At 41.0% G+C, this 576,716-nt stretch overlaps 4 protein-coding genes across 5 annotated transcripts; 2 read left to right on the top strand and 2 right to left on the bottom strand.

Moving 5' to 3' along the window:
* Positions 1 to 35,858: 35,858 nt before the first annotated feature.
* On the bottom strand, positions 35,859 to 36,872 carry NEUROD6 (neuronal differentiation 6; the record flags this gene model as incomplete). Its single annotated transcript, XM_080340260.1, has 1 exon — positions 35,859 to 36,872. One exon carries the CDS (start codon positions 36,870 to 36,872, stop codon positions 35,859 to 35,861), a length of 1,014 nt encoding a protein of 337 aa, XP_080196386.1.
* A 54,956-nt stretch (positions 36,873 to 91,828) lies between these two features.
* On the top strand, positions 91,829 to 149,888 carry ITPRID1 (ITPR interacting domain containing 1; the record flags this gene model as incomplete). Its single annotated transcript, XM_080364174.1, is given in 13 exon segments — positions 91,829 to 91,928; positions 103,881 to 103,958; positions 103,961 to 104,005; positions 116,545 to 116,596; positions 117,432 to 117,518; positions 118,160 to 118,362; positions 124,708 to 125,300; positions 127,484 to 127,538; positions 143,501 to 143,583; positions 143,990 to 145,474; positions 147,700 to 147,827; positions 148,698 to 148,809; positions 149,483 to 149,888. Coding segments are annotated over 13 exon segments (3,411 nt in total). The 3' UTR covers positions 149,873 to 149,888.
* A 26,646-nt stretch (positions 149,889 to 176,534) lies between these two features.
* Positions 176,535 to 187,546, top strand: PPP1R17 (protein phosphatase 1 regulatory subunit 17; the record flags this gene model as incomplete). The annotated part of the gene is made up of 4 exons (XM_080339160.1): positions 176,535 to 176,616; positions 178,428 to 178,580; positions 180,640 to 180,801; positions 187,467 to 187,546. 4 exons carry the CDS (start codon positions 176,535 to 176,537, stop codon positions 187,544 to 187,546), a joined length of 477 nt encoding a protein of 158 aa, XP_080195286.1.
* An 8,065-nt stretch (positions 187,547 to 195,611) lies between these two features.
* Positions 195,612 to 529,377, bottom strand: PDE1C (phosphodiesterase 1C; the record flags this gene model as incomplete). Of its 2 annotated transcripts, XM_080338651.1 has the most annotated exons (19): positions 195,612 to 195,781; positions 214,306 to 214,371; positions 235,810 to 235,884; positions 238,873 to 239,169; positions 244,001 to 244,176; positions 245,802 to 245,922; positions 251,144 to 251,225; positions 257,062 to 257,182; positions 258,619 to 258,720; positions 267,563 to 267,691; positions 269,415 to 269,515; positions 278,525 to 278,665; positions 280,552 to 280,668; positions 285,993 to 286,059; positions 288,127 to 288,309; positions 289,154 to 289,267; positions 476,763 to 476,934; positions 482,724 to 482,774; positions 529,293 to 529,377. In XM_080338651.1, 19 exons carry the CDS (start codon positions 529,375 to 529,377, stop codon positions 195,612 to 195,614), a joined length of 2,370 nt encoding a protein of 789 aa, XP_080194777.1. The 2 variants fall into 2 exon arrangements, with proteins under 2 accessions (XP_080194777.1, XP_080194778.1); XM_080338652.1 differs by lacking the exons at positions 476,763 to 476,934; positions 482,724 to 482,774; positions 529,293 to 529,377 and adding exons at positions 392,847 to 392,873; positions 412,730 to 413,352.
* Between the last annotated feature and the right edge of the window lie 47,339 nt (positions 529,378 to 576,716).

Below are 576,716 nucleotides of genomic sequence, written 5' to 3'. Positions count from 1 at the left end.
TTTTTTTTTAATCAAGCACTTTGGATGTATATCATTGAAAAGGACAGAGTAATTTCAACTTAGCAAACTCCATACAAAGAGAGCAAGGACTGTACTAAGTGGTTAGCAGTCAAGACTTCAATGCTGTAGCCCACAGTTTGCCACTGATTCTCAGAAGTGAAGGCTAGTCGCTTGAGTGTCCTCTGTCAGTTTACTGCTCTGTAAAAGCAGATTTCACTAATTTTACATTGTTTAAAAATTACATGTGTATACCAAAGAATTGAACTTTTGTATTTATAATGTAATCGTGGAATGGCCAGCTTAGGTCTTCTCGTTCTCTGTATATAAAGAGGCAGCTCCTGTCTCAAGGAGCTTATATAATAGCATGAAGAGATAAGACAGAAAATGAGTGGGAGAGAAAAGGAGCTAATGAGAGGTAAAAAAGATTTGCCTAAGGTTAGTCACACAACACTCCCTGACAGATTTGGAATAAAATCCAGGCTTTCTGCATTCCCAACCAGTTTCAGACTCACTAGACCTTGCTGTCTTCAGCTATCACTGTTACTCAGCTCCCTGGAGAACCAGGGAGCCTAGCAGCTGTCCCTGGGTACTGTCATATGAAGCCGGCTCCTCTTCTGAAGTTGTTGCAGGAATTTGTCTTTCCAAACATGCCACTGATAAACCCAATTTTATTGGAGAAAAGTAGGTGATAGAAAAAAAAAGCATGAGAAATTGCAGTTAGGGAACTTAACCTACTGATGCAGTTAGGAAGATGGTCTCTATGGGCTCCAGCAGTGACTGAGCAGAGAGAGAGGCACTTTCATAAGGATATTGAGTGAAAGAACGTAGCTACGGTACTTGAGTCAGACCAGTCTTCCATGTACACATATTTATAAGTGTGAACATTGAGGCTTGGAAATTACTCGATATAGTTGATTGAAAAACATTATATTACTTAACCCCACTAAAGATATTAGTATGGAGGCGAGATTACCTGCTACCAACCCATATGCAGACTTCTCAGAGATGACGCATAGGTTACAAATTTTACCACAGTCACCCAGGCACAAGACACTGCAAACCCTGTGCTAGTCCGTTACTTGTCTCTCTCTTTGTCTCCCTTCTCTCAGCAGGCCACTGGGCTCATCACAAACTCAGAGAAGAGAGAAAGGAAGGCTACACTTCATTTATCATCCCTTCAAACTTTAAAACCCAAGCGGTCCCTCAGATCAGACACGTTTGATTTAATTCATTCATCTAACAATAGAAAACAGAGCCAAGGCTAACATACATTTTTGTTCATTTACCGTGCCCCCAGAGGTTTCATAATGGAGTTTACTGATACCTTGTTGGCAATGATGGTGAAATACTCCAGACTTTTACCTCAAGAGATTTCAGCATTCATGCTGACAGGAGTGGGGATATAAAAAAATCACAGAACTGATGTCTTCACTTCCCTATCTGCATTCCTGGGGTTTAATACATTTACTCCTGCGTTGTATCAGGGCTTGCTTAAAGAGACTGTACTGAAAACACCAAATATATGAGTCTGCTCCTCCCCAACTTATGAAAAGGGAGGTTGTGAACAACTGGTGCTGCTCATGGCCAAAACAGGCAATGCCTTTGTCAGGAAAGGGAGCTTCCCCATCCTCCTTTGAAATGTGGAATAGTGCAACCCACAATGAAGAAACTAATTTTGGATACATCTGTCTCAGCTCCAGGTTCTCCCACAGGGTGCCTTCTAAAAACAGTGGAAGGTGCACCTTTGTGCCATGAGGACATGAGTTTTCTCCTTGCAGAATCTCCCTATGCAGATAGTAGCAAAACGTGAGGCAAAATAAACTCAACCAACTGAAAATAAACTCAACTAACAGGTGACAGATAAAGCCTTAAATTGTTTTTCATGACACATGGCTTTGCATTTTCTTCTGTGGTGACCCACTGCTTTAGAACAGTGTTGTCTGAAGTGATGAAGCTGCATGACTCATCAATGATGGTAGAGTTCTCTTGGAAAGGTTTCATGGAACCTGGTTTTTCACCATGGACTTTTAACATTTCTGCTTGGCATCTATATATGTCAGCCAGTCCTTATTTAAATGTTTCTTTCACTTTCGATTGAGCACAGTGTATGTATACAATGTGATCTGGTATTCATGAAATCACCAGCAGGACACACGCTGGAACATATTTGAACAATAGACGCATTGTGTGGATGCTAGGCACTCTTCACACGTGGTGACTTGGTGAAGAGCAAGGTTATTCTTAATTCTTCATGCCTTGTATTCAAGGTGCTCAGTTTCTATCCTTTTATTTGTAAAGAAATTGTTTACATCTCCAGACTAAACCTGTTGTACAGAGACAACAACACGGTGGTAGTGAAAAAATTCAGGAGAGCCTGACAACTAATTTAGCCCCAAAGCTGTGCAACCTGATTGAATTATTGACACACCTGATAAAGTGAGAGCTGGGTGGGGGGCTGATAAAGGGTTGAAAAGAAGGGGATATTACTCCAGGGCCTGACCTCATCTGCTTTTGTTTTGTGGCTAGCACCCTTGATCCTGTGGTAGGCCTCTCTCCACAGGCAAAGGGGTTTGGCCTCCTCACCAGGCACCTGGGCTTTGGAGTTATAGGGGGTGTTTGCCTAAAATTTCCAGAAGACTGCATCTCAGAAGGGCCATCTAACATGGAAGACTTAGTACAAGGTAAAGATTTTTTTTGTTGTTGTTGATAGTGAACTTTTTGTGTATTTTTTTGTTGTTGCTGTTTTTGTAGTTTCATAAGAAATTAAAAATGGACTATTATGACACTAGTTAATAGGCAAATTTAACAAAAAATGAGCTATTTGAGGCACTATTATGTTGGAATAAAGTGGGCAGGTAGCTGATGATTAAATTAGAGATGGCCTTTCTCTCTGAGCTCTTAACAAAGAAATGTAGAGATAATTTAGACCCTGAAGAGAAAAGGCCAAAATAATTTTCCAGACTTAGTCACTGGCTTTAGTGGTACTGGTCCCCTGTACACAGATATTCTCCTAACACTCTTTTTGGCCTGAAGGTGCAGAAGCATGGTGTCACAATCCTAAGAGGAAAGAATCCCCAAAGGTGACAGCAAACCTCTAGGAGAGAAGGGAAAACCTGCACCCAGTTGTGATGCAGCTTTTTATGATTAAATACCCTAGATCTCCATGGAAGTGCTTATAATGAGAATTTTGCTCTTTTCATTTTGCTGTCAGATTCAAATCTATATCCCTCCTGTTGTCAAGGTTTTCGAACCTTGAATTTTAATTTTGATGGATTTATCACCAGCCACCTTTTGCACACAGTTGTTTCCATTTATTTCTGGACGTACTGGCTGTGCTGGGATAACAAATGGTAGGAGAAGGTATTAACTTAAATGAGCTACATGAAACAGATTTCTGTCCGTGTCCCCTCGGCATTTCTTGATAACAACACTGTCAACAGATCTAAACATTGTCAAGATGTGTGAAAAGAAGCTAAGTTTATGCCTGTGACTAGAACTTTTCAGAGAATGGGCTTCAAAAAGTTTTCAGGATTTTATTTTTTCAACAAGCAGGCAGAATTTCCTTAGAAAGTAGAGACTTTTTGTAAGAATTTAATTTTAGTCAGAATGCCAGTTTTTCTGTTGGAAGAGTTTTGTTGGAAAAATGTTGACAGGCTCTTGGTGAGTGATTTCAACATTTCATTGTATAAATTAGTGTGTCTGCTAATGGAAAAGAGTCCAGCTTAGACTTTAAAGAATTCTAGTGGATGGCTGTGACCACAGTTTCTCCAATACTCTGTATTTTTTTCAATGCTGCAAACTTGACCTTCATCAGGTGCTCTGTGGAGTAAGTAGCTAGGGTAGGTCAGAAAGAGAGAACAACGTTGCATCTAAGACTGAAATATGATTTTACTCAAAGGACAAAATTAACCTCTGCATAGTTTTGTAATACTTTTGCACAAAGATGAAGTACCATTGTAGTTTATAATCTTTGACATTAACACAAGTCTTTCACCCTAGCTTCCCCAAAATAAACTTTACCCAGCAGTCTGTGTCTTTAAGAAAAAGTAAAAGGAAAGCCCTTAATGTAATTGTCCTCCTGGGCAGAGGAAGAAAGAACAAATGTGTGATGTGCTAGCCATGTTGTTTAATGCTCTAAGGATGGCGTTCTGGTACTATAGTGATGAAGGCAACACAACAGATGGAATATAAGTACTTTTTTGCTAAAATGTCACGGGATCATGTCAAAATGATATATATGGTGCCCAGCATATAGTTCTCCAAGAAAAGCTTTTACATAACTAAACAATACATGACGATGTGTAACTGCATTCCACTGAAATTCTTAGCTTGACCCAAGGGAGTGGCAGGAAAATATGCCAGGGGAGGTTTGGGTTGGACTTTAGGAAAAGGTTCTTCACCTAGAAGGTGGTGGAGCACTGGAACAGGCTCCCCAGGGAGGTGTCATGGCCCCAAGCCCGACAGTGTTCAAGAAGAGACTGGACAATGCCCTCAGACACATGGTGTGAACTGTGGGGTTGTCCTATGCAGAGATAGGAGTTGGACTTGATGATCCTTGTGGGTCCCTTCCAACTCAGGACATTCTATGATTCTCTGATTTCTGCTAGCATAGGAAATAAAATTGTTTATGTATGTTTATATACATTCTTTATTACATTAAATATATTCCACCTTATGTATACATTTGGTATTTCTATACATTTCCTTAGTACATACATTTCTGCGTGTGTGTGGCTCAAGGAATTTTTGAGCTTTTCTGCTTGTTGATTCATTCCAAATTGTGGGCTTGATCCAATATTTAAGCAATGAATGTCAAATTCCAGGGAACAAGCAGTTTCTCCTCACACAGTTCCTTTCATATGGAGAAACTTTTCTTCCTGTGAGTTAGCTGGGGCTAGCTTTGCTTGCACCTGTGTTCTGGTGTCCCAGATTTACCACCTCCTCATAACAGCTCTGGCAATGGGATGAGGGAAGAGGAGGTGCTCTTGCCTGTAGGCCTGGGGTGTTAAACTCATTTTCACTGCAGGCCACATCACCCTCACGGTTGTCTTCAAAGGGCCAAATGTAATTTTAGGACTGTATAAATATAACTACTCCTGCATTTATACAGTCCTAAAATTACATTTGGCCCTTTGAAGGCAACCATGAGGCTGATGAGGCCCCTGGTGAAAATGAGTTTGACACCCTTGCTGTAGGCAATAACAAAGAAGGTGATTATAGGGTTTCTTTACCTTGTAGTGAGCATAACCTATTTGATAAGAGTGGTTTTAATGGGCCAAATCACAAATACAAGGGTGTTGAATTGAAGTTGTGTTAAATTTCAGTGAAATGCCGAGCGCGAGCCAGCCAAACAGGTTATAGCGGATATATATATGTGTGTGTGTGTGTGTGTGCAGCTGAGGATCACATCGTACCTCTGACTCAAGAGAGGACTCCTTGGCACTTCTCCATCAAAGTTCTCAATAGTTCATTTTCAAGAGGAAGGGTGAGTTTTAGGTCCATTAAACACAGTGAAAATTCCTAATGTGTCACAATTATGAAAACACCTGTGCTAGGCAAGAATAACTTTTTTGATGAGTCACTGGATCCGACTCTTTAAGTCAAAGCGTTCCCTTATAAATCACTGTAACAAATAAGCAGCATCTCAAATTGCAATTTACTTTCTTTAGATAATTTGATAATTGCAGCATTCCTTACAGTATTTATATGAGGAGTTTGGCAATTCATAAATGTTAAATTATACTGTATCTGCCTATTTGCCAACTGCATGAAATTACTGAACTAAATCTTGCAGCTATCAGAGTAACATAGCTTAAGCTACAGTAAATGCTGAAATACAGCTATTCTGTGCGGTGCAGCTCTAAACTGGTGTCAAATGCTGTCAGTGCTGTGAAGAGATGCTACCTGTTATTCAGAATGGATACAGCCATATCATGACTGCCATATACCAGGGTAATTTGCTCTGCTCCTCAGGGCTGTTGAAGACTTTCTAACTAATTTTTTTTTTCTTTTTTTTTTTTTTTTTTTCCAGCTGGCATTTCTGTGCTTGGTTTTGGAGAACTATGTTAGTAGTTTTATAAAATATGGTCCTGTTCTTAATTATTCCCTGTGACTATCTTTTGATTTTTACATAATTTGTTGAATTTTTCAGGCTGGGTTCAAAATATCTACCTTTTTTTTTTTTTTTTTTTCTTGAATGTGGAATCAGTGAATGCATAAGAAAAGGCCAGAACTGCAGTTTTGAAGCAATTCAAAGGGTGTTTTTTGCCAGAAGAAAAAAAAAAAATCTATATTTATAATACAAATCATAATGATCAAAGACCTAGATAGGCTGTTTTGATATTCTCTTAACAGCACATTTATTGACATACGAGTAAAGCCATCTTCTTTTCAAAAGAGAACATGTATATCGTGTCTTACTGGAATCCCAACTACACCTCTTCCCCCCTGAAAAACAGAGGTGATGTCCTTCTGTTTCCAGGATTTCTTTCCACAGAATTTTCTCATGGCCCTTTCCATACCTTAGAAGCTCTGAGATCCGGGGATAATAAAAGGAGACAGAATGGGAATCTTTGCTTTTTTTCAATTTGGCTTTTTTCTTGCTCAAACGTGATGTCCAGAAATGCCAGCAATGAGCAGCACAGACTGGGCTGAGGCAAGCAAGGCAGAATGTCAACATATGGATTCCTCAAGCACCAATCTGGTGCACAACTCTGTTATTAAGCCAAAGAACAGGACAGGGCACTTGACCAGTCAGTGTTACTTTGCACAGAGGTTGCTCTCTGAAATTGGTGATTGTGATCATCTTGAGTTTCTGGCAGCAGTTACAGGCTAAGCTGATAAGTCACACAAGTATTTCTTGATCAGATCTTGATCAGTATTTCTTCATCAGATCCTTGGCATGAAGAACCTTTTTTTTTTTTTCTTTCTTTTGAACATAAAATTAAGTTGCAGTCTCATTTCTTGAATATGAACATACAGTTAAATTCTCAGACAGGAGTTATTAGCATTTTGTCTCTGTAGCCCTTTTTCTAATCATTGTGCAGATGAAGTATTTCAGGATGAGAAAGTTACTGTAGTTTTTTAGCAAGTACCTCAGGCAATTTGCTGACATATATCAGTGCACTTGTCAAATGCTTTGACACAGATGTCTAGTTTTGGCAACCACAGAATTTGAATATCCTACCCTGTACATATCTATTCATAGAGTCAATTCAGATCCGGTGTAGGTGGGTGCAACTTCATTGACTTCAACTGTGAGGCAGCCGCCTGCACTTGAGCTGAATTTAGGCTCAGAGAAGTGTGTCCGAGAACAGCCTGGAGAGTGCTCAAAATGGACCTCCAAGACTCGTTGCTGTCTCTGCCTGCGAGTGGGGATGTGTCGCAGGCATTACTGAGCCAGTGGGACAAGCTGCGGCAGTGATGGGTGGATGGATGGGCTGGTCTTGCCCTTCCCCTCTCTGCCGGAGGATAATCTGAAGTTGGAGACAGCCCTGGGTGATAGGGTGTTCTTGCTTGCCCTCATGCTTTAATGCCCATCCTTACCCTCTGGCTGTCATGTTGCTTCTCCAGTTGGCCTAAGAGCAACATTAGAGCCTAGGCCTCTTCAGATGTTTTTTTGGCAACTGTAAATACCCCATATATCAAAAAGACTCTTTGTTCTCCCTCTGGCCAGCTATTCTAACTTCTTGCAGCTACAAATCCCCAGGATTATTAATCATTACTATTACTCACTTAACTGAGCTTCTCACTAGTTTCCCAGTAGGCATTGAGAGGGAGGGTTTCTTTTCCATCATTGGAGGAGCAGCCACCCCAAACTGTCACAGTGATGGAGGTCCAGGCTCAAGGCACAGAGGCCCTTTTGTCACCTCAATTGGTCCCAGTCACTTTGGGTATCTGCCAGAGCACACAGCTCCCCCTCTGCTGCCCCAAAACCCTTCCAGGGAGAGTTTCACATTGCAGAGAGGACAGCCAGGAAATTAATGCCGACAGGATCAGCCTTAACGTACCTGCTAATATCCCATGGGTCTGTGGTGGCTGGTGCTGCTTCTGCAGCTGTCACTTCCCCACTCAGTGATCCTCCACACCATGAAATACATTAGCGTGGCTGGAGGGGCAAGGGAGGGCGTGTGTCCCTTGCCTTGCTGCTCATCACCTCTCCTGCTCCATCCCAATCCAGAGTCACCAGGTGCCCTTCCCATGTGTCAGGTCAGGGGGACTCAGGGAGTGCATCGCAAATTGGAGCAAAATCCCAGTAACAGTGTGTTAATATTTCCAGACACCTTAGGATTTGCTAAAGGTTTGACTTATTTCAGCAGTGCTGTGAGAGAAGAATAAAAACATTGTTGTAGATGTTTGTTTGCCTGTAGATAGAAACACAATTGCTGCGGTATATTTGCATTTGTCACTGCATATCGTGTCCAGATTTGATTTTTCTCAAGATGGTCATAAAGTGAAACCCAGTGGATTGACACAATGTCTTCGCTTGCAAATCATTGTGCTGAGTTGCCCTGCTGCTATCAGAAATAATCACAAAATACAGTACTACATGACACAGATCATCCTTTGGTTTGAAGAACACAGTGTTAATTTTATGCTCTTCTTTCACATAAACACCCTCACTTGCACCTTAACAAGCCCCCAAACATTGGTTACCAAACGACCATATTATATCAAACCCCCCCTTTTGTTCATTCGCTATAAAATTGAACAACTGGGACTGAGAGAATTTGGCCTCAGTCCAAAACGTGGCTAGATGCATCTGCATTTGGCTCTGCGCCCAAAGATATAATATTCAAATGTGAGTTGTCCTTAATTTTTGTTTAAATCATCCTTTTTTACCTTTTTTTTTTTTTTTCCTGGGGAGGGTGCAGTGTTGGCAAGATATTTTCCCCTCTTGTTGTCAGATTATTATTTTAAAAAAATGCAATTTCTCTCCCTCCTTTCCCCATGGAATTCAGAAGAGATGAAACTCAGGGGGACTGTTTAGAAATTAAATGCCACCCCCCCCCAACTACTTTTTCAGAACCACTTAACATTTAATAAAGAATGGTACCATTTCCATAGTTTCTTTTTAACATCCTAAAAAATATAGCGGGGAACCTTATTTATCTGATAATCTTCTTTAAAAATGAAAATAGCTCTTATTTTCTGTGAAATTCTAGAGATTTTCTACTCAAACAGCTTTAGCTGATACTGTTGCTGGTTAGTAATTATAAATGTTTTATGGAAAATGAGGGTTTGGTACAGATTGTCAGGGTGGACCTTCTCTGGCTTTGGGTCAAACCAGAGCAGATACTTGCTTGCAATGGAGTTGCACAGATATTCTTTGTGCATCAAGCTGCCTCTGATTGAAGCAGGGCAGCACTTTGAGAAGTGGCACAGTACAAAAATCAGCTGCAAATTCAGACTTGTCTTGCACTTCTCCATTCATACTGCCCTAAATTCAGTGACATAAAGGTGGGAGCAGGTCAACAGAGAGTGTGACCTCAAGCTGAGGAAACATTTGCTGTATTTTCCATGCTTTAGTTGCTGTTATTAATACTGATAATGCTTAGCAGCAGTACCAATTAGATTGGTGTAAATAGAGATGATAATGTGGTTAGGGATAACACAATTGACAATACGTGTATTTAGTAAACAAGACTGTCAGGATGTATAAAACATCAGCAACACGTTAAAGCTTGATATTTCATCAGACAGCAGAGCATAGGGATTGCTTTCAGACAGCAAGCTGAAAAAACATTTCATTTATAAATGAAACGTGTTTTAGTGTTATAAATCCCAGCAGGCAATTCACTCATTGGGGCTAATCATTCAAAATCTGTTCTTCTTTTGTAACAAGCTGAAAGAGAGACGGAGCAGCATTTCCAAAGACATTGGGGGGTTTCTTAGTCCTTAGGAACAAGTTTATTTTAGCTTTATGGGTTTTTTTCAGATTTAAAAAAACGCTGTCTTCTGTATCTGGAGAGTAGTCCTAAAAGGGTAGATTTATTAATATTTTCCAGATTTACATGAACCGTTATGTAAATAACGACAAATATGGAGACTTAAAATACACAGTACATGTGGTGGAGGAATTAAGCATGTTCCTTAGCTATCTGATCTGACAACCTTAGGTAAGGTATTTAAAACCAGGTGTGGTGAATAATTGTAAATCAAGTGCTTGAATGGCTGAAGCAGTTAACAAAATAAGTTTATGCTTATTGTCAAAGTATTTCAGAGACCGAATAGCTCACTGTCACTTCTTTGGCTATTGTTACTGCTCTCTTATAATACTATGATCCGTCTGGGAGATTTGTTGGCTTGCCGTCAGAGCTGGCAAGGTGGATTACCTGCATGCTTAAGCAGAAGAAGAGGTTTAGGTCTTAGTAGGTGGAAGTAAATCTTGAGTCGGTGTCAGTAAATGCTGATCTCCCAGAGTAAACCAGATGCAAAAAATTTAATATCTCATAATTTATGAGGGATCAGCTTCTACTGAAATTGACTCTGAAAAATCACACATCCCTGGTTTGGCATTTTCTCTTCCTCCTGTTTTCTCCCTATTTCCCTGCAATGGTACAAGGGATTTTTCAAGCTATAATTGTAAATACAATACAGTGGCCTTGGATATGCTATATTCAGCATTTGAAAAGAATGTGATGAAGCAAAGTCCAAAGCAAAAATATTTAAATACTTTTCTGCAAAATTCTGGTCTTGGTTGTCACATGGGTTGCAGTTGGCCAACACTGGGAGGAGATCTAGAAAAAAACAAGTAACACTATTAAAACATACTGAGCGTAACTTCATGTACCCTGCTCCTCTTAGAAGGGTTAAAAAAGTCTCAGCACAAAATGGAGTTTTGCTTAAAGGTACTCGTAAGGTAATTCTTTAAGTGGTGTAATGAAGGTCACTTAGAAATTGAAAAATGTAAATGGTTCAATAGAGTTCTTTTGTACCGACCTCACAAAAAATAAATGTCGGAAGTTGTTGATGATGCCCAAAATATAACCTAATTTAAGAAAAAATGCTGAACCTAGTGATAGGAAAAAAAAAGGCAAAGTTGATATACTTCTTCATGCAACAAAGTAGTCATACTTTCATCTAAGTTAGGAGGGGAAAGTCAGATATTTCTCGTAATCTCATGTTTTCTCTTTCCCAAAGTCTTTTTACTGGAATATCTTTTAGCTAGATATTTGTTCATATTGAATCTATTTCTCATACATTTTATATCTGGTATGGTAACTTCTACAAATGAATTATCATAAGCATGAGCCATTCCTTCAAGTACAGATTTTTACGAGTAACTGCTGCTCTCCATTCACCACTAGCAAGGAGGTTGCTGAAAAAAAAGAAATCAAAATAGTATCGTCTGTCTTAAAAAAAAGAAAAAAGAAGGCAATGGAGGCAGACCTAATTTGTATAAACTGCTGTTAAATTATAGAGCAGCACCAATGAAGCATGAGTCATCACCTGCTGACATTTTGTTCAACTGATGGCTGCAGAACACAATATCTGCGCGATTAAACACTGATGTCAGGCTCAGTGGAGGTGTAGAGATACAAAAAGAATAAAGATGAGAAAAGCAGATGCTTGGTATGATTTGAATGCCTGGGTCAAAAAGTCAAAAATTCATTCTATTTCTCCAAGGGGCAGTGTAATGTGTCTCTGCATCAGGAGGCTGTAGCTGCAGATGATGGAGAGAGCATATGAGGTAGCCCTCCAGATGCACGAAGTTCCTCTCCCACCAGCTGTGGGTCTCCTGTGGAAAAACACATGGCAGCTCCTCAAAATGTCAGAGCAGTGGTGGCACAGCAATGGTTGTTTCTACCAAGAGGCCCTGAGACTAAGCTGAAGCAGAGATGCCTGTGAGAACTAAACCCCAGGTCAGGGAGATAGACCAAGCATTTCTCATTGCTGCCTCCCAAAAGTCATGCGTGGATGTGGAGGTCCATGCACCGCTGCAACACAATGTTTCCACTTGAGTCAGCAGGTTGCTTATAAACAGCTGCAGATTTGCATTGTATTAATATTGATTCATCAGTGTTATTAAGTTTGACGTGGAGAAAGTTGTGGGGAATTGTCCCTTGTGATACTCTGCCATGGGAGCATTGGACCTTGTGGCTGTGTTACACAGAGGCTCATGTTTCATTGTATTGACTGACTGTCACTCAGATACAGCCTGTAATGAGCTTCTTGGCTTCCAGTCATTTCTGAACAGCACAAGTATCGTGCAACTTCCGCTTATTCATTATCAACAAGTGCAGAGGCTGAAATGCTCATGATTGTGCTTCAGTGCAGATTTTAATTATTTTATTTTTTTTGTCTGCTTGAGCTTATCATGTGTCTCTTGCCCAGCTGCTGTCTGGGACTTTCCCACAGCACCTTCTCCATCCCATCTCCTGTGCAGTTCCTGGTGGCAATAGCTATGCTGGCTCTCCTTTCAGATGCCTCGTCCACAACAGCCAAGCTCCTGGGGAAGCAACTCAAAATCTTTCCATCAGATATCTGAGTGACTGCATTCTGGACTCCATGGATCACATACGTACATCATATCACTGGGTTGTGCAGTCTACTGCTAATTTTAGGTTACAGATTTTTCTCAGGAGCAAATGAGCTTTTCTATGTCTTGTGCAGCTCTAATTTCACCTTTGGTGCCACATGGTTACTGAGAGGCAGACACAGTCTCTTCAGTTGGCTACTTCAGCTGCCAGATTTTTGGAAATGGATTAGGTCTAGCTCATGGCAAATCTTTTCCATCTATTTTTCCTTCTAGCATCTTTGACTTTTGTTTTCTCGTTAGAGCTTCTCATATCATGTCCAGAGAGATATTTTTTTCTCCTCTGTGGGAAGGAAAGAAGGAAAGACTTCCCTTTTCTTGGTGATTTGCTTTTCCTTAAGCCATGACAGCCATTTCTTTCTGTCCTTGCCCACTGAAGCCCTGAGAAACTTCATGGACTGCAGCAAATGCCACTTTCTGTCTGAAATCGCTCTGCAGTTTTACGGCAGCTGTTGATTCTTTTCACCCTAGCAGAAGAGGTGCTGTTTGATCCTTTCAAGACAGCTGTTCAATACTGGATTCCTATTCCAATATTACAGTTAAAGACAAACACGGAAAGTTCATTATCTAACATACATAAAGTAACAGCCACAAAATTAGGTTAATGTAGCAGAAATCAGGTGCTTTCTGAGTAGAAAAAAAATATCTAAAATGCTTCTCGGTGACAACTTTTAAAAGTAAATCCAACTTAGAAATTTCAAAATTATTTCCAAAATTTTGATATCTGTTTTCAGAGATCCCAAGAGGCTACTATAAAGGCTCTTTCTGTCTGGTTTCCTCCCTTGGCCTGTAGCAGGTTACAGAGCTGTGTCTCATTTTGCCTCACGGGGTTCAGCCCTTGCTCTGTGGCTGGTATTCCCCCAGCTCACAGGCAAAGGCTTTCAGTCTCCTCCATTTGAAGTTCATGGGCAGCCAAAAACTCTGTGAGCAAGCTTTGGATACAAGTGTTTATTTGCTGTTCCTATCTCAAAACACAACTAGCTCCTGCCTACCACTGATGAGAAGATTGAGACCAATACGATGGCAGCACTCCAGTGCAATTGTCTGTCTCTTGGGCATGGCAGGGATCAAGGTGAAAAAGTGAAAATTTAGTTCTTTTTCACCTCACGGATGCTTAGTTCTCATTGAAGAGAGCATACTAGAGAACTGATGCAGAACTATCCCTGCAACTGCTGCATAGTGTAAGTGCAAGTTATTCTGTGGTTTGTTACTGGAACAGGGATGCATTCAGCTGTCTTAGAATGCAGACCATTATTTTTTTACTGTAAAGAGCTCTTGGGTCTTCCAGATAGCTCAAAGAAAAGGCCTATGGAATTTTAAAGATAAACAGGGATTCTTTTGATATTTTGGATTCCTTGAATCAGGGAAATTGAAGGTATCTTTGCTATTACTTCTGTGTTTTCTTCTTTCCCCACCTCCTGACAGAGTAAGATTTTTGATGAATAGGCAACTGATGATCACACTGTTTCTCTAGATCGTCTTTGGTAGCAGGAATATTGAAAAGTTAAGAAACACAAATGCTGTAAGGGTGTTTCTCCTCCATGTTAACTTTCCTCTATATTTCAGCTTTCAACCACCAATAATTCCAGAGGAAATTTGCATTCCAAAAAGGTACATCTAATCTGGTATTTCTCCTGTTCTTCCAAAGACACACTTATCACCATGTACTCAGGGATAAATAGGAGTTACTCACCTGAAGTCTATCTTAATTTAGTTTGACTATATAGGATATATTCCCTCCCCCAATTCCTGCCCTAGAATAGTGAGATGTTACGAATAAATCAATACAGGTTTTCTTTTGTAGTTTCAAGTAAGTATGGGAATAGAATTGAGAGATAGTACTACAGCTGCTAAAACAAATACGAAATGCATGACTGAGATCTCCTGCAGTATGTTTTCAGCTTTTGAGAATCTATAACTCTTTGTCAAAATGACCTCGGAGTGGGTGGGAAGCAGCTGAAATCAATGAATAATCAAATTCTTATTCCTGTTAAGCATGTAGTTCTTCACAAATTTCAGTGAGTTTGAGTACCAAGGTGGAAATGTGAACCTGGGATGATCCATAGCTAATTGTGTGGCCTCCAAAAGGAGCTTCTGACCAGCATGGAGACAGCCCCAGTCCCCACAGAAGAGGACTCTTACCATTGTGGCAACTGATGCTAAGGTGTCTTATCCGTATAAAACGACCACACAGCAGTTTGTCAAAATAGTGGTGGTAAAATACTATTTAAACATATGAAACAGTCAATTGCTTTATTGGCTTGCTGTCTGATGAGCTAGGATCCTAGCTTGGAGTGTACACCTGAACCTGGTGTTGTCATAGGGATTATGTAGAAACCGCTGGTCAGGTACAGTATTCATCTATTTCAGTACCTTTCTTCATATTTGCCTGTGAGCAACAGGTCAAGCACAAGACAATTGAATACCTCTATATGGATTCTAACATGATTCATTTTAAAGCGTACTTCACCTCAGAAACTTGATCATAAAAATAGTGTGTGCATGTTTTCTGCATGCAGAGTCCAAATACCTTCTCTAGTTGTTAATCACCAGCAGCAAAAAAGCAACCGGCCATATTTTCTCTTGCCACAACTTTTCATTCAAGGTTAACCTTAGCACACAGTTAGGGTTAACACACTGTCCATGTATTTTGAAATTAGTTGTCAATGCTGTTTGCTAAAAAGAAATAACCAAGCTCATTCATTGCTGTTTTGTCTCTGCAGAGCAGGCAAGGAGTAGAAACAACAATAACAACAAAGATTTGATGCCTAAGCAGATACAGTTTAAAGGCAGTGATAAAATATTTTCTAAATGGCTTTTTTTCTTTATTTGATGACAATTATAATCTTTATTCCAAATACTTATGATATTGAAGGATTTATGCGTAGTTTCTTTAACAACATGGAGGTTCTTTGTTTTGCCTTCCCTAAAATAAATAATATCATTACATGTTCTTTACTTTGTGAAATATGCAGTTTTTTCATAAGAAAAATAATAAAATTTCCTAATAACTTTGTTAAATTGTTTGCAGGTGTCAGTCATAAGTATAGACATGAATAAACAAACAAACAAGTTGTATAATATTAAAGAGTCATAAACCAGAAATACAGCATGAATAAACTGAAACATCAAGGGGTCTTGAACATATTTCCAGTCTTTTGTTACATATGGCAATCTCTGGATTGTGCGTGCATCTCCCCTGTTCTAATGATACAGTAACCTGCTGCAATTTCATTTCAATAGGGAATAGACGGACTTTTGGTTGGGAAGAAATATTCTGGTCCAAAACAATGTCAAGAGCTGTGTTCTTGATATATTACAAAATATATTTAATAAGGTACTCTTGTAATCTAACACAAAGAACTAATTTGATTCCCTAATATAAGTCATTGTAAACTTTCACTAGCATCTGTATGTATCTGTACTCTCACCACAGAAGCCTGCTAGACTTCTTGATATTTAGCTTCATGCACACTATTTACTGTACACCATGTTTATTTTTGTTTATGCTGCAATGGCTTTCTTAACAGCCAAAGAAAGTGTATTTGTTTCCATTGAAAGGTGACTATTGCACTTTTTCATGTTGACTCATAAACAAATGCAGTTACATGGGTTATTTCCCTTGACTTCATGTAGGGTACTGCTGGTAAGAGAGACTGGATATGTCCCTGCTACAAAGAGGTAAAATAGTAGAAAAAAAAATCCTTTTGTGGTACTTTGTTAGCTAATTTAATTTTTCATTTTTCACACTCAAGGTTTCATGAACAAATATTCAGCATATGAAAAAATTACGTCTCTGTAAAATGTAGAAGATGTTGCATACTTTAAGCAAATCATCAAATATATTGTCCGGCTTTCAAATGCTGCACCCAGCTGTGTGTGTACAGCGGGACACCCATCATCAAAATATTTTAACACTTGAGTAAAAATTACCATGTTGCAAAGCTCTCCATAGGCATGGTGAGTGATCTGCATTTATCCAGGCTTGGGCTTCTGGGTGCCAGAAGAGGGTACAAGCAGTTGGCATTGTGGCCCTGAAACTCCTCTATTCTTAAAGTAAACAAAGCCTTCTGCTGAGCAGTTTTAGATTGTTAGGAGAGGTTTTGACTGTTTAGTAGAATCAGTTGTGGTGGGAGGGTGCCGCTGGGGATCCCACTACCCTCCTCTCCCCCTGCAGACATGCCCTCTGATCCTTGAGTATAAGGAAGGGATGTGCAATGCAGGTTTTGCAGAACAGACCCTTACAGGAGTACTTTGCTAGACCACAAAAACAAGACCATTGCCCTTTTATGCTGTCCTTACAATGCTCTGACAAAGCCACTCTGCTGAAGAGCTGAAAGCTGCCTTCTCACAGCAATGCTATGCTTGTAATCATATGAGCAAGGACAGAAGCAATGTCAACCTGGCCTCACCAATGGTCCTAGAAATATCTCACAGAGGTTCTTCCAACATGGCTCTGTCCAGAGGACTTCTACGGAAGAGGCATGGCTTTGTTTTGAGGAAATGCAGAGTGCTAAGAAAGTGCTATGTAGATAATATTTCCTATCTGCCCTGTCAGCAACCCGTTCTGTGCTCATCCTGGAAACTGCTCTGTTAATAGATTGGCTCCTGATATGGTGTCTGAAGTCCTTGAGCAATTATTTTTGCTCATTTTTTTGGCTCAGAACAAGGACAGCTTTCTGTAAAGTAAGTGCTGGCTCGAGCATTCTCTGTTTTTTCCCTGGGTGTGTTTGCATGTGTGTGTGGTGGATATATAATGATGTGGTATCTCTGTATCTAGAGCCTGGTGATTTTTTTGCTCACAGTCTATGTCAAATAATCAGCCGTAACTGTGTGGTGCCATGAAATAAATCTCCCTCAAAAATCAGTATACCAGCTGTGGACTAAGCTGAGCTAAGCACCCATCAGCAAACAATAGCCATGTTATTCTGTCACGGTGTTAACTTATCTCTTCCCTCTGAGACAGAACTGGAGCCTGTGGGGCAGCACCCATGTCCTGGGGTCTTATTCAGTCCAGCGGTTCACCCACAGGGCTGGAGAAAAGCCCATACACTGAGGGTCACCAGAGCTGCTTTGTGATGGCAGAGGCTTCTTCTGAGTCCCATGACCACTTTTCAAATGTAGCTGGTTGCCCAGGTGGGGTTTTATTTGCACGCCTGGCTTTCGTTTTGTGACAGTATGCAAATCTGAGTGTCCTGCACCTCCGGATAATGACAAGGAGTGGAGTTAATTTTTAAGGAGAAGCTGTATAAGCATGGCACAGTTAAAGTTCTTGATGTAAAGAAAGTCACCAATTCACAAAGGAATTTGATTACCTCTATCCATTATACACACACAGTGAGTGATCGTGCTACTAACCATCTGTCATCTATTTCATTTGCATCATCAACACCTGCCCTGTTTATCTGCTACATTCTTTTCTTTGCTGAATTCTTACACTGCTTTAATAAAATACCGAAATGTTATTGTTAAAAACCAATTAATTTACAATCCTCCATAGAGATAGTATTACTTATAATTCAATTTAGCTTCTAATGACCTGCTTTCTTGCAAAATGACTTAATTTTAGTGTCAAAGATTAGTTATTAGACATTACCCTGCTGCACCAGTCATGTACTGCTGAGACAGGCAAAGCAGCTCTAGGTGTCCCTGGTCATTAATCAGAACTCGAAGACATTTTCCCTTTAACTCATTACACAACCTGATTTCATCTGCCACTTTAACTCTTTGTTTTACAGAGTATTTTGAGTCTACCTTTCATTGTGTTTTTCTGTTTTGGGCCTTCAAGGGGGAGAACAGAGCTGGAAGTCTGATTGCCTTGGGAAAAGCTGTTTGCTGCTTGTGCCTTCTGCTGACCCTCCACTGAGGAGTTCATTTTGCATTTCAAGCATAATGTGAACGGGGCCTGAAAAGCAGTACTTGCTTTTCCCTATATCAGTTTTGGGGAAATTAACACAATTGGATTTTCCACACAATTACAGCATTGGGTGTACTTTCCTTCTTATTACAAGAAAACGGTATTATAAACGTAGACCACAGATGCCACCCTGCTTGGCAAGGCAGCCACCGCTGGCCACGTTCTTCCTGGGCTTCACAAAAGGTGTTGTGAAGCAAGTGGCCAAATCCAGCCAATTCCCACAGCACCAGCCAGGCTCATGGGCATTCAGAAGAATGGTTGGTTTTGCAGTTCACACATTTATGTTTCATATACAAACTATTACTTGCAGTCTAGGGATGGGTCAAACTTTCTTGCTTTATTGCAGGCAAGTGTTGGCTTTTCTTACTCACTACTAGTATAGCTTCTTGGTCTTTTTCAAGAGGCATCGCACTTTACTGGAAGTAATCTTATTTGTGGGGTATTTTCAGACTGTGAGATGACAGCAAGGGTTGGATTTGATCTTTGGAAGACAGTCTAAAGCACCATTCTGTGTCTTTGTGGGTTTTTTTTGTTTGTTTCTGTGATGCACGAGTGAAAGACCTGCCATTAAATTAAATCTCCAATCTTTACAGTATTTCAGCAACAAAGAGAATAAAAATTGCATATGTAAATGGATGGATTGTATATAGAAATTAAACCTTTTAAACAATTTATGACAACTGAGGTTTTTGAACAATTACCCACAGAGTACTTTTAAAATGCATAACAAAGTTAAAACTTCAGGTTCATCAAAACCCATTCATGGAAACGGTGCAACTGGCAGGATTTAATGTGGAAAAGGTTATTTCTTCTATTTGCAGCCAAGTCTATATGCTGCAGTAATACTTCCAATAAAATCTTATTTTTAGAATGTTGAAGTGGTGCAGCTTAGAGTGGGTGACATTTTTTTTATTTTCCCAAAATACAGTCACTTATGTCTTTTGAAAACAGAGAATATACCTAGTGTTATAAAAGGCAAATAATGTCTCATCTGACTTCTTGACAACTGCATGCCATGCTGGAAGAATAAGAGATGCTAATTATTTTCCTAAAGCACAGGAATTGGCTGTACAGTGTAGGCTGATGAAACTTCAACAGCTGTCTTCTAAGAAGCAGGGATTTTTTTTCACAGTAGACTATCAAGGGACATGTGAATAGTACACCAGACTAACTCTTAAACAACAGGCATTCTTACAAATGATCAAGCTCAGCTATGAGCGCCTAAGAATAACCTCCTTTGGATGGCAGGGGTGGGATGTTGCTCTTCGCGTACTGCAAATTTTAAAGCCATACATAAAACTTTTTGCTGCGTGAATGCTCTGTTTATATAGCTTATAATACCTGCAGACAAAATCCACCTGAAACACTAATATCTTAAATGCCATGAGGACCAGCCCTTTGGACAATGTGGTAAATCTCTTTGTATGAGCATACGTAACAGCACTGCTTTCCAAGTGATATAGACTTATTGTTTCAATCAGACTAATAAATAATTCACACTTCTAAGTGGTTTCTACACAGGGTGACGGAATGTTGCGGTAGGGGAGGAAACATCCAGCTAGAACCTAAAATGTCTTCAGACATAATCCTAAAATAATCCTGGTTTCAAATGGTAAAAGTTCGTCCCTCCTGCTCAGGCAGCACATCATCAGCATCCAGACCAGGAGTTATGCCAAACTAGCTGTAATCTAATATGGAAATGAGATGTTGGCCTTGATATTGTGTCATTCTTCTGAATGGGATCACCTGCACCCATATCTCCTAGGAGGAAATTTCAAACAGAGTTAGCTCCTTAAACCTTCTAATTAAAATGAGAAATCCCCAGGCTTCCATGACTCAGCCTCGGAAAAAGATTATTAGGAATTTAATAGGGAAAATATCGCATCTCAGACCATCTGTGACCCAGTGCTCTGTGAGAATTTAAAGAAAACTGGAGGGAGGAGGTGCACGCTCCAAAGCACACTCTAGGAGTACTTTGTTGGAGCTGCAATAAATCAACATAGTTAGAGTACAGCCTTTTTCAGATTTAATTACTGTTACATAATTATTAGCAAAGCAGTCTCCTCTGAAACTGTAAAACTCATTACATCAAAAATCCCCAAGCTCCTGATGGAATTTATGAACTAGTTACTTTCTTCCTAGCTCTGGGAAAATGCAATAAGATGCATTTGGTTTTGTTTCCAACAATTTTTTAATGTGCTGAGCTATTCTGTTCTTCTTAGTTTCAGGGAACATTCCCTATTTGCTATTTTTTTTAAATTATAATACATGTTCGTTTTCATTTGTTTGCTTTTCTGCTCCTGGCACAGAATTGAGACATAAGCACTCAGGGACAGATACCCTTTCCCCCTCGCTGAAAGGGATTCGCATCTCATTTCCTCCATCACTCTAGTAGCCACTGATTGAGCTAAAGTACAGATTCCCTTATGGAAATGCCAAATAACAAAATTTTCATTGTCTTTTCCCAGAGGTTTTGCAGTGAACACACATCTTTAAAACCTGCCAATGATCTGAACAAATTGCCACCAGGGAAGGACATTTGGAGTCTATATCAAGCAAGCCCAAGGCCAGCCCTGACCATTGCTGCCCTGTTTGAGACCATTAACAGCTGCCTTCTGTCTCTCCTGTAGGATAGTAGGGAGGTTGCACAATGCCCTGCTGGCTGATCCTTAAATCCATGACATTGCTTTATGGATAGAAGTAATAAGAGACATCCCCTCAGGGAACAAGCGAAGAAGGGTAATAGCAATAGTTCCTTTAGGTTCCCATTATTTCACAGCTGGTGGGGCTGGGCTGAGCAAGTAGCAAGGTCTTAGCCCAAGCAGGTGAAAGCGACTATAGCAATCCTCTCTTTCCTACTTCTTCCCCCAGCCATAAGATTGTGTTTCTTATCAGACCTTGTGCTACTGTAGCCCAGTCATCAGCCCTGGGAGATGCTCTTAAAGCTAAGCCTGACTTTGGTTGCTTGTGAGCTCTGGAGTTGTGAGTCTTGGGAATGCATTGCAGTAGATACAGGGGTAACACACAGATAATCAATGCTGTTGCGCTACAGTATGAAGCTAAAACAATTTTTACCTGTTGAAATTGCTATGATAACATCATTGTCAGATGGGGGGAAGACTAGTTTGCTTTTTCTTAAGCTGCTTGGGTAAGTTTGTGGCATCAGAGAGTAACTGCTCTCCCTGCATGTATCTCCCTAAAAATATGACTTTATGGTTGTATAAGTTGACTTGTTCTTTCATGCAAAATTGCAGTTTTACAGATGCCCAAAATTCCTTGGCTTAATCCAATTTTGCTTACCTGTAGACATAATAGTGAGATAATACTTGGCCCATGGTTTAAACTAGTGACTTAGAAATCTCGAGGTACTGAGCTGAGGTTCAGGAATATAGGGATATTCACTTATCTCTGCATTTAATATAATTTAGTTATGTTCACAGACATTTCTCTTGGTAGATATTACTGGTTGCAAGATAGCAAGAAATACATGCAAGACAATAAAATATAACTCAATTTTGCATAACATTTTAATGTGATCTGAATCCTAAAATGTTTAAGAGAGTTAAATGATACATTTCTTATACTCCAAAAGAAGGATAAGGACAGCAAGCAAGAATGAATAGGAGCCTTCTTTCCAAAAAAGAGGATTATGGCTCAGGGATGAGGATGTGCATTTCACGCAGCACCAGCTGAAGTGAAGTTTCCTGCACTACATTTCTGGTAGACAATAGGTGAACAGATGGTTTAGAGAGGAAGAGAGAAGGATAGAGACAGTTTGGAACTTGATTTTTAAATGAAGGAGGAGTCAGTAGAATTTAAAGAAAATAGGATTACATGGCTGAATAAAAAAAAAAAATAAATTCTGCCCTGGGAAAAAACAGTTGCTTGAAGTGTTCTGGAGAAGTAGATCTTGAGGAGATCATAAATACAATAAATTACAATGGTTAAGGTAAGAGGAATTAATAGTGTAAACCCCTTTGGTGGGCTGAAGAAGAAAACATTGCATATGAAACAGAATATAAAGATGGGACATGAAGATAATCCTAGTCCTGTCCATGGAGTTTTTTTGAATTGCAGAGAGCTCTGTCCAGATCTAGGTTAGGGAGAGGAAAAAATAAAAGTGTCCTTGAAGGCTCTCTCCTTATCTGAACAAATCTTCTGAAGCATCTCACTGGAAAATTGTATTGAGCTTATTTTCTTGGGCATATCCTTACTTCATGAAAGATGGGCTCAGGATGTTTATTGGCATGGAGGCAGAGAGCATGATTTGGGCAGTTATGTGGGCCACTGGGTAAAGCATCAGATTGAGGTCTCAGACACTTGAGCAAGTTACCATAGCTTAATGAGTTCTTGTGTAGCAGCTGAGCTGTTGCAAATGTAGGGTAGCACACGCTAATTTAAACTCTTTTCACTGGGGCTCAGCTGATGCATGGCAGCCATTAAGCCAAGGTAGCTCAGTCATATGTCTGAAATCTGATTTAAAGAATTTGGGTTCAGCTCAGTTCAGGAGGGTAGGTCACCAGCCTTCTGCACACTTCGTGACTTCTTTGGGCAACCATTTCATCTTGGTTTTCTCACGCATACAGCAGTAGTAATGGTGCCAACCCACAACTGTGAAGTGCTTTGAGAGAGAGAAGAAAAAAAGGAGGAATGCTGTAACAGCAGGGTGTTTCTATTTGTTGCTGGGTAGAAGTGTGGATACATTGAACTTTGGCTGAGTTTAATGCAAAATTTTCATGCTTGTCTTCATTAATACCTGGGTAAGTCCAATGTGTTTATGGAGGTTTCGCTGGTATAAATGAGGACAGAAATCTTTCCATAGGGACCTCGCCTTCTATTGGTGAGAATGTGTAAGCTCAGATGAGCTTTATCACAGTTCCTGGGAAGTGTTGATGCAAGAGCAGAAGAATAAGGAAATGTACTTTTTGCTTACTACTTACTTTCTAAAACACCAAGAGAGTGTATCGGGTGCCCCTATCCTCCCAGGAAAAATACACACGTGTCCATTTTTAAAAGATATGATATGCTTTTTAATAGTTTAATATTGAGAGGTTTTGTTTGAAATGAAGGTGTTCCCCTGTAAAAGGATTTTTATTCTGTCTCTGTGTGATGATCATAACATGTGGCACTCCAGACAGCTATTCTGCTCAGAGCCGAAAAACACCAAGCATTTCCTTTAATACTACCAATAAACATTTGTGTTATTTTTTCCATAAAGTGGTATATTAAGCATCGTGCCAGTTTTTCAAGTGACAGATTCTTTTGGAGGTGAAAGAAAAGTATCAGTGTTTACCAGTTGCAATACATATTTCTAAACATTTTAAGAAGCACATAGTCCTAAAATATTTATGTATGCGCATCAGTTACAGTACTCTGCTACCATTTATTGGGCAAAATGAAAAAATATACATATCAGAGTTACAATTGCTGTGATAATTACTTGGGGGAATCACTCTATAATGAAAATTAAAAATAAAACCATAGTATTGCATACAGTGATTAAATATTTGTGGAAAGATTTATTCTACAGTCACAGATGTGGTCCATATTTCAAAATATTTGATCCAGAAAATTAACACCTTGCTGCAAAAGTGGACATTGCATTTTCGCAATAGCAGCTTAAAAGCTGCAAAGGACAATGCTTCTTACATACACACAGTCAAATTCCTGTCTTGCACCTCCTGTTACAAAGGACTTTAAGACAATAAACTCACAAACTGCTACAAAAAATCATCTGATATCACTCCTGTGTGCATTTACAGTGGATGACAATGGGGAACAGCAGAGCAAGAATCAAAGATCTTGGTCTGGGGGCCTTGCCTCATAAGCATAGGCAGCCTCTGCCTAGTTATTCATCAGACTAAAGGTTTTCCACAGAGCTGTGCTAACCCCCTCAGCTACCGCTTCTGGGCTGGCAGTAGCAGCTGTCTCTTACCATTATGCCCCGAGGAAGCAATGGCATTTGCCAGCAAATCCCTTTGTGTCTAACTCATTTCCTACATTCTCTTCTTTCATTTGCATAGTCAACTGGTCCTTACGCCTCAAGAAAATCAGGAGAGTATCTGAGGAATAAGTTGTTAGAAATGGAGTTTTTAAACATCACACCAGGAGGTTCATGCACAGACCTCATTATATTCCCAACAGGTCTGCCAGCTCACGAGAACATAACACACCAGAGAGAGACTCTCTGTACTAACAGTTGACAGTACTAAAATAAAGAAGGCAGCTCCCTCCATCTCTCCCTCCCTCCTACCTCAGGAAATCACTGTGTAAATGCAGTGAAATATATCTGTGAGCCTGCTATCCATTGCAATGCCCTTCTGGGGGACAGTACTTAGTGATGTCGGGAGTGTTAGAAGGAGTATGACTTCAGTTATAATAGGCTGCCTGCATCTATTGTTCTTCCTTCCATCTGTCTCCCTCCTTTCACAGCAATTTAGCCTGAGGTTGTCCCAAAAGCATCAGTTAGAAATTAGTCAAAATAACCTGAGATCCTAGAAGAGGTTAGATCAGAGACTTGTTTCACTGAACCTCTTCAGAATCAGAGCTTCAGCATTGGTAGTGCTTTGATCTCTGATGGTTTTTCCCATCTGTGGTTAGCTGGGCTGCAATGGCATACTAATGCCTTTGCTTCCCAGGGGAGATCTGGTAAAGGTGTTTTCCAGGTGAGGGGCTGTGTTGACATCAAGAACTCTGAACAACCAGCAACTAATGATGCCTCAATGGTGTCTCTGGCAAATAACAGTCATCAAGACCACCCTTCCTTCTCATTATTTTTCACTAGTTCAGTGGATATTTGGTGAGCCTGGTCTTCTTAGTTATGTGTGGTGTTCATGCCTCTGCTAGGAGCTCTCAGTAACTGAAGGCTGTTACTTGATGTACCATAGCCTCATGATGTGAAATGCTCTTTTTTTGCCCCAACTCCATGCCCTCTCATTCTGAGCTGGATATGACTTGGGCTATGTTTGATGTGGTTTCTCAGTAGAACAGCAACCAATGCACAGCTGAACAGTGCTGAACCAAACCAGCTGCTGACCTACTGGACAAGAGGCAAAGGTTCATTTGCAAGTGCTGTTAATGAAAAAAAGATAATTCTGTGCCTATAACTTTGGCCTGGTTGACCTAGTGCTGGCCACCATGCCATGGTTGATGCCAGTTGCCTGTTTGAAGCAACAGAAATCACGCTGGGAGTCTCCAGCGATGTTATTAGCAAAGCTGGTAAAAAATACTTACAACAAAGCAAATGCACTTTGAAATATCTTGCTTTGGTTATGAGAGAGACTTCATTGGGTCAGGTTTTTGTGAGGAAGGAGAAGGATGGAATTGCGTGTTGCTGTGACCTGTGTGGGTTTACAGCCTGGTGACTAGAGCTGTGGCGTGGGATGCTGGTGTTCTTGGCCTGCTCTTCTTTGGAAAGAGCTCAGTTTATTGTTCTTGCAATCAGTCAGGCAATTGATCAATCAGGCAATTGATCAATCAGGCTTGAATCTAGGGGCATAAATCCACTGTAACCATTCTTCAGTGGGCTGTGTCAGGCAATGATAAGCCTGGTGTTGCTGGAGTTTGGTGTGGTCTTAGTGCCTGAAGAAGGCAAAAGAGAGATAGCTTTGAACAAGCACTGTCACTCATCCAGACATGACAAGGGTCTGCAATAAGCCTGCTGAAAATGACATGTATGTGCAACATACTGCCTTTATCTAGTTGATCTGTTCAAACTAATCACAGTGTATGCACGACTCCACGTACATTATGTACAATCTCAGCAGTACTTCACTAACAGTCAACCTGTATGTCACTGTCAAAATTTCAGCTTTTCAGTTGTTTTTAAGCTTTGTAGACAGCGTTGGTGTTGTGTCATCTTACGGTTATGTTTTGGTCCCATTTGCTCCAAAAGAGGTACTGGATACTCAGTGCTTTTAAAAAAATGTGCCTTCATGGTTAGGAGGTTGAACTGTAATAGCAGTCTGACTTCAGATGCCTTTTTTATAAAGACTGGTTATATCCATGGTCCTATGACTGCATGTAGATATTCCTTGGTCTTATATAGGATATGATAATCCCAAATGGTCTTAGTGGTTTTGGAACTATTTGGACTGTTTGCCTATGTAGGAACCATCTAGAACAACTTTTGTGTCAGTGAACACAAGCTGACTTCATATGCCTACAGACCGTTCTGCAAATGAGCCTCTGTAGTGACCAGGGAACCTAAAATTGAAGCCATATGGAAACTTACTGTGCATATTAAATTGCATGCAACAGTGTTAACAGCATTTTGATTTGTGGCTGCAAGTAATAAATGAATTATATTAATTTTGTAGCTGCAAGCTAATTTCTCCAGAATTACTTTTTAATAACCAGCATCATGTTCACTGGTAAGATTTAAATACATTTAGGAACAAATCTTAGGATTATTTTTCTTTTTTAAAAAATAATGCTAGATTATAATTTGAGACTGAGTTTATTAATATTTCTCTAGACATTTCAAAGTAAAATGTCACTTAGCAACTGAGTGGTCTGCAGACCATATTATCTACCCATGATGCAGCAGCTGGGGTAAATCACAGGGTGAAATCGACAAACTAAGCAAAGACTCCATATTGTGTGCTGCTGCCTTCATACAAACTGGCCTGCAGAAGAGAAGTGACAGGCACAACACTGACCTGGGATATATGAGCGCAGGAGCTATCCCTCCACGTGTGTCATCCTTCCTTGCCAATAACTTATTCTTTTTGGAGGAGAAGTTGCATCCCAGACATCTCATCGGTGAGTGTAAGAAGGCAAAGGATGATGGTCAGTGTATGCTTGCAGTCTGGGAGTGCTAGAAATCACAGTATCACAGTATGTTTGGGATTGGAAGGGACCTCAAAAGATCATCTAGTCCAATCCCCCTGCTGGAGCAGGAACGCCTAGGTGAGGTCGCACAGGAACATGTCCAGGTGGGTTTTGAATGTCTCCAGAGAAGGAGACTCCACAACCTCCCTGGGCAGCCTGTTCCAGTGCTCTGTCACCCTCACTGAGAAGAAGTTTTTTCTCAAATTTAAGTGGAACCTCTTGTGTTCCAGCTTGATCCCATTACCCCTTGTCCTATCATTGTTTGCCACCGAGAAGAGCCTGGCTCCATCCTCGAGGCACTCACCCTTTATATATTTATAAACATTAATAAGGTCACCCCTCAGTCTCCTCTTCTCCAAACTAAAGAGACCCAGCTCCCTCAGCCTTTCCTTGTAAGGGAGATGCTCCACTCCCTTAATCATCTTTGTTGCCCTATGCTGGACCCTCTCCAGCAGTTCCCTGTCCTTCTGGAACTGAGGGGCCCAGAACTGGACACAATATTCCAGATGGGGTCTCATCAGGGCGGAGTAGAGGGGAAGGAGGACCTCTCTCGATCTACTAACCACCCCCCTTGTAATACACCCCAGGATGCCTTTGGCCCTCCTGGCCACAAGGGCACAGTGCTGGCTCATGGTCATCCTGTTGTCCACCAGGACCCCCAGGTCCCTTTCCCCTACACTGCTCTCTAATATGTAATTTCCCAACCTGTACTGGAACCTGGGGTTGTTCCTGCCCAGATGCAGGACTCTACACTTTCCCTTGTTAAATTTCATTAGGTTATTCCCTGCCCAACTCTCCAGCCTGTCCAGGTCCCGCTGGATGGCAGCACAGCCTTCTGGCGTGTCAGCCACTCCTCCCAGCTTAGTGTCATCAGCAAACTTGCTGATAGTACACTCTATTCCCTCATCTAAATCGTTAATGAATATATTGAATAATACTGGCCCCAGTACTGACCCCTGAGGCACTCCACTAGATACTGGCCTCCAATGCATGTGGTCCTGTAGAAAATATCTTGTCTTATGCCTTGGTCCATTAATAACATATCTAATATGTTAATACTGATGCTGCTGGTGTCATTTTTGCCCAGAAGAATGCTAAATTTGAAGGGAGGGCACATCCCAACACACGGATAGAAATAGAGTAATAGGGAATATGATCACGGTAGCAGCGAGATATTGCGCTCAGGCAGCTTGTACTGTTAGTCTCTCATGGAGGCCACTAGGTATGGCTTAAATGAACCACTGAAGAGCTTTTCCATAAGACTGTGCCTGTGGTAGTGGCCATTACTCATGGTGGAGTCACCATCTTACAGAATGCACTGACATCTGTGTGAGTACCTGAGGGTACGGGGAACCCGTGATTAAGTAAGATGTGGATGTATTGTACAGCAACACATCTCCTCTAGGGCATCTTTTGCAGGCTCAGCTGTTGTGAAGTGCCTGTTAATCCAGCATGAAGACTGAAGTAACTGTTACAGGGTAGATGACCTGCTGTGCAAAGCAACATCATCATTCAAAATAGGGATAGATAGAGTTGGAGCTGGGACATTCTTCCTGTCCAGGCAGAGCACACTGGCCCCCAGCTCACATTTAATGTGCCTGTTCCTGAGGAGGTAACTCTCTGAACTCGTCGTGAAACTGCTTTATTCCCCGTAGAAGCCAAGTGCTTCCTTACCAGTGTTTCCACTGGGTACCATGGTGCATCCTACACTGAATTACTCTGTTTGCCAGGACATCCCTGGTCATATTTCTGGTGGCATTTATTCACATCCTGTGTTGCTTGTTATGTTGGGGCTGTGTTTCTGTGGCTGCAATATTTGTCATTCTGATTTCTGGGTTTAGTTATCTTAAGCCTCTCCTAAAAAGAGAGTATGAGATGAGGCATGGGGACAGGGTTATCCTTTTGGCTGCACTTTTATTTTTTTTATCGTGTAAGGGAAAAACCTGAATGTTTAGAAGGAGTAAGAATATATGAAATTTAGGAGTGAAGGAAACATGATGGTTATGACTAGTTTGAATCCATGGGCTGAAAGTTTGTAAAGCTAAACACCTGGGAACTGGTGTCTAGACCTATACTGGCTATTCACTCACTGTCTATCACAGTCCTAAATTTTGTGCCCTTTTGGGCATTCAGTCAAAAAATTTCCTCACTTTCTGATGGGGCTCTGCAAAATTTGCTTCTCAGTGGGTGTAGGCGTGTCTCTGTGTGTGCATGGATGAGTGCGAAGTCCACCAGAATGGTTATTACATCTATTGTGAGGAATATATTTACTTCTCTGAAATAATGCCCCTTATCAAGACAAAGATGCCAAGCACAAGAGCAGCTCTCTTCCTGAATCCAGGGGGAAAGGGCTTTGCATCGTGACTGACATGGACTCTCCCTCAGAATTTGGGGATGTAATCTCAATTGCTTAATTATTAAAATTAGCAAGAGTCCTGCTCCTGCTGTTCTTAGTGTCTGGACAATGCTTTTCTTTCCCACATGCATTTCTCCCAGTGCAGGGCAAATATCCACTAGTATTCATGTGAGTTTTCCCCTGGATTCTGAGGAAGATCCCATCACAGTTTCTTTGTTTGCAAGCTGTCTGCCCAACAGAAATGTCATTTCAGTTGCGTCTAAGCATTATGCATCTGCTCATGTGGCTGTAAATAAATAACGTGGTGGATAAGGCTACGTTTAGCTTCCCGTGTGATTTAAAATCCAATCTGGTATCTACTGAACTCCCATGGAACAAGAGCAGACCCAAGCCCTCATGTTCCTGCTTTCAAGAGTGCAAAATTTATGTTATAATCTCTGGTTTAGCCTAGAATCTCTGTCTGTATAAAGCCTTCCAATTCAGTTGATTATTATAATTTTCATTTGCAAACAGAATGTCCAAGCACTTCAGAATTATAACCGTTTAGCTGTAGGTATACATATAGACCAGGAAATTTCATCATTTCGAAAAATAATATTTCACATATTAATCAATTCTAATCCAACCCCCCCCCCCAAAAAAAAAAAAAAAACAACAACCCAAACCAAAACAAAAAAAATCACAACAAAAAGTCTACTTAGTAATGCTATAGAGAAATACAAAAAAAAGACCCCAAACACCAGAATATCAGAAAGTAGAGTGTCTACCAGGCTGGGGTGGGGATGACGCTACACTGAATATCCTAGGGAAATAATAAATCATAAAGGTTCCTTTTCTGCTTAAATGTTCTTGTTTTATTTTTTTTTTTTAGCCTTCTGAAGTAGTCCAGAATTTCAAGTATAGCTAGACCTGGCTTGTTTCTATATGTTATATTCTACATACATGGTGCACTAGAATTAATTAGTGCTGGTAGCAGAGTTACAGGGATGAATGTGGAAGTCTACAGAGCTAGTGACAAACGAAAACAGACAAGAGAAAACGATGTTTTGGGGGAAAGGAGGGAGGAAACCTCTTCACAAATCTCTAACTACCTTTGTGGGTGATGCCAATTCAAAGCCAGTTGCGAGTCACAGAGACTCCACACTGGATGCATAAAAGAAAAGAAAGAAATCCCAGACCGTTTTGCTTGTGAATTTGGCTTTCCTTTCCCTTTTACTAGCTTGTTCTTGCACATCCTTTGGGGTAAGGAGGAAGGCTCTGCAGGAAAATAGGCCATCCTCTTGGCATAACGTGCAAGAATTTTGTGAGATGACTCGCTCAGGTCTGATTGTGCAGCGGAGAGGGCTTGGGAGTGCGATTCTGCATGGCAGCCCTGTGTATGGTAGTTAGATTTGTATCAGTGAGACACGACAGGTCTGCCCTTGAGATTCTGCGGTGGCATGGTGCCAGCTGTTTGCCACGCTGATCTGTGTCTCTCCAGAGCAAAATCACAACCTGCTGCCATGGTTCAGCTCTGGGTCAGACCCACAGACAGATTATTGAGGGTTGTTGGTTTTTTGTGTGTGTGTGTTTTGTTTTGTTTTGTTTTGTTTTTCTATGCTTGCTTGGTTGGTTGTTTTTGCTTTTAATTTGGAAATTGCTGAAATTTTATAAGGGGAACTGCTTTCATGACAATTCTGCCCTAAACAGTACTATCTCTGCTACTCGTACATCAAAAGCAGGAAGCTTTTCTTAGCAGGATTAAACCTGCTTTGACCTTGGGTATAGACCATAAAATATAACTGTAGGCTTGAGTTAAGCTAGATTCACAGTCTGAAAAACAAAACCGTGCAGCTACTTTTTAATTTAGGCAAGTATTATTTGCTTTTGCAAGGAAAGATTCTACCATGTGTTTCACTGGGATTTCATTCATCTTTATTGATGGCATTTCACTTAATTTGCTGCCATTTGAGAGCCCTACAGGCAAAGGGGTAAATAGTAAAGTAGGGGTGTAAATGGGAACGGGAATTGCTAGCACAGAAAAAAAAACCTGCCGCCACGTTTGTGCCTGTGCAATCTCCATACATTTGAAAAATCTTTGTGCAGATAGCTATGAAGTGAAAAAATGCAGACATTCCCAAAGGGAACACAGCCAGGATGTGTCCTAAAATGAGAGTATTCCTACTGCAACACAAGGAGCTTTGAGATCTCCTCTGAAGTCTGGCAAAGCAGTGATTACCCCTCCCTCTATCTTTGCGGTCACACTGGCATTTGCAGGACTGTGAGGCTGAGGCCACTGGTTTTAAACCTTACTCCTGATGATTTTCTTTTTTTGAGATGAAGTTCAGAGGTACAGCTTAGTGTTACCCAGTTCATCCTACTCAGTGATTACTGGTGAGCCCAGTGTTGCAGAAGAAAGGGTGCAAACCCTGCAATACACTGCCATACCTCCCACCCCTCTTTCCAATTCAGGCACATCCCTGTCTTTGACAGGACTGGCTGAAATCCTGGAACATGATGTTTAGTTTCTTTTCCAGCATTTTTATTAGTAAAACAAATATTTATTTTCTTCACCCTGTTCTGGCATTTTTAGATGCCTGTTTTTTCTTAATGCCCTCATGTACAAAATAGGATGTTGGGCTAGGTGGATGTTTAACCTTAAGCAGTACAGCCATTCCTAAATAATTAGTGTATTTCTGATACCATAAAAACATACAGTACTTTTAAAAAATCTCACTAAAATGTTACTTGGGGAATTAATAAATAACAGAGTTCTGCTGTGTAACAAAACCATGTATGAAATAGCTTTTCTTTTGCCAGCTTTGGGGTTCCCACCTCTAAAACTGACAGAAGGTTTCATTAATCTTGTGCTAGAGGACAGGGGAGAACAGTAACTTCTCACCTAACTTTTCTGGAGCAGTTGCTATTTTACATATTTTCATCCTCAAGGAAGTGGAGGCAGTTAAGAGGAGAGCAAGGCAGGCAGAAATGAGCAGCTTTGTTTTGCTGTATGAATGAGGTTGAAAGGAGACAAACCTTATAAAGCAGAGAGTGGGTAAAGAAACCCACTGGCTTTTATTCCTGGGAGTTTAGAGCACTAGAACTTTCTCGATGCTCGATTTGTTCTCTAAAATAAGGCGACTTCAAAGGCTTTTATAAATCATGTCAGAGCTCGGAGCACCTTATGTTCTGTGACTGGCCGGCGAAGGAGCACAGAAATGTTTGTTCTGTGCATGAAAGAGAAGGTATGCAAGAGAGCCTGCTCTCAAGGGAATCTCCTACCTCCATATCTCTAAATAATCCATACCCCCCTAGACAGGCAATGTCGGGTTTTTTAATGCTGTCTCAATATTTTTCTATGACTTGCTCCATTATTTATTCTGGACTGGCTTTCCAATTTGCAATGCCCTGAGCAAGCTTGGTGCCCGCCTTGAGCTACCAGAGGGGGAATCTGGCTGCGAATTGCCTCCCCATCTGTCGTGGAGTGAGCGAGAAAGATCCGAACTGGCAGGGATAATTTTTTTTTCCCCTTTCTCTTTGCTTCTGCTGCCAGAAGGCGAAACTGGAACTGGCCCATGAGTTATTGAGTTAATATAGGGCCACAGAGCTGGAGACCCCCAGATTGCAGAGCCTGAAGTCTTAACACCCCTCGGGCGCCTGCTGAATGTATTATGGCAGGCATTTTCTTCCCTCGGTGCAGGACTTTACAGCTGCCTCCTCGCTTCACTCTCAGTTTACGCAAACGCACCCTTTCCCGGTGCAGCGACAGGACGAGGCTCCTCTTAAAAACTTGGTTAGATACTTTTGCTGATAGTGCAGACTGGGAGGGCATCTCTCTCACACCCTCCAAAGGATGCCCTCTTACTAGGTCCACTTCCCTATGGTCCCTTGTGATATACTAGTATATCTCAGTGCCTCTTTGTGCAAACCTGTGCCCAGAACTTTGTGGTTTCTTCTCCTTGACTGGCTTCTTCTTCCTTCTGCTCTCTCCTGTCACCTTTCCTCAATTTTCTGAATATCAGCTAATTCTGAATAGCAGCAAAAACAATCTATTTCAGCCTCTTTTGTTTCCCCAAACCTCTTCTATATGTGGTGTAAAACGCCTGGAGATGATTTTGAGCTGATAGTCATCACAATCACCTTTCATCCAAGGCAGAAAACCACTGCCTGTACCTTTCCCTGACCCTGATGAAAGGTGGGATAATCCTGAACCAAACCTCCCAAACCATGGCTCAAGACTCTGCTTCAAAAGGCTCTATTCTGGACATGATGAATGTGTCTAGAGAGGATGCTGGCTGACTAAAATCTGATGTCTGCCCCCTCCGTCTGCAAGCTTGGAAGCATTTAGACCCCGATCTAAACTTTGGGACTTGTTATCCCTTTCCAGCAGCTGGGATAGAGATGAATGTCAGGCTGCTGTTGTCCTCAAGGAACTGCAATACTTTGTCACAGCAGATTGTTAACAACAAGTCCTGCTTGTGAAATAAGGGAAATTATCAGGAAAAATTGCTGGATCCCCCCTTTGTCAAGCTGCATACTCAAGTGAGGGTCCGAGCTTGATGTGTCATTAGCAAACCGTGACCCTGACTGTGATTCAGCAAGGGGGTCTCTAACTTGCAGAAGGCATTTGCGCATTTTTATATAGTTTTTAAAAAATTATTCCATGTTCTTTCATAGCATAGCATTTTCTTCAGGTGAATGCTCGTCGGCTGCTATTTATCCCTCAAAATCAAGAGGTCTTATTGACTCACACATATAAAAAGCTGCTGGTTTTTAGTAGAATTGTATGTTCCTTTTGTCACTCATGTAGCGGTTAGAAAAAGGCTGAGGCTCAGGTGAGCTCAACTCTGTTAAGCTGTGAGGGGCCACGCAGATCCCTGTAGCTACTGAAATCCTGTGGGTTGCAGACACATTTGTAGCTTACTGGTGCTGTTTATTAGCTAAGACTAAGTTTAGCAATGTTCAGGGAGTCCTTTGCTCTGCAGTTTTTACGTTTCCCGCACTCCTGCACCCTCCACAAGCCAGAGCTGGAGGGGCAGCTGGTGGCCTGTGTGTCAGCTCATGGCCCTTTCCAGTGTCAAATTCAGCATTTTGTTGAGCTATAGTGTTACCTTCTTCCTCTAACCTGTGTTTCATTTAGCGTGCAGCTGTTTCTGTGGTATTTTGGGTCTGCTTTTGCTGTGTCGCTAATATGTCCTTCTGAAAATAGTGCAAGGTTTGCCCGATAATTCATGATTTCCATCCCCAGGCTCAAGCGCTACGGGGGTGTGGGGAAGAAAGCTGTGTAGGCAAGACTAAAGGCAGCTGTATACTGTGAAATAATAAGTATCAGGCACAATACAGTATCACAGCTAATAGATGTATTTTTAAAGTGGAAACATCTATGTTTAATTGCATTTAAAGTACGTAGTGAGAAACCACAATTATACATTGTTATAACAAACCTTTACATCTGAAGTCAGAATAATACAAAAAAGTGCTGATAATATATGGTCAAAATAACTGAGGCAAAATTTCAACACCACCTTCTAAAATATTAGCATGTGCCCCCTGCCAGCAACACTCTAAAGGTCAGACTGAATAGTCTCAGTGACAGTATCACTGATTTTCCTTAGCTTGCTCAAAAACAACAAACAAAAAAACTGTTTTGTTTTATGTTTACTTTTTTTTTCATTTTTTGCATAGCTTTCAATATTGCTGCACTCTCACCTCTGCATATTGCAAGCCCATCTCAGTTCTGAGATAGTTTCTTTAAAGTTCTGAATAATTTTAATCCAGTTCTCCTCAAATACATAATATATATTTTCTACCAATTATAAATACATCATTTTAATTTATCTGATTTGAATAACATGCATTTGTATAATTACTGTACAATCAAAATAAACATTGACTTTACACAGTGTGTATGCTTTTATTTCAGCGATATTGTTCAGACACACTGCTCAACAAATCAAGCAAATTGGGAAATAAAAAGAAAAAAAAATGGGGGGTGGAAATAACCTCTGGGAGGAAACAGAATCTCACAGTGTTTACAGACAAAAAAACGAAAGGAAAAATACTTATCGGAAAAAGGGTTTATTAATACATAGAAAATCCCCACAATAGTTGAAACACACTTTAGGAACTAGTAAACACGTTAAATAGAGTTGTGCCAATTATGCAGTGCCCAAGCATCTGCTTGCTCTTAATTAGATGGGGAGGTGAATGACCACTGTTTATTTTCATTTTCCTCATTAATTATGAAAAACTGCATTTAATTCATCTTGCATGGTGAGAGACTGGCTGCGCAGATGTAAGTCGTAAGGGAAGTGGCTCTCTGTAGGCAACCTGAACATAGAGCTCTGCCCAAGGGGACCCCTGGGTGGCACTGCACAGTAATGCATGCCATAATTGTAATTTTTGCCATAGTCCAAGCTTTCTTCTTGCTTCAGGGAAAATATCCCATTATAGTTAATTGGGGGAGGACTTAAGGGACCTTCAAACTGTGGGCTGGCACACTCGGGGGAAGTGCTTTCATAGAAGGACTCGTAAGCGCTGCAGTAATTGTAGGGTTTCATGGACTTGGAGTTGTCGAGAGTCCCGTGCCCCGGGGGGGTGCTGAGCTCGGGGCTGTGGTAGGGGGGGTAGAAAGTGGAGTATGGCGAGCGGGTGTGATGGGCGCCTTCACCTGCCTGGCCCATCAGGAAACTTCTGGCATTCAGCTGCAGGCATCCCGCCACCAAGTTTGTAGTTGGCTGGGACAGACCCTTGCACAAGTTTTGGACGAACGTGAGCAGATCGGGTCTCTTGCCAATTCGCAGGATTTCAGAAAGAGCCCAAATGTAGTTCTTGGCTAGTCTTAAAGTTTCTATTTTGGACAGTTTTTGTGTTTTAGAATAGCAGGGCACCACTTTCCTTAAATTGTCCAGGGCGTCGTTAAGGCCGTGCATCCGGTTCCTCTCTCTAGCATTGGCTTCTTGTCGCCTGAATTTGATCCTTTCCATCCTTATCTTGCTCGTCTTTTTTTTCCGAAGGCCCCTTCGCCTGGGCAAGCCATTCTCATCCTCCTCTTCTCTCTCTTCCTCCTCCTCCTCTTTTTCTGTGTCTTCTCCAGGAGATCTTTTAATATTCTTTCCTCTGAGCACAATCTGCTTTGAAAAGCTTTCGGGGTTCTTCAATTGCTTTTGATCATCACTTTCTCTGGAAAACTTTCTGCACATCTGGGATTCTGGCATTACAACAGACTCATCAAACGGTAGTGTTAACATGGTTCTATAATCTTAAGTTACCTGAAAGAATGCCAGCACAATATTTAAATATTTCCATTTTCAAAGTTTGCCGACTTAAACACACATCCTCATGCACCTTTTGTGTGTCTGCATGCACGCTCTAGGTATAAGTGTGTGTATATGTATAAATGCACAACCTATCTATCCATCTATATTTTTTTTTTTTTACATAAAATGCCAATTCCAGTTCCACTTTTTAAAAAATAAAAGCTGTTCAATATTTTAAAATCACCTGAAACATTCAGGATCTTGGAACTAAAAAGCCACATTTCTCATAGATAAGTATGGAGTAAATCAGTATTTAAAAGGTACAATTAGCTCCCTGCTCATTTATTTTATTTTTAAACAAGCCCTTCAAACCATCGCCACTATGGAATTTAAAGGAATGCAAAACATGATAAAGCAATACAGACATTTTATTAATCCACATTCCCCTGTGTGAAAAAAATGAGGAAAGCGAAAGCAGTCTTAAAATTAAAAAGTGCCATCTCTCTATTAACTGGTGGTTAAATATTTTAAAAACACTTTTTGGCTAATGTTTCTAAGTTGATTTTTTTTCACCTCCATGTTTCTTCCCTTATGAATCAAGATATTAAACTCCAGTAAGTTAGAGGGGGCAGAAAAAAAAAATAATGGAACATCCGCCCTCCCCCAATCACTCAGCTAGTAATATAATTAAAAACAGATAATTTTTTTTTCTAATTATTTGTATGAAAATCACATATTGCTTATTTTATATTAAGACAAAAATCAGAATGAGCCAACCCTGAAAGTATTCGGGTTAGAGTTAGGAAATAAAATTCCCCCTACCTTTTTTTTTTTTTTTCCCTCTTTTTCCCAGCAAATTTGTGATTAAAATTATCTGTTTAGTTAGAACCAACTTATTTGCCTTTTTCTTTTATTTTTTTTTTCCTCCCCCATCAATTATTGGGGGGGGGGAGGTGAAAAATTCCCTGCACACTATAGCAGTGTTTATGTTCTGCGAGGCTCAGACGTCTCCTTCCAGCCCGTAGCTGACAGGAGCGGTCTGTGGATTCTGACTGCAATCCTGCACGTGTGATCAGAATTCAGTCTGGAATGGGAAAAAAATTTCCTTCTCCCAGTTATTTTGCTTTTGTTTGCAGTTTGGGAGCAGCAAAAGCTTGGACCCGACGGTCCTCAAAGAGACAAACAAAACGAATGCAGGGACTTTTTTTAATAGAACAAAACTAAACAAAAACCCCAGTCAAAGACTAACTATCAGTATTGTCTACACACTTGCAATATTACATAACACCAACGAAAGTACACAATTGTATCAGAAGAATAAAATGTTAGGAGGAGTTATTAGACAGTAAATAGCATACATAAAATACAAGACAATGATACTGTATCTTTAAACACTTGCATGCACACCCAGCACCAACTGAAATATATCTTTATTTGTATTACCTTAGCTTTTTATTTCATTCAACAATCAGTTTTCATTTTTTGCCTTCCAAATCTTTTCAGTCTGAATGTCGCATCGTCTCCTGGAGTCTAGATCTGTGTATATCTGCACTATCTCATTGATCTCTAAAAAGTGACATTGATGCCAACTGCCAGAGCTGGTACCCATGCCATCTGCTGGTGACGTCACGGGGCAGAGAAAACCACGTGAGCCTTTCTCCTGGGACCTTCATTCTGCACTGATCATCTGGCATCCCTCTAAGTGGGTACCAGCATTCATGTATCAACACAGAAGGTTAGACTGATAGAGGGGGAGAAAAAAAAAAAAGCACCAGCATTTCACATACAGTAGGTGCATTTCCACTGGAGCTGCTTCTTTTTAGCAGTCTAGCTGCACGGATAGTCGTGCCAACATTTGGTGCTATCCCTGCCTACAGGTACGGCTGCCCTGCGGTTGTTAATACGGTGTTGTTTATACGAAAAGTGCTGTCTTGTATTGATCCGAGTCTCTCTGGTGCACCTGGTACCCAGCAAAAAAAAAAAAAATAAAGAAGGCATGGAAAGGAAGGCAGGAATGGGGAAGTGATGCCGTCGCTATAACACACAGCATAGTCACAAAAAGTAGTTTTTGTTTGATGCTGCTGGGAGCAATTTTCGGAATGTGGGGAGGGTTTTGAGTGTAGTGTGTTGCCCCAGAGTGCGGGATAACAAGAGGAAACCTCTTGCTGACTAAGAAATCCTCCCCTCACATCCCTTGGTGGTTTTTGACATTCCTGAATTAAAAGAGTCATTTGTGAGGAACTGGACATACCACATGAAGCTTTAACAAGCGATGCCTTTTTCTGGAAGCGTGTGTGGCAGGGCTTGCTCATCCCCATCCTACCCCGGTGCAATGCAACTGGGGTGCACCTGCTCCTGGTGGGGTGAGACCCTTGCAGGCGTGACTCATGACTCGGGGGGCTCAGAGGGCTTCCCCCTTCTGCCAAATTTTCTCCACCTCCCTGGCCATTTTGCAAATGCTTCCTCGAAATCTCTTTAAAAATTGAGTTCTTTCCTTTGGAAACACACTTCTTCCTCATAAAAATCTTCTCCCTGCTCCCTGGCTGCTGCTTTCTTCATGCCCTTGCTCCCGTCAGCTGCTTCTCCTGCAGTCCCTGCTCTTCTTCCCTTAACCCTTTTGTCTCTTTCCATGGGCAAGAAACTGTTAATGAAGCTGACAAAGCCTCTCTGCTTAGCTTTGCCATGGAGCTTATGGCAAACTCCACCTTGGTGTGTTTGTGGTTTGTGTTGTTTTAGTTTGTTTCCTTTATTTTTTTTATTTTTTTTTAAATGTGAGATGCCACTTCTTAAATTAAAGTGATATCAAGAGAGTTATAGGGGAAATGACATGACATCTTAGAAACAATTTTTTAAAGTTCGCTTTCATTATTATCGCATATCACTGCTTTTTAGTGACTAAGTCATCTCTCTTTTAAAAAGTGAGCTACTGAGTATGCTTTTAGTATTAAAATAATCCCTGGCAGAGCTGCTATTGTTATGGGTCTGTGTCAGTGTTTCCACTATAAATCCTGTTTTTGAAGGGTTTATAACTCATCTGCTTTAATTCACATTGGGCCCAAGCTTGGCATTAATGTTCTCAGCCCCAATCCAATTATATTGTTTTCACAAAGTTTCATTTAAATCTGTTTGGGCATTTTTTTATTAGAGACAGGAATAAAAATTAAGGCAGCAGCAGAACGTGTGTGTGCGGGCAGAGCGTGTTATGTACATCTACGTGTATGTGCTAAATCATTTTAGAGCCTTTAAGAAAAAAAAGGAAAAAAACCTTCACCTCAAACTTTTTATTTTTTTTTTTCCAGAAGTGAAAAATATCAGGTCATTGATTCTTTACAAAACTCAGGTCTCTCTTTTTCTTTTTTTTTTTTAAGGCAAATGTATTTGAAGTGACGAAGATGTTAAAACTTAAGTGGCAACTGTTCAAAAGGAGCAAGAGCTGCACTATTAATAAAATTTTCTCCATTTTATCCTAAATATGTGTAACAGAGGAGAGGGTAGAATCTTATTATTCTCAATAGGAATTTATGTATTAAGATTTATATTGTGGAAGGTCCTAAGGGTTGTCAACCTTTTCAAGGATTTTGCATATTCAGAGTATTATACAATGCACGATAATCTAAATATGCAAAGTCCTGAGGAACCAAACCCTGTTTCAATGCATACTAAAAATTCTGTGAGAAATTGAAGGAAAGGTTGACATTGTAGAAGCTCAGGGTTAAGGGAAGGACTGTCAAAAATTCCAGTTATATCACCCAGCCTCTGAAATACACTTCTATAAAAATATTTTCTCTGTCTTTTTTTTTATTGCTGTAGTAGTTTTCTTTTCTTTTTTTTTTTTTTTAAACCTACTAAAATATTATTGTAAAATGCAGTTTTGAATGGCTCTTATACTGCTACTAAAATCAAAATAAATTAGTTTGTGTTGAAGGATTCCCTCTGTAGCAGTAACATTACATTTTTGCAGATTCTTAATCCATCATTTGACCTTTTTAATATTTTCAAATAAATAGTGGAGAAACAAAATAGCTGAGATATCAAGGTTTAAAAAGCCTCTACTGTGCATGCATAATAACTTTTCGTAAGGGTTTTACTACACATTTTGTATTATGGATCCATGATATGCAAATGTGTACTGCTGTTAATATGCATTCACAGCATACCCCGTAACTGCTGCTTTGCTGTCTACTGTGAATGCATGTTAAGAATAATACACAAAACAGTTAAATGCACTCTATATAATGGCTGCACAGCACCAAATATGTCACTGAACACAAATCACATTTTTTTTTCCTCTGCCCAAGCTGTATAGTTTTGAATTATATGTGACTCTGTTTCAAATGCAATATTATTATAATACATTTAACACAACCAAACATCAATAGATTCACTGAAATAATATTGACTTCAAAGGATGGCAGAACCTCCACGGTGCATCAGGGGGACTGACCCAAACTGCACTGCAATCAATGGGAGCCCTTCGAATAGCTTCAATAAGCTATCATTGGATCTCCAGGGGATGCCTCTTTTCTTTTTTTCTCTTTTGATTTTTAATTTTTTCATCGCCCTCTCCCACCATCCCTGTCCCATATCTCCCAGTTGTGCTGTAACAGGAGAGTTACATCAGAATTAAGGAACACTACCGATGTTTGCTGGGGACCAGTTTGGTGTGTTTTAGTCTGGGTCATTCACTGGTAGGAACAGGACCTCATGGGCAGCGAGGGACTGTTGAGGAGGGTGATAGTTAGCTAAATCTTTTTCCTTTTTTCCTCATCTTTCTAACGTAAGCACTGAAAGACTCAGCAACTCTGCTCCTTGTGCACATGAAGTCACAGTGACAATCCCATGATAGCAAACTCCCTCACAGTCTGGTGTGAGTTTACCTTCCTGCCACAGCACCCACATGTGCAGCCCAAACCCCTGGGGTGGACCAGAAACAGCTCCTCCGAACTGACTCATCTCTGGGCAGGCTCCAGTGATTGGTGTCCATGCCAGAACCTGACCATACACCTGCAGTGGGGCTGGACTGTCACCTTCACTAGACAGGTATCTCTGCTGCCTTTGGAGCGAGACTGGAGGAAAATATATGTCTAGTACATCTTAAATTGCAAAGCCAGGCCATGAGGGGCAAATAGGAGGGTAACAGCATGAGAAACAGTGGCTCCAGCCTTCTGCTGAGTTCAAAGCTCAGGAGGAGGTGGGAATACTTTTTTTTTAAATGGATTGATTTATTGTGCTTTGTTTTGTTGTACAGAAGTGGGGCAAAGGAGGATGGTGTCTTGGGCAGGGACTCTAGTCTGCCAACCCCAGTGAGTTTCAGACTTGTCAGAACTGGGACCCACTGGTGGAGGAAGGACCAAGACATCCCCACAGATGCAGCTACCAGTGGAGGAGCCAGACCACATGTCATCTGCACGTTGCATGCCAGATGCATATTCTATGTTCCACTGAAGTGATGTGCATACTGTTTGATCCTGTGGGCATGAAGTGACGTACATCTCCATTCAGGGATGACCCAGTTCTTTTCTGCCTCTCTGTGTCCCCAGTACACTACTGTAGGCTATGAACCACTTTGTGAGGGGAACCTGCCATTCTCATCAAGTTGGCTAAGCTCTCTCCCACCAGTGCTAAAATGATGTACAGGAATATACGTCTTTCTCCCAGGAGAGATTAAGGAAGACACTAATAAGGACCCCTGGCTTCAGGGACCAAACCTACGTTATTAGTTCAAGAAGATTCAGTTCAGTCTGAAAGTGTGATTTTAACCCATCTGCTAATGCTGCAAAATATTAGAAATTAGAAATGTGCTTTGCACTATCTAAGCGCCCTGTAATGAGGATGTACTTCTTGCACTAATCAGACATCCTTAGTTTTTTGTTTTGAATAGCCTGTTAGGGACAAATATGAAAGGGCTGCAGAGGGGATTAGTTACCCTGTTTTAATGGGAATCGCTTGAGTAAAACAATGGACTTTAAAACTAATTGCTTATGGTTAACCAAAAATGAGTTTGTGACCATAAATTGCTCTAAGATTTCTGAAACACATGACTAATATCAGACTGATTTAGATATGACACACATTTGATATAATCCTATTAATTTTGAGCTGCTCATGTCTTACACTGATGTAAATGAGTTGGGAGTCGAACCAAATACTCTTAAAATGGAAATTATATTTAAAAATTGAGTGTTCCACCCTAGAAAAGTAATGGCATGATAGAGCCTGAAAATTTTCTTACCAGATTAAGAGGTGATATGTACCTTGCAACAATATGGGATTTAAGGTACTTCTCTCCCTGGGGAAAAATGGTCTAGTCAGACCAGTAACGTAGCTGTATCACTTCTTGAAATTGCAGAGGGTTAAGATCACTCCTGTTGTTTTTTGATGTGAAGCAACCCTAGGGTACATCTGAGAAACTGGGTTTTCTTTTATTCATATTAGGCAACTGGGGTTGTCACGTCCTCTGCTACCCTACCTTGAGGATGCTCTGAGATCAGTAATTTCATCAGCCTTTAGAGGCTGCAGCAGGGACACTTGGCTGTAGCACACATCCTGACCCTGATTATCAGTATCTACTATTTATTTAATGGCAATCTCTGTCAAACAGCTAGCTAGCAATGCTAACTTTTTCCTCTCTTTCTTCTGCCGCTGTCGACGGTGATTCAAGGGCATGCTTCCTCTGTGTTTTCATTTTGAGAATGTTTCTGTCCCCCTCAAAGTGTGTTTTTTGAGATGGACTTTGCAGCCAGTCCCTTCTAGAAGAGGTGGTGGTTATGTGATCCCAGAAGAGATCTGTGCTGCTGCTTCTTCCCCAGGCAGATGTCTTGGCTATAATGAACGTTTTGGTTTTTTTCCATAATCTAGGGTGCTCCTTCCTTACAAAATGTCTGAGGCTACTGGGCTGCTTTCTTCTCCCCACTTCCTCAGGAAGAGGTACCTGATGGGATATTCTCCTTAGATCACCTGTGTGGACAGTCCTGATACCTTTTCTCCCTTCCTACAGCCTTCTCCCTGTGAGAGGATTATCCATCGCTCAGGGAGTGACGATGCACAGAGCCCTTTGTGGCGAGGTAGTGCTGGGGCAAAATGCCCCTCTGGGAAGTGGTGGGAGCACTGAGCACATGGTGACAGCGCTGACTCGGTTAGAAGAGCAGAACAGCCGTATAGAAAGCACATGCTGAGATGAGCAGTTTGCTTAGGACTACACAGCATGTTCTAAATTAAATGTGAGACACAAGGAAATAGAGAAGTGAATTAACACTGACTTAACAGAAATGCAAAATAAAACCAAAGAGTAATGTCAACTTCTGGTGGACAGTTCCCTCCCAGGAAATTATAGGATGTTTTGTATAGGGAACTTTGTAAAATATCCTTGAGAAGTTTATGAGAAACTGACATTTCCATTATTTGCAGCAGACCTTTGAAACTCAGCAGAGAGAAAGCCCTCAGGCTGTAGAAATGACTTTTCTATACCCCCATGAAATTTTATCCAAGTTCAGGTGAGCTGTTGGCTCCTAAGAATCATCATTTCCTTTCTCTTGCATGCAGTCCTCAGGCAAATTTTAGCAGCATACTGAAATAATATCTGAACATCTTAAGGGAAAAAAAAAAAACGGACACTTAGAAATAATTCTTTTAAACCTATTTTGAAAGCACATTATTAAAGTTGAGAAGTTGTGTAGCTGACAGCAGGAAATGCTGAAATTCCAGTGCTACAGTTGCTTGTAAAATCTCAGTTCTCTCTCTTGTGTACACATATACAGGTAGTTTCTTAACAGCAGAGCTCAGCTGAGGTTCTTGTTTATATGAAATAATACTATGTGTGGGGCAGGATGACTTAGGCTTATTGTAATGGGAATATATCCTCATTTTGGTTTGCTTTCTAGGATCTGAATTTAGAACAGTTCTTGGACAGGGATCTTCCTTAGATACTGGTCTGATGAACAAAAGTAAATTTTCCATTTAAAAAGAAGAAAAGCTGTGCAATCAAACTTCCCAAGCTGCTGATGAACTGTGGTGTCCCTCACATTTCCAAAATCTGTGTTATATTTTTGACTTCTCCTAGAATCTGTGATTGCCAACCAGCATCCGCAACATGTGGTAAAGCATATATTTAAAAACCTTACTGAAGGTCTTTCCTTATTGAAAAGAAAGGTAACTTTGCACTATAAAAAACCCCCAAACCAGTGTCAGAATTCAATGTTTATAACGCTCCTATGAAGCAGGGAAATGCTGCTTTCCAGAAGGAAAAGGGAGGCACAAGGAACTTACTTACAGATCCAGAACTTGTTCCATTGATTTAAAATACTTGACGCAAATGTTAAAGAGTAACCAAGAACCCAATGTCTGTTTAACAGACACTCCAGAAATTATTTTTCAGAAGCATATTAGATGAAGTATACAGTCACTGGATCCTCTAGCCTTCCTACTTTTTCCTATTACACAAAATTATATGTATCTTCACTGTTTTGAAGGCAGTGGGTGATGGAGAGTATATATTTTGGAGGATCTTGACCACCACATTTTACCTCAAGACAAAATTTGTCACAGCTGAGAATGGAAGCTGGGTCATTTGAAAAGTTTTACCCCCACAATCAGTTTTCCCTTGACAGTACTGGAGATTTAGTGGCAGAATTTGACTGCAAATAGAACAGGATTTTATAAAACTGTTTTCTGGATTCAATCCCCAAGCTTCTGAGAAAGTGAAAAGCACAGCCAATTTCAGCTGAGCTGTAAAATGTTGCTGAATTCAGATTGGGCTGTAATGATCTTTTTCCAAAAACATTTTGGAAAATTGGTCTTCATAGAACTTTTTTTCAGTGATGAATGAACAATTCTACTGCTCCTAACTGCAGATCTACTTTAAGAGTAACTGATGTTTCTAATCTTTATGAAAACCCATTTTAATGTGTTTTTCACCAAATTCCCTGGTCAAGTGGACACACTGATGTTGTAAGCTGTAAATTTCTTAGAACACCATTGCAAGCCTCATAATTTCTCTAGGACAGAGAAAAGAAGACAAAATTAAGAGTAGAGAGATGGTTCCAGTCTATTCAAGCACAAACCTGAAGGAAGTAGAGCTCAGGAGAGGATTTTGCTGATACCTGCATAGATGTTTTTGGTAAGATCAGTGAGTATCATCCAGGAAGAAGCATTGTCTAACAACACTAATAAAATGTGTCAAAATCAACATAAAATTACCATTTGACATAAAGAGATGTGAGGTTATTGCACGTTTAAGTACAGGCTGAAGTAAATAGTAGTTTGAGTAATTCCCGTCACTTTCCATCTCTTATGCCTGCGTAATCTCTAAGGAGTTGTGGAAGCCCTACAGCTTGCCAGCTTCCTCAGCCACCAGGCATCACAGAAATCTGTCCTTCTTGCCCTAGCCCTGAGCACACAGTGTTGTTTTTGGAGGTAACTGCTCTGCAAAGTGGTCTCACCTGACAGGTTGTGTAAAAGAAACTGGATAGTATCTTTTGGCAGCCCGGAGTTTTCCTTTCAGTCCTTGGGTTGGCTGAGGACTGGTTCGAATCACCCAATAGTTTAAAGCAACCATGGCCAGAATGCACCTGGAAGTTTGGCAAAAAGACCTTTTTTTCTGGCCAAATTCGTTTTTCTAAATATGGAGCCCGAATCCTGCTGGCATCTCCCCTCTATTGTATTTCTTGCCATGTAAGCTGACTTTCTACCTGACTTCTGTGGCCTTACTGGGGGCCTGACCTTTTAAGTTCTTGAAGTAATGGGAAAAGGTTAAAGAGGACATAGTTTGCAAAATGCTAAAACAGTCAGTGGTCAGCAGATACAGTACTGAATATGCATGTATTTTTGCAAGTTAGGAATCCTTTTATTTTTCCCCCCCCATGGTATTTTTCATAGTGTTAGTCAGTATGTGTCTGGCCTTTCTGCGCTGTGCTTTTGGACCTGTAAGGCATCTTGCTATGTACAGCCATCTAGGTAGAATTTATCTCAAAAGGGTACTTTGCTATGAATTTTGAAGACAGCTGTGTGGAGAACATCTTGCTGTCACCAGCAGATGGTGACTGGAATAGCCGTCTCTCCCCAAACCTCTAAGCCCTTGAACAGTGTGAATACAGGCAGTGCAATAACAAATTGAAGTGATGGAGGAAATGCACTTGGCATCACAGTGTGGGGCCAAGTTCAGAGCTCCTGCACTGCGCTCTGAAAGATGGGTGTTGGAAAAGTGAAATCCATGATGGTCAGGTTGGTGAGGTTTGGAATAAATATTGCTTTCCATTCAGTCCGTTTTTCATTTGTTTCTCGCGGCACCAACAAACATCAATGAGATTTTTTGCAAAGACTCTGTGCAAATGTTCTGACTCCCATGGAAATAGAAATCTTGATTATGAACAAGATGTTTGCAGTTTGACCTTGTAATGTGAAGTGACAGAAAATGGAACATGTTTTCTTTCGGAAGATTACGTATTCATTTCGGCAGAAAACTTTGTGTATTAAGTGCATTATAATGAAATTTCATTCTGAGAATAACACATTTAGGGAAAGGACTTCATTTCTAAGGGGCTGAGAAGGATACTTACTTTCAAAATCACATATAATACATAAAATCAAAACTAGAGCAAGTTGTTTTTTTTCAAAATGAGACATTTTGATTGATGTGAGACAAATATTTACTGAAAATTTTGTATAGAGGAACACTTTTTTTTGTTGTTTGTTTGTTTTTGTTTGGGGGGTGTTTGCTTGTTTTTGTTCCATATCTGAAGGAAAATAAATCTAGAAATGTGAGCTTTCTCCAAACAAAGAAATGTGTCGGTTTGCCTACTGTACCGAAATCCCTATACTACCCAGACTAAGTCGGTCATTCCTAAAGGCAAACCTCTTTCATCCATATATTCTGGATTTGCAGTTTTCACTCTATTAATCTATTTCTCTGTCATTTGATGTATCCTATTCTTGTTATTTAAATACACTACATAAATGTTTCTACATGCTCCCTAAATAATCTAAATAATCAGCAGTTCTCTGAAGTAGCAGTTCAGGCTTCCCTATACCCTCAATTCCATTTTGCCAAACACAACACAAAAAAGATAGCCTTTGTTAAAAAGTTTAATGTTCTTAATTAGTAGAATTGTCAGACTAATTAGAATACCAATTAGAATTGGCAGGGCTATCGTTAATTTAGAAGTGCTGTGGTCTAGTGTTAATCACTATTAAACCTTATAGTTTGTGAAAGAGAGGGAGCAAGGAGATGAATACGCACACACGCAACCTCCCTCCCCTCCCATTTTAAATGTTAAGGGTCCATAACCATAATGATCTGTGCTGTCAATGTGTACTTAGGGACTGTTTAATCCATGGAGACATTGATGCAAAGTTAATAACTGTTTACGCACAAAAGTAGCATTGTGGAATAAAAACTTGGAATTTTTTTTGGTTGTCTGCTGTGTTTAAAATGGCAAAATCCTACTAGTGGACTGAGGACTTCTTATCGGAACTGTGCAAGAGAAATCTGCTTTGCTTGCTTTTACTTTGGGTACTGTAGAAGTTACTTTGCACTTCTTACAGCACATAGCAAATAGAGATCTGCCTGCACTGTACATACTGAAATTGAGCTTCACTGCCTGCTGGTTCACTGAGTTCATATCAGTGTTTCATAGATGGAGGAGATATTTCTCAGGTTCCCGTGGTGAGTCAGATGTACAGTGGGAAATACACTGAGAGCTCAGCAACTTTCAGTCTCTGGATCTAATGCACAAGCACATGTGCCCTTCCCATCAACCTAATTCTAACTTTTAAGTGGTTAAAAGATCATGTAGTGAAACAATTTTATTTTTCAACCTCAGAGGAAAAATAAAGAAACTTCTATTCAAACTACACACTTAAAACATCTGTTCTTGACTGAAACCGTAAGAGACAAGTTCCCAGAGGTGGATGCTATGAATATTGCTGTAAATTCCATGTACACCGCTACCACGTGCACAGAACCCAATTTATATCTGTAAGTGATTAGGAAAGAAAGGGTGCTCTAGAGAAGCACACAAGAGCCTGATGTGTCCAGGTCTCAAGTACAAGCCTAACATTTCCAAGGTACAAATATGTTTTCCCCTTTGATGTTTTCTCCACTGGGTTGATTGCCTTCTGAAATATCTTACCCTGGTCATAGATTAAGGCAAGAGTGATGGTACTGATTATGACCTATCTGTGGCAATGGTGGTGTGAGCTAGAAAGGGATAAACTGAAGGCAGAGCAGAAAAAAGAAAGGTCAGTGACGTTGCCTATGGAGCACATGGATGTCCCATTAAAAATGCATTACAAACATTTTTCTGTTCCTCTCCAGCCTGATCTAGCTCAAGTATTATATTTCTCTATTTACAGCACAGCTAGTTTGCAGTCTGATAAAACCCATCCAAATCCAACTGCGCTGCCTCCTCTATTCCAGAGAAACTGGATAATTCATTACCAAGGAAGTCAGATGTTTAAATTGCGTTTTTGTTAAGCATATGGTCAAGAAATCTTTCCTTTGGTCAAATCACATCTTGCACACTAATGCTTTATTTCAGCTGTTTATGGAAAGCTATAGTCAAACATGACACATGTGTCTTTGCTCTTGCAGAAAAAAAAGTGTGAAATTACATGCTTTATATAGGAAAAGGGATTTAGGAATCAGCTACAAACTTAACTTTCATTGTTCCTACCATGTTACTCATGTTACTGGTCAAAGCTAAGATATTATCCTGTATAAGTAATATGCTGAAAAAGAAAAATAGTTAAGATAAAGTAAAAGAAATTAACTGATAAAAAAGCTTATTTAACTGAAACCCAGCATCTTAATTGAGTTTTTCGCTGAGTAAACTAGGTAGTGAATGTTAAAGAACTACATGCAAAACTCTTTTGCTCTCTGCTCTTTATGTTAGAGGGTAATTCAACTGAGAAATTAAGAGGAATTAAAAATTAATAATGAGTTAACAACAACAAAAACCCCTTTTCTCCCAAAGCAAGCCTTTTAAAACATGTAAGAATCCTCCCCAAAACCTAGCTAATTTAATTTTTTTAGAGTCTTTTTTCCCCCCCCTTATTTAAGTACTAGTACACTCATTTCAAGGCTTTGGTCTAAGCCACTTAAACACAATGTGGTGAAGCCAACTGGACACCACTAGCACATTTAAAATCCAATCAAAAATTGGATCCATCAATCCCATTTTCATCCAGAATTTTTCCGATTAGGGAATGAAAAGAAATTCCTGTCATTTTAGGCTGCTGCAACTTTTGCTCTCAGCCACATATTTAATGTCATAGCTTCAGGTCTTTTCCATTCAATCTTACAGAGCCTGAAATAATGTTATTTCCATTTTGTCCAGACACATACAACCACAATGATGCTAAAGATGACTGAGGGTAGGGTCTTTTCACTGAGCTCAGCTCTAGATGGACTTCACTCAGCACCAGTACCATGTTAGATGAGTGACAACCCTGCACATGGATGTGAAGATGTGCAAGGACTCACGTACTCCCAACTTACTGCTCAGTAGCTGCCTGTGTGAAAGCCACCTAAGAGGAGGCACCGTCTTCTACTGGTGTGTCTAAACTAAGTGCAATGAATCACCTTCCACTACTCTCCACTAACTCTGTGCGTGTGTTAGATAACTTAGTTAAAACAAACAAATTTTTGGTGGCTGATTTTAGTTAAATCTAATTCCACTCTAAGTCTCTGCAGGGTCAGGACTAGAGCTTGTTGGAAATTCTTTGCCAGAAAAATTTCCTCATGATAAAGCTGTTCTCACAAATCAGAATTGTCTTGGGTGGTTTTTGTCATTAGTGAAGTCTGTTGACTGTCTTCTCAGAAAGCCAAAAATGACAGTCCTTTGTGAGGTCAACAAATCCCAACAGGAATAATCTGTTCGTTGTGTTGCCACAAAACATATATTTCTCTAGTTAGTTAAATGTCAGTGTACCCTGTCCTAGGAAGACACATTGGGTCATGGGAGCTGTGGTGTGGGCCCCAGTGCTTCTTTATGTCTCTTATTCTGTGGCCATAACACATTTTACAGGACACTGTGCAATCCTACCTCCGAATGACCATCACCATGTAGCATGATGTGCTGCCAGGGTAGGAAGCAGGTCTTGCAGGAGGGTGCTTCTTCCTGAGGAAAACTCCCACAGCACCAAGTGTTGTCAAAGAAATAGGTATTTCTCTGTTTTAATTGTCTCACAATGAGCTGTTGTTTTCTGCTTTGTATGTCAAGGCTGAAAAGGTTCAGTTTCTGAAACCTGAATGTAGTTTTCCAGTTGAAAATACTGTTAGGGAGTATATCAAGCAAATATTGCGTCATGGCTGGGATCGAAAACAAACACGGAAATTTTGGGATAACTTACTGGAAAGAATACTCTGATTTTGGTTTAGCTATAACTATTTCAAGTTTTCTCGCAGACACAACTCTGTTTTAGCTGTCATATAGCAGGCTCACCACTTCTGCCTCAGTGTAGTACAGTGAAGTATCCCCCAGCAAAGGTGAGCAGAGGACTTTGAAATACAGTACAAGAGAGTAAGACAGACTTTTTTATGTCCACTGGAGATGTGGTAGTTCAGTTCCACTTTTCTGATCTGCACTAGTGGAAGTCCCCAGCCTTGTAGCACTGCCCCGCTTCACACCTTGATTTGCATCAGAGATGCTTGTTGCTGCTGCCTTCCTGGGCAAGCTGCAAATGCAGCATCCGAGCCCTGGGCTCCCACTGTTTTTATATATTGCTATATCCCCCTGGCCTGGCCTCAAGTCTGCCCTCTGAGATATTGGTGATGGTGCTGTATGGAGCAGAGAGGGATGCATCACTCTCCTCCTCTAAGAGAGATGAACAGCAGCCTTGGCTTGCTTCTCTGGGTATCTCACCACTTGAGTGAGAAGCCATCCTTGTGCTCAGAATGCCTGGAGGCAAAGAGCTGTGGTTGTGGAGCTTTGGTATAGACAAATAATTTTCCCATTTTACTGCTGCTTTCCCAATTGTTATTTTTATTTTTTGCTTAGGTGGTTTGCTGTTACCATACTTATTCATTCTATTGTTTGCCTTCAGGGCTTCTCTGTGCCTTTTCTCCACCATTAGTTTATTTGCCTTTTTTTCCCCCAGTGATTTTATATGTAATCTTCATTTTAATCTACCCTGTTAGTTGTCCTCTTGTCCATTGTAGATGCAATTGTTTCTACAGAGATTAACAATATTAATTAATTTCAGTTTGGTACAAAAGGCCTTGTTTATTACCCCGCTTCTTTTACTCGAGTGTCAGGATTTTCTTATCTTTACTTTCCTCCCCTTTTTATTCTAGCCTTATAAAGAATTAGGAAAGAGATTAAATCAACTGCCAAAAGCCATCCATTCCCATCAGAGGAAGGACCATGTTATAGTACATAGCTGCAAACATGAGAATTTTTCCTGTTTGTTTAAACCTAAGAATGGTCACATCTCTTATTTGTTTTCTGGCAATAACCATTGACAAAGAGGGACCCCTAAAGTGTATACATGAAGGTTAAAAAGAGATTACCCTTATTAAGTCTCAGCCTGTTCTCCAACAGTTGCTGAATTCTGTGAGCCTTGAAGCATGACCCAAAAATGTTATTGTAATTAATTATGGTAACTCTGATATGCATATCAATTCCTTTTTGCAAACATACATTTCTGAAATCCAGTTCTTGTGGCAGCAAGCTCTCTAGCCTGAGTACATATTGAATGTAGTCCACTTAGAATGTTTTCGGGTTTTTTTTCCGTTTAAAACTCCTACTGTGTATGAGCAAATCAGTCACATCTCAGATCTAACAGAACAGCGACATTTTAGCTGTCCTTTTGCCTTTTTTTTTCCATCACTGAGCCTTTTATTCCTTGATATAGAACGAACAGGACCTTGTTCATAATCCATCACAATTCTCGATGAATTTCTGGCAACGGTTGCTGTACTGCCATAAGGTTTCCTACTTCTGCGCCCTTCCTCCAGACATCACTGAATCATTGCACAGCCGAAGACAAGGCTGCAGATTAGCTCGGCGTTGTATGTGTTCTGTTGCACTAGGGCCACCCTTCCTTCCCTCAGCAAAGGGAGTGGGGTCTTTACCCCTCCCCGCCAAAGAAACAAAATTCTGGAAAGCGGTGCCCCAGCGTTATTTGTGTGAAAAGCATTCACCTGGAAGCAGCAGAGTGACTCTAGACAGGTGTTCTTTTCCTCCAGAGCAGGGCAAAGGAAAGGGACACCACTGTAGTTCTTGTTCGTGCTTTGCCCACGTTAAATTCTTTTGAAATAGGACACTAATAAATAGTCAATAATATATAGCAAAACACCAACAGAAGTCAGTACCAAGTACGTTGGTTTACTTGCCAATAAAAAACAAAAGCGAAAATGTTAACATGTGAATGCCGCTCTCTGTATGAAGAAGTGCCATGTTCCAAGCATAAGTGCAAACTAAAACCCCATTTGTGTGAATAGCTAATTATAAGGGTGAAAACACTGTCAATCTTAACACTCATCTGGGTTTCATCTTGGATGCCAAATGGGTCTTGCTGTCCTATATGTTAAGAGAAGTCTTAATTTCATAGCCCTGACAGGAGAATAAATATCAGCCAAAAGTAACTGAAAGGGAATAAACATAGACTGTCATGATGGGTTTTTTATTAGCATCGCTTTTTTTCTGACTGTATGTAAGTATTCTGAATCAAGAAAATATTCTTCAGAGTTAAGTATTGACAGAACTTTGTTAGCTACTGCATGATTAAAAAAAAAAACCTCTTTAAAGAACACTACAGACAGTCAGAACAAAGTCCCATTACCATCTTGTACCTCTTCATTATTAAAGAGTTACCTGTGAAGTTTTGTCAAAATCTTTAGATATTAATCTCTTAAAACTTGTAGTTGTTGTTGTTGTTGTTGTTTTTTAAAAAAACAAAACAAAACAAAAGCTGTTTTTTGAAATAGCAAGCAAAACTCACATTAGGTGGGGAACACTGTACTCTCAAACAAACAATTTGGATCCCATGTGACTCCAGGATCCTGCAAACCTAAAAAGATCACAAAGGTGGTTTGCTTTTAAAGAATTATTTTAATGTGCATAATGTTAAATAGGATAACCATTAGTGCATATTAGTATTTCAATCAAAGGTGCCAATTTTTAAAAAATAAATTCCATCTTCGGCCATTCCATAAACTGCCTGGACAAAAAATTTATGTTGTTTTAGGTTTTTTAGTTTCCTCTATTTCCCAGAATCTAAGTCACAGGACTTCAGATTATCAGTTCAACAGTATTTTATTCCAGTGTTTGGACATGAAAGATAAATAAATGAGAAAGAAACTATCCTCGGGTTCCAAATGATGAGAAAAATACACAACTCAAGTTCTGGTTAAACCTAGCATGATAAAGGTGATTGGAATTTAATTACCTGTAAACCTCATTTATTTTTTCAATTTAGACACAATAATTTAAAGCATAAAGCAAAACATTTGCTAATCTTTTTTTTTTTTTCTTTTTTTTTTTTGAATTTAGATATATATGTATATATAGGAAGACTTTTCACATGTGAGATGCCTGAATCTCAGAGATGCAGGAAGAGCATTGTCGACTTTTATAACATCTTTATCTGGTTTTATCTGTTTTTTGGCCTATTTATATGGGGCGGATTAAACCACTTGATGAAATTCAAACTCTCAAGCAAATACTCTGTGAATGTTTCACATTTATTGAAACGATGGTATATAAGTGAGTAGTAAGCAGGTGGAGGATGAAGAAACCTTCTGAGAGCTGTGGGAGATGCTGCATTTCTAGTTAGCCTTGAGTTGTGTGAGATAAGAAGATATACTTCGCTTAACACCTTCCTAAACCTCTTAGGAAAGCCTTTGGCTCCTGAGATGCCTGTGATGAAAATGTGCACCACAGCATTGCTGTGAGTAGTTATAGCTCCATATGACAAGAAGACTCAGTAACTTTCTTTTCACAGTCAGGTGCCATTTGTTTTGCTGTTCTACGAGGATGTTTTTCTCCTATCCTAAAAGGAGGAGGACATAGAATCAGCTGAGCCATCTGACATACTGAGATCCACTGATGGGTTTTGGTATCTGAGCCTCCACCGGTGCACCACCCTGCGTGCTATCGCTGGGGTGTGAAGTCAGTGTGAGGAACTTGCTGTACCTGCCAGGGGAGGTTTAGTTTGGACATGAGGAAAAGGTTCTCCACCCAGAGGGTGGTGGAGCACTGGAACAGGCTCCCCAGGGAGGTGTCACAGCCCCAAGCCTGACAGTGTTCAAGAAGAGACTGAACAACAACCTCAGACATGGTGTGAAGTGTGGGGTCGTCATATGCAGTGACAGGAGTTGGATTGGATGATCCTTGTGGGTCCCTTCCAACTCAGGACATTCTATGATTCCACATGTCACTGTGGGGAAGGAAGACCCTGGGTCCCATGAAGCTGGGCAGACCACCAGTGGGGAGGCAATGGAGTGACCATCTCTATCCCCAGAGCGCACTGGGGAGGTGAGGGCTGCAAGGGAGGGGTGGCGCCGACTGGGAATCAAAAGTTTCCCCTTGAAATGAATCAGAGACAAAGTAAAATTCAAGGCAAGGGGAGGGCTCTGCAAGTAATTTCTTCTTCAGCTACTCTTCTTTTTTCCTGACAACCCATTCAAATACGATCTAGTGAGGCTGCAAGACTAAAGCATATATAGTCATAGTGGTTTTAGCAGCTCCAGCTTCCTGAGATTTAAGCACAAGCTTTAGCAGTCCATTCAGGTAGAGCAAACGGAATGCTTTTCTCCAGATTATCTTTCATGTATGTATAAACAGCACTTGCCGCAAAATGTGTGAACTATGGAGCTCAGAGTCACAGCCTGCAGCACAGCAAACTGGCTTTTCCTGGAGCTCGTAATGTGATAATTAAATTGCTAACAGGCACCTTAGTGATGGCATTTGCTGGAGATGTGAAAGCCTCCTTACAATCATACCTTTCTGTAGGGGACTCATCAGTAGAAACCGAGCTATCAGAATCAGGGTTTTTTTAATATATTTTCTTCAATGAGTACATTAAATTTTTATGTGGAGTGAAATGGGACAGGACGTGTTTCCCTTCCACTGCACAATGATTTATTACCCCAAAAAGACCGCAGAACTAATTAGCAGAGTAATTAATTAATATAAATTTGCATATTTGCATTTGCAATTAGTGCAGCCGACTGATTAGTCTGAAAATGGGAAGTTTGACTCATTAGATGTTAGTGTCTGCTGGACTGGAAAGCGGCTGCCAGATGAGGCGAAAAAGCATAGAATAAGCATGAGCGTGTGTGTGCGTGCACAAGCTCATCATGTCTTTTGTTTGAAGAATGGAGTGCAAATATGTGGTCTAAGATACTAAGACTGGTTATGTTTTGTGGGGGTTTTTTTCTTTTTTTTTTTTTCTTTTTAATCACCTTTTCAGCTGTTTTTCCCATTAACTTACTTTCTGCAGTGAGCCACTGCAACCATGAAGCTTGCCGATGCTTCTGAACAGTCAATTTTTTAAGGGAGCGTAGCTGCTGCAGATCTCCTGATTTAGGTGCCGAAAGGGAGCTGTAAGGACCCTCCTTGCCATGTGATAGATGGGACAGGGATGTTTCCCCTCTTCCTAGTTACATCATCTAACCAATTGCTAACGCTGAGAGGTCAAACTCAGCGGAGCCCATAAAAGCCTAGGATAAGTTATTAGCTTTCCAGGTTGCTGTGCTTTCATCTTTTCCTCCTTGGGCACCCTTGTAGGTGTGCCTCTTTGTATACACCTGAACAGTTCTTCTGCTCTGCAGACTTGAACTTCATATGCCTGGGCAGCCGTTGCCATAAGTTTTGGTGAGGTTTTTAGTGAGGTTTGAGAGAACATTGTAGAGATATGTGCCTGCTCATCAGGTAATATATCCAGATGCAGCATCAGTAGGCTGATTATTAATGCTTCTCTCAGGGTGCCCGAGCAGAGCTGGTTTTCATGGGGGTCAGTGGAGGAAGCTCTGGTACCTCTTTGGGTCACTTTACATTACTCTCTCTGCTACAGCTGGGGGAAATTTTTGGTCTCCAACAGCGAGCCTGATAGTCTCCTCTTCAAGATTGCTGTGACTGGCAATGGGGCATGAGCAGGGGCTGTCCCAAAATAGTCGCCTGAAAGCTCACTGGGTCCTTGTTCAAAAGCTTTGATCGGATTTTACTTGTTTGTGTCCCTTTGATGTTTGTGTGGGTGTTATGAAAGATTCAAATGGGTATTGCCCATGGCTTGCCATCACCGTGCATTTGCAGCACTGTGGAGGTCAAGACTTGTAGCGGCTTCCTACAGCTCCTCTGCTCTATCATAGCAAGTCACTCTGCTCCTTCTTTTTGGATATTTTTATCTCGCTACTAAGCTTAACATTTTAGATAGAGCAGTTAGAGCAGTAGTATAGGTGCAGCTATACTTCCAGTGAAGTACATTTCTACTCTGTTCAAGGAATGAGTTTAAGCTAATGTATATTTTGCAGGTATAAACTGTCCCCTCTGGTATATCTTCATTAGTTTGTAAAATCTAGGTGCAAACTGGGCCTAAGTCAACATGAATATCTTATAAACAGAATCCATTAATTTTTGTGAGATTTGCAGGTGTTGATTAGCTCCCAAGATGCCCCTGGCATATTAGATGTATGTAAGATGATTCAAAATGTAATCATTTCTATGAAATGAGACAACCCCTATTTTTCCTTTATACACCTACACCCAGGTACAATAATTTGTTAATATAATGTGTGTGTGGGGATGACAAGCAAAATTTTTTATTTTCCCCTGCCAGTCAGTAAATTTTAATTCTACATTTACCACAAAAATAAAAAATAAATTCCATTGATATTTGAAAATAATTAGAATATGACCAAATATTATTTTCTGTTAATATTTTTTCTGAAATATAATTTGTTTCAATTATGAAATCCAGTACTAGCAAGAAAAAGTTTGTGAATAAACATTTGATGAAGAACTAATATGGGTAAAAATGTTACTTACAAGAATGTTTTTACTACTACAGGTGAAGATACAGGTTTTACAGACAAACTTTTAAAAGGAATATTTTTCAAAAATTCTTTCCTACTCAATTGCATCATAAACAATTAGGAGAAAATATGAGCAAAAATGAAATTTGTCCTTAATGGGTATCATTTCAGTTAAAAATCAAACAATCTGCAGGACCAAATAACCAAACTTACTTTTAGCCGAAGTTATTATTATGCTTGAAACATAACCAGTTTTCCAAATATGTTCAGGAGCTATAGAAGCAAATTGATTGTCACTGATGTTTTTGGTGCCCCACTCCCATTGAGTACTCTATCTAGATCCTTTGGCACTCTTTAAAAATCTAGCCCTGTAGGCGGGTGAGAGTAACGTTGGAGATGTATGCATGTACGTATATGAGGCATCCCTCGCCTGGGAGTCAGGGCATTATGTCATGTAGGTACTGACCCTGATATAGGACATGCTGCCTCTTAGCAAGGCATTATTGGGACTCAGCACCACAAGCACACAGCTGTCCTCCTGGTAGGTCGGGATTGCTTGGTAACCCATCAGCCTAAAGTGTGGGCAGATGCACAGTTCTACATGTCTGCAAGCTCACAAGTCACTGAGCTATTCTTTGTTCTAATTTACAGACAGCTGTGAATATGCTATTGGATCTAGATTGAAATATCATCTTCCTGTATTTGCAGCTTTGTATGCTGACATCATCTCCAATTCTGACTGTCAAAACTGTGCTAAAAGAAAATAATGCTCTGGCCATTTAGGGAGATCCTCTCCCCCCTCGCCCCCCTAAATGTTGACTCAACAACTGAGAAGCTGTTCACCTTCTTCCTAAACTCCCCCGTGCAAAATAGCAAAACATTCTGTTTTCATGAAGTCCAAATGTTTCATTTCAGCTTTATTGAAGAGTTGCATTTTGATAAGGCTGTTTGATTCCAACCACAAAGTAAACCATTTTGCAGAAGCATGAGGCATAAGCAAATAGAAAAGTACACGGTGTACAGTGCCTGCAGTTGGAGAGCACCCTCAAAGAGATACAGGCGACAGCAGCGACACAGCACTCTTCTTGGCTACAGTATAGTACAAAGAGAAGGATCACAATGCAGCTAGCTTCCTAGGTCTAATTAGCTGCATAAGGCCAAAGGAAAACCTGTGACATTCAAAGCTGGTAACTGGGGAAAAAGTAATCTGTATTCATGAGACAGAAGATGGGCAGAAGCCAGCTTCCATTTGGACTTTGACATTGCCTGCACCAGTAGGACTGACGAAAAATGGAGGTTTTCCACCCCACGTTTTGGAGAAATACACATTGAATATAGATGTAAAGAGAAAGGTCAGAATCTCTCTTTCTATGTGGTTGATGCACTGGCAAATTGGTCTCAAGACAGAAAATTGTTTCATTCAATAAAGAACTTGATATCTGTGCAATCCATTTCATAGCAGAGTCAAATAAAATGGGATTTATCTAACAGCTAAGCACTGTTGGCCTGCAAACATGGGCTATGTCCTGGAAACTGCAAAAGGTTCTGGTACCAACAGCTCAGGCATTTCAGCAGCCACTTCCACAAGCAAGGTGCAAAGAAGTAAAGGAATCGTGGTGTCTAACACGAGAGTATGATTTAAAGTAGCCAAACCTCTAAAATGAGTACAACAAGGAAGAAAATGACAGTCTGGAGATGTACTGATCACTGCAAAAAAAAGCAATTCTTTATTTCAGGGAGGAAACAACTCCCTGTTCTATAGACTATTATTTATCAAGACTTTGCAGCATATTCTAAATATAACCTGACCATCCTGGGCGAGGCAGGTGATACTAGAAGAAAAGATGAGCAGCCACAACATTTGTTAGGAAACACCTGCTGGCCTGTCAATGGCACATGAGATTTCCTGGGAAAAGAGTGTGCGACGCATGAATGTTGACAGGAGGTGAAAACATACATGACAACTTAGAGGTATACAACCAAGACAAGAGGGAATACCACTGCTTAGCCAAAATTTGGGAAGTACAAAGTAAACCTGGATCACAGCAGAATGTAAATCGCTGCATAGCAAACGAAGAACTTCAGGCATCATGAATGAACATCATAAAACAACCTCTCCTAAGAAACTGGAAGCCATGTGTTGGCTAACTACTTACCGATTAATATTGGGTGCTGAGATCAGCAGAAGACACAGGGCCTCCATAACAGCTGGGATGGGGCAGCAGTCTGGAGCGCGAAAGACACCACTGCCTTGGGAAAGAAACAAAAGACTTTACGAAAACAAGGGAAGTCCCACCACAAGAAAGTGCTTAACTAGCAGCAGCTGGAACACCACTAGCGCAAGAAGAATCTCCACAGTGAAAGGATTGAGAATACAGATGTCAACACAGCAAAATTATGTTCAGATGGAAAAAAAAATGGATTATTCTTGTTGTCCCTGGGTATCAGGAGCTGAATCAGCATGTATATAGCTATGCTGTTTGCCACTGAAACAGATCACAGGTCCCTAAAGGACATTCCTGACAAACCTCCAGCATCTGCATGGCCAAGACTTCATTGCAGCACTTTTAAGCTACGAAGGTGCTCCTTGACAGCATATACAACCCTAGAGAAAAATTCCTTTAGGAGATTTTTCTTCACTGCAGTTGTGTGGGGCAGTATGTTGCAAAAGTGGAGGACGAATTAAAGGAGCAGATGTGTGTTTCACAGCCACATTTACTACGGAAGAAACAGAAAATGACGATGTAATCAGCCTTTTAAAAGAAACAATTATTTCAAGAGGTCTGTACAAGAGTAAGTTCCTTTTGCTTTGGAAAGAAAATGAAGCAAATTGTGGAAAGCATAGCAAGTTGAGTCCAAAGAAGCTGTGGTCAGAGCCAGAAAAAATATTCCCAGCAGATATTTTCATACAGCACTATACAAACTATGGTTCGGATAAACATCCTCCCAGTTCAACATTTGTGCATTGAGAGCCCCACACTAAGGCACAAAATACTGGTCTTGTTCCCCGTGGTACGGCTGTTGCTGCAGGGAACCTTTGAGCGCACATGTTGAACCTAGAAAAGTGAGACAGTAGCCGGTGTCCTCTGATGCAGAGGAAAAACTATCTGATGGTGAGTGAAGACAACAGATTTTCTTTTAAGGCCATGTCAATAAAAGCAAGGCTGATAGATACCATACTACTACCAAAGTAATCCCAGAAAGCAGTGAAGAAATTTTGCCTGAAGAGTCTTAAAGATTTTGGAGGATGGGTGTCTGATACAGGAACGACTCATAGTCTGCATGCCACACTGTCTCACAGATGTCCCTGTCCAGGCAGCTAGCCTATGGACCATTTCCTCAGACAGATGAGTGGCTTCAACATACCTGGTGAGGTTTTCCCCTGATGCTGGCTATGAAGGTGTTGCCCATTTCATGTCCCAGCGCTGGAAAGCTGAGCAAATTAATGCAACTTCTTGGCCAGAGGAAGAATGAAGAAATCCTCCTGTGAGTAAAGTCCATAAAGTGGAAGAAAACCTCCTTTCTAACAGAGGAAAACCCTATTGGACAATATTAGGCCAATGTGGTGGTTGCCCAGGTGAAATGCAAAACATTCAGTTAGAAAAAGTAGTTGTTGAAGTGAAGCTGCAGGCTTCAGGGAATTACTAATATTAGTGCAACTGCTTCTAATAATGAAAACTCAGGCTGCAGTGCAGAAACTGTGAGATTGCTACCAGCACTCACAGAAGCTCAGCAAGATGACGAAAGGGACAACACAACTATAACCTCTGTAATCATGATCAGTCAGTGACACTACCGGTGCGTATTCAGCCACCCAGCTTTTTTGTAACTGAGAAACTACAGCCTTATCTTCCAGGTTGTTGTCTATAGTCAGTTAAGAGAGAGAGAAACTTTTTTTAGAGGGCAGTGCTGAGTGCTTGCAGTTAGTTCCTAGACTATGCCTTTCTTTGACGGTCCTTGTTTCCCTTTGCTGACCAATGAGAGACCTGGAGAGTTCAGCTCTGTGGTGGGTGCTCTATAGGAAGCTGCATCATGGCAGGTGACGAGATTACTCTTCTTATCGTGTCTTTGCATTCCAAAAGTAATACTTGCTTCAGACACTGGAGGAGTTTCCAGCCCAAACCTTTCTGAAGTAGCAATGTTATCAAAGTTTCTTGACCTCTTGTGGAATACTCCATGTCTATGCCCAGTGAGATGTCTCATGTCCCTTTAACAGAGGCTTCTTGCATGTAGGTGCCTACCTGGGTTGCTGAGAGCAAGGGATCTGCTTGTGAAAAGACTCATTAAATTAGCCCTTCTTGTTTTCTTCTATCTTGTGTAAAATCATAATGGCTGGGAATGGCTGGAACGCAGGCAATGTCAGTAAGACAAAAGGGGCAAAACTGAAAAGACCTTAATTGGTGGCCACTCCACAGTATTTTGCAGAAAACCCCATTATCGTGAAGCTGAGATAGAGTGCTCTGCAGGTCCTGACGGCTCTCTCAGCATGAGTACTTCTAAAGAGATTCATCAAAATGTCTTACTTACGCAAGCAGGTGTCTTCCTCACCCCAGGGAGCAGCCTTCCAATGGTAAGCCTTGCGAAGGGGTCAAGGGAAAGCTAATTAAAGGTTCAGACTACAAAGTTCAGCCCTCAACAAGAGGAAAGGCTGCACAGAGTTCCCCAGCAACAACAGCCTTAACAAGGGGATTTCCAGTGAAGGGGAAACCCCAAGAAATTTGCTTTTGACCACACCACCAAACGCTGCTGTGGTTCATGAGAGATGGCAGACATCTGAATGCAAAGACAGGCTTGCAGAGAAGAGCACAAGTAGTCAAGGCTCATGTGTTTTGTGCAGGTCTTACACAATCAACTTCCACCTCTCATTCTCTCATAATTAGGTCTTGTTCTCATGCATATGCAGTACAGCCTTGTGGTTTCCCTCCTGATCCATCATCTGTTGATGAGATTTGGTATATGGATTCTCTCAGGGAAGGAGAGACCATGACGCAATAGAGGGATGGGGGTGTCATTTCAAGGAGCTCAGCATAGAGGTACTTTTTCTCTCTGGGTCATGGCAGCATGTCTTAACATGCCTGCCATGGCTGAGCATGCCAGAGCCACATGTTCCATGTGTAGGTGGCATGTGAAGAGGATAAAAAGCTTGAGGGGTCCAGAAATACTGGTAGTGGCAGAAAGAGGCTTTCTAACACAAGTTGTGCAACTTCGTCCAAATTGTACTGTGAACTTGGCAAAAAGGGTTTCAGAGAACCATCTGGTGATGGCTTGGCATCCTGTGGGAACTGAGTTCCTAGTTAGTTGAAAGATCTGGCCAAACAACAAGATAATTATGGCTACCATTGGTTTTAAATGTCTTCTTTTTGTGGTTGCTGCAGCACAGATGTTTAGATCATAACAAGAATTGAGGTTGAACTGTCTTCTCCTTTTTGATGATGGCTGTGGGTGAGGAAAGCTTTGTGGTGGTTTAGATGGGAAGGTATATGGAACACTGATCTCCATACAGAATTTCTGATGATTAAGCATTTGACTTTCAGCCTCTAGAACCTGCTAGTCTGGCCTTTCTCATGAGAATCAAGAGATGTCAGGCCAAGTATGGTTGAACAGATATCTTCCTTCCTGCTTTGTACATCTTGTTAGCTATATTACACATGATTAAAGCAGCAGTTCTAGGGAGTGCAGCATTACAAATCATGCTGCAGGTCTTTATACAAACGTGATGATGGAAAGGGAGAGTTTGAAAGACATACAGTACATACTTTCTTCATGCCTCTTTCTTCTGAGAGAAGTGCTGAGGAACCATTATATCCCACTGGTAAAATAAATTAACAAGTCTTCCATTACTCTGCCTCCTATTTGTACCCCTGTAATGGCTGCAAATATTCACAGTTAACAATTATTGTGCTGTGAAAGGAGAATAATTTACTTTAAAATGGCACAATTTGGAACGTAGTGCAGCTACCCTACCTGAACGCTGAGTTAGGAGGAACTAAGCTTCACAGGCACCTCACACCATCCAAATTATGGCAGCAGTTGTGACTGCAGTTCTTTTGCTGGTGTTTGTTTTCCATATCCTAGTCTCTACAGTCAAAAATAAAGAACTGTTTTATAAAGGCTTGATTTGGCCTAAACCTTGACAAACTGAGACTCTGTATGATAGCAAGAGCTAGACAGGATAAGGATATTTTTATAAAAAGGATGAGATATATCAGAGTGACAACAGCATTTGATTATTTAGCTTCCATCCACCCATGCTGGGATGTGATAGTGGTGTGAGGTCTGAGGGTGGTGAAAGCCTACGTCGCTGGTCACTGAACACGACAAGGCCCTAAATAATTTAGTTCTAAATGCTACTTTATAAAATATTTGTTTGCAAAATCGTTTTAGGAAATTTCATTTCTGTCCTGGCTCCAGTTCTTCACCGTAGTAGTACCTTCCTTTCATTTATGTGATTTTTTTTTTTAAAAGCAAATTTTAAAAGGTGGTCTTGAATGTAAACACACAAGTATTATCACAATTGAGAGACCGTTGTCTTTGACAGGGAATCAGTGGGAATGGGAGGTTCTTAGAAGGGTGTAGAAAACCTCTTATTGAACCAGATCTCATAGAGTAGGATTCATAGCACAGACCCGCACTTTCAAAATCCCAAGTCCAGCTTTCTGGCAGTGATACAGGAGCTTAAGGCCCGCTGAATTTCAAGAAGGGAGAAGATTTTACTATCTAGGTAGAAAATGATGCAAGAAAACCCCTCATTAGATTTTTTAAAAATGTCTGAAGGCTATTTTGAGGTGAACAATTATGGCCTAAGTACTAGAAAGGGATAAGCAATTCAGGGCATTTGCTGTTTGAAGTTGTCTCATCTAAAGTCTGTATACAATCAGTTGAGAGCAGGAGCAACCATGTCTAAGTTGGCTGCCCAGAGAGGGTAGCCAGAACATGATCCTTTGAAATTAGCTGTCTTTTAAATCAGTAGAAGTAAAAAAATGAGGTGTTTTTGGAAAGCTCCATGAGATCTGCCAAATCATGACAGAGTCGCGTCTTTAATCACTGGGGTATTTTGGGAAAGTTACCGCTAGTGACTGAAACAAAGACCAGATGAGGAATGAGCAGAAGAGGCAGGAGAACAACAGACAAATAGGGACATTGGTGACAAATAAGTGATGCTTGAAGGGAAAATGGAAGAGAAAATCTTCCTTGGAACTTATACCAATAGCATGGCTGTTTCCTTGTAGATATTTATGGTAGAATCAGTCTAACAGAGTTATCTGAACAGAGTAAGAGTCTTAATTCAAGAGACAACCTAAAAGAAGAGTTCCACACAGTAATTAGCATAGAAGAATTTTCAGAAATGTCTGTTGGACAGTAAATAAATATCTGTCTATTTAACGTATGTTGAAAGTTAATAGCTAAGAACATATCTGTGGGCTTTCTCTTAGTTTAGTGGCATTAGTAAATGATGTCTTCCTTTGAATGATGATTGTGATTACCTTGTGCATATTCTTTGTTCTAGAAAATATTGCAGTTGTGAATATGTTCTTGCTACACCCATTTCTGATGACAGGGACAAAGAGAACTGCAAAATCATTCTAGTGAGTATTAACTGAAATTTACATGACTATGTTTGTATATGCAAAATATCTTCATTGTATAGCAAAAGGTACACTGACGAAGGGCTGGGATTCAGATGAACATTAACTTTATTTCAACACATTAGCAAAATGTGAGTCTTGAATTTATAAATTCAAATATAAGTTCCAGAAACCTGAATCTCGTATTTAGGTTTATTTAGATAGGAAAAAGTAATCTGAATATAGTCTAGAAAATCACTCTTCTTCTGGACAGTATGAGAGCCTCCACTGTGATCAGACTAGTCAAGTCTATTGCAGAAGTAGCTGTTTCCCCTCACACTTTCAGTCAAATCACGTTTATGTTGTGATGCAATTTCTGTTCCCAGAGACACATTTATAATACCTACATGAAGACTGTCTTAGGAGAGTCTTCTTATTAGTACTAGAGGCTCTGTCTTTATGCATGCCTCCACAAAGAAATTCTGTCTTGCATGCACAGTTGGAACAAACATACTGTGTAGGCAGAGTAGGAAGTCCAGACTTGCTCACCATTCAAGCTGTGATACCTTTATAAATTAGGCTTATTCCTCAATACTTTAGTGTGGCTGTGAGAGGCTTTCTACTAGGGTGTATGGACAGCTTAAATGCTTGACGACAAAGTCAATCAGGCTCTGAAACACACAGGGCTATGCAATGTATTACATATAACATGAACAGAACAGAGGAGTCCAGGGTCTAAGTTGCTAACAGTGAAGTTGGCTTCTAAATTTATTTACAAATCTTGTCCATTTTATTTGTGGTCTTGCTTCTGAGGCTAATGTAATCATTTAAATCCTGAACTGAGCTTTCAGAGACAAACATCAAATATTGTGAAACTTGCTGAAATCATGAGCTCTGGCAACACCACCTTTTAGCTGGCTCTGCAGTTTTATGTTAATACACATACAATGTTTTTATACACTGTTATTTAGAAAACCTACCATCAAAATATATATATATAGTGACATTTTCTCTGTTTTCTACTTAATTTTACATTTGACTTTAAAAGGGTATAGTGTAATAAATGTTATCTGAAGGCCAGAGTCTGAATTCCTGGCTCATATCGAAGGACACCTTTCTCCACCGGCAATTCCAAAAAAGTCAGGCTTTAGGTGGAGAAGGCCACTAAATCAGAATGACAGAACGAGAATTAATTGTCTACCAGGTTAATGCACTCCAGAACTTGAAGGCCGGTTCGTGTTGCCAAAATTGAATGGTTTAATTTTTCAGTTTCTTGGCAGGGATTTGGTGATTTCCTGTACGCTCAAAGCATGACTTTGAGGCCTAAAGGATCTGTGTACATGATCCAATAGCATCAATGTCAATGATGCGTGAGAGTATCCTAAATTGGTAAGGAAATAAAGGCTGCTTATGTAGGCTTTTTCCAGTGCTAACTCCTGTGGTACCAGGATAATTTTATTCAAGTATCACAGTATGAGAAAAAAATCTGCCCTGGTAATTGAAACTTTACATCAGGCAATAATTCATTTTAATATGTCAAATGTACACATTACAAGAAACTGTTGAAAAACCCAGACTGGAAAACCCCAGGCCAAGCCATATACCTCAAGACTGAAACCGATTTAAATTCCAAGAATAAGTAGCTGACAAAGATAATTTTCATAGATTAACATTTTTCACCTGGGTTTTATATATCTGGAAGAAATATACACTGCATTGGTTATGCATTGATCAAACTTTTATTGTGCCAGCTGTACTTCATAGACCTGAAAAAGTGATTCAAGCAAAACAAAAGAGAACATAAAAGCACAACTATAATGGTTTTAAATCCCAAAGAGGCAATTACAAGTTTGATTCCAGTGATGCAGCTGGACTACATTGGAAAACTAAACACTTTACACATATTAAGTAGATATGAAGACTAGGACTGTAAATAATAAATCCATCCTGTGTTTTTATTTGTGAAGTACAGCCCTTTTAATAAGTTGGGAAAATACAGCAATAAAATTCACACTAATTCATGTGTAAAAGATAGTTTAACAGAGCCAAAATGTGTTAAGACAGATCTTTGTTTGGTTGGTTTTTTGTTTGTTTAGAAAAGTGAGGTGCACAATAACTAATCATTTAAATGAAACTGGAAAGTGGACTAAAATAACATTGCAACAGGAACAAATAATAATAATTCTGCCTTTGTGAGTGTGTTAGGGTATAATATACTGGTTTATATTTAGACTATTTCTTGGCCTGGTTTTGTAAAACAAACAAACAAACAAACAAGCCTGGTAATTGCAGTATGTAATGTTTATGTTTACTCTGGAGTCTAAGGAAAAGAACAAAGGGCAGGGCAGTGCAGTACCTGGCAAACCACCCAAACAATGGCAAAAAGATGGCCTGAGGTTTAAAAACCTAGCGATGTAGCACTGCAGATGATGACAGGTTGGTGAGAGCAGAGGGAAAGGATACACGCAGCCGTCTCTATGTGCACCATTCCCAAAAGCAGCCTTTGCATTCAGGATATGTGCATCAGGTCTTTGTCCTCAGGTTAACCATGCCAGCTAAACAAGACATGCCGAGTATAAGCTAGTTACGCAGGCTGCTTCAGTAGGCACTTGAGAGACATTTCTGGAGAGCAACTCAACTCACAGAAACTACTTCAGGCTGAGGTAGATCATCACTCTTCGCTGCATATTGAGAGACCCTGCACGGGTGGTTTCAACTGGACATCTCCATTTTAGGTGGTTCAACTGAGGTGAAATGAGTCCTTCCCTCAATAGGTATGATAAGACCGATCCATCTTTTCTCTTCTTCTTCTTATGTGCTGGGTGTAAAGATGCACAAGAGCAAGCTGAGGCAGTTCCTGGGCTGTTTGAAGAAGTTTTAAATGTGTTTGGCGTAAGGTCTCACTTGTAGGTCTCCCTGGATGGAAAAGGTTGTTAAGTGTAACCTCCTTTTCTAAAGGCCAAGATCAAACACCAGTGTTTGAGGAAAAAAAAAAAAAAATAAATATATATATATATGTATCTAATTATACATCTATTCTCCAACATTTTGGCTCTAAGAATTAAAATAAAACATAATGAAAAATTAAAATAAGGACAAAATGAAAGGCAACAGAGGGTTAAAAATTAGCAGATCATGAGAAAAATAAATAGGACACAAAATAAGTCTGACATTTTTATTTTCATTCTTTTTTTCTTTTGAAAAATGTAGGTTCATTGGAACAAAAATAAAACCTGCTTGTACGAAAGGATCAGTTTTGATTGTTCTGATCTAATCTGAAACATTTCAGGGGGAAAAATTGCCTTATTGAAATGCTCCTTTTTGATATGTTCAAGGAGAAGAGTTTACTGTTTTATAATTCAAACCAATGCTTTCATCATGGTATTTTAGTTAATTCATAGTTTTAAGTGTTAAAAATTAACAACAACAAGAAAAAGAACATTATTTGCATGAAATATTTATTCTAAGGAATTTTTATTCATTTGTCTTCTTGAACAGCATTATTTTTCAGGTTTTTGGTGTTTTACCAAAATTCTGAAATTTCTCATGTGTTGGCAAAATATTTGTGGCTTAACATAATGGTTAAAATCTAGAAAGGTCTGTGGCTCAACTAATAATCAATGTTGCATTGTCAAATTTGGGGTGAACGTCAGTGAACTGTGGGTTGATGCTGTTTCCCACGGGAACCTGGTGAGTTTGCTGCCTCTTTTCACCAGAAAATGTAAAAAGGTTTGGGAGAACAATGTTAAATATGCCCTAGCATTTATAAAGCTACTTTTCCGGAGAAGTAAGATTCAGATTGATATTTGCCACCATTTGGCCTTAACATTTGAGGACAGCCAGAGGACATGGATTAACACCCAGGCGGTGGAGGTGTGTAAACTGGCAGACATGAGGAGAGTTTGCTTCTTGCTTTATAAATGAGTGCTTAGTTGGTCTGACGCTGCTTCTGAATGTATTTAAAATTTGTGATTAACACCTCTGCCGACAGCGAGGGAGAAATCGGACAAGAAGCTCCAGTCAAGGTCCGCAGAAGTGGCGGCAAGCACAGGCCGAGATCTTACAAACATATCCAGTGCCACCTATGGGTAGAAGAAAAGTAACCGGTAGAGCTGAGGTCTGCTTTGCTGATGAGCAGCACCCAATAGCTTCTAGATTTTGGTGACAGGGGTGGTTGCTTGTACTATTTGCGAGGTTTGTAAATGGGTTGTATTTCTTTGCTCTTTCCCGGTTTTTCTAGTATGGACATACTGGTGTTCTAGCTGGTGAGTTGAAGCTGCAGAAGTAAATTGGAGAGTGTAGATGATTGAAAGGGAAATATTATACAAAATTGTTTCCTTCAGGGGAGGAAAAACAAACAAACAAACAACACATTATTTCACTTTTTTACACTGTAGCTAAAGGAAGTTACAAACATCCTGAGATGAGGAGTGTGCACTGAGGTTTAGTTAGTCCTTTGCAGCAGAACCGGAATAGAGCTGAGAGAAGAAGCTGAACTAGAGTTGACTAAGAAAGGAAAACAAAACCATCCTTGAAACCAGACTAGGGCTACAGGAAATTTTTAAGAAAAGTTTTCAAATGCTTTTCTCTGTCTTTGCAGTCCTATTATGTTTGTTATTACTATTAAAATTATATATATTTCAGACCATACAAAATACTGATATAACATACTATTTTGCAGATAGGTAGGGATAATTTAAGGAAGCTCAAAGGCTTGACACCTAGCCTTGGGTGCTATTTCCTCTTCCAAACTTGGTCAGTTTCTATAGATTTTAAATCACATTGTCTTACCCTGTTTTCTCTGGAAGATCTGGGGGATCAAAAAGGATAACATGAAACTCAGATCATGATAAGAGTTCATAGAGACGTTTCTTGCTTACTTCATGTGACCCTATGAAGATCTGAGAATTGGCAGTTGCAGAACCAGGCCCTGGCTTCCTAGTCAGGAGAAAAAATGAAATTGTAGAGCTCTGAGTGTTCCCACAGCTCACATGTGGATTTAGACAAGCTCAGTGCCACTAAAAATTAGAACAAAAGTGATGCCAGATGTATATTTAAATTGATTTTATGTGTGGTAAACCCATTCAATAAAGAAAACATCTAGAAAAGATTAATTTTGCCTCCTTTTCAATTATATTTTTAACAAGTATAATTGCTTTAAAATTTTGGGTGGATATGTGAGTCTGAAGTTGACTTTGTCCTAAGTTGCTTTTTTAGCAACTTCCATCAGAGTTTTAAAAATTGTTTTTTCAAGGTGTTGTTTTTTGTTTTTTGTTTTTTGGTTTTTTTTTCCAGCAAAGCTCATGTGTGTTTTAATTTTTCTTTACTGGTTCTTTCTGTGCCTGTGTGAGGAATGTGACATACCTTCCATGAGAATGTGTTGCCTTTCCTTGCCTCCTATTGCTCACCCTTGATTTGTGCCATAGTGTTATTTTTTGGTCACTCTTATACTCTATATTCCACTTCCATTTGATGATGTGTACATACCACACTTTGTACTATGCCTCGTATTACTAGGGTTAACGATAAAAAGACTTTAGTTTTCTGGATCTCAGAACATCCTCCCTATCTGATGCTTTGTGTGTTTTTGCTTTTTATTATCAGTGTGAAATGTATCATTATCTGTGGGATAAACCAGAGAAGAAACCAGCATGGTAGGCCTTCTGTGAAGCTTTCAAGCTTCCAGTCTTTTCTCTGGTCATCTTCCCTCCACTCTTGTCTCTAGCTGGTGTAACTTTGAACATGGTTTTCCCTTTCTTTCCTATGTATTTTAAAACCAAGTTGGTTTACTGTATTTTTGGTGAGGATAAGTAGATGTCTTCTAGCTTGCCAAATAAGAAGGAGTGATCCTCATATCTGTAGCAAGCACAAGTGATAGTTTTAGTAGAGGTGCTGTTAAATATCACTGTCTGGATTTAAATGTTTGGACAAAGATTAGCTGCCAGTACAAAATAAATAGCACAAATGTTTAATCAAGATCTATCCTTCCTCATGGTCTGATACTGCTTTTTTGTTGTTGTTTAAAAGCCCAGTATAATGGAGACACTGAGAAGTTGTATGACTTTGTTAATAAATGGATAGTTTTAAGAAAAATCCAATTCATACCTTGGTGCACAATCAGGAGTGAAAGAAAAGAGAGTTTAATCTATTCATAGATAGGTAGATGCGCACTTTACTGCTCCTTTAAAAATTATGTCTTTAAAATTGGGGTTCTAACTTTCAAAAATGCAGGCATTTAGTCACTAGAGGGAGACATGATCTCATATAACCTAGAGAACATCTACCACCACAAAGAGATCAGTAATAAAAATTCCCATTTTGGGGAGAAAGTTGTCAGCCAGGCTGGAGTGCTACTGCCCAAGTGAAAGGCTGCTGATTTGTTAAGCATCTGGGCGCTGTGGGGATTGCAGAGAGTGAAAGACACCTTTATGGATCCACCTGATCCTCCAGGAGAGCATCAGCAATGCCTTTCCATAAAACACATCTGATCGAGGTTCCACTGAGAAGATCACCTTTAACTCAAGTGAGCAGAAAAGGCTTTAACCCCATCTTCAGCCAGTGCTGATCCCTGCCACATTGCTCATCTTTCTCAGGAAACCTGCTTGTTAAGACACTGTTTCTCACCCCAGAGCAATATGGCTGAGTGGAGAAGTGGAAGGTCAATGCAGAAAGCCCTGTCTCTCCTCAAGAGCTTTTCTGCTGTCAGAAGTGGACTGGCACACATTATTACTCCTGCTACATGCTGCCCAGTAACCATCTGCTCCCTCACTGCTGCCTTTGGGCTGAGCAAAGACACAGCTCAGGGGAAGCCAGTGAGGGAAGGAGATGCAAAGAAGGCTCCTAGACCATTTGTTGGCACGGCTAGGAGAAGACCTCTTTTTCTCTTGGTGGAAGTCCCCTGTAGGGGACAATCTGTGCAGCCGTTTGGCTGCAGAGAGCGGTATGCAAGGCTAGATTGACAGGGTCTCACCCCAGTAACTTGCTTTAAAATGAAAGCTTAGGTGCAAACATTAGAGGCAGATTTTGTGCCCACTGGAAAGTGCTTTGATCAAAGCACCAAGCCCAGTGCGAAGTCTGCACAAGTGTTATTATTCATCCAAAAAACAAACAGACCAAGCCAAAGGCCCTGCCCACACTGGGACTGGGATTGGGCTAGCATCGACCATGTTGTTGCTGATAAAACCACAGGGAAACATCTCTACATCTGGAGCTTCTGTTCAGTGTTAATCCATACTGGGATGCTGTTTAATAATGTATTTAACTGGAGTACTGCAAATGTGTGGTAAATGACATTTTTTACCATTACATTAATAATAGGTGTTATTTATCCTTTATTGCCCAGAAACATTTTAGGAACCGCTGTTAATATTTCCTTGAAATAAATGTTTATGGAATCATTAACTCTGGTTTTATTGGCCATATTTCTCACAAAGCTTCTGAGTCATGCCTTCAAGTCTGCTAGGATTTGTGATCCTATTTTCTATTTGCTTTGTACATTTTGTCTGTCTGTGTAATTTGAAGAGAGAATTGCAGAGTGTAAGATGGAGGCAAGTATTCTTTATTTTAATTAAAATGCTAACATAAGAAATTATCTTATTGAGTGATTGTGTTGTAACACAGCCACTTGCTCTGCCATACAGTAGTTAAGTTTGATTTGATGCTTCCTCTAGAATGCTTCTTATTCTCCAGGGCTTATACTGTAGCCAAAAAAAAATCCCTTTAAACTGAAACTTGGCATGCAAAATCTCAGCTAAACTTCAGTGCTGCTTGACTTAAAAGACAAAACTTTGCTTTCCCATGTTCAGGTTTCTTTGGGACACTACACCTGGTGTTTCTTTGTATCATTTCTTTGTGGAATGATTGAAGAACTAATTGTCTTTCTAATATTAAAATTGAAATGTTGCTGGCATTAATTCATAACAGGAATTCATTACTGCTGACTGAGGAAAAAAACCTATATCATAGGCCAGAAGAGTTCCAGACAGACATACATATATCACTGCACACGAAGAAAAAATTAATCCTTTTTTCTGACAGGTTTTGCCTGTGTTGCCCATCCTAAATGGAAGTCTTACCATTTGTGGGGAGGCCATGACACAGGTTCGGTGGCTGACCCTTGTTGGAGAAAGAGGTATCAGTTAGCTGGACATTTGGTCTGATCTAAGCATGAGCTGTGGTCTCTTCTCAACATCTATTGAAGGTTCTTGATACAGTGCCAGTGGTCTGAGTCTAGACTCTGCTGTAGACTTTAATGAATATCTCATCTATGGTTATTTATGTGCAAATGGTTTCTGAAGCAAGACAAGTGTGTTGCTGAGCACATTGTGTGCTCCCATGCCACCGACTGCAGAAAGCTTGTCATAATAATCTGATTGGCAACTTAGATTTGCATAGATCTTTGATCTTTTGATAACAGCATATACATTGGAGAAGAGAGTCAAGCCTACTGTTACCTGAGAATACATAAAGATTGAGTCTAGCACTATTTGCCTGCATGGGATCAACAAGTACCTGTGCAGCAAGGTTTTGAAGCTGGACATTATATGTCTATCTAGCTTTTTTTTTTCCCCAGTAAATTGTGTACCTGATTAATTTCAAGCCATTTTTGCAACATGGTTTTCCAAGATGTTTTCCATAAATGCAGTAGTTTCAGATGACTCAAAAGTGTTCTCTATTTTTTCTCCTGATTTTACATATATATTTACCCTTTGAAAGGTCTTTGCACATAGAAAAAAATGAAAGAATGTTTATTAGATGAAAAATTCTATGTCTATGAGATACAGATGAAAAGGGTTCATTTTGTTAGAAATTAGGAAAAAAAATAGTTCTTTCAGTATAGGAGAAAAGAAGCACTTGATTTTTTTGCAGTTGAAGAAGTGCTGACTGATATTTGAGAACAGGGAAATAAACTCTTTGGTAGAAGAATTCATAGTCATTTAAGCCAGTCAAGAGTCATAAAGAAATTCAGGAGACAAGAAGACCTAACACAGTGACATAGGAAATGGAAAGCAGATAAATGCAAGTCATTTATCTTGGGATAATGAAGGGAGAATTTGAAATAGGCAAATAATGTTGAAGGTTACAAGTTAACTTTAATACTCAGGACAATTACCACTGAAGACAGGTCAGTCAGAACTGGTAATTTTGTAATTGTAGCTCAAAAATAGGCAAAAAGTTAGTACCTGTAAAGGCTCGACGATAAAGCTATGCCAGTTATCTACAGTTACAGAACAACGTGAACCTGATAATGTCACTGTGTGAATTGGCGGTGTGTGATCACCTGCAACATAGGATCAGACGGGCCTATACAGAAGATGTAGAGCTATTTTTCTCTCTTCTTGTTTTTGGTTTGTTTTGGTTTTGTTGTATTTGTTTGTTTGTTTTTGGTTTGTTCCCTCCCCCCGCCCCCTGACAATGTTTGTATTCCATTCATAAGAATCCGGTCCTTATATGCCAGTACTGTTTAGGAAACCCACTCAGATGTGGATCTTCCTAGTCCTAGCATCTCCATGCCTGTGGGGCTAAAAAGTTGTGTAAATCCAGAAGAAAGCCTGAATTACCATTGTTCCTTTTCTCTGTCTCTTTTGAGACATCAAACCTCCAGTGACTGGGAGGATGTCTATTTCCATGTCATGTCACTGATCCTATTAAAAGTGGAATGTTTTTCTGCCCTCTCCAGCAAAAGCATCTATTTACCTGCTCGACTTGGAGCACTTCAGTGACTTGGGGGTTCTTGCAGGAACATACATGAACAATAATTGTTGGCAAGACCTGGGCAAGCAGAAACTTATGGGACCCCATGCTCATGTGGGAACGGCCTATCAGAGGACAATGGAGTGAACTATCAGGTAAGGGAGTTCACTGTGTTTATGTGAGAGAAGAAGAACTGCTAAAAATGAAGCAATGGGGCCTGGTTCTGCTCTCAGAGTTTATGGGAATCACTGACCTGAAACAGATGGAGTGACATTTATGCAGAAATGACTTAAGAGGAGTGAAACCCTGTTTCACAGCCTTTGTGGGGTTAGTCTTTTCATATTTTGGAGAACAGAATCAGTGAACAAGGTGAGTAAATAGTACATAGGTAAAATTGAAGCCTACAGCAATTAAATTAAAAGCTAAAAAGATTTGAAATGGTAAAACTGAATACTTTTTAATTGAACATAATTCTATTGAAGACTATTAAATTACCACAGTGGAATAGAGCACAGAAAACATGATAATGAGTTCCTGAATGAAAATTTTAAATGGATAAACTGAAAAATTGCAGGTACTCCGGTGTATGACATGCAGAGTGCTCATGATATGAGAATATGAATTATTTATATCTTCTTTAAATGTAGAATGTAAATTTGTTTTGAATTAATTTCTATTGGGAAATCACTACACAGTAAACATAACTGTCTCTTAGGGTGATGTTTTTTTCCTTTTAATTATTATTATTATTTTATCATACTGTTGTTTAGAGAATGGAAGAAAAAAAAGGAAAATTTTATGGTAGTAAGTAATTTAAGTAATGGTTACATTGAAAAAAATGTAGTGCTTTACTTTGGGGTGAAATACACTTTAAGCTAGACAGCTGGTAAAGTATCTTAGGACACATAGCCTCCACTTTGATGTTTCTGTGCTGGGTCAAAGAAGTTGGTATCTCCTCATTTTTCCTACAACAAGTAGGTTAGTAGCCTGGTAGGGGAGATGGAAATGTCCAGCTAGTGTCTTCTTACACAGATATGCTCATAGCTTGTTTTAATCAAGTTATTGCTGCTTTGCCTTTAAAATACTCCTGCTGGAGCAGTCTGCAGATAAGTCCACGGTAAAGTCACTGAGGAATTAGGCCTCCCCAGCTGTGTTTTGTACTCCTCAGTTTAGAAAAATGGTGGCAGAGAGCTCCTTTTGGCTTCAGTGGGGCCTTGTGCTTGAGGGTCACTGAAGTATCTTGTCTGAGACAGAGTTCAGGGACTGAAGCTTTTGTCACTTGGCCTGACCTTTGCAACCCTTGCTTCTCATTTCTAATGACATCTTATTGGTCCATCTCTCCCACCCCAGGGAAAAAGGAAAAGGGAACGAATAATAATGTTTGCTATATACCATTATTGACAAGGTATTCATTTTGGGTGGCAAGTGGAAGATGAACAATATTAAATTATTTTTCTGCATATAATGCACAATTTTTTCATCACTTATATCTTTGACTTGCAACCCATCTGGCTCTGCAACTCCTCGCTACCTGCAAACTATGTTCTGCCCATTCTCTATCCTCTAACAATGGGAAGATGATGAGCTAAAAATGTAAAGATTTTTGTTCTTATTATTTTGGAACAACTGCTCTCCCATTTTCTGCTGTTTTCTTTTCATGGACCATTGGCAGCTTCCAAAGGCAATATCCTTTCACTGTCACACTATGCCATAGGGTGCCATTTCAACAACTTCAGATGAGGGCATTAAGTACAATTCTGGATGAGAGTCAGAGCATAACCAAATAAAAATAATAAAGGAAAGCTTGTAAGAGCAATTTGGAATGCTGTCCTGTGCTGAATTCATTTGCAGCCTAGCAGAGAGCTACCAATCACTGGTGATCAGTGCAATACTCCGCAGCACCTTATTTAATTGTAAAGTATTTCATACCCTAAGAAACATCACTGTTCATTTCCTTTTCCTTTTTCGGTGATCATCTTAGCTGAATGCTGAACAGTGAATCAGTGGGAGGGGAAGAAAATTCATGCTTCTAATTCGAGGGGAATAAAAATGGACTTCTTGTTGTTCCTCTCCCTTCCCTCTTGCAATTTATGTGGAGTTACACATTTCTTAGGATAGTTTGAAAAAAAAATCCTGGAAGGAGGAGAAAAAGCCCTCATAATTCTTTGGTAAATCTCTCGATGCATAAAGGTCAAATTGTGGCAGATGTTGCATACAGGTCTAAGCCAAAGCATCCTCCTGGCCAGTGGTAGGACTGTGAGGCAGAAGCAATTTCCTCTAGCTCACCTCCCAGAAGGACAGAGTAAGGACTATTTTACAGGTCCTCACAGCACCCTAAGCTTTGTGGAGGATTCAGGCTACCTACCTTCGTTGAAATAGCCCTTAGATTGGCACTGACTGATCTGGCACCAGCTCTTGCATTCAGTGCTTGAACAAATTATTCATTCTTTATAGTGGGGAAAATCTGTAAGATGCACAATGAACAGGTTGCTCGGAGTTGGAGTCGAGGCAGCCGCTGACTCTGAAGCTGCATTCCCTCTCCGCATCTCTTTGGTGGTGATGAATATGCCACTTAGCAAGCACTGCTTAGAAGTGTGGTGCAGGCATCCATGTAGAGCTTGTCAGCTGGAGAGCAGATCAGTCAAGAGGCTTAAGCATAGGACTGGGAGGTAGCTGGGATGGTTGCTGTCTTGGCTATGCTGATAGATCACTTTGGGCTAGGTGCTTAACATCTGTGTTTTCTGCTTTCTCCTTCTGTAAAAAAAGGCTAATTTCTCTACTCATGGATGCTGGTTTTTCCTCCAACACCGGCCTGTGTAATATCTTACAGCCAACACGGAAGGTGTTGGGAGACTGTGAAGGTTTGTAAAGTGCTATGAACTTGTGTTGATCTAGGTGTTAGGTGTTACCAAAGACTTGCTACCAGAGTTTTTATATTTGGCTTGCACCTTACATAAAATACAGTTTTACACTACTCTCTGCTCTGTCAAACAATGCGGAGCTCTTGTCATTTGGTCACTAATATAGGAACTATTTCATCTTGACATGGTAGGCTAGACAAGGGTGTCCAGTGCTGGAGTAAAAGGCACATTGGATGTAAGCCTGGAGATGCCAGGGCTGTAAAGAGAGCACTAGATCAATCATTCCATTGTCTCAGCTCTATTAAAGTAGTACAGATTACTGATCCTATGTGGTTTATTTTTTTTTTTTTCAGTTCCCAGAATTTTTCCAGTCCCTTTTTGAACTCATGCAGACTTTCAGCATCTCCAACACCCCTTGACACAGGGATTCACAACCTAACCACATCCTGTGTGAAGTTTGTTTTCAATTAATTTTGAAAAGGCCATTGCAAGTTTTATTTCACAACCCTGCTTCTTACACCAGAAGACACAGCAGATCATTCCTTGTATCATAACAGCACTTACGGTTTTATAGATTTATTTAGATACCCACACTATCATCCCATGCCAGGTTGAAAGTGCCTCAGTCTATTTAGCCATTCCTGTAACAGAAGTGTAATACAACAGTTGCATCCTACTTTTGACCATCTTTGCCACAATTCCCGTTACCTTTTCAGTTCCACCTTATTCTTTTAAAAGAAAGGGGACTGACATTGCAACCAACGTGCATGAGACCAGCACTTTCTGAATATGTTAAATGCTATACATGTGTCTTTGGTTTTTCCTTTGTGACAAGCCTGTCGTTTGTGGGCTTGCACAGCAATTATTTCAGGTATGGCAATAACGCTGTTATAGAGGATGGCGGTATGTAAGTGTGTGTGTGATAGAACATATACCTACCACCACCGTGAGTCTGCGCAGGAGAGGAAGGAGCCATCCAGACCAGCATGGCTCCCTTTCCATTCTGCCTCGTTTGCCTCTCTGCCTGCTTTATGATGCCCCACGTTTTATTCGTCACCTTGGAGTGTTTTCCTCTTATTGTACATTCGCTAGAAAGGCAAAAAGCCTCTCTAAAACTGCTGGACTGAAAATGAAATATAGGATGGCTGCAGGCTGTGTTTTCCTTTGCTGGGAAGCACTACCATGGTAATTGTTTCTACAAAAAGAAACTACTACTCTGGAAAAAAAAAAAAAAAGACAAAACAAAAACCCAAACACCCTCTATTTGCTTGAACCTACCATAAACTATTGCTAGCAATTATAGAAACCGACTGCACAACAGCTTAATTTGACTTAATTGGCAATTTTTTAAGCTGCAACACAATAAAAATAGAAAATAAACTCAGTGCACAGGTTCTGGAGATGTTAAATTTCACTTTATAAAAAAGCTGTAAACCTTCATGAAACGTATGGGCTTGTAATTCACTTCAGTTGGTTATATATTCTTTTCTTTTTTTCTGTTGTTATATGAAAGTGTAGAAATACGCAGCGGTGTCTGAAAGAAGACTGAGCTTTGCCTTTTGTTCTCAGTGCTGGGTTCCAGACTGGCAGAAATGTTTTACAGTGAAAGCAGTGAAAGATTATTGAGAGGGAGAGAGATCATCTGCTAGCCTTATTTGTTAATGGCCACAGGGCTGAGATTTTCTTTCTTTATTTTTTCTGTTTTTTTTTTTCTTTTTTAAAGTCAATAATAATTCTAATTGGCAAATTCTTTTGTTCTCCCCAAACATTTAAGAAAATGGTGGTCTACTAGAGAGGTAAATCCTTTTGAGCTACAAATGTATCCATCGTGGGTTTAACTTTAAATAGATTAGTAGTCCCCTTTAAGTCAATTGAGCTTTAGTGGGTATTACAGAAAATTAAGCCATCTGTACACACTACCAGTGAGATGATTTAATTACACAATGTTCTGATATGGTAAGAGAACAATTTATATTAAGTCAATGTTTATATATTTGAATGTGAGCTGAGGATTGTGTATTACAACATACAGATATTATACAAGTTGATGTACTGACAGAATGAACTGATTTATACTGTAAGTGTCTAAAGGAAGCAAATCTATGTACGCAGTTAAAATTTCAAGTAAAGATCTGCAAAAGTTAAGAGTTCAGAGTTTATATGCACCATCCCATTTTACACTTCTCCTGTCCTATATGAAGCATCTAGTCCCAGATGCTTGGAGTATGGCCCTGACCACAGAAGTTCCTCAGAGCTCACCTTCTCCAGGGAAAGTGCTGTAGATGGAGGGGACTTGGGAAGGACCTAGGGCACATTGCAGCTAGTGGGTGGTTTTTAATGGATATTTTCCTGTTGACACAGTTTACCACAACTGCAGGCCAGGCAGAAAATAAAAATAAATCAATCTTCTCACCCAATACTGTGGAGAATCTACTCTAGACTTTGACATTAGTCCTCTCTTGGCATCAGAAACCAGACTCTGCACTATACCTAAAAGAGTACAAGCTCAAGAAAGATGACTAGGTGAAGCTGATTTTAAGCTACATTTGAACTTCCTTAGTCCTAGAGTTCGTACACATTGTAGGCTGTTGCCTGGCTTCATTTGACCTAGCTAATCACCAGCAGATAAGTTTGTTCTCCTTGTAGTTCCTGTGACAGTGGCTGACAGGATCACCATTTTCCCAGTATAGCTTTGTAACCATGATGGTTTGACTTGGTGACTTAAGCTGATTCAAAAGTTGTCAACAGAAACACAGGAATCATCCCAGGTAATGAAGAAAAATGAGCCCTACCTACAATAAAATATGTACAACATGCACATTTCCAGTGGGAAGTGGATATACATGCCATAGCACTTAACTACACCTGGAAACAGAGTTGTCCTTAGAGTTTAAGGGACTCAGTTTGGTTTCTGTGCAAGCTCCCTACACTCTGATGCTGCTGCATACTCTGCTGGAGTGTGGTTTAGTCCTGAATCAGAGAGGTACTGCAGGTAAATTCTGTCATCATGTGGCAATACATACATATATATGCTAATGATTTTTTTAAATTTATTTATTTAAAATCTCATTGCATTATGGAGAAAGGAACCATTAAAATGTGGAACTAGCTCTCCCATACTGTCTAGTCAGCATTTAAAACCTATTGGCCAAATTTGGCTGTATATTTATGGCAATAGACTTTTAAATGAAAGAGGTAGCATGCTGCACACTCTCTACACTGGTTAGAAAAGAAAGAGGGAAGAGAACCTTTGAGATTCCTTTGCGGTACAAAGCTACAGGAAATTTCCAGTAGAAAAAAGCAGGAGCTGCCACACAATGTCTCTTTTCAGTCAGTTTTAGCTCCGTTTTGTTAGGAAGAGGTTGCTAGCAACAGGATCAGGGCTGGACCTTTTAAGTCATTAATGTTTCCTACCTGCATGTTTATTACCTGCCAACTGGCAACAACAAAGTGATTCATCTGATGTATTCATTGAGCAGTGGAAAACCATGCAAACTGATTCATAAGACAGCATAATAGGGGCCATGCTGTTATCTACTGAAATTCTCTGTGGGAGGTATGGGAGAAAGTAGCAAAATCCTAGCTTAAGGACTGTGAATGGAGAGGGTGCCACTTTATGGGTACTCTTTACATTATTCCCAGATGTGGATATTTGTGTGGTTCTGATGAAAAATATTTCAAGGCAGCAGAGGAAAGTGTATGTGATATGCAAATTACATGATAGAGAACCAGACTTGAGGTCATGAGGATATTCAGTCAGCCACAGAAAAATCTGTGCTATCCAAAGCACTTTCCCAGCATACAGTCAGGTCCTAACAACTGTGATCCCAATTTAGTGGCTTAAAATGGCAAGAAAAATTTAAATGCCCAGGCAGGAGTTTCTTTGAAACAGTCCAAACCTGGAGCATTCACCTTACTTTCATGCTAAGAATATTTTGGCTGGTACAGTAACCAGTTCCTCTTGATTTCTTCTAAACTGGAAGTACCACAGAGTGGGAAAAACAACAAAAAAACCCCGCAACCAAACAAAAACAACAACAAAACAATAAATTAAAAACAAACAAAAAACCTCAACCAAACAAACCAATTCCAAGAACTTCAGTATTTACACTTCATAGGAGTAACGCCGTGTGTACTCACAGACACACAAACAATTAAATGATTGCATGAATTTTTTCAGTTATCGTGGAAGGCTAAAAATCGATTTCACTGTAAGTTAATCGTCAGGACTTTTTATGACCTGAGCTAGTTTGATGTCTGTAGCTAGCATATTCCAGTGGCCACACAAATGAAACACTGGAAGTTTCGATCCAGGCATGGCTTCATTGTTAGCGAAGGTTAATTCACATGCTGATTTGAATATGCTTATCATTTTTCCCCTATTACACCTGTCTCAGAAAAAAAAAAAAAAAATTCTTAGTCTCTGTGAATGGTTCCCCTAACCTAAATATTAATTTCTTTTCCCTGTACATTGACATTGCCTTTGGCTAAGACAACTGCATAGAGCAAATGAGTGTGTAGGGTTGAGAGAAGAGGCTTTCAGCTTTCTGGGATTTTTTTTTCCTCCCAGACATTAAAGTTTCATTTTTTAATTTCATATGGGAGTTACAAGCACATGATAAGATACAAGCATGACCCCAACCATAGCAAATATTCAGCCCTATCAATTTTGTTACCAGGTTTCACTAACACCTGTCCAGGAAATGGACAGCAGAGACAGTTTTTGCTCTCTGACTTACCACAGCTGAGGATGGGACCCCACTCTTTTATGGATAAATTTTTTCAAAATGTTCAGAGCTGTACTTCTGCCAGTGAACCAGCTCAGTGGAAAGCATCTTGGACATAGTGTATCTGTGCCTTTTCATTCGTGTTATTGAAACATATCGTGTTCCTCTGAAGGAACTGACTCTCAAGAGTGATCATGTGTGGTATGGATATGTAACTCAAAAAGGTATCGTATAGGTGGAAGTGGAATGCAGATAGGGTAACTTTCTGACACATCAGTGTAAAATTTTGTTCTTATTTCCTGGGATATTGTTCTTTTGTAACTACTGCAGGGTTAATAGTCTTTGACTCAAGAAGCTTGTTTGATTTTAACACTAAAATTTTGGCTTTCTGCCTATACTCTCTAAACTTTTGGGCTTTTGAGAGGAGAGGAAGGTTCAATGTAATGTTTAGCAATACTAAGTACTGATATGAATTCTATTGGACGTAAGGACAAGTCAGTCTGTTTATTATTCACATTGAGTTTTTCCTAGCTTTTTTTGACTCACTACATGGAGTTTGGCATGATGTGCTTAAACTAATACCACAGAAAGAACTGTTGAAAAACCCACTTGTGAGTTGTGGATCATTATTTGTTATTACCTCACTCACAGTCCTCTAGAAAGCAAGCTGCAATTTACCATGTGTTATTATACTACTCAGGTGTTGTAAAAAGCTCCATTTAAAAAAAAATGCAGAGTAGTAGTCCACTGATAAAAGATGGTATTTCTTATTTGGTTCAAATAGTTGTGTGCCAAAGACATGCCCACGACTATCAGAAAGGCCCTATAGAGATTTTGTATTCCTTTATGTACCACAGGTTTCATGCTTGGATATCTTACATTTCATGCCTGAATTTTCTTTTTTTTCCTGTTCTATTTTGTTCTACATGTGATCAGAATAGCATACTCAAGGTCTGTTCTTAAATTTCTTAATAACCAGGTGGGTTTTGGAGCTTATTCTTTGAACTTCTGATCTCATGCTGAGTGCCATCGTAACCCAATGGCTTCTGTTTATGATCCTCCCGTACACAACCCCTGCTATGAAAGATATAGCTCCTGAACTCAGGATTTAATTGTAAATGAGCTTTTTGACCACTAATGACAACTCCTTCTCAGGGATACCATGTGAAATTGTTAATGGAGTCAGGTTGAGATGTCTCCAAACAATAAACCTAACAATTTAAAACTCCATACCTCAGAAACAATTTGTCTAATAAACCTTCCACTTCTCTTCCACTCATCCAAGAAACTCTTGCATAAACAGATTTCATGTAAAAATTTAAGACCAATGAAGGATATTTTTGTCCCACCACTGGATTTTTAATGGAGTTTTTCTGTTTGTTTTTGTTTGGTTTTTTTGAGGTGTTTACCTCAGGATATTTGTCTCATACTCAGTAGATGCCCTTTTATGATATTCATTTCATAGCAGACAACTCATTGTTCTTCACCTTCTAGGATGTCCAGAAAGCTTCCAAAGACTGAAGTGGGAAAAGATTTTCTAAATGTCAGAAGCCACAGTGAAGAGGCAGATGAGAAAGGAGTTTCAAGTTTTCAGGGATATGAGAATTAGTCTCCAAAGGGAGAATCACTTATCAGTGTGTTCTATAGGAAAAAAATATGCGTCTTTTCCCAAACTATGAGCATTATATGTACAATATTTAAGCCAGTGAATAAAAACAAAGTGTGATATACATTAAATTCTGGAAGTAATACTTTAGTGATGGCTTTAACGCATGCATCTTAGCAAGTACTGACGAAGCAATGGCCTGATAAAGTAGGTTAATAGTATATGGTAGATGATCTTCTATCCCAGGCAGAGAAAGACATCCCAGAAGACCTTGATTTAAATCTTCGCTGTGTCACAGTCCTTTTGTGTGATCACGGACAGTACATTTCATTCGACAGTGACTCGTGTTTCAATCTGACAATTTATTTTTGTTTCATTTATATTGTGAACTCTGTGAGAAGGAAAAGCCTTATTCTGTGCTCCACAAAGAAAAAGAAACTTGAAGAACAATAATGTGATGTAACCAAATTTTATCATTTTAAGAGGCTGACTCAGTTCAGTGAGTTGCATGATGAACTCTGAAGGGCATGTACTTCATGACGCTGTGTGTGGTCTGAAATCTTATGCAGAGACAGATTGAAATCCTGTTATTTTAATGAAGCTTTAGGTATGAGAAATAATACACTGTCATATTAAATGACAGTAGTGAGTTATTTTGCCAATTTGCAAGTTCCCGTAACACTGTAAACAAAAATTAAAAAGCTCTATCCTTGGAAGATTTGAAAAAGAATCAAATCACACAAAACCCCTTGTATTTGAGAATAGCCAAAATAGAAGAGTTGCAATATTATCACAATAATTTCAAAGTAAAAGGATAAAGCTAGAAAGCCAAGTATTTCATAATGAATGCAGCATATAGCTTTTAAACAGGGCTAACATATGGACCACTAATGTGAATGTGAATGCAAATTAGATACTTTTGATTGCTTGAAATAAAGTCAGCAGAATCCAAGCTTCAAAAAGAAAATTGTGTGGATTTAACTACCTGAGTGCCACAGAAAGAATAAGGTTCCTACAATATTTCCATATGAAACAAGGTAATGAAGCTAATTAAACTAATTATAAGGCAAGCTGCCCTAGATAACTTGAAGATGAATTGTATGTTTTCTCTGGCCTCTTTTTTTTTTTTTTTAGTCTTTTGGTTTACCTGAGTTTCTCAACTCTGGTTTGCCTAACTTTTTGAGGCTACTCTCTGCTAATTTTTTCACCCACAACTACAGGTGCTTTACAAGATACCTGTCTTTTTTGGAGATGATAAAGATTGATACAAATATGTTGCTTTTGAGGAGAAGCAACACAACCGGTGCTGACTGGAATAAGCAGTCACTGGGAACTCCTCAGCTTATAAAGTATGATTTAGCAGATAATGTGACAGGGCTTCTAATGTTATGGCTCAGGTAGAGAAAGGGAGAAGATCAGAGATTGCCCTAAATCTTGGAAATGCTGGTCTAACATAGCTCAGCAGGACATATTAGTACTTTTCACCCAACATTGCCAGGTTGTCAGCAATGGGGAAACTGGAGAGTAATATCTGTTTTCTCCATGAGAAATTGCCCTTTATGCAAAAGCAGTAAGCTGCTCCTGGTGAGAGGGAAAATTAAGAGGGTTACCTACCACCCTGCCTGGCTCGCCCCTGTGCAGCAATGTCCTACCCTCACTGAGAGCAGCGATTCGCAGGCATTGCAGGCGCTGCTGCCAGGAGCTCTTGGGTGATGGGTGACCATGGGGCTTTATAGTCTGGAGGGGAAAAAGCAACCCCAGCCAATGGGAGCCCAGGTGCTAGGACGTCTCCATTCCTGATTCATGTCCTGCTTGCAAGTTTTACAGCAAAATCTTAGATTATACCAGAAGAGTCAAGAGATGACTTTCTTAACCATACCTTCTGATCCACAATTTTCTTCCCTCAGCCTTGTCCAGAGGCATCGGCTATACTCCAAACTGCTGCCCCTGCAGTGGAACCAGCTCTTTAGCTCCCATCACAACCATCATTGCTTCACAGCGCAGGACATCTCAGCACCCATCCCTGCCCTGACTGTGATAAACATGACCATATCCACACCCATTTACTGCTGATACATCTGCAGCTGTTCTAGGTACTCCCCTGATGCCTTCCTACCACATCTGGAGATCTCCTTTGTGCATTAGCAGCCTATGCTGGTTTTTAACATTCTTCCCATGCTCATCCAGGCTCATGGCTACACTAGCCCAAACTCCTACTAGACTTGCCAGGTTTAGGGCAGTTACATTAACTTCCCTTCATTGCCATAACTCAGGGAAGGGTTTACTGATCCCAAACTGAAGTTTAAGGGAAGAGGAAAATGACTAAATGAGCTCATTTACATGTTTGCCAATCACTTGCCAATTTGCAAATATGTGAATTAGCGCATTCGGAAATTTGCATAAATTCACACATGGAGCTGTGCAAGACTTGGCAGCTATGAAACAAAAAAGAAAAAAATGTATTAATGGCTGTGCAAAAAGAAAAGGAAACTGGTTCCAGAATATAAATGACTTTATGATTATATGAACAATGCAAAAATGGCTTTTGAACCTAAGGTTGCTTGTCAGATTCAGAACTGGTAAAAACAGATGCAACTCTGTTAGCATCACTGGTAGTCATTTATGTAAGTCCTGAAACAGGGCTTCATGATTCAGAGCATCGACTTGGGCTCTCTTCTTTCTTGGGAAACACAAAAAAAAAGTTGCAAAGACTAGGAACTGAAATTCTTACAGAAAGAAAAATGCAGCGCATGAGGCATTGGCTAATGTTAGTGAAGTGTTCTGGGGGATTCTCTATCTCCTACACTGCATGTTTCACACCAGGATTACTCACCCCTGGCTGTGCACTTGCACTCTGAAATTGATTTTGCAAATCATATTTTTAACTCATGGCCGTGTTAAAATTCAAGTTGAACTTGAAGGGCTTTCTGGACTAGTTGTTGCACTCATGTTCACAAGTGGGGCTTAGCTAACAAGGCCACCAAGCTCAGGCTTGCAGTTTTTCTCCAAAGGGATCCCTCAGAGCAAGAAGGTGTGTGGCATTTGCAGTTAGATCACCCTCTAGCTGGCAATCGATCTTATTGGGGGCCATTTCTTCCCTTGTTTCATAAAGGTATATTGGCTTAAATCAGCAGCCCCCCTCTTCCTCTCTACAGGGTGCTGACTGTGAAGGATGCATTTGTGTCTTCACCTGTTTCAGGGATGGCTGCTCACAGGCAGACAGGTAATGTATAATCTACGTCACATGTGCCTTCCCAAGTGCTGCTCTCTCCAGCTAGTTATCTCTCAGCAGGCAAAACTGGCTGATAATGTCAATGAATGTCAATGACTTGGGCAGTGTCAGTCCATACCACACATTTTTTTTAGGAGAGTCATAACCACCATGGATAGGAAGGACAAGGAGTAATTTATGGCATGTGTAGCTATACAGGGTTAGCTGATAGTATCTTATGTTTTTGTCACTATATTCTGCCTTACCTGTAAAGGCTGGATTAATCACTGCCAAAAAAGCACGCTGTCATTCAAAAAACTGAGGAGTACTTTACTAGTCCCAGAATCTGTTATTGTTACATGGGCTGTTCATCAGTGGGTCTGACCTCTGTTGTCAGCACCACAATCTTTTACAAGTTGAAAATAAAAGGTGCAGAGCTGTGTGCTATGCGGTGATCTAGTATCACTGTGAGGAGTCACAGAAATCTCTTCTTTCAAAATGTGTTTTTATAAGCAACTGCTTTTTAACTGGAATGAAAATGGTAAGTTTGGCTGGAGTTTTCTGAACTTTTAAAAGTAAGACAAATATATAAGAAAATTCAAACTTGCTGTTTTACAAAAACTGATTTTAGATTAAAATTGTCTTGGTTTTGGAAAACTACTATTTTACTGAATGCATTTTTTTGCATTATAAAAATACAAATAATCTTTAGGGAAATCTAGGAAAGCAGGATAATTTTTAAAATTCAGCTGAAAATCCTAGAACATCAAGTGCCTTGATACCACAGGTATCAGGAACTGTGCTAAAGCTTTTTGGACCATTAGCACACAATATTCACAGATTTGTTTTTCCTAGATAAAAATGATTTGCAACAAGTTAGTCCCTGGCTGCCCCTGTTAAAGGAGTATGTATATTTAAGGGACTGTTTATTGGGAAGAATGTGACGGTATGATATATGGGAGGAAAGTGGTATAAAAGTTAGTATTCTGTTGTACTTCCAAAATTTCTGAAGAAACTTGCAGCTTTTGGAGTCTTACAAGTTTTTCCCTCCCTGATTTAAACATTATAGTCTGTGCTGACTGTGTTCAGATACTGCTGTCACTGACTACCTTGTAGACTACAGTAATTAATCTAGTAATGCTTCCCTTGGTGTGGATAGCACAATTGGAAATCTGTCCAGGTAGAGACAATTATGTATAAGTAGAGAAACATAATCCTTCTGTCCCTGAAGTGACACAGTACTTATCTGCCACTCTTCTTATGCTTCTTCTCATGAAAGTCAGCAACTATTTTAGCTTCCTCTCATTTTATTTACTTTCAAGTCATGATTGGGTTAGAGAATTCTGTTGTTGCCTCCTTCCCCTAAAATCAAGGAAACCAGAGTTGAACTGATTTACTTTTTAAAGATCATTTAATTGCCTTAATGAGTTTGCTTGATTTTTCAAATATACTGTGAAGTCATAGGCAGAAGTTGAAATGGTTTTATTTGCCTTCGAGAAAATATAGTCATTTTGTACCAAACAAGTGCTTTACTTGTGTAACACCAAAGCATGCACAGCCTCATCTGTTCATAGCAATGATGAGGGGGTTCCTGTACTGTCAGTAGCATTTGGTGGTGTGCACATGTAAAATTTAGCTTGTAGACAGCAGTGCTCCGAATTTTCAGCACTGCTAACTGTTCTGAACCTGAAGTAGAGAGGAGCTGAGGGAGTGCAATATCTTGTCAGAACAGAAATATGTTTTGTAAAAGTATTCACGCAAATATTCAGGTTTCAGATGGCCAATTCTGAGCAATTTGTTCCTGTATAGGTTTTATTTCTGATCCTCTGAAAATAGCCTATCCTTCAGAAAGAAAGGGAAGATGGTGGGCTTTGAAGGAGAATGTGCAAAGTCTTGTCCTGCTCCAGACTTCCCAAGTGGTCTGAAGCAGGTCGTTTAGTTTCTCTGAGACTTTGTTGTCTACCCACCTAAGAAAAGTATAGTGCATAAAGATATATTGAGCTGGGGATGCTCAGAAGCTGTTATAGTGGAAGTGATGTGTTTTAAAACCATTGCAGAAGTAAGTGTGTCTGGTTAAGGGTTATGCATAATGTGCATGCCCTTCAAGTAGGCAGGTTAACTTTGGATAAGGAGTTCTTGTCCAATTTCTGAAGCAAATGAGTGCCAGTGGATTTATCTATGCTTGTGAGCTCTTTGAGTTAAAACACAGGAGATCTGTTTGGCATCTAGGACTAGGAAGTATCCTATCTGCTAGTGAGGCACATAGCAGACATGTAGCTGCTGTGCAATGACTTAAAATACCAATCTATAACAATTTTGGAAATCCCACGTGTAGTCTTATCTGTGAGACAAAATACAGTATTATTCTGCTGAGATGCAAAATTTCCCTGCATGTAGACATTACCCTAACTGAATGGGGGGCATACTGGATAACCAAGCAGGAAATACACTCCGTTGATCTAGATAAGCATCTTCTCAGCAGACATTTGGGGGCAGTTATCAAATATCATTTGGTGCTCAGGCTTCCAGTTGAGGCTGTTCTGCAAAGGATAAAAAGGGCATGAGTGCTTAACCAGTGATTTGCTCCCGCAGCAGAAATAAATGGCAGAGGCTGGGTAGTCTCAAAGCCATGTGCGGCCATGGAAGAACACAGGAGCCCAAGGGCAAAGGCTGACCCAAGGCACACAGCCTGAGAGAGCCCTTTCCGTGGGCTCTTGTGCTTCCTGAGGGTGAAACATCTGGGAGGCCAACATGCTCAACATTACCATTTTTCAAACAGGAAGGAAGGAAAACAGTCGAGCACTGCAGTGCCTGTTTTGCCTTTTTACCTGTCTCCTGGCCTGCTTGATTATTTGGGTGTGGAAAGCATGAGCTCCAAGCTGGGGTGACGTTCACCTTATCTCTGTCTACTCTGCTGCTCTAGGTTTTCGCATGGAAGATCACCAGCAGCCAGACCTGATGCTTGGATCTGCCAAACCCCCTTAACGTAAGGCTTCCTTAATACCAGATGTGGAATGTAGGCTTTAAAGCAGCTCCTCTTTCCCTCTTTCTTTATTCTGTTTCATCTTATCTGAGAAATAAAAGACTGCATTTCAAGCACAATAGAGCACTTAAACATGTATTTACAATAGCTTTACATATTTAATAAAGGCATTTCACCATGTTTTTGATGGTTTATCCTGCCACAGTCAGAATGCTTTTAATAATATTTTCTTCTTCTGTATTTCAGCACTGGCCCTTCCTGTCTTGATCATGATTAGAGAAAATAAAGGTAAGAAACAGAAAACAATCAAATGCAATCTTCTGTGCTTCCCCACAGGTCTGTGATCTGATTTGTTTCAAGCTCAAATAAAAGTTTGTGTCATTTTTTATTTAACAGCATTGTTCTCCCTTCTCTGAATTAATTCATCCTAGAGGCAGAATTTTCTTTGGATCTTTCTTCTTTGCTTTTTAACCCGCTCATAGAACACACAATACTCAAGTGATGTGCTGTTTTTTTGAACAGTTGCCTGTAGTTTAGAGGTCTATTTAGTTTAACCTCTTTGCTCTCCGCAATGAGTGTTCCTACTTGGCTTTATTTCTCTGTATCCAGGTTGGACTAAGCAATGACAAGAGTTCCAAAGCAAAAAAAAATGCATTTACTTTGGTATCTAAGTTCCGTGTCTAACCATGCAGTGAAGTGCTGAACTGTCGAGGGGCATAGAGGAAACTAATAAAACTGTGGGTACTGCATTTTATAACAAGCGTGAGCCTAGCATGATTCCTAGGCAGAAATAATCTCACATGTGCTGCCCAGTAAGCAGACAGTATTTGGGAAACATCAGATACACTGGGTGTATGCAGACAGCCTTTGTGGTAAACACTGTGTGAATCAGGTGTATCCTGGAAGTGACAGATTCAGTGTACCTGTACTGTAAGATTTATCTGTTTCTTGCTTATTGGTCTTTGTCAGGCACATGTTAGGAGAAAAATTTATATTTCACCCAGCAGGGGAAGACAAGTCTGAGGGACCTTAAAAACACAGTAGCTTTAAGCAAATACCAGGTGTAGGGTTTTTTGTTTGTAGAGAGTTTAAGTACTTGAGGGTGACACTTGAGATTGTTTATTGAGTGAAAGTACCTTTCCTGCCTTTGATGAAAGCAACAAAAGCTTCATGTGGAGATAAGTGAAAAATGACAAGAGGCTTTGTTTGCACTGCTCCGCTCTGTGCACCTAGAAGTCTATCTGTACAGCTTTAAAATTTCATTTAACATCTTTTTAACTGGGATAGAACAAATGTCAAATGAAAAACAACTGGCATCCTTACTGAAAACATGGGAGGCAGCAGCCAGAAAGAGTTTCTGCAAATCTTTTGTGTAAATGGTGATGCTGTTATTGCTGGCACTGTTATATGGATTATTGAGATTCTTGCTGGTAAGTGGTAGAGATATTTTGACCCCTCTACAGGCATTTGGTAATAAACGTTATAAGTTCCATATATTGCGGATGATATAGGTCTAGTAGTATACATAGAATAAAAGCAAGTACTGCGGTCAGCTGAATCCTTTCTTGTGACCTTTAAGGTATATCTCTGTCTTGTGACCTTTGAGGTGTACCTCTCCATTAAGATACTAAGGAGTAATTACTTGTCTTGTGACCTTTAAGGTATATCTCTCCACCTCTGTCAATCACACCTTGCATGCAAAAATGTGTCTTTTACAGGTGGGGATTTAGTTTCAAAAAGCACGCCAATATGAAATATTTTCCATAACATTAGGTAATTATGATCTTAAAACCTTCTCTCATAGCTGTACCAGTCATTGCTTTCCTTACTGTCTGCTTCCAGTTAAACCTGTGTCCTAGTTATGCCACTGGAGAGGGCAGAGCAAGTTCAAGTAGGTTGCACACAGCTGCCAAGTTTGAGTTCACTTGTCATAGACTTCTGGTACTCATGTTCACCAACCATTATGCTTCATGTCTTTTATCTAAGTTCAGTGGTTTGTGATCTGTAAGCCTGCAACAAATCTTTTGTGTGCTGCCTTAAAAGCACGGTCCTGAAAGCACCCTGCATTGACACAGCGATGCTGTAACAGGTATCTGATTTAGCACAAAAGAGAAGCTTTCTTCCCCAAACATGCTCCCAGAGAAGGATGTGTGGGTCATGCTTCAGCTGTGAACAAGCTCAGACCTGGTCAGGACAGGCCACTACAGTACTGGAGGCGATGTGGAAGTGTCACGGGCTGTGCTTAGAAGAGCCTTGCAAGCAGGATGTGGACAGTTATCAAAGCACCTGCTTGTAAGTTGGACCTTGTAATGCAAGAAAAAAAAAATTCTGATCCAGTGAGCTTGTGTTTTTAGGCAAGACATTTACCCTGAGCAAGAGGAGGCAGAAGGACCTTGTTGGCCAGTGGGACAGCTGACTGTTACAGGTTGAGCTGGAAAAGCAGGATGAGCATTTCTAGAGTTTCCTCCCATCAAACAGAAATGCAGAGGGGAAAAAAAGAAAAAAAGTAAACTTTTTTGCCAACTCAATTTGTTATCTCATAAGAAAATGAGAGAATCACCGTCTTGTTGCTGTACTTCAGTTCTTCAAAATGGCTTCTGTACCACGTAAGTATTTCAGGTGGAGTTAGTGGTCCCAGACTAGTCCCTTATGAATCCAGGGTTCTCTAAGGTCAATATGTTGTTAGAACTTAATATCCAGGTTTGTTACATTCAATAAGTATTAGGCAGCTATGGTGGCTTTCCAAAGTTTTTAAAAATAGCTGTTTGTCTATATGAGAGTGTTAGGAGCAGGATGCATCTCATCTCACTCCAGCTGCTTGGAGTGCAAATTTCTGTGCCTGAGCTAGTGACTCTCTTTGCAGTCAGTCATTTGGACAAACGATTCCCTTTCTAGATGTCTGCATTTTGTGGATGCAATGTTCCTTTTAGATTTCACATAAGCAAGACTGGTGGGTTTTGTTTTTGGTATTCCACTCTTCCTGTTTTTGAACTCCGTCACTAGGTAAACCCTCTCTTCCATCAGACCTTGTTACTCCCTTATGCTGTTATTAGCAAGAAAAGGTTTGTACTGATTTAGTTTACAAATACATTAACAGTACTTTATATGTACTAACTAAAATATATTTACCATATTTCTAATTCTTAAAGAGCTCAAATATTTGTTTGTATTGACATATGATTGGAAACTATAGATCCTTTTTCCACCTTTAATTCCCCACACCAAGAGAGAAAAGGCAAGCAGTTATTCTTCTTAACTTTTCAATGTTTTACACCTCTACTTTCAGCATGACCTGCAATGTAGATTTTGTCAAGTTCTTTGCAGTCTTTGTTACAAAGGCTGTTTTTTAATGAGACCTTTGCTTGAACAAAGTGAGGTAGTTGTGTGAATGTTGTTAAGCCCAAGAGAATGCATAGGCAATATTGCAATGGGATTTGTTTGCAAAAGTGGCATCAGATTGGATGAAGATGACGTTCCATTTGAGGTATCATTGCCTTCTCTTTTTCTTGATATTTTTCTCTTCTCCCCAGGCATTCAGAAACTATGAGTCATGCCTCAGAAGAACACCATGAAAAGGAATGGAAAATAACTGACTTGGCATATTTTTCACTTGTCCTTTAAAGCTGGTTTTGCAAGCATTTTTTGTAATGAGGACCACAGACTCACTTTCTGTTCTTAGTGAACATCTTTGATTCTTAAAGATTCACATGACTCCAGTAGCTGGAGCTTTAGCAATAATATTGTCATACATTCATTATAGTGATATATTCAGGGGAACTAGCAGCTGTGAAAGAGATCTGGAGCTGAAAGTGTAGCAGTAAACTTCCACTTTGTCTAGATACTTTGGGGTGATGAGTTCTGTAGCCTCCTTCCCTTGGTACTTCCTTGGGAGACTTTTCTGGGTCAGGGAGGCAGCATTGTCTCCTCACCAGCCACCTGCATAGCCACTGCATCCAACTCCTGGTTTGAGGTTTTCCTGCAATGTCTTCCCCCACACTGGTTTTAGAAGATCCCTTTTCTTGCCTGTACAATCAAGAAGTCCAGGGCTTCCTCTGTGATGGGAGCTCAGGCAACCCAGGAAGGGCAGAAGTACTGCTTCCAGTTTGAAATGCATGCACATTAAGGGATGATCTCTGAGGAGCGATGGGACTTGTAATCATAATTTCTTGTGTGCCACAGTGACCATTTGCATTTTTGCAAAAATGTCTCCCTACAGAATTAATTTCCAGCATTTGGGAAATACAGGTCGCTTTTTATAGTTTGATAATAATTTATCAGTGTCTCTCCTGCAGTCCTTTGCTGGCTGGCTGCTCTAAAAGCACACAATCAACAAGAGAGCAGTGAACAGAAATATTTTCAAGAGCAGATGGGATGTACCTTCAAAAACCAGGATTGTCCCAGTGAAACTGGGACATCTGGCAACCCTAAAAAAACCCAAACTAGATGAAATAAAAATTATGAGATGGAGGAGCAGAAAAATATGTCTTTGCATTGATTAGCAGGCAAAGTAATTAATCTCCTTCAACTCCCCTTTTGGTCCTTGGTGTAAAACAAGGAGAAATAGGGATATTATTGCTTTGCCAAGCATTAATTCCTGTATACTGATTGCTGAGCAGTGTTTTCAGGCTTAGAAGAGATATTTCACATCCTTTCTTCCCTGTTTCCTGTTGCCCACAATAACAGCCTTCATGGCATTTATAAACAAAACCTGTCCATTGCTGTCTTTGTAGCTGGGCCTAATTCAAAGTTTTCTCATTGTCTTTCAGGTGGTTTGGATCAAACTCAAGCCCATCTTTGCTGAGTGTGTTACTATGCAAGACACCAGCCTGTTTGCAGTCCAGTTTGGAACTGTCTATCATGGGACTGTTTTTACAGCAAGTGTACGTATACTGGCCTTCTGAAATCAACAGACAAAGCAGCATTATCTCCCCATCTGCATCATACAGTCCAACAGCAGGTCTTGGGGTGGAAAATTCACCAAAATGCTGAGTGTGAAAGACAGGAACGATTGATCTGTCAGTTCAAGAAATTAATGTATTGTGCTAGAAGAATGTCCTAAAAGTCCACATGAACTATAAAATTATGTTTCTTCCATTGCAATGATTTAGAAATTATTTCTATGCATTTAGAAGTTTGTATGTGCTTATAGCATTTACACAGTGTCTAGTGCAGTGGGATCCTGGCCCTTGTCGGGGTGGCTAAATTTCATGGAATGTTATAGATGATAAACTCTGTGGGAGTGTTAAGCAATACTGGGTTCGTACTATGTTTCTTTATCAGATAGCACAATATATCCGTAGGATAAATTTGTAGTTTCAGCAAAGTAAAAAATTAAATGGTAGAGAGGTTTGTGACCACTGAGTGCAGGTGTTTTTAATGGCAGTAAGACAATGTAAAGGGAAATGTTTTTCTAAGCATCTTATCACCCATAAGGTGCCAAGACAACCCAAAAAATCAAACTCCCTGATGTACAGCATAAGCGTGTTTCCCAGTATGCTTGTTTTATGGTTACTTACTATCAAGTATCCTCTCACACACATCTACTAATTTTCTGAATCATTGTGTTGCTTACAATGTTCATTCTGGACAATTGCACATTTTATCAAATTGCACATTTCCCTTTGTTTCTATTTTTGATTTGTTACAGTACAACAGTTCAGTGCTTTCTCAGGTTCATGCCATAGCTGTGCCTAACAGGCATTTCTTAATTTTTATTTGTTTGTTTGTTTATTTAAGTCCAGGTTCCTTTTCTAAATAACAGCTCTTACCTTTACCTTTTACCCAAAGCTAAAAACCTAAAATGCACCCCTTCCTGAAACACAAATGCCCATATGTGTGAGTTCACAGTTTGATTTTTGGGCGAACGGCATGCACATGTATGTCCTTGTGAACACAGTCTGTTTGTCAGAGATGCCCCTCAATGACAAGGAGGTGTGTGAGGGTGGGATTTGGCCTCCTGGAAAGGGAGTTGCAGATGATGCTGGTAGACACGAGGAAGAAAAGAGAGAAAACAGATGTCTCTCATTTGCCCACTTCATTTTTACTGGAAATTTTACAAAGTTTTAGTGTTCTATAAGCAAGTTTCTAGGCATAGGCAGACAAATATAATTGCTCAGGAAAAGCATTCAGACCATCAGGGTTGCTTAAACTGACCAGTCCCATATGCACAAGAAATGTGAAAGCAGGAGTTTTGTTGATATTTCACAGCACAAACTGAATTTGTTTGATCAAATTAAGAGCATTTGCTTAAGCTTTTTAACATTCTTCATATTCTGCCCCAGATTACTTGCTTTGATGAAGGATACCTCGAGCATTGGGACTGTTTTAAAGATATTCCCTTAGATAACAAAACAGAGATTTTTATGATTTCTGTAACTCATTCTGGAGTGAAAATGACCTCTGCTGGTGGAAGTTTAGACGTCTGTTCAATTATTCAAGTATTATCCAGGTCTTTTCATAAACGTGTGTGTTCAAATGTCATTGCCCTGCTTTCTCAATGTATTTTATTGCAGAGATCTTCTAAGGGAAACTGGGATATTTCAGAGATGCTGTATGAAAATTGTCAGCTGTCTTCAGTAGCAAAAAGGTACAGGCCTAGGGAATATTAGAGAGGATGTCACAAATGCTGAAATAATAAAGAAAAGATGGAGCGAGCCCAAAATATTTGTTCTTATATAGAGCATTTTGACTGCGGGACCCATTTCTGTGGCATCCTTTCCTTAAAAATAATGAACAGCCTTCTAGCAAGGATAAAATTAGATCACATCAGTGATAATAGAATCATTTTACTCCTTTCTGTATGGAAGATGGATCTGATTTGGGAGAAAATCATCATTCTGCACTTACTAATAGTCTTTCTTTGTAATCCTTGTACAGGATCAAAAAGTTTTATGATCTGAATAAGGTTTACAAAATACATAATTTTCTATCTCCTTTTCTATCTCTTCCTATAAAGGACAACAGACTTTGCATAGGCATTGATATTAATCTGTATGAAGGCATGGAGAAACAGAAAATTGTGTCCATAGAGATTTCCTAGATCATGGGAGTTTTGAAACTACCATTTTCTAGAAACCAGCTTACTATTTTCTACACCAATGTCCTCACTCTTTGTTATTGACAACGATCTGAACCTAATAAAGAACAAAAAAATAATATTTTTCCACTTTTTATAGTTATTTAGCAATGTTCACCAGTTGTAACACAGTAGCAGAGTGGGAAAATGGGACGTGAAAACACTTGAGTGTCTTTCTAAATGTCCTTGTCTAAAAACAATTAAGAAAAAAAAATCTCAGCTTGTGAAAGCTTCCTTCTCATAGGAATCTCAATTTCAACATAACCTCATTTTTCACTGGGGAAAGAAAGTTCTTCAGAAACTTTCCCACCAGATGTCTCTAGGGAGTGTGCAGTCACAGGACAGCGGAGGCCCTCTTGTTTATATGCTATGTTCCCGAATTGTCTTCAACACCCTGTCTGTAAGAGACTGTCTCCCATGTGACAAAACAGGAGGGAAAAGACATGGCAGGAGCCCAGAATCGGCTCTTCGTGCTGTGGGATGCAGTAGAACAAGTTTTAATTGTTTCCCCATCCAGGTTTGTTCTTAATGATGTTTCTGGCTACCTTTACAGAGAATGCTGGAAAACCAGCACTTCCTTTTGATTTTGTACACTTCCCTGTAGACACCTAGAGAAAAGCAGATACATGCATGCATGCAAATTGCTCCTTATTGATGACTGTTGTGTTGAGAACTGGTGTTTCTTGTTTGGGGTTTTTTGTTTTGTTTTGTTTTGGTGTGTGTGTGTTTTGTTTTGTTTTTGTTTGTTTGTTGTTGTTTTGGGGTTTTGGGGTTTTTTTTTTGCCTAGTATTCTAGAAGTCACTCTTGAGAGGAGTAGTTTCACTTCAGTGTCACAGATCATCAAACAAACTTTCAGGTTTTATTTGTACAGAAAGCATGTATGGCTTTAAATCTCTGAGGAAGAAGCTGAGGGTTGGTAGTTTTTTGGGGGTTTGTTTGTTTGGTTTTTTTCAGGACATGAGAAAGGAAAATTTAAAATGTGATTGCAGAGAAATTGGCAGGAAATGTATCACTGAAGGGCTGAGTCTAGGTTGCTTAATTTTGAGAGTAAGCCTGTCTTTATCAGCAAAATAGTGGAAGCTGTGCTTAATTCTAAGCAAATGCTTTGCTGCTTCTGAGCCTAAACTCTGGCCAGTTGCTCTGGATGCAGTGGGGTCCTATTGAGACAAGAAGGGAAATCTGGCCATTCAGATGTCTGTGCAAATCCACTCTGCCTACCAAAAATACAACCTCAGATTTGTTAGTGCAGTCCCACGTCCTTTGCAGTGGGCATGACTGAATCACAACCAGTAATGAATGAGAAACGTTTTAATATCTCGTCTTTGAGACAGTCCCTTCCTGTGGCTCATATGGAACTGAGGTGACAAGCATGTTGCCTTTCATCCTTTACTGAGGGCCACAACACAGTATATCCACTCTGAAGTCCCAGCCAAGGCTTGTTTTATAGAAAATGAAAGACTATGTGGAGAGAAGGATGTGAATGTGCCGTGGTTTCCCACCAAACACAGAACATTTGTTTGCAAACCTGAGGAACAGATTGCCACCACTTAGGAGCCATGTTCATCTTCTTGAATCTCTCAGAAACTTAGAATATTTGTGCCCTAAAGACAGACGTGCCTTTTAACAAAAAATGACTGTCCTCAAATTTGAGATTGAGGGAGGAGCAGGGAAAGGAATTAGAGATAAAGCTGGTTAGAACAGTTTTTGACATTTTCCTCATTAGAAATGTTGATCTGCTAAAACAAGAACATTTTTTAGAAATTGTTCTTCTTGACCAGATCTTGACCTGAAACTGTTTAGGGTAGCCTTTCTTCTGGACTTCTTCAAAATGTGCTAGTATAGCATTTTCATCACTTTATTTTTTTTTTCTTTCCAGTCTGAAAGGTATTTTTCACATAGGAATGGAGTTTATTAAAATATTTTTTTTTTCAAATTAAATGATAAAAATAACATTAGTTGGTTTTATATTATGAAAATAGAAATTTTTAATGAGTTTGAAAGAGCTTGTAAAATTTCATTTGGTAGTTTAATTGAAAAAGGGGAAAGCAATAAATAAGAATGATAAATAAGATCAGAAATCTAAAGAAAACAGAAGGATTTCGTGCATGGGGAAAACTTAGAGAGAAAACTGCGAGTGCCATTTGACCTAGAACTTACATACTGGAGGGTGAGATGTCTTTGAAACCCTGTTTCTGAGTCCTGATAAAAATAATAATGAAAGGATTTTTTTGTACGTTCAGTGAACTGTGTTCATGATAACGATAAATTGCATTATGCTGGCTGTTGCAAAGACGTTGGCATACAGTGTCTGACTTGGTTGGAGAAGTTGGTTTATTTCTATTGGCTTCTTTAATTTCATTTTTTTCATTTCACCTCTTTAGTATAATGATCCACAAAACGGTCTGAAAACAAAGAGAGGACAAGTACAGATAAATTGCTAGTCCAGGCTGAATGTTGTTTTCCCTCCTAAAGAAGCTGGGATTTTGCTAGGGAAAATAACATAAATTTGAGATCAATTTTGCTATATATGAACATCATGGAACACAACTTAGTATTTTAGAGACATCCCTTCAGGCTCTGCTGGACATCTTGCTGCATCTTGCTGTAATATCAACTACTGCTGTTAAACTTGTTTATCTCTGGTAAAATGCCATGCAATAGCACAGACTAGTTAGCGCTGTACAAAATGAGTCTGATGGACCTCAGTGCAGATCTGTTGTGCTTATTATTATTACCAGTTTTGTACATCTATCCTCAAGCGTGAGCAAGGAGGGATAGAAAATGTACTGAAGTTGTATGTGACACCAGTGGTTTGTGGTTCCTCACTGACAAGATGGGCAGCCAAAAAGTGTAGAAAACTGGAAGAAAGGGGGAAAGATGAATTACACAATGGAATCAATTTTTCCTTTATCTTGTTTTTCTAGTCTCAGCATCTATTTAGTTAACCTGCTTGACTACAATTTCATGATCTGGCTATTTCATGAAGTCCATTCAGTATGAACTTTTAGCTTTCAACACATGTGGAGGGAGACATTATGAAGACTTTTCTGGTCAGGATTCCTGGTCAAAGAGATGCTTGGGGACACTCTTTTACTCTTGAGTTTGTAGCATGTGCTTGCAGAGGTATTTCATCCCCAGTGAAGACAGACTTTATATGGCCATAGAGAATATATAATATTAACATGTAAAGTAGTATATGCACCTTAACATACATGTGCCAGATTGTTGGAATCCTTCTTTTATAAGGGTTACAGTGTAGAGAAGTTATATTACTTGCCCAAAATACTTGGTGGGAGTCACAGGCTGACCCAGGCTGCAGATATGAGATTTGCATAGGACGATATCCATCCTAGCTAGTCTGCTCAGTATCTCTGGCGTATCAGGGCTACTGAAAAGATCTTTGCACCTTCTGATCTGCCCCCAGCTGAAATGGCTCACCCTGTACCAGTTGCATGTTTGGGAATATTGTGCTGCTGAATGTAGCTTTTCAAGGTTGGATTTGTTGTTTGTCAGGCTGTTTGTTTATTTTTCTCAAGTCTGATGAGAGCAGCTTTGTAAGCTTTGGCTCTGTTGTTATTTTCATCAGTTTTCAAGTGCTGAGTTTGTTTTTGTTAGCTCGCCTGTTTGTTTTTAAAGTCTTGTTTGTTCTTGGGATTGATGTTTGAGAGCACTTTGTGCCATTTCCTTGAGTGATAAAGGCACCAGGAATTTTTATTTGTTCTGATGAACTCTGCGGTTACCACCATATCCAGGTACTCGACTGACAATTGGACAGGCTGGCTTCTTGTGGACATCTAGACCTTCACACCTGTAGAAGACAGCATGGACCGACCACATTAAGGCAGTCCAGTTTTGGAGATTGTTGAGACCTCTTCCCAGTTTGTGTCTGCCTCACCCCACAGGATTGCCCAGGTGTTTTGCATTCGCGTATGACTCTGTACACACACAGGTTGCACTGGCCCAAAAATCTGTGCCTTGTCAGCTTCCTGAACCCCTTTAAGAAAACACTTTATAGTATAAAATTTCCTGAACGTATCTAATCTTGAAAACACCTACGTGACACAGAGTAGACAAAGTGTATTTGAAATACAGGTTTCTTTTTTAGTGGAAATGGGTGGAGATTATGAAAATATCAGCCCAGGCTAGGCAAATGTTTGTCCTTTCTGCTTTAGGAATGGGAAAGCTGTGAGAGACTGTCACAGCTGTTGAGCTGGGATGGGAGACCTGCTGGAGAGTCTCACCTGTCCCTCCTCTGGCTTCTGAAGGAGCATTAGAGTACATTCTGTGGTACCTGTGCTGGCCCAGGTAAGCCTTTTTTACTTTCCCTTATTCTTTATCGAAATTCCATTTGTATTGTAAGTCTACCCTAGATAAGCACTACTGACAGAAGTGTGATGCTATCCACTGTGTGTAGACACATCTAGTAGAGAGGGAAGTTGTGTCTAACACAGCACAACTGCATCATACTATATTAGTCCATGTGCATAGGACAATGCCATTACCAGCAGCTAAAGCTGGAAGCTTGTATCACTGAGTAATTAAATGTACAGTGCCTAGTGATACCACTATCTAAGATATTGAGCCGTGTAGTTTTATTGGTCTGTATAAAGTCAGATAAAGTTATTGACTTACTGACTATATTCTTTGTTTCCTCAAACATAGAGATAAGGTTAGCAATTGTTTAAATGACTGCTCTGTTTGACTAAGGGACATGAAATCTAACCTACAACACAAAAGGTTACATATACTTACAGTCTCACCTCCCCCCTCCGCCTGCCCCCAGTATGCAAAGCATACACTTATCAACAGAGAAAAGTAAAATGTTTGCCTTCAGGATTTCTTGTGCCACTTCACAGACGGGGAAAATTCATGTTCATAATCACTATCAGAGTCTGGTGTGGACAAAGCCTGAACCAAGTTCTCAGAGGGTAATTTTCAATTGACTTTTGTAGTCTCAGAACTAGACCTGAAGCAACTGTCAGTTAAATCAAGAGTAATTTTGGGCAAAATCTGTCTATTTCCAGATGAAAGAAAAATCAGTTGAAACTCTCTACTGAAGAGAGAAAGAAGGGAGTAATTGCGGTTAAACACTTGTCAGAGCAGTTCTGGGGAACATGTAGTATCTTTAATGTGAGGTAGGAGGTCAGCCTCATCTGATTTCTTTCCTTATATACTGACAGATACCAAGCATGCTGGCTTCTGACTGAAGTCAGTCTGATTGTGAGCTAACCTAAAGCTATCTGAATCTGTTCCAAAATCACGGCAAAATCAGGTATGACTAGCTGCAATCATGCAGAATCAATGTTTGCTTCTCCATTTTAGGATGTTACTGAGATATTAGTGAAATACATATGCATCTCATCCGTATTGGGTTTTTTGACTGTTATAAAATAAGAAGTCTGAGTTCATTTGTAAGGGTGGGATAGGGATATAAAGGTTGGTGAGAACCAGATTCCACTTGAAATGTATTGCTATAAACAGCAACAAATGTAAAAATAGTTTGCACTAGTGCTATACTTTGAAATGTGCCCTGTAAGAATGACATTGCAAGGGCAAATATACTTAACTATTGCTGTATCCTTTATGACCTAAAGATCCTAGTTTGATTGAGAAGAAGAAACAAATGTTCTAAATTTCAGTTCTGCAAATTTAGCCTTGTCCATAAGAGTCAAGGCGAGTTATTCCTGGCTCTGACAATGCTAAAAATAAAAATGTTAGGCCATTTATTTCTTCTGGAATATCTGTTTGTAACTCCCTTGAAACCAGTAGAAATATCAAGATATCTACCATTTATAGATTCAGCATTACCATACAGAATTTTCAGTCAGGATGATGTGAGGAGGAAGGGAATGCTGCTTTTCCCCTCTCTCTGGTGGTCGATTAGTAGAATTAAAGCAACAAAATGTTTTTTACTAAAATAAACAGGACCAAATACACAGAGGAAAAAGACCTATTGCTTGGAGGACTGAGCCCAAACTTATTTTCAGACATTAAACAGTGCTTTCCATATATCATTCACTCAGAGCCATTTTGTCATTCAAGAGACTTACTGTCCTGCCTGCCTTACTACATCTCTGCTGGCCAGTGTACTAATGTTTAAAGAAATGCCAAGAAAATTGTTTCCTAATCAATTTTGTTGCAGAGGAAGGAAAAGATCCTACAGGGCAAGAGGACGGGACTAAAAGTAAATGAAATGCAAAGTTCGTTTTTCGAGGAGACCTGCAAGTGATGAGGATTTGCATTTGTTTTGGCCTGAAAAGACAGGCTGGCACCAGTGTTTTCTGCACTTCCCTGTTGCTGCTGCAGAGTGCATCTGGAAGAGCACTAAGAGCAGCCCATGGGCAATGTGCCCCCACTCTGCATCGCTGAAAAGGGAGGCTGAGGACCTGAATCCCTGGAGAGCTGCTGGAGGCAGAGAGCTGCTGGTCCAGGTATTTGGCTGCTCTGAAAGGGTAGGAAGAGACTGAAGTGTGTACATCTAAAGTCCAGTGGTGCTTGCACAGGCATCACGAGTCTGGGGCTGTATTTCTGTGTTTAAGACTTGCCCCCTTCCCTGTCCCTCTCCGTAGCAGCACATTCATTGAAGGATCTGCTAGATTCTGTCCTGTTGTTAGTTAACTTAGCATTAAGGCTGCTGGAAATGCTTGGGTATGTGAAGGTCTCAGTCTGGTGATGTTGCTTTTTGCCTCTAAAACCAATATCATGAGCACATATTACTGTGCCTCTTTGGGGTCTGAGTGGGAGTTCAAGGAGCATGCTGAGGTGGGACAGCAGAACAAAGAGGTAAATTAACCCTTTTGCAAAGCCCCCTGTTCTTTGCTCATGGTGCTTTTTCAGGGACATGATGACACTGGGCTTGAGCTCCCCATAGGCACAGTGTTAGAAAATGCATTCAGGGCTAGGCATGGTGCCAGCTGCTTGCTTTAAAAGAAAGGGAAAAGCAAACACATCTCAGGCTGATGCTTTCCTCACTCACAGACACCAGCAGGAAACAAATCCACTGATCCAAGTGGTATTATATTGGCAGAAAGCTACTATTTTGTGGACCTTTTGGTGGGCAACTGAATGGTTGGTGTTCCTAATTATCCTCCCGTACCTGCAGAGAATAGCGGTGTAAGGACAGAGGGTGGTCTGGCTGCACCCTCCTTATTAAATGAAAGCTAGTTAGATAGTGCTGGTGCCCTATGACGAGCTGTAGACCACTCTCCTGAAGTGAGGAGCCAAGAAGAGTACCCTGGAATGGTATAGCTGTCCTGGGCCCATCAGAGAAGTGCCTAATCCAGTGCTAAGGGAGGAAATAATGTTTTTGCCAAATGTCTGATCTATCGTTCTGGCGAATCTGTGCATAAGAGTTATTGGAAAGAAAACCCTTGATTCATGGATGTAGGCTGTTTGGGATCCAGTTCTTTCTTCACTCAAACTAATGGCAATTTGGCCATTTCTATCCATAGAAGCAGGGTCATACCATTTGTATTCCATGTCAGTTGAAATAAAAATGATGTGTGACTATATATCTGGCAGAGTTAAAACAATAAAAAAGAATTACTGACAATCTAGCAAATCAATAGACAAACAATCATCTGCAATTTGTTTTAGGGAAACGAGACAATTTCCCTCTTCATTCTTAACTGTACTGTGCAAGTTCCCACTAGGTCTGCTTAGGAGACTGTTCATTTTGCTTATTTAACTAGATTTTGTATAAAATTAAGGTAACTTATCCAGTAATACTGCAGAATGAAGAGGACACTCAGCTAGATAAAAACTGTTGCATAAAAGCCCAGTAATCGTAAGACTTGGCCACTTTCTATTCCATTCCAGTGTTTGTAGAAATCACTTATTCCAGATTGCCAACATATTGACTCAGTTCTAGTACCCCAGGGGGGAAGAGCTAGAAAGCTAAATGATTGCCACCCCTATCTGTTAGCTATTTCACATTAGGTAGCACAAGAAATCCCATTTGTGCTGCAGATGTGCATGATCCTGCCTCTTTCTTCTTCATCTGAAATACAACATCCTTTACCCTTGTTCTCTTGGTACCAAGTGCAGGCCCAAAGCTGGTGATTGCTTTACATGTGATCAGTCAGGAGGAAGAACCTGGGACACTGTGGCCAGAATATCAAGTTGGGTGTCCTTCACTGCTCCTGGTTGTTTGCAATGCAAATGGGAGGCTTTGTCTCACATAGTGCCATATCCATGGTAACCAAATGAAGACAAGTTTGCATTACTTCCTTAGTGAAGTGTAATCCTTCCCCTGGTACATGTGCCAAAGAGGCATGCAGAGTTAAAGGGACAGCGACATATTTCTTGGAAATGAAAGCAACTGAAAGAACTTCTGGATTTTGCTGCTTCTTTTTTTTGCTTTTCGCCCCCGCTCCTTGTTTCAGTTATCGCTGCCCTGACTTCTCCACCTTCTCTTTCCCATCCTGTCTTTTTCCTTTTTTCTAGAGTTCCCATCGTTAAAAACTAGACTAGTCCTGATTTCTGCTTTTCCTTTGCCCGGAGGCTAAACAAACAGTCACCCATATGAACTACCAACTTAAACACCAGTTCTTGGCAAGCAGCCTTTCCTTGCCCTTCCTGGTATCTTTGGAAAAAAAAAAAAATGGGGGTGGAAAACCAAGCCAAGAACACCAGTTCTTGTCCTCCAGTTTTTCAGACATTGGGTCTGTGGCAGAGAAGAGGCACACATGCACCACTCTGCAATTATTTCATTAAATTAACAGCTGGATCAAGCCATACAGGTTGGAGCCTATAGTTTTTTTCATTTTAGTAGTTAAAAATTTTACAAAGCCTTTTTTTGTTTTTTCTTCTTCTGATCTGTAAGATATGATGTGGGAAAAAATTTGTATCTATTTTTAATTTCTGTATCTACTTCCAGCTAAAAGAGCTTAATTCCAGATTTAACGAGCTCTGATATTTTTCATAGCTTCATAGGCTGTCTCTTTTGACCAAGTAGGGTATGTTTATTTAGCAAAGACAACAGACTCAGACTGAATGTATTGCAAAATTGTTGCTGCTATTAGTGTTTTCACTGTTGTTGTTTTGTTTCCTTGCTTGTGGGAACCTGTGCACTGAACTTATGCACTTTTTCTTGTGTCTTGGGGAGGTTTAAAATACAACCCTCACTCTCCTTCTTCAGCAGTCTTATGCTGTTTGAAATAGAAATGTCTTTAGCTATTATTACTTAGCATTATCTCTTAACTTTCTTCTCAATTAAGAGTGAGCTCATAGTTCTGTGTAAAATGTAGCATGATGGTACCATCAACTTCCAATTTAGTTATTCACAGTGAACAACACTGATTGTCTCGAGCAGCCGTAGGACTTCTACTTTGGAAAGAGCAGAATAAGAATAATATTGTGATCTCTGAGCAGGAATTTTACAAAAGGGTTCATACAGAGAGAAATCTACACAAATTTATATTTACCAACACATGAGAAGGGTTGAAGTGTTATTACAAACTTTCACTACCTGGCACACTTCCAGAAAAGCTTCATTCCCTGGAATCGCTTCACTCGTGAGTTTTCACATGGATGTTCCAGGTGTGCTTTGAATATCAAACCAAGCGTCCTTCATTTCTTTCAATGCAAATGACAGACATGCTCAAGAGACAAAATTAGTATCTTCCTACAGTAGCTAGGTTTTCAGTGTGTTTAACCACTTGGAGATTGATGGGCAGGGAAAGGGGGCTTCAATTTCCTTTAGCTGCCCAAAGATGGGACTAAAGTTGAAGACTGAAAAGGTTTTTAGATATCTCCTTTTGCTTCTAGTGAGACAGACAGAAAACAAGAGTCTCCAGTCCTCAAGCAGTGGTTTGTCCCAGTAAATGGCAACTGTAAAGAGTGAATACTACAGACCAGAAAATATGGTTGATCCTGCTTGAAAGCACTGTGCTAGCTACACCTTTCTTCTTTTTTACTGCAGCAGAGATGGGTAGATGGATACCATGAGCTCTCTCCCTGATGGAGCTGCCATAAAAAGTGTAGCTGAGCCAGAATGCCAAACACAACCATATCATGCAAATTTTTCCACAGTAATAGTATCTTATTTGTTGCTTTACTACCATTCTCTTTTTAATTTTTTTTAGATCGTTTCCTAAGCACAGCATTTGATTCAGAAACTAAATATATGTGAATTTGTAGAGTTGATAGTAGAAAAACATCCCATCCAGTTTTTTTTCTCCATTTTGTATTGCAAAAGTATACTTACTGTTCTGCCGTCATGTCAAAACAACCCAGTCACCATAAGTATTCTCAAATACTTTTCTGTATGGAAATGGAATGTCTTCAGAATTTAATGGCCTTCTTAAGTCAAAGTATCTGAGATTTGCTGCTACCTCCTAATTCATATCTGTATAACCGCAAGTTTAGTTGCATATTTCTCAGTATTGAAGTTAACTGTGCACTGTCTACGCAAGTATTGGTGCACCTGGATATGGAGATGTTTACATTCATAAACATCTAAAGAAAGTGGATAAATATTAACCAAGTGTGACTGAGTAATCACTTGACAAATGGAAAGGGAAGAGTAATATTAGTAGCGCTACCCAGTAGGTATCATAGAGTGTAAGGAATATGGTGCAAAGCTGATGAAGTTCAAGATGCTGTTTCAGTGAAACAAACACACTTTACTGTAGTTGATGGCAAGGAGAATGGTTCTGTTAAATGCTGGCAACTAAAGTGAGATGAATCTGTCTGGGAACCTGCCATAAACTGTTTATGTGTTTTTCAATTTTTAGAAACTTTTCTTGCATTCTGTACTAAAGAGCTGGTATAAATTTCTCAGTGATGGAGAGTCCTCAGTTTCTACCTTGAAACCTCCTTGGAGGGGAAGGGGAGAGAAAAAAAAAAAAAAGTTATTTCCAAGATGTTCTCAGCGTGTTATCAAATGAACAAAACACACAGAATGTGGAAACCAGCCAGTCATTCATTCTATCGACAGATTTGCAGAGCTAAATTTGCTTCTGGAGAGCAGTTAGAAATTAAAACACACAGATGATGAGTGGTGCTGGCACCCAAACTGTGATCAAGAGGACACTCTTGTCTGAAAAGATGTACCCTATCAGATTAATCATTATGTGTTAATTAATTTGAAATCAAAAGGATGTCTTCTGCTGTCTATGCACAGGAAATTAATGGTGAAAGCACTAATTAAATGTAATGGAAGTTACCTCTGTACTTCCCACATCATCTAGGGCCAAACTCTTTATTGCCCTTTGTGTTGTGTCGTTTACAGTTCAGTCTCATTGTAGCATCTTACCCTCATTGTGCCCAGCGGTAAATGGCTATGCAAGTCATCAGACAAAGGAGAATCAGGTTGGTGGATTACTCAGCTGGGAAATGAGCTAATTTCAATTAAACTAGCTCTGAACTTTGACTTCCTACCCTGAAAAGGTGTGTCACTGTGTCTCCTCTGTTGTGGGTCATCCTAACATGAAAAAAATGGTCCTTCTGCTTCACTCTTGCCTCTTACTTTCCCCAAAACACTACAGTCCTTTCTTTGACCTTCTGCTGCTGCCCAGGTATTTTTCCTCACAACTTCTCTGATAGATGGGATGCTCCATTTCCTTGTATTTTTTTCTTTGACCAAATGCAATATTTTCTCACAATCCTTCTGTAACTGCAATACTCTAGTTGAAAAGACTTTGAGAGGCCACAGCAAGTAGATGAGACTCTGGAGTCCCTATGCCAGAGGACTCAGAAACACAGTTCATGGTGTATATCCCATTTTCTGCACAAAGGAGATTTCTAACTTGTTCTTTCAGTCTTTTACTCATGCCTTTTTATTAGTCTCATGATCTCCTAAAAGGCAATAATAGAAAATAAATCAGTGCGTGTATCAACCCAATGATAAATTACTAATTACATTTAAAAATCTAAATGATTTCAAAGAATATTGAGTATCTTGGTTTATTTGTCCCTAGAATATTCACAAAAGGGACAGGAAAATATTTTTTCCCCACCTCAACTGTTGGTAGTTGGCTTTGTAAAATCTTTTGTCTCTGGTGTCACATCTGGGCTGCTGCATGTGACTACAGCAGACCTAGACATTGCTCCCTTGGGTTTTCAAGCCAGGAAAGTCATAAAACCACTTCTCTTGGCTGCTGTTCACTTTGGTGGATGAACTTTTTAGCTCAGGGATTGGTGGCAGCATCCCAGGCCATGCAGATCAAGCATCTCAGCAAAGCTGAGTGGAGATATCTCTTCAGTCAGTGGCTGCTGAGTTGTGGCTTCCTTGAACCAGCACTCTCAGGGTCAGGCAAAAAGCCTCTAAGATTCACTAAAGAAAGCAGCATTTAATAGGTGCTCCCTTCCACTGCCATGTCTGCAGATACCAAACCACATAAAAGCTGTTCTTGTGGGCCTTAATCCATTTTTCTCTCTGAATGTCTTTGACACAGCCTGGCTTCTATCTGTCATCGCAGACACCCCCTTCTCCTCACCCCTTCTCATCACCTCAGCAACAACTCTGCCTTGATGTCGTTAATAATTGCATTGATGGCTATGAGAACAGTGCCTTACTGGTTTGCTAGAGCAGTTTTCACAATCTGATGGGTAGCATCTGGACAGCTATGTCAGTGGCATTATACCAAGCTCACTTTTGGTTGTAAATACATCTGAAAATGTGGGAAAAGGTTAATTTCTAAAAGCTATGGGAATTGATATGTAACAAGATATCTCAATGCTAATCATGTCGGAGGACTTTAAACTTTTTGTTATAGTGAAACTGAAAAGAAGAAGAACACATTATTATACTGATCAATGTACAAGTTCCTGCTGGTCAAAAATCTTACCATTCAAATGTATAATATTGGAAAGAGGTAGTATTTGTATTGCACACTGGGAACTGAGGTGAAAAAGAAAGAGGAGTCTTGCCTGTTCAAGAAGGAATACATGTTTACATAGTACTAGCCCAAGGAATTTAGCCTCAAAAAGTCACATCCCGCTACTACGATGACTAAAGATTTCTATTGACTGGCAGGCTTTAAAACCACTGCTGATGCTTTAGGATAAGTAAGGGCAGGGCATCTTTTTCTCTAGTTTTCAGATTTGATTTGTGAGCTGGCATCAGGTCCAGGCCAAAGGATCAGCCATAGCTTTGGGACGGACAAGAGAGAGATTCTATTGTGCAGCAGAGAATCATGGGTGTACCTAGATGAAGACTCTCTACTGTCAAAAACGGTAGACCACCACTGCTTGGTAGACTGCAAAAAAGAGTTTCTGCAGATTCTGAGCATCCCATGGTAACTGAGGGCAATGTCAGGTTTGTTGGTTTTTTTCTGTACTAGTATACTTGTACAAGTGATGAACATTCACACTTTGTTCTTCATCACTAGCTCCATCTTAATTTTATTCTTAATCTTTTATTCTTGCCCACAGAGGTTCTGGTGGAATCTGTGCACCTGTTTGTATTTCCCATTGAAATCTTAAATTTGCACAAATCTGTTGTTTCGCCAGGTTAGTTTATAAGTGTCGATTACTTAAATCAATACTCAGTGTAGCGCTTCTGGTTGAACTTTGCTTCCTTTATCTTCATTGGATGGGGGAAAATCATCATGTGTTGCAAAATTTGATCTTGTTTTCATCAAAACTGCACATTTATACTACTGTTCTCACTTCTGCCTGGGTAAATGTGCCACTTGTCAGAGTATGTCACCTAGCACCCAGAGTCATCTCACTAGCTGTCCCAGAGCTCCATGTTTGGTCCTAGGCTAGGCTGCTTCTTCAGTCAGTGGAGAAAACACCTTCAAATCGCTCCTTGTATCTTCCTCCAAACACAGGTGAACTACTGTGGAGGTGTCTTACTCTCTGCATTCACCATAAAGGAAACCTAAAAGACTGATTTAGAGAAAACATATTGGTTTACTTAATCTTTGTTGCACTAGTAATGAGCTTTCAGAGTTACAGCTACGCAGAGATTGACAGTTTTAGAACAACACTCTTGCTCTGTAGTGTAATAAAAACCAGAGTAACCTTGCAAATCCACATATACTGTACTCTACAAATCAAAATTAGATCTCTAAAGACTTGAGTGTAAAGACTTCTGATTGCTGCAGTCTTTCCATGTCTTCTCACTGCGTTAATGAGAGTTGCACAGTTGAATCGTGATAATGCAATGAAAATGTCTTCTGCTTTACCTTATGTCCAACTGAAACATGTTGCAGGACAGCACTTCCCTCTCTCTTTCGTCACAGAGAGCAAGGTGTCTCCTTAAACTGATGGTCTCAGTGGCTTCAGTTGGACCTGAAGGAAAAGAAGCCTGCTTATAGCATTTTTCAGCAATAAGCTCAATATTTCAGAGCCCTCTTTGCTTACCTTCAAGTTGGAAAACTGAATGGAAAGGCAGAACACCTGGCTGTGCTGCAAGACTTATGTGGCCTTGGGCAAACAAGGTTGATCACTTGTGCTGTGCTTACCCTGCTTGGTAAAAAGGTGGCAATAACACTCCCTCTGCACAAGAGTGGATTTTCTCTCCCATTCCAAGCTATGCAGAAACAATACATTGGGATGCATTCATGCCAAATCAGAAAAGCTAGTTTTCCAAATTCATGAAAACTGCAAGATAATTCCAGAATATGGACTGGCAGATAATAGATACCAATTAATAATTCAGGATTTTCTTTTACTTTCCAAATTTGGTTTACAAAAATTCCTCAGATGACTAACGGAAATTACTAGACCTTTCTCCCATAATTTTTCCTGCATTCCAGGATTCACCAAAAATGAAGCCACACAATGAAGTGGTTAATTGCTCTAAACAGATCTGGCAATCTACTGGTATTCTACTTTTTATCTTTAGAAGGCTCTATAGAAGAAAATATTAATCACTGATTGAATTCTTGTTTTTTGTAAGTTTGGATCACATTATTACTTAATTATTCGTTGCCTGGTTTCTCCAACAGGAAATACATCTGCAATATTGAAGTTTCCTGTAGAAAAATCATGACCCTTGAAAATTCAGAACAAAGTATTTTGCTTTGGCTGATGTCAACCAAAGAATGAGCTTTTTATTTTGTTAAACTACATCAAAATACTCTTTCACAACTATTCATTCTGAACTGACGTGTCTTTCTTATGACAGAGTACCTCATGAGAAATGTATCTCAGTGCTCTGTTCAGTTCCACAGTATTCTTTGAAGGATAGCATTTCCCAGTGTGTGCCTGGATAGCTTTCTGATCAAGCTGCCTGCTACATCATGGGAATTTCACAATGCTGGGTGACCCAAGGGAGATGTAGGCTGCCACATAGGCATGATTTATGGTGCAAACTGTGGTTACACATGCCTACAACTCCATAAGGCAGTGTGCTACCATAGAGTAATACAGTTTAACCTTGAACTTACTTAAACTTGAATGTATTTTGTTCACCAATTTTTTTTTTCAACTTCCTGCCCTTCTTAAGGTTAAAAATAAAGTCTGAAAGACCAGTATTTCACATGGCCTCTTCAGTATGGCTTCATGCATTTGCTGCTTAAGCAAATGCAGCTGAATTCTTTGGTTGGAGGTGTGGTTGTACCAGAGAAGCCCAAAAATAGACATAGCCTTAGGAATGATGTTTAGAGGTATAGTGACAAGCAAAAAATGGTAGTAATCTTATGTACCAGTCGTAGCAGCATTTTCCAGTGGCAGGGTAAGGCCAAGTCAGCCGAACTCATGCATTGCAGGGCTGGCAATTATTACTGGTGTCATTAATAATTACCATGTCACCGTGTAGACACAGATCAGCTGAAAGCTATCATACAGCTGCCTTTCATGTGATGCACTGAAAAGGCTTTTGCTTCCATTCCTCTCACTCCTGCCCTGGATAAGCTGATTTAATTAGATTTTCAGTAAAATTTAAGTTCAGAAGTGGCAGGCTTTACTCATGCAGAATGCTAAGATTTCATTATTTTCTTTAAGCACAGATGCAATATTTGAACCTCAACACTTAACAGAGGCTGCTGTATATTGAGAAGACAGTAGGTGATGTTCACAAGCAGGAGAGAAGATGAGCCTATGGCTCTGTTTTTCTACCAGCCATCTCCACTCAGCTCATCCATACCCTGCATGCCATGTATTGTGTCTGCCCATTGGGCTGCCTCCCTCACTTCATATCTCCTCAAGAAAGAGCAGCTGTTCTTTTGGGCAATTTAATTTTGTTGTCTTTTTCATGTTTTTTGTCTTACAGTCTATCTACAAGTGATGATAAACCACAAGGCCAAGAGCAGGCAGGTAAGATAGAACATTATTTGTCATTTCTAGTAAGGACTACTTAACTACAAAGTATCAAGCACAACAGACATCTGAAGAGGGACTATTGGGAAAAGCTGATATTCATGGATAAACTGTATATTTTTTCCTCTGGAGCTTTATGAGAAGATTCTCACATGAGGTCTTCAATAGAGAAGTTTTAGGTTCACCTTCTCCACTGGCAGAATTTTATTTTCATCTATTGAATGAGTGGATGTTTCTAGGATGGATTTGCACAGTGATCTGGGAAGTTATGGTACAAAAGCTTCAGGTGATTATAATTCTGCCTAACCTAAATGCAGAATTTCTTGCTTGTTCTTGTTTGCTTTCCTGATTTGCTGGACACAGTGAATTCAGAGATTATTTTTTTCTAGAAAAGGAGACAGAAGCCCAAGTCATATCACAGGTCCTCAAATATTCCTAAAATTGTCCACATTTTTAGTGCTTTTGGAAGCCCCAAATATTATTTATCAGTGTTTCCATATCTACACTTTTTGTTTGTTGGGTTCACAAGTAAGAGATGCAGTTCAACAGTATGTGATTTAATCTTGTCTCCTGTTAATCAGAGATTGCTGAGGTTAAAATGCTTTATCTTCCCTTGAGTATCAGAGGCCACATTTTGCTTAGCAAAATATATTATTCATAAGCAAAGATACACTTAGATGTGCAGTAAACAGAGCAACAATTAGCACCACAGTTGGTTCACAAAGTATTTTTTATGTGTGTGTTTGTTTTCATAAGGTTTTCTGACAGATTTCTACAGGACATTATTTCCCCCAAAGTATCTTCCAGTTTGGTAATGAGATTCAGTGTTTTTTGTGTCAGGAGCAAAATACTTACACAGTTCAGGAAACATAAATACCATACCCTCCCCACTACTATTTCAGTGACCCCTTAAATATGGAGAAAACTATCTCTAATATTTCAAAATGCCAAGCTCTCTAAGAAGGAGCTTCTTATGGGAGTCTTCTCATTAGAGAAAGAAGTGGAGACTCTAACCATGAGCGAAACAACCCATCTTGCACTACCTGCAAGTATGAAATTTGTCCAAGTCACCACATGGACGCACACTCCTGAGCAGTTTACTGTCACATAGCAGGTAGGATGGCTTAGCATTGGTAATGGTATGTTGGTATGTTCTTGACTCACAGCAATACAGGATAATTCAACTTACTTTGACCTACAGCAAAAGATAGTTAAGGTGTCATACCCAGGGTTTGTCTGGTTTGAGCGTACAGCCACATCAGCTACTGCCTCTCACCCAGTTTGCAGTGACCTCTCAAGTTCTGCTCATTTTATCATGAATCTCAGTCCTTGATTTTTTTTTTGTGACCTGCTACTTCCTACACCTCCCACAAACACCAAGTTTCTCATAATTAAATTGTGTACTCAACATCCTGCCCTGTGTTTGTCAGTGCTACGTTTTTAATTTGGCAGTACTTGTGTTCATTCAGTCCCTGCAATATGAGGTATTGAGGAAATCACAGCAGCAGTGAGTTTGTGGTATAATGTTCTGTTGCAGAGAGAAGTGCCTACGTGTTGCTAGGGAAAAATTGTATTAACTCTCACATTCAGATCTTATTTTTTACATTCTCAAGCATTTTTTATAGCAAATCTACAGCTTCTGCTGGCACATGATTAGGAAATGGTATACAACAAGTTGCTGATTCTTATTCAAATTATGCTCAGTTTGTTGCTAGAAAGTCTGGTTTATGTTACCACAGAAAATTACAGGATGTCAGTAACCTTTATGTTCTCAATTTGGATGGATATCCTTACACTGAGTAAGACAGAAGGAATTTGTGTTAGAATTTACAAGCAGAGGAATAATCCAGTAGAGAATCTGAAAGGATGTTTTCTCCTTCTTTATTGACTCAATTTTGTTAAATAGAAAACTTTAAAAGCTAGACAAAAAAAATATTCTACTTGTGAAACACGGAAGTATATCTACTGTGCTTTTAGGCAAATGCTGCCCCAGTTTTCAGAGGATCAACATGCCTGTTATTTCAGTGTTAGGAGGGGAAATGACAACTACAGACACTACGTATTTGCATATTATTCCCATTTCATCATCATGAAGTGATGAAATGTGCACCTTACAGCTCATAGGTATAGCACACTTGGGAGTCCATTAAACAATATTAGTAGTTCTTGGATAAATATTCTCTCATCCAAAACCACTTGCAATTGTCCTGCAACTCAACTCTCAAACACATTGAAAGCATGATGGAAAGACCAGAGAAATCAATAGTAAAATACTTAAAACATTCCAGTGAATTACACCTGAAAATCTGTTATACACAAAAAAGTTGTACCAGTTTGTGCTGGAATGAGAATTTGAAATTATGTATTTTTTTACTAAAAAGGCAGGGATTAAAAGCTATTGTCATCGTATTTTCTGTATAAATAATTTTGATGGCTCTGCAGCAGATGGTGGAACCCTATTCATAGTGCTTATTTTAAATAGCAGGGGCTTAGACTGGACTGCTACTGGTCTATGAAATATAAAGGTATCTATTTTCCCCTTTTTTTGATGTGTATTGCATTTGTTTGTGACTAACATATACTGTGAATTGAGCTTCCCGGAATGGTATTGTTCTGCAACTCTGCCAATCAAACTAAAATGTTTACCTATATAATGCAATCAGTCCTTTGTTTTTTTTTCTCCAGTGTGACATGTTTTTGTTTTGAGGGGGGCAAAAAGGTAAGGTAATAAATTATTTTTATTTGCTCTTGTTTTCAGTTTCATTGTCAATACTAGATATGGTGCAAATGACTATGCAAAACTACAGAAGGTAGGTTTCAGACACCATAGAGATTGGTATAAATTCTTTCTTCTTTCTTTTCTTTATGACAAAATGGGGATTTTTTTAAAATTATTATTCTTCTCTCAAACTGATAGCAACAGTATTAGTTCAAAAATCTACATATCCTCCAAGGCGTGTTTGAGATGTGAGCTGATGGATAACCTGAGATGATTAAAAAAAATAATAATAAATTAAAAAAAAAAAATCAAGGCAATGCTTCCACTGTATATAAAGACTTGCTACTGATCTTGATAGGTACATGTAGGTAAACTTAAGCTTGGGTGTAACAAAAGCACATCATCTTACCTGTTGAGAAAGACTACCACGCCGCAGGATGTTCCTTTTGCAGTGAGCGGGCTCTGAAAAGTAGTTATGTCTCTGTAGATGAGCAGATACAAACACAACAAGAGGTGAAGCACAGAATTATTCTCAGGTGCCACTCCTACTGCTGCAACTCATTGTCTTGTCTCTCCAAAACTTTGTTAAGAGCAATTATATCTCTTGCAGTAGGTGGCTAGAGAAACTGTGCTCCCTAAAGGTTCCCCAAAGATTCACCATCTGTCAAAAATGAGCCATTCTGCCACCTTTATAATTAGCATTTACTGGTACCTCACACCTACGTTCTCACACCTACTGTAACACACTGTTCTTGAGAACAAACGTATTGCCACAGTCTCATGCCTGCTCTTCTTATAAGGCACTGCTATCATGTATCATTATAAACCAAGACAAAATCCAAATGGTTATTTTTGGAAAAAATCATAATGATGTCCCAGAGGAGCATGTGAGTAAACACATTTCATTGTTGCTTTTTTTCAACCAGGTTCCTGCAAGAGTTTCCAGAAAGTCCAGTTCTGTCAAGATGCAGCAGTCTCAGTTCTTCCCAGTTACTCGCTGATGCATCTCAGAGGTTAGTTATTTCCATACCTTCTCAGACAGGAATACAAGGAATTAGCCCATTTAGAGACCAACCAGTGTGAGTACAATTTTGAATATGCAGTTCAAGGTCTTAGTTTGTAAAGGCATGTCTTAATTTATTTTAGTAAGATCAAAATGGCCTTCTCAATAACAGGTGTCTGATCTCAAATGTGTTTGTACCAGTACAAACAGAAAGCTACCTGAAACTGCAGTGGGCTTTGAATCCACTGGAAGGTTAAAGGCTGCAAGGTCCTATGCAGCTGCAGCATGCCTTGTCTGTATTGTGTCTAGAGGGAAGTGAGCCTGCAGAGCTGTAAACCTACACCTTTTATTAAAGTTCCTTTTGCTAAGCTATCTAGATCCCATGTCACCAAGTTCCTCTGGGGGCAGGAACGTGCATTAATCTCTTAACAATGTGACTGAAAAGGACTACATCACTTAAATAATAGTCTCTACAAGAGGGTAAAAGAAGGGAAGAGTATTCTTTAACAGAAACCAGACCATATACTATATAATAGCTACTGCAAGAGAGAAGTGGTTCTAATACAGTGGTGTAAATAATCCTGATGTTTTCTGCATAGCATCACCTAAATGCTGGTGCATGGGGAAATAATCCTGATGTTTTCTGCATAGCATCACCGAATGGCTGGTGCTCTGGGAAGAGGATCCGGTGGAGATTCTTCTTGATTTGGGGTTTGGTACAGAAGAACCCGATGTCTGCACTAAAATCCCTCCTCGATTCCTCAGTGGTGCTTCTGTAGCAAAAGGAATCAACATCCGAGTCTTTTTGGAAGCTCAGAAGCAGCGTATGGACATTGAGAGACCAAATCTATATGGTAAGGAGAGCCATTTTGGCAAAATGAGGAATTTTAGCCAGGAGGTAAAATAAATAGCAGGGGAGACTGAGAGGAGTCAAGTAGAAGAGGCTTACAAAACAGAATGTGTGAAGAAGTGACATGTATTCAGCAAACATCAAAGATCCGCATATATGCCTTTGTTAAATGCTGTATAGCTCTCCTCATCTGTGGACTCTGATTTATGTGCTGGAGTTACCAGCCTGTGGCCTTTTGAAACATAGCCACCCATCCCCTCTAAGACCCAGCCCACCACCAGAGATTGTTGTTGGTATCATAGAGGCTACAGAATTGAGCATGGGTCCATTGCCTCAGCCACTTCACTGGCAGCATGTTAGCACATACCCACCATCATTGGTGGTGTAAGCCAATACATAGAATTTTGAATTCAGCTAGGCCAGACGCAGACTCACATTTTCTTTTTCCCTTGGTGGCATCAAGACCCCTCTCACAGGGAAATGTGGATAACAGACGGCAAGTTCTTAACTTCCCATGACTAAAGGTACCAGAGCTTGTGCACCAGATCCACAAATCTCTAACTAGAACCTAACAATTTTGTGTTTCAAATATGCTCTGAGATGTAAACGAGGATCATATTTTAAGTACAAAAAAAATTGCACCATTTAAGGCACTCAGTCTCAATTTTTATTCCTTTAGATGGTTTTAGTTCTTGTGTTGTGTATTTTGCAGTTGAGCAATGAATACAAGGTCCTCACCCTAAAGATATATCTGTGTTAAAATAGCATTCTTAATGTGCTGGTATATCACCCCTTTGAAAAGTCCAATTTTGACATCATTTCCCCTCGTTTGCTGCACAGGATAGCCAGATGGCTCTTGAAATCTTCTGTCTACTTAAGATGCTCAGTGAAGCAGGATCTCTTGCATAGCCTGTGCATTCCTATTTAAAATTACACTAAGGAAGCAGTATGGATGGAAAGAGAATTGAAACAGAAATGTCAGAGCATTGTGGAAAATGTATTTTTCTCTTTTTTTTTTTTTTTTTTTTTAAAATAGCAAGCCCTGTGCATACATTTCAATATTTACATCAAACTGACGCATCAAACAGGTTTCTCAGCTCTCACTTTCTCTCTCTGTAACTTCTCTGAGAGAGAGGGATTAGAGATAATAATTATGAGTGGGTTGTGGATGGAGACCTCAGGGAAGAAGGTAGCGAACTAGGAGGGAATGAGAGCAGAGAAAGATCCTCTGAGGGAAGGAGTTTGCACAGCGAAGGCAGGCAGTGGTAAGCCAAGGTGTGAATTTAATGACTCGTCCTGCAGTCATCCTCAATGGGAATACTTTTAGTATATGTGAATGGCTTATCTGTACGGGGGAGTTGCTGTGAAGTAAGATAAGATTTTAATTTCTTTTCTAGTGGGTGTGATGTCCATCAAAACATGTTATCTTGCTTTTGACAGTTTGGGAGGGGCTTTTCACACCATCTGCTTGGGCCTCCTAAGTATGTGGCTGGGCTGGGAACATATAGTCTAGAGAGGTGAGATTCATCCTTCAGAGATCCTTCTCTCTTATCTTTTCACTGACTTTTCACTTTTCACTTTCCATATATGTGGTAATTTACCTCAGCCTGGTTCACTGCACCAAATCATAAGCATTTAGCTGAAGCACCATCTCAAGGATCTTAATCATTGCAGTCTTTCTATCTCCATAGCAAATGGAGAGAGTTGGGCAAGTCCTGTGGTGACCATCCAGCCACCACTTTAAACACCTCTCAGAAGAAGCCAGTCTGTCTCAGTAACCATGTAAGTAATCGTGCACAAGTACCTTCCTACAGCTGGTATTCCAGGGGAGTACTTATAGCTAAAAAGGAATGTATCAGGTTTAGCTTACAAACACCTGAAGAATATCCTCAAATGGCATTTGTTTGTAAACTGTATTTTTCCAATATTGCCAACCTTAGGTTGTCTGATGATTTTGCAGTGAGGTATAGCAAGAAGGACAAATCCATGTTATTAGATTTTAAAATGGATTGCACCTCTAGAACTAGACCTAATCTATCTGCTTTCAACACCTAAATTTTTAGGTATCTAATAAGCCAGCTGTTCTAAAGCAGAATCCTACATTCCCTGTAACGGCAATGAGGAGAATAGGCACTTTTGAAGGCCCACAGTAGAAGACTCTTCTCCGTAAATTAAGTAGAAGGTTCAGGTCTAGAGATGTGCCAGAGCATTTACCTCTCCATGAACAATTTAGGGAACTTCAGACTCCTTACTGTCAGAGTGCTGCTTCACTGAGGCATTGAAATGAAAGCGGCAAAATGAGGCAGACCGTTCAGCAGTCTAGAGATTTCAAGAGTCTATTGAACTACTGCTCCCAGAGATGTGCTGGATTAACTCAGTCACCCTGTTTGGTATATTATCACTGAAAAATTTCAAGGCAAATACAGCCTGAATCACTCTCATTTGTCTCTAGTCGTGGAAAAGGAATATCTAGTTTAATCTGAGTTAGCGAATGCCTGAGAAGTTATCTCCTTGTCAGTTTACTTTCTCCTATTTCTCTGAATCAGCAGAGAAAGTTCATAGAATACCAGGTTGGAAGGGATAACAAAGATCATCTGGTACAACCTTTCTTAGCCAAAGCACAGTTTAGACAAGATGACCCAGCACCCTGTCCAGCTGAATCTTAAAAGTGTCCATTGTTGGAGAATCCACTACTTCCCTGAGATTATTCCAATGGATTATTGTTTTCAGCATGAAAAATTTTCCTCTTGTGTTCAGTCGGAATCTCTCCAGGACTAATTGGTACCCTCACTTGGTGCTCTTTCCCCAGTATTGTCAACATTTTCAAAAGGTTCAGTTCACAAAAATAACGTGTATTTTTGAAAATGTTGGTCACCCTTTCACATTCTCAGCCAGATCCAAAAACAAAGCTTATTCCTATCATTTATTTAACAGTAGTGAAAAATTTACTGACCTCATTAGAAGTGATATTTGACTTCCTAGCTGAAGAAATAAACTCACTTGACAATCAGAAGTGAAAAGTAATTATATCTCTGAATAAACTGATCCTCAAATTCTTTGAAAACATTTCAACATTTCCGAACCTCTTAGTTCCAAAGTGTTGAACTGTTTCAATCTGATGCTTAAAAATTAAAGAGCAACCAAAAAATAAAACAAAACCAAACCACCCACATTTTGGTACTGCCTATTCTTACTGCTGTATCTAAATATACTTGGAGTTTAGGATTCTGTTTCTGAAGATTTTTCATTCTCATTTGTTTGTCTCAGCTGCTGCAATCCCTTCAATGGAGCTGTAGTTCAAGTCTCACTCTCTTCTGTGAGATGAGTGTATTAGGTAGACAACATTCCCACGATACAATGTTGTCCTGTGAACAGCAACAGGTCAACTAGGATAGAGATGCACACATCATTTGAGATATATATCAGGCAGCAAATCAAACCCCTAAAAGAGAAATGAAACATAAATTGTTGGATACATTCTCTGAAGTACAGCTTCAATTCAAGAAAAGGCAGTACTGTCAAGACTCAAGACAAAACAATCTAAAAAAAGGAAAATATTTAAATATATGACCAAGTAGACAATTATGACATTTCATTTTTATTTCTCCTGAGAAAAAATGAGCAATCTCAGATGTCTTGGTTTTTCCATTGAAAATTCTGATTTTTCCAAATTCTGCCATTTGTTGTGGGGGGAAAAAAAAACCCAAACATGTAGTTGATTGAAAAATTCTTGCTAGCTCCAGGAATGTTCTGCATTCCTTCATTCCTCTGTAGGCCTACTGAAGACTTTCCAGATCTGCCATGTAGATAACTATGTTAGCTTATGTAATACCAGATTTAAGGAAGGAGGAATGAAACTGAGCTTCTCCTCCTAAATTAAAAAATGGTTATTACAAAGTCATACACTGAGTTAGCTGAACTCAAGGTCATTTTCCATGTGGTTAGAGTCTTTTCTTTTTAGTACCTAGCAAGGTCTTTTGTTTTGGATTTAGTGTAAGAGCAATGAGATAGCGTGCTGGGATAAAGTTTTCTTCCAGTAGCTTTCCAGTGTTTGGGTTTTGGTATGAATAGAATGTAAGGACTCACTGATATCTTGGCTGTTGTCATGCAAACCAAGGACTTCTTCAGCCATCCAGCTGCAGGTGCAAATTGGTAAGAGGTGGGGCACAGACAGGACGGCACCTAGATTGACATTCAGAATATCATGGTATTACATGCCATTAACGCCATGCTTCATATATAAGGGTGAAGTTGCAGAACATGGCTGCGATCCACGATGGGTCCTGTTCCCATGTCTTCTCTATACCTGCTCTGTTCTCTGTGTTTTGCTGGACTCGCTGTGCTTGCAGAGTCCAGCCTCTGGCATTCATTGCTGGTAGTGTGTGTTCCAGTATTGTTCTGTATCACTCTTCTTTTATTATTGTTTTCCTAAGTCTGTTTCTATTTCAAGCCCTGAGTATTTTCTCCTTTTCCCTTCCTTCCCTCCAAGGAAGGAAAGGCAAGAGAGAGAGCCGTCCTCTACTCTTTAGCTGCTAGCCCAGGGCTAAATGGTAACAACTCATTAGAAGCACTGTAAAAGACACAGATTCTATTGAAGATCCAGTGATGTTGTTTACAGCATGGCCATTTGCTGTTTCAGCTGAAGTTTCTAGTAAAATTGAATCCATGTTTATGTAATTTAATATCTCATCTGTGCTACAACTTGAGATTATTTTGCTGCAGGAACTAAAGAGATCTTATCAGCCTCTTGCCTATTTAAGGCACAATCCTTGAGGATCACAACTAGGAGATGAAGGGACTGCTTGCTGGGGAGAAACAGTCCATGAAGTAAGGCTGTCCCTGACATAATTTCTTCATGACCTGTGTGTTTATTACATTGCACATGACTGAGGGGATTTTTTATGTTGTTCATTTATCATTTCTCTCAATCTTTGATCTGTTCTTTAGTTGTCTTAAGGTCTTATAAATAATTTGCAAAAGCTAAGCAGTGCATAAGAACTATTTCAAATGGCAGCAAGTCTGATTCTGGTTCAAACCGGAAGAAAGACTGGACTGCTGTGCCACTGTCAGTTAAAGGAGATTAGCACTTGGCATTTTTTATGGCCTGACATAGTGGGAGCCAGATTAAATACTGAGGAGAAGATGTGCTCTACATGGAAAGCATTAAGTAGTGCAGTGGATGTACAAACCAAATAACTATTTATTCAGACACTCCAAACTTATGCAAATGGAAACTATACAACACTGTGTAATTTGTGTACTGACAGACCAGATAACTCCTTTAGACAACATCAGGTGAAACCTTTGACCATGCCTCAAAAAGTAGCAGCAACGGCAATGTTTTCCTCCAATGTTAAAAAAAAGGCAATTTCTGGGGAAAAATAAAAGAGGTGTGTTGTTGAGATACAGTAACTATCAGAAATTTTATGGCACAGTATTGGTCCCCGATGTGAAGGACCAGCTCAGAACCATGTTAAATACCCCCTTGTTTTCTAATTGTCAGTGAAGCAGCATTACCAACAGACTGCACACAGTTTGTCTGCTCTGTAAAAGAAATGGCAGCCAAGAATGTTAGCATTTTGCCATCTACTGTCCTCAATGAATCTCGCAGGGAAGGAGGAGTCCTGATGACATATTCATTGCCTCAGGATAGGTCTAGAAAGTATGTGCAAGCAAATGTGTTGTGTTTCTTTCTATAAATAACTTCATGTTGTTGTAGTGATGGAAACCTCCAGAATCCCTTTGACAAAACATTATTACCTTCTTTTTAGATGTTATGCCATGGAAGAAATGACCCAGAAATTACAGAGGGTTGGTACAATGAAAAAACTTTATCTGACATCAGCTATGAGTTCCTGGGGTATAGGTGTTTTCCTTTGTGCTGCTATGAAAGCGAGAAGATAGCTTCTATGGTAGATTTTTATCATTTAATGGCTAGATGCATTTTGCAGTTATCCTGGACAGCTGCCAGCTGTAAACATTTGAGATCAGATTTTAATAACTTTTTTCACATGAATTTTAATAAGTTCTCAAAAATGGCATCCAAGTCAGCCCAGCCAACTGGAGAATGTCAGGCTAGATTCTGTAACCTTTATTCACACAGAGTAGTGTTCAGCTGCACTTGATACAACAAATGTAATGTTGCATGTTTGTCTAATATAAAGAACTACGCAATGGCGTCTCTATGTAGCCTGAACAGATCCTCTGAAAGCAAATAGAAAAATTTAGCCACTTTTGAATGAGGTACTCAGGATGTTCTTGGCAATTACAAGTTTGAATAATCATTGTACCAATTATTCAAAATTACATTTTTAATAACCATGTTGCCTTTCATTCTATCAAACTTAAGAACGTTTTCAACAGCTGGAACTATTTGACCACGTAACTAGTGCCCTCTCGTCTTTGCTGACCAATGTCAACACCCAACAGACCCAAGTAAAGGATGGCAGCGGGGATGAGATCGACCTCTTGGACACTGCAAAGAGTAGACCTGCGGTCACACGAGCAAAGCAGAGAAGAATAGGCCAACTTCTAAAGAGGGCTTCTCAGCAGACAGCACTGCTGAAACAGGATTCACTGGCACCTGGGGAAGCCAACTTGTCCAGCAAGAAAGCGCAATATCATTCTTGTGCGGATACTGCTGAGAGAGAAATAGTTCAGGCGGGCTTTTCTGCTTGTGTTATGCCAGATTGTCTGACTGCAGTGCAAACTTACAGAGATGAAGGTCCCTCAGCATATCCCACATCCCAGCATCCACTGACTCCACCGGGGAAAACCTGGGCTTCATTGCACCTAGCTGCAAAACAGCCCCACCTTTCTCTGTCATGTGAGGTGCCTGCCAAAGAGAAGCCAAGAAAGGAGCCACCTTTGCTTGTGGCCCACACATTCACAAAAGTGGCTGACCTAAATTGCAAGTCGCCAGACTCATTTGAAATGGAAGAGGTGAGGTGGATTTTTGTGTGTAGCGCTAGCAATGTATCTCCACCCATACTCATGGTATAAGTTTGCATTATCTTTTTCACTATAGAAGCTAGAGTAAATTATTTCAACAATCACCATGCAGCAGTATTATAGGGAAAAGCAGTAGGATTCATACTACTCATTGGGGTTTTGATTATTTTAAATTGTCTTTGTGTTAGAATACTGTCAAAGAAGTTGGCACTGAAGTTACTGAGGTAGGATTCATTCAACTGGTATGATAGTGTAAGATCCCAATGTGTTTTATGCAGCGCTAGGTTGTGTGTTTTTTGTTGACAGAAGGAAGTTACAGGAACACTAATATGTATACTAAAGGAGATTTTTACAGATCCGGTCAGTAACCAGGGTTTGAGATTTTTTCCATCTTTTTTCCCCCAAGCTAATTTTGTGGTATGTTCTTCCTGAAAGTTGCATCACAAAATTAGCCTTGGTTTTACAGCAGTGTTTGAAATACTTTGTCACTCTGTAAGCCGAGCATCCTAAAACCAGAATAACTCAGAACAGCAGCTTGTTTTCATATCCAGTCTACAAAGTCCATAATATTCAGATATCTGTATGTTTTAGCAAGAGTGGGTTGTCAGCAGGGGTTCAATATGAAATAGAAGAGACCAGGATACTTGCTGGTCCCTTACTTGCATGTAGAGTTGTTACATGAGCAGCAGTTTTTCTGGCCATACTACTGCAGAAAAAAGGGCCATGGCAGGATACTCTCCAAACATACAGACTCCACTGGGATGCCAATAGGAATACTCTTCTGTTTACAGCCATCCTTCAAGAATGAGAAAAAGGAAGGAGTCCAAAAATTAGGCTCTACCATAAGAATCAAAGAAAGTAGGAGAAATGGGGTGGTTGGTAGACCCCTAAAAACACTTGGAGCATGGGGTGGGAGGGTGTGACGAAGGGAAGGAAGGGAGGAGCAGTGAATGTTTGGGAAAGGTGGGAGGCTTAAAAAAGTTTTCCAGTTTTTAAAGTGTTGAGAAAGTTCAGGTTAAGGTGGTGACTTTCTTCTCGAGTAAAGGATATTTGTCTTTTAAAGTCTTTCCAAATATGTATTTTTCTGTGAAAGGTTTGGTGCAGCCTTCATGACAGCAGAGCTGACTCAAGAATTGGAGCAGAGGCCTGATTATCAGCCTCGGTGGAGAAGAGGGTGTCTTTCAGAGATCCCCAGCACAGCAAATTTATAGTCCCAAAGAAGCCCTTCTGTCTTTGTAAAGCACTTGGCGTGCTGGACTTGCAGCTCTGTGAGTAGGGACTCACACAAAAGTGAGGACATTGGCAGAGCAGTAAATGCAAATGATCGTAAACACCCCAGTTTGATGTCTAAGATAATTTGATATGAACAATGCTGTATGTTCAAATAAGACACGGTATATACTGTTTAACTTACAAGTATTCTCTACCACATCACTAAATTAAGGCTTTAAGAACTATGTACTAGCTGAAACCATCAGGCCACCTAAATCATTAGTCTGGCAATGGCCAGTAGCAGATGTACAGCGAACAGAATAATAGTCACACATAGAGTCAACTTTCCCTTATATTCTTTTAGCCTCTAATGGTGAGGGGCTTAGAGATCTCTTGAGCTACAGCCTGCATGGAGGACACACCTAACATATGTTCATGTATTGTTCGTATCTAATAGACCACCTTTTCTATAAAGTTTTTTTTCTCAAGGAGTTGATGCAGCATCATGACATGGCATGTTCCCCTTGATACTGTGAAAAAGTCAAACACATCTTTATTTCTAGAGAAAAAAATTCTGACCTTACATACACTCTTTGGCAAGAATTTGCCTCCATATGGTTACATTTCCTTGAGTTTCTTCTACTAAGTCATGTTTTTTCCTAGGGACATTTCTCTGAGGCTGTTCAAACAAGATTGTTAATGTATTTAGGTGTTGAGAACCTTTATGTATTGATTAGTTTGAGCAAGGCTCAGAAAAGTTCTGAGACTAGAGCCTAGTTTATGACAAGAACAAATATTTTTAAAAGGAGAAAGCCAAAAAGAAACCATCTGAAAGATTTAATGGTTTTGCTTTGAAATGTCCAGAATTATTCTGCTTTTTATCCCTAACACACACTCCTAATAGGGCATACAGTCATAATCATTACCATCAGAATAATTTTTCTTCCTCTTTTCCTTTTCAGATTCAGAGTTTTGAGGATGAAATTCCATGTGGAAATGCGCCTGACACCACTTCAGGTGGGTATTAAGAAAGAGACAGTTTGCCACTTTTTAAACACTGTTCCCACATAGCTGCTTCTAAAGCTTAACCTAACTATATGTTTTCCCTCTCCCATCATCTTTGGCATTTGAATGCATTATTCTAGACATAGCACAGGGCCATACAATATAATCAGCTTGTCAGGGAGGCGCAATGATTGGACATGAAGAGGATACCTCACATGCACAGCTTTGAGTGTGTGGGGTCTCTGCCTGATGCTTTAGACAGGCCTCTCTACTCTTCCAAGCAACACCAAAGCTTTGCTCCTGCTCAATAAATTGACAAACTCAGATGACCCCTTATCCACCAGCTCTCAGATCCCTAGGAGAGAAGTCAGCCAGGAGACTGGAGGTAGTGGCTCTGTAGCCACTCTATACACAACTCAACCAGGACCACATAACTAAGATGTTCTGAGGCAGCATGGCCTCTAACCCATTATCTGAGCCTCCGGTACAACAGAGGCTGCCGTCACATGAGCTGACATAGCATTGAATCATGTATTAGAAAATAAGTTATTTGAGGTGTCTATGAAAGGATTGAAAGCAGATCTGTTAGACCAGCTGTTATGCTGTCATTTGGGGCAATTTGAGTCTGGATCCTGAGAAGCATTTGCTGGCAGGGCTGGTGGTGTTGGAGAAAAGGCTATGCAGCCTCCAGACCAGAGGCCACTTGGCCTTGCTCCCTAGTGACCCTTTCCAACCAGTGCAACCAGTGCTTAGAGCAGGATTGGCAGTTCTTGTTTTTGTGGTGGTTTTTGTTTCTTTATTGTTGTTGTTTGGTTTTGTTTGATTGGTTTTGGGGGTTTTCTGTTTGGTTGGTTTGGGTTTTTTTTGTTTGTGGGTTTTTTTTGCTTGTTTGTGGTTGTTGTTTTATTTTTAAATGAGACAGAAACGTATTGTGAAAGAGCTAAGAAGTAGCAAGAAGATCAGATAGCAAGGGACAAAGGTGAAAGCTTGACGAGCCCTCACCTTTTGAGGACTACGTTATATCACATTTGGGGGACCAGCACAAAAATTATGTAATTCAAATTCATACACAGGTATCTAAAAGAAAATTCAAATATCCAGTGGTGCTGGTCATTCACAGATGCTATTGGCTGAAGTGACAGCTGGATTTGCAGGAGTGAAATCATGAGGCTGTTGAAGGCAGTGGCATAAGTCCCACTGGCTTCAGTGAGGCCAGTGTTTTCACCAAAGTCAGTGGCGGTTTCTTGGTAAATTTTAGAGCTGAGTAAATGTGATAGAATAGATCATTAATTCCTCAGTTCTGCAGGGTTTATTTTTGTATTCTGTAAGCAGCCATTTGCTGTTTTCCAAGGTTTTTTAAAACTATGTAATAGATTACATATCTATTGATCTTAACTGCTCTTGCCACACCTTTTGGCAGGGTTGTATGTGTCCAGTCTGTCAATGTGAGGCTCCATTGACTTTTGGGGCTTAATGTCAGGCCCTTGCTGCTATGCAGAATGTATGATTTGTCATTTGAGTTGCATGAGGTTACTTTGATTTGTTTTCTTATGGATGTCTTGATCCTAAGCAACAAAGGAACAAAAGCAAGCCCCCATACCAGCAGGCTTGCTCATACTAGTCATCTGTACAAAGAATAGCAGTTTTCCAAGACGGGTGTAGTGCTAAAACACCATTTGGTCAAACATTCAGTGAGAAAAAAAAGGGAATGCGGACATAGCTCAGTGGGGAAAAAATTAAAAATGTAGTAACATACCCATGAATGCTTTTTTCCCTTTCTTTGTCCATCTCTAGAAATGATTGTGCTATTTAATGAGGAAGAGCATTAGTTAAAGGATTTAACAGATTGTATAGCTGTTATCAATCATAATATAAGGGGCAAAAAATAACTGTATGCCTTGAATACACTTTTAAGGCATAGGAATAAGCATCTATTTAGTATTTAATACTAATTTCATAGCAATAAATGCAGAAAGTAATTATTTGTTTTTAATTCTGGTAAGACTCTAATCCAGCTAAGTGATCAATGAAAATCACACAAGTAAACTGCACTTATGTAAGATTTATGCCTTTGCAGAACCATAATACTCTCCTAGAGTTTTGTTTGAACACTGGAATCTCTCTCTCTCTCTGTTGTTTTAGTGTCACTGATGCTTGACCTAAATTTCAAGTGGAGACTTCCAGGCTTTTTTTCATATTCTTTCTGTTTTCCCAAGTGCTTTTAAATGGCGAACCCCTACATACTCATGGGAGTTTTATTGCAACTTCAACTTGGTGTGCATTGTGGAAGAGGTCTAAAAATTGCCGTTTGTGAATCTAATATTCCTGGTAGCAAATAACACCTAGCTCTTAAGGTTATTACACAATTCAACAGAATGTGGCTCAGATCCATAAGCAGGGCTCCTCAAATTAGGAGCAAGTGGGAAATAAAGTCCACCAGGAGCCTACTCAAGGAAAATGTCAGCTCCAGGGAGAGCATGCCTGAATTTAGGTTTGGCCTCTCAGTTTCTTGGGGCACAGGCTGCATATTAGTCAAGGCTCATGCAGTTCCTGATACAGTAAGAGCCCACTCTAATTTGTCTGTGAGCTCTGTTGGAAAGAGTATGAGTGATGATGAAGATGTAAGAGCCTGACATGACCCTGCTGAAATGGGAGCTCACCTGAGTGGGAAAGTGCGAGGTGCCCACTATGAGAAGAAATACAGATAGATAGGAACAGACTGTTTTGCCTAGATGGAGCATATTAGAGATGGGTGACTTATGGAAGTACTTGTCCCAGCGGTATTGTCCCTTGGCTCTGTAGCCTGGCCTCAATTTTAGTCCAATTGCTTAATTTTCTACACTCCCCATGAAAGCCAATTCCCTGGCTGCTGTGTGTCTTCTTTATATTTCTCCATAATGTAGATTCTGGCTGTTTAACTGCAGTAGGCTTTATGATAAGGCTTTTTTTTCCTCTCTTTTGGCAGAATGCTGAGACTTAATTTTAAAAGACGCTCAAACCCCCCAAACATCCCTGAATGACTTACAGGGAAAGCAGACTGTTTTCTAGATCTGTTTTAAAAAATATTACAATCTTTTTTATTAGGCAATTTTATCATTGTTATAAATAAGTAATTGTACTGGGGAGAAGGGATAATCCTTATTTAATTAAATTCATCTATACTCCCAGGTTGGCAGCAACCAGACATATGTGAGACTAATACCCACAGCCTGCCTGTATGCATGTGCAATTAAAAATTCACTCTACAGTAGCACTGGCAGTTTAGTGTTGCTTTTGGCATTTACAAATTCTTTTATTTTGTGACTTTTTTTTTACCATACACATATGCTGGAGCAGATGTTGCTTATTTGTTGTTTATTCAAATCTGTAGGCTCTGGCAGCTAACTCCATTGTTCTGTAATGAAGCTTTATTCACTGTCCTGTATTAGGACCCAACAAATGCATGACAGGCAGAGTTAGCTCTCAGCAGGAACTACAGTTATTGTCCTTACTTATTGGCTGTTTATATTCTAAAGCTCACAGTTGAGAAAGCTGGCTGGGCAGGGTGAGGGGCTGGGGATGCTGTGTGCAGAGGAAAATTACTTGACTCCACTCACTGTATCTTTGCCCTGATGAGGTGCAGGCTTGCATGTAAACTCATCTGTTGCAGGGATTTCATATTCAGCACTTGAAAAATAGAGCTGTTCTCCCCCTTCACCCCCTCTTCTGCCTTGTTCTCCTCCCCCACCCCTGCTGCTCCTTCCGTTTTCAATTAGCCTTTGTAAAGCACTGGGTTTAACTAAAGGATGTTTCAATGTTGCTCACCCCCGTTAGCTCAGCAAGTGCCTGAAAATTCATTAGCAGCAGCATCTATTAAGGAGGCATCAGAAGCCGGTGTGGTTTCAGTGTGTGCCGTAGTCACCCACTCCCTCTTGCTCCTTATTTACTTCCCTCTCCCTCTGCGGGGCAGCCAGGCACCTGAAAAGCAGGAATTCCTGCACGGGGCTGACCCAAGCAGACATGCTGCTCCCGGGCACTCGAGTGCCAACAGAAAGGCATTAGCCTGCTGGAAAAGCCCTTGGTAGCCCAAGAGGCAATCAATCAGGGAAGTAACCACCTCCATCTGGCTCGCTGTGACATGGTAGCTCGCTACCAAAGCGCTTGTGATTCATCTTGTCCCAATGAGTGGTGCCAGGGATCATATACACCCAGTTTTTGCAGCAGCTGGGAACGTCCTAGCTTCCCCACACGCTGAGCTAACACATTAGCTCCTGTGACTTATCAAGTAGCAATTCTTTCAATTATCACACCTTCACTCCTCCTACTCACCGACTCCTCTGATGGTTTGGCACCATGGGAATATTCACAGAATGCAATTGGTATTTCTTTTAATTGACCGAGTGCCAAGAACGTGAATCCTGTTTATTATCCATTATCCATTGTAACGTCTGCCTGCAATTGAAGGAGCTATGTCTTCAAAAGTGTAAGAAGAAAACATGTATTTCCTATGTTTCAAGGAGTACAGGGTTTTCCATATAACTTTCTGTATTTTCAGTATAAAGAAAGGAACAGCTATTTAGTATTTCATACTTGTTGAAGAGCCAACATCACACTATTTTTCTTCATGTATAACACAGTGACTTTTAGTTTGAAGTATAGATTAAAGGAAAGGGAAAGGCAAAAAGATAGCCAAAGGAAAGACTTGCTAAAGCTGCAATCAAAATCAGGAGCTGAACTTAAAAATGTCCTACAACTACTCTTGTGTCAATATTACCTGACATTTATGTTAAACTTTGGCATTGGTTAATGATCACATACAACCTCAAAATATGAGGTCTCCCTTTATAAAGCATGATGAATAACAGATCCATAACAGCTTGATCTCTCTTTACACCAGTTTTATCTTCTGCAGGTGACCTGGCATAAAGGAGATATTCATCTTCTTTAGGCACTTTGGGTTGCCTCCATTTGTTTTATGATGCCGCAGCCTGTATTTTTCCTATCATCTGTGCATGAACTGTGTCAAGGCCTTCTTATTGTTTCCTGTTTCATACATAAGAGACCTGTAAGTGAGAATAAGAGAAAGCTATATTATTTTAATGCAGTTTGTAGCCAAGGAAGTCTGGAGGGAAAGTCCTGTGGTCTCAGAAAGAAGCAGAAGCTGTCAGGAAGCAGAAACGGAATCAGAAGACCAAAATGCAAAGCCAAGCTGTGAAATCATGAGTCTACAAAAGTTCCCACATCTTCTGCCGGTCAAGAAACATCCTGAATTGTCTGGTCCCCTCAAAGGAGTCTTTCTAGAAGGGCAATTCTGCAGCTTTTGAGAATACTCTGGCTGCTTCACTTTGCCACAGTCTTCCTTGATGTATCTCATACACATGCATATGTCTAAGTTCAGCAATGGATATAAATGGACCCAGGAGGTAGAAATGCCATGTTCACCAGTACAGAAACTAGATGGGTAGCAGAGAAAGGAAGTCTGGCAGACTTTTGAAATGGCATCTGATAGGTCACGCCACCTGCCAGTGGTATTGGGAGGTCTTGCCCACAGCCTTCAGGTCTAAGCAGCTGTCCCAGGAACTCTGGGAACTTGTATGATTTTCAGTGAGTACATTCCTAAAAGTCATTGCACATTTATAACATTTCATCGCATGTATGTGTCACATTTTAGATCCTACTGCAGCAGGCTGATTCATCCTAGTAGGAAAGGATATGCACACACCACATACTTAAGGCAGATGGCCCAGTGAAAGTTATAAAACCTGCTATTGTTTAAATCTTGGCGGGGAGGGGGAATATCATAGAATACCTTAGGTATCCAAGGGGACAGCCAGATACTTTGACAACCAAATGCCTAAGAGACATTAGTTTAGATCAACAGTGATAGCCTGTTGATGACACCTGTGACAAGGGGAACTTTGATGTTCTCCTGGGCATGCTTTTTATGCCCTGGAGAACTTTAATTTCTTCACAGATGAGAAATATGATTCCTATTCCATAGATCTCCTACCTACGTCTCAACTACTGACTGATACTTGGCATTTCTCCTCAGGGGAGGAGAGACAAGCTTACTAAGCCTGATGCTCTTAGATCCCCTGAACACAGTTTAATGACTGTTATCGTAGAAATAGAGCTATTATAACTGGCTGTTGATCTCTACAAAGTAACACCCGAAAGCCAGATACCAGTTCTGACCTCCCAATTGCTTTGGGTACTGTCGACCAGGCAGAAGTTCCAGGACCTAGCAAAAACGTAGAGACTTCTCTCTCATTTTTCTCAAAGGTCTCTGTAAAGGTTGCTGGAAGCCATCCTCCCTTTTGTGAGGTGCTCTCCGTTGCAGAGAGCCCTATGAGACTCCCTGCGATCGCTTGTTTTTTATTCATTATCTCTGTGCAGCTGCTACTGGGAGAAGTTGTGATGTAACGTGATCTACAGTGTAGGCTGATGACATTCAGCTCTACCTCTCATTTTCATCAGAAGCAGACACAACCATCACCCGTCTCTCCCGACATTTGGCAGCAGCACGAATCTGAATTAATGACAGTTGGCTGAAGCTCAGTTGAAATAAGATGGAAGTGATACTGACTCTCAAGGAAAAGTAGGAGGACGACCTGGCAAAGTCTGAAGCTGTTTCATCGGCTGAGGGAAGATAAAAGACCATTGTCAAAGTGACTGCAATTTCAGGTTTTGACTAGATTCATCACTACTCCTAACTTCCCAGACTGCAGAAACATCATTTATCACAGAGAACTGCCTACAGTGTTCTGTTCTCTCTTTTCCTGTCAAATTCAGCTCTGAGCTTACTCATTTATACTTCTATCATTTCTAGGGCAGTGTGTTCTTGTCTAGGACAGGCAGGAGACGATGGGAAGCTCTGGTGGGAAGGCAGCTGCCTTGCTTCCGAGCGTGGCAGTTTGCAGGGGTGCGTCTGCTGCTCTAAGCAACAGCGTGGGAGATTCACTGTGTCGATCTGTATTACCAAAACTCACATGACCCCTGTCCCTAGCTACTTTAAATATTTTCTGTAGCTCCACCCAGCCTATTAAAGGTGGTTCCCAGAGTCATGGACCAAATTATCCTGGGGATATTGTTGACAGGGGCAACAGTGGAGACTTCCAGTTGCCTAACCTCTGCCACCAATGCCCACAGACATAATTTCTGACCCTCTCTAGAGAAGCACAGGGTGGTTTAGTAGTGCAGGAAATTATATTCTTTTCGGTGATGTACAAGGTAGAGAATATGCTTCTTCCCTTGCCCATGTTCATCTCCAGTTTGGGTAGGGAGGAGGGGAGATGAACATAAAAAAAAGAACCAAAAACAAAACACAAAACCAAACCTAAAATGCTTTCGGTTTTTTTTAAATGAGTAGCTTAACAGAATAATATCAGCGAATTCAGTTCTTCCCCAAAGCTTCCTTCTATACACAAGCTCAGGACAACCTGTAATGTGAGAGAGTGAAAGAGAGAGTCAACCCACCCACCCACCAGCCCCCCAGCGTTTCACAAAGGAGTATATTTATACCTGCTGTTGCGGCGCTGACTGCAGCATGCAGCAGATGTACTGAAGCTAGTTTTAAATCAGTAAATATGTCCACCGGCTTTAAAGCGTGGCAACATGTAGCACAGGCACCTTGGGCTGTCTAGCCACAGCCACCCTGTCACCCTGCTTTTCAGACAGGTTTTGCAACCTGGGCAGCGCTCCAGGCTGCTGTGCTCTGCCTGCTGGCTGTGCTGTGCCACGAGCATGCTAGACATAACCATACTATGCACTGCGTCTTAAGCCAAAAACTTGGCTGGAACTTGAAGTCTTTTTTCCTCGGGTGTTTTGGAGGAGGAATGCTCTGACGATAGATGTAGATCTGCTACCTAGCTATTTCTGTCGTGCTCTGAGCCGGCGCAGTTTGTATCTGTAATGCTCTGTGACCTGGTTCCCTCAAGTGCTTATGGCTGATATCTGGAGAGCATCTAGGACAAGGTCCTCTCAGGGGGATGTGGGCACCCAGAGCTCTGTGGGGAGCTGAGCCCTAGGCAAGGAGTGGAGGCTGCACAGGAGGGTGTAAAGCAGGGTGTGTGTGTTCCCAATGCCCCTGGAGCTATGCACGTGTCTCCTGCTAACGATGGCTGTGACAGCCAGACCCCCATAGATAACCATAAAACTGCAGGCTGAACATGGAGATGAAGCAAAATATCAGTAGCTGTCATGTGACATGTGTCCTCCACCTTTCATCCCCCCTGGCCCCGTCTCACCTCCTAAAGGTGCAACATGCATGCACTCATGTCCCACCCAATGTCGTTGCAGCCATGGGGGCTGAAGGGGTTTCCTGCCTTGTTCACAGTGGGTCTGGCTTCACCTCCACAAAAAGAAAAATATACCTGAAGTCCTCCATGTGCCAGTGGTACCCAAAGTGATGGGAAGAAGAATACTGCAGACTGGGTGAGAGCTGGGGGAACTGAGTTTTGACAAGCAGGAGATATCTCAGAGGAGCCAGGTTTTGTTCACCTTGTAAGGTCTTCTGGTCATAGACCAGAAGAATTTTGTTCCATTCATACAGCACCTACCAGCACAAAAATTGCTCCGTGCAGAGCTTTATTAAAATATATTTTCACCCAGTAGCATTGTATTAGATGATTGACATGAAATTCCCCTTCAGTTCAAAGGGAGGAGAGCATAGAAAAAATTCACAGCTACACTGGTTTTGAATAAGAATAGAAGATTTTGTTGCACATGGAGCACATTGTTTGTGTTCAGATAATGTGACTTCTTTAATAAGGTGGTTTCTCTGATTTCTGCTATAATGTCATTGAAAAATAAAATTTGCAGGACATGGATGAAAACTGGAGTTTGTGCTGGCCTTTGGAAACACAAGTTGTGGTTTATGTGCTGCTGCCATCTGGTGATTCTTCTCCTGAAATGCAGCACAAAACATGTAGCTGTACAGAGAGGGGTCAGGGCTGCAGTTCTGCTCCAGTGACAAGCAGTTCTGGACTGATTTCTCCTACAGGCAAGTCGTAGAACTGTGTATTGCGTTTGGCTAGAAGATTAATATTAACTAGATATCTCTCAGTTTCCCTATTCATTGCCATTTCTGCAATGTGGAAAGTGAACTGGTGCTACAGAAGTTGTATAGGGATATTTAAAAAGGAAATAGACTAAGAATAGACTTTTCCTTTGAGATTTCAGTGGCACTGAATGAAATGTTTATGTTCATAGCCAACAATCAGTAATCAGTGCAGTGCCTATGAGGGAGCTACTTCTTAGACTAAGGAAAGATAGTATGGAATGCTGGGAATGAATAGATTTTATGGAACATTTATACAGCACCAGGTTTTTCCACATACATGAGAACTGATATAAATAGCAAGGCTTCCTTTCCCAAAAATCTGAAAATTGTACAGAATATTTTCTTCTGGTGCACCAAGGTTGAGTGAGCTTCAGAAAGTCCACTGTCCTGGGTAACAGCACTTAAAAAACAAAAGGGTTCTTCATGACATATGCAGAATACATATTTTCAGTGGCATTTTATTAGGTCTTAATGCCATATCGTGGAGTCTGATACTCAAAAATTAGTGGTGCCTGTCCTCTGAGCAATGGGAGATGGGAGTAAGCTGCAGCAGCTCTCTGATCATAGAACTGGACTATCTGAAACTCTGCTATGCAGGTGACACATCCCTCTAGCACATGGCCAGCTTGTTCTGCAACATCATTTTGTGTAATGCCATAGGCAGGGCAGTGCTGTTAAGGATAACATATGATTTACCAGTTTGCAGAGCAAGAGGAGATAAAATGAAACATCTAAATGGAAGAATCCAGTCAACTACTCAAAATTAATTCCTTTCTATTTTGAAAATACTGTTTGAAAATGGATTTTTGAAAGTTCTTTTTTTGTCATATAAGATAGAAATTCTTGATTTTATTTTTTTTTTCCTTGTGTTGGAGAGTCAGAGCTTTCACATCTTCCACTCACTGCCTTTAAAGACATAGTGGTGAGCAGCTCTGGTGGACTTTTAGTATTTGATGCTTGTGTTTGAGAAGCAAAAACCAAAACATCCAAAATGTCTATTCAGTTCTGGCAGTTCTGTGAGCATGGTGTGATCTTCATTCACCCTAACACTTACTGCATTCAACTAAGGTTGAGTTCAACTATTGTTGAATGGATGTGTTCCTTAAGGCCCAATCAGTGAGATATTTGTGTGCCCACTTAACTCTGAACGTGGGAACGTTATGCATAGATGTAAGCCTTAATCTAATTTCCCTGCTGAATGTAGCCCGAGTTTTTAAACTGTAATGAAGTTAATGTCTTGAGTGTTTTGTGTGAGACTGCAAAACGACTTCGTTTATAAAGCAAAGTGGCAAATTCTTATTCTAAGTCCTTCAGGCTTCTTTTTGTTTTACAAAATATCTGACTAAACTGTGGCTTCTGTGCATTATTTAGTCCTTTGTATGTAGGAGATAGTTTTAGGAATATTTATCCACATCAATGCCCAGCTACATTTAAATAGCTACAAAAACAGCTAAAATTTGAACAGCATTGCTAGGTTGCAATTGGCCATTCTGCTTTTTCCTATGATGGGGTGAGCACTCCAGATTTTAATTTGTGAATTTAAAGTGCAAATTCACACAAATGCTCTTACATTTGAAAATTTTATGCCTTTGCTTCCCCATGTACTCAAATGATATCGAAAACAAATATTGAAGTACATTCATCAATGTTAATGCAATTCAAAACACATGCAAAAAATGTGCTATTATTTACAAGCATGGCATCTTTTGCAGTTTGCAAATATTCTCCAAGCTGGAAACTAGAAAGAGGTTGTGTTGTTTGCAGCCAAGTCCACAGAAAACCAGCTGTGGAGTCTTCAGAGGAATGCAGAACTGTACTCCAGCACTTATTTTTTTACTAATAAGGGAATATTCTTTCATTAATGGTGAGCCTAGGAGCCAAATACTTTCAGATAGTTCCTGCACTAAAGGCTGCTGAAAATGGGAGCCACTGTATCTGCATGCAAATAAGGGGAGAGAAAGTCTCTTAATGACATTGGATTGATTAAGTAAAGGGCTGAAAAGCTGTGGGAACTCTGGGATTTGGAAGGCATGTACTTTCTTATAAGATACAAAATGAAGCAGAAACCTGATTAGTAAGTTCCTCTAACCTATTTTTATTTAAAATTCAGGCAGAACAGAAATGGGATGCAGGAGCTAAACTATCCCAGTTCAATTAGCACAGAAAGGCGAAGAGCCAAGGTTTTCCTCACCAAGGTCTTCAGGGGCGACTCTCAGGTTTCCACTTTCCAGCATAGCCAGATGTATTCTCCACACAGGGCCCAGAGTTGTAATTTTTCGTTCAGAGTTGAATACTGGTCTGTGTCTCTACTTCTTCTCCAAACATACTTTATCTTTCCTTGGTGTGATGCTCTGCATGTATTTGCAGAATCTCTACAGGTTTGGGTGTCTCCACACACTAGGAGCACTGAGTAGAGCTGCATGAATAATGGATATTTTGGTTCAGTGGTTGAACCAAATGATCAGGGAAAAATGCGGTTTGGGTAGAGTAGAAATGAAAACATGTTTTGCTTAATGTTCAGGTGATTTAACCCATTTTTTGCACCATTCTTCAAACTGAAAAATTAAGTTGCTTTCAGGAAAGAAAAAAATGCTCATTTGAAAGACAAAGATAGGAGCATTTAAAAATGTCAAAATAAACTATGTAAATTTTGCTGATCTTTCCCTCATCTTTTTGGCCAACTTGTATCCCTCCTAAAGACTATCTATCTTCCAGTTGCTAAAAGGCTTTAGTTTATTTAAATGGGATTGTTACCATTGGGAAGCTAATAACATTACTGAAAATTTCATGAAGAGAGAAAATCTGTTCCTTCTCAGGACAGCATCAGTCATGATCTAATTTGCACTCTCAACTGCTATTTGGGACGCTAGGAGGAAATGAAGTGATAGACTGACCCACTCCTTACCCAAAGCACCGGTTCCCCTCTATGCAAATGCTGCCCTCCACTATGCAAACATCACTTGGCTCTGGTATACAGATATTAAACTATAAACATAAAACTCCTTATCTTCACCTGCCTACCTTCAACAGGACTTGGCACACTGGGTAGGATCTTGCAAGTCAGTGTGGGATGTAATGATTAAATTAGGCATCTGAATGTAGTTGGAAAAGAACTGCAGCTCAGACCCTTAGAGACAACGCTTTGCACTGACTACATGGGTAATTTAAGCCTTTACTCTAGGAGTTCATTACACATCTAATATGTAGGTAGGTACAAATTAGAAGCCTAACTCAGATGAAGGTGATTACTTGGTCTGAGGACAGGAAATCACAGTAACAAGCACAGGTGAACTGTGCTTACCATGGTTCTCCTTCCACTATACTTCTCCTCTATAAGTTTCTATTTTGCTAACATAAAAATTGTAGAAATTGGATTTATGCTCAAAATGATCATTAGGTCCTATTATATTACCATTTTTAAACACATACACAGATGGTCTTCCAGTGTGGTTTCAGCCTTGATTTATATACATACCTTGCATGTTTAATCCACAAGAGCCATGATAGCAGAACACATACCACATTTCCTTCCAGGACAAGTCCAGGGACACACATGAAGGGCTTTCTGTAGCTGAACTACAGTGATATTAACTTGGCCTGCAGACATTTCATCCATCTTTAATGTCTTACCTTCTGCCTAAAGATCAGCTCAGAGTCCACCATCACATATTTCGGGTATTTCTCTAGCTAGTGCATGAATATAAACATGGGTGGGAAGGCTGTGTAGTTGCAATACACAAAGACAACTGACTGTATTGTTAGAACAGATGCATTGCGTTTGTCACAATAAATGGGTCAAACCTGGCTACAGCCACCTGTTTTTGGTGAGGACAGAAAATGAATTCTCACAGCACTTTTCCATTAAAAGTTATGAAGTATTTCCCTACATGTAATTTCTAGTAACATGCCAACTACTTTGGTATCCTGCATGTCTCAGGAGAAAAACAGACGCCTCAAAACACTACATAATCTACTGATAATGTGGTCTTCTAACTCTGCAAACTTTAAAGTTTGAAGTTCATTTGTTATGATTGCAGAATACAATTGAGTATTTGGGGCTCAAATAATTTGAGTGTCAAACTGGTTGGAACTATAGCAGCTGAGAAATATTAGCTCTTCAAAATTTTCCTCGATCTTTTTTTCTTCGTTTTTATGTATGGAAAACTATAGGCCAGACTGACACACTGGAAGCAACAGCTGGCAAAGATACAAAGGGTAATTGAAACAGCTTTTTTAAAAGTTTAGAGAATCTGTAGAGCAGTCTCTCTAGGGGAGAAGTTGGACCATGATTTCATTTGTGGGAAACTGCAAGGATGAGTTTTGAGACCACCCACAAAACAGACAATTTCCAGCAACAGCACGGCAGATTTCGTAATGTGTGATGTGGGAACCATGTATTTTTCATCCAAAATAGGAAAGTGACTGACTGATGTGCTGCTGATGACACCAGGACTGACAATATAAGCAATTCATTTGAAAACCATAAAATTATGTCTGGTTTTGATATTACAGTTGCTGCCTACAAATAGATTGTGTGATTTTCATTAATTGATGCCCAAGATGCATTTAATAAAGCCCATAGTCTATTCACGTGTGAAAACATAATCTGTAAACTTTTTTGTTCATTTTCCAATTCACACAAATACGAATTAATAACTCGGATCTCAGAACCACTAGGTAAATCATCATATTTTCATGGATATAACCGAAAGATAAAAAGTCTCAGAATTCAAAAACCACTATGTATGTAAGAAAAAAACAGAGGAAGTGTATCCAGAATGTCTTAGTCTCAATCTCTTCCTTTCCCCAGCAGACTCCCCTCCCAACTCCACCTCTGTTTTGGTGCCAGCTATTTGTGAATAAGGGCACTATCTGAGGGTTATTAGGGGCAGTCAGCATGGCTTTACCAAGAGTAAGTCATGCTTGACCAACCTCATAGCCTTTTATGAGAATGTAACAAGGTGGATGGATGATGGCAGAGTGGTGGATGTGGTCTACCTTGACTTCAGTAAAGCCTTTGACACAGTCTCCCACAGCATCCTAGTTGCTAAGTTGAGGAGGTGTGGTCTAGACAATAGAGTAGTGAGGTGGGTTGCAAACTGGCTTAAGGAGAGAAGCCAGAGAGTGGTAGTCAATGGTGCGGAGTCTAGTTGGAGGCCAGTATCTAGTGGAGTGCCTCAGGGGTCAGTACTGGGGCCAATATTATTCAATATATTCATTAATGATTTGGACGAGGGAATAGAGTGTACTATCAGCAAGTCTGCTGATGACACTAAGCTGGGAGGAGTGGCTGACACGCCAGAAGGCTGTGCTGCCATCCAGCAGGACCTGGACAGGCTGGAGAGTTGGGCGGGGAATAACCTGATGAAATTTAACAAGGGAAAGTGTAGAGTCCTGCATCTGGGCAGGAACAGCCCCAGGTTCCAGTATAGGTTGGGAAATTACATATTAGAGAGCAGTGTAGGGGAAAGGGACTTGCGCGTCCTGGTGGACAACAGGATGACCATGAGCCAGCACTGTGCCCTTGTGGCCAGGAAGGCCAATGGCATCCTGGGGTGTATTAGAAGAGGGGTGGTTAGTAGATCGAGAGAGGTTCTCCTTCCCCTCTACTCTACCCTGGTGAGAGCACATCTGGAATATTGTGTCCAGTTCTGGGCCCCTCAGTTCAAGAGGGACAGGGAACTGCTGGAGAGGATCCAGCGTAGAGCAACAAAGATGATTAAGGGAGTGGAGCACCTCCCTTATGAAGAAAGGCTGAGGGAGCTGGGTCTCTTTAGTTTGGAGAAGAGGAGACTGAGAGGTGACCTTATTAATGCTTATAAATATATAAAGGGTGAGTGCCACGAGGACGGAGCCAGGCTCTTCTCGGTGGCAAACAATGATAGGACAAGGGGTAATGGGATCAAGCTGGAACACAAGAGGTTCCACTTAAATTTGAGAAAAAACTTCTCAGTGAGGGTGACAGACACTGGAACAGGTTCCCAGGGAGGTTGTTGAGTCTCCTTCTCTGGAGACATTCAAAACCCGCCTGGACATGTTCCTGTGTGACCTCACCTAGGCGTTCCTGCTCCAGCAGGGGGATTGGACTAGATGATCTTTTGAGGTCCCTTCCAATCCCAAACATACTGTGATACTGTGATCTAAGGATTAAGGTTATCTGAAAATACAAGTTATCCAAGGCTGACAGGTATGGGGGTGTACAAGACAACTGAGGGTTAACTCTCAATCATTTGTTCTTTTAAAGAGGATTGGGTTTACTCATTAAATCAAGTAGCTAATGATTTATAATTTAATTGCTAAAGTTGGGGTAATAATTGATTTAGCCAGATGATGTGGCTGTTAGATTAGAACCTTATCTACAGTAAATCTAGAATATCTTCCTCTTTTATGTCTCGCCATGCAACCCTACATCATCTCTGTTTCTTACTGTGATTTCCTGTCCTCAGACCAAAAAACAAAAAAGATGATACACGGTGCCTCAAAGTAGAGACAAACTGGTCTGATTAGAGGCTAGGGCAGCTCCCTTTCCCTGCAGCAGTCACCTGGCTGAAGCCATCAGATCTACATAGGTATGAATGAGACTTAGTCTGATCTAGTTCTTACAATCAAAAGTCACTATTTTTAGCAGAGTGGTTGGCTGCTTTATAGGTTATTTACATCGTGTATGTTGTATGAACATATCAAAATCTGAAATCTGCAGCTGATGATTACACTTGTGAATAAGTCAACACTTAGTAACATCAGCAGTAGCTATGCTGAGCACATTTTGTTATTTTTTTCTGGTTGCAGCAATATGGCAGGTTTCTGGCCAGGTTCAAGAATATTTCTAGAAACGTACATTTAAAGCATCCAAATTAGTTCTATATTTATTTTGCCCTCATACTGTTTTCTGCCTTGTTTTCTGATTTTCTTATGTTTTTGTTTTCCTCGGCAGACGTGTTGGTGACAAGAACAAGCAGCTGCCAGTCAGACAGTAGTGGGTTCATGGAGGAGCTGCCAGAACCTGTAGTTTTGCAAGTAAGAAATGAGCAATTGTTACTGGTACCTACCAGGTCCATGAAAACTGTGTAACTTTGGCACAAGTAATATTAAAAAAAATCATGGAGTTGTGAAAATTTCATGAAAACAAATTCATCCTCCTAGAAAACCTGAGTAGGTGAGAAGCTTTCTCAGAACTTTGTGCAACTCTTTGACCACATTAATGAAAGATTTGTGCAAGGCATTAGAAAAGAAAAAGTACTAGAATCTTTGATTCTTTGGTTCACTGGGTATTTAAAGATGTTTAAAGATGTATTTAAAGATGCCTCTGGGGTTGGAGTACCCAGGGCAAAACAGCAGTGGGCCAAACCAATGTGATAGAACAGGTATAATATTTCAGCTCCTTTTTTTTTCCTCTGTCTCTCTCTTTTTTTTTTTCTTTCAGAATGCATCTCTCTCAAAGAAGATTAATTTTATTTCTTATATCCATAACCAAGAAACAGCTCTGTCAGACAGGACAGAGTTTGCAATGTTAAGTCAAGATTTTCAACAAAAGCTAGATGATCGTGGTGCTAAGGTCTTCGTCACAGCTTGTGAGAGCATTTTGACAGTACCTGGATCAACAAAAGGAGGCAGTGACCAGGGAGAAGAGACTCATCTGCTGCTAACTGCAGAAAATGGAGAGTATGAGGCCTGTAATGCTGAACCACAGAGTTTTGTACAAGAAATCTTATGTGACATGGACAGGAAAGAGGATAAAATTGGAAGAAAGCAACTGGAAAAAGAGAAGTGCATAAAAGAGCATAGCCTTTGTTTTCAGAGTGATACTCAGAATAAAGGAGATCCTATCTCCTCAAAATTTGATCATTTATATTTTAAAACAGGACACAAAACAATGAATGCAGCCTTCACTGAACTGATTGATTTTAACTCTGCAGACATCAGTGAGAGCAAAATCAGAGGTGAAGATGAATGTGAGAGGTGCCTGACCGAAAAGGCTGTTGGAGTTACATGTCATGAAAATGCCCATGGAGGTCACAAAGAGCATGTTAAAGGACCATGGCTGGGTATGGAAGTGGTCAACAAAGATGGTACCCTGTTTGCGGTGAACAAGGTGACAAATGATCAGAAGTTCTGCAAAATGGATGATGATTCAAAAAATACAAGTTGCTCCTCCAAAACAGAGCTCCTAGAAACTCCACAGCAGGGCTCAGCAGCGCAAAGCAGGAGCAGTGCCAGTTCATGCTGTTCTCCACAAGTATCTTGGAGACATCTCACCTGCCCAGCAGAAGGGCCTCGATTAAGTTTATCGGTAGATCAAAAGACTGGTAGTATAGGGAAGATGTTAGGTGCTAACGAATCAGAACAGGGAGACACCGTCCAAAACAATGAAATGGCTTCTGCTCCTCTGAAATCTGTTACTGTTCAGATGTTTTCAGGGCTGGAGTTTACTTCAAGGGTGAAATGCACAGGGCAAAATGCTCCTTTCAGTGACACCCTTGCTAGGGAAGATTCTGTGGACTCCTCTGAAGATGATTCTCTCAGAAAGTCAGACCCAGGGGCTTCCAAGGATGGCGTGAAGCAGACCACTGAAGCTTCCAGCCAAACTGACATCTGTGCCAGGAAACCCAGGTGGCCACCACTGCTTCACCCACCCCATGCTCACCTGACAAAATCAGCCTCTCTTGACACTGTGCTTTCTGGCAAATACAGGCCATACTACTGGGCTGAAGCCTCTGACATCCAGGCTGCGCAGAGCAGTCACTGTTGCCACTGCTGCTGCTGCCATGGCTGCTGCCCGTGGACCTTCTCTGTGCCTGTCTCTCCCCAGCACCCTGTGGGCTGCTGCTCAAACCATGCCCCCACCGAGCTGCAGGTCTTGAAAACACTGATGCTCCTACAGGATGCTGCAACATGTGATCTTGTTCCGGTGAGTAGATTTCTTCATGAACATGGACAGTTGACACACTAATGAGCTAAATGTACAAGCTGCCTCTTCCTTTCCTCTCCTGCCATGCTTGCTTATTTAGTGAGACGTATCTTAGGAATGGAACTGAGAAAATGGGTGGGGAAAGAAGCATTCCCTTCTAGACAAAATGGGCAAACCTATCTGTGTATCTTCAGTTTTGTTGGGCTGCTTCTTTTAGTAACTTACGTACATCATTTCAGTCTTAAAATGGTTCCTACAAACTGAGTGATAAAGTCTACAGGTCAAATGAAGAGCTGAGATACGAGAATGAGTTTCAGTGAGTTCCTGTGAATCAGCTGAGTTACAGTAACTGAGTAACTTATTGGACTGCAGAAAATGCAAGGTGACATGATTTAGTGTAATCCTCATTTTGCTGAGAACTCATTTAAGTTATATTACTTAGCGTTTATTAAAGACTAACTGTGAACACCTACGTAGATACCATAAGCCAAACTGCTCTAAATTAAAGTGAATTATGACTTCTCAGAGCTGCAATCCATTATATAATATCATGGTAGAATAAGAAGCTTGCATTAAATCTAAAGTCCTGCTAAGATGAATTTGAAAAAAAAAATACAGTAAAAAGTCACCAGATTTTTTATTTCTTTGTTCAGAATTGATGAGAGCTCCCCAAAGTTGTGAAAGACTCAGAATGTGTTGGGGAAGAAAGCAAGAAAAGACAGGTGGGGCTTTTGCATCCTGAGAAAAATGTGGAAGGAGCAGCATAGCTCCTGATAGTTAACAGGCATTTCCATTTTTCCTCTTCTCATTGCTTTTCATAAGGAAATGAAACTGTAATTGTTGTACACATTGGGGAAGAACGTTATTAGATAAGAGTTCCAGCAAGTGAAACTGGTGAGTTTTATGCTGCCACATAATTGAATGTATATGTCTGCAATGCCTTGTTTTTGAACAGTATATTGAACAGCATAAAGCCTTTTGTCAAATATTCTGCTGTTGCCACAAGATGGCAGTGAGTCAGTACCTTATAGTGGACTGGGAAGACTTTTCTTATCTGTTATCTACTATTTTATCAGTCTTCAAACGGGGGCCAATAGTGTTTTTTCTTCTCTAGTCCGTGGACAGGGAGTGTAGGAGGAACAAACTTTGCATCGTACTGTTATCCAAGATCTGTGCAATAAGTGAGTGAATTTACTGAATATTAGCCACTTTGCAGAGAATTTGCCTATGCCTGCTTTGTGCTTTGCATTGGAGGTGAAGTAGTTTCTACATCTTTAACTGAGACAAGCTAGCTCAGTTTACGTGCCATTGACCCAGGGCACGCATGGGGAATGCAACCACCATGTAAAAACTGGTAGACAGTAAATTTACCATTTACATGCAAAAAAAGTTATTGCATGAGAGTAGTCCTGGAACAGCTAGTCCCCCTTCCATGCCACCTGTGCCTGAACACTGAATAAATCTATGTGAACTTGTGCTCTGTGATATGCTCAAATAGTCAATGCCTGGGGAACTGCCCATACCTCATCTTTAAGGGCTGACACAACTTTTTACCAAACCTACCCACACTGTGTCTCTTGTATTTTTTGCGTGGTGCTTTACAGATTTTTGTTAGCCTTGAGGAACCAACTAGAAAATTGTTTGTGGCCCTAGAGACCTGAAGGACAATACCATCTGCATTCTGAAAGCATGCACCTTTATTACGCTTAAACTGCTCTGAGTGCAAGAAGGGGTTTGGCATGTTCCATTAGAAAAGACACTTCTCATACTTCTTATGTATCTTTCCTCTCTCTCTCTCTTCCTGTTTCTCCTTCTCAAAACAGTTTCCAATTTCCAGAAGACAATAATTTAACCTACCATTAACCCACAGCAACTCATCCTGCTCAAATATAATGTCCGACAACAGTGCAATAACAGAATTTGACAAATTGCATCAGATCTTTGATCAAAGTCCTTTTGCTCTTCAATGGGAAAAATTAAATTCTCACTGGCTCGAGTAGTGCCAGAACTCAATCCTACATGTTTTAGGAGAAAAGATGATGACTGGGATGCGAGTGATGCACCCAGAGCAAACTCACTTGAAGTGCCATCTGGATCACAGAGTCCCTGTTGTGCAGGTAAGAGGAGGACCCATGCCATTCAGGCTGTCAGCTTCAAAAGCACTCAGCATTGAAGTGCTCAAATAAAAGTAGTAAAGTGTGGTGTTTTCTTGCTTTTCTGTGTAGTGTAACATTCATGAAATAGAAGTGATGAAGAGCTCCTGCCAGCACTTCCAGGAGAAGCTGGACGAGATTGAACAGCACCTGACCGAACAGCAGGTGCTGGTTGCCAGCATGATGCCAGATGAAGAAAGGTAATGGCAGCTCAACACTTAAATCCAAAGCCAGCAACACTATCAAGTGTTTAAGAGTTTATATATCAAGATTTGTGATTGTAATGGTATCTTCAGGAAGAATGCAGCAGGACCAAATGTGGGCACATGCAACATGTCTGATCACTTGTGTTATGGTAGCAGTTCTGGTCAGCAAGGTGCAGCTGTGGGCATCCCGCAAGTGGAAAAATGTACTGTGATGTGATTTTTGTTCAAAGTCCACGCTGTTCATGGCTCTTAAGAGCATTTTGAAGGGGAAGATTGCTCTGTAGATGCAGGCTAGATTTTTAGTATGCAACTACTATATTTTAATGGCAACAGGAACAGATCTCAGTCAGCTGGAGCTCGGTGTCCCGGGTCAATGCTGGGTTCAGGGAAGGAGCCAGGAGTGCTCTCTGACAAATCAGTCCCTTTAGGCCGTGTACTTAATACTTATGATCAATGGAGTGATAATACAGGAAAAATTGAACTAGCTCTTCATGGACTGAGCCCAAGTTCACAGGGAGTACTGAGAAGCCTCAGGTTCACAAAAAGTTACCAGGGCTTCAATATAGAGCTGCCTGAAAATACAGGATTTATGCAGCCTTTGTGCTGGTGATAAATCAGAAGTGATAAACCTGCCGAGACTCAAGCTGGTTCTGCAACTACAATGTATTTTATCTTGCAGTTGGGATAATAGAAGAAATGAGGATCAAGCAGACAAGGGCTGTTTTTATTATTTTGTAAGGTATCCTATGATCATGGATAAAAACAAGGCCGCAGCAAATGGAGACACAGGGGTTATGCTTGAGGCTGAGGAAGAGGATGGTGTTCACTGCTCACTTGAGTGTGTTTTCATTGCTGTCCCTACAGAGAGGAAGGCAGACACCTGCAACTCTTACGGCGAGCCGTTCGTCAGGAGATTGCAGAGCTGGAATTTCAGCTGAATGATCAAGCCTGCCAGGTCAGGGAGGGCATCCTCATGGTACGTTGCACAAGCCACTGCTCCGGGTCATGTGGGGAGAGTTCGAAGTCTGCTCTGCTATTCAGCATCCATGGTGTTAACTCTGAGGTACAGCTGGATAAACTTTCAGCAAGAAGAATAGGAGGACTTCCAATAACAGACTTATAGTTTACATCTTTGACTCTTTCTTTGTGCTGCTTGAGCTCAATCACCCAGGAAAAGTGCCAGTACTTATAGAAGTAACTCGACTGTGCTCTATAAAGGTCCCGTCATTTCTTGAATAAAGTGACAGGCAGTCAGCCTGCAGAATTACTGATAAATTGTTACTGGTCTGGTTCATTTCTGGAGCAGCTCTCCATTTGATGAGGAAATGTAAAGAAAACATGATCAGGGGATCATACATTGATTCTTCCCTGACAGACTTGGATTAGAGGTTCATGCCTGCAATGGTCACAGATAAGAAGTCCATTTGGAGATTTTCCATTAGGCAGTTAGATCTGTCTGTTGGCATAAAATGTCCTTTAGGCCTCTCCTCTCTTTTTCATGGCAACATGTCCTTTACCAGACATTGCATGTCTACTTTGGACCTAGCAGAAGAAGCAGGCATGCTTCATGTACTCTCGTGTATCCTGCTTGATTCCTTTTATTATATTTTTATTACTGCAATATGCTTTTCCTTCTATTTTCTCTGCAGCAGCTGGACCAATTACTGGCAGAACAATCCCATCTGTTTTCCGAGCTCGGACTCTCTGATTGGAATGGAGAAAGAAAAGCCCAGAATGAACAAGCATTTCCAGATGCTGCTGACATTGTGCATCCCCAAAGTGGGTGCTCAGAAATGGTGCTCCAAAGAGCTCCTAGCAAAAACACCACAGCAACAGGTTTGCTCTCTGCCCTGCAGTCAGGGCCATCCCCAATGCAATTTCCTACCAGAGCAACGTTTGAGGCAAATTCAGCTGCATCTGCCCCACAGGAGCTCTCCACCAGTATGAAGGAAATAAAAGGACCTCCCCGAGTGAAAATGGACTTTAAGGCATTTATACACAACATAAAGGATGTTTCAGTCTCATCTGCAAGGTTTTAGGTGGAAGAGATTGCTGACCCACAATGAGGTTTTACTATTCTGCATCTCATTGCCAGAGCCTAGATCAGGACCCTTTCCTGCTAAGCTGTGCAATTATCCGAAAGGATGGAGCCCCTGTTTTGAGGCACTTTCAGTCTGCGTAGGAAACATGGGCATAACTGGGACTGGACCTGCCTTGATATTTCTCAGTAAGCTGCGGCAATGATCTAGATGCTCCAGAGGGAAGAACATATAAATACATGAATGGCGTTTAGCTTGCTTGAACTTTGAATGTCACTGTTTGACTAATTAGTATATTCAACCCTCTCCCACCGTGTGAAATTAGTAATTTATGGCTTCAATTTGTAGAGACAATAATCCAGTTCTACAAGGGCTGTAAAGGCAGTGAACTGGAAGGTTTGTTGTTTTTCTGAAGAAATTCAAAGTCAGCATTTCTGACTGATCTGGTTTCACAATGTTACCATTAAAAAAAAAAAAAGTTTGGCTGCCTTTCTGAATACAAAATATATCTAGAAAATCTTAGATAGCTGTTTGTGATTTAGTGGTCTCTTCCACCTAAGCACATGTCCCTGTTTTTAAAGGACTGATCATTCTCTTAAATGAACAGCATTAAATTCTGCATAAGCTCCATGTAAACACCACAGGATGGAATGCTCTTTATTAAAATCTTATGCTACTTCCTTTTTTTTTTTTTTTAGTTGAAGAAATCTTTACAAAATTCTTTAGATAATGATTGAGAAGAAGGAAAAGACTGATGGAGGACAGACTGATGGATTTGTGGCCTTTTTCCTGAAATACATGGTATATTACAGAAACAAATTAACACAACATTGCACTATAGATAAGTTCTAATCACAGCAGTTTCATTTGCAATGAGATAACTTGCCAGAAAACCAGTCATTTTTAAAGGATATTTTAAAGAGAGGTGCTATGTATTTTGCTGTTCTGTGATCGCAAAATTTACTACACTACTATTAGCAGTCACATGGGATAGGGCTGTTCTTTGCAAAGTCCTTTAAAAGGAAGAGGAGACGGCTTATTTTTGAGAAGAAACTTAAGAACTTGTAGATAGCCCAGGAAATACCACTAGAAGATATTCTCATAGCCAGTTATTTTGATACAGTCCTTTAACCAATACTAATCCTCATGCCCAAACTACCTTGTATAGTCCTACCCACTTTCTAGCTTTAACTTGCTACTAACTTCCCTCTGACTAATTTTGTGAGGCTTTAATCTACTGTCAGTATCAAATCAGAAGCTCACTGATAGTGTATATGTTAAACACCTGCTCTGTCAAAATGTTACCATGGATAGTCTCCTGCCTGTCTTCTTCCTTTTCGTATTTGCATCACATAAACCAAATTAAAACCAAAATGAGATTAGAAATATGGGATTTTCTATATTATAAACCTTGAATCAGAATCTTGGTTCAGTTTTCTGGGGAGTGCACAGAGCCTGGATTCATGCAGAGAAAGTCATGAGAAAAGACCTCTCAGGTTTGGATCACAGTAAAGAAATTCAACTAGTTCATTTTCAAAGCGGTGCAGTTTGTACTGCTGCTTTCAATTTAGCACTTCTCAGACTGTGAGATGTCCTACTGGCTTGTTTGTTTAATGCTCTGGAGGGACCTTAGGTGTCATTTAGGTTTTGGTGTTGCAAATCACAGCTCTGCGAAGGTGCAAACAGAAGTAGCATTTGCACATGTTTAAGGAGAAAATGGAGTCAAACATGCTGAGCAGCCTCGAGGCTCCCTGCACCTCCACATTTCCACAGATGTTCAGGGTAATAAAATGATTGGGGGAGAGAGGTACATAACACAGGAACTGACAAGATCCTCCACAGCATGCTGGGCCATGAATTTTACTGGTTGAAATTTGCCCCTTTCTTGAGACCCCGCATGGGATTTGTAAACCACTTCCACACTATCAAGTGTTTAAGAGTTTATACATCGAGATTTGTGATTGTAACGGTATCTTCAGTCAGCATGCAAGCAGGACCAAAGCATCCTTCACCTCAGTTTTAGTGGAACAAGCAATAAATTTGGCTTAGTATTTTCTCTCTCCACTGGCTTATGAACTGCATTTGCAGATGTTGTACCTCAGTTTGTGAAGGAAGGCAAATAGAAAGCATGGTGAAGGATGTACAATAATACCAGCATTGAAAGTCTCCTGGGAGAGAGGGAGGCTGAGAAGCTTCCTTACCTCAGCTGCACCAAGGCTGTGATTCCTTCCATGAAACAAGATGTTTTTTGCAAGTGTCACTGCAGTATGATGCTTAAAAGCTCTGTGGTTACATGACACTGCAACTATTCTCTCCCAGTCTTATATCCATATGTATAGAAGATGCTATTGGCAGGTGACAGCTATTCTTGATTACAAAGATCATGTGGGACCTCTGTTGCCATTTGAATTCTAGCACTTGTATTCTCAACCAGGACTGAACCTGACTCTTACTAACAAAACCTGTTTAATAGCCTCTAGATGACTGGTATGTGCAATCCTATTCTTCATTTCAATGTAATTATAGAATAATGTTGTGCAAGCTATGGACAAACTAGGGTTCCTCGATATGCAACATTTAGACACCCACAAATACTGTTAACTTGAAATTATTTGCATTTATAGCTAGATAACATTTCAAGCCCTCAATGATTTTTTAACAGTTAAGCTGTAACATTGTAGCAATTAAAAAAACATACCAAACAATGGGAAATTTAAAAAAAAAGCTTCTGACTTATCTTAGAGCACAACAAGTGATATTTCACTTCATAACTCCTCCAAACATGTTGCAGGGATGGATGGGCTAAGCATCGTAATGCTGCTCTTGGGAGAGAAAGGAACACACACCATAATTTTGTGATCAGGAAGGTCTGGGGATAGCATGGTGAGCACAGGAGCCAGCTGTGCACCCACTTAACCTCACAGTATTACCAACCTTTTAAACTCCAATTTATTTCCCTTTAGGGCAGTCATAAGCAAATAAGGTGGGAATCTTAATTATAAGTCCACAGAATTAATGAAATAATAACATATCTGAATGAGCATCATAATTACTCTATCTAGCTAGAACCATACAAATTAGCTTGCAGGCTCACAAGGCAGCAGGTCATATCTGTGGGTGGGAGTGGGCTACAATACTTATGAAAAGCATTAGCGCTGGGCAGTTCGCAAGTTTTTAATCTGACCCTGTGACACTGCAGGACTTCTGACAAAGGCAAAAAAAAACAAAACCAAAACAAACAACAAACAAACAAACAAAAAAATACCACCCAAACCCACCTGAAGCAAGTATTTGAGCAAGAGGCTGTTTCCCTCCTGATTCCACCTCTCCAAAACTGAAATAAGTAGAACAATTGGCTCTGGCTCTATTTCACAGGACTATTGAGGCCCCACAAAGGTCCATGCAATGTAGAAGACACGTGCTAAGGAAAAGGATAAGATGTATAATGTGTAGGTATGTTACAGCAGTGGTTCTCCATGCTATCCAGTCCTCTTTCAGCATCTCTTGCCTGCAGAAACCTAAAACTGTCATCTGAAACCTTTGTAACTCTCTGTTATGGACTCAGCACTGCCTTTGCCCTGATCACAGTTTCTGGAAGAGAAGTGCAACATAAAGCCTCACCAAAGTAGGAGGGATGAAAGAACAGGGTAAGCAGGGGCAAGCCAATTAAAAAAATGTTTCCCTAACAAAGACAGAAGATTCAAAACCTAATGATTGCTTTTGCCCACCCTAGTTCAGTAGCAATTTGTTTCACTTGGATTTTACTTATTTTTGTCATTGTCTTTTGCCTTCATTTGTTTTCCCTGATGCCCCATAAATCTTTAAACCCTGAAGCTAAAGGAGGCTGCATTGTGCACCGGCTTGAATATTGATTTTGCTAGAGAGTATAAAATCTATAGAGATAATAAGGAAATCCATCTAAGGTACCCTGCCAAGGGCTCCCATTAGTTGCTTTACCAGGCATCAATTCAATAAACCCTCGAGAGCAGCGCATGAATAAACATTAGAGCCTCTCTAGCATGTTAATGCATCGGTTGTCTAATTGTCAATGTTGCCAACAGGTTCCCAGAAAAGTAGCATCATGGGAGTTCAGCCCCTTCCAACCTCAAATCCAAAGAAGATTTGACACTGGCTTAGAAGGCGGCAGGGCTCAGGAGCGGGGTTGTGACAGCCAAATAATATGGGTACGGCTGCTCTTGGGGTGGTGCTGACCTCCTGCTGGAAGCGCAGCCCATCTCTGTGCAACCTGGGTGTGCTGCCTCCTTATTGCATCCTGATGCATGGTGATGGGGCGCCCCAGGTCAGGCTCAGGGCTTTCCCTGTGCAGAGCTGGAATTTGTGTTTGAAAAAAAGAGACCTTCAATTTTTGGCCTCAAGCCATAGGAATAAACTTGTTCTGAGCTGCTACATATGAATTACTTTCTCCTCTAGGGCTGTCGGTGAGCCTGGGTGGCAAGAACATGGGGTCTTATTGCAGGCTCTACCATGTGTTTTCCCTGTGACCAGGGCCTTTTTCTTTACCCCATGGGGACTCTTATTCCTGGCACAGCTTCTTTCTGTCTTATCTAATGAGGTTTTAAATTCCTCACAGAGAAGTTATTCTCTCCTAATGTGTTCGTACAGTTCCTAGCACAATAGGGGCCTAATATCAGTTGGGACCTCTACTTGCTGCTGCAATAATAATTTTATGAGCAGCCTTTCATTAAGATCCATTGCTACTTAAGAAACAGCTGCTGTGTCACTTTATAAGACTGTTGACTGCTTTAACTCCCTCTGCTCCAGAAACAAGGTTTTGATCTTCCCTGTAAAAATGAACATGAGTAAAAGAGGCTGAAGCATGAACAAAAAGTCAAGCTTGCTATCAAATGGGAAAATTCAGAATCAGAACACCTGAGACTTCCATAAACTAAAATTATATGAAACAACACTGTTCTCACCCTACTGGAGAGGTGCATTAGAATTCATCCATCTTCACTTAATTATTTTCTGTTGTCTTTCAATGGGCACCTCACTCACTCAGCACAGACCAGAGCTAGTAAGCGGGACACAGGTGTGTCCCATTGAGGCTTTTCAATCTTAATATGGGCAACATTTATTATGATGACAAACAACACAGAACTCCCACCTATTCCTGATTTTTTTTTCTTTCCCTCCATTAAAATACAAAAGAAGCCCGTTAGGACATGAAGAGCTTATAGGTAATGATAGTCACAGAAGTAGTGAGGGGGCAAGAAATACAAAAGACCAAAAGTCAGGAGATAAGACTGTTTTTTTTTCCCCTACCTGTTATCCCAAGGGAATGTGAGGGCTCCCTGGGGCCCCACCTGAAGATGCTGGCACATGGATCTCTTGCATGCCATCTGCAAGCTCTGGACATTTCACCTGAAAAAGGCTTCTGCAAATGCAGACAAGTAAAATATCCCTGCTCTTCTGTGCTCTCTGCTTAGCCAGCTGCCTCCAGGAAGGGCTGCAGTAAGTATTTATTAGAGGGACTTCAGGTAAAGCAAGCATCTGCCAAGGGTCCTGAAAAAGAGCAAGACGAAGGTCCTAGATGGTAAAGAAAATTGTGGTGCCTACATTGACATTTCCATATTCCACTTCATTTCAATTTCACTGTCAGAATGTTTAGGAAATTGCTTTAGATCAGCTGCCAGTCTGTGAAGACACGGTAAGATGCACCTTTCACACAAGTATAGCTACAACAACAGACAAGTCAAGTTGTTGTAGACCTACTGTGAAGCAACGTGTGGGGGGGGACAGAAGTCTGTATTTAAGTATTCTCTTGCTGGTGAATTAGCTTTTTAAAGGTTGCCTGGACTTTCCAGAGGCTTTTCTAAGCTACTGACAGAGAGAAATTATGGGAAGTAGGAAACAGTTACAGTCAGTTAGGAAAAAAGATAAAAAACCTAATTACTTGAAAACTAGGGTCTATTGTATCAGTGACACTTCTGTAATGTCCTGCATAAAGACTTCATTGCCCTTAATTTTTTTATCTACAAGGAATAGCAATAATGAGAAAGTGTTACTGTCGTTACATCAAGAGAGCTGTTCCAGATCTAGGGTTGCTCTAATCAGAGCAGAGCACATTGGAAGCAGGGTAGGCTGGACTCCTCACATCCTTGTCCCATTTAACAAATAGGGAAGTGGAAGCAAGGGCACCCGAGTCATTCCCAAACCAGGCCAGACAAATGTGAGAGGTGCATTTCTCAGGCTTGGGTTTCTTGCTGAGATACCCCATGGAGGAGTGGGAGTCTGTGTGGCTAGGGATGAAGGGGAGATGGAGTGAGATGTTCAGGGAAATTTGGAGCAGCTGGTGCCCAAGAAATCTCATTCTGGGAGCTGATGCAATAGTCTTGTGGTATCAGCAGGTTGTATCTAGCTGTTTCCTGGCAAGCCCATGCTCAGAGATGGGCACTGGGAAGCAATTTCTGCCAATGCAAACAGAAGCTGGGCTGACTGCCACCCAGGCAGGGAGTGAACAAAAGGGCTTGTCAGCAGCATTGGAGGAATGTTGTAGCTGCAGATGGGATAGCGGAATCTGAAAACAAGGGGCAGACACAGAAAGAAATGGAGGAAGAGCAACATATAATAAAAATGAGGGGCCTGGAATGAGTGACCTGAAACTAGACAAAGGATGGATGAAGCAGAAGTTCATCTATGTGTAGCTTCATCTGTTTAAAAGTAGCCCAAAGGTATTAGCTCAATACACAGAGTTCCTTCAATGAAATAAGTAAGCTGACTTAGCCCTCACTCAGAAACCTGGGGAAATAAATTCATTTGTTGCTCTTCCTATGGAGACTTAGGAGCACTTCAGGATCACAGACAAGCCAAGAGATTAAGAACCACAGTCAGATTAACAGAAAGCATAGAAGAACAGTCAGCTTGAGGCTATCCAACTACTTGATATAGAACCCAGTGATTAAGAACATAAGAAATAGGCTACAGGGCCAGACTGCCTGTGACAGGACTGTATCTTTGACAGAAAAACTAGGAAATGTTTTTCAGGGAGGGCCCAACTACTTCTTTCCAGACTGCTCTCCTCATATGTCCCCAGCAGCCACATATGTTGGGTATGGGACATCAGAGAGTATGTTTCTGCCTGTCCCTGTTAGCATCTGTTAATGTTACAGAATCACAGGAAGACAGATTGAGAAATACCTCTTGAAGTCATCTAATCCAACAGGCCCATCAGAGGGACTATCCTTCCTTCTTTTCCATTAACGTCTAATCCTTTTTGTGCCCTCCTACCATGACCTTCCACTATTACAATACTTATGGAAACAAAGTTCAGAAATTCACTGTTATCCTTGCTGTGTGAACTATCGTGTGTTGTCTGTTTTAAACTGTTCTCCTGCTTTTGATGAATTGTCTCCAGTTCTAGAACTGCAGGATTTGATGCAAAAGAGGTCTGTATTTGCCTTCTCCACCACTTGCCTGATTTTATAACACTGAGGATCCTGGTATCTCCAAAGCAAAGAGTCCTAGCACTTTTAATCTTTTCTCTCCAGGCAGTTTCTCCATCCCTTTAATCTTTTCCACCCAAATCTACATGAATGCCACCAAAGCTTTCTGGGTTTTCAACTTTGTAAATCAGCCCAGACCCCTGGAATTTTTAACAATATTGGAAAGAAATGTACAAAGTCAGCTTTATTATAACTACTCATTTCTGCTGCCGTTCTCCAATTGCCTGAGAACCTCTTTGATGAGAAATATTCTAGAAGAGTCAAGAGTCCTTATGAATTTTGAGCAGAATCATCATAGCTTGCAAAGAAATGCTCTGCCTCCAATTATTTTCTCTCTTCTGAGTCTTTTTTTAAAGTTCAACCTTTGCAAAATCCAAATTTTACTCAATTATAAATATCTCTCTATCATCACTGGGAGTGTCATCGGCAAGGTACGGTCTCTTCTCCTTAAACAAATCATAAAAAAAAAAATCTATGGAAGAAGGAGGAGACATGGGTTTGACAAAAGACATGGGACTAGAATGAAGACAGGAGGAAGAGAGAGAGGTACAATGAGAAAGAGAGAGGACTGAGGAGAAAAGCAGAAATAGGAGCATAGAGTCAAATGCATGGGTGGCTGCAAATAGGAAAAGCAGAAAGTCTGGGTCCTTGTGCTGGGGTCTGTGCTTATGTGCCAGAATGACTATCAGAAAAGGGTGTTCTCTCTTTTCGAGGAAACTGTAAGGAAGGCAGCGAAGGTTATAGATGCTAATTGCCCACCCATTGCAGGTTCTGGAAAGCAGACACCTATCTATAGTGAAGAAAAGCCAGGGATGGACATCAACAGAGCATCTGGTCAGAATAGTTTGCAGATCCTGGGTAGGACTGGCAGATGGACACTCTCCCTAGGTGCTATGTGACTGTGTAGACACTTTTCTGTTACTGTTTTCCCCTTGAATTATAGTTTTACTTTTTTGTTTTTAATATCATATCCTCTCAGATTTTATTTTTTTTTTGTGCTCAGTATTGCAGCCAACCTGTCAGGTAATGCTTCAGGGTCCACAAAGAGAGTCTTAGAGTCTCAGTGGGGTTATTTAAGCAAGAGGATGTGTTGGTCTTCTGCTAGGCAGCTAGCAGTGTGAGATTGCAGCAAATTCAATACAAGAGGGATGGTGTTAACACAGTTAAGCATGAATTTAGGCATGTCACTGTTAATCCCTAGATTAACAAAAGGGAAGGAAATGTGTCAAAATAATAAAGTACCTATTAAAAAGGCTGTAGAGACAGACACTGATCCATAGTTAGCACCAATAGATGACAGAACGTCGTCAGCGAAGCGTGAGCTGTCATCTGGCAGTGTTCTGTTCTGCAGAAACCAGATGAGTTAGGGACTTATGTCAGACTCGCTGGGGATTTCCAGACACTGAAAGAAAGAAATAATGAAAGCAAATATGGAATAAAAATAAAAGTGTTTCTTTTTTAAATCCTCACCTTAATTTGGGATCTTTAGGACTTTCTCCTTTTGTTCCCTCCTCTGGGTTCACAGGGAGAAGCAATGATCAAGCAGGGTGAAATTGCTGTCCCAGTCACTGAAGCCCTTTAGGGGAATAAAATTACTCTCTTTAGATAATACAAGGAAAGAGGTTCTCAGAGGAAGACAGGTAGGAACCTCAAAAGTCTAAGACAGCTGGAGAGACTCAGAGGCTAAGTGAACCACAGGGCTTCTCAGGCACTAATCCCATGCTGCTAGATTTCGTTTGTTAGCTAGCAGCACATATGTGAAACTCTGGCTCACGTTGCTGCTAAATTTTTGTTAGTGGTTATGCTTTCCAGAGGGGAAAGGAGAGTTTATAACATGGTTTTTAAAGATGCCCTAAGATGAGCCCACCATCCCCTCTGGGAGGGTTGTGGGAGAGCTGTGTTAAAGCCCAGGGCAGCAGGAGGCAGATGGTGGTTGGAGCCAGTGCCTAAGCTCTGCCCAACTTCTGGATGGCATCTGTGGTACCAGGAAGAGCTCAGAAATCACTAAATTTAATTAAAAAAAAAAAAAAGTGTGTGCGGTATTTTTTAAAAAATTGCCTTATGGTTTTGAGTCTCGTTCAAGATTTTCCATATCAGCAGGAGGTCTAGGAACTTACCTGGATGTGTGGCATCATCCATCATACAGCATTATACATGCTTGGGCATAAGGTCCATGGTAAAATGAAAGAGGAACCTACCCACCTCTCTTTGGTATGGCTGAAGAAATGACTGCTTGCTGCCCTCTGAAGCCGTCTTTTCCCAGCATTCATTAACACTTTTCAATCATCTTTCACTCCTTAAATAAAAGGGTTTTTTTCTGACCTCTTACTAAATGTTCTAGGAATTTTCTTCTCCTTTCTGTGCATCTATGTTCAAATCTGCTTGTACTGTTCAAAATAAGGTTATGTGTCTATTGGTGTTTTAAGGTATAAACTTGATTTCTGATTATTTTTATAGCTTGGGTTCTTAATTATATTCCTCCAAGAGAAACATTTCAAGGATAAAGATTAATTACTTTTAATGTTGCTTCATATTTGTTATGCTGCATATAATGCTTGTTTTAAGTAAGTGGGAACAGGTGTGTAACAATTGATTAGATTAAATTAAACAGGCAAGTAGGGAATGAAATGCACATGGCTATTTTAAAGGAGAGATATTGTAAACACTAATTAAGCAGCTGGAAATCAATAACCACACAAAACTATTCCCTCTTCCCAGTTTTATGAGATGGAGGAAACCCTGATGTTTTCCATTATGACATTGTTATTTATACCTTGCTGTGGTATAAATCAGAGATGCCCATAACCAGTCCAGTCATGATATGGATACAGCCAGCTAAATTTTTTACCTAGGCCCTTCTGAAATGTTGTAGAGGGCTATGAAGGCTGATGTAGCACCACTTTGACACTGCTTCTTAATTCCCTGAAGGGAGAGTGACTTTTCTAAAATGAACAATTTTCAGAACTAATTAGCCAAAAATAATCCTCCATTCCCCTTCTGGCTAAAATTAAGTCCTTTTATATAAGAAAAGGGATCTTCGGCACCTTTCCAGTCCTGCATCATTGTGTAAGACTATTGTAAATTTTTTGTGTACATGAATTAAAAAAAAGTAAGAGGAGAAATGGATTTGCAAAATTCTCCAAAGGCCTCAGTATTCATTTCTGCTCTTGGTCTCCATTAGCATTGACCTTCTTAGTCAATAGATGTGCTTCCTGCAGAAGCACAGACAGGCTCTTGAGTTTTGCAACTAAAATATGTTTGGCTTTCTACTACTACTGCTAGCAGAAGTCAACACAGCGAAGCTAGAGCAAGCAGCTCCTTTCCAGCCTGTCTTGTGCAATCCTGTGCACGGCTGCTTACAAAGGTCCTAGCCACATGCTGGCCCACGAGCAGCAATAAAAATCCAAGGGTAATGTTGGATGCACAGCAGACCCTCTGCCTCATGGGGCTGACTTCCCAAATCACAGAATGGTTAGGGTTGCAAGGGACCTCTGGATATCACCTAGTCCAACCCACTCTTCTCTCACCATACTGGTTAAGGAAGGGGTTTCCTTGTACCCTGTGGAGCAGAGCCTGTGCTGGCTGGGGAGGGGGAACAGGTCCTGCTACTCAGAAACTGGTGGCCAGCCCTGCCTGCTTAGCATTTACATTCACAAAGCCTGGCTCTGAGTTCTGTGGTAGATCATTTAAAAAAAAAATAAAATTAAAAAAAATGTGTGTGAGAAGAGGAAAGAGTTGTAGTCTTCTCATTTTGCCTGTACAAGCTCTGGGGAAGATGTGTGAAACAGGTTCCATCTCTATCCCATGCACATCATCCTCAGGTGATCCTGAACCAAGACTGCGTGTATTTTAGGGACAGGAGCAAGACATGTCACAGGGTCTGGATGGATGCAAGCTTCTGGATGGATGGAGTTGTTCCACTTGATGTAGATAATTAGAAATGCACGGGAACATGGATTGAACTGTGCCCATCCTTCCCTCACCACATCTTCCTACCACCATCATCTCGTCCCCTTGCTGCTCTGACAGGGAGGTTGTAAAAATCCCACTCCTGAGGAGAAGGGCTTGGAGGGGCATCAGAGGGACCAGGGAGAAAAAGAGTCTCTCTGTCTCCTGGCTTTACAGTTATGGATCTGCAGCTTTTATTTTGGGTTGTAAGCACATGCAGAGGTTTAAGTGAAAGACCGGATTTCCTATCACTGGAGCACCTTCAGCAGGAACCTGCTGCTGCTTTCACAAATTCTCTGTTCCATCCTCCATCTACATATGTAGGAGCATTTGTGACAGCAGCTGTAGAAAGTGAGTACCTCGCTATTACTCTTCCACAAGATCCTCATGGAGGTTTGCTCATGGCTGGAAATTCATGATGTTTAATTTAAACAAGCGTTGTACCTTTGGTGGATGAGAGTTTATGTGATGAAAAGAGGGTTCAGTTGAACTCATTTTCAAAACCCACTTGGTGGAAGATCTGCCCACTTTTTCTGTCATGTTTTATATTAATAATTTACTGGCCTCACTGAACAAAAATAAGTCCTTTGTGGTCTCATTGGAACATTATAAAAGAGAGGCAGCTCTCACCTCCCTCTGCAAAATTTCCTGAAATTAGCTATTATTGTTCTGATGTTTCATCACTGATAAGCAGCAGATCTACCAAAGAATGGACATTTAATTAAACTATAAGCAAAGAGGCACTTGGTGGTTCGACACCACTTGAATTGAAGAAGTCTTCATTAATGTAACTGAAATAGTTACTGACCACTGAATATCAGCTTCACAAATGTTTCTCTCTGCGACATTACCCTGGCACCCTTCTCTTCACATAGCGCAAATGATCTCTCTTCACTATGATGTTACTCCAAAAAAAAGATGTTTTCCCAATTCCTTGAGGGCCTAAATAGTCATGATGAAAGTGAATATGTGCATGATTGCCCTCAGAGGAAAAAAAGTTGCCCACTTCATGTCAAGACTATGTGCATAATGGAAACTGGATTGCATTATTTGACTAATCAAGCGCATTTTATTTTGTATTGTGCAACGCTCTTTATTTAATGACTACCTCATTAGAAACATCTTTCTGGTAAGGTACAAAATTTGCATTTCTGAGACAATGGAGAGTTTCATCTCCTGAGGTCCAGACTCCATTGAAGTCAATCTTCTGGGAGAGTTTCCACTTTTTATGTTGTGTTGGGAAATTAACTTTGTGCCATCTTGGCCCCATTAAACCAGTGGGAGTTTTGCCTTGGACTACAGTAGAATTCGGATTTTGTGTACTCTATAATAATTGAACTGGAAATTATAGGCACACAATCTTCCGTCTGCCCTATTAATGAGCTTAACAGCTTGCTAGGAGCAAGCTTCTGCAGATAAGGAATCTGTGCAAGTATTTATACAAACCCCACATGAAGCAAAGCTTCTATGTCTCTAATGAATGAAATTTAATGTACCCATGCTGGGTTCAGTGTTTAGCAGCTTGCTGCCAAACCTTCAGCTGGGCTCAAATCTATTGATGTTGTAGGAAGAATGGATAAAATGCTAACAACTAACACACCTTTTTGGTATTACAATTGCAAGCTTGAAAAGCAGGCACTGAAATTAAGGGGAATTTCAGACTTGGTTTCAATGGAAGCAGAACTGCTTCTATAATTCTCATCCAGCATGGTTTTGTTTGCTTGTTTTCTCTCTCTCAAATATTTTGTGCTATCTCCTTTGTACCATCACCTGTAATAGAAGAGACCATTCCAGGTAGAGAACACCAACCTGCTCTGAATAGCAGGCAGTAATCTGTATAGCAATAGGAACTGAACACAGACTATTAACACACTTTCTCCCTCCTTCCCTTCATGTTGCTCTATGGGCTGGACTGGTATTCTGAAAGTTGAGGGATGTGGGTTGAAGACAACAGCAAAAGCCCGGCACGACTGCTGCTGCTAGTGCAACACCTCTGGGCAACCTGGGATTTCTGAGGATCCACCACCAGATGCAGCAACCCCTTGTTTCCCCTCAGCTCTTAGCACAGTTATGCTCCTCAGGAGGCAGGGCTGCACACCGGGCAGCTGTCAGTGGGCTGTAAGAAATCCTTGTACTCTGCAAGAGGCCAGAGTGCTCTTTCTCTGACACCTTCTCTCAGCAGCACAGTACAGAAATGCTTTATACAGATTCTTGAGACAGCCGTTAAGGACAGAAGCGTTTAGATAAGTGAACTAGATGTTTTGATTTGCTTCATTGATCAACACAATATAGGTCTCTTTAGCATCTTTATTATAGCTCCTCAATTGTGCAAGTAAGAATGTTTTCTCAAAAACACCACAAACGAACAAAACCCCACACACATAAAAAAACCCCAAACCGAAGAAAAACGAACAAACAAAAAACCCTAACTAAACAAAAAAAGCACCCAAACAGAATCACAACTTCTAATATTCACAACACACACAAATATATATATTCTGTAGGCATTGAAAAACCACAAAATAACCCCAACTGCTTTCTTCAAGAGGAAATCCTGATAAGAAAACTGGAGTGCTCAGCCTGCCATCATCACATGATGGCCATCAGGGCTCTGACTGGGGCCAGCCAGTTAACTAGGCAAGGGCTTACATTAGACATTTGTCAATTATGACACCCAGAATGAAGTGGCAAACACAGGACATGTAGAACACTGCTTCCTTGAACTCTCATTCTCTGCCTTTTCTAGCCAGCATCCGTTAATCTATTACCATTTCTCATCATCTACTGATTTTTTCAGGACTCTAAGTACTAAAAATTACATTTATCTTCCTTTGCAAAGTTAAAAAAAAAAAAAAGTCCTCAGGATATGGAAAGATACGTTATTAACTCTTTGTGCAGAGCTGAGGTGCTAAGGCCAGAGGTGCAGCTCATAGCTTGCCAGTGACTGAGCAGTGATGGACAAGTCAGTATCTCTGCTCAGGTCCTGCCTCAAGGCCTGAGCCAGCTACAAACTGGAAGTTTGTCAGCACAGCAATGAGCACCCAGTAGGACAGTGACTAACAAAGAGCTTGTGGTGTTGCTAAAGTGCAAAGAATAGAGAGTGAGTGGGATTTTTCAAGGTGGTTGCAGCAAACTAGAAATTCCCAGGGAAGTTGAAAGGAGGCAGTGTTCACCTTCCCTGACTACTTTGAAAACCCTCCCATACAGATTGCTCTGCTCCTTGCTTCTTTATTTCATGCCCTAGGTTGGAAGCCTTGTGGTCTGGTTTCAATCAAGCCTAGTTTATTCCCCTTTTAATAATGTATTCAACGGATAACATATGCCGAAGTATCCTTTGTCAGGAAAGTTCACAGAAATAATCTCAGATGTCTATGTCTCTTTGCCATCCTGCTGCAAGGCACGGATAGGCCCAGGGAGAGCTGGAGTTTGCTAGTGAATCACTATCTCTAATCTGAGAGATAAGCACATGTTGCAGGCACTGGCATCTCTCACACTCATGCATGTAATTTCCAGTCAGAGAAGTTGTTTTCTTCCTAGGTTCACAGTCTAGTAAAACAAAGCAGCCAGCGTGGAGAGTGTTAGAAAGGAGAGTAAACACAGCAGTGTTTTAGAAGCTGTCTAATATTTTAAACCGTAAGTGCAGGAGGGCTGTGATGTTATTTGAAAATATAATGCTTGGATGCACAGTTAGAAATGCTGTGATCTTGTCAAGGCCACAGTGTTTTGGCAGAAAGATCCTGTGTGCCAGTGCACAGGGCAACATGGATTCAGCACCTAAATAACCAGAGTAAGAAGTTAGAGGGTAGGATGAGAAATGGCAGTGGGTGCTCCAGGAAAAGGAGCAACATGACAGATGTAACATCCCCGGAAAGGGAAGCAGAAAGCCTTCTCTCAGAGAGAAAGGGCAGCTTTCACCCCCACCCTGGCTTCCAACTTGTTCCATGCTGCATAAGAGCAACACATTTAAGGAGATGCACAAGTTACATGGGCCAGAGGTCATCTGCTACTGCTTTGTTCCAAGTCTCCCTGGAATATAATTTTCCACCACCATCTGCCAGCTGCTGGATTTATACATCTGTCTTTCCCTAAAAGTAACCCCCTCAAAGCCCCCTGACATAAGGATAGATGAAAACCGTGGATCAGAGTGCTTAGGAGCACCGAACTTGAAAACTTTTCTCCCTCATTTCAAGGCACATCCTTTTCTTTCCTTGTTTCCTCCTGGCTCACTCCTCCTGAAGAGAGCAGGAAGACTTGGTTACAGACTAGACACAACAGAAAATGTTAAATTATCTATCTAAATGTAAAAGCACATGTTAATCTACAGGCAGTTTCATATCGACTTAGTGTGATACATTTTTCCCTTGGCTTTGCACAAGGAGCCTTGGTATGACTCTCCGACTCTTGACATAGAAACTCCTTTTGCCACTCTAAATGGGGTTATTCTCTTCCAGCCTCTTAGGTTTCCTTCATAATCCCCCTAACCTTTGCAGGGGCAGCAGGAAGGACGTTCACATGAGAGCCATCTGTCAGGTTAGATACAAATCCCAGACTGCTCTGAGCCTCAGAGACTGCTCCAGCCTCAAAGACTTCACTCAGCAGTACAACAAACACAGATGGTTTCCCTCTTGGACCCGGGACAAATGTGCTGCCTTTCAGGACATGGCAATGATTTTCCTCAAGTGCGCCTTCTGTTTAAAAAACATGAACTATCTATATGTCTGAGTCTGTGATAAATGCAACTTACGCCCCTATATGCATATTCTCTTATATATAAGGAAAAAATGTACATGTTTATAATAATTTGTCCGAAAAGTTAGGCTCATTGAATGTGGGTTTCAATCTATTGCACTTCTAACCTCCACAACTTATAGGGAAACCACCAAAGACAAGTGTTGACTGTACCTCAAGCAATCTGATAAAAAAACAGCACTGCACAATGATCTACTGGTAGAACTGCTCTGGCTGCAAGGTAATTTATTTCATCAACCATAGCCTGTTTTATACCTACACCAACACTTAGAAAGTGACTAAACGAATAAATGGGTCCTTAAAAGATACAGTTCCTTAATTCTTCGTGTATAAATTAACTTTCGGCATGCACATGCTTGCAGTGGCTTAGAAGTTAGCATAAACCTGGAACAAACTTTCAGTACTGTGAAGTATGCTTTCACACAGAAATAAGCAGCGGAGGCTGAGCTGGGCTTAAGCACATCAGGATAGTGTGAGCCGCGAGTTTGCTTATCTGAGGGAAATGTTATCTCAGATGTAACCACCTGCTACTGCATAGGGAACCTGATTGAGGCTGGATTATTAACAGTTTTCAGATGCCTAAAACCTGTTAAAATGAAGTCACCCTTCACTTCCACCTTACCAGCACTTCTTAATTCATCAGAAAATAGGGCCAGGGGTTGAAAGTCAAATCTGAACAAACAATAATGTAAGGAGTTGAATACAACCCCCCACAGTGAAACATCTCCATATATACCTTTCATTGTACACTAGTTTGTAGTGCCTTTCATGGTCTTCTGCAGTAGAAAAGGAATATGCAGAAGTGAGAACTATGTCATCTTTAGGACAACAAGCTTCTTGGTACTGATAATCTGATTTTTTAATCTATCTGATTTTGGTCTTCAGTTTGGCCAGATTCAAAACGAGTTCATTGTGAGGAAAATTACAGCTGGAAAATAATCTTTACTAGTTACCACAGTAAGGAAAAGCCAGCTGTGATTGCATTGCAAAACCAACAGTAGAAATACTATCAACCAGCAAATATAACATCAAGGGGTACCGTGCATCTCTCAAGAAATTGCTTTCTTGTGCTGTGCTGAAAAGCTTCAGTAAGCTAACATTTTGGTATAGAAAAAGAAAGTTCAAACAGGAAAAAAGTATCCAAGGAAGACCAAATTCTCACTGCCCTTCAGGCTTTTGAAAATTTGATGTTTGAATTACAAACCAAGCCAGAAACAAACACAAAAATAACAAAGGCATCAGCAGGTAATAGTTGTATCTACATACAACACATATGTGTGTGTGTTTGTATATATATGTTTTATATGCATATATGTACATACATGTGTGTGCATGTGTTTGTGTATTTATCTCGTTTCTGTTAGGTTGCCTTCTCCTTTCCCATCTGTCTTCCAAAGCACTAGCCTGGAAACTTTTAAACATGTGCTTATCTTTAATTACATGCGTAGTTCCCCAAGTGCTGATGGGAATACTCGTGTACAAGAGAATAGGGTTAAAGTGCAGATTTATTACAGACTCAGACTATTTTCCAGGCTGTGTTTGTGAAATAAGTGAAGAGGAAGGATTAGAAAGCTGGAAGGAGTCCCAACCCTCTTACAAACAGGACAACAACTGTAAACATTTAAAAGATCAGATTTGGGAGTAAATCCTCCATCACACTGGTAATGTGGCAGCCCCTCTGGAAAGGCTGACATACAGCTGCTGCCACAGTAAAATGCTTCATGGTACCTGACAAATATAGGGGGAGACTAGGGTCGAATGTGTGACATTGCTGAGTGTGACAGACCACTTTCCTAATGAGTAAAGCTGTCCTGTAACATTCCCAAAGCATCCTGGGGATCTGGCGACTAGAACAGGAAATGATTTTTCTCATCCTCAAGGAATTTTCCCAGTGCTATAAATGGCTGACTGACTGACTTTTTCAACCAGGACAAGGTGTAAAAAGGCAATCCCGGGCTGATTTTTCAAAAATATATTTCTGATTTGAGTGCTTTGTTTCATCAGCCTATTTTTCAGTGGTCTCATTCTGATTTTTCTGAGTTCATAGGAAAATATGAAATAACTTGTCTTTCTCAGTAAAAGTAATTTCAGTGTAAAAATAGAGGGCTTTTTAAAAATTAAAATTCACTGCAACAGAGAGGTCTTGACAACATTGAAAGTAAAATCAAAGTTATAGAGAAATGAGAAACTCATTTTTTATGAGCAGTCTGGAAGAGTTATGGGGTTTTTTTGTTTGGTTTGGTTTTAGTTTTTGTTTGTTTGTTTGTTTTCAGTTAGAAATCTTGCAAAAAAAGATCTTAGTGTATTTAGAGGCCTACGCCTCATTTTTTTCAGGAGCGATTTAAGCATTTACGAGCTTGCTTTTAAAAAATGGGTCTCTGAGACATCTAAACACACATAACTCTGTGAGGTAGTGAACGTGCTCATCTCCCACAGACATTGATGAGGAAAGCTCACAGTTCTTCCAGGTGGTGTCTTTAGAGCATTTAATGTGCTTGACACTTCGCAAAACCACACCCGAAACAAACAGGATCCAAGGGTGCTGCACACTTTGCCGGGCTGGGAATGAGTACTTTGCCCCTTTGGGCCCCCTGTACAATATATTGTTTATGAAAGAAACCTTGACTAATTTAAAGAATGCAGTACATGTCAGTGATGTAGAATTTCAGTTGCTGAGTGGGGGAACAGAGGAGGAGGAGAGATAACTGCAACTGTGAGCATTCACAGTTTTTAGAGATGTTTTAATAAAGGGACATCGACAAAGGCATTTTTGTTGCAGATGAATACTAAGAGAGGGGCAGTGTCCAGTCCCACCACTGAGTAGAGTGTTTCTCCCAGAGCTTTTCCAACATCAGGCATATTTGTATATTTTTCCCTCAGTTGAAATAACAGCTCCGTCCAAAGGCATGGGCTAAAATAGGAGAGACTGGTCTCTACTGGCAAACAAGTAGCAGCCACAGAAGACTCCCTACCTGGCCCCATAAATACCAAGCTTGTATAACTAGTTGTGGCCAGATACATACACAAACACCACAGTCATTGCTGAACCTCAGCTCTGGAGACGGTGTCCATCACTTTTAATGCTTATGGTGCTGCTCCTAGACATGTGCCCTGCCTCCTCTCTCGCTCCACTTTTATCCTCAGCTCTCCCCTGGGTCCCAGACGGCATCAGCCTCGCTCCCTCCCCTTGCCATTTTCCTCACGCCTCTTGACACAGCGGCTGCAGCTCGCTCTTCGGCTCTTTGCCGAAGCTTTTGCATCCTTCCCTGCTTCTCTGAGAGCAGCAGCGTCTGCGGCTCTGGGTCACTGGGTGGCAAAGATGCCTTTGCCTTGAGGCGCCGCCGGTCTCCCCCGCCCTGTTCCCTCGTCTTCGGCCTCAGCAACTCGGCGAAGAGGAAGGAAACAGGGTGACAAGCCACCGGCGCGGCTCCGGAACGGTGATGCTCTGCCCCAGCCCCCCGGAGGACGCCTGAGCGCCGCGTTGCCATAGTGACAGCTCCGGCGCCTCCCTAGATAAGGCGGGAGCATCAGCTGCAGCCCCAGCTACGGAAAGGTCCCGCTCCAGCCGAATCGCACCCTCCCCAGCGCCTCACACCGCTTCGTAAGTACTTCATCAACACCCTTCCCTCCGCCTGGCTGCCTTCTTTTTTTTTTTCCTTCTTCTTCTTTTTTTTTTCTTCTTTTTTTTTTCTTCTTTTTTTTTTTTTTTTCTTCTTTAACAGCCATCACCACCAAGGCAAATCACTCATGTCACCCATGGGGACCAGCAGGAAAGGGAAAGCCCAGGGTTCCCACTCTGTGGGGAGGAGGGGGCTGGGGATGGTCTCACGCATGAAAAGCTGGGATGTGATCGCACTGAGGCTGGAATGCAGGGATGGGGTCATGGGGACGAGAGTGCTTTGGAGAAAACTGCTTCAACTGACTTTAACTGCTGGGACCATTCACAAGTACATAATACAAGTCAGCAGAGTGGGAACGGATATCAGGACTTTTCATCTCACTACAAAGAGTTGGGATGTGGGAGGGTTAGTTTGTACCTCAATTAAATAAATAAGAGAGACTTTGTATTTTTTATTATCTCCAAAGACAAAAACTTTCTGATCAGGATGTGTGCAAATGTGTCTTACATTCTTTTCCCATCAATCAAAAAACTTCTTGTTTATTTTTTGTGCTTTGTTTTGTTTTGCTGGAGTTTTTTCAGTTGGTTGGGGTTTTTTGTTTGTATGTTGTTTTGTTTTGTTTTTCTTTAACAAGTTTATGGAAAGTCGTGGGAGTCAGTCCACAGCCCAAACAGGGTTTTGAAGTAGCCCCCAGAAGCGCACTGTGTGAGAGAGGAAGCTGCTCCCAGACAATTCCATGGGATTTCTGCATCCACACGATTAGTAGCAAAAGTTTTGGGTGGAGGGAGGCACCTGGATCAGGCTTTCAAATATCTGTTTCCTTAAAAGTTTGAAGTATGCTTTAAAAAACCAAAAATCTGACAATAATGCCTGGAGCCTAGTGCCCAAATAATTGAAGAAGAAACTCTGTTGAACAGCATGGGGCCGTTTTCTGTACCCTGGAAGACATTGCTCCAATACAGTAATGCTAAACGCGTACTGAAATGTGTAATGAAAGGTTTGGAATGCAAAGCAGAAACAACCAGAATCTATTTTTAGGGCATGTATTTCCCACTCTGACTGCAGCAGACAAGTTGTTCACAAGCTTCGTTCACAAGATTTTCCCAGAAATTCATTGTAAAGGGGCTGGGATAGGACTGGGGTATAAGTAAAAGTGCCTGTTGTCTGCTAAAGGACCCAGGGTTGCCTGCTGAGTGCAGGCAGAAGAAGCTGAACACAGTAAGGTGTGGTACCATTCCCCTTGGCCCCTGAGATGTTTCAGATGAGCTCTGTGGTGGGAAGAGGGGTGCAACATGACTACATGTGGATGATAGTATCTTATTCCTTCTTTACACCTTTGTAAATTACTTTGTGCAAAAAAGGATATGCAATAGAAGGAAGGACAGGTCTGTCTTTGCCTCCCATGTAGGTTTAGGGAGGGAAGAGTAGAGCAGGTAAGGTTGCTGGGAGCCTGCCCATCCCTCTTTGCTTGTGTGTTTATTGCAACCAGACAGAGAGGGGCAAAAAAATTAAAAACAACAACAAAAAAAATCAAAATCTGTCATGGAGGTGATGTCACAGAGGATATGGGAGGAGATGCATCAGTCTCAGGGGGCAAATGCTGATGCCTGAGCAGCTCTTTGGGCAGGGTAGTGAAGCGCTGCCCTCAGTTCAAGCTGTGCTGTATCTGTTACAGCCCAGCCTCTGCCTCGTGTCTGCACAGAGAAGCACACTGTAGGACATTCCCACTTGTTCCCATTTCCAATTGTCAAGTGTATCAGCAGCAGCAAGGCCAGGCCCATGTGTACAGGGTTGCAGACAAGCCTGTGTGCGTGCTGTCCCATCCCAGAGCCCCAGCTGCCTCAGTTTCTGCTCTCAAACTTGCCTTCTTCCTGAAACCAGAGAGCTGGACTCAAACAAGGGATAGGATAAGCTTATACCAGGAGGATAATTCACCCCAGGCTGCCCATAATCTATTTTAGCTTTTCAGACCCCTTGCAGCAAATGCTATTAGAAGAAAAGCAAGGAGCGAGACACAATTTCCCCCACCCCTTTGACAAGGAATATGTAGCCTTGCACTGCAGTGATCTGACTGCTCCCAGAATGATATCATGTTGTCCATGGCAAGCATATATTCTTGTGAAGTGCTCTGGATCCAGAAGAAGATAGGTATATAGTGTCATACAGGCTTCTGCAGCAACATTATTATCAACCTACAAAAAAACCCCAACTTATTAAACTTAAACCGCCTGCTGCCATCCAACAAGGATGCTCTCAAGAGTACAGTTATTTATGTAGCATTCTTGTCAACATACCAATGTTGGTGGGGTGTTTTTTTTTTTTGTTTTTGTTTGCTTGTTTGTTTGTTTTTTATGATTATGCATGTCCTGCAATATAGTGCATGTTTTTTCTTGGGGATTTTGTCAATTGTGGAAACAAAACATTCCCTTGAAAGAAAAGAAAAAAAAAAACCAACCCACATGCTTGTGGACAACACCACATGGAATACCGAAGTCCTCACAAGCACAGACCTTACAAAGGGCCAGTTCACAAATTCTAAGTATTCAACATACAAGGGAATGACATGTGTGTCTCACAAGTCATGCCCTTAATGTACAATGGAAAGGACTACTGACATCGATGCCCATTTAGCCCCTGTAAACTTGGATAAGAATTGCAGATCAGAAATTCACTTCTCCATCTTATAGGTAAGAATGAATGCCTACTGATAACTTATTTGAGAACTGTGTTGTGCCTTGAGGCTGGATACAAATATATATAGGTACCTAATTTCCATGTAGCTGCATAGCACCTACAATCGTTCAAATCCTGAGAGCAGGCAAGAAGCGCAGGTTTAACTTTCCCCTAATCCAAAGCCATTTCTGTGCCTGGTTCAGGATCAAATGAAAAAAGTCCAGCTCTTTAGTTTTGTTCTCAAAGCTTTAGTTTTCTGCCTTTCAAGATAAATTTCTCTCATGAGATTTCATTTCAAGTTGGTTTAAATGTCACATGATCAGATTGCCTCAAAAGATGCACATTAGTTTGGTAGAAATATGTGAGAGTAGCTGTGCTGAATAATCCCTAACCACTAGCCTGATTATTTGAGACAAATATCTACATTAAACCAAATGCACATTAAAATGGGAAACCAAAACTAACCTCTTTGTCCATCTCTAGGCAAAATATTTTTACATAATGCAAGAATAGAACTGGATGGACTTCTTGATGAAGCCAAACAATTTAAGCAAAGAAATAATTCTATTATTTGGATGAATGTGTGTGTTTTAAGACTATTTTATTGAGTGGTAAGAGCTGTACATCTGCTTTCTCTGAATAGCTTTATCCAGGCATTTTAACCAAGCCTATGCAGCAACTGAGAATTATGAAAAAGGTTAACAAGTATTAGAGTGTGCTTTAAACTACCTTGAAATCCATCGGTACTGAAGGTGATATCTAGAAAGTGAAAAGTTCAGATATTTGCTATCTGAATTGATGTCTTCTACCAAGGAGTCCTGCTGTTATATGACAGTGACTTAGCATGAGGACTAGTCCACGTGAGACTGAAGTAGCTTCTACTTGTACCCGCACTTTTCAGTCTGCCTTGTCATTCCTTGCTCTTCTCTGTCTGTAAGCAGAGCCAGTCCTACTGAATGCCAAACACTTTTACAAGTAGCACATGCAAAAACCACGCAGGCAAAGCTAGAACTTGCCTCTACCTGTATGGAAGCATTTAAGGTGTCTCTATCAGCTGTCTTTTCCCAAAAGAGACTCCAGGTGACTCCTTTAGGCTCTGCAGGGGGGTGGTACAGCCTAGCCGCACTGTACCAAATTCTCAGGTTGAATGACTATTGAATATGGAAAAATCTATATCCATTTCAGGAAGTGTCTCCTCCTGAGTGTGATGTAGAGCTCCACTGTAACCACTACAGTTGCACAAAAGATGAATGGGGCTCATTATGTCAAGAGATATCACAGAGTGCAAGAAAAAAACCCAACTTGGTCCATCATATAAATAGCAAGCATTACCTACCAAGGTGACTGACAGCAGCAGAGAGCACAAACTGTGCTTGCACGGAGGCTGCTAGGAAAAGAGTTGCACTTAACAGAGGAAAAATCCGAGAATGTGCTTGCATTTGTAAACACATTTAATGACTTCACACAGTCCCTGTAGCAGAATCTTCCTTCCCATGTGAAACAGTACTGAGGAATCTGTTTCTTTAGTGGTGGGAATTGATTTTAGTGGTTTGGGAAAGCACCACTATAATGCTCACATACATCACCTTGCCTTTGAACAAAAGCTCTGTGTGTGGTGCACAGCGACAGGATGTAACAGCACTCACGATTTCGCATATCATATGCAATATATATACACCCAAGATACACTTTAGTAATCTTTCTCTTTTTATTCTTTTGTCACACAGCCTGTCACAATGTACAATGTGGAAACACTTTTGTAAGCAAGGCAATGCTGGCTGCAGGGCAAACTTATTTTTTTAAAAAGGGGAGGGTGTCAGAATCTAGGCTGTAAAGCCGTATTTTAAAGCACTGAAGATGCCGAAGGCTTGGCATCTGTGACTATGAAAATGTAAAGACAGATCTAAGAGATTTATTTTAGAATAGTATTTTTTTCGAACTACTCTATTAAGAAAAAATCATTAAGGAAGTCTCTCATAATCTGCATACACCAGTCCTATATTAAGTGTTTACAATTCTTATTTTTTATTAGGTGAAAATCAAAGAAAACTTAATAATATTTTATAAAGAATTCCCAGCCTGTATAATTGACTACCAAATTTACATTTAAATTTTACTATCTATTCTCAGCTATTTTGCCTCAAAACCTGTTCAAAACAAGTCCATAGTGTCTTAAATGGTATCACTGATTTTACTGAAAACTTTCTAAACAGAGTACCCTTCAGAAAAGAGCATTTTCCTTGCAATCATAATATTTAGTCAGTGTGCCTTAATCAAATCCAATAAAAATCAAATGGTGCTGAAGAAAAATAAAACACCTTCAAATCACAAAATGCAGTGTGAGCCTTCATATGGTCAGATAATAATTTGTTGTTTTAAATTAAATTATGACTGCTCCATTTTAAGCCATGGCTATAGCTTATTTATACAGTGGATAAACAGAACAAGCATACCATGCTAAGGTGCATTCAAAGATTTCTTTATGCAGCGTCTTTCCAAGTGGAAGATTATTTTTTTCTGTAAATGCAAGCAAAGTCTCCAGGCAGTAAAACTCTTTAGTACAGATGGAGGCTGGACAGGGACAGCTCTGCAGTGAACAGCAGGAGGTCAAAGCCCTTATCCACGCCTGATTCAGTAAAGTATTTATAAATTCATAGAATTTTACAATTTTTTTTTGTGAATTTTGAATACTGAAGAGTATAGGAGTTAATCCCGTATGAACTTTATGAGTCAGTGTTCCTGACCTTTATTACTGTCTGCCAGTGTTGCTTCGATTACTTTGAAGTCCCTGGAGTTTTTCCATCCCCTGAAGAATTAGCTCAGTGCATGATTATAAGTGTGACCTTTCATATTTTGTTTGGCAAATATTTATGTGACTGGATTTTGCTTGAGGATTAATTGTTCTTTTATAGATGCAAGTTTAGTCATAGAAATGAGGTTAACTCCCCTACTGTTCTGTTTCTTGTTAACAACCACTGCAATTTACAGATAAATAAGTAATTACCTCCAGCAAGATTAAAACAAACAACCACAGTACAGTTTTCTATTTTCCTATCCACCTTTCAACTGTTTTTCTCCAGCTGCCTTTTCTTTCTCCTTTCTCTTTATTTACATTTTCTTCTCCACCTCCCCTATATTTCTCTGTTTTTCCCAATTCCTCCTTTCTTTTACTATTCATGTTGTCTCATGTTGTGGTTTGTTTTTCTTTTTTTATCTTCCTCATTGCCTTCCTCTTCCCTATGAGGCAGTCACAGTCTGTTCTTGTTCCCCAAAAACGGAGAACAGAGGTTATAAGAGACTACAACAGCTGTTGCTGGCTGAGGGGAGATATCCAGATTGCTCAGACCCCCCCTTCAGGTTGAAGTTTTTTCCTTTAATATTGCTGTGTCATTCTGAAAGGTTTCTGTTAAACAATCAGCAGTAAAAAAGGGTATAATTTCCTTCTTCCTGTGATGGCCCCAGGGTGACAGAGCTTGGGGGATGCTGGGGGAGCTCAGGTATTATGCTGGGCTCCAGGACCACCTGCAGTGGTGAATAAAGGGGAATAAAACCAGCCAAAACAGCAATCCAGTGAGGCCTACAGAGCACGGGCACTTAAACACCTTTGTGAAACAGGCACCCACATCCTTACCGAGGTGATAACTCCACTTCATGCTGGCTTGGGCACCTGTGGGCACTGGCGACCTTTCAGCACTCATACCTGGGTATTCAGTGATACCCAAGCTCTCTTAGAAGAACTGGACTTGTAAGACTGACTCAACAGCATTCATAATTAAAGCTGTATTATATGATAAACACCAAATATGAGCCTTAGTTTACAGCTGAGAAAAAATGGAGCAGAAAACCAGAACAAAACATTCTATTTCCCAGCATTTATATAGTGTATGTGATAGCACTTTCTGTATGATCAAAGTCTGTATTCTTCTGCAGAGCCAATGCATTTCCCGTGCTAGTGTGGGTTATTTACAGGAAGGTAGGTGGAAAAGATGGGGTATTGCGTGTGTAACCAAGGCAGTGAATAAATGCATCTCTTAGCATGTGTGAGCAAAATCAGGCCAGTGACTGCCTGACAGAGAGCAGCTGGAAGACAAGAATTTCTCATGATATGGCTAGCAAGTGGATATGTAACACCAATATGTCTTTTTTATGTCATGCTGCCATTTTTTTTGTGTGTGTAGTAGTTTCAAAGGTGGGGAAAAACCCGTTTTGATGATGTCAACAGAATGTGTTCAGCCACTTGATATCCCAGAAGACAGACTGGACAAGCGAGATTCACACTGTAACCATTTAGGTAAGTGTTATTAGATGATGTCATTGCAGTAATTAGAGAGATGATGTTTTCACGGCGTCAGGTCCTGTCCAGTGTCCATTTTTCCCCTCAAGGAAAACAACTGAGCCCTCATGAAACCCAATAGATTGCACCTTCTGCTGACACTTCTGATGCCAGATGGAAAGGCAGAGTATTTTTCCCACATATAAATATTAGCTGAAGCTCTAGAGCAAAATTTAAGAGGAGAAAGGAAAGAGTCACTCTTCTTTTCCCTGGTAGAAAAAGTAGTTTCTTTGTTTATACCACAATAAACTGGAAGCTAGGATATAGCTGAACCTTCCCTAAACATTTTTCCACGTACAATTTCAGTAAAATATTTCAAACACTTCTTTTTCCTCCACTGGGGTGACTTTCTAAATACTTTTTCTCCTTCATTGTCAACCTGTTTCATCTCTTGAACCTCTTTCATACATCACTTTTTCACTGAGAGTACCAGAGGCATCTTTGCTCCAATACACTCCTAAATACCAGACTTCATACTTGATAGATGCTATTTCTGCATATTCATGGTCTTTGCCTCTGCTTCAAATGCTATTACTTCACTCCTGCCTTGCAAAATTGTCATGAAGATTTAGCAACCCAGAAACAAAAATCCATTTATTTGTTGTTACCCTTGTGATGACAATAACGAAACACAAATGCAATTTCACTTGCTTGTCAAAAAGAAAAAAAAGTCTTACTGCAGGCAGGCACAATTTTATAAACTTTGTTTTGTTTACCTAGTCTGCAAGGAAGATAATCTAGTTCTGCCTCTGCCACAAGGCATTTCCAGCCAAGGGCATCACTTCTACAATTGCTGGCATACCAAACATAATTGTTCCATAAAATTACTTATTTAAATAAGTACAGAGCACATACCATCCTGCAGTCAGGAAACTGAGGTAGTAGAAGGTTAAATGAGCTCATTGGGGCCATGCAGAAAGCCTGTGAGGGCCAGCAATCTTCCAGGCACTTCACCTGGGGGTTGTCTTTCCCATGTTTACTTGCAGGCTTGCAGACATATGGCTGCCTCAAAGGGACTGACAGAGCCTGGAACAAAGTCCTGTTATACCCAAGCCTGAAGTCAGGGGCTGGGTGGGGGTAGGGGACGCTGCTGAAGCCAAACAAGAAGCTATTAAGAAATTGAAGCATTGGTTTGCATGATGATACTAATGACAGGCTAAAATAAATATTTTCTGCTTGCATAAGCACCCAGAAATGCAGATCCTTATAGAAAAAACATCCTGATCATCTGAGTCAAGGCTTGTTTCGAGAGAAAACCAAAAATCTGTTGTAATGTTATGTAAATCAAAAGAGAATACCTTCTGCTCAGCGGCCCTGGAAATAAAGCGAGCTCTTGAAAGGAACAATATACTGGCTCAGTTTACCAATACCTCAGGCTGAACCAACATGTATAAATCTTTCCTTCACAGAAATGCCCTTGTAACTCTTGAAAACAGCCCGCGTGGTTAGTGCTGGATGAAACAGGGGTGGCCATGGAACCTCTGTACTTGAGGGTGCAGCCTTCCTTATGCCATGGAACACACAGCTGCCCACAGCCCTCACCCTCTGCTTTATGTCTACCACCTCCAAAGCAGAAGTACCACCTAAGTCACTTGACTCCCACGTAGTATGGCACAGAGGCCTTTTGTACTGACTGTTTAAGAGATGTTTATCCACGGACATTTTAATCTATTTGAATGAAAGAAGTATTATTCAAGCTTTTCTTTTCACCATCTGGTTTATTATTTCCCTTCAGTTTCAGTATGTATCCATTTTTTTTTTTCCCCCAGAGGATCTTTCAGAGCAGCTGATTAAGAGCTGTGACCTCAAAAAGAAACCAAGAAAAGGTAAAACCATCCAGGCTTCCCAAAACACTGAACAGGAGCAAAAAAAGCCAAGGAGAAAAGACACACCGGCTTTACACACCCCACCACCCCTAACAGGTGAGAAATACGTATCTTGACTTTGAAATCCCAGTTCAGCTGAGGGGCTTGAATCTGCGCAAAGGTCCAGAGACCTTCATTCACTTATGTGCCCTTGGAGGTGGGCAAGAACACAGGTCCACACCATGTGCACCTGGGAAGGCAGGCAAACAGAGAGGCCAAATTTCTCAAAGGCATTCCCCGTTAGATGAAGGATTTTCTCACAGGGTCTGGGAATACCAAGGTGAGTGGATACGTGTTCCTGAAACACATGTTCCCTTGGAGCTTGTAGTCTTAATGCCTTTACATGAATAATTATGTGTGCTTGTCTGTACCTGCCGAGAGTTCAGAGAAGGGCAACAAAGCTGGTGAAGAGTCTAGAGCACAAGTCAGATGAGGAGCAGCTGAGGGAGCTGGGGCTGTTTAGCCTGGAGAGGAGGAGGCTGAGGGAAGACCTGATCACTGTCTACAACTACCTGAAAGGAGGTTGTAGCATGGAGGGTGTTGGTCTCTTCTCCCAAGTAGCAAGTGATAGGATGAGAGGAAATGGCCTCAAGTTGCGCCAAGGCAGGTTTAGATTGGATATTAGGAAAAAAGATCTTCACAAAAAGAGTTGTGACACACTGGAACAGGGTTTCCAGGGAAGTGGTGGGGTCACCATCCCTGGAGGTGTTTAAAAGGTGTGTAGATGAGGTTCTTAGGGGTACGGTTTAGTGTCTGAGTTAGGTTAATGGTTGGACTCAGTGATCTTGAGGGTCTCTTCCAACCAAAATGATTCTGTGATTCTGTGCTAGATGCCCAGATTAGATCTGGTCCAAAATCAAAGATGATCCAGCTCAGCCCCTGCACTTTCTCGTGTGATTTGTACCCAGCACTGAAGGGGAGGCTGAACAGGAGTAAGGCTGGGGGGAGATGGGAGAGGGACATGAGTCAGCTGCGGGTTGCTCCTCCTAGAAATCACAGGGCTCTTGAGTTTATGGGGACTCTGGCAAAAGGCTGGTGTTTTGGGAAGCCAGAAACCACTGAAGAAACACAGGGCTCCTTGTAGGATGCTCCCTGCTGCTGTGCATCTACAGAACTCTGAGGTTCAAGAGCCAAATGCCACCAACCTGGGGAAGGGAAGAATGAGCAGGCGACTGCCACTGAAACCTGACGATCTTCCAAGACCATCAGCGGGAATAAATGTTTGTCACTTCTCTCTGCTAACAAGCACTCCTTGTTGCGCTCTCTGGGGAGAGAGCTGTGCTCTTTTATCTGCTGCATTTAGTTCTTCCCTTGCTGTATATACACAGAGGAGTTAGCCTGTAACTACTTGCATGGTCCCCTGCGTACTCGCAAAAATTCACCAAGTCAAAAACGAACAGCTGGGATTTTCCAGTGTTTGTAATCCAGATATGGATGTTTAACTTCATTCACCTCTCACATGTATCTGCCCCTCAGCAATTCTCTTTTAAGGAAGAGCAGCTCAGAGGCTGGAGAGGTGCATTTTGTGCCCACAGTAGCCATATAATAAAAAAAAGCAGAGTTTCACTAGTTTAAATAGGCCATTTCTGTGTGGTCAAAATGCTCACATGCAGAAGATTGAATACCTGTATGATTAAACTACTTTGACAAGATGTCTAAGTTTCTGGAATAGAAGACTGCACACATCTTTACCATGATTTCTGATGGGCTGCAGTTTAGTCCATTAAGTACAACTAGAAACCAGGTGGCCCGATAACATCATTGTCTAAAGCCTGTAGGATATAGACTTGGAGATATATACCACTGTAGAACCTGAAGAGTAGGTACACCGTGCAGAACTGATCATACACTCATGCAGCCTTACTTCAGAGTAGTCATTGGGAAAATTACACAGGTGCAAATTTCTTCCATGTGAACAAGGCTAAAGTGCTTGGGTCTTTTCTTTTTTCTTTTTTTTTCTTTTCTTTCCTTCTTTTCTTTTCTTTTCTTTTCTTTTCTTTTCTTTTCTTTTCTTTTCTTTTCTTTTCTTTTCTTTTCTTTTCTTTTCTTTTTTCTTTTCTTTTTTTTCTTTTCTTTTTTCTTTTCTTTTCTTTTCTTTTTTTTTTCTTACCTACAGACATACTTTCAGACTTTTCTGATAACCTGCTGAAAAGATATGGTATCACAGAGAAGCCACAGAGAGAGAGAGTAAGTCCAGGCTCTCAGATCACCGGACTGGAGCAGAAAAAGCCCAGGAGAAAAGATACACCTGCAATACACATTCCACCCTTGATAATAGGTAAGAAACTTAGGTAAAGGTGCTCCGAAGAGGAAGCAAAATGTGGCTACTGTCAGAGGTATGCTTAGGAGGAGGCTTGAAGGAGGTTGTTCTGCCCAGTGTACTTAGCAGTTCCTGCTGAACTGGACCTACTTGGTCAAGGTATATAATACCAGTTGTGGCTCATGGAAAGTCTTTTCCTTATTCCCTACTCATGCTTTTGGGATAGAAGGGAAGGGGATGTAAGAGAAGACACAAAGTCACTTGATTATCTCTTGGAAACATGATCCTACTTTTGTGAAGGGCCAACTACTACCCTGCTTTTCAAACTGAGCACATACAAAGTTTTAGGTCATCAGCACTAACATAGCTCACACTGCCTCAACCAACCTGGAGTAAACCTGATCTGATTAACCTCCTCTTAACTCCACAGTCCCTGGCATGCACTGAGAAAACCAAGCTATGATGAATCACTAACAGCACCTTAAAGACAGTTCTGTGCTTCTGGCATAATATGCAGTGCAGCAGCTAATTTTCTTGGTGATCATATGAAGTGAGCCAGCCATGTTTTGGTCCGAAGACCCTTTGTTTGTTGAGTTTCCTATATTCCTCTACCACAGAAGAGCCTCAATCCATCAATACTTCTGAACATCTTGGAAGATGTGAAGCACTGTATAAATGTTAGTTACTAGCGCTAGCTAAAGATGCAGGAAATAGTGCAAGTTTGCATGCTATGCTCTGGCCCTTTCCAGATCATGGGATGGAACAAAAAATGAACAAAGGAACGAATGAATGAAAAAGAAACAAACAGTGAGGCACACTAGATTAAGAGGTCTTGAGACAGATACATTGTTGCTATGTGACTAAGCAACACTAGCTCAGTACCTCAAGGGCCTGAGCTTCCACCTTGAATTTCCAGTACACCTAATAATTATAAGGTGTGCAAACAGCCTCATCAATCCAAATAGGCACCTGTATTTGTAGACATCTTTCTTTGTGAATATGAGCCTTCATAACTGACTTAAACACATGTAAGAATTTTTTTCATGTAATCAGTATGGGGCTCTCAAAAGCAGAGAGGAGTATGACTTAAGTTTGCAGGATCACAGCAGCAAACATGGTGAATACTAGTGCCTTGCATATTGATCTGCCTAAGGAAAACACATATTTTATTTGCTCATTGAACTCAATAGTCCCGATGGCTTGCGGCATCAGAGCTGCTGTGAGTCACTGGAAACCTGGTCCAATCATTTGCTGGGGGAAATGAAATTTATCGTTCAACTTCTGAGCCCAACTGCAAATGCTCCACTTCAAAATATTTATTATAGAGCACTGATAATGAACTGCATATATAATTGCTGGAGGAAATTACCTGACATGTCACATGACAAATAAATTAGGTAGGAAACGATTGTACTCTTTTAGGGATCGATTCAGAAACAGATGCAGAGACAAAATTTATCAGACCATTTGTAATAAATATTAGTCTGGTGTATTATCCTTGAAGCCAACCCTTCCTATGGTCCTTGGAGAAAAGATGAGTTTAAAAACACTCCCCCAAAAAGTTACCTTTGGCCATTTGTAGCACTTTTGAGGATGCTGTGTGTCCTTTGCACTTCAGGGTACACACAGAGAAGGAGAATCTGAAAGTGGAACACGTTTGATAGAAATCAAAGGTGAAATATGTGACAGTGGAGCTGAGAGACTTGACTCGTTTGATTTAAATGTAATTGCCAGTTAGGAAGATGTAGCAGAGGTGAATTATTTCCTTGACCTGTCTCAACAACACTGTGGTTGGATTAGCACCTAGTCACTACTTCATGTTTTGACCTTAGATTTAACTAGCTCAAGCAGGCACTTAAGGGAGAAATAAGAATCATTGTAAGGGACTTCACCTCCCGCCTCCCATGAAGACTTCCTCTTTAACCTTTAATAATTTTCAAAGTGAAAAGAAGCTAATACAAGTTACATGGTAACAGAAACATGTTATGATCCCCAAATGATTTGGTCATCAAAAACAAAAATGGAAGACCACAAAAAAGAAAAGCACAGTGACCTTCAAACATGTGACAAAATTCAAACTGTGTGCATTTGCTGTTGTGGAATGATAAAAACTAATGCATTTTTCAGCTATTTGCAATTATACCCCTGATGACAATTTCTTACCTACTGGTGATGCCACCTTCCAGCACTCAGCATGGATTCAGAGCAGCCTGCTAGATGCTGCCTCTCCCTGCAGACAACTTTTCCAGATCGTGTATTCTGGGTGCATTTTCCAATGACTGACCTGTGGCAGACTTCTGTTCGTACAAGGGGCACAGGATGGGTTTGAATGCCTGAAGTTCTTTCCCTCCCTACTCTAAGGATACATATTTCCTTTTCAAGATACATACCAACATGCAGCGTTCAGCTGGTTGGAATTTGCCAGCGGTGGCTCTATGACTTGCTATGAAAAATTGACTCATTGTGGCTGTGGGCTGGTCCAATATTTACTACCTGTTTACTTTCAGGGTTATCCCATCAGGTAGCAGACAGAGCACAAACAAACGGCGCTCTTGCGGAACTGCTGTGCAAAATAGAACCTGAATTATAGACTTGGAGACCTCAGAAGCCCCGGCAGGGCTCTGTGTGCTAAATACATATAGACCAGCCTTTTGGTCCCTGTATCCCTCTTATTGGCACTGCTACTGTAGGCGGCACATTCAGTGCTATGTGTATCCCTTGCGATCTGTTAATGAGGATTGTCCCCATTTCTAACATTTTCCCTTTAGATCCCTCCCAAACACCACTTTCAGATGCCAGTTCAAAAAAACTCCATGTAATTGTTTGTAGTAACAGAGCTTAATTACTAGATTATCTTTTCAAGCAGCTGTCCACACAAATAGCTTTATTGCAAATGTAGATAAAATAGCAGCTGTGTTATCTCTCTCTATTTTGACCAGCTGGTTATGAGCACTCTAGGATGGTTCTTCTCGGGTGGCCAGAAAGATTTTCTATCGCAAATAAAAGCAAGTCAAACAGACCATAACAAGCGATGAAAATTCATATATCTACAGGACGGCACATGATCCAAGTGAGAAGTAGAATCAGATTTACACCTTGCAAACATCCAAGGGAGCTGCTAAATTAGGATCTAAATGTTACTGTCTGCAGGAACCCATGGCTACCTGTTGTCTGCAGAAGGAGACTAAAGAAATCAGTCCTTAGCCAGCTTAAATGTCTAAGCCTGGCCATCACAAAGCTCTCCCCTACAAGCATCTGACTCCTGAATGTATTCAACCTTCGAACTCCTACTGAAGTGGCACAAATAGCATTGTACCATGTGTGTACAAATGAGCCATGAGCAGAGGTCTCCACCAATGGCCAGTTCCCCTTCAGTCAGCCAACACCTTGGCTTTCTGAAGGGGTTAGACCAGGAGGCAAAATATAATCACACTTCTAATGTTTAGGATTTTTTCCTCTCACATGACGGTAAATGATTTGAATCTGATTCAAAGCCCATACCCAGCTCTGGGACACTCTATTGCCATCCCCACTTAGCAATATATTAGATTAACTGAAGTATTTCTGAGAGCACTTCAGGCCCATGGGTTTGAGCAAGAATGCAAACACATCTGTAAATATGGGAACGTGGCTCCTTAGGGTTTCTTAATCAGATCAGAGATAACTAGTAAAACCACAGTTTCAAACCCCGATTCTCCCTCATGCCCTAGAAAATTAGTTAAGGTAGCTCCTTTAGGATAACATCAAGACCTCAGTGAAAAATCTGAGTGATTTAGGAGAAGTATAGCAGTTTAATGCCACCTCTTGCCCTTTTCCAGTGCAAGGGATGTGACTGGAGTACTCCAACACTCTTCCAATCCAGCTGCAGGAGTTGTCTGTAGGCAGTCAAGGGAAATTGGTGCCATCTTGGTGGTTTTCTGATTTACAACCCAGGAGGAGTGGCTTGGATCTACGTGGCATCTGGCAAATGGCTGATTTAATCCAACATCTGCCTCTGTTTGAGCTTCCTAACAGAAGCTCTCATGTCTTTGTGAGCTTTTGAGGTCCTAGTCTCTAGCTAAATATTGCAGGAAGGCTAAGTGATTTACTTAAATGGTAAACAGAGAAAGTCTGACTCACAAATGTTCCTCAACTCCTAGTCCTGCTCCATCCTTTAAACCCAGAATTTCCAAACCACATTCAGTAAAGCACACTTTTCCCACAAGTGATCAATGGCATTATATCAAAAAGAAAAAACCTTTGTGTTACAGAAAAAATTCTTGCCAAGACATCCCATTTGTATCCTCTTTCCACTGTTACGCATTAGAAGTCTGATTTTAAGGCACATGGTTGTCCTTGAGGCTGCTAGTGATCCATGGTCTGGAAAGACCTGCAGCTCTAGGCTACATCCTCCTTGGAGCTCTGAATCCTGAACTCTGCTGGAAACCTTTGGTGTTCATCAGTCACAAAAGTGATTCATTGCTGATGATGCATCATCTTGCTATGGACTGTGGCAAGCGTCTGGCATGCCACTGATGTGGGTCCGGCTAAGAGCCATGGACCTCTGCTTGGCTGCTACCTTCCAGCTGTCTCTAGCATCTGCTCTATAAAGGCTAGTTTGTATGCTATAATCAAGCTATCAGCATCACATAAACTTTTCCTTCATCACTTCATATTTAAAATACGAAATGCTATCACAAAGCACAGCACAGCTTTATTTAGCTGACATTCCTGATTCTGTATTCCTGAATTTATCCAAAAGACAGGTTAGCTCTCATCAAATGACCCATTGTAGCTTCATTGTAGCTTCACACTTTAAGCATAATTTAGTTGCTTTCCTCAATCCTCAAATGCTCCATGAAGAAAAAAATAACAGCAATAAAAACCTCACCCTTCCCTTAAAAACAACAACCACAACAGCAACAACATCAACAACACACCACAAAGACAACAGGGAAAAAAATGGTATTTGCTTAAGTTGTCTATATGAACAGAAGTCTGAGTGGGGAACATTTATATCCATCTCCATAAAATTACATAGTTCTTTGCAGATAACAATGGTAGTTAGTGCTTGAACAAATGGAGTCCTTTGTGTTTCAAAATAGTATTCATTCGTGCCTTTCTGTTTATCTCATGGTCCCTCTGAAGCCAGGTAGTTCACAAGACCTACATATAAATTAAGCAGGAGCTAACCTAAATTAAGGGCAGTATAGGTTACTATTTTCATTAATTCATCCCCTCTTGAAAAGGTTCCAAAGTTGAAGAAAATCTTCCTGTGTGGTATTGCTCTATTTTCAGAGCTCGTCAAGACTGAAAGCCTTCTCTGTGAGAGGGCTTTCGATGCAGAGGGAAGCAAAACAGGTTGGTTTGACAGAACAGCTCAGCTGGTTAGTGCAGACTGAGAGTAAACAGCGGGAGACCAAGTTAGGGACAGATTTCACTGATCTCGACCCAATGGTAACCCTCATCCTGTTTTTAGACTATGTTAACCTTCACACCAAGGAATGTGGCCATAAAATACATCTTACAGGTCATCTGCTCTCTACTGGGAACAGGCAAAACCAACACAATATGTTAAAATAGAGATCAAGAACATTTTCTGTCTAATGCATTGTCCTCTCTTCTCTCAATTTATTTAATTTCTAATAAAGAGAGCAGTTCCAGTAACTGCAATATCTTGGTATTGCATAAAAGCCTCAAGATCTGTAAGGGGTGGACTTACTATTTTAAGTATGGGAGACAGAAAAGAGAGAAAGAGGGACAGAGAGAAGAGGGAAGAGGCAGATACTTGTGGAAGGTATGATCCACAACTTCTCCATATAATAGAGAAGGACTTTGGAATATGGTAGAGAAGGACTTTGGAAGAAGGTAACACTTGTAAATGGAAAGATGCTTCACATAGCATACCTACAGCTGATGAAAAGGTTTCTGGAATCCACACAGTGTGCTCAAACTGTGAAATCAAATTCCTTTCAATATCATGGCATAATGTTCTTCAGTGCTTTCATGATGGGGATGACATCTTGTTTATCTTCTAGGATGGCTAGGCTTGAAAGCTTGTTAAGATCCCAAACCTCATTACTTCGTATACTGGCTCAAAGCCTTCAGTAATATACTGTAGTGTTTTAACATTGACCCTAAAACAGTTGCTTTTGCAATTTATTGGTACTATATCACTTCAATGGGGATGGCACTTGGCATGTGGGCATTCTGAAATTTGTCTCTTTTGGCATCTGCATTTGCAAAATCTAAGTAATATTGCTGTATACATATAGAAAACAAGCAAGCATACACATGTTCACATAAACTGACTGAGTCACAAAGATTAATCAGAGCATTTATTCCATCATGCAAGCTCTTTCCATTTACTACCTTTCCAAACCCTTTTAACAAACAGGTTCCCAGATGAAACTTCAGTGTCTCTTTTCACAGATAGCAGAAATACACTGGTTTTAAGAGTGTCTGATAAATTTAGCTAAAAATGCAGTGATACAGTTCTAGTTTGTTAAATATGAGGGGACTGATGTGCCAAAATAAATGCGAAGTAACTCCCATGATGTTGGAAAACTACATTAGGATCAATAAATTAGAATGGAAAGATTCTTCTTATGCTCATATTTTCTAAAGAAGTAATATTTTAAATCAACTCCTTTACTCTCTTTTTTTTTTTTTTTCTTATGTGTGTGTGTCTTTCCGTTTTTCAGGCACTAAGCTGCTTACAGAAGAAAAGCAAACAGTGATTATGGAAGATGAAGAAAAGGATGGAGACACAATCCCCAGTTAAGATCACAGTGATATTTCCAATAATGCAGTGTAAATAATTCTGGGTCATTCAAAGTGGCAGCACATAGGAAAAACTATTCCTTTCATTTTTATAAATAACAATTTTCTCAAGCATGTACTTGAATTTAAATTATCTTCAAGTGCTTATTTGCATCTCATGAAATCCCAGCAAGCGTCATAGGAAATGATGACAGAAATTTCACTTACTTGTGGGGTTGGAAGGATTCTCTTGGTACACTAAAAACAGCTTCCCAGGATTTTTGTCAATGATGAATCCACCTCAGATCAGAACTATCTTTGTGTGGTGTGGTGATTAGGGTTATCATCAAAGATACCACCAATCCACTGCACCTGGCATGAGAGTCCAGAGCGGTTGGCAGCACAGGGTGGTAAAACATCAACTAATGATCCAAATTGCATTTCTTTCCTTACAATTCACTTAATTCGTCTGGTTTCCTCTGCTGGAATAACACTGACCACAGTGCAAATTCCATGTGCAGAGCTGATGGGATAGAGGGAGAGAGTGGGAGGGCAGGAACCAACTCTGAAATGTTCCCCAGAATGCAAAGCAAACACTTCCGCTGCCTGTATCTGCTCCTAACTTGTATTTGTGAGGAGAAAAAGGCAGATTTACTGTAGTATAAAAACTTACAGCTAAGGACTGTCAACATGGATGCATCAAACAGGACAGAGGGCAGAGCTCTCAGAAGAGAAACATATGGGAAGTGCAGCGCCTGCCTCTTACACCAGGGTAGACTATGGATTTTTTTTCTTTCAAAGGTTTTATTTTTGGGTTGGTGAAAGATAAACTACTCAGATAGTTGATCCTTGTACTCCATACTTTTTTCTTTTGATACCTGCCTTTTAAACTGAGCCCTAGGTTGTCAGTTAGGAGGGGCTGTAACAAAAATCACAGCAGGAGAGTAAAACTTGAGTAAAAGGAGCAGTGTTACTCAATGGCATACGTATGCTGCAAGGTGGAATAGCACCATACGCTTTTTAAAATAGTTTACCTCACTGAATCAATCAAGAACTGTTTTCACAGCCAGCTACAGCCTTCAGCATTTGTACAAACAGAGATGGGTACTTGTAGAATATTATACAAAATAGGTAGAACTGGGTAGTTTTGTGCTTACCTTAATAGCTCTGTGTGCTGGATGGAGCAGCGCTGCCAGCTGGAGCCTTAGGTACATCAGCAGAGGTTAAAGATTATCTAGCCTGGCAGACTGAGTTCAGTTATCTTTTAAAAACCCCTAGGGAGACAGCTGAGGAGCACACTAGTTTGGATTTCATTTGCCACAGTGACTGACCCAGCATCTTTCATGAGAACGCAGCCCATTCTCAGATATTCAGCTTCCAGATGTAATCAACAAGCTTATAATAAATAATCATGTATTAAAGTGTACAAGAAATCGGCTGTATTATTAATGGGATGCCTGATACCTAGGAGCTGTATATTTTTTATCCTGTTAATCTATCAGAGAGATAAGGTCATAGTTAATTCAGTGAAGTGTGTCACGGCAAGTATATGACAAGAAACACGTGTGATTTGAGTCTAGCTTTACCAGTCAAGTTGGTGAATATTTTCAGTGCACAATACAGGAAGAGTGAGGGCGTGGAGTCCTGAAAAGATTCAAATGAACATCAGCAATGGATTATCTATGAAAATGTACGTTTTTAGACACGAAGGCCCGTAGCAACACAAGGCAGGAGCACAAATGGGATGTGACTGACTTCACTGCTCCAAAGAGGATTTGCTTCCAAGCCTGGGGAATGCTGACACAACTTAATGTGAAAAAAAAGCAGCACTCTTTAAGCCTAGCACTGTATTTTCTTCGTCAAAGAGGAGTTATGGTCCCAGTGACATCTCTGATGGCACAGCACCCTAATTTACCATCCCTGTATAGATCAACTCGAAGCCCAGCCATAAAAATGCTGCAACATACATCATTTGCTGCAGTTCATTTAAAATTGCCGGGTAATTCAGCATTTACTGTTTTTCCATCCAGGAGCAACATGATTGACCAAAAATTTTTCACTTCATCAATTAAGTAAATAGGAGTTTTTACAATATTTCTGGGAAGCTACACACTGAATTGTTTCTCAAAGCCTTCACCTGCCTCATTGCACTCACTGAAAGTGTTAAATGTTACTTTACTTGGGAATAAGATACAAGGTTTTTCAAATCAGATAAACACTGTCCCTTACCCCCAAAGCAAGCATTCAGGAGTTGAAGAATTGTGTGTGGACTGCACAGTAGCATGGACGTGGTTTATTTGTGTTATTTATTATCGTTCAAGGCTCTGAACTCCTCCTTTAATACTAGATAGTACTAAAACTGCACAAATTACTTTCCTAGGCAAATGGTTGGAGCCAGTGTGTTCTGGGGCAGAAACGCTTTTGTACCCAGTGTCCGCGAAGGTCCCCCATGGCCATTACAGCAAAATCAGAAGGAAATGGAAAGCACAGAAACAGGTTAAGCACTGTTAATACTGGGATGTTCCAGACTGAAGTCACATTGTCTGCAGATAGGTATTGACTGCCTTAGGGGCTTAGTAGCTGGCTTGCATTCAGATATTTAGCTGGAACTACATCTCACCCCAGAAGTCTGCACTGGGCAGGACAAGCAGTCCAAGGCCTCAGCGGGGTAGAGGGAATTAAGAGCTTCAGTCAGTGAATAGAAGACTGACTGGAGTTGGGAGGTTGTTAGTGGTTAACATTTTTGGAGCGAATTCTCAATTAACCTCTGCCTAGAAAATAAGGGACAAGTCTCCATATACAAAATAATTGGGATAAAGGGATGTAATGGACTTGTAAGTTTCAACTGTGGTCCATAGGTTAAGTGATTTGCCCAGATAAACTGCAGCAGAAACAAATACAAAGCAACATTCATGATACTATTACTAACTCACACTATATTCACAGTAAAGCACCATTTGCACGTGTTGAGTTTAGCAACACTCTCACTGAAATTTTGTCTGGTTGAAATTTTTTCTTACTGATTAATGAATTGATAAACGTATAATGCTTTGACCACTTAAATTAATAGATGTGTTTAGGTACCATAACAGATTATCTTCCTTGATGTCCTATGCCATTCCTCCCTCTTGAAATTATATTTTGTACACATGACATTACAGTATTCTTGCACACAGACAGACTGCCCAGCAATTGCATCTACAAGCAAAAATCAAAAGTGCACATCACTGAAGCACATTAGAAACTTTGGCTTCTCACTTGTATTTAGGTAAGTTCATAAACACAGATTATTCTGTTCCTTACCTCCCTTCGAAAGCCACGGACCTCTTAGAGTGAGGTGGTGGAAACAGAAATACCAGTACTCTGGAAATCTAGTTCTACAAATAGAAAGGGTGAACATCAAAAGCTAGTTTCTACTCCATGATACTGGCTCCTGGTCCTGCAGGAGGAACACACGTCAGTCTGTCAGACCCAGGTGCTGTGAAGGGAAGCTTAATCCATCCTTACACCTGACATCCTGAACAATCCTGAAAAGACACGGACTAGACAGACAGGCAGCAGCAGCAAAATTAGAAAGCATATTCCAGAAATAAAAGAACAGCTTTTGATGGACCATTTGTGGTTATTCATACAGGTGCAATGATCCTGTAAAATGCAAGCAGTGTATTTAAAACTGTGAGACACACCGCCATGAGCTTTGGATTTCTCCAGGCTGTCAGGTCAAGTCTTTTCCAACACTCAAAGTAGGCTTTAGGCCCCCAGGTTGTCATAGGGTCTGAGGCAAAGTTATACCTATCCCAGCTTTCTGAATCTTATCAATATATTAAATGTCTGACGGGAGGGAGTAAAGAAGAGGGAGCCAGGCTCTTGCCAGTGGTACCCACTGATAGGACAACAGGCAGCAGTCACAAACTGAAATGTGTGAAACAGCACTTACACATAAGTAAACAAGTTTTTACTACAGAGAACTGGCACAGATAGCCCAGAGAGGTTGTGCAGTCCCCATCCTTGAAGGTTTTCAAAACCAAACTGTATGTGGTATTGACTAACCTGCTCCAGTGGACCCTATTTAGACTGGCCAGCTCCAGAGTTGCCATGCAGTCTCAGCAATTCTGTGACTATAGCCCAGGATCCATACCAGGGGAGCTGCTCAGCGATGCTTAGCAGGTCTGTGAGAGATCAGGAGAAAAGTCTGGGGTAATGGGAGTAGTACATGCAGAAGGATAGTGAGGGATTGGCCAGAAGGATCTGCTGGCCAGATACTTGAGTAACAGAAGTGAACAACAGACCTCAGCAAGAAGGAGAAAGGAGGAGAGGGACATGGCAGGTCCAGAACAAAATTTGCTTTACAAACCCAATTGTCCACCTCAGGGCCTAATAAAATTGGAAAGGCCCATTTAATCTGCTGAGCCACAACTTCTCCTCCCTCTTCCTCCTCCATCTCTGCTCTGGCTTCTACAGTTGCCCTTAAGGAGGTTGAGCCAATCTTCCTTTCCTGTCCCTGTTTGTGTAGACATAGGAATACACAAAACATAAGGAATGAATACTCAAGTGTCTTTCTATGCCTTACTCACTGCGTATTTTAACATTCAAATGTTTAATCAAGACTTTAATCCTTTTCTAAGAAAATAAACCAACAACTCCCTCTCAAAAAACAGAGCACCGAACTTTCTTTCCATAGCAAAGTAATCCAGTGATTAGAGCAAAGACTTAGTTCACAAATGGACTAAGCAGAAAAAAAGGTTAAATTTGCAAGTGTTGTAATGAGTAATTTATAACAAGTCTAAATGGCATGATAAGTCTGAGATCATACAACTTTCCAAAAGAGAGAGATTACTCAGACTTACTTCTATGCTGGCAGCAAGTGGTTACCTCAGAAATGGTAAATGCAGAAAAAGGTCAAGTGCATTGCAAAGCCAGACTTCCCCCAAATAACACAGATTTAATTTTTTAACTTCACACTTGGAAATTTTCCCTTTGGTATACACTAGGTGTCAGGGTTGGACTGAGAGGATGAGCCCATCCGCTCCATCACACAGCTCTGCACATCAGGCTGGATGCCATCAGCACAATTAGTTTTGCTTGGGAATTATTTTTGTGATGCACCTGATATTTACAAGGAGCAATCTGCACAAATATCCTTTCTCCTCCACTGTGCAACATTTCATTTAGGCCAAAAGCTCCAGGCTTTGAGAGAGGGAAGAGACATTCTGAGATATCTTTCCAATACAAATTAATATCTGCCAGCACTCTTTATCTTCTGCAGCTCCACAAAACAAAACAAATCAAAACAAAACAAATCAAGACCAACCAACCACCCCCTCCCCCCAAAAAAAAAAACCAAAACCCACAACAAACACCAAAGCATACCAAAAAACCAAACAAAAATCAAAACCGAAAAAACCTAAACAAACAAAAAACCCCCCCAAAATAAAAACCTTCTAAACCACCTGGGGGAACAAACACTTTGTAGAGGCCACTCTAGTAGACAGCAACTTGGCACAGCATGGACTTGGCTGGAGAAAAGTGAGAACAAAGTGGAACCTGAACAGAACTACATTAAATTTTAAGGAGCCATATATGGTCCCCATGGCACCTCAGGTAGGTAATTTAATTTCCCTGTGCCTTGACTACACAGCAGTAAATTCAAGATGACAACTTATCTCTGCTTTATGGCGAAGAAGAGAATGCAGACCAGGAGAGTGAAGACAACAATAATTCCCTTTGTGAGATGCTAGTGACAGAAAAACAGTAACCTCAAAAACCTCAGTAATAATGAAAGATAAAAAACCATGAGGTTCCTATTCTGCAAGTGACCAAGTACTGTCCACTTGTTCAGAGAACAGTCAGGTGGGACTCTGTTAGATAAAGAGTTGACCAAAGGTGTCCTAAGGGAAGGAAATGACACAGACAGAAAATGTGTTTGAAAGGATAGTATAATTTTGCATTTCTATACAGCCTATTTGTCTAAAACATTCCAGGGTATTCTATAAGCAAAACACAGTTCTTGGGGAATTCCTAGAGATAAATCACTTTTCATAAGCAGGAGGCTTTAAAGTGCATTCTTCTTTGCATTTGGTTTAGGCAGTGACCAAGCTCAGCTGCCGGAGTCACAAGTTCTGATGGTGGTTGAGGTCTATGCCACAAACATGAAGCACATAGTAAAACAGAGGAAAATAATAAATCTTTGAGACTTTCTTGGAGGAGCCAGTAAAGATTTGCAGTTTTCCATTTTGACAAGGTCCTCCAAAGGCTGTCAAAGTTACTGAGCTGTTGTGGATTGAGAGAAGATTGTAACATATAATCTTGACATGGATAAATAATCAAGTTGTTAAATGAGGGAAAGCGGGGAAAAAAAGTGGGATGAAATGGTCAGCATTCATAATAAAGGAGAATCATCTGCTGTTCAATGTGCTTCTCCAGAAAATGTGATTTGGAAAAGCTGTTGATGGAAGAAGAAAATAAGCAGGGCACAGAAATGAAGGGTTTAAGGTAAAAACTGAGGGAGAAGAAGAAGAAGAAGAAGAAAGAAGAAAGAAGAAGAAAGAAGAAAAAGAAAAAAAGAAAGAAGAAAGAAAATATGAAAGGAGAAAGAAGAAGAAGAAAGAAAAAGATGAAAGAAGAATAGGAAGAAGAAGAAGAAGAAAGAAGAAAGAAGAAGAAAGAAGAAGAAGAAAGAAGAAGAGAGAAGAAGAAAGAGGAAGAAGAAATAATAATAATAGTGAGATAAAGAATAAGAAGAAGGAAGAAAGGAGAAGAAGACGAAGAAGAAGAAAGAAGGAAGAAGAAGAAGAAGAAGAAGGAGAAGAAAGTAGAGAAAGAAAAAAGAAGAAAGAAAATATGAAAGAATGAGAAAGAAGAAGAAAAAAGAAGAAAGAAAAAGATGAAAGAAGAATAGGAAGAAGAAGAAGAAAAAAGAAAAAGAAGTAGTAGTAGTGGAGGAGGAAGCTTACTTCAGTGTAATTGCCAAAACCACCCATTCAGTGTCTGTAAGTGCAGAACAATGCATACAGGGAGAACATTGCAGAACAACGCAGCCCCAACTCCCCAACTTCATATGTCTATTTGGACTATGTATTCTCTAAGAATTATTATAGATAAATCTACAGAAACTACTAGTCAGTGCTCAAGGAGGTTCAAAATGGAAAGTTCAACTTCAAAATCTATTCAGAAAGGCATGGAAGATTAAAAAGAATGTGCCATTACATTATTTTATAGATTTCTTGAGTACAGTGTGCAGTGCTTCCCCTCTCCTTTCAAAAAGAGATTAAAAAAAAATATCGAGAAGAGCAGTGAGGAAGAGAGTATAGCACAAACAGGACAGTGTTCACCAACCTGGAAAGGGAGAGCTGAGGTGGTACATAAATCACGAGGGGCCTGTTTCTCATGGTGTAAAATCTGGGGGTGAGGAGAACTTTTTCAAAGGAGGCATGTTCAGCTGTGATAATTAGGCCCATGGGACATTCTGTGCACCAAAAGTACACACGGTCTCAAACGCAGATTGATTTATGCCACAAAAAGACAATCAGTGTTATTTAACATTCATCAGAGCTTGTGCAAAGCACAATTTTAATGGTGTCTTATTTTTCCAATGAGACAAGTGAGAGGACTTTTTGTACTCTGAGCTTCTACCTTTATCCTCCTGAATACCTATCACACTATGACAAGAGGACATTTATTCTCAGTACAGCTGGGCAAGAAAAAACTTTCCCATGCTGTCTGAAATAGGAGTTATTGTCTTACCTGTGGCAGGTGGAAGGTCACATTGAGAACACCATAAGGAGCTAAATAATCTAGGAAAGCATTGCTTTCCTTAATTTGACAGGAGACAATGGTATACAATTACTTCTTTTAAGGTAAAAGCCCAATATTTCAGTACTAAGTGGATGTATGCTGCAATAATAAGAAGGCTATTGAGAACATTTCTAACAAAATGTCCATAATATTGTTTAGCTAAATCCTACATTTGCTTTTATCTAGAATTGTAGTTGTTGTACAATGCAGTATGGCCTGTGCAACGGTTACATGATGCCCTCTGTCCGCCTGTGAGGAGTGTCACTCGAGAAGATGCCTCTTCATCTCTTCTGCTATTTCTTATTCCAGCTCTGGGAAATATGTTGGATCTTCTTCATCCTTCCCCTCTGGTCAAGCAGCTTAAATCTTGCCAGATTTTCCTCTGATTTTTTGTGGAAGGCTGGGAAATAGTCTCCTGAGCTGTGAGTGGGTCTCCTGAGGTGACGCATCTGAGGTTTGATGGCTGGTGGTGACAAAGCAAGAACATCATTGGTTACCAGGCCTAGAATTCATTTGCTGGTGGTCAAGAAATTAATGCCTCAGAAGCTGTGTCCGTCCCACTTGGCACAGCCTGTCTGTGCAAAGGAGGGTTTCTCAGCCTGAGAGCCAGGACCCTTTTAGGTTAATGGGTAGTTACAGAGGGTTAGGAAAAGGTTCCGGAAAAAAAGAAACATAAAAACATAAATCATTAATATAGATGCAAAACTCTAGAATGAAACACAGACTTTTCCCAAATTGAAATTTGGGCAATTAAGCACTTCAGAATACTTGATCTGGAAATCATGCACTTATTCAGACATCCCAGAAGACTACAGCAACACAGGTGAGTCTGAAAAAACGTTCTGAAGGTTAGGATACAACAGTTTAGACAGAAGATGAAAGTGTTAGAAGTCTAAATGAAGAAGCAACTCCATACTTACCTATCTACATGTACATTTCACTGTTTTCAAAATATAATTTTAAAAGGTCATTTTAAGGCAATAAATACAGATTGAGATCACATTTCCCAGAATTCGGTAATAGATGGATCTGGGTAGTTTTATATAATTTTCCAGTAAATTACAGGCCATTGTGAAAGTCACAAGTGGGCTACATATTAATCTGACTATTCTCAACTTCTTGACTCTATTTGAATCTGTGTCTTGTTTTCTTACATGTCTACATGGCTAAAATGTATTCCTCTTATGCTTAGTTATTATTTGCCAAATAACCAAGTAATAAGTCAATAATGAGCATGATAAGCACTTTAAAAGAAAAGTCACTGCTCTCAGCACGACTTCTAAGAAGTGAAAAAGATTCCCCTCTGTGAGCTAGCTAACATCAAATGCTATAACAGTCACACTCTCATCTTGTTAAATTCCTTGAGTGATTAATTGTACTCTAAAATGTCTTGGGAAACAAAAAAATTATGGCTTTCATAAACTTTGAAAATACACATCCAGATTTATGCACAGTCATAGTCTTTCCTGTTCCCAACTAGACTAGATTGACATTCATTAAAAGCTTGAAAAATATCCAGGTGAGTTACTGTTCTTTGAGGCACATTCACTTTTCAGATTAATTCCATTTTCTGTACTCAGCATGGATTCAGCCAAACTGTCATTGGATTTTCCATTGTTCAGCATAGGAGAATGTTGATTAACTGGAATTTTACTGGAATTGTTGCCAACAGAGATGACTTGGCTAATAGCTTTAAGGGGGATTATCTGGAACACTGACAGTGCTGTTTATCATCCTTATGCAGGAGCTAATAAAGGGGATCTATGGCATTTAATTTCTTCAGGCTTTAGTGATTCAAAGTGATGGAGAAAATACTCTCTTTCAAGACTCTAGAATTCTGTTTCCAGATTTCTCACTGACTTCTTGTGTGGCCTGTAACATTCACCCCAGTGTCTCCACGTGTAAAATGGGAATAGAAATAGACCTCACAAGGTCTTTGTCAGCTTCAATAGATTATGATTCTCAGGAGCATGGAGTGATGTAACTATTACAAGTTTCTAACCTAGATCCTGCTAAGGCATTAATTTCCTTTTTTTTTTTTTTTATTTAATTTAATGCATCTCAGGTTTACCTATAGATACATCAAAGTGGGACAGGATATGAGGGTACCTGCAAACACATTTACAGCAGACCAACTAACAGGTTTCAGACAACAATGCAACTTGTACAATGCTTTTATGAAAGAACAGGAATTGTTCATTTACCCATCCCTCTTGCCCTGCTATGCAGAACACAAAAGCAGCCTACAACACTCCACGCAACTCCGATTAGATAATTACTTAAGGCACTACACCAGAAGCTATTCTTTTGTGTTACCAGTGGTGGATACCCCTATCAGCAGACAGAGCTAATGCATGAGAGACTGGTTTGGAAGGGGAGGCACATATACAGGAGTGCTGGTGAACAAACATGTCAGATTTGTCACAGTTTAAATCATTCATCTGTGAGTCAAGAAACCACAGGATTAACAAATACTGCCAGAAGTTCTGCTGTTTGAACTGACTCTAAGAAGTGCCAGGCATCCACTGTGGGAGGTCAACAAGAGAGCCCAGCAAAACCCAGTTATTTAGTAGATGATCATTTGGAAGTAACAGGCAGACAATGCCAAGAGCTTCAAACTCACGGATAACCTGAGCAGGAGAAAAATGTTTACTGAGGAGTCTGCCCTCAGTTAATCAAGTATGATGGACATTTAATGAAAGCTTGAAGCCAGAAGATGCACCACCATAGCCCACCAAGTTATTGTACACTATAGTCAAAATCTTAGCTAGCATTTTCCTGGTTTCACAGACTTCCCTAGAAATATAGTGATATGCAAGAGTTTTTGCCGTGTTGCAGGAAGAAGGAAACTATTGTTAATGATGCTTACTGACAAAAAAACTATAGAGTCATCTTGAGTATTTAAAACTCAAAAAAGTATTTAAAAAAAGTTCTTAAAGCAACACTCTTGTTACGAAGCAATTCCACTGTGATCAGACAACAGTACAAGACAAGGAAAAACACTAATATTAAACACTAATTTTAAAGCAGGCAGATATATTTATTTTCATTCAAAAGGCACGTGCCTTCCAAAAAGTGATAGAAATGTAATTTTCTTTGATGTCATTGTTACAGTCACTGAACGAAAAGCATGGCTTTTACTCTGGAACACCTAGAGAATAAATCTGCCTGCAGGAAAAGGATCTGGGGACACTGATGGACACCTGGCTGAACATGGACCAGCAGTGTGCCCAGGTGGCCAAAAAAGCCAACAGCATCCTGGCTTGTAGCAGAAATAGTGTGGCAAGTAGGAATAGGGAAGTGATTTTGCCCCTATACTCAGTGCTACTGAGGCCCCACTTCAAATACTTATCAGTTTTGGGCCACTCGTTTTAGAAAAGACATTGAGGTACTAGAGAGAGCGAAGAGGAGGGTGACGAGGTATAGTGAGGGGTCTGGAGCACAAGTCTCATGAGGAGCACTTGAGGGAACTGGAACTGTTTAGCCTGGAGAAAGGGAGACTGAGGAGAGACCTTATTGCTGTCTACAGAAACTTAAAAGTAGGTTCTAGTGTGGCAGGTGTTGGTCACTTCTCGCAAGAAGCAAGTTATAGGACAAGAGAAGATGGCCTCAAGTTTCCACTAGTGAAGGTTCAGATTGGATATTAGGAAACATTTATTTACAGAAAGAGTTGTGAAGCCTCACAGAAGGAAAAAAACAGGATATGTGTCCTTGGGAGCCAACTGGCAGAGGAGGCAGGAGGGACACCCAGAAGATGTGCCCAGTACATGACCACCAAGAGCAGAAATATCCCCCCGGGCCACATGAAAGCAGAACGGATACTAAGCCGTGAATGAAATAACAAAACATAATAAAACATAACATAACACATCGAAAAAAAATAGAATAGAATAGAATAGAATAGAATAGAATAGAATAGAATCGAATCGAATCGAATCGAATCGAATAGAATAGAATAGAATAGAATAGAATAGAATAGAATAGAATAGAATAGAATTAGAATAGAATAAAGTCCAAAAACAATGAGTCATTGCCCCAAGTGCCAGAAAGAAGGCACCTTCGTGTCATTGAACGGGACACGGTCACAGGCAGTAGTGCTACTGGCAGTGAGGCTGGACTGGCAACAAATCCACACTGTATTTTTGCAAAAAAGGGACACAGATAGGTTGGTTATTCCCCTGTCTTGTAGGTACAGGGACTGATTCGGGGCCAGCACCCCAAAGGCTTCCTCCCAAGGGTGCTGGGCCAAGGGGGGCGGGCGGGGCTGCACCCGTGCGGCTCTGTCACCTCCGTGTCACAATGCCAGCACCCGGCAACGCAGCACTCACAATGCCCCAGGCAGGATCAAAGGGAGCAGCCGGGTCCCGTGTCCACTGCCAGAGCCGGCTCGGGGGTAGCCCCAACACATCCCACAGGAAGCACCTGAGGAGCTGCTGGAATCCCAGGGCAGGGGCTGAGGGAGGAAGACCTGGCATGAGGCTGCTGGAGGTTCTCTACTGCAAGACAATCTGCTGCCAGGGCCACCTTCCAAGCTCAGCTCATGGATGGAAATCCTCTTCAGCTGGATAGCAGTGGCAAGATCAAGGCAATTCCTTCTGGAGGCGCACAGCAGAGCTCACCATCCTCATGCCCCACGGAAACAGGCTCAGGAGCCGTAAGAAATAGGAGGCAGATGGGTTGCAAGGGGTTGTAGTGCTATGGAACACCCACTGGTGTCCCACCAGGCACAGGAAGGATTCTTGCCCCCAAGGTCCTAGGCATTTGGGCACTCTCAGAAGTCCGGGAGATGGCTCCAGCTCAACAGAGGATAGCATAGCATAGCATAGCATAGCATAGCATAGCATAGCATAGCATAGCATAGCATAGCATAGCATAGCATAGGTCCTGGGAGGCGTGAGCAGCCTGTGGGACAAGGAGCCGGGTCTGGCTCACATGCTCAGGGAACAGCCGATCGCCAGCACTGGGGTCAGGAAGGAATTTTTTCCCCCGGGGCAGATTGGCCCTGGTCCCCGGGGGTTTTTTGCCTTCCTCTGCAGCATTGAGCATGACCACTTTGCAGAGCTCCTCTGGGCCCTTTTGGCTCGGTTCCTGCCTGCTGCTCAAGCACCAGGAAGATGGCCTCTCGTGCCCTGCAGCTGGGGGGAGGAAGGCTTTTTTTTTCCCCCAGGTGGGACAGCAAGCGTCTCCGGGGGTTTTTTGCCTTCCTCTGCAGCGTTGAGCACGGCCCCTTGCCACGGCTTCTTTGGGCCATTTGGGCTGGGTGCCTGCTGCTCCACGAGCTGGCCCAAAACTTAGCTAGAACAGCCTACCTAAACCAGCATAAAACAACTCACCTAAACCAACCTTAAACACCTGCAAACAACCAACCTTCAAGAACCTACACCAATCTAGCTTCAAAATCTTCACACAACCAGCCATCAACAACCTAAAAAGAACCTTCAACCATCTACAACATACTACCTGAATCCAATGAAATCAACCTCAAGCAACCAACCGAAACCAAAAAAGCAAACAAACAACCTTCAATGACCTCCCAGAACCCAGCTTCAACAACATGAAGCCTCTGAGAAACAGACAACCTACAAACACACAACCAGCCTCAGACAGCACAAAACCACTGAAAACAACAAACCCCAAACAACCTCAAACAAGCTAAGCCAAATGACCAAAAGAACCTCCACCACCAAACGACCACAACCAAACCTACCAAGAAACCCAAACTAAACCACCTATTCCACCTAAACCACCTCAACAACCAGAAACAGTCAACCTACAAACACACAACCAGCATCAGACAGCACAAAACCACTGAAAACAACAAACCCCAAACAACCTCAAACAAGCTAAGCCAAATGACCAAAAGAACCTCCACCACCAAACGACCACAACCAAACCTACCAAGAAACCCAAACTAAGCCACCTATTCCACCTAAACCACCTCAACAACCTCCAACAGCCTACCCTCATCAACTCACCTAACCCAACCTACCTAAAAACAACTAAACCAACCTCAACCAAACCACCTGAACCAACCTCAACACAAACCCTTCAAGCCACCTCAACCATGGAAACCAAACCTCCCTACACCAACCTACCTAAAAACGCAGACATCCACCAACCTACCTAAACTGCCTACTGAAAACAAACAGAAACAAATCAAAACAACCTCAAATAACCCACCTAAACCACCCAACCTCAAATCATCTAAACAACTGCAACCAAACCACCTACACCAACCTCCAGCCAACTACTGAAAACAACCTCAACAAAAACATCTGCACATACCCCACCTCAAACAAACAACGGAAGACAACTTCAACCAAAAATCACCTACATCAAGCCACCTAAACCCACCAGCCTTCAACAACCAGCCTCTCACAACCACCCTCAAAGAAGAACCTGCCTCAAACAAACCACCTCCAACCACCTCAACAACCTCAACCAAGCTACCAAAACCCAAAACATCCCTCCACCAAAACAGCCCCTGCTTGGAAGGGCTCCAGCCTGGCTGCACCAGCCACAGCTGCCACTCGGCACCTCTCCCTGCGGGCAACACAAGCCCCTGGCAGGGACCAGAGCGCTTCTCGTGCATCCCTGCCCAAGAAGCACAGCAGCCAAACAAGCTGTGGAAGGCAAAAGCTCTGCTCGTCATCGCTACGTGTCACGGAGCTCTGGAAAACAACCCACTGTACCAGACCCGTCATCATCATCTTCTCCTTCTTCTTCTTTTGTGCATGGTCAGTCCCGCGCCTCATTCTCAAGGTTCTCCCTCTGAGGAACCAGGCAAAGCTTGGCCTCTATTCCTGCTGCTGCTCTCTGCAGCTCTGGGACTTGCCTTTGCCAGCCTGCAAGGGCTGTTTTTCCAAGCGAACCTGAAGAATGCATCAGCCTGCTCCTGGCTACACGTGGGCTTGTGTTAAGGACTGTGAGCACTGGCTCTGCAACAGAGTCAGAAACAGAAATGACATGAAGTAACAGAACATGAAATAACATAAAATGAAGTAAATTAAAAATATAAAATAAAATTAAATAACAGAACATAATATAACATAACCTAAAACATCAAAAAACAAAATAGAATAAAATAGAATAGAATAAAGTAAAATATAGAAGAGAATAGAATAGAATAGAATAGAATAGAATAAAAATAAAATAAAATAAAATAAAATAAAATAAAATAAAATAAAATAAAATAAAATAAAATAAAATAAAATAAAATAAAATAAAGTAGAAAGCCTTGTAACCATTGTGTTATGTGTCCATGAAAGTTGTTGTGAGGGAAGAAAGAAAAGGGGAAGGGAAGGGAAGGGAAGGGAAGGGAAGGGAAGGGAAGGGAAGGGAAGGGAAGGGAAGGGAAGGGAAGGGAAGGGAAGGGAAGGGAAGGGAAGGGGAGGGAAAAAGAGAGAAAAAGAAGAGAAGAGAGAGAAGAGACAAGAGGAGATGAGAGGAAAACAAAGAGAAGAGAAGAGAAGAGAAGAGAAGAGAAGAGAAGAGAAGAGAAGAGAAGAGAAGAGAAGAGAAGAGAAGAGAAGAGAAGAGAAGAAGAGAAGAGAAGAGAGGATTCAGCTTTGTTATGCCTGGAGTTCTGCATGATAATCCCTGACAGAGCCCTGAGGGCTTCATACGTGAACAATATTGCACTAATACCTACTTCCCATCACATACCTATATCAATAGTTGCACAGCAAGGGCTGATTTGCAAACTGTACCTCAGCAAACAGTTTGCTGGGCAAGCCATGGTCAGAGGACACGGGTAGGAAAGTCCCAGTGTTAAACAGCCCAAGAGAGAAAACCCACTGAGTCCCCAAAGCCATGGGTGTCAAAACATGCACTGAAACTGGAGCTGTCTAAGGAAGAGAAAGTCCAAAAACAATGAGTCATTGCCCCAAGTGCCAGACAGAAGGCACCTTCGTGTCATTGAACGGGACATGGTCACAGGCAGTAGTGCTACTGGAAGTGAGGCTGGACTGGCAACAAATCCACACTGTATTTTTGCAAAAAAGGGACACAGATAGGTTGGTTATTCCCCTGTCTTGTAGGTACAGGGACTGATTCGGGGCCAGCACCCCAAAGGCTTCCTCCCAAGGGTGCTGGGCCAAGGGGGGCGGGCGGGGCTGCACCCGTGCGGCTCTGTCACCTCCGTGTCACAATGCCAGCACCCGGCAACGCAGCACTCACAATGCCCCAGGCAGGATCAAAGGGAGCAGCCGGGTCCCGTGTCCACTGCCAGAGTCGGCCCGGGGGCAGCCTCAACACATCCCACAGGAAGCACCTGAGGAGCTGCTGGAATCCCAGGGCAGGGGCTGAGGGAGGAAGACCTGGCATGAGGCTGCTGGAGGTTCTCTACTGCAAGACAATCTGCTGCCAGGGCCACCTTCCAAGCTCAGCTCATGGATGGAAATCCTCTTCAGCTGGATAGCAGTGGCAAGACCAAGGCAATTCCTTCTGGAGGCGCACAGCAGAGCTCACCGTCCTCATGCCCCACGGAAATAGGCTCAGGAGCCGTAAGAAATAGGAGGTAGATGGGTTGCAAGGGGTTGTAGTGCTATGGAACACCCACTGGTGTCCCACCAGGCACAGGAAGGGTTCTTGCCCCCAAGGTCCTAGGCATTTGGGCACTCTCAGAAGTCCGGGAGATGGCTCCAGCTCAACGGAGGATAGCACAGCATAGCATAGCATAGCATAGCATAGCATAGCATAGCATAGCATAGCATAGCATAGCATAGCATAGCATAGCATAGCATAGCATAGGTCCTGGGAGGCGTGAGCAGCCTGTGGGACAAGGAGCCGGGTCTGGCTCACATGCTCAGGGAACAGCCGATCGCCAGCACTGGGGTCAGGAAGGAATTTTTTCCCCCGGGGCAGATTGGCACTGGTCTCCGGGGGTTTTTTGCCTTCCTCTGCAGCATTGAGCATGACCACTTTGCAGAGCTCCTCTGGGCCCTTTTGGCTCGGTTCCTGCCTGCTGCTCAAGCACCAGGAAGATGGCCTCTCGTGCCCTGCAGCTAGGGGGAGGAAGGCTTTTTTTTTCCCCCAGGTGGGACAGCAAGCGTCTCCGGGGGTTTTTTGCCTTCCTCTGCAGCGTTGAGCACGGCCCCTTGCCACGGCTTCTTTGGGCCATTTGGGCTGGGTGCCTGCTGCTCCACGAGCTGGCCCAAAACTTAGCTAGAACAGCCTACCTAAACCAGCATAAAACAACTCACCTAAACCAACCTTAAACACCTGCAAACAACCAACCTTCAAGAACCTACACCAATCTAGCTTCAAAATCTTCACACAACCAGCCATCAACAACCTAAAAAGAACCTTCAACCATCTACAACATACTACCTGAATCCAATGAAATCAACCTCAAGCAACCAACCGAAACCAAAAAAGCAAACAAACAACCTTCAATGACCTCCCAGAACCCAGTTTCAGCAACATGAAGCCTCTGAGAAACAGACAACCTACAAACACACAACCAGCCTCAGACAGCACAAAACCACTGAAAACAACAAACCCCAAACAACCTCAAACAAGCTAAGCCAAATGACCAAAAGAACCTCCACCACCAAACGACCACAACCAAACCTACCAAGAAACCCAAACTAAACCACCTATTCCACCTAAACCACCTCAACAACCACAAACAGCCAACCTACAAACACACAACCAGCCTCAGACAGCACAAAACCACTGAAAACAACAAACCCCAAACAACCTCAAACAAGCTAAGCCAAATGACCAAAAGAACCTCCACCACCAAACGACCACAACCAAACCTACCAAGAAACCCAAACTAAGCCACCTATTCCACCTAAACCACCTCAACAACCTCCAACAGCCTACCCTCATCAACTCACCTAACCCAGCCTACCTAAAAACAACTAAACCAACCTCAACCAAACCACCTGAACCAACCTCAACACAAACCCTTCAAGCCACCTCAACCATGGAAACCAAACCTCCCTACACCAACCTACCTAAAAACGCAGACATCCACCAACCTACCTAAACTGCCTACTGAAAACAAACAGAAACAAATCAAAACAACCTCAAATAACCCACCTAAACCACCCAACCTCAAATCATCTAAACAACTGCAACCAAACCACCTACACCAACCTCCAGCCAACTACTGAAAACAACCTCAACAAAAACATCTGCACATACCCCACCTCAAACAAACAACGGAAGACAACTTCAACCAAAAATCACCTACATCAAGCCACCTAAACCCACCAGCCTTCAACAACCAGCCTCTCACAACCACCCTCAAAGAAGAACCTGCCTCAAACAAACCACCTCCAACCACCTCAACAACCTCAACCAAGCTACCAAAACTAAAACCATCCCTCCACCAAAACAGCCCCTGCTTGGAAGGGCTCCAGCCTGGCTGCACCAGCCACAGCTGCCACTCGGCACCTCTCCCTGCGGGCAACACAAGCCCCTGGCAGGGACCAGAGCGCTTCTCGTGCATCCCTGCCCAAGAAGCACAGCAGCCAAACAAGCTGTGGAAGGCAAAAACTCTGCTCGTCATCGCTACGTGTCACGGAGCTCTGGAAAACAACCCACTGTACCAGACCCGTCATCATCTTCTCCTTCTTCTCCTTCTTTTTCTTTTGTGCATGGGCAGTCCCGCGCCTCATTCTCAAGGTTCTCCCTCTGAGGAACCAGGCAAAGCTTGGTCTCTATTCCTGCTGCTGCTCTCTGCAGCTCTGGGACTTGCCTTTGCCAGCCTGCAAGGGCTGTTTTTTCAAGCGAACCTGAAGAATGCATCAGCCTGCTCCTGGCTACACGTGGGCTTGTGTTAAGGACTGTGAGCACTGGCTCTGCAACAGAGTCAGAAACAGAAATGACATGAAGTAACAGAACATGAAATAACATAAAATGAAGTAAATTAAAAATATAAAATAAAATTAAATAACAGAACATAATATAACATAACCTAACACATCGAACAACAAAATAGAATTAAATAGAATAGAATAAAGTAAAATATAGAATAGAGTAGAATAGAATAGAATAGAATAGAATAGAATAGAATAAAATAAAATAAAATAAAATAAAATAAAATAAAATAAAATAAAATAAAATAAAGTAGAAAGCCTTGTAACCATTGTGTTATGTGTCCATGAAAGTTGTTGTGAGGGAAGAAAGAAAAGGGGAAGGGAAGGGAAGGGAAGGGAAGGGAAGGGAAGGGAAGGGAAGGGAAGGGAAGGGAAGGGAAGGGGAGGGAAAAAGAGAGAAAAAGAAGAGAAGAGAGGGAAGAGACAAGAGAAGAGACGAGAGGAGACGAGAGGAAAACAAGAAAAGAGAAGAAGAGAAGAGAAGAGAAAAGAGAAGAGAAGAGAAGAGAAGAGAAAGAAGAGAAGAGAAGAGAAGAGAAGAGAAGAGAAGAGAAGAGAAGAGAAGAGAAGAGAAGAGAAGAGAAGAGAAGAGAAGAGAAGAGAGGATTCATCTTTGTTATGCCTGGAGTTCTGCATGATAATCCCTGACAGGGCCCTGAGGGCTCCATACGTGAAAAATATTGCACTAATACCTACTCCCCATCACATACCTATATCAATAGTTGCACTGCAAGGGCTGATTTGCAAACTGTACCTCAGCAAACAGTTTGCTGGGCAAGCCATGGTCAGAGGACACGGGTAGGAAAGTCCCAGTGTTAAACAGCCCAAGAGAGAAAACCCACTGAGTCCCCAAAGCCATGGGTGCCAAAACATGCACTGAAACTGGAGCTGTCTAAGGAAGAGAAAGTCCAAAAACAATGAGTCATTGCCCCAAGTGCCAGACAGAAGGCACCTTGGTGTCATTGAACGGGACACGGTCACAGGCAGTAGTGCTACTGGAAGTGAGGCTGGACTGGCAACAAATCCACACTGTATTTTTGCAAAAAAGGGACACAGATAGGTTGGTTATTCCCCTGTCTTGTAGGTACAGGGACTGATTCGGGGCCAGCACCCCAAAGGCTTCCTCCCAAGGGTGCTGGGCCAAGGGGGGCGGGCGGGGCTGCACCCGTGCGGCTCTGTCACCTCCGTGTCACAATGCCAGCACCCGGCAACGCAGCACTCACAATGCCCCAGGCAGGATCAAAGGGAGCAGCCGGGTCCCGTGTCCACTGCCAGAGCCGGCCCGGGGGCAGCCCCAACACATCCCACAGGAAGCACCTGAGGAGCTGCTGGAATCCCAGGGCAGGGGCTGAGGGAGGAAGACCTGGCATGAGGCTGCTGGAGGTTCTCTACTGCAAGACAATCTGCTGCCAGGGCCACCTTCCAAGCTCAGCTCATGGATGGAAATCCTCTTCAGCTGGATAGCAGTGGCAAGACCAAGGCAATTCCTTCTGGAGGCGCACAGCAGAGCTCACCATCCTCATGCCCCACGGAAACAGGCTCAGGAGCCGTAAGAAATAGGAGGTAGATGGGTTGCAAGGGGTTGTAGTGCTATGGAACACCCACTGGTGTCCCACCAGGCACAGGAAGGGTTCTTGCCCCCAAGGTCCTAGGCATTTGGGCACTCTCAGAAGTCCGGGAGATGGCTCCAGCTCAACGGAGGATAGCACAGCATAGCATAGCACAGCATAGCATAGCATAGCATAGCATAGCATAGCATAGCATAGGTCCTGGGAGGCGTGAGCAGCCTGTGGGACAAGGAGCCGGGTCTGGCTCACATGCTCAGGGAACAGCCGATCGCCAGCACTGGGGTCAGGAAGGAATTTTTTCCCCCGGGGCAGATTGGCACTGGTCTCCGGGGGTTTTTTGCCTTCCTCTGCAGCATTGAGCATGACCACTTTGCAGAGCTCCTCTGGGCCCTTTTGGCTCGGTTCCTGCCTGCTGCTCAAGCACCAGGAAGATGGCCTCTCGTGCCCTGCAGCTGGGGGGAGGAAGGCTTTTTTTTTCCCCCAGGTGGGACAGCAAGCGTCTCCGGGGGTTTTTTGCCTTCCTCTGCAGCGTTGAGCACGGCCCCTTGCCACGGCTCCTTTGGGCCATTTGGGCTGGGTGCCTGCTGCTCCACGAGCTGGCCCAAAACTTAGCTAGAACAGCCTACCTAAACCAGCATAAAACAACTCACCTAAACCAACCTTAAACACCTGCAAACAACCAACCTTCAAGAACCTAAACCAATCTAGCTTCAAAATCTTCACACAATCAGCCATCAACAACCTAAAAAGAACCTTCAACCATCTACAACATACTACCTGAATCCAATGAAATCAACCTCAAGCAACCAACCGAAACCAAAAAAGCAAACAAACAACCTTCAATGACCTCCCAGAACCCAGCTTCAACAACATGAAGCCTCTGAGAAACAGACAACCTACAAACACACAACCAGCCTCAGACAGCACAAAACCACTGAAAACAACAAACCCCAAACAACCTCAAACAAGCTAAGCCAAATGACCAAAAGAACCTCCACCACCAAACGACCACAACCAAACCTACCAAGAAACCCAAACTAAACCACCTATTCCACCTAAACCACCTCAACAACCACAAACAGCCAACCTACAAACACACAACCAGCCTCAGACAGCACAAAACCACTGAAAACAACAAACCCCAAACAACCTCAAACAAGCTAAGCCAAATGACCAAAAGAACCTCCACCACCAAACGACCACAACCAAACCTACCAAGAAACCCAAACTAAGCCACCTATTCCACCTAAACCACCTCAACAACCTCCAACAGCCTACCCTCATCAACTCACCTAACCCAACCTACCTAAAAACAACTAAACCAACCTCAACCAAACCACCTGAACCAACCTCAACACAAACCCTTCAAGCCACCTCAACCATGGAAACCAAACCTCCCTACACCAACCTACCTAAAAACGCAGACATCCACCAACCTACCTAAACTGCCTACTGAAAACAAACAGAAACAAATCAAAACAACCTCAAATAACCCACCTAAACCACCCAACCTCAAATCATCTAAACAACTGCAACCAAACCACCTACACCAACCTCCAGCCAACTACTGAAAACAACCTCAACAAAAACATCTGCACATACCCCACCTCAAACAAACAACGGAAGACAACTTCAACCAAAAATCACCTACATCAAGCCACCTAAACCCACCAGCCTTCAACAACCAGCCTCTCACAACCACCCTCAAAGAAGAACCTGCCTCAAACAAACCACCTCCAACCACCTCAACAACCTCAACCAAGCTACCAAAACCCAAAACATCCCTCCACCAAAACAGCCCCTGCTTGGAAGGGCTCCAGCCTGGCTGCACCAGCCACAGCTGCCACTCGGCACCTCTCCCTGCGGGCAACACAAGCCCCTGGCAGGGACCAGAGCGCTTCTCGTGCATCCCTGCCCAAGAAGCACAGCAGCCAAACAAGCTGTGGAAGGCAAAAACTCTGCTCGTCATCGCTACGTGTCACGGAGCTCTGGAAAACAACCCACTGTACCAGACCCGTCATCATCTTCTTCTCCTTCTTCTTCTTCTTCTTCTTTTGTGCATGGGCAGTCCCGCGTCTCATTCTCAAGGTTCTCCCTCTGAGGAACCAGGCAAAGCTTGGCCTCTATTCCTGCTGCTGCTCTCTGCAGCTCTGGGACTTGCCTTTGCCAGCCTGCAAGGGCTGTTTTTTCAAGCGAACCTGAAGAATGCATCAGCCTGCTCCTGGCTACACGTGGGCTTGTGTTAAGGACTGTGAGCACTGGCTCTGCAACAGAGTCAGAAACAGAAATGACATGAAGTAACAGAACATGAAATAACATAAAATGAAGTAAATTAAAAATATAAAATAAAATTAAATAACAGAACATAATATAACATAATCTAACACATCGAAAAACAAAATAGAACAAAATAGAATAGAATAAAGTAAAATAGAGAATAGAATAGAATAGAATAGAATAGAATAGAATAGAATAGAATAGAATAAAATAAAATAAAATAAAATAAAATAAAATAAAATAAAATAAAATAAAATAAAGTAGAAAGCGTTGTAACCATTGTGTTATGTGTCCATGAAAGTTGTTGTGAGGGAAGAAAGAAAAGGGAAGGGGAAGGGGAAGGGGAAGGGAAGGGAAGGGAAGGGAAGGGAAGGGAAGGGAAGGGAAGGGAAAGGAAGGGAAGGGAAGGGAAGGGGAGGGAAAAAGAGAGAAAAAGAAGAGAAGAGAGAGAAGAGATAAGAGAAGAGACGAGAGGAGACGAGAGGAAAACAAGAAGAGAAGAGAAGAGAAGAGAAGAGAAGAGAAGAGAAGAGAAGAGAAGAGAAGAGAAGAGAAGAGAAGAGAAGAGAAGAGAAGAGAAGAGAAAGAAGAGAGGATTCAGCTTTGTTATGCCTGGAGTTCTGCATGATAATCCCTGACAGGGCCCTGAGGGCTCCATACGTGAAAAATGTTGCACTAATACCTACTCCCCATCACATACCTATATCAATAGTTGCACGGCAAGGGTTGATTTGCAAACTGTACCTCAGCAAACAGTTTGCTGGGCAAGCCATGGTCAGAGGACACGGGTAGGAAAGTCCCAGTGTTAAACAGCCCAAGAGAGAAAACCCACTGAGTCCCCAAAGCCATGGGTGCCAAAACATGCACTGAAACTGGAGCTGTCTAAGGAAGAGAAAGTCCAAAAACAATGAGTCATTGCCCCAAGTGCCAGACAGAAGGCACCTTGGTGTCATTGAACGGGACATGGTCACAGGCAGTAGTGCTACTGGAAGTGAGGCTGGACTGGCAACAAATCCACACTGTATTTTTGCAAAAAAGGGACACAGATAGGTTGGTTATTCCCCTGTCTTGTAGGTACAGGGACTGATTCGGGGCCAGCACCCCAAAGGCTTCCTCCCAAGGGTGCTGGGCCAAGGGGGGCGGGCGGGGCTGCACCCGTGCGGCTCTGTCACCTCCGTGTCACAATGCCAGCACCCGGCAACGCAGCACTCACAATGCCCCAGGCAGGATCAAAGGGAGCAGCCGGGTCCCGTGTCCACTGCCAGAGCCGGCCCGGGGGCAGCCCCAACACATCCCACAGGAAGCACCTGAGGAGCTGCTGGAATCCCAGGGCAGGGGCTGAGGGAGGAAGACCTGGCATGAGGCTGCTGGAGGTTCTCTACTGCAAGACAATCTGCTGCCAGGGCCACCTTCCAAGCTCAGCTCATGGATGGAAATCCTCTTCAGCTGGATAGCAGTGGCAAGACCAAGGCAATTCCTTCTGGAGGCGCACAGCAGAGCTCACCATCCTCATGCCCCACGGAAACAGGCTCAGGAGCCGTAAGAAATAGGAGGTAGATGGGTTGCAAGGGGTTGTAGTGCTATGGAACACCCACTGGTGTCCCACCAGGCACAGGAAGGGTTCTTGCCCCCAAGGTCCTAGGCATTTGGGCACTCTCAGAAGTCCGGGAGATGGCTCCAGCTCAACGGAGGATAGCACAGCATAGCATAGCATAGCATAGCATAGCATAGCATAGCATAGCATAGCATAGCATAGCATAGGTCCTGGGAGGCGTGAGCAGCCTGTGGGACAAGGAGCCGGGTCTGGCTCACATGCTCAGGGAACAGCCGATCGCCAGCACTGGGGTCAGGAAGGAATTTTTTCCCCCGGGGCAGATTGGCCCTGGTCCCCGGGGGTTTTTTGCCTTCCTCTGAAGCATTGAGCATGACCACTTTGCAGAGCTCCTCTGGGCCCTTTTGGCTCGGTTCCTGCCTGCTGCTCAAGCACCAGGAAGATGGCCTCTCGTGCCCTGCAGCTGGGGGGAGGAAGGCTTTTTTTTTCCCCCAGGTGGGACAGCAAGCGTCTCCGGGGGTTTTTTGCCTTCCTCTGCAGCGTTGAGCACGGCCCCTTGCCACGGCTTCTTTGGGCCATTTGGGCTGGGTGCCTGCTGCTCCACGAGCTGGCCCAAAACTTAGCTAGAACAGCCTACCTAAACCAGCATAAAACAACTCACCTAAACCAACCTTAAACACCTGCAAACAACCAACCTTCAAGAACCTACACCAATCTAGCTTCAAAATCTTCACACAATCAGCCATCAACAACCTAAAAAGAACCTTCAACCATCTACAACATACTACCTGAATCCAATGAAATCAACCTCAAGCAACCAACCGAAACCAAAAAAGCAAACAAACAACCTTCAATGACCTCCCAGAACCCAGCTTCAACAACATGAAGCCTCTGAGAAACAGACAACCTACAAACACACAACCAGCCTCAGCAAAAAACAACTGAAAACAACAAACCCCAAACAACCTCAAACAAGCTAAGCCAAATGACCAAAAGAACCTCCACCACCAAACGATCACAACCAAACCTACCAAGAAACCCAAACTAAGCCACCTATTCCACCTAAACCACCTCAACAACCTCCAACAGCCTACCCTCATCAACTCACCTAACCCAGCCTACCTAAAAACAACTAAACCAACCTCAACCAAACCACCTGAACCAACCTCAACACAAACCCTTCAAGCCACCTCAACCATGGAAACCAAACCTCCCTACACCAACCTACCTAAAAACGCAGACATCCACCAACCTACCTAAACTGCCTACTGAAAACAAACAGAAACAAATCAAAACAACCTCAAATAACCCACCTAAACCACCCAACCTCAAATCATCTAAACAACTGCAACCAAACCACCTACACCAACCTCCAGCCAACTACTGAAAACAACCTCAACAAAAACATCTGCACATACCCCACCTCAAACAAACAACGGAAGACAACTTCAACCAAAAATCACCTACATCAAGCCACCTAAACCCACCAGCCTTCAACAACCAGCCTCTCACAACCACCCTCAAAGAAGAACCTGCCTCAAACAAACCACCTCCAACCACCTCAACAACCTCAACCAAGCTACCAAAACCAAAAACCTCCCTCCACCAAAACAGCCCCTGCTTGGAAGGGCTCCAGCCTGGCTGCACCAGCCACAGCTGCCACTCGGCACCTCTCCCTGCGGGCAACACAAGCCCCTGGCAGGGACCAGAGCGCTTCTCGTGCATCCCTGCCCAAGAAGCACAGCAGCCAAACAAGCTGTGGAATGCAAAAAGTCTACTCGTCATCGCTACGTGTCACGGAGCTCTGGAAAACAACCCACTGTACCAGACCCGTCATCATCATCTTCTCCTTCTTCTTCTTTTGTGCATGGTCAGTCCCGCGCCTCATTCTCAAGGTTCTCCCTCTGAGGAACCAGGCAAAGCTTGGCCTCTATTCCTGCTGCTGCTCTCTGCAGCTCTGGGACTTGCCTTTGCCAGCCTGCAAGGGCTGTTTTTTCAAGCGAACCTGAAGAATGCATCAGCCTGCTCCTGGCTACACGTGGGCTTGTGTTAAGGACTGTGAGCACTGGCTCTGCAACAGAGTCAGAAACAGAAATGACATGAAGTAACAGAACATGAAATAACATAAAATGAAGTAAATTAAAAATATAAAATAAAATTAATAAAATAAAATAAAATAAAATAAAATAAAATAAAATAAAATAAAATAAAGTAGAAACACTTGTATGCATTGTGTTATGTTTCCATGGATGTGGTTTTGAGGGAAGAAAGAAAAGGGAAGGGAAGGGAAGGGAAGGGAAGGGAAGGGAAGGGAAGGGAAGGGAAGGGAAGGGAAGGGGGAAGGGAAGGGAAGGGAAGGGAAGGGAAGGGAAGGGAGAAGGGAAGGAAGAAGAGAAGGGAAGGGAGAAGGGAAGGGAGAAGGGAAGGGAGTGCTTGGGTGCACTGAATAACCTCACTTTTTCCTTTCAGTGTCTATTTCCATGTGATAAAGGCCCAAATTAATTTGCTAATCAATTGCAAGCTACAAAACATGAGAGATTTGTTTAAAAAACATGAAATGCAGAATAGACAATTAAAAGCATAATGTCATTTGTTCAATCCCTATGAATGTGTTTACTTTTTTTAATGTCATGTGCAAAAGTTGTGCCATACCTGGAGAAGAAGTCATCTGTTTACATCCAACTCCAAACAGTGGGCACTCTCAGTGCCTATTTATAAAGCTGTGCATATCTGCAACTTAGAGGTGGTACTGACTGACCTGGCAATGTGAGGCGGTTTGCCAAGGAACCCGAGCCTGCTAAGTCAGCTGAACGTCGTACGGAACCTTTAAGAAAAAGGGTAGTCTGAGCAGTGATGGATGAACAGTAGTCCCACCAGCCATGAAAGTACTTTCTATAATGTTGCTACTACTCCAAGGTGTTTGCTGTCTTCTTTCTGCCATTTCTTATCCATGGCTTCAGGTGAGACTAACAGGGAAAGCAGCCTCACTTCTGGGCACCTTTTCATCTACAGGAGTCAATATCAAACATCTCTTTCTTCTTTTTGTCACCTGCTGGGTTTGGGTGGAGACACCCAAGTTACTGATTCCGCAGGTTTCATGTTCTGAAGTTTTGGACCTATGAACTGCTGCCAGATCTCAGACAGCTTTCCCTTCAGCTGAAGTCCACATCAAACTGGAAAGTGCCAGTTTTATTCCCCGCTGCGGCACTTACCTCACTTCTGTGGCGGTTCAGCAAGCGCCTGCAGCATGTTGGGAACCACTGGTTGGTAACGGTTCTGGGTATTTATGTCACTGGCTATACACACCAGAGAAAGAACTCTGATACTGTACTTTCAAGTGGAGGTGGGTCACTCAAATCACTGGATGTCTTTTCCAAACCATATTTTCTCACTTCTTGCTTTTGTGGCAGTCAGTATTTTGTATTTGAAGATCACAGGCAACTACATGAACACCCTCAATATCTAACAGGAACTGGCAGCTTGGTGTCATCTCCACTGGCACTGGACTCCAACCAAGTGGATAAGGTGTAAGAATATGAGTACGTACAGTGGCAAGCACATTGCATGTTCTTCAGGAAATCAACACCAGTGAACCCCCCCCCCCCCCCCCGCAGAAAGGAAAGGAGTGAATTAAAACTGGAATTTCAGGCAAAAGTGAATTCACAAAGCCAGGGGGAAGGGAAAAGGTAAGGCTGACATGCCTAATCCCCAAATGGGTAGAGATTTACCTTGGGGTCCTTGAATAAGCTATTTGAATTCCCTACCTCAGGTCCCCTGGCTGTGCAAATTAGGTAATACCACTAACTCCTCCTCACAAGGGCAAGTGGTGAGCAATTACTGCTGCCTAAGCAATGTTCCTGCTATGCTTGAAGAAAAAAAAGTTGATTGTTACTAGTACTCTACAGTGACCCAGATGCTGGAAAACAAACGGCAAGTGCCATGCCTGGATCACATGTAGAAAATACCAGAATAAAATGAACCCTTCTGCAACTTTCATTCAAATAGAGCAGAGACCTCATTGTTTTTATTTGGTAATAGGATGAATATACATGGACTCAGTTACAGGAAAACTGGTATGTTGAAAAATGTTTTATACATTTAGAGACCACGAGCCTCTTCTTTGAAATAAGGAACTAACAATACATATTGTTTAAAACTATTCTCAGAACAGTTGAGAATACTTGGCATTACATGGCATCATTCATTTGCGTTTTGCATTTTTTTTTCCTTATGAGTCACAACAAACCCAATAGGTCTTTTTTTCATTACCTCACCCACCCAGTCCCAGGAACAAACTTGTAATGAGTTCTGCTTTCAGTGTGGATTGTAACCTGCTTTCTATCCCCTGGTGCAAAACAGTGTTAACAACCTGCCTCTTTCTTCCTGGAAAAATGTTAGAGAACTGGTGTCTGTTGTTCATTTTAGTTCAGTTCAAGAAAGACATCTCCACGATCAGTTCTGCTACCACAAAAATACTCTAAAGTTTATGTTCAACTTCATACATGGAATTCCCTGCAGAAAGCCAGCTTAGAGGTTATTTTACATGACCAAGATCCTTGAATTTGGTTAATTTCCCCTTGTCCTTCCTACCAATAGGCTTAATGTTTCTTCATTTTATTTAGGTCATTGTAGGGTTAACCACAAGTGCAGTGAAATCTACTGTCATAGATAAGCCACAAAGTCTACCCTTCCTGCCTGCTGAAGGTACTCAGTGCACTAGGGTATGAATTTGATTGAAGTGCCTAAAAGAAGTAGCATCATCAGAACCAGGAGAGAGAAACAGTCTTATTTAAACATTGTGGTGGAAGCAGCTCCTCTCATAGCAAAGGAAGGCAGCACCACTCTGATGCATTGTCTTTACACAGACCGCCCTACATGTCATTAGTTGTACATGTTTCAGCTATTTGGTGATTGGTCCCAGACACTGCGGTGGGACCAGCAGGACTTTGTATGCAACTTCCTTTGATTTCAGTGCAGCTGAAGAGTGACCAGGCCTGAGGTGCTATTTCATTCTAAGCTGATGGTGCAAATGCAATGGCTTTTGTCTACTGGGAAGAATGGGGAGAAGAAAAGGGAAATATTCCTGTGAGAAACTGGGCCTGCAGACAACCAGAAGGTCTGGTAAAAACCCAACCAGAATCCTACAATAAAAATAGCAAATATTTAAAAAAATTGCATATAAAAGTGTATAAAAATATCATCCAAGCAAGAAGAAAAGGAAAACGCTCACTCTGTCATTCTACTGCTAGCTTTTATCACTAGAAAACCCCGATGGCCATAACTAATTTTGTTTGATAGATGCACTCCTATGACAACTTGCAGAGACAACAGGATTACGTATATTCCTCCTACCACTGGATAGTGTCTAAAACTGGAGTGTTACAAGTACACAGCAGTTGATACACCTGCACTCAGAAGAATCAAAAGAATACAAAATGCCAAGACTCTGCTGCGAGGCTTGTGAGTGAGTCCTGTCTTGCACTTAGGTATGAGGGTAAATAAATTAGCTAAAACTGAGCTTCAGGTCCTCAGCCAGCTTGCCTGGAAGCAGATCCATTTTCTTCTACCTGGTGGCCAAGTCACCAGAGAAGGGAATGCTGATGCCTCAGAGATAGGCATGTGTCCCGGTCCTGCCTGGGTACAGATCAGAACCCCCTGTGCTTGCTGGGGTTCAAAAGGGACATCACATTGCAGCAATGCCAGGGCAGTCTCAGAAGAGGAAATGCATGGATAGCTTTTCATTTCAACAGAAAATAATGGTATTGGCAGTGACCACTCACTCTGCTCCTGCTTTCATCACAGACAAAGAAAGGGTTGTCTGGGGCTGCAAACTTGTCTGCCTGTGGGTGCAGGAGGAGCAGCACAGCTGATGCTAAACTGAGACTGAAGTAGACCTGCTCATGTTGTGGGTATCCACTTTGGAGGAAGCTAAATTTATGTCTTAAAATGTGAAAGCATGGGGTTTTTTTCCTCCTTCTACCTGGCCAGCACGGATGCGAGTTTCTTGGAGCGATTTGCATCGGGTCAGTGCCACAGGGCTCCTGCTCATCCTCAGCCAGGACGTGCCTGGTTTTGAGTGCTGATGTTCAGACACCGCGCCAGCACAGCTCTGAGATCAGCACCGGTTCAACACATTGGAAAGCACAGGATCGTTCTCTTGTTTTTATTTATTGGGTGAGGTGATGGATTTAAAAAAAAAAAAAAAAGTAAAAAGAATAAAAGACTTGATTATGCTGTCATTTGCTGAGTATATATGGCCATTATATGGCATAGATCATCAGAGGATGATGAGTTTCAGTATTATAAAACAGAATGTGAGGAAAAAAGGCCCAATAAGAAATACTTAAGACTATCTCACAAGTTCCTGGAGATAGACTAGTTTATTCTAGTTGAAGCAAAAAAAAGCACTGTCCTTTTAAGGTTCCATCATTTACAATTTGACTAGATTATTGTGCTTTTTAATTAAAAGCCATGCTTGGGACCCACCACAGAATTTGCAAGGACTAACAGCAGAAGTTATAATATTTGCCTTTAGCTCAGTGAGCTCATGGACCTTCTGATTACCAAGCAGCACAGCGCTACCAGGCATCAAGTTTAAAATATTTTTGCTTCCAGACTGATCTTGCAAAACTTTCTAAGTACATATGCAAACGTTTGTATATTCGAAGGGTAATTTGCAAAAACACCACCATATTCCATTCTTGCCTGATATAACCAACTACACTTTGGAAAAGTTTCTTTCCAACCACAAAATTTACGCTCGAAAATGAAACATGGAGAAAAAGGAATTTGCCTCCTTCATTCACTCATCAGGAATAAGGCTCCCAAATTCCAGATAAATTCTGATGCTAGACATCCTACTGTATTAGTACATACTGTGTTCACACTAGCTGCAGCTAAACAAAAGGCTGCACTTTCAGACAAACATCAGTTGTGCTAGATTGACTACTCTGAAATATGTTTTCAGTCTTAAATTGCAAAATTTATTATTTTTTTTTTAATCTACCACCTATTTTATCATCAGAAAAAAAAATTAAAATTGGTCTTCCAGCATCTTATCTTTTTTCTCAAACATGGAAAACATTAATGACATCCATCACCTTTTTATGCTTAAACATAAAAATCCGACCACGTAACTCTGAAAAATAATATTGTGCAGTTTGTAAGGAAAGTTGGTTCACTTAAGCATTTTGAGAGAGTGCACCGCAGGCTTTTACATTAAAAAAAAAAATAAAAAAATAAAAAAATAAATCCCTTCTTTCACATGTGTGAACCCTTCTTGCACGTTGTCACAGAAACTCACAGTTCAAATAACTGAGTGCAGCCCAGAGAACTGTCACTCTTTGTGTCATTTAAACAATAAACAGGATACAATGAGAGTGGTGAAACACCGGCACAGGTTGCCCAGAGAGGTGGTAGATGCCCCATCCCCGGAGACGTTCCAGACCAGGCTGGATGGGGCTCTGAGCAACCTGATCTAGTTGAAGATGTCCTTGCTCAATGCAGCGGGTTGGACAAGACGACATTTGAAGGTCCTTTCCAAGCCAAACTGTTTTGATTCTCTGATTCTATAAAAACTTTTCTTCTTCCTTTTTTTTTTTGTTTTGTTTTTGGTTTTTTGTGGGTTTGTTTTTTGTTATAGTATGTTCAGAAGTTCAACTACTAGGTCACCATGAGTCAAAGGTCTGCTAGTTCCCTGAACACCAGTCCCAGATAAATGAAAGAACACTGATAGGGATACTTGCTATGGTATCCCTCCGTGTTTTCAGTAGGTAAAGTGCCTGGATTCTCCCTCTCACGTGACATATGAGTTTCTGGGAAGCAGAAGGTGCCTGGTGCTTTTCCAGCAAGTCAGAGCTTTCTGAGGACACCAGCAGGCCCTGCACAGAAGCAGAAGAATGTCATTTTATTGCACGGCTTCCCAGCCTGTGCCACCCTCCATGAGCAGCACTCTGGCACCAGAAGACTCTTTTGTGTCTACTGATGTGCGCTCCCAAATAATTCTGCAGGATGTCAGCATGAGGCCAATGATATGGGTCCTATATTTGCAGAATGTCTGGGTTATTCATTGCTTGTATTGTCTTACTGAGGACAGAAAAGGAAGGCATCTAAAAAGATAATTTCTATACATCTGGGGAAAGTTAGGAAGGGATGTAAAATCAGAAATCCTTTCTCACTCTTTATAATCACAGGCCGTTATCTAACAAACACCTAATCCTTTTCCACTTTTTGTTTTTGTTTCCTTCCTTTCACAGAATAAAATAAGAGAAAGTAGTTCTGTTTGTTGCTTTTTTTTTTTAATTTTTATTATTTTTTATACAATTGCACAGTGGCTGATCTCTAGTTTAACTGGGAGGTGTCTAAACATACCCTTCCTTGGCTCACAATGCACTAGCACAATGCTGCGGTGTTCCAGGGAGGTGGGGGACAGAGCAGGGGAATTCAGGTGTGATCCTGGGAAGGGAACTCACAAAAGATGCTTTCATCTGGCTTAGTCTCTTTGCAAGATTTCAGTTTCTAGATTTCACTTTATATATTTCCGAGCTAAGAGATTTCACAGGGATTTTTTTTTTTTTTATGAGACAACAAAATATTCTAAAAAAATGCTATTAATCCACTGTGGCTTCTTCAAATGATTTTAAAAGAGCGTGAGAATGTTAGAGCTAACTCTGACTGCCTGTATATTGCAAAACATTTTGCTGCATGCCTGTGTGCTGAGATCAGTAACTTTGCCTATAGCATCCCTTCCAGAATGGCAGCTCTGATGTGCAGTCCCCAAGAGATGGCAAATCTACCACTTCCCTTACTAGCTCCTGCTGGCGGTGAGTAACAATCGAGGAAAAAACATTTTCCAGTCTGATTTCACACCTTTGTGCCAGTGCATGAGAAACAAGAACTGACCAGCCGCGAATTAAGCAGTCTGGCTTCGCTGCCTGAAAGAAGTCACTCCCAGAAAGAAAGAAAATATGTATCAGAAATAGAAGAAGAAAAATATTTAGTGTTTTTTTATTAATATTATTCTATTGTGCATAATCTAAGGCATCTTTAGTCACTGTACATTAGGTAATGGTAACATAAAAAATATTGACTAAATCATCCTGCCACTCTGACCAAATGCTCAGTGAGAGTATGTTCCCCCTGACTTCAGGGAGAACTCTGACTAAGCGGATGACTGAGTCACCACTGTGGTATTTAGTTCTGCATTATTGATGTTTCACCAATGTGCCTTCAAAGAGCCTGGCCAGAGCCGGAAGTCATATCCTACCACTCTTATCGAGGCTGAATGCTGATGGAGGGGTGAAAGGGCAGGTACGAAAGTGCGATGTGGTGACACAGCCCATTGCCTGTCACACAACATGGACTGTGCTCGGAGCTGAATGTGGGGCCACTGTCCTCCCAGCACCTCCACTTCCGCAGAAAATCTACCCCAGAGCCACCACTGAACCATGAGCTCTTGAACAGGAACACTACGTGCCCTTATATTTATTTTATTTAAATGAGCTGCTTCAGTGAAGCCAACTTCGAGTTTTAAGAACTGCAAAAGTTATTTTTGTACTTCTTCCTTCTGAAAACGTGTGATTGAAGTGCAACCTTTTCACAGCACGAACCTAATCTAAGTGTCTGGCTTTCAACAAACTCAAACTCTAGTGTCCAAAAAAAAAAGAACTCAAAATGTCTCTGGCCTCAATAATCAAAATCTCACATACAAACACTCCTGAGTGAGAAGGTATTCACGTTTAAATGTGGATTTAGGCTGAGCTCACTGCTGTGATTTTTGCTAGTGACGCGGGAAGCTTGTCCCTGTACATGCACAGTTTAAACAGGAACAGAGATCCAAGCTCTAATATAGGCTGGTGGTAAAGTCCTGTGCTTTTCAACATGAAAAGGAAACACCAAGATTTAGCTTCCTAAGACAATGTTTTGCATGTTCTCTACATAGCAAAGAGCCATGACAGCATTCTGATTCCTTGTAAAATACATATACTACTAACACCGCAAGACCTCATCCTGAACAAGAAGGGCTTAGGCAAAAAGCAGTTTTGTGTGTATGTACGTGTCTTGATTTCCACAGACTGGATCCCTATGAAGATCTCAAGCCAGAAAAGAAGTTACATACATGTTTGACATTTCTCATATACAGATACCTTCCTGAATCAAGGCCTGACAGTTAGTTTTTTAACATTTCTTCTTTAAAATGGGCCAAAATGATGGCTACTTTCCATGTGTCTAACCCCACTGGATGAGACAGTTTTATCCACCAACTCCAGCAGTGTATTTAGGACACACTTTTTTATTTTGGTTTTGTCTGCCCATACTTCTCCAGCAACACTTTTCCTTTTCTGTGGCCTATCCATTCAGTCAATGATGAAAGAAAGACCACACTGAGAGAAAAGTAAGAATTGATCCATGTGATTCCCTGTTGCCCTGCTTCTCTTAGATCATCAGGTCATAGAAAGGGCAGTGACCATGAACAAATGTGGGAAACAGCTCATTATCTGTCATCTCAAGTTAAGGCAGGCACATCAAGTAGTACCTTAGTATATGCTCTCAGAGACTGACAACAAAATCTGCCCTAAGGGAGTATCCCTTTCATTGATTACTCCTTCCCTATTATTAACTGCAAAAACAGAACAAAGTCAAGGTTTGAGTGAGTCTGCCTGCTGGTTAGAAACATTTTGCTATCATTGCATCATCTGGGAAAGACATAAAATCCTAACAAATGGCCAAATGACTATACAAATTCACCATTCTAATTAACAAAATCTTCTATGGCGAGGGTAAAACTGACGACAAATTTTGTCTACTAGTAAATGGAAATGGCTCTTGGGGGAAAGAAAAAGAGTAAAAGTGAAGTAATATTAAGATTTCTTCTTTCTTTTTTTCCTTTTTTTTAAATATTATTTTATATCATCCTAATGTTGGTTTCACAAGCTGAGGCATCACAAAAGGCAATACTGGCTTTTGAAGATAACTGTCATCTATTTGCTTGACCTGTCTAGAAAAATGGAACCATTTGCATCAGGAAATCACCTTTTTTTTTTTAACAAAAAACTTCCCAAAACAACAAAAAATGCACACATACACGAACAAACAAACAAACAAAAATAAAACTGACTCAAAAACCCAAGACCCCCATCCTAGAATCCAGAGTCATTAGCTGTGAAGTAGCCAGTGGGAGGAGGAGTGTTTTGAAAGTTGTTTAACGCCTTCCCGAGAAACCGGTCTTTGTGGAAGGAGGAGGAGAACAGGAATGAAGAAGCTCAGCTAAAATGATGAAAGAAATTTGCAGTCTCTTTTTTACATATATTTTTATTCTTCCGTATCTGGAAAAAAAAAGAAAAAGAAAAAGAAAAGTGTCAAATGCTGCCTTTCTCCCCTTTGTCCAAGGCCAGGTAATCTGGGAAAGAAAAAGAAGGGTATCAGTTTAAACAGTCTAATTTCCTCCAAGCAGCGCAGCGTTGTTTAACTGTTGAAAGGTTGCAAGGTGAGGCACAGCAACACAACACCTCTTACTGGCTTGACTGGAAATACCATTTCTGTCCTACACAAAGTGAAATCCATTGCTCTCTGACTAATCCAGTGGGAATTCAACCTTTGGTATCGATGGGATCATGTAAGAGAATCCAGTATGCTTAGATGAAAAAATCCCATTGGGCTTCTATGCTGCAGGGCTTTCTGATCACCCTTGCTCACCAGCACCTTTTTGCTCCTGAAAGCAATGACGTACATGTGGTTTGAGGTGAAGAAAATGCTCCAAACGTAAAAGAGTATTGTATTTTAAAAGCCCCTTTCTGCCAAAGAGCTTGCAATAAAAAGCACAGCCTTAGGTATGGATACATGCCTGAGATCTAAAAAAAATATGTGCATTTTACAATCTGTTTGACTCCTCTGTCAAATATTTATAATTCCTTGGCCTCAAAATTAGGCTAAATTTGACTAACATTATCCTGAATATACAAACATAACCATTTTCTATATAGTTGAATCACAAGTGAATCTTCACAATGAACAGATCTCCTTGAGGAAGAAATGTACACAAGAAGCCATTTTTATTATTTCTAGTGGAAGAGAACACTTCCTAACAAAAGGGGACACTCTACCCAACCCTCATCTAGAAAAGTTTCAAACAGGAATAGGAATATTCTGCTCTATACTGGCTGTCCAAAACAGTTATCTGAATAGGCCTGGCACTCTGCTTAGCTACTATTATTCTAACAATGCTTATGTCAGCAGAGTTTGAAAGTGCATTTGAAAGGGTCTCTCAGCCAAGAAGGTTGAGCCCAAGGAGAGATGAATTTATTTGTAAGGCTGGGCATGTCTCGGAAGATGTGATTACATTAGAATCTCTTTAGGTCCATTTCAGAAAATCAGTTAATTCCTTTTGCCTTCAATAACATGTTGTTGTTGTTTTAAGTAATATTTGGGCAAAGGAAATAAAAGACTGGCAAAACAAAGATCAAAGGCTTTGCTGCTATATTGAATTATCTCTGACGAATGTATCCACTGGCACAAATCTACTAGTGAGTTGGTATTGTTTTCTTCTACTGTATAGCTAGCGAGGAGACTCTTCCTTTCAGGATGGTCCCCTGTAAGTTGCTAGTACAATATCTTGCTCATTGATGTAATTCTAAGACCCTCTTGTAAAGAATTAGGCTTTCAGCAATTCATTGGGCCTATTTAGACTGAATAGTCACATTCCCAGCAGTACTTACAGCATGATCTACAACAACAGGCAATAGTAACAGCCATAACAACAGTACTACTCTTCCTTGATGTCTCTCCTCTAAGAAGTTCAGCCTGATTTACTGCCATTAACAGGATCATAACAATCCTGTGAGATGTATCATCAGTCACATTTTAAAGACAAAAGAATGACCCAAAAGGATGACCTAAAAGCCCATGTGTTTGGGACACATGGACTAAGTGGCATATTTGAGCAGCAATTATTTTTGAATCTCTTAAATGATTTCCTGAATCACACCAGGAATTTGAAAGAGAGCTTGAAATACCATCCAACATGCTCTTCCCCTCCTATGCTATCCATACTCACAAGACTTTTAACCTCTCTCATCCCCATTGATGCAACAAGGGAAAATGGAATGTTTCTTCCAGACTCTAAAAGTTCCCTGTTGCGAACGGAGTCATATAATGCTTTTTGCTTCTGTCAGCCACATCATCAGCTCCAGTGAGAACATTCCAGTACAGCATTTACTTTAAATTGTTTTTCTATTTGGTGGAGCAGATGTGTCAGTTTCCTAGCTGAATTTCCCTTTCAAACCATTGTAGGTTCCCTACACTACCTTAACCTTGGAAGTGATTCAGCCTCTTTCTCATTTCAGCACAACAGATCTAGTGCAAATATTAGTACGTATCAGCAGAGGTAACTGAAAGAGGAAAAGGAATGAATATGCAGCACTTGGTACACAGGAAGACTTTAAGTATTTCACTTGGCATATATTGAATTTCATTATCTAAAACAGCCTCATCTGAATGCACATCTCAGTCCTTCAGTGTCGCTGACAAGTTTATATTGTTTGCCAAGGTTGAGTATTGGCCCTCTCCTTGATCACTAATGCAAATACCAGTGACTTCTACAGATCTTCAGGTGATACCTGCACCCACTGCAAGGAGATTATTCAGTCCACTTCTGCTATCAGCTCGTAGTTTATACTAAGGCATTTTTAACTTGTGCTCACTGGACTATGAATGTATATATTTACTATGTTACTATACAGTCTGACTTACTGAAGTGAAAACAAACTGTGTTTTGTCTTTTTCCTCACACAGAATTACTCAGTGAATGACTGTATCCATACAGCAAGGAAGCTGGTTGTCAGTTTTGCACAACTGGTGATTAATCTCACACATTTGCCTCTCTTTTTGTGATAAAACAAATCCCTTGGAGTCCAAGGCCTTAAAAGAACTACCCGTTTTAACAGTTGGCTGTCTAATGCAAACTTTCAGAATCTGCTACTCAGTTGGAGAATAGGAATAGACCCCCAGAAGCACTTAGACTGAGGTGAGATTTTAAATTGACTCAAGAACTACATCTGTTCTGTAATGACTCACGTTCCTGAAGGAGAGTAAATCACAGGCGTGATGCTGGTTGTACCAGCTGGAAGTGGAGATCTGGCCTCTCCCAGCACCACTTCACAGCCAAATGTCTGCCTGTTCCCTCCATCCCTTCCTGCCCAGCTGCCAAAATCACGGCGCTGCCCAGAGAAGGCTCGGGATACCTCCCCATAGCCTCCAGTGCCGGGACAGGCTGTCAGGACAAGATCGAGCTCCACAGTTTTAATATTGCATTTGAAAGAAAACCCTGCTATTCTTTTATCCTAAAAAATAAATGTTGAATGCAGATTGCAGGACAGTGTGATGTGGAATAAGGATTTCATGGGCAGGGGTTTTTCCACAAACTACTTAGCTTGCTTGGTAGTCCCAGTCGATGAAAGCACTTGTGAGGTTACTGCATGGTCCCTGTTGCCTCTGCTTAAATACTAATTCCTTCAGTATTAAAACCATACTTAATCATGAATGAAGTGCAAGATGAAACCACAGTTATCCAAGATTATACACTTGGATTTTCTTCCTTCGTCGTGGTAACCTTGCAGTTCACTTGTGAAAAAGTAGTGCTTAGCATGAACAAATCTCATCATCTTAGCATGCTGCGTAAGGACTCATACAGGATGGGAGAACTCCACTGTACCACCAAATAACATTGCCCTTGAGGTAATACTAGCCCAAGATATTTTTGAGTTAGAGTTTTAAAACACAGAAAAAGCAGAAAAAGAGAGCCGCAGTTAACCATGTTCATTCAGTACATCCCTTATTAAGTTCCTTATGGTGATGCCTTTTCATGCTTTTATGATATAATATCATAAATATATCAATTAAAAAAATCAGCACACAATTATATTAAAAGGAACATTTTTTGTAATTTGTATACTTTATTCTTGAAAATTTAGGGGAGGGGAAGTGAATCCTACAGGTTTTCTCCCTACTATTAAAATCGGAATCTCTCATCACATCCCAATAACAATGTGTGTAACACAGACGTACTAACGAAAACACCAGATATCAAAAGGGTTGCATGTGAAGGAAAGCTGAATACATAAAATTTCTGCACATTACGGCTCTTTAGCTTGAAAAGGGAGAGTTGCAGGGATAATCAAATAAAAGGTAAATGGAGTTACGAGTGGTGCTAAGAATGTGAATAGGAACAATTACTCATTGCTTCTCATAGTCCAGGAAGGGGGTTATCAAATAAAACTATCAAGCAGTAAATTTGAAAGCCATAAAAAGATGAGATTTTTCACATAATGCCTAAGTAACTTCTGAATTGTGTTGCCTGAGTGCCCAGCACACACAAGAGTACCAAACCTCTAAAGATAACTAGGCAAAGCAATGGAAGAAAAATCCATCAGAGGCTATTCAAGTCAGAGATTTGACCCCTGCCTTGGCTGTCTGTAAGACAGAAGGGTGTAGGGGCAGGCATTGCTCTGGTTTTGTTCTTTGTTCATTAAGAACTCTGCAATGAAATGCTGTCAGGGAGGTGATGGAGAGCTGAGGGACTTTCGTTCTGACGCACATTGTTGTTCACGTGTTCCCAGGAAAGCTGACTTGATGTTTTAAAGTAGGCTCTACCCTCACTTATTCAGAACCCTGGCTTTTCAGCATGAGACTATGTGAAACTCTGCTCTCCCCCAGCACCCTACTCCATCCAGACACTGGATGAAAAGACAACAGAAATGACAAACTGTTGTATGGCAACTGATATCATAAAACTATCACTAATGATGTAGTGTACAATTAGGGGAAATAATAGTCTGCATAAATGTGTCACAGATATTCCATAAACCAAAAGGTAGTTATCCTTCCTACTACAAATGACAGAACTATTTGCAGCTAGTGGGGCAGATCACTCAATTTGCCACTTCTAATTCCTTTTGTGGACTCACTCAGCATCTTGCAGGATTGACCCCTTAATTTTCTAAGCTTATGCCCAAAAGCCAGGGTATTTCTTGTCTCCCCTGAGTGCGAAAGTGTGCTCAGTCATACATGTCCCTACCTGAAAAGCACTGTTAAAGCTACTCCTAGTGCTCAGAACAAAATGAAGATGTCAAAAATCTCGGTGCTCAGTTCTCAGCACTGGATGATCCTGTTTCCTGTTGAAACCATTTGGAAAACCTTTTCAAAGAAATTGTTTCCATTGCACCAGAGATAAAAGAAGCCTAAGAAACAAAGCTCAGAAGATCAGTGAAATAAGGAAGAAATAGGTGTTGCAAGTTAATTCATCTCCGTTGTCTTTTTAATGGATGAGAAATTTCAGAGTGATTATTTTTTCCAAAGAAAACAGAATGTTAGTCCAAAGTGCCTGCATCCTGTTTAAAACAAGGGAAAACAAGAATAAATGCTGTTGGAAAAGAATTTTGAATACTTGTTTTGTAACTGAATTTAACCATCACCATTCTAATCTAGGAGACGACCCAGGTGCTTAACATTCATTTTGCTAGGAGGAGAAATGAAATTAGCATAGAAGGTATTCTGATTTTTCAGTTTTGGCACATAATTATCCCTAAATCTTTCATGATGTCAATTTCTAGTCCTGTTCACATTGATGTTGTTTTATGTTTGCTTGGCAACATGCATTACACTTGACCTGAGATCACATCAGTGATGGAAGAAAGATATTAGCTTTGTTTTAATATATGTTGTTTGCTTACCACTACATTATGGAAATAGGTAACAGTAGAGAAAAACACAATGAATACATTGGCAAAATTTTGGTTACACCAAATAACTTTTGAGTTTCCTGAGTAAAGCAGGTATGAAAGAATTGGACACTTATTATGCAAAGCAACCTACAGTGAAAGTTTATTCCATATTTGATAATCAAACATAATTCAAAGGTCTGAACATGTTTGACGTAAAAGCTCGATCATGGTTTTCATAATGAGCTGTTCCATTGTGGATGGAAATGAAAACTCCAGTGCGTTTCAAGGAACAAGAGGGATGGGCTGCCACAGGCAAAAGAACAAACAAAGCTAACAAAGTTTTCAGCCAAATACATGAATCAGAATTTTGTAATTAGCACTGGGCAAATAATAGGTTCTTTGATTGAGTGACTAAACTGAAAAATTAGGACAATGCTTAGCTCTGGGTCAGATGTTGCTTTCTCTCTAGCATGACAAAAACAATTACTGGGGAGTGGGGTCTTTTTGGTGGGAGGGAGTTGGAGAAGAAATGAAAGATCAGCTCAACTTTCCACTTAACTCAAACAAAACTTTCATTTTTACCTTTTAGTTAAAGCTGGCTAAAAATGAAACATCAATTCAAAGCAAAAATTTTCATTTGGATTTTTTTCAGTGCCTCTTCAGTTTTCTACAATCGTTTCGAATTTCTTAATTTCCTTAATACTTTTGCCCGATTCTAAATAGCACTTTTCAAATAATATCACTTGCTGGTTTTCTTCTTCTACATGTTTTATTGCCTCCAGGTTCCAAGTTTTTATATTAAGAATAGCAAAGCAGCAGTTTAAAGGCAGAGAGAAGAATGAATTGCTGAGCAATGGAGCAATGAATGGTAATAAGTAGTAAAGATTACTACTAAGGTATGAGTTTCAGAAAACTAAGCTGTAAATTCACTCTCTTCTCTTTGTCCAGCTTTTGTGGATTGAACAGTACAGAACTGCAGACTGGGCAGCCCAAGGGGACCGACATCTCTTTGCCTCTGCCCCCAGGGCATGACCAGGCAGCACGTCTAGCACAAAATGCCAAGGGCATCGAAGGTACCCATCAAGCACCCAGCTGGCAGTTTGTTGAGTGCAGTCTTTATATCTGGATTCCCACACAGTTGGATGTTGGATTCCTTCCTTTGTAATGCTTCTACTTAAACTACCTGGTCAGAGTCCTGATCTGTTAAGATACCTATAGCTGGTATGCTCAAATTGGAAGCTAGCTGTTTCATGTGGAAGGGATAAGATGAAAGCTAAAGGTGACCGACCGCTTTTGAGGAGCCATTTCATATTCTTCCTCCCCTTCAGTCATTCCTTTTGGACATGATCTTGTTTCTCTTTCAGGGCTAAGCATTGCATGGGAAAAAAGAGGCCTCACTGTCACTGGACAGAACATAAATTCGTGCAGCTGGGGAGCAAGGAAGACTCTCCTCTTCTGAAGAAGAGAACTTCTATACATCATTGTACAGGCAAATAATCTTACGTGGTGTAAGAAGGAGTATAACAGAAGAAAGGTCACAGCTCCACTCCCTGACTTGTGCGAATCAAGGAGGAATTTCTGCAATGTACTGTGTAAGATATACGTTCCTCCATGCATCTAGGACCATGTACGTTACCCCCAAGGAGCAATGCAGCCGTATGCTATCTCTGAGCAGAACTATATTTAAAGGACCAAAGGTAACCTGAAAAAACATTCCTCATAAAGTTAACTACTCAAAAAACCTACTTAAGTACCTGCAGTGATTTTTTTTTTCCATCATGAATCTGGAACGAATATTCCAAATGTTCACTTAAATCTGAAATCAAGCTGAATGCTATTCTTAATTTTTAAACTGGTCACATATATCTGTGACTTCATGTAAAGTAGAAGCAAAAAGCAATCAAGCATCCTAAGGACTTTCTAATTACCTGACATGGCCTGCACAATGGAAAGCAGGCTAAAAAAGAGATACATGAAAGTCTCGAAGGAAAACCAGGTAGGCTCCATAAGACTTATACACACACTCAAAAAACTGACAAGCTGCAAAATCATCTGCATAATTATACAAGGTATCTTTCTATGTATTTCTCATATTCTCATCAAGCATGCATGTCATTGTGATGTAATGTTCCTGAGGTCAGGATGCTGACAATGGTATTTTGCATTTAACTTCAAAGATCACATCACATTATGTTCATCTTCTATTTGATATTAAAACTGCATAAAACCTTCTTCAGAGTACATCTCTCTATGTAAATTCCAGCTTGCCTCAGGTGCCACTTGCTAAATTAGACACACTCATTTTTTTCAAAAGAGCAGAAACAGGATTTTTAAAAGCACAGAAGCTTTTTCCCCCTCCAGTTATCCTATACTGCACTACTATGGAGCAGTTGTTCAGCAGAGATAAGTTGCGGTGAAATATGCCTTTTTTGGATAGCAAAATGCCTTCATGCTTTCAGACAAGCTTTTCCAGAAGGTACCAGTACAACGCTTTCCAATTTCTAACTTGGGGTAATAACCTCTAACGTAACTCAACTACCACGCCATAAAAAGAAGTAAGAAAAGAAAGGAAATCATCTTTCAAAGTAGTCTTAGACTAATTCCAATTTGCCACTGCAGCTGGATTGTGACGTATAGTATCAAGAACACTACCAAGCAGCAAGAAGGAATCCAATGTATTTGCCTTACAAAATGAAATGGGCATTTTGCATCCAACAATAATGGAGAAATCAGCCTATTTTTTGGAATAAAAATAGAAATGACACTATTATTTATGTGAACTGAAATTTACCTTTTTACCTCTCTCAAGAAGATATGGACAAATGCTGTTCATTTATATACTTGATTAACCTCTTTTAAAATAACATCGGCACTATTCACATTACATGAGCAGCATTTTGTCAGCAGTCTGCCTAAGTGTTCATGGCTACGTAGTGGTCTTGGCTAGAGCGACACACATGAAAACAGTTTCCACAAAAGGCTGCAAAGACAGACCATTTTTAAATGGTTGAACAGCTTTGCAAAAAGCTGCATTCTCCTTAAATGAAGCTGGAAAGAATCTCGTTAATTCAGCTCTGTCTGCTATAATTGGGGAGCCATCGTCATAGTTTCTTCACACCACCATGTTCCTATACCAAAGGCATTCTCAGTTAAAAACATTCTGTGATAGCTCCTCTGCCACTTGAATTTTGGGGACCACCGGGACAGAAAATAAAGAAGTCCCTGTACTTTTTAATCAGGGAATTTTCCACTTGCTGATCAAGGAATGATTGCTAAGAAAAATTAAGATAAAAAGACAGCTTTACATGTTGGCATGGGCGATGTATCGAACATACAGGAAAGGCTTTTAACTACCGTTAAGCAACAGTATAGCTTAACAAAATCAAAATAAAGACAGCTAAAACCTCAATTTCTTGCAAGCCTGTTATGAAGTCTTCACATAGCCTACTTAAAAGGCTACATACTGTATTATAGTATGTTATATTCTAGTAACTATATTATATTAACTATATTCAATTCTCTTCTGTTATGTTGCACTGTGTAGAGGAATGTATAATTTATATTATTGAAATTATGACCTGTCAAAATGCAGAGTTATGATTTCACCACGAGGTGGGAGCATTGCTGCTCATCACACATACCCAGGGCACATCAGGCTTTCTCTGTACTAGCTGTTCAAAATCAAAGTATCCTGCATATTTCTGTGCTATATAACCTGAAAATGTGCATGATACTACTAGAATAATAAATTCCCAAGACAAACACAAAAAAGGAACCTTTTAATTGTCTGCAATTGCTAGCTGACAAGGAGTGTTTGAACAAACTGTGTTTTGGTCACCAGAGCAGAGAGTTGCACTGAAAACTTTTATTAACATTGCAGAATCTTTTCATAGTAGGAAAAAAAATCAGGAAGTGGTAGAGATAACCTGTGAAAGTGGTGATCATAGAATCATAGAACAGTTTGCGTTGGAAGGCACCTTCAAAGGTCATCTAGTCCAACCCCCCTGCAACGAGCAGGGACATCTTCAACTAGATCAGGTCACTCAGAGCCCTGTCCAGCCTGGCCCGGAATGTCTCCAGAGATGGGGCATCTACCACCTCTCTGGGCAACCTGTGCCAGTGTTTCACCACCTTCAGAGCAAAAAATTGCTTCTTTATATCTAGTCTGAAATGGGGAAGAATAATATTCTCATTTGTTGTCAGTTTTGTGAGGAGAAAAAGAAGCTGCAAAAAATAAAGTTTGTGAATGTAGATAAAAACTATTTCCATGTGACTGCTTACAATTTTCCACTCAAAGTGTCGAAAAGCAATTATTTCACACGTGAAAATCAGATTTTCCCTATGGTTTAATAATGTTCTATCCCACAGGAAACATTTGATGAAATACTTGTGCTGATGATGTGTCTTACAGGACTGTGTCTTTATGTGGGAAATAGCAGCCCCATATCTCTTTTCTTGGAACCAAAAAAACGGGCAGTACTGAATAACAAGCAGTACCTCCCATAGAAAAAAAAAAAAGACAATAATATGAAGATTAGATTAATATGAGAAGGAAAACAGCCTACATTCAAGAGACGTCCACAGGATTTTAAAGCAGTTAAGACTGAAATCTAAGGCATGCTGCAGCTTACATAGGCATCCTCAAGCTAGCTTTAAAGTAGGTGGTTTTGGCTTTGGTATGGATTGACTCAATTGTATGAACTCTGGCTAGATGCTGGATGTTCCTCAGTGTCTCAGTGGGCCTGATCCATTTCTGGAGGCATGCCCACTTAACTGTTTTTGTGTAGCTTCAAGATAACTCTTAGCCAGAAGCTACATTTCACACCTGTGACTACAGTGTAGACATGCAGCTTCAATGTCTTCTCCTGTCCACATGGAATCGTTATTCTATGTGTCCCTGACCACTTGCTTCCCTATGTAGCAGAAGGACAAATGTACTAGAAAAACAAGGTGTTTCAAGAAGACTGACCCAATCTGAAACTCTTACCACCTGAAACTGCGTCCACCTTTTTGAAACACACTGGTATGTATGTATTCCTATCACAAGATATTACAATAACTTAATTTCTACATGCTCAAAAATCAACTTGGACACAGATCCTCTGAAGATTTATGCAAAATATCCTCTGCAGCTTTCTTTTCCAGGTGCAGGATGCCTGTGCAGTAGGACAGTGCAGCAGACTGACCTCAGCTGGGTGCAAGGCTCAGGCTGATGCTAATGGGTGGTGGTGAGAAAGTTGAAGCCCTCATGGTAAATCTGCACAAATGGGAACCTGTTTAATGCAAACATACCTCAGCTATGTACTGAACAGAGGCTCTAAAACACGAGTACCCTTGACCCTGCTGAAAGCCCAGGATGAGTTTCACCCAGCAGCAAACTACAAGTGGTGAGTGCATTATAGCTGTAACCTCAATCTTACTCCCCCACTTAATCTTTTTTTTCCAGCATGTGAAAAAGCATATGTTCGGGTAAACATTTCAGTAGTCTGCAAACAGCTATGTATTATCCACAGATAATGTTCCTTTCTCCACATCCCTCAAATGGCTGGTGAGGAGATTTCCTCTGGACTGAGTAATGGACAGAACAGGTTGCACTGCATTTGTCACAGCAAGCGCCACTCTAGTGCTTTCCTTTCTAAGTTGCATCATTCACAAATTTTCTCCTGATTTCTATAAATGAGACTGTTAGCTATAATCTGTCTCTATAGCACCTGAATGAAAAACATTCACACCACAAATTGTCCTTGTATGGTTACAGTTGTTTATTCACTGTAATCAACTAGTCCCATGGTATTGGTCTTTTCCCTTAGGGGACAAGCAGAACATTTTCTTACAGGAGAACAAGTACACATTCAATAACTAACACCACACAAAGACTAGCAAGGAACAAAATTCACACCCTCAATCTTCAAGTCATCATGAAACATTAACTACTTGGTCCTCCTGTCTAACTTAATAGATGTCCCTAATCTTTCTAAGACCTAAGACCTTGAGAGTGCAGACCTTCAAATGTAACCCGGTCCTCAAAGTCAGGGACTCCTGGATCTACTCTTTTGGCTGGGCTGATGCTCCTGAATCCTCCTAAAGAAGACCCAGTGTTTCTGTGTCTACCTGGTCCTGCCAGGGTTTCAGCCATCACCCACTGCAGTGGGGAGAGTAGCCGTTCTGTTCATTAGTTTTTTTGAGGCCTTGATAGTTCCATACAGCACTGCACATGTACACAAATATCTGAAGAGTTGTGTGTTATTTGAGTATTTGTGCTTAATTTCTGCATGACCACAGGAAGAGTTGTGAATGGTACTTGTTCAAGACTGGTTTCCTGACAGACACTTAACTGTGTAAATAATATGACCTCTTAACAAAATAACTGAACTTTCCTAAACAATTGTTGCTAAGGGACCTCTTTAAAACAATACATATTTATGTGTCTAAAATTAATACATGCTTCCAGATTATTTTTTCTACTTTTTTAGTTGAGGTATTGCATTTTCGTCTCAGTTACCACTTTGCTACAGCAATGGGAATTTTAAGTAATTTCTTAAAAGGAATCAATAAAAGAAAACATGGTATCACTCTAAACTGCAGTACTTACAATGTCTTACAATGCCTTTCTTGACCATCAAAACAAAGTACTGTATTATTTAGATTTAGGAATAGCTGCGTTTCAGTGGATTTCATTGACACACATACAAAGAAAATGCTAGCTCTACTATTTGTTTCTGTTTATTTTGCTACTTTAGCAATTGCTTTGGAGCAAGGTGGGTTCAGATACAATCTCAGAGCCCTGTGGTACACAGCTAAGGAGGCACAGAAGAGTAAACATGCCACAGACCTTACAGCTGCTTTTCCACTTTCCTAAGGCTACTAAAATGTCTGTGGACCTCTCCACTAGGCTCAGACTCATTTGAAATTATTCCCAGATGCCCAAGAAACCATCCTACGGCTTGGGATTGCTTCAGTTCAACAAAGTTTCAGCAATATCTCTTTTCTATAGTATCTTTAATAGGACCTCTATACTGCTGTGCTGATTCCTGTTTACTCTCCACACTTGTGGTTCGACAGCACTTGGCAAATTTCCCCTCAGACAATTCAGTCAAGAAAGCTTTGTGTTTGTATTGGCATAGCATAAAATGCGATCATGAAAAACAGGGACACATTGTGCAGGTTTTTACTTAGCTCTTTTTTTTGCACCTCCCATGCAGCCTGTCCTAACAGAGAGCAGAATATGGCCCAAAGAAATTCAAAGGATAGAACCTCACAAATCCGCATTTCCTATTAAGCAACTCCAATAATCCAGGATTTTTCTTGCATGCGCTGCCCAAAAATTGATGGATAAGGCTTACCAACAGAACAACTCAGTGGTACTAGGCATTATGTGAAAGGGATGATTTTCCCCTAGGAAATGTCTTTTTTTGAGTCTAATGACTGTTTCTGTTAAGTCTGTTTCTGGTTACCACACTTTTTTTTAGAATAAACTGCAGATGTTTAGGAAACAATAGATCGCATATAAAAATGGGTGACAAAATATAATAAAATGTTGTCCTTACCATCTGTTTGCTTTGATTCATTCCCCACACTAGACTGATCTTTTTTGTCCAACTTTTTTTCTTCCTTTAATTCACCTAGAAAGAAGCAGTAAGAAATACCATAAGCAGATTGCACTTTTTTAAAGCTTGTAACTCAATCAATTTGCAACATCCAAAGGAGATGTTCCCAAGGAGAAAAGATCTGAATGCACAATGAACTGGACTAACACATTTTCATAGAATAAATCACTAGAATAAATTTCTCCAACCTCTACAGAAAATCAAGCTTTGCAATCTACTTTAAAATCTATTCTAATTGTTAACACCTTTTTAAATGCACATGCAAACTCATACTCCCTCTGGTTGTATGTAAGCCATCAAAAACCTGAGCACAACCATTATTTCAAAATCAGGACTCTGAAACATGCATGCTTTTAAAGGACTAAGACCCTGCAATACTTCATAAGTCTCTGCATTAAAGAACCACCTTAGATATATCCAAAAGTACTACACAATTTTGTCTTACTTTCTCTTACCAGTGTCCTTTATCCACAGATTCATTTGTGTTGGTGCCTTGATGATGTTATCAGGGAACAAAGAATTATCCTAGCATTGATCACGGGCTTTAGAATCTCTGTAGCGCACCAGGACAGCAGGCCTTTGGCAGAGCGCTGGTTGATGCAGAATGAAAATGGCAACTTGAATCGGGGTGTATTTTATGAGGCCAGGAAGGTTAACCAAAGTCACCCTCATTTTCTGTCATCTATTAGTCACACAGCAGAGCACATCAAACCTTCCCAGCTCATCCCTTCATTGAATGAGAATGCCAAATGCAAGATCAAATACAAGATAACTTAAAGGGACAGCTCTAGTGGAAGAGCGGTTTTTCAAGTGGGGTGTCTAAACAGTGGCAAAGAAGGTGTCTGTCCTTCCTGCAGATGCCCAGAAAAGCAATAGCAGACTGCCCAGACAGGAGCGGGCAGCTTGTCCTTTCCCCCTTGAGGAGTAGCAGCAAACTTGTGACCCACACCTCAACACAAGAAGCTGCAAAAGCCTCATTTCAGAGTTTTGTAAATGTGAGGTATGTTGCACAGCTGCATTTAAGTGACACTTATTCAATTTCTGTTACTATTTTTGTTACTCTAACTAATTCCCAGCCTTTGGATCAAGATTATAGGTATTACTTGTTAAAGTGGATATGATCTGCTTTCAAAATAGTCATGGCCAGTGGATATTTATTTTTGGAACCATTCGAAAAAAGATAAATTGTAGAGAAGCAAGGTCTCCCTCTTCCACACTGTGCCCTACCCGTGGCAATATTTGTTATTCTTCAGTGACAGAGGATCGATCTCTCTCTCCAATTAAGCTTCATCATAGTATAAAAGAGGAATGGCTTTAAAATCTTAAAATATTTAACAAAATTGAAAAAAATATGTCCTCTTCAGTTCTTATTCAGAGCCAAAACTTGTCATGTTTTTCTTCCTAAGCTCACTGTGTGCGTGAGAGAAAAATGAAAGCAAGATGATACAGGACAAGCAGGGACCTCCTCAGCTGGAGCTGCCACTGACGTGGGCTCCTCAAACAGAGGTATGAGCAGCTCCAAGCAGGGACGAGCTATCTGCTTGATGAAGGTGGCCTCTAACAGGACACTGTCTTCAGGAAATGAAATTAAAATGTATATAGCAAAGCATAAAAGTCTTCTTACATTTCATCCACCACGAGACAGCTGATGGTATCGATGAGCTAATAATGCTTTACTTGATCATTGCATAAAGAAGTTGCTTGACCCTAAGTGTGTGCAGGAAAAGATCATGAACATCCACACATACATTATTCCACAGTTGGATGTCTCTGAGAAAGCATACGGGCAATGAGTGACTGAGAGAGACTTTAAACTCAGCTGACAATGCAATTTCTGAACTTCCACTGAATGTAACTTATTAGGTATAGGGGACTTTTGAGTATTGTAATATCTACCCTGCCATACTGCCAGCAGCAGAGCAGAATCATGATCATAATGATCTTTTTGAAAGAGATTACAAAGGCAGAGCAATAATAAGGCAAATACTTTACAATGAGATATTAACATATAGGCGTAAAGAAAGCTGTGGTAAACCCAGATATATAAATGTTAAGATTTCATCAGTCTCCAAAGACTCTGCAGTGATTATATCTCATAAAGGCCTTTTCCCATAAATTAAGGAGTAGAATTTCTGCTCCTGAGGAAGACACTAATTTTCAGAAATCATTATAATTCATTTCAAAGCATTTCTGACACGTTCAGCAGAGCAATATTGCAGAAAAAGGTTCTGTCAAAATCACTAGAGTACACTTAACCCCTGTATTGTTAGAAGTACATAAAAGATTTCAGAAAAGTCTGCTGGAGCCTAACTGGGATTCCATATGTTCCCATCCTTTTTGTATCCTTGTGGGGCCCATTCCTATTCACCCACGTAACGTTATCTGAAGACAAATCCCACATGTAACAGAGCATGACAGCTTGGATGCCCATAGTCCTTCCAATCTAAAAAAAAAACCATTAATGATGAAGGGATCACTGGGAACAGCCAGCAGCCAAGTGAAAGATGTGAGAATCATATCAGGAATTTTTTAAACAGAATTTCTGCCTCTGCTGTCATCGAAACTCACTGCATGAGCCTGGGACTTTCAAAGCCTGTGTGCTCACTCTGGTTTTGCGAAGAGGATGCTTCCAAGTCTGAGTTTTTTGCTAGTTTTGGACTGGCTGATACTAGCCAAGTTTTTGACAAGTCACATGTGGCTGCACTGCCATTTTTTGATTATTCTTCAGGGAGCAGGACCTGGGGGGCAAAGTACAGTGAAATGGCCAAGACACAACTGATCTGTTCTCATGGGTCTCATATATTTTTTTAATGTTTAATGCAATTTTCAAACATTTTCCACCTTTTTGGGGAGTTAATTTACAGTTTCTGATTCGCATATGCAGGTGTCTATGACAATGTCCATGAAGAGGCTCTGGGTCCAGGACATGAGGTTCCCCCATCATTTTGGTGAGATACTCATTTTAGGGCTGAATTTACATTTCAGTGGAAGAAGTGAACTCACCATTCTGCACATGTTGTTTCTCCTCCACTGGGTGATGAGAGTCTGTTCCCGTATCTGTCCTAGCTGCGTTTTTCCCTTGAGAGGTTTCGTGTTTGTTCACCCCGGTTTGTCGAGTCCCATTTATATGATTCTTATTAGAATCTGCACTTTTATTTTCCACAGAATTTGGTTCTTTGTAGTTCTCTGTCTTTGCTGCTGTGGCATCTTCAGCTGGCTTCTTCTCATCCTTTTCATCTGTTTTCTTTTCATCTGTTCCCTGATGAGCATTTTCCTCTGCTTCTTTCTTAGCTTTTTCTTCTGCACCCTCAGCAAAGAGCGAAGCAAAACAAGGAAAGAAATCATGATTATCAGTCCATTTGACATGAATTATACAACTCACATATCTAAATCTACTTCAGCTTTTTACATGCACACAACTTTACTTAAATAAATGTAGGAATTGACTTGCTAAGGGAAAAGGAGCACAGGAGAACATTTTAGAAAGTATTCTGAAAAACATACCCCATGTCGGCCTAAATGTATATTATGTGTATGCCATTTTTTACCATGTAAGCTTCACCTTTGAAAATGAAGTTCCTCAAAATTCTTAAAAGGTAAATATAAAAGAGATATTAGCTATTGAAGGCTCCAGGATTGCCAAAGTTACTTTCATTTTCAACACACAACAAGCAGTCATTCAGTTTATCTTATACCGTACCATGTAACTCTAGGCACGTAAAAAGTTTTGGTTCTTTGACATCTACTATTTTTCCCTCTTGTTCCAGGTTACTTCCAATGCCAGCTTCCTAATCTCTTGCCTTCCACATACCGTTATCCTTTCTTTATGGCTCTGTCCTTTCTTGCAAGACTAATATATTGCTATTAGTACTTGTTTCATCCCAAAAAGCCTTAGAGTCAATCACAAGTCCGCAAAAGTATAACTTCAAGACTGTTGAATAACAGCGGGATCTCAAAATACTGTCAATTCAGGAAAAAAAAAAAAAAAAAAAAAATCACAGAAAAGCCGACTTCCCCCATTCAAGATACTGCTCTAGTTCTTATCCAAACCTGAGGTCCTGATGCAACACATGCTTACAACACAGGTTGCAAATTACTTCGGCTCCAGCTGTTGAGACCATGAGATTTCTAGCCCAGGTCGGGTACAGCACAGCCCCACAGACTCTGCTGCAAAGGCTCTGAGTGGCTTCCTGTGTCACCCTGGAAAGCAAGACACAACCACAGTCCCTCAGCACAGCCCTGGAGCTCGTAAACGTGGTTGGGTGTGCACAGACTCTGGGCAGAGAGTCCATAATTTCTTCCTCCTTTTCCATGCTCAAGAAATAACTAATCTGAAAAGCAGCTGAGTAGCTTAGCACACTCTCAATTTGGAACCTGTGAGTTTATGCAGCTTCAGAGAATATCTACATCCACACTGAGTCTGAGCATTCAGATGTGACCACCCTATGCCTGTATTCAAGACTTCTGGGTCAGCAATATCCCAGCCCACTCATTAACCCATTACGGCCGAACAACTGCACTTTAGTTGTGGTAGGAATCACAGATGTATGTTCTGTTTTCTGACAGATTGTGTAAGCTGATGAGCAGATCCTACAAAACAATTAATAAAGTCTATCCCAGTCCTATGGAAGTATTCTTGACATCTATAGAGATGTTTTGTTCCTTACAGGAGCAAAGTCTTGGCCAGTGAGTAAAAATTATAAAATAATTTCTAAGTGTCTTGTCGCATACTTCTTATGAATGAATCAGAGCCAATTTTGAGAAAAATGTACCAATGAGATACAAGAGAGAAAGGGGAAAAGTTGTCTTTATAAGAAATGCCAATCTGTATTTCCTTGCCAGCAGCTAACTAAAGTTAATTAATTTTTAAATTAATGAATTATGGCTCACATGAAAATATAATTAAATTAGATATGAGCTTCCCTCACTTTATTAATCATTCCTGAAATCTATGGTCACTTCCAATGATAGCTCAGCTATGCATGTTGATATTTTCCCTGAAGTCTCATGGAATTCAGAAGAATCTCTCTCATTTGGGGATCTGAAAAAAAAATGCTGCATTTTGCACCTGAACCACAGGGGAGAAATTGAGCTCAGTAGACTGGAGCTTGCTACAGCACCATTGGACGAGTGCCTCTTGTCAAAATTACTGACAAAAATACTTTATCTAAGTAGTGCTCTGCACATCAGGGTGTTTGTTTATTCAGATTTTTAATTTGCAGCTATTTAATGATGATCCTTTAAGCGAAAGGAGAGCAGCAGAAAATCCACTTACTTTGCCCACGCACTCCAATAAATTTTCTATAAATACCACGTGGAGGATAAAAACAGCTCACTGATGCTTCTAGGGACAATGCCATTACCAAAGGGAATACAGTATTCTACAAATAATTTCATAATAATAATAGTAGTAGTAACAATAATAAATAAATGGGTTTCCTTCCCTTTTGATCCCCAGTTGCTATTTGTTCTCAATGAACAGTTTAATGCTTTAGCTATCTTCTCTTAATAATTCTCATGTTTATTGGTAGAGCATCTTGATGCATTGCAAGACACCAGTTTGATGGGGGTCAGCAATTTAAACTCCTGCTGTGCGGCAGGCCCTGCTGCATATGGCAAAGACAGGCATGGCAGATGGAGGGGCTACAGGGACTTGCTGCAAGTCAGGAGCAAGACAGCAGCTGAGCAAAGGTTTTCATGTAGGGGCTCTGCAGTCCAAGTCCTTAGTCCCCAGCCCATACAACGGTATGGTGAACCATACATTTGTATGAAACTTTCAGGATAAAAAAATACGCATGCTTGTATTGCTAAATGCACCCAGAAACACAGAAATTATGTGATAAGTCAAAGAATTTAGATGAGCAGAAGCTGAGATTGCTTTCTGAATCTTTGACCCACAAAGCAGGGCCCTGATCAAAGTTATTGGCAATGATATCTGGCAAAATCATAAGGTAAATCAACAATTCTGGGCTAAAGATTGTCATAAAGGTAAAGATAAAATGACCTACTCAAGGGCTCCCATGTCTAATAATGCAGACTGGTAAGCTCTCGCTTTCAAGTGATCAACTAATTCTGCCACAGACTACCCTCAGGACCTGCTAGAAGGATTTTTGTATGAGGCAATCAAAAGTAAAACATCTTCCTCTCCAGCTAAAGTATTAATAAAAAAAAAACCAGTTATCCTCGGGATGCTCTGTAAAGAATGGATAAGAAATACTGCATCAATATATATTACCAGTAGCAGCATTAGTTAAGCAATGTCCGCACATCCGGTTAAATCATAACTTGACATTTACATGTGCACATTTAGAAAAACGTCTTTATGCAAAGCAGTCACTGCAAGTGGGTACAAAGCCTACACTATACTTCTGTATGATAGATTTTATTTCCCTACAGGTCTCTCTTGCATAGAGGATTTTTACCTAGTAGATCCTTAGTAGACAAGCAAATATGTATGGTACACATTGAAATGAAATCCTGAAAACTAGTTTACTGTACTGGCTTCATTCACTCAACACTCCTGTACTGTGGGACACTGAACATGTTAAATGCTTTGCCTGTTTGGTTAGCTTTAATTTGTTTGGTCCACAAAGAACTACGAAATAGTAAATACCAATTTTTTTTAAAAAAAAAGGCTAAAAAATGCCCTTGGCAAATAAGCAGATATTGAATTATGTCTTTGTTTTCATTTTCATTGAATGCCTAGAAAGTATTTTCCTGAACGGCAAGTTTTAATCACAATGGAAAATTTAATTTGAATAATAATAGGTGCTTTCCTGCACCTTTAGAGAGGCCTTTCAGTTGGAGAGGAACAATCTGCTCTGGCAAACAGAACTACACCGAATCTTCCATCAGTCCTGAAGCCAAGGCCACATAATACATTAAAATCAAACTCTTTCCATTTACATGAAACACAAAATCTCCATTAAATAAGGCTTTGAGTAACAAGCATTCAGCCCGAAGAAGAAATAGTATCACAAACAGTTTCACAAAATTTAAAAAAAAAAAAAAAATCAGTGATACATTCCTCCATTTTTTGTTTCAAAGCTGGTCTAAATCATCCAGCGTCTCAGGGAGACCTTAGGCAATCATTCAGCCCCTGTAGGCCAGGGGCAGTTATACCCAAGTTGTTCTCAACAAATGGCTCCCATTAGTTCCGAAAGATCTCCAACAACAGAGATTTGCCAATGCCTAACTTATTATCAGTTCATAATCACCTGCCAGGTTTTTTTTTTCCTCTTAACAGCACAGAGTACTTGAATAAAAAAATATTGTTTCCTTATTTTGCAGCTGTAGTAGTCTTCAGAAAACTGCTTTCAGCTGTAAACACCAGTTATCATCATTTGCATTGCTGTACTCTGTATTTTCTGCAACTAGTCCATATGTTTTCTTAACTGCAGTGGCCAAAACTGGGCACAGAACTGCTTTAGGGGCCTGGTTACTGCTGGAAAGACACAAAGAATGCCAGAGGGGTCATAGAAGCAAAGTCTGGTTGGGTTTTGTTTGTTTGTTTGAGTTTGTTTGGTTTGGGTTTTTCTTTGTTTGGTTTTGGGGTTGTTTTGTTTTGTTTTGTCGTGTCTTTTCAATAGAATGACAATACTGAACGCTGGTCAACTTGCAACCAACATGGCCTTCAGATTCCTCTGAAATATTTGCAGTCCCTCACAGACTGATGCCATCATGAGCATTTGCAGCACAGTTCCCAATTCATTATCCAAGTTACCACTAGAAATACCAAAACAGCTGTAAATCCAGAATATCCTGTCCTTCGCCCCTGAACTATCATCCATACCTCTTTCAAACTTAATGGTGAACAACCGATAACCTGTCTCTACAAATGCTGTCCCAGTTATTTTTGCACCCACCCTGAGTCTGACTCATGACTTCAGGGGACGTCCCTTACGATTTTGTTTTTCCTCCCATTGTCCACATCCTCTTCATTATGTACACTTACACCACATTAGAAGAGCATAAGGCACAGATGAGTCACAACTCAGTGTAGGTTGTTGACCTTGAAAAGCGGATTCTTTCAAACTAACAGTCCTTATTTGGAGAATAATTTGATTTAAGAAGAGCTTGAAGAACAAGTCAAAAGAATTTTTATTCTTTCACTGAGAAACCTGGGGGTTACCTTTGGTGGCTTGTGCTTTCCATTTCTCCCGGTTCTGCTGCACCACCTCAGTCCAGGTGGCTTTAAAACATTTGAAGTCCACAGTGAGTATGGAGCAATTGAGTGAGGCACTTCCTTCGGACCCAGTGCTCTTGACACTTGATCTTTTAACTTCAGAGGGACTAATGCTATTCAGACTGGGGCACAAGATGACAAAACACAGAAAAAATCAGCATGCCATACACCCAAATGAAGTTAAGAAGAAATAATGACTGTAAGTCCAGATGACTTAACAGAGTCAACCAGAAAAAAAAAAACCAAATAAAAACTAAGCTTGAATCCCTCAACCTACCTCCCCACCCAGGGCAACCAATGTTAAAGCAAACTGCACAACTTGAGACAGTATTAGAAATAAAAGGCAGGTTTTCCCTGCTTCTTTTTTTGTATCCATAGTCCCTAAGAAACACAATCACTCAAAGTGTTACCATAACCTTTGTTGCACATCTTCACTCCCTAAATATTCATTGAGAAGCCAAACAATTGTACAAATCAAATATGTCAAAGGAGCAGCCTCCTAAAATTTACCAGTGGGAGCCATTATTAGGCATAGGACAGGACTCCAACTTCTGTTCAGGGCATGGTGACCACAACTGAGGCTGAAATCAGGCATTCAGTTACAGACTCTACAGTTATCTTTCAAGGACGAACACTTCATTGTGCACATTTTAATAAAGGCGGCAAGAAAATTGAAGTAGAAAGATAACAGCCCGGGTAAAGAAGTCACGTGGGAGACAGAATCCTGACTTGGTAACCCTGTTCTAGGACATGGCACACATGCACATGGCATTTGAATCCCAAGACATGCCCTGTCCATGAAACTACTACAAGAGTAGTTTCTCAACCTGCAGAGCAGGTTGAATGTGCCAAGACTCCTTACAGCCCAACTCCAGGTACTTCACATCTTTGCGTAACCCTAAATATTGTCACTAAAGTCTGCTTATACTTTCCAGTACTCTTCTGTATCATATTTCAAACCTATTTATGCTTCTAGACATGAGGAAATGAGTGCCTCCCAATGACTCTCTCTACCTTCTCTTTGATATGAGCCACTAAGAGAGCACTAAAGTTCACCTGATCGCATGGCTATAACCATTTGTGTCTTTGGAGGCACAGCTCAGGTTCATGCCAGCCTCCCTCATTGCCTCTTCCCCCTAGACTGGAGTTTCCCTGCAACAAAGTCACATCACAAGGTGAGCTGCGGTGTCAGCAATGTGGACATGGAATCATAGAATCATTTTGGTTGGAAAAGACCATTAAGATCATCAAGCCAAACCATAACCTAAATCTAGCACTAAACCATGTCCTTAAGAGCCTCATCTATATGCATTTTAAACATCTCCATGGATGGTGACTCCACCACTTCCCTGGGAAGCCTGTTCCACTGCTTCACAACCCTTTCTATGAAGAATTTTTTCATAATATCCAATCTGAACATGCCCTGCCGCAACTTGCGGCCATTTCCTCTTGTCCTACCACTTGCTACTTGTGAGAAGAGACCAACACTCTCCATGCTACAACCTCCTTTCAGGTAGCTGTAGACAGCAATAAAGTCTCCACTCAGCCTCCTTTTCTCCAGGCTAAATAACCCCAGTTCCCTCAGCCTCTCATCATAAGGCTTGTGCTCCAGGTCCCTCACCAGCCTCGTCACTGTCTATGTAGCTTTAAGCCTCATGGAAGACATACACTGTTGCAGGGAAACTGGGGGAGTTGGGAGCAATGGCAGCATGTGCAGAGCGAAGGAGAAGGGCACATGGTTATTCACCTGGAACGTCTGAACCCAGACATGCCAGAGCGGGAAGCTTCATCGATGAGTGGAGTCACAATCTTCTCCGTCATGTCAGTCAGCACAGTAAAAGTGGGTTCCACGATGAAATCAATGAAACCTGAGCAGAAACACAAGCAAAGTCAAGTAGGCAAGAGGAGGATTTATGTGGAGTCACTGCTTCAGTGATTGCAGGAAACCACACCGTAAAAGACAGAACAGAAAAATTATACCTTAAAAGAGGGACAGGCAAATACTAGAAAAGGAAAACAGAGTTATACATTAATCCCTGACCCAAGAGTCTGGATACAGCATGCAACAAAAGGTACCTCTTAAACACTGGAAAGAAACTCTGGCAAATCAGAACATAAACAGATGCAACAGAACTTGTTTTATATGAGGAGAGTGATATTTAAGGCAAATTCCCAGCAGATTTGGATAAAACCCAGTTTCAAATATGAACTCCCTAAAAGTAGAAAATTAATGTAACAGTAATAACACTGGTAAGCTCTACTGGTGTGGAGTTACATGCAAACTGCCTTTACTACATATCAGTGGATTGCTGTGAATATTCTCTCCTCAGTGCTTAGCGAGCCTGGTCTTGTTGATAAAAAAACAGATTTAGATGCTTTTCTCCACATTTTTTTAATATAAGGAAAGGAAAAATATGAAGGGCCAAATAATTTCTGCTTCAGTAGTTTGGCAGAGATGAATATGGCTCTGATCTGAATATTGGGAAGGGCAGACTGAACGGCCCTGTGGCCATAAGCTCATGAGACGAATGAAAATTCAAGTTGCATGGAAAATATGTGAGAATGAGGAGCTTACAGTACCTTACATCTTCCCCTAAATTCACACCTGGGGCAAGGGCTATTTCATATGTTCAAATTTCTAAGTGCTGCAGGGAGTCAAGAAAACAATTATGTCCTTAATCCCTCCTAAGGTACATCTGGATTCAGGTCTTTCCCTACTGTTAGAATTTTTAAAGATTTGTTAATCATCAACTATTAATTATACATTCATAATATAGGGTGTTTCAAAAAGATCAACCCAGGTCACAAGACATTCTGCTTTGAAATTAGGTCCACCTTTTTGAAACATCCTGTATTATCATTTCTCTGACTGGGTTGTGATATGTTTCTATGACAAACTCTGGTGATTGTAGGTGATAACAGAACGATAAAAGGATAAGAGACCACATGGGCCAGGCACCTGAATTCACAGATGCTTTGATCCACGTTTTGAGTGCAAAGCAGCTGAGCATCCTTCTAGTTCCAGTTCCCTCCCCTGATTTTTGTTACATTTCTAAAAGGATGGATAATTAAGTGTGTTTTCATGCCTAGCCAAATTAGAAATGTTACTTGCAAGTTCTCGGAATTTCATAATAACATTCTGTAAATCTGGAGAAAATATGCACTTATCTGAACATCTGAAACCATAACACTGAGACAGTCTTATCTATTCAAATTTAGGGGAAAAAGAACTGCCTTCCTCCCAGAGAGTTAATCAGAAATGTATGCAGTATAAAGTCACAAAAGGAAATTGTGTTCTAGATCACAGCCCAGATAATCCCAGCAAACTTTATACATTTTTTTAAAACACTGGAAAATGTACTGACTGAGAACAGCGTTATGTGTGCCACTGGAATCTTGAGAATAATGAGAACTTGAATTACATATGTGTGTGTGTGTGTGTGTGTCTGCCTGTCTGTATGTCTCTTCTGTTCCCTTTCACTCAAAAAATTTTTTACCCCTTAATGACCAAAGAAACTCAAGCCATTGCACCTTTTCACTTCTGCTTGGCAAATAAGACCGCTGCCATTTGCTCCATCACAACTAACAACCCAAAGACATGCAAATCTTTTATATCAGACATATGACTGTGCCATTAACTTCAGCAGTGAAGTGGTGGGATCTGCTTCCTGAGATACTCTACATTTGCACATGACCACAAGGTCGAGTTTTAAGTGGCTTCTTCCCTGGTAGAAGTCCTGCATCTCATCAACAAAGATATGCAGAGGTAGCATGAGGGACCACTGGTAAACAAACTCGAAGACCTAGGAGAACTTCTCTTTGATAAGTGGCATTTTTGTCCTCTTTTCCCTGTAACATCAATAAATTATTCAACTATGTTACCCTAAAATGGGGATTATAATGAAGCTGGGAAACATAATCTGCTATAGTAGAAACAAAACGTACGATTTACTAATAATTATGTAACTTACATCATATTCCCAAGTGACATCCACCCACCATGTTGTCTCTCTTCTTACCTAAAGACACTGTGATTTAAATATGGTGATTTAGTTTGCTAATTAAAAACTCTGAATATCAAATAATGAACCTGGGTTTTAAGACCTATTAATGCTAATGACCATTTTATCCTCCTTTTTCTTCTTCAGCAGAATGAGCACGGTAAATATTTCTGTACCTCAGTGACTAAGATGATTTTACCAATTAACACTGCATGCTGAGGGTGGATTCCAGGCATGCGCCAAGTGTTCATTCATTCCACCTGGGAACATCACGACAGCAAACACTGGCTAAGGACAGTTTCCCTAAAGGCCACCACCAAAAGCAAACAGAAAAAAGAAACAAAAATCATCAGCATGCACTCATCAGCATCCATCCAATGTTTTCTGAAGCTGTAATTTTCTTTCTTGCTAGCCAAAGGATAAAAATAAAATGATGTTCCTACATTTATCAGCTGCAAAAGAGGACAATGACAAAGGATGATCTCCAGTCAAACAAGCTTCCTACAGTCTGAGACAGACAGAGAAGCTTTAACTCCTGATATTCTTGTAGAGAAATACAAGTCTTGGCTCCGTTTCCTTTGCAGTTTGTTTGTCTCCCCAACTCTGATGAGCAGTGTGACTTTTGGACATGAATCCCTCCTGATATCTATACTTCACTGCGGTACAGAAATATTTACCACATTCTACTGAAGAAGAAAAAGGACGATAAATTGATTATTAACTTTAATAGGTTTTGAAATGCAGGTTCATTACTTGACATTCAGGGGTTTTAATTATCATTTTAAATGCTGAACAATTTCTACTCAAACTGAAACAAGAGGAGAGGGGGACATTCTTTCTTTTGAATAAGGTTTTGTTGTTAGATTGCTCCATTTCCAAGGAAAACATCTGTGCTGCAAAACATTCAGTCTGCATTTGTGAGAATCTTTTGTTAATGAAAATGCTTGCACACTGTTGTTGCATCTGCAGTGACCTCAGAGCAGCAAATCCACAACTATGAACAAGTTGAGGCAACACAACAGGATTCCTAAGCTCTGTCCCTGACAGAACCAAGAGCACAATTTTATTTCACAAAGGACAGAGGTTTTTTAACTGTGGAAACTGCTTGCTGCAGATAATAGCACAATTTGGATTGAATAAAAACTTACTTTTGCAAAGAAATGTAGTAATTACTATTCCAGGGAACAATTTGTTATGGCTATTAATCAGGTAAATAAATGAGTGGGAACAGCTTATTTGTCTGAGAATCTAGCCTATAACTCTGAAAGCCTTACTTCAGCAGATAGCCAGAATATATAAAAGGTTTTGATTTAACAAAAGAGACTTTATAGAAAGACACTGCCAATATGTGCAGCAGACTGAGAAATGAAAATTTTACAATGTTAGAAGGCAAGATTTATAGAGAATAGCCTATTACTGTCAATGGATTACTAAACAGCACAAATCAAATAAAAGGACAAATAGTGTATGACTAAATAAGGCCGCCTTTGCCTACTGACAAGTGCCTCTTTCATAAGGTGGAACTGTGTTTCTGATGGTTTAATTCATTATTACATTTGCAGTGGCTTGACGCAAGGGGCATTGGTACAGAAGTTACTTGGCTCTCCTGGCTTCCTGAGCAAAGGAGCACAAAAGAGGAGGACAAGGAAAACTGTTTCCAAGCACACACAGGTCCCTCTGTAGAGGGACCTTATGGGAAGCACCACCCCTCTGAAAAGAGTGAGGGACATCATCTGAAAGTTGTTAGCAGGGATGTGAAAGAGAAGTCTCCACATGTGCTTCCCTCCATGCCAGCCAGAGAGAGAGAGAGGTTATCTTCTCCCACAGCACAGCAGTAGGTGTAGCGTACCCAGGAGCCCTCAACACGGGTTGTAGCTGAGAATGCAGCACTTTAAATTTGCTGCTGCTCCCCTCTACCCAGCCCTTGGCAGAACACACCATTGCACTGTGCTCTACACACATTCCCACTCTTCTGGGTTACCACTGCAGAGGAGTAAATGCTACAGGTCTCGCAACCAGGCCAGGCTTGCGTTGGGCTTTTCAAGTTCAGATTCTTGGCTGAACTGTCTAAACTTCCTAAGCCAGAAAAATCTGGGATGGGGTCCCTCAGAGAATGGCTTGCCTAACAGTAACAACAAAATAATTTTAAACAGAAACGTCTCTTAGCCACAGATATGAGTATGAACTTTCCTAGGTTCAGGGACAACTTTGTCTTGTTCTTTGAGAGAAACTTCATACTTCAAATTTTTTGTTTTCATTTAATATATTCCCTCTCTTTCTGCTACTGGTCTCAGTACCCTTATTTTTAGGGTCTGTGTTATCTTTCTTTTGTTATTCCATTTGGTTTCCTGGTCTCCAGCTGAGATTAGATCACATTCTTTGGTCTAATTCGTTTGTTTCCTAGGTACAAAAATTCACCCACAAATTCACCTTTATTGTTGTCTTTTTTTTTTTCTCCCACCCTCCTGAAGAGTTTTCCTTCACTTAGCTCCTCTTGTTTTTTCACCAAATACCAGGCTTTTTGCCTCATGATTTTCCTACTTTTTTACTCAATAACTGGAGGAGTGGTAGGGAAAACGCTGTTGGTGAGTCTGTAAACAATCTCTGTTTCTGACCAGGCGGAGCAGAAAAAGGTTTGCTATTTACTTGGCTTCAGTGAAATGTATCGGTTGGCTCGAAGCACTGGGAGGGAAAAAGTGGGAGGAATAAATGGGAAAACACACAGTAGGTTTTGCCCAGGTCATTGAAGGTACTGACATAACATTTTCATATCCACCAATGATACTCATGTCACAACACATTGCCCCGTGCACCTTATCTACACAGCTTAGAAAGACATGAACTAGTGTCATAACAAGGCACTGTAGTCATTTCTGCAGACATATCAGAGGTAACTTGGCTACTGCATCAAACTACCACCATAAATACAACAGCTCCTCAGTTTGAATTTTTGATCTGGGGAAAATACGCCACTGTGTTTTATTTCCTCTAGTTCCAAATGATGAGAGATCATCACAATCTTAGCCCTGTAGGGATGAGTAAGTTTTGATTTCAAGATGCTACTTTGCATGCACCAAAAGGGACATACCTATTTGAGACTGAGCAACCATAGTAGACTTGCGATCACACAGTGGAGAGAAAGGAAGCCCTAGTTCTGCTTCTTTGTCACCCTGGAGAAAAAAAATTGAGAAGACATTAGAAAAAGACAAGATACATTACACTTTGTTGAGTTAGGTCATGACTGTAAAGGCCTCTTATTTTACTTTGTTTAATTAAGCTTTGATTTTGGTTTGGATTTTTTTTTTTTTTTAAACACAAATTGTGGAGAATTTGAGTCTAGCTGTACAAGTTGTAGTCCAAGGAGAAGTTGGTGAACAAAGCATCTTGATTTCAATGAATTTTTCCTCAGAGCTTTCTCTGCGTCCTTGGTATTTCTATGCACTAACTAAAAACCCACTTGAGCACAAGAATGCTTCTTACTGCAGTTCTCCAGAGAACCCAGCAGAACTGAGTTCTCAGAGGAAACCTTTAAAGAGAAAACATCAGTGTTAGAACTCGTTCAGAGCTTGCACTTCTTTGCATGTCTTTTTTAGTCTTTCATATAAGGAATTCACAGATCATGGCTGGCCAGATGCAGATTACCTTTTTCTTCTGAAGGAAAAAATGACATTTCTCTATGACAAAGTAACCTGCTCAGTTGATTTGAGGTGAGCAATGGACACTGTCTACTTGGATTTCTCCAAGGCTTTCAACTCAGTTTCCCACAGCGTCCTCCTAGAGAAATTCATGTGCTATGTTCTAGATAAGAGGTCTCTGCAGTGGGTGGGGAACCAGCTCACAAGGTCGCACCCAGAGGGTGGTGGTAAATAGCTCCTTTTCAAACTGGAAACCAGTCACGTGCAGGGTCCCTCAGGATCGATATTGGGCCAAACACAGTTTAACGTCTTCAAAAGTGATCTGGATGATGGGATCAAGCATACCCTGATGGGGTTTGTTGGTGACACCAAACTGAGTGGGGAAATGAATGTATCAGAAGAGCCACCCTGTTGGGTGACCTGGATAGTCTGGAAGAGTGGGCCAAGAAGAACCTTATGAAGCTCAACAAGTGTAAGGTCTTGTACCTGGGAAAACAGTGCAGCACAGGTTGCGATCTACCCAGCTGAGGAACAGCTCTCTGGAAAGGGACCTAAGGGTCCTATTAGACAAGAAGTGACCAGCGTGCTGCTGCTGCGGCAAGGAAAGTCAACACGATGCTGGGCTGCACTAGCAGCGCATCACCAGCAGAGACAAAGAAGTCATTATTCCGCTCTACTCCATGCTTTCCAGGGCACACCTGGAATACTGTGTTCAGTTTTGGTCCCTGCTATACTAAAAAAATGTGGACAGGTTGCAGAGGGTCTAGAGAAGCGACACAATGATGATGAAGGAACTGGGAAGATGCCATGTGAGGAAAGGCTGAGAGAATTGGGTTTCTTCAGCCTTGAGAAAAGAAGGCTTAGGGGAGACTTTATCACCATGTTATAATATTTAAAGGGTGGCTTCTTTTTACAAGGAATCACATGGAAAAGATGAGGTGTAATGGGTACAAGTTACTCTTGGGGGACACTCCAGTTGGACACAAGAAGAAAATTTTTCATGCTGAGAACAATCATCCATTGAAATAATCTCCCCAGGGAACCAGTGGACTCCCCAACATTGGACAATTTTAAGATTCAGCTGGACAAGGTCTGGGCCATCTTGTCTAGACGGTGCTTTTGGCAAGAAAGGTTGGATCAGATGATCCTTGTGGTCCATTTCAGCCTGGTATTCTATGATTCTGACATTGTCAACATTTCACATCAGTGTTTAAGTACAAAAGTCCAAACATGCTTTCTAGCCCTCAGAACTGAAATTTATTTTCTAACATCACAAGATGGTGCAGAAGATCAAGTGTTATAACCCCATTTTTTTCAAGCTGTGTATTCTCAAAAAGCTCTTTAACTTGGTTCAGTCACTCTAAAACATATTGCTTTATGTTGAGAAGATAGATAGGATGACATAGTTGCAATACTCCCCACTGAGCATTCAAATTTATATCACCTGTTAAATATACTATAGAATCAATTCCTTAAATAAGCAGCTCACTTCAACTGTGCTGAACTTTTTGCCAGTGTACTGACTAATGCCAAATGGAAGTTAAAATAGCCAGCAAACTTACCAGAAAAAAAACTTCTGTAGGCATAAGAGATTAATTCTTCTTTTTGCTAATACAACATACATGAAATGGTGGCACAAGTTCTGTTAGAGTTTTGGGTGGAACAAGCAGCAATAGTATTCTTCTACTGTAGAAAAATTCAGCTCTATGCTATGAGTCTGCTATTCCCTGATACAAATATCATGGCAAAACATAAACGAAACACAGAAATATCTCCAAGTAACAACCGTTTACTGTCTGCTGCATCTCAGGAACACCATCTCTCAATGCCAGTTCTTACCTAACCGTCATTCTTCTTTTCCTCCTTATGCCTCCTAAAAATCCCAGTGCCGAATTCTCTTTAGGAAGGAACCCCTAACTATCTTTCTGACTGCTCAGAGAGATACTTGATGACTTCTAAGTTGTTTGGGCAGCTCCCTCATAACTAGCCACAGTGCATCAGTAAAACAAATTAATCCATGCAAGATGTTTGCTTTAAGAGTTGCTCATCTTAACTGCTGAACGTAAAAGAACAGTATTGTACTCAGAAGCATAATTCACACCTACAGCATGGTTACTTGTTGTAGAAAGATCTGTGCCACATCACAAAATACTTTGAAACCAACATGGCTGAGGACCTGCACTGATACAGGTTACGTCAGGCTTTATATCTCTGCAGAGCACGTAACAGGAAAATACAGGGGAGGGTCTGGAGGTGAAGAGCATAAGGAAATAAATAACTAATCTGAGGCCAGGAATTTTCTTAGCACCATGGTCCCCTCTGGCTAGTGGAACTTCCCAGCTTGTGAGAAGAGTGTGGGTTGTTCTTCTGCTGTTTGGTAGGGATGTCTTTATTGATTAGTACTAAATAACTTCAATGAACACAAGTCTATGCTTCGTAGTAAGCTTAAGGGTTGGCCTGAAGAGGGAATTAATACTTCATCTGAATTTGGAACTGGAATACAAGTTTTATATAAAGCTTTAGATAAAAGTTGATGCATTTGTCATTCAGAACTAAAGCTGGATTTGTTGGCTGAAATAAAACTATTCTTATGAAAAAACACAATAATAATGTTGTCTTTATTACATGTGTAAAATAGATCAAAACTTGGGTTTGTTGTGGTCTCATATCTAGCTAATCTTAATTCCCTCACCAGTCTTTAGGGGACTCAGCAGTGGTGAATTTTAACACATCTAGTATAATTTTGAGCTAGAAAAGCATAAATATGCACAGAACTTTGCCTAAAGTGTATGTGAAAATCATCCTACTTGCATGAGCCTCCTGTGTGGCAACAGAGACAGCTGCAGGTATGATCTACCTGTCCTGGGGAGCCCTGTACCCCTGAGACCCCGGATGAAGCCAGGTCAATGGAGGAGTTTGCTTTAGTTGATGAGGACTGGGTTAAGGAGCAATTAAATAGACTGGACATCCATAAATCCATGGGTCCAGATGGGATGCATCCGCGAGTGCTGAGGGAGCTGGCTGAGGTCATTGCTGGACCGCTCTCCATCATCTTTGCCAAGTCTTGGGAAACGGGAGAGGTGCCTGAGGATTGGAGGAAAGCAAATGTCACTCCAATCTTCAAAAAGGGCAAGAAGGAGGACCCGGGTAACTATAGACCGGTCAGCCTCACCTCTGTCCCTGGGAAAGTAATGGAACAACTTATCCTTGGTGCTATCTCAAGGCATATCAAGGATAAGAAGGTTATTAGGGGCAGTCAGCATGGCTTTACCAAGGGTAAGTCATGCTTGACCAACCTCATAGCCTTTTATGAGAATGTTACAAGGTGGATGGATGATGGCAGAGCCGTGGATGTGGTCTACCTTGACTTCAGTAAAGCCTTTGACACAGTCTCCCACAGCATCCTAGTTGCTAAGTTGCAGAGGTGTGGTCTAGACAATAGAGTAGTGAGGTGGGTTACAAACTGGCTTAAGGAGAGAAGCCAGAGAGTGGTAGTCAATGGTGCGGAGTCTAGTTGGAGACCAGTATCTAGTGGAGTGCCTCAGGGGTCAGTACTGGGGCCAGTATTATTCAATATATTCATTAACGACTTAGACGAGGGAATAGAGTGTACTATCAGCAAGTTTGCTGATGACACTAAGCTGGGAGGAGTGGCTGACACGCCAGAAGGCTGTGCTGCCATCCAGCGAGACCTAGACAGGCTGGAGAGTTGGGCGGGGAATAACCTAATGAAATTTAACAAGGAAAAGTGTAGAGTCCTGCATCTGGGCAGGAACAACCCCAGGTTCCAGTATCGGTTGGGAAATTACATATTAGAGAGCAGTGTAGGGGAAAGGGACCTGGGGATCCTGGTGGACAACAGGATGACCATGAGCCAGCACTGTGCCCTTGTGGCCAGGAAGGCCAATGGCATCCTGGGATGTATTACAAGGGGGGTGGTTAGTAGATCAAGAGAGGTCCTCCTTCCCCTCTACTCTGCCCTGGTGAGACCACATCTGGAATATTGTGTCCAGTTCTGGGCCCCTCAGTTCAAGAAGGACAAGGAACTGCTGGAGAGGGTCCAGCGTAGGGCAACCAAGATGATTAAGGGAGTGGAGCACCTCCCTTATGAGGAAAGGCTGAGGGAGCTGGGTCTCTTTAGTTTGGAGAAGAGGAGACTGAGGGGTGACCTTATTAATGTTTATAAATATATAAAGGGTGAGTGCCTCGAGGATGGAGCCAGGCTCTTCTCGTTGGCAAACAATGATAGGACAAGGGGCAATGGGATCAAGCTGGAACACAAGAGGTTCCACTTAAATTTGAGAAAAAACTTCTTCTCAGTAAGGGTGACAGAGCACTGGAACAGGCTGCCCAGGGGGGTTGTGGAGTCTCCTTCTCTGGAGACATTCAAGACCCACCTGGACATGTTCCTGTGCAACCTCACTTAGGCGTTCCTGCTCCAGCAGGGGGATTGGACTAGATGATCTTTTGAGGTCCCTTCCAATCCAGAACATACTGTGATACTGTGATACCTGCTTCTACCTAGTAAACACATTCTGGGTTTGAAAAACAAATTAAAAGATTCATTTCAAAGCAAATTCTTGCAATGTCCTTATTAAAAAGGGATTCTCACAATGCCTTTAAAAACAGATGCAATTTAAAAAAATACCAGAACTTTAAAAAATTGTTGTATATTTTTGCATTTTCTTTTTTGCGTTTAGATTTACTACAAAGCACAAAATCATTGAACTCTGGAGGGAAACTAAGACCTCAGTTTTCTGCTTAGTTTAGTAATTCATACGGGTGAAAAGTATTCTAAACATTCCTAAGTGTGCTTTTTTTTGCCTTTTTTTTTTTTTTTTTTTTTAAGACAGCCCTTTAAATGCTTTTAATTAGTCACTTGGGGAGCTTACAGCTATCTTACAGAGCTTAATGATTTGTCTAGATTTGTGGATCTGTCAACAGGTGGCCCACTGTGAGCTGTCAACTAGATCAGTTCTCTTCATCTGAAGTAAGGGTAACGTATTTTTCACATCTACCTCAACAATATAAGCACAGTTTTAGAAAGTACAGCTACTCAAACCTGGTTTCTATGGTTCTACAGCTAAACAGAACATCACATATTCTATATTTGCTAATTTGAAACACATATTAGTTTCCCAAATAATGATTTCTCCTACGTAGATAACATGGTGTATCAGACACCAATTTCCCAAGAGGCGTAACAGCCAGTGGTACTGGTGCCAGACAAGAAAGCTTTGTGTCATTTAAGAGGTTATTGTATAAATCAGAGAAAAAGGAGAACATCTGTATTCATATTTTCCTGCTTCCTTCCCAACTGCACACACTCCCTCTGTGCTGCAGAAATACAGAGGAATTTCCTGAGCTTTACCTGTCTGAAGAACTCCTCTAGCAGAGACATGGTCCAGCGATGGTGGAGATCCCAGGCCTTGGCTGGATGACTGATATCTGCTGTATGTAACAACAGTGATAAGGCTTTCGGCTTGTCGATTCTGAAAACCCAAAGAATCAAACAAATGAATTGTCTGCTCTTGCAACGGAGAATGACAAAAATCGCACCTAAGCAGGAAAATGAGGTCATTAGAATCTTTGGCAAGGATATTAATTGAGTGATTTCTGTGTTCATAAAAACAGACAACTATGAAAGATTGTCTACTTTCTCCAACATACACCATTCCTATTGTAAAAGAGACATTAAGATGTGCAAAAAGAAACTTTGCTGAACCTTCCTGAGCTCCTTTCCAGGCTTGCTTGTGCACAGAGGCAGGCTTGGAGAGCTGCTGTGCTTCCCATTTCAGCTGGGCTGCGTTTTATGCAGCTCAGAAGAGCAGTTAGTCCCTATCATTTTACTGTAGTAAATAGTTACAACGTGATCTCAGGGACACTGATGAATTTACACAGTAACTGATAAAGGTTTCACTGCTAGAAAACTAGTGTGAGGTCAGCAGGGGATCCTTGCCTCTGGTTCCACAGAAAAAAAATAGGCTGGCAATTTCTTAAAACCATAACCTGAGAGGCTAGCCCAAGAACCCAGTAAAAAATGCTTTATTGAGATGAGTAGCCTCATTTTTTAATTTCCGCTTTTGACTGTCTGAAATGGACATGTCTAGAGACATGCAAGACCTGCCTGGACACATTCCTGTGCAATCTACTCTAGGTGAACCTGCTTTAGCAGGTGGGTTGGACTAGATGATCTCCAGAGATCCCTTCCAGTCCTAACCATTCTGTAATTCTGTGATAACTGATAACTGTAGCTTCTGAGAGGACCAAGTGGCTAGCCACACTCTGGTGTGATACAATTCTGGGAGGGTCTGGACAGACCTGTGTCCAAGGTGAAATAATGGCCATCACTCAAAGCTTTCTGCAGTATAAAAGGAATATTATGGGGAAGAGCTGTGGACAAAAATAATACAGCTCCCAGTGACATACTGGGAAGAAGAAATGGCCTTCCTCATACTGCTCCATCTGTTATTTTGCAGTCCTTGCCTCAAGTTGTTTTCATCTGTCCCCTGGTTGTGCAGCAGGCCTCTTGCAGAGATGGCAGCTGACACCATGTGCAGAAGGGTAATGCATAAGTTGTGTTCTGCAGATCTTATAACCTTGAGTCACACTAAAGCTGTAGAAGTCACTCAGCTGGATCATGTCCTTGATGTTACCCTGATATGCAAAGGGAAATGCACAGGGAGGCTTTTCCCAACATGGTGACCTTTGCAAGCTTTGGTTCACCAGCATGGAATAGAGATTTGTGTATAGGGGGTGTCAGTCCACTCCTAAGTGAATTCGTTTAAAATTCAACAGCAAAAAGAGAATTGATGTGGACATCAAAGAGAGCGAGGGCCTCTGGAGAGGTGCTTTTGAAGTCAAACACAACGGCAAAGCACCTGCTGAAATGCAGCTCTTCACTGCACAGTGTTGTGGAGTGACTCACCCTTCTGGCTGCTGCAAAGCATTCTTCATGGCTTTGATTTGCTGGAAGTGACAGGACATATCAGTGGCCAACACCATCTCAATCACTAGAGCTCTGAATTCCCTTTTGGATGGCGTCACGATGAAAGGAGCAAGGAAAGAAAAAGAAAAAACAGTGTCAGACACATACCAGTTTATTTTGCTGTCTATCTGCAAATTATTGACAGTACTTCTGCCTTTGTATGTCACTCTTTCCATCATCCCTCTTTCAGGGATGGGAAAGAGGGTGAATGATTTTCTACACAAACACAGGAGTGGGTGGGCTGCAAACTAAGCCAGGTGGCTAATCCTTGCTAAGAGAAATCCCTGATGTTTTTTGAAGAGCACGTTAGTATTAGTACTCCTTTTTCAATTAAGCACTAACCTCTTAAATTGATTTCTTTTATAGGGCATTCTTAGAAGGAAGTAAAAAGACTGTTTAAAGCCTCAACATGAATCAGGTAAAATTTTGAACCTGAATCTGTATCCAACTGTTTAAAACTGGTCGATATCTGTGTTGAAAGTTTAAGTCATATGATTAAAGGTAAAACAGCATGATAAAAATATCTCCAACTAGATATGATACCTATATGCAGTTAAGAACTATGAGAATGTGCATTACTTCCCTGATATTATTCATTCAAACTCTTTCTGCATGATTTTTTGTTAAACAAACTTGTTTAGAATCCAGTTGAAATTCATTTGAAGACAATATGGATGTCCTAGAGATATTAAAATATCAGAACATTCTGATCTAGCACACAATATAAATTTATTTTCTTATTCTCTCAGTTCAGCTACCCACAGGTTAACAGAGGAAGAAAAGCCCAAGGTTAGTACACCATCCCAGGATTTCGGAGATTCAGAAATGCGTCAGCTTCCATTTAAAAATAAAAGTTACCATTCTTCCTTTCATGAATGTTTCATGAAGGACACAGTCTATTTTGAGCATGTCTCTCTTGCCTCTGGTGACTGCGCTTGAGTTCCAGCTCCAAGCTACCACTGTGTAGAAACCCAAGACTGCTGTGCTTATCCTGTCCCATGGGTGGCATGTAATATGTCCCCCAGCCAGGAGTTCTACACACACGTTAAAATGGCATCAGCTGGCCTCACACTTCTCCCAGTACACCCACCTCGTCCTCACCGCCCTTATGTACAATTGGTTGCATAGCCAAAACTATTCCAGATAATCATATGGTGGCTGAAAACAATCATATTTTAAATTATTTTGAATCTTGTGTTTTTCACCAGTCCTGGTCAGTTCCCTGTTCTGGTTCATTCCCAGAAGAACAAACCTCTCTCAATACGAGCAAGAGAGGCAGGGCAGGAGAACTTGCAAAAGCAAAGGGCTCTACTCAGGCAAATCAGGCACTGACTTCAGTGCCAGCATGTACATATCCTCACAAGCACACACACTCTAGTTTCCCTTTTGTAGATGTAAATCTGGCATATGCACATTCTCTGACATCTGCACATATTTCAGAATATCATTTCCTCTGAAATGGAGAGGAAAAATAATTCAGAAACATTAGTAAAGTATTTTAATACTAAGGACTTCTTAATTCTCACTCCAAACATCAGGCATCACAACGGCAGGTGACTTGGAAAGACATGTGGATGTACATCATTTACTGGACATCAGTAATGCATGAGAGAAACACCTCAGAAGTCAAACGCAAGAGGATGATGGATTTGTGCATTTGTTGCCAGATTGAGAAAAGGCTGAAACACATCACAGAGAGAACCAAAGATAGACATTTTTCCATTTCTGGGTTTTGCTTCTCAGACAGATTGGAGCTGGGGATACACATAGCTGTTACCTTTTGCTCCGACCAGCTACAGCACCTTGTTTCTGCAACTGTCTTCAAAGTCTACACAACATGTTACAGTGCTGCACTCTGCATCGCAGCCCTGGCCAAACAGTCCCCAGAAACTGTTTGCAAGAGCTATTTCCACCAAGGTATCACCAGACTGTAGTTAATGATGCAACTAACACATGCAAGCCTGACAACATTTTACATGAAATACCTTCAAAGTGATCTGACTTTCATCTGGGCTAACCACTCACCCTTGTAGCAGAGAAGCAGGTATATAAAGGCAGAGGAAAAGCAAGACAACTGAGACAGTTGCACCTTCTTTACCTTTCAGAAAATGTATTTTACAACCTCAAAGAAGAAATGACATAAGAGAAGAGGCTGCACTACTTTCAAATGTCTACATGTTGCTGTGACTCTCTAGAAATACAGCAATGAATACACAGGCTTCAAAAATGTTACTATTTTTGACATATGGTGAAGAGGCAGGGAAATTCAGCTCTCACTTCCAGTGTTACCAGTGGGATTAGAACGTCAGAGAACTCCCTGCTATTTCTGCAATAACTTCTTCTCCTTTATTCCCGAGGAATCAAACCCAGTTCTTTATTCAGGAAGAAGTCCATGAAGAACCAAAGTTAGTTCACTCAAATAGAAACTGATCTGAGTGATTTCCTGAATACTTTGACTCAAGACAAATTATGTAAGTCTTAAAAAAACATGTAACCTAAAATTGTACCCGAGAAGAAATAATGAAAACTGATGAAAAAGAAAGGAAGATTATAATTCTATCATCTATCACCAGTGTTAAGCTGATGTAGGCAGACACGCCCTTGAGTGAATCTCCTCCAGGGAGCCACAGCTGCACCGGGCAAAGTATTCACAAGCATGGTCAGAGCAGAACATTCTCCAATACTGATAACTTGCCTGTCAACTCAGGCCAAGGAAACGTCCTGGAGATCATCTGTCCTCTGACCATGACAAGCGAACCCTGTCTCCTGTATTGTTTCTGGTCATGAGGCATCATGGCAACAAGAATGGTAGGAATACAGAAAAGGTGTCCTGAGACCTCCATCATCCACAACAGTTTGCACTACGTGACAATGACAGCGCTCCTCAGCACCTCCTTCGCCCCCGCACCATCTCCCTGTCACCTATAAGCTAGTAAAAATCTAACCCAAAGAAGAGACAAACAATCCTCTCAGGATGTGGTCTGCACAGTGGCCTTGACAAAAAAGCTTGAGCCAAAGGGACACAGGAAACTACAAAACACCTGAGAGATTACATGTTCCCCCATGACAACAGTTGATAATTTAAAAGTCAGTATAGCCTTCTCTGTCTCTACAAGCCAGGAAAGCAGATGACTGGAACATCACATGAAAAGGTAGCATGTTGATGTCTGCTGTCACCAGGGCAGCACAGGCACAGCAAGCCTTCACCAGAAACAGCTTCACCACCAGCCTAGTTTTCTTTCTTTCAAGAACAGCCAGTTTTTTCTTTCTCTTTGCAGACTGTTTATCGTGTAGTCATTGTGGAGGAACTCCTTCACTCATGTTGTGCTCTCAACAGCTTTTACGCTGTTTTAAGTCCATGGGAATCAACTGACAGAGGAGAAGTATCTACATGCCCTTTGCATTAGAGCACTCCCCGGAACAGTCCATAACCAAGATCAAATCCTTTCTGCATACTTGTCTAAAGTCATGACTGACTTCTGCAATGACAGGGCAGGTCTGGTTTCATCTTACAACACCCATTCAGTAGCTGAGGTAAGAACTAACCAGAGACACCACAATCCCCCATGCGCCTTCCCCTCCTCAGACTGCAAACCCCACCTCCTGGCCCCAAGGACCTGGGTGGTCCTCAATGGGCTCCTCCCTCTGTCCCTGCACAGCAGCCCGAGGACACCAGGCCCTCTCCTTCCCCCTGCCCCTCTGGGCTCCTGCCGGCTGCGGGGACAACACCACTGTCAGGGAGCCGAGCGGCTGGAGGGTCACAGAGACCCCTCCAACCCTCCTGGGACACCGTGGCCGCTGTCCTGTGAGGGGACCCCAGGCCTGGCACCAGGAGGGGCTGGAGCCCTGGGCACACAGGGGCAGCTGCAGGGCAGGCCCGGTGCCTGAGGGGCGGCCTTTCTGTCTGCAGAGCAAAATGGCCCCGCAATGGGGCCTTCATGGCCTTGTGGGCCTCCATGCCGGCCACTGCAGCGTCCATTGGGGACATTACCAGCCTCCGTTATGGCAGTTGGGGCACAGCTCTACTAGCTGAGCCACCGTCAGATCGCACTCAGAGAGAAGAGTTCAGCAAAGACAGTGCCACATCGAGTTGGAGAAGCAAGAAGAAGTTCAGGGAACCTCTGAAGATGGCTCTGCTGCCCAGAAAACAGCAGCTGCCTGTCGGGAGCAGGAGCAGCTCCCACAGGCAAGAAGAGTCCATGGAGGCTGACCCTCCCCAGCAAGAAGAGAAGCCCATGGAGGTAGATCCACCTCAGACAGGGCTGCTGGGTCTCCAGAGCACCATGGCTGGGCTGCCTCCAGCACCGTGGTGCCCGAAGCGCTGCAGGACAGCCGGTGGCTCTCAGGGATGGGCACAGGGCACACAAGGGCAGGCGGAGGGAACTGCTGCTGCACAGCTGGGAGGAGAGAAGGCTCAGGGCTGGGTCTGGCTGGTCATCTTCCAGAATAGGGATATGGCTTTCCTGACCCAGTAATACCTAGAAAATCATCCTGTTGCTCTCCCACACTCACTTCACTGTTGCCAGTTCAGGTATCCAGAACAGCAAAGACCTTCTAAAAAAAACTACAGAGCTTGATTTCCCCAACTTGCACCCCTGCTCTCTCTGGGAAGACACCAGCTATGGGCCCATTTCTCCTCCCTGCTCCCTGAGCCTAAGTGATCAAAGCAGCAGGACAGGAGCATTCACAGGGGACTGTTCTTTGCCAGTGTGCACAGAAAAAGCATCACATCTCTAGTTCATGTGATGTGTGAGAAAAAAGCTTCATCTTAAGGGTAGGAATAAAACAGGGAAGTGGAGCTTTGCTATGAAAACTGGCTCTACAGAAAAAAATATCTCTGTGAGCTCCTCTGTCAAAAGTTCTCCTCTTTAAGGCCTTTAACCCCACAGCCAGTAGGGAGCAGGCCCTGGTGTGAATTATTTTGTTACACCCCTGTTATAGGAATCCAGGGAACATGCTGAACTGAGAGTCTAGCTGCACCTCAAGGACTTCATTATCAGGTTTTCTCTGTGCTTAAGTAAAAACATTGAAGCTTTTGGGTTTGGTTTTTGTGTTGTTTTGGTTTTTGTGTTTTTGTGGTGTTTTTTTTTGCTTTTTATCTGCAACATCATTTCTCTCCCTCTTCAAGAAAAATCTTTTGGAGGTACTGCCCTGCTCCCTTAAGTCAGAAAAAAGCTTAGGCACTTGCTTCTTTACATTAGGTTAAATGAATTCCAACAAAAGCGATCTGGCAAAATCACCCAGGAGATCTGCAGCAGAGTGTAAAACAGTTCCTAGGCTTCTCAGTCATCCTCTTTTAGATCACTGTTTGTGCAACAAAAATACAGTCATATCAAAGTGGTTACTACTGAGAATATTATGGCTCTGTCAGGGCCCTGGAATGGGTTTTCTTGCAGGTCTCCTCAACTGAAGATCTCTTGTGAATTCATAATCTTTTTAATAGACCTGGCTGTACCACTTGGCTGAATAATTAGGGATTTCAATATTTCTCATTACACTTCCAGATGTTTTCTCTCACGGTAGAATATACACTTCCCCAAGGCCAGAGGCCAGGAGCCAAGGAGACATCACATTCTCACATCTATAACCTACCACTGAGAAAAAGTTAAAAGGTATGAAATTAGAAAATAAATTCTAAGATAACCTATCCATGGCTTTCAATAACCCCTACAGAATTATGGAAAGGAACAGTTCAGTGGAGAGAGCAAGTTTTCAGGTAACTGGGTCAAGAAAACTAACTGAGGAAGAAGAAAACCTGAAGTGAATTTCCTTGTTTATGACTGCCATATGCTGAACAATGGAATCACTCGTCCTGTGGCCAGTGTCAAAGTTTTGATTTTTTGTTGTGTAACTGATGTCCTGCAGATGATTCACATGTAAACATGGAATCTGGCACAGTCGCATGAGCAAGCACAGTCTTATGGTGTCTTTACCACTGATTGCTATAAGACACTGACTCTATGTCTAAATACTTGCCTTGCATTGATCTGTCTAGCAAATATCTTAATTTCCTCTTTAGGATAAGTACTTCATGGTTTACCTTTCTTCCCTCCAAGAACATTACACCATTTTGTTGGATATTTTGTTGGATGCGTCTTTGCTCCATCAGTGTCCATCTTAGAGCTGTATCCCAGTAAAGGACTCAAATCCCCTTGCACTCATGGGAAAGGGACAGGAAAAAGGCCATTTTAGATCACTAAATTCCTATGCTAAGAACCAACAGTATAATCTCCTGGAGCGAGATATTTTGCTCATTTTGTCTAGTTGAAGTCTCAGCCCTTTATTCTTATGGAAATGAATAGGAAAAACACTACATTCAAGGAAATATTTTCAATGGCTGATTCTCACTAAAGGTGTAACACTTAGAATATGCATGTGCCTGCCCTGAATGCATAGAAACAAACTTTTACAAGAAGAGGGTGTGATTAAGCAACCATGCACACGCTATTAAGTACAAAAGAAGGCTCTGACCAAAGTTGACTTCAGTCAAAAATTTCAAGGTTTCTCACTGCAATCTCAAAAGGAATAACACTGACTGACAAGGAGGGCTCAGAATTGTTTGAGGAATAATACCCCAAGCAGTTTTACTGACGAAGTCAGTATTGCATTAAAGGTTACTTCCCAAAGTTGTACTCTAATATAGAGTTAAGGAGCTAAACATTTTCCAGATGCCTTTTTAATCCTGCACGTGACAGCAAAGGGCTTGTACTAAACATACTCTGTTTCAATACACTGCATGGAAATTATTAACAATGAAATACAGTGCCATAAAAGACATCTATAACAGTATCTTGGAAAGCATCTGTTCATTTTGCAGTTCATTTTCTTAATTGACTATTACCTGGTTATAGTTTCTTCATTTGTTTGTTGATGACTTGCACAAATGGGATTCACAAAATGAAGCAACTCAACTGATTTTCAAATATTTAACAGTATAAAAATAAAAAACAGACTTTTTTTTAATGGAGAATAGTCTAACTACTATTAGGCATTCAACTCTTTCCTCCTTGACTGCAGGCCAGAAGGTCTCTTTCAGCCTCATCTGCTTTCCTTGCAAAACCTGTGTGCATTTATTTTCCAACAGTAAAATGTAGCTCTAATTTTCTACATTTCTTTCCTGAAAACACATTCCCTAACTAGATCACTGAATAGCACAAAAGTGTATAAATCCACATAGACATCTGGGACTGGATTGCAGCGTCCACTTACCACCGGATTTTCTTTTACTAGTAATATGAAAAAAGGAGTGACAGCTCAGCTCAAAAAGCCACTTAAGAATTGGCCTTCCAAAAGCCATCACTTGGGCTTTTTGCTGAGAGAGACTTATCAGGTACGTCTACAAAAATAAACTTGGACATGCTTTAATAGTTTCCTAAAGCATCCTTCAGTACTGAGGCTCTTATTTTTGAGTGCAAGTCTGGGAAACTCTGGTCTGATTGGGTTTTTTTTCTCAACACCTCAGGTCCTGTTGAAGTCGGCTGATGTTTCCAGTGCTTCCCAAATGTTTGCCTATGGGATTTCCAACTAGCAGTCAAAAGCAAAAGCACATAAAAATCACAATGTTTTGGAATTAGAACACATCCAGATAATGGCCTTTCTTCTGCAGCTGCTGTTTGATTGGCAGCTACAAAATAATAAAGCCCTACTTGAGAGAGAACAAAACCAATCCAAACCACTCAGGATATTTGCTCAAGTAGTTACAGTATTTCTTAAAGAGATGCATTAATCTTTGAAACTTTGGGTCAAAGCATATTGCCTCAACAAAACACACATGTTGAAACTACAGAACCGATGAGAAATAGCTGCAGCTAGCTTTGATCCAAGCAAAACCAGTTAGAGCTCCAAAGCAGATCATTTTCTATGCAGTGCAGGACACCCAACGAGCTGCTCCACTGTTCCTTGCAGACAGTGGCTCTGAGGTTGCTCTTTCTAGTCAGTTCATGTTTCCCCTGCCAACATAAAAGGAAGCAGTAATTTGCTGCCAATATTTGGCAAGGCATTACCAGCTGTAGCTAAAAAAAAATAGAATAGATTTTTAACACCTTAATACAGATTATTTTTTTTTTTTAAAGTTCCTGCTTGCTGCCCACCATGAGACTATTTTCTATACTGGGGGATAGAATTTCTCAGGCCACTCCTCCACAGCACTCATACTGACTGAAATCAAACACGTAAGTTCTTGAGTTTTATTTCTGGTATTCAGCTATAGGATCGCATCACTGTCCACAAGTTGAAATAAATAGGAAATTCAAACTAAACAGATTACCAAGAAGAGCCTTCACTAATCAGCTTGCTAGAAGTCAGTCCCCAGAGAAGGGCTCATTTCCCCATGTTTATGTTAAAATAAGATGAACTGACTGCTCAGCCCTGTACCGCATTTAAGTGCATGCAGGAAGCACGATGCGCCATGTGACATCCCACAAGTTGCTTCCCCTCCTGTGAGAAAGACCATTCTTCCTGTCTAGCACACCAGCCGATTTTTGAAGTACCACCTCCTGGCATCCAGAAAACCCCATAAAAACAGAAAGCTCTCATCAGTTTGAACTGTCTGCTATTAGAAAACAAATCATGGGCTGAATTTGGCAAATAAATCATATGTTGCATGAGGCTTACTTTAAATTACAGCTTCTTACATCACCTTGGCATATATAGTACACTGATTTATGTTCCTTGGGCTGGATTATTTTTTGCATTAAGTCCCATTTATAATTTCTGGGCAAGGAGTGTCAAAATAGTCACAAAGTCTAGTCTCACTACCAGAGGTGAGAACCCAAAGCAGAAATAAGCAAGACAAACACCTTTTCATGCTTTTTTTCTTGTAGCAATAGAAATACTAACATGCAATATACAATATTTCCTAGTCAGCCACCACATTAATTTTTACCTCCAGTCATCCTTTGAGAGATTAGATAAAATATTCATCTCTTCATCATCTTGCAAAAGACGATATGCCGCACTAACGTGGTGATTTTCAAGCACGGACCGGTCATTATATAGAATGGCTGAGTCTGACCTAGCATTTAAAAGAACACATAGGAACGGTTACATTTCTTCCTTCTCTAAAGAGTCTCACATTCAGAAGTATTCTTTTGATTATCTACAGAGATTAGTTTTATAGCACAGATGTGAGCATTTTAAGAGCACTTGTCATACTTTGTTCACTGCTGTTATTCAGTAAAAGCAAACTAAAGATCAAAATTCACTGCAAAATCTGTTTAATCAGCTGAGATTCACCTAGTCTCTTTGTTATATACTTAAAACAATAAACGCTGAGAGCTGTGAGAGATGCGTAAATTTAGAGTTCAACCACAAGGCTCTTTTCCAGCTCCGTGTATGTTGCCCCCATATTAAAGCCTGACTGTCCCCAAGTAAGCAATGGCAAGATGTGTCCTAGTATTGTTTCCAGAATAGCAAACTGGCTGTAAGCAAGTTATAACTGAACCACTTTCTGTCATCTGTACGCCAGACTGTGTTGTCCAAAAGGGTGATTGCCAGTGGACAGCTAAGACCAAAGGTAATTCATGCTGCATTTTAGGCTCCAGGGCATAGATTTGAGAGTGATGAATGGCTAAACTGACCTACTTGCTGGAAGTGGATGGCAACAGAGGGTGAGTGTGATTTGTTACATTCCCCACTCCGTTCTGCTTCCCTGAGAGCAGCATATATTTTCCTCCCCTCACACTACAATCCCCCATGTTCAGTGTTACCAAAATTAAATTACAACTGTCCTTCCTTGAATTCTTCTTTAAGTATTTGGGAAGTACAGCAGATCCCTAATTCTTGCATGAATGAAACTTTAAGAAGTGGCGTGTGGCTTGGCCCAGAACAGAGACAGAAATTTCTTTCAATATTCCCAGGCTTTCCTGAGCATATGTGTGATTTATCCTGGCAACCTTTATATATCTGTGATACAGCATGATTCAGCTAACATACTCCAGACATCTAAGCTAGGGTGAGATGCAATGCATCTTAGAAATGCTCAAGTGTGCTGTGCCAGTTGAAGACATCTGGACATTTTGTCATTGCTACTAGTACACTCCCATCGTCACAGTAACACACAGACCTCCGATACCCACTTATCACTGCAACTATCTTTGCACACTTCTGAATTTTGCTGCAATCTCCATCTTCTCCTCCTAAAGCCTTATAGGAGTTTCTGAGCTAAGAAAATACGCCAGTCCAGTGATCAGCTACTTACTGTCTAGCAATTTACAAAGCTTTAAAAAATTACGTCCCTGAACAGGTAATGGAAAACATATCCCCTTGCTGCAAGTGTGGTTTTCCACTAAAGTAAAAATAAGATGTGCAGTGTCGGTGTTCACTGATGAATACAGATATTGTTGAATTCTTGATTTATGTGGTTAATGTTTGATTCTCCAAATTCAACAAGGAGAAAAAAAATGGCTAAGTTGTAGTATCTCCTCCGAAACTATACCTTCATCAAAAGACATCACTCTGTACAGCAATTTGTCTTTGGTAACTTTACAAATAAATAATTTGTGACCTTCCTTTTTCCTGATTATTCATACGAAACAATGCTCAGGAAGCTAGAATACATGCATTCCATTGTAAACGGTTGAGCAAGAAAAAATTAAAGGCAACCCAAGGAAGTGAACTTTCGTCCTGTAACAGTTGAAAGCAAAAGCTCTTGCACTTTTCTAGGTGGCTGTGCTGTTATTCTCCAAAGGTTTCCCCTCCACTTCCCCACCCATCATCATGATTTACAGTGGCCTCACCGTGTCTGGATGTGAAAGTTGTTGGTGGTTCCAGTGTGTTCATAGTCATGGATGGCAGCTGCGAAGATCATAGCGAAGATCTCCAGCTCTGTCAGCCAGTGCTGAAAAGAGATGACAGAGCAATCAGATAAGCTGTCATTTTCTCAGGCAATAAGGCTTTTGTCTTTTAAGGCAAGTTATCCCCTGCTGACAGTCAAAGCTACACATCATCGCCTTTTCCCTGCAGCCTGCCAGCTCTTTCAAAGAAAACTTCCCTGCTTGATATACAAAAGCCAAAGCAGTGTTTTTCCTCAAGCTTCATCTAAATAAAATGAACTTGAGCAAAATTATTTCAGGAGCTAATAAGGCTGAATGCAGAGCAAGGGGAAACATGTGCCCTTCTTAAAGAGTAATGTGTGAGGAAGACAGAGAGGGAAACCTCCAGGAATCTAAGGTTCTTCAAGTGGAATTTGATGATACATGTGCAGGTATGCACATCCCACCAGGGTATTTTCAGCTAAGTTGACCTGGGTAGCAGAGCCTTAAATACAGAAGATCATCACTAATTTCCAGTAACTAAAAGTCTTCGTCAGTCACTGAATCATGAGGAGAATAGGGAACACAACCTTACAAGATGTACGGTTTGTTATTTATTTATCATTTACAGAAACATTTGAGAAAGCCCTGAGGTGGTTTTTTTTTCCCTAATTGCCTAGTCAAAGCCCTATTTTTCAATGCTTAAGTGACTTTTGACTTTGATTTCTAAATGAGTCAGATGCTTTTAATAATTTTCCTCAGAGTCAGTCAATCATTTTATGTCTGATTTTACACCAGCAGAACACAAGGAGTGCTGTTAACATCAAGCACATCAGAAACTAAAGCTCTAGATACTATAATGCTGTAAACGTTTACCACTGTGGTTGCCAAATATTTTTGTAACTGCTCACTGTCAACCTGCAAACATTTTGACAGATGTTCAGTATGAACTACCTTTTAATTCAAGCCCAGTAAAGGCAGTATGGTTTCATAAATTTATTCTGGATATCTGCTAGAGCTCAGAGGCCACCACTGGTCTGTTACCCATGTACAGAGGAAGCACAGAGAACTGTGGAGCTCTGCACACAGTGACCCACCCAACTCTTCTCCTGCCTTTCACAGCCATCTCTGCATAACCAATGAATAATGAAACAAGTCTCAGTGTTAAAGATCTCCTTACATTAAAGATGCAGTTTGAAAATATTGGCCAGAGATACTTTGCATAATGCCACTGACCATAATCAAGGTAGCTCTTGATTTTTTTTTTTTTGAGGGAGGCTGAGACAAGGATGAAGAGATCAAGAAATAAGCAGACATAGAAACAAAACTATTTTCTCATTTTTACACAATTGGTCCAAGACAGGAACAGACAGCAGTGGTAGTGGAGACTTCTGTGATGTTTGTTTCCAGGTGTGACCTGTGAATAAGGAATGCTTTACAGCCAATGAAGAACACAATTTCAGCTTTCACACAACAACTTCTGGCTATTGCAATGGGAAGAAAGAAGGAACTAGGGTTTCCAGGCTGCACATCTTGACCTGAACTTCAACTTCTCAAACTCATTCTGCAGTTTCCCAAAAGGAGAGAGTGTAAACGATAGACAAAACTCAGGCACAAGCACTCAGGGACAAGCAGAGCAAACTCGCATTATGCATGCAGAAATACTAAGGATATACCCAGCCAGTCTAATGCATCCACTGCAGAATTGTGAGCATCATCTCACAAGTTCCACTCAAGAGGATTTTATGACCTCAAGTCTCAAAGCATGACTAAGGCAATGAGCTCTGTGCTTGAGGTGTCCCACCTCATCTCTTAAGGCACATATAGGAAAAGTACTAACTTGCATGACCTGTCAAAGTATCACTTGTTGAACAGGTTTGAGTGATGTAGGTTTTCACATAGGGTGTGATACATCTGAAGAGCAGTATTAAATATCGTAACAGCATTAGAGGAAGACCACTCAGACAACAGACTAGGATTACACTTGTGAACTGTGGGTAATCAATAAATCAGTATAAGTAGCACAAAATCAAAACAGGCTTGTGAGTAATAAGAGGGAAATTGCAGGTAAGTAATTGGAACCTTTCAGTCCCTTTTTTCTGCTACAGCCTTGCAAGGAAAAGCAAACAAGATGGCAAAGAGCCTGCAGAGAATGGATGCAATCTCCATCAAAGCAGTGATACTACCTTTCACTCCTCTGTGATGGACTTCATCTTGGGAACAGAGAGCTAGTTTTAAAGAACAAAGCTATCAAGAACTATTGAGAAAACAGCAGGATACTGTCTAGGTTAAAAGAGTGAGGAAATGTGAATGTTTTAAATTTCTAAAGACCTTGAAACTTTCTATGATGTTAGGGGATGGGGGATGGTGGAGGAAGAAGGCATGAAATAACAAGGATAGACTTACAGAGTGGAAACAAAAAAGGGTAATGAGGGATGATTTGTCTTTCACAAACATACAATAAATATGAAGAATTAGCTACTAAGGCAAGTCATTGGCATGTAAACAAAAGGCTTGATGCATACAGAAAGAAAAAAGGAGAGGAAAGAGTTTCCAAATCTAGCAAAACAAATGAATGCGCTTCCAATAAAATGTTACAAAGCATAGGCAGCAATAATTAGCTTCTTTCCTTCCCCAGAGTTTATGGTCTTTTATTCCAAAGTGGTCATAATTTTCAGAGCTCATGATGATCTGCTTATTAATCACAACAGTCTAGAGGAGAAAACAATCTTGCTTCCCTTTGGTACAAACATGTGAAAGAAGTCCTGCACTTCTGCAGTTTGACAAGTCTGCTGCAGGAAATATTCTCCTCTACTTCTTGACAGTATCAGAGAAAGAACTCTTAAGCTTTATCATTTGCACTTCATTGTCTGGATTCACAAAGAAATCATATGGTAATTCCTACTAATAAGAAAGATTAATCAGAAAATAAAACAAAGAAAGTAGTAAATGCAGTTGAACAAAAGAATTAAATAAAGAATGAAATGAGCAAAAGTGTGTCTGCTTTTGAAAGTTGTTCCTACACATCATGCTTGTATACCAATCCTCTAAAATATAAACAGAGTAATTCCAAATTCTCTTTCAATGTTAAGTCTAGGAGAGAGACCAAAATATTGTAGTTCATACAGTAAAGGATAATGAATTCATCCCAAGCCATCTTCCTGAGATTTCAGGCACTGAATGTGATTAAAGAATATTTTTTAATTGAAAAGGAAATAGAAGAAAAAGGAAGCCTGGAAGAAAACTGTTGAGAGAGCTTGTAAATAACAGGGAGCAGACAAAGGCAAATGAAACATAACGATAAACCTGGTAAATGTTTCTTCCTTTTGAGATGAACAAATTACCACTACACAAACTACCTGAATTTGAAACAAAGTAATTTTATGCATTACAGATAACTAGTTAACAAGGTGAGGGGTTTTTTTTCTGTTTTATTGCACAATTTTTTTGGTAAGTCTTTGTCTTCATCCCAGTGAAGAATTAAACAAATGACCCCAAAACGCCTTGCGAAACCAAAGCCTTACTTTCCAGCATCTCCAAGTTCCTGGCATAAATACTGTGAAAGTGATGAACTGGACAATTATATACACTGGAGTAAGTATAAGATATTGATGTGAGCAAACTCTGGAAACACAGAAATGTCCTCTACCTTTCTTTGCCATGAGTGAATATACTATTCACAATAGAAGCCAGCCCTGCTGTGAGCAGGAGATTGGCATCAATGACCTAATTTTCAATATTCTAGTTCACCTATGCACATTGGCTAGGGTTGTATCCTGCAGGGGAGGCAGGGGGGAAACAAAGAAAAAGGAAAAAAATAAAGAAATAACGAAGTTCAAAAAAAAGCATTCTAACAAGGGAAGCAAAGCTGAAATGTCACTGCAGGCATGCAGTGTTGCGACGCCCCTTAAACCTGGTAGCAGAAGATCTTTTCTTGTTTTGCTATGTTAGATACTAAACCAAATGCCACGTATTCGGATGTGGGAACAATAGTGTTTGGGATTATTCCTGGGAAACAGCAGACACTTCACTACATCCTCTGCAGTGCATCTCCATCACAACAGTCTGCATGGGATACATTGTGCGCAGCTTATTACAGTAGGAACTCAAAAGCAAAGGGCTCAACTCAGGCAAATCAGTCACTGACTTCAGTGCCAGCATGTACGTATCCTCACAAGCACACACACTCTAGTTTCCCTTTTGTAGATGTAAATCTGGCATATGCACATTCTTTGACATTTGCACATATTTCAGAACATCATTTCCTCTGAAATGGAGAGGAAAAATAATTCAGAAACATTAGTAAAGTATTTTAATACTGAGGACTTCTTAATTGTCACTCCAAACATCAGGCATCACAACGGCAGGTGACTTGGAAAGACATGTGGATGTACATCATTTACTGGACATCAGTAATGCATGAGAGAAACACCTCAGAAGTCAAACGCAAGAGGATGATGGATTTGTGCCTTTGTTGCCAGGTTGAGACAAGGCTGAAACACATCACAGAGAGAACCAAAGATAGACATTTTTCCATTTCTGGGTTTTGCTTCTCAGACAGATTGGAGCTGGGGACACACACAGGTGTTACCTTTTGCTCTGACCAGCTTCAGCACTGTGTTTCTGCAACTGTCTTCAAAGTCTACACAACATGTTACAGTGCTGCACTCTGCATCGCAGCCCTGGCCAAACAGTCCCCAGAAACTGTTTGCAAGAGCTGTTTCCACCAAGGTATCACCAGACTATAGTTAATGATGCAACTAACACATGCAAGCCTGACAACATTTTACATGAAATACCTTCAGAGTGATCTGACTTTCATCTGGGCTAACCACCCACCCTTGCAGCAGAAAAGCAGGTATATAAAGGCAGAGGAAAAGCAAGCCAACTGAGATAGTTACACCTTCTTTACCTTTCAGAAAATGTATTTTACAACCTCAAAGAAGAAATGACATAAGAGAAGAGGATGCACTATTTTCAAATGTCTACATGTTGCTGTGAAACTCTCTAGAAATATAGCACTTGGTGCTTTATAAATATTACTCTTTTTGACATACGGTGAAGAGGCAGGGAAATTCAGCTCTCACTTCCAGTGTTACCAGTGGGATTAGAACGTCAGAGAACCCCCTGCTATATCTGCAATATCTTCTCCTTTATTCCCAAGGAATCAAAACCCAGTTTTGTATTCTGGAAGAAGCTTATGAAGAACCAAAGTTAGTTCACTCCAACAGGAATTGACCTCAGTGATTTCCTAAATACTTTGACTAAAGACAAATTATGTAAGTCTTAAAAAAACATGTAACCTAAAATTGTATCCCAGAATACTTAATGAAAACTGATGAAAAAGGAAGGAAGATTATACCTCTATCACCAATGTTAAGCTGATATAGGCAGACATGCCCTTGAGTGCATCTCCTCCAGGGAGCCACAGCTGCACCGGGCAAAGTATTCACAAGCATGGTCAGAGCAGAACATTCTCCAATACCGATAACTTGCCTGTCAACTCAGGCCAAGGAAACGTCCTGGAGGTGATCTGCCCTCTGACCATGACAAGCGAACCCTGTCTCCTGTATTGTTTCTGGTCATGAGGCATCATGGCAACAAGAATGGTAGGAATACAGAAAAGGTGTCCTGAGACCTCCATCATCCACAATGGTTTGCACTACGTGACAATGACAGTGCTCCTCAGCTCCTCCTTCCTCCTTGCACCAACTCTCTGTCACCTATAAGCTAGTAAAAATCTAACCCAAAGAAGAGACAAACAATCCTCTCAGGATGTGGTCTGCACAGTGGCCTTGACAAAAAAGCTCGAGCCAAAGGGACACAGGAAACTATGAAACACTTGCGAGATGACACATTCCCCCATGACAACAGCATAGCCTTCTCTACCTCTACAAGCCACAAAAGCAGAGAACTGGAACATCACAAAAAGAAGGACCATGTTGGCATCTGCTGTCACTGGGGTGGCACATGCACAGCAAGCCTTCACCAGAAACAGCTTCACCGCCAGCTTAGTTTTCCTTCTTTCAACCAGAGTCAGCAAGATTCTTGTTCACAGGCTCACCTGCAGCTATTCTTTGTCCAATGACAGGGCAGGTCTGGCTTTATCTCCCACCACCCATTCGGTAGCTGAGGTAAGAACTAACCAGAGACACCATAATCCCCCGTGGGCCTTTCCCTCCTCAGACTGCAAACCCCACCTCCTGGCCCCAAGGACCTGGATGGCCTGCAATGGACTCCCCGATCTGCCCCTGTGCAGCAGCCCGAGGACACCAGGCCCTCTCCTTCCCCCTGCTCCTCTGGGCTCCTGCCGGCTGCGGGGATGACACCACAGGCAGGGAGCCGAGTGGCTGGAGGGTCACGGAGACTCCCCAACCCTCCTGAGACACTGTGGCCGGGGTCCCCTGATGGGACCCCAGGCCTGGCACCAGGAGGGGGCTGGAGCCCCGGGCACACAGGGGCAGCTGCTTCAATTACAGCAGCTGGCACCTCCGCGGCTTGACCACAGCTCTGCCAGCTGCCGCAGGGTCAGACTGTGCTTGGAGAGGAGAGCCCGGTGAAGCCAGTGCCCACGTTGAGTGGGAAAAGCAAGAGGAGGTTCGGGGAACCTCTGAAAATGCCTCCACTGCCCAGAAAACGGCAGCTGCCTGTCAGGAGCAGGAACAGCTCCCACACACAAGAGGAGACCATGGAGGTGGATCCACCTTGAGAGAAGGACAAGCCCATGGAGATGGATCCACCTCAGGCAGGGCTGCTGGGGCTCTAGAGCACCATGGCCGGGCTGCCTCCAGCACCATGGTGCCCAAAGCACTGCAGGACGATCAGGGGCTCTCAGGGATGCCCCGTACATCTGCCTCACAAGAAGCGACACCACCCCTGCAGCCGAAGTTGGCATCACACCGACCTCCAGCGGGCTGGGCGAGAGGATCAGCCACTGTTGAGCCACAGGTGAGCCCGGATTCCCACCTCCTATCCCCAGCCTTCATGCCAGGTCATCTCTTCTGCCCTGAGCCTTGGGGAAGAGGAAAGGAGAGGGGCTGCCATCTTCTGGCCAGCAGCCCCAGAGCACCAGGATGAGTCCCTTGGAGTCAACTGCAGACCACAGGACTCCCTCAGAGACCATCAGAGATCAAAGGACAGTGCTGGAAACTGCCAGAGACCACACAATAACACAGGAGACCACAGGACACTGCTGGACACCACTGGAGACCGAAGGACACCGATGAAGACCACAGGACACCACTGAAGACTGTCAGAGACCAAAGGACACTCCCAGGAGGTGTTGAGGATGCATCTGCATTAGTTGCTAATTTTACCTTATTCCTATTTACTTCCGACACAATCAGGAGCAACTGACACACCTGCAATCAGAACCGGGCAGTCTGCATCAGGGCTTCAGATAGGCAGGGCCTGATTTCTTCCAAAGATGTCTTTAGTAAACATTGCAATCCACAGGTGCAGTGTACACTCAACACAGGAGAATTGGGACATATTTACAGGAGGCACTGGAGCACATTACTCCTTGGGGAAGAGCAACCAAGCCTCAGAACTGAAAGCAACATTACTGTGGCAATCAGGCGACTGCAGAAAAGCAGGCTGTATGCACAGAAGGTTCTTCCCAAGCATAAGCAGCTCTATAGTTGTTGAAACTGGCCTGAAACACACAGCAGGAGCTGTGCTACACCTTTTTAGCTTGAACCTCTCTGTCCTATGGTCCATCACACTCTACATGCTGGCAACAGCTTTTCTTCATGTTTCTCACCAAGCTATGCAGAAAAAAGGTGTCATCAACAGACAGTGGGAAACACAAGTATTGCCACAGTGATGCCAACTTCTATTTTGTGTAGCCTATGTAAAACACTCATGGTATCAGAAACAGCATTGGCATTTGATTGGGCCCAGTCACATGCAACCATGGGTTTCCCTCATCCTTCTCTTCAACAGTTCCCAGTTACAGAGCTTGGAACGATTGGGGAGTGTTCAAGAAGGCAGAAGCTGCAGCAAGAGCCTCAGCTTCTATTGATATGGGTTCATGTGTGTGCTCTGCACTGCAGAGACTCCCTGCACCTGGAAGGGCTTCCCTTGGCTGCTTCTGCACTGTTGTCAGAGAAGGGACCTCAGTGACATTAAGCACAATGTAATAGAATTGCATGCATTCAAGTACCAGCCACAAAGAGAGCAACCAGTGAAAGGCCATGGTGTAAGGAGAACAGTGCAAAATTATGAACAGATGAACCTCCCTTTCACTGATACGTTTGTCTCTGCGCTTCTGGAAATGCAAGGGCCATGGCCAAATGGGAAAAGGTGAAGCAACAAGAGGTGGGAAAGAGCTGCCACACAGGATCAGACTAAAAGTCATTTTGTTCCCTTTTCTGTCTGCATCAGTAACCAGGATTGAGAAGAGGAAGAGAATGAGATAAACATGTATCCTGTACATGTTGAGCCTTCCCTACCGTTTATTCTCACCACTGAGTGGGCCAGAAACTATCTGAGCTTACAGCTGAACCCAAACTGCACTGACTGATCATCAGTCTGGAATCTGCCTGCAATTTGTCCAACCCATCTTCAAACATATTTCTGTTGTTTGTCTTGACAATCACTCTGGGAACATATTGTGTGCTCAGTATTTTTCTTTAAGTCTTCTATCCATTCCTGTCACTGTTGTCAGACTTTAGCTGTCTGTAGGTTTTCATGTGAGCCAGTTCAGCTAGTTTTGCTGTAGAGACTGGATGGAGATCAGCATCTCCAGAGCATAGCTCTTGTCATTCTCTAATAAGTGGAATAAACACTTTGCTTCTTCACATTATATAGAATGATTTCCAACAAAAGTGAATTGGCAGAATCACTCAGGAGATCTGTGGCAGAGTGAAAATCTGAGCCTGCTTTTCTCATTTATCCTCTTTTAGAGTTATCCATACTTCACCTACCTTCTATTTCTAAATGATTTTATGTCTATACTTTCATTACTACAGCCATGTGAAATGCAGTTTGTCTACAGTGCAAACGGGTTCTGCTGTGGATAATCATAATCTCCTTAACAAGCCAAAACTGTTGTAATCTCATTATGTGTTCAGGATGCCAAGTCCTGTACTTACCGCTATGCCTGTCTTGAAAAGGAGGTAATGGACCGTCTGCGTCACATCTGCAGCATGCATTAGGTTGTGATAAGGATTTTTGTGTTTACTGTAGCCAACCTCCAGAGCTTCCACAAAGGACACCAGGGCAGAAATGGGGATCTGAGGAAAGCAGCACAGACTTAAAAACAAAATAATCACCTTTAATTGCTAGCATTTGGAAGGGAGCATTTTGGTATGAGGTCCCAAAGAGCACTTTGTACTTTACAAATAAATAACCGACAAAAACATCTGAAACAGGCATTCAAGAGAAAGTGAATCCAGGTTATTTTCTCAAACTGGCTTTCCCATCCCTAATTACATTATGGATGATTCTATTCCCACACATAAACACACACAAGTGAGTTTACTATGAAATGCCATCTGGAAGACACATGGAGTCTGAAAAGTAACAGAGAGCACTTGATTGATTGCCCCTGGAAAAATATTTCTAATTTGGCCACAAACATCTCTCTGTTCCCCTCACAACCCCATGGAATACATCTCTGCTTTGCTATTCACATTCAAGTTTTTCTAATGAAACACATCATACAGCAAGTCTGAGATACTCTACGAAGAGGAGTATCATTTATCAGGCCTCTGGCTTTTCACAGTGAAATCCAGCCTGCCCATCTTACAGGTTTGCCATGCTTTTTTGACTCCAAGAGTAGAACTATGCACACTCAAGAAAATGCAATTCAGAGGACTTCTATAGAGGAGAGTACACAGGTAGTGTCAGCTGCAAAATAGGCAACGGGCGACACGGGTTCTCCAGTTTCATCTGTTCAAACAGCAAATACCCTAAAGTGTTCATATTTCCATAGTTAGAAGAGGATTGCTGTTCTCCTCTTGGGTATGTAGATGCAGTTCTAACCAGTTACCTTCTTCAAATATTTCTCATCAGGCATGGGCAGTTCCCAAAGAAGTGCAGGAGCCAGATCTGTAAACCCTTTCCAGCCAAAGTAAGTGGTGACCCTCAGGGAGCGGAAGTGTCAACAGCAGAAGGGACAGTGGACTGTTTGGTGGGGAGACTGATCAAGATCTGAGAGCAATGTTTCTGCCACCCAAATTTAAACCTGTTCAAAACCAGAGGTAGCATTTTATATGCGAAACTCTGTAACAAGTCATAGAATCATAGAACAGTTTGGGTTGGAAGGGACCTTCGAAGCCCATCTAGACCAATCCCCCTGCAATGAGCAGGGACATCCATCTTCAACTAGATCAGGTTGCTCAGCGCACCGTCCAGCCTGGCCTGGAATGTCTCCAGGGATGGGGCATCTACCACCTCTCCAGGAAACCTGTGCTAATGTTCTTCCTTGTATCTAGTCTAAATCTACCTTCTTTTAATTTAAAAACATTACCCCTTGTCCTATCACAACAGACCTTACTAAAAAGTCTGTCCCCATCCTTCTTGTGGGCCCCTTTTAAGTACTGAAAGGCCACAATAAGGTCTCCCTGGAGCCTTCTCTCCTCCAGGCTGAACAGCCCCACCTCTCTCAGCCTGTCCTCGCAGCAGAGCTGTTTCAGCCCTTTGATCATTTTTGTGGCCTCCTCTGGCCCCTCTCCAACAGGTCCATGTGTTAGGACCCCAGAGGCTGGACACCATACACCAGGTGGGGACTGACCAGAGTGGACTTGAGGGCAGAATCACCTCCCTCAACCTGCTGGCCAAGCTCCTTTTGATTAATTTGAATTTGAAACCAAGCTCTCTTTCTTTGCCTGCATGACTGAGAGTCTTACGTATCTCAGGAGAATTACACCATCATTCCCACAAATTTCTCACAGATTTCATGAGGAAGCCTGTTTGGAATGTCACCTACTTCATGGTGTGCCACTGCAATTAAAAGTACTCCTTAAATGATATTTGATCTTGTTCACTTGGCAAAGTGCAGTGCCCACAAGGACTTCACATAGTGCTAAAGTTATATTTTGAATGGGAGAAAGAAGGATGAGAAGGAAGTTGAACAAAATCCAAGATGGAAGAAGACACCCATCTTCTAACTACTAACCTTGAAACGGTTGATCAGATCATAGCGGGTGAGAAGTTCATAGAAAATGAATTTCAGTGCATGATCCCCACTGGCATCATTTAGTGCAAATACATCAAAGGACCACTTGTCTACATTCTGCAAGAGTGGGTAGAAAAAGCAGTTAATATGGTCATCCCTTTTACAATGATCGTTTCATTTTTATTACTTTACATCTATAAACAGAGAATTAGAGTGGCAATGTAAAGCTTTTTTTTAACTTCTTTAATTCTGCTTAACCAATGCGGAGTCAAATTTACTCACCAGTACTGTATGACTTGAATTTAAGAAGCTTCCATTTCAAACAGATATGCTGTTTATTTATTATAAACATAGCAATTCTCCTCACCAGAATTTTACCTGCAAAGGCTGAATCCAAAACCATAAGAATCCTGGTTTGCTTTAGTACCTGAAACATTGGGACGGCCCTATTGTGACTGATTTTACCCTTCTGTGTTCCCTACCCATGTGTTACATCTATGAAAAATAATATTCACTTTGAAGGAAACAGGAGTAACAAAGATATGCTTTTTAATTATATTTAAGCTTCTGGATTTTGCTGTCCTTATAGAGTTTTTCAGACTTTGTGGTGTGAGCAAAGCATTCTGATGCTTCTCTCACGCTTAGAACAGAAAAAGGTGGTAACTTTTTTTGCAGTAAAAAAAAAAACACAGGTACCTGTGGCCATATTTTTACCACTTACTGATCAATCAACCAAAATACTAACTAATTAAAACTAACTTGCTATACCCAAAGAGCAACTTAGTTCCTTCTGATTTTAGTATTAAACCTGAATGGTGATTATTGCAGCTTAAATTGTCCAAAACCAGCATTACCCTAATTTTTTTGTAAAGGTAAGTGAGTCCACTGGGGCTTTCAGGAAACTACAGAACAGTAGAAAATCAAAGTAATGTTAAATTAAGTGCTAACTATGATATAAGAAACAACCTTTCTAACAGAAGAGTAAATAGCTAATTCCAGTTGGGAAAGTTCCAGTTAGCCATAAATGATATATTAATGCTGCAGTGTGGTTAGTCAGGAGACTGAAGAGGGAAAGTTCACTTCCCACCTCATAAAGCTGAGGTATCACGTATAAACCTTCTTGCAGAAGGTTGAGTTCAAATCTCAACTCTTTGGGAAGGCCATGGGAGCTGACAGCACTCATTATTGAGCAAGATAAAGCTCCTTGATCTCAGAATTGGATGTACCTGAGACCCTATGAAGCCTCCTCTCCTCCTCCTAGCAACAACAAGGAAAGGTGCAGAAGGAGTTACAGATAGAGGAATGATCTACAGATTGACCGTGCAGCTGCCTCTGGCACAGGACCAGCTCTCATGCTCTCTTGCCTGCTGATAACTTTGATGTACTTCCCACAGGGATTTATCCAAATGACTCCCCTTAAACCATATATTAAAGATTGACATCTGTACATTGCCATTTTCCCCCACTTTCAAACTCTGTGGCAGGTTACCTCCCATTGCCTTGTGGCACTTTCACTAAGAAAGAAAGATGACCACATTTCACACACACGTGCACAGCTGCTCTCAGTGCAGAAATGAAGGCTGGCTAAACATAATGTTGAGTACTGTTAAGGATTAGAGTTCATCTAAAAACCTGACATTTTTTTCTAGCAATACTAAAAATGTTAAATTACATTTATCTGCCAAGCTCTTAAAGCCCACTCTGTCTTTGTTGTTTGTTGTCATAATCATGTTCCAGGTAAGGACTTGACTTTGAGTCAAATGCAAAGGGCAGTGACCTTCAACTGCCTTGTGGTTGGTCACCCATACATTTCGTAGGTACAGGATTTCTTACATTCTGAACAAGATCAACTTAATTTGGTACCAGGTCTCTCCAGTATGGGCTGATCTTGACAACATTGCTACTTGCACAGTGTTGATTACACACTGCTGAGTGTGCCTCTTGTGGAAGTACAGTCCATGAAGAAGTTAATTTAGTGAGTGAATAACAAAGATGCAGCTCTGCGGTCACCTGTGCCAGTAAATCGCTTGCTGAGCAGCTGATTTTATAAGCTGTGTGCAGCTCACACATTGAAGGTAGGATCGAGCTGCTTCAGAGATTTGTGGCCCAAGTCACAGAAGAGCAATCATAAATTGCACCTTTTCAACACTGTCAGTAGGCGTTGGAGGGACAGAACAACCAAGAGAGGAAAAAGTTCCACAAAGAAAACTGAAGCCCTTGAGCAGACTTAGAAAATGGCCAAGAAAAATAATGCCCAAAGGATCCACTCAGTTAATTTTAAGTGTTTTCCTGTTCTTTCAGTGTTTTTATTTTGTAATTATTTAGTCAAGGAAGCAAATTAATTTAACATTAGCATGTATATAATAATTTATCTTGGGTCTTATGGCATTGAAAATAATGTCTCAACTATGCTGTGATTTAGTTCACTGGAAGGCAATCTTTTCTACTTCTTACCTTCTAAAAATAAAAGGGCTTTGTTTCTTATATATTTTTCCTGTAGCTCATGTTGTGCTCTTACAGCAGATAAAATCTACCAAATCGTGAAACTGCAGAACAGTACATCAGAATTGTTCTTTTGCACAAAATAATGGTCAACCAGATAGACGATGAGTTTCACAGTAGAGCTATTTAGATCTTAGTGAGGGAGAAATCCTTGCTTTTGTCAAGTCCACAGAAGTTATGCTATTGACAATGATCACAGCAGCAACATTGTACCCTGAACAACTAGCGGGGAAATCCTCTTAACACAAACATGAAAGTGTCACAGCTGGCTTAGAGGCTTGCAGCAACACCAGTAATGCTTTGAAAATGAGTGGATTTTATGACCTTAAAAAAAATTTTAACACAGAAGTGACCCTTATACCAGAGAGAAATCTAAAGAGAGGCAGAGCTTCACAGATGTCTTGTGATGAAGGAGAAATACTGTTTTTTCTCCCTAAGGAAAGCAGGAGAATTGAGGGATGGGAAACTTTCTGTACTACACACATCTCTGGGTTGCTGGCCCTGTAGCCTCAGCTGGAGCGTCATAAGCTGCTCTAATGCCACATACACCCACTGCGGTGTAATTTCAGATAGATCCAAGGTGTCTTCTCAGTTCTGTGTCCTTATTAGCTGGCTATTGCTCCACTTCTTGGGGGAATCTAGAGATGAAGTGAAACACCAATTCTTCCTAAATGCTCAATTTCATATCTTTCTGTCTGTCCTTAACCTTGGAGACTTGATTTGTTTTTTAAGCCAACGAGCAGATTCAGGGATAGATGTTATTTTGCTCAACGTTACTGGAAGGTCTGACTTTTTGTAGCCATAGACAAGCAGGAGTCCATGCTGCAGATACTGTGAGTACAGGTTCTGTGTTCAATCCCTGTGTATTAGCTAGCCAAGAAAATGCTGCCGTGACAGCACGGGCATCAGAACAGGCTGAAAAATTCACTAAAGCAGGTAGCTACTTCAAAACCTAGTTAATATGAAGTTCTGTCTCTAGGACTATGCTGCTGAACAGCAGATCACCACAACTTACTGGGCAAATTAAAATACTCATTCAAACGTCTGTATGAATGCTATGTATGGTCACTATTCAAATGAGAGACAAGGCTGATCATCCCTTTTGTGGCAACAGGTCTTGCATAATCACGCCCATGTCATGCAGAGAGGCAATAGGCTACTGCCATAGAAAAATCAATATCCAATATATATGGAAAGAGATGATATTAAAAATAAAATAACTTCTCACCCACTAAAAAGTGAGAGAGAGGTTATGCACCTAGGACTTGCACTGCTACCACGCCATCTGCATTTTTTGCAGAAACTGCAGTATTTCGTTGTTTTATTAAAACAAACCTAATTTTGCCAAGCTGACTCCACAGCTTTGTGTTACTCAGTGCAGATGTCCCATTGGCCACAGCAGCACAAAGCAGAGCACATAGTTAAAAGACAAGCTGGTTTTGATTCCATGTCATGTCAATCCTTGTCCGTATCACCATGACTCTGATTACAGAAATCCAGAACTGCTGAAGAGATGTGTGTGGTACACTCCTACACCCTTTTCTGTGCCTAAACCATCAGCTCATTTTACAGAGCATGTCAAGCAGTCAGGTAGTTGTAAGGTTTTTTTACTTGGCTTTACTGGACTGAAGCAAGGAACAAAATGTACTATATTCCATTTAGGTAAACAGAATTTTAAGAAGTAGTATTATTTCAAAGACAGATGACTTCTTCAAATCATGTAACTCCCATTTCAACCACATCCACTACCAACTCCAAGGCCATCCAGGCAAAGACATGCTCTCAAAATAGTTCTGGGAAAAAATACACCCTAGAGTGCACAGTGGCCAAGCAGGCGTTATTTCACCCTGAGCAAAATTAGTCAATGCTTTTGTTGTCATTGAGATGTTTTAATTTATTCAAGCATGATCAGTTCTCTTCATGACCCTTGATTATTTAAGAACATCAAAAGAGGAGATGCATTCTGTAAAGTTCAAGTCAGTTGAGAGTAGATGATGGGTCTTGGAGGAACTCAGGAGAAGAGGTACCGTCATAGATATGTTCCCTCATAAGGTGGCTATGGGGTATAGTTCTAAAAGAACAAAGACTTCAGATCCCATTTGCAAGAGTGAAGCTAACAGTCGTCAGCCTGCAGTTGGAAAAAGGTGTGCATGGATGCTTTGATTCTGTATGTGAAAACAAAAAGGATTCTGTATCCTAACTGTAGGTCCTTCCAGTGTGGAGTAGAGCAGAAAGATTGCTTCATAAGCTTTACACGTCATGTCTCTGTCTATTGCCCCACACTATAGTCTTTTTTTCACCATTGCATGTCATGGTTGAAATATATGCAACATGAAATCTGCAAAGTTGCTGTGTAGGCAGTAGGTTGCTAACTTGTGTTTGTAGTCCTGACCATTCCTGCCTAAGACAAGAATCTTGCAATTGTTCCATGGACTGAATCTTCCCCCCCCCCCCTCCCCCCCCCGACTATTTCTGACTAATCAGTTTTCCTCTGAAACCTCAAAACTCGTAAAAGTATCATTATTCCTAAACTGATTGTCACCTTGAAGACCTGGAGCTAAACAATACAAGAAATTCCCTTCTCTCACAGCAACTGTTCCTTGTACTTCTCCGTGTCCGTTCATCTGTGTTTTCTTTTCTTCACTGTGGGAGGTTGTGATTGATTCCGGCATGTAACTAAATCCTGAGTTTAATCACTGTCATCTAGAACAGCGCCGTAACCTTCACAACCTGAAAATGGACATAGCCTTGAACTCCATTCTTTCCTTTAATGAAAAGACACTCTCTTAAGCCAGTAAATGATTAATGTATGTGAACCAAACTAAATATTGGAGGGAAGCAAAGGGCAAGTACTAAGACCCCTTTACCAAGTCAAATATTGCAGTGTTATCTTGATGCTTTGCACAGAACCACCCCCAACACCTTTTTATTTGGATTACCTTTAGCACTCCAATTACAGCTGGTGGGTAGCTCAAACCGACCATATTTGAAGTCCGTCTGTACATTCTACCAAGATAAAATAGATAAGGTAACACATAAATAGAATTAAGCAAAACAAACCAACCAACCAAAAATCATAAAGAAATAGACCATTACAGGAGACCTTATGCAGCCCAGGAAACTCTAACTGCAGTTCAGGTTTTTTCTTATTTCTTGCTGCTAAGTTGCACAATATTCTCTATACTATTCTTACCATACAACCTAATTTGAGGCTATACACTCCCCAGTATCTCATAGAACCTGCCAATATCAGGTCTTCATCAGAGGGAAAGGCTACACTCAAAAAAATGTTCCCCATTTTCCACTGCTGACAAAACTACTGCTCTTTCAGTTCCCTCAGTCCTTGCTGGTCCACATGCAAGCTAATTCTGAATGTACTCCAGAAATAATTTGTTGTCGTCAATGAATCAAATCCAGTTTTGTACAGCTGTTACTTTTGTCTGCATTTTTATAAGATTGGTATAAAATCTTTTGGGTTTTCGCCATGTGTGTGTGTTTGAGGGAGAGAGAGAGAGAGAATAGGGCAATAATCAACATCTGCAACCATACTAAGGAAAGCACTGAAGTATGTACCAGATTTTAAACTTGTTTGCAGGCCACACTGTGTTTAACAGGCTTGGTAAGTGCAAAAACACTGTCATAGTCAAAATGCCTTTCCACAGGTCACCCATTTTTGCACCTAGGCAACCCTCCATCTAAAAGGAGATGACGGAAAGTTCTGTTCTCCCATCTGAAATGATCCAGTGTGAAGCCTTCCTTCTATTCCTTTTTAATTTGTCATGTTCTGCACTCAGACCTGAAAAAAAAGTCAGCCTCCTTTGGACAATTAAATTCACCCATTCCCCAAATTACAGAATTTCTTACCCCCTCCTCCCTGCAGTCAGGAGCTCCACAGCCTTCTCTTAAGTGACAATTCAGAGACTCTCTGCCTTAGCTCAGGACAGCCACAGCCCTCCTCTCTGGTGCCATACCGTATCTGAACACTCCCTCCTTTGGGCCACAGTAATTCAGCTCAGCTGGAAAACGACTTCCTGCAGCCATTTACTTTCTTGTTGAGCAAGTCTCCCACTGAGAGTGAGCGTTAATTCAAACTTAGGGGAACCCTTTTCCAAGGAGAAATTACAGGTTTAGTCTTATCACAATTTGCTGCCACTCTTAACAAATGTACCATAACTGTGTTACACAGATAGAGAAAAATCAGCTATAGACATGCCAGAGGAGGCTTCCATGTGTCTGCCTGGCTTGTGGTCCACTGTCTGATAAGCCCAGCCTTCTGCTGGCAAGACGTCACTGCAGTTCTGATGAGCAGTGAAAGGTGCTCTGCTCTTCCGTTCCTGACTTGAGTTTTGCTGAAGAGACCTGGGACCTGCTGTCTGCACGCTGCCTAAAGTCTGCTGACAATTCCACATGCCAGCCCTCCTTCTAGCTTGACAAAAGAAAGTCAGCGAAGAGTGGTTACTTGATAACAAAAGGTAAAATTGGAAGTGAGTCCAAATTGAAAGAAAAGGGTTCAGCAAGTGAAATCAGTTTTAGCAGTAGGTTCTGATGTAAATCACAACAGAGAAGGCTGAGAGGACTCAATGGGGTTTTTGAAATTCTCCCTGAGCTCCAAAGTTTTCATATCAGTCTTGGTCTACAGTTCATTCCAGTAATACTATGATACAGGATTATCTTCTGTTTCTTAGCAGTTCTTCATAAAAAATAATAGACCATGGAGAGGAGGCCTGGTCTGACCAAATTTTAAAATCTGTCATTCTTGACCTAGGGCTATGCAAAGGTGCATGTTCTCTGTCAAAATTATTCCAGCCGTGCTATTACATCTGGTTTTCACGAAGAAAAGATCAGTGTGTGCTGTTTCAGGCTGCAATCTATTACTTAATCCCAGGTTTTGAGCTGCAATCCAGATCTGTGCAGAAGCATCATTAGAAGCATATTAAAGTATTTTTCATTCAATCGAGTAATCTCCTAGTTCTTTGAGGTCTTCTGGCCTAAAGTGCTCTCCTCCATCTCCTGTCACTGTGTCATCACATACCTGGGCAGCTACTACAACAACATAATTACATGCTCCTTTACCTTTCCACAAATATCCCAGCTTGTACTGCATGGACAATACTCCTGAAACGTGGTTTTTCCTCTGTCCTTTTGAGCATCATCCCCATTTGCCGCGTGAAGGTGGAAGCCAACCAGTCCCGGACCTCTGAGGGCACAGAGTCAGACTGGATGTCACTGAGCTCATCTTCTGTGTCCAGTAAACGCCTAGAAGGGAGAGGAAGATGGGTAAACAGACTCCCTTGGAGAGCACTGCAACATTATTAACAAAAAAGAAATTAATGTATATTGTAATTAAAGCAGTTGTTGGAAGTGTTTAGTTTGTCAGCCCTAATAGAACACAATTGTACAAGTCTTCAACAGATTGTTTATTTTCTTGTACAGTTAAATGTCAGATTGTGAAACTCACTACAAGGCCAACAAACAAGAAGTTTCAGCCTTTTGAAGCACAACTATGTAATCATCCACTGACTTCTCATCTTGAGTTCATTAATATTCCTGATTCATCTGCCCTTCAGAGCTCATTTATGGTCATGTCTAACTTCCCAGTTAGTATCCTCTCTTTTCCCATTCTGGTCATCTGAGGTAACTCCACAAGTTCATTTAGCACTGGGGAAATTACACATAACAGAGAGGGGAACTCTTCTGTAACATATTAGCTGTCTACCTCTATAATGACCTGGAGTAATTTTTTTAAATTTTATTTTAAAGACTTCATACAAGTGAAAATATTTAACACTGTGCAAAAGGAACAGAGGAGTAGCAATTCAGAAACCTTCAGAAAAAGTGGGACACAATCATTATGAAAACATTTCTCCAAGAGAATATATACTACATTTATGATTGCTTTTGATCTCCTCACCTGCCCCAGGAAACTTAAAGAAGCTTTTAGATCAAGGATTGAAGATCTGCTCTACACAGAGTACAATATTTGAATGATTAAAAACATTGTCTGTAAGTAATAAATCTTGGCTAAAACAACCTTCCCAACTTAGGTATAAATTACAATTTCGTGTCATTGGAATAGTGCTGATGTCTGTAGTTAACTCACCTGGTTTCGTCAATGTATACTGACTCAAGAACAGTTGCAGCATATTCCAAATTCTTCTTTAAGTCTACAACTGAAGCTTCCCCTCTCTCTAACTGCTTTACCAAGGACCGTAACCTAGATAAAATGAAAACAGAAATCTGATCAGTACAAAGAGATATAGGTTTGAGAGTGAGCATCAGTTCAAAACTGGATCTGGCATCAGACATAGCATACGTGATTGGCAGGTGAAAATTTTTGGAAGTCTATGAGGTTCTTTAAGCTATATAAAAGAAAACAACAAAAATCACTTTTCAAAGGTCAGGCACAATGATGCCAGGCAAACAATATATTTAGGCTCAAATAAGTCTGCAAGTTATGGCTGTCCCCTATTCATACTGACGTAAGTTAAAATGGAAATCACTTGGAATTTAACACGGGAGCTAGGAGAGGGCAATTTCATTCCAGCTGTAAGAGAGGAAGTAACTACTTGAGTAGTATCTGCTAGCAAATGTCAGCCATTTATGATGACTGGTGTACACACATGCAAAATTTTATTAGAGTATATTTAGAAATATCATTGCAGAACTACTATACAAGGTTAGGAATTACTATAATTTTCATTAGATCAAGAGGTCACCCTTATACTGGAAAAATGGGCTGATTCCAATGGGATGAAGTTCAATAAGGCCAAGTGCCGGGTCCTGCACTTTGGCCACAACAACCCCCTGCAGCGCTACAGGCTGGGCGCAGAGTGGCTGGAGAGCAGTCAGACAGAAAGGGACCTGGGGGGACTAATGGACAGTAAGCTCAACATGAGCCAACAGTGTGCCCAGGTGGCCAAGAAGGCCAATGGTGTCCTGTCCTGTATCCAAACTAGCGTTGGTCAGCAGGACAAGGGCAGTGATCCTTCCCCTGTGCTCTGCATTGGGGAGGCCACACCTGGAGTATTGTGTTCAGTTCTGGGCCCCCCAGTTCAGGAAAGACATTGAAGTGCTGGAGCAGGTCCAGAGAAGAGCAACACGACTGGGGAAGGGACTTGAACACAAGCCCTATGGGGAGAGGCTGAGGGAGCTGGGCTTGTTTAGTCTGGAGAAGAGGAGGCTTAGAGGTGACCTCATCACTCTCTATAACTACCTGAAGAGAAGTTCTAGCCAGGTGGGGATTGGTCTCTTCTCCCAGGCAGTCAGCAATAGGACAAGGGGGCATGGGCTTCAACTCTGCCAGGCTGGATATTAGAAAGAAATTCTTTACCGAGAGAGTGTTCAGGCATTGGAATGGCTGCCCAGGGAGGTGGTAGACTCACCGTCCCTGGAGGTTTTTAAACTGAGATTGGACATGGCACTTAGTGCCATGATCTAGTCAATGGACTGAAGTTGGACCAAGGGTTGGACTGGATGATCTCTGAGGTCTTTTCCAACCCAGTCGATACCGTGATTCTGTGATCTATATTAAACAGAATTCATGGAAGTTTTTTTATCAGGTTATTATTATTATCAGGAGGTGGAACAGACTTTCTAAAAACAGAAATTCATGCAGAAGGTGTCTTTCATCAAAGACAATTAATATATTTGTGCAATTTTCTTTTGTCTTTTCCTCTCCTTTACTCCACTTTCTGTTGCAAATTAGAAAAACAAAAAAGGGAAGAAAGAGGAGAAGAAAATGTAAATGTAAAGAGTAAAATCTAAATATTTTAAACAATCCATGAATATACATGCTTGCAATTAGAAGAATAAAATTATCATTCCTTTAAAAGGAGAGTGGGACAAAGATTTGACATGTTGAAATGTTTTTGTGAATGTCTTAATCCTTGTTAAACATCAGTTAAATAAACATTCAGATATACATTTAATAGTGTAGCAGAAATCACAAATTGTAAATTTGTCCTGTTCAAGATGCAAAAATGTAGAGGAGCAGTCATGTCATCTAAAATTTTTCTTCTATGTAGGACTACTCTTCCTCCACAAGGTAATTCAGAGCCAGAACCCAATAGAGGTGCCTGCTCACACTTTATTAAATGTAGTGGGAGCCCAACCTTCTACAATAGACATGTACATGAAGTTCTTGAAATAAGTTGAGTATCTGTATTCCCTTGCTAGCACAGTGCCTCTGTGGCACCAGTGTTTTCAGGAGAAATCAAGTCTCTGTAGGGCTGTATTTCATGGCAGAGCTGAGGAGCGGTCAGTCTGCCTGTGTGCACTGCACCACTAGCTCTTTCCAGTTAGGTTTCCTTCCCCCACTTCCCCACATAAACAGTGAGGTTGCAGAGAACAAAAATCATAAAACAATATCGCTTATTCCTCTGGCTAGGTCACATAAATGCCACTCCTACTGACAGCAGTACTGCTGATGCACAGCTACATATTTATATTTACAAAGAATCTTGAGCAAGGTGTGGACCCTCAGTCTCCAGGATTAACTCATTTGCTTGTTGGCAGTTGCAAAACAAAAGTATTATTCAATACCTCGTTCCTGGTGTGAGAACTGACATGAGAAGGTCAGTGACATACAGATACACTGAATGCAATTCTTCTCATCTCTGTAAGGCAGGTGGAGAGGATCCAACTATGCCAGCACATTTCCCTCCAACCTTGGAACCCAGCTCAGGGAATCCATGGAGCAACCACAGCTCCATGGACAAGAAACAAAGGGTTGGTGCTCCCATACCCCTCTTCTGTGTAACCACACCACCAGATGTGAGCAGCAAACATGTTGTGTTTGATGAGTAGAGCTAGGAAAGATGCTCCCTCAGCCTTCAGGTTGATTCCACCCTTGGGCAACGCACGTGTAAGATGAATTCACCTCCTCCCTAGAGTCAAACAATTGATCCCTTCTATGCATTCCCAACTTTCCTTGCCAATGCAGAAGGGGAGTAATAGGAAAAAAAAGAACAATTTTCACATCCAAACAGCAAGCATTGGCTCATATGCCTCCTCCTTCCTTCATTCCATCTACGAGCAGTCCAGAGGGACGCTTTAACTAGTTACCAGAAACACTGTTTGTACACAAGCCACAGGAGTTAATATTGCAAGAAGAACGTTATCTTTGGCTCCTCCTGACTTTTATTTCATTGATTTAAGTACCCAGCAGCTCTGTGCCACAAGTCATTCAAAATTCATGTTCAGTAATAGCACAGTGAGTAACAGTTGCTTCATGGCACCAACATTCATCATCGAAGAAGATTATGCAGAGTACTGTGTGCATCAATCATTTGGAAAAACAGAAGTACAGTTGTTATAATAAAACCTTGTCACACGATCAGCCACTCTCGTGAAAAAAAATTACATTGTCTTTGCCTTACCATCTATTATCTATAACTATTTCTGAGTCATTGAGTCACAGCAGCTGTTGCTAGTTACCTTTACTAAGTAAGATCCCAATTATAATTTGTCTTTAATGCATTCCATGTATCTCTGTTTTTTTGAAGTAGTCTTAAATGCAACCATAAAGTTAAGGCTAGGCTGTCCCACTGAAAGACATTCAGACAAATTTATTAGCTGAATAATACTGTTTCGGAGTGGCTGAAGTAATTCCAGAATTCCATCAAATTCACCAAACCATTTTGACTGAAATAAAAACATCTCTGCAAACTTTTAACATGTTTTATTTTTAGGAGCTTGTTTTAAAGCAATGGAAGCAGACAGCAAGATGCTGACTTTCCATGTTTACCCCGTAGACCAGTCACTGCAGCAAGGGAGTAGGGTTCAGTCACATGTACCACATCACACAAAAATGCTGAGTGTGTCAGGCTACCCACTAAAAGAAACAACCTCATACAATTATCACAGTCAATTTAAGGAACCCAGTTCATCATTTACTTTCTTTTATTTTAACTGTCTGTTTTCCACAAACAAAATGCTTTTTTTCAACCAAAGCATGTTTTGTTCTGTTCTAGAAAAATTATCATAGACTGACCCAACCTAAATTTTCACTGGTTTTTTTTTTTTTTTCCTTCTTTTCCTTTCAAGTTTAGAACTAAAAAATTGCACAGATCTACCAGACACAGTTCCAGTAGGTCCCAGTGAGCTAGTTGGAGAAGGAGCCAATTCCTGTGCACAAGGAGATCCCAGGCCAGAAGGGAGGTATTAACCATTTCTAATGTTAAGCTGTTTTAAGCCCATGGCACATGCTACAAGTGAGCCAGGCTGCAGGTCAGCCAAGAGTTTCTCAGATTACGGTCATCAGCACAGCACTTACCAAGAACTGGTTTGTCACAGAATATTAACTCTAAATCCAGTTGTTTAATTATGTTAAGACACAGCTAATGCCTTTCCTAATGAGATTTCCAAGGGAAGCTATTCCTCTGGTCTGCAAATTCTCTGTGAACATGTGCCAAATATTACAGGAAAACATCTGAGAACCTTTGTTCTATGCACAGTTATTTCACATTTTAGTCCTTGGAATAATCCCTTGACTGCTCGCAGGAGAAGCCTAGTCCTGAACTATCCTATGTATTTTCATTTCCTCCGACCCCACAGGGAGCTCAAGTAGGTGTGAAATCTTGGAAAAGCCCTAAGAGCATCTGCAAACACTCTCACTGAATTCAGCAGAGCAATACATTTCTGTAAAGCAGATGGGTTGTGTCCTCAGTGAAGGTAAGAGGTTGTCCAAAGCCATGCTCTGGGTCTTTTTACTGTTTTTCTAAAGAACCACCTATTTTAAGATTCAGGGAGACAGAAAACAAAGCGAACTCAGTCCATGGAGTTACGCAGCTCAGACCCAAAGCCACTCTAGATCCAAGCTGAATAACAGGAAAAAGTAAAGCTGTTTAAAGCGTGTTCTTGAAATGTAACATTTCTGAGTAACCGCTTCAAGCATTCTCCTCTCTGTTATAAATAAAACAGTATCTGTGTACAAATATTTATCTCCTTAGCTAGAGGGCTTGCTTTTATACTTTGTTTTTATTTTTTTTTAAATAGCATTACATATCACTGCAGAGAAGATTAACACCACCACAGTCTGGGTACCAGTCAGCTTCAATTAACATGCAAAGCACACTTATTGTCTGAATACTTGGGGCAAGCTCCTTCTACTGGTGTAAAGTCTACAAAGCTGCATGGCTGGTCTCAACATTTCTTTTCGAAGCTTTATGATTGTGACTCACCACACATTTTCAACAGTACAACTCAATCCTTTCCTCCAAGAATCACTCTCATACCATTGGGCCAGTTGAGGAAAAATCTATTTTGAATACACATGCAAAATTAAAAAAAAAAAAAATGTACCATCATTACAGATTACCAATGATTTAATATTTATCCCTGCTTTATTCTTGATATTAACAGCTAAATAGCTTGATATTGACCGGTGAACCTGATTAATGTTTTTTTTCAACAATGATAGCCTACCACCTGATAGGTGAGGTGTGTAGAAAGCAGAGGGATTTTTTTTTATTATAGCTAGGAAAAGAGGGCAAGCACAGCACTGCTAGATCTGGCTATGTACTCTCTTGAGACAATGTTCTTTCATCAATCATCACTAATTCTTTGAGAGCAAAAGCTATTCACAAGTCTCTGCTAAGTCTGATATAAGTTTAAGAAATCTTGCAGTTGAATTTCTTATCAAAACTGAGCCCTGTCGATGTAGCAAAGGTGCTCATAAGCAAGGGGAACCCTGGGCTGAAGTGATTGCTGCTTGGGCTCTTTCAACACACACTGAAACTGGAGATCTCAGGGCTCAGGAATGGAGGGAATCATCTGTGATACGGCAATCCTAAAGAACAGTTCAGTGGGAGAAAGGACTTGTACCCTAGACCAGAAAATCCTCATGAGTGAATTATTTGCTGGGGTTGTGAGTTCAAAAGTTTGCTACAGAAATGGTTTGGAAGAAATTATTCCAAGTTTCCTTTCTCATATCTGAGGAGGAGAAGGAGCAGAAGGTACATGTCGTCCACATAACACCAAAAAAGGCTTCTCATTTATCTTTCTGTAAACTATGAAAATATTCTGGAAAACTCGATTTGAACAACATTAGAACTTCTACCCTCACTGATAATGACACAGCTGGCTGAAATGAGTTCCCGGCTTCCTGCTGCAACAGCCCAAGAAAAGATGTCTCATTCTCACTTCCTTTCGAAGATGTTTGTAGTTCATACACACAAACCAAGCTTTTCACAACTCTTTAGTCATTCCACAGCTACACCTATACATGAGAATGTCCCTTCTCTACTCCTTTGTGAGAGTTTTACTTATGTACCAAGAACATACGGTACAAGAAAGTTTTGTACAGAGAACCAAATTTTATAGACACTTGACAAAAATGGGTATGTATAGCAACAGAACATCAGGCTTCATATCCCGAATGCTGGTTACATATCCCAGGAAAAACTCTGTTCCTGCTACTCCTCAAGTTTCCAAAGCTTTGGAATCAACTTTTAAAACTTCCTTTCAAAGTTTCCTTAAGCAGACAACATCCCATTGCATTCGGTGTAATTCTGACACTACACTCCATGACCAAACAGTTTTGGGGTTCCCTGTAAGCCTAAAGGATCCTGTAACACTTTCTGTAAGAAATCAGGTTTGCTCTCATGGACTCTCCGTATTCTTGTAAAGTACCTTTGTGCTGTTCAGGTGCTTCAGTCTCAAATGTCCCCAGCTTTCAATGGAAGTGGGCATACTTGTAGAAGGTGTTGCAACTGTGTATTAGATAACAATGCAATCTGCCACGTCCATATAAGAAATCACCTCTAATAAATCTTGACATGATTAAAGCTTAGATACACATTTTTTCCCCCCAATGTTGCCAGCATTAACTTCAGTATGGGATACTCTGTTCACAGTCCTGTTCATCACAGAGGTTCACAAGCAAAAACTGGCACACAACGAGATTGATCTCAGTTACAATAAGGTCACTCATTAGTTTTCTGCAGACAAAAAGAACGTCAATACAATTAGACACCAGTGAGGAATACTTTCAGCTTCGGCAAATCCTTGTCACTCTGACTCTGGGGGCATGAATAAGTGGTACCTTGTGCTATCGGTCTGTGTTTATGTGGCTTTTGTTAGTCAAATTACCATTATGGAATGAAAACCCAAGAGAATAGATTTCAAAAACAACTCATTTGTGATAACATTCTTTTGATAGCCCGCTCAAATTGCTTTTCTAAAAAAATAAAAACAAATAAATAAATGAAAACAACCACAAGCTTTAGAAATTAACAAAAGAATAATCAGAAGTAGACCTGACTGCATAAATTTCAGTTTACAAACACAAAAAGACCAAGTGTCGCTGCTACAGGCTGCAAAGACAAACATCTGCTGAAATGAAAGACAAAACCCTGCCTTCTGATCTACAGTGCATTCCTTACCCCTCTCTAGAAAAACACCATAATTACTGGTAGGAAATTCATGAATAAGTTTGAGAAACAGATGTTCCTGTGCAGCGAACTATATTTAAGAACTGCTACACAGAAATAGGTGTGCATCTGCTATCTCACTATAATGTACAAACTCAATAGATCTGATATTCCAGGGACATACCCATAATTAAAGAGCATGTGCAGACCAGCTACGCAACGAGCGAGCGCATGGAAATCTGCCAGATGCCCCATGACAGCATCCAACTGCCTGCCAGGATGTAAAGAAACTGCAAAGCAAATGCACAGGATATTTAACACTGCCCAAAAGTATCCCCAGAGCAGAATGCATGCGCTTATGTGGCAGATGTCTCCATAGTTTAGTTTGCACAGCAGACCCTTTGACGCTCCATTCAAACAGTGGGTTGGTGGGAGGGGTATAGCACACACAGAAAGTCATTCAGGAGCTCACCATGTCTTTTCACAACAGTCAGCAGGTATGAGTCATTCCACAGTCTGCCACATCTTAGTCTAAGGCTCTGCAAATACAGCATGTGTGAACCACTGAGGAAAAGACACGACCTAGAAAGTCAGCTCCAGCAGTAAACCTTAAAACACAACCAAAAATCGAGTAACTGGTAGCCTTTGAACCAAAGGATTTGTATTAGGCTGGATAGTTATCTTCTGGCACTGCTTTTGAACAGAAAAATGCAATTGATAGCATCCAGAGGAAGAAAAAAACATGTTTGCAAGGAGCAATCACTGAAACACAGAGCATCGCTACACTGGCATTTTTCATCAGAAGAAATTACAAGCAATTTCCCAAGTAATTGTTTTGCCTTCCTCATGTTTCCTGAAATATCTTTCTTCCTTTGGGGGGAAGGAAAAAAAAATAAATTAATTTTGTATTATTTAGAAGCATGAAAATGTAACAATGATAAGTTCAGTGGCCTTGACAGATAGTGAATGGCTTGTTTCAACTCACCTTAAGTGAAATAATCTTTTGACCACATTAGCCAACTGTAAATGAAATCACATATAGTTTATATTTTCACCTCAAAGTCATAAATCATTTCATGGCTATTACAGGAAGAGAAGACGTGCCCAAAACATTAGCAAACTTTCCATAAAACAATAGCCTAAGCAATTCCTCAGCACCAAGTCCTATGAATTACCCTTGTCTCCATCTCCTGCTGCTGGAGACTTCTATGTACTCTCTTCTTATGTGCGAAACGTCTTCTTATGTGCAAACCCTCTTCTTATGTGCAAACACACTCCACATTATCGGGTTCTGAACTTCAGGAGCTGAGTCAGAAAATATAAGCAGTTAAAAGCCTTCATGTGGGCAAAAAAAATGATGTCAGAGTCTTTGGTGATTAGAAGACTTGGTCATGGGGTTTTTTCATTCAAGTCAACAACCTCACCTGGCACTAACCTTCCATAGATATCAGGCACACCAACGCACATGGAAGTCACCGGAGAGGGACAACCAGGATGAGTCACCTTCAAAAAGCTGTGCCTCATGTATTTCCTGAGGCAAGGGTGCACTGCCTTTCTGAAGTGCCTGCCTTCCCCACTAATGACAGAAATGAGCTAAAAGATGAGTTAGGCAGTCATTGCGTTTTCAGACAGCTGAGATGAGATGACACTTTCTATTGAATAAACTGAGAGCTGAACGAGGTTAAATTTGAGATGTGGGAGAGAAAGAAAGGCTGCTATATTCTGTCTTCACAACTCGCCATCTTCTAACTGGTGTTTCCCAAAGTAAGCTTTCCTTTTGGCAGACTACTTTTTGGGACGCTGGCATAAACTAGATTTGTGAGGAAACTTAAGATCACTGCATCTGTTGAAAATAAGATCCAAAGACAGCAAACGAAGTCTCCCAGAATTAAGCCTTTCCAAATCATTGGCACCTTTTATAAAAACTGATCTCAGTTATGTCAGCCACAAACCTGACAATTTTTAATTTCCATCTTTAAAAATAGGTACCTGAACTGAACCATCTAAATTTGCATTCAAGGCAACTAACATATACTGTCAGTTCAGCACTGATGCATCTAATGACGCATTCCCCTTTGTTTTATACAGATGGAATCTTTTTCTTTGAAACCACAATTATCACATTTCTGGGTCCTTGAACAAAGTCATTCTTCCAAATAACGCTGGCAGATTGCTTTGTGCAGATTTGAATGTCAGAGCTCCATGCTGACTCCTTACTTAATGCTCACTGCAGAGATCAGGAAGTTCAACACATAATTTCAAAAAAATTCATTGTAATCTTAGTTGTCCCCCATCTGTTACCATTAAAATATCCACAGGCAGAAACTCTGCAATTATCAAATTCTTTCCAGTTCCTAAAATCAATTACATTCCAGAGCAGCTTGTAGGAACCCCCAGGGCAGTAAGGCAAGTGCAGATCAGAGTCTACATGCAGCGTGAAGCTCAGGCACAAATATGTCCCTGCCTCATCTTCAGAAAAGACCAGTAAGCCAAGGCAGAAGAATGGGTTCCCAGGCTCCTTCCTTTCAGACCACCTTCAGCCATCAGCACTTCACAAGACTCGGACAAAGGTACATCTCACTTATATCCCACCCGCTATGGCAAGAAAGGCACAGGTCAACATCCATCTCCTGTATGACCTCAAAGCTCCTTGCTGGGTTTGGGAAACTTCTGCTTACTCTGATGGACGCCTATGTTCCTCTAGATGTCTAAGGCAGCTGCGTGTCCTTGAAGTCATCATCACTGACCCCACTAGAGACAGAATCACAGAATGTTAGGGATTGGAAGGGACCCATCTAGTCCAATCCCCCTGCTGGAGCAGGAACACCTTGATGAGGTTACACAGGAAGGTGTCCAGGTGGGTTTTGAATGTCTCCAGAGAAGGAGACTCCACAACCTCCCTGGGCAGCCTGTTCCAGTGTCTGTCACCCTCACTGAGAAGAAGCTTTTTCTCAAATTTAAGTGGAACCTCCTGTGTTCCAGTTTGTACCCATTACCCCTTGTTTTATCATTGGTTATCACCAAGAAGAGCCTGGCTCCATCCTCCTGACACTCACCCTTTATATATTTATAAACATTAATGAGGTCACCCCTCAGTCTCCTCTTCTCCAAACTAAAGAGACCCAGCTCCCTCAGCCTTTCCTCATAAGGGAGGTGCTCCACTCCCTTAATCATCTTTGTTGCCCTGCGCTGGACTCTCTCCAGCAGTTCCCTGTCCTTCTTGAACTGAGGGGCCCAGAACTGGACACAATCTTCCAGATGTAGTCTCTCCAGGGCAGAGTAGAGGGGCAGGAGAACCTCTCTTGACCTGCTAACCACCCCCTTCTAATACACCCCAGGATGCCATTGGCCAGGCAGCTGCTATTATTATAGCTGAAGATTTTGTGCTGCATATAAATCTGGATTTATAAAGTATTTTCTCACAAATGATACATTTTACACAGCTACTAACTTTAATTTTTGCTGTGGTCAGAGGTACCCCATTGATAAAACATATAAGATTTTGTTTTATTCTAAATTGACATAAGTGGCAAATACTCAGATTTATTGTTAGCACCTTCAAACATTTCCTTTTTATTTAAAGGCTTATACCCTTTCCTTGGTAGATTCTGGGTACCCAGGCACTGAGGCTTTTAGGCATGTGTAAGATGTGGATCCTTACTTCTCTGCCTCTGACTTCCACTCAGGACAACATACTTCTTAGGAACACTACAGAGCTAATCAATCCACATTATTTATGCAGTTGATTCACTAGTCCAAAAATCAGAAAAATGAGCTGAGTCAGTACTAAAATTTTACTTATCACCATATTAAAGCTCCGCTATGCACTTTTTGTAGGCTGAAGAAATCACTCCGAAAGTTCAGGAGTTCATCACGCTTCTCTGGTAATACTAGCATGTGCATTTTTTGGCTGAGATCCTTAACATGGCTTTTCTCAATACACAATTTACTCTTTTAACAAATATTGTTAAAAGAAAGCTGTTGTTCTCCTAAAGCCCGCAAAGTTTATATTAAACTGCAAAATAATTTGCTTTTGGTGGCTACCCATTGGGCACTCTATAATTCCACAAAACAAGCCCATTCTTGCCACCCTTAACTATCTTTATATTGAGGGAAACATTCCCTATGTCAGCAGTAAACATTCCCTATGTCAGCAGTAAACATTCCCTTGTCTTTTCTGAAGGCTGGAAAACCAAGGATGTTGCCAGCTTTTAGCTGCACATGATGAAGTTGCTGAGCTAGGTATCTGCCATGCCAGGAATTTTTAACAACCTGGGCACTATCAGGAGCACCACAGTCTTTGGAGAGAAATGGCAAGAAGAGGCAATTACGAAATGAAAGCTGGAGGTTGCCAAGCCACAAATTGTAACAAAAAATGGTTCAGATAGGGTCCCAGCCATGTTTTTTTTGAAATGCAAATAATTCAGAATAGTTCTCCACACGGTGGTCTTTACTGATATCCTGGCAGTTTGGACTCCACACTGCAGACTGATTCATCTACTCTGATTACCAGCCTGGTTAATAGATTCAGGTGTACCATGGCTAACCACTACCAGCCTTTCAAACCTGTATGCTTGATAATGTGCACAGGAACTGGTCTTATCCCAAAACCATAATCTGACAACTGCAGCACTGAGGGTTAAAGTAAGTTCAGGCGAAAGCAAGTTTCTGGGTCATGCTCATTTCTCCAAGACTACACATCCTCTTTAGAGACTAACTCAAAAAGGCTACACAAGCATCCCAAGACGTCCATCCTAAGAATATATCACACACTTTTACTTCATGGAAACTTGCCTCCTTGTTTTAATTGCATGGACTCACCTTTACCTTACTGAGCCATATGAAAGGAGTCAGAATGGCTGCACCAGCTGCTACAAATTATCAATTGCAAATGTTATGGAAAAACCTAGAGATTCTATGAAAGACATACTGAGCAACCTGATGGGTCAAAAGCGCAATTACCCAAATTTGGAGAGTGTGATTGGGAAATGACCTCTTGGGAGAAAAGAAACTCTTGAAATTGATGGCTTGGTCATTGTACTACAAGATAGATTAGTGGGTAGAGATGAAACAATGCAAAGTTTGCCTTAAAAATTGTGAAAAGAAAACTCTGTGCAGCTGACAAAATGGTAAATTGTAGGAAACACTTCATTCATGGCTGTTCATGTACAAAGGGAAAAAAAAATCGCCTGAGATTTCCTGCACGCACTCAATGGAACACAAACAAAGCACTTCAAAAACATCTGTTTGAAATAACCCAAGGTTAGAGAGAGGATCAGCACTAAAAATGTCTTTGAATAGTGATAATAAGAAAAAGATGCAACAAAGAACAACAGGAAACTTGTAATGACCCTTTATTAAAATAAACTTCTTATGCATATTATTAGTGTGTTTACAAGGGCGTATCTCCATTCCATGCACTGTTGGACTCCACACGCCATGCAGGAGTGTCATCGGGCTGCAGATATCTGCAGACTAATTAGTTTTGCTTTCCTGATGTACAGGCACTGAGCACTTCAGCTGTACTCACTACTGCAACACCCAAACAACCTCCTGCTCAGGCTCTGGCTGAAGGAAATATTAGCTCCCAAACACTCCTTTTGTAGATAAATGGTTTCATATTTTTCTTGGTAAGTTTTCATTCCTCAAATATTGCTAATTAGACATAATAGATTAGCTTTAAGTCTTAGAACAAATACTATCTTGTTTCTGCCTTTACTTCCCCTTCCTTCCAATTTTCGTCCCCCACCCTCAGTTCCTGCTCCACCACAACTAGTTGAAATTTCACTAGCAGCATCTCGGTGATTTGCTTTGCTTGACCTTCCTAAGACCCGTTTCTGCATTATGTTAGTAAGATTCCACAACGGCATCAATAATGCAAAAGGGGACAAACAGATACTGAAGCTTTCCAGAGCTGTTCTACTTTGCCATTCACTTCCTTAAGTGACACAGCACTTAAATGGCCACAACACCGATGCTGAAGGCACACTCTAGCTAAAAAGCTTCTGAGGACCTTCTGCTCAGTAATGAAGAGGGAAAGCTTCACAAATACTGTTTCAAATGGTAACAGCATGGTAGCATCAGAGGAAAGGGAAGGGAAAGGGAAGGGATGTGTATTGGGACAGCCAGTTGTTTCACAGAATCACAGAATGTTAGGGATTGGAAGGGACCTCAAAAGATCATCTAGTCCAATCCCACTGACGGAGCAGGAACACCTTGATGAGGTTACACAGGAATGTGTCCAGGCAGGTTTTGAATGTCTCCAGAGAAGGAGACTCCACAACCTCCCTGGGCAGCCTGTTCCAGTGTCTGTCACCCTCACTGAGAAGTTTCTTCTCATACTGAAGTGGAACCTCCTGTGTTCCAGTTTGAACCCATTACCCCTTGTCTTACCATTGGATGTCACCGAGAAGAGCCTGGCTCCACCCTTGTGACACTCACCCTTTACAAATTTATAAACATTAATGAGGTCAAAACAATCAATGAGTTTCAAAACAATCATACTGAGCCTTACAGTGAATAAGAAACTTGTGCAAGTTGCTGAATTACCAAAAAACTTTCTAACCTTCATCTAACAGACCAAAACCTTTGAAGGCATATCCAGCCTGTCTTTACCCTGCTCTGTCCAGTGTATGCCACCTGTGGTCATCAATCCAACCTCCATGCCACACCACATGCTAAGCACGCCAAATCATTAACACCTCAAGGCAGAGGTGGCAATGGCAGACCTGAACAGAATCCACTCTCCTACAGTTTTTCAGTAAAGTTTGAATGAGCATCTGGAATTATATTTATACAGTCTGTCCCATTGTACAGCACATAAACACAGCTATAGCCAAAGCTATGTAGAGTCTGTCTGTATTTGTTTTACACAACAAACTCACAGAATCACAGAACGGCTGGGGTTGGAAGGGACCTCTGGAGATCATCTAGTCCAACCCACCTGCTAAAGCAGGTTCACCTAGAGTAGATTGCACAGCAATGCAAAAATTTCACATCTGAATTTGTGGCAAATCAGAACACAAGACACTGTAAATTAAGCCAACACTCAACTCAGTGAGGATAAAATAGTTTAGTCAAGCACTAGTTAAATGCAGTGATAGTGATACAAATCACTGCAAGCTAAGAATTATTCTAAGCAGCCAAGAAAAGAACATAAGAAAAGTTAAAACTTAAGTTTTAAGAACTCAAACATGCATTTTGAACCTGGAATGGCAAGTGGAGGGAACACACATCATTATCACATGACTTTCAGCCTACAAAGGCATTTTTGTAACCAGGAGTTAACACAAGCTGGGCTCCAGACTGCAGCAGTACTGTCAGGAGAAGATGCTGGTCTCCCACCAGAACAGGCAGAATTTATCGGTTTGGGGTATGAAAACCCTGATGCTTCCCAGCAGACTTCACACATGCCTCAAAAATTCTTAACCTTAACAGTAGAGTAAAATTCTTGTATAGAATTAACTGGATCTAAAAGGACCTCAAAAAAACCCATTCTTGTTTGATTTTGCCTTGACACAGTAATTCTGAGTAACTAGTGAATTCGCAGGATATTAAAAGAACTTTTGAGGGAAGAACAACAATAAAGCAAAATACATTATTAGTTCTAGCCTAAGTTATATCTTTTAAACCTAGTTGCTAAAGAAAATGAGGCTGATTCAAACTGTCTGTCCATCTCTAGAGACTAACGAAACTACCAGTCAGTTTCAAAAAATATCAAAGTGTTTCCTAAAACACTAAGTTAGTACACATCACATGACAAGAAATGGCCAATGTACATGACTGAACCTCCACTGAGGAAATCACAGCAGCATACCTGCTCCACTGTTCTCAGACAACACTACCATTAGCCTCAGCTCTGTCACAGAAGAAAACAGGCTTTATGAGTGATATACTTGCCATGTTAAAAAGTTCAGTTAGAGTATAGTACTACAGCCCCTTCATCCCTCTCTGCAATTGAATAAAACCAGACTACCCAGCTGAATGTATATGTGTCGCGGTTGAGACCAACAAACGACACAGACCAAGTTCTTCCAGGATGAAAGTAGTAGATGCCATTTATTGCCACAAATGCATTTTTATACAGTTTTACCAATTCATGTGTCTCTTCTCTATTGGTTACAAGTTACAGCAGTAACATCTCATTTTCTATTTTTGCTATCATCAATGTTACTCTTCCACTCCCTTTTCTCTCATGGGTACATCCTTAACATCTCTGGATACTCCTTTACTCCCATCTTTCTCACAGGTAGGCCTTAATATCTTCAAGGCTAATTTCTGTTCCCATGCCCTCCATCAGGGAATCCACAGACCCACCGTAGTCCTTCACAATATGCCTGATTCAACCATTTGAAAAAAAAAAAGAAAAAGAACAGTGGATAACTTTCCCCTTTATCTGGAAATTTGTTTTAAAAAGCTGACTTTAAAATTGCCATTGACAAGCAGAAAGGCTGGGAAATGCCAACAAAAGTTCTGCTGTCATAAAAACTGCCTAATTTTGAACATTGTGTTGTTTTGACTTAGGATTTACACAGGTCTGGTTGTAACTGATGCTCTGAAAGTACACCAAAAATATTCAATTTCGTATGGTATTCCTCAGCTTCAACCAACACTAAATGAACAATAGAAGGTCCTGTAGTTTCTTTCCGATGTAAACATTACTCATTTTTCAGATCATAAAAGTACAAAGTTACATTTGCAATGTTTTCCTGTCTTTGACACTTCTTCTAAAACTGCATAAGAAGATACGCACAGGAATGCAAACTCCAAAGCAGAAAGAGAGCTATCCCCATAATAATTTACATTAAATAAATGTTGAGGAGAAAAATGGGGAAAAAGTGAATAAAAACAAAGCAACAAACTTTAGCAAATTTACATAAACTTATAATACTTCTCTACCCTTTTCAGTGATGAGCGACAAAACCAGGACATTTACACAAGTTGCTCATCACTGAAAAGGGTAGAGAAGTAAAATAAAAAACTGTTCAAGTTTTAGGAGGCAACTAGTCAAGAAAAAGCTCTTTGTTGTAAATATTTAGCCTTACACTGTTGTCAGCATCAGGGGTGTGTGAAAAGCAAGCACCTGAGAAAACATTACCTTAGATTCAAGGGAGGAGGCCTAAGGAGACCTCTCTCAAGTGTTTTTGGGAAGGAAGAGACTAAAACTGTACTCACGCCATTCCCAAAACAATCTGAAAAGTCGCAGCAAAACTACGAGTGGAAGCCTAGAATGAATTGATGAAATCACAAGCTAGACACAAATCTCAGTTTCTTTACTTAAAAAAGTTTCTGCCCTAGTTCTGGCGTCCATTCAGATGAGTTCATTCATAACTGGTTCTTACACATGGAAAAGTCCAGCTACAATATTTTACTTCAATTTACAAAAGGCCCTTGTGGGTCTGCTGAATTTGTATAGGGCATTAGCTTACATCAGTACAAACGCACTCCAACAGAGCCTGTTTGGGATTCAGGTTCACTGTCAGTGCTGTCGCACTGATTTACAGATTATAGTCAGAATAAATTTTTCCGTGCACATAACACAAAAATTTTCAAGGGAGAAAGTGTTTGGTTCTTCTCAGGAAAACCAGGACACTCTATTCCAAAAAACAAAGGGATGCAACCTTTGTCTTTATTTCACCGTGTTAAGTTAGTGCTACCTGATCATCTTTGGCAAAAAACTCCCTTTTTTTCCTGTCAGGAGTGCAGTGGTACTGAAAAACACAAAATAGAGGCTCCTGTGTAGGCACTAGCCTAGGTAGATTAGGTATCTCATCTCAGCCTTGTGGCTACAGGCTAAAAGAATCACCAGCTGTCAATAAATATTTAAGTTAATTAGTTACAGGCCAGTAGGGAGCAGCATGTAGCATGCTAAGGTAGTGTTTCTAACTCTGAAATCTGGAGAAAACCTTTGCGAAATTGCATTCTAGGATGCTTTCTTTTGTATTCTTGTGCCACAGTGGGTCCTACTGCAATACTGGTTATTCATCAGGGCATACTTCCTTTCTGTTCCTCAATGGGCAAGGAATTTGCTTTGAATATCATTTATATCTTGCTGCACTGATTGCATAGAGTTTGAATACGTTGGTAAAGGAAGAAAGAGGAGAAACATTTGATGGTGATACCCCCAGAAATTCTGCTTGCTAACTGCCCTGAGTAAACAATACAGGACAGCATTCTCCAGTGCCAGACGGGTTCAGCTGTACACGACTCTGCGGAGCCCTCAGAGGACACCATCTGCTTCCTCAAAGGTGGGTTGGTAAAAGCAACGTTAGAGATCATTTTTGAAACACACAAGTTCTGGGAAGAAGCACGGGTTTATAAATAGAAGTTGGAGGTATTGATTCAGGGAATGCCACAGACAAAACAGACAGAGATGGAAGTTGCAGGATAGCTGCCTTTTCTGAGAGTTGAGACAACGTGAAATTACTTCAGATATATTCTTTTACTTCAAGGTAGCTGAAGGGACACTGCGAAAGGGAAAGAACCATGAAGATATATGTTCTGTATGGTAAATCTAGGAGTGGATAGGCAGCAATCTGGCAAAGCTTTAAGCATAAAGCTTTACATCTTGATGTAAAGGCGGCATTTTAAAACACTGCACTGCCTAAAGAAGTACAAATCCCTCTTTTCTTCCATTGATCTCTTACAAGTGCATTTTCTTCAGCTTGAGGATGGATGAGCTTCCTGCTGGTCTCTTCCACTGCTTGTTGCCACTTGAATCAATAGCCTAGAGGCACTGCATCTAGACAGGGATCTTGTAATTTTTCTTCTCAGCCTTCAATTCCTCTCCAGTTCCTCTCCCACCATATTGTCTGTTTTATATCATCAACAGAGCAGAAATCACAGTATCACAGTATATTTGGGATTGGAAGGGACCTCAAAAGATCATCTAGTCCAATCCCCCTGCTGGAGCAGGAATGCCTGGGTGAGGTCGCACAGGAACATGTCCAGGCAGGTTTTGAATGTCTCCAGAGAAGGAGACTCCACAACCCCCCTGGGCAGCCTGTTCCAGTGTCTGTCACCCTCACTGAGAAGAAGTTTTTTCTCAAATTTAAGTGGAACCTCTTGTGTTCCAGCTTGATCCCATTACCCCTTGTCCTATCATTGTTTGCCACTGAGAAGAGCCTGGCTCCATCCTCGTGGCACTCACCCTTTATATATTTATAACCATTAATCAGGTCACCCCTCAGTCTCCTCTTCTCCAAACTAAAGAGACCCAGCTTCCTCAGCCTTTCCTCATAAGGGAGGTGCTCCAGGTCCACCAGAAGTCAAATAGTCCACGCACTCTGTTTGGGCCGCTAAAGCACACGCTTAACAAGTATGAGCCAAATATGAGGCCAAAGGGCCTTTGATGGAGAAAAACATGGAAACCAGCATGTGTGCACCAACCTGTGGGAGCTTGGTGGTGCTGTCACTGTTTCAGTGTCCCAGTAGACTGAAATGCTTCAGGAAAGGGCCAAACATTTGTTGCAAATGCTGAGTGTTCTTGTGCCTAAGGAGAGAGCTACAACATAACCTGGGGACTGGCCGTGTGACTCAAGTCAGCAGTGCCTCAACACAACCGTACTTGGGTCCACAAGCCAAAAAAGTCCTGACAGTAGTCCGCAAAGAGAGAACAAAGGCAAACGTGTGCATGAGCAGCTACTGGACTCAATTCTTTACCACTGCAAATGCCAACCATCTGAATCTGTGCCTCACTGCCATTAAATATTTTTGCTGGTTCAGGATTTTGAGTCATTGTCTTCCACCTTTGACACCTGACAAGGTGGAAGTTTCACTTCTCCAAACATATGTACATCAGACACTTAGGAATAGCAGGACAGAGCAATGCACAGAATGGAGAAAATACCGGGTTGAAAAGCAAAGAAAAATACCACTGAAAATACTGACCGGGGCAGGGGGGGGAAGGCACTGAGGCAAGAAGCTTCTGATACAGCTGTGGAACTTGTGGTTGATATTTTCTCCAGGTTTTTGAGAGCTTGTGGGTTGTTTGTTATCCCTTTCTCATCTCCAGGAAATAAACTGTCATGAGAATGAAAGCTTGCATTGATGAATGTTTGCTGCATTAACTTTGCAGTGTTCCTCTGTCTTATGAATACAAAAGCTGAAGATATAACAATAATATATAATGTGATTGATTTTACAATTATTGTAACAATAAAAAAGGTGATATATTATCTCATCATCTTTACAAAGGAAGTGTAATAATCTCTCAAACTCTCTCTCTTCAATAATCATTGAGGGTACAATGAGATGCAGAAACATCACTATACATTTAAGTCTAGATGTAAGGAAGTTCATCCAGTTTAGAAATTCACAGGTCTCAGTATTCATCCATCACTCATGTTCATGGATCAATTTCTATACACTGCAAAGTGCCTGGATGTTATTCAGCTACCTTAAAAAGATACAGTGTAGGCTGACATCCCAGCAAGAATAGGGTAGGCAGCATTTCCATCTACCAACATGCTGTTTTTATTTTTCCTGGTTTAAGCAGTCAAAGCAAGGAAAGGTTCTACATGCTACAATCAATCTAAAAGGAAAGCGTTCAGTTTCAAACCTGAGCACTTTTTATCTGGGCCAAAATAATTCCCTGCAGTTGTCAAGCAGGTATCATATGCACAACCAACCCAATGGTTTCAAAGGTGCAAAGCTGTCTATAGTATTGGAGGCAGAAAGCCATGTAGCTGGGAAAGGGCACTTAAGGAAGCCAAAATTGGGAGAGATGGCAGCGTTCTATTTATTAGATACCTGAGATTCCAGTACAACTAATTCACAGCATATTACTTTCTAGTGAATATTCAGTAGCCTAGCTACATCGTTGTGTAATTTAAGTTACAACGATGTAACTTACATTGTTGTGTAACTTAATGACGTAATTTAATCAAAGTACTGCCATATATTGGAATACAGTCAATGTGTCTAAGGAAAATAGCTATAGTTAGCCAACACAAATCATCTGACCTGCACCTTTTTGCACACCTTGTGCACTGTGACACTTACTGCCTCAATTTAGCTGGCTACTGTTGGGGAAACCCTGGCTTATTTAACACCTCCTTTACCATGTTAAAATGCCTCCAGAGACTGTTGCAGTGCGCTTATTAGCGCTGTAGAACTTCTAATGAAGGCAGGACCCAGGTGTTCTCTGAACTCGGAGGGCCACTAGATATAATATTTCCACACTGATCTTAAAGACAGATGGCAATCCCACCCTAAATGAGGTTACATCCAGCTTTTCCAAAACACCAGGAACACTCCCATTTCTGGTGAGTAGAAACCACCACTAGAGGGCTGCGTGAGGCGCATCGCATCCTCCACCTCAGTGCTGCTGAGATCACCAAGATAACAGAAAGCATATTCAAGAGGCCTTGCCACCTCTCCTGGTTGCAGATGTCCCCCAGCTCATTCTGACAACAGGCTTGATCTTTCAGGAGTCCCACTTTGTACCACACCACACAAAGCACAGATATTATTCACCCATAAATAAAGGATATGTGAAAATACTGAAAATATGTTTACTAGAAGACATCTCCCATTCTTGCCTCTCTAGACATGTACTATTTTCTTAAATAGAGGAGAGTGAAAGTTGAAGAATAATTCTGCTTACAGAACCTGTAAAGCTTAAATGAATACAACTACTCTAAAGGCTTGAGATGGTGTATCAATAATCAACCAATCCAAGGTATTTTCAGTAATGCAATAGCACTGTGGAGTATTAAAGGTAAAAGCATATACTGATAAACATTTATGAAACCAGTCAGCCATTTCTGAATGTTAGATATGTCAGGAAAGGTTATATTCTTATATCTTTTATATCTATTTGTCTGGAGCTAGGAGTTGAAACTGAATTTCTACACAGTGTTTACACAACACTGGGGACAACAAAATAAACAATGACAAGAAATCACTAGAAATTATTTAAAAGGTTTTAAAGACAAATCTACTCTAGAAGTGTAAATTGCCTCTGTCGATCAATCTCACAAAAGGTTAGATTTAAATGAAGTTGTCTTCCCCAAATTTGCACAATACAATTGAATAAATCCTTCCTATTATGAACAAAACAGAGACTAAACAGATGTTTGACCCACCTCAGAGGTCTGGAACTCATAGACCATGGTGTTCCAATGTCCTAAAAGCAGACAGTCACATCTCTAGCATCTGTGTGTGATGAGGGAGCCACACAACTGAACGTATCTTCTGTCTGGACCAGTACAATGGGTTCATAGAATCATTTAGGTTAGAGAAGACCTTTAAGATCATTGATTCTACTTGTTTCAGTGTAAGACTGCAGGCAGTATTAACTCCTTAATGCAGGGGTGCCAAACTCATTTTCACCGGAGGCCACATCGGCCCGCATTTGCCTTCAAAGGGCAAAATGTAATTTTAGGACTGTATAAATGTAGGAGTAGTTTGACACTCTTGCCTTAATGCATATTAATAATAATGATGATAAATATACGCTATTTTACTTTCTCAACATGAATGACACTACTTGATTTCTGATGCTTTTGTTGAATAGAATAGAATAGAATAGAATAGAATAGAATAGAATAGAATAGAATAGAGCAGTTCAGTTGGAAGGGACCTACAGCAATCAAGTAGTTTAACTGCCTGACCATTTCAGGGCAATCACTTCCCACCTTTAGATGGCAAAGTGTCATTTGTGAAAGAAAAAAGCACAAAGAGGCACCCCACAGCTTTGATCAACCATTTTCCAGACAAAAAACAGAGCATAGGCAGATATCAACTATTATTTTCATAGGACAAAAATTACTTATGAATCATAGAAATACACAGCATGATCTGTCTCTGCTTCCAGAGTGCAAATGGAAGCAACAATATTCTTAAAATACATACAGTGAAAACTGGGTTTTGTTTTCTTGTGGTTTCTTTGGTTGTCTGTGCGTGTCGGGGGGGTGGTGGCGGCTTGGTTTTGGTTTGGTTTTGGTGGGTTGGTTGTTTTGGGGTTTGGTCTTTTTTTGGTTTTTGTTTTTAATTGAGAAGAGATAAGAAGAATCTGACCAATTCTTTGAAAATAAGTATTTTTTCCAGGATATTCCTATCCCTCTTTACAGTGCTGTGATGAACGATCCTATGAAATTCAGCTGTATACGTTCACATCAGCTGTATATGTTCACATCAATCCTCCTCGCACAAGCCCTATCTTAATCGGATGGGCTCTGACTACATTGAGTCTATCAGCAAACAGGCACACACTTCAGCTAGAGTTCGCTGTGCTCACAGGCATAGAAAATCAATTATAATTAAAATGACTTGGTGTTGTCCCTTTCCCTCTCCTTTTCTGTAATCCTACCTTGCAATATTAGTTTTTTAAGATGAACAGAGGTTGGACAAAAGAGAGGTTTTGACGTTGATCTCCCAAATCAAAATGACCTTTGGTACACATTAATTTAAGGGAAGCTGCAGTATTTTGCAGGATCAGGCACCTCAAGAGAATTCACATACTGAATTCAAGTTTTTATTAACTCAACACTAATTTCTTTGACCCCATGTTTCCAAACCTGGAAGAGGAATCCTCCCTGAGGGCCTAGACAGTGATGAGAGGTTTAAGATCAGTTCCCTGACAGGCAGGTGACTTGACTGGAATGCCACAACTGAGATTTCTCTGTTTGCTTTCCATCCCACTTCTAAGCCAAGGAAACAGGACACTTCATCCATGGCAGATGACTTCATTCCCAGAAGAGCCAATTCACACTTAGGTCTTCAAATTCCTGCTTTTAAGTATCTCTGAAACTAGACAGGATATTTTGACTGGCAACTTTAGGTTACAGGTTAAAAAATGAAGTGCAGAACTATCTGTCAGTTGACACAGCTGCAAAAGTACCGCTTTGTGCAGCCTTATTGCAAAAGATTACCGTTTTCCTAAAGAGGTGGGTAAAATGTATAAACAAACTACACAGCTGAGACTTGGCATCCAGAAATCCTCCTTTCAACGCTAACCACTAGGATTTCCTCTTGCTTTCTTTCCATGTGGCCTCACAAATCTGACATTTCTTTGGGTTGGAGACCTCCCAATCCTGCCACCTCAGCCTGTGGAGGTCAAGGCACTCTCCTGGCAACCTCATGTAAATCTCCTCTTGAGGAGGAGGGCCTTGTAGACAAAATCTCAGTATTCCCTATGCTCGTGCTCTCACTGTTAGGCCACGATGTAAATAAGCAAAAATGGGTTGAAATGGGTTGGGGTGGTGGTGGGGTTTTTTTGTTTGCATTGTTGCGGTGGTGGTGGGTTTTGTTGCTTTTGGTTGGTTGGTTGTTTTTGTTTTTTGAAAAGCAGAGTGTTGAGTTCTTTGGATGTTCTAGGAACTTACCCTGTAAAAAAGCCTCAAGAGTAATGACAACCTACAAACTATCCCCATGCACTGGTGTCCAGCTCAGAGCCAGGCTTCTGGCAGATGGGCACTGGGGAGCCTGACTTGCTTGTTCCTACAGTCTTAATCAATACACTGTGTGATGAAATTTGCTGGCTATGCCATAAGAAAACGGAAAAGCTGCTTCAGCTACAGGAGTTTTAAACTAATTTATTGGGATGACTTCTAATAGACATTCCATAGAAGTGCCTTGAGATTAATTTTGCAGAGCAGAAGGAGCTATTAAAATTCCTAAAAATAACTTCTCCACATCTAAAAATATCACGCTATCATAGTCCAATAACTCAAGCCCTTTTAGGGTTGGTAATTAACTGAAGCAGTAATAAAATGACCATATCTTCTTTTCAGTGAGTGAAAAAGACGTCACATTTTTAACTGTGTATGGCCATGATGAACTGGCTTTAATGCTTTAGATTTTTCCACAAAGATTAAAGCTTATTCTTTCTGTGCTTGGTGACTGGTAACTTCGGGGAAGAAACACTTCTAAGTCTTCCAAGCAATGCTTATGCAAGAATTTATACATGTGGACCCATGTGTATTCATTGTTACATCGTAGGATACTGTTCCTTCTTTTTAATCTCACATTTTAGGTTTCCACACATTAATTCATTTATATAAAGTTGCTTTTTACTCCTCCTTTACTTCCTTGAAACATAAGAACTTGCGTTTCACACTGTTGAGCTATAACTGCATGAAATAATGAATGATACACTTTAAAACACTGACAATAGTTGACCAAGCATTTTCACACTTCAATGACTTTTAAGTGCTCCAGTTGTAATATTCAGCAACATAAACAATCTTGACATTAAACATTTCTCCAGTCACTTTTAAATGGCTCAAAGAGAGCCTGCTGCCTCATTCCATGCCCAAAATTGTACTATTTAATGAAATTACTTTGAGGAAATGTATGTTTTGTAAACAGATATGTTGTCAGCAAATCTTAAAGAACAGGGTGAATATTAGATATCTACATGGATCTGAAAAAAAATGATATATCTCTTTCTGACAACTAGTTCTGTTTTGTGTGGGGTTTTTGTTTTGTTTATTTAAATTAAATCAAGCACAGAATTTACTTATTCTTCAGAATGAGGTAAGAAGTGGCAAAAAAGTCAATACCTAGACAAGCACACTAAAACATATTCCCTCAGGGGGAGCATTTCTGGGACTGAAGAACAGTTAGTTTAATTGGAAGCTATTGTTTAGGTAATTCTGGATTTAACAAGAGTAAAAAGGAAAACCAAAGGCTATATTTATACAACACTGAGCACATTAATGTTTCTCTGTATATACATTTCTGAGGGCATAACAGCACCATAGCTCTGTTTCAGTAAATATGAGAGCAGTTAGTGATATCTTCTTAAAATTTGACCTACTTTCTGCACAACAGCCACAGATGATATAACCCACCTGCTTTCCATCTACACACCCTCATATAAAAATGTAATGGATATACATAAATTACAGCAAAGATGTAGATCTAGATCTTTAAACTGCTGTCATGTGTCTCTTAAGTCCTTCCAAACAACCTCCAATGTGTCACACAGGTTTGTCACAGAGCAGCCCAGTTTGAAGGAATTACCTGCAGTCTCTCACACACAGCTTCTAATTACTTCACTGTCTTGTGCCATTTGATTACACCAGTGAGAGATAAACCGGGTTGCTGGCCAAAGGGCCTTGACTTGGGCCAGAGCCCAAAGAAGGAGCAAAAACCAACACCCAAACATTCATCATTCAGAAATCCTGCAGCAGTGGTGACTGTATTTCAGAGATGCTCGCTCATGAGAATCAATGTCTCCCAGAGATGAACTACCTGTAGGTACATACTGCATTGGGTCAAACTCCGCAACGTTTATCCACATAAGCAGCCTGAACCACAGGTTAGATGAAGAAAACTGCAAGATGTGTGTCTCATGTTTTCCGGAACGCCCATCCCAGCAACTCGTAGGAGGGATGGCGGCTCGATGTCACTAGGTAAGCTCTCCACAAACCCAACCTCCTGGCTCCCAAGCGTGGAGAAATGTGGTGACCCACCCCCACAGCCTTGCTCCCTACGCCACTCCTGTCTCTGCTCATTCCCCCGGCACAGCCCACACCACACTGGGATTCACTCCTGTGACTTTGAGCTGCTGTCTTTCACCTCTGGGCAGATGTTCCACCAACTTCAACCACACCTGCAGATCTTCCATTTGAATTTTTATGTTAGGTTTTTTATGTCTTCTGTAAGCTATATGAGAGTTAGGCCACTTCTACTAAAAGTCAGTGGATTAAAACCAACATGTATAATATGTTCCTTATGTTACTATTACAGGTAATTCTTCCCTCTAGACATAAATTATAGTCCTTCTGGAGATACTCATTCATATTTTTTTCTTAAGCAATTCATGATACTTCTACAACCTTTGATGAAAATTATTACTGCAGATGTTTTTCTTCTCTTTAAAACAAATTCATGTCAATATAAGAGCAAATGAATCAGACTTATGAGTCCATAAGCATTATGTTCCAAATCAGATGATAACAGACAGCTTCACAGAATACATTGTAATGTCCTGGCTCAATAAAAAAGCCTACTAAAAAACTTGTGCATGATAACTCATATTTAAATTGCATTTAAATATCAGAGCCTTTTGCTCTCATCTTAACTTTAAATTATGTGAAAAATCTAAAATATAACAATAGACCCCACTTATTCTTGCCAAGTTTCTGAAATTTGGGAGGGATTTGAGAGAAGGTGTGGCAAACTTTGTGCTCCAACCTCTCAAATATGCAATGAAGGGATCAACTTTCTTCCCAGTGACTCCACACACAAACGAGAAGCAACAGGAATCTTTCTAGCTACTTTCCATGGACAAGTAATACAGTCTAACAGCCACCGACAAAAACAACAAAGCTTTGGTGTGAATGCACTTCATTAAGCTAAAATGATTAACATTATGTAAACTCGGTTTATATATCCTTCAGATAAGAGAGACCATTTTCACATAACGTGCAGGTCACCCTACACAATTTTACCTCAAATATACAATGTTGTAAACTTTCACTGTCTCGGATTGATTTCCAGGAATGAAAAACCCCTGGTAACTTCCATTTTATCCACATTTCATTCAACTACTTTAGTCTCCCAGTTAGTAATCAGTAACCTACCCTATAGCTCATGCTGCTTCTCACTATAACCTCTGAGATAACGAGAGACTCCTATGTTCTTCTGAAATACGTATGCCTATTACCCCAGCATCCTGTCCCCTCTAGCGCTGGAAAAGACAAAATGAAAGAACCATAACTATGTTGTCAGTGAGCGTTCATGAACAGACAGTAGGATACTGAAAGCTTCTGGAGACAGATAGTGAGCACAGCAAAACTAATGAACAATTCCTTTATGGAATAGTAAAGCAAATGTAATCAGTGGAAGGACTAAATGGTTAAGACCCAGAACTCCTTTAAAAATATTCTTTGATAGGTAATGAAAAAAAAAGCAAATTTGAACTATTCTTAAAGTGAGAGGGAAATAAAAATCAAAAGCATGCCTAAAGGACTGATTTGCAAGGTTCTTTGCCTCATTAGTTCCCAGTGACTTTAGTATGCACAGGCTCTTCTAGAATGTCCCAGGATCAGGGCTTAAATTTAATATAATAAGGAAAAACAAGAAAATAGTATCTTGAATGTAAACCCACAGGTTGCTTTTCATATAGTGCCTTTATGTCATTTTGCTATACCCCTCGTCTTTCTCCTGTCTGCTAGCCCTATCATTATGTCTTCTTAAATTAAGGTCTGATCTTGAAACCTCCTGCTTAATACAGACGCACAACACTGCTCATGAGTAAAGACAAGTATAAGCATAAACATGTGCAGGATCAGTTCAGGCTGTTACAAAATAGTCCACTTTCTTTTCTCAGACTTGAAGAAAAAGAATCCTGGTTTTGCATTAAAATAATAAATATACTAAAAAAAACCAAAACCAATATTCTTATACTGCAGTACACCACCGTATCATAACACCTTATAGAACTTCATTGTCATGAATTTGGCAACCTGCTCCTTACATGAAAATTAATTTAAAATTACTAATGTAGGGCATCACATAGCTATCCAATAAACATTAAAAACAGTTACAGCTTGACTCATGTTATTCAAGCCTAAACCACACTGACTATATTGCGATTAGAGTTCTTATTCCTAGCCGTTTTCATATTTCTTCTCTCCAGACAGTAGATTGATTTCAAGCTCCTATTCTGCAAATGATAATTTAGAGGTTATAACTTTAGTAATATTCACATATGTTTCATTAAAAACATACATAAAAATGGGCTTAGTATCATAAGCACTGACCTGATAGCTGGAAGCAAGGGATTTGACCATTTACCCTGGACAAGCAACATGATTCTGGAGCATGTACTACTCCATCAACACCTAACATGTGCCTGGAGGGGCCACAGCACTCTCTGTCCCTATTACAATACATTGTGTGCACATCCTGAAGGAACCTGGACAATTTTGATTTGATAACGTCAGCACATTTTAGTGTATCGGCAAACTGCAAAAAAAATTCTTTCATGTGTCTTCAGAAAAATCCCCAAGTCTGCCTTGTTCACTGAACGTTTTTCAACCACACTATTAACATTTTATAAGCAGTGAGATATCGGAACAATTATGTGAAAAATTACTCAATCATGCAGTTACATCAGATAGTGTTAGGGTTCATTAAAATATTTGAGACTTCAGCTAAATGGCTAATTGCTTTGTCTAATAGAAATTATTATTTGTTTCAGGAAGGAGAAAGCAAAACTTTGGAATTGGCCCAAGATGCAAAAGCACACACCCAGAGTGCTCAGAGCACCAGGCGAACCTGAGTGACATCGCCCATGTGACAGCCTGAGTCTTAGTGTTGGCTTCCCCAAAAAGGCAAAAACTTTTTGCCATGCTCAGAGCTGGACTAATTCTGCCACCAGGGAAGACAAAGAACTTTTCTCTGACTTTAGAAAAACATAGGTAGTGAATGAGAGCCCATCCCACCAGCACAGCATGAAAGCTGTAACGTGCCTGACCCCTACTCTCTGACTTGTGTTGCTAGTGCTGGCTCAGATAGAAGTTGGACTAAACTTTGTCAAATAAGTTAAAAGTGCCAGGTTCAAACTGAGACATAGCTGGTGCCAGATTGATTCTTGTTTGCTGTTGCAATTCTTTCAAATTGTCCATGATAATGCAAGAGGACAGAAGAATTAGAAACCCCTTGAGCAAAATAAATGCTTTGGAAACAAAACTATCTCATTTGTCAAGGACATTTAGCAATGGCTCATTTTGTAAGTAACATTCCCCATTATCTTTTATGTAGGCAAAGCTTTTGAGCCTTTACTAATTAAGACTACAACCACAACAGCATATTAAAGTGTGTGCATTCAAAAGGAGTGAATCTATCCTAACCACTTAAGGCTGGGTGTAAAAGAAGTATCTACACAAATTAGGCCTTCAAATAGTACAGAAAGGAAAAGAATAAGCATGTATTCTGCATATACTAATAAACAGCCCATTTCTCTGCCTAAAGGAAGAAATATCACTTGATCACCAGTGTAAGTGAACAGACATACAGCACAACTGTAATTTTCTGAGCTACAGTGTACAAACAATGCTAAAGAGAGTCAACGCAACAGCCGTGTGATGTTGAGAGCACCATCTTGCAACAGTCAACTTTTGGGAATAATGACCCTTCGATCCATCCAGCTTTCTATTCCAGAATCATGAGCATAAGCCTCTTTTCACTATCAGACAGGTTGTCATATGGTCTAAGAATATACGTGTTAAAATAAAGGATTAAGATCAGTCAGCAGAAATGAATCTGCTAATGAAACCTAACACAAGAAGAAGTCAGAGCACTCCCATGAAGGACAGTAGCAGCAGGACTCTGTACTCCTTCTCGAGGTTGACACTTTGCACTTGGTGAAGCTAATTTCTTCTGAAATTCAACATTGACTTTCCTCCCAGAAGAATAAGAACTCATACCAAACATTGTTCATAACTTAGGGCATGATATACATTGAAAAAGTTACAATAAAAGAAATCTTACAAGATCCATAGAAGTCAGTATGGACAAAAGCATTAAGTTACTGCTAGAGTCATCAAGGAGGATGAATGCAATAGACAAAGATAATCAGCTACATGTGAGCAGAGCGTGTGTCTAATTTTAAACATGTTCCTAACTTGCTGATGCACAGTCAAGGAATCTGAAGGGCAGCGTTAACAGAAACTATCATTATAGATAGCTAGGAGCTTTAATCATTAAAAATTATACACATTTTTAATAGAATAATCAGCATGAGAAAGATCAAGGAAGAAGGTAAGCAAACGTGATGACAGCTTGGACAATGACAACAGAAAAAAAAATGTACCTATTGAATGGGTTATTTCTTAGCCACACAAGTGATGCCTCACATAACCGATGCCTCACATAACCATTAGCAGAGCAATCAGATGTCAAGAAGGACTCTGTAAGCAGAGGGAAGGACACTCACCAGCTTTACTCCTTTTTGTCCTGGAAAATGGTTTTATATTATTTATTAAACTCCTCAAGAAAAGTCAAATCAATGTCTCTGAATAGTTTTAGCAAGGAAATACGAACACTTGAAAGAAAAATCTTCAGATGTCAAACACTTCGGTTTCTATTGAAATGAGTCTAAAAGCTACAGAAGTTCCCTTTAGCACCCAGTTTCTTCCTAAATCCTGAGTTTATAGTACAGACACTGGGACTGACAGACATGACTATGACAGGCAATTGTTGCCATGCCTTTGTAACATCTGAAGCCCAAGGTCATGGCTATTTGTCACTAAAGAGAAGCCAGGCTTAAAGACAGGAGGAAACACTCCTTGACCTGCAACTTTTTCAATTGCACTTTGTCTCCAGCCTCCCCTCCTGCTGACAAAGTCTTAAAATTAAAACAGTAACACATCCACAGCTAATAATTAACCTCCTCTGAGCTAATGTTTGAGTTTTCCCAGAGGACAGAAATTTTCTATTACATATAGAAAGACTGATGACTTTTAAGTTGGAAAAGACTCATTTTGCCTAGGTTGAAGAAAGGCCCATTTGAAGACATATTTCATTATCAGTGACTGATAAATATTTTTTGTTCCCTCAAACAGAAAAAAAGAAAAAAAATAATAATTCAAAAAGTATTTTCCATAGTAAACTAACCAAACCAATATTTCTTCGAAGTAATCTTTCTTTCATTTTCTCTAGCATATTTCCAGAGTCAAAGATGCAGAAAAAATAATACATATTCCTACCCTGCCAGGTCAGACCTTCCTGTCTTGAAACCTTCCTGGTAACCAACTTGGTTGAACACACTTCATCAGGTTTATAACTGCTTTAAAGTCCATAGAAAAAAACTCCACACAATTTCTGTCCCAAATTTAACCACTGCTACAATATTGATGCATTGTTGCCTTTGCGTTACATAAAACTGATTACAGGTCATTATAGTTGTTATATATTACTGCAACTTTTAAAAACATTAGTGATGCATTTAATATGCTGCTGGAAAGCACTTAGATACTTTTTTGGAAGGGCTTTGTAAGAGCCTATAAAGACAAGAATATTTTCAGGAATTGTGTAACTAAGGCTCTGGAACCCTTGAATTAAGTGTTTCCAAAATATTAGCACCTACTCTGAGTTTTTATATTCCCTGAGAACAGCTGAATCCTCAGTGCTTTGACAACTTGGTTAGAAAACCCAAGTTTATCTTCTTTCAAGGCATTTAATTTGTCTTGCTCCCAAACTTCTTACACAATCAGAGCAGCTCTTCTGGTAAAGTGTATTCTTAAATACACTACCTTTTTAAAGATGCAGTAAAAACCATATTGACTACATATCACATAATTTTTAAACTAATTTCTGAGGAATATTTTGTAGTAGTATACCCATATTATAAACAGCTCATAACTTTACTCCAGCATATATTTCTTCTAAAACTCAACAACCTTTTTAGAAAGTGAATTGATGGCAATTTGACGCTCTGCAAGAAAAATTATTCCATCATACCAAGTTTAAATTAAACGTAGCACAAAGTGTAATTACTATGTTTAATATTTAAAATCACTGAATTTAATGGCAATATACATTACTAAAAATTGAAAACAAGCTCATTCAATGCAATTCTACCTTTCCTACAACACGAGCAAATAACAGCTAACAGCTCTATTTAAAATATAATGCATGTTTGATCATAATGGAGAGAACAGACATTTCTGCTTCATACTACAGTTAAATGTTCCTTGTAAGGTCATTAAATCACTACAAATTACTGGGGACCTAAAGCAGTAATTCACCGTCCTCCCTTTGAAGAATGAGCTTTTGAGTAAAAGGTAAATGTATCCTATGCGCACACGTATGAGTAGAGTTTAGACAGTGCAGACAGAGCCAGACAGTGCAACAGGTGCAGACACGGGCAAGGCACCGCAGTGGTGCAGATGGAAAGCAATGTTAATGCAGGGGCTTCTGCCCTTTCTACTTCATCCCTCATCCCCAGTAAGTGTCTCCATAAATTCGCACAATTCCTCACATTTCACACAACAGGCCTAGGGCTTTAGTCCACTCCCTCACAGCCCACCTGGGCTTGTCACCACTAAAGCAAAAATGAAAGTGCTTTCATGATCCAAATCCCTTCTCGGTCTTCCAACTTAGATCAGCATCCAGAAACAAAACACAGGTGGATTTCATAGTGACTTGAATGACTTTTTCATTCATACAATGGTGCAAGGTAACAGAAAAGAAATGTCATTTGATACTTACAGAAGAAAAATGCTTGAGGTAAAATATTGACTTTTTATATAAGTGTGTGTCCTGGTTTCAGCTGACATAGAGTTAATTTTCTTCCTAGTAGCTGTTATAGTGCTGTGTTTTGGATTTAGAATAATATTGATAACACATTGATGTTGTAGTTGTTGCTAAGCAGTCAAGGACTTTTCAGCTTCTCATACTGGCCTTGCCAACAAAGAAGGTGGAGGGTGCACAAGACACTGGGAGGACACATAACCAGGCAGGACAGCTACCCAAACTGGCCAAAGGAACATTCCATACCATATGATGTCATGCTCAGTATATAAACTTGAGGGAGTTGGCCAGGGAATATGATTGCTGCTTGGAGACGGGCTGGGCATCGGTCAGTGGATGGTGAGCAATTGCTTTGTGCATCCCTTGTTTTGTATATCCTTTTACCATTATTATTATTACTGCTTGCCCTTTCTGCCCCTTTAAACTGTCTTGATCTTCATCTGTAAGTTTTACTTTTTTTTTTTTCTGATTCTCTCTCACATTCCATTGGTGTGAGGGAGGAACAAATGGCTGTGTGGTGTTTAGTTGCCTGCTGGATTAAACCACAATAGTGTGCCTGGGAACTAATTGTCTGAAAAAGCTACTGTACTAATAGACGTGGAGTATGAGGTGTCCTCTCTACCCAGAGAAGGGACAAAATGAGTAACTGTGAATAATATTGCTCCTCTGGTAAATTAGATATTAAGCTCTATTACCGTGCCCATTCTGTTCTTGAATTTCTCAAGAGACACTCAGCTTCATTAATTCAAGGAGAAAGATTGCTCCTGCTTCCTACAGAAATATAACCAGAAAAGGGCACAATAAGAAATGTATGATGTTTACAATTCTATATAAATATAGGGAAGCAGAAGAAAGGTGACCATTTCAAGTGCGTGCAGCAAATTCAGCACCATCACTGGCAAAAGTATCAAGGTTTCAGATCTGAAATGGGTCACTGAGTCAAGTCCTTTGCTATCCGAGATAGTTATATCATATCATCACTTTTACAATCAGACAAATATGCATCCTGGGCTCAAGAGGACACATTCTCCTCCCACAAATCCTATCAGAGCACTGTTCCAGAACATCACTGAAGTAATCTCATTTCCTATCTAAATTTATTCATGACCCGTTTATATGCAACATTCCTGTTCCAACCAAAGGGAAAACTGTTTACAGTGAGGGTGGTTAAGCACTGGATCAGTTGTGGAATATCCATTTTTGGAGGCTTCTGAAAGCCAGCAGCACAGGACCCTGAGCAAGCTGGCCTAACTATGAAGTTAGCCTTGCGCTCAGCAGGAGGATGGACAAACTGACCCTGGAGGTCCTTTCCAGCCTAAATTATTCTATCATTACATTATTATCTTTTTTTATCAGAACTGTGCAGGAACTGACAGCTTCTTGATGGTAGCCTGTTGGTATACAACAGAGAATCATACAGTTGTGCTACAGCTAATAGTAAAAATTTATGAAATCGTTAATCATGTAAGGTTTTAGTTTCACAGAATAAGTTTTACAGAACCATACCAGTTTCATCACTGATAAATGACATCTTGTCTCATGTTTCCACAAGTGTTAGAGTGTGTGTGTACGTGCACACACAAGCACCCATGTACACTTTTGGGCATCTCCACAGACTATGATTGATTCCACCTAGAAATACTCCAGTTGCTGAATGCTCGAGAATCAAAGCGTACTGCAGCTAAATCAAAAAGACTGTTAAACCTAAATCACTGTTATAACAACTCCATATACCACCCTAAATTCTAAAGGAAAAAAAAATTATTGGTAAATCAGGACAAGAAAAAAAATCTAAGTAATATTACCTTAGATTACTGCATTTCATGTGAGGGATTTAGGCATTTCATCTGGAAGCTTACACAATGACGCCATAAGCCTGTTGATGAATAAAGTTTATGAGATTTAATTCATGTCCACCACAGGCAACAGGGCAAATACCGATGAGACTGGAAAGACAAGTCACCGCCCCTGGAAACCCACAAGAAGCCGTCACTGGAGGAAGCGAGGTGAAGGCATGAGGCCACGCAAGGAGACATTTCAGCCAACAGGGAGCAGGGATAGGAGCGGGCCCTCAACACTTTACAGTGGGTGTGTGATGATAAAGAGATGGGATGCTTGGGGAAAACCTCACACTATATCTGTTAGGCCAAGTTTTTTCAATAAACTGATCAATCACTATGTACTGCATTTCTGAGAAGAAACTTACCACACTGCTGAAACAGGCAGCATTTTGAGATGGGTCTGCTATCTCCTAACATCCAGACTTCAATACAATCAGGTTTAAGCTTCTGTGCAGGCTCACCACATAGGGCTTTTATGGTCAGAGCAGCCCAATTACACTTCAATTTGACAACTAAGCCTGTAAGCTCCAAGTCAAAAGGTAGCATGGAGTGAAACATCTCACCTCCACCCTTTCCCTTTTACAGAGCTACTGCTTATGGCCACCCTAACTAACCACACATTTGGCTGAGGACTCTAGCTTTCAGACCCCAAATAAACCTGTTGGCCCAGTTCATCTCTCTACATTTTAGCCTAGCATGAATCATTTTTCTGGACCTTAAGACAAAGCAGCCTGCAGATGGAATGTAACAGTTAGCCAAACGGTTTTAGCAAGGCATCACTAACAACAAAAACTTCACTGCAACTCTTGTATGGGATAATTGCATGTCTCAGCTGGAGCACTTATTAAAGATACACCACCACTGAAGATAATGAAAATTTATGCTTCAGAGAAAGGATGCTTTCAATAATTCAGATCAACAGAATAAATATTCAAATACCCTATCTAGAGGCCTAATTGCATTGTTTTAAAAATAATCACAATGATTTCATGGAAAGCAAGAGGGTTTTAAAAAAAAGCACCACACACACAAAACCCAACAAACTATGATCCATTTGAGCCAGTCTTGATTGCATAATGTAAATGAGCACATCACTGTGATTATATTAATGAACGGATTTTTTTTTTTCCCAAGCCTGATGTATTTGTGTAAATAATCAAAATTTCTGAAAAGGAAACTTTTTAACTTACTATATACTTATTGTTCTTTAGATCAAGAAAGCACTTGAAGCTGTTTGCTTACTAATTTTGTCAAATGAGCTTGGAGGGGACTGGTAAATCGGTCTGTCATCAACAACTACAGTTCACAACAAGAAGTTGGTTTTAGGCCAAGAGACAATAAAACTGTGTTGCTCTCAGTCCAGTTTTTACCCAAATAAGCAATGAACTGTGAGTTTTCATTTACTGTTTGGGTTGGCCTTCAACATCAGGAACTGGTCTACATAAAAATACTAGAAGCTGGTCCAACGGCGGGAACGAGCATTTTTGTTTCTGGTGGAGCCAAGGTTCAGTCACACGATGCTCTAGACTTGGTGTCCGGCAGCGCTTATTGGAACTGGCAGTAACTCTCAACTTGATCTAACAATGGAAACATTTTATTTTCCAGAGCACAAGAGAAAATGACTGTTTAAGAAAGTCCACACGTCGTTTTTGGCAGACAAAACATCATTTATCCACCTAAATGCAATCAGCTACGCTATGTGAAAAGAAATTTCTAACTAAAATGTGTCTGTCTGAAGTGGGAAGAAGGAGCAGAGTTAAACACGTTTGGGCTAGTAGCTTTTCGAACACTGACATTATCCACAGGCATCCCATAAGTTTGAAATACTCAGCCACAAGTAAGTAGCTTAAGATGGCAACTACAAAAACTATGAGGTGTCTTGCTGTCCTGGTTTTGTTAAAAACAAGTTTCTCTTTCAGTGAATTTTGCCTGTCAGCTAAAGCCTTCATATTAACTGCATTTTCCTGGAGAACCAGACACATGTTTTGGTAAAACCTAGCAATGGAATGCAAACTTATTGATAAGCATGGATGGACATCTCGCGAGAGGGGCGACGAGGAACAACTGACCAACTGTGTATAACATTCCATTCACGTGAATACTTCATATAAAATGGGAGATCACGAGGATCTCGCCCTCTTGTTCTTATGGTCGACATTAGGAGAGGACCTTGCTAGTCGTCCCTGCGAACTGAGGCCTAGTGAGAGACTGAATCCAGCTCCGGTTGGCTGTGGAGTCTAATCCAGGACTTTGGGTGCCGGCTCTGCAGTTGCTGAGACTTTCAAGATTGGTTTTGTATATTTTGTATTATTTTCTCTATTCTTATTAGTAGCATTAGTAAAACATCTTTCATTTTTTCCAACTCTTTTCTCTCTGTCCTTCTTTTTCTCTCCCGATCGCCTGTCCTGAGTGGAAAGGGGGGAGAGGGAGGGGCAAAAGGGGGAAGTGGGAGGGAAGAGGTGGTTAACAATACATCTGCCAGGGTTTTATTGTCACCCCGCAATCTTAACCCTCGACACTTGCCTTCACTGGAACATAAACTGATTACAGACCTTCTGCCCAAAGAAAATACACTGCCTAGAGGTATTAAAATGCATGACTTACACAAACTTTCTTTCAGCCACACCCTTCAATAGCCTTCATGACCAGTAGATACAAGCACCTCAAACAAACATTGGAGGATTTTTATTGCTATCCTATGATGAGGTCATTAAACTCATTTTAAATGTGGAGAGCTGGGATTTAAGACCAGACTGACTGTCTTGGTCTGCATGAAAGAGGCAAACCCTGGGTGAAATGGGAAGTGAATAGAGTTGTAATCACTCCAGGCCTTATTCATGTATTCTGACAAGACTTCCAAACTACTGATTTTCAAAACTGAGGCAGCACACATACCCCACTCTAAGACCCCTACTAAATGGTCTATGGTTGTAAGTCACAGATTTGGGTATATTTGAATACTAAATGACATATTTACTGGGCCACATTATTATTTTAAGATCTTGTTTTCTGTTTTTTTCATGCTAAACATCAGTATAGGTGCCTATGAATATGATACCCATGAGGGGGCAACGTTTTATATTGCATTAATGACATAAAACACAACCGTACTGATACATTATTCTCCTGATGTGCTTAAGATTTCCCTATATCCTTGTCAGGAGAAGCAACACATTGCTCAGAAATCTTTGCCAGAAGCTTTCTTATGAAGCTGAACACACGGTGAAGTACTGCGAGCAAAGCGTGTCAGCAGAGCAATTGGAAAAGTACCCCCATGGGCAAAGAAATCCAATGTGACTGGGGGCCAGGGGAAATCCGCTCTTAATCCCCACGATTGTCATGGTGCTCTGAGGATTGACCCTGCTAAATAAAATTAAAAACTGGGAGAGATAAACTCTTGCCTGCTTTTCCTATCACACGGTTCCCTTAAGGACACCATCACACAGGGAAAACTGTTCCTTTATGGTATGCATACATAAACTCTAACTTCACAAGGGCAGGACACAGGTGTTGCCTCTCTTTTATTCCACAAAGGCTTCAATACAAAGAACAATTTGTGTGCAAGATCTTTCCTCCTCCCTCTTCCCAGCAGACTCTTGCTCCTCAGCCTCTTTGAAACAGAATTTCTCCACTTTGAAACCAAAATCACTTGCTTTTAGCCTTCACTGTCAGTAGCGCACACCAAGTCATTTCAGATGGTTTTGGAGTACCCTGAGGAAAAGCAACTACAAACCTGCAGAACGTTACCTTCTTCAGAAGTCACATAAGGTTGTGGCACATGCCCATGATTTTAAAATTAAAAAAAAATATATAAATTTAAGAAATCCTTTGAAACACTGGTTTGCACTGCAAAAATGCTATGGCCTCTCACACAAAACTCACATTATGCTGTCACCCATTTCTGATTAATGTTCACAAAACGTGGCCACTGGAAGGCACTCAACAGTCTTATATCGCCCTCTCTTCTGCAATGACAGTAAGATGCAACACCTCTGGAAGTGTATGCTTCAATCAGCGTCCTCTACATCCCACAAGGAAACCCAGTAAACCCAAGTGCTGGCTTTTATAAAGTCTTATATACTACTTTTGTTAGGCCTTTGTTGTCCGTTAGAGGCAGGTCCACTGTAAAAACCCTTTGTTTTGTCCATGTACTCTGCCTCCTTCAGTTTGGTGTGCAGGCCAGGAAAGGGACTTATTCTGCCATGGCAGAACATGTGCAGAGGAAAATGCCTCACCAGTGCTTGGCTTCTGGCCCAGCATTTCACAGCAGACCAGAGTGATGGCACTGAGGCCTTTGCACACTCCTCAGGCCACATGTGGTGGCAACCCAATATATTAAATGTGACCGAAACTCACTTTCAAATTCAAAAATTTGCTGGGTGGGACTGACTCATCAGCTCACTGGTGGATTTAAAGAGAGGCTTAAAGATGTAATACCTGTTTTTTCAATAAAACAGGTTAAAATGTTTTTGCTACACTGAAATACCCAGTCCATTTTAGAATTCTCGTTTATCCTCCCGCAGCACCTGTAAGTGTGGGAATGGAGGAAAAAATGCAAACAACAAGCCAGTGTTGACTGAAGATGATGAAAAAAAAGATGCATACAAGTTCTTTCAAAACCTTATGTTTGAAATTAACCCACTGAAACCAACTGAAAGGTTGTTTACTTATTTCCTGCTTTTCAGGACTCCCACACAAAAGCTTTATTATTAAGGAAGTTTCCCACATTTTTAAAAATTCCAGTTTATAAAGCAAAACACAGTTTCATTGTCAGGAAGGGATTAGGATTTTGAGCACTTCCTTTTTTTTGGAGTATTTAATCAATAAAGTGCTTGGGCTTTGAAAGAATAGGTGCTGAACCTTCTAATTGGGAGAACCCTTAAAGCCTTCTGAAGACACGCAGCACAAAATCTGAGGCTAATCACTTCTAGAGGAAGAGACATTAGTCTTCAGCTGGGCCAAAAAACTTTACTCAGTTTAAACACTGCTGTAGCAGAGAGTCAACATTTTTGCAGTGCAGAATTCCCGTCAATGTGGCTGCTAAAGCCTTACAGCACCCAAAGAAAATGCATTTCAGTTTGATTTTGCCTACCACTTTATTTGGTGCAATTTTCAGATACCTCTGGGCTGGGTAATTGAGAGCAATATTTCACTGCGAGTGTGCAATATATCATCATCTGCCAGAGGAAGCAAAGTAAGTTACTCCTTCAAGGAGGCAAGAATAAAATTTCCACCTTAGAGCTATATATGTTAAAAATGGTGATGTGAGTTCAGTTATGCCCTTTTTGCTTTTGTTAGGTTTGATTTTAGATCTAGCCAAAGTTATCATGCAGGAAGACCTGGAAATTGTCAGCATATGTTTACATATAGAACACGTACAATATGAGCAGAAAGAACTAGACTGACTTGTGGGCAGCTAGTACGCCATACACTAACAAAAGACTGTCTCTGGTCCTTTCTCTCATATGATCACTTCTTGAATTGCCAATTCATAGTGCATGGTAAGACTAATTGAAGAAGTGGGAACATCTTTACCTAAAACCCAGCTGAAATCAGGATAAGGTAGGAGTCTCATCACAAAATCTACATATGCTTGCAGATATTCAGATGAATGGTGTCAAGCTAAGGACCAGACAAAGAAATTCATCCAAAACAAACATCTCATTAATTCTTTCTGGTTTACCAGTACACAGCAGCTTCTTTCTATGCTAATTTAACCTCCATCTTTCAATAAGAAGTGGAAATTAGGCCATAATATCAGAGGAATTTCATTTTTTTTTATGCTTAGTATATAGTTTTATATAAACTCAAAATTCTATCCGACCCATAAAAATGATAGAAAAATTGATTTTTTTTTATTTCAAATTCAGCTGTACCACCTGTTCACAGAATGAGAGAGGAGTGTGACAGAAAGAATTTAAGCTCTTGCCAGTGTGCAATTCAAAACAGTCATGGACACATACAAGACAGCAAAAAAGAAAAATTTGCTCCATACACCTTGCTGTGCACTTTGTTGCCTATTGACATGTCTCAAGCTGGTGTCCTTCAGCACCACACAAAACTTCATACAACCTTCGAACTCATAATGCATTTCAAAATACTAAGCTTAAAACACTCTCAGATAGTCTTAGAAACATCTTACTACTGACAAAGCTAAACAGCTGGTAAATGGAAGATGTGCTTCAGTGCTGAAAGGGGAGGGTATATAAATCATCTTCCCTCTCAACCATCTCCATGATAGTGTCTGTCTTCACAGCTCTAGTATATGAGTAACAGCAACACTTGCATTGACTTTGGTCAAACCTTTTCACATATACACATAGTTACAGTTTTCCTGTAATTTCTACAGACTCAAAAAATGAAAGAGAAAAGACGAACAGTCCTTCTCTCCTCTCTATTTTCTCGGATACTCACAATCATTACGTGTGTACAAACGTCTCTGTAACTCATGTTGTTGGAATGATATGAATAGGGGTTTAAATCGTCCCGCAGAAGCTTAACTACCAGCAACAACTCAGATCCTGCTTGAATTTCAGAACCGAGGCTGAATTTCCAGGACTGATGGATAAACTATTTTCTCTATTTGATAGGACATATGGTACATAAATCTTTGAGACAACCATAGATTTGACAGCACCATCTTTAGAGATGCTTCCCAGAGAAAAGCAACTTGCCTAAGGTCACCAAGCAAATCAATGGCAAAAATGATGTCAAGCTCAGAATATCCCCTCTAGTCTCTCATTCTAAAAAACTCCATTGTCACAACCACATTTCAAAAATTGTTCTGACACAAAGTGATTTTTTTTTAAAAAAATGAAGAAAGGCTGTCTTATAATGGAGCAAATGCTCATTAATTGACTTTCTGATCAGATTGTCTGAGACTGTTTGGACAAACAAGAACACAAATTCCTAACAGATTTGATTAAATTAATAACTACAGCAAGCTTTTGCTAATAACTAGGTTTAATAGAGCACATTATTTAATATCTTATTTGCACAGTCTAATGAAACAACCATTAATGTACTTTCTAATCCATCAATACCGCTGCCAGCAGAGATGAAAACATGGTAACTTCAAGGTCCAAGAGAAGTAAGGAAAAATTATCACTGGAAAGAAGATAGCAAGAGAGTGGGAAAGAGGAGGTATTTGTGATTATCCAGTGGGCCCTAATTCCTATGTAAGTTAAGCCTGCTGCAGTTGATGTGGCTGATGCCACTTCACTGATCTCTATGGGTTACATTCCTTCTACCTACTTCAGGGACACTACAGAGTCTCCTGAACTGTGAGCTTTCTTTCTTTAACACTCCCTTTGCAGGTGATGGAGAAAGATTTTAAGCCCATGGACCACTTTCTGCAGCTAAAATAGGACTAAAAAATCATCTCTACAAGTGTCTCTCTTCATTACCTGTCAAGACACCCTCAGCTCTCTGCCACTGGGTAGACAATAAAACTCAGATTAGCCATGCTGGCATTGCTGCTGTAGTTATAATGACGTAGGGCAATGCCTGCACAATCTATCCTGACATCAGTGTCCCTTTAACCACCGTGACACAGAGCTCATCTTTTAAAATGCGCTGGAGAACCTGCCCAAGTATTTGTTCAGTTTCTTTGGGTTTCAAGTCTGGTGAGAAATGCTTCAAATATCTCTGTACTGCATTGAAATCACACCAGTGGGTTCTGTGTGAACATACTCAGAACTCTGAATATGGCAGTTTCTCTTGTAAAGATTTAATGAGGTGATATTGCAAAACCACAGACACTTTGCAAAAGCCTGGGGTAGGACTTACATATTTGAGCTTGCCAGTTTGACTGTCGGTAGCTTAAAGGAGTCTGAGCTCACTAGAACATTTTGGTAATACAGCTTTTTAAAAAAATCTTTCATGTCATTCTGGTTCTCATATGCACATTTCAGGGAAATACCAGCCCAATACAACAACATATGTATAAGCACAGGCTAGTGATGTAACAAAATGTTATTTCACTTCTACTGCTATTTGATGAAGAAAAAAAAAAAACGAAACAGCAATCTATTGGTTCTGCTGATTAACAAAGCCAAATCAAAGTGCTTTAACATTTTGCTAGAGTTCGAATAAAAAAATACCATGCCAGCTAACTACAGTTTTCTTGAATCCACAGATTACCAGTATGTGGCTGAGAAGATCAAGGTGCTTTTCATTCACCAGGAAAATAACACACATACAGGGAACATCTTAATTGTACGTGTTCTTATATTCCCGCATTTAGATTTACACATTCTTAAAAAGAAAGCTTATATATTCTTGCTCATTGGCACTCTCTGTCTCTCTCTCTATATATATTAGTTATGCATACATTAGATGAAGAAGGTGATAGGCAATGCTATCATAACTTTTCATCCAGCACCTGGCAGACAACCATGACACTCTGAATAGCTCACCAGACTAAATGTCTCAGCAGTTCATGTCCTAGCTGTGGCTTTAAAGCACTCCATAAAGAAAAAGCTCCTCTTCCAGGCTCTGAGCAGCTCACAGGATTAGATGTGCTTTATGTTTTTAACAACTTGCTTCCCAGATGTTAAATGGCTCTAAGGATTAGATGCATTTTATTAAAACCAGCATGTCCCAGCTTTGAGCTGGAGTTATCCACAACACGAAACACTGTTTATTCCACAAATCATCAGAGAACAGAAGGACACCAATGAAAACACCAGATTAAGGAAAGTGTGAGCGCAGATTTAACCTAACATTTCTTTTTCTTTCTCTAAATTCTATAGAAATATCTTTCTTAAAGAGATACTTGTTTTCATATTTCCCATCCACTTGTGATGTTTTGGACAAAAATCAACAATTCATTGCAGAAAGAAAAAAAAAAAAAGGAAAGGTGGAAAAAAAAATGTCTTCATATACGCTGCTGTTAGATGTGGTTTATGTCCAGCCAATAGCTTAGTACTACTCATCATACGGTAGAGCAGACTTACCACTAATTGGCCCCCATTTGCTTCCTGTTGCAGTTCCCTTGCTTGATGAATGAATTCTTGCACCTTCCAAGGCTGTTTGGCCCCTGCTGACCCTGACCCAGGAGAGTGAATAGGCATGGAAACATGAGGCAGCCACTGGCCTCAATGAGATGGTGCTTGTGAGTCCATCTTCCACACACTGAAGAGTATGCAAGTGACTTTCCTGGGTCAAGGACCAGGTCCCAGAATTGAAAACAAACCCCAAAATAAATCTTTTTACCTCTTTCTGAGACTTTTAAGCAAGGAATCTTTCATTAGGACACATCTTAATGAAAAAATATGAAAAAAAAAAATAGAAACTTTTTGTATTTTAAAAGAAATCTCCGCACCTCCCTTAACAGGTAACATAACAGAATCACAGTTGTACAGTACAGGTGATTTTAATAATCTTAAAAATACAGAATGGGGATCCCCTCATTCCCTCTGCTGCAGAGAGACCAGACTTCGTTAGCATTACTAAGGAATTAGCTGTTTCAGGGTAACGTTATTAACTCCTTGCTATGTTTGAGGTTTGTGTTGATCTTGTCTTGTTGGGCTTTTTTAATAAAAAAAGTGCTTGAGCAGAAGTTGAGTGGTAATGTAGCCTGTGACAGCACTAACAACCATTAAATGTAAACTCTCACTTATGCAACTCGTAATACCCAGCTCTTACTGTGCACTCCAGTAACCTATGCTTCCTCAAGAATTAACAGATATAAATTTCATGTCAAGTAAACAGTAGGATATATGAGTCTCAAACCGTAATATCCAGTGACAAGGCAGGTGTAACACAAAAGCCATCATCACTGATGCGAAGTTCACTAGCTCTCAGAAGAATAAATTCCCTCCACTGTGATACTGAACACTGACTGACACCATGACTGTATCTTTAGTCTAAAAAAGATTTCCTTCACAGAGATGACTGCAGCAAGATATAAAACACTGGTATTAGTAACCTGAGGGTTCTGGGCATTGAACTTTGTGAGCTGTATAGAATAAAGCTGGTCAGCTACTGAAACTCCTCAAATACCTGTAGTGCCAGCCAGTTGATGGTCTAGTCGATGGACAAGTCGGTGTGTACTCTGTTGACTGCAAACTTAGAGCATGACACCTGATGGACCAATCTGACAGTGTGGAGGGAACAACAGGACCATCTAAAAATCTTTGAAAAAGCAGCCAGAGAGGAGGAGCAGGCTCTGAAGTTTGGACATTTGGAAGTATCTTCATGCCCCTTTTATTTTCAGAAATACAACACACTCCATGACTGATCCTTCTCAAAGGGAAATCAGAGCAAACCAACCTAACAAGACCTTCAGCAACAAGCAAGAATTTGTTATGAAAATACTCAAGAACTGATTACAAAAGGGGTAACTAATGTGTTTGATAAGTAACTGACTGGAGCTCAAAAATATCTCCCTCTATATAATTAGATGCAGAGCTAGTGTAATTTCTGCACTGGGATCTACACCATCTACTATTCTCACAGAGTCAGCTACATAATGTGCCTGTTCTCCCAGAACTGCTGCTAGTGAAGCACCTAGATCATATATTACGTCAACAAAAAGATGGTAAGTTTGGCACTGTGCTTCAAACTTCAAGGTTTCCTTCTGGAACTCCTTGTATCACTTAGATCCCCAGATCTAAGGAGGAGAGGCATGGCTAGGGCATAACACTGTATGAATGTCATATGACAGAAGGAAATCTACTGCTTTAAGTAACTCTGACAGTCACCACAGTTCCAAATCCCACCTTTTTCAGGCCGTTCTTCACTAGTTCATACCATTGCAGCTGACTGGTTGCTGGTGCATAAAACTGTCCAAACCCCTCTTCCTCACAGTCAATTGACTCCTCACAAGACCCCTCACTCTCACAAATTCAAGGCTCTCACATACTACTAAAGAGCAGGGAAGGGCTAATAGGGGTTTTATACCGGTTTCACACTCTGCCTAGATTTATCTTTTTCCCTAAAAGCATCAAGAACTAAGACCTCTTAGACGCTCTGGCCCCAAAGACATAAGACCACCATTCCCACCACCCATGGGCAGGAAGGGTGAGAGACCAGCAGCTGTTTACACCTGTGGCACTTCCCTCAGCTACTCCCTGTCCTGGTCCCCCTGCTATTTGGGACCCCTGAGACTGAGGAAGAGCCTTCCTCTGATGCCATGAAAGCTGGCATGAGAAAAGTTGGTTCTTTTTCACCATTGTCCCTCTTTGATGCAAAATAGGAAATGCTGCTTTGAGTGACATTTACTAGATTAAATCTGCAGCCGAAGGCAGGTTTTGGATTTGCAGTTTGCCTTGCTTGTAAAAAAAAAAAAAAAAAAGGAAATTTTATCATTTTAACTTCATCAGCGTCCTCTTAGATCACTTTTTAAAGCTCTGCCATACTCAAGCTTACACTGCAGTGAGCCCTTCTAGACCCCTGCATCAGTTGGAAACCAAAGGTTCTCAAGTTTGGCAGCTGCCTGCTGAAATAGAAAATAAATCCTTCAACACAAGACTGGGAGAAATGGGAGGCATATTTCACTTGCTGAGAGAAATGACTCACTTCTTCTCAGCAGACCTCACTCCCTATGTAGCTGCTGGGAGCTGGAGAAGGAGGCAGAGGGAGAAGTGGGAAGTGCAAAAGTAAAACTGCAAGAGCAAAGCTTTTAGCATTTTCAGAACAGCCCCTGATTAATTGCAGGGACTAGTGGAAATAAAAGACACTTTCATTTTCAAAGCTCTCTTAATAGCATGGTGACTGGCACTGCATGAAGCATACACATCAGCTAATGAGCAGTCGGCTATACCACTGCATACTGCTCAATGCCTTTGGGCTTATAGCACAGCAATGGCTCATGCTTTTTTCATTTATGTATTCAGTGAAACAAAATCACCAAGTAAAATTGAATTGTAATTCTACAGGTCCATCCTTCAGGATACTAGAGCAATCTCTGCAACTGCACAGAACCAGCTGTAAAGGACAGCCTAAAGAGAAATCCCCAGTAATGCTCAACAGACGGGAAATCATGAAAATTCCCTGACCTGTGGCACAGTGAGAAGAGATGCATTGGTAACTTGGGAGTAGTGGGCTAATAGAAGTACGTATGAGTATATTACAGTGTTGAAGTAAGAGTAGTCCCTTTTGCTCAACTGGTAACCTGCTTCCAACATTCTATTTCCAATGTTCACCCATAGGAAAACGAAACAGAGGAAAGGCAGCATAATACCTCTTAAAAATTGAGTTAGAAATTAATTAAAATAATTGCTGTAGAAAAATTAATCTTGATAATGATTCTATATGGTAAGTGGACATATTAGGAACATTCTTATGACTGTAAAAATGGTGGGGGGGGAACACATGGAAATTAATTGACTTGTCAAGTAGCCAAGACAATGAATAATATAAAAGTCAACATTTTAATTAAAATTTTAAATGACTGAATTTAATTGCTGTATCACAACTCTCCCCAGCTTCAAAAATCTATTTCCCTAGGCTCTAATTCACATCTCTCTTATAATTGTGTAAATCAGGAGTACTTTTGCAGATGTCAATGAAGTACGTAAAACCAATTTGAGGAACGAAACAGACAATTAGTATCTGAGGAAGATGTAAAAAGTGCTTTTTGCTGCTCTTCCTAATGATAGACGAAATAGAAAAGAAACTTCTCAGAAAAATCCACAGATATATTTCTGTGAACACAAGAATAAAGGAATGAACTTTGATGGATCTTCTCAAACAGCAAGAAAATATGTCTATCTAACAATTGCTTGCTAAAGGGAAAGTAATCCTTGTTAACAAGAGCAAGCCTGTAGAACTTTTTTCGTTTTTATTTGCTAAATAGATCTCTAGGTGAAAATGTGCTTTCTTTTCTCAGTAATTTGTTTTTGCCTTGAAATGAAAGCTACAAGCTATTTGATAAATGGATCAAAATAGGCTCCTGTCCTCCACCCCCAGAGGAGCTATCTGTGAAGTACGATTTACTCCTTTTGCACAAAATGCTGTTTGGTAATAAGTTACTAGCACAAGGCAAGCACTGCAAAACTAAATAAGATTTTTTTAAAAAAATTCATAATCCACTGTTGAAACAGATAACATTTCTGCACTCTTCTTAGTTCTGATGCACGTCTAGGAGGAAACAAAAAACCAATTTGTTCAGTGGGATATTTGAGAAAAAAATAAAAAAAGGAAAAGCACTGATGTGATGGTATGTTGCTAACATGAGCCCATCTTCTTCCTCAAAACGTATCTTTTCACTATTTTATTAACATGGAATGGAATGGAATGGAATGGAATGGAATGGAATGGAATGGAATGGTATAGAATAGAATAGAATAGAATAGAATAGAATAGAATAGAATAGAATAGAATAGAATAGAATAGAATAGAATAGAATAGAATAGAATAGAATAGAATAGAATAGAATAATCACAGAATATCCTGAGTTGGAAGGGACCCACAAGAAGTCCAATAAAATTGTACAACCTGGGTTTTGCCAACTTTCCTAAGTTCTTTTCACTGTATTTGCCTCTAGACAAAGCTTCTGTTCACTTCATTTCACCTTGCCTGGCCTTTTAATTATTCTAGCCAACAATCCCAACTTAGCCTTTAAAACCACTAACATACAAAGTTCTCTCAGTCAGTAATTTGGAAGACAGTGAACATAGAGTCTAATTCCTATTTCATTTAGGAATCATGGTTTCTTGTAAATGTGTCTTGCCACAAGCTGGAGACTAGATGAATACCCATCTCTGCCCTTATGCTCAATTCACTGTCATCTCTTCATCTTGACATGACCTTGTGCTGACAAGCAAGAGGCAGCATCAACTCAGCTTAAGAATTTATTTAGCAAAGAAAAAATTCTCTTACTGTGTGCATTTTTAATGTGTTGTAATATTTTCCTTTCTCTGTATTTTTCAAAATTGTTCCATTCTGTAGCAAAACCCAGCTCGTTCTTTCGAAAGTATGTATACTTAGTTCAACAGCAGACATGTTGGTACTTGCGTATATACACAAGTATATATCCAACATGAATTTTACTGAAAGGTACAACAGACCCACTCAAAAAATGGAAGTCTAATTCTAGAGGCTTTCCTTTTATAAAGAGAGGAAATATCTCTGAGTTTATAATCTCTCTAGAGTTAGAACAAATGTAATTGTAATGACTATAAAGGAAACTACATAAGGTTTATCACAGCAATAAGAGAGCAAAACACAACAGAGGCACAACAGGAATTTATTAGACCCTTTCCTCTTTTCCCCTAGAAGCAATTTCCATACAGTTGCTCAAGAGAGCTCAAGCCAGGAGCACAAGGAGTAAGCAGACAGCTTCTTCTATGGGAATGGGATCAGGATCAGATGAAACATCACTGACAAAAAGCAGAGATTGGGTAAATCATACGAACCACTTAAATTTTGACCTGAACAATCACACAAAGCCTAATTGAGTTAAAACAACCCAACTACTAACCTTCCATCCTTTTCCCCTTAGTTTTACATTTAAAGAAAAGGGACAGGAGGTTGTAAAGACAGCTCTTCACATGGTGTTTTCAGCCTGACAAACAGAAGGAAGTGCCAAAATTCTCAGGTCAAGGTTTCAATGTCCTTTCCAGTACACTGTTCAACAAAGTCGACTCAGATCCAATTCCCATAAATTCAAGATCAGTTTTTTTTGAGTAAAAAGTAATTTTATACCGCTTTAAGAACTCAGCCTACAGAAACACTGACTGGAAACTGAGCACTGAAGGCTTTTTTGTTTTGTTCACAGGGAGTCTACCCATTACCCTCCCCATATTACTCTATATCCTGCCTTCCTCTTTAATACATTTTATCTGAGTAAGGTGGAAGTAATAGCACAAATACAATTGTGCTGTTTCATTATGATGAAAAAGATAATCCAATACCTTAGACTTCAACCCAAGCACATGAAACCTGAGATCATGAAATTGATTTCTTGTTCTGACACTTCTGTGATTGTAAGCTAGAATTTTAAGGTCATTTAAACATTTTTTTTTGCAGCTTCTGCCACCTAAATTGCTTTATTCTCAGTAACCATTTGTAAAATAGGAATGAAAACAACTACCTCCTAGCAATAACACCTACTTCTCTGGAATACGTGCTGACGACAAGACTGCTGAGTGCCTGGATATCACAGTAGTGGAAATGAAATAAGTATAAAGACAAATATGTAATTTTAGAAGTTCTTGTCTCAGGTCTTGCATTTTAATTTCAACTACAGATTTTTTTCAGAGCATTATGGAAGAGTAAGAGTTCAACGACACGGGCTGAAACATGGAATTTTATCTAGAAACACAAGCCTTGTAGGGTGTTTGTTGTCCTTTTTTCATTCTGCTAACCAAGTTGTTTATTCCCATGTACTCCAGAGTCTTGGCAGTTTGTATATTAAATCATGTCCCAGTCACAGTGGCAAGGAACAGGAAGAAAGAGTCAGCTGAAGGAAAGGGAAGGAAGTTCCCCACCGATGTAGTGATCCAGACAGGCTATCTCAAGAAGAGTCCAGGTTATAGATCTGCAGTTTGGGAATGAGCACGTTGTAAAGATCTCTAGAAAATCATCAACAAAAAGAAATACACAAAAGCAAGCAGAAAGTGAAGCAAATATACCACTATCCTACAATTTTCAGAGGAAGAGGTGGGCAGAATGGTAAGAAATAAAGATGGGTCTGACTATATAAGAAACTTGAAGAAAACTGAAAATATCAAAAGAGATAATATAATAACTATCATAATACTATAAAATATCAAAAGCGGTAATATCATAAGAGAAAAAATAGTGGAAGTGTGGAGGCAGTGGAACAAAAATGCAAAGAGATAATTTATTTCTCAAATCTGTTAGATTAAAACATATACTTTCACTATCCCATAATTCTGAAGATTGAGAGACCTCTTTAGAGGACCCAAATGACGTGGCCTGATCCTCAACAGAAATTACTGCTGCTTGTGGCGTACAGCAGGAGCTAAAAACACCGAGTATCTCTCAAAGCCTCATTTCTCTTATTATATACCTGACAGCATGTAACAACTTTGAAAATCTGAAACTGAAACTATTTCCATTCTTTATCTCCTTCACCCCTGCAAGAAATAAATACATAAGGAATGCAGAACTGAAGAGGATCTTGTCTGCAAACAGTTTTTCCTAAACAGGTACCTATGGGGCAACTCAAGTCTTCAAGTATTTGTCACATAATTGTGTTATACAGACAAAACTTCAGTTCATTTAATTCTAGTATATAAGCCAAGTGCTGTTTTCTTAGAACAGGGGAAAATTGCAATCTCCACCGTACAGTTGCATTATGGGTGTTAGGACCTGCATGCATCTTTTTGTTCTTATGAATAAAGCTGTAACAGAAACTTGAAATCTCAAGTATTCAATGTCATTATACTAAATAAATGTGATAGAAAAGACATCTGTGTTAGCAAGTATCGCAAAAGTAATAACCTTTTTTTGCTTATTCATTTTCATTAAACTTCAATGGTGATGCTTTTTCTGAGTGACATTCAAAACCCATCTCCATAAAGACAGAAGCTAATGTGAGAAATACAGGCTTCTATTTAACATTTCATTAATAAAAATAAATTAGACAATATAGCAATCCAAATGCATAAATCTAAAATATTTTGACAAACATGAAGATGTCAGAGACCCCAAGGCTCATCTTGCAACGTCATTAACACCAGAATAACCAGCTAATATTTCATCAACATTATGTGGGTCAGTTACCTTGATTCATTTACAGAAGATACATTGCCCTTTATTACCACTATCCCTCATCAGTGAGTGGCATGGTGCTGTTAAAAAAAACCCCACCAGTTAAAGCTGTTTTCAAGACTGGCTAACAATAAGCAACACTGGAGCAGAAAAAGCAGGTAGTGGGAAGTTGAGAGCGGGGCTGAGAAAGGGGAAAATGTTCCAAATAGTGATAGCTGGCAACCACGACTGCTGCAGCTCTGGACTGGAGAGTTTTTCTTCAGAGTTTCTAGCTTTAACTGAGCCAAGACAACACAGGCAGAACTGCCTGTCTCAGGGCCTTTTGATTTTCTACTTTTGCCTGAGCAGACGTTTGAAGAACAGACGAATAAAAAAAATACATTAAAGAAAATGAATCATTCCATTTCACAGAAAACAAATTTTGTTTCTGGGCAGTTCTTTAATCCCATTTGCTCCCCCCTGCCTGAGATAAAGTGGATTCCCTTTGTCTATATCCACATCTGAAGCTCGGTACACCATCTGTCAACTCTGACTGTTTTCCAGAACCCTGATAAGAAATTTTTGGATTTCTTGTCAGGATAAATCTCTTCATTGTGTATAAACGTACTGAAGAATGGGATAAAGAGGTTTATCTTCCTTAGTGTTTTACTCATGGTCTCACAACATGTGAAGATAACATTTACTTGCACAGCTGCTCTACATGCACAGATGGTACTTTCTGAACTGATTCAAGTATTGATTACCCAAAGTATTTGAAAATAAGGAACATTCAGCTCCTTCCCACCGAAAAAAAAAATAGGCATGACCAAAATTCATTCAGGAGATTAAAAAATGGAAAATAATATGTGTAATTCATGTCAATTGCCTTTTGAGTCCTGAGATCCCCAGATAATCAAGTTTTATATACCTATGAGGACTAAAAATCTCTACTTGTGTGTTTCTTTCTTAGAAAAAGAAACTCATAAACAAAAAGTGAAAACTGGCAACAGAACATCTCCTTTGGAGAGTAAAAATCACTTTGCAAAAAGAGTGCATGCAAAGGCGCTGCAGAAAATAAGGTTAAAAATATTCCTTGGAGAAAGCAAAAGAATCTCTTTGGCAAGTCAAGTGTGAATGGGTCCACAGATGAGATCAAATCAATATACTGAAGAGATCACAAAGTTTCGCTTGCATTTTATAGGCCGGGGAGTGACAAGAGGGTTTATGATTCCCTTGCACGCTTCAAAATAAAGAGAGTGCCAGTCAATAAATGAAAATTTTAGACAAGATATCTCAAGTATAAGATTAATTGTAACTAACCAATATGCAAGGTGAAATTCAACTATTCTTTCTCATGGTAGCTGGCAATAAAAACACTCAACAATTCACAACATAATGTTTATTTACCCATGGTAAACAAAGAGTGACAGCATCTGGCACCTGTACCTGCAAGTATGCGCAGACACTATCTGTCACCAGGATACAACCATCCAGAATTATTATAACCTGGATAACAAAGCTCTGCAGACTGTTCACACAAGACAGGACATCTCTATCCTTTTACAGTGCCTGTCTCACCAGTCACTAGTCCTTACTTATTCCCCACACATCCATGTCCTCCATCTCAGCTTTTGGATATACCCAGCATTCCCCATGGAAGTTCCAGAGCAGAACGACTTCCAGTGAATGCTGGCCAACTCCTACTTCCAGCCTCCCATCTTCCACTGTAAATAACTCAATTTCTCCAGTGTAATTGAACTCCAGGCCCACAATCTCAGCTACTCTTTTCACTACCTCTCTCTTCAAGTCCTCTTCTCCTCTTGTTCCAGTATAATTTCCACTGATTTCAGTGGTTTCCCCAGAAAGAATAAGATCAAATGATCCATCCCTTCCCTGGCATCCATCTCCCTCTACCAGCTTTCCCATCTTTATCCCCTGCCACAAAAGCCGACAGTTGACCTCTGCTACCTCCTCTGGCTTCTCCTCTTGCCCAGTTGCTCACATTCCATCTCTTGGTCTCCTGCAAACCCACTCTTTTTTCTCCATTCCCTTCCCCTCCCCTTCCTGAACATTCTTAATACAAATGTACTTCAGCCTCTTTGACACTGAAAACCACAACAGAACAAACCAAAAAGTTTGCCCACTCCTCCATTTGCCTCTCTGACTACATTCTTTTGCCTTGAAGGTTAAATGATTTGCCGTTTCCAGGACCTGCCCAGAACTGTCCCCTAGTCCCACCATACAGCCTTATCAACAATTTATTAGCTATCACAACACAGTAATGCGGTCTCATCCTTCCCCGCTAATCAACCACCTTCAGCCATGAGGAAGGCAGCTTCTACCCACTCTCATTCTTTTACCTGCTCAGATACTAAATTCCAGTATCCCAGCTTCTCTCCAGCATCCCATAAACAAGTGTGCCAAGTGCCATCTATAATATTTAGCCCAAAGATTTAAACTCCTCAGATTCCTTATGTTACATCATGCCGTTAAGTTTTCTGATCTTCACATCCCAACCTCATGGACAACTTTGTCACTGACTTACCTACTCACTCTGCACTATTTAATCTGTGACAGTCACCACTAGGACTAGGGGAAATTTTCGTATAGATTCTTTTTCCAAAATGGCCATTCAAATCAAAATTGCTTATATGAAGATGGGACTAACAAAAAACGTGCAGTCATATAGCTTACTCCTCTGCTATCATAGGCAACTTCATCCCATAATCTTGCATAGAAATCTATCGAGTTCATTTTAAAATTTACCTTATTTTTTAATTTTGTTTCTATTGCTTCAATCAGAAAAGTTGCTTCCGACATTCATTCTCTTAAGAGTTAAAAACCATTCTCTAAATTCCAGCCTAAATAATTTCACAGTTTTCTTGTTCTTATTTGTGATTAGGCCAGTTCCCATTCAGCTTAAATGTTTTACTCGTTTTACTCTCTCTCTTGGTTTTATGTCTCTGAGAGCCTTTGACTGCATCTTGTTTCAATCTTTATTCCTTACACTTAAAGTCAAACTCCCTTCTTTTCTTACATGACAGATGCTCAATCCTCTGCTGTCCAATGGCCTTTTTCTTCACCATCATGAGCTTATTCTTCTTGATCTTCCATAGATTTGTGTCAAATTATACATGCAGTAAAAAAGGGGGGGGGGATGGGAAAATAATGAGGGGAAAGTTTCCTTTCAGCTTTCTCAGAATGAAATTGTTAATTGTAAGAAAAAAGGAAACAAAACAAACAAAACCTTTTTCTTTCAGGTGAATGCATTTTACCTTCCTCTTCTTTCCTTTCGTCCATCCACTGAATCATAAAAGTCAGTTTGTTACAGAGCTCTAATAACCACCCAGGAAACTGCAAGGAACTTGGCAACTCCAATAAAAATGACTATTTAATCAAACAATCTCACATCACAATAAAAAACTAATGAGAGCACCAGAAGGGATGCTGCACACGCAATTCTCCAGTAAATCGTATGGGTTTTTAAGAGAAAACCTAAATTCTTCCATTTCACTGTAAAGACAAAGCTGCCTGCTCTTAGAGCAATCCTGTGGCTTCCAGATAGAGAGATTACACAGGGATTACTGTATAGAAGTATTTCAATTCTGAAAAACTAGGTTTTAATGTTCCCTAGTCAAAGTATTTTTGAAAGCAAATATAATGCCTCAAGTGACTGCTATTTATTTCACCAGCAAATGTGAAATCACAATCTCTACCCTCACAGACACAGCAACATTTGTGCAAGAACACCCTTGGTTCTATACTCCATCTTTAAACATTATCAGCAACATGAAACTCAAAGGGAACATGTTACCAAGTGAAGCCAATTTCCAACCACGAAGGTGCATTAGAAAAAGACCTATAGAGAGAACACAATCTGCTCTTATTCATTGCATTTTTAATATGATGCAGTAAGGGATACATTCTCTTCTTGATACGTAGGCTGAACTCCCCTGTACCTGTAATGGGATTATGTAAACATAGCTATGGTCAATGAATAAACAGTTATCTGTTAAGCATGTCAGAGTATTTGTAACCTGGCTGTACAGATAGATGCTTAAACACAGAACCGAGTAAAACACATGAGTTTTCTCATGGGAACAGAAACTTTGGCTAGCTGAAGTCACAGCATCAATTCAAATGGTATTTAACAAGAAACTGTTTAGCAATGACGTGTTCTTCTGTTGAAGTTCTCTCAAATGAGTCATTAATTTCTCACTGTGATGCCTCAGAGATTGTGAAGTTTATTGAAATAGCCCTATTTCATTGTCTTCTGAAGTTTTAAATTGCAAGATTATAGCCACTTTAGCAAAGAGTTAGGATTTTGTAGCATAATGCTCTTGTACAAAAAACATTAAGATTAAACTGAGAATGGCACTTCTCCCTAGGGGTGAGAAAGTGTGCTGGAAGCGATAGCATCCATTTCGAAGAGCAAAACCCCACACGATATACCCGACACCATAAATGGATAAGACAGACGTGATTTTGAAACCATCGCTGCCCACACAGGTTCCAACAGGTGTAACCATTTGTCTGTGGCACATCACTGAAAATACTGTGGCAATAATGAAGAAAGTCAAACACATTTTCCTTCTCGTTAATCATTAGTATTGTATTCCAAGTAAGAGGAGATGACAGTACACAAAACCACTCTGTCTCCACTTCATCTCCCCACAGGGAATTGTGAAATCATCATTAGGTTGTGAAAATATTTTTACAGCAGTGAAGTAGCAGTGTATGTGAGAGTGTTTTCCCACTTCTAACCACTTTCTAAATCAAATACATCAGTGTAGACATAGAACAGAAAGAAATCACTGAGCTGAAAACAGCCAGCCACTGGCACAAGTAATCATATCATTTCTCAAATATCAAAAGCGATACCAGATCATCTCTCTCAAACCTGTCAAGCCCGTCTGAAAACTGGTGTGTATCTGGCCCGCCATTACCTTCTAAGAAAGAATTTCCTGACCTCTTTGCTGTGATGGTTAACACCAATCCTTCCACAGTCAAAACTTTATCTGGGCCAGGTAAACCCCTTTATTTCAGCAACATTGTTCATAACCTCAAATGGCTCTTTTCCTTCTCTTGCATTTAGTTCTCTGATGTATGTAGTGGCAGCAATTACATTCCTGCTAATTCCCACTCAAACTATCTGTTCTTCTCTGCCATTGTTCAAAACTTCTTGAGTATGAATGGTGTAATACTCTACACTGGGACTTGAGCAATGGCTTCTTCAAAATCTTGCCTCTAAAAATGTATTTTCTGACATTTCCCAAGATGTCAGCTGCCCTTTTCCACTAATACTCATTTCATATGAATGAACAGTAGGCCTGAGACTTTCTCGTCTTCTGTCACTGCCACCATTATAAAATCAACAAATATCTTCTAATTATTAAAATACAGATATCCAACTTTGAACTTACATTCCTAAATTTGATCCCAATGTAGTTACTCCATCCCTCAGTCATTCAGTGTTTTTCTTATATTGTCCTACACTCCTCTGCACTGATGGGACTTCCTGAATGTTTTAGTTTTTTTTTCTTCCCGTTCTATCTGCCAAATTCACTAATAATATCGGTCCCCAGACCATGAGGAACTCCTGTAGAAACCCCTTGTCACTCACCCTTCCTCACATCCTGTTGCCTCTCCATCAGCCACCTTCCTTTTCTAATTTTGATCTCCATCTCCTGCAGGTTAAAAAATAATTTCTCACATAACGTTATGATTTCACAAAGTCTAACTGGATTAAAACTTCCATTCCTCATTTTTCTAACATATCAGTTATGTGGTCAAGGAAATTGTCATTAACTTGATCTAGTGCACCACTGGCAAATGCATACTGAATTCCATCCCTTTCTGCTGTTTACCTCTGTGTCTTCAACTATTATTTCTTTCAAAAGTCATTCTAAAACCTGTACATTTCCAAAAACAAGTAAGTATTTATTTCTGTAGACTATTTTTACCCCTTTTTCAAGGATAGATATACTGCACACTACAAATAACCCAATCACAGAACTCTGCCCTAACACAGCAGCCTGATCATAAACCTGTCATCGAAATTGGAATTTCAGCTTTCCAAAAACAGAGTCAGAATTTCAATTCTCCAAGTATTCTGGTATGGAAAATAACCAGTCTGCAAACCAAGTGTACTGAGTTCGAACTGAGCAAATTAAATTCATTTTGTTATCTCCCTGGTAGTGATAGCTTCCTATTTTCCTACCTTCTTTCCCAGTCCCGCCTTTTCACTCTGCCCTCAACGCTGTGACCCACGGCCTGTGTTCAACATACACAGACGGTTCCTGAAGCCCATGGACCTCTCCTGGCCATTCTTCCCAGAGGGTTTCACAACCATGGACTAGGAGAAACGTGTAGGCCAGACAACAAAGTCTCTTCCAGCTGTGCTTCTCTCTGGCTCCTCAAATGCAGAGGGAAAGAAGACACTTACTGTGCATGGGCTAGGTCAGGACATCATGTCTGCCTCAGGCACCGCCATTTATGAGCTGTCTGAAACAACCAGCACTTCACACACATGCACAACCAGTTGGCTCACCAGAGTAAGCAAAACGTTCTGTGACTCTGTGAAAGTATATTGTTCACCTACACCATAAGCTTTGTGAAATGTGAAGTCTTATTAACATAATTTAGGGACCAAACCCAAATTTTCTGCAATGTCCTTTGCACCCTACAGCAGTCCCACTCCTTTTATTTACACAGATGAGTTCAGTACTTGTTTTAAATTCCATAGCAAAGCCTAACTTTGCTCAACCTTTGGCCACACTACTGTTTAAGTGAGAGCATTAAAATTTCATTTGGATAAGCATTCATCCCTTGTTCTGCCACAGCACTGGTTTCTCCAGCTAAACAGAGGAGTTTACTTGGGCAATTCACAGCATCACAGAATATCATGGACTGGAAGGGACCTTGAAAGATCATCTAGTCCAATCCCCCCGGCAGAGCAGAACACGTAGATCAGTTTGCACAGGAAGGCATCCAGGCAGATTTTGAATGTCTCCAGAGAACGAGACTCCACAACCTCCCCGGTCATCTTTTGGTTGGTTGTTTTTTGGTTTTTTTCTGCTTGTTTGCCTTTTTTGTTTGTTTGTTTTCAGAAGCAGAAGTCAATAAAACAAAACTACAGTTACTTCTCATCTTTGTGTATAAGATGCAGGCTATCTTCACAGCCTGCAAAATAATGTAACTTTGTACAGATGTCTTTAACCTCATATAATGATAATTTTGCATTACAGTTGATCGTGCTTTGAACTAACAGAATCAGGCCAAACCTTTGGAATCAAAACTATTATACATCAGACCACTAACAAGTGTAACTGAAAAACTATTTTCTGTGGCTTTAACTTTTGTCAAAAGAGGCAAAAGTTTATTAGGAAGGTAGCACAGACACTAGAGCTGGCATGTGTGAATGCACAGCACCAGTGCCAACAAGAGAGAATGGCAATGCTCCTTCTCCAGCACACAGCAAATGCCACATCTTACAGGTGAGCAAAACTACAGTCATGTTTGTGTGTTTGTAGCACTGGGGTTCATCATTCATAGTGCCAACAGCAAGGTGACTCAAAAGCAAGGCCTAAGTATTAGGGTGCAGTTACAATCCCGTAAAGAGCCTTGAACGGTTGGGTTCATACTTCAGTGAAACTTGCCTAAATAACATATTTTATTAATTTGTTTTTCTTTGAGTGTTCCTGGGACTGACGTAGAAATGCTGTCATTCAAAAACCCTTTGAATACTTGGAGCCTCTCCAAGACTAAGCTTTCTTTTATGTACAGTACAAACAAAAGCTGCTTTTAATTGCAGCACAGACAAAGGTTTCTCCTTCCTTCATTTGATCTGTCATCATTTCAATCCTGCCACATGCTGGAAATGCAATTAAAATATTTTTCCACATGCACCCACTCTCTGGCAGGAGTGACAAGTCAACATACAAAATTATGCCACTGCTGAGTAATGACAGGATACCAAGTGATTGATATTGGTGCCTGGGACTTCAAGGTAACTGTAATGTGTATTCTAATGCCATACATTTCAGCATAACAAGCCCTTTCAAGATTATTAATGACTACAGGATTTTTTAATGATGGCTGCTAAATAATAGATGGCATAAAGGGCTGAATAATATTTTCTGTTACAGCAAACAAATTTATTGATGGCTTCACTGACATTACAATGGAAATACAGACAGAAAACAAATACATTTAAGCATTCACCCCATTAATTACATGAATTGATACTTTCACAAAACAGTCTTGTAGAGTTAACAGCACAACTGACTGCCAGCATTTTTTTTTTTCAGAAAGTAACGTTTTTATGCTATGCCTTTGATTTCTAAAATAATAGAATAATGTTCCTAAGGAAAATGCATGCACCTTTTGGGCAAAGGCACATGCCCCGAGAGACTCACAATTCAGACAGGGCTGACAGAGTCATCCTCAGTAACAGCAGCTGAAACATGCAAATGCTGGGGGGCAAGAACTGCAGGAAACAACTCACACCGAGAACTAGAGGAGATCATCCCACAGACTGTAATGGGCTGACAGAATTATGCCTAAATCGAGCACAGGGCATGGGGAACTGATGCACAAAACATCCCTGGTGCTCAAAGATCAGCCTCTCAGAGAGGATAGGAGCCATGTAGGCACTTAGCATGGAGCCAAGGCTGAAGTAATGATGTATTCTACCAGCAACATGTGGTAACCCAGGCTCAGGACTACACTAAGCTATTCAGCTTCCATTTCAGAGTTGATTCACGTCATGTTGATGACAAGCAAAGGGCAAGCATGGACATGTCCTGCTGGTTTGCTGTGGTGGAAAGGGCTTCTGGGTTTTCTTCTCCATGCTAGATCCTGCAAGGACTGAGATAACACCTTGACTCTGTCCAGCGACACAGACAGAGGAGACCCTACCTGGATCTATCAGATCAATATAATGGGCTTAGACTTTTGATTGCTGTTTTTTACTTTTTGGTGAGTAATTTAAATGTAGGAACGCTTCAAGGAAGTACAAAAAAATTTAACAAAAGCTAAGGTAACACCAGTCTCCAGCAACACTCCTGATAAAATTCTGCAATGACAGAAGCTCTTGGTATAATTTATTCTCTGTGTATATCCCCATGTTTAGTTGTTCTTGACAGAACTCGCAGGCAGAAAGCACTTCTTATCAAACAGAGCTGTACTCAAAACTAACCATCTATTTTTAAGCTTGATGGGTGCTAAATCAGAATGAGATAAACACAGGGAAGAAAATCACTCTTGAGATCAGGAGAGCAGTAATTCAACACTGTTGTTATGGAAGTGAGACCCAAAAAAAGCCCAGTCTTGGGAAGCTGGTGGGGTACAGACCTCGCCAGCATTGTCAGTCCTGGAGGAACTACACATTGTGGTATAATTGTCCAAAGGTCTTGGAAAAATGGGCCACACACTTGTCAATAAACATCTGGAAAAAGGACATAAAATCTCTGAGCTAACTCTGACCGCATCACACAGATCTTCTCAACTCCCATCCTCTCCATTTGTTATGTTCCTATTTCCCTGCTGTCTACCTCTCCATTCACCTCTCGCCTAGTATTCTTTCCTTCAGTGAACTTAAAAATAGAGGAAAAATAGAATAAGCCAGTAGCTAATTCGATTTCAATAAGCCTGTAAAACAGATACTAAGCTTTATGTTGTATAAAATTCTGAAACCTTAAATACAGTTAAAGGGCATAATGAATTAATGTCAAGTTATAAATGGTGGGTGTATCATAAAAGAAACTGTGTGGAGACTTGCTTCTCTCTTCCAATATATTCTTGAAAATAACAAAAATAAGAAGATAATCAGAAGAAAGGCAAAAATATTTGTACATATTTAGAATCATGCAGCAAAACACAGTTCAAAAGTAGTGGGTTTGTCAGTTCATTTGTCTATAATGGATAAGCTGAAATAGAATGGCCTTAAACCTACCTTAGCCTTATCTGTGCTGAAAATATAAAAGGCAGGAGGACACCACAAAAGAAAGGTGAGTGGAGGCACATTTTCTGATGCCACCCAAGTGGAGTCTCTGTCACCCCACAGGATAGTTCTGTGGTTGCCCATCCAACCCTACCTCCATCCCAAGCTCCTGCAAGAGCTTTCAGAAGCCCTGCAACAAACATGTAGCTTCAAATCAGCAGTTTCCACTTCCAGTTCCAGTCACCTCCTGGGTTTTATTACACTAGTGACATAACCCGTAGCAATCAGAGACCTCCCAGTGTGATAAATTAATGTGAACAGCAAGACAGGACTGTCATTCCTTGCAGGCAGTTTAGCAGCACAATACATCCACCCCTAAATGAGGGGATCACTCAGCTTATTCATGAGATACACACAACTCTGCAGAACCAAGTGAGTTTTGGTGGAGTTACAGGTGCCTCCAAAAGCCACAGGAGCACCCACAGAGCCTGGTAAGCCTTTAGCAGGCTCCCTGCAGCAGTTCCCATTCCAGCATGGGCATGGTTAATATCTCTCCCAGCTCTCCCATGTTGCTCACCTACCTAAAGGAAATTTGTTCCTTTTATAGCCTGATACTTGAGGAAACAGACTTCAATTGAAGTGTCATGATTCTGCTTCTGATCTTTCCCAAATAAGAGATTCCATAAACACTTCATTAGACAGTACAATAATGTAACATTACAAATGACAGTCACAAAGTGAGTAGCAAAACTGAGACTCCTCCTTATGAAGATATGCAAAGTTAACAGGTATTTTGTAGCACAAATTCAGAACATCTTGCCAGAAATACAGGCAATAATGTTTTTTATTTTTACATCAGATCTTTACCAAATTAAGCAAACTGACGTTAACCCATCTTCTCCTCCATTCCTAGCCTTCAGATGTCTTTTACCTGAAAAGATATTGGAAAGACTTGGAGAGGGACAAACACCTCATTTTTTCACTTACTCTCTACACAAATCCATCAGAAGGTATAAATATTTGAGAATTTTCCACTGTCAGGTGTGTACCATTTTAGCTAACTGCATTTTGAAGTGGTAGATAAAACACACTTGAAGTGACACCTACCACTTTTCTGGTTTGGGTAAAAGCACATATTTCTGAGAAGGATTTTGTACTTGTGTCAGGTGGGGAATGGCAGAATAATCAGTGACTAAGCACACCTATCATGGCCCCAGAGTGGTACCTTTCATCAGAACCAGAGTCAGATGTGTTACATGGGACAATCCCCATCAAGGCTTCACAGGTTGGTTGAATGTCCCCAAAAAAGCCTTTGAAAGAACCATATTGAGAAGATATGTCCTGCAGTTCTTCAGACAGTTTCATCTGGCCCCATCACCCCAGCTTCCAGGCCCTTGCTCTGTGCACAGCTGAATCCCCCCATCCCGCTTTGGGCATCCTGGGAACAGCCCCATCTCTGCCACAAGCAGAGGCTTAACATGTAAAATGCCCAGACATGGGATGGGAACAGGACCTAAATGTTCCCAGATCCCATGTTTAAGGCTTCCAACAGTCCCTAGGTTTGGCATCACCTACATCAGGGTAGTTACTACTAGGAGTATATACAGTTCTAAAACTACGTTCAGGCCTTGGAACGCAACTGCGAGGCTGATGTGGCCCCCAGTGAAAATGAGTTTGACACCCTGGCCTACATCTTGCTATGATTCTCCATTTCTAGGCAGCTGGCCCAAATCCAGATACACCTAGGGGTACTAAAGGCAGTAATTCAGCAAGGTGTTCAAGCCCATGTTTGTCACACTCATTTCTTGGTTTGCATCTCACTAATCTATGCCTAAGTGTTCACTCGAACGTGGATGGATGTAAGAACATGCTTAGTCTTCCTGAAATCTCAACAGCTGTGTTTTTGCACTAGTTTATTCTAGGGAGAGCAGAACAGACAGTAGAAGACCAAAACCAAACAGTTTGATTTACAGAAAACCTTTCAACTTACACATGGAATGGTTTTGATAAGGAAGACACCGATAGGGAGCAAATAAGGAAAAACTATGATGTAATTTCAGAGAGTCCTTTTCCTGATCATAAGCTCTTATTACAAATTGTCCTCACAGAACACCATATAATTTACTCAGCCAAATTAAAAAGAGGGAGTACATCATGGAAAATTAGAAAGCAAAGTAATTAAATTAGAAAACAGAATATGTAAGTAATAAATGCCCAGAAACTATTAGAGCTAAGGCAAAATGAGAAAGGAAGAAATTTTTCTGTTTAGTTCCAAACAATAAGATTTATTACTGAAGTGATGGAAGAAGCTAGATTATGGTTTGGCTCATAAAAAAGAGGGACGTCACTAAATCGATACCCAACTAAGAGCTGAAATGACAGGCTGTTGTAACATTAGAAAGAGCTATACATTTGCTTTCTCAGTTAAATACACCACTATATTAAAATGGGTCTAGTTGGAAAGACTGCCTAGTAACATAAAAAGAAGGAAGCTAAATAAAAGAAAGGAAAATATAAAAATGAGAAAAAACATTTTATAGAATTGCTTGGCTTCAATATGGAAAAATACTAGGGCATGACAGCAAACCCAGGTGCAGCAGATGTAATGACTCCAATGGGAATTCTCTCTTAACAGTTTGCAGATACAGGTCTTAGTTTGCCAGGGCGACTGGGTGCTTTGCTGGAGAACATTTCCTTATTCACCTTCAGTTGAAATAGATTTGAGGATCTCAGCCCAGGCTCCAGAGGACAGTTTTCCTTACAAAAGGCCACCAAACAAGAAGGGAGGTGCAGTGAAGCACAGGCTGGTCCAGGATGGACCTGAACCCCATCTCTCTGTGCCAGGGATGGTGCAATGTGGGGAGCCCTGCACTGTGGCCACATATCTCCCCTCAGCCTCAGGGTAAGAAAGAGGAGACTTTCCCTACCTGCCAGGCTTTTCATCTTCATGGCTATAAGAAACAGGATGGACCAAGAGTGGTCAGAGTAGCTCGTGAGGAGCTACATGGAGACACTGTGAAGAAAGTGGCTGAGTAGGTAAAACAGGTGAGGAGAAGGCTCTTGTAACCTGTCAGTAGCTTTACAAGAAGTGCATGGGTTAATTATTAGGAAAGAGCAGGGAAATCCCTTTGACCAAAGAATTAATTCACTTCGTTGCTGCTCCTGAGAGAGAAAACTAATGTGAAAGTCTGGTCAATTTGAGACATGCAAAAATATAACCAAAAAATCTCTGACAAGTCAAAACCATCTTATTTCTAAAGCAAAACACGTTCATGTCCATTAAAAAAAAAAACCATAATAATAATAATAATAATAATAATAATAATTTAAAAATCACTGTATTTTTTGAAGAGCAAAACAGGTCCAGAAGAAAAAGTGTTTGTTTTTGAGTTAAGCAAAATTCTAAGCAAAACATTTCACTTGGCATCACGAATCATTTTCCAAAAAAAATATTTCTCTTCAGCAACCTCATTAAAAAGACAAAACAAAAATAACCTAATTATTCACAGAACTTTAACCAGAAAGAAAGGATTGCAAATGTGTCAGCAGGAGAAGATGAGAGAGATAAATTCAAAGCAATAAGGAGGGGCAGAGATATTGAATTAATGTGAAGAGCAGCTAGTTTTGCCATCATTCACGTAATCTCATTAGAAAGTCATAGTCCTTTACCAATGCTTTGTTTACTTCTGTTTTGTATTTGTTGTCAGGTTAGAGTCTGTGACATTCGGTGGTCTCCCCTGTACGTGTGGCACACAATGACCAAATGATTTACTAAAGACACGAGAGCCTGTCATTCAGAGTTAAATTTTCTTATTTACACTGTTATTCAAAAGACTATTGTCAGAAAACAAAAAGTAAATATAGAGCCTGGGTGACGGAACAAGAGATTTGAAAACAGCTCTGCAGTGCATACAAACACATGCTGGCTTTTCATGGACAGGACAAATGAGAAATGTTTTATATAATTTACGTTCCTGTTAGTTTTATAATTGCTCTAACAGCTTGACAAGACCAGGCTACAAAAGTTTCTCACTGTGTAATGGTGAGAGAAGTACTGGTTTGACATCTCTGTTAAAGCAGAGGAGTAATCCCATAATGATCACGAGTCCAATCCTTACAACAAGCAAACAAGCACTAATGGCTGCTATTTTCCTCGTAAGGAGCAATTAGAAGACCAGAAAGACAGATATTTAAATAATAAGCATTTCTTAGAAATACATAAAAGCAGAGAATGAACTATGTAAAGGGGAGGGGGATAACACCTTTCATTGTTACAGGGCTGCATCTAACCTCTCAAGAAACACTGTGGAAGCACACATGTAAGCTTCAGCTTCTGGTAAAGTCATATTTTTGCTTGCAGTTGTTAGAGTAGTAGCTCCACAGCTCAAAGCCATCTCAAACAGCTACATTTATTGACAGCACTGAGGTTACTTCCCTGAGTAAGCCCCTGGGAAAATCACCTCGATCAAACAACTAGAATATCACCACTTTCAGAAAAGGTTACTTTCAAACATCGCAGAGAGAACACTTGTACTGGCCCCATTAAAAGGCTGTTTTGTCTGACAGTTGTTGGAAGAGATGGTCAGAAAGGTCAGTGGTTACTTGGTGTCAGAAATACTCGCAGAAACACCCAACTTGATGTACTACGTCTTCAAAACCCCCAGAGGATCTCGTTTGTGCACCTTTCCATGCACAAAGAGATAGATGTGCTCGGAGCACACGTTTCCAAGAACCAAGGCATCTGGCTGGAAAACACTACAATGAGCAACAGATGCAGAAGCCTAACAGGAAATTAAGATGTTCTTTGGGAACGCAGGAATAAATGGGTTTTATGCAATAAATAATTATAATACAACCACTCATTTATACACAACAGCCTTCAATTATCAACCATTTAAGTAAGAGGCAAGCAGCTCAGAAAATCAAAAATCACCATGGCCTGACAAAGGGGGATCCATTGGAGGAACAAGGAGCCTGTGCCTTCTCTTGCTACAGCCCAGACTGTCTGATAACAGAGCTGTGGTTAATTGTCCATCATGAAGATGAGGGGTGGACTCACAAACGCTGGCTTTGCCCTAATGAGCATAATCATCCATCATCACTGGGAAGGAGAAGGTTCCTCCAGAGGGCAAATTGGAGCAGCAGGAGAAACTTAATGTTGCTCTTCAAAGCATCCTCTATAAGAGCTCTTCTCTCTTTCCCCACCCTCGCTGATTTTAGATGGAGACCAGGAAGACTTGCCTGTTGTTCGTAATTCACCAAACAGTTGGTAATAGCTTCAGATTTTTATTTCATCTCAGGATAATACTTGCTGCAAGTTTTAAGTGAATCACAGAAAAGGTTCCTCGATAACCTTGCTATGAACATGGAGGCAAGCAAAGATCAAAATGTGTTCAGGAACTCTTTCTGTTGGAAACCCTTTTCAGCACAAAGCTCTGCAATCATCACAGAACTGAGTCTGCTGGGTTCCCTTAGGTGAGACATAGGGTCCACTGGCAGAGACTGTATTTCAGGGATTACATCCCACACCAATGGTTCCATTTTCCTCCTCCTGCACCTCAGAGTCATTCAGCCACACCTTTCACCTAACCTGGATTCCCCTCCTGTAACACTGACAGTAGCCAAAAACTCCCAGACTGCCCCAACTTCCCCTAGGGTCCTCTCCCTCCCCTATAAACACAAATAACTTGGTCTCCTTAAAACTAGGTGGTATCCAAGGGATGATAAGGAAAAAGCAACTCTGAGAAAGAATGCAAATGGGGATTGCTCAAAAAAAATACCAGCATGTCTCAGGAAAGCAACATGTTTTTTTAATTACTGTGCATCAACCCTCAACACCCTCTGGCTCTGTTCATGCTACTGCAGATCTACTCAAACTGCCTTTGGGTACTGGTCACAGTCCACCTGCAACAATACACTTCTCCCAAAACATGCTACAAATTCACTCAAAAGGTAGGAGAAAGTAGCCCACTCTGAGTGCTGCATAGACAAGCGAGACCCAAGACACCAAGAGCATGGTGATCGTGATGCTATTGAAGATCATTATCAGTGACTTGGGTCATTAGATGTAATGCACCCTTTAAGTTTGTGGACAAAATCAAATTTGAGAAAGCAGGAGATACAGCAGGATCTTGGAATACATAGCTTGCAGATGTCTCTTTCAACCTAAATTCTGCCACGATTCTAGGACACACAGACAACACACTGTTCAGAGCTCCCACTTCTGCTTGTGGTAGCCACCATCCACATAGCTGCTTTCCTGGCAAACTAAAAGTTGGCTGGACAAGCTAGGTCTACCCTCTGACTCTGCTACGTTGCAATCCCATTTCACATAAGTACACTAATTGCATGATCTGGACATGTGGGAAACACTAGTTCTGTGCCTAATGACACTGAGATAATTGGCTGGCATATGGCACCATAAAGGCTGATCCCGGCAGCATCAAAGTGGTATTTGTCACCTCCCAGAACTGGGTGTTGGCAAAGAGCAGCAGCGATTGCTTTCAAAATACCATTTGTCTAAATAGGAAGCCTTAGGACTTTTCTGGGCATGAAAAGTCCACAGCTGCACATTTGTTCAGCAGGAATACTTCAGTCTTTCAGTTCAGTTAGACTGAACTGTTTGGTACAGATACTCAAGGAGAGGTGAACAACAGTAACACAGCCTGTAAAGGTGGAGAAACAGATCTGTAGTCAAAATACTGTTTTATTGCAAGAAAGGAGGGTTCAAGAAACGTAATAAATGTAACTCTGAAAGCACTGTTGATCTGTTGGAGTTATATGCGGCAGTGAGTCCTCCCAGTGCATATTGTTTCTCATAAAATAATAAGAAATAAATTTAAGAGAAACTTTTGCTGTAGTGAAATATGCTCAGAGAGTATTGTAAAATGGTCTAGCCTGAGTACAGCACAGAAAAATGTGACACAATGTTGAGAAAGCATTATGTAAACAACTCACCTAAACACATATTAATTTGCAGAATATACTGTACTGTAACATTTGCAAACAATTTGTCAGAAAAAACCCTGTTTGTTTTGCTACATCACGTTCCAGGAGTTAAGAGAAAAAGTTAAAAATATGGATTAAACCCTGCTACAACAGAAATATACCATTTGAATGTGTAGTGCAGAACACATGCTAAGTATATTTGTATGTTCTTGAACATTCATTTTTTTTTCCCCAAAAACAATACAGACAGACAAGCAAGTTTAGAACAACAGCATATATTGCTTTGCATGATGATTCAGAATAAAGAAGGACTAAGCTCATCTTCGAAACTATTATATTTTTTTTCTCAGGGAGCATTATTTTTACAAATCCAGAGAGAACTATCTATTAAGCCCTCCACTTATCAATACTGTTAATTTGTTGCATGAAAAACGAATACACATTCTTGTCTGAAAGCAAAACTGAGAAAGCTAGAGTATTGAATGATGGGACGGAAAACTGTGTACCTAAGGTGATGTGAGCCCACCACCACCTGGATTCTAGGTGGTCCTTTTGCCACCTCTCCTTGGGTCTCTAGGGCAGGATCCGCACAGGAAAGCACCAGGCACATCTGCAGTGGTACTGCTAGTTACAGCCCCTGTTGCAGTTATTTCCCCAGCTGCAGCAACTTGTGTTATCCACAGTCAAGCTGCATGAATGTCAGCCAACTACCTCAAGTGCTTTGCACAATACTAGAGACCAGGGGGTGAAGACACCCAGTGATGATGATCTTTTAGGTCGACCATAGGCAAAAAAGACCCTCATGACACCGTAGCTTTCACCCCCACTCCCAGTCAGCAGGGTTACTCTCAAACAAACGTGGCTGATTCCCAGTTAGGTTTCCAAGCTGCACACATTTATGCCCATCTGTCAGAAGGATGTGCTGCCGTCAGGTGTGACGGGAGGGTTCTGGGCACAAAAGGCCGATGCCAAGGAGGGAACTGCAGGCTGCTGTCCCAAGCTTCCCAGTGACGTCTGCTCTGCACGATGTTCCTGCTCTGTGCCAGCTCTGCAGTGCCATATGGCTATTTATACTTTGTACCGTGCACCTACTGGCACGTGCCTGGCCAATACACAGGGTGCTGGCATGGAAGTCAGAGATGCCCAGGGTGTCCTGATGAGCTTTCCGATCTTCAGGATGTCACTTTATTTTCCCTGTGCCACCAGATATCTTCCTAAAGCCCCTGAGAGCCAAATCCAACACATCTGCCTACTGCCAGACCTTTCCCACACTTGATTTTAATCTCTCTATAAAGCTGAAATATATTTTCTAGAATTTGCTGAAAGATTCTGGAGTTCAGCCTTTTTTCATGCATGGGCCCTCCCTCACCCACTGGGGGCAGGAGGAGTTCTGCTTCTCTCCAAGAACATCCACTCCTCCCCAACTAGTTTCCCTTGCTCTTACTTGATGGAAGGACTCCCTCTGCTCAGCACAGGGTTTTCTGCAGCTGCATTCAGGATCAAAACTTTGATAACTACAAATCAGACAAGAGTTTCAAGTCATGTCTTTGGAAAAGATGGATTTTATGTAAGAAAAACCTATTCATTCCTACAGTATTTGGGACCAGACAAATGATATTCACTGCACATTGACCACTTTTGGTCAGAGGGATCCTCATCTCCCAGTGACAAGCCAAAAGCTTCATTGCTTCACTGTGACAAAGAATCCATTGAGAGAGAAAATCTTTCTGTCCAGGAACCGCATATCCACAAATGGCTTGTCCCCTCATTCGGGTAGATTGAGCCTGCGTTAGTTCTGCATATGCATATTTATGTCTTCTCATTGGAAAGATAGAGTGGATATAAAAAGAGCACCCTGATATGAGAAAAAGCTGCTTGCCTGTTTTGTCCACGATGTAGTCATTTGTTATTCACCAGATATTACCTGTTGCCCAAGGAAAAGTATGTCGTAAATATGGGAAGTTTTCAGACCAAATGTTTGATGTGCTTGGATAGGAAACAAGGATGGAAATAAACCATTATGTGTCCATTGAAAATGCACACATCACATTATAAAGGATGGTGAAAAGCAATCATGAATCTGTCACCTCAGTAACATACCATTATTGTGCTTTCAGAGCATACCCAGTAGCACAGGTCGCATCTCTATTTCAACATCCATAACTGAAGACATTTGCCTCAGCAGAAACAGCAGGACAGACAACCCATGAGAAACTTGGTGGCTTTCTGCTAAACATTTTTAAGGACACAGCAGTTGAATTTTTTTTCTCCTTCTTTATTTAGTGAATAATGTTTTAGGGCTCTCGTGAGATTTTTCTGTCACCTAATTTTAATTATTATGTTTTGAATGGGAAATTAAAAGGCAATACTTCCATCAGCAAGCATGCTTGACTTCTACCTTAACTGGAAAGGTATAGCAATATGACTTTGATAAATATTTGTTATATCTGATGATTATTGCATCAGCATCATTTGTATATCTATGACATAAATCATAAACATGCCCTCATGACCCAACATTTGCCATCTGAAATGGATAACTAGAATAAAAGCATAACAGTAAAATAAGAAACAAATGGCACAATGTAGAAAAAAAGCCAAGCAGCTATACAAACAGTCATGAATTTACAAGTTTACCACCATAGCCCGTAGAAATCAGAGAAACTGTAACCATTCAATTAGATTAATAGTATTTTTTTTTCCAATTTACTTGATTAAAACTAGCAGATGTGAGTCATATTGATATCTGCTGAGTGAAAACAAGACAGTGCTCAGGCCTGGGTCCTGGCTGGGTTCATGAGTTACAGATGTGGCCAGGAGGGCTCATCCTGTGTCTGACCAGAACATACAGTTCACCCACTAAATGTAAACTCCTCTAGTGGAGATGACTCCTTCCACTATTTCAAGTCTCAAGGTGGTATGCAGGTATTCCTAATAGCAGCCAACTCCCTTTTCCTAGCAATCAGTGACTGAGTTTACAGGGACAGTTTTATCTGAAGCATTTTGCACTCCCAAAAACAAACCTTTAAAACCTGTTTCCATCAAAAAGCTCTAACAGCCATAAGGCAGTGCCTAATGCATTATTAGTACAAAGTAAAATGTCGGAGACTAAATTCTTAGCCAATGTAAAATAGCTAAACTCTACTGGAATTTACTCAGATATCTTGTCCATTTATAGAAGCAAAGGATCTGGAACATCGCACTGATTTCTTCTTGTTTGTCTGAAGGCACTCACTTTCAGCTCTGTCAACTACTTTCAAATATTTTGATTAAGGTTTTTCAAAGTGCAGAAGAATGGATGGGTGAGAGAGCTCAGTAAGTTATGGATTGTCATTTGGATTCTGCCAACTTAAATCTGGTTCAGTTCACATGGAGGAGGTTGTTTTGATGGTTTCTCAACAGCCCTTCATAAGCCTTAGAAAACAACCATTCATTTTTTTCCTCCTGATTCTTCTTCTTCAAGACAAGGTCTGTGCTGGAAGGTGAGAAGCTGTACGTTGCGTATCAGAATTGAACACCTAAAAACAGGACTACATAGGAATACCAAGTGGCATTCCACTTTTCTCTTGGTGTTACCCATGCAAACCACATCTGCCAAATGAACTTAAGAAAAATGATGGCGTATTCAGCAATCAAGATGCAGTTGATGTGCAAACGTGCCATGGTTACCAATATTTACATACACAGTCCTGCCTACTGTTCTTCTGCAAGTGAACTGCACAGTAATCCTTGAGGACTAAAATAAAGAGAACCCAAGTGTACCTTCACAGTCACCTGCCACAGTCCTGCCAGCGCTTACACAGGGAACTACTAAATGCAGAGCTGGTTCTTGAATTTAACTGATGACACTAGCACGGGGCATAACCAATAGTATTAAGCTCCTCTGTATTTAGGGTCTAATGAGTGCTCCTGGCAAGGAAAATCTGTGAGCTTTCTTGTTCTGCTAGGGAAGGAGCTGAGACACATTTCAGAACACATTATTAAAAAAGGGAAAGTCTATACACTAGCTTGTGAGCACAAATTTCCTCCACTGATTAAAGCAGGTCTACCACGTCAGCACTGCTGAGTCAGAGCACCAGATTAATTCTAGAAATGCTCTGTGTAAGAGCCAGCAGCAACGAGGAAGGTCACAGCCAAGGTTACTGTGTCGCTCCTTCAGGATAGGGTCCTTAAATAAACCATGAAGATGGTTTGTAGCTGTTCTCTAGTATATACTTTCCTTACTGCTCACCTCCAAGCCTGCTGACCAGGGCATGGGAGAGGGAAGGCACTCATTAACAGAGGTGGAAATTTGAATTTGTTATCCAGCTGTATCAAAACCACAAAAAAGGCACAGGTTTTACACCTGGACCCTTCGCTCTTCTAGTCCTGCAGTGAAACAAGCAGCAACAAAATTCACGCTGCAACCTTAAAGGATTGCTCTGCATGCCCTGTCAAAGGTGATGAAGGTCTACCTCATCACTCTGTCCTTTTTCCAGAGAGAACATATTTCTCTGTACAGGTGCACAGGTGACACCAGCCAGCTTGAGAGAAGGAGGAGGAGGAAAGGGGCACTGATGAAGAAAGCTGGCCCTCTAGCACTCCTTCAGGACAAGCAGTCCTGTCGGTAGCAGCCCAGAGACCCTCCCACAGAGATGTGAGACACAAGGACCAGAGAGCTTCCCCCCTGCCCTTCTCTGGCACAAAGACCTTTCTAAACCTGCAGACAGGGACCTCCACGCTAACCATGCCTAAAGCTCTTTCCATTCAAAACCACCCTTATGTGGCCAGGGTTCAAATGAGACCAACTGTCTCAAAGCCTTTCCATCCTTCAAAAATCATGAATGTGTTTTATGGCAGCAGACACTGCTTTTTATCATTAAATTTCTAATTTATTTTTTTAAACCTTTGCTTTAGGTTTTAAGCTTTTTGAGACTTACATTTTGTCAGATTTCCCCCCCCGCCCCGTAAGTAGGTGCTAAAAATCTTTGTCTTTCTCTAAGATTTCTCTCATAACTACATCACCAAGGGTGCTGCGGCTTTGGGACAAACCCATTAATTTTGAAAGTTCTAGCAAGAGGCATGAGTTTATAATCAATGATGATATCAAATGTATTACACAGTCTATGAACATTTACCTCATAAACAGTTATGCATATATACTTGAGGAATGATTTCACATGACCAGTGATTCTAGACAAACCATAAACTGCCCATCAGCAGTTATTAATAAGAAGGGCTCTGAGCTTCAGTCAACAAGCTATTAATTACATACTCACTACAAATCTTACAGTAGTTACTTCTCTAATACCAGAATGGAGACGTTGCCACATATGCATGTAAGCATACCAAACATCATCCATCAACGGAAGTTAAACTAGATGACCGAAAAGTTACAGAAATGTTCCTACCTCCAAAGACATGCTTTTCTTGTGGTGCATATGACAGCTAATATTTGAAAGAGTGAAATGAGTGGGGATGCTACTACTGACCTGTTTCACAGAATCACACAGAATCACAGAATGTCGGGGATTGGAAGGGACCTCAAAAGATCATCCAGTCCAATCCCTCTGCTGGAGCAGGAACACTTAGATGAGGTTACACAGGAATGTGTCCAGGTGGGTTTTGAATGTCTCCAGAGAAGGAGACTCCACAATCCCCCTGGGCAGCCTGTTCCAGTCTGATACTCTTACTGAGAAGAAGTTTCTTCTCAAATTTAAGTGGAACCTCTCGTGTTCCAGTTTGAACCCATTACCCATTGTCCTACCACTGGTTGTCACCGAGAAGAGCCTGGCTCCATCCTTGTGACACTCACTTTCAATACCTTTCTGCCAGTCTTAGTTTTGCTAATGTGTGCAACAGCCCATGACCCAAAAGTCAAGAGCAGGATGCAGAGAAATAACACTGACCATGTGGGTGTAAGTCAGCAGAAGAAACTCAAAGAGTTACAAATACTCACATACTGGCAGACTGATACACGCCATAGCTGCTAGGAAACACCTTCTGGCCCACACCAGAATGCCCTTTGCATGGAAGCCCAAACATGAGGGCATGGATGGCATGCAGGTCTTAGCTTTACATGAAGCAGGACTCGGCCACAATGTACTCCCAGATCTAGGAGGCAGAAAGCGTTCTCAAGCTCCTGAGGGTCAACATGGCCTCCTTTATACTAAGCACTATGAAGAATGAATCTGTCCAAATATAAAGTTATCAAGGAAAAAAAAAAAACACACAAAGAAACAAACAAACAAAAACAACAACACAACATTTAACTATTCCAGAATGAAGAAGACAGACATAAAAAAATCAAATCACTTTTTGTAGGTTTTGGCTTTGGGGTTTTTTTTCCCCTCTTTTTCAATAGAAAACAAAAGTTCAGAAGTTCAACAAAGAAGGTACATTTGGACATGTTATGATTGGGGACCATCAGAAAATCCTGATAGAAGCTGTATCAAGACTTTAGCTAGATACAGCATATACAGTTTTAATATGAAAAATGGAAATCAGTTTCAGTGCATGGATAAGGCACTTCAGTCTTAAATACAGTATTGCAAAACTAACTAAAATGATGAATAATAGAGATTTTATTTCTTCTTGTTACACCACAAGCAATAACAAATATTTTATCAATAAGAATGCATGTGGATAGGAAAGACTGTGAGGTTTTGTTTAGTTTTCAAGTAAGCATTTTCATTTTATTGGAGGGAGATAAACTTATTCCCCAGTTAATTTTACTACTAGCAAGCCCTGTGATTTTCTGTATGCAAATTTCACAAGCAGCAATGTGAATTCACACAGAGTGGGCCGTATGAGCCTGTCAGTTCATAAAAATAAGTTCTGCTCTGTTTTTATGGTGGTTCCTATAAACTCCACGAAGTTGGACTGACAGCAGGTGCTTAATAGTTAGACTAGTTGACAGGTAACCAGGACTTGTGCCTTCTTGAGTCTCCTACTAGCTCATGACAGGGATGCAATAAAGCCATGGGGCTCTCTCGCAGAGCAGCCTCACTGCCTTCACAGTGACATTTCACCACCAGTGTCCCATAAAGAGGTTTTGGGGGCTCAGTCAGATGGGGTTTATGGTATGCTTTGAGACTCTCAGCTGAAAGGTGCTGCCATCAATGTCTCTCAACTGTAGGGCCTTAAAACTTGGTGCTTACATCAGTATGTGCTCTGTTGCTCAAATCAATAAGAAATAATAATTTAAGGAAGCTCATTTATATATACAAATATTTAGGTGACAAATACTAGTGCTCTGTTAATACTGATCTTTAGGACCTTGCCATGAACCAAGAAGAGATATGAGGACAGAGCAGTGAAACCCAGATGTTGGGGCTTTGACCTCTAAACCTTATTTACCTGATCATGCTGCCCCCAGAAAATGACATCTTTTATTCATGTGCGAAGGGAAGCCTGAAAATAAACTACATTCATTTTCCAAAATGTCTTGCACCTATACCTTGTATGTGCATGATCCCTAAAGAGGGTGGGTAGAGACAAGAAAGTCTGTTGCGATATTATCAAAAATGAAGAAGCTTATTTAGCATCTTTTAATGCCAGCCCCATTTCAGAATCTCAAAGCTTTGTATTTTCACAAATGAGCTTTGAAGAGTCTGTGGGGTTTTTGTCCTATGAATCTAATATTGGCAAAGATTTAAGGCAAGGATAAGACAATATTATGGAAAGCAAAGCCAATTGTTATTAGCCTCTCAATCTTTTTTCATGAAACAATTCTGCAGTTAAAGCAAAAAGCAAATGCCAATATACCTTTCCAGAGCAGTCTATTCAATTTTAATTGTAAGTGCCATTTGTCACAGAGTTAGTTGCTTCCTTGCTATGCCTGCAGCAAGTTCCAATTCAAGTACATTAAGCAATTGGCCTTTAGATAACGCAATGAATTGATGGCACTGCAACTTTATTATAGTTGGATTGCTTATCAAATAACACTTGTGGAAGTCTTGATCTTCAAATAGGAAGTGAGAGTAAGGCAGAAGCGGGAGTAAAGGGAATTCACAGAAAATAGCTGTTGTATTCTACATAAATGTTTTTAAAGTTTGCTCATTTGAGGTTTTTTTTAGGCTCTGCCTAGGACAAAGTATGTTCAACATTCATAGCACACAGGCTTTTAAAAATGACTTTTTTCATCAGATATAACACTGTGAAAGCAAGGAGAAGAAAAGTTGGAAAGCTGTTTTTGAAGGATGAGACTGCATTGTAAACTCATCAGGACAGGAACAGTACACATTGGTATGCACTGTCACAGTTTTGGCATTGTGCATCCCCGATTTTAATTGGGACCCCCAGGCATGGCTAAGTTAAAAACAACAAAGAACAGCTCTAGTAATACTGAAAAATTATCCAAATCTGGAAATCTCGGCTATCAACTCAAAAGAATATTTTGTTCTAAATCTCTGGGCAGCTGTTATGTTTTGTTGCTTAGTTGGGGTTGGTTTGTTTGGTTTTAATTTCCACAGCAAACTGACATTTTTGTGAAAATACATTTAGTCTCAAATCCAGTTTTCTATTGAAAAGTAGATTAAAACACAAAATGCAGCTAGCCCTACCTTTACATTGTTATTAATAACGAAGGAAGAATATTAAATGTAGAAGACCAAAATCTAAACAGAAGTAGTTGGACTAGAAAACATGTCTATAGCCACCTTTAAAATAATGGAGGCAACTTAAAACTATACAGGTGCTATTTCTCAAAATGTGTAAACTTCACATGAGATAAATAGGACTATGACTACGATGTCATCAGTAGCTTTGACCTGTCCTTGTGCTTCTTCCTACTGGCCATAAGCAATAGTTTAAACACATAACATAACTAACTGCAAGAGAGAATCGGTACATCTGGGAGAGGGGAGAGGGTACTTAAAAAGCAAACTCTACCATTTTATTACTCTGTTTCAAATAAAATTCTCCATGGAGAGTAAACTTTTTTTTTTAAAATTGAAAGAAAAAGTTAACCTTTGCAATTTGGGGGATTTATTTTCAATGTAAATGGTTGTTTCCAAGGTGAGCGCTCACTTGGCCACTTGACTAGTCAAGCATCTGAAAAAAGGGAAAGTCAGAAGGAAGACAGTAGCAGTAAGAGATTTTTCTATAAATATGAAAAAAAACCAATATGTTGTGCAGATCTGTGTGATATTAATTCACAGGGATTCTAATTATCAAATCAATGCTGGGCCTTTTGATAAAAATATCTATTCTAAGCATCACCTTTTCTCTCCTAATTGATCCTAATCTCATAAGAATTATTTCGTTGCATAAAAAGAATTGAACTTTCCCTTTACAACTCACTATAAACTACAATTCCTTGTTGGTACAAAAGAAGTCCTCACTCACCCAGTTTGCTTTTGTATTGTACCAGAATCGCCTCCCTCTAGTTGTCACAAAGGAAAATAAGAACTGCCATCCTAATATAGGTCAATGTCCATATCTACCCCAAATCTCTCTTCAAAGGTAGACGACAATAGTAGTTGTCCACATGTCTACGACTCTCCTAATGGATATTTATGCCCTAAAACACTGTTCTTTAGCTCACACAATTTATCTCCAGTCAAAATGTAAAGTTCTGAAGAACAATGAGTGTCTCCAGATTTCAACTCACAGAGCATTAACATGAACTGTGTCCGTGGCAGGCTCACCGCGCAGCCTGAAAACTCCACACGCGCATCCATTGCTACCACCCTTTCCCTCTGCCTTTTCCTCAGCCACTCTCTCATCTGCCTTGTGCTGCTGTGGCACTGCTGGACAAGCCGGACAGGCTTTAGAAAGCCATTTCTGAACAGCCTCTAGCACGACAAAGCACAATCGGGATGTTGAGCATAGAGGCTTCAGTCAACCTAAAATGAGTCACGGGCATGTTTTGTAAAACTGACTTAAGAGAGAAAATGTTATTTATTTCCTTTTCCATTTTCTTCCCAACATGCTCTTATTTTCTACCCACAAAGTGTATGTAGGTTTAAAAAAAAAAATCTTGTCTAGCACATACATGAAAAATGACATTTTAAACTCTTTTAACTTTTAAATGTTTCAAAAGAAATTAAAGTTTTCAGCATTTGAGGAAAAAATAAAAACCAGACTTAGCCTGACAAGTTCTGAAGAGTGTAACAGTGAAAATTGCACATTACAGGTCTGTGCCCCACATGACTGCCAACAGATCATTCCCTTCAAGCAAACATTGAGCTTACTTAGCAACAACCCATTCCCAGTTTTCACCAGACAAGCAGAGTGGAAAGGGTTCAGTTCATAGATGACTGATAAGCTTCTCATAGACTTACATGTTGAAAATCCCACCCTGTACCAAATCCTTTCAAACATGCACAGGCTTTCCCTACACAGTTTAATTTAACTAGGTTCCCTACAACATGTGGGCAATCATGGAAAAACCAAATAATGTTTGGAGATAAAGAATCCGTGTCCCTCAAAGAAGGCTGAAATGTTTTCCCAGCCCATTCCTTCAGCTGCCCATCTGTTATCACACACTGTTATGTCAAACTCAATCTCAGAACCGTCGGCACAAAAGGACGGGACAGTCTCAAGTGGGTGACACGAATAAGGAGTGACATTTGCAATATTAGTAACATGAGCTGGAGAGATAAATCAGCGGCTCCAATCCTTGTTGCTCTACCCAGTAACTCCTCCTGTGCCAAAAAGAAGTAGTCTACCCCCCTATTACCTTATTACTCCAGATTGTGGAAGTAATGTTTTTCAGCTGTGATGGAGGATGAGGTAGAGTAGCATAGATATACATACTTGAAGGCAGGCTTATTTGTCTAAAGGCTTTCTAATTTTCTGACCCATTTTGATCCAATAAAATCTACCACCCCTCCCTCCAGACTCTGCATGTTAACTGCGTAGGCCATTATTAACGCAATTATGTATGATATTCTGCCTAGATCAGTACAATAAAGTATCACCTAAAGACTTGACTTCTAGTTTAGCAGTCATCTCTCTTTAACACACTTGGGACTCTCTATCAGGTAAATATTTCATTTGATACACCCAAAGCAAGAAATTAATAGACCATTTGCATACCCATCATCCAGATTTCCTCTTTATAAGCCTCCTTTCAAAGCAAATGCAATCTGATTACAAGCATCTAATGACAGCTCATGCCAAAACCATGTTGACTAAAAAGTCTCCTTCTCTTCCCCAAGTTTGTGCCACGACAAAATTCGGGCTGGAGGCAATAAGCCAGTTATGAAATTACACATCAAAACCCCAAACAGAAATCAACGCACATCTTAGTAAAGGGCAAGGGCCAGGTTCTGCCGTTCTGCTGTGGATGCACAATGCCCCATGCTATGTGAAGCAGCTTTACAGTGTTAGGACTGCACAAGTATTAAGGTGCCAGGGAATCCAAACAAGAGTAAATCAGTCTGAATCAAAGCCAAAGCGTATTAGAAACCTAACAAGGGATTTCCATGGTCATTTTCTGGAAAGAGCAACTAGCTTCAAAGTTTCAGAGCGTTTTGCAATACAATTCAATAAACCTCAAATTAAGGAATTAATCTGAAATGTCCAGAAATCTACTGCCCATCAGAAAACCAAGTTAAACGTTCAAATACATGCACTTTTCTTCACGCCTAAAACCTCTTCTTGTGGTCTCAGTTTGCTCTCTTTTAATTTCATCCTTCTGTCATCCAATATTAGCTAATGAGATACACAAGGCATTCAACTATTTGAGGCTGCTACTTTCTTTCTAAAAAGTTTTAATGAAAAAAGTTTGCAGGCACTACAATTAAATAGAAATAGTGTAGGACCACTACTTGTGATTTTCCACAAGCTGCCAGCCTTTTTTCTCTCCTCACTTCTCGCCTTCTCCAATTAAAAAAAAAAAAAAAAGGTATTTTTTTAGGTCAGTCTGCAGAAATACATTTCGTTTTGGAATTCATGCATGTGTTATTTGAAAACAATCACCCAGCTGAATCAAATTCATATCTAATGACAACAAATGATGACAGTTATTGAAGAGTTCACTTTCTCTAATCATCCTGTATGTTGAAAGGGGAGGGGAAAACAAAAAAACCAACCAACCAAGTCTTACTCCAACTGAGACTTAAAAAAACCCAAAACCAAACCAACCAACCAAAAAAAACTCTGAAAAAATGTGCCGAATATTAATAGAGTTTCCATCATCATCTCAAAAGGTTTCAACAGTCCCTAGGGTTTAAGTCTCATGTTGCAGTTCTGGATACCTTAATGTAAAATTAATAGAGGTACAATATAACCTTGCTGTTCCTCATTCACATCTCTACTAACTTGGCTTTTTTATAGCACTTTCAGACCAGAATTAAGAAGAACATTCAACTGCTGAACTATTTAGCTGTATCTCAATTGGCACATCTTGCTCTTCAGATAGGAGCATATCTATAAACTGTGGCAAAAACTGCTCATGAAGCAAAGTGCTGAGTTTAATCAGTAAAACAACAGACAGACTTTACAGTCTTCTGAAAAGACTTCCTATATATATATTAGCTACAAATATTCTCATTCTTTGTAGATGCACTGTGAAACCTAATGAACTTTTTGCCTTACAAATACCTTGATAGGACACAGTTATAGTTACCAAACTGAAATAATTGTCTCTCAATTACTTTCCTCTCCTCTGGTTGTTACAGGACAGAGCTAACGCCTGCTCTGTCTCAGCAGCTATTCCTAGAACGCCAAAATATCCACTCAAATTTATCTCATCTTTAAATAAAATAGTCTTCATCTTTCTCATCTTTCCTCCTGTGAATGTTTCATCACTTTTCCCACCAGGCTGTGGAATCCTCTTCTGTCTGCTCTACTTTTTATACCACAGAGAGTTACCATGAAATGCAATATTCACAGGGCAAGAGGACCATCATTTCCCAGAAGCGCTCTTCAATCTTTTGAATATTACATCCCATCATTCATTTGCTTTCTGAGTATCTTTGCACACTAAACAGAGCTTGTACTTCCAGGAATTCTGCTCAGAGTCAGCATCTCCACACACAAGGGGACAAAAGGCAACACATCAATTAAGAAGGCTTTAACCTATGAACTACTTACGAGATACATACATCTCTAATGCCAATCCAAAAAGGCTATTTCACCTCATTTTTGGTATCACTGTGTAGCAAAAGCCTGGCCAGGTGCTGCCATGATGTGTCCTTGATAGCAGGTGCCTAAGAAAACCTAGAGCCATTGTTAAGAAGAATTTGCTGGCTAGTGATTTGAAAAAGTCCTTCAAAAGCAACTCCCTTGTTTCTGCCTCTCTAAATGGATATCCAGGCAGTTTCAATACTTATTGCCTCCATTCTATGGCAGTTATTGCCATTGTGCTCTAGAGGAAATTATACTGCACACATCTGAAGAATATTCATAGCCTGTATCTCAGACTGATACATACGCGATGCAACCATTTTGTACCAGAACTAGAATAGCTCAGTAGCTAATCAAGACCCAAGCTATTTGGAAAACAAGAACACTGACTAATGAAAGAAGAACAAAGAAACAAACAAAAACTGAAACTTCAGAACTTTTCTTCTAATGCCAACAGGAAGGAAAGCAAGCTCTTTTCAACATGTTGTGAAAGCAAAATGGCAACCTAGTGCAGCCACTTGAACTGAAGTTTTTTGTATGTCACCTGAGTAACCTAAGCACCTAGGCTCCTCCAACTTATCTCTCCTCTATCCCCTTCACGTGGCTGTCCCAAACCTAATTTTTTTTTTCCTTATAGAAGTTCCATTTGAACTAAAATTATTCTAGACACAGTTCTGTATCTTTCAAGAGAAATTTTCAAGCACTCTATCAGTCTAATCAGAGGTGATAAGCTAGAAACAGGGTATAGACGAATTGGGAGGAAAATTTTGAAAACAACGTTGAGCATTGTTTCTGCTGCTGCGAGGTTGTTCTGAATGGCAGTGGAATACTGCAAAACACGTTTATTACATGAGTTCACACACACCACAGACTTACCGCAAAGATATTTATAATGACATTTTCAAGAATTCGGGAGTAGGAGAGAGTCTACGCTATCCTAGAACGGGCTGCACTTGAAACTCAAAAAATGCTATAAATCTCCTGCTCTATAAACGTCCAGACGCAATACAGGGATGCTAATTTCAAAGAGCATGGGCAGTCTGCCTCTCCGTGGTTTGCTGAATTTTGGAGGAAGTTCTATTAACATGCAAGCAGATCCACTCTCTCCTGCCAAAGGCAGACATGGAGAAGTGCTGCACACTGCAGTATCTGTTCACTTTTGTAACACCAGAGGAGCAACCAAAGTTTAATAACATTAAAGTAGATTAACTGCAGTAAAAATTATAATGGACCAAAGCAGAAAGTCCCAATTGGTCAAGCCAAAGGCAGTAAGAGACTTCACTGCTCAATGCAGTGGGAAAATCAATGTCTCAGATATGAAATATGGAAACACCCTGACATCAGCACTATCTACACACTTCCATTTTGTATTGATCACCTTGAAATACAGTAATCACAAAAGTATATAATCTCTTCACCACTTGCAAGTGATAATGCAACCGGGCTCATTATAAGTATTAATACATCTTTTGATATAAGCACCAAGAATAGGTTTGGGGTTTGTTTTTTGTTTTGTTTTGCCATTTTGGTTTGATTTTTTTAGGAGATTCTACTCTATGCTCCTATTTAACTACTTACTTTTGTATTCAATATAAGTTCCACAATAGAAGAGAACAGAATATTTGCAAACATGCAGAGAGACACGTAACAGACCTGTAGCAATGTCTAGACTACCACTTCGACAAAATGTTCAGGAAACATCTGGTGACTTGTTGCTGTTGTTGAGGTTTAACTTCTGCAGTCTAATACATGCGTTTTGCCTCTGACAGCTCCTCCAACAGCCAGCCTTTGTTGGATGCTTCCTGACTTGGGAGTAGCCATCACTTTTGTCTACAACAGGCTGCTGATCAAGGACTGCCAAGCACCTATTGCAAGAGTTGCTTGGCAGGAGCTGCATGACTAACAGGCAAAGTGCTGCTAATGGTGTCCCAGCAGCTGTTGCAGCAGGAGAGCAAAGGAGCCCAGAACCTCTGCTGAGGACTGAGCACAAGTAATGGTGTTGTGCTATGTGGTCTCCAACACCAGGTGAAGCAAGTGGCCTTGGCACATCAGGGGTCTTGGCTCAAACAGCACTCCTGAGTCACGGTTGTCACTGCAAGAAGACCCTGGTGCTCAGCCCTGAGGTTGAGAACAGTGGTTTCCTCCCCTGTGGGAAGTATGCTGTTATTGTGGTATTCATTTGCCAGGTGAAAGAGCTGTAAGAAGAAGTGAGCATGCACGCCATCAGGCAGGATAAACAGGAGATCAATATGCTCTTTGCAGAGACCTTGCAGAGCTAAAAATCCAAAACCTGCATTGCAAGGCAGGAAGAAAAATCTAGAAACTACCCAGAAGGGATCAAAACTCCCAAGGTGGAGGAAGACCGAAACTTGTCATTTACAGCAAGACAGCTGAGGTTGCTTCTCTACTTCTAGTTCTTGAAACAGGGCAGAAAGGTCACCTTGCACCAAGGGAGGCATCAAAGCCAGCTAAGCCTCAACCAAATATCTGCACAAATAAGAAAATGAGAGTGATAGCTGTTGGAGACTCCTTCCTGCAAGGGAAAGAGGAATCCTTTGTTGGTTTGACATGTTGTCACAAATTTGCTGCTTATCCCAAATGCTGTAAATAAATTATTGTGTCTTTTATAGCCCTCAGACTATTACTTCTCCACTGCTCATCCATGTGAGCATTCTAAACAAACAGAAGGAGCTAATGCTCCACATGCAGTCACAGAACTGGGGCATGGTTGGAATAACAACCATGGTGGGATGGTGTGCACAACTGGCACAGTGTGATGAACAGGTATACGCACTCTTCAGGAAAGGCAGGCAGGGAAAACACAGAGGAGGGTTGGCCCTTTCTCTGGAGGAACAGCTCAAATGACAACATGGTTAGATTCGGGCCATCCAGGATACTTCTGGGTGGTGTTAATGAGAACTTTGTGATTTGAACACTGGAGGGCCAAATAAGGGTGAAGAACGTTTACCCCCCGAGGACAGCCATACAGCACGTTTGTGCAGGGTCCATCTTTGAGATTTGCTAGACCTATCTGGATACACCCACAAGCAACCTGGTCTGAGGTTCATTGCTGAGCCTGTCTTGAGCAGGAGATTGGACTAAGGACCTCCTCTGGTCCCTTCCAACCTGAGGGACTCTGAGATTCTGGGGAAAAAGTCCTCTAATTCAGTGGCAATCACAGATCTGTCTGCAAATATAAAGGTGGTAGTCAGAGGTAGACACATTTATCCATGTGCATGCTGTTGTGTACATTTTTCCTTTTTAATAAAAATTATATGCATCTAGATGAGACAGAGGTGTTAAAGAGGCTTATATTTAAGACAAATAAGCACAAAAGTAAAGTCCAGACAATCTACCATTAACTAAACTAGGATAACACTCCTACACTTAACTTATTCCACAAAGCTCCCTAATAAACGTACCACATACCTTACAAGATATAAGGCTTAGGTTCACAGTCCTGACCCTACAGCCTGTATTAGTTTATTTATATATATATATAAATATATACATATATATGGCTGCAGAACTGAGCATGGCAAAGCAGGCTGAAGACACATCACCTAACATCGGCCATCTAAGTAGAAGTTTACTCTTTTCTCCAGAGTTTTCTCCTTAAGCTCCCTCTACAGTTGCTGGCAGAAGAGTCACCTTCCACTAAATTTCCCCTTGGCAGACAAATGCAGTTAGGCAAGATGAATTCCACCCTTAAAAAGTTCTGTTAACAAAATCAACTAAGCACTTAAAGCCAAACACTGTAGTGAAAACAACTGTCCCCAATAATGTTAAATGGGCTGTAACTGAACTCATAGGAAGTGCATGGCAAGCAATAATTCTTCCAATTCCTCTCATTTATTCCTCAGTTTCCTAGTGTGACTTGCAGGTTCATACTTGTCTTGCTTAGACTGTTAATTCTCTTCAAGGCTGGGGATTGTTCATATTACTTATCTCACCCAGCATTTGTGCCACAGTTTAATCTTAAACACTTGCATTAGTTGTGAAAGCCCTGCTACCTTTCAGCAATTGTCTCTCTGAGATAATTTACACAGTACATACACTGAATTTACTGAAAATAGAGAAAGAAGACTTCTGAAGTGTGAGACGGGCTGCGGACAGAAACACTGAGACTGTGAGAATAAGCAAAGGCAGTATTTCTAAGACAGGTAGGCTTTGGTGGTTGTCTCCCAGCTCAACCCCAAGTCCAGCCTTAGCTCCATGCCTACAACTCAGCACTCCAACTTCCATTTGCACGCCTGTTCTGTGATCCAGACATAAAATATCCTTTTATCTGGGGGTTTATTTTGCAGTCAGGACCCAGGACGAGGCCAGAATGAGGGCAAAAGATACAATTCTTCTGAATGAGCATAATGGCATTTGAGTTGTCACGTACAATGTATGGGAGCTCATTATTGTTACAATCATCCTGTCCAGTCCTAATTATAGCAGATAGGAGGTGAGAGCTAGGGGGAGGACAGAAAGGAAGAGGTGAGAAGAGACCACCAGTCTCAAAAAGCCTAGCCTAAGTGAGCTGGTTGCACACAATTAGCATGAATTAGGTATCTGGCAAGCAGCTCAAAAGCCTAAACAGGAAATGTCGTTCAAACCGAAATTAAGTGGAAATCTTTTTTAAGATCCGGAGTGTCACACTGTCTGTTTATTTCCTTCTCTTTAAAAGCACATAAACAGGCTCTTGTCAAAGATCTAAGCAAAGGTTCTGCCATTGCCTGCCCCGCTGCACTGCACACCCCCACACACACACTGTGACTGACCGTACGTGAATTATCAGACTGTGGAGTCGCTCAAATGTGACGACTGTTTCCCATAACAAGCTCCTGAAACAAAGAAAGTGCATCAGCTCTCCAGCATTTACCACGGTACCTGTCTGTAGGGTAAGAAGAGAGGCTGAACTCTGAATGCTTTTATAAAGGCTAAAACAGCATACATTGTACTTTTTAAGATACAAGATGTAACTCTTAAGAAGCTGAGTGCTGACTGCTGGATGTCCTTGTGCATTTGTACAGGGGGAAAAAAAACCAACACAGTCTTTTAAGCCCCTTGTGAAGTTTCAGTGAGGGTCTGATTGATGACCCTTGACATTTTAAAAACACTTCTTCAAAATATGAAGGAAGTCTACTATTTCTTTCCATAAATAATACCTTTCAAAGTTTTATTCGTGTCTGGAATAGATTAAGTATTTTACGTGAAGTAAACATTGTTTCATAATGTGAAGAGTGCCAAACAACAAAATATTTCCTCTCTAATTTATTTCTGTTACATAACATTAGTTTATAATGTAACAGGCAAATGAGTGGAAAACATCTGGCAGACCAATTTTTATATCTTACTAGATTAGCAGTAGATACAGGACATTAATTTTTTTTAGTATGAGATGAGGAAAGATTAATTAATTCTAATGATTAAAAACAAATAAAAATGAGTGGTAAAAAGTGACCTATAAAATTTAATAAACTGTTTAGCTAAGGTTTAGAGACACTCTGAACTAAAAGTGAACCTTAGGTCACTTGAAAAAGCTCCCACAGATCTGCAAACCTCCTGCTGATTATCCCCAAACTGACAAACAGGAGGACTGGAATGTTAAATGTATCAAACAAAGCAAAGGGGAAATACAACTTTAATTCAAGGTCATGCTACCTAAACCACAACACTTCCTTGCAAATGTATTTTTCCAGAAAGGGCAAACATAACTTCCCTTCTGCAAGGTCTGTAGCTTATTATTCTCTGTGATGATTCACACTGCACAATAACATTCCCATATGAAAAACAGAACCAGCGCAATTTTAAAACAAGTATGTATTTCCATTCAGGACACCATAAGCTTAAGCTGAGCTGTTTGATCCTTTGAAGACCTATGCAGTCATTCTATTTGACAATCTACTCAGTTGCCTAGGTTGTTTTTCCCCTTTTATTACAGCTGTATCCTTTGAACAGGATACCAGCATCATACCGAGTCCTTGTAAGACCTTCCACGTGGCCTGTGGCGTATGTTAAGTCAAAAAGCAGGTAATAAATGATATTACTGGAACTATCCAGCAGTACTGGCAAAGCTTCAAGCCCAAGGTTTCCAAAGAGTGCAGCTTGGGAAGTGTTGATAAGACCCAGGCAGTAAACAGACGCTGAACAAATGTCTCAGGAATGGCAACATGAAGTGACAACTCAAGCTAACTTACCACAATGAGATTATTTTATCTCTCTGTACTGCAAAAAGTAATACGTCACTGCTGTTCTTAGTAAGTGACAGAATGAGGTGCTACAGTCCCATGCAAGAGTAAGTAGTTCACAGGGAGGGGGAAAATGCTGCATAGGACTGAGCCTCTGCATGAGTTTCTTCCATTTCTCACCAAGGATAATTTTAATCAGTTAGATGTTTTGAGCAGTCACTGAGCCGTATCACACACTACAAAACAGGCGGAGTGCTGTCTACAAAGCGTGCTTCAGCGTGGCTTAGAAACAGTCAGTATGAAGGAAGACAGTTCACTTATTCAAAGGGCAAGAGGCAAAAAAGCTTTATGGACCTTCAGTCACAACCATTAGTTTCAGTGATGACTGTAGATGTGTAATGAGAACGTTTCTGAGAAGATGAACTCCCAGAAGCTTTCTCACCATGCACATGCTTGGTGTGTGAGGAAACTGCCGCGTGATCTCTGCACACTGATACAGTCACAGAGCTGTATTTAGACCTGAGCAATTATCTACTATACAGTTCTCCTAAAAACTCTGCTTCAAAAACATCAGCTTTTAAGAATGAATCACCCCTAGCTGGAATAGTGTTTAATCAACATTCACTCATTTGCTTGGCCATTCTTTCATTTTGTGAGAAGGTAGTGGTCGTTATAATTGCCTAAGAGTTATTCTTGGAAATGAATGTTTTTTTGCCTTTCCTGGAAAATTTTGTGCCAGTACCTCCTCACACTAGCTTGGAAAAGCCCTGTGTTGAACCTTTTGTCTAACACAGCCCAAAACCAGACATTAATGCTATATATAATTCGGGGAAAAAAATGGTTTTCAAATAACAGCATGAAAATATACATATATATATATATATACGTATATATTACCTACCAAGTTTTAAACTACTGGAGCAGACAGAGCACATTGAGTCTCCATGTTTTAGCCAGCCAAGAGAATTCTGTGTTTCTCCTCGCATTGGAGAGTCCTCTTAAAGACTTCTAAACACACCTACTAGGATAAACTATATGATACATTAAAGCCATCTTTTTCTTATCTCGATTGGGCATCATAGCTTGGTAGTGCTTTAGTGATACAGATATGTTTGGGAAAACCACTTAAGTCATCAAACTGATTTCCTATAAACCACATAGCAGCCTTGACCAGTTTTCATATCATGCAACAAAGCTGAACAGCCATATAAATCCAGCCTTGCTTTCCCAGTAATCCCCACTCATTCCTTCCTTTCCTTCCTTGCCTACAAATATGTATGCACACACAGATCACATTTCCTTTTACTATTACTTTTCCGATATTATGTATGACTTTGATACTACAGTAACAGGAAAACATTTAAATACCTTTGTTCTGATCCTGACCTAAGATACCTCTATAGCATCTAGAAATTTGGTTGTTCAGCAAAACTCAGTTTGCAACCGTATTTCAGCCTGAACTTACACAGTGACGAAGGTGACAACCAGTCAGCCAAACAGATCTGTGTCAGGACATTTGAAGTGCCCTGAGCATCCAAAGCATCTGCAGTGGGTTGGCACACAAGACATATGGAAAACCTGTGCCCTTTAGAAGCCAGAGGCCACATGGTTTTGCGAAAAAATACAGCATGTCTATGTGTCAGCAAATAAGTCCTCTGACATTAAATCTGTGGGAGTTTAACTGATGGAGCTGGAAGACACACTTCCAGACTTGCAAGTCCTTCTTCAGATCCAAGAGACAGCTAACACCTAATCGCTGTGATACATATTATTTTGATCAAATAACAAGCTTTCTACTTTTTAGTGAGCTGAGCTCCAATTCACTTTCAGAACACCACTAGCAATCTATATTCATTCCAGAGAAATTCTCCTCAGATAGGGAAACACTGCTGAACTGAAACACGGATTTATTAAAAGCTGTATTCCATAGTTATGGCTGTTCAAGTGCCTTCTTATTCAAAATTATAGTTAGACATCTTTTTTACAGAAGAGTAATGCCTAACGTTATAGTTAATTTCATTTGTTGTCTATTTTCCCTTGATACAAATTTAGCAGCAATTGAAAGACTCCTCTGTGTATTCCTGACCAAAATATGGATGTCATTTATCAATCCACTGAAAACATATGTCATTTCTAAACATTAGTGATTTCAGTTCAAAGCAAAAATATTACATTTTTTGTGTTTCCTATTGAGTTCATGCATTCGATAATGTTCTACGTCTGTTCCTCCAGCTGAAATCCTTCCACAGAGACAACCCATCTCATACTCATAAAACCTGATGCCTGGGTTGCATATTCCTAACTCAGGTTGAAAGCTTTTGCTGAATCCATGTGCATATGCTGCTTTGAAGAAACATGCTCTCCTAATTACATTCTTTCAATAAACAGCTGGAAGAATAAGTAGATGAATGTTGTAAAGTCTGCTCTTGCTATAACAAAACAGTTTTCCAAATTAAAAGTGAACAGTTACATATATGCAAACATCACAAAGTCTGCATGAGAAAAAGCCAGTCATGTCTTTGTTTACCCTGTTTTCCTCATTTTCTTCAGCACACAGAAATTTACCAGTTGATTCACCAACCAAGTCCCTCATCTGCTCTCAATATATGGCAAACCAGACGTTAGTCATAGCCTTATTGAAGTGTTATGCTAGAGGTCAAGAAAGTTTAATATGGTTTAGCTTATGTTATTCCTGCTTCTGCTCCTCTCTCAACTTCTAAGACCCCCTTTCAGATTAAAAGACTGAATAAATTTGTCATATTTTCTTCCACATACACCTTTTGCAGCCACAGCTTCTCTATTTGCAGGTCTGTAGATAGTGTGCAATGTTTCTTGGAGCCATCCATGTTTTCACCACTGGATTAATAAGAGCAGCTCACAACTTTTCAGCTGCACGTGGCAGAGGAAAGTGCTTTTGCTAGTTACGTGACAAACTCCCTGCAGGTTTCAAACATCTGCCAGATTCTGTACTACCTTCTGTTACTTTAACTGTCCTAAATTGGCCCCAAACCACCGGAGACAGGACCTCTGTCTCCAAGTCTAACCACTGCAGAACTCTTATTAATGTGTTAGGATTAAACATTAAAGGATAATAAAGATGCAGTTCAGAAATATCTTTATATCTGTTCTTTAAACTCCTCCCAAGTGAAGGTTAATGGACAATGGATTATGAGGTAAATCCAGCTTCAATGATGTTTTCCTTCCAAGATATTTCAGTTCTGAATTCAGATGAAAAGACAGTGTCAAGGCTATGCTGATAAGTAAAGGCTGAACATGGCTTTTTAAACATAAAAAAGGTGAGAGTTGGTGTTGATTGCTACTGGTCTCTCATCGTTTCTCAAAAACACTGACAAAAAGCTTAGCATTGGCCTGTCCATAAGGTTCTACAGACAGAATAACTGGGATGCTGTACTCCCAGTGTTCAGATCATCCAGCTCAGAACTGGGGTGAAATGAAACTGAACTAAACCACATGCACTGGGAACGGTCACTTGGGAAGTCACAAGAGATCTGGGAGAGGCTGTTTCTGACATCACCAAACTTCTTCAGGTTTGGTCCCAAGAGATTCAAAACCTTTTTTGGATTTCCCAGACACGAATGCTCCGCTGGAAACCATTGAGGTCTCCCACTAATCCACATCTCGCTTTAAAAACAGGACAGATGCATTTATTCCATGTACCCTTGTACCTCCACACTGATATTCAGTGCTTCCAGGTGTGCAATGGGAGATAGCTATGACAATCCTGACCCTGAATGATCTCCAGCACTGTCCTCCTCTAGGTGACTGCTGTGCCTGCTGAGTCCTTCAGGCTTTGGGGACAAAGCTGTCACCACTGGAAGTGGTGGTGCTTTTCAACCCTCCAGCCCCTCACCCGAGCAAGCTTTAGGACAGGACTGAAAATTAATTAATCTAGTCCAGTTTTCACAGCTTTCTTTAAAATAGCCATCAAAATAAAGCATTGCTTGAAATAGCAACAAGGTTGCTGACTAATGATCCCTACTGTCACTTCGGTCCTTGGTGTCTTTAAGCTCCGTCAATAAATAGATCGGTGCTCAAGTTCTTTGTGTTTCATGAGTCATTAAAATTGAAGCTATAACATGAAATAGAGCAAGTTGTTGTCGCCATTGTTTATTAGTGCATAAACTCCCAGAAGGAGTGTTTGTCATCACAATCTGAAAAACATTCACAGTATTGCCAAGGGAAGGAGGGGGAAAAAAAAAAACAAGTCACAACTGCAGTCTGTAAGAAAGCTGAAGTAAAACCATTCCTACGGCTTAGCCAGTCTAAAGAAAAAGCAGCAATAAGCTGATTGCTTTTCTGAGCATGAACAACATATTTTTATGACAGTTTTGGTTTTCTCTTCTAAGGAAATCTACTCCTGGCAAAAGGTGTTGGATGGGCTGCCTAGGAAATCAAACTCATTTATCCCCATGCACCACAGCATTCGTAGTCCAAATCTTTACATCATCACTAGGCTTTAATCATGATCTACACGAGCATGGTTCAGCAGCAGTTGGACAGTAGCTTAGTCCCTGTGCCTGCTCATTCCTTGGGCATTCCCTTGAGAATCAACAAGGTGTTTCATTTTGGAGCAGTTTAACCAGATGCTGCAAATGCCAATAACTTATTTCACAAAACCATGAGATGTAAATCACATGGTCATTGCTGTGCTGCAGTGCGGATCTCACCAGCTCCTGCAGTAGGTAATCAAGAAGTATTTCTGTCTTGACCACAAGACAAAATTGGAGAAGCCTTTAGGCAGTAATCACTAAGTACTAGTGGAATTTGTTGAGTGTTATTAAGTAGCTGAAGAAAGAACCAGTTCCATCCTAACTGCTCATTACCATTATCATCCCAGACTCTGAAAAGCAACCCAATGAGACAATGGTCTCCAAGCCCAGAGTAATTGTGTATCACTGATCAGTAAGCCCAGAGAGCGCTTTCTGCACTGCACGAAGCATTGTGTCTGATAACAAACTTAAGAGAACATAACTATTTTTCTCCCTTTCAAAACTAGTTGGTCCTAATCAAGACAATAATTAAACAGAAGCTGAAAACATGTTTTACCTAAATATTAATCCAAAGCTATGAACCTTAATTACATGCTCCACTAAATCTGAATGTGTTGCACAGCAGCACAGAAATAAGATACTTGTACATGTTAAGAGTAATAATCTCAAAAAGAAATAATGATTTCACTATAGCACTTCTATTATGTTCAGACTATTGTTATTTTTTTTTCTCTGAAGATATGGTTGTAGCTAGGTGAGGGGAAATGTGGGTTTAAGTATTCTGTGAATCAGAATGAAGATTAGGAGTAAGCAGCTGTACTAAAAAAAGCACAAACTTAAAAAAACTGTTTTCTGACCAGGCACTGGAGGCCCAGATGTCCAAGTTCCTCCCCCTACATCTTGTGAGAGAACAAAGCACTTCTCTACTATCATTGTTCCCAAAAAATCCAACTAAGAAAAGAAACCTAAAAACAACACAACACAGAAACCCCACAACACACTTCTGGAAATGATAGTGCCTAACTATCAGTCTTATTGGAATCAGTCTTATTAAGCTGGATGCATCCAAGGCACCTATTGTGCAGGTACCAGCTCGTACATCCACACAATCAGGCACATTAGTGTCTCTCCATATGGTCAAACAATAAATCCACAATATAAATACCCCAGATATTTTACGAAGCCCTTGTGAAGCAGGTAAGTACATAGCAACTGGATTTTTCTATTCAAGAACCTCCTCCCCAGCAGAACAATTGTTCTTCTGCATGATGACAGTCTAACATCATCATCATTCACTAGAGTACAACGTTAATTCACACCCTGGCAAAGCGCACATGAAATTCTCTAACAGGGTCTGCATCTCTTCCAACTCATCAGTAGATGGATGGGATTGAGGTAAGGAGATACACCAGACAAAAACTACAGTAAATGTCTTCTTAATCTTCTCTGTAGCAATGCTCATTAAAACATGTATTCATAGAATCACAGAATGTCCTGAGTTGGAAGGGAGCCACAAGGATCACTGAGTCCAACTCCTGTCCCTGCACAGGACAACCCCACAGTCCACACCATGTGCCTGAGGGCACTGTCTAGTGTCTGAACACTGCCAGGCTTGGGGCTGTGACACCTCCATGGGGAGCCTGTTCCAGTGCTCCACCACCCTCTGAGGGAAGAACCTTTTCCTTATGTCCAATCTGAACTCACCCAGCACATCTTCCTCCTACTCCCTCGGGTTCTATCATTGGTCACTAAGGTGAGAAGTTCAGCATCTGCCCCTGCTCCTCCCCTTGTGAGGAAGCTGTAGACCACAGTGAGACCTCCCCTCAGTCTCCTCTTCTCCAGGCTGAACAAACCAAGTGACTTTAGCCACTCCTCATACAGCTTCTTCTCCAAACCCTTCACCAACTTCATAGCCCTCTTCCGGACACTCTCCCATAGCTCAGTATCTTTTCTATCCTGTGTTGCCCAGAACCGCACACAGAGCTCCAGGTGAGGCCGCACCAGTACAGAGCAGAGTGGGACAATCACCTCCCTGCCTGGCTGGCAATGCTGTGCTTGGTGCACTCAGGACAGGTTGCCCCTCTCGGCTGCCAGGGCACACTGCTGGCTCATGTTCAACTTGCCACTGGCCAGAACCCCCAGATCCCTCTCCATGGAGTTGCTTTCCAGCATCTTGTCCCCCAACCTGTATGTGCAGCCAGGGTGTCAAATCCAGCACTTTCTCTTGTTGAACTTCACACAGTTGGTGATTGCCCAATTCTCCAATTTGTCCAGATCCATCTCCAGGACCTCTTTGCCCTCAAGAGTGTTGACAGCTCCCCCCAATTTTGTGCCACTGTTGAGTATACTAACGTGCAATTCCTTTTTAAACTAATGCACACTCATAGGAAGCCCAAGTCCTTTGCTTCTACTTAAGGCTTATTTTCCATTTTCAGTGTTAACACATGGGAGCCAGCCTGTCAAAATACAGCCCTAGCCGTGCTCCCCTGTGCCCGTGGAGGTGGCATGGCACTCAGCAAGGACCTGCCAACGTTTTCACAAGAGACTCTTGTAAATGTTTTCACCTTAATGTGCAATAAATGCTTTGGCCCTGAGAGACTGCAGTGTCCATGTAGATATGGTATAAAGATCTGGCAGGCTTCTGCACCTGTCATCTAATTAAAGTTAAATGCCATCCCCAAGTTATCATCTCAAAATAGGCAGGACAAGAGCACAAACAAAATGCTTTTGGGGGGGAACTATTAATAATTAATGGATAGTCTGTTGAGAATGTGCTAAAGGAAACACAGAACTTAATCAGTAGAAATCAAACAGAGAGGCTTTCTGATGTGGCAATGACAAAAAAGGTTTTATAGCTTTCCTAAATTTGGTAAGACTTGTTAGTGGCTTCAGTGTAATCCATATTAAAAGTCAGAAATTTCTCTTGAGAAAAAGCCACACTGCAAGGCAATAGCTGATTCTCTCCTGGGGCAAATTATCTCAGCAAGGATGCCTCAAACCTGCATGTGATAGATTTTTAACAAAATGCCTTATGATTCCCTCTTCATCATTTACGAGGGAGACACACATTTACAAAGTACGAGATTTTGAAGGCTGGAAGCTCATACAGGACTTAATTTATATTGCCTTCACCCAGAGGAGGTCCCAAAATAAAAGCTCATCCCTACATTAACTGCAAAAATAGTGTCAATCACTAAGAGGTTTTTTTCTTTCTCCCTCTCTCCTCCTTCCCACATCCCCTCCCAAAATGTTGTCCTTTGGTCTGACTGCAAAACCAAAGAGAGGGATTAAAACTCATTATCAATTCAAATTGAATTTGAGACATGGCTAAGACATAGGAGTTCCAAATTAGTCATGGAAATGCTGCATCTTGGGGTAATTAAAATGACCAGCTTTTTGTAATTACCCAGTATACCGAAAATGGCCTGACAATTGCTAAGGTTCATACTTTATAAATGCTTGATGGGAAAAAAAATCAATGGACTACCTATCTGCTACTTGAAGTGCTGGTTCAGAGGGGTCAACTCATTAGCAGCTGTCGGGATTACTGGCTTGACCAGATGCAATTTAGCATTCAGTTAAAAAAAAACCAAACAAACACAAAACTATTTAAACAATTTTGTTTTCTTCCTTCTTTTGGTGTTTCATTCCTCAGGAACTTATGGTGCTCAACTGAAGGGTAGAGTGGTACAGCCTAGGAACACCGAGTGGAAGTGGGATTCCAGATCTTATCGTTTTCCCACTTGTTTCTGGAGGTTCCACTTGGGAGGAAGGCTTTTTGACAGACAAGACACTGTGCTTCTGTGTGTAGTGTGTGTTAGCAGAAGACCAGTGGGATACGGAGAGTCAAGACTAACCCCTGCCTTCCTTATGCTGTGGATTAGAAAAATTCACATGCACTTAGCAAAGAGGGATGAGGAGGAACAAGGGAATGGGAAATGGTAGCTGGGCAAGGAAGGACTGGAGACACATGTCTTACCATTTGTGTTAACGCTTATTTTCAGGAAAAAAATCCAGATTTTTCTTTCTTTATTTTTTTAACTTATGCACGTCTACCATGAACACTGAGAGATTATCAAGAAATTGCAGTGTAAATAAGAGGAAAAATACAAATAGAAAAGTTCCATAGAACAGCCTCTGCCTTTGCTAACAATTCCATTAAGTTCAAACAAAAGAAAGCCCTTTACTAGTGGCATAAACTGTTTTCATCCAGACTTGGGAAAGGAACAGACTGATTACCCATAGAGGGATTGCATAAGTAGTAATCATGTTAGCTTCTTCCCTCTTGTGCTACCAACACGACCATCGAAGTTAACATCATTTTCACTAAGGAAATTTCACTGGGTTGCACGCATCATATCTGAGTAATTCGCTTCGCGGGGACAAAACAAAAATAAAATAAAAATCAATACTATTTTACAGGAAAATCAAGTCTAATATGCAATACTATAAGGCTTAACTGAATTCTTCATTAAGTTTTACTATCCTTCCCACAAAAATTATGTGTAAATCACGGGAGAAGAACTCACTGTTACATCCCCTCAACAAATCATAATCTCATTCTCCAAACACGCTTCAGTAAAGGATCTCAGATGAACTAAAATGAAAATGAACACCTACTGGGATCCATGCACCCACAAGCGGAATTATATTTCATACCTGTAAGGAATAATAACTGCAAAACCCAAAAGAAAAAAGCAAGCCCCTTCAATTTACCTAAAATTAAGTCAGTGAAAAGAGCACTGGATAACACTGAAAGAAGCCAAACTAACCCAATGGGAAGGTGTTAGGAGGCTGGGTTTATTCTTCTCTATTCAGCCTTCCAGATTCATACATGCAGTATTTTGCTTGGCTCCAACAGGTGGAAACAGAAATACCAAAATATCATAGGACTATAGTGGATCTAATCCATATTACTTAATTTTAGAGTGTTAATGAACCGGGTGCAGAGCTACCGAAGAAGTTATTCTCCAGCAGCTTTCTTCCAGACAACTTTTCATAACAAAGCCTAGAAAAGTAGTAGAAGACAAAAGAGTACTTGATTCAAATCTTGAGGGCAGAGCAGAAGAAAACTTGTGAGGCACTAAGAACTTTAGAAAAGAAAGTATCTATACTTCACAAAGTAATTATCAGCATTGAAGTCTATAACTTTTGAACATAATTTACATGTCATACCAATCTTTAGCAAAAAATGAATGACTCTTACAAGTCTAGGGGCTACAAATAAGTTCTAAGAAATTGACCCAAACACTATCCGTAAAATCTGAATCTAGATGACATAATGATTTCATTTTGAAAACCAGTGTCTTGCAGAGAGGACCAATGCAAACGCAGGAGTGTGTCTCTGGTTCTGGTGAAGTGATACTGAAGTTTATGGCTGCATTTCACATAAAAATGAACATATTTAGGAAAAACTTGAACATAATTTGCTTTTGATAGGTAAGGACACTTGTCATGACAGTATTTGAGTAACATAAGCTACTTTTACCATTTATAAATCTGCAGAGTCCATTCCTTATCAAACAAGAGGTGTTATTGTTAGAACAAATTCTGTACAACCATTAATGTTTTAAGCATTGTAAATCAGCTGAAAAACTATGCTCAATGTATTCAATATTTTAACAGTCATTAATCATTAAGGGCTTGAATTTATTGACAATTATTCAGCTCTATATGGCATAGAGAATAAAATTAATTTTAGTAAATAATAGGAATATATATCAGCAAGAAAGATGTGGTCACTGTTAAATCACATTTCATCATTATTTTGAACTTACTCTCACTCTCAATTAAGATGATAAGTCTCCCATTATTCATGTCAGGAATCCAGAATTTATACCTTCCTCTACCAGAGCCATCATATTAAGAAATGGCTGCTTCCTTTTGGGGTAGAAAAACTGAGCAAGATTTCAAGGTAAGAAAATAACATATGTGTGTATCTGTATGGAGTCCAATCTCACTGCATCTTCCAGCTCTCTAAAACAGAGGGAAACAGGAGAAGGACAGAATGCGAGAGGGTATGTAAAACCCTCTGTCACTTCCAATGTTTCAGTGTTTTCTTCCTATAGAAAGTGTTAGGAGATTGAAAGCTGGGATTTTCTAAAAGATAGGTTTTCTCCTCTCCTCTCCTCTCAACATGAACTTTCCATATGCATAGCCAAGTAATATAAACTTCCTCCATGAATTAAAGCACAAACTCTACTTAGTTTTGTTAACCTGAAGCGCAGCTTCCTCAGAGCTCTGTACTGCTGTGAGTATCTGACTGCACTTAACCTACATTAGAAGATCACTCAGGTTGCAAAGTCAAGCACCCAGAAAGCTATGAAATACCAAATTAAGGTTGCCAATGTCACTTTAATTTGCCCCCTTCACATACAGATTAATTATAAACTTCATTTACGTGACCACGTTCAATTTTTTCCCAAGGCACCTATGATTACGCAATGAATACAGAGCACTCAACAAATCAATACTTTTTTATTGAAATTAAGTATTCATTAAATGTAACAGAACCAGCTCCAATAGGAATGTTCTAGAAATAAGTCAGCAGATCTTTTTTGCAAAACATCCAGCAGCTTTCAACTGAAAATTCAACATCAGTTTCCCTGAAACAGAGTTTCAAGAAGTCCTACTGAAGTTACATGGAGCTGAGGAGGTCTCAGCACCCAAAAACTTAGGCATTGCAAAGAATTTTGACATATCAAGTACTGCATTGTGTGTGTGTGTGCTACTGATTAGGGTATCAATGTCTAATGCATCCTATATTGTGGAGCTGCTTGCATACTATATATAAAGAAAAACTTGAGCTAAGCAGTATTATAATTACTTGCACGGCTTAAGGAATTAGGGGTATTTTTACTCTTTGTAATTAAGATAACCTTGCAAGGTCAACAGATAAGCTGCAGAAACTAAATTGTATCAGAACTAAGTATATTGTCAAATTAAGTAAATTGACGATTACCAAGAGTTAATCACGACCACAGTAATGTTCTCAAGCACCAAGAGCTGGAAGAGACAACCTCCGAAGGTCCCCTTCAGCCTACATTACTCATAGAATCACAGAATGTTAGGGATTGGAAGGGACCTCGAAAAATCATCTAGTCCAATCCCCCTGCCGGAGCAGGAACACCCAGATGAGGTTACACAGGAAGGTGTCCAGGTGGGTTTGGAATGTCTCCAGAGAAGGAGACTCCACAAGCTCCCTGGGCAGCCTGTTCCAGTGCTCTGTCACCCTCACTGAGAAGTTTCTTCTCAAATTTAAGTGGAACCTCTTGTGTTCCAGGTTGTACCCATTGCCCTTGTCTTATCATTGGTTGTCACCAAGAAGAGCCTGGCTCCATCCTCGTGACACTCACCCTTTACATATTTATAAACATTAAGGAGGTCACCCCTCAGTCTCCTCCAAGCTAAAGAGCCCCAGCTCCCTCAGCCTTTCTTCATAAGGGAGATGCTCCACTCCCTTAATCATCTTTGTTGCCCTACGCTGGACCCTCTCCAGCAGTTCCCTGTCCTTCTGGAACTGAGGGGCCCAGAACTGGACACAATATTCCAGATGTGGTCCCACCAGGGAAGAGTAGAGGGAAAAGAGAACCTCTCTCACTCTCGACCTACTAACCACCCCCCTTCTAATACACCCCAGAATGCCATTGGCATTCCTGGCCACAAGAGCACAGTGCTGGCTCATGGTCATCCTGTTGTCCAACAAGACCCCCAGGTCCCTTTCCCCTATGCTGCACTCTAATAGGTCGTTCCAAACTTACACTGGAACCTGGGGTTGTTCCTGCCCAGATGCAGGACTCTACACTTTCCCTTGTTATATTTCATTAAATTTTTCCCCGCCCAACTCTCCAGCCTGTCCAGGTCTCGCTGGATGGCAGCACAGCCTTCTGGCATGTCAGCCACTCCTCCCAGCTTGGTGTCATCAATGACAGTGACAACTACCGCCATATATAATGCCCTTACTCCGAAAATCAGCTATGAGAGAGCACTGATGCTACGTTCCAATCAAGATCTCCTTGGTGTGTCCTAACAGTACTAAAACAAGAGATTAATCCCAGCAACGATTTGCCTCCCAGGATCTGGTCCTGAGTAAATGCCTAACTTAAAGATTACCCAGAATGAGACTTGCAAGCCTATAGATTGACCTGCATTTTGAAATAATCTGAAAGAGACAGTGGACTATTTTTAATCTAAAGAGGTATCATCATGAGTAAACCTGAAGAACATTATCAACTAAAGTTGGAAGGAAAAAAGAATAGGCTTTTCCACTTATTTTGCATGTAACACCATTTGTGCATTAATGGTTTCACCTCTTGTACCACATGCTAACATAAATACATCCCTTTTTTGAACAAAAAAAACAACTTGTTCACATTCACATTTTCCTCCATAAGTATATAAACTAAATGCTGCAGCAAACTGGAATTGAGAAGCACAGACACAGATGAGAAAGAATAGTGAAGTGTGAGAAAAGGACAGAAAAGAAGATCTCTGCTTACAAGTTTCCCACCTGATTGTCTGAAGTAGAAACAACGAAACCCTTACAAAAACTAAGGAAGGCTTGATGTTCCAGCCATGTGCTTTATATCAGATGTCAAACTTTTTTAATTAGAGTACAATATTTTTTTAAAGAAATCACATTAGTATTTTGCAGGGCCTGTTAGGATGCTTCTATCAGGGTCACAGTCATATTTCAAAGGCAATTTGGTTACGTTTCCTTTTCTATTTTGCACTTCATGTACAGGTACTTGGGGGAAAAAAAACCATCCATCTATGCCGGACAGATAAAATAATCAGGACTGCTTTTACTTGACTTTTATCTGAAAGAGTTCACTGTAAGAGAAGCATGTGCATGTTAAGAGAAAATTAAACTCTACAATTAACCAACATGCAGCTAAACTAAAACAGCAACACATGCCATTCTGTGTTACTGGCTGAGTAAAAATGCATGGCTGTGGATCATAACTGAGAAAAATTTACGCCATGTAAGCTAACACAGATTATTTATCTGACAAATTTTGAGGAGATAAACAGGACTTCAGTGAGTCCTTTGAAGTGCAAAGCTGCCTGCACTAGCTGAATGTCACCCAAGCAGATGAACCTAAACTGGGAGGGGATTACCAAGGGCTATCTGAAAGGCTTATTTCCCTTTTGATCTCCCAGGGAGTCAAAGGTACCAAGTATCTCCCAGGAAAACACAGGCAGCCCACAGCTGACTGTCTTCAGGATAACTGGGAGTATTAGCAGTCAAATCAAAAAGACTGAGGTTTCAAGGACTCCAGAAAAAGCAAAAGCAACCCAGGACCTGAAAGTTCAAGAGAGCCTGGGCTTCCTGTCTAGTTCTCCCTCTTGCTGACTACCTCTTCAGTCACTATTTCATAAGCTACCTACTATCCACTTATCCAAGGGGAATTAGATAGGAAAATGATAGATGACCCGAGTTTTGATTAAATATCCTGCTTCTCTAGTAGTGCTGTGATTAATCTACAACGCAGTTCAGTGGTTCAGAACCAATTACTAGGTTGGGACTAACAAAATGAAGGTTGTCTAGACAGCTGTGAAACTTCCAAGTTTATGAGGAAAATCATATCAATATATTATTGTTACAGAAGCATTTGTGTCAATTCAGTTAATAGAATGATCAATGCAAGAGTCAGTGTTTGTCATTTCCAATTACAATTTCAGAATGGCTCAGATTTTACTCCAACTCTTTCTCCTCAGATTTTCTTGGAGGTATTTTGTCCTCCTTCCCAACATGTCTGCGCTCAAGGAAAACTGTTTCTTTATACTGGAAGGTACAGAGGACAGCAGTGTTTCTCCTACATAACAAGTGCTGCTCACTATCACCTAGGCATTCATATGTGGTAACACTCCCCAAAGAGAAACAAAAGGAAGAAGATGCAAAAGCAAGCAAAGGATCATTTCAGTTCAGCTGTCAGTCATCCTCCAGAGTCTGGTGTTTGCAATCCTGAGATTGCTTTAAAAAAAATGTAACAAAGGAAAAAGGAAATCCTGCAACAGATGAATGTGGGAAACCGAGGTGGAGACCTGAGGCAAGTCATCAGTTTATGTCCATTACTGGAACTACCAGCTCAGAGAGATGCCACTTAAAACCAGCCTATAAATGAACTGCTGTCCTACAGCTTCCTTTTGCTGGATGTTACATTTCCACATCAGGTGGCAGTATGTGCAGTTTCCCATTTAGCATCATACCCTAACCTCACAGCAGGTGGCAAATTCAAGTCGGACGCTCACTAGCCAGCTTATTTGCCCTAGGTGCTGTCAAAGCGTGGTTCCCTGCCACAGCAACTACCCTGCTGTGCTATACAGCCCTCCGGCTGGCAGCCAGCAGCCGCTGAGCAAGGTCATTGGACATAGTAGATCCTCTGTGCCGGTCCCTGGAGCAGCCTCTCGCCTCTGCGGAGCTCATACCAATTGTTAGATACGAGAGCAGCAAGAAGCCCGTCTGCCCAGCTGCCACAAGGATGCGCAGCATCAGTCAGGCAGCAGGCATGGGTAACAGCAAGAGAAAATAAGAAAGCTCATTCAAAATCCCACGGGGCACAACACCCCTGTAACAGTATGTTTAAATAGACGGACATATTCCATTCTCTGCATGTCACTGATGCAGCTGCGTACTGGGTTTGTAGAAGCTCTTATGATACTTCATTTCTTTTCCGAGGCTTACAGAAAATCTCCCATACAGAGGAAATGCTGAACACAACTCTCTGATGCTGTGGTTACGTACACAGAAAACACACCCAAATAAGACACGGTACTTCACACAACACGAGCAGTGCTGGGGACACACACACACAGCGCAATCATTCATTCTGGAAAGCATCTCAGCCCCAGAACAAATCCTCTTGCAGCAACTCAAGACCTCTGGCCAGAGACACGTTCATAATTAATTAGCAATCACGGCAGCAGCAAGTCAAATGGGGAGAAAAGCAGAGCTGCAAATAAAACTACAGTGTCAGCCCCACATCTAGGAAAACAACTGGGAGTACATTTACCTTCTTGTTCTTGTGCTTCACACTATGCAATGCCCACCTGCATGGTCCAGCACAGAAATCTGAAAATCATTATTTTCCACTCAACTATCATAGCTCAAACCCACCTCATCTGTGACTCAAGCCACCACAGTTCAGTCTCTTGTGGCTGTGACACACAAGCACACACGTAGCCTGCCCTGCCAATGCTGCATTGGCATGATCATCTTCAGCACAGAGTGACGGCAAACAGGAGGGATGGTTGCGATGTCTTAGCCCATCACATCATCACATTGGCTTATCTGCCAGCTCTCTTCATCATCATACCACATTAAAGGTTACATTCAGCAGAGCTGCAGGGTTTAGTCTTTAGGAAGCACTCTGCAGGAGTCTCAAATCCAGTTAAAGTCAACATGAACTAAGGATGCTCAGCACGCCATGAGATTAAGTCACCAATTAATATTCCACATGCAGGGGAGAGGGAGTCAGCTTAGCACCAAAAAACTTTGTGATGTAAAGTTGGTGCTATGAAGCAACCAAGCACAAAGGCTTTCAAGAAAGAAAAATGAATCTGTCAAAGACCCTCGTTGGGCCTCCCTCCTGCAAGGAGGCAGTAAGATAACTAGATCAGTTAGCTGTAATATGGCCTGTTAATCAACAGGACCCCAGTTTTTCTTCAGTCTCCTGCAAAGGCACAGATCATTAGTGACAGTACAAGCCCACAATCCATTTCATTATTACAGCATGAGTAAGTGATAGGAGTTAGAACCAGCAGATCTTGCAGAAGGAACAGAGTGACGTGTATTAGGGTTTGACCTTCAAAGATAAATATATCTGTCCTCACGCAGGGAGAACTACCACTAACATCGGAGGTGGGGAGGACTGCCACTAGCAGCAGAGGGGATTTGGGGCAGCAGCAGCACAAGATAGGGGAAAAATGGGGGAAAAAAATGGTAGAATGGCATTTCCCTTGGAATTAAACCGATCTGGTAACAGGGAAATCCTCCTTCAAACCCTCTAACAAAAAGACACAGACAACTCACAAATACCTTCCAGTCCTCTGTGGTTTACTCTTACCTCTGTGATGTTTTCTTGTATTTTCTCCTGCAGGAAAAGAACAAAACACAACTGAGATAAGAAAGCTCTACTAGTGAGAAAGAGAAAAGGAGAGGGTCAGAAATGAGGGGCAATTAAGTGAAGTCACTTCAGCCATGAGATTTCCACAAACCTGATGTAGCTATGCCCTTCTGCTAACCCCAGTGGTGGTTGTCACTAACTTTGGTAGAAAAAGGTGTGTTTGCCTGTATGCACACCTTGCCCTTTTCTTTTAAGACAGGGTTGCTGCAGCCAGAAGAGAATGAGTTACTACTCTAAATGACTTAATAGCAAGTACAACTGGCAGACACTTACTTCTACTTACTAGTAGTAAAGTGCCTTTTATGTCTGCGTCCAGCCGACAAGTATGGCCTCATCTGTGGAGAGCCCACCTCAGATAGAGTGGTGGTGATGTGATGCATTCAGTCACACTGGCTGTGTTGTCACTTAGTGGAAAACCCCAGCAGTTTTACAGCAGCCTTGCTCTAAGAAGAAACTCTAGATCCTGGCAAGTTCTCTGCTCCACCAAATCCCAGATAGCACACCACAGAGTTTCACTTCACTGCGTGCATCTTGGGACCTAACTGACCTGAACCCAGGACTAGGAATGGCAAGAGCAGATAAGCACACTGACAGCATCTCCTCCACAACCCTTACACCACATCAGTTGCAGCAAAGGCTGTAAACCTCTGACTCTTCTTAGCATGGTGGATTCTGTCTTCCACAGCAGGCAGTGGAACACGATGCCAATGCTCAGAGCAAGGCAATAATCATGAGCCCTTCTGCACAGCTGCAGAGGTGTATGGGCACTGTAAGTTGTTTGTGAGCTCTTGATCCTACAACAGCCTTTTCCAAGGGCTTTGCACAGCACCTGGCAAAACAGGACATTGATTCTACTCAAGCTCAGCACTGCTTTTATGTTTTCAAGTAAAACTAATGATCTCTAAACTTCACAAGTAGTGATGGGAACAAGCCTCAGTGTAGACTGTGATGAAGATTATATGATCAACACTGTTGTTTAGCCCTACACTAACAGATGTTCCCCAACTTTTCAATGTGTAGGTAATAGAATGAGTGTACTGCTATGAACTTCAAGTTCTGTTCTTTCATCTCTGATACTATTGCACATGGAAAATTGTGTCTAAGGCAGAACCAGAAAACACAAACAAGGGTATTGTTTCTTAGAAATAAGAAGAAACATGGCAAAAGGAAGTGTAGTTTTGTTATCTACTTAGTAAGAAGCACAAATAATGTCTCCTGGCTGTCTAATGTTTCATCCATTACTACACTTAGATATTCTACTCATACCTGTTTCTGTACTCTGACCACATTAGAATCATAAAATATAAAAATCCTAGATATTTACTTTAAAAGGATTTTAAAATATTCCATTTACACTTTACTGTATGAAGAATTACTTATTTACACTTTAACAGATACAAAGGAGTAAAAGAGCAAACATTCAAAGAATCAAGACCCTAGTTTACTGGCATTCAGGATGCTGACACATGCAGGCAGAAATTTGCTTAGACATATCTAATTCTAAGGGAATTTTTCATTTTAATTTCAGAAGAGTGAAAAGTAGAAATTTCATTCTGAAAGGTTTAGATTCACGAGTTTGTATTTTGACAAATACAGAACTTCATTAAATTTTCTCGCAAAAAAACCGCTGATAAAACCCCCATCTGATGGGCCATTCCTACACAGGTTGATTGAAATATCTTATTCCCATAAAATCAAAGTTTGTTTAAATTTTTATTTCTGCTTTTTTTTTTTTAAGTTATGCTATATATTTTCAAATTAAGTTCTTTATAAGTTAACTCTTTCCCCTGAAAGCGTCTTACAGGGCATTCCAGCAGTCATAGATAGCTTTCACTTTATTAGTTAGTGACTTCCATATCACTTTTTATAAAGTGTTTCTCTTTCAGACAAGCTTCACGTTTGAGAAAAGACCCCATTCCTTAACTGCTGATTAGCTAAAATTTCCCTGTATATTTTTTGAAGAGGTGACTCAGCCTTAGGGTGCTCTTTGCATTTGAGTATGACATCACTTTTCTGATTAGTTACACTTTAATGCTCCTTTTACTCGAGAATATTTTTACTGCATTAAAAAAAAATGTGTGGTATCACAGATGAGATTACTAGGAAAAAAACATTTGCCAAGTCATTAGTTTTAGTCCTAAGTTTTAAAAAAAATACACAGGTTTTATTATTATTGCTTATTGTTTCCACACCTGTAGTCCAATTACAGTGAAGGTTTACACGTACCAAATTAGTGACTACATTTACAGGCACTGAATTTGCATGTTACAGTTGAAGAGAACATAACAAAAGGAACTTGTTTATAGATTCAGTATCACTACTGCATACACTTGCTTTAAAAGGAACACCACTAGCAGATTCTGACATCCAACAAAAAAATTCCTGCATACCTGAACTGCCAGCATTTCAAAACCAAGGTCTAACTATGCTGCTCACCAACATGATAAAAAGATGGTGTTCATAACATAAAACTGTTTCCAAGTTTCCAAGTTCCAAAGCCTTCAGTTTGCTTTTGGAAATAAAATATCAACATCTACCTGCTTTACGCTTACAAAGCCTCACTCACATCTGCCTTCCATTAAATAGGATCATTACAAATTAGAAGGTGCCTCCTTTAATACCATAACCAGCATCAGCAGTTGGCTGCAATGAGCAACCACGTGTGAATTAACAAGAGGAAACTGGAGGGTGCAGATTTGCATTTGTGTGGCGGGGAGGGGCTGCTCAGTTATTTATTTTAAAGTAAAAAAGATGTGAGACAAGCTATCCTGTTTTATCTCCCTAGCAGGAGTCTATGCAGAGGGGAACTAGCTGCTAAATTACCTTCAGCAGATGCTCTGGGATCAATCTGGAAACAGACACATCTTCAAGTCAAGCTCAAGGGACACATGATTTTTCAAACAAACACAAACTATCCATCTTTCCCAGGAGAAAAAGGAGAGAGACCTAAAGGAGGTGGTGCTACAGCTTCCCATACCTGTGGGCCATCCTGTGCTCATGCTTACAAGAGGTTTATTGATATTACTGAATCTCTGTAAGTTCAGTTTCTTTTCCCGCTGCACACGTGCCATGCTAGAACTGCCACATCCATTCAACTCCTGTTACCTGCTGTGGAATGTATTACTCATAGGTCTACATTTAGCCTACATTAACCAAAAAAAAACAAAAGAGGCAAAAAACAAATTAGGACAAGGTAGATTTTTTTCATACTGAAGAGAATTAGCAGGTGACTCACACTAGGCAAGCCTTATATTTACCAGTGCAAACTAGAAATAATTTCACTGAACTTAATGCAATTACACCTGCACGACTGTAGTATGAAGTGAGTCAGCCCTAGTACAAGAAGGCTTCTGGAGCCTAATAAAAATAAACCCAGTAAGAATTTTAAAAATAGGTATTTTGAAACAATCAAAACAAAGTAGTGGGTAGGACAAAATTTTTTACTCAGGTGAGATGAAGTCAACAACAGAGTTGAGCCCACTATTCCAATATCTGCTCTCCAGGGATGAATGAATCCTTCATGTGGCCAGAGGAGCAACACAATATACCAGCCCAACATAAAGTTAGGAGAGACTTCTGAAGGTATTCAAGCCCCAGTAAGACGTAACTAGCTACAGCTATTTGGGCACTCAGCTCTCATTGAAATAAATAGATGTGCAAAATTTCTCTCTGTCCTATGATGCCCATCAACTTCTTCAAGGCTTAAGTATCTGTTCCCAGGGTTGTATTTCTACCTCTGCCATTTAATTCCAGTGCACCTTCAAGCAAGTAGCTTTCTTCCTATATTTGCCCTCCAGATCCTTTTCCATTAGTTGGTTGCTCTTCAGCACTGCGGCTTTAGCTTTATGGGGTTTTGCACATCGAATTATGACAGTGGGGCACAAAATTGGAGCCCAAATAACACTACCTTTGAGTTGTTGCAAAAAGCTCCCACCCTTTCTGAGCACCTAGAAACCCAGAGACGAAGATAATTTAATAGAAATTCACAAAAGCTGTGTCTGAATTTGGTAATGACATTCTCAGGCCTCACTCTTCTGAAACAGGTGAGTGAACTAATGCAACTGAATAGGTACAAAGAAGAGTGAGGGTGGAAGCGTTGGGGGAATTAAACAACTCTGCCAACTGCTCTGTTTTTGCCCCATGATCATACAACTCAGAATATCAACCAGCTAGATGAATTGCTCTCTCACTCCTACACAGCCTCTGAGGAATTACCTAAACCACTTAATTTTTTTTACTCATAACAGTAGCTTGGTTAACATGGTGTTATTCCACACTTATTCCACAGAGTTTGGTATTAATGGCACCTTTTCAGTATATGGAGTAAAACTGTGGGTACTGCAGAAGTAATAGGAGGATCTTCATCCCTGGAAATTTATACTAAAATCTGAAAGCTCATGAGCACCACACTCACACACTGCTGCTAGAGACTAAGGGTTACAGCTGCCCTTGGTAAGGTCTCTGCAGGCTGGTAACTTCAGTTTGGTGATCCAAAGGCCACCAGCTGATGGACGTGCAGGTTACAACCTGACGTAGACACAGGTGAGTGCAAGTGACATTTTTCAGTGAGTTACTGCTTCCCAGCTCACGAATGCTAAGTGCCACAAGGATGTCCTTAGCCTGCTGAGACAGCAAAGCGACTGAATTTTGGGGCCGAAGCTCAGAATCGACGCTCACAGTGGCTTAATCTAATGTGTTCTGTTTCACTTGGCCATTGCAATAGATTCAGAGGGCACATCCAGTTGGTCAAAGTAGTTTAGCGAACCAGATATTTCTTCTGAAGTCCTTAAAACTCAGTGCTCTCCCCTTTGTACCACCAGCTGACAACGTGAGAGCTTGGATCAATCGGACACTGCATATGCTTTCAGGCTGGATCCGTGCTTCTTGGTGAACAAGAGGGCAACAACTTTCAGGGCACTGAGAGACTAGCTAAAGTGAATCTCTTGCAGTGGTTTAAAAAGTTACTGCCCTCAGCTGCCTTGTGTGCAGTGCTGTGCCACGGTCAGCACCTTCGCAGCACAGCTAGCGGTGAGACCATCCATGACTGGGCACCAGCTGCTTCAGGGCCAAGTTCAGACTTTTGGGTTAAACTGCCAAAAATATGGTAGTTTTCAGCAAAGACACTGGGTTTCGTACTGCGACAGCTGAGGCACGGTCCACACTGACCACTCTGTGCTGGAGGCAGAGGAACAAGAAACTACCAGAACAGTAACTCCTCCAGCTGATGCAGCAAGCCTTGCCAGATCTTGCCTGCAGTATGCTTGTTTTGTCACTGAGGTTGGTAAACACTGTGGGAATTGCACTCAGAAAAGGGTAACTCCTGACTGAAGAGGAACATTTTAGAAAAGCTGCTTCTTCAGAGGGACCACAGTTGTTAAAGAAAACTGTTGCCACAAGCAAATATTTAAAATTAGTTATTCATAGGCTCAAGGGGAAAGAGGGACTTTTCTGTATTTAGAAGCTTTATAATTAGGATGTTTAATATGTGAGTGGGAGCTTAATCATCTGTTAACAAAAGCAACCAGCAATGTCTGTCCTTCCGTACTGGAGTCTCACCACGTTGGTAGCTCACGCAAGCCAGGGCTGTTCATCCCTGCTTCCCTGCAGGGCTCCTCTCACCAGCTCATTCGGAAGCGCAGAGAGAAAAAGCTGTCTTACCATGATGAAAGATCCACCTCGTACCTCCACATTCACGCAGGTCTTTTTCTTTGCTTTCCTTTCCTGCCAGAGCTGGGCTTCTGACATTACAAGAGGTGTTAAGGCAACGCTACTAAAAGCCTGTTTCAAAGTCCAGCAAAGCAACAGTGAGGTAAGAAATGAAATTTGGCAAAAGAGAAACAAATCTACCTCACAGTTCAAACCTGGAAGATTCTTCCTGCTCTTTTGTTACCCACCAGTGATTATATGGTTTTACTGAACGATATCCCTCTCTTTTCCTGTAAGAGCCAACAATTCATGTTTACTGCTTCTGTCCAGCTCATCAGTCCAGAAACTCCAAGATTTCCGCTTGATGGCCATGTCTAGGCAGGAGGATTAAGAGCAATTCCCAGCTTCCAAGACCAGGTGCCCTCCCTGGCCACATCACCGTGGTGTAGCAGTTCATACCGGAGCATCACTCCCAGGGAGAGGCGGATGGGGGCTCAGATCAAGCTAGATTTTCTCTCTGATGGGATCACTTAAATAAATTGAAAGTCTTCTCTTTCCGGCAGCTCGATATTCTGAATTACGCAGTGCATTACCAATTAATCGTCATCATCACAGGATTAGTGCTGCATTTATGTAGCGTTACCAAAGCCTATATTAATAACAACGTATAAACCAATTCATAAAAATCTCATCTCACAGCACAGACTACGGACCAGCATCTGTCAAAGCTCAGGATCCTGTGGGAGCCCTGACCAGAACTCAGAAATATACTGCGATCACCAGACTTCAAAGTGTATGATGCCATCACCTCCTCCTGGGCTTTTAATGCCTTAACAGACACAGGAAGACTAGCTTTCTTGCTTTACTCACTCTCCAGTCAACTTAGTTATTCTTCTACATGGGCTGTTTATGAGAACTGTGCTAAAAACAATGTGATCACAGAGATCAGTGACAACAGAGAAGAAAAGGTAAGAAGTGGGTGAGAAAAGAGGAAAATATTCCGGGTGGTTCCAGCTGGTACTTGAAATTTGATGGAGGATTTATGTGAGATTTTTCAAAAGCAAGAAGAGTCATTTTAAATTGGACCCTGAAATACATGGGAACATAGCGCAATCATGAGAGGATGAGGCAGTGATTTCTCTCGTTTTAAGTACATTAGAGAGTCTGCGTGCTCTGAAGCACTGGCATGTGTGGTGCAGGCACACAAAGACAAGAAATGTTCACAACTTGAAAGACGTACGACAATTTCAGTAGAAAGACAGTTGAGACGCACAACAGATTTACAGCTGAAAAAGGAGGGGAAATATTCCTACCTTGGAAACAAGTACTGCTACAAAGTGGAAATGAAGCTTGTGCTCAACTTAGAATCATTTGCATACATTATTTACTGATTTTGAGTCAGAAAATATACTCTCTGATTTTGCCCATGGAAAATGCTATTTTGATAAATTTTATCTGATCTGACTGGCCATTGGATTTCACCAGTCTAACTACTGAGTTTTCTAAACAACTGGACAAAAAGAAACTTAGAGCTTCATCTCCAAAATGGATTGTAATTGTTAGGACACACAAACAATCAATCAGTGCCTTTTGTGCTGCCTCTGCTTTGCTGTGACCTTTTGGCATGAGAGGGCTCTTACCTGTGGCTTAACAATCAGTTCCCCCACTTGGTCATTTGGGGTCTACTAATGTCTTTACCAAGTCCACAGAAAGCATAGCTTGAGAGGCAATGTCTTAAATTCTCCTTATAGAAAAGCCTCTGTGATAAAAAAGGCAATGGGGAGGGGCTGAGGGGAGACCTTATTGCTGTCTACAACTACCTGAAAGGAGGTTGTAGCATGGAGGGTGTTGGTCTCTTCTACTGTGTAACAAGTGATAGGACAAGAGGAAATGGCTTCAAGTTGCACCAGGGAAGGTTCAGATTGGATATTGGGAAAAATTTATTCATGGAAAGGGCTGTCGGGCATTGGAACAGGCTGCCCAGGGAAGTGGAGTCGCCATCCCTGGAGGTCTTTAAAAGGTGTTTGGACGAGGTTCTCAGGGACATGGTTTAGTGCTAGAGTTAGGTTATGGTTGGACTCTATGATCTTGAGGGTCTCTTCCAACTGAAATGATTCTACAGCTTGCTCAAACTTTGATAAACAGCACTGGCTATCAGAAGAGGCAGTAAAACTGCTGTGTATCTTACCATAGCACAGTACACACACCACATCAGGAGCAAAAGCAGCACAGGAAAAGTTTACTTAATCTATCTGCACTGAATTCTGTATGTATAGGAAGGTTTAGAGCAAGACAGTCTGAGGTACAAGGATCTGCAGGGAGCACTAGAAACCTCTGGCAACAACTGAGTGCTCCAGCTTTGTCACCAAATGAGGTTTCCAGCAAGGCCAACTCAGAAGGGCAAACTCAGTACTGGAACTGCCCTGTACCAGGCAACAGACTGGACTGGGATTTTAATGTGTTGGCATCTTAACTACAGGAGACATCAGCAAATGTTGTTCTAAAAACTTCTAAATATATCATCTCATGAATGTAGATTTTGTGTAGAGCCAGTAAATTAATGAAACCTTGAGGTTCTTCCTCTATATTTCCATCACTCATGTAAAAAACAAAACAAAGTTGGTGTGGATTTAGCTGAAGAAAAATCTAAAGTAAAAAGTAAAATGTGTCTGTTTCTGAAAATCTAACACTTTGAAAAGAATATGATCTACTGTTCATTCTGCTTTTTCTTAGTACATAGGCAAGTTCTCTTGTGCTTCACAAACATCACATTGTCAAGAAAAGTGCATGCTCATAAAAATCTAGTTACAGGAAAGCACATTTCAGGAACATAAAGTCCTGAGGTCTAAAAAGAATATAGGGAAATTCTCAGTATACTTGCTTTTAAAAATATACATATAAATAAATAAAAGTAAGGATTGTCAAATCACCGTAGTGCATGACATTTCCATATTTACTTGAAAAATACCTCTACACTTAGCCTGGCCAAGTGTTGCCTTCTAGCTGGCCATTCCAGATGAGTTATGAAACTTTTGGCTCTGAAATTAGTAAAGGTGATGACCTGCAAAGTACAGGATGGGTGGTACCTCAACAAGACTATTCTGTAACCTCTCCCACTGGGAGAGGTTGTGGCACTTGGTGCACAATGGGATCGGAGGGCTCGGAGGGAAGAAAACCGTCCCGCTGCTCTGAGTGGAGATGTGCTGCACATCATATTTAGATGGCACCACCAACCTCCGCAAGTGGGATGCACCTTTCTCGTCAGTATGTCTCAAAAAAAGGGAGCATATACGCAATCTTTCCTGTGCATTCTTTAGTTGTATCCTGTTCATTTCCTGAAGAAAAGGGTTTGTGAAAATGAGTCATATCAACAAGGAGTGCAGAAGGGAACAACAGTTCCTCTTGGATTATTCCAAGGTAAAGCAGGATTTTGCAGAGCACATATAGGGGCAATATTGATGTATTGTGTACACTGGCAGTACATAATACTGTTAAACTGGAATTCCATTCCCCCAGTGGCAAAAAGCTGTTAGACCCTGGAAGAAACAAGTATGTACAGATTACAAACTTCTTTTAATTACTGCTGCTGTGCAAAATGAACATACTCAGATTCTGCAGGAGCGAACAGGCAGCTGTCCAGTTAGTTTCATGCAGGGTGGCTCTGTGATTAGTTGCAGTGTGCACAATGATGGGGAGGGGGGAATCATTCTTCATACCCTGGATTAAATACTGCGACAGGAAATACAGATTGGAATTACATCAGACTAGACCAGCCGCATGCATGAAGTCACTAAACAAATCTGCATCTTGCCCTAAGCTCTTGTAAATCTATCTGACTGTTGCTTGTTATTATTTCTCCCTCCAACCTTCCTCCCCCCAAACACAATCCACTCCCTCTGTCTGCTAGTAGACAGCTGGTGTGACGCAGAATTTTAAAACTCATGTTTTTGTGCCAGGCCCTCTCCTGACTCTGGGTTACAGGCTGAAACACTCGGATTACTGTTGAACAAGCCTAAACATGGGGAGAAAAAATTGCTGCACAAAGATGCAGTGTTCCCTTTCCAAAAGAAGGTTCACTTCCCCATCCCCACCTCCCAACCACCCCTTCTTCAGCATGCTGGTAGTTTTTAAAAATTATTCAAGCCTTTTAGTGACCATACTTAGCTTAGTGAGTCAGGACTGCTATTGTCCTAGCAGAGCCTCCTCATTAATAGACCAACTACTAAATCTCATTCTTAGGAAAAGGCAACATTTCAATTTCTTGTGAAGAGTTGATGCTCTTTTTCTGGGTCTCCCAGCACCCTGTGTTTCTCCAGGAGCAGGGATATTGCAGAGGGCAGCCTGTCTGAACAACAATGGGCCCATGGGACAGCCAGCGCAAGTTTACTTGCAGAAGGAAAAGTGGTTTCACAGAGCCTCCCACCCTCAAAATTGCAGGTTGCTGCAGGGCTCAGCACCTTCAGCAGGCTGCCCGCTACACCATTAACACCATTTCTGCATCACTACACCATCACTCTCTGCAGACAGCAAAGAAGGTTGCCCATCTTTCCTTCCTCCACCCCTGAGGCATGAATGACATAGTGTGCCTGCACACAGCTGGCTCCTCTGAATGAGGCACCAGGGCAGAGGAAAGGAGGAGGAGGACAGAGGGAAGGAAGAGAGGAAAGAGGACAGGGAAGGAGGCAGTGATGCCACCCACCGCAGTCTGCAGCTCGAAAACGCTGCCCCAGTCTCAGTGTGGGAATTCCTCACCATACAGGGGGAAACTTTGGGAGAGGGAACTGGGATGGAAGGGTGGGTGGATGGGAACAGGCGTTGAGCATACACACAGAGAATGGAGGAGGCTGTGCGAGATTTCTGTTCCTTAATGCACTACCCCATGCTGTCACCAGCTATCTCACAGGCATCTAGATGCTACAGCAGCCATGGGAGGGTGTGCTGTCTTCAGAGGCCTCAGATGTAAGAATGTATTTAAATGAGCAAGTCCTGTCCTTTCCATTTACCAGGTGCCATGGTTGCTACAGCGACTCCATCTATTAAAAGTTTGGCTGCTGGAAAGGAAGAGCTAAGTTCCCTGCCTCTGGCCCAAAAGAGGAGCAGATCTGCCTCCATAAGGCAAACAGGTAATTCAAAATGCAATTTGACATTTCGCAGACTGTAAAGATAAGTAGGAACCATTATGAAAATTTACTCCAAGTTATTCAGTAAATTTGCATAACTCAGGAATTTAATTTTTCTCCATTTGCAAAAAGATCTCTTCACTGCAGTCAAGGTAATTAGAAACAGGATCACTGAGCATTTATACAAAAGCCATTCTCTGCAAAGCACTTTAAAGATGCTTTCTGTACGACATGAATGACATCATCTACACATCCAGTCAAACCGCATTTAAATCTGTAGGCTCTCTGCGGAGCGCAACTAGGGGAAAGGGAAGATGACTGCTCAGACAATACTAGTGGGAACACTGGGAGGGAGAATTTTGACTGGTGTTACAAAGAAAACATGGCCAAGATACCAAAGAAAGTTCCCCTCATCCTCTAAAGAAACAAAGCAATGGCCTCCTGAAGAAGAGAACTTCATTTGCCTGAATGAAGATACACTCAGAAAGTGACACAGAAGCAGCGTTTTATGCAGCATGTGCATCCAGGCTTTTCTTCAAGGTCTCCCGTTAGCATCAGAGGCCAAAAATACTGTGCTACAGATTGGGTGGCATTTTCAAACGTTCTTGAAGGCAGCCCTTGTCCCTCTGATTTTCGGCAAAACTCAAACTTCTAAACTACTTGCATACATATTGTAATATGAGCTATTTTAATCTGGAAGTAAATAAATGTAACCAATGTTACACGTAGGGACCTGAAGAACTCACACCAACAACTTTTTTTCCTTAAAGCTCTCTCTGGTTCTTCTCTCCACCTCTTTTATGAGTCAGTACACTCTTTTGTAGATGATCTCCCAATTCTCCCCTTCCAGCCTCAACCCCCACAGCTTCCTCTTCTTTCACTTGTCAGGCTTGCCTGAAAAAAAAAAAGAGTTCTCCCATATGACTGTAGCTGTCCCTGCTGCATGAATATGAGTATATGAGCATATTTAAATTGTGTATTCAGACTCTTTGCTTAGCAGACACCAGTAACTGCTTACTGCTAGCGAATCCCAGAAAACCAGCTGCTCCACAGGAGGCATGGGAGGAAGTGCGATCTGAGCATCATTTACAGCAACCATCCGAACTGCTCAGCCTTGCAAGGGGGTTTATGCTCTACTTGTGCTCCTTTGCCCATGGGTGCTTGCTGGAGCTTGTGCCATGCGCTCTGCAGGGACTCCCTGCGTGCCACAGCTGTACCTCAAGGGCTCTGCACAGTCTCAGCTGTTAAAAACTGCACAGATCTTCTGTTTAATTTGTGCTAATCTTGCCGTCGAAATTAGATTTGTGCCAAGCCAGGATTCGTGCTACAGATGGGTATTGTGCAACTTTCTGTCTTAGTGAGGAGTTTTGTGCATGAGTAGTATCTGTCCCTAGGACTGTAAGAAATCACTCCTAACGTGATGACACAGACCTACTAATAGCCATTCAAAGTGTCACATTAATAACGAAATGACTCCACAGCTTGACAGATATGGAAGAAAAGCATGAAACTTATCATACATGTCTATATGGATCTTAATATCTAAATTGTCACCTACATCTCCCTCTCTCTCCAAGAAAGATTACGCCAACCCCCACCCACTGCATGGCTGAGCTCACATGGACTTCTCTATCCAGTCTCACCAATTACTAAACATGGAGGTCCTCCCAAAGAAGGCAAGGCCGATTGCTGTGACATGAATCAGGCTCCTTGGCAGAGACACAGCCTTGCAAACCTCTTCTTGACAGCCATATCATGTAGAGCTATGGCTCTTTGAGAGTTCTGCACCCCGCTTCTTGATCAGGAAAATTCAAAAATACTTGAATATGGGTATTACTAACTTTTTTAGAGGCATCCTGATTCTACTGAGTTCAACCAGCCAAGTTTATTACAAACAGTTTCACCAGGGTTTGACCTGTACTCTTAATCTTTCGCAAAATTTCAGTTCTGGTTTATTTGTATTTATAATCACACCTTCAAAATGAATGTGCTTTTCAAATATCCAAGACAACTGCAGACAAATTTTGGCAGAGGCCTGGAGCAGTACTGAGCCTGCTGGAGGAAGGACTATTGCTCAGCTACAATTCAAATTTAAACACGAAGTTGGGCTTAACACCGTCAGAGAAAACTTTGCAGCATCATGGGGCTAAACAACATTTCTCAAGCTATCAGTTAACTGGAAAACCTACCTTTTCAAAGAAAACAAACAAACAAAAATGTTTCAAAGACTAGTACCTGGGTTCTAATTTCACCCCTGCAAACAAATTGGTATCAATGAGGTCGTTTTTCCTAGTATTTACAGCACAGTTCAGGAGATCAAAAACACCCCTATGAATCCAAACAAGCCCTTCTAGAAAACCTCTGATTTAGCCAAATCCCCAGTGTTTTGATAGCAATTCACATCTGTAGAGATACGTTTCACAGCTGCTATAGTGTTTTAATGGGTCAGCCCTAATATGTGAACTTCAGTCTTGCTTCATCTACCAGTCAGGATCAGAGTCAGACTGTTTCTAGTATTTTGAAAGGGCTGAAGTGATTTTTTGATGGAACAAGACAAGAGAGAATGGAACAGGAAAATCTCATATGAATTGCCGGGAAAAAAAAAAAAGAAACAAAAAAAGAAACACACTAAATAAAAATCCTTTCAAGAGCCAAGTTGGGTTTAATATAGTGTTTGAATCCACCCAAAGCTGGCAGATTAGGAGATGAGCTGGCTTCACAGCCTTTAAAACAAGCACACACACAGAGGATTTTTAAGTGCTGTCTTCCACTGGGTTTTATTTCTTTCTGTATGGACTCCTATCCCATCGAGACAGTTTTAAAAAAGAATTCCAGAAAGAGATTCTTAATTTCTCTTTGAGCCAAGGCTTAAACTCATCTTCCCCCAAAATAACTTTTTTCATATCCTTGTTTCCTATGCAGGATTGCAAGTGTTATAGCAGTGATATTTGAAAAGTACCAAATTAAATATTACAAAGGGAGCCCCTTTATTCTACAGCAGGCTGTGGTCTTCTTTTTACAGCTGCTGAAATAAATAACTGCTCTTTGGGCTGCAGGTATGATTCACTTGTACTACCTCCAGAAGAATAAAAGCTTTTTTTACGATTACAGCAAAAACTAGAGAGTGTATATTATTTCTTAGTCAACATTTTAGTATTAAACATGAAGTCTTCTCTCTTTTGCTACCTACAGGACTGATCCATTGATTTAAGGTTCAAATAAAATTCACTGGCTGGAACAAAGCAATGCAAAGATTGTGGCAAAATCTATCACTTTACTGAATTACTACATCTCCAAACATTGTACTTTTTAATTAACTTTTTCTAGAGTTGCTGTTCTGCTATTTATTAGAGTATATTCTCTCCTTTGACCGTTTTTCAGTCGTGAGATTAGCAGCTGGCAGCACTTCTGTTCCCCTTGCTCCTTCAAGGACTATACTGCAGGCTGTTATGCGTTAATTTAATGCTAAAATTCAGCCCTTTTTCACACAATGGGGAGAACAATATTATGGATGAACCTGACCCTGACAAACCTTAAAACTAGTTGAGTCATTCATACCCACAGAGTAGCTCACCCAAACTAAGAACCAGCTGCTGCCTCCAGCACATTCCCAGCACCCACTTGCTAACTAGAGAGACCTTCTCAGTTCTTCAGTGAATCGTGATAGCCACAGGAAAAGTGAAATTCAGACCCAAGAGACCTCCGAGAGCTTTCCCGACGCAGTCCTCTGAGAAATAATCCCTGTCTATATTTGTTAGGAAAGGCAAACCAGAAACAGGATGGCAGCAGCTGTACTGAAATACCATTGAAGGTAGCTAAGTTCTGCTTCCAGGGTGAACAGGGCTTCAGTTTAAACCCAGTCCCTCAGGAGGTTCAGGAGGACCAAAACCAAGACCAAAGACAGCCTGAGTGTCTCTCTCACCTCTGGAAAGGAATTAGCATATTCATATTTTCCACTTGAAAAGTGACTAATTCACACATTTCCTAACCAAGTGCTGCTTTCTGAGAGGCTTTTTAAACCTCTACTATCTCCTGCCAACTAAAATATTTGGGGACAAAGCCCACTGTGTAGAGCACACATCTGAAATGGAAGGGAGCTCTATGTTTTCCTGTTTATGATGGCCACGTAAATGAAACAAAGCAGATCAGGATACTGTCACTGGCAGAACCAGCTGTTCTGTATGTGACATTTTTCAAATAAGGAAACCTAAAAATACCATAGAACACATACAGATAAGACAGGGAAAGAGATAACTGAGCAGTGGCATGCTAACACTTGCCAGATCATCTTCAGTCATCAAGGCTCCATGTTTTCCCATTGAAATCAGTTGCTGCTTCACCACTTATTTCAAGGACAAATCTGGATCTTACACAAATGTTCACACTGGGACCTCTTCAGGGTCAATAGGATGCACAGTGCTTTGCAGAGGAAGCTGAAGAAAAGCCCTAAGTGCTAAAATGTTGTTCCAGATCTTCAGTAAAATCATGATGTTTTCAAAGACACTGATTTATATGTGTTTCTATCTTCTTTCCTCATCAGATTTCTTAAACCAATTCTACATTGACAGTTTTGAACAGTACAGTCCAAAAAATGAGGTCAAAGTCAAGCATCCCATTTGAGTCACAGTTCAGAGATTGCTGCTGTTTGTAATTTCATCTTCTGCAGCATGAGGAAGTACTGCACTGAGAATGAAGGGATTTATTATGCATTTAGCAATTTAATATTATAATCCCAGCTACTGGGAAGAAGGTTAAAGTCCATTTTCTCTCCTCTCCTTCTGCAATGCTTAAAGCATTGCAAGTGCACCAGCAGATGCCAGTGATGCTGGTAATACTGTAATAGCTAGAAACCAAGGTTTTATTTTTCTGCATAAAAGCAACCAAAATCAAACTGAAAATATCTCCAAGCTGGGTCATCAGCTGCCATAACTAGCACATCTCCACTGACACTGGCAAAGCTCTTTGGATATATGCCTCTGCATTCTTCAATGCCGTCACACATGACATCTAATCCTAGTGTTGAAAAGGGTTTCAGTGCTTTCTCTGTTCTTGAGAAATAAGGAGCTAACTGAAGGCACTTCATGGAGCTTTAAGAGTCCTAATTCCAAGCCCTGCTGCTAACTGTGCCCTGTAATGGGTCCCACCTAATTTTAACTAATGTGTCTTGCAGAGCAGAAGGTCCTGAGCTTAACAGTGTGAGTTATTAGCAATTGTCGGAGTGGAGGATAGACTCATAAGTAACCATGTACACGGTGTCCAAGCCTGGCGTTGAGTAAGACACGTCTGAATAAAAGACTGCCTTCTGGACAGAATCCAGGGGGGAAGGAAGACAGATCAGGACAAGAGACTCAAGACCCTTTTTCTGGCAGCAGCAGCTATTGAGAAGCCACAAGCAAACAATCAACACATCCTTAAGAAACACAGGTTCTTGCAGGCTGAACTTGTCAGCCTTCGTGAGGGAGCACCGCTTGGGAACCAGAGGCAACTGTTCAAAGACAGGCCCCATGTGAGGAAAGAAAGTGAGATCCCTGCAGTCCAGCTGCAGCCGAGCAACCAAGGAGATCTGCTCCTGGACTAAACAGGGGCTCAGCAGGAGCGTGCGTGTAACCCAGCGAGATGCAGAGGTGGCTCACAGCCTCCCTGGCAGCCAGGGAGCAGGTGTCTGCTTGTGGGGACAGGGAGGCACGGGGTGCTGGAGAGGCACTCCTAGGGGGCAGGCAGCCCTCTGCAGCTGAGAGGGGAAGCCCCATCTGAGATATCCCTGAAGGGATGTGAAGCTGCTCCCAGCTGATTCATTTATGATGATGACAAAACACAGAAGTGTGTCCCTGCTGCAGGGAAAGCTGGTGCATTCATTCCCAGGGAAGAAAGAAACCCGATGGCTGCATGTCTGGTGCACGCAGCCAGCTCGCTGGAGTGAGCTCCTACAGGGAGAAATCCAGAAGAAACCTCTCCCTGACATTCTGGCACGACATAAGAAAAATGGCCAAAATTGTCCATTCTCAACTTTCAAGATTTGCCCCAGAGAGTTTCATGCACCTCTAATGGTACCTTTACCCAGGAAAGAGCTTATTCAGAAACTTTACCTGAAATTTTATTCATAATAAACCACTAAAAGATTATTTTCTAAGCTGTGATCAAATGTAAATTAATATCGAATAGGTCATGTATAAAAGACAATATTTATTTCATAGATCTCTGGTTTGAGGCACCCAAATACTTTGCCACAGATGAGTTACTGCCCAGTGAGGCAATTTGTCACGCTTCCTTAAACCTGAGAAAACATTATGGATCCACTGACTTGATTCTCTTATAAACTGCTGCACAGAATCATTAAGCCATGAATATGTATATGTCAAGTAAAAACATTACTGAAATGTTGTTGCATTAGTATTTTAGCTCATTCTTAAACTGTAAAAGCAAAAGGAATCTGTACATGGCCTATGGACCATTGCCTCATACTGCTATCATTACAAAGCAACAAGGCCGGCCTGACCAAGAAGCTGTGTGTTGCACAGATACATAGGGAAAAGGAGAAAGAAATCCTTTGCATTCCACTCCAGAGGCAAATTCAGTAACTTGTCTGACTCCTACAGCAACATACGAGTCACGTTGCAACAGACACCTGGCTTCAGCCTCGTGAAAACCTGCCCTTCGCACACTGTCCAGACTTCCCTAGTCCTTGAAAATACACTTCCCATGCCCAAACCTCCAAAGGCCAACCATCCTGCAGGACAGAACAAAACTAAGTAGGCTGAGATGGGGTGAAAATTATAAGAGCCCTCTTCCCCACCCTCTGGAAAAGCTAGGTATTGCAAGAGGTGATCAGTATTGGTTTGTCCACTGAGTCACTGTGAATAAACGTAACACCTGGCACCTGGGGTGGGAAAACAGGGAGGAAGGTACCAGAGTTGCCATTGGTGAAGTCCTACTAAGGAGATGCCCAACACAATGCTGAGCACCTGAGACTGTTTAGATCACCACAACCCTTCTCATTTAAGAAGGGGTGTCAGGATCAAATGACCTACTGGGTATGTGCCTGCTACAGACTGCAACTCCCCAGGCAGCTTCAGCCAGCAGCATGCTATCTCTTGCTACCTGTACAACAATGCTCTTGTAGCACTGTTTGTTGTGCTTTTTAATCAATTCCTGCATGATACGGCTGTCGGTGTAGGACAGGCAGGGGAGAGAGACATCTTCTCAAGCAGTATTTGACCTCTCCAGGATGAAGCATTTTATTTAAGAGTTAATTAAGATGGTTGTGCACATCTAATCATTCTTACACATACAGGCATGCATAAAAATGGGCAAGAAAAGTCAGGAAACATGATGTCAAACCTCAGTCTGCAATCAGTTTGCCTCTGTGTGTATGCACATGCTAAAAGCCTCCACAAAATGACTGGGAATGGAAAATCTTGTACAGACTTTAATTAGAGCAGAACACATTTCAGTTTTCATCTTGTGCTTAAGAATTGTACAAAAAAAAAATGTCTCCAGTTTAGGCGAAGATATCTCAAAAATCAGAAAGGACGTGTTTGTTACTCTCACACACACTGCCAACAGAGAGGGCTATACTGAAAAACAGCTTGAGTTATTACACATCTAGAATAAGCCTTACAGTTTTGCCAAATTTCCAAAAGGTAGAAGAGACCAGAGCTTGATGTAAAATATGCAGACACAGCCTTGTACTAACAGCAGGAGAAATCCTGAACTACAATGCTGCTGAAGAATTACCTATGAACTTCAGGTGGAACACGAACCAGCATGCTCCTAAACTCCACGTTAGACAGAAATTCAAGGACTCCTAATACTACAGCATGGCACAGACTTGAAAATAAGAGGGTTTGTTTTATGCGGCTGTTCTGTTTGGAAGGCTTACAAGACAGCTGTCACCTACGTTGATTAAGTTCCTTCACAAAACAGGCTTCCTGGAGTGATGCCTTGAAAGAAATACATATTCATGCACGTCTCTTAGACTGCTTGGAGTTCTACAGAAGTTTTGGATGTGCTTTACAAAATATGCCATTGCTGCTCACAGAAAATAACACTCAAAGAGCAACTCAAGTTTCTCTTGGACCCATTTGTTTTCAGTTATTAGTCTACCCTTTCTACACTTTCTTGCTGCTGCTGTTCCCTAGCCTCCTTGCTCCCTTCCTTCCCCCCTTTCCCTTGAGGGCTGAAATTTTAATAACTCTAATATATGAAGCTGAAGAAAAAAACCAAACAGTTCTGAACACAGGGGGGGATGCAGCTTAACATGGTAATAACCCTCTTTGCCTTGGCCAAAAACAGAGGGGCAAATAAATGCTTTGCTGCCAGTAATGGATCTTATTGCTGGTAGACAGTATTTTACATACTGAGAATCTGAAAAAGACACCAGACATTGACTCTAAATAAGCTACGCAAACTCTACAGCCTGTAAACTTTTAGTTTTCTGCAGTGCCAAGTTCTTCTTTAAGCACAGATACTTATTTCCTAGCCAGGCGGCAGTGTCCCACCATTTCATGGCAAGTCAGGCATAATGTATAAATTAATAAGTACAATCCAATCCATGGAACATGAGTTTGATACCATTACAAATGCTGTTAGAAATGTTTTCCAATTGTGCCTTCTCTGCATGTTTTGTCCTTATTAAGCATGTCAGTGCCAGAAATGGGGTATGCTTCCAGGGGAAAAAGACATCTTCTGCATGTTGCATCTTAATGGTAAGATTATTGAAAACAGAGGATTCAATGAAGTACCATTCAGGCTACAACAAAACTTTTCTAGTGTAGCAGATAAAGTAGTTAGCATGGCAGTAACTCCTTGTATCTTACAATGCCTCATTAATGACATTTCTACATTCCCACTGGAAAATGTTTGTTCTCTGCAACAAGCGGTTCAATTGAAGGAAGCAAATGGATCTTTTGCTAAGATTAAGTCACTGTATTTATGGATAACAGGTGTGGAAACTCCTGGCAGATTTTGAAGGTACCGGCAAGAAAGGGAAAAGAAAGCACTATGACAATGGGAGGAAACGGGAGAAGGATATTTAGGAAAAAAAAAAGTAGTACTTACAAGCCTCGAAGGCGAAGCCAGATCTTCTCTATTTGCTCCGGCTGCAGGTATTTCAGAGAGTTGCTCTCAAATTCTTCGATTTCCTTAGTGGGCGACTCCATGGCTGCCGGCGAGGGCTCGGGTTAAGGCTGGGCGCGGACGGGCGCTGCCCCCCCCACACACACACACGCACACGCTCCCCCCCTTTAACGCTGCCCGGCAGCCGACGGCATTTTTGGCCGCCGCTTCTCCCCCCGCCCCGCGGGGCCGTGCGGGCAGCCCGCGAGCGCCCAGGTGCGCGGGGGGCGGCAGCCATCCCCGGGCTGGCCCGGGGCGGGGGGGGCGGGTCGGAGCCGCGTCCCCATTCCGCGAACCCACGTCCCCATTCCGCGAACCCACGTCCCCATTACCGCGAACCCACGCGGGTTTGCCCTTCTTTTTTTTTTTTTCCTTTGTTTTGTTTTGTTGTTGTTCTTGTATTTTTACAATAAGCCGAGGATACGCTCACAGCCAAGACCAGCTGAGGGCTCTTCACGAAGGGAGGAGGGGACGACAAACCCCTCGCTGACAGCCCGAGCTGCCCGCACGGCAGCGGGGCCAGGAGCGGGGCGGCTGCATGGGGTCCCGCCGCCCCGCATCCCGCAGCCAACGGCACCTCTGGCCCCACTCCCTTGCATTATTTTATTCCACCCCCGCTTTTCCCCCCCCAACTTACCGGCAGCGCTGCTGACAGGCTGAAAACCTGATAACTGAGGGGAAAGTCGTCTGTCAGCATAGCCCGGGCAGGGCTTCGCCCTCAGCCTCCCGCACACACACACACACACACACACACACACACACACACACGCACGCACGCACAGACACGGGGGCGCCGGGGGGAGCGGGCTGTTGGGAGAAAGGCTGGCTCTGACTGAAAACCCAACCAAGCCAAACCATTCGGAAAATAAATAAATAAATAAAATAAAAGGAAGGGTAAATTAGAGAAAGTGAGCGACTCACTCCTGGCAAACAGCCATCTGCTTCATTGCAGCCAGACTATTCCCGAGAGAGGGATGCGCAGCATGGGCTAAAAGGCTTCAACTGGGGCAAAACCCACTTTAATATAAATACATCGGTAAAACACCATTGCCTAAAGCCACCCAAAACACGGCAGGGGAAGTCTGTACACTAAAGAGAGATCAAGCCCAACACGTTAGTCACGGATGTATCGATGCCTTTCAAGAAGAACCACAAACAATACATTATAGGAGAACACATTATTCATAGTGCACGAGGCTTGAAACAGGATCTATGGCTCAAACCCAAGACATTTGCACAGAGGAGGTTAAAACCCCAGTTTTGCAATAGGACGCAAGCTTTCAGGGTCCCCCAGGGCACCCTCATGCCAACCCCGGGAACAGCAGGGACCACTACACGGGGCACCCCTCTCTACACTTGTAGGGTTCCTGCTCCAGACAGGAGGACAGACCAGGATTTCCTTCATTGCACAGACCTGGTCAAGTGTAGGTGGCAAGAGGATGGGGACAAACTCTTTTCAGTGATGCCCAACAATAGGAGGAGGAGCGACAGGCACAGACTGAAACACAGAAAGTTCCATCTGAATATGAGGAGAAACTTTTAATTTGGGGGTGCCAGAGCACTGGAACGGCCTGCCCAGAGAGGTTGTGGTCTCCTTCTCTGGAGACATTCAAGATGGACTAATTCCTGTGTGATTGTGTACACATATGCAGGCACGTCACAAGAAAGAGCCAGAGGCCATGAATGCATTGCAAAGAGCAAGTTTTATTTTAGTTACCTCTCCACTGGGGGATCTCCGAAGCCACACCTGAGCTCCCAGGCACAGGTGACACCAGCGGGGACGCAGGCGCTGGTCAGTTCAGCCCTGCTGGAAGATCACTGGGCCTGCTGAGCTCACCTGTATTTCAAGGCTTCAGGCAGGCGCAGCCTCCCGCTCTTCCTCACAACAAAGCAGGAATCTCAGACATAGTGATAATGTGCCTAGAGTTTCTCACAGGCCTATGTTATCTAACACAGAGGTTCTACTCATCAAACACACAAGGTCAGTAAAATAATTAGTGTGATGTATGTGCTTTTTCTACAGACAGGTGCAAGTCACTTGAGCATATTTACATTTAACTAATCTCCTCGCCAAATCTTCTGCTATATTCCCATACAGCGATCTGCTCTAGGTGAACCTGCTTTAGCTGTTGTGTTGGACTAGATGATCTCCAGAGATCCCTTCCCACCCTAGCTATTCTGGGATTCTGTGATCAATCACCTCTTCAACTCAGACAAGACCCCATGCATGCCTCTGCTGAGTTAAAGTTATTGATGTGGTGCTTTCAGCCAAAGCCACTTGAGCAGAGGGAAAAGAACCATCAAAACATTATTGTCCTATCCTTAACATGTTTTCTCACATGTTGCAAAAGTTGCCTCTGGAGAAGCAGCACTTGTAACAGAGGAGTCCACCATGTGAGGGAAGACAGGTTCCCATGAAAATATGCTTGGTGGTGACTACTTTCAACTCCTGTTGTGCAAGTCCACACACTGACACTCTGAATAGTTTGTGGAAATGTGAAGAATATATTGATCAGCCTAATCAAGCAATCCCCTGTTTAAATGACTTCAATCAGTTCTTAGTCATGTAACTTGCCTACTTGAAAAATCTAGCCAAGCAAAGCAGAAACACACCATCCTGCCTGTACAGAGGTTCTCGTACCCCATGGGAAAAAAATAACATTGCAGATCTATACATCTGTACAAAATCAGTGGGGTTATTTCTTTGGGCTCTGTAAGTGCAAGAGGGCACCTAACTGGGATCGGGCACTGAAACTGCGCTGCTGAGTTGGTGCAACCATTTACCAATTCACACTTTTCTTTCTGCATATTCAAGGATCCTTTTTATACACATGAAAACTAGAAGCCTTGCATCCACTAATGAAAAAGACAGTTTTCACTGAGGACACGGGGGAAGAGTTTAAAAAAAAAAGTTTTGAGGTAAAACCACAAATCTTTAAACTTCTCTTCCAAAGTAGAAAAAGTGCCAGGGTTCATTTTAATCTAGTGAGATTAGACACAGCTCCATAAAAAAGTTATATTGTATTGACAGAAAGAGAACTGAATTAAATATACTGAATCAAAGCTTACATTATGGAGTTTTACCAACTTTCTGGCACTTTTGACCTTGTCAATAAGATGTCCCAGTCATTCATGAGTAAGACCCAGAAGCTCAGCTACTTGTTTCACAGGTGACAGGTAATCATTTCCCTACTCCTTATCTCAGTGCCTCTGTCTGAGAGCCAGCACAGCGTTGCCACCCTACCTACAGGAAGGACAGTGAGTTCCACTGATGAGGAGGAGACTCTGAGACTAAGTTATTATCATCCCTCATAATTTCTGTATCATTTTGCCAACATGCATACAATATGCATTTGATATTAGGCTTTCCAAATGCAAAAAATCCCATTTAAGGAAACCCTTTATAGCTTTTAGTATTCACACAAATCAACTCAGAGATCTTGAGATTTCTATTTTGCTATAGGAGGCAAAGCTCTCTCACCCTTATGTCCTGCAGGCTTTAGATATTAAAAAAAAAAAGCCTCACGTGAAAACCAAAGTCAGGTATTCCACTCCATGGACACATGGCCTACCACAGTTACAGAAAGCAGCCGGAAGAAGAACAAACCCCATTTACACTTCATTTTTTCCTGTATAGTTCTTTCAATTCTATAGCAGGATGCACAGAATTGCATTTTTCCTGTTCCGCTTTAGTCAGGAGCATTTTCCATTAAGTTAAATTTATTACCAGGAATTATCATTGGAACAGAGATGTACTACCAACATGCCACAGCCCATGCACTTTTAAAATAACATTTTCCCTTGAAACAATAAACATATCAGCTGCAGCTCAAGACTAAAATATAAGTCAACAACAATCTGATGCTGGTGTAACTTGCATGTCTGTACCTTACCCTTATGTTATCTATTTAACCAGTGACTCATTCTTTTCTTCAGCAATAATCAGCCAGTCACGATTAGCAGAACCCAGGTAATTTTCACCTTCACTATGTTATTATTTACTATAAAAATTGTGCATTTAAAATACCAGGTAATTCCAGAAAGAATATGTACGTAATGACAGAAGACAAAAAGTTAAGAAAAGCAAAACAAATTATTTTCAGCTGATAGCTAAAAGCAAATGCAGAGCGATGACTAAGAATGAAAGGAAAGTTACTACAGGCTGCAGAAATATCAGAAAAATTATGAACTAGTGTCATAGTTATGAAGATATAATGCAGGAAAGAGATATTGGGCAGGTGAAGATACCAAGGTGGAGAGAAGAAAAAAGAGAAATATGACATTCTGTGCCAGGCTAGGATGCCTCCACATATTTGAAGAACTAAATTAACATTGAGTGGTTCCTGTTAAAAATGTGACACCAGAGAACATAGATATCTTCCAGGCCTTGAGTGGTACGTGGCCTTTTGTTTCATTGTATTTTGACTTCCAAGAGCCTTTGAGATCACAAACTACCGAACACAAGGACTGTGCATTCTGATAGCTAGTTGTAAAAACAAATAAAACCGGGAAGTCGAGACAGGGGCCAAATCAGGAGAATGGGACAATGGAGACAAAAATGCCATTGCGCTCAACTGTTGACGAAACTGAGGGCTGGACCAGTATGATGTCATAGCAATGATATTTGCAGGAATTACAGGCAGAGAGAGATTTCACGGCATTTGCAGGAAACAAGGTGATATGCAAAACATGAACTGGGAGAAGAGCAAGCACTAGCAAGAACACCACCAGTGATGGAGCCTGTGGAAGCCAATGGAAAGTCTAAAGGCAGCCACAGAGGAATCAGGAGCATGTCTGAGGATGCTGCTGCTGCTGCTGCGAAAGGCAAGCATTTTTACAGTTGTGACACTTAGCTGAGGGAAGTTGAGACAAAGACAGCAGTTTATCTGCTCAATGCAGGTAGAGATGATTACAATGAGAGAGTCATGACACAGGGTGGCTTCCTGCCCCATTTGACTTAGTGTCGTGACACAATGTGGAGCTGAGGTAGGAGAGAGGTCCCTAATGAGATCCCACACAGCAGCAGCACTGTGGTAATAAAATAAAATAAGCTATTAGCAAGAGTCTCTCCCCTTCATTTCCCATTACCTCCCCATTTGGCTTTGCTTTGTGTAGAAGACTACTAGAAAAAGAGTAATTTGGGATGTCCTAAAGATAAAAAGTTTCCTTCCTTCCTTCTTTAACAAAATTTTACAGTATAGTAACTGTTTTTTCCTTCCCATGATGAAGAAACTCAAATAATTAATTAGAGGCAAGAAGGAATTCCCAGCAGCTGAGGCAGCATGAGGGTCCTACCTGCTACCTGATTCAACAGACACCTCCAGCAGCCTGGTTGCTTGTGCCCTGGAGAGGTCACCTTATCCTCCTGATAACATTCAACCTCATGACTGCAACACTACATCCAGGGAGGGTCTCTGAAATACCTGATATTGATTTTCAGAAACCTAGTGGTTTAATGAATGCTATCCTTCCCATTGCCGGGTGCTAAATTCTACCAGCCGTTAGCTCCAAGTGGTTTCTATCTTTTCCTTAGAGTAGTTCTTAAGGAGACATCCAGGTATAGCTGCTGCAGTTGGTGAGCATCTTGAGTTTTCTGCAATTGAGTGCGATCCTCAAACATAACCAGCAGGCAGCTGAGTCAAGTTGAGACACATTCAAGGAAAATAGACAAGTTAGGAGCTGTAGAAGCACGAGTAATTATCCAAATGGTCCTCTTTCCACTTGTGTACTACAAGGGACCACCCAGAATGTTTGCTCTAGGAACCCCTTTTGAATGATACAACGAACTGTGCAAGCAGCCATAGTAAGCAGTTTTCTGACAAGAGGGAAGACGCCTGTACCAGCTTGGGGCATATGCTGTCTGTTTATGCTCCTTCTGCAGTGATGATGGAACATGACATTACTCTTCACTGCCTGCACCTACTTCATTGCCTGTACCACTTCCCTTTACACAGATGCCCACTGCTGAACAGCTTTTGTGTTGCACATGTCACTGCCTTTTGGTGATGAGGAAAGCAGTTACAGAACACAACATCTTTCTTTCTGCCCATTTGATTTTAAGGTACAGATGGAGTAACAGGGAAAAATAGGAATGCGGGTTATTGGTATCACCATGTTTGAGCTCCAGTTTGGGATTCCCTTGCTTGTTTAAGTCCTGTCAGTCTGATTTTGTGATAGGTGCCAGCAAGACAGCAAACACCAGGACAGCAGCTGTAGCTGTAAAAAGTTATAAACTTGTCCCGTAAGTATCTGCAATGAATACACATCATCTTGCTTGCCTTGTCCTTAAACAGATGCCCACCTCATGGTGAGCAAGAGTAGCTTCCAAAAGGGTGACGTTTATAGGCTGAGCAAGCAGCACTGCTTCAGCTCTTGCACTAATGTTGCTGCACAGAGGCAACAAGTCATGGGCACAAAGCAAGTCCAGCTCTGAAAGGCAGGAATGGCACCACCTGGTTCACTCCATTTAAAGCGTTGTCCCAAAACCAGGGTTCTTTTCCCACTGTGCATGCAAATGGGACAAATTTACACACAGAAACAAAACAAGTGAAAGACTGGATTTCCCTCTGCTGCTCTGTTACCTGGCAGGAGGTCCAGGGCAGGAGGACTCCTTCCTAAACCCTGAAAGAAGCTCTCTTGCCTCCTCCATTCACCTGTGGGAGAGGAGACATGGCAGACATCTCAGACAGCTTTTGCATGGTCCCTTTCTTGGGCACTAGGTCCTCTCTGTCAGTGACAACAAAGAATGAAGAGCAATGCAGAGGTCCCAGGCAGGCCAAATGAACCCTGCACCAGCCTCCTCCTCCACAGAACATAGATTTGGGTAAATGGGGGCTATGCCCTCTTTACCTCCCCTTCCTCGGTCCAGGACCATACTTGCATTCATGCTAAAAGCCTCTTGATTTAGCCCTGTGCAGCAAGGATCTTAATTACAGGAATTTTTCCTTCCTTACTAAGTGCACTGTTCTGCAGAACTGCAGATGCAGGATGCTGCAGACACGCAGCAGAGAGGTGTTAAAAGGCAGCTGAGGTGGACAGCATCCACAGTGTGCCTTCATGAGAGCAGGCATTTCTGCAAAACACAAAATATCAGGGTGTACAGGAGTAGGTCTGCCTTTCTGACGGTGGTGGTACAGGTATTTAATAAGTGAGTCCGAGACAGAATGGTCAGAGCCACTTCTGACATATGCATGGCTGTAAACTAGGCTCTGTCCTCAGATTGAAGTCCACAACAACTTTCCTTAAAGGTACATACAGTTCCTTTCTTTTACTTTCTAAGCAAGGACTAGAAAAAGAGTGGGAAAGCTCAGAATCTGCTTTGCAGACTTCACCAGAGCTATGTGGGTTTAGCAATAACAATTAAAAGGCCCACTGCAATGCAACCAAAAATGCTTCCAAGGCAGCAGCATGTCTAATGTAAACAGCACAAGCAAACTGGAGTGATAATTTCAATCAGCAAGATTTCTGAAGTCTTTGCTGGACTGCAGCAAAAACAGCTAAGCTACCCCATGCTGGAAAAGTGCTGAAACATTGCCTACTGCTATTCCTACGTATTGCCTGTGTGAACATGCATTTTATCCCATCAATTAATCTGATTTGACAGAATGAAAGCTTCAAGCATTATAAAAAATTATATAATTAGTACAACTACAGTGTATTCATATGTCTGTCTATGCATAAATAATCCAGAATATATTTTATTCTCTCACCACTAATGCCTCCAACCAAAATTGCAGAAGAGTGTTTATCTTTGCTTTCATTATTGCGTGTCTGAGTCTGAATCTCTGAACTTCAGTTTTGGCAAACATTGTGATGAGTCTGCTAGTACCATATTCCAAAATATTATACTAATACTATATTCAAACAGTTTGTGAAACACTGACATTTCTGCTAATTCTGCTAATGCCAAAATAAGACTGGCAGATTTTGCTCAGTCTTTATCCAAGCAGGAAGAAAGTTTCTTGCTCGCTTTCACTTAAGAATGATTTTTTTTGTTTGAGAAGAGCTTAAGAGGAGGGAGAGGGGATCAGCTGTACCACTGCATTGGATTTATCTTATTTATTCTTAATGTTGAAATGTAAGATAGTGATTGGGAAATATTTAGACATTGCAGCTGACTCGTATGCATTTTTGAAAAAAAGTCATAATTACAGCACTCTGTCCTGAGCAAAACATAACTTCAGAAGGTTGAACTCTGAGAAAGGTAACGACTGTGCAAAGTCTATGAAGAGTTAATCAAGAAATCATGAGATTCAGGGAATAAATGAGACAATTCATATAATAGCATAATTAACTCTGTCACACTTCACTACAAAATAGATGATAGTGAACAGAATAACTTGTACCTGATTCAGCTTTTGGCTGCTGAAAAAAATTAATATTCCCTTAAATAGTAAGCATTTTTGATAGCAAGAAACTGTCATCAAAGCAGAGATGCCTGTGTCCCATTTAGTCCAGAACATTATGAGGTCCTAAGCCTACTGAATGTGCTCTAAAGAGTCATAATTCAACTATGCATTATTCAAATGTAGAACACACAATGTATCTGTTAGCATCTGGAGTTACTCTGGTGTAAATGGGGTACATTGGCTTCAGATTTTTGTTACAATTCTACTTTATAGTTTTAAGCGATCATCCAGTTCCCTCCAGGCTGGGGAATTTTGATTTCTGCTGCATCTAGAAATTATGGATAGTTTTAACTTCTCTGTCTGAGAGGCAAACAGATGTGGCTGGCCCAGAGAATGCTGCTCTCTCAAAAAGTTTCAAAACCAATGAGCTAGATAGAGAGATATATAAATACATATAAAGATAATATATTAAGACTACTGCTGCATTCTCTGCATCTTAACAATGTGTTCCATCTCAGACTGCCACCAGAACTAGGCATACCATGAGAATTTCAACCAAGAGTTTTAGGGGAGGCAAATTTTAGCTTTTTGTCGAAGAAAATAAGCAAACAAACAAAAAAGTACAAAGGTGACAGTAAAATCGTTAGCACAAAAAAAAAAAAAAGTGACTGATGAACTTGATGGAAATTGTGCTGTTCATTTAAACTTTTCTTAAGTTAACTGAATCCAACTGACAATTTTGATCAAAAGCTCGGGTGACTGGTAAGAATTTTTCTGTCAAATACTATCAACTAGTACTGCCACTAAGACAAGCACATACCTCTTCTGTGGTCTGTCCTTTTTGACCCAGAGTTGCTCAGTTTCTGTGAAGGCAGATTTAAGAAAACTTGCAGAAACCTTCTTCAACTTGGGAGGCTTACCAAAATGAGAAAATGCCCATACTGGTGACACTTGAAGTTAATACTCAAACCATGGCATTGCAATAGCTCCATAAAAATCCCTATTGCACTCACTCAAGGCACTGCAAATTTGACAAAAGCCCTGTCACTTTTGAAGGGCATTTTTTAAAGTCTGTTTTTCTTTAATGACCTCCACAGCGCTAGAAAGCCTTAAAATCTATATTACTATACATGACAGTTTAGGAAGGAGGCATGAGACAGGAGTGATGGTTAGGGGAAGAGCAGCCTTATAAAATGCTTTGCAAAAAAAGAATGAGGGTAACTTGAAAACTCAGCTATGTGAAGTCTTTGCAAAAGCATGTAAGATGTGAGCAGTCCAAGCAATTACTTACTTTAAAAAATATCTAATCAGAGGATTAAATAAGAACTGGCTTTCTAGTCTTTTCCTTTTCATTAGCAAACGTCCAGTGAGGTCAAAGTAGACCATTTTGAGGACCTGAAGCTTTCAACTTTCTTGCAGAGTTTCCTGCTCCAGTCATCCTTCACATCTTCAGATGCAAAGAGACTGAAAAAATACTGAAGTTTATTCAAAACAAGGATGAAGTTGTCTCAGAGTTTTTAAAAGACTACTTATATGTTTGAGAGCTAAAAGTGAGAGGTTTTTCACTTGTCTGTCTCTCATATACAAAGTACATTTTATTACACAGGCCAATGCTGCCCCCTGTACCATGAAAGTGCTATATTTGATCATATATTTGATATGCACAGATTACAAAGAAGGAAGACAGAAATTATTGCATACCATATTTTATTCCTTCTGGAGTTAGGAAATAAATCTGTGACTATCATGGAATATCTGTGTATATACCATTGAATTCTATGGACTTAAAAGCATCTCCACTTTTTTCCTTTTTAATTAAAATCTGCCTAGCTGCTGTACAGAGGGAAAATTCCCAGTAGCTTTTTAGGACTACCACTGCTTTTTGTGCAAGGGAGCCCAAATGCTATTCCTTCCCTTCTCCTCATCTGCTCTCTCCTGGTGGAGAAAGATAGCCACCGCTGATCACTCCACTTGCCTTTACTGGCAGAGACAGCCACTTCAGGGCAATTTAACTAACCAGCTCTGGCAGACTTCAGTCCAAGTGACAAATGTTAGCTTTGGGACCCTTTCCACCCCCAATTAAATTAATATTTCCCATAATTCTCCATGGATAACATGCATTGGACACAGGTGAAAGCAGAGTGTGGAAGCAAACTGCAAAACCACACTGCTGTAAAACCAAGGAGTCCATCAGCAGCAGAGAAATGTCTGCCTGGTAGCAGGGATCTACAGTGTGCAGGGACCTTTTGCTGAAGTGATTCGCAAAGCACAAGCTCTTTAGTGGGATCTCAGCAGTGTGCCAGGCATCAGAGCTCAGTGGAGAGAATAATTAAAGAAAACAGAAGCAGAATAAAAAGCAACATCTATTTATCACATTGGATCATGGCTGATTAACCTGGTCTCTTCCTGAAATCATTTCCTGTGATCATGAAAATGGGGTAGATATAACATATTTGGAGTTTACAAAGGCCTCTATTTTAATGTTTTGAAAAAAACAGGCACTGGCACTGACAATTGTGGTGTGAGCTGGGAAATGACTAAAAGTAATATGAGGATGTGGGGTAAATTAACCTTCTTGGGACTCTACTGCCACAGCTGGCCTGCCTTGTCCTTGCTCATGTAAAGGCTGAGGGATCAACTGCTTCAACAGAGCAAAAGAAAGGCTGAAAAGAATTGCAGTTGTTCTCTGTAGGTATCAAAGATAAACACCAGGGGGGGAAAAACAAAACAAACAAACAAAATCCACCACCAACAAAACAAAACAGAAAAAGCACACTTTTAAAGGAGCAATCTTGCCACAAGAGCAAATGGATATAAACTGGCCCTGACCACAACTCAGAAGCTGGAAGATTTCTAATCACCAGAACACTGAGCCTCTGGAAAAGCCTCCCAACTGGTGCAGCACAAATGAAAAATCCCACCTCACTTATCTGAAGATGAAGGTTCCCCAACTCCCTCAGGGGTTATACCCAGTGCAGCAGGATAGACGCAGTAACCTATGCTGAGTCCTGTGCCCTGCAGATGTTCCTGCTTCTGCACAGAGAGATCTTGTGCTGACAGTCACGGGGGAGGACAACCAGCTCAGGGCAACACACTCTCCACAGGGGAAAAAAAAGGGTTAACAGGGGTCTCTTCTGGGAGAAGAGACAAGAAATTAGCATATTGTTATTCAGTCTTTGCTTGACATGAGTGAAGCAAAGAAGGTTTAACATGTGTTCCTCAAAGACCACTTTTTCTCAGCTCCAGTAGCTGAGCTCCCTTGAACATATTAAGGGCTTTGGGGCTTCCTCCTTTCTAAGTTGTCTTCTGCTAGAAACAGGAAAGGCCTGCCCTTTAAACCTAAAGTACCTTTTCCCCATGACACAAATAAGAGTTTTATGAGTCTACAGGTAGGTTTAGGCACTTCAGTGCAATGACATGCTCCCCATCCTCTGTATCTGCAATTATCCTTTCTGCCATGATTGATTCTTACCATGCTTAAAGCCAGTAATGTTTATAATAACACAAAAATTACAGAAAAAAATGTCATAGCAAGAAAACATATATATGTGGATGTAGCTGTGCAAACTCCAGAGACTTCCAAATAATGAGTTTTGCCACATCAGGCAAACAATATTGCAGAATGGCTTGTCACAAGGAAGGTTTGAGGTGTCCCCTTCCCTTTCCTTCCCCTTCCCCCTGGCATCCACACCTCAGGATACACAGGGCAGCACATTCAAAGGCAGCTCATACATTCCCACCTGCTGCTGCAAAACTAAATCCTTCTTGTATGCTGGAAGAAAAGAGGATGTCAGCTCCTTGACCAGGTTTCACAGGCATGTGCCCATTCAGGTAGAATGTCCCAAGGGATTTGCTCACCATTGCCACCACGTATTTGGAGAGATTATTCAGGGGTTGATACTGCTGTTCCCTCTTTTCATTATCATGTTGTGCAGAGAAGTATCCTAAGACAGACAAACTAACATAGAGATTGCAAGGAACGTGAATATATATGAAACCCTGAACACTGCAAATCACTATCACAGGAAAGAAAAAAACTTATTGTTGGCAAGAGATTCACAGTCTCCCTTTAGCCTTTTGTTTACCACTCTCTAAATTCTGCACTCTGCATTCTGAAAAGAAACCCTCTGACCTGAAGATCAAATTCTTACACTGCTACACTTTCAATGGATGCTTTAACCTGTGCAGCATTTTAGCTAAAAATCATAGTGTTCCTCCTGCATCTACAAGGACCGTTTTTCAAACGGACTTTCCAAAGCCCTGCTAGAACATCACAAAGAGTTTACAAACTACACTTCACCGTTAGCCTTCACCACTGCCTTGTGGCATTTCACTGGCAGCACCGTAAGTTGTCAATAGCTAAAAATCTTCTAAGTGATACTTCCAGATAAATCCTGCATCGGAAGAACAAGTGATATTCCTAAAATCCTCATTTAATCTGATTCTTGCAATTCTCATTTAAATGAGATCCATTGATCAGACTTCAGCAACCTCTTGTTCACACTCTCATCTAACCTGTTTCCCCATTTTCACTGCACATTACTGCAACCTTGGCCACCAGAGCATGGATATAAGAATAAATTGAAGTACTGAAGACAGACAACAACAGTGCAGGAGGTCAGTGAAACAACTGATATAATGGTTCCCACATATAGTATTTGACTGGTGCCCAGGGAGGATGAGGGAGCAAAGCATGCCCAAGGGAATCACCATCACACATTTTCTACATGTGTAGAGATCTCTCAGCCGAATCCTATGCAAGAACCTCCAAAACGGCGACTATCAATGTCCTCTCCAGATGTCTCAGCTTCAGATTCACCATCACATGAAAATCACTGTACTTTCACATATTGATGAAAAGCTGTGTCTGCAATGTAGCAAGTGTCATAAATCCACCAAACTGCATCTTAATATGACCTGTGCAGACCAAAGAAGAATCCACTAGATTCATTAATGCCTTAATGTGTTCCTTCTCACCTGCTACCTATTTTTTTTTTAAATTGCTGAGCAGCAATCAGTTCACTCATCAGTAAATATTTGATTTATATGTATCAAGTAGCTGCCACCATGATAACTCACTCCTGAGCACTTCCTAAAAGGATTATTATTGCTTTTGGATTCCCATGGATTTAAATGTTTATCCAGTCTCAAATTATCATTTTTCTATATGTCAGTTGTGACCATCTGCACAGAGGCCAAAATTATACCTGTGTGCACGCATGTGTGTGTTTGAGTAGAAGCGTGAGACTAGACACAAGACTGTTAAGGTAAAAAAGGCAAGCACTGAAAGTTTAAAAAGAGCCACTACAAAGAGTGCACAGACAGCCTTAAGCAACTCTGTTGCATGCCAACAATCTAAGAAAACTTTTAGGTATGTGATTATATCCATTTCCATACTGCACTACACAGACCCTGCACTGGACGCTGAAGTCTTTCCCTATGGACTCTCAAGGGGTTTCCATCTCCTTTCATATTAGACTGCTCAGCTTAGTAACCAGAGCAGAGAAGGCCTATAGTGGTAGAAGACCTGGAAATAGAGTCTTACAATAATGATTTGGCTTACATTCCACACATTCACTCAGACACGTGATCCTGATATCAGTAAGGAGGGAAGGTGGAAGTGGCATTTCTTTTTCATGCAGCATCCCGTTTTCATTATCATTCCCTCTACAGTAAGGCAATTCTGTCTCCAGCATTGGTATGATATAGTTTTTTCTCCTGCATTTTGCTCAAATGGTCTTTGTGTTGATATTTTTTAGCTAAATGTGTGTTCTGAACAAGGTATTGGGAGCATATTGCACATGGACTCTGCAAATGCTGCATTTTAAGGATAAGTGATAAATATGCTGCCATAAGGGAACTGCCACCCCTGAGTACATAAGCATGATTTGGGGCCTGTTTTGCCAATAAAACAGTGCTTAGATTTGGCTGTTAGTGATGCATCTACTGTAAAAACACAAAATATTAATAAACCTCCTTGTGGATCTTGGCAGCAACTGGATTCAGCATAGTCTCATGCTGCATGAAATCTCAGCCTATATGTAAGTGTAGAACAAATTTCATGCAGTATTTAAAAAATTAATTCACAATTAAATTGCCCTATTCTGCTCAAAGCCCAATGAATGCATTGCAAACCCAAGAAGTGGCTCAGACATGCAGCTGGTGTCAGTTGTGGTCACTCATTTCAAAGCAGTACCTTCTCCAGTGAGTCTTCCACGGCACTGATTTATAGCTATCCAAAGGTTCCTAGAAGCTATATTTTGTCTATATGTTTGGCCAGAAAGAAGAGGAAATTCCCTCTTTTCACCAGCTCTGACTTCATTCTAGCAGCTCCATACTCCATTATGATGTGTCCTGAAATGGATGCAGCAAGTCTGAGCAATTCTAACCCACGCAACTTGACAAAGTGTGACTCATGCTTTTAATCAGAGCCGAGAAACAACATTCCGCTGCAACATTTCATTTTGCAAGGGTGCTAAGGGGAGCAGAAGAAGGGGAAGGCTTTTTCTGCTTTCAACTGGAAATAGGTTAAATAAGCTTGCAGAGAAGGAATTATGTACAAATAACTACTAGAATTAATGGTATCTGGTGTTCTGATTTATTCTGAGATTAGTGTCTGAGTAAATTGTAGAGATCAAAAGTTATGACTTAAAGAGAGGAAGGGAAGTAGGAAAGGAAAGAAGGGAAGTACAAAGCACTTTGTGAACCCACAGTAATAAATGGTAGGACAAACCACACCTCATACCAACAAACCCTTCCAACTTCCTGGAGAAATATTGAAGAATTAACACTTTTTTCTGTTATTTGCAAGTATTCCAGTGACTAGTTTAAGAAATTTAATCTACTACATTTCAGTTATGTCTTAACAATAAAAATTGCAGGTGTAATTTTTCAATATATATTTGACTGCATTTTCACATGCCAGTGTAAGATTGCTACCAAAGCAGCCATTTGTAGTTGGAACAGGCTGGTTATTTCCTCATGTTGGGCCAAACAAATAGGTGTTTTGTCTGTGCATTAACCGGCTTGAAATTGTAACAAGGAACCCAGTTTTGTAAACTGCAAAGTCCCTCTGATTTTAGTTACACAATTGTGTTAATACAAAAGAAGGCAACAAAATAATTTAACTTAATCTTTGGTTTACCCTTAGCATTTTTTTGCATATTAGTTTTAATCCTACTTTTCAGCTAAGATTGATCATCGTAGGATACAGACAGCTCTTAGAGGGATTCCATTCTTCTTAACTGTATTGAAGAGCAATAAAAACAACCCCATTTAAACATAAACTCAAAGACTTTTATCTACTGAAGAACTTCAGCACATGGCCAGGAAAAGCCACAGCTGCTTGTTCAAATCGCAGCCTCCCACTCCTCTGCTGGGTCAATTCCACCACCACAACAGAAAACTTTGCTTACAATGTGGGAATTCAGCTGACTCACATAACTAACAGCCTCAGCAGCTGTCTTGCAATAGGAAAAATCTTTGCTGGTACTCTTACCTCAAAAGGAGAGGGAGTGGAGAAGCCTCCAACCATGCTCCTGAGGTTGAGAGGCAACACCTTGCAGAGGTCCTGGTCACTGGGCAAGAGGGCAGACATGCCCCACCTCTCCCAAGGACAGTCCTCCAGAGACAAGATTTGGAGACAAAACCATACAGACCTCCCATACTAGTACAATGGACTGCCTTACATCTGTAAAAAATTTAGTTTCATCCCTGAAGTATTCTAGGTCTATTGTTGTTTGCTGGATTCTTGGTTTTGTTTGGTTTGGGGTTTTGTTTGTTTGTTTTTAAATGGGCATCCTGATGGCAGGTGTGAAAATTCAGTGGCAGCAAAACAAAATAAGGCATGTAGGACATTTTACTTGCTGGTCTGATTAGAATAAAACCTAAGACTCCTAGAAGCCACATCTTAGTCCATTAAAGTCTTGTTCATAGCGCCAAAGCCAAGTACGCCTTGTACAGCATTCCAAACTAGAGCTGAGTAACTCTAGTGCACAAGCTGACCTTTCAAATGAACCATACAGAAGCAGATCACAGTGCTGTTTCCCCAGTTTTAACTCTCCTTGGCTCTTCCCAATTCTCTTTTATGAAATTATAGAAACTTAGAACGGTTTGGGTGGGAAGGGACCTTTGAAAGTTATCTAGTCCAGCCCCTGCAATGAGCAGGGACATCTTCCACTAGATCAGGTTGCTCAAAGCCCCATCCAGCCTGGCCTGGAATGTTTCCAGGGATGAGGCATCTACCACCTTTTCCGGGAAACCTGTGCCAGGGTTTCACCATCCTCATAAAAAATTTCTTCCTCATGTCTAGCCTGAATCTCCCCTGTTTTAGTTTAAAACTTCTACCCCTTGACCTGTCATAACACACCCTTCTAAAAGGTTTGTGCCCATCCTTCCTATAAGCCCCCTTTAAGTACTGAAAGGCCACAATAAGGTCTCCCCAGAGCCTTGTCTTCTCCAGGCTGAACAACCCCAACTCTCCCAGCCTGTCCTCACAGCAGAGCTGTTCCAGCTCTCTGATCATTTTTGTGGCCTCCTCTGGCCCCTCTCCAACAGGTCCATGTCTTTCCTGTGCTGAGGCCTCCAGAGCTGGACACAGAACTCCAGGTGGGGTCTCACCAGAGCAGAGCAGAGGGGCAGAATCACCTCCCTCAACCTGCTGGACACACTCCTTTTGATGCAGCCTGGGATATGATTGGCTTTCTGGGCAAATTTTGTAATGCTCTAGGAAGCCTTATTTTAAGAGAACTGACAGTCTCTAATTATATATTGAAAAATCCAAAAATTACACCTAGGAGCTCAAAGGAAAAGCCAGCTTGCCTGCATGTAGCTGTAAACAAGTTTCCAGCTCCCTGAAGTCTATTTGAAGTAGAATATGCAAAACTATTTACTGTTTAGGAGTTAGTGCAGTGAGTTAGTGATTTCATACAAAGGTACACAGCAGCAGCTACCAACTTTATCAGAAAGCCTTCAAGCTTAAACCTAGGTAAGTGGCCCCTTTTGCATTTAATTTCCAAATGCCAGTAGGTGATGCAGTTGGCTCAGTTCATAGGAAGAATCCCCCCGATGTCAGACAACTAAGCACACACTTGAGATCCATGCACTGTCCAAACAGACAATTCTGCTCAGAAACTATCTAAAATTTTACTCCAAAGATACCTGCAGTGCTGTGCAGGAGCTTGATTCACAGTCACGCTCAGTGACAGCAATGTCGGGTAAAATTGTTATAAATATTGATCGTGTTTTAACCTGAATACTTGTCTATTTGATCTCAGTGTTGCCACATGTGGGGTGTCTCCTTAGAAGGGAATGACCAGAAGGAAGACCAGACCCTGGGATTCAGCTGGGAGAAGTTCTGTGCCTGCATCTCTAGCAGGATGCCTAGCCTGTGCTGTTCTCGGTGCCAGCTACTCTCAAGTATTTTCACCCTAGCAGTATAACATGGAGCCCTTAAGCGTTAAATTATAAAACATCACTTTCCCCAGGAACTTCAAAAGGCTTAGAAAAAACTATTAAAGCATTCTTATTCTGAACCCAATAAAATAGGAATATTTTTTTAAAATCACTCATGTCACCATAGTACTAAAATAATACTTAAGGCTTCCTGACTCTAATAATCTTCATAGCCAGGGAGATTTCACCTATGAATCACTGGCCCATGCAGACTGCTGGCAAAATCGTATCTATACCCAAAATATATGACACGAGATGAGGTAACAATAAAATCTCAAGGGTCTGTGGTGCATCTGCAATATATATGCATGCTTTAAACAAGGGTTGATGAAAATAACCCACCAACAAGCAGGAGCAACAGAAAAGTGATGCATGCTATAGACTAGTAAGAGATTAATAAATAGTTAATGAAGGTAAGGAAAAATAAAACTAGCTGTAAGCTCTGCTCCAGAAGCAAACACTTGGGCATGTGAACTAGAACTCTTCTAAAACATAAATTTCTTTTCTCTTATTTAATTTAAGTAGGAGTGAGTTAAAGTCCGTTTCAAAATGTGGTTCAGGTTCCAATCCCCCCAGCAAAACTACCAGTATAGAAGTGTAGCTGTCCATCACTCTTCTGATACCTTGAAAGGGGGCTACAAAGCCCCAGCTGAGAGGGCTACAAACCCCTGTCTGTGGGACAGTGCTGTAAAACCCCCTAAATATATGACTTGCTTCCTGCTAGGATGTATGTGTTAAAAATGCTGATTTAAACAAAATTAATTTTAGAGCCTTCAATGATAACAACAGCTACCCTGAGTCTATCAAGCAGTTCCTGACATGAGCATCTGGCTTTTGTTCTCACTTCTGCAGTATGCAACTATGATCTCACAACGTGAGCTTCTACATACATCAAAAAATTAACTGTTGCCTGCAATGACTTCTGGCTGAGAAAACCAACCGTATCGTAATAACTCACCTACTCACCTAACTGGTGGTAGTCAAGTGGGTCAGGATACTATATACACTTCTACATCTGGTAGGATGAGGCACTCAAACTCATTCTCTTATATTTGTATGCCCTTCAGCAAAGCACTTATAACAGACACATACTTTAAACAGGTTAATGAAAAAACAGCAGTAGAGTGAACCACGTGCCCAAGTTATAATATGGGAAGTTAAAATCACCTAAGTGAAAGCTCAGCTCAGCAAGAAGCAAACCTACCACAAATTTGATTAATTAGATATCTTTAGAGTTTAGGACAGGTGATACACACATAATTTGTTAAAGCAAGAAAAATTACATTAAGGATATAAATTTTACTTTTTCCAGATATCAGAAATGTGTCACAAATACCAATAGTTTCCTTAGAGAAAAATGATCACACCTGCTGCTAGTTGTCAGTTACTGTCTGGCATGAAACATGAGGACATAAACAGGTAGGTTTTAAGCATTCCTCTTCAGTTACCACAAATAATTCCATGTTGTCCCATCTGACCACAGTGCTCTCAACAACAGTATTGTTACACACTTTTGGTCAAAAATCAGTCGTGAAACAGCGCATTGTCGAAAGCAACTGGATATGAAAGCAATCAGCAGGTCTCCAGCTTTCAAGGTCACTTTAGATGTGTGTTCCTAGAGGATACCTTTTTTCTTTAAAACCTACTCCACTACTAAGTCAAGTATAGCAACCTTAAAAGGCCAGCTACAGAAACAAAGTGAAAATGAATGATTTTTCATCCACAAAGAGCCATTTGAAGTCCCCAGTAAGCTGAATGCTGGCATTCTCACTGGTAACCATACTAGCAGACCCCTATTCTATTATTTTTTTACAGTTATCATGTGGTCCAATATATGGGATAAATGTCAGAACTTTCCTAAATTCAGTGACTAGACACACAGCAGAGATTTCTCAAAGTCAATTTAATTCTAAGGGGAAACAAAGAAACCAGGTGCAGCAGCTGAAATTCAGACTTTTTCTTAAAGAGTTTCTAACCTTTGCTTCAATTAAGAAATTAGCAAAATTTATAAACCTCAAACATAAGTTACAATTCTAGATGAAAACACATTGCCATTAACAAAGCAAAGTGACAACAAGATTTCCAAGAGGGTGAAATTATGCCTCATGGAGTGAATCGATGTATTTATTTCAAATACACTCCCTGATCACGGTAACAATGTTCACCACCATCTTTAACCATGCCTATGTTCATTAACTGAAGTATTTCAAGTGTTTGGATGATCAGGGCTATAGGATTCCCACCTCCACTGTTACATTGACAGGCACTGACATAGTGCATTAGGGGAATAAGTAATCCAACCATGGAGTGTGGTTTGGGGGAAGACCAGGGCAATGGAGAACCTGAATCCTTTTAGGCACTCAGGCAAATGCAGAACAATATCAGCTTGGCCGGGAGGAAAAAAACCAAAACCAACAAAAAAACCCACAAACAAAACACATAAACAAACAAACAAAAAACCAAAGTGAAACAAAAAACCCCAAACAACAACAACTACCACCTTAGAAACAAAATGGAAAACAAATTAATAAAGCAGGAGAGAAAAACCTACAAATCTACAGATGAAGAGATCACAGAATCATAGAACAGTTTGGGTTGGAAGGGATCTTCAAAGCTCATCTAATCCTGAATCTTCCCTCCTTTAGTGTAAAACCATTAACCCTTGTCCTATCCCAACAGGCCCTGTTAAAAAGTCTGCCCCCATCCTTCTTATAGTACTTTAAGTACTGAAAGGCCACAATAAGGTCTCCCTGGAGCCTTCTCTTCTCCAGGCTTAGCAAGCCCAACTCTCTCAGCCTGTCCTCACAGCAGAGCTGTTCCAGCCCTCTGACCATCTTGGTGGCCTCCTCTGGCCCCTCTCCAACAGGTCCATGTCTTTCCTGTGCTGAGGGCTCCAGAACTGGATACAGGACTCCAGATGGGGGCTCACCGAGCACAGCAGAGGGGCAGAATCACCTCCCTCGCCCTGCTGGACATGCTCCTTTTCATGCAGCCTGAGATACAATTGGCCTTCTGGGTTGCAAGCACACATTGCCAGCTCATGTCCAGTCTTTCATCCACCAGGACCCTCAAGTGTTTCTTGGCAGGGTTGCTCTCAATCCCTTCATCCCCCAGCCTATATTGGTGCTGGGGGTTGCCCCAACCCAGGTGGAGAACCTTGTACTTGGCCTTGTTGAACACCATAAGCTTCGCATGTGCCCACTTCTCAATCTTGTCCAGGTCCCTCTGGATGGCATCCTGTCCCTCCCGTGTGTCAACTGCACCATTTGCAGAATCTCAGGTGAAGGACAGCAGCTCTTTCCATTAGAAAATCCCCAAGAAGTAGACAGAGAATGGGAAGGGTGGAAAAGTGAAGCCCCAACTCTCCCCTTCTTTTCCACTCCCTACTTGCAGATGAGCAAAGGGCTGCAAGGCCTTGTTCATGGTGTGCAGCTGCCTCATCTTTGCCTTGTAGGTAGTACAGGAAATAGGACACAAAGGTGGCATTCACCTTATTTATCACGTCAAGCCATGAATTTAAAGTCCCAGTGTTGGAGTGATATTGGTACATCACCCACCACCAATGGGGATTTCAAGTGCGGAGAAGCAGAAAACGTGCAGGAAAATTTGCATTTAATCCTGAAGCACATAAGACAGGATAAATTTTTTAAAATGGATTCTACAGTAATGTTCCTGTGAACAGCCTGTGCATCCCGCAGTGTGAACAGCTGGATCTTGATATTACAGAGAAAGGAGCTGGAATGGTTCAGGCATGAAAAGATCAAAGGATCTACAGCGCACAGCAATGGTAAAGAGGAACACTGCACATTTTTGCTCAGAAGTATGTGGATTTCCTTTCTTTAGGGTGGCAATATGTTTTACAGATCACACGCTATCTTCTGGAGCATGTATTCCCACTGCATAATACCACTTACATTAAATTAAACTGTTAGAGGAATGATGTATATAATGAACTTGACATCATGCAGTATTTGTAGGCAGAGAAGTAGAGGCAGATGGAGATATGATCTACAGGTAGAAAATGGTTATTTGTGGGCAAATGATATTCAGGAAGAACTGGTTTTATTGATAGTATACTCAATAGTATTCAAACATAAAGAAAATCAAGAACAAATCTTTCACGCTTTCGTTTTAGAAGAGTTGTGAGCATCGCTCAGCACCATTCTGGCCAGCACCATCCGCTGGCTCCCAATAGCATCACAAATCATATTTCCTACTTCACATTTATTTATTCCATTATTATGACCTGTTACATCCATGTGTTCCTGTGCTTTGCAAGCAACAGGCATAAGCTTGGGCAAAGGTTGCTCATAGGAAATAAAGTCTCTGTCCAGATGCCTGCATGTTGTTGCTGCCTTCCTACCTCTCAAATGAAAGTTTGATTTTTCTACAAGAGGTGCAGACTACACACACAAAAAAACACCTTATGCCTTGCATGACTGACCAGCATTGTTGATGGGGTGGCAGAAGCACAGTATTTAGAAGAGAACTGCTCCTCACAGAACAACTGAGCACAATTCTGTCCTGAAGCCTCCAAGGCTTTGATACCTGCAGGTAGCACATGGCCCTCATCAACCAAGGCTTCATATCATGTACAGTGACCACAGAGGATGATATGAAGAGAAATAATGAACCTTAATGAAGGTCTAGAATCATTGCCTGGGAAGTTATTGATGAATGTAATGTGAAGGGAAAGGTCATTGCACAGAGATACTGAAATATAAGATACAGAACAGCCTTGTATTGCCTCCCTATGGGAGATTAATATTACAAACTAAGGATTTACCTTAATATGAGGTTCATGGACCATGTAAGAATTTCAGGTTCCCCTGTGACCCTGGAGGCCCAGCAGAACTAAGATAATCTAGAAATTCCTATCTTCATCATTTTTTGCTACTGACAAAATGTTATCATTGTTCATACTTTTTAAATTAAAAAAAAAAAAAAAAAGGAGATATTATATGAGAGCTTCCATTAAAATGTGTAGCTATAGAAAAATTATTTTTTCTTCCTGAACACTGTTGCCAGCTCATTTAAAGGGAACCCAGCTAACAGAAGTGCTTTCAGTCCAGCATTTCAACTATGGATGCTTTTATATGTACAATGTAAGTAACAGTATGCATCAGGTCTCAAAAATATAGAGGAAGAATGAAAACAACTTTTATATCTCTCTAGAATTTTATATTTTGAAGGAGAGTTTTATGCATGCATTGAAGGGAGAATGTGCACCCTCCAGGACATTGCAGCTACCAGTGCCTGCCGAATTGCCACACCAACAAATCAACAGTATTCATAAAGCAAAGAATTTCTGGCAAAATAAATAAATGCTAGAGAACATAGTTCTGTACTCCACCACACATCAAACAAGGAGCCTAAAGCAAGAGTCATCTTAAATGATCCCTTTACCTGTCTAGCAGTCGTATCCAAAGACTCACTGCTGTTCAAGCACTTCCAGTGAAAAAAATCCCAGTGACTTTTTTCCAACAACAAGAATCTGGAAAAAGGGGAAGAACCTGAATGAATCCAAACTGACTTCATGCACTGCAATGCCAAAGTTAGGACTTAATCATCCTGAACTGCCTGGATAGTCAGCAGTGGAAGATCTTGAGGTGGGTTGAATTTTCCCTTGAGCTACCCAGCTGCCTCGCTTGAGAGGGAGCAAAAAAATAACTGAAGATTAATCTGAATCCAAATCTCTGAGCCTGTGGCTTTATTCACAGTGTTAAATGTGGTGAGAGACTAGTCTTGTTTCCTTCCTGTTTCTCCAGTGAGATAGATCATATATATTAAGAATTCCACTTAGAGATAGGTTAAAGGTTTTGACTGAAAGATATGCCTGCCAAAAAATTTGGTTACAATCATCCTGATCCTGATCCATGTGGACTGTGTTCACCACACACTTCTGTACAGTAAAATGGGTTTTAACAGGGGTAGCAGTATCACCATCCTGGTCTCCCTGCCTTTTATCCAACAATGCAGCAGTCAGAGTATGTATTCACAATGTGTGAAACTCGGGATTTTTTATAACTCATCAGAGGGTCAGTAGCATTTCAGACCAACATAATCTGCGTGGGCAGCGCTCTGGGTGAGTCACAGACCTTTGGATGGTCCGTACTAAATGTGCTCCCGGGCATTCACTCTTATGAAGCAAAACAAGACAAGGCATGTAAATCTACTTTCATTTCTATTTTTCAGGATTCTCCTTAGTTTTAGAGGATGGTTATTTACAGAGAAATTTAGTTTAGAAGATTGTTTTCATCTGTTTAGCAAACATGAAAGTCCTAAGAGTTTCTTTGAAGAAACGGGAGAAACCTTGTGAACACAAGAAATGCCATTCTGGGTCAGATAAAGGGTCCATCTTCAACAAAACAGTGATATCTACTGCCAGCAATAAAAGATGGCATTTTGGGACAGCATCTGACTCTGGATATTTCCTACAGGCCACTCTCCTTGTAATTCCCCACCATCCACACTGTGCTAGGGATGTGGAGCCTACACAGCCTTTTTCCTTTCACTCCTCTTTACAGACCTGTTCTCCAATAATTTGTCTGACCTCTTGTCCTGGTTTTGTTAAAAAACAAGTTTCTCTTTCAGTGAATTTTGCCTGTCAGCTAAAGCCTTCATATTAACTGCATTTTCCTGGAGAACCAGACACATGTTTTGGTAAAACCTAGCAATGGAATGCAAACTTATTGATAAGCATGGATGGACATCTCGCGAGAGAGGCGACGAGGAACAACTGACCAACTGTGTATAACATTCCATTCACGTGAATACTTCATATAAAATGGGAGATCACGAGGATCTCGGTCCTTCTTTTCTCTTTTTTCCCTATGTCCGACATTAGGAGAGGACCTTGCTAGTCGTCCCTGCGAACTGAGGCCTAGTGACAGACTGAATCCAGCTCTGGTTGGCTACAGAGTCTAATCCAGGACTTTGGGTGCCGGCTCTGCAGTTGCTGAGACTTTCAAGATTGGTTTTGTATATTTTGTATTATTTTCTCTATTCTTATTAGTAGTATTAGTAAAACATCTTTATTTTTTTTTCCAACTCTCTTCTCTCTGTTCTTCTTTTTTCCTCCCAATCGCCTCTCCTGAGTGGAAGGGGGGAGAGAGAGGGGCGAAAAAAGGGGGAAGTGGGGGGGAAGAGGGGGTTAACAATACATCTGCCAGGGTTTTATTGTCACCCCGCAATCTTAATCCTCGACACCTCTTTTGTACCCACCCATATTACTTGTCTCCACAACCTTCTGTAGAAATAAATCTGAGAAGTTTATTACCTACCGTGGTCAAAAATACTTTGCCTATTTTAAACCAATTTCCTGAACCAAATTAATGTAACTGACCTAATATTATTTTAAAGAATTATTTTTTTATTTACCTGTGACAGGTCACTGAGTTACCAGTATATGTCTTCATTCCTAAAAACACTTTGGTAATTGTGTGACATTACTGAGTGGATGTGGCCTTAGTCTATTTAACAATTACTCTATGTTTCAGAAAGTTGGGAGGGAAAGAGGAAGCACCTCAGTTGGTGAAGTGACTTATTTTTCAAAAGTCTTACATTTAATTATGTGCCAGGCTCCTTCAAACTGTTTCTCTTGGCTGAGATACCTTTCTTCCTCACCTCTTGAGTTTACAATCTTGGGTTCTCATCCAGCCATTTCTTCTCTCACCAACACAACTGTGTGAAGTGCACTCATGTTCTCCCTTATGCCACATCTTGATGCAAACTTAGCTCTGTTCCTGATTTCTGTGAAATCAGTAGAGAAAGCAAGATGGATTTTGGTGTAAAAGTGAATGTAATTTCTCTGTGGAACTGTAAGTCAATATACTAACAAAACTGCACAAACTGTGGGTGATTCAAGTGATAGACATAAAATGGCATGGAAACAGAGTAGGATCTTGTTTCCATTAAAGTCAGCAAGGAAACTTGCATTTACTTCAGGTGGACTTAGGCTTCTTTGCAGAGGTACAGTACAACAAAGAATAAATAGAAAAGTTGCCGTTTGTTTTTTTTTTACTTATCCAGTCCACAATAATATACCTTACCGTAATATTCAATGCAATAATGAGATTTCATACTGCTATTTGGTCTTGAACAGATATCCACCTCCTCCAAAGAAGAGTTTACTTGACAATTTTTCAGGGGGAAAAAAAAAATATTAACTATTGTCAGATTGCAAAATAACAAGAAAGAATAAAAGTAGATGTCTGCTGTTAAAACTACCTGGAACTAACAATATTAGAAGTGTAAAAGATAAAACCAGTACACAAAAATATTGGAAGATTTGACAGGAGTAGATTGCTGAACATTTTCTGGCCTGCAAAGTGCTGGGCTCAGTAAAATCAGAGGAGCATTGCGGAAAAAAGAGGAGCAAAGGTTACTCCTTAGCTTAAAATCTTTTGCTCTGAGCCTTGCCAGCCATCAATACTCCCATTAGCTGAGCAGTTTTATGTTTTTGTTCTGCTGAGACACTGAGACTCTAACACTACAAGTACCTTTAGACCTCTGCACAGTCTTGTCTTCATCTGTATCTGCCTGCTGACAGATGATGTTCTTTGAGGCTGAGTTGTCTGCCTCAGATAACCACCAGAGATCATTCCTCATTGCAGTACTTCTATGTCATTCTATTATCTTGCCACTCCAATTTTTTATAAATAAGAAAGTATGAATCCACATATATACAACTTGAACGTGAATTAAGGTTGCAGGCTTTCAGATGTGTATCTTTTTAAATACTGAAAGACAGTTTCCTCAAATAAAGCAAAACAGAAATTAATTGCATACTAGAAGGTCCACTGGAAGAAATAAAGCTGAAAATCTGGCCACATACTCAAATACAGCTATGCCAATTTCTATTAGTTGAGGATCTGGTCCACATTCAGTAATTAAATCAAATGAAATATGTTTCCTGTTACGCAGCTAAAACCTTCATTTATTTTATATGCAAAAATAGAATCGATCTAGGAAAACAAATATTGGTAAATATTTGGCTCTCTTACTGAGCCTATTGGAGGACTGTGCTGGCTTCGACAGTCAGACAGATTTCATACCACCCTGCATGATGCCTTGTCTCTAGGCCCTCCCGGTTCTTCCTCTCTCTTTTTAGACAAAGACATGTAATTACCCACCTTCTGCCCTTCACTGGGCGGGGAAGGCAGCTTAGAGCTTTGTGACTGAAACGTGCTCAAAGAAAGCAGTATAAGCTCCATAACACTACTAACAGTAACCTGTCAGAAACACATCAATATTGATCAGCAATCCCTCGCAGCCAAAAGTTTCCCCTTCCCACAGCTTCACATAGCAGAGATGGGTTCTGACTCCGTTCTGCGTAAGCCTGTCCACTTCCACAGAGCCCTAAGAGCCAGCACTGCTATAACTTGTCCTACTTGCCTCCAGAGAGCTAGGTCATCCATAATTTTGGACCATTTTATCTGTAAAGCAAAATTGTTTTTCCAAGGGCTTTTATCAGCGAGCTGGGAACATGCACAAAATATCTCTCCTTTCGCTCTGTATCTGGACAAGACCTAAGTGGTGTCAGAGAAAAGAGCTTTCATCACCCTCTTTGCAAGTGTTTACAACAAAGGCAGCTTCTCTGAGGTTTTAAGAATACTTCACCATCCTGCTCTCTTCTTAACTCTTCATTCCACCACTGAACTGTGAGTGTAGTACTGCATGCATGCATGCACACAGGTATGTTTACAGATGCAGGTAACAGTACAGGGTATTAATTCTGTATTTGAAATGTGAAAATTTGGAATTTTCTTACAAGGAAAAAAAAAACAAACAGGAGAACCAGAATAAAAGCTAAGTATTTTAAGCCAGGTAGCAGCAAGTCCAGGGCTTCACTAGGCTACAAAATGGCTATTTTCACAATGCTAACTATTTGCCAGATTTGAAGTGACAGCTAACAGAAAAGGATCCTAGCAATGAAGGTTAGGAAATTTTTCAATAAAACAGTGAATTACTCACTGGTGAGTCTCCTTAAGGACTAGAATAATACACAAAATGGCTTTTCTGTGAGAAGGGCTCAGCTCCCACTTTGTAGAATGCTAGAGGCTTCAGAAAAAGTGGTACAAGTGTCATGTTTCGTTGCTAAAACTAGGATGTGGTTTGAGACAGGGCTTCTTCTTGGGTTTAGTTTATCATTTTGTCATAAAATTATTTTTGTAGCAGAAAAGGAAAGCCATGAGAATGCAATGGATGAAAAGGGAATCAACACCAGCTTTACTTCAGAGGGCAAATGGTATTTCAGAAGCTGGGAGTACAAGTTCCGTGATCTTGAATGTGACTTTCAACACATTTACAGAGAGAATTCCATTACAGTGCATCCAGTTTCTTAGCAGAAAATCCAGAAATTCAAGGAAAATTATCTTTCATACTGAAAAGATACTTAATTTCTTCTGACCCCATGGCAAAATTGGATAAGTTCTCAAAGGTTCAAGTGAGGCAAAATTAGAGAGCAGTTTAGAATATATAAAGCAGAAAAAAATGCATTCCAATAACTGACAGATAAGCCTCAGTCATCTAAATCAGCTGGTAAAATGTAAATGCCTTTAATGTATATTCTTTCAGCACATGCACTCATGTTTCTTTGGGGCATGTAGATACTCTTGTAGAACAGAATCACAGTGAAAAATGTCACGTATCTGGACTTCTCTATGGCCTTTTACACAGTTCCCCACAACATCCTTCTCTCTTAATTGGTGTGATATGGATGTGATGGATGGTGGATGAGGAATTGACTGGATGGTCACATCCAGAAGGCACTGGTCAATGGCTCAATGTCCAGATGGGAATCAGTGACAATTGGCATCTCTCAGATGTCTGCATGGGGACCAGTACAGTTTAATGTCTTTATCAATGATATAGACAGTGGGATCAAGTGCACCCTCAGCAAGTTTGCGGATGACACCAAGCTGAGTGGTGCAGTTGACACCGCTGAGGGACAGGATGTCAGAGGGACCTTGACAAACTCGAGAAGTGGACCCAAGTGAATATCATGAGGTTCAACAAGGCCCAGTACAAGGTCCTCCACCTGGGTCAGGACAACCCCCAGTGTCAATACAGGCTGGGGATGAAGGGATTGAGAGCAGCCCTACAAAGAAGGACTTGGGGGTCCTGGTGGATGAAAGACTGGACATGAGCCGGCAATGTGCACTTGCAGCCCAATAGGCTGATCGTATCTTGGGTTGCATCAAAAGGAGCGTGTCCAGCAGGTCAAGGGAGGTGATTCTGCCCCTCTGCTGTGCTCTGGTGAGACCCCACCTGGAGTCCTGCATCCAGTTCTGGAGCCCTTAGCACAGGAAAGACATGGACCTGTTGGAGAGGGGCCAGAGAAGGCCACCAAGATGGTCAGAGGGCTGGAACAGCTCTGCTGTGAGGACAGGCTGAGAGAGTTGGGCTTGTTCAGCCTGGAGAAGAGGAGGCTCCAGAGAGACCTCAGAGAGGCCTTTCAATACAGAAGGTATCTTAGACAATTTAAGATAACATGGTCCCACAAAGTATGGTACACCTTTTTGTTTATGGCTCACTGGTACAGACAAGAGTAGATCCCACACTTCCAAACACCTAAACTATTTTCCTCCAACACAACCATGCTCACAGGCAGCACCCACACCCCATACCCAAGTACTTCAGCAAAACACGCTTGAGGCTGGCAACATCTCCCATCAACACTGCAACTCTGCAAACCTTTTCACTCCACTACAAACCTGTCAGGTTTTTTAACATGCATCCAGTCATACTTTGTGGCTGACCTCAAATGTCCATAGAAAGAAGTGGATGAAAACTTTCTCTCAGGATATCTACAGGGAGCAATAACTCACTGTCTTGATGAATATTGTATGATGAAACCTGCTTTATTTGAACTTCAGGAAGACATTGGGTTTTTTATTCTTTCACAGATTTTGGGAGGGATGGTAGGGGAGACTGTAATCTAAGTTACTTAGTTGTCATGGTAAAAAGGGGAAATAAGAAAACTTATTGCTGAAAGTTGACTTCTTCTGTCAGTTGCAAAGTAGCAAAGGGAACACAACATATCATGCATCAAGCACTGTACAAACTGAAGCCAACCTGTTTTGCTAAAGGTTTGGATTTTTTTTTTAACAGAAGGATTTGAAGAGTCCACAGCTTGTGGTTAATCAAGAGCTGTGTGTCACCGCATCTCCAAAGCTAATCTACGAGCTGTCTCAGGGATGGCCCAGCAAATCTCTTACTAGACTATGAGCTGGAGAGCATCCCTCATCCACTTGAGTGGGGCAGTATGCCTCTTTGCAAAATTCCCAGTCCTGTCCATCACCTTGAGATGTGCAACAGAATTAATTTTTATTAACTGGGTTCATATTCACAACACAAGTGCTGACTGCCATTAATTTTGCCTTAGTTTGCCTGCCAGATGCATTTCAAAAAGGAATTCAGCTGTCAGTCAGTTCAAACTAATACACCGTTAGAAACACAGAGCAATAAATTCAGTAACACATTTTCTATTGTCTCTTGTGCTACATCATTGTCACAGCTCAGCAAGTCTACCAGTTTACTAAGAGCGTTTTCAACTCCCGTTCCTGTCATTGCTCTGTCAGATTTGCTTATAGCAGTTGACTTGCCTCCTCTGTGCTCTGCAGAATTATACCACTGGTAACCAGACGGCGGTCAGAAGGACTTGACTCCAGCTACCTTGATGATTATTCTCCAGGATGGAAGAAGAAAGAAGGAAGACAGTTATTTCTGCAGTTATCTGTGGGAGCAGGGGGTTGCAGCTGTCTTTTTCATCTTACATAGGTTTTTTAACTTTCTGCTGTTATTAACATTGAGCAATCTGTTCACAAACTCAGGAGACAGTAGCCCAGTGTAGAGCTCTCGCCATCATCAGGTTGCTGGCTCAGATAGTCCTCCATGTACTCTGCTGAGCTACAGCAATCCTGCCTTCACATGGCTGACAAAAGAAAAGCCCCTGGTGATGAAGTTGGTGGGGCTGTTTGTGTGACAGAGGACTATGAGGTACAAAAGAGAAGAAAGTCAAAGCACAACCTAACATAAATGGCACTTTATGAATAGGTCTTACGAGAGTCACAGTGATCTGTTAGCTTTTTATGTTGCAAACCTAAGTGTCACAGCCGTAAGTCAGTACCAAGACATGAAAGGAGCTTGAGTAGCCTACTACTGACTTATTCTTCACCCTTTCGAGGGCTGCTTGTAACCAAAGGGTGATCTGAGTGCACAAGCATCTATGACTCCCTGGCACTGTGTTAGGCCTGGGGCTGCTGGTGGCACTAGCAGGTCCATGATCATGACTGTGGTACAGTAGTTTGACTTGTTATTTAGTAAGTGACAGCATGAAAGCCCTGGCTACATAGAAACATTTATAAAGCACTTGTCAGGAACTCAAAAAATCAATTATATACAAATTTTTTAAATCACTTAAAAATCACTCCAAAGACACTTAAGAATCAATGCTATAAAAAGCAGAATTAATTTTTAAAAGAATAATAGTACATCCCATTTACTAAAATGATCAGCCAGCATTCACGGAATGGAACATGATGAAATATGTTATTATAGAATTGACAAAAAGTTATGGGAAACCATAAAATAGACTATATGTACCTATAAAAAATGAGTTGCAGCTTGCCACAAATCAGACATAGATAAATATTTAACTTCCAGTAAAACTTCCTCAGCAAAACATTTTAGACTGAAGGTACCGGAAACAAAAATATTTACGAGACTCAGAGCTGAGCCCAGACTTGTCTCTTCCCTTTTGTACATTTTTAGAGACAGTTATTTTTAGCCCGTGTGGGTGTAAAAATTATGTTATACAAGATGCACTGAGATACAATTTCTTTACTTATTGGAAAAGAGAGTTGCATGTAAAGATTTCACCTCTGGTACAGCCCATCACAGGTGTCAGAAAGATGTATAGAATGAGTTAGCATTTCAATACCACTTTCAAATGCTTTAAGGTTATGTGTGTTTGTCACAGAGTGAGTCTCTCTCAAGAGCTCAGCCTCTAGCCTCTGTCTTTGATGCTGCTTACATTAGGTATTCTCAGCACCCATCCTTAAGAAAGATGACCGGCTCTGACACAAAGTGAAAATTTAAAAACAGGGAATAATTTTTCTGTGTAAACAAAAGAAATATCATAAGAGGAATATGAAGCATTAAATCAGAATGCAATGTAAGTGCAACAACATTTTTTAAAGTTTCAAAATTGCCTGTTTCTTTTCAGTTGCTTTTGCTACTCAGCGTGACAAGGAAAGGCTCTTTCTTCTGATGATACCTCCTTAACACCTCTAAGGTCTGAAGAGACATGGGAGTTGCCAAAACTCTGCGAGAACCAAGCTAAAGTAAATACCATCACTATCTGTTGAGCATCTTTTTAAATTCCTACTAAAAAATGAAATGTTATTATGAAAATACACTGGTCCCTGGCGTCAGAGTCTTATGGTACAAGTTCTGGAGAGAAATGAAACACACGGCTAAGCCAAAACCACTGAAAATACACCTAGCCCTAGTATGGCACAGTGGGTGAATGCTGACTTTTTATGATGATTGGTACAAGGAGGTTTCATTGCCGCAGTGCTACAAATTTCCAATTCCTGTTCCAATATAGCAATATTCCTGGAATGAAATGACCTCCTGTCATTATTCATCTCCCTCAATTAATGCACAGCTGCTGAAAAGTGGTCTTGAGCATGTCAGTTTACTGAGGTAGAAGATTTAGATGTTTCAAGGAGCAAACAGGAACCTAAATATCTTTAAGTATGCAGACCTCAGTGGGTAGTAAGAGCTTCAGGAAGCAGCACAGCTCCTGCTGGAATTCCTGGATCATAATTAACTTCCATTTCCCAGGGAGGTGGCTTGTGGAGTCTAATCTTGCAAATAGAAAACCAGGTGGGAGTGTAAATTCACAGTATAAATAGGCTGCTTTAGAAACCAGAATGAGGGAGAACAGCATGAATGGTCTATCAAACTTGTGTGAACCAGTCTTGTTTTAAAAAATAAACCTGAACTCTTGAAACCAGCCTGCCAGGGTCCTGAGGCCAGTGAATCCATGTGAGGTGCAGCACGTTACATCCACATTTTGTTTCCAGGAGTTGGAGTAAAAGGCTGTTTTAGTGTCACACCTCAACATAACTCCACAGAAGCGGTGCCAGAGCCATCCTGCCATATTCGCAGTGGGCAGCAGCAGCCCTCAAGTCCTCCCTTAGCCCAGATGTCCTTCCCCCCAGCCTGGCTCGCCGTGATCCTGTCATTCTTTAACTTCATTTCCAGTCCAGTTCTATGCTCTACACTAATCGCAAGTGACAGATGGAAGCTGCAATACATCTCCAGCTCCAGATCATTAAATAAGATGACCTGTATTTCCTGCAGTAATCAGATATTGCTGCAAGTTACCTCTGCCTCCTCTAAACCAGGGCTGGCAAAAGGACCTCTGTGCTCATGGAGGGGATTCTGTTTCTTTCCAAGTTTCAGTTCGTGTCAGGAGTACTTGTATTTCAACCTTTTGCTATGTCACTGTGTTAAAATTTTGAAAAAAAATAAGAAGCATATATCCTCTAACTGTAATAATATTAAAATAAAAAAAATTTTGAGTGACACCTGTATTTTCCAAGAGTATAAGAAACACTCTGCATCTACTGTCAGGAAGTAAATGCAAACACTCAGATTAAGAAGCTGACTTCCAAGACGTAAGCGTTATTAGCAGATGAAGCAGATGGCCTTGCCAATTTGGTGGATTTTTATTTTTTTTCTCCCCCAGAAGATCAAGATCACTTGTCTAAGGTTTATAAAAGTTTTGCTCAGTTGGAAGACAAATCAGGCGAATTTGTAATTGAAACAAGTGTGCAGATTGCAAAACAAAGAAGGGAAGGATGCTATTACCTATGCTGTCTCCTTGCGTTTCAACCTTTCTGCTGAGGGGGTGGCTGTTTATTTGATGCGATGCGGAAGAACTATTTTGTATTTGTCATTCCTCACTCCACAGAGGGATCTGAAGAAAGGCTAGCGCCTCAGGAGAGCACTCATGCCTTCAGTAACTACCACTGTAGTGATATTGCAAATATATTTTCCCTCGGCCTCTCCCATTACAGTTATTCTGCTTTGTGAGAAATACTTGAATAATCCTTGGAGGAGGGCCCAAAAGCCAGGTGGCTCCATCCCAGGGATGTGCCCCCACCACCAGCATGAAGACTCATTCTCCCTCATCTTACTGCAGACTGTTATGTCTGCCTGGCTGGTTTGGTAAATCTGGACACATAAAAGGAAATTAGGGAGGTAAAAGGATGGAGCTGGGCAAGGAAAAGGGAGAGAATCAGATGATATTGACATTTATTAAATGCTTGCTTCCTTTTTGCTTCTCATTGTGCATATTTGCCTGAACAGTTCAATGAGATTCAAAATCAGATTTGCAAATAGCTGAAGACTGAGAAATTCTGCATCGAAGGGCAGGTTGTTCACTCCAGAAAACCTGTTCAGTTTGTGTCCTGAACTTTAAGCTCAGCTCTGACATAAAGTCCCCATATGGACTTTTTTAATCATATGGCCATCTTTGAGGAAAGAAGTGCAGATGGACAATTTCACAAGTGGTAGTAAAATAACACTGCATTCATTTCAATGGATTTTATCATTTTTTCCTCATCTTCCGTATCTGTCAAGTAAGCCAAACTGTAGTATAAAGTAGTATAAAGCAAAACACAGATTGCTCTCACCACTTTACCAATGAGTTTATAACTGACAGGTTGGTAAGATTCAGTTTCTCTCTTTATGAATGTAGCAGCTTTCCTGCAAATGCATTGTACCAGTAATCATCTTGGATTTGATACACTTCTTGAAGCAATCATTTTCTCATAAATTTTGAGATGCTTTCAGTTCTCTGTCATTTTTTAGTCATATGAGATATGATTCGGCAGTCCTAAATTTCTTCTAATCTGTTACATGATAAGGAGACAGAAAGGAAAAAAAAAATATATTCTGTAACATCAGAGAGATATTACACTATGTATAATATAATAGCTATTATATAGCAGAAATTAAACACTTGGGAAACGATAATAACCTCTTGCATACTGACTCTAAGCAGCAACAAAAAGGACACAGGACAAAGCCACCACAGCACATAAGAATTTGCAGACTGGTGGTCTCTCCTGTTTGCAATCCTGGAAGTAACAGGGAGAAATGAAATTTAGAGATGGCTCAGAAGATGACCTAATACATTTCCTGCAATCGACTCTTAAATCAGAGAACCTGGTGCTTACATGCAGCATGAAAGGCAGCCAGAACAGGAGCTTGAAACTGAACCTCTCACCTCAATGTCCTACCTACCAGTATGTTGAGCCTGGGCAGTTTTTCTCTCTCTCTCTTGCCCCCCAGTTCTCATCACCACATATCCCTCCTTGCGAGACTTGTGTCTCTCTTCAAAGTGAGAGATGATATCAGTCAGATGTCAGTGGTACTCCCAATTTCAAATAGATTGTGGAGCTGATCTCAGTTGAGAACAAAGATAGTTAATCTGGCTGAGTGCAGACACAGTTGCCCATCCCTCAGGTAGACTCCTTTGAAAACAAGCCCCAAATCTCAGCCCAGATTATACTGGTTATAAATGGTCACCAAACCATTTACTATTTATTGCCAAGTTAATAAGCTCTGAAGCTTGAAATGCAGCCACAAGGCCTCAGGACTGTGATGTGTAAGTCTTGGGCAGATAGCTTGGGTAGCAGATGATTAGCCATGAGGGTCTGGGTGTTGGTGCTGCACCAGTCCCTTGCATCCACTAACTACAGTGGTTGGTAAATGCATTACAATAGTGAAAACAAGCCTAGGTTCTTTGAACAGCATCAGTCCAACAGCATCCCTGGACAGCTCTCTCCAGTAAGGAGGCAAAACAAACTGGTGTAATAGGACCAGATTATGCTAACCTGGAATATCTGCCATTGAACCTTTCTCCAGTATAAGCCTCTCCTGCTGTCTTCCTATTCCTTACACTTAATGCGTACTCTTTTCTAAAGCATGGTATTTTGAAGTTGGACTTTTCATAAGCTTATACACGTCTTTTACCAGCTGAGAGACTAATATCAGCCCTGCTGACTGTCGGGGGGATCTCTGCTGTAAGACAGTCTCACTACATTTTCCCATGTGTAACTGTTCATGTCAAACAGACATAAGTAGGTGAAGTTTATCCATGTTCTAGAAATATGGGCCCTTGGATTACAGACACTGTAGGGTTTATCCACAGGAAAGGGACATGGTGTTCCAGCAGAGCCCTGGGCTCTGGTCAGGCGGACTGAATGCCATGGTCACACATGGCATTCCCAACTTATCTCCTGAGGTGTTTACATGAGGCTCGCTATCGTGGTCTCTATGTGCCCTTTTCACAACAGTGCCTCCACTGCCAAAGCACTGTCACCGAGGCAGGAAGCAATAAGGCAAGCTACAATTTCATCAAAAAAGACGCAAAAGGTAAGAGACAAGGTACCTCATGAGAAGAGAAGGAATAACCAGCCTCTGAGGTATGTAACTAACTGATAACCCTATGGAGGTGCCTACAATGAGTGTGTGACACAACAAAAGAGGTGGGAGAAGCCTAGGCTTGCTTACGTATCCCCTGCCACCGAGGATGACAAAGAACTTCACAAGGCTTTTTGGCCCTCTTTCCCTGAAGATGTTTCTGCTGGCTTCATGCATCCCCCATGCATCTGATGGTGCCAGTGCTGTGGTTTCCCACAGCCTTGCTACAGGGTCCTTCAGTGGAAGGCAGCTGAGGCTTGGGACAAGAGCTAGCAAGTATTTTGCATCTCATACGGTGTCCTCAGACCTTTAACGTGCATGGGAAGACGTTCAGAAGATCATTAGTTTGTCCCAGTCTTTTAGTTGCTTTGAACTTCAAGAAAGTCATCAAGGAAGTCATGCTGATGAACTGAAATTTCTGTTCTGCCCTCTAGCCGGTCCTTGTATTTTGAAACTATACAAACACTTCTTTGTGCATAGCAGCCTATAAGTATTGTTTAACATCACATAGTAAGTAATACCAGCCAGAGCTAGAAATACCAGCTCGTCTTTCAAATGTCCTCCTGGCTTGCATAAGTACTGGAGGAATCTCAAGCAAACGTGATGCCTCAGACCACGTGTTTGTTGTGTTATTTGGGCCTGTTGGCTAGGGAAGATGTCGCTGAGTTAGAACAGATCTGTGTTGTATTATACTATCATGAACTCACAGAAAGACACAGAAAAGAGAATACACGTGACTTGGCATAGCTTTGACCAGCTATAGTAGAACTAAGACATGAACTCACTTGTTATGAAGCAACTAAACATCATTAAGAAGTGCTTAAGAGGATGAATCTAGACAAATGCTTTTTGTACAGCGATCTGAGGAATGGATCCAGAAGCCTTAGGATTCCTCCAGCATTCGTGTTCCAAAGGCAGAAAACACCTGTCGTTACTGCTCTACTATTAGTGTAGCAAGTGACGCAGAAGTGAAAAGGAAGATGCTAACTCAGGTATATGCAGGAATATTTCTAATTTTAGCAAATTCAGTCTGCCTATCTGAAAATCAACCCTGTAATTTCAATTGGGCACAGTGCTCTTCATCTCCTTCTGTTCATTTATGCTAACATAAAAAGGCTATATTTAAGAGAAATGCTATTAATTTAGACAGATCTTTAAGCGGAAAGATTATTTAGCTGTATTTAGGAATAGATTAAGCAATCTACAACCATCTTCATTCTAAGTAGGTACCTTTGACATTCTTGGGTAAAAAAACATTATACATGAAGACATTTTATGTAAATTTTATTTAATGGATATATCCTCTTAGCATTTAAAAAAAAAATACAATTATACCGTTTCTTCAGCCAGAGAAAATAATGAAGTACTACAAGAAATGGATTCCTGACGATGACAGGAAGCTAAATATTTTGTTAGGGAGTTATTGATGTTTTTATTTGCCTTTTTCTTATTTGATCTAGTGATGACTCTCCCCTTTGCCTGTTCTGAGCCAGGATTCACTCTAACAGCTGGTGACCAGGCAATCACACTCACTCAGTAAATTATCAAATACCGGGGGATTTTATTTGCATATCTGTGTTAATCTGGTCTTCACAGCACATCCTTCAATTCACTTTTAATAAATAAATTCCACAAAGAAAATTGCAGATGAGCATGAAGGTTGCTGTGCTGCTTTACAAAAGAAGCAATAGCTCAAGGAGCCTCAGAAGGGATGGTTCCAAACTTTACTGATCAGAGCAGCATCCTTGTCCGCGAGCAGCACTGCTGGTTTCACAAATAGGTCTACTGAAATAAGGTGCTCAAACGAAGGGTGAAAAAATCAAGCCCAAAATCAGTTTACTGCCAGGCAAGTTCCTGGCTTTGCATTTCCCATGACAGCCAAATGGGTTCCTACATGGTAGAGAGGAAAATCTGGATTATCAGGCAAACTTTTCTCCTGTGCTGTCAGACCATGGAGCCTGCTGCATGATTACACTTTTTCTAATCTTGACACATTAGTGCTATTGCAAAAGTTGCAACAAATTCCTTTTGCTCTCTATTCGAGGACAGTTTCACCAGTCTCCAGAAGAAAACAATAGCCCCAGTTTAAATCCAGCCTCCACTTTATGCAGATGTTATGAAAGAAAACAACAGGAGGTGAAGTGAAAGCCAAAATACCACTGGTTTCCTAACCCGCTAAAAGCATGAAGACCCCATTCTGTAAACAAAGCAATAAATGACTCTGTGATAACAAACACAACCCCAGAGAGGTCACTGTAAGCAGGAACAGATCCTTCTTTCTTCAGCACCTCTTCCCCTGGACCTCTCCAAAGGCTGCCTATGCAGCTCCTGCTGCCTCCTGCCTCTGAAGTGTTTTCTTCCGTGGCAGCAATGTTCCTCTGCAGAGTTTGAACACCTCCATCACCCCAACCTACATCACAGGATAAATAAAGGGCCTGAGAAAGTCTACAGTGGGTCCGTCTTTCTCAGCCTTCTCCTTTTTGAGCTGCTGGGCTCTTTTCTGAATGAAATCTTCGTAAGCACAGCTGGTAGATGAGCATTGGAAACTGATGCCCGGAGCTGGGGCTGGAAGAGAAGACAGGTGGAAAGCCTGGGAGGGGGCAGAAGAGGAGTTCTGCAGCAGGGCAAGGGGGTTGGTTCATGGTGAGGGGCTCCCAAACAGGGGGAGGCAGAAAGATGCATGTGATGATAACTCACTGGGCAAGTCTATATCAGTGACCACAGTCACCTTCTGGGAGGGGAGGGATGGGAGGATTTCCCCTGTGGGAAGCAGTCTGGGAGAGGATGTGGGGGAGATGTGTGGTTTGCAGCGGAGGCTGTCGAGGCAGCGGTGCATCAGGAGCTGGGGGCAACAGGGGGGAGGGCTTTCCCTCCATGCTGCACCCCCACACTTGCATCTGGACACCTGTGACTGCGGTGCCAGCTCACCCCCCCGCATACACGCCTACCCCAGGCTCTGTGCTGCTCCCGGCACCACTGCCTCCTCCTCCTCACAAGAAAGGAAGAGCCAGAAGCCACCTCTCCAGCTGTACCCTTTGAAAATGTGTTTCCTCTAAAAATGCCCCAGACAAAACCAGTGCCAAGACCAACAGTGTAATTCTCAGCTTCCGAAGAAGTGAGGCACTGCTGAGACCCTCCACTGCACACAGAGAGAGTACCTTCCACAAGCCATATCAACATGCCCTCACCAGGTATTGCTGGTAGATTAATTATTTGCACTAACAGATCTTTCCCACATGAGTTTCAAAACATTGAGTCACAATGGGACTTGAATTCCTCCTATTACTGGGCAACAGCATCTTTTTAAAGCAATAAAAATAGCACTGCTAAACATACAACTAACGCTTGTATTACTGGAGTTACCACAAAATGCATCTTTGGTGTAATTTCACTGAGTCTAGTCAACGATTTTTGAGCCCTTACATCTTATCCATCTACTGAAAAGGCACTTCCCTCCCAGCCCCAGCCAAAAGCGCAAATAAAACACTTCACAGTCCATGTAATTCTGGGCCTTCCTATGTTCCTATATGTTACTTTCTATAAAGTGGATAAATATGATGCATTTTGTTTTCAAGTAATGTTATCAAATGCCAGAATCCATCAACTGAGCCAAGCTTTGCTCCCAAAATGAGACCAAATCTTTTAACAGACTCAAGATTTAAACACATTTTTTAAAACTGTAACAAATATATAGTGTATATGTACATATATATATATCTATCTCATGCCTTCTCTGAACAGGACCAGGGGAAAACTGAAAAAGCCTAATTCCACTAATTTACTCCAGAGATGTCCTGTGGCTCAAGAGGCTGATTCACAGGTCAAAGAACCTAGCAATGAAACCGCAGCAAAGCTATTTCCACCCTCCATTTCCCAAGAAACAGTATCACAGTTGTGTTTGCCAATATTCACTGTTTACACCAACTAACCCTATTATTGATAACTACCTGGAATAAGACTTAATTGCTTTTACAAATATGCCCCTCTGCCCCTGACTAGGCCCAGGTACTATAATACTTAAGGCTGCCCGCAGCGGACAGTGCTACTTTGCCTTAGTGCACTTAGAAATACCTTTGTGAATGATATTTCCTATTATTTTCTTGCATGTCCCCTTAAGTTAGCAAAACATCATTGACATGCTCTACATATTGTCATCAGTATTCCTAAAGTTGTCCTGTTTATGTAAAACTGGTTTTAAGTCAAGATGTTATGCAGCCTACATCACAGCTGTTCCATAATTAAATTGGATGCCATAAAATCTGATGTAGAAAGTATTACCAGGTTGCTAAAGGTAAATATTCATAGATTAAGCTTGTTCTCTTTAGCTTGAAAAACTGCAGTTTAGAGATCATAACTTCTAAAATGAATCAAACTCTTGGCAGATGTATCAACAACAGTAAATCTCAGTGTTTAAAAAAAACCCACAAAAAACAAAACCCAAAAAACACCTCAACAGTCCGCTTTAGCTCAAGCTCTGCTAAAGTTACCAGATGTATAGGTGCCTAATGTGCATCACGTGCAAGGAATTCTATTCATCGAGACCTTTGTTACATAATTTCTCAATTACTTGTACTGCTTATCAATGTTCACTCACTCGTTCATATACGCATGTTCATTTGAAGCAACTTCTCTTCTTAAGAGCTATTTTCATTACAATTTTCTTTGAATACCTTCTCGCTGTCAATATCAACTGGTCACCCCGTGGGTGACCTCATTAATCACTGAGGGGTGACCTCATTAATGTTTACAGATATATAAAGGGTGAGTGTCACGAGGATGGAGCCAGGCTCTTCTTGGTGACAACCAATGATAGGACAAGGGGCAGTGGGTACAAACTGGAACACAAAAGGTTCCACTTAAATTTGAGAAGAAACTTCTTCTCAGTGAGGGTGCCAGAACACTGGAACAGGCTGCCCAGGGAGGTTGTGGAGTCTCCTTCTCTGGAGACATTCAAGACCTGCCTGGACGCCTTCCTGTGTAACCTCATCCGGGTGTTCCTGCTCCGGCAGGGGGATTGGACTAAATGATCTTTCGAGGTCCCTTCCAATCCCTAACATTCTGTGATTCTGTGGGTGTACTTGTGATTCCCCTAGGTACTTGCACATATAGAATCTGGTGTTTGTGAGACAAGGCCTGTGCAGAGGCTGACGAGGTGGGTAAAACATCAGCCTCACTTGGTCAATCTAAAGCAGATGCTGCATCCTCCATCCACAGCACAGACAAACATGAGGCTAAGGCTGACGTGATACAGTGAATTTACTGTGTGAGAAGGGAGAAAATGGGAGAGGATTTGCCTTCTGAAACTGGACAGTACTCTTTTCAAGAGCAAGAATTGTCATTTTTTGCTGGCTATTTTCAAAAATCTGCAGCGAAGAGGAATCTTCTTTAAAGCTGAGTCCCTAACAGTCCTTCTCCACTTGTACATACTTGACAAATACCAGCGTATTGCCCCTTAGGGTGTGTTTTGGCTTGATTAAGGTTTTGTTTGCTTGTTTGTTTTTCCCAAAGAAATGATCAGAAAGTAGAAAATGCCGACAACTTTTCAAGTTCGCTTGAATATTTCTGTATGGTTTGTAGCCCTGTCTATGAGGGAAACACATGCACACAGTTTAGGGTTGGAAATACTTCACACTGTACTGATGTGGTTTTTTTTTTCCTTCTGAATCTTGGATTATAATTATTGGAAGCAAGCTTTCTAATCGTAAAGTTAGCTGAGCTACTGGAAAAGCCTGCTATATGTTATAGTTACATTGCTATTCACCAGCATGGAACTTACTGTCTTGTAGCTGCATATTTCAGAGTACAAAATAGATATGCATGTGTTCATTTCAAATGATTGGTTATTTATTTCATAGCTGAAGAAACATATCTCAATGTGAGAAAACAAGTATACACCTACTCACTCAACTGGGTGTAAGTTTCAGTGCCACACACCTTATACTTTTTAGTTTATTTCCAGAGGGGAAGATGACAACAGAAATATTAGATTCCAATGCTGCTTTCACCTACCCAGAATGTTATTACAAGTTATTGCTCTGTGATTAATGCAAAGTTTACACTGAGATATGACTTGAAAGGCTGACCATCTTTTACATACTCTGGAGAGTGTGAGGTTTTGTTCATGAATAATAGAGAAATGTGAATCAGCACGGGTAGATCAGTGATTTGTCTACTTCACACGTACGATGAGGTGCTAATAGGTTAATTTGCAACTTCTTTTATTTTTATCCCTACATCTCTATTCACTGGCAGTTGGGTGAGATCCTTCATTACTGTAATTCCAACTGTTTCACAGAATACTCAATATTTCCATCTCAAAACTTGGGCCCACTCAAATCAAGGATTGAATTCAGCTCTTAAAAAGCTTTTTTTTCAGTTTTAAGACACCTCTGAGTTTTATAGCAGTCCAGCTGTATGTTCAACTCCAAAACATCCCTCACCTGTAAATCTTCCAGTCCAATGGTTGCTTACATAACAGGTCTTTCACTCTTTTACCAAGCACAACACATGCTCATGTAAAATCATTTATGTTCCCAGGTAAGTTTAAAAGATGCTTTAACATGATTGAAAATTCAGCATGGATGGAAAAACACAGATGAACATTGGTGCATCTGCACCAATTGAACATCTGCATTGGTGAGGCCACACCTGGAGTACTGTGTTCAGTTCTGGGCCCCTCAGTTCAGGAAAGACATTGAAGTGCTGGACCAGGTCCAGAGAAGAGCAACATGACTGGTGAAGGGACTTGAGCACAAGACCTATGGGGAGAGGCTGAGGGAGCTGGGGTTGTTTAATCTGGAGAAGAGGAGGCTTAGAGATGACCTCATCACTCTCTATAACTACCTGAAGGGAAGTTCTAGCCAGGTGGGTATTGGTCTCTTCTCCCAGGCAGTCAGCAATAGGACAAGGGGGCATGGGCTTAAACTCTGCCAGGGGAAATTTAGGCTGGAGATTAGGAAGAAATTCTTTACAGAGAGAGTGGTCAGGCATTGGAACGGCTGCCCAGGGAGGTGGTGGACTCGCCATCCCTGGAGGTTTTTAAAGTGAGGTTGGACATGGCACTTAGTGCCATGATCTAGTAAACAGACTAGAGTTGGACCAAGGGTTGGACTCGATGATCTCTGAGGTCTTTTCTAACCCAGTCGATTCTGTGATTCTGTGTGATTCTGTGAAAATGCCAATTTCAAAAAATGCCAAGGCACATCCTTCCATTGCCCACAAGGAAAACCCACAGAGCGGGTACGGTTACGGAGATCTCTTCCTCCACCCCACTATCACCTAAAAGGACAAGGGGCAGATTATTCATACTGCTTTGGACAGGCACCTGGCTATTCACAAATACCTATAATTTGGCATTATGTTTCTGAAATGACTGCATACAGCGTCTGCATCATGCCGGAGGAAAGAAATGCTCCTGCTGCCTTGCCGCTCTACCACTCCACAACTCCCACAACACATCCACATTGCTTCTCCTCAGGTGCACATTCCCAGAGGAATTACACTGCAGTGGGCATGCAAAGCCCTGTAATCCAAGACCTATGAAAGATACCCCCCCAAAATCATATATTTTCTCCTTAATAAACAGTTCCTCTGGACACAGAGGTCACAGTCTGCCCCTGCTCTGCAGCACATGGGGATAAGTGTGTGTCAGTCACATCCTACATTTTCTCTGTGTTTTTTTCAGCACTTGCAGATATCCACTGGGGAATATGGTAATCCCAAAACACTGCTGCCTTCATGCTACAATGTTTTCTCATTCATCAACATTAGCTGTGTTAGTGCATTGTAAACTACTGGCTTATTCGTGTAGGAAGTAAAGACGAGTTTACTAAGGTTTTATCTGCCCTGGCTTTGATGCACCATCCTGTCCTGTTATAGAACTGTGGAATTGAAATAAGCTATACAAAAATTAAACATACTCTCTGCTTCTAGTTCCCTTTTTTCCTTCACAAACAAATCCTTTTTCAGAGATATGAGAAGACAAGCAAAGTAGAAAGCACCTTGAAGGTTACTTTATTGCTTTTCCATCAAATTATGTTGCTGGCTGCCTCTGGAAAAGGTTTGGAGAGCTGCATCAACATGCAAAGAACCTCAACAGAAGGAGGGAATTTCTGACTGCTCTGTCACTCTGTCCTGAAACTGAGACATCCAGCACAGCAAAGATCTCTGACACCAAACAAAATCAGCAATGAACAACAATTAAGATGGTTTACCATACAACCCTGAGTCCTGCTCTTCGCAAAATGCAAGTAATTTGCTTAGAGGAGAAATTCTCATAAGCTGTCAACTCAGCAACAAAATTGCCATCAAGAAAAAAAAAAAATAAAGCAACATCATCTTGATGCAGATGAGAAAAGAGAGAGCTATACTATCTCTAGGAGAACCAAGGTAGATGCTACAGGTTAGGTTCGTTTTACCATTGAGTAAAATTAGATAGCAGGATTTGACTTCTCTTTTGTCAGTCTAATACATGTCTCCTTATTCTTAACTTTAAGTGGACACAATAAAATATTGTTTAAGAATTACTTGTTCTCAAATTTCACTTATATTCTCAAAAGTAGAGGATTTTAGGAATAAATCTGTCAGTCATGACATACCTGTTCAATCTAAAATGGCATACCTGTATTCAATCTGAAAGCAGCCTTTATTGAAATGATCACAAATTACACACTGACATTTGGCAGCCTTTATTGAAAACAGGAACCTACCACGGCCTCATCACAGCTCTCTATTGCCATCTCCCCTTTTCTGTAGCTAAATACACCCAGCATGGCAAAGCAGCTGCATCATCGACTGTTCATTAAGAGGCAGAAATGATGCGGCAGGTGGATATCAGGTTTGTCCATTACTTTGCAGTTACTCCTGAATATTTAATCCTCATTCTATGCATTTTGGTAGGTGGAATGGGAACCATTTATCTAAATCAGAACGATACATCTGAGGAATATTTTCCCCTCCTGCACTTTTTTTTTCTTTTGTCCCCCCACAAACCTCATATAATATTAAATTTTCCCGGATCACCTTATTAGTACACATCTATTAATAGCAGACTCTGAACACTCCTCACTCCTCAATTAATATTGCTAAGCTGAGCATCCCATGCTTGGAAGTTCTCAGGATGACTGCAGAAACTTTCTGCTGCAGGAACTGAAAGCTTTGAAAGGTACCTTAAAGAGGTCAAGAAGGTTTCCTGAAGTTTGTAAAAAAATAAAAAAGTGCTAACTGGTTCAAATATTTGCACGAATTTGGACTAGTTTCTGTCAAATTCTACTTGTTATTGTTTGCTTAGCAGCCACTTATAGATTTCAACCGAGTTACTTTTGCACACAGATTTTTGTTTGGAACTGTAAACTTCCATTAAAATGCAGAAAAATCTTGAAAGCCAAAATTATTTCTATTTTCTGTGCAGACTTGTACACTTGCAGGAAAAGCTCCGCTGTCCAGAAGGCTGTTGACCACAGCCTTCAGCAGCTTAAACTACATCTAAGCACAGATCACTGAAGATGAGGACACTCTGAATTTGACTCACAATATCAGAAAAGGTCAGTGCAGTGAGTAAAGCACATGCCAAATAATTCCCTTTTTCAATATCTGACATCATTCTCCACGAGGATGAATCAGCTCAGCAACAATTTCATATTGGTGGGGAAATATAATAGAGTAATACATAGCAGTAGGTCCCTTGCAAGTGCCATAAAAATGTGTACAGCAAGTTGCCCATATTTGTGTTTCACAACTGATCACACATTCTGTCATATGAATAACAGGAAGGTAAGCCAGAGGCTGGATGTGTTACACCACCCACACAATTCTCCCACCAACGGGGCTCCTCTCTTGCCTAAGAACAATACATTCAAATTGTTTGGACTACAGCAAAACTACTTCCAAGAACTGGAATGAGAAAAGCTTTAATTCTGAATTAAAAAAAAAAAAAATCCCATCCACTAAATATAAACTGACAGGGCTTCATTCTCTCTGTTTCAGTGTTGCTCATTGACCCCTTCTTTGCTTTCTTAAATAATATCCATGGCAAATTTTTGGAACGGTTCAGAGAGGATTATTTAAATTACAGCGAGGGCTGTGTCCTGTGCCAGAAGCTTAAAAAAAAAAAAATAAAGAAAATAAAGGAGAACTGGGGGAAATGGAAAGAATGACAACTGCAAATCTGCAAGCACATAAATGATCAGCGAATGCTGGTTGGTAGCCTAGCATGGTGAGTAAAGCAATCACAGCAAGCCTGCTCCTGTAGTGACAAGGGGCAAATGAGAGAACAACTGTCAGTCAGGTGTCATGGGCAAGCCACCACTTCCGCACAAAATCGCAATGGAAGTACAAAGTTACCAAAGCGCAACAGAAACAGGCTGAGGAGAGAAATACAGAGAATGACAGTGTGGAAAGATGCCCCTCTGCCCCCCTTCAGCTGTTTGCCTATGGGACACAAAGGAAGGAAAGGATAGACATTGTATTCATGATTTCCTACTGTTGTACAAGCGCCTGAACTGGTGTGATAACATCTTCCTCCACACAGGTGTGCTAGAAAGGGAATGCTGCACACATCGGTTACTGAATTTGATTAAATAGATGCAGATAATAAGTTAATAAACGAATCTCTAAATCACTGCTATTTTTGTGGATAGACAAGGTCAGACTCTCTGTTCCTGAATTTATTTTCATCCACAGGCTTGGGGTCCATTTGACTCTCATTTAAAGTTATTCTGGATTTCACTCTTGAACTGAGAAACAGGAAAACAAAAACAGACCTCTGAGATCCTCATGGTTACTTGCGACTACTGATAACAGGATGGTGACAGTGCATGTTTTTAGGGTTTTATCTGTCATTTGACAACACTTCCAGTTACCCACTGGTCAGATAAACACTAAAATTAGACATTGCATAGAGGTCTGGCTTATCAGCGCTATCACTCCTCTGTCATTGGGTCCTCCTGTTCACAGCTTTTGTAAAGCCATGGCAAAACATTCCTCTTATCTCCCGGTGCATGTATGTAACGTGCAGCTGCACTCATCAGCCAGTCACAGACCTGTGGCACATGAAAGATGAGCTGGACATGACCTTCAGCATCAAAATCACCTGTCTGGGTGCTCAGAGCAGCAGATGAGCCCACCTCCCCATTGAGGAACGAGGCTCTGCAAGCCAGCCCAGAGATATGGGAACACACTGCCTCCTACCACGGAGGCTACCCAGACACCGTCGCCAGTTCTAATTGTGATTCTCCCACAGCAGCATGAACTACTCATATCAAAATGGTAATAACAACAATAAAACATTTGAAACCAAGTTCCTGCATTCTAGGTGAGAATGAAAGACATGTGCTTTCCTCCAAACTATGCTTTTTGCCCTTTTCTTTTTCCTTTTAATTTTTCCTCCCTTTCAGCTTAATATTCAGCTGGAGTTTTTGCATCTCCTCAATAACATATCTGTTTGCTCACTGGACTTGTTTATGACAAATTTCACTGCCAGTTTTCAGTGCTTCTTCTCGCAGCTAAGTTTTGTCCCTCAGTATGTTCTCAGGCTTTCCACCCGGCTGAGTTGCTGCAGTGTGTTCAAAAGTGACAACCTACTATATTGCACTGAAAAGAGCAAAATTTTCACTTGCTGACACCAGAGAGGAAAACAGGATGGAGTCCATGACAGACCACATTTTCTCTTTTCCTATTAGGGTGAAAAAAGCAGGTACTGGGTATCACACCGCTTACTTTTCCAAGTTATGTCTCAAGTCTGATGAGGAGCAGCTGAGGGAACTGGGGCTGTTTAGCCTGGAGAAAAGGAAGCTGAGGGGAGACCTTATCGCTCTCTACAGCTACCTGAAAGGAGGCTGTAGCATGGAGGGTGTTGGTCTCTTCTCCCAAGTAGCAAGTGGTAGGACGAGTGGAAATGGCCTCAAGTTGTGCCAGGGGAGGTTTAGATTGGATATTACAAAAAAAATTCTTCACAGAAGGAGTTTTCAGGCACTGGAACAGGCTGCTCAGGGAAGCGGTGGAGTCACCTTCCCTGGAGGTGTTTAAAAGGCGTATAGACAAGGTTCTTAGGGACATGGTTTAGTGCTAGAGTTAGGTTAGGTTATGGTTGGACTCGATGCTCCTGAGAGTCTCTTCCAACCGAAATGATTCTATTTATTCTATTCTATTCTATTCTATTCTATTCTATTCTATTCTATTCTATTCTATTCTATTCTATTCTAACCTTTTTCAGGCATCTCACAGAGAGAACACTTGAAGAGGAAGACAATCAGGGGATGAGTTATCCTGGAAGACCACCAGCATCTCTGAGAAGGATCCTGCTCTGACATTCATGAAATGGCTGGGAGCTCTCCCTGCCTATACACGCACACAGACAGAACACCATCCATCCCATCCCTTGTTTTCCTTTCCATTGCATTCCCATTTTTGCCACCACGAACCAGGTATGCTAAGGAGAGTGTTGTAAGGAAGGTCCTTTGCAAAGCTGGTTCCTTACATTACTGTTCAGTGAGGATTATGATAAACCACTAAACAGGGATGCAAAAACCACAAAGCAAACTACAGGGCGTTTCAAAACAATGGACCAAATTTCAAAGCACAATGATTGCAAATTGGGTCAATCTTTTTGAAACACCCTGTATTCTGAAAATCATGCATTACCGTTTTTCTGTGCATTTTTTCATGCTGCTTTGCAGTGTGCATTTTCATACTGTGTTTTAACAGTGACATTTATTTGACAATCATTTATCTAAGGTTGCTAGTCTCCTGCATTATTATTATTATTATTATTTTAGAGGCATCAGAAATTCTGATAAAAAAGTTTTAAAGTTGAAAGAACACTCACTATAGAAAAAAGTTCCAAAATCATCCAAGAAATTTCCAGTATTTACTTTCTTCCTCAGAAATACAACATAAGGATTTTCATTGCAATTTCATTTAACTGAAGTATATTTTCTACCTTGTAAAATGGGAAACAAGTACAGGATTATTCACAGTGCTAACATACTCCCTTCAATTAGCTGTCCCTTTATATTAAGTTTAGCTATGAGACATTTACTTGCATGCTTCTAAATATACAGTTGGTTTACTTCATTTTACAGTCCATGCTTCCTGGAAACTATAGAGCCTTTTTTATTTTTCCTTAAGGAAGAGTTTTATTTTAAGAATATATGACCAAGAAGCATAAGGCTGAGAAGAAGAAATTTCAGGAAATGTATATAAAATGAAGTCAGCAATCCTCTGTAAGTTGTCCATTGGTTATATTGAGACTATTTTGTCAAAGCCACTTTGCAGGCTAAATTGGCCATATGTCCACAGTGCCTGGGCTGCAGCAAGGCACCAGCCTTCATTAAACAGGCAGCAATACTCTGAAAATATTAGGCTCTTGATTCACTTTCCTGTCTACACTCATATGGAGTTTGGATGCATCTTCTGATTCAAGCCATCTGAAGCATCACTAGTCAGTGTACACCTGGAGAGAGGCATAGCCCAAAATACTGTATTTACATGGCTGGGTCAATATGATGCTATAGCTGGTGTGACCCAGAAAACTACACGCAACAATGCCACACAGTAACCAGTCATGATGTCATCCCAACACGGACACCAAAGAAGGAGGGTTATGATCAGAAAACTGCCACTTGGCTTCACAAGTCTAAAATAACACTTGGGACTTGACTGCTTACAAGTTTGGGTCAGACAAAAGCCCTAAAACATGCAAAAATTGTGGACTTGATCAGTGACACTAGCATAAATGAAATGTTTATGGCAGTCATCCCAGGAAAATAAGTGCCACACAAATGGACACTATCCTCCAGTAGATGCTACAGAACAGGAATCCCATGGACATTCCTAGACCAGCCAAGTATAGTTTTCTGTCAGAAAGTGACTGTTAATTTCATTGCTAAGCTGAGGACAAGCCAGATGGCTGTGGTTTCACATACCTGCATGCTCCAACAGCTCTGATATTGATGGTGGCTACAGGAACAGGCTGGTGCCAAGCTCGGAAGGCCACAGGATAACGTGGGTGTGGTGCAGACCGAGGATGATGACTACCCGCTTCTTCTGGACTGGGAAGCCTGTTCCAGACCTGGCATTATTCCAGGCTCACTTAGCCTGCAGCCCGGTCCTGCAAATCCAGTCCTACCAAGGGATGCTGGTGTCACTCTGCCAGAAACAGCATGAGGTGACAGGCTTTGGTTTACTAAGAGTTGAGAAAAAAATAAAACACCCACATACACCATAAAACTAGCACAGGAGCTATAGCCCTGCATGTAGACCAGCTATACATGACCATGACGAGGTACCCTCAGGTCACCTCAGTTCTGGCTGTCCCAAGTCCCTCACAAAACAGCTGAACCCCTCCTGCCTTTCCTGTCTTGCTAGTAACATCACAGGGAAAAATAATCCCTTCATGGCCATTACAGAACAGCCAAAGGGGACACTGGGCAGAGTCACATATAAAGGTGACAGTGAGGTTGCCCTGGGTTCCATATGGTTACAGAGATGTCAGACATGGCACAAATGCTCACCAGACCAGGCAGACAGATGCTGTGGAATAGCAGGTGTCCCTTGCGACATTCAGCCTTTGTGCATTGAGGATGCCAAACAGCATGAACATGAATGCATTTGTCTAGCCAGAGCAAAAGCCAGAGAGGCATATTCTGAAACTTGCACATATTTGGCCCTTAAAAGCCAGCATTTTGTCGATAAAGTTAAATAAAGAGTTCAACAAAGCCAGTGTTTATCTCAGCGTGGTCACATAGCAAGCCTGTTTCTCCCACCCTCTCCCCAAAAAACATCTCTTGTTCGAAAAATAGACAGAGATGGTTGTTGTTCATGCTACCTGTCTGAAACTTTGAGTGAAGTTAGCTTTTGCTGCTTTGTTTCTGTCACCATATTCCCCAAAATTCCCACAGAAGTATGAAGACACCCAGAAGAGAACAGGGAACAGGTTGACTGATTACCTTTCTCTCCACCTTAATTGCAATCAATGAGCTCATGTCATTCTGCTTATGGCATGTTAGTTGCCTTTGGTATATACTGGTACAGCTCTGCTAAAGTCAAGTAGTCTAATAAAACTGCATAGATAAAACTGGCAGAGAATCTGGTCTGACACCTGAGGCCATGCCTGGGCCAACAAAACAAAACCAGAGAATTTTATTAGCCAGCTACTGAAAGTATTTAACAGGTAGTTCCCAATACCCTGCCTGGGGAGAGATGAGTGTCATTAAGATGACTTTACCTTTGACAAGATCAAAAAAAGTATCATTCCATTTTGCACAACAATAGATACACAAATTCAGCAGTTGAAAGGTTAATGAAAGAATGTGTCTATTTGCTTTTCTGTAACTTCGTCTTACCTTAGTGCTGAAGGAAATACATTAGAAAATCTCCCATGCAGTATTTTAGGCCAAGTTCCCCATTGAAATCAATATTCGTAGAGCGTACTGGTTAAAAATAGATTACATCTCAGTCTAGTATCTCTGGGAAGATAAATATTTAAGCAGTATTTTTTTAAGACCTAGAGGAAGCTCAGCAGGACCCCTAGAAGTGCTTCTGCAGAAGCAACAAGCAGTAACCTCCCTCTGTTACCAGCCTGTGACTCAAGACAGATCAAAGCATTCAAGTGACCCTGGAAATGGACTAATGATTTCTAAGGCTACAAATAATCTCACTAAGACATTTTCCAACTCATGATGATGAAAAAGTTTTCACTAGTTCTTTATGGAAGTGCCTCTGTCATTTGCACTTCCCCTCTCTTCCTAGAGGAAACTTGTTCAGACAAAATTAAATTACTTTTGAGGACTTGTACTAGTATCTCGTTACATGAGTTTCTTCTTTCTTGTCATCTGTATGAGCTGTGAACTCAGTGGCACTTTCTTTTGATGAATGGGAGATGAAGCTTGCATTTTAATAGACTTCTCTATGGAAGACCCTATTCACAACATACTCAGCTTGCATAGGAAAAAAGTTAAAACATGCTATTCTCGTTTGTCTCAAACACAGATGGGGAAACTCTCCAGAGAAAAATCCTAGTCGTAAATCTGCACTGCAGATCTCTACTTCATACTGACATCAGAGGGAGTTCCATGCAGCAGATGTGTGCAGACGATGCAACAAAAATCTGCAATGCAGATAACAGATCTGCAATGTAGATCAGACACCAGGATTTTACTCACCAGGTGATAATTCAGCTTCACCATTCCCCAAATAGAATCACAGAGGATGGACGGGGCCTCCGGAGACCATCTAGTCCAACCCCCTTGCTCAAAACAGCTACAGAAGGTTGCCCAGGACTATGTCCAGGTGTGTTCTGAATATGTCCGAAGATGGAGACTCCATAACTTCTCTGGACAACCTGTGCCAGTGTCCAGACAACCTCATAATAAAAAATCAAAATGAAACAAAACAAACCAAACAAACAAAAAAACCCCAAAACACACTGTTTCTTATGCTTGAATTATATTTCCTGTATTTCAGTTTTTTACCGCCACCTCTTGTCCTGTCACTAAGAGTCTGACCCCATCTTGCGTGTTCCATCCCATCAGGTATTTATAGTGATAAGCTCCTCTCAAGCCTTCTTTCCTCCAGGCTGAACAGTCCCAGCTCTCCTGGCCTCCCCTTTAATGTCAAACTCTCCAGTCTCTTGATCATATTCACAGTCCTTTGCTGGACTTTTTCTAATGTGCCCCTGTCTCTCTTGTACTGGGGAACCCAAGCACTCCACGTGTGGCCTCACCAGTGCTGAGCAGAGAGGATGCGTGACCCGCTGGTGACACTCTTCCTAATCATACCCAGGATGCTGTTGGCCTGTTGGATGCTACAAGGTGATATTGCTGGCTCATGGTCTAAGTTGTCCACCAGGACCCCAAGATTCTTCTCAGCAAAGCTGTTTTCCAGTCAGTCAGCCCCCAGTATGTACTGGTACATGAGCTTGTTCGCCACCACAGTGCAGGACTTTGCTGTACCTGCCCTTGATGAACTACACAAGTTTCCTGTCAGCTCAGTTCTCCAGACTGTGGAGGTACCTCCAGATGGCAGCACACCCATCTGATCTACTAACCAGTCCCCTGGTTTGGTTTGGTTTTGCATCTACAAAATTGCTGAGGGTGCACTGTGCCCCATCATCCAGGTCATTAACGTTAAACAGCATGGTTGTATGAACCATAACACAGTCATGCTGGGGACAAAAAAAAAAAAAGGACAACCAAAAAATCAATCTTTGTAAAATATATTGAATCAATTTGTGCAACTATGAACTTTTCATTAATTATTGTACAACTGCTTCAAAAAGAATGACATATAGAATATGACAAATCTGAGTTTAACCTCATTTCAATTCAGAAAAAAAATGAAATTAGTTTTAAAAAAAGAGAGCAATACAGCTGATGTTCTGCTGCAGCACAAAACCAAGGACTATGTATTCTGTTGATACCAATGAGTAACTTCTGCAAGAAATTAGGACAGTTTTGCTGGCAAACCAGCTGATATGTTGGGATAACACAATTATTCACATTATATAATGAAGTATAAAGCAAAAAGTGCTAAGTGGGTGGGTTTTTTTTGTTTTTTGGGTTTTTTTCCTGAGGACCAAGGGAATGAGCAAATATGTAAAGCCCAAGTAACACACAGAAAATCTACATTTCAGGTCATACCTTACCAACACCATCCTCAGATGCTCAGAAAGCGCCTTGGCTACGTTGGAATCAGAATTAAAGCAGTGGAGAAAAAAGGGAAACAGTCAAAGACTGTAGTGATTCAAAATCTTCCAGCTTCACAGAGTTTTTGTGAAAGCCAGTGGGCATTCCTCAGATGGGAATTCGCCGTATCTAGTCCAGGCCACTTCGATTAGTGTATTATTTGACAGCATTGCTCATGATTCAGCAAAAACACTCTGCCAGGTTTATCAGGTTTACAGCATTAATCAACAAATATGCAAATTTCAATGTACTGGCACTGTTTTGAAATATCAAGCCACATACTTGCTGCAGTAAATCAGTATAACTCCACAGAAGTCAGCTGAGTTTTCTGCCAATTTTACACCAAATTTGGCCCACTGTCTTTACTACACTCTGTAATTCTTTCACTAAGCTACTGCTGACATTGCGGATAATTATATTATGAGCAACTTTAAAACAATTTAGGAAGTGAAGAATCCCTCAAAAGAAGGTACAGTGCCAGAAGAGGAATCACATTTTCTCAACATCTTCAGAATTAATCTGAATATTATTTTATTATGAATAACACTGTTTGGAATTAGCGTAGACTTAGTTACAACTGCTACAAGAAGCTGGTAGGATAACAAGCATCTTTTTGATTCAGGAGCAGATACTATTGATGACAATTATATGACAAAAATCAATCTTGAGGGTCCAAATACTGGGAAGATAAATTTTTTCTTCATCTTATAAACTGCAACTACAGAAGCTCAAAGTAATCTAAATGCAGGCTTGTGCACACCATTTAGGAAGAAGGCAAACAAGGTTCTGATAGTGTTCCTTTTTATAATAAATGCTCTTCAGTAGCTGTTATTTAAAAAAAAAAGTCCAGGTCTGGTCCTTTTTCAGCTGAGGGAAAATTTGTTCTGACAAGGAACATGAAAGAGGAGACAGATCAGAGGTACATCTATAACAGGAGGAATCACTGGGCACAAACAGGTACTGAAGCCCATATTCCTGGGTCAATTTCCACACCTCAAAATAAGCCCTTTCCACCAAAAGAAAGTACAAGATTGGTTTTTGCTGGAGTAAGAGCAGCACTGACAGAAAATTCACACCATAGGCCTGGTTTCAAAACAGCCTGAGCCAATTTTTAATATTTAGATCAATTTATAGTGTTCAGATGGAAACCAAGTTACACACAATAGTTTCAGCAGTCTTGCTGTGGACACTTCAGTAGATTCAGATGCAAAACTTATTGGAATTAAAAAGAAATGTCCCAATCTGCAAACTACAGACACTGTGGCTCTGACATCTGCAACTGCTGAGTACTCGGATAGTGTGATAATTTCTAAATGAGACTTTCCTATTACATAAAATAGTTTCTGGAAATTGCCAGCAGGAAGCTTAACATGCAAAAAACAGATAAAGAACAGCCATTAGCAAGATATGTGGGTAAGGGGTGTTGACAGTTCACAGCAGCTTTGCTTACCTAGATGTTGCTTTATGTCTACAAAGTCACTGGCAGGCTGGGCTGTGAATTTCTGGCAGAAGAATTTCCAGAAATATATGGGAGTTACCAAAAATCATTTCGCATGGGGAAGCAAAGCAGACAAAACCACAGAATCAAAAGAGAGACACACAGAGCAGGGGATGCAAACAGGTGACTCCAAGAACCTAGAGTCTGATATTAAAGCATTCCCATGGGAATCAGCAATTTGATCCGTTGGGTGGGCGACACCTGCAACAGGTTTGGGGATTTGCAATGTGACCCAGGTAAATGTTTAGTGTAGATTCTGCCTGGGGTTTCATAAAATATATGACCCTCAAATTTGTATTTCAATGCATGAATGGCTGATTTTCTCATGACAGAATAGAGTTTTCTCTACAGATCTGATCACCATACTCGATTAACTGGAGTATCTACTTTTCCTCCTCCTTCAAAGCTTTTCACATAAAGAAGTGTAGGACATTAGTAAAAGTCAAGCTCTTATCCATCAGCCTTTAGATAATCTGCAGTAATTTCATGATTGCCATTGTTGTTATTCACTTCAAAATATTCCTGAACTCTTACTTGCAGGTTTTGTGGTCTCAAAACCAAACCAAACCTGCCCCTGATTGGATTGTATCTGGAGTATGTTTTACCACATCCTTTAGGAAGACATCACACTATAATATATCACTTAACTTCATTGCCGTCAGCCAGTCATTTAAAAGCAGATGAAACTGCATAGGAATTTCCTTTGAGTGCCTTTTTAATGTTTCTTCCTTTTGCAAATTAAAGAACTCAAGATAAAGCTTCAGCAATTGATTAGTCAAAGACTTTTATCTCTGCTCATCACACTCTCTCTGACTGCCAAGAGTAAGAAAGCCACTATCCCATTTTCTCATTGGGAATGAAATATATACCGTGACAGTCTTAATTTAATAACAGGGTGAGCGACTTACAGCTCACAGGACATGTACAGTCTGCCAGGACAATAAATCTGTTCCAGAGCCCGCATTTCCTCCTCCCAAATGCCCTTCAAGTGCTGACGTCAGGATAGAGAAATGGATCAAGTGACCACTGGCCCCTTTCTGGTGCTATTTTGCCTGAAAGCCTAGCTGCTCCTCCTTTTAGGTGATTCTCCATGAGAGCCAGTTCACACCAGGAAACCCTGGACTTCTGTGTGCTCACAGAAAGACCACGCTGGGTGTATCTACATGGCAGGAGGGGAGGGCGTCATGGCATATAATTCACTTAATCTACCAGAATAAGATATGTGGCCGTTCCACCAGGGTGATTAGGCACAATTTATAGCATAATAGCAGTGATGGTAATACCGTTCATTAGCATCAATTATAGTACTCAAAGCTGCAGCACAAGAAATGACTGATTTCTGATGCACTTGTGCTTCACATCTTTCTTACCTTCCCCATCACAAGACATTTTGTGACCTGCTGTGTCTCCTGCCACTCTGGTCTCCTTGGGCTTCACCTCCCAATATTGCCCTGTCTGCTTGTGTGGTCACACATGGCACCTGGTTCACAGCTGCACACACATGTGATTAGCTGGAGAGTATGTCAGCGCTGGTCCTTCACAGAGCAGCTCTCAGAGGTTGCCTTATCTTTCTCTTATCCATCCCTTCAGTGGGACTCTTTTTAATCCTACCATCAGTTTCCACAAAACAGTCAGGAACTAAGTGCCTTTGATATGTCTACCACTCTGTTAAGCTACTGACCAAGTTCAGCTAATGTTAAGAAGTTAATGGAAAGGCTGACTGAGACATACAGTCATTTCCTGAGGAAAAGGATAGCCAGTTTTCCTTAGGAAACCAGGCTAAAAACTATGTCAATGGGAATTGCAGGACATCGCAGTCTGGTATTAGTATATAGAGGCTATTAATCTCTCATGGTGGAGATAACTAAATAGTGCATTTTTAAGCACTTCTGTATCAGTACAAAGACTATCCTTAAATTGACATATTTTCCTATATACGACTGCCTGCCCATATACAGTTTCTTCTGTAAAACCACAAGGAAGAGTGGGCTGGCAAGTTCAGTAACCCACACAATTAACTGCAGACCCTTGAACAGGGTGCTACACGGACATTTGAGATGTGGTTGCATAGGTATACCAGGTTTGGATTTAAAAAGACATCTGTGCTCTGTGTGTGGTGGAGGCCAGTGTAGTCCATGTCAAAGACTGGGGGTGAGCTGTGTGCTCACAAAGTCAGAAGTAGAAGCCTTGCACAGCTGAAAAACAAATGCTCAGAGTTTATTATGGTACACGATTCAGGTGACATATGTCAGGCAGTGTAGTCAAGGACAAGGCATTGATCAGTCGTAGAATCATAGAATGTCTTGATTTGGAAGGGACCCACAAGGATCATCGAGTCCAACTCCTGTCCCTGCATATGACAACCCCACAGTTCACACCATGTGTCTGAGGGCCTTGTCCAGTCTCTTCTTGAACACTGTCAGGCTTGGGGCCGTGACACCTCCCTGGGGAGCCTGTTCCCTCTGCGGGAAGAACCTTTTCCTTATGTCCAACCTAAACCTCCTCTTGTACATATTCCTGACATTCCCTCGGGCTCTGTCACTGGTTGCCAAGTCCTCAAAGCAGGACTTCTTTACTACCAGCATTCTACCTATTCGTGGAACTTCAGTTCAAACTCTTGTTCCCATTTTGGAAGTGGCTTCACTCTCTGCCTTTCAGAGGCACAGCTCTGTTAGGACACGCACAAGTCCATCTGAATTTCTCAACTTGGGTCTTTTGATGTGTCTGATATTTACAGGGACAGAATCGCTTGCTTTGCTTGTCATCAATAATACATCTATCCTATGAAGAACAAGAAGACTGTGATATCAAAAAAAAAAAAAAAAAAGGGCAGAAAATTCCATTTCTCTTTCAACTGCCTGAAAAAACACCTTCTTCCTGGACCCGTGTGGAAATATGCAAAGAGAGAGAGAGTGAGAACGCAGCCTTTGAACAGTAACTGGTATAAATCTTTCTCCTCTGATCATTCCCCCTCTGACTCATAAATCTCAATCTACCAAGAAATGAGTGCATAGCTTTCCTGAAGCGTAACATGCACCTAGAAGGGAGGCACAATTAAAAGCAGAGACAAGAGAGACAAATGATGTGGGAGCCATTTCCTTAATGAACAGAACAATTTTTGCTTCTTATTCATTGCAATGAGTATCAATAAATAACAGGAATAAGCAACAGGTTTGAATGGAACACGGATGAATTTAAGTTTAATGCAAGTAAAATGCCTTATAATAAGTCTAGATTGAGAAAAATGTTGAGAAGGATAGTTTTCAGAGACACTGCTTACATTTTAATGTTTAGTGAGACCTGGGTCTGCTGTAGATGGGTATAAAAAACAATGAGAAAGTATCTTTCATGTTTCCAGCCTTGTGCTGTCTTTTTTTTTTTTTTTTTCTAACCAGTTAGGGCAACTGAGACTCATCTTTCATTTTTGTATGTGGTTTGGTTTTGTTTTGTTTTGAAAAAATATCCAAATAAAAAAGGCAATAAAGAAATACTGAGACTGAGGGAGGGCAGGCTTTATTCTACCCCACAACTAGCCCCCAGGTCCTTTTCTTCTGTCATGGTCACAGCTCTCCTGCACAGCATCACCTCCCTCTCCGATTTTCAGACCCCATGTGCGAGCTTAGATAGTTACAGCTGAGCTTTAGTGCTGCCCAGAGAGCTGCTCTCAGGCAAGGCAGGGGGAAGGAAGGCTCATACCCCTTATTCCCACTGACGCCATCTTGACCCACACAACTTTGTGGGTAAGAAGGACAGGGAACTGCTTGAGAGAGTCCAGCACAGAGCTACGAAGATGATTAAGGGAGTGAAGCATCTCCCTTACGAGGAAAGGCTGAGGGAGCTGGGTCTCTTTAGTTTGGAGGAGACTGAGGGGTGACCTCATTCATGCTTATAAATATATAAAGGGTGAGTGTCACGAGGATGGAGCCAGGCTCTTCTCGGTGACAACCAATGATAAGACAAGGGGCAATGGGTATAAGCTGGAATACAGGAAGTTCCATTTAAATTTGAGAAGAAACTTCTCCTCAGTGAGGGTGACAGAGCACTGGAACAGGCTGCCCAGGGAGGTTGTAGAGTCTCCTACTCTGGAGACATTCAAAACCCGCCTGGACACCTTCCTGTGTAACCTCATCTGGGTGTTCCTGCTCTGGCAGGGAGATTGGACTGGATGATCTTTTGAGGTCCCTTCTGATCCCTAACATTCTGTGATTCTGTGACTGAGGCTTGTGGGCTGGCTCCCAGCACTTGGTGCTGTGACTGAAGCTTTTGCGTTTGGAGCAGGGCAGTATCACCTCTGTCCTGCAGATCAAGCAGCCAGTAGTTGGCAAGAGCAAGAGTTTACATCACCCACAACTGAACCAGAAGTACAAGATTAGCTGCCAGTATGATTTAAGGCTCCTGAAGCACAACAGAAGCAGATAAAGAAAGGAAAGCAAACTGTCCTTGGAAAGATAAAGAAACTTTGCAGCTGACATAGGTAAAGCAGCTGTTAAGGTAGGCAGACATGTTACCAGCTTCAAGCTGAAAGTACTTCGAAAGATGAGAGAAATTTAGAACCCATGTGAGCACGGAGCTTAAAAACACTCTGACCTGGAAGGAACTGAATCTGCCTCTCTGGTTCCCAGGACACATGGCCTTGGTAAAAGACAACATATACCTCTTCCAGTTCAGCATAGCCACACAGGTATCCAGTAAGGCTTGTCTAGTACAGGACGGAAGGTCTTTGCCTCATCTGCTGACTGTTCAGCTGCCTGCTACCCTGATTTATCACTTTGGAAACACTGCCGCCCCAAGGCCCAATGTGCTTGATAAAGCTGGAATACTGCAGGACTGCAGACTAAATTTACATATCACGTAGGCCCTGGACAAGGATGGGAGGTTGCACTGAACATTTTGTCTCAGATGAGCATCTCCCTTCCTCTGTGGACATCCCAGTCATCTTGTACCATGGGCTCTCTCCTGCCACAACATCCAGCGTGGCTATTACATCACATAAGCACCACCACGGTCACATACCTCAGTGCAGTGTCCCAGGTCTCCAGACTCAAAATAATACTCCATTTCTCCTGTACATCAAAACCGAGCAACTCTAGAAGAAATTGTGACATCTTGGATTCATCAAATTTTCAGCCAGACCAGTGCCACCATGGTGACTTGGTTCACTCCAGGCAGCAGTCTGGGGACAAATGCAGCAGTTTCTCTTATATCCTTCAACATAATGCACTTCTATAAACTTCTCAGTGATATTTGCAGAACAGCACCCAAACCTGTCTTGTTTCTTTGCTGTCCATGGTGGGTGCCAGCCTGGCACTCTCAAAACACTTGGGTACAGTTGCCAGGGAGCAACACACAGAAGCTAATGCAGGCTGTGAAGTTATTACATGGTCTCCTTACGAGCTCATTAATTACCACTTAATTCTTACTGATACAGATAGAATCACAGAAGAAATTTTTTCCAATGAGGGAGGTAAAACACTGGCCTAGGCTGCCCAGAAAGGTGGTAGATGCCTCATCCCTGGAAACATTCCAGGCCAGGCTGGACGGGGCTCTGAGCAACCTGATCTAGTTGAAGATGTCCCTGCTCATCGCAGGGGATTTGGACTAGATGACCTTTGAAGGTCCCTTCCAACCCAAACTATTCTATGATTCTACAAATTACCTTTTTTTTTTTTTTTCTTGTCAAGAGGGGATAATCCACCATTCTCCATATTCCACTGTATTTTCCCATATAATTCAAACTGGTGCCTCCCCTGCCTTTACTAGACAAATAAAGACCAGTGAGAATGAATTTTAAAGTCTGTATTGGAAGCACTGCAGTAGTATAACTAGTCAAGACACAAAATTATTTATGACTGTTCACTCAGTGCAATACTGCAAACAAGAAGACACTACAAACTCGTTCAATTCTGTCTTTAGAAAGGTACTTAACCTTGTTTAGACTAATCTTGTGTTTGTTCTTGGTACCTTCAGAAAAGAAAGAGTAAAGAAATTGTATAGGAGAATGAAGACCATCAGAACACTTTTTAATTATGGAGAGATCATGCACTATACTTATTGAGGGTATAGTGGTTTGGATTTTGCTTCACATTATTACTCCAAGAGAAGAACAACTGAAATGACCAAAATAATCACATTCCTCTGTTTGTGTTTAAATGCATTTCAAGCTCATACCTAGATGCTGAACAAAATCAAATATAGATCTCTTCCTGATTTTCCAAGCTACAGAACAATAAGTACTGCAGAGTAGAAAACAACATCTAATACCAGAGGTGGCAACTGGGATTTCATGCCGCTCATATGTACTCACATAAAAAGATATGCAATCACAAGGAAGTGTGACTCATATGACACTGGAGAGACATTTTCTTTTTAACTATGCATGAAAGGCATAGCATTGCCATACACTGTTCTCACAGCAGTGAATCAGAAGTAGGAAGGGAGTTGCTGCACTTCGTGGTTTGTAGCAGTCACATTCTGTAACAACACCTGGTCCTTCTCTATGTAAAATCAGTTCATACAAGAGCAGCATTGCCCAAACACATCCTGAGATTCAGATACCAGATTCCTAATTAAGACACGCCAGGCTGGACAACCTGTAAAGCATATTTCATTCCCCAAAAGGCAACAGAGTTGTAATATCTGCCACTAGTGTGCAGCAAACAAGAAACAAGGAAAGCAGGTGCCTGCCAGGCAGCCGCGAGCACCGGGACACACCAGTGAAACCCTGTCAAGGAACCACTGAAGATCGCTACCCACAGAAGACCCTGATGAATCAAACATACGACCCACTGTACAAAAGATGCTACTCAGTTTGCACTATAATATCAACAAGATCCAAACTGAATAAAACCACTGCAGTGTTTTATTTTCTCATGTCTTCGGAGAGTAAATGTGATGTACTCTCTTATCTTCCATTCCTCTGCATAGCTCTTAAACACACATGGGGCTTCCTTTCTTTATAAAACTAGACACTTAAAATTTATTATAACAAAAAATTGTCTGGATTTCCATCTACAAAAGTCTCCAAAAATGCCACACTGCTGTCTACACTGATGAAACAAAAAGGTCTGTAATGTTTATAACACCATTAAAACTGCATTAGCAAAACTATTTCGCTAAATTCCAACTCATCAGTCCTTATTATGCTATGTACAAGCTCACTTCTTCCAAGAGTCACCCCTGCTACATAATCAAATCATGCCATTTGAAACACTGTGACATTATTTTGTCATATAAAATGGTTGAAATTATCTTGATTATGGCAATGTAAGGATAGCTGCCACCTAGAATTTGTAATGAGAAGTGAAAGCTGAAAAAGAGTTAGATCTCTTGAAATTATAGATTTTAAATATGAGAGACATAAAGTGTTTAAAAGCCATTAAATACCACAGGTCATCATAAAAGGTGGATCGAGGTTCTGAAACACTTGTCCTAAATAATTCCAAGGGAAATAATAAAGAATGAAAATGTGCTATGGAATTACAGGATTTATTTATATAGACTGACAGAAACTCACTTTATGGTAATATGTTTTTAAGTGTCAAGCAGTATAAAAAAAAGTTATCTGAAATTACACCTGATATAATGGCTTAAATAAGTACCTTCAAAATAATGATTGTGTGAAGACTGAAGTAAGTTTGACAGACTGAGGTATAATCAAACTCATTGTAGTCAAAGAAATTTATCTAAAGCAAAACCCATTTTATGCTTGCATAAATGTGTTTAATACAAAAGAAAAGTAGATGATAGTTTTTCAACAACAACAACAAAAGCTCAAAAAACACATGGAAAAATGAATTCTGCCACTTGCTTTGCTTTTACTGGGCACACCAATTTTCACTTTTTGGCCAAAGATCCATTCCATACACACAACTTTTATCTCATTTGAGAAAACTATTTTCAGAAAACATGCCTCCAAGAAACATCTGACAACTGTACATCTGACAACTGATTAAATAAAAGAGAGGAAAATCCAGCAGCAGATATATCACACAATTTACAACAGCAGCAACTGCTTGCTTGCAAGTCCCTGTCCAGAATCCTTCTCCTTGACAAAATAAATTAACACCAGACAGGTCTCAAGACATTATATCAACAGAAAAGGTTTAGCTCTCCCTTGTATCAATAAAGCACATCATCTGACCTAAAGTACAAGTCTTCCTCACTAAACCACTTTCAAATGAAACAATACCCAGCTTCAAAGACATCGTCAGGTAATGAGCTGTCTTTGTTGACCATTTTGACTAGTTACGGACTTTATATCTGTCTAGTCCTTAATCTTTTAAGAAGACTAATCAGGTCTGAGAAATGAAAGATGAGTCCAGTCAGTATTACTTATGGACCACTTTTGTTTCCATTCTTTTTCAGTACAAAGATATGCAGCATTGCAGAATCCTTCCATATCAATTTCTCTCACCAAACTCACACTTCAGTCTTAATCTTAAATATATATCCTCTCAAGGATAATCAAAGTAAATCCATATCTGTCAGACCTGAAAGATGTTTTCACCAATGCCTCAGGACTGTCCACTGGTGGTAGTTCATCTGCTAAGATTTCTTCAGGAGGTCTGGGGTCACTGACAATGGTTGGCTTTGGCCTTTCCTTCAGGTTGCCAGTCAGCCCACCAATAATGGTGTTCCACAAGCAGTTTTGTGATTTAGACCCTGAAAAAACAGAGAGTGAGAAGGAAAATAAATCAATAGGTCAATCGTCCAGTCTCTCAGCAGTCTGGAAAACAAAGATTGTCTGTTATCTTCTTACCTTTACATCACCACAGTTCGGGATTAAGCCTGAAAAACTGAAATAAAGCTCAAAGTGGAAATAAACACTAACATTCAGGTCCAAATCCAAGACTGTTATGCTTCCCATTTAAAAAAAAAAAAAAAAAGGATTACAGAACAAAGAGTTTTCACATCTTGATAAAAAATATCCTCTCCATATTATACTTAGATTATAGTTTAGCATATGTTGATGTGGCTGTGTTTTAAGACAAAGAGCTAACCAAAAAACAAAGTACCAAACTGAAACAATATTAATCATCGACTTTCTTAGATTAAAGTTAATAGTGAATGACTAGTATCACTGAAGGACTAGTATCAGAAAACATATTTTTCTTTTTTGCTGAAACTTTAACTTTTCTCAGTAGACATCCAAATGCCAAAATATTTCCATGGATGGCCTTTTTAGACTTATTTAGAGGTGTCTTGCATGCCATTCATAGAACTGATCCCAATCTGGAAGGTTAGTGCCACTAACAAAGTACAATTAGCATCCTTCAGTCAGATGTCCTCCCCACCTTTGGAAGAGAGAATACATGACTTACATTTCATAAAATTTAAGTACTTGTTTTGTATTTCCAAAAATTTTCAAATGGCCTCTGAATAAATTAGGCACTTCTGAAAATCCCAGTGATAACTACCATGCTGAGCACCTGTGTCACAATCTGACTGTCAAGTATTATAAAATATACATTGCTGAGTTAGGAGATCCCAAGAAGAGCTGCGAAGTACTGGAATACTAATTATTTCAGTTAAGAGACTTTCCACAACAGAGGTGCAGCAAGCATCTTACTGGATTCCAAAGTAATAAGACATACCAGCTTTGCTGCTAGTCATTCTCCATGGGCTTTTTATCAATATGCAAAAAGAAAAAACAAACAAACAAGATTCTGATGAGATGTTTCCAAAGTCAGAAAATTATTTTTCTAAGAGACTGTATGGGTAAAATTTTCAATTATTTTCCTGGTATTCAGATTTAATTGTCTAGCAGAGACAATTAAGAAACAAATAGTGGACCTAACACATATGGATTAAGGTTGACTTTTTGTTGCAGTACACACTAAGTATATAACAAGAAACCAAATAGAAGAGCTGTTATCCCATGTCTCCTGGGGATATATAATGAGAAATTACCGAGTTAGAAGCAGCAATATCTGCCACTGCACACAATTGATGGCAGCCTTATTTTGCTGGTTGTCAACATCTTGTTTTCACATAGCCTAAATGGCACGAAGACAGATCAGCAAGAATCCTCAGCCTAGCTTGCCCATTCCAAAGTAGTTTTCAGAGTATTTCCCAGCTAATCAGGAAAGCTTCATACTCACAGGTTTCTCTGCTTTTAATTATCAGCAGATATTTAATCTGCAAGGACCATAATTACCCAGATTTACAGGTAGCCTTGATGTCCCGTGCTGAGTTCTGTGCTACAATAAGTAGAAAAATATCTCCTCACACCACGTAGTCTGAAGTAATGCCTACACAACAGCTGCAGAAATAAAAGCAACATCCATACATCCTCATAATTCAAGGACTTGCAATGTTATGGCAATACCATTGTTTCTGTTCTTCAGACCACCATGTAAATTTCCCCAAATTTCTTAGTTTTACTTGAATAGGTAAGAATTTGTTTTCCCATTCTGTAAGGGTAAATACAAAGGATGTAAGAGTTTTATATTATCTGACCATACAGGCTGCATGTGATAAAGCCAAAAATATTGTTAACCCCTGTAGTATGTTGAGAGGATGATTTATTTTGCAAAAGTATGGCATACTCAGCACAGTTGGAACCAGAAGTTTACATTTCCCTTGAGATATGGTCAACAATGAAAAATAAGTTGCCATCCAGCCATACATACTGTACACTAGGACAGGAGAACAGGACATCAACACCTGCAGAAAAAGCTGCTGTGAACTGTTAAAATAATATTTTGTAGAAAAGTGGCTTTCTGAAGCTACTTTTATAATTTTGAAGGTTTCCCCTGCAATTACTCCAAGGAATCTGCTGAGCTTCCCAAACCACCCATATTTCCTCAGATCTACCCTTTCACAGAATCATAGAATCATTTCAGTTGGAAGAGACCCTCCGGATCATCAAGTCCAACCATAACCTAACTCTAGCACTAAACCACTTCCCTAAGAACCTCATTTAAATGCCTTTTAAACACCCCAAGGGATGGTGACTCCACCACTTCCCTGGGCAGTCTGTTCCAATGCTTGACAACCCTTTCTGCAAAGAATTTTTCCTAATTTCTTTCATTCCAGAAGCCCTCCAGCTTCTCAGGTGAAGGACAACTCTGTGGTCCAGGAGAAAGATATATTGGCCTTTTTCTGCACTTACTAGATACAAGTAGCTTGCTGTTTGCACTACCACTGAGACCCAAGAGTGACAGGTTAACTAGCTGCCACTCAAAACCATATAATCACTCAAATCAAACCTTTTTATTTATTCTTTAAACAAAAAGGGGGGGGAGAACATTTTTCCGTATATATAGTTTCTTTCCCTATGTTCTCTGCACATACACCTATAACCTTTCCTCCAGCAAGGATCCCATGCAGTTTTCCTCTGTGATGAGATCTAGACTGTAGACCCAGATGTATTTGGCTTTTCTGAGGAACAACAGCAAATCAGCCAATTGACATGAATTAACCAGCTTGACTAGAGCAATGAAATGCCATGCCCACCTGTCCCAATCAGGGCTCAGCCTGCCCACAGTGACGCTCTGGTGAAGGGCATTTGGCAAATGATTGTTTTACTCATCAGGCCTGAGCAGACACCAGTCAGGAGCTTCCAGCTGCCTGAAACACTGAAAACCTGCTGAACTTAAGTCTCCACAAAGACTGATGGCTCAGTGAGATACTGGGCACATTAACTGCTGCTAAAGACAGCAGTAACCTCTTGAATAAGAAGTCTCCTAAATGGACTAGAATTTGACATTTGAGAATACAGGAAATTGGGTAGCCCTGGCATTAGAATCAATAACACCTAACTCAATTTTAATTTCCAATCCTTTTGAATAAGTGTAAACATTCACAAAAATGCTTCTCCCTCATTTTATTGTACCCTGTCAAAGATTATTACAGCTAAGCTAGAGGCAACAGCAAAATAGATTTAGTTGTTAAAATTTTAAAAGCAGAACTCTGCATAAAGAATTTGTGGGTAAGTGTTAAAATACTTTCATACAGCCTGAAAATATTGTTACATTGCAAGACTAGCTACCTGGAGCACCAATAACCACGGAATTACTGTTCCCATTGCCTCACTAAGCAACACCAGCAGCCTTTCCCTCTTCTTTGTTACTGAACTAAAGGGGAAATGGCTACATGTTGCACAGAGCTGTGGACAACAGCCAGGATAGACAAAACTTATCTGGGTTTCAGTAGGTTATCTTGTCTATGGTTTGTGCACAGAAAGTTAGATCAGGTAAATAAGGCCAGCCCAAATGGGTATGGTTTGTTAAGTGTTCAGTGAGAGCCCAGCTTGGGTCCCACCAAAATCTCTGAAGGTTTCACTCTTGATCTCAAATGGGCAGCTGTTACAGAGTGATCGAAATCCTGCTCTCTGTTTTGAAGATGAACTTAATAATTGCCTTTCGATTAATCATTTGAGTGAATGTGAAAGGCATGATCCAGGAAGCCACCCAGTCTCAGCTTCGTGACTAAGACACAAGACAATAATCCTCAATGACTTCAGATGTTGCTTGAATCCTTGTCCTCAAATGCTGCAGCTTTTTCTGCCATTCAGTCAGGATTTTTGAATGTTTGATCTATACTCCACTGTGTGTTTAGTGAAACATGGTATGCTAGAGTAGGTTATAGTACTCTCAGCATAGATTTGGGCATCATGCCTTTAACTCACATTAGCACAGCACATGCCTCAGACATTTCCCTCCTTTCCATAACACAGTTCCCATTCTAATTTTATTTCCCATTCCCAGAGAGTTATCACCTTATATTGCTCATGACAACACAGTCATCATTAATGATACCCTGTGAGAAGATAGCTGGATCATTAAATCCCCAACCTGACTCCCAGATCACAAAATTTAACTCCTAACAATGAAGGTCTGGTTTACAATTTGAATAATCTCACTTCAATCCTATATTATGCCTCTGTGACTGTTTCCCAACCAAGTTTATCTAAGTGTTCCTCTCTGCATTGCATTTCTGTTACTGTTGAATAGCCTGTGGCCCTGATCTCTCCTCCACACTTAATCCCATGCAGCTCTGGGTCATACAATGAGGCCTTATAAAGGGGTAACCTCTGCTTTTATTCAGCCAATATCCGTCTGCTGGTCTGTTCTCTCCTATGTAATGCCAGGCACCCCTAACTCTGCAAATAAGGCTTGGCCACCCGCCTGCGAGCCAGGATTAAAGCAGGAACACAACCTGGTTGTTCATGGGTGTCAGACCTGCACCCTATACATATTCACCAAAAAACCACAAGTTCTTCTGAATGTCAGAATCAGAACTGAAGTGCCAGCTCCATTCCAAATGTCATGACATTATGCTTGACCTACTTGTCAGGCAATACTGCAGCATGAATTCCTCATAACCCAAACATCCAGGAATAAACAGTGCTTGGGTTGAATTTTCTAATTCTGTGCCGAACATTCATAATGGACAAAAAGCAGAGTGATAAAGAACCTGAAAATATTTGTGTTTACACTTACATTTCTCTCCTCTGTGATTTTCTTTGCCGTATGAATTTTCCCGGTTGAACCAGCCAGGATTAATCAATAGAGCCCCTTTTAAGCTTTACTGTCTACGATGTGAAGGAAAATAAACCCTAAATCAGGAGTAAGGAATGCCAGTACAATTTTCTCTCAGTCTTGTTCAGTCTGGCCTATCACCTTGTAAGTCACTACATGCAACAGATTTCATAGCCACAGAAGTTCCTTCTGCACTATGCATCTTAGCTACCTGTGTGAGGTACAGCATGCTCAGACTGCCATCCTGTGACTGTGTGAAATACTGCACCGCAGATGTAAATTGATGTTTTGATCTGCACCACTCATCGTGATAGCAAATGCCCACTTTTAATGATAAGGGGATTTTTCCCTGCAAAGTGATCACGAATTGTCACTGAACTGCATGCATCATGAGTATAATTTCCTATCTCCATCCTCATTCCTACATATTTTGTCACATGTGTTTTTAATAATTCATATGGTCAAAATCACGGTCAGTCGGTGCTACATTACCAGACGCATCCCTTTGTTTTGTTGAAACTTGGGTCACTTATTTCAAATCCCAAGCCACAGCCTTTAGTTCCCAACCTTGCTGTGTCAAGCAGAAGGTGATGGAGGGGCTTTCAGTACGGTTTAATTATATTTATCACGGTCTATTTCTAACACTTGTCCAAATCTCTTTGTAGCCACTGTAGTCAAATTCAGTTGGATTTGTAACACTTATATTATTACAACTTTTTATGCTTAAAGCAACAGTAAGGTCACTCAGCCTTCCATTCTTTTAAGTTTTAAATTTTCAAATCTGTTCGATAAGACTGAATTTCTTTAAGTGACTTTTCCAACTAATTCCTATGGTTCCTCAGCTTAGTACTGTAAATGAATTGTAATAACAGGGTGGACATAATGTGAGACTAAAGCCTTATTAAATGTGTTTATTTCTACAGCAGATATAGAATTCAACTAGTTAAAATAAAAAAGGCTACTTACGGGCAAATCGTGAAAGTGGTCGTGCATTTTTGTCACCTGTCTCGTTTGCAACTGAAAGAAGAAAATACAGAGAATTAAAAAGCATTAAATTTAAATGTTACATTAAGACTAATGATAATACCAATTCCCACACATATAAAGAAGACTGTTCACAGTAACAGTGGCTGGATATATATGCATAGGTATACACACATACATATATAATACTTTTTTTAAATGCCACCAAATACCTCACTTTGCATGTTTGTCTATCTGGCTCAGTGTGGCTTTCAGAGTCAGCAGGGCACATCACAGGCACCAGCAAACATTTTCTTGTCCCACATAATAACTGAATCATATAATTGCCCAACATTCAAGCACTAGCCATTAATAATACATAGCAACATGTGATCACAATAATCCTTAAAAATCTATTTTATATTGGACTTTATTTTCCAAGTCCTAAATAATTTTTTTTTTTTCAATTTGCATTAATGAGTACAGTAAGAAAAAAAAGTAAGATTATTCCACCTACATACAGAAATGCACTAGTAATTTTGGAAACCCAGAGGACCATTTAATAACAAATTAAATGAAATTTAAGGATCTGTGCAAAGGAATCTTCTGGCATTTGGAACTGTATACAGATACCACCTAGGACAGAAACAACCTTGTGCCAAACCTGTTTTTTTTTTCTGCCTCAGATTCATACTGGCATAGTTCTCAACAAGTCTGTGACCCAGCTGGTGTGCAGTTAGTCAAGAGCATAAACAATTCTTTTGGATTCTCACAATATTAAACTACAGCTGAAAAAACAGCAGAGTTATCAAGGAGAAGAATCACCACCCATGACTTCTTATTTTTTGTAGCTAGAGTAATCATGAGGAACAGCATTGATGGGCAACACAGGGAAGAGAGCATATTACAAGTACACAGAGAAACCTTGCCAATTCTTTGCTTTCTTTAAAAATGCTACTTTCTAGAGATGAGACCAAGCAAGCTAAGAAATTACACAAGATTATGCAAAACGTGACCAGAACTGAGAGCTTCCTAACAAGATGATGTCACCTAAGCTATAATGGACATTTTGAAGACAGAAAAGATTTTTGATTAAATGTAATCTTTCTGAGAAGTCTTGAGTTTGTCAGTTTAAGTTTGGCTTTATTTAAGCCCCATGTTCAGTAGGACTCCAGCTTTCCCTGCTTGCTCTCCAACTTTACCTGCTGATGAAGGTGGCTCTAGCACTCATTTTAGTCGCCAAAGGGGCTCTTTTAACAAATCTCGGCCTCGTTTTGCTGCCATTAGCCAGTAGATGGTGCCCTCAAAACACTGGTAACTCTCCAGCAGGCTGAGGAACGGCCAGGCTGGCTGGAGGGTGGCCCTGAGGTCTCCCAAGTCCTACAGGATGCCCTTCCTTGGCTTGAGTCGATCACAGGTATCTGTAGCACAAACCCCAAGCAAATAAACTCTCCCAGGACACTGAATGCAGAGACATTGGAGTGACTGCACAGTTAGGCAGGTCCTGAACAGTTCATCATTTCAGAGTCAAATCTGTCTTTGCTAAAGGTGATGGCACCATGAAGGAAAAACAGCAGCATCCTCCATGGGGCAGGGATCAAAATAGTTGGACCACTGAGCTCAAGAACTGTGCCAGAAAACATTGCTACAGCCAATATATGAAGGTCAAATGGCCAGGATTTGTCTGTAACTCGGTGATGATGGCTTGCATGGGGTGGGCTGAGAGACCACCTGCCAGACTGATCTCCTCTGGCACCCTAGGGATCTCTCCATACCACAGCAGAGCCTGGGAAAATTCATAACATGAACTGAAGTCTAACCTGGAGCATCAAGTGAACTATTACTTCAGTCAGGAAAGAGCCTTCTAAGGGCTGTGCTGTTATCTGTTTCAGCATATTTCCTCCACTCTGGTGGCAGCTGGCACTCCCTGGTCACCAGAGCCTTCAGGTGCACACAAGGTCTCTCCTTTGTGCCACCCTCCAGCTGGATGTTGCAACAAGAACATCTGTGTTTGGGCAGCTCAGCTCCCAGACTCACAGCATCCAACACAACAGGTGTTGTTAACCTCTCCAAAAATAAAGATTTTCCGGTTCCAGGCTGCACAGGTTTGTTTTCAGTTGTCCGTGCTTCCCAAACGTCAGATGGTGTCATATACCAAGTAATGCCCTTCCATCTGGTACACAGCCACCCAGAGAAAAGGTGCAGGGAGAAGACCAAAGCAATGAGCAGGCCAGAAGGCACTGGGGATGTTAAACATGCATCACCAGCAAGATTCCTGGTACCAGTGAGCTGACTGCTGCCTGGGAATTGTCTGACACCAACGGGGGGTGCACATAGCTGAGATCTCAGGTTTGTTTAGCCCTGCAATCAAAAAGGGAAGGAATCAGAAGCAAAAAGCTTCATTTCTGCATTTGCTCGGCATGAAAATCTTACATTTTACTTGATGCAGTTTTTATCATGGAAATTCTGCACATATACCCTACAGTTGTCTCCCAGGAGCCTTTGGAGAAACACAGAACTAATAGACCTATGTATGCGATACATGTAAAGGAGAAAACGCTCTTCCTCCATATGGCTTGAAATCTTCTTTTCTGCATTTGCTCAGCACGAAAATCTTACATTTTACTTGATGCAGTTTTTATCATGGAAATTCTGCACATATATCCTGCAGTTGTCTCCCAGGAGCCTTTGGAGAAACATAGAACTAACAGACCTATGTATGCGATACATGTAAAGGAGAAAAGACTGTTTCTCCATATGGCTTGAAATCTTCTTTATCCTGTGTTTATTGAATTTTATTAATAGCAATAAGCTTTTAGGAGGAAGCAAGTATGAATTAATGAAGCTGGAGAAAGAAGTCAAATCTCTGAGAGAGCAAGTCACAGCCCACATCAAAGATTATTTCTTATATTTCCAAAGATTTCCTGTACCTCCCTCTCTTCAGATATGCTTATTTTCCAGCTACTCTCTACCCTTATATGCTGAAGCCTAGGCTGATTTTCATCTCTGATGAGACTATCAGCATGAAAATTGCAGATACATACTTCTTTCTCCCAAATGGGTAGGCTGTTCTTCAGTTTCCACCCCACTATTTTTAAATCTATCTTTTTAAATGATAAACCATGCACATTTGAAGTTATTTTCCTTCCTAACTTGAAAGCAAATAAATCTTGTTGAAGGGTATAGCAACTTGTAAGTAACCTCTGTTCCTTCAGAAGGACAGCCGTGACAGGCAGGGGACATTGTCCTGTCATCACCCCATTGCATCCCAACATTCACGTGCTCTCTGTCGTCACTCGTCCAAGTAGACACAAAATAACAGCCCTAGTTAAATTTCTTCTATTTCAAAAGTAGTATGTTGTACCATAACTGCCTGGAAATCTCAAGGGCCTCTCATTGCAACTATAAAAATATCTTCTGTGGCATGATCAGTTCTTAGATTAACATGGATCACTTGTATGCAAGTTCACTATGTGCCCACTTCATGGGCAGGCTTCATTTTTTAATGTCTGCCCTGTTAAACCATTTCCTACAGCTTCCACATTTTCTACAGAAGCTATCAATTTCACCAGTACACCCCCTCAGACAATTTAGCTTTCAAAGATCCTTTGTCAAACTTCTAGTGCAATGCAAAGAAAAATAATACCACTTGTAGTATTGACTCATCAAGACTGACAGACAATAGCACATCATCTATATTTTGCCATTAAGCAGCTGAGAGGCTGAAAAAAAAGAAAGTTGGGTATTTTTTTACCCACCAGTAAACACATTCTTTCAAGGAGTCTTTATGTTTTTCTTAATCAACGATAGGGCAGATGAGCTTAACTGTATATTTGATGCTACTAGCAAATTTGTCAAAGTGTTAGGAAACAGTACAGTACATAAGGTGATAACACAGATAAATCTACATTGAACATACAATATCAATAAACTGTTCTCTGGGATATTTCTTTTCTTTGTTTCCTCCTTTACAGCATTCCTGTAAAAAAATAACCCTAACATATCATCTAGTAATCATTTCCTTTAAACCTCAGGAGAATAAAATACAGGGCTATGACTGCTGAGACAACTGTGTCTGTCTGCTTTTTACAGACAAATCAAAGATCATTTCTGGGAAGTCCAGCGGTTTTTGCTCTCAAATACTATAATACCATTAGACGTTTGATAAACTTATGAAGCTCTGCCTTTAAAGTAGCTTGTTTTTGTACTCACCCATCTTAAATTAAAAGGCTTTGCCAGAACCTGACTGCAGTGTCAGTTATGACCTATCATTTAATTTGTGTCAATTTATATCAATTTGTTTGTGCATCAGCAATCTCTTTAGGCTGACGTATTTAGTTTTTCTGGTGGTTAATCCTCCTCTGACTGGGGCATAGAAACACTGAATTTCCCCTTTCACAGAATCACAGAATGGTTAGGGTTGGAAGTGACCTCTGGAGATCATCTAGTTGAACCCATCATCATTTTGTGGGTTAAATGCACCGTGATCATCTCATTTTACCTTACAGAATAGGCATCTTCATATCTCCTCCCCATCTTTATTGATCCTCTTCAGTGTCAATTCCTTTCCTCATGGGTGCAGTAAGCAAGCATTAAGAGATCTTATTCTTGCCTGGTCACACATTAGGCATGTGCAGTGACAGCCCCATCATACAACTAACAGACTCTCAGCTCATAGCAGAAGTTTTTGTCATTAAGCCTGCATCTGCATGATCTTTCACTCCATACTACTTAATTTCAGCCCTTGTTGTTGGCCCCATCCTCTAGATTACATGGATCTTACTGTGAGATATTCATTTTTCCGCTGTACTGGCAATGCTTATTATCATCAGCAGCAATTATCAGCACTTTCCTTTTTTCTGTGTCACAGTCATTAACAAAATTCCCACGCAAGATCAATCCCACACAGGGATTTGAAGCACAATAGCACTGAAGGAAGACTTTCCTGGTGGCTTTTGGACCCATTTAGAAGCCAAGGTTCCTAATAGGAAAGCCTATTCTTTGGAGGGTTTGAGTCCAGTAAGGAGATCAGAAAAGTCTCAGACCATAAAAATAATGCCTCATAATGAGGCAGATTCTGTTTCCAAGAGTTTTTATCCAGCACTACATAAATTGCAAGCATGGGAACCGTGCAGCCAGTGTACATGTTACTGAGCCAGACATTATTCAGGCCCCTCCAGAGTCAGTCACACAAGGAGTATTCTAGAGCGTCGAATCTCAGTACCACACAGGAAACAATGGCAACTTAATGTGATTTTAAATGCTTGTGCTGTAAACATCAGCAGTACAGATGGTATAAACATACCCTATAAAACAAATCTGTGGGGTCACAAAGTTACAAGAATATGCAGCAAACTTTTGCTAATGAAAAATATTGGATGACTTGACTGTCTCTCTGGACTTAAGATTCTAATGAGTTACTACAATTAAGCAAAAAATCAATTACACAGATGGAAAAGGCACAACGTGCATCTCTTGGATATAACCTGAAGATCACAAAACACATTTGAAACAAGAGCTATGTTTCAAAATACTTCTGGAAGGCAGGAAATGGGAATCTTCACTTACAAGTCATAACCAAGAGGCATACGCCACCCAGCAGTTCCTGAAATAACTCCTAATGGATTTGTGTTGCTGCTGTTTGCCTGGCAACGACACTGTACACCAAACACTGTCCTTCTTCATTAACTGGGAAAGGAATACCGTACACAACTGATGATTCAGTCTCCTTATGAAAGGATCCTTACACTGCAGATGATTTGCATCTGTGATGGGGAAGTTGCTTCTACAGTGGAAAACACTTTGCTCCCTCAGACAACTGAAGATAGTTGCTGCCTCTCTCTGAAGGGACTCTGGACTCCAGACACTTATTTCAGAGCTTCCGCGTCTCATCAACAAGCACAGAAACACTTTCAGAAGGGCAAAAAGTATCAAGGGGAATTGTAACAGATAAATAGGTGCAAAACATCTGTGTGAAAAGAAGTAAAGCTATTCAATACTCTACTGATCATCAGCCGAATTTTATTCAGAGGCAGAAATTCAAACACTGAACTTGCAAACTCTGGTCCTGTTGGCACCTAGGGACTGGTGGGGCCCCGAAGCTGGCTTCTGGAGATGAAGGAAAATAAGAGCAACCACCAGCAACCACATAGACCAAAACAACCTTCCTTGCACCAAGGCCTTTGTTAAAGGCATTCTTACTTCAAAACTGAGATGCAATCTTGTGTAATCTATTCAAATTACTAACATAAGTTCTGTAGACTGCATATCCACCAGGTCTCCAAGTTCACAGAACAAATGGCTCTGGTCACACAAACTCCAGGCTGCTCTCATTTCCAACCTCTGCCATGCTGGTCTTCAGAGCACAAAGAGCACAGCACCTCTGCCTGCCTGGCTATGCCCCTGGCACACCCTGTCGCCAACAGCCTGTGATGGACCCATAGTTATTCTGTTAAGCACCTGAAAATGGCTACCAGAAAAGCTGCGAATCAGGACATAATGGAAGAGGGACTATATAGAAATATAAAACTTCTCTACTGCAAGATAATGAACCTACCTTTACTTTTGGCTTCTGGAATATGACTTTTTAATTGTTTTTTAATCTGGAAAAGTCTGGGCTGATTTTCTACATTTAACTAAGATTTCTTACTTCTGGTAGCTCTAACACATTGCCCATTGTAGCAAACCCACTTGTATCCTTCTCCTGAGGATAAGTATACATGTGGAAATCTTGGTCTAGGTCATATACTTTTTTAGTTTTACTACCCCTGTAAAAAGACCTAGGTATGTTCCTGCATAGCTGAGAGGCCATTCTCCCCATACAGAAGCAGGGATGCAGGACAAAAATCAAGTGTTTGTGCCATTTCCTATATTATTCCTGTAAGCAACAGCTGACATAGGATGCCTAGATACTTCAGTCTGACTAAGACAAACTGGAATACAGAGGAATTTGGAGTGAAAATCTGCAGAAGCTTTTTACTTCAGTACTTTCCTTGAGACACAGTTTTTTTTTCTCAACACTCTTTTTGAACCTGGAAAAGTTATCTCTTCCCAGCAGAAGATTAGGAAACATCTGGCTGTGGCCTTGATTGTCTAATCCAAAGAGGCACATTTCCCATCGCAAGCCTCTGAAAAATAAGCTGATGACTCTGCTCTTCTGGCGACCACCTGAGACAGACCACTGGACTGCACATGCCTTAGTCTGGCTCAGCTCAGAAGCTCTTCTGTTTTCTAAATATTGGCTTATCAGTTAGATACAGCCCTTATATTTAATCACCAGTGATGACATGGTTACATACCAAGTCCTATCATGCTGAAACTAGCCCCCTTGTGCGTGTAGACCCTAAAAGTGTAAAAGCCCTGATTTCAAGTCCTTCGTGAGTCAACAGAAATCTGGTTTTCTCAGGGACAGATGATCAAGCGCTGAGGAAAAAGCGCACACTTTACTGAACCACGCTCAAAACTTCATGCATTGATTTCAAACATCGAACATCAAGTAACAGAATACAGAAAGCTGCCTGTACAGGCTTGTGACACCACCAAGTCACTACTTATTTCACAGCTCTAGATAATGGGATGATGTCTAAATGAAAGGACAAATGTCAAGTGACTCACACTAGAGGTATTTAATTAATGGTTCAAAGCTGCATCAACAGAGAGTCACACTTGACCTGAGGAAATATTTATTCACCAAGAGAATGGTCAAATCCTGGAATAAGCTGGAGAGATGGTCAATGCCCCATGCCTGACAGCGTTGAAGAAGCATTCGGACAATGCCCTTCATACCATGGTTTAACTTTTCCCAGCCCTGAAGTGGTCAGGTAGTTGGACCAGATATCATTGTAGGTCCCCTTCCAGGTACACCATGCTATGCTATTCTGTTCTTCTTCCTACCTCCTCCTTTTCCTAGCAGTACATGCTGAGGAAATCTCTGATGATGCTTCTTCCCAGTCCACTAGCAGAAAGCACTGAATGGTCAACCATGTACCAGCCTATGCATTTGCTCTGTCATGTTGTGGTAAGGAGGCATAGACCTTCTGAAGGGGGTGAGAGCTGGGAACTATCTCAAGATAATTGGATCGTCTGCACAAATTTGCAAAAAGCAAACATGAAGTGCAGCTTTATCAGGTCTTCTGTGTTCATCCAGTTGAGCTGGGTTTCCAGAAAATGGCAAACCACCACATCTCTGACAGTAGCAAGACTCAGAGAGCAAGCCCCCAGTTGGAAGCAGGACATGCTCCTCAGTTAAATGGTCGCAAGTCTTCCTGAGGTGACCGATTTCTATTACCTGTGGATTTCCCACACCACTCCCCCCTCCCCGTACTCATTTTTAGAAATGCCTGATCAGTTTCCCATAGAAAAACATGCTAAAACAAAAGAGCCTGAAAACAACAGAACTCCCTTGGAAAGAAGACCCATCTGGCCCAGTACTCTTTTCTCCAAAGCTGCCAATCATCTGTGTCTACAGCAGAGCACATGAGCAGTGCCAGTCTACTTCCTGCAGGATCCTGGGGGTGCTGCTAGGCCTCAGTGGCTGGGACCGGCCCTCCCTAGGACCCCCATGCATGCCCACGGGCTCCTGTCAAGGGCCCAGGGGACGTGTCTCAGCTCAGCCTGGGACCTTAGGTCCCTGCCTGAGCCGTGTTGTAGGTGTGTCCTGGATGGAGCCAGCAGGGCTTAGTCAGGACTTGTCATGCAGAACTCCAGGCAGAACAGAGCAGAATTATCCTGTTCTATTCTATTCTCTACCCCACAGTGAGTGAAATAACTAAGAGATTACTTGGCTGAAATGACAGGGGCGTTTTAGCTCCAAAACCACTTTCAAGGACACATAACACACTGGATACAAGTATTTGTTTTGTTTTAGTTTATTTTTATTTTCTTAATTTATCAATTTAATTTATTTTATGTTATGTTATTTGATGTTATGTTATTTCATGTCATATTATTTCCATTTCTCACTCTTTTTCAGAGCCAGTGCTCACAATCCTTAACACAAGCCCACGTGTAGCCAGGAGCAGGCTGACGCATTCTTCAGTTTAGCTTGAAACAACAGCCCTTGCAGGATGGCAAAGGCAAGTCCCAGAGCTGCAGAGAGCAGCAGCAGGAATAGAGGCCAAGCTTTCCCTGGTTCCTCAGAGGGAGAACCTTGAGAATGAGGTGCAGGACTGCCCACGCACAGAAGAAGAAGAAGAAGAGGTACGTGGTACTGTGGAATCTTTTCCAAAGCATCACATGTAGCGATAACAAGCAGATGTTTTGCCTTGCACACCTTGTTTGGCTGCTGTGCTTCTTGGGCAGGGTGCACGGGAAGCACTCTGGTCCCTGCCAGGCGCTGGTGTTGCCCGCAGGGAGAGGTGCCGAGTGGCAGCTGCGAATCCTTCCTATTCCTGACAGGACACCAGTGGCTGCTCCAAAGCACTGGGTCCCCATGCAACATCTCTGCATGCTGTTTCCTACATCTACCTTCTTTGTCTGGAACTTGTTTGGGTTTTGCCTGTTTCTTTCTACCTTGTTTGGGTTTTTGTTTCTGTTGTTGATGTTGTTTCTGTTGTTGCTATTGTTTCGGTTTGGTTGGGTTTTTTTAAGTTTGTTTAATTTGGTTGGTTTAGGTCAGTTTATATGAGTTGGTTTTGGAAGGCTTTTTGAGACTGGTTGTTCCAAGTTGGTTGTTTGACACCGTATGACGTCGTTGGTAGGTTGTGTGTTGGTAGGTCACTGCAGGCTGGTTGTTTTAGGTTAAGGTTTGTTAAGTTTGGTTTAGGTTGGTGGTCTTAGATTCCTTGTTTCAGGTTTGATGGTTTAGCTTGGTTTTGGTTGTTTAGTTTAGGTGGGTTGGTTTAGGTTGTTTGATGTGATTTTCTTACCGCTGATCTATGTTGTTTAGCTTACGAGGTTTATTTTTCTTGGTTGGTGCTGTTTTCTGATGATTCTTTAGCACTGGTTGTGTTAGTTTGGTTTAGGTTTCTGGTTTTAGTAGCTTGGTTCAGTTTGTTGTGGTCATTTGAGGTTGGTTTGAGGCAGGTTCTTTGACGGTAGCTGTGAGAGGCTGGTTGTTGAAGGCTGATGGGTTCAGGTTGCTTGATATAGGTGATTTTTTGTTGAAGTTGTTTTCTGTTGGTTGTTTCAGGTGGCCTATCTGAAGCTCTTTTTGTTGAGGTTGTTTTCAGTAGTTTGTTTTAGGTTTGTATAGATGATTTTAAGTTGGGAGTGGGTTGGTTGGTTATTTTAGGTTGTTTCTTTTCAGTAGGCAGTTCAGGTGGGTTGGTGGGTGTCTGTGTTTTCAGGTAGGTTGGTTTAGGCAGGTTTGGTTTACATTGTTTAGGTTGCTTGAGGGGTTTCTGTTGAGGTTGGTTCAGGTTGTTCGGTTTAGGTTGGTTTAGCTATTTTTTGGCAGGTTGTTTTAGGCAGTGTTATACACGTTGCATGTTTTGAAGATGGGTTCCTTCAGGTTGGGGTGGTTCAGATTGGTTGTTGAGGGTGCTTTAGGTGCTTTGGTCAGATTTACATTGTGTTTTGTTGGTTTTAGGTTGTGTCTGGATGATTTGGATGTGACTGCAACCTCGCTGGGACATGTGTCCCCCCACTAATCACCAGGCTTGATTGGGCTGTTTGTGCTGTCTCAGCAGATGTTCCCTTCCTCCTTCCCTGCTCCACGTGTTTCCCTGCCTTGCTCAAAGAGGACGAGCTTCCCCGCTAGAGGTAAACTATTGCTAGGTCAAGGGGATACGGTAGCTGCGCTGTGCTTGAGAACCTGCAAACAAGCTCAGGGTCCATTAGTAGGAGAACCTGGGGTAGTCAAGCTTCCAAGACTGCAGACACATCCAAATGAGACACTGCATGGGGTCGGGTGGCTGTTGGTTGGAGTCTTGTTGTTGAGGTTTTTTAGGGTTTTCTAGCTTTGTTGTTGAAGTTGAGTTGATTTAGATTGGATTTTAGCTTGGTCATTGCAGGCTGGTTTCAGTGGTTCTATTTAGCTTTGGGTTTCTTGCTTTAGGTCATTTTGGTCAGGTTATGTCATTTGGTTTCATATTTTGACGTTAGTTTAGATCAGTTGTTTTAGGTGGTTTTATCCTTTATTAGATTGTTTTTAAGTTGTCTGAGATTGTTTAATGGTTATTTTAGGTTAAGATTGGTTGGTTTCAGTTTGATTAGCTTGTTTGGTCATAGGTTGCTTAAGGTTGGCTGAGAAATGCCGGTTTATGTAGTTTGAGATTGTTTCAGGTAGGATTTTTTAGATCATTTGGTTTGGGTGGGTTTGTTTTAGGGTGTTTAGGTTGGTTACTTTTATTTGGTTCAGGTTGGTTTAGGTAATTTGTTGTAGATTGTTTAAGGTTCTGTTTAGGTTGTTGGTGGCTGAAGTTTTTTAAGGCAGATTGGTTTAGGTTCTTTAAGGTTGTTTTCAGTGAGTTGTTCTATGCTGGTTTAGGTAGGCTGTTCTAGCTAAGTTTAGGGCCAGCTCGTGGAGCAGCAGGCACCCAGCCCAAATGGCCCAAAGAAGCCGTGGCAAGGGGCCGTGCTCAACGCTGCAGAGGAAGGCAAAAAACCCCCGGAGACGCTTGCTGTCCCACCTGGGGGAAAAAAAAAGCCTTCCTCCCCCCAGCTGCAGGGCACGAGAGGCCATCTTCCTGGTGCTTGAGCAGCAGGCAGGAACCGAGCCAAAAGGGCCCAGAGGAGCTCTGCAAAGTGGTCATGCTCAATGCTGCAGAGGAAGGCAAAAAACCCCCGGGGACCAGGGCCAATCTGCCCCGGGGGAAAAAATTCCTTCCTGACCCCAGTGCTGGCGATCGGCTGTTCCCTGAGCATGTGAGCCAGACCTGGCTCCTTGTCCCACAGGCCGCTCACGCCTCCCAGGACCTATACTATGCTATGCTATGCTCTGCTGTGTTATGCTATGCTATGCTCCATTGAGCTGGAGCCATCTCCCGGACTTCCGAGAGTGCCCAAATGCCTAGGACCTTGGAGGCAAGAATCCTTCCTGTGCCCGGTGGAACACCAGTGGGTGTTCCAAAGCACTGCAACCCCTTGCAACCCATCTACCTCCTATTTCTTATGGCTCCTGAGCCTGTTTCCGTGGGGCATGAAGATGGTGAGCTCTGCAGTGCTCTTCAAGAAGGAATTGCCTTGGTCTTGCCACTGCTATCCAGTTGAAAAGGCTTTCCATCCATCAGATAAGCTTGGAAAGTGGCCCTGGCAGTCCCTGTGCCATTCCTTCCCGATACAGCAAGTAACATGTGCTGTTCAATGCAGCAAGTGACATGCTGCTACGCTGTCATTTATGGTGACGCTGTCTGCTCGGGAAGAAGTCCTGAATGGTTTTGTGCTGTTTACCGTATCTTTCCTTGGACTTGATAGCTCTTTTCCTGCTTTGGCTTTCATCCTTGATATCTTCCTTGAAGAGCTCTGCAGTGCTCCTCAAGAAGAAATTCCCTTCATCTTGCCACTGCTGCCTAGTTGAAAAGGATTTCCATCCATGAGCTGAGCTTGGAAGGTGGCCCTGGCAGCAGATTGTCTTGCAGTAGAGAACCTCCAGCAGCCTCATGCCAGGTCTTCCTCCCTCAGCCCCTGCCCTGGGATTCCAGCAGCTCCTCAGGTGCTTCCTGTGGGATGTGTTGGGGCTGCCCCTGGGCCGGCTCTGGCAGTGGACACGGGACCCGGCTGCTCCTTTTGATCCTGCCTGGGGCATTGTGAGTGCTGCGTTGCCGAGTGCTGGCATTGTGACACTGGGATGACAGAGCCGCACGGGTGCAGCCCCGCCCATCCCCCCTCCACCCAGCACCCTTGGGAGGAAGCCTTTGGGGTGTTGGCCCCAAATCAGTCCCTGAGCTCAAGAGGCCCAGGGGGCTGTCCCTGCCCTTGGTGTCCATTCACTGGGCACAGCTGCTGGGTGTCCCTGCCGCCTCCTCTGCCGCTCAGCTCCCCAGAACAAACCTCCTGCTGTTTCTCTTCTCTCAGGCCACAGCAGAAACCAGCCCTGCAGCCTAGAGGCCACCCCAGTAGCCATCTTCTCTCTGCCCCACATATAATGCCCATTGGGTCCCACAGCAAGGAAGACCAGGGACTCGATCCAGCTGGACACAAACCCTTTCCTGAGGCATAAAGAGAATGATTTTGGCTTTCCTGCAGGCTGTGATTGCCAAAGTGTAAGCAGAGCCTTAGGCTGGGATGGACGGTGCCAAAAGACCACCAGGAATATTAAGACAGGCTTTGAAAAACAAGTGAGCAGAGGTTACACTGGTGTGGTGGAAAGGTTGGTCGTTTTCAGATCTAGAACATTTGGATCTGTACCTAAAGCACAGCCAGGCAAATGAAAGCCCTTCCCAACTGTAAAAAATAGCTCATTGTTGCTGTTGCCATCATGTCCCCTTGTCCCACAGAAACCAAGCTGCACAGCTCCTCTGTTTAACGCACTCACTGACTGTGTTTATACAGGATACAAAATTTGCTTCTGTCCTGAGGTAAAACTGACAGAGCTCATTTGTGACTTAAACCTTTCTGAGAAGTATTTGCCTGCCTCACTTTGTGGGAAAACATTCAGATCTTATGCAAAACCCTGGCAAATCTCATTTTTCTTTAGGATTTATGATTTGGAGTACTGAAAGAGTAAGAGAGTTACTGGTCTTGTCATTTCGTACATTGGTGCCAAAGTTGGTACGTATGTAAATCAGGACTCAACTTCCTATTTAAAAATATCTTTAGGGAAAAAGTACATTCAAGCCACAACTGTGCAATGGCATTAGTTTCTAAGTTAATCCCAGATGAATACCAATTCACAAGGAAACTTTCTACTTGGTTGTCTGATCTATAAAATATGACCTGGCATGTAATGCTCTGATTGAATCCCATACAAACATCACCTTTAAGATACCGGTTTTACCCATGCTCTTATGCTTCATAAAATGAGCTTGTATAAGTGTTGCCAACTCCAAGTCAGCACCAATTCTTTTGATAAAAATAACCTGCTCTGATGTCTGAACAATCACAGTTAAATTATACCACCACTTACATACATTTCTGTAACAATATTCATCTAGTGGTTCTGATACAATAGAGCTTTTTTATGTAATAGTTCATATTAATACACTTAAACAACTAAGAAACACATAGATTGATACACTTTTCCAGAGGAAAATATTTTAAAGACTGTATATTAGCATAAATAAAAAGGCAGAAACCTTCAAAGTCTGGAAGAAGATTCAAAAGTGCATCTTTACAAGAGGGTTTTCATCCACTCTTACTTAAGTGAACTGGAAGAAAGATCTGAATAAAGCCGTCATTCCTTCTCCAGCCTTACTCTTACCACTCACTAAGATCCACTGCTTAGCACCGTTCCCAAAGAGTTTCCACTGAGACTAGATAAGCTGTCAGATTCTACAGTTATTTATAAACTTAAGCTCCCTGTCTCTCCCATCATTTCCACATCAATTTTTTCCCTTTCTAATAATGTGTGAATCACGATCAGAAATCACTCTCCAGCCCATCAACAAACTAAACAGCACAGACTCACAGAAGTACAGAGATGACTATCATTATATCTGCCTTGGTTTTAGAGGGATCAGCACCGTAAAAATACCTGCAATTAGCAATAATTTGTGTTGCATTTATTAGCATTTTCATTCCACTACACACATTAAAAAGGAATACTGTTGTGGCAGGAGGAAACTGACAAGAAATATGGCTTTTCTGCTATATTAATACTTTATAGTGCAATAATACTGTGCTCTACAGAGGCTTGGACTCGTTCACTGGGGAAAAACAAAAAAGTATAGGGCTTTGAAGGGTTTGCAGTATTGGATCAAAAATACCGCAGACATAGCAAATCCTTGAAATACCATAAACTCACTGTGCTGGTTTGACTCTATCCAAAAACTTGTTCACCATGGCCAGTCCCAGGGCTCCATCCTGTGCCTGGCTAACTCAACAGCAGGGCACCCTACTTGGGAGAATCAGTAATCCTCAAATTTAGCATTAAAGAAAATGAGACCAAGGCTACAGACACTTTTGGTAAATTGAACATAAGAAAAGGATTGTGCCTTCCTGAGTCTCAAAAGAATTTCTACAAAATCTTATCTATTTCTGTGATGACCTCAGGAGATAATTTTACAGCAAGTGACTCATAACAGAATTTTCTGATGCCTTTAGGAACAGAAGGAGTCTCCCTTATATGCAGTCTCTAGAACGCACAATTGAGAAAAAGAGGAAAACCAGAATGAGGAGGTGGGGAAGCCAATACCATTATTCACAATAGTAGCTCTCATTTGACCAGATTGATTGGCACAGTGTTAGTAGAGGTGTGGAACAGATGTGAAAAGCTCAGACATTCTGGACCGGGAGTAACACCATGGGATATGAACAAGAAGATTGTGTTGATTTTTTTCCTCACAACACAATAAAAAGTGAAGTTAAAAATACAAAATCCACCAGACTGAAAAGATTCCATCGTACTCAAGTTATGAGAGGAAAAGACCTTTCAAGAGATGGAAAGAGATGTATGCTATAAACATGCACATTTATTGTTCCCAAGCCCATCGTTCAAAACTTCTGTCATCAGTTTATTTTCTCCCATGGGTCTTTCCCAATTCAGTAGATGTCACTTCAGTGAAAACCACAACATGAAGCTGGCACTTATTGAAGACAAGCAGGGCTGCATGAACTCTACCATGGCACAGCAGACAAATCTAAACATCATCCTTACTCAGAAATTTCCGTTCAGTTCAGTGAAAGCAGAATTGTGTTTGAGGTTTGGGAATAATAAAGAGAGAATTCTGCTTTCAGTTGCACCAAAGAGCAGGCTTGCAGAGGCACTAGTGGGAAGCCTGCTGAAAACAAAGGGGCTGTGTGGGAGTCAGGAAAAGCAGAAGTTGTCTTCCATCACCCAGAAAAGAAGCATCTTTTCTACTGCACAAGTCCTACCTTTAGCACTTCTGCTTCTTAATTGCAGTTCCACTGATTTGCTATTTCCTGGGCATCAGTGATCCAGCTCTATTCAGAGGGAAGAGTGGTATCCCTTCTGCCATCTCAGGTCAGGGCTCAAGCCCATTTTTCTGTATTCCATTATATGGGAAGGTATGGGGGAAACTCAACAAGGAGAGAAACTGTTCCGTTTCATCACTCCACTGCCACTCCATGACGTTCTGTTTGTTTAACATACAATCAAAAATATATTATAGGTGTATCCAGTCTCAAGAGTACCTCCTGCAATACCACAACCTCATGACAATCCCCCACTGAAACATGCACCCACAGCTCAATAGGTACCAGGGGTCTTCAGATCTGGGTTATCAGCTCAGTAAGGAAACGGATGGCATCACATTGTGGGCATCCAGACTCCACCTCCTCCAAAGTTCAAGAATATTCATTTCATTACATGCCCTGAGTCCTACATTTGTAAGACAGATTTCAAAATGTTTGTGGATTTCCTGGAGTTGCATTGTAGATGCCAGGAAAAGCCACCAGAGACATCACAGAAACATTCACAAGCCCTGTGTGAAATAATTTGTGTAGCCCTTTGAATACTGTTTCGTAACACCCTTTCTCCAAATCAGAGGTTTTTTTTCACATTGTCTCTCACAGCATATGTCTCCAGCAAGAACTAAACACAAACAATGTGGGGTTCTTTTGCATTCTGGGACATAGTTTTTAAAAAGCAATTCCTGAATTTGTTACACTTGCACATCTGGCCATCCACTGCAGGAAAGAAACTGCCACTCTTCGTACTGGAAGACACCAACTTAGCACTTTCGCAATGGTTCACAGGACTTTTGTACCAGGAAGAAATTAAAAGGGACATGAACCAACTGGCAAAACCCCACATTTTCTCTCTTGGTGAAACCTCCCCAGCAGTAACCTGGTGCTCTCTGACCAACTGCAGCTCCTACAGCAGGCTCAGCCCCCTCCTTCCATAGCTTCTGGGATGCCTTTTACCCCACTTCTTCACCCCTGCTGCCACCAGGCAATGTGTGGAACAATCCAAAATTTCTCTTACAACAGAGGAAAAAGAAGCGAAGGAGAAGAAAAATAATGGGGAACAAATGTTGTCACTGACCCGAGAAGCAGGCCTAGGAGAACGCTGTTCTCTCTGGAAAAAAAAAGCCTGAGGACAACTGCCCTGTTCCATGCTATTTCCAGGCCCCATGGTGCTGACTTCTCAGGACTGCTCTGGGATGTCACAGAAAGGCCACCACAGTGGTTAAAAGCAGAAACCACTATTCCCTGCTGCTTTTCCATGTGGAGACCATGACACAGTAAAGCAAAACCTGGGCAAGGCCAAGCACAACTTCAGAGCCTTAGGGATACAAGTAAAAGGGACAGGTGCCCAAGTGATCTTCTCTGTCTTGCCAGTCAAAGATAGAGGTGCAGGCTGAGGAGGTCTCCAGATATGCGAGCAGTAAGCAGAAGCACAAGGAAGACTTAGGTCCATTGCTAAACAGGGCAGGGAAACTAGTTACTAATAAAAGCTGACAAGGCAGAGGATCCCGATGCCTTCTTTACCTCTGTCTTTACCAATATAGGTAGACCTCAGATCACAGGATCAAGGTAGCTACACCACCACCTCTGTTGACCCACTAGAAGTAGAGAAAGGGCTGGTCTGTGGTCTCTTACAAGGGCTCAAACCACATAAACCTACAGGCTGGGAGGGAATCTACCCCAAGGTAGTAAAAAGTGGCTGACATTGCAATGCCACCACCTGTAATATCTGTAATATCTGAAAAATCATGGTGATATCCCTGATAGCCAGGAGAGGGCAAACATCGTACCCATCTACAAGAAGGCCTCAAGAGTACCCAGAAAACTACAGGCCTATTAGTCTTACTTCACTCCCTGAGAAAATGGGATAAGTCCTCCTAGAAACTATTACAAATCAAATTAAGCAGCTGACTGGGAAAAGCCAGCGTAGGTTTGCCAAATGCCAATCATGCCAGACTAAACTGAGTACCTTCTACAACAAAACTACATTTTGTGTCACATGGTGAGAGCAGTGGGCGCTGTTTACCTGAACATCAACGAAGTGTTCAGTGCTGTTTCCCACAGCCTTCTCCTGGCCAAATTGGCAAGATACAAACTGGATGGCTCTTCTGTCAGATGGGTAGGAAATTGGCTTACAGGCCACACTCAGAGCATGGTGATTAATGTTTTTTACTCAGGCTGGCAGCCTGTCACCCATGAGGTCTCCCAGACATGGTTACCAGGCCCCATGCTGTTCAACATCTACAGAAATGATCTGTATGATGGGATTGAAAGCACTCTCACCAAGTTTGCTGATGACGCTAAACTGGGTGGTGAGGTGGATACGTGAGAAGGAAGAGCCATCTTACAGAGAGACGTAGATGGGCTATAGAAATGGCATAGCAAGAACTGTGTGAAGTTTAACGAAGACAGACGTAAAGTCCTGCACCTGGGACATCATAAGCAAAGCATAGGCCAGGATCTGTGTGGCTGGGAATCAGCCTTGCTGAAAGGGACCTGGGGGTGCTGGTAGACAAGCTGAACACGAGTCATCAGCATGCCACTGCAGGAACGAAGGCAAATCTGATCCTGGGCTACATCTGCAGGGGCATTAATAGCAGGGGACACATAGGGACACAGTCACCCCACTCAGCACTTATCAGGCTGCATCTGGAGTGCTGTGTCCAGCTCTGGTCCCCATAGTTCAAAAATGAAGACAGACTGGAGAAGATCCAAAGGAGGGCCATGAAGATGATTAAAGGGCTGGAGAACCTGCTCTGTGAGGAAAGACTGAAGCAGTTAGGTCTTTTCTCCATGAAGAAGGGGAGGCTCAGGGGTCCTCAACACAGTATTAAAGTACTTAAGGTCAGCTACAGAGAAGATGGAGGCTCTCTATTCACAAGGAGCCACACGGGGCAGACAAGGGAAAACAGGTACAGGTTGCACCAGAAGCAGTTTCACCTTGATATAAGAACTTCTTTACAGTAAGAACAGTCAATCACTGGAACAATCTCCCCAAGGATGTGGTAGAGTCCCCATTACTGGAAGTTGACCTTTCAAGGTCTCTTCCTGCCTGGGCTGGGGGAAAAAAAGGAAAAAAAAAAAAAAAAAAGGTGGCACTGTGCCTGCAGTGACAGTTTCGCTGGGCTTAAAAAACAACAACAACAACAAAACATATAAAACAAAACCAACACTATATCTGAAGTGACTTCCTCACTGTACCCACATCACAGCCCAGGAAGCAGCAGGTCTTTCCCACCCACCTGACCCTCCTTTGGTCAGGAGCTCCCCTCTGTTTTCTAAGATCACATTCTTCCCAAGAAAACAGCTAAGGGGAAGATACAAATAACAACTGTTTTTCAGGTTTGTGAAAGACAAATTGACTTCTCATTTCTTGAGGCTTTTCCAAAGTAACCTATTTGTGGCATAATCAGTATCCCTGGATTCAGGCTAAGATGTAGGCACAATAATGCAGAAGCAAATCTAATGTCTTAAAAAAATAAAACCACAACCCAACCTTATAAAGTTCCAGAGAACAATTCCAAACAGTTCATGTCAAGGTTTCTTGGAACTGTCATCAGTTTCATCTGCAGATACAATCAGCCACAGTAGGATTCAGTCTCCCAGACCAGAACTGCTGATATAACTGATTATTATCTGAATACGTGAACTTGCAGTGTCCTTTCAGTCTCAAATGAGAAGTTTCTAATGTACTCAGCTTTAATGAGTACATTCTGAAATGCACTTTAAGATACAGAAGTTTCAGCAGAAGCAAATAAGAAAAGCATAAAGACTTGTAATCGACACAACAGAAATAATTTTTCTTTCTTTTGATTTCTTCTGAAAGGATCCAGTCATACAATCTTATTGGATCATCACTGTGTATTTTGTAGCTATTTGTTTCAGGTGGAAACTGCACAAATTCCCCCTTCTTGAAACTTGATGTGACAGCGTAATGTAATATCACAAGAAAATCTAGAGTCTCAGATTTCTAAATATAACCAGTCTGTTCCTCCAATATAAAGTCAAATGAGCTCATTCCAGATGGTGACATTTGTACAGGCGAAGTCATTAGAAATCATGAACCTCAGCGAAGCTTGCTGCAACCTGGATTTAGATTGGCCTGTGCATGTATATGAACACTAATGTACACACTGAACGGGTTTAGCTTAGAATCAAAATAGCTAAAAACCTCATAGTATTAGTCTTTAGAGTGCTTCTGTCCCTTTCTAAACAGCACTAAGTTTTAAAAAAATCCTACATACATTTGTAAAACTAGCAAGATTTCAGAAGGCTTTATTAGTTTGGGTACAATGGGGTGATAACGCAAGTAGAAGATACCTTCTAGCCTGAAGCCAGCTGAGGTCCATCCACTTCAGAGCCAGCTTAAGTAAATGTGCATGCAACTTCATAGACGTTCACTGAGGTAAGTCAACTGGCCACCATTGGAAGGTGCCTGTCCAAGTCCACTGGCCTTCTCCAGAACTCTGTGCCTGCTGCTAAGCTGCAACATCCATACTCTCTGTCTCATCATAAACCACATTTAATAGTCTTTGGCACATAGAGCATTTCTGTTTGCAAAGCACCAAGCTGTTCTACAGTCCCAGAAGCAAACCCATTGCACAAATCTGTTTTTCCTCAAATTTCACTAGCATCTCCTCATTCACTGGTGAAGAACAAGAGGTTTCTGGGCCCCTGTTTAAGAAAGCAGTTTCAAAATTCCCACACATTCACCTTTCTGAGGTTTTAAAATGTGGTAGCAATTTCAGTGGTTTCCCTCCTTCACACTTTGTTTCCTTTGCAAGGAGGATCCCAACTGTAAAGCTTTACTCTGTCTGATGTTCTAAATGCTGATGCATAACAGCTATAAAGTTTTAGGGGATACAAAACTCACGGGGCAAGAAAAGTACCCAGAAAGGGTAAAGGTCAGGAAGTCTCAGATTATGTAGTTCAAACTTCAAAACAATTCAGAACATATGCTACTGGATTTTGCATGCACCCTCTTCTGCTCTCAGACTCAGGCACTGAACACTCCCGAATAGGAAAAGGAATTAAAGGGCTTAGATGCTTTAAGAAAGAAAAAAAAAAAAATTATGTCACATTGACTAAAACTTACACCAACTCACAATATGTTTTGAGCTAGAAATCCAGAAGTCAAGAGACATTAACCTCTGAGCAAACCTAAGTATTGCAGAAATTTGTTATGAAAGTCATCATCATGACCAAATTGTGCAACTGAACTCTGGGTCAAACAGAAAAATAATAGAGGACAATGACTAAACTTGAAATGACATTTTCACAATTTTAAACAAAGCTGCTTCCATTTGAGAAAGCATGCTAAAAAGCCAAGCTTTAGAGACAAAATGTCTGAACTCAGCTGTCAAAAACCAGAAGTTACAATGGGATTTATAACTTACACTTTTGTAAACAGGAAAATATTTTTTTTTCTTCCTAGAAGAAAATCAGCTGTGTTTGCAAAGTTAAAAACTACAAGTTAAAGTAGCTCTGTACACAGCAAAGTAATAGCATCCATGTTTGTCATCGCAATTGCTAAATTTCCTTTCACTGAGTCCATTATCATAGCATAGAATGTCCTGAGTTGGAAGGGACCCATAAGGATCATCGAGTCCAACACCTGTCCCTGCATATGACAACCCCACAGTTCCCACCATGTGTCTGAGGACATTGTCCAGTCTCTTCTTGAACACTGTCAGGCTTGGGGGTGTGACTACTTCTCTGGGGAGCCTGTTCCAGTGCTCCACCACCCTCTGGGTGAAGAACCTTTTCCTTGTGTCCAGCCTTAACCTCCCCTGGCACATCTTCCTGCCATTCCCTCAGGTTCTGTCATTGGTTGCTAAAGAGAAGAGTTCAGTGCCTGCCTCTTCTCCTCCCCTTGTGAGGAACCTGTAGCCACCATGAGATCTCCTCTCAGTCTTCCTCAGGCTGATTAAACTCCTCTAAACCCTTCACCAACTTCATGGTCCTCTTTTGGACACTCTCCAGTATCTTTATATCCTTTTTATCCTGTGATGCCCAGAATTGCACACAGAGCTCCAGGTGAGGCCACACCAGTGCAGAGCAGAGCAGGACAATCACCTCCCTGCCTGGCTGGCAATGCTGTGCTGGATGCACCCAGGACACAGGTGGCCTTCTTGGCTGCCAGGGCACAATGTTGGCTCACGTTCAACTTGCCATCGACCAGAACCCCCAGATCCCTCTCTGTAGAGCTGCTTTCCAGCATCTCATCCCCCAGTCTGTATGTACAGCCAGGGCTGCTGTGTCCCAGGTGAAAAATCCAGCACTTGCTCTCGAACTTCTTGTGGTTGGTGACTGCCCAGTTCTCCAAATCATAAATGGTTTGCTCTGCAAATAGCAGGTGGTTGCTGCAATGAATCTAAATACTAACTGTTTCATCTATGAGTTCATGGAAGAAAAGAGATATCAAGCCCACACAAATTAGTTGGATTATTTTTAACGATTTCACAGGAAGTGGGTCCAGACTCGGCACCATACTCTAAAATCATTAAATGAATGACAAATGTCCTTGGTTTCCAGATGATGCCTTAATGAAAACAAAGATCGATCAAAATGCACTTTCTTGTTATAGCACCATTTGGTCCCTAAATTATACTTTGTAATTAGAAGAATGATATTTAAACTTCACCCTTATCAAAGTTAGTAAAAGATGCCAACTACTGACCATTGAAGTTTCACAAAGCAGTCAAAACAAGCAAGGATCACATAACCGGGTTGCTGCTTTCACCAACACTTCAGGTTAGCATTGTGACCAAAGTAAGTCCTATCCTTTCTTCTTCCATTTATCTCCAAATTTGCACCAAGCTCTTCCTGAGACTGGAAGCCAGGACACTGATTTTATCCAAGGGTCAGTTCCTAGCTCTGGTAACTGGCTTGACCATAGCACCATCTGCAGAGGCCAAAGGTGACGAGGATGCAGAAGCACTAATTGGAGACTACTTCTTTCCATGGTACCAGTGGCTTGAAACACCTTGAACTGCTCAGGAAACTGGTCTGACTGACTGACTTCTACCACTTTTAACTTTTTTTTTTTTTAATTGTCAACTTTTTAATTATTTTTAAAGCAGCACTGCTGATTGTTTTGAACCATGTGAAATCTCCCTTGATGCCCCATAAAGCACTTAGTTTGTAGATATTAAGTACGTGGTTTTTTAAATTAATTTTCAGATATTTTAACTATTTCCCCTTCAGATTTGATTTCCATTCAAATACTGTATGACACTTCTTGCACCCTTGGCAGCCAAAACTCTTTGGAACCCTGTCTCCATGCCCAAAACCATAAAAATCTTGCTCAAAAAAATCTTTTTACAAGGAAAAAAGAAAAACAAAACCAAAACCAACTGTTTGGTTTTCTTGTTTTTTGGGGTTTTTTTTTGTGGTGGTGATGTTTTTTTTTAATACATCCTTGAGAAACAAAAGGAGGATGTACAGCCATGTGTTGTCTTGACAACAGGAAAAAAGTATATCAAATGAGTACCTTTCTTTAAAGTAGAAGGGTGGAACTTCTAGAGTTCTGGGAAGTGAAACAAATTGTAGAGTGCTTCCACTAAAAAAAACCCAGATAATCAGTACTCAGTAAAATATCAGTGTCTCGCTATCCTTATTATTAGAAGTGTTTAACCCACTCCTTTTGTTCCATTCAATCACTTTCCCATTCTATTCAAACGACTTATGTACTTGAAAGCTATTACTTGCATGTCCCTCATTTTGTCTTTTCCAGACTATATAATTACTCATTCTACCTTTTTTTGTCCTAAAAGTATATTTTCTAGACCTCTAGATTGCAAAAGTATCTGGGGAGTGCAGGCGGCACCTCTTCAGATCTAGATATCGACAAGCGTGGTACAGTTATCCAGCCTCCCTTTATAGTCAACAGAAACAAAATGGCACTTCTAGGGCATGATGCAGCTCAGCCTGAAGTTGATGTCTGCAACAGGTCAGAGGAACAACACCCTACAAGAATTTATTTCTCTACAATGATTATAAAGGACACCAACATGATCACTTCAGATGAGGATGCCTTAAACTAAGTGAAATCCTGCCCTGACCTGGTTTCATGGGCAGCTTGTACAGACTGTGTTTGAGGCTCTCTCCTTTGAAGTACCTGGGCTGTATAAAAAACAATAGTAATATCATGCGATTTTATACATATAGCGGAGGATCTGCTTCACCTCACAAATGTCTAACCTGCTGGAAAAAAGTTCTTCTTGAAAAGGTTGTCAAGCAGACTCATTAGAAAGTTACCATGGAAACTTTTTTTTTTTTCCATTGGTAGAGCACAGTTTGACAATTAGCTCTCGTGGGTGCGACCCTTTGGATCTGAATTTTGTAATACTAGTAAATGAGGCCTCCTACAAATTTCTCACAGGCACCTTTATTCCCTTGCTGCTGTATGCTGCTGTTTCACACAGGGATGAAATACACAAATCTTTAAAAAAAAAAAAAAAAAAAATCAGAAAGAAGGCACTTCTGTTACCTGGAAATATGAGATTGATGCAGCCATTACTCTACATCAGTACTAACGTACAAAAGCAGGTAATGCTTTGGAGCACAAGCCCCACTTTTAAAGATCACCAAAATGCAAGTCCTTAAGTGTTTGTGTCACATCTGAAAGCAGAGCCTCAGCTCCCACGTCACTAGGAATTTTTGCAAATGTCATCTGTTATGAAGACAGAGGTACTTTTTCAATAGCCATCAGTAACAACACACTTCTTCATGATTTTAGTGCAGTCAGGCTGTAAACAAGTTGTTTCTGAAGAACTGAGAGCACTAGAGCCTTTGTATCCATAGCAAAGGTATCTTAGGCTGTAGTGACAGGAACAATGAAGGAAAAAAAACAACACAAAACCAACAAAAAAACCCCACAACATGAACTACAGTACTTTGCATTTGCCTTTTACTCCTCATTGCCCCAGATTGTTCTCAACTGCCCTGTAATAAACCCCTGTACTGATAATCACAGGATGATTGTGGTTGGAAGGGACCTCTGGAGATCATCTCATCCAATCCCCCTGCCAGAGCAGGAACACCTAGATAAGGTTACACAGGAAGGCGTCCAGGTGGGTTTTGAATGCCTCCAGAGGAGATTCCACGACCTCTCTGGACAGCCTGTTCCAGTGTTCTGTCACCCTCAAAGTAAATAAATATTTCCTCATATTCAGATGGAATCTCCTATGTTTCAGTCTGTGCCCATTGCCCCTCATTCTATTGTTAGGCACCACTGAAAGGTGTCTGCCCAACATGTGCCACAAGTCAGAACATAAGCGGTCATGACATATTAGATTTATTTCCTCAACAGCATCTATAGCCCAGCCATGCCCACCTTCTGTCCAGCAACCCCATTTTCCAGTGCATAACCCAATGCCATGATAGGTGTGGCTGGAGAGGAGCTACAGCACTGCACCACAGCCTGAAAACACATTTTCCAGCTGGGATACCTGGAGTGAGGTGGACTAGTATACTGTGCAGTGCCACGGTTTCTCTCTTGTGTTTCCTGGTCTTGGTTGTTCCCTGGTACAGATATTCATAGAAGAGGGAGAAGTCACAGCAGTGTCACACCCAAGTGCAAGGCCTGGCCTCACTGACAGGCAAGAGGAGGCCAGCTGTGCTTGAACATCAGCCAGCAACTTGCCTTTGCAGCAGAAGTGGCTAATCGGCTGCATTAAGAAGAGGTTGAGGGAGGTGATGAGTCTCCACCTATGTAGTGTTGGTACAGCCACACCTGCAGTGCTGGCTCTAGTTCTGGGCTCCCTGGTACAAGAGAACTATGGAGCTACCGAAAAGAGTCCAGCGAAGGACCACTAGGATGAAGGGACTGGAGCATCTCTCCTATGAGGAAAGGCTGAGAGAGATGGGCCTGATCAGCGTGGAGAAGGCTCAGAGAGATCTCATCAATGTGTAGAAGTACCTGAAAGGACCATGCAAAGATGATGTACCTAGACTTTTTTCAGTAGTGCCCAGTGACAGGATCAGTGGTAATGTTCACACACTGAAACACAGGAGATTCCCTCTGAACATCAGGAAACACTTTTTCACTGTGAGGGTGACCAAGTGCTGGCACAGGTTGCTCACGGAGGTTGTGGAGTCTCCATCCTTGGAGATATTTTAAAGCCATCTGAACGTGTTCCTGTGCACCCAGCTCTCAGTGGCCCTGCTTGTACAGGTGGATGGGACAGGATGACCTCCAGAAGTGTCTTCCAACCTCAACCACTCTGTGAGTCTGTGTGCTTTCACCTTTTGACACATTTTCAAGCTGCACTGAGCAGACAGGCCACCTTGGGAGCTTGGAGCATTGAAGGCTTTTGTGATCCTCCTCTACATTGTTTCTTCTAGATACATTAGATGGTTAGGACACAAGTTTGGGACATACATCATCTTTCATCCTCAGACGATGCAAAAATTGCAATACTCAACAGACTGGACTGCTTTCGATGGCAGTCCACAAAGCCAAACATTCCAGCCTAGTCTATTAACTAGCAAACATGGTATGCAATAAGGCAAATGGCTGACATAGCTGAAAAATCTTTTATTCTTTTAACCATATATAATTAAAGGTGGAGTCACTAAAATAATTCTATGCTACAATGACCACAGTGGATAAATGTTGAGCTACTATTCTTACTAATTAGTGCTATTTTTCCTTGAAAACATGACAGTCAGTAGCCTGGACCATATATAGAAGATTTTTGGTATTGGGAAGTATGGCGAAGACAGTTAACTGTAGGTCAAACCAGCATTTCCAGCAGTAGGCTCTGCCCACATTTTTTCTCACTGGGACAAATTCCAGAAGCCAAACAGAGAAGAGGATCTATTGCCTCCAATTTCAGCCTAGTTTATATCAGACAAAACAAGAGATTCCTGGGAGAAGAAATAAACATTTCTGAATTTTTCTTCCTAAAGAGACAAACTCACTATTTTCTGTGTTCTGCACCATTTCCTTCCCAGCAGCCCATTTTAATTTTTAAGCTGTATGCACCCCTGGGATCATCACTCTGTCCACATAGGTTTCCATCAGATATCTTCCTACACACGGATGTGTCATACTCAGCAGAGAATATAAACATGCTCTGGGCTCTGGCTTGGTTACCAGCTCCTAGGAGAGTTTACTTTAAAGGAACTCCAAAACAAGCTGTCTCTAGAAGCTTCATTCACAAAATATTTGGTTTTACAAGGCAACAATCCCATTGTTTTCAATAGGGACCAATTACACACCATTTCCTTTACCCTCCTATTTCAGTCTGTGATCCCAGGAGGATCCAGGTTTAGCCCTCTGGCTGTGAGTGATGCTCCTGAGGAAGTTCCTCTGACGCCTGCTCTCCTTCCTTTCCCTGCCAGGCAGGGACATCAACCATCACCCAGGCCCAGAGGTGACCCAGAACACACCTGGACAGCACTCAAGGAAGTGTATGCCAGGAAGCCCACACCTTATTCTGCCGTTCCCTTGGAGGACACTTACATCTACTTACTAACCTTTAATTTGCTCCATTCATCAGTCCCTACATGTTACTTCTGAGGTTTTCCCCACGAAATCCAAGAAGCAAAGAGTATAGGCAAAGGAGGCAACTAAGTAGTAAACAACAGCTTTTCAAGTAACCCTCTCTTCTGTTTGGAGATCTCTGAAGTCCCAGGAACTTACTGCCTTGTACCTTTGGCCATTTATACCTCTGCTAAATTTGTGTACAGTTGCTGCGCAGTTCCTTTACCTCCCTCTGCTTCCATATATTCACGCAAATAGAATCATAGAATCATTTTGGTCAGAAGAGACCCTCAGAAGAGACCCCCGAACTCTAAGGTCCCTAAGAACCTCGTCTAAACATCTTTAAATACCTCCAGGGATGGTGACTCCACCACTTCCCTGGGCAGCCTGTCCCAAGGCTTCACAACCCTTTTCATGAATAAATGTTTCCTGATATCCTATATAAACCTCCCGTGGTGCAATTTGATGCCATTCCCTCTTGTCCTATCACTTGCTACTTGGGAGAAGAGACCAACACCCTCCATGCTACAACCTCCTTTCAGGTAGTTATAGAGAGTGATCAGGTCTCCCCTCAGCCTCCTTTTCTCCAGGCTAAACAGCCCCAGTTCCCTCAGATGTTCCTCATCAGACTTGTGCACCAGACCCCTCACCAGCTTCATTGCCCTTTTCTGAACTCTCTCTAGTACCTCAATGTCTTTCCCATAGCAAGGGGCCCAAAACTGAACACAGGATTCAAGGTGTGGCCTCACCAGCACCAAGTACAGTGGCACAATCACAGGCATATTTAAAAGGAGGTCTTGGAAATTACTTTCTTTCCCCAAAATGTCCCCACTTCAGCTTCATGCTGACAGAAGGGCAGGCAGACCTGCTAATTCTTTTAAGCACAGGAATCCCAGACAGATGCATGTGCCACACAGCAGAATGAATTCATAGCATGAGTACATCAGTGGTAGCTCTGACTGCAAATGCCCCTCACTTTGCTGCTTTTTCATCAGCCAACACTGGCAGGTTTGCATGGTCAGCAAACCATGAAAGTCTCTCCCATCCTGCATATGAGAGAAGGAGCATTACATCCTCTATTTTTTGAACCAGACTTCATTAAAATGCTTTCCATTAACTGTTCAGCAAATCAGTTTTAATTACCAGAGAAGCCTTCCTTCTCGCTCTTATGTGCACAGGAGGAACAGGAGGCTGAATGTGAACAGTGGGCCACTCAGCCTATTGTCACCTGTCCTTTGTCACAGCCTTTCTGCTACTTGTAGGGAAAAAGAGATACACTGCACAAACTTTGTTCATTGTCCATGATACTTTTGAAAATCCTCTGTAAGAGAAGCTTCAAACTAAAGAGGCTGATGTCCTGCTTTTCTCTCTAAATGCAATGTAAATGCATGTCTGTGCAAATCCCAGCTTAAATTCCACTGAAATGAGCAGAACTTTTTCCTGTTATTTTCAATGGAAGGATAAAATCTTTTCACAAAATGCAAAAAAAATAAGAAAGGAAGTAGAAACTGAAAGAATAATTTTTAACAGTATGATTTTCTTTTTGCCTTCTCTCACTCTGGAGAAACTTTTCATTCACATATAGGATTACTGAACAACTTTGGTTGGGACCAACCTCTGGAAGTCATGAGGTCCAATCCTTGCTTAAAGTAAGGCTAACTTAAACCATGTTGCTTGTGAGTTACAGGATGAAAATAAATGTTTTAATTTCTCTTCCAGTTACAAGCCCACACAGAGTGGCTCCAGAAATATTGCAAAAGTGGTTCAACAATGGAAATGCTCTGAGTTTCTGTATTTGTTTGTTCACAGTGAATCTGCAGACATTGGTGAGATGCCACAAGTTTTCCCATGTACTTGGGCACCAATGCATGCATAACCCTTCACCCCAGATATAAAGGACATTTAGACCTACTTCAGGACTCCATTCAGAGTGGCCAAGTAAGAAATACTGCCCTGCGGTGATAAAACACCCTGCACAGCCTTACCTTAAACCCAGGATATGAAATGGCCCTGTACTTGTGTGCCTGTGCTTGGGAGAGCAGGCCAAGAGCAGGGCAGGCTTTGTCTCCTCCAACTCATGAAATCAAGTCTAATCTTTAATTAGCAAAACTGAACACTGCTCTGGCCCACCTACCAGGCAGCACAGACAGGAAGGGTTTCTCACAAATACAGAACAGCATGTGCAAAAAGCTAAGAAAGATAATCCTGGTAAATAAAATTCTCGTGAATAGGTGACACAGCAAGCCAACCATACCGTAATGCTACACCACTTCGTAAGCCGCCAGCGCAGGTGTTACAAGCACCATCATGTGTCTCTTTCCTTTTCCACTTGTCTGCTTTCTACCAGCTCAGAGCAGAAGTAGACCGGTGACATGATCCCATCTGATATAATTGTTTCAAGCTGTTGAAATTCAGGTGGATAACCAAAGCTGCTGATGCATATAGAAACCAAGCACTGCTTCCCAGTTTCCTGTCACGGGCAGCCCTTTTCAAGAGTTGCCTTTGCCACAACTGCTCTCTAGCCATGGTGCAAAAAGATTCTCTCACACAAAGATGCTGTGTTTTAAAAATAAGAAGAGTAATAATTTTCAAAAAAAAACAAAACAAAAACAAAACCACAAAACTCTTCTTTAACCCCATTTTTAATATCTTCACTTTGAAGCAAGTACAGCCAAGCCGTTAAGCACTTCTGATGTGAAAAATGCCACTGGGAATATTTGCCAGCGTTACCATTATTACTTCACATAAACTACCAATACCCATGAAAGTAACAAGTATAGCGTATACTCTTTCCCCAAAGCTGTCTTTCCAATCTAAGGGCAGTTTTGTCCTAATACTATATAAATATAAAACTAATTTATTTAAAAGATTCACTAAATCTCACATTCAGTTGCTGTCAGCCTGTGATAAAAGGAGGAAAGGCCTGCGTCAGAGCATTTATTACATTGTGCTTGAATATGCACCCTTGGTGACAGCTCTGAGCAAAACACTGACACTGGCTAATATATAACATCAATCTTAGCTTAAAAGTTACACATAGCTTTTTAAATGGAAAGATATAAACCAAGGAAAAATACTTGTGTTTGTTTTGCTCTTCTGAAAGCCACTAAATGAAACTCCTGTGAAAAGTGATTCATTTTTTTTCCATCAGTAATACCATGACTTCATTGCAGGTACCATCCAGACAGCCTGAACTGGGCGATAATACGTGCTACATCTCTCCCACATCTCCCAACATACACCTTGGTTTTTAAGGTACACCTTTGATTCTATATGGAGAGAGGAGGAGAAAAAGAAAATAAACCTCTTTCTAAATGCAGTGCTACTTCACCTGCTCCAAGGGCAAGGAGGCCACAGTCAATGCCAAGTCTGTGCAAGAGACTAAACTCTCATTTTTTTGACTGAAAATGGGATGTAATTTAGGGCTTTGTGTTTAGAAGCCAGGAGGTGGTCGTCTGCTCATCAGGACAAACCAGCTGCAGTCTCTGCATCAGCAACTATCTGCTGACCCTACAAACACACAGCAGAAAGCATCCATACCTTCAGGGGGCTATTTGACAACTGCACAAGACCTCCTGCCTCAATACACGCGATGGTGTGGATACAGTACAGAAGGGTTTAAACCCATGCTCCTTTTAAAAGGTCTTACAGCAGTAATTCGCTGCAGAGAAAGGAGTTTGACTCTATTTTCTCAGGTAGTTCTGAGACAACTGCTCTCTTATTTTCTCAGGTGTATCCCAGGAAGAGGCAGGAGGCATGACGAATATGTGAATACCTCACTGGAAGCATTTGCCTGTATCACCGAAAGGCACTGGGAACAGAGTTCCCAGTAAAACCACAAAACCATAACCCGCAAAACCAGTAATTCATAAATGCATTGGGCATAGCTCTTAAGAGCTGTATGACTGAGTTCCTCAAGCAAAGTATCTTTTATATTTTAAAAGTTATCATTACAAACAAGTCTAATTTGGCAGCTCTTGCAGTAGTAAGTACACCAATATATTGTAATGGGACTAATCACATAGAAATGTATGACTGAGCTTAAAATACTTGTCATCTAGTTACTGCCTTCACAGATTTGCTTTGGTTCTGCCATGTTTCTCTGCAGAATTTTCTCACATGCTATCTTTTTAAGAATATTTAATAGTATCATCTCTAACTTTTCCATTTTCTCTTTCAGGGTGTTTTGTTTCATTTTGGGGTTTTTTTTAATCAAAGTCTTTCACTGGGGAAATCCAACTGCATGTTTTGTAAACCTCATGCCTCATTCTGATCACTGTAATCTTACACTTCTGTGACTATCTGCACCTTCTGCAACTGTAAGCCCAGTTTCTTTTCGATTTACTGCTTTGTTCATCCATGTCTCAAAATTTCAGTGATGAAATAATGCCTTACAATGGCACAGGTTGTATCAACAAAAGATTGGAGAAGAGAGAATAATACCCGAAACTGTTGCCCACTTTAGATCGCTGAATTCCAAGGAGGCGTGAAATTATCAGATTAGATACCTTACGTGTAACTATTGTGGCATGTGACTCTACAGACACAACAAAGTGTAAAGCAAATCATTAATCTTATCTTCTTTAATTCTGCCTGCTCCTCACTGCTATTTTTCTTTAACAAGTTTTAGAACTGCTGCTATTTTGTTCTTCAGCAGCCATACTAAGCAATGCTTTCATTTTCCAATGCTAATCCCTCCTGCATTTTGTAGTGGTTTAACAAATATGAAATTATCTATTCAAGTAAAGACCTTACATAGACTGAAAGGCAATGCATGGCATATTATTTGAGAGTAATGGCACACAATTTCAAAAGATTCTGTTCTTTGTTCCTTTTTGAGTGCCCAAAGGTACCAAATATGACTTTGTATAGCAGTCACAAATGTCTTGGCCATGTGAACGCTGCTCAGTGACTTCAGCAATCAGCTTATTTCAAACAAGAACAAGTAAGTATTTTGTAGTAATGATGACAAACATGGTGTATGCCATCTGCATAGGCAGTTTACTGGATGTGATAAATCCACTAAATACATCAAGCTAATCTTAAAATTGAAAAGTAATATTTTGAATTAAATTAACAAATAATAGTGCACCATAAGATCAATTTTTGTATGTCCAAAGATTTCCCTGTGCTTCAGTGTGGAGTAGCAAGCTTGGCTAGAAGCCTATTTCACAATTACAAGAGTAATAGGATATTTGCCCCTTTCTTTCCAGAAATTCCCAATGCATTTCCCAGCTTGCAACATTTGGATTTAGGAGTTCGAGATCCATAAGGTACAGTATAATTTTCTTTAGAAACACAAATCAGTCGTAGCAAAGCCATCGAAAGAGGTTTTGGCACCCAAAGCATATGCTGTATTCCCTTCTTCTTTGCTCCAGGTTCCTTAGAAAAACTCTCAATGTCAAAAAAAAAATCCATCCCCTCCTCTTGGTTAGCAGCAATCTCAGCAAGTGGCAGTGCTTAGGCATCTTGCTGCCAAAGGGTAGAGAGGATTATGGGGGCTGGGGAAAGATGTACAATCCCAATTCTAAAATCTTTCTCTCCACTCCTCCTTCCAGCATAGAAACTCATTTCACCAACGTGGAAACATCCTCTTCCTCAAAAAGATGTTTGTAGCATCACCGGTGCACTACAGGCAACAATTCCCAGAGCGCTCAAAGCCAAATTCCCTTTGCCTCTTGGCTGGGGAACCTAAAGACACAGGTATTCTCTGAGAATGCTTATCCAAAGCATCTGAATAGATTAATAGTTAATAAGCATTGAAATAAGCAAAGCTAAAACTCCCCAAAAGGTCACAAAACTTGCTTGCCACAAACAACATAAGAGAGATCAAATCCAAGTGACTGAATACAACATGTAAACACACAACCAGCTGGGAACACATCCCAGGGGTTTCATTTAAGTATCAGTGCAGAGCTGGAGAAAAGTAATTATGCACATAAAGTGTTACTGTAAGTGACAGCTAATAAAGCAGAAGTCTCAAATTATTGTTGCTGCTTCAGAGGGCAAGTAGGCAAACACAATCAAGGAGTAAATGACAAGTCATGCAGAATTTCACTTCAAAAATTCCACTTCACTTAAATAGCACAATGAATCCTAATTAATACGAAGCATTAGAGTGGAACATAAGGCAGCAAACATCCCTAAAGAATAAACATATTCTCCTGTAAAGGAAAATTTACTCTGATCATGCTGTCAAGTTGACAGGAGCATCTTCCAGCAGCAAGTGAATCCAGTGCTCTAATTACCATTCTCAGTACTTAGACTTCCCCTGACTCAAGAACAACTCATCCTTAAGCATTAACCATAGAGACAGGAATAATATCATGAAGCCACCTAGCAACTGCAATAACAACCTGATGATACTTTTGGAATGGAGGAATGCTGGGTGGTGGGTTAGCAGACTGAACTGATGGTTGAGGCATTGTCTTAATTACAGGGTCTAACACCAGCTGACATGGATCCATATTCAAGTCACAGCTTCAGCCTGTCCAAGTGAAACTTGTGTACAACACTTGGCAACAGCCAGGATCGATCCACCAATTTCCCCAGGCTGCTGTGGTGCCTCTCAGGCGGAATTTTAGACAGTGATGGCTTGTAAGGGTTTCTCCAGCTGTTTGTCTTTGTCCTATGTCTCTCCCAGAGGTTGCTTCTCCAGCAGGGCCAGCCCAAAGGAAAGGATTCAACTTTATAGCCCTCTGGAGAGGGGCCAAAAGAGGCCACCAAGATGATCAGAGAGCTGGAACACCTCTTCTAAAAGGACAGGCAGAGAGAGCTGGGGTTGTTCAGCCTGGAGAAGAGAAGGTTCTGAGGAGACCTTATTGCAGCCTTCCAGTACTTAATAGGGGCCTATGACATTGATGGGTAAAGGATTTCTAGGAGGGCATGTTGCAACAGGATAAGGGGTATTAGTTTTAAACTAATAGAGCAGAGATTCAGGCAAGATATAAAAAAGAAATTTTTTGCAATGAGGGTGGTGAAACACAGGCCCAGGTTGCCCAGAAAGGTGGTAGATGCCCCACCCCTGGAGACATTCAGGGCCAGGCTGGACAGGGCCCTGAGCAACCTGATCTAGTTGAAGATGTCCGAGCTCATTGCAGGGAGGTTGGACTAGATGACCTTTGAAGGTCCCTTCCAACCCAAATATTCTATCATTCTATGAATTAAAGTTACCAGCAATCAGTGTCTAATTGCTGCACCAAAATGGGCTGCACACCGTAGTCACAGAGGAGCTGCTACCCCTCCTGTTCAACCAGGTTCTGGGAGAATCATTGCTCAGGTGGGCCATGCTCCAGCACCACCACACTTCAGCATGCTGTGGCTTTGCACTAAGGCAGGAGAATCCCATGTAATCATTTGTATTGACATTTAACAGGGAGAAGAGGTGAAACAAGTGCCCTAATAGCCACCTCAAAACCAAAAATCCACAGCATTGAAAAATCAGTCTTTTTCTGAAAACACATACACTCAAATGTCATTAAACAATTTCAGCTCGAATCTACCCTGAGTGATGCTTGTGAAATCTCAAAATTCATTGCCTTGAAGTGAGGCAAGATGCTCATTATCAGTTGATCTATATACACTGCATAATTTATGAAAAGTAGACAATCAACTAAAAGCTGAGGTTACAGCAGCAGTCCTTAGGTCTTCGGTATTTCCTGCTGGAATTTTATTTAAGTGTTTAGACTGCCAGAAAGAAATTAACTCTTGAACTGCAAAGGAAATTTCAAAAGCAGCACAGGGTGTCCTGTTCTGGACTTTCTAAAGATATCCATTGATTTTCATAACAGCAGAATTAGCCAACAGCTGGGGCTCTAGAAAATCCCACTGCTTTTGTTATTTGAGAAGCCAAGAAACAAGATTCTGTAAACTAATGCAGAAAAATTATTTATGTTTCTAGAAGCAGCAGTAGAATCTCCTATGGTCCCTGATGCTCTGTAACTGTTATAAACAGATTAACCATTTTTCTACTATACATCATATATACAGTAAATAGACTAAAAAAATATAGATCCCCCTCTCTATGACTCAGATTGAAATCAGCTTTGATTATCAAGTTCTATTTTAATATTTCAGATTTTGTCAAGGAAAAAAACACAGCTTTGCCAGAGATGTCTTAGATTTGCTCATATGGCACTTTTAAGAAAAATAATACCCACTGCAAGCCAAATTGTGTTTTGAGTTACCAGGGTTGCATAAGAGTCAGAACATAATTTAGTCTGCAAGATCTGTAATTCTGAATTATGATAATGTTCAGGGCAGAAAGGGCATAGATTGTCTTTAAATCAAGGGCCAGCACTTGTGAGAAAAGACCATCTCCCTCCTGTAGACTAATAGAATGTAGTACAGTGCCACCAAATAAGGGCAAACAAAGAAGGCTGAACCCCCTAAAGATCCCATTTTCAGAGTACATTTAAAGGGAAGTAGTGATTGTTAACAGTATATATGTCTGGTAATAATCAGAGCTCTGAGAATGGGGGAAGAAATCCATATAAACTAAGTGGGCTTAGTATTCTGCAATTCACATTGCACACAGCAGTGTATAAAACATCTCATCCTGCAAAACATCAGTTTTAATGGGAGAAGAAAACAACACTTTTTTGAGCACTATTTTGAGCATAGCTGACAGTAGCACCTATAAATTTCAGACTCTCCTCCTCCTCCATGCATTTTAACACTTTGCTCACTTCCTAGAGCGTGACAATTGCCTTTGTATCCACTTGGTATTTGATAAAAATATCAATTACTCTTATTTAATCATGAAGCACACTTTTATCACTATGCGACAGAGGTCCTCAGCCTATTCTCCTAACTGAGAAAAACTTGTTTGAAAATCCTGCGACTTCAGTGAGGTTTCATGTACACATCCTACAGCAGAATCATGGCCTGGTTGAAATTTTCCTTTTAAGTTTTCTTGAGGGTGTCTGCCTGGTATGTGTAAATCATTCACCTTTATCTATAGGAATCATTTAAAAAAAAATCAGAACCACATCAACAACAAACACAAACCTCAAACTCAATATTCTGAACAGAGGAACATTTTGCTGTAAGTAGTTTGAGAGAAAGTTAACATATTTTTAATTTTTCCTTCAAATCTCCTTCCAGAGTGGTTTAATAACTTGCACTACTTGAACTAGCAATAAAAAAAAAAAAAAAAAAAAAAAAGAGAATCGGTTTACATGATTCAAACTAAATCATGTTAGCATTCATGAAGCACAAAATAAGAGGCAAGAGGATAAAGCATAAAGAGGAAAACACTAGCAGAAATTTTAGGGTCTAGATCCATTACTGCAGTTCAAGAAGACAAGATGGAGAAATGGAAAGGAAAAACAAAAAGTGAAACAGAGAGTCCATAGAAAGCATGCCACATGGGGGAACTGCAAGGACTTCAACTACCCATGTATGCAGGGAAGAAACTAGTAAAATTTTATTTCGGAAGACTTTCATTCCCAATAGTCATTCATTGTCAATACTAGATGAGAACAGATACACAATCTGAACCAAATGTTCCTTAGCCTCAGCTCCAATGACTACAAACTGGTTGTAAATCTACTGAATGTAGACGAGATGCTTGGAGTTTAAACTGAATTAAGTGGTATTGGCTGAGCAATTTGTCAGCCCTCTCCCCTTTCCCAATAACACACCACTTGACAGGTTGCACCACTTTGCATCACTCCGAGAAAGGGGGGGGAAAGGCACTAAATCAACAGAAATAAGAGGTAGCATGGTGCTGCAGCAACAGCAAGAGACTAAGCACCATGTGATGCCTTTTAATGGAGAGAGATTATGTTTGCAGCCTTCCTGAGGGAAATTTTCAGGGGGCTGATTGCAGATGCTCTGACAACAAGGGGGAGGATATGATGTCACACAACGACCTGAGTGACTCCTGTCACATTGTCCCAGCAAACAGCTCGACTCGCCAGCTGGGAAGCCAGTAGAGACCTCATTAAGTGCATCTGTTCAGTAATTATACTACAACTTTCCCCACACCACGCTTCCAACTTTGCACACAGCTGCAGCGCGAGGCTATTGATGTAATCACGAGGGTTAAGTTCCCAGGCCTGAAAATTTCAAGCCTGTAGCTATTCAAAATTTGGGATCGAGTTTCAGCAGAATCGTTAGATACAAGCTCTGTCACCAGGCAAGGAGGAAATTTATATCAGCATAACCTTGATGGAGCCTTGAAAGCGAGCCGTGGAAAAGCTGTGATTTACCTTCCTTGTATGTAGGGGCAGCTCCTTCTCTAACCTACAGCGGCATTTGCTTCTACTGGAAAAAGGCTGTCCAGGACAGATGCTTTGCTTATTTAAATCATCGCAGTTCTCCCAGCTGCAGTGGAGTGATGCAGATTCACCATGGGCCAGGATCCTGCCTCTTGACTTGATTTGCACTAGTTTACAAATGAATGCAGGATACGTCCAGGAGCCTTTTTCTTTCTTACTCATGCAGAGCTACAGAACTTGGAAAAATGAGCTTGTGTTTACATTACATCAGGAAAATAGACCAATCAGTGCAGGACAATGGTTTAAAATAGAAGATCTGCAGCAGAAATGCAAATCCCCACAGGCAATTAGGTTTGAAAGCTCCTAGACTCTGGTCCTCACAGCAGCAGTACAAGGAGGAGGATGCAGACCTCTGCCTTTCAACATGGGAGAGGGAGCTGGCTAGGGCTGCGAATGAGGGAGGGCTGATCCCAGTCAGAGCCTGCCTGCTCAAGAACAGGCCTGGCTGGCTGCCTGCCTGCCTAAAACTGAGCTCAAAACGCACAGAAGAGCTCATGCCTGTTTATTTCTTTTGAACTCTGGCATTCCAGAAAATCTGAATTCTGTAATTAATCTCACTGCATCAATTCAGAAGTCATTAGGAGCAGTAGCTGGCCAAAGACCAGAGAGAAAACAAAAACAGGTGCAATGATATTTCTCAGCATGGTAAGATGAGGCCTCTTCTTGGTAGGGAGCAACAATAATTTGTTGTCTCCAGAGAGGACTGACTGTGCTTCCTTCCCTCTCAGAAGATGAGCAGGGGGACAAACAGCACAGTAGGTCTGGGATCTGGCACAAAGGGAACAGGAATCCCCATCTCTAACCAGGTGTCTCCACCTTCTGCCCTATTTGTACCTTACCTTGGAAGCTCTGTTAACCCACAAGTCCAGTTTTCAGAGCTACTTCCCAGTAGCAACTCTTATTCCCAACACATTGATGGGTTTAGACCATTTGGTGACACTAGTTCTGAAGCTAGATTCAGAGGTGACCGAGCACCAAGACCCGGACATAACCTAATTTGCCAATCTTAACAAAAATTAAAAATATGTGAAGTAATTAAAGGAATACTTCCTGACAGTGATGACAATGGTTTTATCTATTACATTAACATCTCTCCTCACCCAGGGCTCAGGAGGTTATTTTCCCATGTATGAAACTCAGCTGCAGAGAACAGGATGCCCATTCAGTCACATCAAAACACACTGCAAAGGTTTTACTGTTATTCGCAGCTTCCTTGAGAAATAAAATCAAGAGGGGGAAGGAAAACAGCACTTCTGGTGTGACCCTGCCACAGGGACCTGCAATCGGAATCTGATCCTTTGTGACCTGCTTGATGAAAGTGGCGTGCAACCCCACATGGGAACCTCTTGCCCAAAACAACCCTGACAGAGAAGGGGACAGCCCCAATAGCTCTGTTTCTGAATGCCAAGATCCAGGCAGCAGAGCACAGCTGCGAACAGCAGGTAGCAGCGATAAGGTAGACCATCCAAGGAGGCAAATGGGCAGAGCTCCATGAAAACATTGCCAGGCTTTTGCCGCACAAGAACTACCACTGCAGTCTTGTCAAAGATCATTTTACTTAGCTTACAGCAGTCCACACCTGCAACATCAAAGATGTCAAGGCAATATTAAGACCCTGCGGATGCCACAGAAATCACCATTTCCACCCCTTTATAGAAGCAGCTATAGATAAAGTACCAACCGCAGGAATTCCTACTGCTCATCACTGTAGCAGAGACCATCCACCTCACACAAAGGGCCAGGTGGGTCTCTCACCCACAGGCAGGCCAACTACATTGACTCCTTTCAGGGGAATTTTCAGGCAGAGCAGACAGAGATTAGACTGGTTTAAAGCTAAAACACAATTTTGTAATGGAGGGAGTGGAAAAAAGCTCTCATAACTTTAGAGCTTTATTTCACAATCTATTTGCTTGTGAATTTGTTGGGGGTAGGACTGTGTTGGAAGAGATTTAAATTCTTTATAGTCTATTATAACTACATCAGATGTCCTTAAATTACATTTACAAAAATCTCACATCCTATTGCAATCTTAGTATTTGTATTATGTTAAAAAACTTATAATATTTCCCATTTCCTAGATTTCAGATGGCAGCGTTCCACTGTTTACACAGAAATCATCAGTGCTTCCTATCAGTTCTTATTAAGAAAATATCCTTTCAATAAGGTCTATGAGGAGAGAGAGGGAGGAGAAAAAAAAGAAACAAACACACACACAACGAAGTTTCGAGGGTTTCCTTGTTGCTTTTTAAATCTTTTGTATTATGTCATAACATAGAAAATGATAGAGATTAGGTACAAAGACCAGGAGAGGCTATAATCCACAGCAGGGGTAGTGGCTATGCATTCCTCCTTCACCTTTTTTTGCCAGGGACACTGTTTGCGTTCAGGCAGAGATACCTCCCTCCCTCCTCACAAAAGCAGACTGACCCCACCAGAGACTGACATTTCTCCCAGATCTCCTTTGAAGGAGGGCTGTGAGTGACGCACATGCAGAATTACCAAGAGATTTGTCAGCACCTTGTAATTACAGTGTGCTTTCAGTCAGAATGATGTTTTTTTGTTACAAGCAACGAAGGGCAGATTTGAAGTCAATCTCCATGAAAATGCGCTGCCTATGGGCCCATGGGTGTCTGATGCTGAAACCTGCCTCCTCTGAGGGCTGCAAAGGTGCCGCTGTCCTCAGATGAATGACACACTCCAATAAGGCTGAAAATCAATACACAAGAACAAAGCAGTTAACTCAATTGCTACAATGCATACAGTTCCCTGGCCAAAACACAGTATTAACAACAACGACTCACCACCAAACCTGCTTATTTCTCTGGTTTCTTTCCAGAATAATTTTAAGACCCCACTCCTGTCTATTCCACTCCTAATGGACAAGCTTTCAAGAGAGAATAAAGAAAATACTGCTGTGGATTTTCTGTTAAAACTTAAGCACGTGACACAGAGCTGAAGGTATTTTTCCTTATCCTAATAAAGCCAAGTTCAATATTTAGTTCATTTCCATTCTTCCCCACCCTAGCTCAGAGCAACACAGCACACACCTCCTCAAGCAACATTTTCTTTGACCAAAACATAGAAGGTATTTCAAAAGTGATTTGTCAGAGCAACCAGCAAGAATCACTTCAGCTGTTCTACTTGCGACATTGAAAGGGATGCTGAAATGGGTTTCGAGTAGTGAACTGCAACACAAGAAACTTCAGCAACATTAAGAAAACCACATTTTTAAATAATTGCTTCAAAATAGGGCCCAAAAGCAAAAGCTCAGGTCTTCTGTAATAACTGGAGGTATAGTTTTAGCATGCAAAACTGAGACAGCATCCTCCTAAAGAAACTTTCCTGCATGACTTAGAAGCAACTGCTGTGAGCTTGACTGTGTTTCAGGGCCACATCCTTCCTCTCCAGTAACACCTGAGTTACAACAGAACTCCCCATCACTTCAGTTCATTCGAGCCTATAAAAATAGATTTATTAGACAGGTCGGACAGGACAAAACAGTGTTGCCAGGCGCTTCTGGATATGAGAAGCAGAGAGTGGGAGCTTTAATGAAGTTAGCTCTTAGTCACAGGAAGGTGATAAATGCAGAAAGAAGATATCCTCTTGTTAATGTTCGTGTTTACCGTTTTCCCAGGTTTAAAGACAGTGGATGTTTTTCTGTCTTGCACCTGTAGACAGTCAATTACCGCAGCAAAGTCAGTAAGTAACACACTGGCATTCTGATATAATGGCATTTTGTTTGTATAGGAGTGAGGAGACAAGGTGCAGGCCAAAAAAAAAAAAAAAAGGCCTTAATTCTTAATTCCTTTTCCTTGAAACTGCCAGCTGCCATTCTCTTATGTTTTACTTTCAGTGGAGGAAAATGTAGCCAAAGTTAAACAAGAGCTTAAGTACAACAACTTGTAAATACAAAAACTGCATGGACTCCGAAATTTGCTGACACGGACCATGCTAAATTGCACAATTCCTGTCTTGAATGTTCCCACTAAATGACTTGCTCTGTGGCACCACTATAGACCCTTTACATCATGCCATCAGTGCAAAAAGGCCATAAAAGCAGAACATCCAAAACCACACAGAAATCCTGAGTGGGCATAGGGCAGCACACCTCAGTTCTCCTCAGAGTCTCTGTTGAAAAGGTGGTGTCTGGAGGAAACAGATTTGTGACTACCTTGTGTCTTTGTACAGAAAAAATCTATTGAGTATTTCCCTTTCTGGTACAGCAGACCAGATTCTTCTATAAGGATCTGTAAAGTCCTGTCAAAGTGCTGCATTCCCACAGCTCTCCTGTCCCACCATCAGTGCTGTAAGCAACCAAAGTGAAAATTAGAGCAGTTGAGAAGCTGCTCTAGGTTGTGCTGACCATCTCCAGAGACACAGGTTACCTAACTGCAAGCCATCAGCAAGGAGCTCTTCTTGCAGGAGCATTCCTCCATGCCCACACACTTCCATGTCTGACATAAGGCCCAGGCCTTTCATAAAAATTTTCATTAAGTCTCATCATAAGTGATTGTTTTCAAAACACTGTGAAGATCACCCCTACTTAGCAGTTAGAATAGGGGTGAATCAATGCAATTTTGGTTTTTTGTACACAAATGGGAATAATTTTGTGTCAACTTGGTATAACTGTGTTCCTCACGATTATCAGCCTTCTCTCCCTGCTGACAATTCAATAGCAGATGAAGCAGCTCAGTATTTGCCAAGAACTTCTCAAACATTTGCAGTACCTGAAACTAGATACCTACGTATAGGAAGAAGCAGGGCAATAAATAGGATTACAGTCCTATTGGACTAAAGTCCTATGGACTTCAGCAGGGTGAACTTTGGCCTCTTCAAGGTCCTGCTTGGAAGAATCCTATGGGTTAGGGCTCTAGAAGGTAGGGGTGTCCAAGAGAGCTGGCCAATATTCAAACATCACTTCCTACAAGCTCAAGACTGACACATCTCTATGAGTGAAAAATCAAGTAAAGGGAGTAGGAGGCCAGCATGGATGAGTAAGGACTTTCTGTCAAAACTCAGGTGGAAGAACAATGTTTATGTAATGTGGAAAAAGGGACACACTGTCTGGGAGGAATATAAGGAGGCAGTTAGGGTATGCGGGGATGCGGTAAGGAAGGCCAAGCTCCACTTGGAATTAAATCTGGCCAGGGATGTCAAGGACAAGAAGAAGGGCTTCTTCATGTATATCAGCAGCAAAAGGAAGGTTAAGGAAAATGTAGGTCCACTGCTGAATGAGGAGGGTGCCTGGTGACAGAGGATACAGAGAAGACAGACTTACTGAATGCCTTCTTTGCTTCCATCTTTACTGCTAAAACTCGCCCTCAGGTACTCCAGACTATGGAGGTAACAGAGAAAGTCTGGAGAAGGGAAGACTTTCCCTTGACTGAGGAGGAACAGGTTAGAAATCATTTCAGCAAACTGGACATGGGCCCTGATGGGATGCACCCATGAGTGCTGAGAGACCTGGCAGATGTTATTGATAAGCTGCTCTCCATCAGCTTGGAAAGGTCTTGGAGAGCAGGAGAGATGCCTAAGGACTGGAAGAAAGTCAGCATCACTCCAGTCTTTAAAAAGGGAAAGAAGGATGACCCAGGAAACAACAGGCCAGTCAGCCTCACCTCCATCCCTGGAAAGGTGATGGAACAACTCATTCTGGATGTCATCTCCAAGCATGTGGAAGAAAAGAAAGCTATCAGGAGCAGTCAACACAGATTCTCCAAGTGGAAATAATGTTTGACCAACCTGAGAGTCTTCTGTTATGGTATGACTGGCTGGGTAGACAAGGGTAGAACAGTGGACATCGTCTACCTTCACTTCAGCAAGGCTTCTGACGCCGTCTCTCACAATATCCTCATAGGCAAGCTCAGGAAGTGCGGGCTAGGTGAGTGCATGGTGAGATGGATCAAGAACCGGCTGAATAGCAGAGCTCAGAGGGTTGTGATCAACACTACAAATTCTGTTTGGAGGCCTGTAGTTAGTGGGGTTCCCTGGGGGTCAGTATTAGGTCCAGTCCTGTTCAACCTGTTCATCAATGACCTGGATGTAGAGACTGAGTGCTCCCTCAGCAAGTTTGCTGATGATACCAAACTGGGAGGAAGGGCTGACACACCAGAAGGCTGTGCTGCCATTCAGAATAATCTGGACAGGCTAGAGGACTGGGCAGTGAAGAACCTGATGAAGTTCAACAAGGGCAGGGTCCTGCACCTGGGGAGGAATAACCCCAGGCACCAGTACAGGTTAGGGATTGACCTGCTGTCATAGCAGCATTGCAGAGAAGGACCCGGGAGTTCTGGTTGCCAACAGGTTGACCATGAGTCAACACTGTGCCCTTGTGGCCAAGAAGGCCAACAGTATCCTGGGGTGCATTAAGAAAAGTGTAATCAGCAGGTTGAGGGAGGTTCTCCTCCCCCTCTTCTCTGCCTTGGTGAGGCCACATCTGGAGTACTGCATCCAGTTCTGGGCTTCCCAGTTTAAGAAGGATAAGGAACTACTGGAGGGAGTCCAGTGGTGGGCTACAATGATGATTAGAGGTCTGGAGCATCTTACTTATTAGGAAAGACTGAGAGAGTGGGGTCTGTTCAGCCTGGAGAAGAGAAGGCTGAGAGAGGCTCTTACCAATGCTTATAAATATCTCAAGGGTGTGTGTCAAGAGGATGGGACCAGACTCTTTTCAGTGGTGCCTAACAGCATGAGGGGCAATGGGCACAGACTGAAGCACAGGAGGTTACATCTGAATATGAGGAGAAACTTCTTTACTTTGAGGGTGACAGAGCCCTGGAACAGGCTGCCCAGAGAGGCTGTGGAGTCTCCTTCCCTGGAGACATTCAAAACCCGCCTGGACTCATTCCTGTGTGACCTGCTTTAGGTGAACCTGCTTTAGCAGGTGGGTTGGACTAGATGAACTCCAGAGGTCCCTTCCAACCCAAATCATGCTGTGATTCTGTGACAGAGATCTCATCTGATGCAAAAAATAAGTTTAAAGCCCATCCCTGACACTCTGAAGTTGCTGTGGGGTCTTTTGGATACGATAATTTTCTTCAGTATAAGGATTAACAAATACATGAACCAATGCAGGTCGTCTACCAAACAGTGCTCGTAATACTACATAGCATGTTTACAAAGTTTTCACGGTTATGTGAGTCAATCCAATGCACATTTACCCAGATATAAAAATAAATGTTATATAATGCACAGTTCACAGAATCAATAACGCTGATTGTGTGCACCAAATAGAAGAAAATAGCACAGAAACTCCTATGCAACAACTGTCTTAAGAAGCAGAAAAAGCTGCAATTCTAAACCTGAGTAATTTGATCCAAAATTTGGTCTAGTTGTTTGGTGAACACGAGTAGCAAATAAAGACAGCAGAGCAACACACACAGCAATCCTCTTGGTTTGTTCATAAACAAACAAAATAATTAGGCACCGTCATAAATGTTCAGTGTCTTCAGGGAATGTTCTCTCCTGTCCAGACTCAAAAAGGGAATGTTTGTCCTCCAGACTGACACAAACTGATGAAATAAAACTATTAGCAGTGATGTTGAGAGGAGAAAAGATTAAGATAAGGGGTTCAAAAGTGAGTATGATGCAATTTAACCTGTGGAGGGACTACCACCTGCCCGTTAGAGTATGCAATTTGAAAAGTAACATTTTCCTGGCAGTTTCACCTTTAAAATGCTACATGCACATTAACAGATGACGATATGAAGATATTTTAATGAAACATACACTTCCCATCTTCAATTTTTTTCATCAAGTTTAACACTGGCAGGATGTTAATGACCGCAAAACAAGTTTTCCATAAAGCAGAGGAATAGATAAACATATACCTCCTCCCACACCAATAAAAAGCTTACATCCGTCATTATTAGATGAAATTGTGACCCAATTACAGTGGTATAAATCAGGAAAAAAACCAGTTTCCTGATTTCACAACTGAAAGGAAGTAGAATCTCTGTCATCTTAAAGGTATTCAAGGGGAATTTGCATTGATTATTACATGTATTTTAACTTGTATTTCAACTCTAAATTAAAATGGGATGTAAGCTTGCCTTGTTTCCAAGATCTATAGGGATTTATATAATGTAGCTTAGTGAGATATGCAGTTTTAGCAGAGCAGCCTGCTCAGGGAATCATCAGATTTTAACTTTCGCACAGGTCTCCTGGAGAAACACACAGACACCTGTCGCTTTGGGAAGCCTCACTTGTTCCCTAAGACAGTGAACACAAACAATAAACTGCACTTTTCAAACAGCTACAAGAACCAGCCCTAAAATTCCTAATCTCCCCTCACATCTTTCCCTGCTCAGCAATTTTGCTTTTTGTGTTTGAGAGGCAACAAGAACTGTTACATAAATACATTTTTACTCAAACTGAGAAATAGCAAAAGGTTACAGAGTTTGGAAAGACTTGCTAAGTGAACAAAGAAATACTGGAAACAAAGTGAAGGCTCCCAAGGGTTGTTTTCTGGGCTCATCGGAAGGAAACACAGCTAGCAAGTTGGAAACCTGCAATTCTGAAGCCCAGGCTTTCCTGAGATAAAGGTTCCAAAACAGAAGTTCTGCAAACATCTCAGTGAACTCATGCCAGATCCCAGCAAAAGGATTTAGAGCAGCTGTGTATCAAAGGCAAGTTTCTTGAGCAGAAGATAACATACAAGACAGAACGGAAAACAAACTCAAACAAGAGTTGCAGGGCATCCTTACATTTTAAAGGCATATGCTGACAAGAGACAGTTGTCAACATCTGTCTTTTACTGGAGCTGTAAAGAAAGAGAGGAAAGGAGGAATAGAGAGGCAGTGAAGGAAAGAGGAGGATTTAAATCAGGCTCACCAATTGTAAAGCTGTAGCCATCGATGCTGAAAGTAGCACTCCGGCATTTTTTAAATCCTTCCTTTCGGCTGCTTGGCTCTGTCATGATCCTGCCAGCTTGTACGTTCAAGCAGCAGCCGCCGTTCTCTTCCCCCGTGGAAGCGAAGCGCTCGAGCTCGCTCTCAGCTGCCCTTGGATCTCTGCCTGTGACAGCACGCACACCCAACTTCACACATCTCCCAGCGCGGGGAGCAGAATGCGAGAGGCACGCACCCAGCAGCTTTCTCCTCCCCCAAAAGCTCTGGCTGGCATGTTCCCGACCTGCCTACTCAGAGTTTAACAACTGGTTGGAGGCTCCGGTGTCTAAACCGGCAGTCAATTAGTGCGAGACTGCCAAGTCAATAAGCCGGCTGTATCTGTCAAATCTCTGTGTGGGAGTTCAGCACACAATTAAAAAAAAGATGAAGGGTTAGATTTTGCTATGATCTACCTGCTGACTCCCCCTGTATTCCCTGCTATACTGCAGCCCCTGCTCCTGTGGCTCCCCTTGCTCATGAGGATTTCTGACTTGCAGCAAACAGTGCTTGGATTTCAGCCCTTCAAATATAAGCAGCTTGTTTTAATCATCTGAAATATAATGAATCAACCCAAGATTATAGCACACCATCAATCACCTACTACTTATACTAACTGCAAGTCTCTGGAAACACAACTGGCAGCAGAATGCAAGAGATTATCAGTAAGAGTATAAGTGACTGTGGGAAAATGACAAAATTAATTTAGCAGTAATGATGATAAACTGAGCAAAAAATGTACACATACATACAAACAAAATTCTTTCAAGTTCTTCCTCTTCTTGGTGGTTTATCACATGGTTTGTAAACTCCTGTCTGCAGATTATATTTTTTTTTTAACTTAATGATGTTTAAAAATGTGAGTCAGAGTCCTTACAGCATTTCGCTGAGGAAGGTAGGTAAATCATCCCTATCCTATGAACAGACAACATTCAGAGTCAAGGCTGGCAAAGTTTTCACAGAAGACTAGCAGCAAGCCATGGTTTTATAAATAAGTATCCAAGAAAACACTGTCAATGTCTTATTGACTCCAGTTCACATAAAGCTGTGCAATCCTTTTATTTTTTCTGTCATATGTGTTAATATAGAAACATGCTACTAAAGTGCTCCAATTTTTCAGGTTCCCAAGCAAAAAGGTAAATTCCAGGTAAATTCATTAGGTTTTGCATTGACCCGGGTGGAAACCACACGGAAACAGAGTTTCAGGAAGACTGTCATCAGAATAATAGCTGACACACAGTTTGCTAAAAGCTTGCCCAACGCACACCAAAAGGTTTACAAAATATCAGCCAACCTCATCTGTGTTTAAGGTATAAACCTCAGTCCTACCTGGGTTTCTCAACAAAAGCGTAAGTCAGATAGAAATACAGCACTTTCAAAATCACCTCTCTTCAAAGGATGGAAGAGAGTCACTAATAGTTCATTTAAATTCCACTTAGTTCTAGGCCAGTGAAGCACCTCAGCCAAATAGACCTCTTTTTGTTAACATTTTTTTTCATGAACAGCTGCTTAGTAATACAAGGCAAGTTCATTAAGAAGGCTGTTAGTAGTGAGGTTTTTTTTACAGGAAGGATGACCTGGTCTTCTAGGTTTCTCAGCCTTTCAAGACCAAAGTATGAAGTAACAGCAACTATTTAGATATAACATTTACCTCACTTGTACCTGCAATTATTTTACACCTCAGAAAGATAGGCATAACTCAAGAATTTAAAAGAGCTGCTGCTCTAAAGGCAGCCACCACAATGAATTATCAAGCAGTTCACAGGACTCCATCATGTAGCTGCCTCTCCTGAACAACACAGAAAAACAGTCTGGGTATGAAGTGTTTCTAAGGAATCATTTTCTCTGTCACTGGTTATATAGGTCACACACCTACATAAGCACTAATGCTCTGCCTAAGAAAGCAAAAGCGTAGAGAATTACTCATGCTGTATCTAGAAAGCACAAAGTTAAGTGTTATCTAAAGGAAAGGTAAATATTGCAGCTGTCAGGATTGTGGGTTTTGGTTTTTTATTTATTTGGGTTTTGTTTTTTAATTTACTTATTTGATGACACTATTTTTTCATCAGTCAAGTTTCTTAGTTTCAGAATAAACTTTCTTCCAAAAAAGACAGACAGACACAGTCTCACTTGCTCCCCAGCTTGGACCATGTGCTCATGTAGGAAGCAGGAGAGCTGGTTTAGCATTTCACTTCTCAGGAGATTATCCAGGTCCCAAGCTACTGCCATGTTGCCCATTCCTGATCTCCATCACCGTGGCTTCAGCTGCTTTGTACAGATTGCCAGAGAGAAAAGGACCTGGCCATTGAGCAGCTATGCACAGCTGAGTTACCTTGCAACAGCACCTTGTTCAAGCACCAACTAACACTAATTCAAATAATTGTAATAATTTGATAAGCTTAATTAGGTCAAAGTCAACTATTCCCCCAGGAAGGGCAAAGTCACTCGGCAGGGCAAACTGATTAAATAAGGCTGGAAACTGGATCTGCCTCATCCCTGGAGAAGGGCTTGAACTGGCTGTTTGCAGTGGGACGCTCTCTGCCTTCAAAACTGCAGAGGGGAGAAAAAGGGAAACGTTTTGATCTGTAAGTTTTTCAAGAAGCAAAGAGTTTCTTCCCAGCTCTAGTAAAAATTTAATCCAGCTGCTCAAGAAATTACCAAATCATATCAGTAACATGACACCTGATCCTATCTGATTCTTTGCATTTTGCTGTTCGGCTCTTGGCTAGATTTCAGCTCTGCCATTTATGTTCTGCTTTCCCAAACAATCCCTACAGATTCACTGAGGGTACAGTACATTTTCTACCTTCCACTACCAGGCAGTACCAATATAGCTTGTTAGGCAGTTCTTGTGGCTTCAGTTGTGTGCCGTGTAGAGTAATCCACGTATGTCATTTGTAAACCTCTTGGGATTTGTTGAGATGAAAAAGCTCAGTGTGAATTGAAAATATTTATTATTATTGCTATAAACAGACTAGGGTATCCATGGTAGCATTTAATTTGTCGACACATAAAGCAGTAGTTACTTTAATATTTTTCCTTCACTTTTCAACGTGTAGAAGAGTTTGCATGTTTTTAGGAATTCTGTTTTAACCAAAGACCATATCAAATCAAACCACTGATCCATCCAATCTTCCATCTTACAACAGACGTGCTAGAGGAAGTTGAAAAAAACCAACCAACCAACCAAAAACCAGCCACCTATAACAAATATGCAACACCATCCTTCCTATCCCTAGGCAGTCTGTTTCTGCCCTGCAGTATAAAAAGGCATATTATTTATGTAAATTTGTCTCAGCAAGGCTGAAAGATTAATTGCAGTTTACACTGAAATACTTTCCCAAGCATAAACTTTGAAAATCAATTGCATGGAGAAATACTTCTATGTATCAGCCCAAAGGCATAAGACTTGTTCTTTCAGTTTTGTATCCCCTGGCTCCTGTAGTGTGAGAAAGGGAGAATAAGAGCATGAAATAAAATCCTCATCCCATGGAAGTAAATGGCAAAATCACCACTCACTTCAGCAGGACCAGAGCTCTCACTCTCTCCTGGTTTTCCATACCTGTGCTCCTGTTGACCTGGTTTCTAACACAATTAAGTTTCACAGGAGCAGTGATTATTTAGACCTCAGCATCCATATACTTTTGTAGCACCTGTCACTGAAGTTAGCAGAATTAGGATCTCTGAATTTTTATCATTTCAGAAGTGTCTCAGGTACCCTAAATCAACAGACAACTTGATTTTGAAGCTTGAAACAAAAATGCAGCCCTACTGGGTCCAGCCAAAGGTCCATGGAGCCCAGTGTCCTGTATCAAATCTCCATCACTGCCCAAAACCAGATGCTAATAGAATGATAAAGATGCTACAAATAATGAAGAACAAGACAGGCTGTGGTGATACTAGATATCCAACCACAGCCAGCTCCAGGTATCTACTGAGCCAACTGGGTTTTCTGCATGTTCATAAACAGTAAAATTTTCTGTTCCATCAGCTTAAACATCCAGCACCCTCAGCATCCATTGGCGGGAAGGTCCACAGCTTAACTAAACATAGCACAAAGACTTAATGCTTTTGTTTGCTTTAAACCTTTCTCCTAGCTACGTGGTTGTTCTTTAATACTCACTTCGATAACAATATCAATTCTGAACCCTTCTGGTTATGAATCTGAGGGTGAGGAGTGGTTACATGAAAGGCAAAGGGGTCCCCAGCATCGAGGATTTCTAGTGGTAAGGATTCCCTGAGGCTGTGGGTTCTGGTGAGAGCGGACCACAGAAGCACCAGGCAGGTCCTACCTTTGTAAACATTGTTTGGAACACTTTATTTCCACAAACTTCAGTTGAATCGATTTTACAAGCAGGTATTTTCAGAGCAGTTTTAGAGGCCCCTCTCGTCACTGGTGTCAGTGCCACCTGAAAATATTTAACATCCCAAAGAAGAGCTCAGCATTTTTCAAGACTGGGCAGTGACGCACCAAGAACTGATAAAAATCTTAAGAAAATGTCTTCCAGCTTCAGAGAATAAATTAAGCTGAAATCCCCTGAGGTACTTGGTATATTTCTCACAAGCAACAATGCAGTTGTGCACTGCAGGTTGTTTATGGAGAGATGGCATTCTTCCCTGAAAACTTCTTTGTTTTACTGTTTCCTAGAAGTACTCCATCTGCATGTTATGACAATTTTATCAGACATTGTCACTGTCAGGAATATCTACTACATTTAAGTTATTTTTAGGCATGACAGTCAGAATGCAATACAACTTCTTAATGCTCAGCTGTTCTGATGCTTTCTGCTTGCTTCAAGCTTTACCATTTTCCCCCTTACCAAATACCGACAAAAAGAACAGTTTCCAGAGTGCTATTGCCTTGGTTTATGCTATTTTTTATTTCCTAACACACACTCATTTTGTCTTATTTAAAGTGACTTCACACCATGGATGAAAATCAAAATGCATCCAATAAATTCCAGGCACAGGAAAGGGAAAAAAACCCAACACAGTAATATTATTTTGAGCTTGTACTTCACCTGAACTATTTTAAGCAGCTCTGAACTCAGAGGAAATGCACTGTTTTCTTTAGAAACACAGGAGGATCCTATACCACCTAATTTTAGGCACCTCATCAAGGCACCTAAATGAGGAAACTTGAGTCTCCCCCTGCAGTAAGCAGGCCATCCCAAAGGTGAGTCAGAGCCCCTAAAATCTGAATTGCTCTCTGGAGAAGCTCTTTCTCTCCTTGGAAGACCAAAAGAGCCTGAGGCATCTAAGGTCTCAAAGAGGCACCTTAGGGATGAGAATCAAGTTGAACAGTAGGATCCCTGGCAATAGCTTATACTTCTCTCCCGATTGCCTGTAGGCAGTAACAGGGTAATTTCTTTTTTTTAATGCTCTAATTCCACTCTTGTCTAAACAGTGCCGCTAATCAAATTTCAGTTTGCCCTTACATTTTCATTTGATTTTTTGGTGTCAATTTGCACACTACTGAAGTATGATTCTCTAGTGTGATTCTCTGTATTAAACCAGCCACTCCTGAAAACAATTCAACCAAAAATCAGAACCAATAAAAATCATGCCATTACACAACAAAATAAAACTTGGGGTAAAAGCATTAAAAACATGTTGCAAAAGAAGTAACGCTATACTACTTCACCATATACATGTGATGCCAACAGACTTCTGTTTCCCACAGGATTCCTGGGACTACCCCACAATTAAAGCAATACTGAAAGATTTTCCTTTCCATCTTGTCAGAGAGAGATTTCTGATTCTCATGGTACCTGCACTGTAATTTACTTTGGTGGATTTGCCTTTGTTCCTTCCCACTGCCCCTCTTGAAAAGTAACCACATAGCAGAACAGCAGCAGCCAGTTAGCACATGCATCTAAATCACTCCATCGCATTTGATTCTCCCTGATTATTTGGGCTGTGGCCAGTCAAATCATGAAAGCCATTATTTTGCTTTGAAACTCCCTCACTATACCAGTAGTGAGTTGTTCCCCTCCTTGGATTTCTCTCTTCTTCTGCAAAGGTGGTTTTAAAGATATTTCATGGTGCTAAAATAATCCACAGACATGCTTAATCTATGACATGAAAATGTTGAGGGCACGTTACAATGGACAGAGCAAAGAAGTAGATCTTTTGGTGGTGCAAACCAGTGCAACTTCACCACATTCAGCAAAGCTGTCCTAGCTCTTAAGACCAAGATCTATGCCTTCCCCTCCAGCCTGGAGGAAAACTGAGCTGCGTTGCTTGAATGACTTCTTATCAAGCAGCGTCCTGAATGCCAGCCTCCTCATATCAGTATCTGGCTTCTAACCATACTGATGTTCCACGCGGTAGGTTAACTATATACCTTCCCAAAGGAGCCAAGAGCATCGATTTTCCCTATTTTTATTTATGTTGTGTATATACCTGCTTTTGCCTATATTGCATACGTTATTTCTGGCTAGATTTTCCACTTTATCCTTTACAGACCACAATTTAAATTCAAGTGTTTGAGTTATCGTGAGAGCTACGTTCTTTAAATTACGAAAGGAAAGGAAAAAGGAAAAAGGAAAAAGGAAAAAGGAAAAAGGAAAAAGGAAAAAGGAAAAAGGAAAAAGGAAAAAGGAAAAAGGAAAAAGGAAAAAGGAAAAAGGAAAAAGGAAAAAGGAAAAAGGAAAAAGGAAAAAGGAAAAAGGAAAAGCACCTAGGTACAAGTGACAACATAACACCCTACATGTGCAACAAACCAACCGCTCCCCAAGCCAGCTGCTCCTTCTTCAACCGCACTAGCAAGAGTAAGCAACACAGGCAACAACTCCAACTTCCGTCAGCAGATACCCAAAAACAGACTGCCTGCTACAGACACATGGTTCCTAGACCCAAGCTTTTTTGGCCAGATCAAAGTGTCCTTGATGCTAAATGAATGTAGCCTAGATCCTGTTTGCAGAACTGGCTGTTTTCCTTGTTGATACAGATACACTTGAATAAACAGAAGTTAAGCTGCAGAGGGTGGTTTGAAATGCACACACACCACACACCCCAACACACCACACAAGCACACACACACAAACACCTTTCTACCCTATCTCTTGAGAGAAGGGCAGGACAAAGCCACCTTATCCCTGGAAGAATTAAATCAGCAAATTCTACTCTGGAAGGAAAGAGAGGAAGGAGGAAAGAGAGGAAGGAGGAAAGAGAGGAAGGAGGAAAGAGAGGAAGGAGGAAAGAGAGGAAGGAGGAAAGAGAGGAAGGAGGAAAGAGAGGAAGGAGGAAAGAGAGGAAGGAGGAAAGAGAGGAAGGAGGAAAGAGAGGAAGGAGGAAAGAGAGGAAGGAGGAAAGTGTTTTCCACACCATCTATACATCAGGTACGTAAGTGCTGAATTTAAGTGCACAGTTGCTCTGGGTTCCCTCTGCAAGTAATGGCAGGGTGGAAGACACGCCACTGATAATGACCGACAGGCACCAGACCTACCCATACCTATGTATGTAGCAGATTGACATTTCAAAATTAAGTGATTCTATTGCTCTGATCAAACTGCTGAAGCCTTAAAAACTATGTTCCCATGATGAATACTTTCATCATCAGTATACGTAAGTTAGTGAAGAGAAGAAGCTTCCTTTGAATTATAGAATCATTTCGGTTGGAGAAGACCCTCTGGATCATCCAGTCCAACCATAACCTAACCTAACCTAACTCTGGCACTAAACCACGTCCCTAAGAACCTCATCTAAATGACTTTTAAACACCTCCACCACTTCCCTGGGCAGCCTGTTCCAATGCCCTTCCGTGAAGAATTTTTTCCTAATATCCCATTTGAACCTCCACTGGCACAACTTGAGGCCATTTCCTCTTGTCATATCATTTGCTACTTGGGAGAAGAGACCAACACCCTCCATGCTACAGCCTCCTTTCAGGTAGTTGTATACAGCTATAAGGTTTCCTCTCAGTCTCCTTAAGCTGAAATTTCATTTTTAATCAAAAGATAGAAATTCAAGAAGCATATTTTTCATGGTTAGAATTCCACTGTTGTCTAAATCTATAACGCTTATGAGATTTCCAGTACTTATTCTCTTATCTAATTTTTTCAAAATTGTATGAAAAGTGAGTGTACTGAAAATTGCCAGCTATATTTATATATATATATATAGCGCCACAACTCCCTTAAAAGACAGAATCAGTAAAACTAGATCAGATAAGCCATATACTATTCAAAGTATAGGGGACCCAGCATATAACATCGTCTCCCATTTGGCAGCCATACGCCCTCCCTTACTAACATACTCTGGGCTAAATTTCTGTGTTGCAACTGGCAGTTTTCAGCCCAGGAGCCTGAGCTGTTAGCAGGCTACCTTTGCAGAAAGTAGAAAGCCTAGGAAGCAACTAATTTCATTTAAGTTACAGCCATTTGAAAAGGTGGCCTCCAGCCTAAGTTAATTAGTTGGACACTCCACATTCTACAATGAATTTTAGTTTGAGTACAGGGGCAGCCTGGCTGACTAGCTTATATTTTTGCCCCAAAATTGACTGCTATCCATGAAGTTGTCACTGCAACATTCTTCACGGAAGATAAGCCTTTACCTACATGCAACCAACCCATCAGATAACCTGCACACACACCTCGTCCTGATAATCTGAATAACTACCAAAGGAGAGACAAGGGGAATCAGACTGGTGGGCAGGCAAAGAAATAGAAATCTTGGGCTGCTGAAGGAACAGTATGCCAGGAGCACTGCTTCTTCACTGTACCTAAACACAAATATGCAATGGTATTACCAGAATTTGGGGTAGGGGAGTGAGGAAGCAGGTGGATTTAAATACAGATAGATATAGATATATATATAATTATGCACATGAACATAATATAAGGCAGTCTGGCTCTTTCATACAGCTCCATCACAGTTCATTCTTTAGTAAAAATGATGCTTCACTATTTTTCCACCCATAGGATCAACTTCAGTGTTAAGGGAATCCAGACCACATAACTGCCCAGCAATATAAGAACTGGTAAGAATCACCAGATCCACCACCTCACAATCATAAGCAGCAAAAACAAAGACATTTGGTTCACAAGACTTCTGCCTCTAACTCTGCGTACCCCAGGTCACTAGACAATGTCACACCCCCGATTAAGCTACGGGCCTTCAGTGTACAATGTGCCAGAGACAAACAGTGACAGAGATCAAGGGCAGGACACTCAAGGCAGCAGCAATACTTCGGGTCCTTGCACAAGTGGGAGCTTCGTAAGGTGAAAATTCCCCAGAAGATTCAAGCAAGCAGGCCTCTCTCCACATTTCAAGGGAAAGAAGAAAAATGAACAGGCAAGCAAGTAAACAAGAACAACAATGGTCCTTACTAATCTCATCCAAGGGAAGAATTCTACCTGACCTCCAGCTCTGAGCATGGGTTTAACATGAAACACAAAGCAGCAGAGAGATTTTTCCACTATCATTAGGAAGCTGTAGTTCTAGTTTAATTGTTTGTATGTTTACAGCAAGTAATGACAAGCTTGTGACTTAAGAAAAACAGAATTCTCCATAACTAAGTACACATTTCAAAGAGGCAATACATGAGGCAGTTAGCCTTGTCAATTAGGTAGAGGGAGATTTTTATGTTGTTACACAGATATAAGTACTTGGCACACATTATTGCTGATAAGAAGACAGATGAGCAATCTCCTTTGATAGTCTTGCCCAATAGCAGAATACCAGGTGTTCACACAGAGGAAGCAGGCTATGAAAAGCAACACAGGAAGAGATTAGTTTCCCTCAGGTTCATGCAACCTTTGAACACCTTTGGCAAAGTCAGTGATTTGGGCCAAGAAAAGAGTTGTTTACAACTTCTCCATTTGAAAGTTGCTTCATATTTATTTTCCAACACCATCTGCATTCATTTCAAGAAGACAATGTACAGGTCCCTAAATCCAGCAAAAGAGTGAAGACTTACTATTCAACTATGAATCATTAACATTTGGGCATGAATACGAGGATTTACTTTACTTTCATGTGTATTTTCTAACTTCTTTTTTAAAGACTTGGATACTGCTGCATTAACTTCCATGTAGTTCTAATATTCATTTCCATCTATGAATAAAGTCATAAAATGTCAAAAGTACGAAGAATCAACTTTTCACAGTAATCATTTCATGAAGTTGAAAGAAACCACAGAAAGAGACTGACTGACCTCCATCTTCATGAAAATGGATGAGATCAATTCAGAGTGAGCATAAGTGAATAGAAACAAAGGATTTCCTTAGGATCAGCCACCACAAGACATTAAGACTGGAAAGACACTCGGTCCACCTCAGCTTTTCCTATGATCTTTGCTCCTCCTCTTGCAGGAGCCTAAAAAATTGTGCTGGCAGAGAGACAAAAATCCAAAATGCTTTTTGTAAAGCTCAGGTGATCTTCTGCAATTGTCAAAGACTGAACTTGTTGCCTTTTCATATATAAAAATTCTAGGTCCACTATTCAGGGAAACAGTAACAAGCCAACAAATAAACCATTTCATAGCAGTAAACAAACTATCAAAAGAAAAAACTAACAATCACACAAAACCCACAGAACCCAGCAACCTAAGCATTGGACCTCTTTGGGACCAAAGCACAAACAGAAGTGCATGTGGAGATAAGAGATTTCTGCTAATGGATTAACCAGTGTCAAGACAGAAATATTGGTTTTGTTCCATTTTTCTTGTGCATTCACAAAAGCTTCTGCTTTGGGACTTGCTAAACTATATTCTTAGACACAAAAATACACTTTTGGAAAAAGAAACACTGAATCTAATTACTCTAAGAATTGTTATAATATGAAGCATTAGTATGTATTAAGTAATATTTCAACCTTCTATTAGATTAGTGACAGGTTCCAGTCTTGACTTCAGGACAGATTTTTTTAATGAGAAATGTGACTAAGAAATCTGAGCTGAGAGACCACAAACTCATATTAAATATTATACATGGTTTGAATATTAGTGAAAAAAATTGTTCTCACCAACTTACTTGAAAAAAAAGTTTAAGAAATGGTAAAATCTTGAAAGCTGGTGGAATCAAGTCTTCTATTTCTGTATCTGCACCTGAAATATAGCTTGACAAATCTTTGTAGCGATTCATGAAAAACACCTTTATTTCAGAGACATCCTGGTCTCTCATGTTTTTTTATAGTAAGTAATTATTCAGTGTCTTGCTGTACAATCCTGTTCAAATAAAAGCTTCCAAAGAACAGTATTTCCTTCAGCTAGTCATAAACACAACTAACAGTGTTTTTACCAGTCAAGGCTCTTAACAATACTGCTTCCTAGCACAGTACACTTGAATACTTTGCCATAAGCAGTGAAGTCAGATCTGTCAAGTTTCTTTCCAACATTCTCCTGCTGGGCTATGTGAACTCCCTTGTGCATCAGGTGACATGATGAAGGAGAGCCTGTGGGATGTGACTTCTGGGACTTTTGGTGACAAGTGCCTCCCAGCAGCATCATTTTAAGCTCTGGGCCCTGTTAAGCGAGGTGGCCCTGGGACAGCCCCTCTCTCCTTCACTAGCCCAGACACCAGCTGCAACTGGCCAAGGAGTCACAAATCTCAGCGCATGGGAGCACAAGAGTGACAAAAGGTTGAGGTGCTGGGCTACAGGTGCAGGAGGGATGGTCCATCCCTGCAGGGAATTAGACAGGTTTGTAGTTCGGCATGATAGCAGCACCTTTTTGTGTGCAACAGCACACAGGCAACCCTTAAAAATAACACATACAGGCTAGTGATTATGCTTCATGGAAAGCAGCAACTGCATCTGCTTACCTGTATGTCACAAAGACTATATGGCTAAGAGTGAGGTCATTTTCCTTATAGTTTAAGCAGCAGTGATTAACCCTCTTGTGTTCTTGTTTTACTGCATTTTATTCCCATGTTTTTGAACCAGGCCTGTGCAGCTGAAAAGTTACAGTTCCCTCACTTGGTACCCAGCAGCTCCTCAGGGCAAAGGACTACATGGTAAAGTGAGATGACCAAGTTATTTATCTGAAAAGCGTTGTGATATATTTGCTTTCCGTTTCACCCAACTTGCAAAAGTGGAGGAACACTCACAGACTTTTGAATTTCAGGTGTGTTCTCCATTACGCAACAAGGAGCAGGCAGCATTCGTTGGCCACAGATTCCTGGTAGAATGAACATTTCTCATTACTAACACCCTACCAGCCAGCACCTTCTACTCCTATCTCCTGAAGCATTCCCTGGTTGCCAAGTCAACTTGCTCGACTCAGAGAGCTCTGAAACGAGGAACACTGAATGATTGCTACTGCAATCACAAGTAAGAAGGCTAAAAAGAAAATCAGTCTTTAAGTCACTGAAAGAGAGAGGAGTGAATGGCAAATTTATTCTCTTGGTTCCATTCAGGGATGTTCAGTCACTGACGCTGCACAAAGTGTGAGAGGGGAGAGAGAGGTGACAAGTCAAAGTATTTGATAATAAGCTAGCACAGTTCATCTGTAAGGAGCCTTGAAGAATACAACTCCTACCTTTTCAGGAATGTGAATGATTAATTTTTTCCTTACAAATATGTCGTTGGCTAACAGCCTTACTAAGTCAGACCTATAATACCCACACATAAAAATATGAACATAATAGGCCATTTGAGTGGCTTTCCAGCACCTCTTAACATTTCACTGACAGACAGAACTGGCTTTAATAGCATAGCCATTTCCAGAAGAAAGATCTTCAAGCAGGCAAGTGTTAATTAACAAAAACAAGCACCAAAAAAACCATATACTAGTCCAGTACTATAAAAATACTTAGATGAGATTTATGAGTTTGCTTACCATTTGATGGGAGCAAAAGGGGCCATAGTTGTGTTGGGAGGGGGAGGGTAATTTTCACTTCTGTAAATACCTAGATGATTCTGCCTAAAAAAAATTGTTTCAATGGGAAAAAAAAACCAATATAAAACATAGAAGGAAACGACTGCCAGTCAGAAAATGTATACGATGGTACCTAATGGAAATAAATATATATTAATATGTCCTCATAGAAAAAGCAACAGGCAGGTTGATGACTATATTGTCCTGCTTCCCATGCATAGGCCTCAGTTCAGCATTTGCAGTTCAACTTTTTAATCGAGATTTGTGCCAATTAAGAGTCCTCTTGATTTCCCATTCTCTGGACTGCTGCTATGATTTAAAGATAAATTCCCATGATCATAAGTGATTAATTTACAGTGGTCTAAGAAGCAAGTGTATGTTATCAGACCCATGGTAACTCACAGTGAAGGTCACTCAATGAAGTACTGAGCGTAGTAGTGAAGCCTGGCAACCCTCATTTTGGTTCTCAGGCTCAGCTGTCAGACTTCAGGCCCAGCTGTGTGCAAGGCAGTGGCATGACCTTGGTTCAGCTTTACTGAAAAAAAAAAATGTGTTTAGCAATAAAATGTATAAAACTCAGAGAAAAGGGTCAAGATAGATAGATACCTGGCAAGATCAGATAAGGGCAGACAGCGCTTCCTTGCCTCACTGAGGACTGCCTGGCCAGCAGAGACTGACCACATGCCTTCACTGTGGTAGTGAGAACATTCATGCTTAGTCTAGTAGCATGTTACTCCCAGCATTACCCAAATTACCCCATATTAATAAACTGTGTATAGACCTGCTTTCAAAGTGCCTGCTCATGGTAAAAGATATCATCATGTCCCTCCCCACTCCCCCAAAGTATGTCTTCTGAGAGGAAGATACACTGAGAGAAGTAGGAAAGATATTTATGATTCAGTTAAGTACTAAATAAAACCATCTTAAAGCAGACACTTAGGCAACCTCCACAGGAGTTTTCTAGAAAAGTACAGGTATGATTGGCCTGTTAAAGTCAGCAAGAGAAGAATATAGTGCAAAACACAACACTGGAAAAAGCAAAGATTGAGCCAAATTTAAGAATAAGGTGTTTAAGGAACAGAATCAGCAATAACAGGCTCAGAGTATTTCTGCTGCAAAATGCCAGTGTTTGCCATCTCAGATGCAACACCTACAGGCAGAAAGCAACATCTAAAGTTGTTCTTGGACCATTAGACATGCAGATGTCTGACCTGGGCCAGACTTAAGAATAAGGTTACACAGGCCAGACATATTTTCGTGGCAGCACCAAAGCATGAAACTAAAGGAAAAGGAAAGAGGGACCTTCTGAGCCACTCTGTGAAGATGCACATGCACAGATGGGCCACCCATATGGAATGAACAGGGCAGCAGAGAATGACCACCAGCTCCACGCCAAAGCAGAAGCCAGAGGTCAGGCTTTGCAAGTTCAGACTGGGAAAGGGTATTGTAGTGGACAGAATACGTGGGCTTCTCTGAGACATGGACTTCACCAGTGGTGGAAAAGATACGCACAGATTATGGTTTGGAAGAAGCTGATGGCCAAAGGAAAAAAACACAATTACTTGAAATGGATTAACCACCAGTACCCTCATGCAAGAGGTGACTGAATTGACTAGGCCGTGGGAGCTGGCAGAGGAGCATGAGGCAATGCCTGATTCAGGCCAGTCAGTGCAGCTCCCTGCAGGGATAAAGTCGAGTTACTCAGCTCCTCAGACCCCCAGTATATCACCTTTGGGTAAAGAGCAGTGTTCAGGATGAAGACATAGAGCCATCAAATGTTCTCCGGGAGCATTGGGGTTTGAAGTCAGAAGTTACGCCAATCACATTGTCTCAGGTCAGTTCACTGTCACAAATCAGTCCATCCCATCTCTGCAGAGACCAGCTGGGGAGTTCCTGACCTCCCCAGGGAATCAATTGTTAATTATATCAGGGAAGCACACAGGCACAACCGTGACAGCCAGCTACACCAGAATAGTAATTTAAGGAGATACTTGAATTTCATCCTGGTATCACAACTATGATGTAAATGGCAAAGATCTTTCCGCACGTCTTGGAGAATGGTGGCTAGGAATAGAAGACACTCAAAAATTGGTAGATAAGTGTTTGCCACATGCATTAATCATCACACAAACACAAAAATTAAAAAACAGAGCTCTCTGCCAACAGAAAAAGACATATCCAGAACAAGAGTCCAAACAGACTTCATTAATCCATTACCTACAAATAAGAAGAGGTGCAAACATTTTAAGGTCATAGTACATCTTTAGTGAAGGAATAAAAGACACTTCCTACTAAAAATGTTTCTGCAGAGATTAAAGCTTGTCAAGGTTCAGTCATGTTTTCTCCTGATGTTAGAACAGGATATTAATGGTCTACTAAGGAAACTATAGTAAATAAATAATTTTAGGAATTAAACAGTAGTTTGACACATCTGGATACTCCAAAAGCTCACAGCAAATACAAAGGGTTAATCAGATACAAAATAGTTAACACAAGAAGCACGGGATGAAAAATTCTCCATCATCCTAATGATTCAGTGCTTCTTTCCTGCTGGACTTTTTCTTCATGTGGCAATGAACCCTTAGCCTCAACAGTGGTAGATTGACACTGATATACCAGATGAATAGCAGCCACTTGCGGTATTAACTAGGCTGGTTTTTGCATCCACTATGGTACTGGATTTTTATTTGAGCACTGCCATTAAGTGTGCAAACCCTGCTGCAGCCCAACAGGCAGAAGAGTAAGTGGAGGCTCATCTGAATGTGACCTGAGTCTTGGATGTGTAATTGGCTTGACTTTATAAGAAAAACTTCCTGGAAATAAAGCACAAACTAAAGTCAGCAAGGTAGGTAAACTTAATAAATAAATAAATAATTTTTAAGAAATCAAAGAAAAAAACTGTGGAGTAACTCAACAACTCAAAAAGAACATCACTGAGACATACAAAACCCTCAGAGAAAAGCAGAAGGTCTGAAGATGGACACCTGGTTAAGATCAGCCCACTCCAAGAGAAAACAGTGGGCAGCAACTCCTTGCCTCACTGACAAATGCCTGTCTGGCAGAGACTCATCACAGACCTGCATTGGACTGGTGAGCACATTGATGCTTAGCCTAGCAGCATTTTAGTCCCAGCTCTCTGCTCTGCAGCTTAGCCAGCAGAGAAGATAATTGTCAGAGTCATACTGTGTGTGCTCCTGCTTTCCAGTGTCTACACATGGTGATGCCCATTAAAAATGACCCAAAGAGCTGAGGTTTCTGGCCACAAATTATTCCCACTCCCACAGGTCTTTCCTACCTCTGTGCCAGAGTTTACCACCTTCTACAGTTGTGTTTTGTTACAACAAGAAAGTTATCCATATTAAAAGCAGTTGCTAGGAAATTTGGAGGAGAAAAGCAGTCAGTGTCATGTCCCTCATCTGTTTTACCAGTAAGTCTACCAGTGCAGAGAACAGGGAGGCAAATCAACAGCAGGAATCATTGGTTAGATGTCAGAAAGATGGTCACTTCTTCTATCAGTCTATCAGATATGACCACGGGAGTCTATCTCAAGAGGTTACGAACCCCCTGTCCTTGATCCTGCCCCCATAAACACCAGTGGAAGCAGTAGTGTGCTACACTGACATCACAGTTCAGCTTGTGAGCCAAAGTTCATAGCAACACTGAACTTGTCTATAATGTTTTCATTAATTTCTCCTTCAATCCCAAAACTACCTTCTGCAGAAGGAATACTGAATTCTAAAGGCAGCCAGACGAATAATGATCTAGATACTACAGTCATGAAATACTCAAGACTACAGCTTCAAAGCTTCGAATTCACTTGCTGCCTGCTTTGCTGTTTCTTCCATCAGAAGTGCACAGTATTTTAAAGCTGGCAAAGAAATTATAAATATACTTCATCTGCAGGCTGTAATGTTCTGTGCCCCCACAAAAAAATTAGGAGGGGTGGTGCACACAAGGGAGAGAAATAAGATTTTCAGAACTGCTTCAAAGACTTCTGGGACCTACTCATCCAAATGCAACTCATTTTGATAGATAATAAGTTCATAAGAAGTAATCATGTAGGTTAAAAGAGTGAAGTATCCAGTTCCCCTAAACTTTTCCAGGACTTGAACACTTATCTGTTCAGCCTGTCATTGACTGTCTATCCCAAATGTCTAAAGTTGGAGGATTTTTTTTTTAATAAGTGTCTCAGCTTCTGTACTCCCCCAAAAGCTTCCAGTACTTTTTACAAAGTCTCCAGACAATGAATACACACTTCAACTTGTTTATATGAATAATTCTAAGCTTTAAGCTTACATGCCAAGGTTTGCAAGCCAAAGGGTCCATAGCAGCATCTCCTTCCTCCTCCATAGGTTGCTCTCATTATAAGATAATGAACACTGCGCTTGAAAAAGCTTGTTATATAAGTTGTCTGAAAGTAGATACCCGATATTACTTTGATCCATGCGACCCTAAAGAGGTTCTGATGTTCTAAACATTCATTGTCATTTAATTCGCATCCTCACAGTCCAAACACTTCACAGCTCCATTCCCCTACCATTCTTCAAGCCCTATCTCTAGAATCACTTGAACACATGGAAAACACATCTCACTGCAACCTGAGCTGGCCTTCGAGTCCCACAAATGTGTGGCATAATAACAGGATCCGAAAGCACTTGCACAATGCAGATATTGTTAATACATAATAGCCTTGGGAAACCACAACAAACAAATGAGTGTTAAACAAACGAATGTTGAACAAAAGGTTAAAAGTTGCGTATTTTTTTTAAAACACAGAAGTGTCATTGGCATTTTATTTTGCCTTCACATACAGAGGAAAGGATTATCTGAAATCATTAAAAACTAAGTTACTCTATTTTTTTTTCCCAACATGTTTTCACACCCTGCAGCTGAAACGGTAATCTGAAAAGGAAAGGAAATAATGTATTGCTCACCTCTCCTCACAACCTCGATTTCACTGTTTCCTCCAGTTCCACTTAAAAGCCTGAACAATAAAATGACCCAACCCCAGCCCACACTACCTCCCACCACTTTTCCAAAGTTCAGTTCACGCTGAACTCTGTCGAAGTAGTTTTTAAAGGAGAAAAGAAAAAGCAGGAATAGGAGAGGAGAAAGAGAAGGAAAAAAAAAGAATAAATAAAATGCCTGAAAGATAGCCCTCCTCTTAAAAAATAACTATTAAAAAAATACCATGGACAAATATAACTGCGTGCTAGGTTTATTTTAAGATTTTGCAGAAGCTGCCTACATCTCCAGCATGTTTGTGCTGGATTTTGCTGTGGAACAATAGTATGAAAAAGATTTGTAGGTACTCACAACAAGGGCAGGTGGCTGGGCTGTTTTGGCAGACTGTGGAGTCTAGAGCTGCTCTGGCACATGGGGGATGAGCAGGGCTGCAGGGAATGACCCTGAAAGAACAGTAGTGAGCAATCATAGCGGCCACTATTTTTCACAAATGTCAAAACCTATTCCTCATCCCCTTTTTCTCTCAAAAAGAGTAAAGACTATGCTAATTTCAGGAAACTGCTTGAACAGTCATTTCTGAAAAATCACAGAGTCACAGAATGGCTGTGGTTGGAAGGAACCTTTAAAGATCATCTATTCAAACCCCCAGCCACAGGCAGGGACACATTTCACTAGATCAGGTTACTCCATCCGGCCTGACCTTGAACACTTTCAGGGATGAGGCACCCACAACTTCTCTGGGCAGCCTGTTTCAGTTCTCATTGTAAAAAATTTCTTCCTTATGCCAAATCTAAATCTACCCTCTTTCAGTTTAAGATGATTGCTCCTTGTCTTGTCACTACAGGTCTTGGTAAAAGGTCTCTCTCAGTCTTTCTTAAAAAGTCCCCTTGAAGTATTGAAAGGACCACAATGAGATCTTCCCAGAACCTTCTCCTCTACAGGCTAAGCCATCTCAACTCTCTCAGCCTCAGTGTTCCATCCCTCTGATCATTTTTGCAGCCCTCCTGTGGACCTGCTCAAACAGGTCCATGTCTTTCTTGTGCTGGAGACCCCAAAGCTGGACACAGTACTGCAGGTGGGACCCCACCAGAGTGGAGTAGAGGGAGAGAGTCACCTCCCTTGGCCTGCTGATCACACTTCTATGCAGCCAACAGCTCCCAAATCACCTCAGCTAACAAAATATAAATACTAAAAAATATTTAATAAAGACATGAAGCTCTGGAGTTTTATTTACCTGGAGCTAATCCACACAAACCATAGCTGAGGGCATAACAAGAGCTGACCGTAACTAGCTGTAGTGATATCAAACCCACATCTGCTTTCTCTCCACTGTGATATTTCATCAAAGCAGCAAAGATAATTTCAAGGTAAAACTAAACTATAGTTAGGCACCATCCCCTCATTCTGTGCTGCGTCTGCATAGGCTGGAGTTAACTTTCCCCATGGCAGCTCATGTAGTGCTGTGCTTCCTATTTGTAGCTACAATGGTGTAGCTACAAACCCACCAACACTTTGCTACTGCTGAGCAGTGCTCGCTCGGCATCAAGGCTGTCTCTCCAACACCCCTCCCAAAGGCCAGTAGGCTGGGGGTGGACAAGAGGTTGGGAGGGCACACAGCCAGGACAGCTGACCTAAACTGACCAAAAGGGACACCCCACACCATACAACTCCATGCTCAGCAATAAAAGCTAACAGAAAGGAGGAAAATGAGGGGGCACTTGTTATTAAGGGGTTTGTCTTTCAAAGCAACTGCTGTGTGTAACTGAGGTCCGAATTCCCACAATGTCACTGGACATCACCTGCTGAGGGGAAGTAGGGAATAATTTTTTTTTTTTTTCATTTTGCTTCTATGCAGAGCCTTTGTTTTCATTAAATTGCCTTTATCTCAAGACACAAAGTTTTTTTAAATCTTATTTCTCCCCCTGTCCTGCTGAGGAGAGGGAGTGAGAGAGCAGCTGGGTGGCACCCGCCAGCCAGCCAAGGTCACACATGCGCGAGGCTGTGATGCACAAATCAAGGTTTCATGGAAGTTTTACTTCTTGATTTTGCTACCTTCATATTCTTTTGACTTTTAAGTGTAATTAAGCATAGAAACCTGACTTAAGAGCTGAATGTTTTGTCTTCTGATCTGATATCTGTGGTATTCCAATACAGAAGTTCAAGAAAACATTTTTAGTAACAATATCTTTTATTTCCTATTTTATTTCTATCGGTTTATTCACACAATGAGTGTAAGGGTTGCAAAGAGAGCTACAGCTTTTAAAAGCCCCTTCTTCACAGCTATATATATTTGAAACATATGAAATTCAAAGATTGTGGTTAAATTGTACCTTAGAATGAAAAAAGGATAAATTGTAGACCATGACCCAGCAAAGCTATACACATTTACAGACCTTCAGTTCCATTGCCTTGACAAAACTGAGACTTCACCTTCACAAATTCAATTCTGCAACACAATGCATATTGAAGTGCAGTGCCCAGTTTTATGCAATTGACTTTCACAGCTACATCTTAGTCATAGATGAGGAAAAAACTTCCTAGCAACAGACCAAACAACTGAATTGCTAAAACTTCTGAAACCAAAGCAATCAGAATATGAAAGATACTTCCAATCTCACAGAAAGCATTCACTTCACTACTTCAAAGGAGGACATTAGTTTTCTTGTGATCTGGTGTACACTATAAATGCGGCAGTGAACATTATCTTTAAATGACAGAAAATAATATATATATTGGTAGGAGTGAAGTATCTCTGAGTTGCTCAGGTTCATGTTTTCCCTGAGTGAAAACAAATAAATCACCCAGAACATAACCATTTTCTCTTACTCGTTATTCTTTGCTGCAGATAATACAAGAAGAAAGCAACTACTTCCCAACTTAACCTTCCACACATCTGTCATGCTGCAAATGGTGTTAGGTACAAACAATCCATTAATTCTCTCAACCACACAAAGCCCTCTGTGATGGAAAGCACAGAAAGCCAAATTTAGTCAAGATACCCTGGGGAAGAATGTAGTCCAGAAGTTGACAAACAACTCTGGCATGAGGACCACAGAGCTTTCCTATAAGACTACTGAACTGACGAAAACAGCAGGGACTCCTCTGCTTTCATTTCAGACTTTTCATTTCCACCAGCATCAATTGCAGCTGCACATATGTATGAAGGAGAGAACAGACCCCACCACATGTCAGCCTTCCCTACTTGTTATGGAAGTACTAAAAAGGGAATATGCTGGCACCCTAAGGGTTTTAAATCTGATTGCTAACAGTGTATTGCATAAGGCTTCTTAAAGGAAGATGCCAGCCTGTTGTAACAAAGGGATGTGGGTATGACTATGCAGCCCTATTGATACCAACTTCCTCACTACTGTTCACACCTCCGTCTACTGTGCCACAGTACTACATCATTTTCCATGCACTCCAAAATTTCTGCTGATGTCTTAGAGCAAAGTAATCCATCAAGCATACTCAGGCTTGAAATGAATTTAGTGTGGAAGGCATTTGCATGCATTGCTGAGCTCATGGATATTTAATGTTCATTAAAAAATTAGATCTTAGCAGGTTGAAGGCAGGTTTGACCTACCATATTTATTTTCTGATGAAAGGGGATGCAGAGCACACACACAGTCAGCTCATTCACATTATCCTACAAAACCTGACAAACACCCTCTTTAGGTTCCTTGCTGAACCCATGTAAAGTTTCTGCTGCAATGACTACAGTTCATGCCATGCAACAGGTTTGAAAGAACAGAGAGAACTGGATTTTGAATTTTAGAAAGCATTATTCTCAAAAGAGAAAAGAATAGATTTTGTTGGGGAGGCAGGGTGAAGGAATGTGACCATTTCTCTTGCTGCGGGGAATAACAGGCCATAATATGCAGGACTCTTAATGCTGTCATTGTTTGGACCACTTCTAGGGCAGCGGTTCAGCCTTGGATACACTTCAGGTCAAATTCTTTACATTGTCAAAGTTGCTCTTATGCCTTGATTCCTTGTCCAGACTTCTCTGCATTGAATTGATATCTCAGCTATAGGCACTGCGAAGGTAGCTGTCCCATGGCCAAACCTTTACCATCAGCCTGCATAGGCCTACCACGGCCACCACTTAAGAACAGGCTAACACACAGACTTCCTCATTGTTCGTCTGCATGTAAAAAACACCTAAACTTCTATTTTGTTGATAGGGGAAGCTGTAGACAAACTTTGCTGGTGTATATAGTTTCTAAATAGAAGCCTATTGAAACAGAACTGGTGTTCATGAGACAACTTTGTCAACAAATAAGAAGATTACTTAAAACTAGGAGGAGTTACCTGTCCTGCTGAATATATGCACATTCGTAAAGCCTGTCCTGTGCTAACCAATGTATGCTTGAAAAATGGCAATTACCCCATATGTAGTATGGCAGCAAGATTATGTGCAAGTAGCTCTCAAAAGAGCCATCTGTTGAGATCTCATCTCCTACCAAAGACAACAGGTATTGACTTGTTTGATTTGGTGAATCAGCAAGGAGGAATGTTAGCTACTGGCGTAAGGCCGCAAAATCACTGACAGCTAATTATGCTTTGCTTACTTTATATACTGTATGCTCATCTAGCAGAGCTTTCTAGTGTCCCTCCCTCTGTCCTCCACAGTCACCTCAGTCCCAGAACACAGTTACTGTTATAGAAGTATTATTTAGTCCTCAGTGTGCAAAACAAGCACATTTGTATTATGGGCAATACAACATTCATGTGTGATATTTACCTGGAGTGAGACATCTTGGGGTTTCTTCTGAGGCTGCCAGTGGTTTTAGTGCCTGCAGAGTGGTACCCACAGCTTGCCTACTTCCCACTAGTTTTCTGGGAAGACTCGGTTGCAGTTTTAGATAAAAGATGTCAAAGGATTCATTCAGAGAACCCAGCTTTCAGGATTTCAGGGTTCTCCTGCATCTCAGTTTGGTGGAAAAATCTTCACTACTAAAGAATTCCATGGCAAAAATTCATTGAGAGCTTTTCAGTTCATCAGAACAGGCATCAGTTTGCATGACTATGACGCAAACTCACAACTCTGTTTCCATGGATTTTTTTTCTGATTTCCTATGCCATTACTGGCTAATGTTTAATTTGCAAGTCAGGGACACCATATTATCATCAGAAAGGCAGCAGGTTACAGTTGGCAGCAAGTGGGAGCATGAATGATTTAGTTCTGAAATGCTCTTGTCAGACATTTAAGCTACGCTAAGACACTTTCCATTATAATAATTTCTCTCTCATACATTTAGCAACAAGATTTTCTAACACAATACCAGAATAATAAAAGTAATTTTTATGAAACACTCCCTCCCACAAATGGCATGCAAGTTTGGCTCCTCTTTATACAAAGCTCTATTTACTGCCTATTTCAGATCTTAAAGGCTTCCTTACACTGTATTGATGTCAGTAGTGTCTGGAGAGGGAATAATGTGTGGAGTGGGAGGAAAGCCTATGATGGAGATCTAAAAACATCTTTCCTTGGAATGTGTTTATTTGTATTGTATCCCTGCAGCCCAACACATTTCAAGAACAAGATAAATGTTCTCTAGAGTTATCCTCATATAGGTGTTAAGTGCCAGGAGTAGAAAAGGTGATTTCAAGGTATTTTTAAGAGCTCCCCCATCACTGTCTTCATTTTCAGTACTGAAGGCCAAACTTCACTAAACTAGTGACTTCACACAACCTGTTTCTTAACATCTGATTCAAACAACTGTTTATTTGCAAGCTTAGTGTTTTTAACCAGTCAGATTTGCTGAAGAGCACGTGAGTGCAAAGTCTTCCTGTACTTCTCCCCTACTCAGACACCCAGCCCTGCTTACTCCATCACACCAGTGGCTTGTCATTCCTCGCTCCTGTCCCACCGGGAAGGAGCTTCCTGCGTTCCCTGGTTTTGTCTGTTTTCCACTGTGCTGGGAGCCCTGTTGGGTGCTGCCCTCTTCTGAGCCTCTTTCCCTCCTTCATCCTGCACACCCTTGTCCTCACCTTTCTTTCCACTTGGGAAAGAAGTCACTGAGGTACCAAAAGCAGGGCTCTAGGAGGAGGTTTTTCTCAGTCACTTTGCCCCATCCCTCATCCCCCTTTATTCCTCAGTGAAGGTTACCTGTTTCTGAGCTGTGCCAGCCCAGATGCTTTTGTTTGGAATGAAAGGAGAATGGCAGAAAAATTCCCTGGCTTTTACTTCAGACCATTTCACAGATTTATTTACTTTTTTCTTAAGAACAGAACCACACAAAACCAGCCAAACAACCTGACAAAAGTCATATTGCTGCCCAGTGGGGCTGCGATAGCATGTGCTTAGCTCCATGGGGCTGGCAGGCAGAACAAACAGATATCAGTCCCTGGAAAACACCTTTTGGCAGCCAGTAACTAGAGTTTTGCTTTAGGGTGGTAATAAAGGCTACTTAGTCTCTCAACAACATGTCAGAGATCCCTAGCATCCAAATTTCAAATTTTTAGTGGCTTTCTGCTCTGTGGTCAAACTAAGTACCTACTGTCAGAGAAATGCTAACATCAGGCTATATACTTTCCCCATACCACATGCCCTCAGCAGCAAGTACCATAATTCACCATTCAAGGGCTAGCACTACACAGCAGCCACTGGTCCTGACCATTTTTATTTAAACACCACCAGTTATTCCTCCCTGATAAATCACTCCTTCATGCAGTTTTGTAGCAGTCCAAGACTAACACCTCTTTGCAGCTGGTCTCACAAACACATAACAGGAGCAGGTAGGCTGGTGCAGCGGTATCGAGGAGGCTCAATAGGAAGGCAAATCACAAAGCAGTGTGACTGTGGTACAACCAGATGAAGTGAGGCAAAATGGCAACTTTACTCCTGCAACACGCACACACAGGTCTCTAGAATCACTCTTTGGTTTTTACATCATTTCTACTGCCATCAAGATAGGTGACTTCTGAGTAATGGGTATTTACAGCAATCCACTTGCCTGTTTGAGGAATGAAAAAAAACCAAGCCTGATGTTTCTTATCCTTAGCTTGTTTTCTAGATCACCAGCTTGATATCTCAGGTCATTTTTACCCATTTTGGTATTATCAGCCAAACTAGTATGATATATATACACAAATCCTCTATTTCCTCTAATACTTTTCTTAGCTAAAGCATCTATGTTTGTCATTTCACATGAACTTAACCCAAGTTTCACATAGAGCAATTCAGACTCAGAAGAAATGGTTTTGCTTCACCAACTCCTTCTCCCAAGAAGCCCTGGAGCTTTAAAATTATGATTCTATTTCTTTAAGATTAAATTTTTAAGGTTTTTTAAGCACTGAATAATAGCGTAGGGAGAAAATAGCACCAAAAATGCAAATATACCAAGTGCAGGAGGTACAATTCACTCCTGAAACTTTTCTTAATTATTAATTAGCAATGAAAAAAGCGTAAAATCTAAGTGTGTGTGCATATATATATATATATATACACACACACACACATACATATATACACACACACACACATATAAATCTGTCTGCTTATCTAATATTTCCACTAGGAAACTAACTTCAGCTTATGCTATATCCAGTTTTTCTTAGAAGACATTCTTTGCACCTTTTCTGTTACCAGTCACCATTTCTGGAGCTTCCCGGTGATACACAATGGAAAAAGCTCCACAGTCTGAGAATCTTACCCTGGGCCTCAACCTCCATCAACAGCAGCCAGCCTGATCCTCAGGGATCCAGGCTGGATCCATAGATCTACATCTCAGGCTCTTGGTCCATTGAAAACTGGCTCAACAGTTCTCTTGCTCTGCTTGTAGGTCACCATAAACAGGTAACATCCTTAGCTGCTCCTGGGTCAATACCTGCCGAAACCTGACATGTGGATTTTGTGAATGAAAAAAAGTAGAGATTACAACCTCACCTACAATCTGCCCTTGTGTGTTTTTTCTTTCCTAGACAAGACACTAGGGCTCCCTGTACAGGCCACATTGTCTCCCTGGTTGTTAACAACACAGATGGGCCTGACCTGGGCCTGGTCATAAGTTGGTTTTTTTCCCCTACAAGTCTCAGAAATAGGTGGGTAGAGGTTTTAAGGGGGCTTTGTTTGGGGCTTTTTTGTTCCATCTTCTCAAAAATTCACATGACTAGAATTCCACATGTCCTTTTTCTTAAAGTAGTTTCTAGTCATTTTTACTGCAAACAAAGGCTTGAAAAATAAACCCCAAAAGCTAGGAAAAAAAGTCAGGCAAAAGGAATCCCTGTTTTTAAATTATTTAAACCAATCCTGTTATTTTGGGTAATGGCTTCCAGCTGTTGACTGGCTGAGGCTGATGCTAAGTGGTGGCAGCACGAATTGGAAAGCTTTCCAGGAGAATCCATAGCATGGCCATTGCACAGCCCTTCAGGAGAAAAGTCTTGCTGTCCTGCAATACCAGCAACGTCTCAGACCTGTGGTGTGAGACATGCAACTGTGGACAAAACAGTCCCCTAAAACTGCTATCTTGCAGAACACTGGGCAGAAATCACGTGCTGCTTTCCATCAGGTAATAACTTACTCGGTGGAAGAGCCTACACTGACAAACATCTAGGCTTTACCAGCCAAGTGTACTGGCAAACTAGAAGAGGGAGATTATACAGGTGTAATATACACTTCTAATTCTTTTGCCAGCTCCCCACATGGACCAGTTGATACCAGAGTGATCTTTCCTCCCTCCTTTTTCCAATATAACTGTGTCCATTTCAGAACTTTTACCAACATAGCTCTTTTCATCAATGACGTGGGAGGTTGTTTTGGTTTTTAGCATATTTCCAGCTGACAGCTAATCTAACAAAGCATCTTAAGCACAGACCAAATCAAGACTTTAGCTAAAGAACTACACAGTGGCTTCACATAATTCACAGCATTTGCTTTAGCCCCCAAGCAGAGCTACTTTCTATGCATCTGCTCCTTAATTTTGCTAATGGTTCCCTCTCATTGCTGAAAGCTGGGTGCAATCAAGTTTGCAGTTATTCAAAGTGGGAGGCAATTCTTGGAAAAGATTGCAATAAACAAGCAAAATCAATGCAAAGAGCAAGGTGCAGGAAACCAGCCTCCTTGTCCATGACACTGAATGGTGCCACTGTTTATCTCTGTGGCAAAACAAATACTAGTGTAGGTTAAATGCCTTTTTTCTGCAGTGATGGAAGGTATTGCTCCATATGCAACACGGCGGAGAAAGCGGTCTCTAGGATTTACTCACAAAGTTAATGCTACAAAAGTGAAGACAGTTTGTAGAAAGTTTGTGGGAATATCTTCTATTAAACCAAAAATTAATTTGAAATTAGTGTGACACAGGACCACAAACATGAAAAAAGTAGCTTTACATTTGTGCTTATTTTCAGTTGATGAAGAATTCATCACACTTTCACCATCTGGAGTTTTCCAGAAGCCTACACTCTGATATTCCCTGCACTGTTTTAACTGATGCTCAGGTTTTTCAAATTGTGAACTCCCCTGTGGCATCATGATTTCAGTATTCTGAAGTTCACATTTTTCCTGTTTACTGAAAGCTCATAGTGGCACAAAAAGGCAGTCTTACTGGAAACAGATTGCTCTCCTCACTACTGATCTAAAAAGTCTGTTACTTCTGCAGCATATGTAGTCATACAAGATACAAAACAATATCAAGGTAAACTGCAAAGAAATACAGATCATAGGGTATGATTATAGATGACTAAAATTGACATCAATTAACAATCAGTTAACACTACAAAAAACTCTGAAGACACAGTAAATTCTTGTGAGGTATTTACCCTAAACAAGATTATTCATCATCTTACTCATGTTTAGTTGGAAAGACCATGCAAAACCAGACAAGACCATGGTGACATCTTTCCTTCCCAGTGAAAGACCCTAGGATGGACTCTTCTCTACCTAGGCCATTGACATGAACTATGTTCCAGCTGTTGTAAAGCAATTGAGTATTTGAATTAAAACACTGAAGAACTGATTCAGTCTGAACTGGTTTGTGTGAACTACAGTGGTAATGATACCCTAGTTTTAGGCATTCAAAAAGTCATGAGAGAGATTCCAGAATCAAAAGCTTCTTTAAACATAAATAGAATAAGGAAGGAAAGGCTCTTTTACTTCCCATATTTTGAGACTTTCAGATTACTTAATAGTTTTACAAGCAAATGAAATCTTGTAGTATAATAACTAGAAAATATTCTTCCCCAATTCAAATGAAATCCAGGAAGCAGAGGCACAAGAAATACACATTTCAAACTCTATAAAATAAAAACAAAAACAACAAAACAAACAAACAAACAAACAAAAAAAAGAGTCACGAGGGTCAGCAACAACTGATTAAAAAGACCTGCTAACCATCTGGAAACAGGCAATATGAAGACTGGTTTTGAGTTAAATTTGTAAGCACACAAAAAGAATCCATAAACATTTACATATAATATCCATAGTGTGGCTAATTTACTCCATTTGTATTCATCAGCATGCAACTACTGAGCCGGATTTTGCCTGTTTGAAAATAACAAACTACAGTAAGCCATGTCCACCCATATCTGAGCAGAATTTTACTAACTGCGTTTCCCTTAGATGTATAGAGACTTTAGTACTCGACCACCTCATTGTCGTTGTTGCCTTGGATACAAGAACTGCTCTAAATCAATTTAATAATTAAGGATTTGATCTTGGAAGATGCTGTACATTCTGGCTTCCATCCAGCAAAGCACTTATCCACCTGCGTACCTTTAATCACTCAAATGGTTTCAATACAGTGGGACTACTTACATCCTTAAATTACATGCTTAAATCTTATTGGATTACAGCCAGAGCACTCAACACCTTGCAAGAACAAACACCAAGCAAGAATGGTCATTACAAAAGTGAGAAGCCTAAATGTGGTATATTTTGTTGCTAAGTTTTTGTAAAAGAAAAAAGGGTCCATAGTGTTTGCTTCTTAATTTACTGCAGATTTTTATCTTCTTAAGAAGTTTAATACATGATTATTTATTCAATGCATAAAATCAAAGTTATTTCAGGGTCCAACTGCATATGACGTGAATAATCTAACCTAAGCACGTATCCAATTGCCTGATGACCAACAACAGAACATAAGGCATTTGCAGGAATAGACACTGGTGTGGTTCTGCAAAGCAAATCCATGGTCTTCAGCCTCATAGTGTGTTAAGAACTGCCGAGTTTACTGACCAAGTTTATCAATTAAAAGATCCGACTCAGTACAGGTTTTAATGTGAAGCTGGACCTCTCTTCCATCCCTTTGCAGATTGTTTGACTCCATCCCTTGCAGTGGAAGCTGAACACAATGAACAAAACCAAGACATTGTTATCAACATAGACATCCTCATGGTCAAGTTTACATATGGGGCTTTTTTGCTAAAGAGAATTAAAGTGTAATCTTGGCAACCAGGAAAAAAAACCAAACAAAACAATCAAATCAGAGCAGGAAAGGACTATTACTAGAAGCTCTTTGGAGAGGTGCAGGTGGGTTAGCTTCTCCAGTGTTCAGACTACTCCCTTTTCTTGAACCCTGGGCTGACATTCTCTTACCAGCAGAAGGGCCTTTACTTTGCCCAGGGCCCTCCACAGGTAGGAGTAGGTAGCAAGTAACCAGCTGGAGGAGACTGGAGCAGTGCTTGGAATGAAACTCGGGGTGCCAGCTGCTGAGTTTTCCCATCTGAACAGAGTCTACCCACCCTTCACAAGCAACAGGCCTGGCTTCCCACCTAGGGTGGAGTACTAGGATAAGAAGATGCGTCAAAGCCCTGGGTTTTCTTCCCACTTGAGCTGGACGCAGGCTAAAAGCAGAGACAGTGGAAGAAGGAATTAGGGTTTTGTCACATTTGTTAGACCAGCATGACAAATCCTCATACCATACTGTGTGCTCAAGGCCAAAGGAAGAACATCCAGTGCCCAAACTCCAGCCTCTCCTCTCCTCCACTCCTTAAACATCACCATTGAATTCACCAGACAAGCTTTCTGGGCCCAGTTCTTCTCCACCTTGAACCATGTAACTGACTTTCTGAAAGCGTTACTCTTCTTTTTGAGAGCTTTTCAAATGAATAGGCACAAGTGAAAATGCTTTGCAACTCCCAACAGAGCAAAAATTCAATCCTGCATAGTACAGACTGGAGAGTCTACTCTGACGTATAGCCCTTACCTGTACAAGAGGGATAACAATGCTTCCCCAGGTGGGAAGAAATGCTGTGAATATTTGAACACAATCCAAGATCCCAGCAGGTAAGATAAGTTTTACAAAGGTATTTATATACAAAGCGCTAATCATATTTCTTTTACCTGTTAATCTCTGCCAATTCAGGTTTCAAACAGAGTTCTCTCACTCTGTCCTTGCATTTCCTACACTTCAACTCCAGCGTTATCTGCAGAGCACAGAAAACCCTGATATATGGAAAAAAAAAAATCAACATGTAAAGGTATGAAGTAGCCTGTCTAACTCCTACCCTCTCTCAGCATCTCCCCTCCAAACTTAATCAAGCCAGGAGAATAACATCTACAGAGCAATTAAAGTCAATAGGTTGAAGCTGCTCACAAGGGAACAGTCACAGCCTAAGCGAACAAATCCTTCCCAACACTCTTGAGGACCATTAGCAAAAGGTCGCTTTGGAGTTTTACCATTCTCTCTTCAGTTGTTTAATTGCAACACACCAAAACATCACTGCCTACTATAAGAAAGAAATCTAGAGAGATCAAACTGGAATTACTAGTTAATTTACAGATGGGAGGCGAGATGTTCAAAGCTGGTGTCCACAGCCAGATGAGGAATCGTAAAACCTTGAATGCTCAACTCTGCCGACCCCTCACTCCACCCTATGACCAGCTAGCATTAACTGAGAAAGCCTGAATACTTTTTGTGAGGTATCTAAACATCTTCTAAATGCCCAGCCTCTCTTATTCACATTGCACGAGTTTAGCTATTCTCTCTTCTCAGAAGAACGCCTTATCTTGCCTCTTCTGACTTTCCCCAACACATTTTCCTCTCCCTGGTGAGGTATCAGCACAGACATCCTCTTGGCAGCTGTCACATCTCCCAGCTCCAACAGGAGCCAGCTCGGGCCTATGGAGGAAGGACAACCCCAGGTTGTGCCCATGAAGCAAGGACAACTCCAGTTCCCAGTTGCTGAGATGCCCTGCCTGGCATTGCCTCCTGCACCTCCTTCATCCCCCAAAACCAGCCAAACCATGTACTTGCCCTACTTGTATTAAGCAGGCACAAATCTAAGCAGAGCAACAGGACTCTAGCAACAAGGCTTTATGTACACAAATACATTAAAAAAAAAAAAAAAGAATAACATAACAAGGGAAAGAGGTGGAGGAGGAGGATATTAAACACAGACAAGGCTGCATGGAGAAACTCTACAGTTTTTATCCCATTCTGCTCTTAGTTTACTGCAATAGTTGATTATTGCTTCTCAGTGCTGAGGAATCTTCTTTAACCTTTTAATTACTTCTTCATTTTGCACAATATCAAGAGAGGGAAAAGGGATAGCTGCTAGGAAGTAGTACTAGTCAGAGTACCAGCTGTCCTGCAAACACTTACCAGACTTTCTTCATTCATGACTAATATATTCAGGTAGTAGCAAACTACAACATTTTTGGTTTTGCCAACAATATGGATATTTAAAACAGCAGGAAGTCTTGCCTGTTTATGAGCACGGATAGGAAGAAAAACAGTAGAACAGCTGGTATTGGGGAAAAGAATTCATTATGTAATTAACTTGGTTTATGAATTTTATTATCAAAAAGAGGGGCTAACTACAATAAATGAATGGGCGTGGGGGAATAAAACCAGCAAAATGGTAGTTCAAATCATTAGATAGCTTCCCTTAGAAATCACATGCATCCAAGACATGAGTGACAAGCTGATCAGAGATCTCTACCAGTTATTACCTGGCCTGAAAGCTGCTTCTAAACGAAATCCATGCTGTGAGGATTTGTGCACTGGGGGAAGAAAATAATTCAATAATTTACTTGGCTTTTACTTTAAGAGACTAAAGACCACCACACCCACAAGATCCAAGACACCATAGAAAAGCAGTGTTCTGGAGAAGACAGCCTGATTGCCAAAATTGGATGGCAAGTTGGGCTCAGGAAAAAGCAGTGTGAGCAGAACGAAGAGTTGTGTACTTAAGCAGAAGACTTTTAAGAGAAAATTATTTTCTGTTTAATAAAAATCTAGGTCTGTCATTCTTGTGCATTTCAGACAAAAATATTGCTTGAGGCTATATTCTTCACAGCTAATCTCTTCCTAAAACAAAAAAGCTGAACTTTGTACTACCAGAAAGCACAGCCTCTGCTTATACAAGCCAGCCTGTGGAGAAGACATTCAAGGTTTGGCCCTTTTTTCCCCACGACAGTCTCCCTTGATAACTAAGCATCTCTTAAAACCAAAGCACAGGAAGGCTACAGAATTTAAGCTTCAGTGCAGTGTATTTAAACAGAGAAGTTTTCCCTGACACAACCGATAACATCCCTGCGTGATTCTACTACTGTGAGACTTGGACTGATTCCCTCCTCAGTAGCACAGCATAAATCCAAAGTAACTGCACACAAATTGGAATTAATTTCACTGCTCTTTAAATGGATGCAAGAGAACCCTTCATTTCTGTTTCACCTGCTCAGAAAGGGAAAAAGTGTTTGAAAACAGCATAGCACAACTGCAGATAGAAAAATTCATTAGAAAATCCCTCTCATATGCACAGCTAGCATAAATACTTCTCCGTTGATTTGAGGTGATGATCAGATGCCTCAGACCTTGTAAGAATCAGTAAAGAAGCTTTTTTGGTTGTGTGGTTTGGTTTAGGTTTTTCTTTAGCTTTGTGGTTTTTGTGTTTGGTTTTGGTTTTTTAGGTTGGTTTGTTGGTTGTTTTTAAGAACAAAAAGAGATGCTTAAGGCAACACAAGTATAATAGCAGCAACCTGCTGTACATGAGTGGATGCTGAGATGCCACGTAAGCAAAGCATTCACAGCTCCCCACTCTCCCCCTCTGAATGAATTGTGTCATTGTACAACCCATGTTAATCACCAGATTGCCAAGAAGACCTGAGACCTCTTGGTTATTTCCATCTCTGGTCACATTTACAACGACTGACAGGACCAGCTTGCCTGAGACAAGAGGCAGTCACTGGGGAGGGGGGAGTAACAACCAAAAACATGTCAAACATGCTCCTGTTACAAAGACACCTGAATATCCCATTATCACTGCACAACAGAAAGATCATGATGCTGTCCACGATGCTTCATAGAGGAGAGGGTAGCAGATGGTTCATTAATGCAAATGGTCCCCAGGGAGACGGATGTATTTGGTTATTACATATCAGATCTCTCCCCATAACTCCCCCGAACCAAAAAGTTTTAAGAACAGTTTTATATTCTTTATTTATATAGGCAGAGTGAACAACACAAATGTATTCTACACAGGAGTAACTTCCCCTCATACTCTACAGTGGTGCTTGCTAAGGTGATTACTGTAGCTTGAAACAACCAAAGCATTCAATTCCTTCCACTGAAAGCAAAGGCTATTTTGAATGCTATTTTAATCACTATTCAGAACCTCTTCCTTTCCTCCTCCACACAACCTGAATAAAATAAACCCTTTTGGCATGCAAGTACTCACATTTCATTTCAGCCTAGGAGTTAAGGACTTTGAAAGTAAAATAAATAATTAAAAGAATTTGTAAAAAGCTAAAGAGCTCAGTGTTCACTGTTTTCCTAACTGTCAAGTTCAATCATGACCAGAGACCACTACAATTCAACTGGCTGATCTGGAAAATGAGGAGATGAAGAAAAATATTCAATCGTCATGACAACACAGGTACTCCAAGTGCTATCACTTTGAGTTTCTTCACAATGGCTTTTGCACAGAAAAAAAAAAAACAACATGGCTTCATATTAGTGTAGGTTCACTATTGCTGCAGGATACTGGGACACCGTAGCATTGGTATTTACACAGAGCAGCATATAAGAGACTGAAGCGAAGATGCTGCTGTCACTGCTTCCAGACAAGGTGGTGCTACAACAGCCCTGCTACCATCACATCTATTTAGGACACAAGTGGATTTGTCACAGCATTGCCTCCAACCAACAGCAAAACGATAAACTCGGGCTCATTCTCCTAGATTCCAGAAAGAAGTCAAGATTAGAGATTGTAGGCTTGTTAGTTTTCAAAAATGACATCGGGCAATGACATGCCTGTGGAAGAGAATAATTAATTGAGGTTGGAAGCAAGTTCTGAAAGTCTTTTGGTTAAGCAGCTTCAATATCCCCTTTCACCTTGCTCAAACTTGGATGAACTTTGATGTTAGATCTAACTTCATATTTAGATAAAGATGCTCATTGACTTGCCCATATGAGCTTTGACTATCTGCAGGGATGGAGATGCCACAACTTCTCTAGGCCACAGCTTTAGCATTTGAGTGAAAGAGTTTCTTACAACCTAAACGGGATTTCCCATGTTGCAGCTTCTGTCTGCTGCCCTCATCCTATCGCTGTGCGGCTCTAAGGGGAGCCTGCATCTCTCTTTTCTGTAATCTCTCGTCATGTAGTTGAAATCAGTAGTCAGATCCCACTTCAGCTTTCTACTCTGAGGACTGAGCAAACCCAGCTCAGAGAACCTATGTCCCACGCTCACCTGTCCTGATCATTGTGGTGGCTGGACTCTCTTCAGTTCATCATTTTCTGGTACCAAGCCCAAAACTGGACATCTTGCTACAAATACGTCTTCTCAAATGCTGAAGAGACGTGTGTAAACACTTCTTCAAGCCTGCTGGCTAGGCACCAAAGGGTCAATATGTGGTTGGCATTGCTGCCTGAAGAGCAAGAAGGGAAAAGAGCAGACTGTGGCCCAGCTTGAGGGGTTCTCAGCTCAGGCTTGAGAAAATCCTGTGATCAAACTGTTAGAGTAATTTTGATAACTTTCACACTTGAGAGGCATGTCCTAATGTTTCACCCAACAAGACTATAAAAATGACAGCATCTTCCATTCTGAAAACACAGCCTCTCGACTGCTCCAAAAAGCACAGTTGTAGCTGTCTTGACATGGCCAAGTGACTAGCTAGCAGTGTTAAAATAAAGCATTAAGGAGAAGGGAACCATCTAAGTCTTTCAAAATAGGTAACGCATGTGGGAAAGAAAACTTCATTCCATCTGTGCCCCAGTTCTCTCACTCTATGGACCATCTTGAGTTTTTGGCCATCTCTGGCTCTGCCTGCCTGCAGGCTGTGGGTGGGTGAGGTGTTAAAAGCGTAGGGTGGGCCTGTCATCTCACAGTTCTACCGTGTTGCTACACAATTTATGAAGTTCAGATTTACTCAGATTTCTATGTGTATTCCTGTAGAAAAGTTAGTCATGGGTTATTCTTTTACACAGCAGTGGAAGAAGACACTTACTCATTGTACCTTTTCTCTTGAGAAATACTTATATTTGTAGAACTACTGGGTGCTGTTTAAAAATAAAGCAAGTTTCTGAGCAGTTTCTGATGCAAAGCACTTGGATAAACACTTGAACCTGTATATAAATGTTCACATTCTCATGTTTTCCCTTTCACATTCCCTTTATTCTCCCCAGCACCTGTAGCAACAAACAAGAAGCTGTAGCATGGCAAAAGGTAGCAAAAAAAACCTTGGCTACTGTAGTCAAAACACATTTATAGAGTGATCAGCACTGTGACATTATTCCATTTTTATGCTGCATTATATTAGATCACATATTTATAGAAACTATTAAAAACACTGTTTCTCATGATTAAAACAAATTAGGAGATGTGAGCTCCCTTTTGAAATTCAGAAGGGTAAGATTCATATAAAAGTTGCTTAGTTTGCTCCTGCACCTTGCAATGCAAGTAAGGTGAGAAGTATTTTTAAATGTGTAAATTTTACAATAGCACTTAATTTTGTGCAGGAACAGGAGACACCAGTTTATAGAAAAAAAGTCTGCAGATATGTCATTTAATCAATGACAAGGATATGCTCACAATGCTCAAACTATACTCTACATACACACACACAGAGGGGTGTGTGTTCCTAATCACTTCTGTATTCAGAGGCTTTTAAGCAGTGTTATTAAGGCTTCTTGGGTTAAAAAACACAGTTTAAGGCAATGAGAACCAACTCCCAGTAATTCTGGTACGCATTAACTACCAAAGATTGACAGAAACCTGTACAACACAGAACAAGTTTGTCCCTCCAACCAAAGCCAAATCAAGCGTGAAAACCTGCCAGCGGTACTCTCAAATATAAATCCCAGATTCCTCTAGCACTATGGCCTCACTGAATGCAATGATGCAATTCCTGAGAACAGGTTACTTCATTGCAGGGTTTTATCTCTTTTTTTTCCCATTGATGTTCCTACTACCAGTTGCTGTATGAGAGTCTGCAGAGCGGGAAGCAGGAAGGCACCCTGCTGCAGCAGACACGAAGCCATTAGGTTCCTGCAACAAGACGAAGCAGACAGAGGCAGCAGGGGCTTTCAATGTGTGCAGCACACGCAAGGTGACACCAGCATGGATCTGCAATTTCACACCTGAAGCACAACAGTGACTTCGGGCAAGTCACATGAACTTATTTCACTTGGAGCAATTACTGACTGCACACTGTAAAATGATTAGCTCATACTCATTGCTTAACAGTTCATCACGGTCTACTAATAGCCTCCAGGTTTAAGCAGTTATGGATGTATCACAGAAAGATTATGAAGCAAACCAACAAAAAAATGATATCAAAGCAAAAGAGACAAGCTGATGGGAGATTTCTTCCCAAGTTCTTCCATTACAGTGCTTCTGATAGTCTTAGTCAGTGGCACAAACATTTCAAGAAGGGTACTGAGATATCACATTTCAGATCATATAATCATAGAATCATTTAGGTTGGAAAAGACTTAAAATCGAGTCCAACTGTAAGCCTAATTCTGTCAAGTCCACCACTAAACCACATCCCTAAGTGCCAAGTCTACACACATTTTAAATACCTTCAGGGATGGTACATGACAATTCTATACACTCTGTGCACTTGTGGAATAATCTTGCATTTGTCACAGTAGAGAAGTTTATAACCACCCATGTTTACAGCAGACCAGATAATTTCTGTCCCTGATAACTCTTCATTCCCCCATCCACATCTTGATATCCCACATAATTTTTGTTTGTTTGTTTGTCCAAGACCTGGGATTTTGTTCACCACAGATTCATACTTTTGTAACTACAGAAGATTTCATCATCCATACAGACACGTAACCATTGTGGTGTACTGTAGCAAGGAGTTCCATAACACAGCTACTCAGCATGGCAAAACAAACTTTTCATAGAAGTCAGGTAGGTTAAAATACTTTTATATTGCAAAAGCATTACAGTGTTTAATTAGAGGTCACTTAAAGATGATCTGGTCTCTGAAGCTCCTGGCAGAAGTCTGTTTCTTCCAACACACCAAGCTCCACAGCACTGCAAAGTGCAAAGCAACAACTGGGAATCTAGAACTCCAGCACGTAAACAGATGCACATGGTTCTGGTAGATATGTTAACCTTTCGATATGCTTGCAGCTGCCTCATAAGACATGACCAGGGCATTTTCTGAATAATTATTTATTCTCTTTTAATTAATTTAAGCATTAGACTGTAGTGTTCCCTGCAGTCCATGATCCCACTAACTTCAGTAGGTTTAGGGACAATTTTCCACATTCTGCAAATGCTACCAGTTTCATTGCATGTGATACAAGAGGATCCTTTTGGACTGGATAAAAAAAGGGGTGTAGCATGATCACTAATCCCTAAAGCTTCCTCCTCATCATCCTGCCTTGCAGAGTGCCTGTGATAGAACTCACAGATCTTATTTAGGCACCCAGAGCCCCAGGAAGAGTATCTACCTGTTCCTTCCTTTCCCTCCTGCTTCTTCTGAGGAGAATAAGGATAACCCATTCTCATCCTTTCCCCCCCACCCAGATACATACTTTTATTTAAGGATGTTCACAACAGTGTCCCATTGAAGTATTAGGTCCGATATCAACCCAGCATGGCCCCCACCACTGTAGTTTAAAGTCACCTACACTTTTTCCTAATTTGACTGCTCAAGACAACATTCAGGTTTCCACAAATTTAGTTATTGAACACATCTAGTATTTTCTGTGATATATGTGTTTACATTAATTATTCTATTAATAGTTCCTTATTGCAAAGAGGCTTCACTCAGAATTAATACCTAGTATAGTTTCCAAAATACTTCTTAGAGAATACACCACTATTTATTTATGTGGGATTTGTGCTCAAGATTTAAAGATTGCTCTGTTCTCCAGGAAACAAACACTGAGCTTTTTTGCTGTTATTGAGTGTGAGCCACCAGCTATTTGCCATACAGTAAAATTTGTTATTTCCAGAAAATCATTTCTCCAGATATACACCAATTTCCTGTATGCATATGGAACCAAGAGCACGCATAAGAAAGCAAGCCATTGAGAAACTGTGCTAGCTCCTGCGATGCTGTGCAGTAACTCAGCCTACCAAGCCATTCAGTATCAAAATAAATATCCAAATAAATTTTTTTAAAAGTTCAGCTACCTGTACTGGTTTTGTGAACCATGAAGGGAGAGGTTTCAGTAAGCAAAGAGCAATCCAAACTTATTTGGATGGTAGTGCCAAGAAATGCCATTTTGTAGGTTAGTTTCTTCTCAAATAATCTGCGGGAAGGTACATACGCATTTTCTAACAGAAGAAGTGTGTTTGAAAAACATCTAAAAGTAGAAATATTTTGGGGTATAGAATTAGTACAATCGAGGATAAAGCCACAGGGCATCTGAAGCCAAGAAATACACATCCCGGTGACCATGTTAGCTTGTCAAAGTAACAGTAACAGTGCAAATGTGGTGACATGGCTCGAGTGTAGATTGGTGACATTTAGCAGGGAGCCTGGAGAGCTGCTCCACTGACAGCAGCATGTGTCAGGAGTTGATTTCCCACATTTGCAACTGTGGCATCATCCACACTATAACAGATACATAGCCACTGCTGATTAGAACATTTAAAAAAACCCTGTAGCAAATAGAGATTCTCTCTTAAAATGCCAGGTCCTGAAAACTGGGATTGTCTGCGCCAAGTACTGCAGAAGCGTTCCTGTCCCCTCTGCAGCGGCACTGAAGTGTTTGCATTCTCCATGGTTTCGAGGTCTAAGAACAGACTGAGACCAAAACTTGATGGAACGTCCTCCACTGCTCAGCAACGAGAACCGAGACTAACGTCAAGTCCCACACAGAATGTTCTGTTCATGTCAAACGATGAGCAAAATAACTCAGTTCAGCAGAGGACGCTCGTGGTTGAAAATTAATCCTTCACTCTAAGAACTGTCATTTCCCCGAACAGATAATAATATCAAGTACATTCAAAATGCAAAAGTCTGCAGCTGGTAGTTCTGGATAGGTGATCCCTGCAGGATGAGCTGTTGCCTTGGAAGTAAAATAGCAATAGAGAACATTTTAATAGACACTATTTGCTCTCCTGTACCCAGAGTTACTGGGTTGATACATAACACACAAAAAGTATCAAAAAATCTTAAGTGTCGCATACATTACACTGAGTGTGTATATAAAGCTGCATATTTAACAAAGCTGCGTGTGATTTTATTGCGGTATTCAATTAAATACTTCAAAACAAGGATCACACCTTATTTCTGTGTAGACTTTTCTGAAATGGAAAGAACTACACGAAGAACTCTCCTCCTAGCATGATGCCACAGAAACATTTAAGCTACTGAGAAGATTTGCTGCAGGATCTAACAGAAATGAGGAAAAATCTCAGGGAAAAAACAACCTCAAATGTCACAAAATTTAATTAGAATGGAAAACGGTGCACATTTTCATTCTAAATTTCTATGATATTTATTTGCTATGAACTGTTTGTACCCAACTCTGGAACAGGCTGCCAGCCTCAGGCCCACCTGTGATTAAGCCAGTTTTTTCCACATGGAGTGACCCTCTTAGAAACTAGAACATCCCAGGAAAGCAGAGGGTCTAACAAACAGCTACGAACTGCCTTTAATGAACACTGAATCTAAGCATTATCTCATTTAGCAACACAGCAAATTAATACCCCAGCTATTATTCACTACCAGACTTCAGTGATATAAATGTTAACTTTCCCTTTTTTAAAAAAAAATCATACTGATGACTTGTTTACCCCAGGAAATAACAGATATAATTATACTCTTATAATTACGTAAATCAATTCTCAGTAATGGGTGAGCTTACTGCAGAAGGGTAGTGACTTTTTCCTTTTTAGCTTATTTTGCTTCAAAGACCATTCACTGCAGAAGATCCAGCTGCTGCTTTAAAGTTGTCAGTCTTTCCAAATCTAATATCTCTTCTGTTTGTTTTTTTTGGGTTTTTTGGTTTGTTTTTTTTTTGTGGTTTGTTGTGTTTTGTTTTGGTTGGTTGGTTTGGGGTTCTAGTTTGGTTTTTGTTTGTTTCTGGTTTTGTATTTGTGGGGATGTGTGTGTGGGGGGGTGTCATTTGTTTGTTTCTTTTTAACCTCGGGTTTGTTTTTCGTAAGTTAACCTATTATGTAAGAATTTGGAATCATTGTTCTCTTTGCCTCACGAAGATGCAGGACACGTATGCAGTACGGCACAAATAGTCGCCTACCTCCAATAAACAAATTCAGATACGCCTGCTCAGATGCATGGGTGACTGCTGGTTCAATTAAATGTTAATTCAAGGGTGAAGCTGTCACAGAGGCACCCCAAATGTCAACTTTAGGCAGACAACAAGTTCCAAATCACACTTCGTTCTAGCCAGAAAAGCGCAGCAGATAAACCAGCTAGAAACAGGGTTTATACAATCATTTAGCACTCCGACAACACGGAATACAGATTCGGATATCAGTTGAGGAGATTATTAGGGTATGACTACTTGAGAATAATGAGGATCCACAGCATGCATACATTCACTCACAAGAAAGAAAACCAGAGGCCTCTTTCACTTCAAGGGTACCCAGAAGAAATAATCACTTGCCTGGGTTAGGCAAGGACTCATTCAAGGATATATCCACCAGAGAAAAATAACCACTCACCAAACGAGGTGAGGTGCTCTCAATCCGGGGAAGTCTCCTTAGATGGTGTCCCAGTCTAAGAGGAGGGCTCCAGTTCACAGTCCTGATGCTCCAAGTAGACCATTTCAAGGGGGTCCTCCTGATCAGATGTGGTTGTGGTCGTTACCACACGGTCCAAAAGCTTCTCAGCTTCGCTGGGCACCTCCTTTGTTGGGGACCCTGTCAATGGACTGAGTGTCCCACCCCTCCTTGCCCCCACCAGCCGGGGGGGAAGTGAAGTCACCCTGCCCCCAGTCGGGGAGGATGTGACTCTAAACACCATCCTAAGTGTATAGGTCGGGACAGGCACAATTGGGGTACAAAAGGTGCCAACGACCCATCGACTGCACTATTGAAGGCTCGTTTAGGGGAAGTGAAGCTGCCGCAGAAGCCAAATCAAACAGTTTGGCCCCAGTTAAAACTGTGCCAAATCCAGTTTTTTGTTTGCATGCAATAAAAAAAAAATATATATGTGTGTATACATATCTATCTATCTATCTATATATATATATATACACACACAGTTAGTAACAAGCATACAAAGGGGAAGCAGCCTGAATTTACAGACCCCAAGCTACCGATTTTCCAAAGCAACAAGGGCACCAAAAAACCTACACATGCTGCTGGTAGATTTGCTTAACTACTTTTGCATTTTCTTCTCTTTTTTTCCTTCCAGTTCAAGCAGAGATCATACCTGCACTGAGCAGCACAGACTGGCCAAAGGCATAGACACATCAAACCGGGGAGGTCAACCTGCCTTGCAGCAGCCTCCACCATAACCCACAAACAGGAGCAATCATTGCAGTGTCACTGCAGTCAGATGTGAGATCTGTATCAATTTGGCTGTGTTTATAACATAACAAATTAAACTGCATGAGTAAAGAGCATGACCTCATGTTCACAAAGATTAGAGGTCTTTTCCACTCAAGAAAAAGCATATTTGGAATATCTTCTTCCTGAGAATTATCAGTAGAAAAATGAGCATTGACCAGATTTAATTATTTCTACATATAATAGACCATGGTTGAAATATGAATTCTAATGCAATTATTGGCAGGAAAAGAAGAAATATCCCTGGACACTTACTATATATTTTTAATAGGAGAGACAGAAAGCACATGCTGCAAAGCATAAAGCCATCACTAAGTATCCTAATTAAGAAAAAAGCTTCACATCTGTACAATTGCTTGGTAACTGTCTTCAGAGGGGTTTTGTCCCCTTCTCAGAAACACAAGCTTCCAGTCACTGGCAAAATTTATTTCCTAACAAGAACAAAACCTGCTTAGAGATGCAGAGCTCCTAAAGATTCATTTCTATGATGATGTCCAGGTGGCATTTCCTTTATCCCTACCTCCAGTATCACCAACACAAGAACACTCCATCTCTGTTTTTCCTATGCACACTTAAGAAACTTGTTGCAGAGACAAACCCCTGCAGATTGGTAATGCCCCAGCTTCTCATAGAAATAGACCAGTTGCAGCAGTCTTGCTTCCAGACCATCCTCACCATGTGCCTTCTAGCAGCTCTTCACACACACCAGCAGAATTCCTACTTCTCATTTCCCACACAGCCACCCACAAAAGCCAGCTCCGACTCCACTCATATATAAACCATACATTCTCTCACACGATTTGGGTCCAAAGAAGTGGCTACAGAAGCCTGGATTTAAGCACCATGAGAAGAGGCTGAGTAGGGCATAAATACACACCTCCTTCTCCACCTTCCATTTCAAATTTAAAACAAATCCACAAGGACAGATCTCCAGTCTATTCAGTCCTTCCTTCCCACTCCATCCAAGTTACAACAGCCATCTCCTCCTACGCTCAGATACTGGAAGTCTCCACTCCTGTGTTCCCAGGTTAAAGGTCCAACTCAACTTAGGTAAGACAATTCTTCACTTGAAATAAATGCAACTGTATAGACTCTTATTAGCTTAGAATCTTCCTAAGTCAAATGCACACTTGCGAGAGAAAATGGAACCATATATAAAAGAGCAGTTTTAAATAAATGTATAGGTAATTAATTGATAAAAATGAATAGAAGTTTGTTTCCAAGATTACAACATCGCTATGTAATTAGATGTTGCACACACCACTTTACAGTAGTTAAAATCAGTAGAGACTGCCAGCTTTCCTATCAGCAGAAATATGCAGTATGACCCTTGCAGTGGAGGTAGTCGAATCACTAAGAGTTTTGTATACTTGGAGCTCGTGCTCACTTCTTACTGGATTAAGGCAGCTTTATATCAATGTGAGTATTAGAGAATGAGAATGTTACTTTCAGAAGAAAAAAAACAAACTCCAGTTAATGAAAGTGGCACAATATTTGCATCGCCTAGGAGCACTGCAGCTACCAGGCTTCCTTGTTGCTAACTCTGTACCAGATGTAACAGGCTCCAGTGGAGTCTTCTATCCCCAAACTGGAACAGAAGAGACCCACCAGTGTGCAGCTGTAAGGAAACAAGACATTCATGCCAGGAAACTGTTCTCTGTCAAGTCAAGCAGCTGCCTGACCAAAGCTAGGCTGACCTGGCAACCTGCGTCCAAAACCACATTTCAGTTGGGTTCCTTGGCTGCCAGGCCCTGACCAGCCTCTATCCAAGATGACACTCTTATTGGGAGCAGGACATTTCATAGAGGAGACAAGACTTCAGTGACAAGTGCAGTTTAACCAGGTAGAGAAGAATCCCATAGACAGGCAACAGACCCCTGAAGGAGGATTACTAAAACAGAGGCAACAGCAGAGTGAATGCATCCTCTTTTACAAATATACTAGATGGAACCCACAGAGATCTCTGAGTTGTAGTTACAAGCATCACAAAAATGCTCAGAAATATCCTAGTTTATCTGGTTTTATATCTGCATGACTTCAGTATGCTCTAAGATCAAGTATTTTGAGCCACGAACAATCAGTACTTCAGAAACATACACAAATGACTTTCAAAAGCATTATTTTTCCCCCCATATCCTAAGAGTATCAGTATAGTTTCAAACAGCAAGTCATCAATTGTCAAGTAAATAACCAATCTCATGAGTATCTCTCTTCAGTCATATCTGTGGTGTTGTGTACTCAGATGCTATTAACATGTCCAAGATGTAGCTTTTCATATTCAAGTGTAACACACTTGTTTTTTTCTAATATATCTGTGATCACAGTTTATTTTTTATGTATTTCCGTAACTATAGAATTTACATATTTGTGAACTGTTCAGAAAAAATCATTTTAGTAACAAGAGAGTAGTAAATAGGCCATAGGCAAATTTGTTAAAAAAAGTGAAGAAAATTCTGTTTCTTCTTAGAAGTATTATGTGGAATCACTATCTAGAAGCATATTTTGCTGAGTTTCTTTTGAGAAGGGTATTATTTTCTAAAATGCCCAAGAGATTTAACAACACACACACACACGCAATTTTAGTAAGTAACTCAATCAAACAGTTTAAGCACTCTTCTGTTTCTTCCTCTTGAATGTTTTACAAGAATCTTCCCATAGGACTGAGATCTCTTCTGACTTTAGACATGTAAAAGCTGACATATTTTTTTTAACTTCTTTAGGAAGATGCAGACACTCCTTGGACACGATTTATCTCACTTGTTCTCATACTGATCTCAGGACATCCTGTAGCTAGGCAAAAATTCACATTTCTAAACCTGCTTATGTACACAGCAAATGTGAAATTTAACTGGACACACATATTACCTTCCTCATTTCAGGGAGGTCAAAAGGAGGTTCTTAGGGACATGGTTTAGTGCTAGACTTAGGTTATGGTTGGACTCGATGATCCTGAGGGTCTCTTACAACCAAAATGATTCTATGATTCTATTTTAACAACCCTTCAAATAAAGATTAATTACATATGTTTTTCATATAAGGTACAGCTCTTCTCCATTGCATTCAGTACATCACTTCTGCTGCTGTTCTCAGTCTTTTCCACAAGATGCTGGGGAGGAGAACCAGATGTATTAACTTCCTCTGTAATCACTGTTGTTTTGACACTCACCCAAGACCTCTTGCACCAGGATACCACCCTCTGATTACAGGACACATTACTGTTACATCTCCACCTGGACCATAAATACCTTCCAAAAACACTCCATGCTGTTTAGTTCCTGTGCCAGGGTTTGGGATGCAAAACACCAGCAACCATAACCAATATAAACCTTTTGGCTTTGAAAGACTTTCCGTTTAAGAAAAACTCCACCCCACAACAGGGAGTGCCCTACAACCAAAGCTCCAATACAACCTGCCCCCTTAAGCCACTCTCTCATTCTTCTGCTGGTATATATTGAATTTTATTCCACAAGCTGATTCCTGTATAGCCCCTCCAACTAATCTGGGCAGACAACTTCATTAATCTTTACACAGCAGTCTGCTCAGTAACTGTCAAGATGGGATACTCTTGGACTTTGGAAAAGTCAGCTACTACTCAAAGGTCCCTAACAACCTGGATCACCTCTCTGAAAGAGAAGAGGGAATTTTCCGCAGCATCTTGATATATATTGCTGTTGAATGTTAATTTACTTTGTGGCCTGAAAGGCATCTGGAAGCAGAATATGATTACTGAGAGGAGAGACCCTAATGCATTATATCCATCACTATTTGTTGCTGTGGTTACAGTTATTAAAGGCCATAATAAGACACATTATACCAGATTAGAGGAAAAAAGAAACTAATGATCGTCCTATCATTTTCCTATCTTCTTCCATAAAAGAGTTCAGACTGGTTTGAAAATTAGTGTTATTAGACCTGACTTCAAAGGCAAGAAGCATTTTATCACTCAGCATTGTTATCAGTGATAGAGAAGAGAAATAGTACAGCAAAGCTCAATGGGGAATAAAAAATAATTTCTTAAGAAAAAGAGTAGGGGCACTTTAATTCCATTCAAAACCTAGTTATTCCTATGCATAGAGTAGCAGATATGCATTGGCCAGAGCCAACCTCAAATCTCTTATAGTATAAAAAAGCACTGAAGGCTGCCCTGCAACCAGATAATTAAAACTGGTGACTTGAATCATCATGTTAAACACCGGAGAGCCAGGTTAGGTGGATGGTCTCAGACGTTTCTTCTCCCACCACTGCCAAACTAGTACCACAACTAGTGGGCGCACTTGGCAGGTCGACAGCCCTGCTGAGGCCCTGCATCCACGACCTCCCTCCAGGGTGCCAGAAAGGGTCTAGTGATTCAGCAGATGCTCCCAAACTCAGGGCAGCACAAGGGAGAAGTCAAATGTGCAAAATCCTACTCAGAGTGCCACCTTGACAAAATCTGCAAGAGCAAGGAATCAATTAACCTATGAACTCTGGAATCATCTGCTATTTTATGGGGAAGCAACATTGGGGGCTTAGAAGTCCTATTGTCAAGCAACAAGAAGAGGAAAGTGGTTGACTGAAGAAAAACCTCTAGCATTTTCTATTCCCTAAAACATAATTCGTTTTTCCAGGTCGTGACTGAGATGTGGCCTCTCCTCCCACACTCAGTCCCTCTAAAAAAATAGTCTCATACAGCAAGGGTCTTCTACAATTTCTCTTTATTTCTATGTGCCAAGATAGGACAGAATGAATTACAGGCTCATTCACTGTCAAGTTTGCATGTCTTCTTTCACAGCTAACATTTACTTCAATCTTCTATATACATAGCTGTTTGACATAATTGTTCAGAGGTTTATTTTTCAGCCTGCCTAATACTCTTTCTGATGGTTCAGTGATATATAGAATAGAATTCAGTATTTAAGATTTTAAGCCCTCATAAAACTGTGTTACTGATTAAAGTCTGCCAAGAAAGGCAGTTCAGGTAACATTTTGAACAAGATTCATTTTAGACTTTTATAGAAGACAGTAGCAATGACAGAAAAGCATGCAAGGTTGGAGGGAAAAAGTGAGCCTCGAATAAAGTATACTGCTAAGATTTAGCAATGACCTTTATTGAATCTTTATTCAGTACAGCAGGAGAAAATAACCAGAACATATAATGACCTGCCACACCCTCACCACCTGCCAGACACTGTAGGAAGGAAAAGCAATCTCAGAAGACCCTGCTAATGGCTCTCCAGCCCTTCATACAGTCAATGCAACACAAAAATACAGAAAACAGGAGGTCCCCTGTACAAATATATGTTCATAGGCATCCTCCTTTTTTGTGCTCTGCTGCTAGCCTCAGTGTCAATCTACAAATGCTTTCTGAAATATATATCTATATGGATACATACCTGTTTGCAATATCCCCAGTAAAAATATCTGAGCTATTCCTGACTTGGCTGAAGTCAGGACCTGACCCAGCTGATCAGGAGCCTCAGATGCTCACTATGTCTGAGGATCATTCTCTGATGTGTCTGTAACAAAAGATTTCCTCTCCTTCCAGGTGGAGCAAGAAATCACCAGCACTTGCCCAGGAAAGAAAAGCCACAGGAGGTGGCAGGAGGAGGACTGCTCAAACACCTATCCAGCAACTAGGGCGCATCTGCTTGGGCAAGTGCACAACATCCAGGCAAACAGACACATCCACACGCAGAAGGAACCCTCTGG

The sequence above is a fragment of the Nesoenas mayeri genome (genome assembly GCF_963082525.1).
Source record: "Nesoenas mayeri genome assembly, chromosome: 2".
In the NCBI taxonomy this organism is placed as follows: Eukaryota; Metazoa; Chordata; class Aves; order Columbiformes; family Columbidae; genus Nesoenas; species Nesoenas mayeri.
Note: the sequence above shows the minus strand (reverse complement) of the source record. Positions and strands in the feature narration are given on the sequence as shown.